General features: G+C 38.6%; 9 protein-coding genes across 15 annotated transcripts in view; 4 read left to right on the forward strand and 5 right to left on the reverse strand.

The window, feature by feature from the left end:
- The window catches only part of LOC127659805 (rho guanine nucleotide exchange factor 37-like), an 18,553-nt gene extending 10,363 nt beyond the window's left edge, over window positions 1-8,190 (reverse strand). Inside the window, exons 1-9 of the mRNA XM_052149756.1 lie at window positions 7,927-8,190; window positions 7,779-7,831; window positions 6,623-6,942; window positions 3,511-3,640; window positions 3,013-3,160; window positions 2,620-2,819; window positions 1,172-1,302; window positions 884-988; window positions 467-580 (exon numbers count right to left, since the gene is read on the reverse strand). Coding sequence (XP_052005716.1) covers window positions 467-580; window positions 884-988; window positions 1,172-1,302; window positions 2,620-2,819; window positions 3,013-3,160; window positions 3,511-3,640; window positions 6,623-6,942; window positions 7,779-7,831; window positions 7,927-7,988 — 1,263 coding nt within the window. The 5' untranslated portion in view covers window positions 7,989-8,190. The remainder of the gene's footprint in view (window positions 1-466; window positions 581-883; window positions 989-1,171; window positions 1,303-2,619; window positions 2,820-3,012; window positions 3,161-3,510; window positions 3,641-6,622; window positions 6,943-7,778; window positions 7,832-7,926) is intronic.
- A 62,867-nt stretch (window positions 8,191-71,057) lies between these two features.
- LOC127660139 (slit homolog 3 protein-like) lies at window positions 71,058-285,462 on the forward strand. The gene is made up of 36 exons (XM_052150230.1): window positions 71,058-71,697; window positions 84,237-84,308; window positions 91,422-91,493; window positions 94,677-94,748; window positions 183,094-183,165; window positions 192,868-192,939; window positions 203,863-203,934; window positions 205,943-206,106; window positions 208,160-208,304; window positions 211,133-211,204; window positions 219,669-219,740; window positions 222,059-222,130; window positions 224,225-224,368; window positions 224,669-224,832; window positions 230,064-230,214; window positions 232,307-232,381; window positions 232,921-233,064; window positions 234,732-234,875; window positions 239,688-239,851; window positions 241,492-241,627; window positions 242,670-242,738; window positions 243,033-243,104; window positions 243,270-243,341; window positions 244,695-244,766; window positions 245,940-246,103; window positions 247,116-247,240; window positions 248,716-248,813; window positions 250,277-250,416; window positions 259,124-259,217; window positions 259,439-259,576; window positions 262,889-263,132; window positions 264,725-264,855; window positions 271,674-271,828; window positions 281,296-281,584; window positions 281,780-281,985; window positions 283,639-285,462. Exons 1-36 carry the CDS (start codon window positions 71,537-71,539, stop codon window positions 283,878-283,880), a joined length of 4,551 nt encoding a protein of 1,516 aa, XP_052006190.1. The 5' UTR covers window positions 71,058-71,536; the 3' UTR covers window positions 283,881-285,462.
- On the reverse strand, window positions 209,294-473,982 carry LOC127660143 (stanniocalcin-2-like). Of its 3 annotated transcripts, XM_052150239.1 has the most exons (4): window positions 467,644-467,919; window positions 459,947-460,089; window positions 458,978-459,189; window positions 455,035-457,201 (listed from the first exon to the last, which is right to left on the reverse strand). In XM_052150239.1, exons 1-4 carry the CDS (start codon window positions 467,831-467,833, stop codon window positions 456,835-456,837), a joined length of 912 nt encoding a protein of 303 aa, XP_052006199.1. In that variant the 5' UTR covers window positions 467,834-467,919; the 3' UTR covers window positions 455,035-456,834. The 3 variants fall into 3 exon arrangements, 1 of the variants encoding a protein (XP_052006199.1); XR_007972610.1 differs by lacking the exons at window positions 455,035-457,201; window positions 458,978-459,189; window positions 459,947-460,089; window positions 467,644-467,919 and adding exons at window positions 209,294-209,386; window positions 469,565-473,982; XR_007972609.1 differs by lacking the exons at window positions 455,035-457,201; window positions 458,978-459,189; window positions 467,644-467,919 and adding an exon at window positions 469,178-473,982 and having other exon boundaries at window positions 459,973-460,089.
- On the forward strand, window positions 324,113-330,704 carry LOC127660147 (C-X-C motif chemokine 14-like). Its single transcript, XM_052150242.1, has 4 exons — window positions 324,113-324,415; window positions 325,797-325,902; window positions 328,691-328,804; window positions 329,653-330,704. The coding sequence occupies exons 1-4, from the start codon at window positions 324,352-324,354 to the stop codon at window positions 329,666-329,668; spliced, it is 300 nt and encodes a 99-aa protein (XP_052006202.1). The 5' UTR covers window positions 324,113-324,351; the 3' UTR covers window positions 329,669-330,704.
- Window positions 335,127-394,034, forward strand: LOC127660140 (protein FAM13B-like). 5 transcript variants are annotated; one of them, XM_052150231.1, is made up of 24 exons: window positions 335,127-335,278; window positions 347,771-347,929; window positions 348,480-348,660; window positions 350,982-351,194; window positions 354,978-355,155; window positions 355,573-355,720; window positions 364,724-364,839; window positions 373,815-373,856; window positions 375,231-375,350; window positions 375,488-375,611; window positions 377,703-377,806; window positions 378,469-378,523; window positions 378,614-378,716; window positions 379,279-379,344; window positions 380,858-381,068; window positions 381,150-381,288; window positions 381,678-381,759; window positions 382,118-382,270; window positions 382,742-382,962; window positions 386,053-386,136; window positions 386,220-386,315; window positions 386,604-386,869; window positions 390,814-390,915; window positions 391,857-394,034. In XM_052150231.1, exons 3-24 carry the CDS (start codon window positions 348,510-348,512, stop codon window positions 391,978-391,980), a joined length of 2,898 nt encoding a protein of 965 aa, XP_052006191.1. In that variant the 5' UTR covers window positions 335,127-335,278; window positions 347,771-347,929; window positions 348,480-348,509; the 3' UTR covers window positions 391,981-394,034. The 5 variants fall into 5 exon arrangements, with proteins under 5 accessions (XP_052006191.1, XP_052006194.1, XP_052006195.1 ...); XM_052150234.1 differs by lacking the exon at window positions 386,053-386,136; XM_052150235.1 differs by lacking the exon at window positions 382,118-382,270.
- LOC127660141 (kelch-like protein 3) lies at window positions 403,275-416,742 on the reverse strand. The gene is made up of 15 exons (XM_052150237.1): window positions 416,314-416,742; window positions 415,673-415,795; window positions 414,832-414,938; window positions 414,447-414,568; window positions 411,972-412,134; window positions 411,720-411,829; window positions 410,960-411,076; window positions 410,680-410,829; window positions 410,481-410,598; window positions 410,201-410,398; window positions 406,852-406,953; window positions 406,413-406,541; window positions 406,113-406,253; window positions 405,477-405,620; window positions 403,275-405,372 (listed from the first exon to the last, which is right to left on the reverse strand). Exons 1-15 carry the CDS (start codon window positions 416,325-416,327, stop codon window positions 405,344-405,346), a joined length of 1,767 nt encoding a protein of 588 aa, XP_052006197.1. The 5' UTR covers window positions 416,328-416,742; the 3' UTR covers window positions 403,275-405,343.
- LOC127660146 (heterogeneous nuclear ribonucleoprotein A0-like) lies at window positions 417,913-421,396 on the reverse strand. Its single transcript, XM_052150241.1, has 3 exons — window positions 420,506-421,396; window positions 418,042-418,151; window positions 417,913-417,950 (listed from the first exon to the last, which is right to left on the reverse strand). Exons 1-2 carry the CDS (start codon window positions 421,314-421,316, stop codon window positions 418,096-418,098), a joined length of 867 nt encoding a protein of 288 aa, XP_052006201.1. The 5' UTR covers window positions 421,317-421,396; the 3' UTR covers window positions 417,913-417,950; window positions 418,042-418,095.
- On the forward strand, window positions 423,421-430,983 carry LOC127660142 (zinc finger protein ubi-d4-like). The gene is made up of 11 exons (XM_052150238.1): window positions 423,421-423,474; window positions 424,054-424,214; window positions 424,297-424,404; window positions 425,099-425,295; window positions 425,417-425,509; window positions 425,663-425,747; window positions 426,769-426,903; window positions 427,255-427,386; window positions 427,477-427,589; window positions 429,557-429,638; window positions 430,096-430,983. The coding sequence occupies exons 1-11, from the start codon at window positions 423,443-423,445 to the stop codon at window positions 430,176-430,178; spliced, it is 1,221 nt and encodes a 406-aa protein (XP_052006198.1). The 5' UTR covers window positions 423,421-423,442; the 3' UTR covers window positions 430,179-430,983.
- LOC127660144 (homeobox protein Nkx-2.5-like) lies at window positions 438,466-441,017 on the reverse strand. The gene is made up of 2 exons (XM_052150240.1): window positions 440,517-441,017; window positions 438,466-439,667 (listed from the first exon to the last, which is right to left on the reverse strand). The coding sequence occupies exons 1-2, from the start codon at window positions 440,860-440,862 to the stop codon at window positions 439,066-439,068; spliced, it is 948 nt and encodes a 315-aa protein (XP_052006200.1). The 5' UTR covers window positions 440,863-441,017; the 3' UTR covers window positions 438,466-439,065.
- Window positions 473,983-537,467: the final 63,485 nt, after the last annotated feature.

Genomic DNA, 537,467 nt, shown 5'->3' on the forward strand with positions numbered 1-537,467 from the left:
ATGACATATTGAATACACTTCTGTCCCTCACAGCCTCATTGATTGGTATCTTAAATATATATTAAATATAACTTCTACTCTGAATAAAGGTGATGTCAACTGCGGGTAACCTTATGGTTAAGGTTAGTTTTAGGGGGAGGTGTATGGTTTCTGTGGGACTCCAAATAAACACTGTGTATTTAGGATGCATGCAACTCTTGTGAGACTTTGTGCAGTAAGTGGGTTACTATTAAGACATGACCATATCATGATACTTAAAGCATCTAAAAGTTCAGGAAATACTACACTTCTTATTATAAATTATATGGTGTTACAACAACTTGTTTGAATGATTTTATGAAATATTTTTTTTGAAAAAGGTGAGCACCATGGAGCTGTTTTTTCACATCACTGTAGGTTTTTCATTTTTCCCAACAATAGTGAATGTCTCTCCAACATGTGAATTGTAATCTACTTGAGGGCTTACATATGTAGGATATATCCACTGTCTGAGTGCCACTGTGATTTCTTTAGAGAACAGAGCAGCTTTCTCGCCTTCCAGATCAAGATCAGCTTCTTCTGGTCTGCAGCTGAGGAATCTCTGCAAACACAAGAGGTTAGATCCTTAAATAAGTCTTTACAAACTCTCCAAAGCACACAGCAATCATCTGTACTTCACAACCTTATGAAACCTCATTCATCTGCCAGGGATCAACCTCCTACTGTTTTCCTTTTATTGACCAGCTGCAATAACAATGGAAGATGTTTAAGTGGTTGATCCCTGGGCATACTGGCTTCACATTGAAGGAACACCAAAACAAATGAGAACATCAGCTCTTTGTAAGCAAGCAACTAAAGTCATTATGATGATGAATAGTAAATCCAGGAGGAAATAAATGCAAACCTGTAAATGGTGGAGATAGGCCTTCATGTTATCATGGAGCTCTGAGATGCCTCTCTCAAGCACAAAGAAGAAGCCGACAAGGGTGTCAAATTCTTCATCCTTCAGCTATGACATGATTGAATTACAAAGCTTAAAAAGCATGTTGATTGTGAACATAATATGCAAAAATTGTACAAACTGTGTCTGAGATGGTACGGAAATCATGCTGTTCTTTTAACATGTCAACCTCTTCCATTGTTTACTCTAAGCATTGTTCTTGGGTGTAGTCATGCTTCATGGCACACTTACCTTTGGTAACATTCCTGTCTCGTGCTTTATGTACTGGCTTAGCCGAGCAGTCTTCTTGGCAATGCTGTGGCCACTCAGACGATTTATCTTGTCCTTGATGGTCAGGTTCTCGGTCTTCTTATACTTGTCAGCTTTGACCATCAAAGAATGAGAATAATAAAGCAAATCAAGACCTAATTCATTTAAGCTCAAGTCAAGTGTTCTTGAATCTATCTGTAACTACAACGCCACATCAAAATAGATTAGATTTTACTCGAGTTGCGAGCTTACAGTCTGACTTGAATGTGGTGAGTTAAGGTTGGATATATGAAAAACAACCCCAATTCCCAAAAAGTTGGGACAGTATGAAAAATGTTAATTAAAAAAAATATTCACCCTTTGCTATATTGAAAGAACTACAACTACACATTATATGATGTTTTACTTTTTTTTTATTATTTCAAAACAGTTGATTGCAATATGCTCCAAAAAAGTACAGGGGCAATTTAAGACTAATAACAATTTGACGATGTGAAACAGGAGATGTTAAACAGGTGAGGCAATTGTGTCATAGTACCGTATCCTGTACAAGGAGCCTCCAAAAGCAGTCCTTAAAGAGCTAGGATTGTTCAAGACTACGCAAAGAGAATCTTCAGCAAATAATCCAGCACTTTGAGAACAATGTATCCCAAAGACAAATTGAAATAATTTTGGGCATGTCACCCTCTACAGTGCACAATATAGTTAAAAGTTTCAAGGAATCTGATCAAATCTGGGTGTGTAAAGGGCAAGACGAAAACCACTTCTGAATGCACGTGATCTCTGATCCCTCAGACGTCACTGTCTTAAAAAAACATTATTCATCTGTAATGGATAACATGAACATGGCCTTGGGATTACTTTAGTAAACCTTTGTTAGTCAACACCACTCGCCGCTGCATCCATAGATGCAAGTTAAGACTTTACTATGCAAAGCAGAAGCTCTACATCAACACTGTCCAGATGTGCTGCCGACTTCTCTGGTCTCGGCCTCATCTTAGAAGGAAAGAAGACCTTTGTTTTTTGGTCAAAGAGTCTAACAAAAAGTTTTTGAAAAACACAGCCATCATCTTATCTGGGACAATAAGAAAAAAGGATCATCCAAGCCGTTTTTAGCGTCAGGTCCAAAAGCCAGAGTCTGTATGGGCCAGGGGTGTGTCAGTGCACATGTCATGGGTAACTCACACATCTTAACATCTGACTCACTTGCTGAACCACAAGTCATCATTACTTTAAACATGTCTGACTCAAAACGAACTGTGATGTTACCATGTTATGTGTACTTAAGGCTTGTGAGACCTACATCATTGTAATTACTAACCGGCTGTTCATATAACTTCTTCTATAACAACACGTACATATTCTCTACAGTTTTTTTTGTATTAGCACAGTTTTGTGCCTAACAAATATACCCAAGACTATGTCCTTACCGACTTCACGGAAGCGTTTGTATTCATTGATCCTACAGTTGATCTGCACCGCAGTGTGCGCGGTGTGCTCCAGTAAGGAGTAGGCAGGGTGCTGTGGGTCTGTATATTTCTGGATCGTCTGGAGCAGAAGGGGGTAACGGGCGATTCTCTGAACCGGCATAACCAGGAAGAAACTCAGAGTGGATGCATTCACATCAGGACTGAAACACAGATGAGATCAGGGGTAAAAAATGAACAGAATGTTTGTTGTTACACTGGTGCCTTTCTTTACAAACTCTCTCACACCAGTATTCGTATCACAGCTGGTCAGACAGGATGTAAGACTTTTATTGTCAGATATTTAAAAATTATTATTCAGGCTGTGAAATATAAAATGTTGATTTAGGAACTTACGCAGATGACTTAATGATTTTAACCATCTCAAGCCAGAGGGTCTCTTTCTGTTTGTAGCTGTTCTCAAGAGCGGTGATGTTATTGTAGTTGGCCAGGTACTCCTTGTAAGCCATCTCTATGTCTTGAGACAGACTCAGGAAAGAGTCACCTGAAAGACAGAATTAGATGATTTAGATGGTATAAATGGTATTTGAAATTACAAAAGCAAAACATGCAGAGTAAAACAGACACTTTCTTTTCGCAACAGATGACAAATACGCAAATACCAAAAATAACTTTCATTTTAACCAGCATGCTCAAGACAATATTCTACCTCTCTACCCTCATTCATCATTACAAGTATCTTGAAGTTCTTGCAATTCAAGTTCAGTGAGATCAAGAGTAAAAATAATTTGATGTCAGACTGATCAGTCAGTATGGTCACATGAACAGCATCTAGACAGATGAGATGAGAAAACAAAGTGAACCAGATATTCCAGTCTGACCAGCCATACTCACAGATAGTTTCTAGGTATTTTGGATTGATGTGTAATATCTGTGACTGGTCAAAAAGGCTCAGCAGTCTGCTGGAAACATCCATGACTTCATCTATGTGCTGGAACATATTGTCCAGGTTTGGGGGAGGCGGCTGAAAGAGAAAACATCCAATATTATATGACATTATTAAAGATACATGTATTGAAGATACTACATTGATTATACTTATCAAATAAGAGGGATGCGGAATAAATTGCTTTGCCTATAGTCTTATTCAGATTTTGCAAACTGTGAAATAAAACATTTTGTCAACTAATAACATATTAACAAGGTCTGCCATTTTAACGGGTTATGTTCCTGTTTAATTATGTGAAAAATAACATGTTAAAAAAACATTAATCATGCCCCCAATCTGTACTTAAATTCCATAATAAGGAATGTTCCTACAATCAGATATGGAAATAAAACAAACAATATTTTTTGCATATCTTTTTGTATTGTCTAAATGTTTACCTGTCTGTTGCCACAATAGGTGTATGATGTGATGTATTTGAATTGTCTGAATTAAAATGTTTATTATAAAATACATTATTATTATATTCTGAATTACCATTATTGGGGGCCTTTTGCAGTAAATATATTAATATGAGATTAATTGCAATTAATTTGATTATTAATTGGCACATCATTTAATAAATTGGATGAAAAATTATAATTGAGTGCCAGCCCTAATATTGACATATACATTTTACTTGATGCATATTGAATTACAAATATTTATATAAATATTTTTTATGAGACTTTGCCATACCATTAACACATACGACATTTAGTGTAAATTTAACAGCATGTTTCCTATCAATAACAACAGTGGCAAATCATTTTGACTTTCAACTAAAAACACAGAGAACATTTTTTTACAATAATGCACGTACTCACTGAGCACGCGATCTTCTGCTGTTGTAGCTCATACACCACAAGGTTCGACATGTTGTGCATTCTGAAATGCTATTCTTCTCACAACAATTGTACAGAGTGGCTATCTGAGTTACCATAACCTTTCTGTCAGCTCGAACCAGTCTGGCCATTCTTCATTGACCTCTTTCATCAATAAAGCATATCTGTCCGCAGAACCGCCACTCACTGGATGTTTTTTTTTGTTTTTGGCACCATTCTGATAAAATTCTAGAGACTGTTGTGTGTGAAAATCCCAGGAGATCAGCAGTTACAGAAATATTCAAACCAGCCCATCTGGGACAACAATCATGTCATGATTAGGGCTGGGTATCGTTCTAATTTTTATTATATTGATACCGTTTCCTAAATGATATTTTTTCTGATACCAATTTTATGAAATCCATTTTTAACAAGATTACAAACATTGTTTTTTTTTTTTTTTCAATGTGTTGACTTTTTTTTACAGATTCAAAGACTCATCTCCTGAGCCTTCTGGTCTCCTCATGCCAGGGTCGGCAGGGGCAGAGGCTATAACATTAATGTGAAGAGGGGAAAAAAAAGCAAAAAAAAGCTAAACTGTTAATTCAGCCAACCCTAACGATAAGTATGGTTTAACAAGATAACTACTTTAATGTGAGTTAAACTTGATCAGTTACTGTCAACCTTCAAGCATTTTTAGCATCGATTTAGCTAGCTATCTATAGACATACATCCAAACAATATCTAACGTTACGTAGGTCCCAGTTTATAGGACTATGTCAACGCGCACAGAAACGTTAATTTAACAAGTTCACAAGCATGTATCACTACAAGTTAGCCGATTTTGTTGGTTTGTTTACTAAATGTTAACCTTACCTGTCGGAGTCATAGCACCGCTGCATTCATCAGTAGTTTTGAAGAAAGCTCTGTGGCAGGAGGTCTCTGAGAGTCTTCTTGCAGTCGAAGACGGAGCAACTTTCTGCCCTTAAGTTTATTTTGTGCACGGTCAAGTGCTTCATCAGATTTGATGTGTTGCCGGTCTTGGCAGCAATTATCTTGTTGCAAATATTGCATCGCGTGCTGTTGACATCGAGCCTGGTGAAATGTAGCCACACTTTAGATTTTTCACCACATCTATGGTGGTTGGGACGCACACACACTACAGCCTCACGTGTGAGACGCGCTGTGTGTAACCGGAATAAACTAGGCACCTTTACATTTGGGTACATCCAGCATGCTACATGCTTATCACTGACGTTGACGAGATTAACCCCTTAGGTATCGAAATTTGGGACTGAACGACAAGATATTTTTTGATACTCGATTGTTTAAGAGGCAATTCGGTCATTGCCTAAAATGTATCGAACTCAATACCTAGCCCTAGCCATGATTGAAATCACTGAGATTAAATTTTTTCTTCATTCTGATTGCTGATATGAACATTAACTGAAGCTCCTGACCCATATCTGCGGGATTTTATGCATTGCACCACTGCCACTCGATTGGCTGATTAGATAATCGCATGAATAAGTAGGTGTACAGGTGTTCCTTAAAAAGTGCTCAGCGAGTGTACAATGGAAGTATATGGGGCAAGAGAACAGAAGGGTTTTAAAGTAGAAACCTACATCTTGTTTTTTTGTTTAAGCATTTACATGAATTCTTCCATAAAAAACATATATATATATATATATATATATTCTCATATAGTATGTACTGTAAAGGTGTTTACATTGTCCATTTGAAGTGGGACTGCTTTTCTGGGTGGATGAACTCATAAGTTACTGATGTCATTCATTCATGTGGGTAGAGTTTGCTACGAGTAAAAATAGTGTAATGTAATGGTATGGCATGTCCCTTTCTGGTGCTCTTGCTGGATCATAAAAGCTACCAGTTTACTTGGTCAGGAAAATTAGTTGAGAGATGGGGTAGTAAATTTGCCAGAAAAGTTCTGTATTGATGTATGTGTGAACAAAATGGTAACATTCACAGTTTAGAACAGGCTAGGATGCTCAGATGTGAGAATGACATCAGAGAGCATTAAAAGTATGTCATTTTAAAGGTGGTGTGAATCGTAGTGATATGTATCACAAATTGAAAGCTGTTTGTTAACTTTAACCAGAAGAGTTAATCTGACAATTTTTGTCAATTTGAGAGGTTTCATGTGTGAAAGTGGAAATTATCTAGAGAACATGAATACCTGTAGTTTCTGCAGGTTGTTGTGGATGGTGACCGTGCAGAGCTGAAGATGTTTAAGGTAGTTTCGTTCTGTTTGCACCATCTCCTCAATGACCATGAACTGCCTCTGAGCTGCCCTGTCTCTGGATGTTGCCTCCTCTGCAGCAGCCCTTGCCTTTCTTTCCTCTTCATGCTCCTCCTCCTCTGTAGGCTCTTCCACAGTGTCATCAATCACTTTACCTCCTGTCTGCTCTCCGATCTCCCCAGCTATCTCCTCCTCAGCTGTCACTCTCACGGTTGGAGGCACATTTGCCTTCAGGGAATTCGCCATTGTGGGGATGTCTAAGATACCAATAGAAGAGCTTAGACCGGAACACCAGCATGACTGAACGCAGACATAAAACTCAGATATAGGACTTGAGGCAGAACCAGGACCCTATTTCAAAAATATCTCAAACTAAAGGGGCATTCACACAGATAGTGATTAAATATTACAGGTCAGTAAGTTGCTGTACTGTTAGTCACAAAGTGTTCGGATCAACTTTGATGCGTCGCCAACAGTGTCTGTTGCTTATATCACCACAAATCATGAATTTTCCTTTAAAATTAAAGATTTCTGTGATATCTGTTAACTTTGTAGCCACAAATCAGTGTGAACCCCCTTTAAGAATGCTGATAATGGATTAGCTCAGTGAATGAACTCGCTGTAACACACATAAACCAGACCCTGCGGTCACACATTATTAGGACCACCCATAAAGGAAGGCTAACTGTCCAAAATGGCTGAGAGCTCTGTTTTGTTGTTTGCTTGGGGGGGTGGGGGGGCACACACACACACACACACACGTGTCTAAACAGGAAGACCCTAACACTTTTCAAAAGATGTTTCCAAAGTCAGTTTTTGATTACAAATTCAGTTCCTTCAAACATAGCCTCATTTACATATAGATTCTCTGAAAAACAAATCAATGCAAAATCTGCACAAACAAACAAATTATGATACTTGTTCAGGCAAACCACATAAAACTGTAAGAAGAACATGTAGACAAACAACTGTAAGCAAAAACACTAACTACATCCACAAACATTAATAAGGCAACAGTGCATTTGTAACAAGTGCTCAAGGCCAGCACACTGAAACAGAAAACCACAAGCTAAGCAAGTAGTGCAGCACTTACGCTTGCTGACTGAGAGCCCTAAAACTGCTGCACTGCAGCAGTACCACAAACCCCTATTTAAGAAAGAAATGAACAGTTTAACAACATGACCAGTCCCAAGACAACAATCAAAGTGCATCATTACCTTTAAAGATTGAGATAGACTAACTCTGGGTCTCCCTTCCTTGTGCTGGAAAAGTGAGGTGTACAGCTGAGGAAAGCCTGGCACATACTCTCAGACTTGTGTGGGTTTGTTCACTGAGTCACACTGCAGGGCCTCATGTGGCATGGGTGGGTGAGTGAGTGAGGGGGGATGGGTGGGTCAGATGAGTGTACTGAGCCAGGGGGGAGGTGGGATTTTAGCAGTGGGGATCCAAATAGGATCACTGAGGATACACTGTCTGTCTGTCTGTCTCTCTCTCTCTCTCTCTCTCTCTCTCTCTCACACACACACACACACACACACACACACACTGATGAATACACAAACTGACTGCACTAGCCACTGGGAAGGAAGTGATGCCTGCTCAGTTTGAAGCTGATTGGCTGGCACCAGATCAAAAGTGAACAGGAGTGCACAACACACATTTACCAACATCCTCAGATGCAACTGCAGTAAACAAAAGCCCCATGTGGCCAGGAAATAATCAACTTTGTAGTCAGAGAGAGTTCCTAAAAGTTTTACAATGGCAAAAGCCATTTTACAGAATCCAGAAATATCCATGATTTAAAGGTGTTGACAAATAACATGAACTTTAGATTTTTTAGTTAAAGGGTTCCCACGTTTTTTTTAACTAATGATATTCCATGACTTCTCCAGTCAGTCGTGATTACTTGAAAGCAATTAAAAAAATTATTTGATAGAGATTGCCCTCAGAAAGAGCAATTTCGGGGCACTATTTTTAAGCTGAACATTAATTTAAAAAGATATGGTCAGTGTATAAATGTCCATTACTTTTTAGGATTTCATTAATTTCCATTCTTTTGTTTTTTCTTTTCTCTGTCTAAAAAACAAAATGTTGAAGTTCTGCATGACATTGGGAACCCTGATAAGGCAAAGTGTATTATTGAGGTACTGTAACTGGACACCACAATTTAACCATTTTGAATCACCTTTTGTCTTTTTTGCAGTTCACTTAAAGGAACATTGCATAATGCTGATTACCACAGAAAAAAGTTCCAGTGAGTGAGGCACTTACAATGGAGGTGAATGGGGCCTGTTTTTGGAGGGTTTAAAAGGCAGAAATGTTAAGCTTATATTTTTATAAAAGCACAAATTAATTCTTGTTAAAACTAATGTTATATATTGAGCATGACATTTGTTTAAATCAATTTTTACAGTTATTTTAGGATTTATGCCTTTTCATGGCAACAAAGTTGTAAAATTGCCAATAACTTAAAGGTTAGTAAGCAATTGTATCACACTAAAATCATGTTCACACATAGTATATATTGTTTATGTCTTAAGGCTATACTTTTGAAACAATCAGCATTATAATGTTTAAGGATTGGCTCCCATATCCTTCCGTAGTAAATGCCTCACTGGAAACTAGATTGAAAAGGAGGGGCATGACGAAGTACATTTTTGTTGTAATAAATATTATGCCACAAATGCTGTCAACTGAGTCTGACGTACTGAACCCGGAATATTCCTTTAAACAGTCCTGCTGTTACAAATTAATTTTCAGAAGCACAGATATTCGAACATGTTTGTTTCATATTCAAAATATTCCTAAACAATTGCATAATAATTATAAAAGAGTAAGGAAACATTTAAAATAGTTTAAGGTGCAATGTAGCATATCACACTGCTTCCAATGCTTGATGTATTTTAATCCTCTCAAACTACTGTCTTCATATGAAATGTAGAAATGTCATAGTATATTTAGTAACGAAACTGAGAAAAGTAAACACTACACACTGTCTGTTTAGTTTCAGTAGACCTTCAGCGATAACACAAAACAAATATAAAAAGATTAAGGCAGTCATAACTACAGTGAGCCCTAATGAAACACCAGCCCAAACATAAAAGTGAACTGCATATAACAAATATAGATAAACACTTCTGCACTCACTCATATAATATAATACAGGCGCTCCATATTGTCACAATTCCAGTAATAACACTTTAACATTCGTGTTTACTTTCTAATTGACAACAAATTAACACAAGTCAACAGGTACAAGAAAACAAAATTCAATAGAAAATAATCAGTGTTGTTAAAGTTCACACTCAGCGTAAAGTCTAATGTACAACTAAATGGGTCAACCATATGTTTGTATCTCACCTGTTCTCTTACCTGTTTGTATCTAAAATGGAGTTTCAGTAGACGGAGAACAACAAAACATCGCAACCATAAGCATCGTTGATGTTGTAAACGGCAAATAAAAAGAATCTCAAGCCATGTCAGCTTTGGAAGCTCCAGTATCACCTGTTCTTGCGGCTCTCGCGCTCAAGAACTGGTTCACGTACAGGCCCAGCATCACGCATTCCGAACATGCCGCGCGAAGTGAACTGCAAAGATATGAAGTATGACATCACTGTTTTTTTTTCCCCCATCCACCTATTAACCCAGATAAATGCCGCATACTGAAATTTGAGAGCCACTGCAACGATATTCAAGACTGATAAACAGCGATATGGATTAACCGTTTGCAGCAGTGCACAACGCGTTGTCACGGTAAAAGCAGCGTTGGCCGCACGAGCTCGAGTGTCTATTAGTTGGTAAACAGAGACATCGTGCGGTAGCCTGGAATAGCGCTCTGTGGTTGTGAAACGTAACTGTTATATAAGAACAAGTAGAAAGGGACACTATTGACAACGCTTACTGAGCTTTTGATATAATTTGAAATTATTCAAATTTTGATTTGGAAATTTGTTTGTAATATTGACATATAGCATAGCATTTAATCTGTTTCATTCAAGTTTAGACATACACAGGACTGATTATGAGGATTTGATCTGAAGGCTTATGCTAAAATGTTTCAAATTTGTTTTGTTTATAAATATAAATTGTGCCTATGTTTGCATTTGTTTACAAAATAAAATGAAAGTTTATTTATTATATTGAACTGGACTGTGAAGAACATTTTGTCAACAAGTGCTCAGCATGCATGGGAATTTCTTCAGTACTGTTCCATTCAATGTGTTTGTTCCTCTACTTAAAGAATACCCAAAAATGAATCTTCTCTCATCATTTACTCACCCTCATGACATCCTAGATGTGTATGACTTACTTTCTTCTACAGAACATATACACATATATACTAAAGAGGATTTTTAGAAGATTATCTCAGCTTGTTTGGTCTTTACAATGCAGGGAATGGGTGCCAACATTTTGTGGCTCCGAAAAAACACATAAAACAGCATAAAAGTAATCCATATGACTCCATTGGTGACATCAATGTTTTTAATAGTGATATGATAGGTGTGGGTGAGAAAAAGACCAATATTTATGTCAATTTATTTTACTGTAAATTCTCCTCCCTGCTCACACAATCTCCATTTTAACTTTTACTTTCATATTATTAAATATCATCACTTCTGAATATATGTATTTAATCACTGGAATCATGTGGATTACTTTTATGCTACCTTTATGTGCTATATGGAGCTTCAAAATAATGGTTATAAACAATTAATTTGCATTGTATGGACCTACAGAGCTGAAATATTCTTCTAAAAATCTATGTTTGTGTGCAGTAAGAAAGTTATGCACATTTGGGATGGCATGAGGGCAAGAATATTATTTTTAAATGAGAATTTCTAAATTGTTGGGTGAACTATCCCTTCAAAGTGATCAGTTAGTCAGGTGTTAACCTTGTTGTGTTTTGTGTACCAAGTGTTGAGGTATTTGTGTGGAGTACATAGGGACTAAGCAGCTTAAGTTCTTTGAATTTTCATGCAATGAGATTTATTTGTAGTTAACCGTATTAAGATAACATACTTTTCAATGCATCTTTAATAGAATACATGAGATGAAGCACATATTATTGAACAATATAACATTAAAGCCATGTAAATAAAATAAACCTTTCCCTATTTTTATATTGAGAAATGTTTTTAGAGTTAATCTAAATAGGTAAAGTTACAATGGCAAATTGATAATTACAAAACAAGATGTTTTTGCAGTTACTTATTTTGAGTGATTCATTTTTAAGGAGCTGACATGATTGATACTCAATTCTTAACATAGTTGCATTTAATTAATAATATTGCTTATTTATTATTTATTATTACACAGATATAATTGTATTGAGTAGATACTGTAACCTTTTTTACAGTACAAATGTTTGGATACACAAATGTAGTTATTTCTGTATTGCATTTTGTCCATCTTTCTTGCTAATTGTTAATAGTAGGCTTATAGATGTACCTTTCTTTTAAATAAAGGCATACAAAGCTGAAGTAGAAATGTATCGTGTAGCCTACGTGCTATGAACATAATTGTTTCAGTGTCACTTTTCTTATAGTGTCACAGATCTTCATAATTTGTTCTTACCCATGACATACCTATAAATTATGTGCAAGCAATTGAGAAACTAAAAAATTTGGTAACATAATTTCTATGCACACATACACAATAAAATAGTTTGACACCTAATGCATTTTATGCATAACTCTTCCATGAATGCATGCTTTACTCCAACTTCAATTTCCCATGCTGTGGTTTCTCAGTTATTGATGTTAGAAAGGTAAATTGTAGCTCTTTGCTAGAAAGAAGAAGAATAAATAAATGAAAACATTCAGTTTGACTCAAGAGAATGGAGGCAGCACACGTGTTGTAATTTTGCTATAAGGTGCTATAGCAATGGATAAGCTCCCAACCCAATAAAACACCTACCGACCGACCGACCGACCGACCGACCGACCGACCGACCGACCGACCGACCGACCGACCGACCGACCGACCGACCGACCGACCGACCGACCGACCGACCGACCGACCGACCTACCTACCTACCTACCTACTACCAGCTATATGTGCTTTAGCCCACTACGTGGTGGCGTAGTGGACTAAAGCACATAGCTGGTAATCAGAAGGTTGCAGGTTCAATCCTCACAGCCACCACCATTGTGTCCTTGAGCAAGGCACTTAACTCCTGGTTGCTCCTATTATTTAGAATATTATATTTAAAATGGGCAAGATGAGACATGAGCAAAGACCATTTAAGTATCCCCTGTCCTCATGCCCATCATTTGTAGTGTGATAGCCGGCAGCATTAGTTACCGTTGTCATTCATGTTAAGTGTTGCCCATTATGTCCTTTAAGGGGTGGTAAATTAGTTTCTCATCAGGGGGTCAATTTGAGTAAGTAGTCTCACTCTGACAGATAATGAATGACAATAAACATTCTTTTTTTCCACTATTCTGGTCCCTGTATTCACCAGGAGGGGGCAGTATGGGCAAGTAAAATAAAGCAATACGTCTTTCTAAACCTCTAAGCAGCTAAACCAAAGAGGCTATAGATGCGTTTCATTTTATCAGTTAGCCTCAGTTTCTGAAAAAGTTTCAGCAATATGGTTCTACATTGCTTTTCTTATGCGCCACTGATTTTCATACTCTGTTACAGCCAATAGACTGGAACGTATTCTTTTTTGAATATCGTGTGAGAGTAAGCCAGGTCCCACGAGTGAAGAAAGACTCTGCTACCTTTGAAGTTGAACCTAAAAAATGGGGCAACCTGGAGTAATGCATTCCAGGGTTGGTTTCAACTCTCCCACATGTTTTTTCCCTGTACTAAACCACACACACACACACACACACACACACACACACACACACACACACACACACACACACACACACACACACACACACACACACACACACACACACACACACACACACACACACACACGTTGGTGCATCTATCATTATGAGACTTTTTATTCTGTACAAACTAGAGATTCTATCCCCTAACCCTACCCCTAAACCTAACCCTCACAAAAAACCTTCTGCATTTTAACATTTTCAATAAAACATAATTTAGTATGTTTTTTTTAGCGATTTGAATTACGGGGACACTTGAAATGTCCTCCTTAACCACATTTATAGCATAATACCCTATAGTTTTAAGATAAACATCATATATAGGTAGGGCTACTAAACATGAAATCTCTTTCTACCAAAGCACTAATTGTAAATTAAATGATTAGAGATCATAGAATCTTTCTCCCATGTTATTGTTATCGTGGTACATGGAAGGATAGTGTCTATAGTTACAGACAGGTACTAAAAGCTGCCAGGTCAGCATATTTTAGCAAACTCATAGAAAATAACCACAGCAATCATAGGTGTTTATTCAGTAATGTGGCTAAATTGGTTAGGAATAAAGCATCGAATGAACCAGATATGCCACAATAGTAATGACTTCATTAATTTCTTTACTGATAAAATTTAAATAATCAGAAATAAAATTGGAATTATGCAATCAACTGTCACAGCACCTCTAAAACAGTGTCTCATAATTTTGCTCACAAACAACGCTGTTATAGGTCATGAAGAGCTAACAAAACTTATAAAAAAAATCACAAGTCACAACATATATGTAAGATCCAATACCAAATAAGCTCTTAAAAGAGGTATTCCCTGTAATCTCAGAACCTCTTCTTAATATTATTAACTTAATATTAAAAACATTATTTACAGACTGATTTCAAATCTACTATCTGTCAAAAATACTTGAAAAGGTAGTGTCCTCCCAACTACAGAGAAATGGAATATATGAATGTGAAGCTTTCCACTAAGGAAGACACGGGAACCAGCGTCGGCTTCAAGGTAAGATTTTTTAATTATACGCTTTCCGTTCGATACACAATCATATAACACACGGTCTTTTCGTTGCGACTCTGGGTGTAGGCACTCTCTCTCTCGAGGCTCTGTGGCTGCTGCTCTTTTATGCCGCTCTCCTCATGCTTACTGCAATTAGACACAGGTGTTAGACATAATTTAGCTCAGGTGTAAGCGCCCTTACCGCTTTTCTCTCCCGGACGGGCGCTTGACCACGCCCCCGCTGCCACAATGAAGAATTTCAGTCAGGATTTAGGCCCCATCACATACAGAGACTGCACTTATCAGAGTTAAAAAATGACTTGCTCTTATCATCTGATCGCGGCTGCATTTCTCTTCTAGTGCTTTAAGATCTTAGTGCTGCCTTCGATACAATAGATCACAACATTATCTTAAATAAGCTGGAGAATTATGTTGGCATTAGTGGACTTGCATTAGCATGGTTTAGGTCCTATGTATCAGACCGCTACACTTTGTATGTGTAAACGAGGAATTGTCAAATCAAACAAAAGTATGGAGTGCCACAGGGATCAGATTTAGGACCTCTGCTTTTCTCCTTATACATGCTTCCCCTGGAAGATATTATCAGGAATCATGGAATAAGTTTCCACTGTTATGCCGATGATACCCAACTTTATATTTCTTCTAAACCCAACGAAAATTCCCAATTCTCCAAATTAGCAGAGTGTATCATTAAAATCAAAGATTGAATGGCCAGAGATTTCCTTCTACTCAATTGACTCTCGATGGATGTACTGATATGTCCTCTTCTACAGCAAAGAATGTCAAATTTCCAGTGTTTGTAGAACAGCATTCTTACACCTGAGAAATATTGCTAAATTACCTGCCCTCCTGCAAGTCCACCAGGCCAAGGCGCTTAAAGAATTGCATGTGGGTAGCCCTGATCCCGACGTGCTGCAGGAACTGCGCTCAGCGAACGACCTCGCCCTTAGAGCCATGAAAGTCACAGCGCAGTCACTCGGGCAGGCGATGGCCACCCTCGTGGTCCAGGAACGACACCTATGGCCGAACCTTGAAGAGATGCGTGAGACCGACAAGGTTTGCTTTCTCGACGCCCCAGTCTCCCAGTTCGGCCTCTTCGGCGACACCGTCGAGGACTTTACCCAGCAGTTCTCCGCGGTGAAGAAACATAGACATAGACTATCATTTAATTGCCACCAAAAGCCTTCATCAGCCAAAAAACAAATGTTGTGTTTCCATGTTTTATGGGGACTTTCCATAGACATAATGGTTTTTATACTGTACAAACTTTATATTCTATCCCCTAAACCTACCCCTACCCCTAAACCTAACCCTCACAGAAAACCTTCTGCATTTTTACATTTTCAAAAAACATAATTTAGTATGATTTATAAGCTGTTTTCCTCATGGGGACCGACAAAATGTCCCCACAAGGTCAAAAATTTTGGGTTTTACTATCCTTATGGGGACATTTGGTCCCCACAAAGTGATAACATACACACACACACACACACACGCACACACACACACACACACAAACACAAACACACACACACACACACACACACACACACACACACACACACACACACACACACACACACACACACACACACACACACACACACACACAAACAAATGTCTGGTAAGGACAGTCCCTTCAAACATCCAACATAAACATTGCAATAATCTCTTATAGGGCGGGTTGTCATTATTAATATTGATATTTCTACTCCATATTTGCTTATGTCAGATTTTGTCATAACATGTGCCCACAGACATAAATACTAGCGCATGAGAACACTAGTGGGGCCTGGCTGACTAGTACTAAGCTGAAAATGCATAGCAAGTGAACAGTGAGCTCATTCCTCCACAGATGTTTGGTACTGCAGAATCAGAACAAACTGTACATCACAACGGCCTTTTATTCCTTATATTCCTGCCAGACAGAAGCATGGCCCAAATCCTCCTGTCTCGAATCCTGTGCTGATGTACTCGAATTGCAAGACACATTGGTAGAATGATTATTCTTGACTCTATAGTTTGTACAGAGAAAAATCTGGGCTGCATCCAAATTCCCATACCATCAGAGTCTGTATCTATGAACAACTTCTCAACCATTGAAGTACGGTCTTTAGGTGTGCAGGTGTGTAATACTGGCAGCGTTGGGCAAGTTACACAAAGGAAGATATAAACTATAAATTACTGATTACTTTTCTAAAAAATGTTGTTAGATCACTTTACTGATTACTTCATCAAAAACATCCTCACATTACTTAATACTTATCACTTATTATATGTTTCTAAGACACTTTTCACATAATTGTTTTCTGCTCAACTAATTCAAAATAATGTAAATATTTCCTCCTTGTTTATTGTTGAACGCAAGTTATACACTTGTTTCTCCCTTACAGTGACTAGTTAGTGGGCGCACACCCTTCAGCTGTCACAGAAACATGAATAAACTTGAATTTTAATATAATTTGTTTTAAATATGTTTTACAATATAAATTATGTTTAACTCAAGTAATGTACTGAAAATTGAATAAAATCAGAAGAATTTACTATATAATGCACTACTTTTTGAAAAACAAAGAAATTGATTTTGTAATCAGATTACACCCAAGACTGATTACTGGATGTACTAAATCTGCCATGTTGGCATTTTCCTTTGACTTATATGTTTTTTGAGATAACATACTAAGAACAATCATGAAATCAATTAAGTTGTTAAACTATAGTACAATTTAAACCTAAGGAACACATTTCTTGCACTTAAGATATATTTATTGAAAACAAGTCTTATTATCTTACATTATTTTGTTTCTCATGTAAATGTATTTTGCTTTTTTTTATATATATACCTTTATTCAAGACAAACATTATTAACGAAAAACTATTTTTTTTTTTGTTTTTTTTGCAGTGTGGTAGAGTATAGCCACCTGCCTCACAGTTCTGCACCATTTCTTTTTCGAAGTTTTTGAATCTAACATAGCCATAGAATGCAAACTTCAAATACACATATTCAGATGTGGTATTGTTCAGAAAAATAGGTCATAACTGAAAGAACTGCAAAAAAAAAAAAAAAAAAGGAAAGGGAAGAGTTAGGGGTTGTTGGGTTTGTGGGTGAGGCGTCATTTCACTTCACCATGAGCAAAAATAATCTCTTGGCTGGCACAAATGCCCAGGGCTTCACCCAGAGCCTTTTAAAATACATGAACTGTGTCATTGATTTTGGATCAGCCCTGCATTGATTGCATTTGCATTGCCGTGTCTCATAAGCTGCTAATTAGTAGTTCACCAACAATCATGGTTGAGTGATGAGAACAGCCACTTTGGGTTGATGAGTTAATTGTGGTTTGTTTGGTGCAAAGGGGTATCCATGTCAAAGAAAATATTGTTGGTAGGTTTCCCATGGTTTTTACTTGTATAAGTCACAAGTTTATGGCTGTGTCTAATTGTATGATCAAGATTTAGTGCAACACACTGTCTCTTTGTCCAAATATAGCTTGAATGGAAACTCAGCCTTGCATATCATGCCGTACCTTGGTTTAGCAGTGTTAACAAACATGTTCCCTCTTATAAAAGCAGAGAAAGCAAGATAAAGGTGTGAAAAGAATGAACAACAGCAACAAAATTAATCTTAAATAAATAATAAAAATCAGAAGCATTGCCCCTACTAAAGGGCAACACTGCATACTTGTTTTCAAATAAAAATATCTCAACATCATCAAAACAAGATTTGTTAGGCTATTAGACAGGGAGGAGAATTTATGGGAAAAACGGACTTAAATATTAACCGGTTTCTCACCCACACTTATCATATAGCTTCTGAAGATATAGATTTAACCACTGGAGTCTTATGAATTAAATTTATGCTGCGTTTATGTGCATTTTGGAGCTTCAAAACTCCTTCACTTGCATTGTATGGACCTACAGAGCTTAAATATTCTTCTAAATAACTTTGCATTTGTTCTGCAGAAGAAAGAAAGTCATACACATCTGAGATGGAATGAGAGTGAGTAAAAGTAAAAATCTTTGGGTGAACTATCCCTTTAATTTATTCGAGAAGCAAAATTGTGTATTATAAAAAGACTTGTTTTCTGAGAAGATATACTAAATTAAGATTATTTTTCGTGTTTTAAGCATAAAACTTACAAGGTTTAGTCTGATTTATTCTTGAAACAAGAAAAATCTTCTTGCCAATATGGTAAGAAAAATATGAATATTAATCATTTTTATGGAAAACAAGACAAAAATACTGATAAATTAAAAGATTTTGATTAATGAGATCTAAATGAGATCTATTCCAATTGTGTTTAAATACAGTTGACAGACAGAGATGATAATGGATAAAGACTCATCGGTCAGCCATAGTGCTCTTCCTCTAGAACATCTGGAACTGAGCAGGCTAAAACCAGGTACCCGAGCCAGCTCTGCCAGACAAGGGGGGCTTGTTAAGGAAAATGGAGAGGTTTACCATGAGCTGGGGAAATAAACCTGTATCAAAATGTAATGAACCAGGTTGTAAAGCATTAAATTGTACTCAACATAGCTGGAGGGTACATTTGCCGACTCAGAAATGAGTAAATGCAGCCACGCGGAGCTTACAAACTCAATGAGAATGAGGAGTCATGCACACCGTAATCACAACCGTGTGGGTTTCTTAGTCACCACTCAAACACAGTGCCTCATTTATCTCTTGCTTTGACTGCATTCAAGTCTTGGTCAGCTGGCATTTCATTCATGTTGAAGACTGCAGGCTTGTAGCACTTGACATGTGGGCTCCATACCTACATGCCACTGTGTTTGTGTGTGTCTATGATTTTAGGTGCGATGCAAGCTACACTGAAGTCTATGCAAAGACTTTCATATTCTGTTCCCCAGCATGGGATGATGGGATGTCCGCCAGGCTTTTTTAAGAAATAGTTGACCCAAAAATTAAAATCCTGTTGCCATATTATACCTCATGTTGTTCCAAACCTGTATTACCTTATTTCTACTGTGACACAAAATTAGATATTAGGAAGAATGCTAGGGATGGACAGCAACAGTTATCATTCATGTTTTTATTATATGGAAAAAACATGCAATTTTTTTTAGGTCGTGCTTTTTTGTTTTTGGTAGAAAACAAAGCCATGGTACTTGTACCACAAATGAACCATAGTATATTTTGGTAGAATTATGATAATATCATTTTATTATCATATAGTAGTTTTGGTTGTAACATTAGTATTGTTTAACTATGAATATCATGGTTAATCCATGGTACATTTTTATAAGCCTATGAAATAAAGCTATTACGATGGAACTCAAAATAATCACAAGGGAATGCAAAACGTTTTGTGAGGGAATGAAACTATTACATGGGAATGCAAAACATTTGTGAGAAAATGCAAACTATATGAGGGAATGCACAAAACTATTGCAAAAGAAAGCAAAACTATTTCAGAAAATAAATTCTCCCCCTGTCCTCTAAGCTCTGTATGATGCAGAGTGGACAAAATAGATAACTAATTATTAAAAATAATAAATGTTTTTATATGATTTTTTTATACATTTTATTTATTGATAGTTGTTTCATTGTAATGGAGATGACAGGTCAATCATTTCTTTATTATAGATAAAAAAGGAACTGTCATAATTTTTTGTAAGTTTTTTAATCACTTTCCATCACAATGTGTATATGCTGATATATACCATAGTAGAAAACAAATTTCAAGAATATCGCAATATACTGTAAATTATTGCTTTTATGGCCCAACCCTACCTTAAACTAGCTTGACTAGAAAGGTCAACCAGCTTTAACAGAAATGCCAGTAATATTTTCTAGTGAACATCTTAGCTATGCTGTTCCTCCAATATAAACCAGCCTGGACCAGCATTGAAATTCAGGGCCTAGAGATTGTTGGTGATGGTTATAAACCTCGTCAAACTTGTATCAAATACTTCAGTATTTGAGTTACTTCACCAGGACCTTTATTTCAAATAGACCTTTTTGCAATTGCCTAACAAAACCATTATACCAGCCTACGCAGAGCGCTGAGTCCACTCAAACTGACCTCTCTGTTTTATGAGTGCTGAAAGGCTTTCTAACATCAAAGTTATGACATCATACTATTCCCTTTTTGTCTTTTCAATGCAGTCTGGCCAGTCCTTCTTCTCAGGGCCTGCCAGAATGTGTCAGAACATTTCTATCACAACACTCATAAAGATTTTGTTTACCGCAACACTCCACACAAGCAAGCACACAGTTCATTATTTATACGAACATATAGGTCTGCCGCTTAAACATTTACATGAGTAAATGAGTAAAAATGGAAAAGACAAAAATAAAATCCCATCTAAATATTTTTGTTATATGTAGCAGGGTCAAACTGCACAGGGTTGGCAGTGTTTTGTGAGCAGCGGTCTAAAAGATCATTGCCGAGAGGTTGGATTGAAGATTTATAGCCGTGCTATAACCCAGACACACCCATCAGGCTGGTAGGATGCATGTTGCTGCATTTATGCGAAAAAACAGAAAGCTAAACACACCCAGTGTTCGTGCTACCAGGTGCCAGCATAATCAGAAGTATAAATATTATTCATAATTTATTTTCTAACATGATGGTTTGCCTCAGAGGAGAGAAATGAAATTTATATCTAAGAAGAAGAAAAATATCTATTTTTTCTAAGCACTTTACTCCATTTGCTTCACACGTCATGCTGGGTTTGCCTACCTGAAATCATCTGGCATGATACATACTTATCAACAGCATGTCCAGCATGAAAATGTATTAGTTGTTGTTTGATGTTGTTGCAGTGAATTATAAAGCAGTACAATGTAAAATTATTTATTTTCCTAAATGCCTAGTTGGCTTATTTAAAGCCCTCTTATTTTAAAGACACTTTTGTGACCCTTTACGTGATATTGCTTTCCTCATTTTAATCTTTTATGGGCTAATTTAAGAAAAGAGCTTTGCCCTGCAGTACATAATATTCATTCTCTTACCTGGAATTACAAACTGTATTAAACCTTTGGCAGCAAAACCCAGGCAGTTATCTCAGCCAGCATGCTTCTCAGCCAGTATTTTTGCATGTAAACTTGCCACCGGCCAGGATGGAGTGTGTGAATGTTTTGTATTTGTTTAACCATATCTTCAACACCCTGGTTTTTCCTGACAACAGAAACAAAAGCGCTTTTTGTGATGAAGCACTAAAGATTCCTTCCACTTTTGAGCATGTATGGCTGTGCCGTCTGCAGCAAATCACGTTTCCTCTATCAAGGAAGATAATCGGGGGAGGGAAGGTGACTATCATTGCCAGTGTTCCAAGATCTTCTCTTCCTTTCCCTTTCAGGATGTCAGGCCAGTTTCCCCTGGCTGACTACACAGGACTCTGCTTGGTGGCCAATCTTGATCCCACCACTGGATAACACACTCTCTTGCGGTCAGATCTCCAAGGCTGACATGAGTCAACTCAGTAAAGGGGCATTTTCTTTGCACAACACCTTCAAAAATTAGAGCTTTTCACAATGGCGATTGTTGCTATAGCACAGGCAGATAAAATACACCCTTTGAAGTGCAATCTACCTGCTGATGGAGGAGATTCACAGAAAATAAGGAAATAAGTTCTGGGAGATCCCCCTCAACCAGCTGATACATCCAACTGGAAATTTGTAGCTGTTGCCATGCATCCCATTTCTGTGATCCGCTTTGGTCTGTCTCTGCACTCCGAACCCATTCATCTATGTTGTCACACAGTCACCGTTGTTTACCCTGTTGCTATTGCTGCCAATGTTGTCATTGTTGCCCTGCATTTTAAGAGCTCTGTAATGAGAAGGGGGAATGCTTCCTGAGATTTTTAAAAGATTACCAGTCCTGGCATGAATCACTGCAGCATTTCAGACTAATTCACAGAACACAGGCCCCATTATGGGAGGTGTAATGTCTTTGTTACTTCAATAATACTAGAAAACATGCAATAGTTCACCAGTTAGTGAAATAGCAGACAGAATATTGTGGGGTGTGTTAGTCTGTGTGTGTTTGTGCGTATTAAGTATTTTTGCTTAATACATTTGAAACTTTTTATAAACACAGTGCAGTGTTCCAAGACTTCCGTCAAGTGCATGTTGGCTCAGAAATCAATTGAAAATAGCACAGACAGACACAAAAATTTCCTCAGTATGAATGAACCCTCAGTCTGTTGGAGCCATTGTAGTTAGCCACACGTCAACAATCATAAAGTCTTAAAAATTGCCTTTTTGTCAGATGGGATACTGAGTATCTTAATGTTCTGCAGATGTACTCTGGAAGCTCATTTCTGCTTCATACTGTCCAGGACCAGCCCTCTGTTTTGTCTGATTTCTTATCGGTCTGAACCACAATCAATCCTCTTAAGAAAAGTACAACTCCTCTTTTTCATTTAGATGTTTTCCAGACAACCTTGTTGTGCTGCTGTACTAAATGCCTACCTCACAGTAGACATCCATTTATTTAGACTGTAGTGGAAAACGGCTTGAACCATTAGACTAGAAAGACCAGTATGTTCAATGAATACCAGAAGTCAAAGATGAGTTTCAATCAGTTCATAGAGTTTAACAAAGTTCTAGTTCAAATTTACAAATGCAGAAGACAGAGAATTAGTTTATAATATAACCTCAAACTAAATTTGACTTCTGAAATAACAGCATTTATAGGCATATTTAATAATGAAAATGAATTGACATCAACTCTTGTTCAGAGTTCTGATAGGTGAACAGTACAGATAATTCTAGAAACGTCCAAACATGGTGTTCTGTTCAACTACGTGAATGCAATCATTCAAAATAAATATTTTAAATACTAAGTCACGTTGGTCAGCCAATAAGGGTGAGTCATAGATCGATAGGGCTCTTCTCCATTTAGGTACCCTTGGAACTCAGCTCCTCTGACTTTGTCACATGACCCTCAAAACTCCAAACAATCCTTGCACCATCATGAAAATACAGGTCTATATTTCCATAGGTCTTATCAAGTCAAGTCATTTTTATTTGTATAGCACTTTTCACAGCACACATCATTTCAAAGCAGCTTTACAGAAAATTATGCTTTAAAATAAAATTAAGCTATTATATCTCTAATGTCTTAGAGTCATCATTGTGTGGTTTGATAAAAACGTGATTGTAAATTTTGCCATAAATAAATAAATAAATAAATACGATTTGTTTTTAGGCCCCCAAGCAAGCAAGCTAAAGGCGAACACAAAATTCCATATGATTAATGGAAAAACATAACCTTGGGGGAAACCAGGCAACCTGTGGAGGCCAGTTCTCCTCTGGCAAACAGCGTGAATAGAATATTAGTTATTTATGTGTAGTACAAGTCATGGTTTGATGTTAGTAAACTAAGTGTTAGGGGGCAAGGTATAAACATAAAGATTTTGTATGAATACAAAAAGATTTTGTATGAACATTATCCAGCTGAAACAAACATGACAATATAAGCATAAAAAAAATATGTTTTTAGTTACGAATGCTAAGAATACATTTGTGTCCGTAAAGGTGGTACATTAGCGACCTCAAAACACACTAAAATGTATGAATGTAACTTTGGTTCTATGACTGATTGGAAAACTGCCAGAGGCAGTACTGGAAGCACTAGTGGAAAGCTCTTGTGCTTGTGTTTTGACCAAGAATCGAATAAGGAATTTGTTATCCCATAAAGCATTACGTGTCTTCAGCTATAAAAAACCCTGAACATGCCAGTTCGATCTCTAGATCATTCTCATGAATTCCAAGTGACCAGAGACTCTGGCGGTCTTCCACTTAGTCATAGAACCACATATACATTTGTAACCAGAGTTCTTTTCCCTTTTGTTTCAGACTGCCAGAGGCAGTACTGAAAGCACTAGTGGAAGATGAATACCTACGCAGTCACAAGGAATCCCCTTGTAAAGCATCAGTGCAGGTATAGAGCACCGCAGCACACACTGCTGGCAGGGGAAACACATTCACTCTGTAGAATCTAGAAAATGCAGACTGAAGCCCATGTTGCTTCTGCACAAATTTCAGAGAGCGATAAACCTCTGAGCGCTGCCCAAGGTGTTGCGAGAGCATGTGTAGAGTGACAGAGAATCGATGAGGGTACAGAATGCCCTGAAGTCTCGTATGCATGAGAAATTACTTGTGTCAACCAGTGTGCTAGTCTCTGCTTGGAGAGCACAGTCCCTTTGCGTGCATCACTAAAACTAGCAATTGGTCAGACTTGTGCCAGGCTGTTGTCCTGTCAATGTAAACCTTCAAAGACCTAACTGGACATAGCTCAATCCGCATGTCAGCCTGATCTGGTGGTACAGCAGCCAACACAATGGGCTGATTCATAAATTGTGGAGACAATGTCTTGGGTAAAAATGCTGGATTGGGCCACAATGAAACATTGTTGAAATCAGGCCCCCAGCGCAAACAGGGAGCGCTCACTGATAATGTGTGGAGCTCACTCACATGCTTCACTGTTGTAATGGCCAAGAGGAATGCAGTCTTCAAAGACAGACATTTAACGTCAGAGTATATTATAGACTCAAATAGTGCTTGACATAAGGAATTGAGCACCACACTCAAGTCCAACATTGGGCTTCGCACACCCCGTGGATAGCACAGACGATTAGCCCCTTTCAAAAAGGCCACAACTAACGCAAGTGAGACACCACACACCTTAGACTGCCAAAGCTGCTATATCCACCTTGAGTGTAGATGCAGAATGCCCAAGCTCCAAAAGATCTTGCAAAAAATCATAGAGTGTAGTGGATCAGTGCCTTGGTCGGTGTAACAGTCACAGAACAACTTCCAATCACAAGCTTGCAATTTTAATGTAGATGCTGCACAAGCATTCAAAACAGTGTCCCTGGCCCCCTGTGAACACTTCAAGAGAGGCCCGTGGACCCAGTGGCCACCCCCACAACTTCACCCGGTCTGGGTGAGGATGCCAAACTCTCCCCTCCAACTTAGTCAGCAGATCTGATCTGCTGGGTAGGAGAAAAGGTGGCCCGGCTAACAATGACAGAAGGGTTTGAAACCATGACCTCAGAGGCCATTGAGGAGCAACTAACAGCAGACGGTGGCCGCATACACGCACATGGCACATGGTTCTCCAAATCAATAAAGGGGGTAAAGCATACAATGTTATAATCGGCCAATCGTGAGCCAATGCATCCAGAACCAGTGATCCTGGCTTGTCCCTCAGAGAGAATCAACAAGGGCAGGGAGTTGTCTAACTGTCTGCGAACACATCGACTGCTGTGGTCCCATTAGTCCGCCACATCATCTGCACCACCTCCGGGTGTAGGCATGTAAACCGCTCAAATGGAAATAAGGTGTGCTTGAGCCTAATTCAGTAGACGGAAGTGCTACTTGAATTGATCTCTTTGACCTTCTGCCCCCCTGATGTTTGATGTAAAAACCATGTTGTCCGTGCGCACCAAAACATGTTTGTTCCTGAGCACCATCTGAAAATGGAGTAGAGTAAGAAACACTGCAGTCAATTCCAGAACATTTATATTTGCTGTGCACAAAGCCCTGCTCATGGTGCCATTCACTCCTCTAAGGTGCCAGACTCCACCACATCTGAGAAGATTGGCATCCATCCTTGTTACTTCCCACCATGCTGGTGGAAGACCCAGTGGAACTCTTTGAAGAGGAACTGCTTTCATGACCATGGGGCTAGGGCCTTAATGCAATGCTGTGTGATTTTGACCCAATGGACATAGCTGCTTCTGAATGTGCCAGCATTTGAATGGCCTCAGCCATTGCAGTCCCAGTGGCACCACTGCTTTTGCCACTGTGAGCTTTCCTAAGAGCCTCATTAATGTAATCTAGCATTAAGTATGGCCCTTCTGCTGTGAGCAACATTCGGAATGGCAGGAACCTTAGAAAATTATTTAAATTCTTTAAATGTAAGATCGTCCTTCTTCTTGACCAAAAAACAAGTGGGGTTAGGGTTACTTTTTGCACCAACATTCTGATAGCAAGCAACAGGGGTCGCTGTATGTGCCCTGGGATCTGAAGCTGTCCCTACATGATGAGAACAAGTCTCTGAGACTGAAACACACCAATACAGAGCTTCCTGTGCTGCCGGTCCGAAGATTCGACCAGGTATTAGCAGAAACCATCTGAAGTTGTTCCAACAGACCTCTGTTAAAGGGGATTGGACCAACCAAACCTGGTGCCGTGCTTGCACTAGAGTGCCCAAAGCTGTGCCATAGTGGTTGGCAATGACACCCATTGCCTGCAATGCAATTTCAGCTAGTTCCATCACTAAAGGGTCAGACAATGTTGCTCTTAGGGAGGAGTGCAATGCAACAAGCATGTGAGCCAAAATAGAAATTAGAATTAGAAACACAAACAAGACTGCTGTTGAGTTGTCTGCCCGTGACAGCAGTTCATCTGTGCATCTGCACTCGACGTTGGGGCAGGGCACATTCTCACAGAGTGCCTCATCAGGAGATACGATGAGTGCCCAGAGAACCCAGAGAACACTGGGTTCTACAGGTGGCATGCTGCCAAGACCCACTGCCTCCGGGTCCTGCATCACAGCCAGTGTGCAGGCCAGTTGATCAGGATGTGAGGCCTTTGATTAACTCTTTAATGCATACACAAATATGGATGTAAAATCACGGCACTGAGGCATCATTAACGAGTCTCTTTGTGCTCGACACAGAAAAACATTCTCAGAGCCTACTGCTAGTTGTAGGGGGTCCAAATTAATACCACTGAAGATGACCCAGTTTTATTACTTTGAGGATTTGTTGTATACAAAAGTAATATACCCAAGGCGACCCCTCAGTACACTAGATCAGAAGGAAAAAAACATTGCCGTTTATCAATCGCTGAAATTACCTTATTACAGAACAATCTGGAATAATTGTAACAGTCCCCTCTTTGCAACCTGAACTGGCTCAGAACGTTAAATCTTTGTGACACCTAAAATAAAAAACTAAAAACAATCTAGACACAGTTACACGTTTCACGACTGATACAGAACGCAGGTGTCTCTGCATGCATGTTTTAAACCTGAAGCCCTTATTAACTTGACACAGTGTCTCAAAATGTGCCAGTCCTCCGTGACACAGTGAAGAAACAACAAGACATGGTACAGCAGGTATGGACATTCAGTGCATGTTTACACAGGAAAACAATGGCAAAACAGAGCAGGCAAAAACACGTTCAGTGAACAGCCCCTAACTCATCTGTTTGCGCATATCTGTGAGCGAGAGCACGTGCGCGAAACAATTTTGAAAGCCCTATATATTTTTTCATAAATTACAAACCTGAACCCTACTTAAAAAAACTCTTAAAAGCTGTCCTGACCCCAGAGGCTTCTAATGTGAACAGCTCCAAGAGTGCTGACAACAGTGTATATAACAGTATAACAGTGTACCCAGATCAACATGTCACCCCTCAAGCCTATTTTGCTGAGCTTTCCTACCAGGGCGGGGGCCCTCCTTACGTCTGGGGCCCCGCGCAATTGCTTGGTTTGCATGGTGGTTAAAACCGCTACTGTCGATTCCGTCAAGCAAGAATGAAGAAGAGATCGAGCTGAAATGTTCAGAGGTTTTTATAGCTGAAGACATGTCATGCATCATGGGGTGACAACATTCTAATTTAATTCTTGGTCAAACCGCAAATAGAAGAGCTTTTCACTAGTGCTTTCAGTACTGCCTCTGTCATACTGGAATGAAAGGAAATAGTACTCTTGCTTCATTTAAACATAATGTAATTGATGAATTAACTACAACTCGCATGAACAGTATATCTGTTCTATGGGAGACAGGCTTATTGATCAAGCACTTTTACTGCATTCCTGAAATGGGTCAGACCCGTCTCCCCTCAGAGACCAAATACACACATTACTCGCAACATTCATGATTATAACATAACCTGAATAAATGCACATGATTAAGAAGACAGTGATCACATTTTGATAATAACAATTGCTAGAGAATCATTTCAACTGAGATCACTACTGAAGAATAAACAATTCTGTATAAATTGTTATTTACCCTAAACCCATCTTTAAAAACAGCAAAAGCAGTTTTGATCTTTAGTCAACACCATGTATTATTATTATTATTATTACTTTTATTCATTACTATGATAAAAAATATTTGCATAGGTTTACTAAATAAAACATGGTAAATAAAACAATATCAGTAGTTAATCATGATACAAACATTGTAATGTTTGTTAAATCTATTATTCATGGAGCAGTGCTCCTAATTCAAATTATGAATCCTAAAACATATGATCTCGGGGTCGTTTTCGTTTTCATTGTTGATGGATTTTTGAGCGGGGGGATGGCCAAATTGGATCATGCAACATTTAAGCCCAGGGTTCCCAACCACCCCCCCAGGCAGTCAAGGGCCCCTGGTAGTCAATGGCCCATGGGCACTGGCCCCATTGGCCCAGTCGGTAATCCATCCCTGTTAATTTAGACTTTACCATATAAATTACATTGTTAGATTGTTTGACAACATAGCGTAATGGGGTATTCATTCAATAATGTGCTCATTAAAAAGACCCTGTACCATAGAAGGTCTGTCTAAAAGTCTTGCCATTTAATTATTAAATTCACCATGCCTGTTTCAGCACATATGAATTATATAAAAAGGATTAAGACTGCATTATGACTGAAAAGGTGATTTTAAATCAATTTTTAGTTTGCCTTGATACACATTGGCACAGTAAATAATCTTGCACTAAGCTGTTACCAGCCTTTGTAATCAATAAGCAACATGATGTGATATTTCCACCAGGTTAAGTAAACTGAAAACGATTTAATGGAGTGATATTTATCACTCAGTTTGCAAATATTATGACAAGCACTTAATTGTTTTCCTTTAATTCCTGAAACATTAAGTAATCTGTATATACAAAGTTAAGCAATTTGATTGAGTTACATATTTTATAGCGTGCCAAATGTATATTTTGTTCTGGCATCCCAAGGAAAAATATGACAATTATTTTTCCTTCACTCAGGAATCTTGGTATTAAGTTATTCCGGCCCTTGTAAAGGAATCTCTGAGAAATGTTGCCACACAGGAGGCAGAAATGTTTCATGTCTGAAAAACTTCAGAAGCATGTTATATTTAACTTGATCAATCTCAGGAAAAAGACTAAATGTTTAAAAGGGCCGCATTCCATAAAGTCCTCTTAAAACCATTTAGAAAGCGATTATAGCCATAACAGCTTTCCGGTTTTTCTTGCTGAGATATGCCTTTGGTAATAAGTGATTCCTTCGTTAAACTTGACTGCATTCTGCAAAGTGAGTTATGCCAATCTATTCCACTTTCAAGTTGTTAATTAAATCCAGTCATCATCCATAATGATATCATAAAATGTAATTCGCTTTGTAGAGATCCAACAAAAATATCGGAGACACACACAAACCATGCTCTTACTGGAATTTCTGACTGTTATTGCTTGATTAATTCTGATTGATTAATATACTAAAAGTGACAAGTAATAATGCATACAGTAATTCAAAACCAGAATTTACACAGGAGTGTTGGAATTACACAAAACCAAAATGCCTTTGTCAAGTTGAGGTCCTTTACAAACCAAGGCTCAATTCCAGAGTGGTTAGAGAGATTGATGGCCAAGCTTTGGATGGGACATGTAGGGTTGAGGGGCTAGAATGCCCAGAATTATTGGACTGCTGGGAAGGTGCTGAGGAAACAGATTGTAGACCAGTGGCAGACCCCATGGCCTATAAAACTGCTGACATACTACTATTTTCCACAGTAAGCTGTGTAAAGAGGAACAGGGGGCTTAGGAGAGGTGACAACCTTGTCCCTGTGCATTCCTCCTACAGTCAGACTGTTTCCACAATTTTTAATCTTCATTTCACTTCTGCCCATTGTTAAGGAATGCACTAACTTAGCTTAGCATCAAGCAGAAATGAGGTGCCTCACCAAAACAACAGTGTGGTAAAAGGCATCTGGGCAAGAAGTGAATGTATTCTGAAGTGTGGTACCCCAGGAGGTTGTAATGGATTTCTGGCCAAATAATGTTAAGGTGCCTCAAAAATTGAACTGCCAAATGTAATGCTTTGATAATTTAAGTTGAAGATCACATATTTTATCCCACAAGGGGGCAGTATGCTCAAAAATAGGCAGTGTTGATGGAAGAGCTGGACAACCTACTATCAAATTTGAATGTTACAAAATGTGCAATAATTGGGATTACAATTATAGCTGCCACAATTAATTAATAAAAAAAAAATTAAAGCAGTCCATTTAGGTCTACTCCTTTTGCTCCAAAGATTTTTTTCTTCAGTGGTTGAACTAATGACAGACTTATCAGTTTTTTGCTTTCTGTACCTAAATTATATATACATAAAAAAGATTAACAGATTGTTATTCATTCTGCTAAAAGTGCAAATATGAAATTGAGTGTTTAGTCTTGATTTACTGATGTAGAAAACAGCAATAAAGCACAAAGGAATACACTATGCTATGTCCCACTTTGACTTGACCTTCAATTTCCAGTGTGAAGAATGGACTGAAAGTAAAACGAGCAGCAATTTTTTTTAAGCACTTTTTTCCCCTCGACTCATTACTTTGTACATATTAATGTTGTCTCAACCAATGGCAAGAGTTTTAAGCAGGACTAAATGTTTGAGCAACCAATGCTAGACAAGGTAAACATTTTTCACCTTTAAATATGCACGTAATTCATGTGATGTAGCCTAGTATGGTTTAAAAGCATTTAGTATTCCATAATGTAAGGTTTCACACATTATGTTTTAAAAAACTCAACAAATTGAAGATATATTCATTGTATACCATGCATAACACAGTACGCTAGCATTCCATTACAAACATCGATTTTTGAACAATTAAGCTCCCCTATTTCTCCTGTTTATCACATAGATCTATCTACATGTTATTTCCATATTATGGAGTAAATAACAAAACAAGGAGTAGTGTGAAGAAAGATTCTGGAATTGCATAGTTCAAGTGGATTTCTACTGAGCTTCTAAGCATTCTTGTATAATTCGAGCAGTGAAACCGGAACGAGGGCAAACAAATCACAGCCAGCGGATCGCACACTAAGACAAATAAACGCTGTTTACAAAATAGCAATTTGATCCAAAGATATTTGGGGGATCCAAAAAGGACAAAATCATGTCAGCTACTCTTTAAATGAATTTATAGCAATGACTTTCATTGCAAGTCATGCTATATCATTATGTGGTTACGGTTGCATTTATGCCTGTAGGCAACTGCGCCAACCCTGTTCTGTTTAAACAAAGGCTACTTTTCTCCAAATCTGTAGCCATAGACTTGCTTCACTAAGATGGTTCACTGGAGATGCCACGGTCCAGGAGAGCAATGATTAAACAATGGAATTGTGTCCTCCCGAGGGCCCTTAACATAAGCTACATATCTTTGTCCATTTATCTCGGCTTCAACCAGTTCAGCACCTCTTGATTTTGGCCAAATGTTTCAGGATGAGGGTCTTGGCACAATTCTATGAAAAGAGCCTTGGGGTAAACCTGAATGACATGTTTGAAATAAACTATTGAAACCTTTTTGTGGTGTTCTCTCTACGCCTATATTTTATTCTCTCTAACGCTAAACTCTCATCCTTGAAGGTCCAGATGTTGCCTTTGGAAGTGCTGGAGCGAGATTCACTTTCTCTCCACCCAATAAAATGTCTGATATCTGTTGACCAGATCAACGTCTCCATTGATCATTTACAACTAAAGGTTTTCTATGGCATGCTGAAATAAAACTATCCATGCGGGAGTGCTGTGTGTTATATATTATAGCATATATATAGGGATATTTATGTAGCCTACATAACTGCACTGATCAGTGCACACTCATACACTGCTGCTTAAGTGAAGGTGTAGCTATAATGACATGCCGGATCTAAATGCACAACTTGCTGAATACAACAGAGAAATCTCTCTGCCTATTTTCTCTGTTGACCTGTCTTCCTCCCTTCACAGTTGAGCGGTTTGTGGCTGTGCCACAAACTCACAATCCATCATTATATAGAGACAAAAGCTGGCTCAATCAATACACTCAATTTTGAATTCTTCTGAAATCTTTCAGCCAATCAGAGGAGAAAACGCGAAACCAAATGCAACCCTTAATCATGCCTACATTCATCTCTCTGAACTTATGTGTCCACTGGTGTGGAAGAAATCTACTCAATACCATACCACCCAAAACACCGGAAATTTGGGGATTCCTATAAAGTGTACAGCAGGAATTGTTGTCTTCATTATTTTCAATATAGTTATTATATGCATGATTACAGTAAGACAATTGCCAACTTTACTCCCAACTATACATACGGCATCAATTCGATACACTTTTGTTAACCCAGCAACAGCCTTGCCTCAATGAAATTATGGAAACTGCATTTGATATCTTATAATATTAATGAAAAGTATGTAATTTTTTGCCCACATTGAAGTTAAATTTACTTAAATTAAAGTAAAGCCTGTAACACATTTGGTCAAGAGATGTGGTAATTTATCAACGTAGCTGCCATATTAGTAAATGGTGAGTAAATAATGTCAAATTTTTTGGATGAACTAGGCTATTCCTTTAAATCTCGTAATATGTTACAGTGTGATTTAAGCACTGAATCCACCTAAAACTTCAGCACTATCAGGCACAGATTTTAAAATGCTTGTGACAGATGTCACAACCTTGGCTTGCATTAACGTCACAGCAATTAGCTGTGGTGCACTGACTTTTGCCTCACATTTTCATAAAGTTCAGAATTTCCAAAGGTTTTAACGCACCAGTAGACAGATGTTTACTGTCATACTCTCTCCCTCCACTAACAAAAAAAGTACTCTAAAGTACCATATTGCCATGTTTTTTGAACGTGGTACCATGGCAATACAATGTTTTTTTTTAAGTCATTATGAGTACCATGTTGATACCGTGGCACATGAATGTGATAATAATTCAGTAATTATTAACATGGTTAATAATGTGTAACATGGTATTACCATCTTATACTATCGCTTTACCATGCTACCGCCACATTACTTTTTTGTAAGGTATGTGTTTCTCTCTCACTCTTTGAGAAAAGTTTTTGAATTATCTTATTTCACCTTTTATTATTTTCAAACCTTGGAGAATAGGTGGAAAAATTTGAAATTTGGCTTTAGGCATACAGCCTTCTGCTGACTAGTTGCCAAAAGAGTTGTTTTGTGGGTTTGGTTTTTGCCCTTTGGTCCCAAAAGCTGATGCTCGTAGATACTTCAGGAAGAGAGTTTTAAAATGATCCTCAGGAGCATCTTAAAAAAAATGTATTGTCATTTTAGACAGTGCGTGTTTTCCACTGCCAAATGTGTTTTTGGCAAACTGTGTTCCTGCGACACCACTTGGCTGTAAGACGTGCAAAATAATAATTTCTGGGTTACTGTCGGCGCAAACAGTGCAAGGCAAGAGTCCCAATATGGACTGCTTGAATGAGTTTCTGAGATGCTGCTTAAAGGAATAGTTCACCCAAAAATGAAAATTCTCTCATTATTTACCTCCCAGATGTGTATGACTCTCTTTCTTCTGTTGAGCACAAACAAAGATTTTAAGAAGAATATTATATTTAAGCTGTGTAGGTCCTTAAAATGCAAGTGAATGGTGATCAGAACTTTCAAGCTCAAAAATCATATAAAAGTAGCATAAAAGTAATCCATATGACTCCAGTGGTTGAATCCATATCTTCAGAAGCTATATGATAAATATTGATCTGTTTCTCACCCACATCTATGGCCCCATTTCCACGTGGTATTAAGATGCGTCTCGGGTAAACCGATCACATGTGGCCAGGTGAGACACATGGTTGTTTACACCTGGTCACTTAAATGTGTCTCCTGTGACCACTTGTGTTTGGATTAGGAGGGGAGGGTCTCTTTTTCATGAAAACATACATCAATCACTATGTCAGTGTGTTACTGCATGATATTAAACAAGTCAGAAAATACAAAGAAAGCATGACAATTTAAAGCTGAATTATCCATTATTTTAGTGGATTACCTGTATTAAAGGAGCTTGGCATTCGTGCTTGTCATCTGTGTTGATATCAGACACACTAATGAAGATCCGTGAAGTTCTCGCGATTGTGTATGTATTTAAAGTCACTCCTAACCAGCAAAGTTTAAACTCAAAGTTTAAACTCTTGTTGATTGACAGAGGGGCGGCAGTTCACTGCTGCCGAGATGCATACAGGACGAATTAGCGTTTACACTTCAAATTTGATGCAGACACATGTGTTTTTTTACCACTTTCGTATGTAGTTTTTGTGATCAGATCTCAAAACGGTTTAGACCCCGTTTAACCATATGGGCTAACAATATGTGATCGGATCACCCGAAACACATCTTAATACCAGGTGGAACAGAGCCTCAGTACTTTTTACTATCAATCTCCAGTTTCACATTCTTCTTCTTGTTTTCTGCAATTCACATTCTTTCTGCATATCACCACCTACTGGGCAGGGAGGCCCATAAATTAGGAAAATATTATGCATTCTTCTCACCCACACCTATCATATTGCTTCTGAAGATATGGATTTAACCACTAGAGTCTTATGGGTAACTTTTATGCTAAGGCTTTTTGGAGCTTCAGAATTCTTAAACCCATTTATTGACAGAGCTAATATATTCTTCTAAAAAGGTCATACACAGCTGGGATGGCGTGTGGGCGAGTAAATGATGAGAGAATTTACATTTTTGGGTGAACTATTCATTTAACAATGGTAAACAACCAAACCAGCAGTAGAGACAGCTTCTATTCCAAGCTCTTTTTAATGTGAACAACTTTAATGACTTCAAAGAGATTTAAAGCCTGTTACAAAATGTATGCTTGTTAAATAACAAGCTTATTTGCCAAAAATGCGTCCAATAGGAATGCCTGGATTTATCAGAGGGCGGACTAGCATCCAGTTTCACTTGGAAACTGACTATTAGATGGATTTAATGTTGGCCCCATGCAGAGGGGCTTCTGGGAAAGCTCAGCTGGTGTGGTGCTGATTATGATCTGACACTCCAGTTTTGGATAACAAGAATTGTACCATACTCTGCTATAGCCATTTCAACTAACACACAGTTAGTGTAAGCTTCCAAAACACACATTAACTTTGTGCAGTTGTACGCCACAGGTGGTGCCGTATGAAGGAATTTAACACGGTTATGTCACAGATGTTTGACTTCTTTTGTTTGTATGATCTGAGAAAAGCAAAGTATTTATCTAATATTTTCTGTTTAGTTATATGCCAGTTAGTAATGTTACTCTGTCTCAAGTGTAACAAGATGTTCATTAAAAAAAGGAAAACGAAATAAAGAAAAAAAAAAATATGATTACAGTCATATTTAACTGTCAAACAGATTAACCTCCCCCATTGCGACAGCTGTTGATATATCCCTGTTGTCAATCTTAGGATAAGGTTATGCAGTAACACCCAATCTATGGGCAGCACAGTGCAGCCTTATCCCACAATTTAGTTTTCTTCTTTGAAATCTGGGAAAAGGGGAAAGCAAGATTAATATCTTATCATGACTCTGTGGGCATGGGGTGAGTTTTCTGGAGTTTGATGTACGGGTATTTCATACTCCCATGTCAGTTGTGTTGCTACTGAAAGCCTGTTTACAAACGGCAACAAACATGATGTTAAGCAGCCTAGCTTTTTAAGAAAAGCTGAAATTACATCTTTACATCTTATCTGCGGTTCACGTTAGCTCTTTGATCAGACCGAAACTGCAGTGGTACATCAAATAAATGCAAAGGTCTGCTCACCAGGTCCATTACATTTGCATTTTTAGGCCCCTGGCATGGCTCTTTAACCCAGATGCCCTGGTCCTAATCCTCACTAGGTGTGCTGGCACCCCCCTCTTCCGAGCCCGATATCCACATCTGAAAGCAATTCCAGGTCTGTGTGTTGGGGGGCAGATTCCGGCAAGATGAGAGAGATGGGGAGGTAAAGCGTGGGGAAAAACAGGGATGGCAATTAAACACTCGCTGGCCTTTTGATAGAATTCCCGATGGAGTTAGTCAAAGCAGGATAAATCACGGGACTGATCCTGGTTATCCTACCACATCTCTCCTCTCTCTCTCTCTCTCTCGCTCTCTCTCTCTTTACAAGCTTGTGCCATTTCCTCATTATTATCATGGGAAAGCAAATCTACAACAGGTCTTGATAACTGAAACATTATAAAGATATAAATGGGATTTTAACATAACCCCATGTGTTTGCACTGTAGGCATTCCACTAAGATTTTAATTCAATAAACTTTACTAAATTGCTGCTTAAACCATTTTAATCAAAATATTTAAACTGAGGTTAAGTACAAAATCTAGTATTAGAAATTACCACTGCTTAACTTCCCCAGTTAAGAGCCCACATCAAGCATTGTATTACAACCAGCAATTTAGTTTATATTATAACCACGCAACTGGAAAATTACATGGATTTATATTCAAAATGACTACTTTCCCCTTTGTAAAACAAGATAGATGCATTTTCTCTGTCTGTGTCACAGTCTTTTTCTAATTGTACATTTGAACATATCATTTTGCCCCAACAATTCACTGCTTAATGTTACTTCAGTGTAATTTGGTCAAAGTTTCCTGGTTTTCAAACACACCATACTTTATCAAGCCTTTAAGACGGCATGTGTGTAATTGCCGGATGTGTTTTCAGTGACACACTCAGACAGACACATATGGCTGTGGTCACACGTATGTGTGTCTCCTCAAGGGTTTAATGCGGCTATGAATCAGACATCAGCATTGATGTTTTATGATACAGATCACCCAGGCTTAGTAGAAGTAGGGACATAGCGATACCCAGCATGAATGTTTTACATCATGTGCTTTACAGCCTCATTTGGAGACAACAGCTTATACCGTGACCTCAAGACAAACACAACTCCAGAGGTTCCCAATCTTTAGACAGAGAATTAAAGGGACCTGAATGGAGATCCTTCAAATGCAGGTCCTGATTTATGGAGCCAGTAGGCCAAGGTGGCAGCGTGACAAATAAACTGCTGAGGAACTGGAACGTCAATTCTCTTCTCCCCGAGTCTGGATGTATTTGAAATAAGACGCAATACTCTCAGAGATGAGGTCTGACAAACAGTTTTGCTTCAAAGTTCACCATTTCTACTCAATATATTCTATGTTCCACCAACAATGAACCAGATAACTGTAGCTCTGTTTCTAAACCATGTGAGCTGCCTGCCTTGGTGCCTACACAGTAGGGGTTGGACCAACTATCACATACAAATAAGTGCGCACAGGAAGAGAGAGTGAAACCACACATATACTATGGTTTAAATTAATTTCTTTCTTGTATTTTATGTCAAAATGATGGTCATCATTTGGTATTATCCATCAATGTTTTTAAAATGTTGAAAATAGCGGAAATGTCATTAAATAATTAATTAATTTCTGGGCGGTTACTCTAGTAAAAAAGAGTAATAGTGAAAGCCCTACTACAAAGTGGGGGTGTGCAGCGAAGCCATCATCTGTATCTGCATCTTGATGCAATGGCAAAATTATCTTTATCTGTATCTGTTTTCAGATATAACCAAATGTTATATCTAATAGGTGGGACTTAAACCGGAAGTATGTCGAAACTAAATGAAAAGCCCATTTTTGAAGGTAACTTTGTTCCATAAAACAATTAGCTGTTTTAAGCTGTACATGATGGTGGCAGCTGGGTGCGGATTTCGGGGGTCGCGGCCGGGGCTCTCTCCTGGCCAAGGAGGCTCCGGATCGCGTGCTGGTCCTCTGCTTGAGCCCGCAGGATTTCGAAGAACTGTCGGTCCTGGTCTTGGCGCAGCTCAGTCAGGGACTGTTGGTGTGTCTGATGCATCCCGGCAAGGGACTGGAGGATCTCTGCCAGCTGGGAGGACTCCATGGAGCATACTTGGAAATCCCTGTTTTTGGCACCAGTGTAACGCGTTCAGGAGTTAAGGAGGACATGAAGGCGAATAGCTCCTCTCAAGGTAAATATTTTTATTGTAGCATAACACAGCTTTAATTTACAACAATCAATTCGGGCCCCAGACTCTCTCCCTCAAGTGTTGGTGGCGTGGGTCTTTTATCCGCTCTCCCCGTGCTCACTGGAATTAGAGACAGGTGTTAGACATAATTTAGCTCAGGTGTAAGTGCCCTTACTGCTTCCCTCTCTCCGGACAGGCACTTGACCACACCCCTGCTGCCACAATGATGTAATATAGTGAAGAGAAAGGTATTTTTCAACAACACCCCAAACCTTAACCTAACCATTAGTAGAGTAAATGTTAGTGTGGAAAATGCAACCTTTGAATCGGGCCCGTCACTGATTATGCGAACATGATTACTTCCAGGTTTCAATGTGGGGTACAAACCCAGGTCTCCCAAGTTACAGATGCAACACGCATTCGTTCGCACCACAAAGTAAGGTAAACACAGTTGAGCTGATGCAAACATGTCTGATGGGATATGGTGATTGTCAGTGAGTCGATGTAATGTCGATCATAGGGTACTACAATTTTCGAAACAACATTCTGACTTAACGTGTGATCATGACACAACAGTCAGTGCATTTTCTTTGCAGGTGAGTACGTTCGCTCTTATTGGTCAGAAACTTTGTCCCACCCTCACCTCACACATTGCGTGCTACATGCCTAAATGGTCATCGTAATTTTGCCAGGTAAGATGGGTTCCTTGATCAACATAAGCAAATATACCACGCACTGATATGTTAATGGTGGTCCAGGATCACCATCATGACACTGATAGTCCAGGACCAATATCCGCAAATCCCCCCGGATTGAGATTTTTATGATGGTTGTGGATCAACATGGTGGCCATGATGGTCCAGGATCAACATCAGGAAATCTACCCAGGATTTACATTTTTATGATGTTTCCAGGATTAACATATTGTAGTGACAATGACTCTGAATCAACAAAGCAATGATGGTCCAGGATAAACATGACATTGATGGACCTTGATCAACAATAGCAAATATATAGCAAATAAATGAAATGATTATTATGCATCAACTTGGTCCAGAACATATCCATTTACGTTACAATTATATTTATGCATTTGGCAGTTGCTTTTATCCAAAGTGAATTACAGTGCACTTATTACAGGGACAATCCCCCCAGAGCAACATGGAGTTAAGTGCCTTGCTCAAGGACACAATGGTGGTGGCTGTGGGGATCGAATCAGCAACCTTCTGATTAACAGTTATGTGCTTTAGCCCACTACACCAACACCACACCACATATCCATAATTAATGTTTTCAAAGACACTGAAGATTATCTTTTACTGAAAAAACTACTCAGAACCATAGGTTAAAACAACATGATTTACTCTAAAAAAAATATATCCAGGTTCATAACACAAAAATCAAGGATGGACATTCTGATTATCTATATTTTAAACATTAAAAGTACATGTTAATAAATACCAAAATATTAGTAAAGGTGCATTTGTGTATAACAGTATGATACTAATAAGACTATAAGGGGTTAGCTAGCCTGTTAGCATAAACCATACCTGTTTAATTGCTACTAGCTAGTTCAGTTATGTATTATAATATGCCATATACAGTAAGAGTTTAATTTTAGAAAAGTTTCATTTTTGTTTGCAAAAAGATATGCAAAGACTGCAGAGCACTAATTACCATGCTTCTAGTCAAAATGAAGGGAATTGGTAAAATGTATTGGGGCAGTGTTGGTCAGCACATGCTGATGAAATAGGAGGGCAGTGATTAGTTGATGGAAATGTTGTTCCAGTAACAACAAATGATGTTGATCAGCAACACATCCTTTTTGGCAAAATCATGGTTACCCTTACCGGTTGATCCTGGACCAGCATTTTCACTTTTGTTGATCCAGGACCAACATTGTCACCATATCACCATCCTCATCATGGTCAATATTTGCTGATGCTGATCCAGGACCATCATTGCTTTGTTGATTCCGAATAATTGTCACCATGTCGATCCTGGACCATCATAAACATTTCAATAATTGTATTTGGAAGAAAACTGTGGTTAGCATGGTAATTTATGAGAATCATGGCAATGATGGTTGTGGGTCAAAACAGCAAATCTACTGAGGATTGAAGTAATTATGATGGAAAAATGGACCATCCAATGTCATTCATTATATAAATAAACATAGATATGTTTATTTAAATATCACTTTATCCTTGTGGTTGTTGTAACAATATTTTTTATATTTGTTAATCAATTTGAGTAATTTTTGGTACATTTCTGAATAAGGTATTTGGCTTGGAGCACATCCCTACTTCATTCACAGCTTAATTCACTAAGGCAGCATCCTAACTATCATGAAAGTGACAGATTTGGCCAACTCAACGTAGGCAGCAAATCTGTGGACTATAAAAATACCTTACTCTACAAATTTCGGTTACAATGAGGTACTTATAATGGAAGTGATTGGAGCCCATCTTTGGAGGATTTAAAGGTAGAAATGTGAAGTTTATAATTTTATAAAATTACTTACATTAAATGTTTTGTTAAAATTCATGTATTATTTGATTTATAGAGATGTTTAAATCATAGATTTTATAGCCGTTTTAGGGTTTTAGGGTTTATGGCATGAAGTCGTCATGGCAACAAAGTTGTAAAATTGGATATAACTTTACACAGAAAAATTTATAAAAATCATGTTAACTTGCATACTGTTTACATCTTGTGGCAATACTTTTGAAACAGTAAGTATTTGAACGTTTGCGGATTGGCCCCATTCACTTCCATTGTAAGTGCCTCACTGTTACCCAGAAATGCTAGCCTCATTCCACGGAGAAAGAAAGCGTTTGCTGTCTTTATGTATGTTTGGATGTGTCAGTGTGGGTGTATAGGGTGTTATAGACATAAGCTTGATCATGATCCAGCAGCTCTTTCCAGATAACCCTGACTCCCAGACTCCTGCAGGTGCACCTTCTCAATCCCACCCAGCACCACATGCTCAATATCAGTCCAGTGTTTGTCTGAAAGACCCTCTTGATATAGTGCATTAGAGTCAGCTGAGCTGTTCACATCCATTTCTCATCATTCCCTTCAGCCCCAGAATCCAGTACAAGCTTCTGTCTGATGGTTTAATTACTCACGGGAGTGTCCGTATCATTGACAGGGTTTGTGTTAGTTCCTGTGCTTGCGAGTAGGCAATCTGACTGTGAGTGTGTGTTTTAGGGGCTCCAGTCGTCTAAAAAAGGAGTGGGCTACAAGAAGGCATCTGGCGAGTTATGCTAGTTACATTCTTTCCAATCTGATACAGGCTCTTATCGGTCTGAGATGGAGGTGCTGAGTAGGAGATGCGTGTTGAGCTTTAGAGTAACATCAACACATTCCTGCACACATTCCTCACGGCCAGTGAAAACACTGCCGGTCTGATAACAGAAAGAACAATCAAAACAGCGATAAATTGCACCGGATATAAAGAGCAGCTAACCAAGATGTGGAGGCTTCAAACAAATACTTTCCCTGGCAGCGCTAAATGCTAGTATTATCCTTGACTGGGGCCATTTCAACTTCACTGACTGTGTTTTCTTAGGTCTTTGTCTCTGTTCCACAGATCACCATGTGCTGTTTCCAAATCCTGGTTGGGTCACTGCAAGGTACTCCCTGGGTCTGTTCATTTTGGCTAAATTCTAAGGTACCATCATATTTATTTGTACCTGTGAAGGCAATCCCAGAATGTACTGATCAATATTGATTATAAATATACTTTTGAGGAATAGTTCACTCAAAAATGAAACTTTCTTTCATCATTTATAATTTTTTCATAAAATATTTTTTTTTATTGTGATTAATGGCATACATTTTTAGTTAATTGCAATAATCACAGATAATAATCACAGATTTTGAAAGTGCTTAAAATGTACACTATAAGCATTTTCTTGTCAAAATGCAATTAATTCCATTTTAGGAAAGAAAACGAAACAATATGTAACAATATAATGCTTTATTATCATTTTCCAAAAAAGCCTTCCTCAGAAAATGCACTAAAATAGCACCAATTTGAGAAACATGAAACGTTTCCCAAAGTATAAGTGGGAGGTAAACTAAATGAAAAAACTATTCTCCACTTAGGTTGCATATTCATTGCAATGGGCATTAAACTTTACATCTTTATTAAACATTAAAAATAAAACTCTCATCATATAAACTTTCATTCTCCACAATAATAATCTGCCGGTAGACTGTGCTTTGTTACAGCAATCGTGAAGTTGCATTCATGATTCACATCAGAATGTCAACGCCAGCGTCAAACAGCGTGAAAATTGATTCCACACAAAAACATTTCATTTTGAGTTTTGTAATAGTTAAGACTTTGTCTTAATTTTTTGCTAATTAAAATGTGCCTTACAAGTCCCATCTGTGCTTGTTTTGTACATGAGACAGCGCTAAGAGCTCCTTTCTACATCATTTTTATCACTGACAGGGAAACACTGTCAGAGTAAATCTTAAATCTTTTTAAACCATTATGTTATTCCTGCAACAACTTAAAGATAATTAGACAGCGATGCATGATGGACTGCAGCAGAACAGCAACAAGGAAATCAATTATTGGGGGTGACGATCTGGCCATATCTGATTATTGGGGTCCCCCTTATAGTAGATTGTGGTTATGGCCCTGCTATTGAAGCATATGCCTACATTGTAAAGACAAATACTTACGTTTAACCATGGGGTAAAATTAGTTTTAGGTTCGATATTCATTGGATATTCACCTAAGGTGTGTGAGGGACCATCTGAAAACTCCACCCACAACTAAAACGTCACTGGTGTCAGAGCAGTCATTTACTTGATGACTGATTTGCATGTTCTATTCTATCTAAAAAAAAAAATTAAAAAATAAAACAAACAAAGTGTTACGTCTGAATAATGAGGCTGACGAAGAGATGCGGATCCAAACGCAGTTTGAGTTTATTTGATAACAAAACACTAAATGAACAAAAGAACAACCCACGATGGGGAAAAGAAACATAAACTAGAAAAGGTAATCACGGTAGAGACAAACAGGGAACAAGGGAGAGACGCAAACATCAAACAACGATCGATAAAGACTTGAACAAAGACACGGGGTATAAATACACAAACATGGGAAAAGGGGCCAATGAAAGAACAGAACTCAAACAAGATGACAAGGTGATTAACAGAAACCAAAGGCAAATTAACAGGGGCAGGTGTAAACAATGAACAGTGAACACGAACGCTAACAAGGACTATGGAGTTACATAAGGGACTAAAGTGAAAACTAAGAAATGCAAAAGTGACAACAAATGGTAAACAAAAGGGCAACAGAGAAACAAGACAGGGTAATCGTTACACAAAGTTTGGAATGTGAGAATAATATTTTCTTTATAATGTTAATTGTAATAATATTTTCTTTATAATGTTTATTGTAAAATAATCTAATACTGTACTCATATTATTGGATTTACTCTAATAATCTCACTTTTCATAAATCAGTCTATCTACTGGGATCTTACACAACATTTGGAATGTGAAATAACATTTTGGTGAATTTTAGTTTTGTTTATTTAAAAAATTATAATAATCTAATACTGTACTCATTATTGGAGTCACTGTAAACATCTCATCTGTAGTATGTCAGTGTAAAACAGTTAAAGGATGGGCAAGGAGGAGGCGAGAACCGGCTTGTCAATATAAACAATAATTGAATGAAAACTCAAAAACAGATAAACAAACACACATGACGGACATGTCCGTAATTCTCTCTCTCTCGAACAATCGTCACCGGCCGCCTTTATCCCTCGCGCGCCTCATCAGGCCGATTGGGGACCGGGCACGCGATATTCCGACCCGGCCCCGCCCCCCTCCGCTCCACAGTCAGTCTATCCACTGGGAACTTACTACAACTTTGGAATGTGAAAATAACATTTTGGTGAATTATTATTTTTGTGGAAAGTTCATCTTCCACATGGTGGTTCCATTGGAGTGGCACTTATTCGCCAGACACTCCTCCATGGTGCTGTATTATCTCTCTCAGCGAGAGTTTACAACTACCGTACAGCACCGGTCACTCCTCCCCCTCCACCTCCTGCGAGAGCACTGCCCCCAGCCCTCTGTCAGATGCATCCGTCTGCAAAATAAAAGGGGAGAGAAATTAGGAGCGTGTAAAAGCGCCACCCCCAAAAAGCAAGGACTGCATTTTTATTGAATCCTGCTGGCACGACTCCGTCAACTGGACCGGATCAGGGGCCCCCTTTCTAGTAAGATCAGTCAGTGGGCTGGTGACGTCAGAGTAACTATGCACAAACCTTTGGTAGTAGCCAGCCAACCCCAGAAATTGTCTTACCTCCTTTTTGGTCTTGGGCGACTCTTCTATTACACTCATATCAAGCATCACCTCTAATTCTTCCTTAACAACCTTTTTTTTGTGTTCAGGAAGGTGATAGTGGATAGAGTCCACAAATTCCAATTGCAACTTGGCCACGTCTGTGAGCTACGACGTGAAAGGTGGTTTCCTCTCCACACGGGACTAGGGTGAACGAATTTGGTTTGAGAGTCACCTCCGGCCTGAGATCCTCCTTCCCTGGGACTACTGTCGCTAAGGCCACAGGGACTGCCTCCCTCCATGATTTTAGGAGGTTGAGATGGTAAACTTGACGTGTTTTGCCCCATCCATTCGCTTAAACGCATAATCCAGATCTCCGACTTGCCATTCAACCTCAAAAGGCTCTTGCCACTTGGCTAGTAATTTAGACCTTGAGGTAGGCAGTAATACAAGCACTTTATCTCCCAGTGTGAATTCCCATAGTAGAGTGCCCCTGGCTTTGACGTTCCTGACCTAGGAGCAAATTCTCCTGTGTTAATCGATACAAAGTGTGGAGGTTTGCTCTAAGATCAAGAGTGTACTGAATTTCATTTTTACTGTTTGAAGGTCCATCCTCCCAAGCTTCCTGCATGATGTCAAGCAAGCTGCACGGCTGATGCCTGTACAGCAGATTGAATGGGGATAACCCTGCAAATAACAGAGATTTGAGACACTTATCCCAATTCCTAGTTTCCTTGTGTACGAATAAGGATATTTTTTAAGATTTTATTAAATTGTTCCACCAATCCATCTGTTTGATTCGATAAATATTGGTGCGAATCAATTTATTTATTTATTTTGAAGAGTGCCTCCGCAACACTACATGCTGAGATGTTGCACAGGGGCACTGCTTCCAGATATTACATTGCATAATCCACCAGAACTAATACAAAATTTCATCTGTGTGAGGTCCGTTCTAATGGCCCAAGGAGGTTCATGCCAATTAATTCGAAGGGGACCTCGATCAGCGGTAGAGGGCGCAATGGTGCTTTTGTGTTGGTTGGTGGATTCATCAACTCATATTTACGGCATGCCGCACACCACAAAAAAATGGGCATTATTCGGTTAAGCGTTTTCTCATTACCTAAATGACCAGTCATTGGAGGCCGCCTGGAAGAGGGTTTCCCGACAGCTCTTCGTTATTATTAACTGGGTTGATTTTCTTTTGTTTGAGTGTCCTGCATCACTCAATATAACTGATCTTTAACAATTGAAAAATATTGGTATGTGAGTGCGATGTCAGGCTGGAGCTGTGGCCATCGATGACTCTCACTTGGTCAAATGCGTGTTTGAGGGACTCATCACTTAAGGGCTCTAGAGGGAAATCCCCCTCAGGGAACCTGCTGAGAATGGGCACTCCCTCTCTTACGTCTCTTGATGCGAAGCAGATGTAAATGGCCCTGGAACCACCTCTCCAGCCATCACATTGCACGTCACACACTGAGACAACATTTTACAGGACCCATCCACACATATTTACCTCAATAAATTCTTAAAATCAGGACAATTTTTTCCCAAAATTAGTGGATGGATGAGGCAGGAATTATCTGTGGCCTCTATGCCTTTCCCCCCTGAATAGTATCTCAGTGGTAACCACTGGATACATGTGAATATCCCCATGCCCGGTCTTGCACCAAGAATTGGCGAATAGAGGTTTTGAACAGCCTGAATCCACCAAAGCTTGGTATGTATCCACTGCCGGGGGGTGGGAGGGATCAGTGATCCAGACACGTGCCCCAACCTCCATCACTACATACCGATCCTGGCTGTGTCTGGCTTCCCCGCAGCCCCAAAAGACTGGCCCAGGCTTCCCTGTCACGCCAGTGGAAGCAGTCTCGTCCAGTTGCCCAGTTGATCATGTGACTCTGAAAAGTCACTTCTGATTGGTGCAGGACACCTTTGGGGATGCGGCCAATTTCAGTTCAAATATTTCCAAACAGGAAGAACACTTCTCTTCATTGTCTCTCTCTTGTCTCTTCATCCCCTCTCTTGTCTTGTCTCTCCTTCTTCGGCTCTCCACTCTTCTGCCTGCACATGCTTCATCTGGTCGCTCTGCTGACTGCCAGGTCCATGCCATGTGAGGTCCAAGGAAGCTCGGGACTTGACGTCCCGAGAAAGCTATTCACTCTCTACGGTTCACACACCCAGGAGAAGGCCTCGCTTCAAAGCCAAAACCATCATTCATACAGACAATAACAATAACATTATATAGTAATTTAGCTGAGCATTACCGTGGATTGCAGACATAAAATTACCATTTGTAAAAATAAATCCATCTACTCACTTGACCACTATTCATGATTGTAAGAACGACAACCAATCTGCATAATTCTTCACAATTGTAGGTAAAAGTGGGCCCGCTGCTGATTAGCAAAATTATTTCAACACAATAACATTAGCTAGCAGGTTAGCAGACGCCTACAGCTGTGCACTGGGTGTACACTGCATTTGAACTCTCGTTAGCAGATAAATCCACAAATAATCAAGCATACTTACAGGTTGTGATCTTGAAGTGCCATATTGTCTCAACAAAGTAGGAACAGCCCCATTGTTCAGGAGTAACATCTTGAAAATCTGGGATTGGTTGTAATTGTACTACTGATACTTCAATTTGTCTGTCCAAACAAAGAGATGTTGATATTGCAGTGAAGAAAACAGCGTCTTCTCGACATGGCGACAACACTCAACTCATCTTGGCCTCCGGTATAACTATGTTTGTTTTAGGGGGCGGTCCAAAGTAGCCCTTAGACAGGCATTATGCAAATGTGTTACATAGTGACGTAGATGCTTTGGTTGGACTACAATCCAGCTGTTTTGTGTAGTTCTTGAGCAGTGTTGTCTGTGTGGACTTTGTGCTTTGTAATTTTGCAGACCTTTTACATGCACATAGAGCTATGTTACACACTAAAGGAAATGTTAAATCTCAAAGAGAATAATAGGGTGAATTTAACAGATGCGTTTTCATTCTGTGCAGACTCTTTTCTTTGATACACTATTCTATCCATCAGCATGGAGAGGTCTCAATGCAAGCAGCAGGCTGGGCTTGTGTTCTCTTCCTTGTACTCCTGGCCACACCAGTAATGGGGATCAGTGGGAATAGGTCTGTGGCAGGAGAAAGAAGGCTTATCATTGATCCACCATTTCCCCTCCTGCGCCACTCCCACTTCAAAGCCACGAAATGAGAAGCACCTGCCCCAGCCAGGCCAGGGAAGTCTTTAGTAAGAAGTGCAGATTGAGATAAAGGACAGGAAATGCAGAGAAGCAGGAGCTTTAAATAAGCTCAACGATGATCAAGAAGCCAGAGAGATGCACAGCGAAAGCAGGAAAGAGGCTCAGTGGAGGTCTGGCAGAGACCTTGCAGAAAGCCTTGCTCACATTAGACTAGCCTGGGTTCATGTGCCTACAGAGCCCCTCTCATCTTTCTTTGCTCAGCCTGTGAGGGGCGCTCGCTATTAGCCACTGATCCATTCACTCTGCCTTTCGATGTGCCACACTAATCAAAAGCAACTCTGCCTGTCAATCCCTGCGTTTTCTTTTCTTCAGACAGGTATTATCAGGTGGACCCTAAATAATGTGTGGATTTCAGCATATTTATTATAATAATATTATAGCACAATAGCTATATATTCAATGGGATAAATGCCAACTACATTCATAACATCAAATTCAAAATGTCAATACACACCTAAGCTGGTGAAAATGAGGATATGTTTGAGGATAAGATTATAGGGAGCTCCAACTGTTATTTGAAATTCTGGAGGGAAATAAAGAGTATATGTGGAAACAAAGTGAGAATGTAATGCAAATGGTAGAGTACAAAATTAGAGGTTGTTTTGCGGTACATGGAAGGATTGTATTTCTAGACAGCCTCAAAAAGTTGCCTGTTCTGCATATTTGAGCAAACTGATAGAAAATAACCACAACAATCCTAGGTATTTATTAAGTAACATGGCTAAATTGACAGGGAATAAAGCTTCAACTGAATCAGATGTTCCCTCACAGCACAGTAGTAGTTCACAACTTTATGAATTTCTTTAATAATAAAATTGAGACCATCAGAAAGAAAATTGGAATTATGCAAAAGTCTGCCACAGCACCTCAGAAGACAATGTCTCATAGTATTCCTTACAAGCAACTTCAGTTAGTTTGAAATTCAGCAGCTAGTTGCTGACTAGAGCCAAGAAATATGATCATGCCAACCCAATTTTCTTGTCACTACATTAGCTACCTGTTAAGTTTTTTTTATCAGTTGTAAAATTCTGCTAATTACTTACAAAGCTTTGAAATGTCTAGCACCTCAGTACTTAAGCAACCTTTTGAGCTATAATCCATCACATTCACTACAATTGTAAAATTCCTATTGATATGAATATTTAAATCCACAAAAGTAGGTAGATCCTTTTCCCATTTGGCTCCTTAACTGTGGAATAGTCTTCCCAGCTTTGTTCAGGACTCAGACACACTCCCTTAGTTTATGTCTAGACTAAAAACTCATCTTTTTGGCTAGGCATACAGCCCAACCCATAGTTGATCATTTATACCTTAAACCATAGCTATGAATTGCATTAGTCAAGTCATCCGGAACAGCAAACACTTCTCATATTCTATAACTCTGCTTTAAAATTTAGTGAATGGCATCTACACTTATATTTTTCTGTTTGTTTTCCTATCTGATCCATTGGGATACAAATACAAAGGTTACCATAGCCTGCCAGATCCAGCTCCAGTCTAGCCTGATGGTATTTTCTCCCAAGGTATTTTTTCTCCATTAATGGAGCAGCCACATTTACCTTTGCCCAGCAAAATTCTGCAGACAAAGAAGGCATGAGAGGATGTTGAGCATGTGTGAATCCAGCAAAAAACAAATTGCCAAGCAGCCAATGCAGCACTTTATACTCTGGGAATTTAGGTTAAAAAGAAACTCACCACTAAAATGATATCCTTTTCTATTGTGAATATTCAGTGTAACTATGTACGATTCAGCATCCACACAGAGGTCACTGTCAAACCAAGCAACTTAATGGTCAATGTGGTGAATTTGCCTGTCAAAGTTCACCAAACTTGGAACTCCATGTGAAATCCATGAGGGGAAATTCTTCGCCACCGAAAGTCTATTGCCTGAAATTAACGATCACACAGATTCCCATTGACATGCCTTTATTTAAATGTGACTGCACCTTAACTAACATCTTATGGAATTTTGGGTTCTTTGCCACAGTTGCATTTGGCTTTTCTGGGGCCTAAAGACATAATAATTTTTAAGGCATGATTTTTTTATCTCGTTTTTCATTTAAACTGCTTAATGAGGACTTTTAATACTAAACAGACCTTACAGCATAATTTTATGTAAAGCTGCTTTGAAATGATGTGTGTTGTGAAAAGCGCTATACAAATAAATATGAGATAGTGAGAAAATGTAGTTGGAAGCATGTGTGTGTTTGGGTAACACATTACTGTGTGCTGAATTATCATATTTATTTTTGGAAGTAAAAAGTAAAGAATAAAATAACTTTTTGAGTTTACAGTATATATATATATATATATATATATATATATATATATATATATATATATATATATATATATATATATATATATATATATATATATAGTCAGGTCCATAAATATTGGGACATCGACACAATTCTAATCTTTTTGGCTCTATACACCACCACATTGGATTTGAAATGAAACGAACAAGATGTGCTTTAACTGCAGACTTTCAGCTTTAATTTGAGGGTATTTACATCCAAATCAGGTGAACGGTGTAGGAATTACAATAGTTTGTATATGTGCGTCCCACTTTTTTTTTAAATGCATTACATTCTTGTGGCAGAAGAGTTAATCATTGGTAAGACAATACAAAAAGCGGCTATAGAATACAATGTATTGTTTACTACCATATTATTGATCATAAGTCAGTCATTGGCACACAGTTCACAGCAATTCATTTCACTAGTGAATTTGTCAATCAGTTGGAGATTTATTATGAGGGCTTGTTTAAGGATCCGTCAATTTACACCTGCGCCAGACATGCTTGTGTAGCTTCTCGGATGCGTTGCGTCATAAACATAAAATGTTTAGGTCACTGTGTCAAGTTAAATATAGTTTAATACTTAGCTTGTTTGCAGTCACGTGATTCTTATGACGCACAAAATTCAGATGGAGGGCAGGAAGTGAAAAGCACAATGGACGAGATGGAGGAAAGTCCATACTTTACTAGTTTAGACGATATTATGAGAGAAAGGAATAAACAGAAAATCACAACATATGTTGGATGTTGGCGATATTTCTGATATAAGCAACTACCTTGTTCTCCAGACATCCTTCTACTCAGAACACAATTGAAAGCATACAAAAGTATGAAGGCATACACCTTTTTTCCTGTGGATTAACCTAGCAACAAACATTAAACACTGCGGCGCCTCTCGATTTTAGTGTTGCGGTTGTTTACGTGATTAGGTTAACCACTCTCAAAGGTCCACTGAAACGCCACTAAAGACATGGATCATCGCGAAACAAGACGGAGAAGTCATTGCAGCTCATTGCAATTGCATGGCAGGGTAAGTTATTTACATTCGCTTTGCTATCGTTATGTGTTTTTGTTTAGTTACAGGGTTACAAACTCACACAAACAAAGAAAAGAAAAAAACTATTTCTTTAACTTTACAAAGTACGGAAACAGCTAACGTTACATAAAAATAGCCACATAAGTTGTATTAACTTACCTTTGACGAAGTGCTCACTGCACACATGAGCATTATCCGACACGGCTCCTCTAAACTGCAGACGCAGGTTGTCCAGTTTTTTTCAGTCAATTTCTTGCATTTTCCCCATTATGAACAACAACATTTGGTACACGATAAAAAGCTCCTTGTGATTTCTCGGATTGGTTGATTTGAGCAACCGTAAACTATGCAAAACATAGGCATTTTGAGCTTGTGATAGTGCTTGTATGCTAATAATCCTGTGTAGAAAATCACTTCCTGCCCTCCATCTGCATTTCGCGCCACAGCAACTCAGTGACGTGATGTCATGTGCAAACAGGCATTGCGATTAATTGCGTAAATTTTTTTAACGCGTTATTTTTTATAAAATTATTAACATGTTATTAACGCGTTAATATACGCAGCCCTCGAAGTGACCTGTGCAAAAAAAAAAAAAAAAAAATCTAAGAGACTTTCACGTGCGCACGCGTTACAGTTTCCGGTGTGTGTGTATATAGCTCTTTTCCGATTGCGTCATTGCCATCATTCATTTACTCAAAGATACTGAGAGCATATTATAGAATTCTTGAAAAGCCCTGATAGCTTCTGGAATGCTTTTCCATCATATTTGTTCAATAGTCTTGGTGGCATACATTTTCTACTGAAATGTAATTTTTCTATTGATAAAATTCCCTTGAAATTAGCTGACTTCCACAAACAAGCCCTTCTATCTTGGATATTGATTTATAAACACAACTTTAGTCCACATAGATACTTAATTTGGAATAACAAAGAAATCCTTTATAAAAGGAAGTCTCTGTTTTGTCGGCCATGGTTTGATAGAGGAATTGTTGGTAGGACAGTTACTGAACAAAGATGGTTTGCTCATGTCATATTCAGAATTTCTTCAAAGTTTTAACTTCCCAGTGACACCAAAAAAATACGCAGTTGTATTTGATGCAATCCCTACAGGTTCACTTCAAATTCTAAAACACATATCATTCACAGATATTAGTGTTGAATTTAATAGAATTTTTATTGGGGATAAAAATGCACCAATAAACATATTAGAAATCAAATTTCGTGCTCGGTTCCACCTGCTGCAAAGTTTTTTTGGTGTTCAACCATGGGTGATTTAAATTGGAAAAAGGCAAATACTACTATTCATAAATACTGTATTAATAATAAAGTAAAAGAAGTTTCATTTAAAATTTTACATCAGATTTATCCTGTTAAAGATACGTTAAGAAGATTTAAAATAAACTTAGAAGAGTCTTGTGTTTTTTGCCAATCTAATAAGGAGACTATTTTTCATTTATTTTATAACTGTATGTACACAAAAAAATTTTGGTCTGATTTGGAAGAATATATAATCACAAAATTGAATGTAAACATCAGAATCAATATTTTTGATGTCATGTTATACTTTGATTTTTGTGGTTTGTCCAAAAAATTTATTTTTGTTATTCAACTGTTTATTATCCTCGGAAAATACCATATTCACAAATGTAAATGGTCTAATTCACAACCTTGTTTTAAGACATTTCATCTGGACTTTAAATCATATTACAAAACAATAGAGAACATGCAAAACATGAAGGCTACAAGAACATTTCATCTCTTGAAGGAACTGCATAATTTTTAATTTTCCCCTTCTATAATTATATTAATTGATTTGTTATTGTCCTCTGGTCTGTACACTGTACATTTAATTTTTGTTGAACAGGTTACAGTATTTGTAATGTTCTCTGTACCTATTGTCCTGTGTATTGTTCCTTAATAAAAAAAATAAAAAATTCTGTTTTGAAAGACAAAAAAAAAAAAAAAATGAATTTATAGAGATATATTTTAAACTTGGCCTTCAATACAAATACATTACTGTCTATGACATTTGTAATAGTGTCATGGCTGATACACGCTTTGATCTTCCAAAGGACACTAATCAACCAATAGACTTGTACTTGCATTTAACACGAGAACTACCGGAAGTCTATAACTACTAGAATGGCCATAGCGGTCATTCTGACCGTTCATACTAGACTCTACCAAATGTCATGTCATATTTACATTCGAAACTTCTATTGAGGTTTTAGAATGAAGCTTCTAATGTCTGTCGTCATATTTTATATCGTCATCACCCCAAAAATGTATTGAATAAAATAGAATAATATGGATCAAATGGACGCCAAGCTGAACGCAGATAGTCCTACATAATACGATCTTTTTTGTAATATATAATAGTGCTAGACTATATAAATACATAGGCCTATATATATTATATATTAGCTGCTAGACTGCCCCGGAAGGTGCGTGCCTCGCTTTGTTTACAGCAAGTTTTTTCCACCACAGTGAAAATGTTTTCGAAAGTCTAAACGCCAACAAACATGGATTGAGGCGGAATATTTCGTTAGATTAAAAACATGTTGTGAATTTTGGAAATTATTACATCTATCCTTTTTCAAAACATGTTGACTTTTGGACTTTACAACGCTCTGGAGTTATTGGAAATTGGAAACAATCCTATGCAGCCACCACTGGAATCAAAATCCATGAATGAATCTTATATTAATAAAATGAATGTGAAAATGTATTAGTTCATCGACAACCACAGAACTTGCTATTGTAGCTAATTACAGATACAAATTTGATTATTTATATTAAATTATTCTCCTAAAAGGGGGCCCCCTTTTTTGTTCAAGTGAGCCCCCTTTAAGGAGAATTCGTTCATAATGATTTTACAGCATACTATTTTCATTATAGTTTTACAGCATGATATTTTTGCTCACAGTAAAACAAATATTGCTTTCTAAATCAGTTTTCCCACAGTTTAGCGAATGTTCATATTCTTTATTAACCGCTTTGGCCATTTTGGGTTAGGCCTATATGTGTTTCATACATGTCTAAGGTTTTTACTATGCATTGAAATACACATTGGTGATGTTTTTATAAGCTATTGTATTGATTTGTTTTTATTTTACAAAGAGAATAATTTAATATAAATAATCAAATTTGTATCTGTAATTAGCTACAATAGCAAGTTCTGTGGTTGTCGATGAACTAATACATTTTCACATTCATTAGAATTAAAATTTCGTGTCCTAGTGTTTATTATTAATATAACAGATTCATTTATTCATGGATTTTGATTCCAGTGAAAAAAACTTGCTGTACACAAAGCGAGGCACGCACCTTCCGGGGCAGTCTAGCAGCTAATATATAATATATATAGGCCTATGTATTTGTATAGTCTAGCACTATTATATATTACAAAAAAGATCGTATTATGTAGGACTATCTGCGTTCAGCTTGGCTCCATTTGATCCATATTATTCTATTTTATTCAATACATTTTTAGGGTGATGACGCCATAAAATATGACGACAGACATTAGAAGCTTCATTCTAAAACCTCAATAGAAGTTTCGAATGTAAATATGACATGACATTTTGGTAGAGTCTAGTATGAACGGTCAGAATGACCGCTATGGCCATTCTAGTAGGCCTAGTTATAGAATTCCGGTAGTTCTAGTGTTAAATGCAAGTACAAGTCTATTGGTTGATTAGTGTCCTTTGGAAGATCAAAGCGTGTATCAGCCATGACACTATTACAAATGGCATAGACAGTAATGTCTTTGTATTGAAGGCCAAGTTTAAAATATATCTCTATAAATACATGCGCATCCATGCTCTCAGTATCTTTGAGTAAATGAATGATGGCAATGACGCAATCGGAAAAGAGCTATACACACACACCTGAAACTGTAACGCGTGCGCACGCGAAAGTATCTTAGATTTTTTTTTTTTTTTTTGCACAGGTCACTTCGGGGGCTCCGTATTAATAACACGTTAAATATATATATAGTTTTTTTTTTTTTCCAAATGTATTTAATTTTTTTACATTTAGAAATACAAGAAAACATCTCCCTTACCATAACATAGTCATGTAGGCCAACATTGCACATATGACATAATGCAACAAAACAATGCTGTAATTATATTGAATGTATTAAGTTAAGCATTAATGTGATGATAATGCAACAATGTAGCATATTTAGTTATTTTTATTAGGGAGTAATACAATAATGTATCACTGGTTCTGAATCTGGTCAAAGTCTTATGAACCCAAATGAATCCAATGAAATACTAACCATACCACTATACATCTCTGTTTACAGCGCCTCACAAAGCTACTGTACATGTATATAACCTTGCTCATAAACACAGGATAACACTTTGAATTGTTGAGAAATGGAATTATTGGTGCACAATTAACCTTTATCCTTTGAAGGTCATTAATCTTTGTAATGTCGCAATACAGCAGGATTTATCGTCATTTTCTTTCGAGATTTGTAAGCACGCTGTCTGGCTGTGCAGCTGTCTCTGGGTTTGTCGCTGATTTATCATTTACATAATTTGGAGAGATGGCGAACCCCAGAAACAGTCGTTACCTCCGACTCTATGACTTTATGGACAGTATCCCATTTACAGACCACACTCGCGTTGATACAGCCAAATGTAATGAACATGACTGTAACCTTGACCAGGCTGCAACTCTAAATCACTGATGTCATTGTGTGGGGATCGAGAATGTTATAGAAGATCTGGGCTGAAGTGGCCAAGAGCGCCTGAACTGTTAAAGGGATCACCAAACCCACTGAGGGGAAATATAATCAGTGGATAACTACCTATATTTTGCTATGTTCTTCACACAAAGCTTTCGTATGGCTTTAGACATGCTTATTAATTATTAATTAAATATTTTTGGAAAAAGCTTGTGCTCTAGCTAATTACTTTTTAAAAAGAGTAGCTTGACTGTAGTTTAACTACTATTTAGCTGGCCTTTAGCTTAGGAAACTGTAATATCTATTATGTCTTAGTCATCATTGTGTAGTTTCATAAAATACGATTGTGAATTGTGTTTAAAAATAAGTAATTAAATAATAATTGTGGCAAAGAACACAACACTCCATAAGATGTTGGTTAATGCAGAACAATAATCTTGGGAGAAACCAGAATCACTGTGGGGGCCAATTCCCCTCTGACTAAACAACATGAATATAATGCCAATATTACTTATGTACAGTGCACGTCATGTTTTGTTTTGTGTTTTTTTTTAACTATGTAAGTGTTAAGGTCCAGTGTTTAAACAAAGATTTTGTATGAACTGTAAAATTAATGACTAATGTCTTTGAAGTTCACAAAAATGCAATTATCCTTATTAGTTGGCTGATGAAGGGTTTTGTTGACAATTAATTGGTAGTCTATGTATTCTATTTCAAGAATGTAGTCCATCATTAGACCGAGGTGATGCAGGCAGAGATTAGTTTAGTTCTATTAGGTGCATCACAGTTCAACCTGGCCTGTAATTTTGGTGAGGTCTATACTAAATCCAAGGTTCAGGCAATGGCATATGAAGTATCCCATGTCTTATAGTTGGAATTGGCATCAGTTGATCCTCTGAATTCCATCGTAGACTGAAGTGATGTTTGGCTGGCACCGGCTGCTATTAGACATCATCACACAGCGACACGTAGCAGTGGAGTCCAACACGAAGCAGGAATGGAGCTGGATCCAGCCAGTAACGGTAACATCAGGATAGGAGTCCTGAGGTTGAGATAGGGACAAATAAAATAATATTAGCATAGATGACATTCAATTTATTGCAGAGTTATAGATCGTGATCATTGTTTCTGGTTCAGGCAGACCTAACTAAACCAGACTAATTGTGATTTGAAAGATAAATTAGGTGTATGCCTGGTTAAATAGATGAGTCTTTAGTCTAGAATTAAACTGAGGGAGTGTGTCTGCATGTGTGTCTGGGGGCCAAATATTAAAAGGATCTACCTACTTTTGTGGATTTTGATATTCTAGGAACTATTAACAAGCCAGAATTTTTCAATCGTAATGAACGTGATGGGATTTAGTGTGGTAGATGTTTACTTAAGCACTGCGGAGCTTGACCATTCAAAGCTTTGTACGTAGTTAACAGAATTGATAAATTTATACAAATTTAACTTGTAGCCATTGCAACGATTATAAAATTGAGCTATTATGATCATATTTCTTGGTTCTCGTCAGCACTCTGGCAGCTGCATTTGAACCAATTGAAGATTATTTAATGATCTTGCTGGACATCCTCCCAATAATGCATTACAATAATCTAGTCTTGAGGTCATGAATGCATGAATTTTTTTTCGGCATTAGCAACAGAGAGCATGTGTCGTAATTTAGCAATTTTTCTTAGGTGGAAGAATGCTGTTCTACAAACATTGTTTGTGTCAAAGGACAGTTTGGTATCAAATAAAACACCTAAGTTCTTCGCTGTTGAAGATGATGTAACAGTACATCCATTTAGAGACAAATTATATTTTAGCAGCTTATTTTTGGAGGTTTTTGGTTCAATAATTAGTATCTTTGTTTTGTCGGAATTGTGTAGAAGGAAATTTCTGGGCATCCAATCTTTTATTTCATTGATACACTCATACACTAATTTGGAGAATTGTGAAATCTCATCAAGTTTTGAGAAATATAAAGTTGTGTATTGTTGGCATAACTGTGGAAACTTATTCCATGATTCCTGATAATATCTCCCAGGGGAAGCATATACAAGGAGAAAAGCAGAGGCCCTACATTTGACAATTCCTCATTTACATAGAAAAAGTGTAGCAGTCTGCGAAATAGGACCTAAACCATGCTAATGCAACTCCACAAATGCCAACATAATTCTCATAGCCAATTCAAGAGAATGTTGTGATCTATCGTTTCGAATGCAGCACTAAGATCTAAAAGCACTAGAAGTGAAATGCAGCTGTGATCAGATGATAAGAGCAAGTCATTTATAACTCTGATAAGTGCAGTCTCTGTACTTTGATGAGGCCGAAATACTGACTGAATTTGCTCTAATATACTATTTCAATGTAGAAATGAACATATATGGGATGATATTACCTTTTCTAGTATTTTCTACATAAACAGGAGATTTGAAATCGGTCTATAATTAGCCAGTTCTCCAGGATCAAGTTGTGGCTTCTTAATAAGATGTTTTGAGATAACAGGAGATACCTCTTTTAAGAGCTTGGTTGGTATTGGATCGAAGAAACATGTTGTGGCTTTTCGAAACATGTTTCGATAAATTTTGTTAGCTCTTCATGAGCTCTGACTATCAAGAGTGCTAGAGATGACTGGAAGCTATTTTTAGTGGTCGAAATAATGTTTCTACCTGAATGATAGTGTGGTGTAGATTGAGTAACATTAGCTGATTGCAGCATACAAGAGACAAGGTAATGATCTGAGAATTTCTACATTATCATCTCTATATGACAGAATTAAATCTAGCATATGATTATGGCGATGAGTTGGTCCTGTTAGATTTTTCTGACTCCAAGAGACTTGAGAATACTGAAAAATGCTAATCCTAAAAGCTAAAATGTGTCATTTTCATAATCTATGTAAAATGTCGAAGTCACCAACAATTAAAGCTATATCTACAGTAACTACAAGAACTGATAAAAAATGTGCAGATTCACCAAGGAAATCAGAATAAGGCCCGGGTGATCTATATACTTTAGCAAGGGTGAAAGACGACATAGTTTTTTATTTATATCTGATGGTGTCATATTAAGCATTATTAGTTCAAAAGACTTACATTTATATCCTGTCCTCTGGGTGACACCAAAAAATTCACAGAAAATTGTAGCAACACCTCCGCCTCGACCCTTCAGACGAGGCTCATGTTAATAACAATAACCTGGGGGAGTAGATTAATTTAAACTAATATATTCATCCGGTTTAAGCCAGGTTTCAGTCAAACAGAGCGTATCCAAACTATGATAAGTAATAATTTAATTTACAATTAGTGCTTTGGTAGAAAGAGATCTAATGATTAATAGCCCTATTTTTATATGATGTTTATCTTTAATTTGTTTATTTTATTCAAGTTTGACCTTAATCACATTTTTTCTAAATTATTTAATTAGAGTGGCATTCCCATCGTTTAACTCTGGTATTTGAAGTAAAACCAAAGTAACCACAAATTGAACCATGGTTACTACAGTTACTACAATAGGACTATAGTACAACCATGGTTCATTTTTGTAAGTGTTAAAGGGTCACAAAATCCACCTAGTTGAGCCCCAATTTTTCACACCTCAGACTAAGAAACGACTCTCCAAATGGGTAAATATGTGGTTGGGAAGAGGGAAAATGGGAGGGGGTCAAGACCTACTTCCAAAAACACACACACAACAGACAGAGATGGCTGAACCTCACATTATGAGTGGAGATGAAAACAAAAGAGTTTGGGGCTGTATATTAATCATGGGACAAAAGTGTGCAGAGTTATGGCAATAGAACAGTTTGCAAATCTGCAAAAAGATTTGGATATTTTGTTCAAACTTTTGAGAAGTGAGAACAGCACTCATAGCAGACATTACCATCAAAACCAGCACTGCTTTAAGTCTTTACAATAATTCATAGATATTTATTCTTATAAGGAATGTTTTGGGTTTAGTTAGACTCTATTGACTGTATTTTGTGGCATAATGTTGACTGCCACATAAAATAATTTAGACGCATCCCTCTTTTTTTTCTAAAAAAACTAACAAATTGCGTGCAGTAAGGTACATAGTCTACAATGAAAGTAAATAGGCCTGATACACAAAACATATATGCACTGTTTTTAAAAGGATAGCCACAATATTTAAGAATAATATGCTTTAACATGACTCTTGTGTGATAAATCGCTTACTAAACTTGTCTGTGTAAAGTTATCCAGTATTTCAGTGTTGGCATAAATACTGTAAACTTGATGTAACGTAGATAAAAAATAGAGTTGACATGACTGAGTTTTTGTTTTTTGAACAAGCCGTTGTGTTATCCTTTTTATGGTCAGAAGCACGTCAAGAAGAAGATTGTCGCCATCTAAACAGAACAGCCTCACCAATTACAACACTGCTGCTTCATGTTTGAAACACGACAGCAGCCGCCCAACAAACTTGCTTGCTTTGGTGCGGTTATGGAATGTGGTCCATTCTGCCATATGATTTCAATCTTTTATCCATTATCCGTCACTTAATACTTAATTAACACTGCTAAAAAGCACCCTAGAAAACACCCTATTTCATATATTTGAATTGGAATATAGTGATAAACCAATTATAAAAATTGCAAAGTCCCTTTGCAGTGTGCCAGATTCTCTACTCATTCTTGGTAGTTAAACACAACATAAGGTGACCAGTTATGCTTGTCTTTTGGGCAGGGTTATCTGAACTGTTACTGATAAACCACCCCAGTTTGGCGCAGTTCAAGAGCCACACTGTCATTCATCACCACATGACCTACATCTACACCTGACCCATTTTTGGTGCCACCATTGTGGCTTGTGTTGCCGTGGCCTCCCTGATAAATGTAGGAGGCTTATTGCTATGGTTTGTCACTCTGCCAGAGTATGAGTAGGTGGGCCAGTTTCACTCCTTGGTATGTGTGCTATATAAATACACATTGCAATAGTCTCACACTTCATCACTGCCCGCTACACGCACACAAACTAGCAGCCTAGCATAACAGGTTTAGGGCCATAAATAAATCTACTCAGTTTACTCACTTAACTTGTATAACACGATTTTCTGTGAAGCTGCTTTGAAATTATGTGTATTGTGAAAAGTTCTATACAAATTAAAATGACTTGACATGAATTTGATACACTGTTCTTCATTTAATCAACACTTTGACCAAAACTATGGACAACATCACCTCAATCTGTCATTGATTTCACTCACTTACTGCTGGAACAGCACTATGAATCTTTTAAATAAGTTCTGAGAAACCTTTGCATGTTATTTTTTATATATATACTGTAGACTAATACTCATACCTCTCTTTGGCGTTTGCACCCTGTGAAAGAGTTTCTTCTTTTGGCAAGTCACATCCATCACTCAAAGCAATGCTTTTTGGGATAGCATACTTATTAGGGCCACTCTGCAGATTACGGCAGACTGTGTTATTTCAGGAAGTAGTGAATGACAGCTGGGCGTTAAACAATGGTCTCCGGAAGCTACATATCCCTCTGCAGTTCTACCATGAGACTGCAGAGGACCTGAGTGGAACTGGCAGTAAAAAACATGGTAAGAGCAATTTTGTGTTGGCCCCTCTTTGAACTTGGACAAAGTGACATGTGGAAATGTGATTGTAGAAACTCAATTACTTACTGTGACTTTTTCCTTCTCTGCATTGAGAAGGGGATCAAATGACAGCTAGCTGTTGGAGCCATGAGTAAGCAGTTAGTGCACATGGTCCGACACATTGAGGTGTGTTGCTCATACCAACGATTTGTTTATATTGCAACTTTTTGTCTGAACCACCAAAAAAATTGCCCTTGGTTCGTATTTTAAATGTTACTCTGATGCCATATTTAAATATTTTCTGTGGATTTCAATATTACACCCAAGGCTACATTTTAAAACAAATCTTCTGAAGCTGTTTGATTGCTTTGTGTGAGGAACTGATCTAAATTCTAGTCTTCACCTTTCCCATCCACCATTTAAACATTACATGTATATAGCACTTTTTTGACACTACACTCAATATACTTTACACAGTGAACATGGGACTCTCCTCAACCACCACCAGTGTGCAGCATACACCTGGATGATGCAATGGCAGCCATAGTGCACTAGTACACTCACCACACACCAGCTATTGGTGGAGAGGAGAGAGTAGAGTGATACAGCCAATTAATGGATTATTAGGAAGCCATGATTGATAAGGGCCAATGGGGGGAATACCAGGTTCAGCCCTGTTTTGCTTCAGTAGGCAACCAGACTTGAGCTACAGGGTGATATGGCTGCATTATGCTAATGTTTGGATATATATTTACTAAGATCTACAGCTATTGAAATCTTCTGTTTCACTATGTTTCTAACATAGAGCCATTGTATGTCTTCAGAACACTTTAAATGAGCTATAGAAACTATCGCCAGATGTATGCTTTTTGTCATTTTTTGGAATGAACTATTGTGACTGTACTTGCACATGCTTGTTACATCTTATATTGTTATGAATTGGTTAGGTTTAGATGCAGGGGTGGGGTTACAGGTTAAAATAATATCTGTATTGTAACTACTTGATTTACCTGCTTGTTCCATGTTTTTGATTGTTAATAAGTGGTAAAGTTTAGGGGTGGGGTTGATTTAGGAGCTCTAAAATATCAATATGATTGGAATATATTTAAAGGAATAATTAAACATATTGTGGTTTGTGGCAGCAGGGGCATGGTCAAGCATCCATCGGGGTAGAGAGAGCAGTAAGGGTGCATACACCTGAGCCAAATTATGACTAACACCTGTCTCTAATTGTAGTGAGATTGAGGAGAGCGGCATAAAAGAACCACGACAGTGCCAGATTGAGAGAGAGAGAGACTGTGTCGAAAGCTTTTCTGCGAAGCTGATGAGTTATTGTGAAGCTGTAAACCAGTGAAGTGGCTAATTAAAAGTTCTCTACTTGTTTTTGAAGAATCCAGCTCCCGGTGTCCTTCTTTGTTACATGGTTAAACACATGATAAAGATGGCTGAGCCTTGGACTGAATCCTCTGAGCTGAGGTGAGAATGGTATGACAAGAATGTTTTCATTATGCAAGCAAAATGTTGCTGTGGTGACGCCTCAAACAGGCGACATTAGTTCAAATCTGGCTTGCAACAATTCCTTATTCCATTTCCCCCCTCTTCTCCCTATAATTTCATGTCCTCTTTCTTATGTGCTGTAAATGCAATTGGCACAAAGGCCAAAAAAGCTATCTAGATAGACAGGCATACAGATGGGAGGGCATGCCCCTACTCATAGTTGTCATGTTGAAAGTTTGGCCCCTTATACCTATTTTTTTTTCCTGAGCATCTCGTCATTCCAAGTTAAACAAAACCAGTCCAAGAATTCTAAGAGGATTGTTTGTTTTCATTATGAATCATCCAAGTTGGTTGAAAGAGATTATTTACACACTCTTTGGATTAGTCAAAGCATGGCCAACCGGGAGGGTGTCCCCACTCAAGAAAGACAAAGACAGGGAGAGACACAGAAAAAAAGAGAAACAAACCCATTACATCTGACCAAAGCAGTAGCAGCACACAGCTTACCAGGTGTACAGTATATTTAGGCAGGTGAAATAAATGAATGAAATCAGCCCTGTAGATCACACCAACAATAATCAAAAGCATATCTAGCCCATTCAGAGCAATGAGGCTTCATTTATGAGCCACACTTGGAGCACCCACAGCGAATTGGCACATTTAACATCCTATGGAATCCAGTCAAATTCCTGTTTCCACATATGCCTCCCAACACTAGTGCCATTGTTAAAGAGCTGTGTTCACTGTAGTTTCCAAAGAAAGTTGCAAAAGCACTATGATCCCCACACAGTGTCCCGAAGTAGGCCAAGCGCTCTGGTTCAATCAGCCTCAAGACTATTGCTTCAGTGGTGCACAATTGCGGTTTTATGGACTGGACTCCTACCCCAGTCATTTTATTCACCACACAGTGTTGCGTTTGCTCAGCTCAGCCTTTTTCACTCGTCTGTTTTCCCCCCCTTTGTAAAGTGGAGCCGCTGTAAACATAATAACAGGCTTGATTTAGCCAGAGCTTCGGTGCCCATGTCAGACTGCGGCCCGCTTGCTTGCTGAGGGATTGAATTCCCACTGCCAGTTCAGAGCTGAACATTGTTTTCTTTGGGCCCCGGCCACTCAAGGCATTTCCAGCCTATTCAAAGTAAACAGCAACACAGCTGCTAAACTCTCCTGTCAATGAAAAAGCGCTTGGCATTCAACCTCCACCTTCCAAGGTTCTCCTCATAATGCGCAGCATTTCTAATTTTCTCATGTTGACAAAAGTCTGAGCGAGAAAAGAGGTCATTGTTCAGCCTTGTTGAGTCTTTGTGTGATTTTACCCTCTCTGAACTGTGAAGCTTTTTTAACCAACCTCTCACTGCTACCAACAGAGACCTCTTAACCCTCTCTCCTGTTGCCATTCTCTCACAGACAAAAATCACTTTTTCAGATCGGGTTAATTAAAATGCCTTGCAGGGGATGTCAAACCTTGCTCTTTCTCAATGATTTGTTCTGCACACCCCTAAAACTGCACATCTAAAGTTCCACTTGTGTTGCAGTTGGCTTCATTTCGGTTCTCTGAAAACAAAAACAAAAAGCCAGTTGGGGAGGAAATGGTGAGGCCAGCCAAAGAAGAAAGTGATAGACTTAGCAAAGATGTGACAATTAATAACAATTTCTGGTCGGACAGAATTTCTAGAGAGAATAAAAAACAGACCATCAGGCAATCACAGTGCTATGAGAGATGGATGCTGGCCAGTGCAAGGTCAGCTCTGTCGACCGCAGTCTCATGAAGACAGAAGGCTGCAGTGTCTACGGGGCTGAATGTATTATCTACAAATTGCTCTCCAATGTACAATCGCTAACGGTTGCTGCTGGCTACATTTTTCCATGCAACAAGTTCGAACCAAATTTTTCTAAATCCTCCCTATTGAAAGTCTAATGAGTGCTAGTAGGACATACATATGTAAACAGCTTCAAGTTATAGTATTGGAGAAGGTGGAGGTCAGTTCATATGGCATATGGCTCGCATGTGCTGGAATCAATCGGAATGGTGATCTCAGAGGTTGGTGTTAATTGCAGATTATTAGTGAACCACAAACACAGCTTGGGCAGTGCAGTTTGTCCAAGGAGTATCGTAATAATGAGTGACAGCTCTACTATGTGTCAGTCTTAGGACTATGAAGTCACAGTTGGAAATGTCCAGACAAAAATTGTATTTGTTTTTTGTGGGGTGTTGTTTTTGCATTTGATCAGATTAATGGACGTGGAGATGAGTGAGAAAATTAGCCTCTTGCTAAAACCTCTATGTAAGTTCACCCTATAATCATCCCATCACAAAAGCCATATTCCCCTAGATGGATATTGGTCTAGCCCTGAGGGAGGCTCTGGGAACAGTCACAGGGAGGGGTGTAAAGTTTATCAACTGCACCATGAGACGTGCGCCTGACCACACCAACATTACCTCTCCATCTCCCTGTATTCAGATGAAATTCCGGCCGAAGGAAAAACTGAAGCAGAAGAGCCAACAGCTGGCCGCTCCACTCTGCTTTTTTGAGTATTTGGGTCCATGATAACTCCCTAGTAAATTGGATCATCAATCTTCCAGTCATATCGAGGAAAAAAGTCTTACATTGTAGCGTCAGGGTTGGCCCCACATATGGAAATGTTTATCGGCTTATCCTGATAGAGGCACGAGGAGCGGAAGGGCACAAGATAGATCCTACCTCCCACCCATCCATTCCTCATTCCATTCACTATATAAGATCAGCCATATTAACCACTTCCACATTATAAAAACCTTTCTGATTGTAGCTCTGAGCCCATCTAATTTATACTTCCTACAACTGGAATGAGGAGGAATTCTGAGCTTGGATGTTATTGTTGGAATTCTTCCATTGATTTTCATTCCCATTGTTTATGTTGAGCAGTATTACGCAGGACACACAGTGTTTTAAACATTCTTTTGACTGCCAGCCATGAGTAATTGAAAAGGAGGGAGTGAGATATTCCATAGGATTGTTTACGACTCAAGTCTTGACATCAAATGTAGCAAATTCTGACATCAGAGCCAGGTCAAAGATCAACTCTTGTTAAAAAAACTGCCTCAGGTTTGGCATAACCAATGATGTCTGCAGGCCTTTAGCAGTTCCCATGGAATGTGGGCTTGTAGAATTACAAACAAATCATTCGACAAGGGCTGTGGCAACATCTGGCGATAGTTTATTCCATGTGTTTGTTTGCTAAATCAGAAAGACAGAAATCAAATGAGCATACACACCGATAAAAATGTTTACTGTTCTTTGGTTTTAATGTACAACCTGAACTGAGCATTTCTTGCTGTCTGAAACTCACAGGGACACAGCGTGTGTCCGGGGGACCCCAGGCTGTTGTTGCTGGCAGGCCCCTGTCACAACTCTCCACCTCTTAAGCTCTCTCCTAATCACCTGGTTTCTACAAGCTAAGACAATATGCATGTAATTAGCAGTTCTATGTGGCAGAAGCAGGACTTTCTGCCTCATGGGCACACACAGAGCCGGCTCTAGAGGCTCACATATAGGAAACATGGGCCTCTGTTTGAATTGGCCACTGTGCAGACAGTAGGATTCTACAGGGGAGGCCCTCATTCCAATTATCACCCAGCACCAGTTCACAGAGGTGCCAGACAACAATGCAAACGTAGACTTAAGCAACTTCCCATTAATTTTACATTTGCCCATCACTTGTGGGAAATAATTAAAATCCATAATGTTTGTTAACAACCATTGGCTTGGCTACAAACAGGACAAAAGTAGGAATCTGTAACCCATAAAGTAAATTTTGCTGTGGAATTAAATGTTTGACTGTTTTTCTCTGTCCTGTCTGTGAGGAAGGGAGGAAATTTCCACCAAAGAAGATGAGAAATCCTTCCCTGCTCTTCTCAGTTACAAAGCCACAGAGTAGGAAGACAATGTTAAATGCATTCAATTTGACAAAAACAAAGGAAATATATATACTGAGGGAAAATCTACATGAGACAGCTCCCCCATCCCCCACGCAGCAAAAGGATAGGTTGGGAGATCTACGTAATTGCTGAAAAGTTTGGATTTCTCTTTATGTTCAAGTGTTCCATTAAAAAGAAGTTTCATGTCTCATGGTATGCTAATGGCTTTTTTTTTTTCCTCAGACAGGTCTTTGGCGAGCCCTTTCCCTTCCCTTCCCTTCCCTTCCCTGCCAGAGGCGCTGGTCTACACCATCCACGCCAAGTTTCTCAGTAATCTGGCCATTTGATTTCCATTGGGTGCAATACATAAAATGGAAAGGTCAGTATAATGTCAACTGACCAGCCTTAACTAAAAAAACTCATAGTTTTACAAATAAGATCCCTTGTTTTGACATTTATAGTGCATATTTCACTACAATTTGTAGTTCAATGAAATTGCAGGTCATGCATTTGAAAAGTAACCTTTTAACTTTTTTCAGTGTTTTTCAGTGCAGCCAAGTGGTGATGAAAGATTGCGGTCACAATCTATTTTACTAACGCATTATGATGTATTTGTAATGTGTTATGGGCAGTTTTTAAACATGTTATGAGTATTTGTTTAAAAACTCTTTGTCTGAAAATGTGATGCATAAGGGCGTATGCTTTTTTCTCAACTCTAAAGGAGTAGTACACCCAAAACGTAATCATCATTTACTCACCCTCATGTTGTTTTAAACTACTTTCTTTCACACATGGAACACAAATAAGATGCTCGGCAGTATGTTAGTCTCAGTCACCATTCACTTTCACTACATTCTTTTTTCCATTCACTTCCTAACATCTTTTGTATTAAGAAACAAATTCATTCAGGGTTGGAACAACTTGAGGGTGAGTAAATTATCACAGAATTAGATTTTTTGTATAAACTATCCCTTATAAAGTCACCCATGCATCCTGTCTACAATCTTGCTCAGAGGCCAGCAGAGAATAAAACAGATAACAACATAATACCCTGCCATAATGAAGACATACATTTGATTGTCTAAAACAGAAATGCTTCTGCTGCCATATTGCCTGATTGTGCTCTAGAGTGCCGTACGGCTGTTTGGGGGTCACTCTGTGGGTAAGAGTTTTTTGATTGAAGGTTTGACCCGAAAAGATCTGATAGACAGCTCAGACACATGTGGAGTAGTGCTCTCCCTAGCACGCTCATTCTCCACAGTCTTCCACAGGTGGAAGCTCTCTTGACATTCCTCACTCCTGACGTGAACAACGAATAGAATAAAGAAGTCTGTAAATCTGGCACATCACCCTTATTGACACAAATCACAGATTTATGGACTAGCGGCCATGTGTGTGTGCATTAAAGGAAGTGTAAAGCATGTGTTTTGCAGCTTAAACTCACGCACATATGTACCTGAAGTCTCCCAGCTGGCGTTAATGCACCTCACTTTGCTTTCAGGAGGAATAATGTAAGTGAATTAACCTGGCAGATGGGAGTTGATTTAATCTACTCAGAGTGTTAAACAAGTATTCTTTCTGTGTGTGCCACAAGGGTCAAGGCACAGCATTAAAAAAAATTATCGAGTAAAATCCTACACTTTCACATCTGTTTTTCTTCTATTGACTGTTTATCAAGCCTGCAGAGCTCCTAAATGTAATTTTCTCATTGCATAATTGAACGCTTCCATTACTTATACTTTAAAGGATCCATCAAATGGGAGTTTTGTGCATGTTAGTCCATGTCTGTTATAGCTTTGAAGCCACACTGTAAAATCAAATTAGTTTCCCTTTTATTTGATTTTTCAAGCAATCGGTTTGCATGCTTTTTCTAAGTAAACATAGTTATTTGGCTCAAGTACACTGAACTTAATTTTTGATGTAATGTTAACTAGTTACAAGTAAGCTTAACTCGTCTATGATTAAAATAGATGTGTTTTTATTTAATTATTTTAATTAGGTTATTACATGTCATAAAGTATAAGGGAAACTATTATTAGATTCTAGATTAGCCATATGGCACAATGGATTCTACTCAGTACAATCTACACTTTTGTAAAGTACAATTGAGGAATGAAGAATGGCTTAAACTTAACAGGCTTAAACTTCACCAGAGGTAACACTGATCACCCTGATGGTGACTTAACAAAAATCTCAATTATCAGCCAGCTACAACAAAACAACAACAATAGTCATTAGAATTACAATGAAATACATAAAAAAAAAACTATTATTTTAACTACATAAGTCCCATTGTTTTGTCCAAACAAACATAATTTATTCAAATGCAAGTGTTTATGGGTATTCCACTCAAGCCGCAATTTTGCACTTGGTAATTTTGAGTTAGTAGTACTCAAAGCAAAAGTTTAAAGAACTTATGTATTTTAGTTATGATTACAAAATGTGACATTTTAAGTCATGTTTAATTAGGACAACTTAAATGTTTTTATTAATGACAACTTTAGGATTTACGAGGAGCAACGGTAACTTAATTAAAACGAGTATGAATAGTAAAAACTTACGACTAATTTGTAAACTTTTTTTTTTTTTTTTTATTTGAGATTACTAGTAGTATTTATATTTATTTGCTAATGTACACTTAAAAGTTGACCAATCTAATCTTTAGCAGATACTGTACATCCATTTAAAATTGTACTGTTTTTTTTTTCTCTTCTTGGAAAAATGACTAAAATGATTGACGGCTCAGTTGCACTTAACTGATTCTTTTGTCCAATCAAATGCTCTCTAGAATGCAAATTTCCCTCCCTTTAATACAATCGAATAGCAAGTAGCATGTGATGCCTCTGAAGTAATATTGGCTAAATAAAAAAAAGAAAAGAAAAGAAAAAAAGGGACAAGTCTTTTGATATGTTAAATAGGAAATGTCCTGTTTCAATAAGAAATATGTCAACACAGAAGTACGTGTCATGCATTTTAATGTCTTTGATGCATTGTTGATAGAAATCCTTATTACATATAAAACATGCAAACATAATATTATACATGCATATGCAAAGAAACCTAGCTGGCATGAAAAAGAAGCCTTAGTTTAGGCAATCATAGTTTAACCTAATTAAACCCTAACCATACTTATCGCCTTAATGTGGTAAAACCATGGTATCTCATCATAGATGAGAGATGTCTTGGAATTAAGATTAAAGTTAGAATAAGTTTCTCACCAGACGGGGGCACTACGACTGCAAAATGAGGATCATAGGGGGGGAAAAAAAGTAATGTCAAAGTATTTCAAGAGCGACAGGACTCAAACGTATCCATTTTGAAATATTTTATTTGAGGGCATTTCTGTAGTTTGTATATTATTGGATGATGTATATCAATATAGTGTCAGTAAATAATAATAAAAAAAATATATAGCCTATATATACTAGCCTACATTGAACGGCTTGTTATTTATTTACTTATTTACATATTTGCTGCTGCCTTCGTTGTATTCATATAACCGTAACCATAAATAGTAACAAACTACAATATAACTATTTATAACTGTATTTAGTTAAATTACTTTTCTCAGTGAAGACGTATTTATTTTTATTTTGCAGCTTTATTTTTATAATAATAATAATAATAATAAAAGGATTTAAGTAGGCATAAGTGCAATGATTGCACTTTAAACTTTCTGAACTGGTACGTGTTAAAAATCATATTTGTCTTATTTTTATGTCTCGTCTTATGAAGCCGTCTGGCTTTCTGTCTTTTAAAGTGCCGATGACAAGCGTGTCTCCTCTTTTAGCACTGCGGTTTCTAATTGATAACTTTGTGTTCATCCCTCAGACTTAACGAGCATTTTGTGTGGGCTGAGCTGAGTTATTTGAAGCAGTCCCAAAAACTTCTCGACTTGAGAACCCAAATATCCCTGAATGACATCACGCGGATGAGCCAGTAGGAGTGCGGAGCGCAGAGTTTGGGGGCTGGAAATCAAGTAGGTACGAGCTCCACTGAAGTTTCTCAATCACTATCAATGAGGATTTGCATGCTGGACCTAAAAAAGCGGAATTTTAGAAAAATGAAAAGGAATCACTTTGGACATTTGAATGCGTTTTGGAGGATTTCCCTGGGACATTAATGTTCGTCAAGTTAGTGGTGTGCGTTCCCAACTTTCATATGTTTCAATGGTGTGGAGACATTTGAATGAGCAACGCTTTGCTCCAATGTATTTTTAGAAGTTTTCAAAGTTGGAACTATATATGTAGTACTTTGACACGCACTGTTTTATTTTTTCCTTGTATTACATGGAGAATCTTGCGCTCGCGACTTGATTGCCTGTGGATAAGACGCGAATTACTTTTGTTTTTGATATAGCCTAAACATTAGTTTGTTATATTATTTGTATATCGATATAAGGCTACTATCAGCATCAGAGGATATATATATATCATGCGGTGGGTGAAGTCTTGGGGAATACTGGCTCTGTTGCTGTGCTGTGTCTCTGTGAATGGATGCCCGCATAAGTGCAGTTGTTCGGGCTCTCATGTGGATTGTCAGGGTCAAGGCTTCAGGACTGTACCCAGGGGAATCCCGAGGAATGCCGAAAGACTGTAAGTACGCCGGTTATTGTGTTATCTTACCACCGACAACATATAAATGACAGCAGCAGCGTTTCAGTTCATGTAGTGACACAACGTCGCGAGAAAATTACGTTTATTCCGGGGTCTATAGACTACTAAACACCTCATTATACATATTAGCCTATATATATTGCATGTTACTAAAATTAATATTGTACTTATAATAACAATGTAGTTACAAGCAATTACAACGTAATTAAACAGTAATTACATGTAGCCTAGTTCTTTAGTATTTTAGGATTGTGTTTTTTATTGTTAATGTGATGGGACAAAAATATAACATTTGTTTATTTCATGCTACCATAGTTCAATTCATGAGGTGGTCAGCATCTTGAATTAACACTGGTGAGATTCAACCATTTAGTTTTTTTTAAAAAGTGTAATTAGTCTTTAGCGTACACAAATGTAGATTAAGCCTGGTGTTCAAAAAGGTCAAAATTCAAATTCAAAACTTTATGGGACAAAGTAGTCAAACCTCAAGGTCATTATTTTATTTATTTATTTGCAAAGGTAGGCTGTAACATTTTAAGTAACATTGCTTTTTTGTTTGAACTTACAATAAATCATATCTCATAAATAGTCTCACACATGAATCATTTTATTATTTCCTAGTTTAGATGCAGGATTTTGTAATCATTTCAATGTTTGAAAGTCAAATAAGCTTGGTTTTTATTCGTTAAAGCTTACCATTCATATCATAAATAGTTTAACGCATAAATAATTTTCTTATTTCCCAGTTTAGATTCAGCATTTTGAATTAATTTGAGAGTTTGAAGAGTTTCAAGTCAAGTAATGTTGTTTTTTTGTTTTAGCATACAATAACATATATCATAAAAAGCCTCCTAGGTGAAGACATTTCTTATTTTTTCCTAGTTGAGAATTTTGACTTTGCAGTGAAAGCTTTTCATATGAAATAACATTCTCTGATTGTTACAAATGACTGTGTTCGGTTGTTAATGCCTCTTGATATTTATGTACACATCTGAATGTTGTGCACTGCATTGCAATACTGATATGACTGATTCCTCCAGTATAATAAGTGTACACAAACATTGAAATGATTAATGGCCATATGATGTGAGTGTGTGTATACCTTGGCTGCATTCGTTGGGGAAGTTGGGGAACCACAAATCCATTGAGGGGCGCACTGCCGCTGAAGACTGACTCTCTTATGTGTATAGATTACGTATACTATTGGTGGATTTCACTGTGAAAATGTTCTTAATTTCCTTGTTTCCACCTGTGGCACTTCTGTCACAATAAGCCATGACATTTCTTGAAATATCACTACCATCTGGCTTAAGAACAAGAAAAGCAAATATAACAATTTCCTTGAACTTGATATGAAAAAGACCCTCTCTGTTTAATGGCCAGAGGTCTGGTTATGCCTTACAACCTTTGAACCCTAGAGGGCTTTTCAGTGGAATTTTTCATGTGGAGAGAAATAATAAATAAGGCTCATGGCCCTCAGTATATTGGATTTGTCTTAAAATATACCATGTAAGTTTTTGTCTTGTTAGCTAGTAAACTAGGGATCTGCAAGTCTTTAAATGTTTCAAGTATTTCATTTAATGGCTTTGCAGAGCTATTGTAATGACAGTTTCTTTCATTAAGAACCAACTGAAGTTCTTTCAGAAGTTGCAGCATTCATTTAATAAGTGCAGTTTTTCACAACTGCTTGAAGTCCAGGTGGAACGATCTCCAAGTCTCCTGGTACAATTAACACACCACCATTATTTCCAGAGCACCCTGGAGTGTTGATATAACTGTAATGACTGCACCTCTGCCCTAAGCAAGGTCCATTTATCCACTATTCCAGAGTCCAGACCCATTTCCCTCTAATAAATGTGCATTTATTTGAAAGGCTTGTCTTTCTTTGACAGCTTATATGATATTTAGCTCCTGTCGCAACTGTAATATACCCTTTCAGTGACTCTCTCTCTTCTCTCTTTTTCACTCTTTCATCTCTCTTACTCTAATTTGCACCAGTTACACACACACACACTGTAGGGTTTAATAGCAAATTTTATCCACAGGCGTCTTCACAGAGTTTAGGCCCTCTTAGAGTTAACACTTCAGGAACAGGCGTAGCTGTTCTGTCCAACGTGATCTCATGAGAATTTGTATGTATTCTTACATAAAGTTTGGTTCAAGCAAACGTACAGTCTCTTACGTTTCTGTAGACACTGAAATATACAATATTGACAGCATTTAAATGTCATCATTTTACATATTAACACCTATAGAAACATACAAATGTTTAAGTGTACTGTTTGAATTGATTAATATTGAATAATTCATAGAATGAATCAGTTAATTACATTTAATTTATAAATAGTGAGATTAGTTAAATGCCATCATATTATTTAATGCAGTTAACATTATAATATGACATTGTGTTTTTGTTTTTGAATCCGCGTCTGAGACCTTCAACCAGCGCATCTTATCACTTGGCTTGTTGAGCGCATTACCGCGGAGACATAGCACACGCATGTGGATATACCAAAAAAAAATTTAAAACATAAAACTATTTTTTTCAGCTAAAATCCAAACCTTCAGACTGCTTTCTGTGAAGAACAGACCCAAATGTTAGCCTTTTATTCAACGATCTCCATCTCCATCTGCCGCTGCACCGTCACGCCCACCGTAACCATCAACCAGTGTTGGCTTCGTTTTCAAAATTTTTAAATTGCTTCCTCAAAAAACATTATGACCAGCGGTTTTATGGCAGTGATGTCGAATGCTCATTGGCTTTCAAGTGTCTCGTGACCATTTGCGAAATGCCGTATTCTACGATATAAATGTTTGAATGAGGTATCACAGTACTGCTGTGTCTTATTTCGAAGGCTGCCCGCTAGGTAGGACGCTTCCTTCGAAGGCTGCAGTAATGTAGTAATGTCCTCCTTTAAAGGTGTTATATGTAAGATTGACAACAAACGTTTGAAATGGGTACTGCAGTCCAAATTCTAATTATTGAGAGTTGTCTGCCCTGCCTTAGACATGAAGCTCATGTGGGTTGCCAGAATTAGCCAACTCAGCATCCGGTTTAAAGGATTTTTGAGCTTTAAGCTGTCTCCAACTTCCAAAGGCCTCTGGTCATGGTGGTATTTAGGCAGATGGCGAGGCTTTTTAGGTCGGGTGGAATCTGTTATCTCTGATCCAGTTCGCTTGCTGGCCTCCATGGCTGCAGCACGCAGTATTGTTTGCATGCAAAGTTGGTAACCCATCCCAGTATCTGGCAACCCATTGGTGTCGAAATACTATTGGGAAATGGGCAGTGGGCGGGATCACACAGGCCAAAACATAAACAGAAATTCTGGCCCGAAATGGAAACTTCAAAGTAGAATATACTGGCTGTAGCATTGTTATCGGTGAAGCCAGTATTTCAACTTATTATGTTTCCTAATTCGCTAATGACATATTTTGGTCATTTTATGATTTAGTACAGTTTAAACAAGACGGCCTTCGTAGGACAAACAGAATAACGGATAACGGATGCTATATTAATGAGATCAGGCTGTTCTGTCCAATGTTTCTCATCAAGAACTGGACAAGGACAGAGAATGACAGCATCTCCTTTGTCTAAGTTTGTCTTAATAATGTATCACAGGAAAACTCTTACAAAATTATTTTTTTACTAATCACCCACAATTCAGTTTTACGAAGCAATATCTGCCATGGTTCAATGCAGTCAAGCCTCCTTTACATGTAAATGGGGCTTATTAGAGGGGCTTATCACTTTATTCATAAAAGTCATCGTAAAATTCTCTGGTGCAATTAATTTAGTGGAAAAACCACCCACGGAAAGCAGGTGGTAAGCTGAATTTTTGTAAAAATAGAATTTTAGGTAATTGTTTTGCAATCATGGCAGCATTAATCAAATCAAATGATTATCAAATAATGGACAAGAATGTTATAATCAGGCATATATCCAGAGTCTACATTTAAAGTGCCAGTTCAGGTGTTTTGATTACAGTGGTGGTACAGTCTCAGTAAAGCATCCAGATTGTGGAAGTCTATTGGGTCCTCCACAACCTAGCATTTAGAACTGGCCTGCAAGATGGGAAACTGCATTGTGCAGATTTACCAGATTTGCATAACTCCTTTAGTGAATCATGTGCTAAAACGATAAACACAGCACGTGCAAACAGCCCTTCTTAATGAATCTCCCCCTCAGATTGGCAGCTCCTTGTACCGCAATAACACAAGAAAGAAATGGATGCTCCACTCATGTTTTAATATTGTTTTATCAGCATCTGCTCTCAGATGTTTATCCCGTTTTTATTATGCATAATGCTCACAGAGACTCAGCAGGACAGTGTGTGTGTTTGTTGTGTTGGTGTTGGAGCAAATAAGGAGGTGGGTTTGTGGTCTCCGGTGCCCTGCTGACCTCGGTGGGCATATGAGGAGCATATGTGAAGCCTCTCACTCAGCGGGCGTTCACACACTGCAGCCTGCCAGACAGCTGTTGGCACTGCTTGTGGGCAAAGACTTCAGGGAAATATCCACCACCCAACCTTTAATTTTTTTTTTTTTTAAATATACGGAAAATATTAGTTTCAACCAAAGTGAAGAGCTGGCAGAGAGGGACATGCACTGTCTTTGAGTCTGGGAGCCAGAAGACCTCTCGTTACAAACGTCTCAAAGAGGTCACTCCAAAGACAGGGACACAGAAGTTTCTTATCTTCCAAGTTTGTGTCATGCTTCAATGGAATACTGGATTTGATAATGTGCATGCCTCAAGAGTCGTTTCAGGTTAACGAGGGCTCTTGTTTTTGGGGCTTTGTCACCAAAGCAACACATCAAGGTTTCTCATCGGCACATCTTTTTAGAAACAGCAGAATGTAGCTGAAAGTGACACATTGTTTATCCTAAGCTAAAAGATATGAATAAAACTGTGCATGGTTTTATGCTTTTGCGACTGTGATGTAAGCCATATCAGGGACCAAACACTGGCTTTCAGTTAGCAACCGATAAACAAAAGAATTGTGCCAGTGTTTATGTATGAGTTGACATCGAGATTTTGCTAGGTCTTCGATTTACACATACAGAAGTAAAGGGGAGTAAAGGAGTCAAATTTCTCTTGGGTGAAAAAACAGTCATGCCAGTGGGAATACGCGCGATCCTCATTTGGAATTGCCTGATTGTCTTCTAGTGGCGAAATACATTTCCCAAAATGAATCTCATATGTGGTTCAAGTTTGGTGACCTTTGACATGCGTATTCGCATTGTTGGCCCTTTGTGCCCTCTCTCATATGAAGCATTGGGAAGTCTGATTCATTTTAGTGAATCGGTTTGTTGGTTGCACTGTAAAAAAGATTTGTGTGAATTTACAGTAAATTCCTGGCTACTATTTGCATGACTTTAACAGTATTTTTACAGTAGTATTTCTACAGTGTATTACAATTAAGGGGGCTTTCACACTTGGTTCGATTGCCTGTTCCGAACCCGAGTTCGATTGCTCCCCCCTCCCCCCTGCCCCCGATGGACTGTGTTCACATTATATATTTGTATCTGAACCGCGGTACGCTTGTGTCATCAAGCTGCAGCTGGTGCGTAATCGTGTTGCTTGATAACCGCGAAATGAAAAGGCGTCAAAATTCAATGAATAGACTTGCTCGGTTCACATTTGTTCTTCTTTTTTTTAACCTTTGGTTTTGTTTTCAACATCAAGATACAGAAACACACTTGCGTCTGTCTGCCGCAAAAATACTGAAATCGTTCAAAAGACAGCGGGCTGTCCGCCGAAGACAATTTTTGCGAAGGCAAGCAGAAATCATCTCTCTGCTTGCAGTGCGTGTGCGTCAATCCCTCTTTTCATCAAGGTATGTGTATACACACACACACACACACACACGCACGCACGCACGCACGCATGAAAGTAAACTCTTTCCGCTCATTTTGAAAGTGACTCGTGTGAGACTGACGACCACATTATACGTCATCAATAGCGGTTCACTTCCGTGGTTTGGTTCGATTGCATTCATATCAGCAGCGAACCGTACTGGAGTTCACATGAACCGTACCCCAGACCACCTTTTTAAGCGGACCCGAGTACGGTTCGCGGGTGCGCACCCGAGTTCGGAAGACAGCATTCACATCATCCAAACGAACCGAACTCTGACGTCATTCGAACCGGGGTGCGCACCAAACGTGCTAGTGTGAAAGCCCCCTAAAAGACAACTATATACTGTGACTACAGTGAACAGGACCAATACATTACTGTAATGTAGCAGCACTGTGTTGTAGAATCACAATTATCATCTGTATTTTATTTATCTTCAGTTTGTTAATTATCACCATTGTTGAGTGTGTATATCTTATGTGCCTGATTGACAACACTTGATAAAAAGTTAGTGAGCATAAAACCAAACATATTATATCCAAGCTTTGCAAAAATCCCTTCCTAATTTTTTTTAATTATACTGTGATGTAGTTTATATATCATTGGCCAACATAAAGTCAACCACTAAACTGCCTATTTTCTCCATACATTATAGTACAATAAATTGTTCTTAAGCACAATTGCACCAACTTTAAGAAATGTAATTAGAAATAAATAAGATAAGGTCCCATCCAATGGGAACACTAAAAACTATAATAGTGACTTCAAACGAAACACCAATTTCCCATAATGCCGTGCTATATTCAAATATACTTTTTCACAGTAATTTGTTGTTTTGTGACAGAAAATGTTCTAGCCTGCATTTAATTTTCAAGAAAATATTGAAAACAGTATTTTATTGTAAGAAATGACTGTTAAGATCCTGGCAATTTTTACAATGTGGTTCATAATTTTAAACATTTTAAAATGTTTCCGGTGAAGCAAAATATTTAGATAAATGGTAGAGTCACTGTTATGTTCTGAGTGTTTTATATAAAGTATATTATTTTATGGTTGTATTTTGTGTAAATGTATCTGTTAAAATGCTGTTTAATGCTGTCAAACATCATCTGATAGTTCAGTATTTTTTAATGGAGTTACTATTCGTACTAGTTGTAAATAGCTCCTGCCGCACAGTACCACTATTTTCACTCCAGTGGTCTGGTGGAAACACGGAAATTAAAGATAATCTTCACCCGCTAGTATCTGCAGTGTTGTGGGGTGTAATGTCAGTGTGGAAGTGCTTTTCATGAGGACAACCTGGGTTCGATTCCACCTTTTGTCACACCTTTTCCCATTCGGCTTCCTGTCTCCATTATTAATATGTAATGTTACTTATAATAATAAATGAATATAAAGATTTATTTGCTAACAGTGATTTGGTCATAATGAAAGTTGGGGAGTTGAGAGAGAGGTTTAATTCGGGAAAAATTAACCATGGTTTTACTATAGGAATGTTGTAGTAAAAATGTTTTTGGCAGAAGCCATAGTTTTAATAAAATGAACCATGTTATTACTACAGTAATATGGTGTTAATGTTGTAACCATGTTTAATTTTGTGGTTGCTATGGTTTTACTACAAAATACAATGGTGATACTATGGTTATTGTAATAAAACCATGATGATATTTTTTGTAAGGTATGTGTAGGGGTAGCGGTTGGTGTAGGGTCTCTGTTGGACTCTAAATAAACACAATAAACACATTACAGTGATGTGTTTTAAAGGGTAGCTTTACAAGTTTAACTACTTTATAATTATGAGTAGCTAGTAGATTAGGAAACTAAAGTTTCAAAGCAGTTTCAAAGCAGTCAACATTCTGGACTAGGCCTGAGCAGATTATCTTTGAATAAAAAAATGGTATAAGCCACACAGTGGATATAGAGCGGCACAGGTTTAGAGTTCTATTGTTAGAAATGGTCAGCATTCAGTTGGGACACTAATATTTGACTGTTGTTCCTGATAGTGACATAAACAGAAAGACGTTTTGGGTGGAGGGTTATCCTTGGTTACCCTGGAGTTCAAGATGAGACGTGTGTTATGGATGAGCCTTTTGTAGCCTGGCTGTCATATTGACTTTCACACTGAAGTGTTTAAGATGCCCTTGTCACCTCTCAGCCAAGCGTTACTTTAATAATTTAAGAAGTAATTTACTGTGCAAGAACCCCAGACTGTCTGTGCTATTAGCTGTCAGACTTTGAAAATAAACAATCAAGGGGGTACACAGTCAGAATTTTTTTTTTTATAATTTATTTTTGTCCAATCTGCTTACTGCGAAGTGAGAGTCCTTCAGCGGGAATGCATCCAGACACGGCTATAATGAAAATATTTACTAAATCAAACTCTCCCTGAGATGGAAACTGCCAACATTGCTCATAAACAATGGAGAGGAACACAAAGTCGTACTGTCTTGATCTTCCCGAAAAGAATCCAGTGATTAATTGGCCTTTATCCCCATGCAAAGCCAATCTAACCCCATACTAACCCCAAAATCCAATCTTTCCCTACAGTCATTTTGAGATTTTTCTGTTTTTTATCACAAATGCCATTTACCAGAGACAATAATCCATCATCATAAGATAAATTCAAGCCATGCCAGGTAATCAAGGATAAGAGATAGATTTTTTGTGGTTTTAGTTACTAACTTTCAGAGTTGTGTAACAAATCCCAAAATATATACAGTATTGCCAGTTGGCAAAAAGAGGCAACGTGAGGTTCTGTATCTTGCTCTTGTGACACTTTCAGTTATGTTGGACATCACAAAACTGGTATAGGGAATTGTAAAGAACTTTTGAGTTGGCAGTTCGGTGTGTCGGGGAGTACACCTCAAAAATTATTGAAAAGGAGTGCATGTATCCAGTGGAGATGTGTGGTAGCCACATGGCTGCTGGCACCATAGCTCATGAGAGATGAAAGACAAGTGAGCGGTAATAAACTCCCCCTGATTTGATCTTGCGCATGTGCAAACTAACAAGCACTCTGACAGAGAACCTCCAGAGAAACTGGGAAAAAGAAGGCCTCTGTTATGGGAGAGTTAAGAGGAGGCAATGGGGCATCATTGCATTTGAAACACACAAAACAACCTGAGAAGACGAATCAGCAGCGTGTTTTATGGTAAATGTTAAATGGTCTGCACTTAAATATCGCATTTTTAACCTTAGCGGTTACCAAAGCACTTTACCCTGTGTCCCATTCACCCATTCACACACACTCACACTCCCACTCATACACCAATGACGGCAGAGTTGTCATGCAAGGCGCTAGCCTGCCATTGGGAGCAACTTGTATGATATTTTTTATGCAAAAAAAGCAGATGCTTTTATCCAAACTGACTTGCAATGTATTTATAAAATATACTTTATCAGTTTATGTGTTCCCTGGCAATTAACCTTATAGCCATGATCTACATGTTGAGCTACGCTCCAATATTTAAAAAGGTGGTTGATCAATATGGGGTTTTCAATGACTGATTCTCAGACGTTTAGATTTGTTCCCCCCAAATCTTTACTCGATTAAAATCTCCCTATTTGAATCTAGGGTTTAACATCTGCCTCATAATATTCAGTGATATTCTGATGCCTTTATGAATTACCTCAGTGATGGAGAAATCATAATTAACACAGTCATTTAATGAAGAGATAATAGGTAGGAGAAATTACAGTGTTCTGCTGCTGACAGTTATGACAGCAAACTTGTTAATTTAAATGCGAGGGACAAGCTTAATTTCATGATGTGCGTTTATATCTGTGAGGCATTTAGCTGTAATTAATCATCAAGATGAGAAACATTTGCTCTTATTTATGTATCCTCTATCTGTTCTGATGAAACTGTGCATCGTATGAGGAGAATATTAATGGGTGGATAGTGCTAAAGTTGTTCAAGTGCTTCAGTAATGGAAAACACCCATGAAAGAACTCCAAACCAGAGTTTCAAGTGGAAGAAACTCATTTAAGATTTCAAACAGCGATGAAAGGCTTTCAAAAGGAAATGGAGCATACCTATCAGCTTTTGTGGACTACACTAGCGTAGCTTTGAGGAAAATAGCAGAAGATTACGACAGGAAATGCATTGTGAAGCAGAGCACCAAATAGGAAAAGAAAAACAACGCTTTAAATTCTCATAAACATTTTTCTCGATCCACTTTGAAGGTTTAGGGCACCGGAGTCACCTGACGTGTCAGAATTGCTCGATTTTGCATCGAGACAAAGTCAAAATATCCTTGAGCCAAAATCACAAAGATTCTTCTCTTTATCTTGTGCTGTTCTGAAGTGCTTCTGTTGGAAGAAAAAGCGCAATTTGACAGAGTGGTCTGCAGGCTTATGACCTGGATGAGTCGGGCTGAGTGTTCTTTCGCCATGTGTGGGTGGGGTGGAACCCTGAGGGGGCACATTGTTAGCGCAGAACACCTGCCGTTTGAATAGCCACCTTATCCCCTATCCCCTCAACAAATTAAAACAAACAATAGCCAGCAGGGGGCTGCCATATCTGTGAACTCCACCTTGTCAGTGTGACTGGAGATTTGATTGAGTTTCTGGAGGAAGTAGGACTTAGTTAGCTCCCTGGGCTGTTAACACATCCTGTAAAAAAAACTGACAGGGTGAAAGATGTGTGGAATGAAGTGCAGGATAGAGAGAAGAGGAAATGTGTTATTAGTGGCATTATGTCGTAAGCAGGTGAGAGGATATGAGATGAGAAAACGAGAGACAGAGATAGAGTGACTTACTTGGAGTTCAGGACAAGCTGCTGGAGAATGAAAAAAAAGAGAGAATTCATGGGAAGGGCATAAAAAGTTGGTGAGAAAGATTCTGTAATGTTTCGTTTGGAGAGCAGTATGTATTTTGCAGCAGTATTTTGGCTGTATCTCAAAACTTAGGCCATGTCCACACTAATACATTTGTTGTTTCCTGTTTTCCTAGCATGTATGTCGACACGTGAGACAAACGTGTTGAAAAAAGAACTACAAAATGACGTGGTTGCTGCAGTAATGGTGTTTTATTTTTGTCACATTTGACTTTTATGACACTATTGGTTATGATAAGGTTTAAGGTTTAAGGAAGGGGAGGTTGGTCTTGTTCATTTAAAACTAGACTAGGACACAATGGTGGTGGCTGTGGGGATCGAACCAGCGACCTTCCGATTACCAGATTACCAGTTATGTGCTTTAGACCACTACACCACCACTCCAGTTATCATGTGTATCTTTAAAAAATGAATAAGCTACCTATTCAGACAGAATTTTTGGCCATTATATTTTTATGGGCTTTTTATGCCTAGCTATCTGGGTAGGCAGTTCAAAAGGTTTTGGAACATTGCTGAAGAGTAGGAGAGGTTAACGTTAGAATCCAGCATCTGTAAATAGCCTGACTTCTGTTCTCTATATGGCTCGTATTAGTCCACTTGATGTACGTTTTGTGGTTCTGGGGAAATCTTTTGAAATCCAATATGCCTTTAAATTAGATTTATAAATGTTTATGTATATTATGAGAAACACAGAAAAACAGTCCGATGTCAGTGCATAAGTGTATGCGTGTGCCATTAAATGTCACAGTATACTGTATTCCTTAGCGTTAATGTTTTTTATTGTGGTGAAGCTCCAGTAAACAGCACCCAACAAGGAAGTCGCTTCATTTCCATAGGCATGTACACTCATTTTTGCAAAATGTTTACATTTTGTACACACGGTTGAAACTGATAAAGTAACAGTCTGGGAAAGGGCAAAACTTGAGTGGAAAAATACTTAGTGGTAATATGTATTCATATGCAAGGAGAGACGTTTCCTAAACAGAAATATTTCCATGCAGTCTGTCTCCCTCAAACAGTTTATTCCCACAGTTTAGTTCGCTTTGCTTATGCACAGAACACAATATCAGGTCTCGGATAAACATGCCACTTTGAAATTTTGTTTTTGTATGGGGACAAAAATGACGCAGATAAATGAATCTAAAGAAAACAGACAGAACGGGCAGGTGTACACCCATATGACCCTGAACTTTGTAGGTGTGTGTGTGTGTATGGGAACGTTTAGAATCAAGGCAGCTCAATAGCAGTCTGCTGAAATAGAGTCGCCTCCAGCACAGAGAATTCAAGGCAGAGGAGGAGAGCTGAATTTGGACCCTCATACGCAGTAATCTGGAGCATGGCACTAATGCTGCCTGGCAGAAGGCAGCTTTGAACAGTTTTGCCCCACGGGCATATGGTGCAGGCACTGAGTCAAAGCCAATGAGGACTGCCAGGGAGTCCCTGTATTTAAACTATGTTTACTGAGGCTAAACTGAGACTTGAAAAATTATTTTTGAAAAATCACCCACAAATGAAAATTATGTCATAATATACTCACCCTCATGTTGTTCTAAATCATTTTGACTATCCTTTTCCCATAAAACTCAAAAGGAGACGTTAGAAAGTATGTTATTCTTAGTCACCATTCAGTCATGTTTGTTCTAAACAATGAAAGTGAATGGTGACTGAGACTATCAGTTCGCCTAACCTCCCCATTTTCTTTTTTTTTACACCTAGTGAGTTAATCATAAGTCATAAGAGTTTGGAATTACTTGAGTGTAAGTTGATGATGATGGAATTTAAAATTTTGGGAGAACTATGCCTTTAACTTCTCTTTCTTCTCCCCAGGGATCTGGACAGGAATAACATCACCCGGATCACCAAGGTGGACTTCTCTGGCCTCAAGAACCTCCGCGTACTGTAAGATGTCATTTCTTATCACTCACACTCACACGGTTAATCCTGCCTTTAACTCCCAAGTGCCCCTCCTCTTCCGTGTTGTCTTTACAGTCAAAGCCATCAAAGCGTTTGGAGCTGAAAGCAGGGAGGATTACAGCACAAGTCATAATAAAACAAACTGATGTTTAAGCTGAGTAAATCCGACACATTTAACTCGACCCCTTTTATTGAACTTTGCATGAAGTCATTGGCCTAGACTCAATCTTTAAACTTGTTCTAATATGTAACTGTATATTCCACACTAGAAATACATTACAGAACACTTAAATAAACAGATGACGGATGACTGCTCTGAGAGGTGCAGAGTGACTGTGATCTGATGTCAAATTTTTAATGGTTTGGCCATGACAGGTAACCTTTCTGAAAATGCCTAAAAACATTTTGTAGAACACAAAAAGAGATGTTAGGTAGAACGACAGTCTCTGTCACCATTCACTTTCATTGTATGGAAAAAAAGATGCAATAGAAGTGAATGGTGGCTGAGACTAACATAGTACTTAAGATATACAGTATTCCTATGAAACATTTGTATATTCCATACCAGAAATGTGTTACCAAATCCTTAAAATAAACCGATGACGGACGACTGCTCTGAGCGGCACAGGGCAGCAGTGATCTTACGATGAGAAAGTGTGCTAGCCACTTAATGACTGTAATCATGAGTTTCTCCGTGCTGTTTTCTTCCTGAATGAGAGCCCGAAAAGAGAGAGGAATGGAGATAAAAATAAACAACTAAAAAAAATAGTCAGTGGCTGGTGGGCAGCACGGAGGCAGTTTAATGCGGTTTGTGATTAACGGCCATGGAATGCACAAAAATCAGACTCTCCCTGTGCCCTTTATCTCTCTGGAAGACGTGCATCATGATCCCCTATGTCTGATAGTGCAGGACAAGCCTCCAATCACACCTCTGGACACTCCCATGGATGGAGGGGGGATTGAGAAATTTCTTTCATGAGTTAATGAATACATTCATTATTTATTAATGATTAAATAAAGTAAATTAATTTAGATTTTTTTTTTTTTTTTTTTTACCAGCGGTGTTCCAATGGTCATAGAAATTTAGAAAACATAGAAACATTTTAAAATAGTTTTTTCCAGGTTTGGAAAATTCAGGAATATTTTAAACATCATTGAAAAGTTATATAGTAAATTATTTATAATTTATATATAAAAATGTATACAGTATATTAAATATAAATGTTTTTATTCTAAAATAATTAATGTGCTAGAAATTGCTTTTTTGTAGAGGAAAACTTTTTTCGCAAGATTTCCGAATTATCAGGGCATCATTCTTTTGAGTTTTTAATTAATTAGTTGAAATGGTTCACAAACTGGTTTAAATGATTCATTAGCAAATAGGTCTGATTAAAATGATGCGTAAAAATCTGTATACAGCAATCACAACTGCCTGAAATGGTTATGGAAATTCATTGATCAAAATGGGTGGGAGTTCTTTAACCAGCATAAATACAGTTTTCTTACAATTTCTGTAATTTTAATCTAACATGATGGATTATTTTAGAGTGACTGCTAAGTTAATAAAAATGTATTGTTTGCTCTATTACTCACACCCTGATATGTTATTATATCAAAACACTTTTTGTTACGAGGCAGACGAGGTGTGAGGATCTAACTGCAGCTTTTAATAAAAACAAAAGATGAATCAGGTAACTCAGAATAAAACAAAAACACAGGGAACTAAGAACAGGGCTTGGAATAAGACATGTATACATTCAACAACTGACAACGAATGATAAAACAATAGGGTTTAACCTCTTCCCAATCCTGTAAAATTAGCCTAAAACGCCTAATCAAGGCATACCCAAAGTAAATTTAAAGCTGTTCTTGAACCGTTTGGAGTACATGCATGGTTTTGGTCACATTTGAAAGGGGACACTCTGAAGTTTTTTCTCCAGCAGTCAGAATTACTGTAAGTGCTACTGATTTTGAGTAATAGAAGTTTGAACACAATGAAATAGAATTTTCTTTTTCCGCCTGAAATTTTTTTTGCATACAGATGCCTGCAGATGACTATAACTTGTAGCTATTAGCTTGAGAACACAATAGGATCACAGCATGAATCCTTACCTAGTCCAGGTTCAAATGTTATAACAATATCATAAAAAAATGAATATTTTACACATGTTTTTCTAAGGGTACACCCAGGTGTTTTATAAAAGTGCCTTTTGGATACTCCAAAAGGTCACTTTGGAAACCTAGGACAAAAAGGCTGCAACTTTTGAACGCTTCAACGTACAGTCATAATTTTGGGCTCTAATGAAAGATGACACTTAGAGCTATCATATTCCATATCCAGATCCACTATTAGTTTTGCTGACACAGAGTAACTGATGCATAAACACATTAGAGTGCCTTTTCCCTTCTTGAAACTAAATGTTGTGCATATAAAAGAGTCAAAACTAGTGCTATGGTGGACAATTTGTTTATATAACAAATACACAACAAACTATTTACATTAATTTTTACATAAAGTATTTACAAACCATTATAAAATTGTACATGTTTCTAGCAACATGCCAGTCATTGTAGCAGTCACATTTGTGTACAAAGCACATAGGCACAACACAGGAGAGTACTTCACTGGTGTCTTTGCATGACACTGCCTGCACTTCAGACGACCAGCTGTGCAAGATTTGGTGATGTGCAACGGCCTGTGATGTGCTCTTCGTGGAGCAGGAGATACGGGTCTGGCTGTGGATTGAGACCCCAACTCTGCCATGCTCCTCAGCAAGTGTCTCTCTGAAAGCCCTCCTCTCTTGATGAGGTGCTGTCCTGCTGCTCCACTTTATGTGGCCGCTTGCTGAGTGGGGGATAATAAATAAATATAATTTACAAAGCTAGACACAACTTTTCCATCTTTTCTGTATTCTATATATATATATATATATATATATATATATATATATATATATATATATATATATATATATATATAGTTTTTCTTTTCGAGTGTGTAAAAATGTATTATTGTATGTATATTTACTGTAAATACTGTATACTTTGCCAATGTACTATGGAACAAAGAGATGGGCCTACACCTCCCCATGAATTCAGCACTGTAACAAATAGATGGCCCTACACCTCCCCCACCTCCCCAGCATTATAACAAATAGACTCTCAAACACAACATATATTCTTATTTTCAACTTATATTTATTGATTTATTTACTATATATATATATATATATATATATATATATATATATATATATATATATATATATATATATATATTACAGTAAATATACAAAACATCTATATAGCATGTCAATAGATCTGAAACAAACAATGAACTAAAAACACGCACAAACGGTTCAAACACTCACTGAGGAAACACAGGACAAAGGGTAATTACAAAATGTGTATTCATTATTCAAACTAAAGCTTATTTATGCGAATATACAGTAATATATGTTATAAACACAAGAAAACACTTACTTGTCCAGAGCCGTGTCTCATCTCTCCATCTGCCTCTGAATCATCTGTATTGTTTTCAGAAATTTCATCTCCAAACTCAGAATTTTGACAATGAATGCCTTCTTATATCACATCCTGGGGTGAAAATCCTGTTTTTCGCGTCCGCTTTCACCATATTTAAATCGCCAAATGTGTAAACAGTTCCAAAGCAGCTCTGCATGCATTTACGCTGGAGGCGTACAGCAGTGGGTAAACTCGAGGAAACTTTATGCGACACACACAACAGAGCCGCCATCTAATCGCTCCACTAAAGCCGCGATATCACTGTTTTCAGAATTTCATTGGCTATACGATGCGCCAGTCATTTCCACTCTTCAATGTAATTGGTTTGATCAGTAAACAAAGGAAAGTGGGTATGCCCTTACACTCGACACAGATGGTGGTTGGGTATTGAAGGCTGTGGACAGGACATGGAAGCTCCTATTGGGTCAAATGAGGTGTCAATCGAATGGTCAGAGTGCGTGCTTCCATTTTGATACCGGATATAGGAAATGTTTACATCTGAACTGAAGTTATTACCGGTAATATGTGAAAGATTAGGCACAGCTGCCAGGTGCTTTGAAATGATGCAACAAGAGTCTGTGGATATTTATTGATGTAATACTGTGATTTGGACTAAACATTTTACTTGATTTGATCATTTGGACATTTGACAATGAAACAACACCGCTTTTGTCGGGAAGTTATGGCTCAGTGTACAACTATGAGGCATCATAGGTGAGTTGCCTAAATTTTGTTATTGGTTGTTTATATGTTGGTGGTCTGACAAAGATATAGATTGTACCTGCTGTTGTGATTGTATCTTAAAATGGTTTATATCAATAGAAAATCAAGAAATGTAGCTTTCCAAAGATATGTGGCATGTGTACCAATGTAACACACAGCTGTTTTGTTTATCGCATACTTTTATTTTGTACATTTAAGGGCCCGTCCGCGGGCCTAAATTTCCATGGTGTTAAATACACAAAGGATAATGATTAAATGACACACAGGTGAGAACAATGAAGTGCTGTTGGCAGTGATGAGGGCAGGGAATTATGGGAAGTGTAGTCAAGGACATATGACAAGGGAGAAACACAGGGCAGACAACAGTGAATAGTGACACTTATACTCTAATGCATCATTTGAAAACAATACATTTTAATGCTTGTTTTACAGACCCAACAACATTTACACATTTATTCTTAAGTGATTAACTTCCATGGTAGTTCACCTGACAAAGTGTTGGACTTTGGACTCAGAGACGGAGGCTCGAACCCAGCTAAGGACGCTTAGAGAGAAACTGAAGCAAATGTGCTGTACTGTAGAAGCGGCATGAAATGACGTGACAGCGTTTCATTTCGAAATTGCTTTTAAATCACTATCGGTTAGATTTAGGTGTTGGCATATGGTGAGAATGTTTGTTTTGTTTATGTCTCATTTGTCTTTTTGAACAATATTGAGTAGGTTTAGGTTAAAGTTTTAGGTTAGGTAAGTATGTTTTTCTCATTAAAACATTCATCTAATATTCTACTTAAAAACTTCATCTGATTACTACATCATTTCACTCGCTTTTGGTGCCCCCCGCTGGACATTTCACTGGTAAACTGCAACCAAACGTGTAATGAAGCACATCATTTTGGTTTGTAAAAATGTTGCCATTTGCATGATAATTTTATCAGATCAGGATGATTATGTCACTCTTCTGGAGGACGATGTCATTAAGGAACCGACTTTTGTTAGTTAAATGGTTATCACTAAAAATAGAACAGGATACAAAGTGATATTGGGGACAAAACTTATAAACTGATTACCAGTTAAAACAATATTCCCTAGACTTTAAAATGTTTTTAGAGTAAGGGGCAAAAATGAATATTAATTTTAATTTAATTGATCAATTGTCACACATTATACATACATTTCTGCATATACATGGTGAAATTATTTCTTTTTCAAATATCCCAGCTAAGCTAAGCTGGGGTCAGAGTGCAGGGTCAGCCATGATATGGCACCCCTGGAGCAGATAGGTTCAAGGGCCTTGCTGAAGGGCCCAACAGTGGTGTCTTGGTGGTGTTGGGGCTTGAACCCCTGACCTTCTGAGCAGTAACCCAGAGCCTTAGCCGCTGAGCATGAAAAAATGGCAACACCCACTCAAACCAAAGTAGTCAAATTATCCCAGTACGTACTTAATTGTGATATTGTGATAAAATTAACTAATATGGTTTTCATCTTTAAAAATTCTGAGTTGAACATTTGATCCAATGTACTGTATTTAGACACACAGTAGGCCTATATGAAAATGTACTGCATAACAGAACTGACCCAAGGACATATTGTATGTCGTACCTACTCCACATAAGTCCATGGGGAACTGACCGGAGCTCTGCCTATAAACCAGCACTTGGATAGTGCTTAAGGCAAGAATAACAAAGACTAGTCCAGCAATTCCATGTGTGTTGCCTTACCCCTTAAATTGCGAGGTCTTCTGCAAAAGTTGTAAGCCCGTGTCAAAGCATAGGTGGTTGCCTGTGTCCCATGTGTTTCTATTGAAAAACTTCAAAACATTTCTATAAAGACAAGAGAGAAAAAGAACAGAGAAGAGGGAGAGATGATGAAAAATGAAGAAAAAGAACTGTTATTATTCCTCAGCACACCAAATCCCATCTGGTTGGGATTGTAGAGGATTACATTTAATGCAGATACATAAACCTCAGTGGGGTTGATCCACCATTTGTACGAATGAGGCAGATAGTTACTCAGGCTTACATTGATTTGAGGCACAGGCTATATGATATGTTTGTTTTTATCGAAGAATGCAATTATTATAAACAAATCAATTTGGACTTGCCTAGTTGCTTGTGTTTTTGGCCTCACCAGGCTGGATCATGCCTCAATGCTGTGGTATTCATAAAACAGACTTTATCCAGTGCCTCACTGAACATGCCAAATGTCTTGTCTCTTCCTGACAAAATAATATGACAAAAACATGGATTAATGACTGTAAAAACAGTTGCATGTCTAAACATTTATTTTAAAAAGATCATTTATAACTCACTTGGGACTGCCAAAGGCAAATTCCACTTTAGAAGCACTGGATGTTTTTTGTATGTGATTGCCTCTTTTTCAGGGTGTTGCTTGTATTAACTGGTGCCGAGCATCAGTTAGTGGCCGACAAGTGTGCATCCTATACATGTCACTGCGTGTTGGCCCTAATTAAAAGAGACAGATCTAAAGAATCTAAACATGAAATAGCTATGGAGGTGTGCTCTCTTTGCAATGCATCTGGAAAATTTTAAGGGCCCCAAAATATGACAAAGACTTCAGAGGAGATTAACTTCATTGTAGGCATGCTGGACACAAATGCAGATCTGCTGAGGCAACCGCACACTTCATAATATCAGAGAGAAATCTGCTCTGATTTATATGAGGAAAGGCTGTTTGCTTATCATTTACTGTTGTGACACAGTGAAGACATGCTAAAGTTATCTGGTTCTCTTTCAACTGTCATTTCAATCAATCAGAGCGGCTAATAAGTGTCAGGTGAAGTTGAATCGAGGGACCTGATTGAATAATAAAGATGTTCTTTTTCCCTCACAGGCATCTGGAGAACAATCAAATCAGTGTGATTGAGAGAGGAGCTTTTCAGGACCTCAAACAGCTGGAGAGAATGTAAGCATCTGTACCATAAAAATAGAAGAAATGATTGTCCAAATAAATCCCTGTTGAAAAGATTCAGCATATGTTGTGTTTTGGATGCTGGGACTGGAATCTTGAAACATTCTTCCTGACAAAAATCTTTTCCTTCCTATTTTCAAGCTTTTTTAACTAAAAACTTTATGGAATTTTGTATTCCAGAGAAGAATGCTTATACTGTAGCTAGATACCCTCTTACAAACTTCTTATACTATAATTGGTCATAAGAACATTCTTACTTTTTAAAGATTTTCTTTTATTCTTCTTAAGAAAAAAAAAGTATTGCCACAAGGAGGGGACCTGGGTAGCTCAGCGAGTATTGACGCTGACTACCACCCCTTGAGTCGTGAGTATGAATAAAGGGTGTGCTGATTGACTCCAGCCAGGTCTCCTAAGCAAACAAATTGGCCCGGTTGCTAGGGAGGGTAGAGTCACATGGGGTAACCTCCTCGTGAGTGAGTCGCGGAGAGTAGCATGAGCCTCCATGTGCTGTGAGTCTCTGCGGTGTCATGCACAACGAGCCACATGATAAGATGCGCAGATTGACGGTCTCAGAAACGGAGGCAACTGAGACTTGTCCTCCTCAACCTAGATTGAGGTGAGTAACCACACCACCACGAAGACCTAGTAAATAGTGGGAATTGAGCATGCCAAATTGGGGAGAAAAGGTGATAAAAAATAAAAGTATTGCCACAAAATGTAAAAAATATGTGTTTTAACATCATTTTAGTTTGATCTATTATATCCAATTTTACAACTTAATTATGACAACATAATGCAGTAAACACTAAAACCCTAAAACAACCACGAAAATTCATTTAAAACTTTATTAGTATTAACAGAAGAAATAATGCAAGTGCTTTTATAAAATGATAAGCTTCACATTTCTATGTTTAAACTCTCCAAAAATCCTCTCCATTCACTGCCTCACTGTAACTTTTTTTTAAAGACAAGGAGAAACGAGTCGAAATACATTTTTGCTCATTTGCTTTCCCTCACAATACAAATCAGTCAAGTTTCTCTGTGTGTGCATATTAGAAAAGAGACTTTGTCACTGTTTATGCGCACCCTATTGACCTTGTCAGTTTCAATCTAAAATGCGAAAGAACTTTGAGAATTTAAAGGTGACCATCATAACTTTTGTAGCAAGTCCAATGGGTTTGCATGCTTGTTTGCCCCCTGACATCTGCTGAGCAGCCATTTGCTCTTTTCTGGTGAGAATCTTCACACTTCCCAGTGAAACTGACCATCGGGTCAGACCAAACACGCACACTATTACTGCAATTGGACAAGGTCAAAGAATGTCTGGACCGTGGTTTGACTATGTTAGCAGCCCTGAGATTGTTTATGTGAGAATGTCTCACAATGTTTAATTCTTTGCAAATGTTTGCGTGGTTCTGTTTAAACAAATCTGTTGGCAGCTCCCGCCACGTGTTGTGATGAACCACATCAGAATTAGATGACATAGACCACTATGGTGTATTAGACCAATGTTTGTCAGTATGCTTACCACGGTTGAAGAGTCTGTCTCCAAAGCGGGTTTGGTTTATCCGTATCATAATATTGACAATCCTCATTGTGTCACTTGAATTAGGAATTTCAGAGTTCACCACAATGACCTACTTTCACCAATGAAATGGCTAGTAAGTCCACTTAAATTCCCTCTGTCCGACACCTCAGTGCAACTTCTTTTGTTGGTGTTTTTGTAAGCCAGCAGACACATAAACATAAGTCCTGTAGCTTGTCTGACCCCACTTTGAGAGCTTTAGAATGAATGATACGGGAACAGAAAGGGCGTGAGGTTTTCATGTTACACGTGACTTTACATGGTACTTAAAAATTCAAGGCCTCTAAGTTTATAAACCACGGTTCAACAAGGGTCGAGTTTTGAGGTAACACCTCCCCTCAGTCTCTCAAACTATAACATCAAAGCATGTTCAGAGATTTGTGGAGTGTCTTTATAAGATTCCATGGCTACAAAGTCATGCAAAATGGATGGCCATGGTGATGTTGTGTCTAGAAGGGACAAGTTTGGAGTTGAGGCCTCAGCTTTAACTGATAATGGCTGAGAAAGGCGATATACTGCAGTGAGAACACTTTCTCTCATATAAAACTTAAAGACTAGAAGAGAAAGGAACTGAACATCATGGGGATGGAGATCTTCAGAAATGATAGCTATGTTCCTCCTCCGCATACCTATGGTTTGCTCCATGACCCTGCATACTATCATTAAAACCCCCTACTCCTGTGATAAGGGTCATCCTACAAAAGCCCACAGTCCGTCTGGCCAGTCTCATGTGAGTGATAGTAGCCAATAAAGGGCTCTGCTAGAGATAACCTAGGCCATCTTCAGAGGAAGTACACTTTTTTCCCCATCAGGCCCAGCACAGCTGCGACCTCTGACCCCAGGATGTACCTATTGGTCAGTCCTGATGCTGCCGATCGTGATAGCAATGCTTACCCACCTTATTGCTCTAATCAGAATGATGGATTGGTATTTTTTTGTGTCGTTTGTGTTTGTCATCTCATTCATCTAGGTTCTCCGCGCCAGTTCAAATGCTTGCGTGTGAGCCATCTGTTGATGTACAAGTCAAACAGCCTTTCCATATTTGTTTCCCTTTGTTGGTTTGCACTCTCTCTTTCTTCTTTGGATATTCCAATCTAACCACCCACATAGAGAAAGCCACAAAGATTTGTGCTGTACTAAAAAGCATTGTTCACCCAAAACGAAAACAAATCTGTCATCATTAACTTACCTTCACATTACAAAGGACAAACAACTTAAAAGTATCCTAAAAGTGGTCCATATAACTTGTTCACTATATTCCAAGTCTTCTGAAGTCATATGGTAGTCAAAAACAGACTAAAGTCATTATTCACTGAAAATCTTGACATCCGCCATTAAAGAATTCATGAAAGCAGTAATGCAGTCCAATTTGTTAACAAATCATTATTTTGAGTTGATCTTTCAATGAATCAACTGATCCAGTTCACAAAACAAATAATGGAATTTTCCTTTTTTGGGTAAACAATTCTTCAGGGTCATTCCCACTGTGCTGCCCTCCACTGTACATGTACATCTTACATTTCAGTTTTCCTTCTGACTGTTGATTTTACCACACTAACTCTTGTCCTTCCTCTGACCTCTCTCCCTTACAGCCGCCTGAACCGGAACCGGCTGCAGGTTCTGCCGGAGCTGCTGTTCCAATCCACACCCAAGCTGGGCCGCCTGTAAGTCACCGCTTCCCTTTGATATCAGTGCCTGGAAAAGCTTGTGGTCAAACTTCCCACTGTTTTAATTTTGATCATTTTGCTGGAAAGGATCTTGCTTAAATATTTGCCTTTCCCAAATACTGTTTAAAGAGGATGCTGTCAGTGTAGTGATATTCTCTATGTTATTCCAGATGTGACTCTTTTAAACGGCCTGGGGGTCTGGGCCGAGCTGAATGTGACACAACCTATCTCTATGCTCTTGAAGGAGAGGGGAAGGTGTACTGGAGGGAATGTTTTGCTTGGACAAACTACATTCTTATTCTTGAATATTTTCCTGCTCTGCTTTGAATCCCAGACCAGGCTACACTACACTCTATGGCCCAGCAGTCAGGGAAGACTTAATTTATGAATTTACAATTGTCAGTGAACTGCCGTGATCAGGTTAGGCCCATGCTGGGCCAGAGGTTAAGCTTTAAAAGTGTTTATTTTGGGGTGCTTTCTAACAGTAAAGCCCATTGTGAAAGGGGAGTTACTTTAATGTGCCATTAAGTTCTGTGAGCAGTTTTGTGTTTCTGAAACGTTACCATGAGGCAGTGGAGATTAGATTGACTAGACCTGATACTGGCATTTGGATCTTTTTGAATGGCTGTTTCCCTGGCGGTATAGAACATTACTCAGACACGAATGTCTTTGGTCTTCATTCACAAACTGCAACAGTCGTTGTGCACTGATAAATGACACATGGCTGATCACAGCAATTGGGACTTTGTTTACAGAATGCGATTCTCGTCACAACTCATCAGAACAGCCGCTTGCTTTTCCAAGCTGGATATTAGAGTCAATCTTGTTCATGCTCCAAAGCTAGCAGTTTTATAAAAACATTTATCTAAACATAAAAATCTATCTTTCTGTCTGTTTATCTTTTTCACCATTTACTAAATGTAAACTAATTAAATGAAGGTTGTCCAGGGCGAGAGTGGTTTATGTCAGGGCTTGTTACCCTGTCTTGTCAGGGTTAGTTACACTGGTTGAAGTTAGTGTGATATGATTGGCCTCACCCATAACCTTCCCTCAATCCTGGCCAGCTGGGGAGAGCAAGCCGACCATGCCACATGCGGGAAGGGTTAGGTGGATCGAGGCTAGGGCCGACCATGGCCAGCAGATTTGGAAACACTGTGAGGGGTCAGGGAAAGGTAAAGAGAACATTTTAATGCTGAGTAAGACATGGAATGAATTGGGAGCAGTGGGCGTTGCGGATGAATAATGGAGTATAGAGTGAGTATGGAAGCTATGCATGGCTAGGTGTTGTGTGATGAAGGCTGGGACAGACAGACAGGTCTCTGGGCCATGAGGTAAAGCCCTTAAAAGCCATGTGCAGAGCTACCATGGTAACAACTGGCCATTTGTGGTCAGCAGCCTGGAAAAACTGTGGTTATAGTTACAGACTTCACTATGTGGGCTCAGAAATGTACCTCACACCAAATCCAAACACGCACAAGCATGCTTACTTCATCTGTGGGGTTGCCCTTTCTTGTCCTGTTCTTAGAAGGATAGATCTTTCTGTCTAGCCATGTAAACCTCCTCGCTGATGGATAACAGAAAGCGAATGAAGAATTATAAGGCATGCCTTCTTCTATTTATTAATGGTGTAGCAAAATGGGCCCCTATATTAACTTCAGTTCCTGTGCAGAGACAGGCCCCAGTGTTAGAAATTCAGGATATTTCGGTCAGTGATACCCATGAGACCCAGACACTCTCTGCCATTACTCCAAGCTCAGGTTGCATGTGATTGGTGCATTAAGAAGAATAGGGAATGCATCATCTTGTCTTGTGTCCCCTTCTCCTCAGCCAACTTTTAAGCTTTCTATCTTTAATCTTCCGGCGCAATTATCCCAGAAGGGGCGAGCAGTTAGTCTGCTTGAAATGACCAATGAATATCAGTGAAGGTCCCTCAGAACTACAAAACATAGATTGATTGGTTCTCGAGTTTGCCTGATGCCTTTTTGATGTGTTAAGTGCTGTAGTGATTTAATTAGAGTGCTGACAGAGTGCTTCACTTTAGCTGTTAGAAAATTTGTACAATAAAACACTTTCGGAAAGGTTGTTTCTAAATTGAATCCACTTTAAAACACTGCTGCTACAGCCATATGCATTCAGACAGACATCTTTGTCAAATGTTGCATCTCACACTGTTTTTTGAGCATCAGGACACAAGCATTGCATTTTAAAGCTAAAGTGTGTCATTTCTGTGCCACTAGCACCAAACATAATGGCAAACATAATCGATGTGCGAGTTTACATGCACAATCTTAAGGTGGAACTTTGTTACTCTACGAATATACGCTACAGGTAAGGGTTTCGCCGTTGTGCACTGCCCCTGTGCTTACATCAGCATCTTCCGTTGAACACTTAATTTCCCCCCTGGGGATTTTGGGGCCACATGCAGCCATAGCCCAAGCCCTGGTCATGATTGATAGCATCACTGTGCAACAGTTTTGACACTTTTCTGGGAAATGCAAATACGAATGGCTTACATATAGTTGTCTCGTATAGAGTATTTTAAAATAAAAAATGGCACATTTCAGTTTTAAGATCAAGTTAAAAACAGTCCAGCTTTTCATAACGCATGTCGAGAGCCCTACATTCTGTTCCGTTGCAGTCTGTTTAAATGTTTTTGAATGCAAGAATGTTGTAATTGATGCAATTGCCCCAAAGAAATATGTCCGATCAGGATCAGATAAATCCAAAACCAGCCTAGTTATACCGGGATAAGACCAATAAGTCAACTAGCCGTTCAGGCAACCCACTGACTTGTCAATTTTGAAAACAAGTAGTTTTGCACATGCATAGCCTTATTCACTTGTGGGTTCTGAAGTTGGGTCCAGAACATCATGTTTTCCTCCCACTGAGAACACAGTTTTGTATCACGAAGGATGTCTTGTTTCATCAATTTTCTTCCTTTTCCCTGACAAGTTTGTTTTCATATTGAGAGATTGTTTTCTTTTATTTATGAAAAACAAATCATTCTCCCACACATCAAGTTCTCTTCCCTCATGCTCTACCCCGCTCCTGTTGGCCCAAAGTGGTGAAGTTTAACACAACAGATGGGCGGAGGGTCTGGCCCTCTCAGCCATGCAAACACAAACCATCCCTCAACTCCAGCTTGGACCCCAAACATGACTCCAGAAGTCTGCAGCCACTCTGAAGCCATTCAGCTCATTGGTTCCCCTAATGAGCTCTCCATAATTCTTTCCAGCATGTTTCAAAACAATTGCTGTTTTTACAGAGTGTACTGCAAGTTTAAAGCCTTGTTATGACTACCTATGTCACAGTTATATGATTGGTTGATGACTTATTTACCCTGATTTTAGATTCACTTAATTTACATATTTAAGGATTTGAGCTCAGAAAAGCAAGTTGCTCTTGTGATGTTGTACAATATAAATAGGGATTTTCAAGTAATAATACTGTTAATCGATGCCATTATATTGCTGTGTAAAGCAATGCATGGATTTTCAACCCACAATAGCTGGCTAATGATTCAACATGCCCAAAGCACATAAACCATAGTATTCTTGCTCAGAGCTTTCAGAAGTGGCCTACTGATTGTTTTCAGAGAAATGAACCCTCACAGAATCCAGCCAAGCGTCTTCCAAAATAGGGCTGTGCTCAGCCGATTTCAAAAAGCTAGACAGCTTTGTGACTTACTCCAAAGACATATTTAGATAAATACAAGCTACAAAGACTTTTGAGTCCTGAAAGAATGCCAACTAAATACAGAAAGCTCAACAAAAAAGCTTAAAATGTTTTCTTGAATGGTGCTGGATTCCTGGGGTTGTTAGCTGATTGATGTAGATCAGGGGAGTTTGAAATTCTCAGTTTAGACTAGGTAGATGTTACAGATGAAGTAACACCAGAGGAAAATGAATCAGGCAGACAAGGTTAATCTGTCCAACTAATTCCAACTAATCAGAAACATGTTAATTACCCAACAAATACCTAAGTGCTGTTCTTAGAAACAGTGGCATTGCCTGTAGCTTCCTTGTCAGATGTGAGGAAACCAAGTTTGTGTAGGTCAGACAAAAACCAAAGCAAACATCTGCCAAAGTCACTGCCCACACAGCACTTTTTGTTTCTGCTGACTGGAGGAATGAATAAATAAACCTGTTTACACGGTTTTGTTGAAGGATTGGAGTTGCCTTGCTTTGTCTTGTGGATATGCTGTATAGAGAATGTCAAGAACAGAAAGTGTAAAATGTACATTCAGCAGTTAATTAAAGATGTTTTTTTTTACATGTTTTTTATATGTAAATGCATGTACACTGGAGTTAGGACCAAGTTGGCTTGAAAAACTACTGTTAGAATTGAAGTAAGGTGATCCAGGCACATCATAAGTGGACGAGATGGTCCATCTATATAAAAATGAATAGGAGAAAATAGTAATGCTCAGTATGAGATTTAGGTCAGAAATGCTGATTATGCTTTTCAAATTTGTAAGCACACACAGCTTCAGGATAAAATATATACATGCCAATAAATTGCTAAAAGTTGTCAAAAAAATTGTCAACATGAGGATCTGTATCCAAATGTGCGGGGTAAGTCAGCAGCCAGAATCTCTCCTCCACCTCAATTTGTAGTTTGCAGCTGAAGGCAAAATCTAAAATGCTGGCTATATATTTTATTGGACAGGAGGTTTATATGTATGTTGTGTGCACTGAAATATCCCATTACATGTGTAAGCAATTAAGCATCCAAATAAAGGAAAAATATGCACGCTAGAGGGAACTTTTAGTTGGTAAATTTGGATACAGTTTACGCCTCCTTTGCACATTGTTGGCAAGAGAATATAAATAAATGTGTTAGCAAATGCATTAAAGCGATTTCTAGAAGATCGTTTAACTTCCTCTGTGGCTTCTGTGAATACCATGCAAAATCTAATGGTAGTATTTTTACCATTGTGAAACTGTGGTAATTTATGGTCAGAAATGTATTGCTGAATATGAGAGGTATAAAAGTCATTGCATTTTCACAGAAGGCTGTTGGCTTTTAGTCTTGTTATATACTGTATATATATTTGTGCCTGAATCAGACACAGGAGACCAGGTGGAGGGGATAGTTTTCAAAAGTCCCGGATGACAACTTGAATAAAGTAAGAGAATTGGTAGCCTGTGGGAATACTGTTTTCTGTATTTATGTGAGATATGAGGTAGATCTGTTGTGTGAATAAATCTCCAGCATGGTGTGGGGCCCACAGAGCCACCCAGTGTTCCAAAAGCTGCACTGCTGTGAGTGCTGCTCTGAAGGGATTTTGCTAATGTCTTATCCTATTGGTGCAGAGCAACCCTGAGTCACTCCAACAAGCCTGTGAGGTCTGCTGTACCTCCGCTGCCCCACCAGAGAGAGAGAGAAAGAATTATGAGTCACTGAGTAATGTAGATTAATGAGTGCTTTATTTTGTTTTAGAAAAGTCTGATTGTTAAAAATTAACCTTACTGTTTTGTAATTGCAATACCAGATGTTTTCAATACTTAGTATGATAAGATAGATCTATACAGTGTCAAAGATCATTGTAGAAAATGGTGTTGTACAGCAGTATTCATGTTTAAAGATTGTCTGACTTCTCTGTTGGGAACTTTATCTTGAAATATGCAGACACATGTTAGAAATGTAGGTCTTTTTTTTTACTCAGACCTAAATGTTAACAAACATATTAATTCTGTGGTCAAAAGCAGTTTCTTTCAGCTCAGGAGTATTGCCAAACTCATGCCTTTATTTCATGCCCACCTTGACTACTGTAATGCACTCTATCTGGAAATGTCTCACTTTTCACTGTCATGCCTTCAGTTAGTTCAGAATGCTGCTGCTAGTCTTTTAACTGGTACTAAAAAGAGGGGTAGTATATCTCCAGTGTTGGCCTCTCTCCACTGGCTTCCTGTCAAATACAGAATCCAATTTAAAATCCTATTGTTTGTCTATAAGGTCTGTATGGTTTGGCTCCTAATTATATTGCAGATCTCCTCTTTCACCATCACACATCTAGACCTCTTCGGTCATCACATACAAGTCTCCAGCTGACTGTTCCCAGGTCACGCCTAAAACTGAAGGGTTACTGTGCCTTCTCGATATCAGCCTCATGACTCTGGAATAATTTACCTCCCTATATAAGTTCTTCCCCAACTTTTGATGGATTTAAATCTCTTTTTAAAACTCTTTTGTTTTCTGTAGCTTATGGAAATATGCCAGTTTAGTGGTACTCTTTTATTGTCATTGTGTCTTTCATGTTTTCCTTGTGTTTCGCTATTAATTTTGTAATTATTGATTTTGTACAGCTCTTTGGCTAACTGTTGTTGTTTCTAAACGTGCTATATACATAAAAGTGACTGACTGACTGACTGTTATTTAACTCTTTCTCATCATAACTATATTAATTAGATTAGAGGCTGGATTATTATTTTGTATTGATTTCTTGTTACCCCTCATAAATTATGTTGATAAAAGGTCTTGTATGGCTGCTGAGGAATGTGAGAGGAACCCAGAAGCGAAATGTGTGTAATTGAGATTTAAAAGCCCAGTAACATCTCAACCACTCAGAGATCCAGAAGTCAACAAAAAAAATCATAATACCCCTTGTCTTATTGTAAACAAATAACCGGTGCCTTGTTTTAAAGACAAAAATGTACAGTATGTCAATGTTCCTAACTGAAAAACAAACAAACAAACAAAAAACAGCTTAAAACAGCCCAAGCTGGTTTGCTCGTCTTTACTGGTCTCCAGACCTGGTCAATCTGCTATAATTGGGACAACCAGCAAAACTAGCTGAACACTAGCTTGTGTTTCACAGTGAAATAGACCTTTCTTCAGCTAAAAATGGTGTGGCCAAAGCGGTAAGTGTTTTTGGGCCTGTGGGCACGTGTAAGCTACATTTTCCAGATGAAATGTCCATGGAAGGAAATTGCTCAAAGTTGTTTTTAGCCGTACATGATGTAATCGTGGTGTGTGGTGGTGGTGTAGTGGTCTAAGCACATAACTGGTAATCTGGTAATCAGAAGGATGCTGGTTCGAGCCCCACAGTCACCACCATTGTGTCCTTGAGCAAGGCACTTAACTCCAGGTTGCTCCGGGGGAATTGTCCCTGTAATAAATGCACTGTAAGTCGCTTTGGATAAAAGCGTCTGCCAAATGCATTAATGTAATGTAAATGTAAAGGTAATCGGTGAAGAGCAATGCATATTTTATAAAATGAATCCCCCAACCCCCAAACCTATGTGACGTCCATATTGTATTCAGCACGGATTACACAAACGCTGTTTCTTCTAGTTTCAAAATTCAAACTTGGGTCTCCCATGCTGCTGATGCAACACACTTCTGGCTGCAACAGAAGGTAAGGTAAATGAGCTTGAGCCGATGCAAAAATGGCTGATGGGAGATTACGCTTGTCAGTGAGTCGGCATAATATGTCAGATCCTAGGGTATTTGTTTTTGTTTTGTTTTGCTTGTTTTTTCTCATTGAATATCCTGTTTCAATACAATAAAATATTCTAAAACAGAAGTAAAATGGTTTGTGAATGCTGTTTCATGTTGGCTTTTGAGAATAGCTGCAGGCCAAAGAAAATTTCGTTCATATGCTGCCTTAAGACTTGCCTTAAGTTGTTTCGAGGGAGAAAATGTGACAGCACTTGCAGAAACAGCAGATGGAGAAATTCTGTTATGCTAAGACCTGTGTTGCAATAATTGCTAACATGCAAAATGTGAGATCTATTCATTGGTACTTCATTCACACAGAGATTTGAAGTCTTTACAGTGATGATCTGTACTCTGGACTCTGCCCAACAGAGATGGGTCTTGGGAGAAAGAGCGCTCGGATTGAGTATCCCGCTCTACAGAAGCACGAGAGAGGGAAAAGTCCTAATTCGCTGCGTTGATTGAGGATGGCTATAATTTGGGAAATAGTTTGGGGCCATTATGTGCTGGGGTGTTTATCACAGGTGGTTCCCATGACAACCAGTTGAGATCGTAATTGGATTTAAATGGGCAGAACTGCTTGCACATGTTCGAATGCACTGCAGTGACCACACACTCGGACTTTCCTTCTTAAGCAGCGCAGCCTTCAAATGAACCTTTAGCCTCTTCCTGCAATTGAAAAATGAAAGAGGCTGCCACTCTATCATCACTAGAGTTCCATTAACATCAACCAGACACAAGTAAAGACACTTTCACTGTGTAGATTTAATCTTTTTGATAGAGATCACTAATATATTCATGACTTACTAAAAGGCCAGGCTTAAAGCTACAATATTCAGGATTTGTTTAGCTATTTTGTAACTATTCATGCTGACATGACACACATGTGCATGTTAGTGAGGTAAATTACTTGTTCTGTCACTACTAGATATCCTGCTAAAAAAATAAAAGCTAAGACCTGCGAACAATATCAGGCTGTTATTTTTTTTCAACAGGGAAGACAGAGTTGAACAGGATGAAAGCAAGCTTCTCATTGCAAGTGTAATATTAAACCATCTAAGCCCTGTGTCAGGCATCCTGGTGCATTTAGAAGCATTAGAGTAATTGTGTGCATTAGACTTCATGGTTTTATTTAGGTTTAAAGTTTCCTCAGGGTTGTTAAACTGTTGAACCCTTCCTGGTATACTAGACAGCAAACTTACTGGAAGAATTATCCGTGCCGCTTGTTTTTGCAAGTGTGAACAAAACACACATTGCGCCCAAGGAATGTTTTTCGTTTGAAAGTGCGCATCTCAGAAAAGCTAGGTTGATAAAGAAAACAAACAAAGCTCTATTACAGCAGCAGTGCTCAAGTTGACTGAATTTATACCGCTGCCAGCAGTACTGTTGCCCTTCATACAAGGCTGGAAAAATAATTCTGACAGGCCAGAACATTTGTGCCATGCTGCTGTTTGCAAGAACATCTAAATCAAAACAACACAACCCTAGCTTCTGTTCTTGGCTCTCCGATAGAAGTACTTGTCTTATAGATGTGTCAAGCACCCAGTGCTCTGGTCAAATGTCAGTTCTCACTTTGACATGCCTGAGCTGGCATAAAGTGGCAGATTCAGCATACCAACCATGCCAGTAGGAAGCTGAGTGGAAGAATGGGTGATTACAGGCAAGTTAGCCACTGATCCGGCCATCCGGAACGGGACATACAGCTTGCCCGCTTTCACACACGCAGTGGCTGGTTTACAGTGAGAGCGGCATGCTGAACAAAGCACTCTGGTCACTTTATGAGCGTGAAAGAAAGCTTACAGTTTGGGTTCACTTACAGGCTGCCCTTCTTTTATTATGGAACCAATTGTCACTTTGCTAATTACAGCTTCTTTTTATGATCTGAGGCCACGCTTGCAGCTAGCCCCTTTCAGGCAACAAAGAGAAGGTCTGTGGCGTGTAGGGGACCTAAGTGAAAACAGACTCCTTGACTTTGTCATTGTTGTTTTTCTCTTTTATCCTCCTGTGCGACTCCAGCAAGCAAGTTCAGATATTCAAATCTCCATTAGTCATTCTGGCCACCACATCGTGGGTTTACTTGGCTGAAATTAAACGCGTGTGGTTGATCATTACGCACCCAAAATGCACCGTTCGGCAGTTCTAGGGCACTAGCTGAATATGCATGCCTCATTACTGTAGATACAACTTATTTGGGGAACTCTGGAACAACATGTCTTTGGACATCAAATCTGGGAAATATGCGCAGATAAATTGTTACATTATGCTGTTTTTTTTCCCTCCCGCTTTGTCTGTGTTGGCTCAGTTTTACTCGGCACGCCAACATAAACTGGGCCCCAGAAGGAGTTCATCTTAGTTTGTCATGTGTGTATATGTTTGTGTGTGGTATGCTTTGTGTTGTTCCTAGCAGGGGTTCGGATGAAGCTTGTTTATAGTTGAATGGGTGCGTATGTGATGAGTTGAAATGTTAATACATGGCTGAATAAGGAATGGTTTAATTGAGAAGGTTTCAAGTCCAGGATTCAACAGGACCGTCTGCATTGAAAAGATAACTACCGCTTATGGAAATCGCAATTATATGGTTACACTTTTTTAAGTGCGATTAAAATGGTCAGTTAATTTAACTGCAAGAATTTAGAATCTATGTTTAAATACTATTAAATGTTTGATTAAAAGTGGAAAAAATATTATATATAATATAATATAGTTTTTTGGTGAGCCTAAATGTGTAAATCTCTTGTGCTTGTACACTGATTAGTGCAGCGGTTTCTATGGTTATGGACAGTGTCCACATGGTGCTTGTCAGGTATCGTGGACTGAATATGAACTTTATGTTCATGTGAAACTGGCGCTACACACAAACTAAAAAATATAACAGGAATTACATCTACCAGACTCATATCACCAATAAAGCTACTTAAATTGGCTGTTGTGGCGCAAAGTGCAATTTTCTGTTTTCCTAAGAATTTGGTCTAAGACTAAGACGTTTCAATACCACCAATTGCTGTTGAAGCCATTTGATGAAATGAAAAATTATAACATTTGTTAAACTATCTAAAGGTTATGGTTTATTATTATTATTTGTATCATGTTTATATGTATTATTATTCTTGTATATTTACAATTGTATTCATGATTTAATTTTGACTAGTTATTTTCCACCAGTTGTTATAGAGTGATTTTTAAGACACTGCAAAAGGGGCCGGTGGAACAAGTTGGAGTAAATATTACACAATTTTAAATATGTTTTATCATATAAAATATTTGGATTGAAATATATTTTTTTATATCTTTATTATTTTTATTATATTTTTGTTTAGAAATATTTTTGGTTTATACTTTTTCGTGAATCAAAATAAAAAAAATCGAAGCCGATAAAATCACTATTTATACTAGCCATGATTTGTGTGTCAGTAATTGAACATGATTGATAATAATTACTTAATTTAATGCCGCATACATCCAAATTCTGATGAGAATCACATTTTCCATGCGTATAAAATATGTATGTCACCTTCATAGAAATATGCCTGACATTCATCAAGGACGCAGTTATTCCACAGAAGAATGTAATTCTTCTCATTTAATGCATACAGTCCATTTACACTACCAACTTCTTATTAATGTGTCTTTAAATCGTTGGTGCTTGAGGGAATAGACTATATAATAGGACACAGATGTTGAATAACCAGAGAAGGACCTTGGAATTAAATGGCACTTGGTCACGCCTTTCGCGCGTTGCATGGGTGATATCGCCAAACCTACTTGTGCCTAGACTTAGCGAAAATACCAAAACTGTATGGCCATGCCCATTGACTTTGTGCTTGTGATTTAAGGCATTGAGATGCGCATTATGCTTGTATTCTTATAATAGCGCCCTCAATATTTATATAAGTAAATTGCAGCCTTTTGCGGTTTAATTAGCACATTAAACCATATAGCGAACTGCTTATCCAGAAGTGGGAAGCTACCATCAAACAGAAACTGAAATGGTTTCATTCCAAAATAAAGGTGTAGAAGTTCCAATAAAAGGAAGGAAGCGGGAAGTGGGGTGGCAGTCCAGGTAAGATAACTTTTAATGGTCTTTAGCTTGACAGCAGAACATGCACTTTTAGCTTCACAGCACAATACACTTCAGCTCCACAACTAAATACATTTCAGCTTCACTACTAAATGCACTTCAGCGGGTTTCTTGATTCCCATCTCTTTCTCCCTCACTGGTGTTCTCGGCATCCTTTTCAGCCCTTCTCCATTGTCACTGTAAGGAGACACAGGTGTTACGTATCATTTATCACCAGGTGATGGCCCTTACCGCTTCCTGTCTCCCCAGTGACAGACACATGACCATGTCCCATTCCACAAAACCCACTGCCCGACTCAGGCCCGGGCTACGACTAATTTACAGCACTGGGTGCTCCACCCCCTCCACCTCCTGCGAGAGCATGGCCCCCAACCCGCTCTTTGATGCATCTGTCTGTAAAATGAAGGGGAGAGAGAAGTTAGGAGCATGTAGGAGCGGCCTGCCACAGAGTGCAGATTTCACTCTTCTGTAAGCCTGTTGGAACGCCACCATCCACTGGACCGGATATTGCGCCCCTTTTTAGTGAGATTAGTCTCAAGGGGCTGGTGACATCACAAAAATTAGTAATAGCCAGCCAACCCCAAAAACTGTCTCGCCTCCATTTTTGGACTTGGGACGTGGGCAGGATGCTATCGCTGCAGTTATATCAATTTGGGGCAGTGGGGATTTCTTTAAGACTGCAAGGGAAGCTCAGCTTCCCCTATAATGTCAAAAAAATAATGGTCAAATATGTACTATTGTGTAAACAATTTATTGACTAAAAATGCTTTAGAACACGTTCATCTCGAAGACGAGTTCATTCAGAATCAGCTACATTACATATAGCAGGTCGGCTGACTCGATTTACTTCTCATACATTTCCCTGTTGAAGCCGAGCGTCCATTGACTTCAATGAGGCTGCTCTGAACAGTTTTTTTCAGTGCTCCGAAAATAGACAGTCATTGGATAAATGCTGCGATTATGTCCCGCCCACGGACGCTCAGCGTCTCTGGGGGTGAATGAGGAGTGGGCTGGCCCGGACTCCGGGCTTCCGCGTGATGATTGGAGGATCTGTCGAAAGACTGCATCTCCTTTTGATTGACAGCGAATCTGTACTATAAGAAGTCACTGAAGCTCAGTCCCATCGCGGATTTCTCAAGTGTAGTCGAAAGACAAACTGCTGCAACCTATTTCTTTATATTTGTTTGGCGAAATTGCTAGTCAATTTGCATAATACATTTCACACAATTATACACCACATTCCTTGTTTCAGTTTTACCAAGTTTAATATATTTTGTTTTAGAGCGTTCGTTCGTTCGTTCGTTCGTTCGTTTGTTCGTTCATTCATTCATACAGTAGGCTAGGCTAGCGTCGTACGGGTGAAACCGCGCACGATGGCAGACGGTGCTAATATTGTCGACCTGATTTTGGCGAAGCCATTTGAAAGTCTTCCTTACGAGGAAAAAATTAGAATTAAACAGCAGGGCAGATCAACACCTAAGATTGATTTAGTGCAAAAAATAGGGTAAATAAGTTTATAATGTAGGCCAAAAATGAGCTTCCCCTCTTTGAAAGACCAGCAGCCGGCACTGATTTGGGGTCATACCTGCCCAGGACCCAAGTGAAAGCCCAGATACCATACTTCCACCTGCCCAATTGCACACTTTTCTGTGTTTGCCGTGAGTCCCGCCCTCCTCAGCGACCTCAGCACGGCTCTTAGATGCTGTATATTCCTCTGCCAATCATTACTTTGTATGATAATGTCATCCAGACAGTGGCATATGCAGTGTGTGGCCTGAGGATCTTATCCATTAGGTGCTGAAACGTGGCAGGAGCCCGAACAAACCGAACGGAAGAGTGACAAATTGGTGTAATCCAAACAGTGTGGAGAAGGCCGTTTTTTCTTGGGATAATGCCTTAGTTAAATCTAGTGTTGAATAAAATTGAGCCGCACCCAACCGATCGAGCAGTTTGTCAATTCGGGGCATTGAGTTTGCATCAAATTTAGACACTGCATTGACGTTTCGATAATCAACACAGAATCGGACTAACCCTTCACTCTTAGGTACAAAAATAACTGGGCTCGCCAAATCGCTGTGTGATTCTTCTATTAACCCCATTTCGAGCATTGCCTCTAATTCGCCCCGAATCACATTTTTGTTGTGCTTGGGTACACGGTATGACCAACTGGTTAGTCTGACCGGGAAGAGGAGAGAACACATCAGCAAACATGTCCGCAAACTCTTTTTGCAACCTCATCACCTCCCAGAGCTGGGACAAGGATCCCAAAAGGGATCGGGGTGAATGGATCGATTTTGAAATTCACCTCTGACCCGAGCTCCGCCCTCTCTGGAACTACCATCGCCATGGACACGGGGACCGCTTCTCTCCATAATGTAAGGAGGTTGAGGTGGTACATTTGACATGCCCTGCCTCTATCCATTCATTTAACTTCAAAATCGAGGTCCCTGACTTGCCGTGTAACCTCAAAGGGTCCGTAATTTGGAGCTCGATGTGAGGAGTAATACAAGTACTTGTCTTCCGGTGAACATTTCCATAGCTGGGCACCCCATTATAGAGCTGGCTTTGTGTCTCTTGAGCTTGGAGCAAATTCTATTGTGACAACTGACCTAGTTGGTGTAGCTTTGCTTGAATATCAAGGACGTACTGAATAAAATTTTTGCTCTGGGAAGGACCTTCCTCCCATGCCTCCCGTATGACGTCAATCACCCCATGGGGCTGGCATCCTTACAGGAACTCGAAGGGGGAAAACCCCTTTGAGGCTTGCAGGACCTCCCTGACTGCAAAATAATAGGGGGTCCTGCCATTTGTCCCAATTTCTAGCGTCCTCGTGTATGAACTTACAAATCATGTTTTTCAGGGTGCAATTAAACCTTTCCACCAGCCTGTCGGTTTTTATGGAGTCTGTTGTTGATTCCTAATGGTGGGGTTTCTGACAGACAATGTATTGTTTTAATAAACTGTTGCAGAAGAAAAAAACTGTTGGATGCCATGAACTACATGTTGTGCACCCACAATAATCCTACAGTTATGCACTTTTAAAGGTAATCCAAACATTTTGCTCATGGTATACAGATAGCGGTGTTGTGCCCTATATTGGAGCATCTCTTATTATCCATCCATCTTCTAAAGCAGCTTGTCCTATATAGGGTCGCGGAAAGTGCTAGGGTCTCGGGCTAAAGGCAGGGAAACAATCACTTATTATATACAGTACCTCCTATTTATTTGTTGTGTATTTATCAGTTTTATATTGTAGGGCTGTGTTTAGCATACATATTTCCCTAAGAAATGCGTACACTAACATGTTCAATTGTGATATATAATTTTTTTTGCCTCAGTGCTGTTGCATAATTAGAATTTAAAACTGGTTAACCGTGATTTTGTTCTCAGATGGCAATCTAACCGTCAAAAACTCACACAGTGGCATTTCAACTGCCACCATCATCTCACCTTACTGTGCCAGGGCGTCAAATGATTTGAAAAGTGAATGGTAACACATTTAGGAAAAGTAGTTTATCTCCCAAAAAGTGGGGGATTGATGTGAAATTTCTAGAACTGAGGGGATAAATCTGCCTGAAAAATGCAGTAATAAAGTCACACCTTAAAACTGAGATATATGTCTACAATATTCTTTAGTGTGGATTTTGTAGTTATTGCAATTTACAGTTTTCTCTGAATAAAACAAATAATGATGTTAATGATGATAGAATTAAATATTTTGGGTGAACTTTCCCTTTAATCAAATCATTTTTGTACAATAACACCAAAGGCGTGTGAAAGAATCAGTGGTCCACCCAGTCTTTCTCTGTGACCTTCAACACAATACAGATCTGTGCCTAGGAAAACAAAAAAGAGCCTACTTTCCTCCTATGGTCAGAAACACTTAAGGGGTGTACTGTATATGATTCACTATCTTCCTACATGCTTGCAAGTAAACAATATGACAAACACTATGGGGTGACAGCCATGTGCCCCAAGAGGGCCTGCAATCATAAGTAAATCATTATGCCATGTGTTGTGGAGACGGCAAACTTCACATCGCATTCGAAGATGAAAATAACAGAGACAGAAAGTATGTGCCCCTATTAGCCTTGGGAATTTTTATCAACAGTGGCTAAGAGCAATATACAAACAACCTGAACAAGAAACACACAAACAAAATGAAAATAAACAGAGGCCTCACTGAAGTGGCCTGTTCCCACTGCACAAGTAACATGATCTTGAAAGGAAAAAAGGATGAAGATTTCTTACAATGATGCTTGTTTAATGGACAGTTTAATTTACGCACCCTCGTGTGGAAAGCAGTGGGAATAAAGAAACAGAAAAATGTGATTACTACCAGCAGCCAGTCTAATAACGTAGACATCTTATTTACAAAGGGCAAAAAAAGTCTGATGGGAAAAACATGCAAACACAAATTTAAAAAGAGGTTCATCTGTTTCCTTTGCCACCAAAGGGTGGGCTAGGGCGAGGGGATGTTGGGGTAACTAGAGAGAGATGATTCCAGAACAACTTGTTTTTTGTTTGTCTTGGGCATAAACCACCACATTACTTTCCCTCATTCTCTGTTTTCTCAATTTCAGAAAAATATATTTACTTGCACCTATTAATCATGGAGAAAGAAGAGTAATGCAAAGTGAAAACTGAGATGCCTAATTCCCAGGGTCTTGATGACAGTGTGGCAACCTTGCAAACCAAAGAAAATAAAGGTTTAAGCCTCTTGGTTTTTTTTCATTCTGCTGTAAGCCGCAGAAAAGTATCTGGCTGTGAACTTGCTGCCACTTTTTTAGGACTCTATGTAATTGGAAGAGCAGGCAGTCTATGACATTACACTGAAAGTGAATTGGGCTCAGCCGCGTCACTCTTATCTCCTTAAGACTCTCCCAGCCCTAAGGAATACATTTGTCAGCTTTTTATTAGGTGTGCTCCAACGTTGATTAGCTGTTGGCTGAGGAAATGTTGGGGAGGTTTAGCTGAGCCGCTCTGTTTGAAAGGGTGTCCTTTGACTTTACATCATGTGTGCACTAGACAGATTGGCCTACATATTTACAAGGTGAGGCAAATAGGGAGGAAAATCTCTATTTCTGTTTACTTTTGTCTCTGATTCCAGGACAGTTATCCAGAGCTGGAAATGACGTGAATGTTTTACAGTGATCTAGTGAGTATGTTGTGACCTCAGAGAGGGGACCTCAATGAACAAAGGCATAGTTTGCATTGATCCCATTTTGTCCAGTAATACATAAACTCTGCCTCATATTTGAGTGCATGTGAGGTTTATTAAGCTCCTTTTGTAGCCGTTTCACACAAGGTGCTGCAATGTCTCCAGGCGATGCACCCTCATATGGTCATACTGTATTATGAAAGGTGTCTGGGCACTGTCATTTTGGTGGATGTTATTTTTTATGTGTATATGTGTGTGACAGTGTGAAGGCCTCTTTGAAAAATAAGGAGCCTTGAGAGCAAAGTCCATGTGACTTGAATGGTCTATGGAGTGGGGGAGTGGGGGGGGCATGTCTGGGCCTCCGACTCTGTAATCACCGACCCTGACTGGTAAAGCATTTTTTCTTTGTACAGTTCAGCTGACCTCGTCTATCTGTATAGAAACAAATCTTAACATCTCATTAGGCTTCATGCATTTGTTTCTCTAAGTCTTAATAATTGATTAGCACAAGCTGTAAGTAATTTTGGATGTACTGTGCTCTGAGACCAGGTCCTGGCCTTATCTCAGTGCATGGCTGCATAGTAACACTAATGTCTTCACCATTTTCATGTGGCCCAGACAATTAACCACCAAGATTCAACACGCTAATTGAGTCCATGCTCCACCTATAGCACTCTTTTACAAACCCTAATCAAGGCACCGGAGAGCCCAGAAATCCACGTCCATCTGATTCATTTTCAGGGCTCAAAGTGGCTGACCACTTTTTCGTGTGACCGGAGAGAGTTATGAGCTCCAAAAGGAGGCCCATGCAAAGTGGCAGATGCTGTTTTTTTATGACGTGTCAACGGAGCAGTTGACAGGCTTGTGGTTTGGGGCCTCCATTCTCTTCCTTGAAAGTCAAATGCACATTCTAATCCCCGATTATTTAATCCTACTTGTTTTTTGTCTGGATTCCCAAGGGATGAGAGCAGTTTGCCCAAGCCACACTTGGAGATCCCATCTTCTGCCGGTGTCAACCACCTCCCAGGGGAGCTTTTCCTGTGAGAACAGAGGCAGAAATGAGTTTGGGGGGAATGGAATGCGCCATTGTGATGTCACAGGAGTGACCGTCACAAAGGCAGGAGGCATCCTTTTCTGTTGACTAACTGCAGTGGAACTCTCTCTAGGCAGCTGCCAGGCCACCTTGGGATAAACAAGTCAAATTACATGGTGTAATGCCTGGGACTGTGAACCTCACTCGGCAAAGGCCTCTCTGATTCTAATTGACATTCGTTTATGCCAAGATTCCTGGGACAGGGACTTTAATCCTAACATGGACCCCTAAGCAGCTTTAATTCTGTGGCCTTTTCTGGAATGGGAAGCCCTTTTTTAGTAGACTAGTGTGGTTCCTGTTTCCAAATCATTACCCCGTCAGTGTCTTCAGTAATTAAATAAACATTCAGAGACCATCCCTAGTCATAATACATGGACTTAGCATTTGTATAATTTGAAAGAGATATTAGGAGGAAGTAGTAACAATTTTTTCTGTGATTTGATATTTTTAATTAAAAGTAAATACAGTAATTTACACATGTTTAGTAGTTTAATTTATCCAAGAAAAATAAAGGACAGATCTTTGGCTCCCATACATTCCAAAAATGATTTTAAAATATATGTATTTTTAATGATGTTTAGATAGGGAAAATTGTGGTCTCCTTCCTACATTTTCACAGAAAATTGTGTATGCCAAAAACCCTTAAGTAAACGGTTACCCCCACTCTACTGTGTCAAAACCATTGTCTAGAACTAGGATTATTATTATCGCAAAAAAATGCCATACCATTGAGCTAGCATTTCTGCAAACTCAATTTCTTGAAGATCATCCATTACCCCTAGGATACACAAACATGGTTGCTAAGGAAACCCTACAGAATGCTTAACATTGGCTCGGGTGGCAAAACTGACGCCTCGTTTTACAGTATGATGACTCACATGTTTGATGATTTGCTGAAACATTCCATTGGCACACAGACGGCTCCAAAAAGGACACTCCAATCTGGAGCATTCTTTAAAGGAAAATACTGGGTCCAATACAAGTTAAGCTCAATCGATTACATTTGTGGCATGTTGATTACCACAAAAAAATATTTTTTTTATTTGTATTTTATTTATTTAACTTTTAACTTTTTTTACTTTTATATATATATATATATATATATATATATATATATATATATATATATATATATATATAAAAGGACAAATCTGGGAAACAGTGAGGCACTTACGATGGAAGTGAATGGGACCAATCCACAAACTTTAAAATACGCTCTGTTTGAAAAGAATACAATATGTGTGTAGTGTGATTAAATTGCTTGCTAACCTTTTCTGTGTAAAGTTATATCTAATTTTACAACTTGGTTGCCATGATGTAACGTGTAAACCCTATAATCCCGCAAAAATAATTATTTAATCAACTTTACCGCTCAGATAATATTAAACTTTTAACTGAATAATTAATGTAAGTATAATTAATGTAAACTTCACATTTTTACCTTTAAACCCTCCAAACATATTCCCCATTTAATTCCATTGTAAGTGTCTCACTCTAACCTTGAGGGAGCAGTCGAAATACATTTTTGTGGTAATCAACATTATGCTATAATTGCTATCGCTTGAGCTTAAATTGTATTGAACCAAAAATATTCCTTTAAAGTCTGCCGCCAACCTTCTTTGAGGGAACATTAATAAAATGACTTTAAGACAACATGAGTAACTGACAGTGTGAGCCGATATTTGTTTATCTTATCTAATCTTAAGTATTTTCTCATTTGTTTTAATTATTTGATACTCAGGCTTTGCAAGTTCTAGGGGCCATGTGCTATGTTTTGATGCTTTTAAATGTTTTCATGGCTTTAAAGGAGTACTTTACATATTTGTCCCAGGGAGTTTCCTAATAATAAAATAAAGTGCAGCGCTTAGTCGCTTGATTGGCATCTGTGCTTTCTATATGTAAAAATGGCTGGCTCTAACGTAGCAGTGTTTGTTTTTAGAGTGGCAGCTCTTCCCTTACAAAAATTTAGAGTTCATGGCAAATTTGCTGCAAATTCACAACTGATCATTTTCACATGCATATTAGCTTTACGGTAAACTTGCGGCAAATTGTCTATTATTGCCAAACGTTTGCCAGATGTTCACCACTAGTGGTGAAGAGTTGCAAACTTCTGGCAAACATTCATGGCGAATCACAAGCTCATTTGCATGTGAAAATAATGAGTGGCAAACTTGTGGCAAATATGCGGCAAGTCTGCGGCAAGTTTAGTTTTTTTGTAAGGGTTGTTACAGGCCACAAGGCCTTATTGCCTTCAATTAGCCTTGAGAGTGTCCAGACCTACAGTCGCACCTCACAAAAGACATGTCTCACATCGTAGTACTTAAATGTACTTGTATCAGGGCAGGAACATGTTCTCACTTTCAGAACCCATTAGGTAACACAGACCAATTACAGATATAAGTACTTATTTACAAGAATTAAACACTCTGATGCAGTCAATCCCACAGTCACACACACACACACACACACACACACACACACACACACACACACACACACACACACACACACACACACACACACACACACTAATCACCTGAAAAATACCTTAGGTTCCAGTAATAACGAAACACTATTCTTAAGAAGTATAGACCCGCTTTTCAATAAATGAGCCCACACAGTCCGGAAGAGCTTTTCACTGTGGGGATGAAAGGCTCTTTGGGGAGCCTGTATTAATGAAATTTGCTGAGTGAAAACTGAGCCGCCAGGCCCTCACCTGGTTACACTCGCTCCTGGCCCAAGGTCACAGAACTGGAGACCTGACAACACTTCCTCCCATCCTCAGAGGCACAACACACACACACACACACACACACACACACACACACACACACACACACAGACAGACAGACACACACACTTATCAAATGGTAATCTAATTCCAGTCTTCCAAGCAGACTGGAAAAAGGAGATCCGCTTGTATTGTTATATTGAAAATATGATTTGCGCTGAAATTTAATCTAATATTCATGATTTTTAACCCTATATCACTGGGGATTGTAGTTAATTATACATACTTCCATTGCGATATAGCCTCTTAAAGTGAGGTCACATTAGACATCACGTTCCATTCACTACCATTCATACAGATATGCATGCAGGAAAATGGAAAAGCATGCATATTGTATGCAAGGACATTTTCCACTATATATACCAAAGTTTGGTGGTCTTAGATTAAGAAGATATTCACATAACAAAATATATATTCACGTAACAAAAATACGTTTGACCAATGTATTGTCTACATGTAAAAGATTGACCTCTTGGCTCAATACAAACAATGGAACTTTTAAAGTTGAATGGTTTGGAGTGTTTGTTCTCTAAGACGGGGGTCCCAGCCTGACCAAGCTGGTTTAGCTGATCAGCCTGCTGGTCTCTCAGCTGGTTTCCTAGCCTAAAACCATCCAACAGAATACCTTGAATAGACTGCAAGAATAGCCAATACCAGCAAACCAGCTTAGGCTGGTTTAAGCAGTTTTCTTTTCAGTAGGGTTATCATTTGTTATTTGTAATAAGATACTATTTATTAAAAACAGGAGCCCTAGAGCGTGAGATCATCCTTTTGCTGATATTTGTTGCAGAGTAATTTCAAAGTAAGCGGGAATTTTGCACGCATAAGTCTAGTGTTACCACACCTTAACTTCTCATTCTCTCTTTTTTTTTGCTGATACTGTATATAGTACATACACTCTCACAGTCTCTGTGGATACTTCAAGCTTTCAAGAGCAAAACTAAATTGTGGTTGCACCCCGCTCTATCGTGTGAAGTTGTAAAATGCAGTCATTGCATTTGGTTATAAATAAATCATATAATCAGAAAGGGCCAATTACCCTGGAAACCTAATTATCCAAATCACAACTTGCAGTTTGTTGTTATGACAGTTGCTATAGTCATTATGCGACGCATGGTCCCAAATGCTGCAATGCTAATTTTGTTTTGTTATTATTTATTCATTTCTTGAGAGACCCTGAACTGTTTTGAAACTCCCTGGCAGCTCCCTCTTCGTGCCATGCACAATTCATGAACATTTTTTTACACCGAAACTCTCTAATGTGAATATTTTCCAGAAAGGTCAACATATGCTTAGCGTGTCCTCACACTGTTTGTCATGTCCTGGGGTTTATTCTCAACAGACCAGAAGTGCCTAATATCGAACAAATGTGTGAATAATAATATGCACTCCAACGAGACTACTAGGAAGGAAACTTGCACCTGACTTGAACAGTATAAGGCTCTTATGCTTTAGTTGATCTAAAGAGCTACGGAATAAGGATTAGCTATGATGATAACATTAACTGTGACTTGTACCTTGAACCTTTAAAACTTGATTACATCACAACAACGTAGGGTACATACTTTGCACTGATTTCATTATGGCAAATCAATCAGTATATTTACATTCATTTTAAAAGTTTGATATTATTCATTGATTTCAGTTTTTAAAAATCTGATTAACAGACCTAGAAAATATGATTGTAGTGCGGCATTGTCCAGCATGTGTACATGTTAATCAGACCATATTTGCCCTCGAGTGAATTTAACCTGGCATATTTGACATCCTAAGAGGGGTCTCAGAGAAGGAGATACTGAGCCCTGTTCTGGGTGTTACTTAAGTGAGAAATGACAAAACATCTTTTCCTCCCTCTTTGGAAGTGTGACCGTTACGGCAAACTGGCTGACAAGCTGGCAGTGTTGAAAGCTGAGGGAGGCCCTGGAAATGAAGAGCTAGTTGACAAACTTTGAGTCTCTTTTACTTCTCCTCAAAAGTAGCAGTGAGGGCGACAGCGTTGCCGAAACGGTCTGGGAGATGGATTTTCGGGAGGGCCAGGGCTCGGAGGGTCAACCATGCGGAAAGGCTTGAGTGCTGTTTTAGGAGCGAGGTCAAGCTGGGGTGATGGGGGATTTGACAGGATGTAAAATAGGAGGCCCATCGAGCTCTCTGCCTGATGTGACCTGTGAAGACATTTGTCTGTGAGCGTTAAGTAGTGAAACCTGTGGTTTTGTCTACCTTTTTAATGTTTGGGTTAGACAAGCTCTTCATTGCTTTATTGTAGGACCATTCAGTGTATTTTAGCAGGTGAGTGCTAGTATTGTGTTCTCTCTTAATTACAGTCCCTCAGTTGAGACCATTTCTTAATAAACGCCTAATTCCACAGAGAATTGAGCCTCACACAAAGGCCTAGCACAAAAGTCTGTCACCTCACACATACACACTTATTTCAGACACTGTGTCTGGTTGCTAGAGAACCCAACCTTTTCCTAGCTAAGCCCTTCTCCCCTGACATTTGTTTCCAATCAAAACTCCAATTCCCCTTTTTTTCCAGTTCAGAAATCTGCAATAATAGAGTTAACCTTTGAGCCGTTCTCACCTCACTCTGAGGCACTGGCTAAATGCTGAACCAAACATAACACCAGCCTCTGGTAACCAATTTACTCAGCTCGGAGCTTGTGTTATTACCGTTGAAGGGCATTCCTCCGGTGCTCTCCATTGCTTTGTGCCTGACCTGGACCCTCTCTTTAACAAGTGACATTATTGTCCTCCAATTACACCTTTCAAACTGTAATCCCAGAAGAGGCATGAAGATGGACATGCTTTGTTAAATCTTAGGAGTAATTTCCGATTGAAACTCTGTTTTTCATTTAAACAAATTAAAGGAATTTTCCAGGTTCAGTAGACGGTAAGGTCACTTGACACCATCAAAAATCCTTTTGACCAGTCCCTGGTTAATAAAGAGAAAATAATAAAAACTGGTACAATAAGGCACTTATAATGGAAGTGAATTGGGCCAGTCCATAATCGTTCAAATAAACCCTGGCTACGTTTACATGTACAAAAATAATCTGATTATTGCAATAATCAGAGTATAAGGATTAATTAGATTAAGATGTTCACATGATTTGGTCAAACCTCTTCAAACCAGTTTATATGATACTTGCCAATACTCTGAATATTCGCTGAGAAATGTGAGGGTTAAAGGCTTTTTTATAAAATATAAAAATGCTGCAAATGGACATTTACAACTTGGGGAAATATGTTTACTTTTGCCATGGGGCTGTTGATTCTGCAGTTGGGGAGCACCACTGCTGGAAAACAGTGCAAAGAACTGTCATTTCACAAGAAGCCGAGAAGTAAGTGCATCTTTAGTTTCGTGATGTTTTGTAACCTGTTCTTGAGCATAACATCATCTGTCTGCAGCACTGGCACAGGCCCACTTTGGTCAGACTGGAAGAAATGCGATTAAAGCATTTACATGCCTGTATGAAGCGATTAAAATAGGATTACTCCACATATCTTACTGCGATTATCATTTACTCTGATTATTAGCATAATTGCAACACCACAATCGCAATATTCTGTTTACATGAGCAATAGTTTAAAGCAATACTGCGATTAATCGCAATGTAATTGTATTATGAGGGTGCAGGTAAACGAAGCCACTGTTCAAAAAGTATAGCCACAAGATGTAAACATTATACATGTTAGCATGGATTATGTGTGACAATTCAAGTCAGATGTAGGATATTCCTACTTGACATCTCCGATCTCTGACCATAAAGGAATTTCATTGCCAGATGCTCGTAAGATGACGTGTTGGGAAACAAAACTGCATTGCTCCCATTAGCTTAGCAGGGGTTTGACCATCACCAGAGACGTCTCCTAGCAACCCAACTGATAAACATTGTTGCATTGCTAACATTTGTGTTACAAGTGTACGATTATCAAAAGCGAGCATAATATACCATATGCACCCATTTCTGCGGGTATTTGTTTTACAAGCTTTAATGTAATGTTGTAACTTAGACACATATATCGATATCATTTAATAAAAGTGAATGTTCATCACTTACTTTGCATATCTGTCTGGGTGCCAACATGTTTGTGTGATTCACAAATAGTTGAAAAGTCCTTATAATTTGTCTAATACCTAACAATAATAAACTACATCAAGGGGTAGGAGAAAAGAGTACCTGTGGGGAGACAAGTTCTCTGAAACCCTCTTTTGCTCTCCCTTCATCTTTGTACTGGCTCTTCCCTTAAAGGAAAAAATTTAAATTTGCTGATAATTTTCTCATTCTCAGGCCATCCAAGATGTATGTGACCTTCTTTCTTCATCAGATCAGGATTTAAGATTTTTAGGACAGTGATGTAAATAATAACAATGAAAGAGATGAATGCATGTTGTAGGAGAGACAGAACTTTTTTCCTCATTTAATTGATGCAGATCGCTGATGAAACTGAAACTAAACACTAACATGAGCGAAGCTGATGTGCATGATGCATCTTACCTACTGAATGCCCCTATGGGAAAAACAGACAGCGTGCCCATTTGCTGGGCAAATTCACTTGGAATCAAATAAAAAGCAGATCTTTTCTATTCATTGCCCTGAATTAGCATAATCACGGAAGTGAACGCTGTTTTATTTGCATATAGCATGGGAATTGAAGATCGGATTTATATCTGTTTGGCAGAGTAAATGGAATGAGCTTATTCAATCGGATTGCAATCTGATCAGTAAAAACGCATGAAGTGGCCAAGTGTAAATAGGCCCTATAACTGCCAAGGACAATTAATGTGACACTCCATGGAGTTGTTGTTAGCTGAAAATGTTATATTTTCATTGTTGCCAACTGGTAAATAATAGGACTTCATTGCTCATTTTAAACACCACGGCTTGTTTTTACAAATGTGTGCCCTCTTGAAAGGCCAGCTTGTTTGACTGCCTTTAAAGAGCTGAATCCTGTGTCAAGTGTGTCCTTGTTTTGTTATTGAACCTGAAGAACAGGGTCTTTTTTGTTTTTTGGGCTCTGAGGGCATGAGGGTGGCAGTGGTCCAGAGGAGGACAAAGACCTTCGGCTCTAAACAAGGCTTGGTAGGAGGCCTGCCTCTCTCCTCCCCATTTCACAATCAGCTTGTGGGCTTCAGGGTGGCTGACAGCCCAGCAAGCTGCATCTGCTGAAATATAGAGCCTTGTGGCTTTGAAGAGAGACAAAGTCCTCAGTCTGGATGCTCCAGACGAAAAAGCTGTGTGTTTACCACGAAGACACCACCGTCTGTCCTTGTTTGGCTCTGTGCATGTGAACTTTATTTCTTAACTGCTTGCATACATGTGTGTTAGATGAAAATAAAACTGTAGAGTTATTATTATTTTGATTTTATAAATGTAATTTATTTAAATAATTTCAATATATCCTTTGATTTTAGTTTAATTTTGGTTGGTTTTATGCAACTTAGTCTCATAGAACATGTTTGTATACCTAGATTTTTGCAGAATTGCAGCTTTGTTGTAGGTATAGCAGCATTCCTGGTGAAATGAACACTAGAGGCACTAAAACAACAATTACTTTTATTCATTTTCACAGAAGTCTAGTGTAAAATGATAGATTATCAGTTATCATAAGCACTTTTTGCCCTGTTCCATTGCTATCTTATGACTTCAAAATGCTTTGATTACAGTGCATGACATGTATGACGATTTATTTTAACATTTGCATTTGAAGCTTGTTCGAGTGCAAATAAATTGTACTGATAGAGTGTTGCACTTGTGATGTCCTGATGAGCACGCAAGTGGACATGTGAGCCCAAAGTGTCATAGAAGCACCTGAAAAGGACACTATTGGTTAGGTTTTAGGTTTAGAGTGGGGAGGTACTGTAGGTTTTGTTGATTGAAAACTCAACAGAGCAAAATAAAAATCTTTTGGGGAGAAAATGTAACTCCCTTTTTTTAGTTTTATTTTTTCATATTCTATGAACTAATACTATGAATCCAATACTCATTTAATAATTAAAAAAATAATAATAAAAAAAGCACATTTATTTACATCCAAATGTGTGTTTGAGAGTATGTGTAGGTGTGCTGGCTGCTCCACTGGCCCACATGGAGAGAGATAGTTAACCCACTGCAGTCTGGGCTCTCCTTTCAGGCTTTAAACAGTTATCTGTGTTTGCCAGCACATCCTCCCTGGCTCATTGCTGCTCTCTCTCTTTCTGCAATAATCACAGCTCTGCACAGGGGCTAAATGGAGGGGTTGTGAGAGAGCACGCAAGCCTGTGGTCCCTCGCTGGACTCCTCAGCCGGCCTCGTAATGCTCACTTAGTACTGCAAGCTCCATATACATCTAAACACAAACAAAAGTCTTTGCAAAGACACAGTGTCAGCCAACACACACACAGAGGGTTCACAAACACCCACAGCTTATGCAGATTGCAGCTAACTGTATGTGGAACACAAAAAGGAGATTTTATGCTGAATGTTAGGGAATAACAACCTCCATCACCATTCACTTTCATTGTTTGGCAGAAAGATGCAATGATGCATGGTGACTGTGGCTGTTAGCCCCTATAGTTCTACCTAAAATGGGGGGGGGGGGGTATCCCTTTAAGGCAAGTTAGTTCAAGCTAGACTGACATCTCCAAAACTGTTTGTCAAGATTAAATGTCATATTTCAATATAATTTTTCAAATCACCAATACAATCAGACAACTGTGGTATCACAGATTTAGCTTCTTTAGCTTCTTTAACAGGCTAAAAAGCTGTATTTTTCTATTCAGTCCAGCTAATATGCATACACTTTCGAGAGTTAAAAGATTTATGGTGCCTTTTCCAGTACCGTGATTGGCTTTTGGAACTGAAGGCAGGACTTCCACTGCCATATTGAGTGTTGCCATTTCTCCAATTCACTTATTTACGAGTGATCAGTCTCCTCTGTACACTGTCTCCATGTCTCTTAGACATAAACAGACAACAACCAAACTAGGGGAAAAGTACTCCCGAAGAGTGATCGTGGATAGAGTTAAACTTAAAATCAATCCTTCAAGAAATTAATGATTTCCTGAATGCATTGCTGAGTCTCAAAGAGAAGTTTTTGTCCAAGCACTCTGACAGGTTGAAAGGCAGTAATTGGTATAAATGAATACATTACAGTTCATTAATGTAAAATCACAGCTAATGGACATTAACTTAAAATTGCTCTAAGCACATCAATCTAATAATGTTACTTTCTCCTGGTGTATTTGCAAGAGGGAAAGTGCTACTGGAATGTCACTCTCCTTTGTGCCGCATCTCACATATGCGTTGTGAGCTGCCATAGTTACTTGGACAGGTTTGTAAGCATTTGTCTGTGATTCTCCCAGCTGGATTTTAAATTTGTCAGCATGACTTCTCCACCTGGAGATTCTGGCCATCCAATGTGATTTGGATTTTAATGTTGTATCTTCTATCTTCAAGTTTACCTCAATCAACAGCATTTGCTGCATATGTTGATTAACCCCAAAAAATAAGGCACAGCGGTTGCAGTAAGGCACCTACAATGGAAGTGAATGGGGCCGTTCAATGAATGTTAAAATACACACTTTAAAAATTATAGCCACAAAATGTAAACATTTTACAGGTTACCATGATTTGAGTGTGATACATACAAGGTTTACAGGGCTTACCTGTGTTATGTTGTCATGACAACAAAGTTGTAATGTAGGCTATATCTTAACACCGCTAAGGTAAGTAGATGATTTTATCACACTAAAATCATGGTATCACATATAATGTTTATATCTTATGGTTATATTTTTGAAACGGTGTGTATTTGAATTTTATGGACTGGCCACATTCACTTCCATTGTAAGTGTTTATTCCAACTACGATTTTTGCTTTTATAAAAAAAAACAACAACAACAACAACAAAAAACAAGGTACGCTATCAATAATATTTGTTGTAATTGACATTATACCACAAATGCTGTCGATTGAGCTTTATCTGTACAGAATCTGGAACATTCCTTCAAACCTAATGGATGAATTCTGTTTCCTACTTTTTATTATATGAAAAGTCTGCTCAGTCTGTTCCCCAAAAGGACAGAATTTGAGACAGTGTTGTCTTCGAAATGAGGGGTGATGAAGGTTACACAAACCAGCAGTTCTGATTTTCAAAACCACGGCAGGAATGTTAAAACGTTTCGGGTTTAACCTGCATTCTGAATATTGTGTTTTCCTACAATGCTAAAGAGCAAACTATGGGATTAGCATGCAAAAAGCCAATAACACCAAGGGCAAAACCTTTCATGCTGTGAAGGAGAGTTATTGGGTTCTTACAAAGGCGTTCCATTTTACTTTAACCTTAAAACCCTTTTGTTTGAGAACCTCCCGTGACAGTAGGGTGCTAGTTACACAGCTAGAGAACAGATCCATACAAGAGGATGGACTTCTTTGCGTAGAGCCCATCTTTGCAGCTGTGTCCGCACTGAGACCTGATTGTGACCTTTCAGTCTATTTTAAAGAGTAAAACAAACTGCTTGTCAAAGGACTGAGTAGCTTTTTTAACACCACTTGTTTGTTTTTGGGCTCTGGGGCTATAAAGGCCCTGGCAGGGCTGTTTGAGTTTTCTCAACTCCAGTGAGCAGGAAAGGAGGTTGTTGCTGTGTAATAGAGAATAGAGAGAGATTTGTTCACCTTGCTACTCAACCCCTGCAAAAATATCCATTGTTCCTCTTTGCTCTGAAAGCATTCAGCTCTCAATGGCTTGAGGTTTTAAATGTGGGAGAAAATTTCCTCCTCCAAATGATTTTCTAGAGGCGGAAAAGAGAAAAAAGACACACCCTTGTTTGCAGGTCCACCAAAATGTCAAGCCTCATTTAGGTGGGCATGTCTCAACATTGATTGTCCGGGCCTCATAAATACTGAAGCAGGACAGTCCAGGTGTGTTCATTGTGCCCATAAGCCTGTGTGGTGAGATACAGTTGTTCTGTGCTAGTATCGATTTGTCTCACACAAAAGCATGCTTTCCTACTAGTGCGGTTAGGCCAAAAAAAAATTAAAAATGGAGCAGCTTTGTGTGAGAGATGATGGCACAAAATGCTTGTATGACACATGATCTGTTCCGCATTACTGTTCACTACACACCCTCATTTTTATAAGCCTTAATGTGGGAGTAAAAATAGGGGCAGCCATCTTTGTGTTTCATTAGTTATGTACTTTCACTCAAGCTGAAAAGGTTATATCTAAAGGATCTTGTCAGATACTGTTTATTGAGATTGAGGTGTGTATGTGTGTGTGTGTGTGTGTGTGTGTGCATTGTATATTTGTGCTAGCTATCAGTCTGTGGAAAGATGTAGTTATATTAGGTCAGTGTATAGCATCATTAAGCAATCAAAACCTCAGGCTGAGACGAGAATGTGATGAGAAAACCTTTTCTTTAGCATGTTAGAAAACATCTTGAGCAGATGCACAGCTGTGGCACTCTGAAAAAGGAGTTTTGAGAGGTCATGACCACAAGCCAGCTGGCTGGTGCTCCCTGCAACCCTAACAAAGGGAAGTTAAAGTCTCAAAGAATTTAGAATAAAATTGAAATGTAATTAGAGTATTTTTAGCTTGACACACAGTTGACAGGAGTTGAATCTAAAATGCATGTCATGGAATTCAGACTAAAACATCTGTAAAGGATACATAAGACATTCATAAAGCATTTAAACTGCATAATGCAGCCTGATCTCATGAAATTTACCTGACCATGGCAACATTTTTGCAAACCGAAATGATGTGCTTCATTACACGTTTGGCTGCAGTTTCCAAGGAAAATGTCCAGTGGGGGGCACCACAATGAAGTGAATTCATGTTATAATCAGACAAGGTTTTTAAAGGGATAGATCACTCAAAAATAAAAATTATCTAATCATTTACTCACTCTCATGCCATCCCAGATGTATATGACTTTCTTTGTTCTGCAGAACACAAAGATTTTAAGAAAAACATCTTGGCTTTGTAGGTCCATTCAATGCAAGTGTATGGTGACCAGAACCTTGAAGGTCAAAAAGCAAATAAAGGCAGCATAAAAGTAATCAATTTGACTCCAGTGGTTATATCCATGTCTCTAAAAGTGATATGATAGATGTAAGTGAGTAACAGATCAATATTTAAGTCCTTTTTTATTCCTCCCTTCTAAATGGCATGAGGGAGAGTAAATCATGAGGAGAGTTTTAATATTTGGGTGAACTATCCATTTAAGGTGAATATTAGATGGATGTTTTAATTACTAAAACATACATCCCAACCTAAACCTAGCCAAAAAATAGGAAATAGAAAAACAGGAAAAAATAAATGAGAGGTAAACAAAACAGACACCCTTACCCTAAATCAACAGCTAAACCTAACCAATAGGGTTTTATAGTAAATTCGACATGAAAAGCACATTAACTAAGCAGCCACATAATTTTGTGCCACTTCTACGGCACTTTTGCTTTAATACGGCATGTCGTTCGGACTCGGTGGGGCCTAGATGGTAACACGCACAACAAGCCATGTGATAAGATGCGTAGGTTGATGGTCTCAGATGCAGAGGCAGCTGAGATTCGTCCTAATCCACCCGGATTGAGGTGAGTCATTACACCACCACAAGAACACGAGGACAAAAATTGGGAATTGGATATTCCAAATTGGGAGAAAAAAGTGGTGAAAATCACCCCCCAAAAAGAAAGAAAGTAAATAGAAGTCAATGAGCCCGTTTACTTACAAATTAATATGCTGATTACTCCCAAAAATTTGTGTATTTAAAAAATCTGACAAAGCAAGAAATCGGCATTTAAATGACATTTGAAACAATTACGTTATTTTCAGCTTTGTATGTCAAACCGTAAAGAGGCAGGCACACAACAAGTGCACACATTGGATTAGCTGGTAAGAACACCGGTTAAAGTGTTTGCATGCAAATCGCCATAATGGGCAAAAATCTACCCATGTCTATCGGTTTATTCTTACGCCGTTAATGATCTTACACTGATAAAGGAAAGCAGTTTAATGCGTTTAATTAAGTATAATCGGTGTAAGAACGTGCATGTGAATGGACTCAATTTTTTTTTTTTGTTGTCTTTAAGAATTGATATTATTATGTAATGAAAAGTGATTGTTTCTGTCTAATTCCAGACACCATGAACCTAAAATCAGTCTGAAAGGCTTTCACGGTGCTGTTTCAAGTTTTGATAGGCTTGGATATATCTGGAGTTGGAACATTTTGGGATAGAGTTTTTGTTGAAACCAGTTCCTGTGCCCAGTGATGCACGGTGAAGGCAGCTGACCCCAGGTGCCCTGCAGGTGTGCCGGGAACGAGTTGAGTGGAATGTGGCCTCACACTGAGAGATTCCCATCAACCCGGCATTCCTGAGATGGGGAGGGGACAAAGGGGCTCTTCTGTGATGGTGCACCTCGCTGAAGCCCCCAACCCATCTTGACTGACTGTAGATTATTGGTCTGTATTGGGTAAGATGGGAGGTGCATTTCAAAGCACTGTTTCCAAAACATATCAAGGGGAAACAGGTGTCTTCTTTCAAGTTTAAATATGTGCAGTGTGGTGTCTGTAAAACTTGTGGTTTTCTGTGACCTCTTTCGGTGTACTCTCATCAGCACAGCCATGAAAGAAAGTTATCATACAATACAAAGTTATGAAATCTTATTAAAGGGATAATTCACCCAACTATGAAAATGATGTCATAATTTACTCACCCTCATGTTATTCCAAGCACATATGACTTTCTTTCTTCCTTGAAATGCAAAAGTAGATGTTAGGCAAAATGACCGCCTCAGTCACCATTTACTTTTAATTTATGGGGGGAAAAAATGCGAATTGTGACTGAGATTATCATTCTGCCTGACATCTTTTGTGTTCCACAGAAGAAAGAAAGTCATATGTGTTTGGAACAACATGAGGGTGAGTAAATGATGACCACATTTTTATTTATTTTTATATAACTATCCTTTTAAGTGGAGAAAGTACCTCAGAATTTGCAAATGGTCTCATAATAAGGTCACTAGGTCATGAAGGAAACTACACCTGATTTATTTTTTGGTCTGCCTAAATGTCCTCTTGTTAGAATTATGGGCTGCAATGTTTCGCAAAAGAACATAGTTGCCCTCAAAACATTCATTTTTCTCTTAAATGATGATGATGAGGGATTTTAGGTTAACTCTCTGGCGTTTCTTAAGCCATTTTTCACTTCCACTGAACAAGACCTAAGAGTTCTCTTAGAGGGCAGAAGTTTTTGGCTCTGGGTTTTGCTGATAACATCGGGTGTAAATCTGCATCATAAAAACTGTCTTCAACACAATATTTTAGCCTGATAATGGTTTGATTTTATTCAAGCGATCCAAATGAGTTCATAAAAGAACAGAAATAATGCATCTGCGCTTTCAAAATGCGGTAATGACGGCACAGTCTACGTTTGACTGTTTCAATTTGAATGAATTTACTTTAAAGATGAACCGCCGCTGTTCCAGATCTCTTTGTCTGGTATTTAAGCGCTGAGGTATTGACAGAAGGCTTGTTAAAATTAGCTTTGAGCATTTAGATTACCTGCTGTGACACCAAAACACCTCACCTCAAACAATAAAAGAGTTCAAAGGAATGCGAGCAATGTGGGTTATGCAGCGGTTTACAGCCCGTTCTCCCTCAATTCCCCATTGTTGTGGAAAAAGCAGTGATGTAGTTGAAAGGAATGAAAACAGCCACACAGTCATTAAGTTAATGAATAAACCATCACATATTTGTGAAACACACTCACGATCGTGAATACAACCATAAATAATGAATAGACCTCGTTCAGTCTCTCAAAGCACATGTGCCGTTTCATAAAACTGCCAGTTGGACTAGGAAACCGTTTAAAAAAATGTATTTTCTCTCGCCAGAAAGACTGACAGATCATTCTCAAGAAACCACAGCATCATATCAATTCTCTTATTTTGGTGAAAATGTAAACATTTACAGTAAGAATGGGTTTGTGTGTTGCATGTAAGAGATATAACCGCATGATGTATACCCTTCCTTATTTCTCAGATGAATTCATTTAAATATTAGCTTTGGGCAAAAACAAACAGGATCGGGGCAAGATAGGCCCCCTGTTGACAGCAGAGATGGGCGGCTCTGCAAAGACACAAATATTTTCGAAGACAGTTTATTTTCCTGTGAGAAAACAAACACTGTGTGCTGTTGCTACGGTGAATGGTCCTGAGTAAAGAGGGTTGGCAATCAACGGAATTGGAACAAAAACACTACAAGGGTTTTTCATTACTTCAGGGGCGGGAGAAGAGCATGAGACTCTGGCTTGACCTGGAGGATTGTACTGAATCACATCACCACTTTAGCCTTTCTATTGAATGCTAATAGGCAACAGGAACCCATAAAAGTGTTACATTTGCTGGTATATAGAATGCATTTGTGCATATAGAGATGTGATAATTATTGAAATGAAAATGTACTTTTATTTACTTTCTTAAAGGGATATTTTTCCTGAAAATTAAACTTCTGTCATTATTTACTCACCTTCATGACATTCATAATCCATTTGACAGTTTTATTCTATACTAAAAGTCAGGTATACAGGATAAATTTAAGCAGATACGCTGGATATTTTAGCTGATAAGTAGTTTTAATTTAGTCTCAAAGTTTGTAGTAAAACAATTTTAATTATGCTACCTTATATGTCAGCATGATGATGGTGGATCACATTCAATCTCTTTGTACGTTACGTCATTGTTTTGGCCAATGCTCGCTTGCTCACATCCCTATGTAGTGTGTGCATGAGCAACCGGTAGCTGGCTGCAGTTCACTTAATGGCCACAGGTGTCATTAATAACAAGATTTTCTGAATCTTACGTACTGCACCTTTAAAGGTACACTCGGTACGTTTTTTGTTCATGTTGACTTAAACTGTAGACTTAAACTGGCACCTAGTGGCGTGAATGCAGCATCATTCAAACGCAATAGTTTTCGGTTACAGATGCCAATGTAAAATTTCACAATTCACAGTCAGCCATGATTCGTTTAATCCATGAGTGAAAGTGTTCAATAATAAGGTAGCTACTGAGATTAAGTGAGCTGTATTCAGCTAGTCATGTGATTCTAACCTGGCAGCCCCCATGAAGGGACCCTCTCAATGTAGAATTCTTTATTCGGTTACTGATGTGCCTGGGGTCTTCATCTCTTGTGTGTGGTCATGATTTTACACATATGTTTCAAAATTGCAATTCATTTCTTAAGGAGTACAGCTTGAATGAATGAGGTAAAAATTACTAAGTGCACCTTTAAGATGTGATTTCTGTTCCACCTAGAAATATGTCATATTACTGAAGTTCTGTTTCATGTTGACTTAAGTACCTTTTTGTTCATGGGCAAAATTTGTATTATTCTTGGATCAACCCATCTTGGGTTTGAACCAACAACCTTCTGATCAACCAGGCTACACCACATAAGATTGATTTATAATAAGTTCCCATTTTTGTTACATAAAGACTGTTTTCTTGAAATCACAGTTTTTGCAAGCCGCACAGCTGTCAATGCATGCATGCCAGAGTAATTGTCATTAGGATGTTTTTGTCGGCTAGTGTTGACTATTACAATCTTGTAAATTTGTTTTCAACTGCAGTGAGAAATAACAGAGTAGTGTGTCTGTGGTGAAATGTTTTTCTGTCCTTTTGGTGAGAATAGATACACTGATGTCATTTTTCACAGAAATATGCTGCACCATGGTCAAATAGTCATATATATATATATGGAAAGAGCCAGAGTGAGTCACATTAAAACCCTGGGATAAACATCTATTACAAATGTGCTTCCCTATTTCAAGACACTAAACAGAGTTTAGGGTTTTACGGTCTCTTTCACAGACACAAGTGTGTATTCATATTGTCTTTGTGAGCAGAATGTCCTTTTCACTGGATTGGCCTGTTTCCATAGCACCTGGAGTTGGAAGGCCACACTGCAAATACATCATTTAATTATATCAGTGCTCTAAATCAGAGTGATAATATCTCCATCTGGAATAAATAAATTTGAATTTGATAAATGTTTAATTTGTGCAGTATAACCTTTATTGGGAGCCAACAAAATGAAGAAATCAGTGAAAAACTTCCAATTCCTTTTCTTCTGGAGGTTCGTTTTGGATGGGAGCTTAATTTCAAATGAGATGTTGCATTCCTGCTGTTAACAAAAGTTACCAGTTAAGTATTAGCTATCTTCATGCTTCATACATATATCAGGTTTTTATGTCTGATTGTATTGCACACACAGCTTTCCTACAGAGCAAGCAGAAACAATCAAATCTGCTCACCTAAAATGTCCCCCCTCTATCTCATATGTATTGTTGGAAAGTCTTCTTCATTTTAGTCAGTCAGTTCATTCGGATGGTTCACCTAAATTAATCGGTTCAAAAAGCAAATGATTCACTGAATCACAGATTCATTTGTGTGCTGCATTTTATATAGCAAAATATTTAAATGCTGCTGTTAATCAGTTTTTAAATTTTGTATTCAGTTTTTTTTTGTTGGACTCTTTTTAGATTAGTTATTTTAAAACCCTACAGTTAATTTTAGCCAGATTCAAGGCATCAATATGAATATCATAGTTTATCAACCTTTTTGAACTTCAAAATAGAGAGAAGCTGTTCCTCGGATCTCAGAAATACAGCAATCTGAATTTACTGCAGTTTGTTGAGATGAGATCTACAGTCGTCAAAGGTATGCTGTGGAAAAACTTGGCAGTTGAGAAGAACTTTCTCGTATCCAGAATGCTTTATTACCTGTAAAAGTTGATTCTAGTTTGAATTATTCTGATTCACTCGAAATAGAATGCAAGAGGTTGCGTAGTTTGACAGCAGGCAGTATTTTCCAGACAATACGTGTCTTTAAGCATTTATTATAACGTTTTGATAGAATAATGTCTCCTTGGCTCATGCTGTGCGGTGTTGGAATCCCGGGATTTGACTTTGATGTCGTGGGAATTTGTGTGCACGAATGCTTCCGGTGTGTGCGTGTATGTGAAAGATTGTTTGGATTGTTCTTTGCTTTGGTGTCGGCATGTATATACTAAATCCTCTCCCATTAACACCTATCTGTTAACTTCTCTACCACACTAATAACATTTCCAGATTGGTTGTGTTGGCCTTGCTTAGTATCAGCAAAGATATGGCCACTTTTGAGACATTAATTACCTCTGTGGGCAAAGGAAATGCTTAATATATTTATTACACAGGCTTATATTCCTATAGGTTGAATATCACAGAATTAGAGAAAGTTTGAGGATCTTCAACAGAAATTACCTTTGTGTCATTGCGTTATCTTGTAACTGTAATCTATAAGTGGTCTAATGTGAAGACACCTGTGAAAAGTATGTCCAGTATTACTTGTATTTCAGTAAAATTTGTATTTGTCTTATGATAATGTGACAGTCTTGTTCTACCCGCTCCGTACAGGACTCGAACCTAGGTCTCCGGCATGGGAGGCGGGTGCTCTAACAAGGAGGCTAAAGGCTACAGCCTCTAGTGTCTATCGCTAGTGCACCTCTTGAGGTCAGGAGAGTGAGGTTTACACACTGCACAGCTATCTACCAGCTGCCTCCCGTTACAATAATCATATGAGAATCACCAATGAAAATTATGAAAATTACAAAATAGTTCAAATGTCACCCGGACACATGGCAGTAAGGAGAATTTGGGAAGAATTGAGCTTAATTGCCATGAATGTAATGTTACAATGTAAAAGCTTACAAAATCAAAAGAAAAATCTTGCACAATACCATAGCTTGCAAATATGATAAAGGCTTTTAAAACCAAATCTCAATTGCCTCCACGTCTGAGACAGTCAATCCACACATCTTATCACGTGGCTTGTTGAGCACGTTACTGCAGAGACCTAGTGCATGTGGAGGCTTCACGCTATTCTCTGTGGCATCCACGCACCACTCACCACCGAGAGCAAGAACCACATTATAGTGACCACGAGAAGGTTAACCCAATGTGGCTTTACACAGCATAGCAACCTGGCCTACTGGTTGCTTAGGAAGCCTGACTGGAGTCACTCAGCATGCCCTGGATTCGAACTTGTGACTCCAGGTGTGGTAGTCAGCGTCTTTATTTGCTGAGTTATCCTTTTATTTATTTTTATCTGTGTTAGAGCACCCAGCATGATTTCAGGCTATAAAAAGTGATAATTTAGCTCTTATGTTTTTATACTGTGAGTAAATCAGCCTCTCGCCTTAATGAGAACTGCTGAAACTGACACTTGACTGACACAGGGAGATAATGGGGCAGGAGGAGCTTTGAAGCTCCGCTGACAGCTGCATGATGAGCGCCTGTGCACAATGTGAGTGAGCTGTGTGACCTTTGACCTCTCAACACTAATGCAGGCATAGTTGAGCGTCACTGGGCGACCTGTCACTAGCGACCCCCTATGATATTTGCACCCATGAGAACAAACAGTTCTAGTTGAGTAGTACTAATGCAAACTCTAAATGTAAAGGTTTTCTTCAAATATTTAAATATTTTCATATAGTCACTGTTAAACTATTTAATTTGTAAACATTTTTATACATCTATCTGTGCTAGTTTCATGGCTCTTATATTACTCTTAACAGTCTCTTTCTTCTCTCATAATTAAATAATTTCAGCTCAAGTTAATATAAAATATATTATCGATTTACTTATTAAAAAGTCTTCTAATAAGCTGGATAATGTACAGTCATTAATCACAAGATTAAACCCCTCAAGGGTGATACAAAATCACCTGAGCCCCTGATCCCCTGATTATCTGACTGTACATTATCCCTTACTTAGACCAAACTACTAGGCCTACTAATAATATAATAATATAATAATAATAATAATATATATATATATAAACTCTCTCTCTCTCACACACACACATACACACTGTTGTATACTTTTAGAATACATAAAAAAAAATTAAGCAATAAATATTTTATATCAAATATATGTGATCAAATGTAACTGTTAGCTGGGGTTCTGTAATGAACCGCTTTTGTGTGTGTCTGTTAAACATTCGTTTTACAGCCTGAAAAATTTTACATGCTCTGTCATCCGCCTTCTCTGACACTCCGTTATGTGGAGAGATTATAAGACGTGATGAAAGTGTTTGACATTGTGGTAACACACACATCCTAGATAGTTTGGGGATTCCGCAACATACCAGCTGCCGAATAACTGACAGCTAACAGCCACATCCGATCAGCAACTCTGGCGACCTCGCTTACATCCAATTCCCACTGTTTGGCCTCTGGAATAACAATTTACTTCCCTTCTCCCCTGTTCTTGCTGCTTACTTCTCCAGGTTACCACCTCTAGGATGTTTTTGAACTTACATCCAACTCAATTACAGCAGCAGAGATGCTGTCGGTTTCTGTGCATCACAGTCCCTTAGGGGCTTGTTCGCCCGTCTTTGAGAAGCAGACATGATTTTAATGACAGGTAGTTTTAAATAATTAGCTTTCCAGATCCAGGGAAATGGGAAGTGCTCTCTTAAATATATAGTTCACATAAAAATGAAAATTCTGTCATCATTCACGTTGTTCCAGACCTGTATAACTTTCTTTTTTCCTTGGAGCACAAAAGAAGGTCATACAGGTTTGGAACAATATGAGGGTAAATAGTGACTAGATTTTCATTTTTTTGTGAACTATCCTTTTAAAATGTATCAGAATATGGAAGTATAATGTATAATTTCATGCTGACTCTAAGCTCCTCTTTCCCATATCACCCAATACATGGCCTTTTGTACAGGTCTACCTACTACCATCTCGTGCTCATCAAAACATGGTCTAGGGAGAATCAACTGGAAGCTTACTGTGTGGCTATATCCTCATCTTAATTAGAATTTTAATGACCTTAATCAGTTGTTCTTGAAATTGCATGGCTCCCCTAACTCTTCCTAGCTCCCATTAAATTCATCCTAATCATTTTGACCCAGCCTCTACACGGATAATTCTTTCTGAATCTTTTATCTTCTTAATAAGGAAATAAGACATGGAAATTGATTCATCTCCTTTCACCGCATGGAGTATTAAGCAGATTATTATTGTTGTGATAATTACTTGGCTGTGCCACTTGCCACTTTTATTCTGCATGGTGAGAGGGTTTTTAATAGATCAGAAGCCGCTTTTGGCCCCCAACAGGATTTAATGAGACTGAGATAAATCCCAAGGGTAATTTAATAAAAGATACTAGCCAATTTAATTGCCAGTTGTTTGCACTAGAAAAAAAGCCAAACAACTCTTTCTCTGTGTTTTATCTTTAATTAAACGTATTGATCGTTCAAGAGGTCATTCAACAGAACAAGGAGAAAAGAATGTAAGCGATGGCTAAATTCCTTATCTACAGTTCATACTCCATTCTGCATACCATGGAAATGAGACAGTAAAATCAACAAATTCTGTGACCTATTTTGACACACAAACTATACTATCAATTATGTGGTGTTAATTTTCTTTTTTGTAAACATGCCAACGATTTTTGTTTGTTTGTTAGTTGTTTTCTTTTGGTTTTTTTACCATTTGGGGATCATTTGTGGTAGTCTTTCCCACAGACCATAGGGAACATATTTTCTGTCAGTCTCTGTAGTTCATTTTGGTTGAATGTACTTTATTAAATGGAGAGAGTGTCTACCTCACTCAAAGTCCTGAAATCACCTTTAAGCAAAGGTACGGTAGCGCATGGCTTAGTGTTTCATTCAGAGGTGTTCTGAACGCGAGCAGGCGACGCAGAGTCCTAAACACCTTGTCAAGACGCTCCCGGCATCACTCACGTCGCACTATCTGCCGCTTGTTCGCACCACGCTGTGGTTGAGTGTCTGACCCCCCTAAATCCCGTCCGCCACGCCACATCTAAAAAGCAGTCAGAACAGAAGAGGATAACCCACAGAGGGCAATTGATTTGTTAGGTGTGAGAGCAAAGCTAGAGACAGCCCATTTCCTTGAGAAATACAGAGAGCCATTCTCAGCTTTCGCATTCTAAAATCTGTCGAGAAAATGTCCTGGCCCATTTTTATTGCAAAATCAAAAGAAATGAAGAAAAAGTAAAAGAAAACAAACAACGAAAAAATGTGAAGCCTATTTTTAGGGCCATTAAGATTTTTTATGTTGTAACATTATTTTCATGATGGCTACCAAGGCTGGATGGGTAATCTGGTATACCGGGCATTTTCCCGGTGGGCTGACGCACTTTGGGTCTGATCAAGGGCTGATTGGCCATCTGGAGAACCGAGTAGGCCGGTGGATCGGCAGTGAAATGTTCCAAATGGGATAAGCTAAAATGAGCAGCCTCGTCATGCAGAACTGACCACAAAACAGCGCCATATATTATACATGTATAATTTTATTAATAATTAAGTTGGGATCATTCTCATGTATTTAAGTCATTCAGTTAAAGTTTTTTGGTAGAAAAAGCTACTAATGCTTTTCAAAATTTTGAAATGAAAATGTACACAAAATTGTATTTCTATGACCAATGTTTTAACTAGAAAAAAAATCTCATTTTTATTATCTTAGAAATTTTTTTTATTTTTATTTTAATAAAGTAAAAATATTACTGTGTTACGGTCAGGGCTGTGAGGGTTACTTATAAAATGTATTCCACTTCAGATTACAGAATACATGTTTTAAAATATAATTTGTAAAGTATTCCATTAGATTACTCAAGGTCAGTAACGTATTCTAAATACTTTGGATTACTTCTTCAGCACTGGTAGATTTTTTTACTTGTTTTGACACGTTAAAAATGCATTCTCTGAAATAAAAGCTAAATATCTTATGCAGTGTTGCTTCTTAAACAAGGTAAAGCAAGTCGATCTTGTTTTAAGGAGTTTTATGTTTTTTTTGTTTTTTACAGAAAAGCAATAAAATAAATTCTGCCCTAATATCAAAGTCTTACTAGAGAAATAAATTAAGATCTAACATGGATTTTCTTGATAAAAAAATATGATTGTGCCTAGTAACAGGTGCATGAAAAATGGTTAGAAATAGCATTTTATCTTAGCATAGAACTAAATGTTGATATTACAATTTACACAAGGTTTATTTCTGTATCTGCTGCTCCAAACTTACGTCAAATTTACTTCTCTGTCTGCTCATATAAATGTAACACATCTTAAGAAAGTGTTTCACCGCTGTTCAAATGCTATTTGAATCACATAATTTATATTTTAATACAGTTACTAATATTTTGTATTATAAATATGTAATCCTATTACATGTATTGCATTACTCCCCAACCCTGGTTACGGAAATGGGAATCATCATTGAAACCAATGGGTGAAAATCCCAGTAACTGAGCAGATTGTGGAATACTCAGACCGGCCCGTCTGGCACCAACAACCATGCCACGCTCAATATTGCTTAAATCACCTTTCTTTCCCATTCTGACATTCAGTTTGGAGTTCAGGAGATTGTCTTGACCAGGATCACACCCCTAAATGCATTGAAGCAACTGCCATGTGATTGGTTGATTAGATAATTGCAATAATGAGAAATTGAACAGGTGTTCCTAATAATCCTTTAGGTGAGTGTATTAGGGCTGTTGATTTAACACGTTAATTCAGTGCAATTGAATGTATTAAAAATAACGCGTAAAAAGATTTTTACGCAATTAATCGCAATTCCCCCGGATTGTAATAAGGAAGATTCCTGATAAATGCAAGCTTGTATTACCACCTGTTTACTCCAGAGGGCAGTAATTGAAATTTCAGCTGTGTGGCAATGCACAGTTTAGACAGTGAACAAAACAACATCCAGCAGACAGAAGAACACAAACATGTGTCGCGTTCTTGCGATCAAACACTTGATGGAGTGCAAATTCAACTAAGGGATCTCAAGATGTGTTCTAAGTATTAAACTATATTTAACTTGAAACAGTGACCTATGTTTGAAGTATGTTTATGACACAACGCACCCGAGACGCTACACAAGCATGTCTGATGCTTGTTGAAATTGATTGACAAATTCACTTGTGAAATGGATTGCTGTGAACTGTATGCCAATGATTGGCTTATGTTAAATAATATGGTAGTCAACAATACATTGTATTCTAAAGCCGTTTTTTGTATTGTCTTATCAATGATTAACTCTTCTGCAACAAGAATGTAATGCATTTTAATTATCTGAAAATATTCAATATATTCAATATATAATGATGAAATTATACAGTTATCTTTAAATATATATATAACATGAGATATATATATATATATATATATATATATATATATATATATATATATATATATATATTTAAAGATAACTGTATAATTTCATCATTATATATTGAATTATTGTTATATGAGGGGCTTTCTCAGCAAATATTTGTATATGCTGATAAATGCAATTCATCCCGATTAATTAATCTGGACATCATGTAATTAATTAATTGACAGCCCTATATATATATATATATATATATATATATATATATATATATATATATATTGTATTGGTTTGGGGTTAAATTTGACCAGGACAGGTTCTTGACAGGTTCCTTATTAGCCAGAATGCGTGTTGCCCTGAATGCCCCTCTAGTAAGCCTCTTTGTATAATGGATATGTAATTCAAAATATGACATAAATGATTCAATTTTTCTTTTCTATTTTTCTCGCACTCCTTTGGGCTCCGTATGTTTTGTGAGGTTTTCTCTGGTATTAGTCACTGTTCTAGGCCTGTTGAAAAACATGCCAGGCCCATGATGAAATATTTGTGTTGGGACTTTTTTTAATGTCTAAATGCTCTTGAGTGTGTATCAACGAATGAGAAACATATGGCCCCTAAAACATGGTCGAAAACAAATGTTCGCTTTCAGCTGTCACTGGGTACCTGTTTTTATAGGGTAATAATTTACAAAATAATGGGAGCTGGGTGCTAATATCTGGCATTTCTTACTAAAATAACTCACGATAGCACCTGAGGCAACAGGGATGGAATTTACAAAGGTGAAGTAGAGGACCACCCAGAGGCAGAGCCCCACCTGTATAAAGGTACTCGCACTGGTCAGACCATAGAGTACCTGGAGATGCCACTTTGTCTAGTCAAACACCTCCACTCTCAGCCCTCCTATGACCCTTTTTAATTGATCCGGACACATGTTCCTTCAATCACCTTTGAACATGAGATGTTTCCTGCAATCCCATGCCACCTAAATCCATCCAGACAGAGAATCTGTTTGAACATACCAAAGCAAGACTCCTGCAAACGGAGATTGCCGTTGACTGCTTCTAACTCTGTGTCGTTGACCTTTGACCTCAAGGGTAAAGATTGTAGATGGTCTACCAGGAGGCATCTCATTCCCAGAGAATGGTTGGACAGAGTAACTGGTTGGGTCAGGCCTGAGCGTGCAGGGTTAAGGAAACTCACAGCTGCTCTATTTTGGCCTTTGATCTGAATGTGTTATGTTGTGTTGTGTTAAAAGTTGGACCTCATCAAAGCTCCTTGCATATTCTAGAAGTATCACACAACAGTAGGAGGCTGAGCGATGCAGGATAGTTTCAGTCTCTTTGAATTTTAGGAGTGCCTATTTAGAAAACCCTATTATGCTTTTTCAGATGTTAACTTTCATTTAGTGTGTAATATAGCTGTTTGTGAAAATAAAAAGTCTGCAAAGTTTTAAATATCATAGTGCACGACAAATGGAGTTACTGTCTCCTAAAATTAAGAATCGATTCTGAAGAGCCTGAAACGAGTCGTCAGTAATTTCAGCCTTAATTCCTGGACAAACCTATGTAGGTTTGCCCAAAATCCCACCTCTGGTCTTCACTGGCTGCTCGCAAACAATGTGTACTTTGACTAATGACATTATTACTGAGCTGAAATTCAGATATGGTAATGAGCGTTTCATTTCCGACACGAGCTGTAAGTGGTAGACCAATCAGAACATTGTGATTTTGGAATTATGATAAAAGAGCTATTGATTAAAGGCTATTGATTAAAGGGGCACTAAGGAAGTTCTTGTTCATGTTGTTAGACTTAAACTGACACCTAGTGGCCTGTAAGCCACATCATTCAAACGCAATAGTTTTCAGTTACTAATGACAATTAGTGATGGGCATTATGTCTCTTTTCAGTAAGCCAGCTCGTTCGGCTCAGCTCACCAAAAAAAGCAGACTCTTTTGACTCCCAAATGGCTCTTTAAAAAAAGATATGTTTTGTATTTTTCAAGTCAAACAGTTTACGATAGTTTGACTATAATTGGTGTTAAACAATTCTAATTAAATTATTAAATGAAAACATGCTCTACCTTAACCACATTGTATTTCAAAATGAATTGGTTTGTTATGAAAAAGAATGCTATTAAACATTTGCATTTAAAGAATAACTTTCTATTGTATATATACAAAGTGAATATAAATCTAGCCAATCAAAATGAATAGAGTCTGAACAGCGTAATATAGTATTGCACCATATCAAAGAAAATAAATAACATTTTGCAAAACTGCAGCATCCCACAAATTGAAATAAATGTAGAAAAGGATGCCATTACACATATGCATTTAAATTACAACTTTTTTTAGTGTATTTAAACAAAGTGCATATAAATGTAACAATTCAAAACGAATACAATCTGAACAACATAATGAGTTGGCTCCACCTATTTGTTAACACTGCGTGTCTGATTGACAGGAACAACAGGTGAGGCAGTTAGTCTGAGCACGAATGTGTGTGCACTTGAACATTTAGGCCAATATTATTATTTTATTTTTTTCGTTATTTAAATTAGTTAATTCTATTCATTTAAATATTTTGATTGTTCACATCTTAATTTTGCATATATTCTTATAAATAGATTTGGCTCTTCTGATATGCGAGCTGGCTCCCAACATTCACCTACAAGCGCCGGCTCTTAGAGCCGACTCGTTTGCAAACGACCCATCACTAATGCCAATGTAAAAATTCACAATTCACTGTTCTCATTCATTCATTCTATCTAATTTATGTCAATTTTTCAGCCAGTGGAATACCTGAATCCCATCACTGAGAGGGCTAATCCAAGTGAAAGTCTTTTGTGAATAGAAAGCTTACAGCATCATTTGTAAAGGTGTTGACTTTATTGGAAACTGTTGCAGTATAAGTGTTGAAAGAAAACCTATATATAATTTCTCTGGTGGTTTCAGAAAAATCAGGAAATTCTTCTGGAAGTAGTGTATATTTGAAATGAATTGCAGCTGAAATAATAGTCCTGCTGGAAGATCTTCTCTCCCTTGAGCACCGTACTTGCACATTCATCATGTTTAATGTGTCAATTGTCTTTGTCTTGCCTAGAGCTCTCAACATTTGTATTCCGTATGAGCCCATGGATTATCTTGTTGAGTGCAGAAGGCCTTAGTGCAAGAGCAGAGTTCTGTTGCCCCTAAAAGAAAGCCTTGGGACACCTCACCCACACAGTGAGTAACATGTGTTTGGGAGCTCTGCCAAAAACAACACGTTCCCAAACTACGTGGAGGCCCAAGGGTCGTGTTAAAGGGACAAGGATGAAGGGTGTAAACTAACGCCTCTGTTCACGGCTTTGTTACCTTTGAGTTTTCTGTGTTTCCCTTATACCCTGTAATAGTCTTAGCCATACTGAAAAGATAGCATAAAAAAGAAAAGCATAGGCCAGAATACATTTTCATGCTAGTTCAGACTAGTTTATGCAAATTAGTGCTAGTTTAATGCTGGTCGACAAGCTAAGCCATGCATTAATACAGCTAAATGTATCTGGTGAAGTTGGTCCATTAGCATGATTTTTTTTTCTGGTGAAGCTGGTTAACCAAGGAAACCTGTTAAGAAAATGTCCTAGTCCTATTTTATTTCAAAATCAAAAGAAACAAATAAATATATTTTGCACATTATACCCATCCCTTCCCCAATTCTCTTTAGTGTAAATTGCAAAAGATGGTCATTATGATAATGTCATTACCACAATGTGAAAAAATATATGTACTTATGAAGTATACGTATTTATACATCATGATAGTACTCCCTTAGTACATTCTTTAATTTGCACTGATTTTATTTGGAAAAACATCATTGCACAACAGCATCTACTATAACAACATGACCTATGGTAATAAGAATAATAATTTAAAGATGAAGTATGTAGCTTTTTTGATGTCAAAATATATTCTACTATCCCAGTTTATTGTTCATTGATAACTATAAGTAGGCCATTCTTGGGTTTACCTCCCCCAAATGTATAAACACTGAGCCTCCCAGGCACTATCAAAACATTGAAGTTTATATTTTGAGCATCCCGCTCAGCCTTACCAATCTCTTTCTAGCTCAGCCTTTAGCATAAGTTTGGGGCGTGGCTACTTATAATATGAACATCCATGGAATTTGTGTACAGAGGAAAATAAATTTAGCTTTTCAAAAATTCAAAGACTTACTAAAAGACACAGAGACAGAGAATGGAGTAAAACCATAGTGAGGTGTCACATTTACAAGGTGGAGGACTTTTAGGGAATTTTTGGGGTTCTATGGAGATGCCACACTTGCCGAGTTGCTTCCCAACAGGTAAGCTACACTCAAGGTATTGCCATATATATATATATATATATATATATATATATATATATATATATATATAGCTCATTACTATTGAGCAGATTAATTTGTAAGATACTCTGAATATGTATCATTATGCTCACTGGTTACCAGAAGAAACTTCCTACCTTTTGTGCTGGAACCCCCACACACCCAGCTGCAGTTCAGTCCTGCGATGTCATCGGATGACCCGATTCCTCTACCATGCGAAAGAATAACTGCAAATAACTGCTTATAACTGCAAAAAATCTTTAAACACAAGAAAGGCGTGTTTACAAGACATTTTAAATAATCAGGTTGCTGTCTTTTTTTACATCAAATCATAAAAAGTCATACACCCAACACTTGAGCACAGTTAACGTGAAATCGGGTAATGGGCAAAAACCTATGCGTGCCGATCAGTTTATTCATAAACCAATATTTATGACCTTATCCGAAAAAGGAAAACTGTCATGTACATGACCTTACGTGTTGTCGGCTTAAGCAAAACCGTATAAGATTGTGCATGTTTATGTGCTCATTGTCTTGATAGGTTTAGTCCTGAAGGTCTAAGAGTGTTTTCAGTCCCTTGCCTTCTACTACATTTAATCAAGGTAAAGGGGGCTTTTCATTCTTTGGGTTAACTAACTCTTCTAAAACTATTTTCTCCCAAGTTTCCTGGATGTTGTAGCTTGGTCTTTGCCATAGCCAGCAACATTGGCTACTGTATTGATGTGTCTTCCTGCTCCATTGCCCAGAGTGAGAAACTGAGAATTCTGATTCCTGCCTCTTGCTTAATTGAGAGAGCTTGGAGGTTCACTGGCCATGTCAATTCTGATAACTCAAGCTGGGCAATCCCAGACTCTACCACTCTTCCCATCTCAGTCTCTCTCTCCACCTCAGGGGGTGTTCTTTGGTGTAGGCACTCCGAATGGGACCAATACATGTTTGTCGGCAGCTGGGGCCCAGATGTTCCTTAGCTAAAGGAACATGTGTATGACAGGTTCTATCAGTCATTGTTTGATAGAGGGTACTATTCTTGTCCAGCAAAAAAGCAGAGGCATCTCTCCTTAGGGGCTGTTCACACCGAATACGTTTTTATGTCCATCTGCATTGTTTTTCAATATTAACATGCAGTAGATGGACATCTTTGACTTTTCCGCTGTATCTCGCTGTTTTTTAGCCTCTCGTGCTGGAGCTTTTGTATTGAGACATCTGCTTTGTGTTATATTAGTTACACTGTGTCTAGTGTGTGTTTGGTCTGAATGGCCTCTTAACCCGCCATCTCTTTGACCTCCTTGCCGATACCCTAATTCAAGGCAAATTAATTCCCTTTTCTTTTAAAAAGCAAACAAGACCCAAATTAGTTCACCTTCATTCTGAATTGGGCCAAATTAGTTTGTCAGTAAACAAGATCTCTTGGGCTGGACAAGGTAGACATGTTGACTGTCACTTCCTGCTCAAATCCCCCCTCTCTGATTCGGCAATGCTCATCAGAGATAGACTGGTGTAGATAATGCACTCTGCTCGTTTCAAAATGACTGGAACTAATGCAGAACAGGTCGATCAGTGATCCATTCCTTGACAAAAAGAGACGTACTTTAATCGCCATTAGAAAATGGTGTTTTCCTTGATGCTTTATTTCAGACATAAAATTAATTATTAAAAAATTTCAAGGGTTGGGAGGTATTGAAAAGCAGAGCATTCATGCATTTTGATTGAGCAGGTGGTTCTCATTTCAAGTACAATACAGAACATCTGTAGCTAGGTTGAAACACATTCAAACACCCCCCACCCACCTAATCCTCCACCATCACTCCATCCCTCCCACCATGATCACCACCATTTTTGTTTAATCTCTGTTTTCCCCTCTGAACATCATTTTGCTTAAACAATGGGATGTGACACGAAAAATAAAAAAAGATAACAGATTTCAGCCACATCGTGGTCTTGTGGAAACATTTAGCAGTTCAGAAACAGTGACGCCACTCATTATGTACCCCTCAATGGAAAATACATTTGATACACAGACTTCGATATGATGGGAGGAGGCCTAGATCTGTTTCCCTGGGAGCGGTTGCGACTTTGCAATTCCCTCTTACTCTTTAATTAAGTTTTTCAATGTGTTGCATTACGAAGACGTAAAACCTTTTTTGGCAGTCTGTTCAGACCAACAGGGATTAGAAATACAGTGTATCACAAGCTATCTGAGAAACTCTTATTGCACTTTCTAAACACCCATCGAGTTTAGTGTAGCAATAGTTCAAAGGCCTGCTCTGAGTGGTGGCTTTATAGATTTGCATATTTCTCCAAACGCTTAATTTATTCCTTCTTGAAATCCTTTTGATGCAGATGTCGCCATTCACTCCATCTCAGTTTCTTCAGTGGTGTAGTTCGATTTGAATCATGCCAGCCCTCTTATTCACAGTCTTCCTGATTGGTCTGTCCATTTCACTGTTAGCTGGATCTAAAGATGAAGGTTTGAGGGTGGCCTACAATAAGACCGGTTCTCTGCTTTCATGGGAGAACTGAGTAGATTCTAAATGATGAATCCATTAACATCCATCACAAATTTCCCAACCCTGGATTAGTAATTCTTGTGAGACTGAGGCCAGCAGGAGGGAGTGCTGTATTACTAAAATATTAACACATCACCACGTCTTAAGTTATTCTTTTGATGGTGATTAGGAACAGGTTTTGGGGAGCAACTTGTGAAAAAGGAGAGCCCGCCACTGCCAAGCTTAAGCACTGCCTACATGATGGAGGCCTGTTTGTGTGATTTATGGACTGGAGACCCCTATGTTTGCACATTATATACTCTCTTTCCATATCAAAGCAGTGTCTATGTGGGACTTACAAGGTGTACTGAATGGAACCACAAAATATGATTACTGGCCGTATATATACAGTATTTACGATGAACAGTTTTTCATTGGACAGTTGGGTCATGCTCCACTGCTGGCACGGTGGGTCAGTGGTTTGCACTGTTGGCTTACAGCAAGAAGGTCCAGGGTTCAAGTCCCAACTCAACTGGGCTTTTCTGTGTGGAGTTTACATGTTCTCCCCATGCTTGTGTGGGTTTCCTCTGGTGCTCTGGTTTTCCAAGTCCAAAAACGGATATATCTGAAATTATTATGTATTTGTTGTCTTGTGACACAGTCATAAGATCTATCCAACCAAAACAATCAAGATGGCGGCCCGTGTTATTACGGCGCTGTTGTACTTGATACTCACTTTGATAGCGTTGTTAAAAAAAAATATATATATACTTTGTACAACCATCACATTGTGTTCCTTCAAAGGCGAAAGGAAGTTTAATCTGAATTGGTGTCCGGCGATGGAACACGAGGACAATTTTGTTTCAGACCGTACATCCAACGGTGATTTTCCGCATCCGCAGTAACATTATTTTTGCGTTTTCATATGTTTCAGTGTGGACAAGCAACTTTTGAAAAAAACGCTTGAAAGAGCTAGTGTGGACGGAAAGCGTTTTTAAATTAAAACACAGTTTTCAAATGTATCCGGATTAATGTAGATGTAGCCGATGTGAATTGGAGAGTCTAAATTGTCCTGTAGGTATGAGTGAAAGTCCCCCAGCCACTGGGGGGAAGGGCACATACATTTTCGACCACTTTCAACGAATCTGAATCTGGACAAATCTGAAAATGTTTTGGACCCAGTTTACATCCTGTCTTTAGTGTGGGAGTTATTTGAATATTTCAGAACTGTTCAGCACTTGATATGATATCTACATTCCAATACTGACAGAATGCACAGGCAAGACATTGAAAAGCATCAAGCCTGCTATAAAAAAAAAAAACAGGCTTGTTATTTTGGAGGTTTTTCTGAGAGGTAATTACCAGTGGACTTTAAATACTGAAGCTTATTACATTTCATCAGTGAACATACAACTCCCTGCCAACCTCTCAACTGCCCACCCCCTCCATTCAGAAACCCCTGATTCAGATTTATTAATTGCTAGATAGGCCTTGTGCAAACATCGAGCGGCTCTGTGTAAACAGCTTTAAATTAATAACGGACTACGTTCTTTCAAACCCTGCTATTACAAGCCCCTCACCTCTCATTGCTTTTCAGCTTCCTCTTGACTGAAACACTAGATTGCTACAGCGATAATCTATCAGGACTGATTTACTGTCCTGGTGAAATTGCCCATATCCTACTGTTTTCAGCAGCCCTTGTGTGGTACATTGGCATTGTAGGTGAGCAGTTTTATTCTGTGCTTTTTGTGAAACAAGCAGTAATATTTGTGTCACACAATATCAACGTGGCTTTTTCATTGATTCTGTTGCACACACTCATCATTCAAATACCGCCCTGTCATTTCTTTAAAGGAAGTCAGCTTAAGTCGATCATTAAATTGCAAGATCTTGTCATTCTCTTGCTGATCTCTCAAATTTGCCTTTCACTTCCTGTTTTCCCAATGCCTAGCTGTGGTCTTAATGTTCAGAGGGCCACTCATCAAAACCAGTCTCTGGTGGGCTCCATCCGCTGGCAATATTGCCACCATATCATTAGCTGTCATTGGCCGTTTCCTGATTCTCTGTCATTTCCAGCCTCATGGATACCTATAGTTCTGGCCTGAAAGATAATTAGGCAGCCGATCAGTGATTTGTTACTTCTGAGGATTTCCCTAGTGGTAGTATACTCTTATATGAAAGTTTTTATAAATGAGTCAGGCGCTAAACCCTAATAACTAATGTGATCACTTCAATCGTGGTGCTCTAAGATACAAACAAACAAATCTATATAGAAGAAATGTTTTAAGACGATATATAATGAAAAAACGTTGTTTTATTATTATCATTTGTTATCATTGAGCGCATTTACCTGAACCATCTCACACTAATTATGCTTAGTAAGCTGACTAAGTACAGTATGCAGTCATGTAAATGCCTTAAACTATTTTCCTTTATCTGATCAAGGTCATAAATGTTTTAAGCAAAAATTGACAAACACAGGTAGTTTTTTAACCCATTTACCCAATTTCGCTTTGCATATAAACACCTTTACTGGCATCCTTAACGGCTTATCCAGTGTCTGCAAGTGCATGCCTCTTTACATTTCACATGGAATCAGAGAATTACCCAATGATTTCAAGTCTCGTGTAAACTAGCTTTTCTAGTGTTGTCGGATTTTTTAAATTAGCTGATTTGTTGTAGTTATGATGCAACATACATTGGGATTCTATTCTGTTATTTATACTATATACATATACATGTGTGGATGTTGTATTTTAGCTTTGCTATTCACAATGCATGAATTAACATGATTTAAACCGGATTATCTTCGTGGACTCATGCATTTGAACTCACAGAATAGCTCTCCTGCTCTGAGTAATCATTCAATAATTTTGTTTGATTGGGTTGCAGAAATTGTGTTGCTGGCTATAAATACCTGTACAGTAGGGTGTATTTAGACCTTGGCTGATGAACTGAAGGCACCTTCCCCTTATAAATGGATGTATTTACCTTTACAGCTGGCCTAATGAGCAGGAGGAGAGCCCAGAGATGTGCTGACGTCAGCACTAATTCAAACAGCATGGAAGGAAGGGAAAGCAGCCACATGCAGTACTCCTGAAGGGAGTTCAGTTCAAGTCTTTGTCTCAACAGGGCAGTTCAGCATAAGGAACAGTAAACCTAGGCAAACTTTGAAGTTCAGTACTGAAGAGACTAATTTGCACTTCACTCCGATTTAACTAGAACTTTTATTTCAATTGTACATCTCAGTAAAATCCCATGAATCAAAGGAATGATTTTGACAGAAGAAAATAGTCTATTTGGTGCTCCACTTTCCTTTTACCCCTCACTCAAAGACAAATAAAGCTTCTATGAAGGAAAGGCATGGAAATGTCAATTTGGGACAATTAGCTGTGCTAGTGAGGCTCTCATTTGTTTGCCACTATTTTTGCATAATTTACAGGTCATTAAAACTGCACTATGTGCATCAGATTGTGCAGCAATTCTGGGCCCTTTGATGTCAGTATCTTGACAAAGCCACTTGGCTCGTTTGGAATGGAAATTTCAAATGATCTTTTGACACGTTTCACACACTTGTTTTTGCTGCAGTTGCGTGCAGTCTCCATATTGGTTTACAGTTGCAAACTACTCGATCCATATCAAGCAAGCTGAATGCAAACTTAAAGGGATAGTTCTCTCAAAATGAAAATGCTGTCATAATTTATTTGCTCTCCTTCATGTCATTCTAAAGCCGTAAGTTTTTCTATGTTCTGCAGAACACAAAAGGAGGAATTTTAATAGATGTCCCGTTTGCCAGTTTCAATACATTTGCCGTTGATAGTGACTCTTTTTAAAGCGTAAAAAGGACTCAGAAGTGTCATTAAAGTAGTCTATGCCACTCATGCATCATATTCCAAGTCTTCTGCAGGCATACGGTAGTTATTTGTGTGAAACTGAATTTTAAGATATTTTACTTTCCTTTAGCATTTCACCCATGGTTGTGCAAAGAAGGGCTGTGGCGGAAGTTAAGATTTTCACAGTAAAAGAGTTAAATTAGGGTTGTTTCACACTGAAACCTATTATATGCCTTCAGAAGACTTGGAATATAACTAATGAGTTGCATAGTCTATTTAATGATGCATCTTGGTCCTTTATTAAGCCTAAATTGAGAATGAACTGCTATTGTATTGAAAAAAGCAAACAGAACTCCTTCCTTCTTAGTTCTGTAGAAGAAATGTATACTTGTGTAGAACAACACAAGGGTGAGTAAATTAATTTATTTTTGTGTGAACTAATTCTTTAATGAATGTGTAAATGTCAAATCCTCAGTGTGGCTACTGAATATACGTAATAATCTTGTTTGCAGTGTTTATGGTCTCAGTGTGCAATCTTAATTGCTAGGCCACTCACTAGGTGCTGTATGCCAAAGAAACAGGCCTTTCCTGCCAGCTCATCACATCCTTCCAGCATTAAAAAAGCATGGCATCGGAGGATACACTCAACTTATGTGCATAGGAAAATATCCAGGAAGGAGAAGTCAGCTGCGATTCATGTGATTCATGAGTTAGACCGCCGTGTCTGCCTGCCTCTCCAAGCTCCAATCTGCTAAGGAAGGGAGAACTTCCGCTAGTTCCTCACCTCAGAATCAGACCAATCAAAGCTTGTTTTATCAGCTCTCTCTCTCGCTCTCTCTTCTCTCTCTCTCTCTCTCTCTCTCTCTCTCTCAGATTGACAGGTTTTGCCTCTCTGCTTGTTTTACAAACTTGTGTTCTAAAAAGACTTGTGTATTTCTGTAATGAGCCTTGACTAGTATGCTCCCTTACTCCCAGTTGCTTATAGAGCACTTCTCTAGGATTGGGTGGCTTATTTTTCTTCTCAGTTTCTGCTCCCTGGGGTGACTGCCACGAGCCAAGGAACGGTGCCAGACCTCCGGCAGGTAGTCCTTAGAGAGAGTAGATTGCGACTTGGCGTCTGAGACTTTCTGATAAACAAGAGTTGGGGGGTTGGTGTAATCTCTACTCTTCTGTCAAATGTATAAAGATTACTTGAGTAAATCTAATCCAGGACCCCTGTGCAGTTTGTGTAGACCAAGGCATGGTGCCAATGTACATACTACACAACAGGCTTGTTGCCCTGTTGGCCACCCACTATCATGTCAGGGGCTTGAGGAGATAGCTCGAGGTAATCCAGTGCTCAAAAGACTACATAAATCCCTCCATCCTCATCTAATTCTTTTGGAGCAAACCGCTTAGGGACTAACAATCCACCATTAATCAATGTTTGGACATATTTCTTTTGTCCCCCTCTGCTTTTGTTGAATCCAAGATTTTTTTTAAATAAAACATTTAAACTGCGTCTTGGCAGTTAGTGTATGTGCTCTAACATTTTGAGCCATGGTGCTTATGTGGAAAGTGCGAGTTCAAATCCGGCTCTTGTAATTTGCAGATTCTTCCCGCGTCTCTTCGTAATATTCTACCTTCTCTCTACTGTATCTGTGAATAAAAGGTAAAAAAGCCAAACAAAGATTTCTTTTGTTAGTTAACTTTTGTTAGTTTCAGTCATCTTTCACTTTTGGAATAGGAAAAAATATTAAATGAAAGTGAATGGTGATGGTGATGGAGGCTAACATTCTGCCTAACGTCTCCTTTTGTGTGCCATTAGAGAAAGATTGTCATGTTTGGAACCACGTGAGGCTGAGGAAATGATCATTACATTTAAATTGTACATGAAATTTCAATGTTTTAGTTTACATACATACATACATATATATCTATATATAGTTGAAGTTGGAAGTTTACATACACTTAATTGACTCCAATTAGCAAATTAGCATATGAGAAGCTAATTGGGTAATTGCCTAAAGGCTTGACATCATTTAAGTTTTTTCACCTGGAGTATAGTAGGGCTGAAACAAAATTGTCAACAAAAATATTCATTGTTGAATAGTCGTTTGATGTCATTTAACGTAACGTGAGATCACATTAAACTGGAATGATAATGCGCAAGAGCAGCACTGCAGTTCGTTCCTGATTGAGGAGAGGAAGAATTACACAGCTCACAGTCCAGATGCACACTAAACTTTCCAAACAGCTTCAGGTGGTGTAGAGGGAATTATACAAAAATACCAAAAAAGTACATTCAGAAGCATTCTCGTTGTAGAATAAGTGGAGCCGGAGCTGCCTCTCCACTGAAGCAAAACTTGCGTGTCGAGCGTCTTTAAAGGAAAAACCCCCGGCATTACATTACAATTCAGTTATATTTAAAGTTCAAATAATAAGGAAGCAGGTCATGTAAAAACTACAAACTCCGAAACTGGCATTTGTCTGTGCGGTCAGCGCCACTTCTATGAGTTGCGCGAAGTGTCCCGATCTAAGGGGGAGAGATTGATGACTTATTGAATCATAATATATATATGTCACTGTGCATTTCTTATCTTGAAGAAAATAGCCAAACACAGCTTTATTAATATGAGAGAGTTTGTTTTTTGTGAGGTAAAGATGGACTGAAGTGAACAGAAAGGTGAGAGAGGGAAGTCTTCGCACCATGATACACTTATTTGATACAAATAAGTTTTTGTTTTACTTGTTTTCCAAAATAAATACCTAAAAATCCTTTTAAAACAACGTACATTTACTTTAGCAGCTATACTACAGAAGAAAAAATTGTTATCTGAGAATGTTATTAAAAATAAAAATATTTGAAAATATCTAAATATCCTTTAAAGAAAGTTATAAGATATTTAGACTTGCTTTTAAAGAATAGATCTTGAATATAAGTATATTTTCTGCACTCGAATATAACCAAGTGAAAAAATACACGTATTTTTGTCTCTTTAAGCAAGTCTAAATATCTTATACGTTTCTTCTCAAGTAGGCTAAATGTATTTTTAGACCATTTTAAATGGAAAACGAGACAAAAACACTTGATAACAATAGGATTTTTTTGCAGTGAATATTTTAATGACTTAAATGAACTTAAAAATAATGTTGTTTTTTTTTTTCATTTAATTCAGTGAATGTAATTTAAAGGTATTTTAAAAAGATGATTTTGTCTGCTTTATTGTTAGCCAGCACGTTTAATACAACTTTTTAAGTCGGGCACAAGCTGAATAGTCGGTTAAGAGCTAATGATTAGTCTTTGCAATAATCGCCTGAATGGTCGAATAATCATTCTAATAATCGTTATATTAGACGATTATCAAAATTATCATTAGTTGCAGCCCTGGAGCATAGTAATATATATATATTAAAATATAGTGCTGCTATTTCTGAATATTTATATATATATATATATATATATATATATATATATATATATATATATATATATATATATATATATAAATATTCAGAAATAGCAGCACCTATGATTTTAATGTTGAACATTTTGTTTAGTGTGTTTTGAATGTCATTAAGAATTCCTGCATTTGACACAAACATCACATCCCAACCTCTAAAGCCATACACACAGACCCTCTCCCCCTCCATGCACCCCTCTCCTCACCTGCTAATCTGACCCTTTGAATCATATGCACGCCTCTGAGCCACCACATATTCAAATGTGCTGTCAGCATAAATCTTTCGGGAGCATGGGCACAGATGCCATTGAATTTTTTTCCAGTCTTTCAATTGTAAGCGAGCCAAGTGGCCACGGGGGATGACTCGCAGATGTGCATGTAACTTTCTTCTTGCCACTGTTCTGTAATCTTCTCATCTACAGTTCAACATTTCATCCCATAATATTACCCTGTACACTTGCTGTGAAGCCAATCGGTAATGGTGATGACGTATACATTGTATGACCTCTTTGAAATCTTTGAAATGGCCCACATTTGAAGATGGAGGCCTGGCGGGTTGAGCATAGACAGCGTCCCAGCTCAGGCAGCTTTAATTGGCTTCCGGCAGCTTGATTACCTGTTATATCTTAATTAACCTGCCTGCTACATTGGGCAGATGTAATCGCTCACAGATGTTGCAAGGGCCCCTGTTGACACCAAAGACTGTCCCTTTCTTCAATTGAGAACAAACATATGGTGAGGAGCTTCAATTATATTAAGATATACATTGTCAGTACAAGCCCACTACTGATGTTCTGCAGTCTCCCAAAAGGGGTGGAAGGACCCAATTCAAGGTTATAAAAAGATGTAATTATTCAGGCATGATCGTGATGCTTTTGATGTGCATGCAAGTGGAAACGATATTGGAGAACCTGACCCTGGGATACGAGAAGGTGTTGTCACAGCCACAAGGCAGCCATGTTGTTGATGTTTTTGAAAGCAAACTTGACTGAAACATGGCTTCTTGTCTGGGCCTGAGGAAAAGCAGAGATGCTTTCCTGTGTTTCTTGGTGTTTGGGAACAATAATTCACACAGGACATTTTGATGAGCTGAGCTAAAAGCCGAATCCAGTGTTCTGGGCAAGCTCGGCGTGGGACTCTTTTTAATATGCTATGGTGCCAAATTACAAAGGATGATCCACAGTTTGATGATTTATTTCACCTTGTGTCCTGTCCAGTTCAAAGCTACCATGTCCAAAAGAAAAGGAGACGGTTATAAAACACATTTTACTATTGGGCATGGCTTTCCCATCATCCACCAGGTTTTCCAATAATCTTACGGCCAGGTGATTTGTTCCTATAAGAAGGCTGAAGCTTCACTTGTCTCAGCCAATTTGTTAAAATCATACAAGAATGAAAAGGAGTAGGAGCTCCTTAGAGAGCCTGTTAACAAAGACCACTGGTCATGGTCCAAAGCTTTAGAAAACTTCAGTGAAAGTCCTTATGCTAAACCTTGATCCAGTATCTCTCAAGAAACTGGCCAATTGGTCATATCCAGACATTAGGGAGTTGTACCTGCAGAATGTTAAAGTGTATCACCAAATGTAGACATCTGAATTTCTTCACCAATTTTAGGACTCATTAGTCGCTCTAACTAAAAGAAGCCAAGCTAACTTTAGTACTGCTTTTCTCATATGAAGTTCTTCCAATTTTTCTGATCATTCTACCCAAATCGGTCTTTTGTTCAGATTTTGCCCCAGCAGTCTTTAATGATTGTCTTCCTGGCAGAACTATATACGATGGGATTTCCATAAACACTAGGGAGCAATTTGATCTGGAATATAGGCTAACTATATTTTCACATTTTGTTAGTTTATCAGTGTGGAATTACTTGTGAGTTTTGTAGCCCGGGGGTAGAGAAGAGTCCATGGTTGTGGCCATCAAAATTTAGATGATTGGCACATTTCTGATACAGTGTGGCTAAGCTTGTTTCCTCTCATACAGAGCTGTACTGAAAGTCCCTACCCCAAGTGTCTAATTGGCAGATCATGAATCATCCTGTTACACAGGCCCAACATGGTGTACACGTAGCAGGCACAATTGCAAATCCTCTTTTGTCTTATTGTAATCACTAATATTTCATTCTAATTTGGCAGCTGCTGCTTAGTGAGGATGATTGTTTATTAAATGTTATTTGGAACAGAATGCTGCACTTATCCTCCGGCTGCTTAGTTGAGTTAAAGGGGGATTTTGAAAACAAAATCTAAACAAAGGAACACAATTTTTTAGAACTGAAAAATGTTTGCTACACTTCTCACCATAAAACATATCTCATGTTCTACACCATTGGTTGACTTGAAGCCTTAGCATCTATGTGAGTATTTGTTAGCGGTGCTTCCTAAGGGTTGTTTTAAACAGCAATCAGAGAACCAAAAAATATATGCAATGCATATAGGCATCATTTAAAGGGAGGCATTGGTGGCTCACTAATGGGGGTGCAACAGTTGTGGCTAACCCCTATCATCATATCGGCTAGTTTTGCAAAGGAAAACACCATTCACATTTTCTTTAGAAAATGCAAAAAGATAACATTTTCCATGTAATGACTTTTGATTAAAAAGAAGAAAGAATTATGTTGGACAAATGGGGTGTTAAAGACTGATGAATGAAGTACTGCTATAAAAGCTTTTTGTCAGTTCCGCTTTAGGTTGCCAACTTTTCCCAATGTTAATATGAGACCCTTAAGCATTTTGAGTATTTCAATACAGGGTGGGACTCCCCCTCAAACATTTTGTCATCTGACCAGGGGTGGGGTCCTGCTCGGGTGATAATAGGCATCCAGTAGTCATTTTGGCCAAAACATGGGACAGTTGTCAACTCTGTCTAATGATGACATGTCATGCTGTAAAAATACATTTCTTTATCAGTGTTTTATATATATATATATATATATATATATATATATATATATATATATATATATATATATTTTTTTTTATTTATTTATTTTTTTAAGATACCCGAGAAGCAAAGATTATTGTAAATTACGTTTTTCATACCCCATGTGAAAGTGTATTTTTCCTTATTTTAAATTTAATTTCATTTTTTTTTTAATAATGCTTTAAACAATAAAATTGTATTTGATAGTAGGGTAAGAAAAAATAACTAAATTCTAAATATCTCTAAGTTAAATATCTTCTATATTAATATCTCAATATAAATTTTGCATCTCAAGTAGGCTAAATGTGTCTTGATTTAAGCTTTCGTAGTAATGCTTGGATAATTTGTATATAAAACGAGACCAAAATACTGATCAAGAAAAATATTTTTTTGCCATGCACTGCTTCTCACTCTTTTTCTATGCGTGTGGGACGAGGTCCTGAGGGAAGGTGTTGGACAGATCAAGATGAGAGGCTCCGCTGGGACAACAGTGCTGATGAGAACCAGGTGGCTTTAGACAACATTTTCATCCCGCATGTCAAGGCTACCAGGACACTTAGACACAGGGCACAGGGTGCACATCTGGGAAATAGACTAGAGCAAGACGGGACATTTTAAGTGTTAAAGTCTCACTCTGAGACACTGACAGACAAGGGATGTCCTGTGAAAGATCCAAAGTGATTGAAGTGGAGGGGAATGTGTTTTTTCAGGAAACTTTTTCACCATGAAGTTTTTAAAGCTGTGTGAAGGTTTAATGTCTGCTTAATGTCTAATTCTGGGTTAACCATATAGGGGGCAGGAAATCTAACCACATTAAATTGTTGCAGATCTGTTGGCTCAAGACAATGCTTAAATCACTACATGGAAGCTTGCATTGTTTTGATCTCTTTCCCTGGAGCTAAAAAAATAATAATAATGTGCCTCCTAAATCTGGGTAATATGGATCCCCTAGAGCAGCAGTAAAGATGGAAAATAATGCTGTAGACTAATACCGCAGCAGTTAATTAAGCAAATGTGCTTTTGCTCTGCAGCCAAAGGCCTGCTGTAGCAACATGTTTAATGTTATACAGACCCAGCGTCACACTTCCATGCCTCACAAAGTACGTATGTTCTGAAAAACAGGGGCTTATTTGGTTTGGTAATTGTTGAATACATCTTTGCAACATATTTGTGGCTCTAAAGCTGTCTTCTTTCTTCTTTGTATTCCATCTTTTTTCCCTTAGTGTCTGTTTTTAACCATGTACCTTCAAAATGCATGGCAGATTACGTCCTGAATGACATTGAAAACTGTCTTTCATGAATTTTTATATTTTGTTGCAGGCTCCTTTGCAAGCCCAATGATATATATTTTTCATCTCTTTTGGTTATAAGGCTTCAATCATTCCTATCTTAGGACCTCTGAGAAATGTATATCCTCAGAACCTGGGGTCCAGGGATACTCCAGCTTTCCGTCATGCCCTTAGAAGCACACCACAGTTTCCTTTTTATATTAAAGGTTTTCAAGTAAGGCATGCAGATTGAATCAATATGAAATTGACCAGTGACAGATGGTGAGCTGAGATTAAACTGGGCAGAACCTCTCCTAATCCAGTATGCATGTCCCTTTCTTTTCCCTTGTGAGTATATAAAACCATCTCGGCAGTAGATAAATCAGTCGGCCAAGGCTGGCCACATTCTTCCAGTTCCTCATCACTGAAATATTGTTTGGCAATGAAAAGCTACTCCAGCAATTGGTCAGCATCAAAGGTGAGACAAGCCAAGAGTCTTAATTGCTGCAGGTGCATGTCAACTCAAATTAGCATGCCAGCATCTTAAAGAGAGGTACTATGATTAAATTGCTCCAAGATACTATGAGGTTCTACAGAAAAATTACAGTTTAGCACTAAAGAGCCAGTGTAATTCCTCAAATGAAAGTCAAACACTTTTTATTTTCCATTTGTGAGAGAAACCACAGTAGGGTACTAAAAGTACCACCCCACCCAGCCCCAAATCAGCCTTGTTTTTATACATACATTATTTATTAATATTATTGGTAACACTTTACAATAAAGTTATATTTGATACAACAATATTCAGTATAATGATGAACATTTAGCATTTATTCATCTTTGTTAATGTTAATATATGAAAATAAATGTTTTTATTGTTAGTTCATAATGTATTTATTAATATGAACTTGTACAACATGTAATTTTTAAATTTAAATAAACATTAACCAAGATACATTTTGTAAATTGTGGAAAAGTATTGTCCATTGTTAGATGGCGTTAACTAATGCAGTTAACTAATGGTAATGAATATAACCTTATTGTAAAGTGTTACCAATTTATTTTAGTTCATTATAATTATTTCTTATTAAAACAACTATTAATTATGACCACCCCATATCCACTATATAGTGCAGTAGTTCATGTGTCCACCATTTTGTAGGAGTGTCTGAATTCTGAGTGAGCCACTCCTTCCCTACTTTTGTTCACTCATTCTTACCCACTATGCACTCTAATATTTAGTGTATATTCAATGTACACTCGCCAATGGTTAATTGCCCATAGTCCACACGGGGAAGACGTACAAGCTGGGAGCATGTGCAGGAGAGAGAGATATGTCTGAGATTTACTGCTTCCTTCACCTTTGCAATGTTTTATTTCATGCTGAATTTATTCAATGACTTTTTTGACCAATCATTACTTGATTAAAATAACATAATAATTTATAGTGAGCCAAAACATACAGATACATTTTAAAATGTACTCTGAATTTATATTTTATACAGAATTTTACCATTAAGCTGAAGAATTATTTATTTTCTAAAAAATTCACTGAGGTGATATTATTTTAACTCAGGAGGACATTATAATTCTGTGGATGATTTAAATAATAATTTAAAACATGTAGGTTATGATAACTTTGGTGCTATTTGTGGTCGGATGAGAAACACTACCCAGCTTGTATTGGAGTTTAAAGATACTAAAGTATAAGAAATAAATACAATAATGTACATTTGATCAAATGTGTTCATTCGTTATATACACAAACTGGCAGCCAAAAGTTTGGAGTAATGTACAGATTTTGCTGTTTCGGAAGGAAATTGGTACTTTAGTTCACCAAAGTGCCATTCAACTGATCACAAGGTATAGTCAAGACATTTCTGATGTAAAAAAAAAAATCACCATTTAAAAAAATAATTTTTTATCAAATCTAGACAGGCCCCATTTCCAGCAGCCATCACTCCAACACCTCAAGTAATCATGCTAAATTGCTAATGTGGTACTAGAAAATAACTTGTCATTATATCAAACACTGTTGAAAGCTATTTGTTTAGTTAAATGAAGCTTAACATTGTCTTTATGTTTTGAGTTGCCACAGTATGCAATAGACTGGCATATCATAAGGTCAATATTAGGTCAAAAATGGCAAAAAAGAAACAGCTTTCTCTAGAAACTCATCAGTCAATCATTGTTCTGAGGAATGAAGGTTATACAATGCTTGAACTTGCGGGCATTTTCATAGACTTAGAGTTCTTCGGAACACATCACAGAAGGATTTCAAAATCGCACATAATAAAGATGCAGCGAGGGGAGATGTTGCACTGCCAAAAGTGTTCGAAATAGCTCTTTTCAGCCGGCCGGTTCCAAACACAAAGCTTCAAGTGACGTCTGACAAGAGCAATGCTATTTTTAAGCATCTGAGACTTTTCTGGCCTTTGGAGCCCCGCTGAGATCAGACTATGTCATCCTGTCAAACTTTAGAATTGTCATGTACTCTAAGCCACAATCAGCTGCAATAGTTTTCACATCGAGACTGATCCCATCGCACATGGAGTCATCTAGAAACTTAGATGCTTAGAACCTGAATCTGGAAGACAACTGTATTTTATCAGGTGTTAAGTTACAATGAGAAGTAAACTTCAGTAGCACAAGTTAATTTACAGATATTAGACTTAAGAAATTAAGACTCATTAGCACTGAAGTTTACTGGCAGCCACTGTATAATGTGTAATTGGAGAAAGTCGAACAGAGTCAGATGATTGTGTAAAGTGTTAATTCTAGAGATGTTAGGCAGAATTTTAGCTTTAGTCACTGTAATTGTGTGGAATTTAACTGCAAACCTCAAACAGAAACGTTGTAAAATAGTTACAGGATGTGTTTGAGTGTTATGCACTGAGCAACTTGCTATACACATGTTACCTATGGAAATAATGGAGGGACAATGGGTATTAGAAAATTCGCTATTTAGGCTGAAACGGGCAAACTGGTCCATGAGAATCAGATGATTTATGATTGGATTTAATTAGAGTGCCATGGTATCCTTACCTGCGGGGTCTGAGCAATGGAGAAGCTGGCCCCCCTGCCCAGATCTGACTCCATGCGTAACCTTGGCTTCAGAGCTCTCGTATGTTTCTTTGTGGGTGTCACTGCCTGAGGGAAGCTTGTTGCTCATTGTAAGCTTCTTTTGTTTAGTGAATCGTGAGGAATTACCCAGAGTGCTCTGTCTTTTTGACATTGTCCTAGGAGATACTCAAATCCCTGGATGTGCTAAGCGTCATGCCACACTAACTCCATTTCTCAATGCTGCTAAACTGAACTAGCTTTAACTGTCCATTAAGAGAGATATAAGTAGTTAGGATAAGATGGGTAAGTATTGAAAGACTATGTGACCATATGCAGGAGGCCAGGCCACCACCATCTCCACCAGATGCAAACACAGAACAACCTTCCAGCAGTCTAGACTGGTTTTTGCTGGCAGAAATGGGCTAAAATTGAAAACTGAAGCATCCCATTGTTTTCTAAATGCAGCTACTGATTTGATTGTGTTAGGTGTTTTTTTTCAGTCACCAGCACTGATAGCATCATCTGGAGCCACTCCAGCACAAATGCCTCCTTCCTCCTGCCTCAACTCCCTCTCTACAAACCCATATTCTGAATATGTTGTGGGTACACCCTCTCATTCTGCCACTGATCTTTCCTCAGTCCTTTAATGTACCCAGAGAAAGACTAATGACCAGGCCTTTATGTACAATCACCATCATTTACCAAAGTCATATCCACTGGGGATGCTGCCTAGTGGAATGCTGTGCTATTCTTACTTGTGTCATCCATCAAACGGTTTGGCAGCTTTTGGCTTATTGCTCTCCACATTACTCTGGGACTGCACGGTCCCTGGGAAAGGCTAAATGACGGGAGCAGAAGCTCTGTTATTTGGGCTCCAGATCTCTGGGCTCATGGGGCAGCCCTTAGACAGATGGAATGTGGGGCTTTAATGGTTTAAGAGGCACTTTGCAGAGGTCCGACCAACTTATGTTGAACAGGTTAAGTGGTGATGTCGCCACAGACTAATACTAGAGCGAGGGCACCATTTAACACATACACTTCAGGTCTCTGTTCGACTCAAACACACAAACATACTGCCTTGAGCTCATTAAAGTGTTTGTCCTGAGCTCCTAGCAGGGGGTGCCTTCCTCCAGCCAGTGGGCCTGGCGCCATGGCCTCAAAAACCTGCTTTTACGTTCAAGCAGTGCAAGCGCCACAGTGTTGACCTCAGGCCGAGGTCACTGGTACATAGAGACATCAGACTCCATTATGGTCCATGGCAGAGTCTTAAATGTAGAGGAAGAGGTAGTATAAATCCTTCAACTATCCCAATGATGGGAAACCCCCACCCGCATTGAGTCCACAGCACCTGAAAATTACACTAAGCTTCACCACCCACAACGTGGGAACATAGCAACATGTTGCTACCGAATGTTCAGATACCCTGACATCAACCCCATTCTTCTAAGTAACTGACATATTTGTATTATCCTGTGGCACTGCTGATAGCACGTTGCATAAGCAATCTCAGAGACATGGGTTCTGATCCCATGAAAACCAGGTAGTAAATGCGTTCACATAATTAATAAAGAGTGCAATTTGAAGCTTGCATTTTCCCTCCATGATTAGATTTTTACTCCACATTTAAGTTTATTGTGGGGGTTTGGGTTTAGGTTATGGTATATGGTTAATAAAATATGAATTCCTGTTGACTGTGTTACATAATTTACAACTTGCTTTTAGTGCCCCTCTGTGGACATTTCACCCAGAAACTGGAGCATGGCCAGCTTCGTCCACTGTCGACCTATTGTTGCCGAATTCATAGTGAGATCAGTTTGCCACCCAAATCTGGAAAACTCTTGTCCTGTGCCGTGGCGTAGACAGCATGCATACAGAACCTATTGGATGCACAGCTGGAGACGTGGAGTTCAACCACCAGGCCATAGATTTATTTATTACGATTTCCAGTAAAAGCCTTTTGTGATGTTTTGATTGGCACCTCCAGCTCTCAGGTCTGTGTCCAGGGCTGATTACTCATCTTTTGGAGACGGAACGACCTGTGGCTGTCTATTCCTGGAGGAGTGCGTGGACAGACTGACAGGATGTGTGATTGATGGGGTGGAGAGAACTGGACAATAGAGGTTGCAGCAAGGCTTGTGGTTTCAACTGTGGCTGGGAGGTGTTGAGAGACTCAACACCCCCCCCCACACACACACACACACACACACACACACACACACCCAACCAACACCCAACACATATTTTTCTTAGCTTGTTCTGCTCCATAAAATAATCAGCCCAATGTCAGGGGCTGTAATTTGACTAATGTGTAGCTCAAGGGCAGAGGTGACCACGGAACCAGCCATTGAGGCTGGATTTGGCCCTGGGTTAAATCAGTTTGGTCATGAAAGCGTGTCTTTATTGTTATTGGTGGTGAAATCATTTTATAAATATACAAGAAACATACGGTACGTTAACTAGTTTTCCACAAGTATGCAAACATGCATATAGTATACCACAAGTGTCAGGTGTTACGCATAATTTTTAACACACACTCACATACACTAACAAATGTGTCAAACAGAAGACACTTTACAGCACAAATCATCCTAATCATTGACTCTAATCTCACTCCTAATGAGACAGGGCAGAATGGCTCAATTTTCCAATGGCCTGGAAAGCCTCAGAAAATAAGCAGTGTTTCCTTGGCACAGACTCTCATTATGTCTGCTCAGGAGGAGAAGAGAGAGAGAAAATGCGAGAAAGAGAGAGAGGACAGTGAAAGAGCTGCACAGCCTTTCAGGGACAGCCCAACAGTGAGCCTGTTAGCATGCTGGTATTTTAATCACATCCTGTAATGCTTCATTTCACCATGAATATAATGTCCCCAACAAAAAAACAGACACACTTGTATAATTTATACAGCCATGAGCATAAGGCAGCTATAATCAGCACATTGTCCACTTCAGCCATGGCCTTTTAAGTGAAATCTGTGTCTATGGTGAAACACAAGGGCCCGGAGTGTCTTTTCATTAAAACAGTTAAATTACTGACACTATGTCTGAAGGAGCCATCAAATATCAGTTCATTTTTGCTTTTTATTGCTTCAATCTACTCTAATTTTGGAAGCAATGTCTAATCAGGTTTGTATATTTTGGATTTGCACACTAGGCCGAGTGAACTGGTGACTTCTAAACATTTGAAAACACATCATCGTGTGTTTGGCAACACAAAGAAACAAGTTGATTTTATGGTCTGGAGTTGTTTAATAAAGCTCACAACCTCATTCCACAGGATGCATCTATGTGTGCAGGACTGTTGCACATTAGGCATGATAAAGCTTAACTTTATACCACCACATGCTACAGTTCAGGCCTATTCAACTGGTGGCCCCCGGGACAAATCTGGCCTGTTTGAAATGTTCAGTGGTCCGTGTGAGGTTGTCAGTTGTCTAGGGGGCTGTTATACATCGAACACATTTTGTGTCTGTTCACGCTGTTTTTAAGTCGTGTTCCTATGCAAACTTGCGCTAAACAGACGTCACGTCGTTTCTTCATATTTTTACAGTGTCTCATGCATGTGTGCCGCATTTGTAGATGCTTTTAGAGTTTACGCTACAAATAATAATTATTTATCATTTTAATTGAAGGGGAAGATTAAAGATTTAAAATCATGGAAGTCAGTCTCAAGTTACCTGTATTTTTCCCCCAGAATTTTCTGCTAGGTGGAAATATTTCTAATGATAAAAATTTGTATGAATTAAAGCTACAAAACAAAGATGTTTTATTTATATAGTAAACAAATAGTATAGGCCTGCTATAACACAATATCTGTAGATAGAAGATTTTCAATAACAAAATATCCTGGCTTGGCCTGCGTGCCCCGAAGATTTTTTCCATATGGCTCATTTGTCGATGAAGTTGAATTGCCCTGCTACAGTTCATATTACACAAAGCACATAAAAACTCCTGAGACAGTGACATTGTCCAGAAATACAGTGTGCACATACTGACTTTCTACTAATTCTGATGTACAGTGACCCCCAAAAGTATAACGACATTTAAGCCACACTTAAAATGCATAATTTAATTTATTTATTATAATTGTTTTGCATTGCATAAAAAATATCAAACTAAGTCTCAATGCGGATATAAACACGGAGATAGTGTGCAACAGCGAAAGCCTTCGTGGTTAGCGCATGCTGAAGACTGGAATAACTGTCCGCACAATAACCTTTGGTATGATATTATCTAACAAAATGACAATATATTTGTTTATGTGACTTATAAATAAATGTGATCTCCTAATAAATAAATATAACTTACCGGTATTCTCTAAACCAATTCATTGTGTGATTATAGGCAAATATTATTTAGCTCTGAGCAGATTCAGATACAAAACAGTCCTGTAGTGGCGACTGAGGTGCTGCGTTAATGAAAATGGATGATGGCTCCAGTCGCATCCACCCAAGAAGAAAGGTTCTTTAGAGGAGATTTACTCTTGTGAGGAATTAACAACGGCTTAATGAGCAGTCTATGTGGCACAGCTAGGAGTCATTACATATCATCTCCTCCTTGTAGACAGAGCTCTATGGTCTACATGTGTTGAATATGGTTCATGTGTTCCCTCATCAGACCAGGTCAAGATTCAATATTCAACTCTAGTAAGATAATTTTTTGCCTATATCAGGGGTATCAAAACTTTTTCTTTTGTGGACAGAATGCAGAAAAAAATAAGGTATCACTGTAATCATTTAAAATAAAAGTGCTTGATGCTACCAGATTTCCACTATTGAATCATCATATTGTACACTTAATTTTATGTGAATTTAAATCATACTTTGTGTTCTATGGTACTGTATGCTTGAGTACACCATTATTCTTTTTGCATGGTGCTTTATCCGTGGAAATCTGGAGTTTTTCAAACTCCTGTTGAACTCTTCCAATGTATGAAGCTGGTGGCGACTGGGAAGAGAACGCGTGTGTGGACATGATGCGCTGCGATGTGTTCAGAATATGAATTTAATATAATCTGTCAATAGCGGGCCAAATTGTGTTCTATTTTTATTTTTTTTATTCGGTCCACATCAGAAAAATTGTGGGTTGCAGATGGCCTGCAGGCCATAGTTTGGACACCCCTGGCTTATATAAAAAGAAAAATGTCAGTAACATTTACTTGTATTGCTAATATGCTTATACCTAGGCCAAAATACTGTGCTACACTAACAAAAAGTACCATGGTATTGCCATGTTGTTTATCATGGTACCATGGTAATACAATTTTTTAGGATATTGGCATTACATTTGCTTTTATTTGGACCATTCTATCATGAGTTCTATGGTTCTGTTTGGTTCTTGGCTGGTTCTTGAATTTCAACGCAAGCTAAGCTTTGGACTGTTGTGCACTTTCTCAGGTTTTTGAGTAATAAATCATATTCCAAGATTCAAGAACCTAAATATCAGAACCTAAATTGTCATTTTTGTGTAACTTCACGATCACTGTATGACAGTGATGATTGCTGAACAGTACTGAGTATAATGAGCTATGATAGTGGAGAAAACTGTGAGAAGCTGTTTTGTGGTACATCTGTCTATCAGATGGCCGTAAGCTGTAAGAGGGTCTCCTCCATCCAGTTTCATCACATTTTGATTTAAGGGTTTGCCAGTTTTGTCAAACACACTTAAGTCTTGTGAGAACGTGTAGGATTTGTGTTTATCCTTAGAGCACTAAAAAAAATGCCACATTTTAGCCTTTCAGAAATCCAGGATACACTTGAAAATTTATTGAAAATAAATTTGTAAGGCTGTTTTTTGGATATGGAGCTCATCGTAAAGCCAGAAAAGTTGCACCCTGCTGGGTTTGCATAAGGGAAGGACTCTTTTAATTTCAAGCAGATGCCAAAAATCCATATCTTGGAAAAGTGCAACTATGTGATGAGGATGAGGAGAAGAATTAGGGGTAGAAGGAAAGGGTCAGCATAAAGTAGCAGTTCTCTGTGGTGTTGTGGGCGAACCCAGATGGACTGGCATATTGAGCACCTCAGGAAAGGAGCCAAAGTGAAAAAGAACAGGGTGATCAGGACTTCAGCTGGAAAGCAAGGTGGTGGAAACTATTAAAATGCTCTCAAAGCTTCTCCAAATTCTGTTGGCGAACATGGCAGGATTAAAGAAACCTATTGTGACAGGTTCTTAGCTCTCTTGTAAAGGAGGAAGTGGGAGCAAGAGAAACAATGCACGTGACTCTTTATTTCTACACACTTTTCAGTATTTTCATCACTGTTTGCTTTTAAGCACAACATGCACACACACATACAGCTTCATGTGTCTCTCTCTCTCCTCTGGCGGACTAGACTGCACTTTTATATCCTTCTCACAAACAGCTGTAAGAGATAATTTCCCACAGGTGTCAATCTTTACCGTTCTACTTTTGCAGCCTCGCTTTCCACAGACATCGCTTGGCCACTCCCCCAAGACCACATACCCCTACCAGGGTGCCATCCGGCCTGTGACTTACCCCCCACACAAACACACATTTCTAGAGAGGAAATCCACCACAGCCATCTGCACTCCTGGCCTGTGGACCACCTCGAACTTAAAAGGTTAGAGAGCTACAGTAGACACAAACAGGTGATCAGCGCGTTGGCATCCTTCATGTGATGGAGCCACTGGAGCGGGGCGTGGTCCGAACAGAGGGTGAAAGCATGCCCCAACAGATAGAACCAGAGAGTGAGGATTACCCACTTGATGGCCAAACACTCCTCTATTGTGCTGTACTTAGTCTCCCTCAGTGTGTGTTTGTGACTAATGTACAGCACGGAGTGCTCCTCCCCCTTCAACATCTGGGACAGTATCGCTCCCAACCCCCTGTCCGATGCTTCGTCTGCAAGATAAAAGGGAGAGAGTGTCAGGGGAGGGTAATAACGGCCAGCTGCAAAGTGCAGCTTTCACCTGCGTGAATGCCTAGAAAGATCAGTCAGCGGGCTGGTGACATTCAAATAGTTAGCACAAACCTATGCTGGCTAGCCCTCCTTTTCTCACCTCCTTTTTGGTCTTAGGTCTCAAACAGGCTGAAATCGCTGCTGTCTTATCAATTCGGGGCCGCTCTTGTCAATGACCAAAGTAAAAGCCCAGATACCGTGCTTCCACCCATCCAATTGCACACTTTTTAGAGTTTGCCGTGAATCATTACCCATCTCAACGTCTTCAGGATAGCCCTCAGATGCTGCAGGTGCTGCTGCCAGACTTTACTGTAAATAATGATATTTTCCAGGTAGGTGGCAGCGTGCGGTCTGAGGATTCTGTACATCCCGAACAAACAGAAAGGAAGGGTGACAAATTGGTGTAAGCCAAATGTGGAAAATGCAGTTTTTTCATAGGACATGGGAGTTAAGGGATCTGCCAATATCCCTTTTTCAAATCCAGTGTTGAATAAAAGCGACCAACAATATGATTGCTGTTTGGACTGTTATGATTCTTGTATCTCCTAATGGTTTGCATTGATGTTTGGTCAGGCTTGCACATTTATTGTTGTCTCCAGTTAAAAGAAAACAATCTCTCTCATTGACCACATCAATAAGGCACTGAAGTGCATAATCCCTCCATACATCTTGTGTGTTTCATTATCATTTCAAAGGTGTTTAAAAAATGATTCCTCTGGTCCAATCCTGCCGCCAAGTGGGAGTGGAGTTAAACGATCCGACGACCTCAATTACCGTAGAGTTAAGCAGCTGATATTGTAATTATTGGCTGCCAAACAAAATCCCACATGCACTCATGCACAGGTCAGTTTGGCAGAAACCAGGAGGGCAGAGAGCAAACCTGAAGAGTTTATTTATATCATCATTCCAATTACCAATGGTGCACTGGAGCCTACGGCACTGAAGGGAACGGTTACTGCAGTCATAAACAAATGTATTTATGCTTATGTATTAAAAATGAGAGCAGAAAAAGGCTCAAAGGGGAATTGGATGCTCTATGAAAATTATATCAAAACTCAAACCATCAGCTGCTTCACATTTCCTAAATTGAATGGCTAAACACACAAGGATCTGAAATTCAAAACAGACTCCGATATACGGGGTGGAGCTTTCAGAAGACATTCGAAAAGAGGGGGATCTCAAAGTTTCTGTGTCTGTTTCAATTCTGCCACAGATAACATGCTGGAAAGTGTTATTAAAAAATGTTTTTGGTGTGAGAAAACTACAAAGGAAGGACCAACCAGGCAGCCATTGCTTGACTAAAACAAACATCCTTATTTTGTGTCAGATCTTTTGAGCGGTGGAACCAAATTTAATGACCCTCGCCATTTTGTGTTCATAGCAGTTTGCTTTTCTTTTTTTTTATTACACAACATAATATGGATGTTTATAGACCATTCTAAGATACTTTAACACAAAATCATACATTTTTAAAGGGATAGTTCACCCAAAAATTTTAATTATGTTATAATTTACTCACATTATACATAACACAAAAGGATATGTTAGGCTGAATGACAGCCTCACTCACTGTTCACTGTCACTGTATGAAAATGAATGGTGACTGAGGTGTAAGTGAATGAATGATGACAGAATGAAAATGTTTTGGGTGAACTGTCCCTTTAATTTTACATTTATATAAACAAACACTAGTGCTGAGTAAGTGCAAACCAGACAATGGGGTTTTATGTTTACACTTGTTTTTATTTGCACAATTTCATTGATGTGGCAATATAATTAAAAATATTTACACAATGTTGACACATTGACTTGCTTTTTGTGTTGGTGGTCTTGATGAGAAGTTTTGAACATGGTGTTGTTTCTGAGAATTGCAAAATCATGTAATTTAAAGTGGATTTGTTTAATTACATTCATCAGTCATTCTGATCTAGGGAATCCATAAGTGAATGTGAGTGGAGGCCCATTTCATAACAGAGCTCATGTTTTGTCATGTGAGAGATTGGCTTTTTTCGTCTTTTGCAAAACTACAGTAGCTGTTGAAGGGGGTAGTTGGGGGGTTTGGGGGAGTTGGTCAGGCATTGCAAATACTGTGGCGAAATCCTCTTGGCTGAAATTGACATTAGCTTGCAGTGCTGTGGTTAAGGGACCAGAAGGGGAAATGGAGAGAAAGCCCCTCTCTTTTTCACTTTAGTCAGAAGACATGGGTACACTCTGGTTTCGAGCTGTCTGTCATCTCTATAAGTACAAACAGACCCCCGTTTTGCCTCCAAAAAAAGGACCAAGACAGCAATATTGATTCCAAGGTTTTTGAAAGGGCCCACTCTTCAATGGTTAGTAAGTGGACCCTTTAAGATCGTATGTGTGGGTGTGAGTCAATGGGCATGTGTGGGTAGTTGTATGTGTGTGAGGTTTGGACTGGCAGGAGATTTGTCTTGGATGAAATTTAAATTAAATGAGGCGATTTAATGACTTTGTTAGCAAAACTCTGCATAGCCGTTTGGCAAAGGGCACCAGGCCCTGGAGGCAGTACTGAGGAGGTTTGTCCCGGTGCCTGTATGTGCGTCTAGACACACTAAAACCTCTATACTTTCAAACTAAAGCAAACTTCTAAAGGCTCAAGAACTAAGCTCTTGTAAGTTGTGTGACTTATGATCATACTGAAAGGCAAAATGCGTAACTTCTGCACCACTAGCAGCATTAAACAGAATCGTAAAAATAATGATCTCCAACTAGGCCTCCCAAACAATACCCCCCAACATCAATTGTTTTGCCAAGCAGGTAGTTACATCACAAACTCAGCATTGCACCAATTTACAAATTTTTACATTTAAAGTAGCAAATATATAAAAGGGATGGTTCACCCAAAAAAAATCAAATTCTGTCATAATTTACTAACTTTCTCAGGTTGTTTCTTCTGTGGAACAATAAAGGACATGCTAGGCAAAATGTAAGCCTCGGTCACCATTTACTTTTATTGTATGAAAAAAAAGATGCAATACAAGTAAATGGTGTCTGAGGCTGTCATTCTGCCTAACATCTCCTTTATTGTTCCACAGATGAAAGTAAGTCATACGGGTTTGAAACAACATGAGAAAATAATAATTAAATTATGACACAATTGTCATTTTTTTTGTAAACCGTCCCTGTAAGTTGTATGTAAAATGTCTCTATCATTGAATGGCAAACAGAGTTGTGATTTGGGGTTGAGTTCTCCTGCTGGAAAATAAAGGCTGTTTAACACAAAAGAAGTTGTTAGGCAGAATATTGGCCTCAGTTACCATTCACTTTCATTGTATGGAAAAAAAGATATAGTTAAATTAAGTGGCAACTGAGGCTGTAATTCTGTCTAACATCTCTTATTGTGTTCCACAAAAGAAAGTCATAATGGTGTGTTAATGATGACATGATTTTCATTTGGAGTTTACCTCTACTCCATCAGCTAAATGTAACTATTTTTGGGCAAACACTTCCAAAAACAGTGTCTTTTGATCATATTGCATAAAAACACAAGCACATGCAACTCGTTGCAATGCACCACACACACACACACACACACGCTACAATATTCCTTCTACCCTTTCATTATGCACACATACAGACACTCCTCCCACTTCTGTCATTATTTGTAATTCCAAACCCAACATATTGCCCTTAGGTTCATTATTAAAATACACTAGCAGCCATCTGCATCTAGATTGAGGGTGAGCATGCCCCCTTCCCTCAGCACTCATAGCTCAGAGCTCAATTCCCCGAGTGGTGTAATCACTGGCCCTTGCTCCCTCCTCTGTAAATGGCTTGCCCTGAAGCTATGATTAACTTAATTCCCATATTCGCTCATCGTGAGAACGCTTATATAAAAAGCTCACACTTAAAGTGGTCAAAGCATGGCAACCCCCACCAGCGAGATGTACCCACAGCATGAACAGATGTCCTTCAGAAAAGTGGAAGTGCAATAAAATATAGTCTCTATTCTGAGATGGGGCAATAGGGACACTTGTTGCTGTATACCGATGGTAGGTCACCATTGCTCAGTTCCCTGCCCCCGGAAAGGCATAATGTGTAGGAGCTAATGGGGTCTAAGGAAGGTGGAAATGTGGCCTGGGGGGCTGCAGCCGGTGTGAGGGGGCCCTGATTTATGATCCAGCACATAAAATGCTCTGTAATGCCACGCCACAGCTGAACTCAATTTCAGCCTGGGCCTGGGTGTTAACAAAGGTAGACAAGCTATTTAGCAGAGGTTTAACACCACCACGGGCTGTTGTTCTTTCAGTAATCTGCATAGGTGATTTGAGTTTCCCCCCGCGCCTCCACCGACACCTGGTCGAGATCGTCATGGGGCAGATAAGTTCGAACAGGGGCAAAGTGTTAAAGTCATTGACTCCTTCCTCACTAAAATGAATCGACTTGACTTCCTCCTTAACCCCAATCCCCCCCAGCCAGCTCATGTGTATGCGCCCAGGGGAACCATATCTTTAACTGGGGAAAGGATGCTGATGTTTATTTAAATACGGCCTCATCAGTGGACCTTAATAAATCAACCTGCCTTCATGATGTCATAATCAGTGAGATCATCCAGTGTAAAATTTGCCATCTATGGAACATTCCATTTAGGCTCAAACACAGGGTTGGGGGGTTTACTTACAGCCCTGGGGATCATCCACAGTGCCACACACACAGATCAAACCAGAGTATAGTGAAATCAAACCATTAAAAATGAATACCACCACAGTCAAATATCATATTAACTATCCATGCCCTTGCAGATTGAAGGCACCAAGCTCTTTTTTGGATGCACATTACCTCATTGTACCAGAATACTCCTGTTAGGCTCAACAAAGAATTTGTAACTTTGTGATTAGTTTATATACTAACAATTTCCGCTTTCCAAGTTATGAAAGAAAAGGTTTTCATCAGTTGCTTTTAAACTCCAAATTACCATTTATTTTTCTCAGAGTACTTGGTCTAATTTCTTGGTCATCAGAGCCGTAATGGAAGGTTTCCTTTAGCTTTGCAGGGAGGACGAAATGAGCTGGGCCTCACCATCTGAGGTGCTGGCAGAAGCTCAGGGTTTACAAGGCAAATAATCCTCACACAGCCTTATATTTTATCAATGCTAAAGGTCCAAGGTTCCATGCGTAATTTCATATTGTTAATACATTTAGCAGCTGGAGGGTTTGAGTGTAGGATCTAACCATTCTTTAGGCTTTACATTCTTGGCTCTTAGAGAGAGACAAACCAAAGCAGACCAGTTATAGTTGCAATGTGTTGCAGTGAAAAGCGATAGCGTTGGCCAATGAGTGATGCTTAGAAAACAAACAATAACCAAGAATGGACAGATGAAATCGTATCACCTAAATTGGATAGACAGGAACTAAGGGCAAGTGAAAGAGGAAGCCAAGATGGCAGCACATGAAATGTTGTGTTTATCTAGAAGGTGTTTTAGCTAAATAAGTGGGTAGTAAATGCAGAGCTCTTTAGGATAGTGGTTAAAGTACAGTAAATATGGCCAGTGTGGGTGAAATGGACCGCACTGGATGGCTCTACAGCCTCTGTACCTTCTATTGGACAGCAGCAAGTCATATAGACAAAAATAAATTCCAAATAGAAATCGGCATGGAACAAATGGACAGATAATATCCCATGACTAGGTGAATTGCCATTTGATTTCCTTGCATGTTGCAAGGTTTTGTTGGGAACATGAGCGTTGGTATGGGAGATGGCATTGGGATTTTTGTTTTGTTTGGTGTCATATAGAGCACCCAGCTAGGAGAGTGTTGTTCGGCCAGCATGTGGCAGCGTGGCTGATTTGATTAGTAAGTCAGATAAACTGAGTTTCAACACTAATCTCTCCATAATGGAAGAACTATTGACAATGGACATTTATGTCGCCCATTCCCACAATGTGCATTTGTCCTGCTGTGAATAAAATGAAAGCTCTGCAAATAGTGCACACCCAGTTCCTCATAAAATGGAAATTTTGGTTTGCTCTGTTAGGAAATGCCTATTCCTTATGATGGAATAGTGTCTCACATGGGTAGTGGTAGCTAAAGAGCCCTCTGCGTAGGTGGGCAGCAATCTGCTCTACCCCGCTGATTTCTTGTTTTCAGTACCCAGATAGTGAACAGAACGTTGGATCTTTGTTTATCATCAAATAGGAGGGAAAATGAGAGGGAATGCTTTGCGCTCATCCTCCACAGTTGAGCTATAAAATGTAAATACTAGCTACAATATATAATACTGGAAGGAGACACATTTAAACTTCAGTGCCTGCATATACTAGCCTGAAAGTTAGTGTGGCACAAAGTAATTTCCCATCTGGAAATTTCCATCAGCAAAGGTGTTTTCAGAAATTCTTTTGTCTTTAAGCCCGTTTGTCCCACATTCACTATTGTTGATACTACTAGGTACTTGCCTCTCTGACACAGCTAGCTCTGCCTATCCTGGTTTATCCCGACTACTGTGGTTAGGAAAGTGGTCCAGGACTACTTTCAGTACTTTCAAGAATTCAGTGTACTAATGTGTTTACATCAAAACATGTGGGGAAAGGTGATGGGCACCAGGCCTATACGCTCTCCTACACCTCTTTGTCAGAGATTAATTTATTGATTGGTTGGGGAAAGGGTGCAGAGAAGCCTAGGGGCTCCATCTTGTGGTGGATAAGGCATCTGCATCTTTGGCATCTCACCCCACCCCCCTCTTATTGTTCTCTCTCTTACACACACATTATCATGTTACTTTAAATTAGCTTTGCGGAGAGAGTTATAATTGAGAGACAGATTCAAAGATAGTGAGAGATCAAGATAAATGGAACAACTCTGACCTGCTCCATGTGTGACATTAAACCTTCAAAGACAAAAAAATGAACTGGAAATACATTTCTTGTCCGATTTTTAACATTAAACATGTTAACTAAAAGCTTAAGTAATGATCTGGCTCTTTTCGCTCACTTTGGATACCTGAGAAATAATTTATAAATTTAAACCTTTGTTTATGATTTTCTGCTGGGTGGCCATTTTTTGGAAAGCAGAATGCATTTTTTTAACATGTTAAAAGAAACGTATACTGATTGGGGCCCCACAGGGACCTGGCTCATGTACTCTCTCCGTGTTGTTCTCTCCGGCTATTTTCGTCTCTATGGACACAATTAAATTTTTCTCAGGTTAGGTTACATGTTAATTACCAAACTGTGTTGACCTTCTAAGACTCATATGTTGAGGAATTACAGAGCATGGAAACCAATTTTGACAATAGAGCTCTGGTTTTTTGCTATTCAGATCTGTGTTCATTTGAAACAAGGAGGTTTATGCATGGAATCCATGGTCTCCTACTTGCCCCGTAACCCCTCAAAATATTCCAGCCTCTCCATTTCCACGTTTCCCATTATTAGATTTAGGAGGAAACCTCCTGAGCCCAATAGACTTAACAACCCCCCATTTATACCACATAATCATTCATTCCACCCTGCAGCTGCAATTGCCTGGGCACATGATTTGTGATGTTGTGTTATTGCATATGAGAATTCTGTTCATTTCTTTAATGGAATATCATACCCTATGTCATCCCTCTGTTTATATTGACTCAGCCCTCACTTTGTCACAGGTGTGCGGTCACATGATTGAGAACTCCAAAGCTACCAATAGATATAGTAATTGAACGACATGGAGGTCTTGCATTTATTATCAGTCATCGCAGACTGTGAGGAGGATGGCAGTTTGAGGTAGGCCAGAGTTTGCCAACTAAACACGTTTTGCAGCGTATTCAATCAGCTAGACATTAGCTATTTACGGACCCTAACTGGATTACTCTCATTTTAAAGAGCTTAGGCCTATTAGCCAAAAGCAAGCAAGATTCTCTGGATTGCTTGTATTAAACTTCAAAGCTTTTGTCCTTTCCTAAGCTCCTTTACCCAGAAACAGAAACAAGGATGAATGGATGGCTGGATGGATGATGAATGGATTATTTTATTTTATTATTTCTTAAGATTTTTTATGTTATCCATCAGATATTTTAGCTGTGTTTGTGATTTAAAATAATTATAGAAAAGGTATTTTTTTGCATGAGATATAAGTAAATGCCTTTCATATGTGAAGATAGATAGATAGACAGACAGACAGACAGACAGACAGAGACAAGAAGAATAACAGGCAGAAAGAACAATAGACAGATGGACGGATGGACGGCCACACCCGCCCCCAGCCAATCACCTAATCTCCTAGTTTTATTTATAGATAGAGATGGAAGAGACGAGTCAGCTGTTACCTCCAACCCACTCACTTTAAAAGCTCTTAAATCCTTTTGTCTGATTAGCAGTTTCATCCTTTCTTCAACACTTCATCCTCATTTTTGCACAACCTTTGCTTTCAAGCCTTTTGTTAGGACTTGGTAAAGGACGTTAGAGAATCTCTAAAGATGCCACATCTCAAAATCAGAGAGACTGACCGATCTGCCATCTGCACACGCTCTCCTCATCTCTTATAACTGACATTTTATTGTGACTATAAATGATTCTAAAAGCTTTCCGTACATCTTGGGTCCAGTCCAGGGCGAATTAAACCAAATGGCACACAAGGAATAAAAGTGAATTAGCCAATAACAAATCACCCTCTGTGCCCAGCCTCTCCCCTTTTCCTCTTTTTTTTTTCTCACTAACTCATCTAAATTTGTTCGACAGTTTTTGGGCCGCAAGCCAAAAAGGCCTTTAGAGCCATAAAGTGTATGGATCAGGATAAATCAAATTAAGCGATCCAATTTAATTAAAGCATTGACAAAACATAATAGATACTAACGCAGCTGGGGGAAAACGTTTTTTTATTTATAATATCCATACAGTAACTTTTTCTCTGAGGCAGCGGAGGAATGTAAAAGCTTTAGACACCCAAGGGAGCATTTGAGCTCATTTACTTTGATTTAGAAGCTCCCTTCTAAACCCCCCAGCCCCACCCCAATAGAGACTCTGACCTCACCTCCTCTCTAGCCATCTGAAAAACAAAAAAGTGCAGGATGGCGTAATGAAGCGGGCGATGTCCCGATTTAGCCTGCGTCAGCAATAGGGATGATCAATAGTAAAATATTTGTATTCATAAAGCACTGAGTAAATTAAATCAAGGACTCTTTTGGCCACATGTAAGACACTAAGCAAGGGCAGTTAAACGATTGGAGAGGAATACAAAGCTGACGCTGCCAGACATTGATCAGCACACAAGGGCTCCATGTTCATGTCCTTCTGCTTCTCTATTTCATTTTCTCTTATTCGTGCCCCCTTTCTTCCTGCGAAGTCGGATATTAGTGGTGTCCTGATGTTCACTAGCTTCACTGCGGTCATATAACTTAAAACAATGTCTTACAATGGTACTAGTGTTGGGGAGTAATTAACAAAACAATTTGATTTTAGTATGACATTGTACTTTTTTCAGTGAGTAGATACTCACATAGATACTTCTTGATACAAAACAACATTGCTGTGTTTTATTTATTTATTTATTTTTACAGGTATGCTACCTGCACCTTTACAAATACATTTTAGTAAACAGATTTTTTCACATGGTTCCTGTAAATTCAGCTTTACTTATTTTTACAAATGCAATCTCCTAAAATGCCCACATTTGTCAGTCGCATTTGTAACATTAGGAAGTCCAAAAAAAGTTTTACACTAATTGAGATCTTCATAGTTTTTGTGCCAGATAAATAATTATTTGATTGCATTAATAAATTGCAATATTAACTGTTTTTTAGCTACCTTACATTATGAGTAGTTCATAGCTTGGGAATCTACAGTTTCCCCAACACTGATGTGTGCCTCCGTCCTCTGTTGGTACACTTCAGAACATGATGCATGATTTGAATTAACTAGCAGTCAAGTATTAACCTTCACAAATGTTTGCCCACCCCCATTCCTCACCCAGCAGGTGGAACCTCCATCTAAAGAGTGGTAATGTGATGATGGAAAGATATGCCATGCTTTCAGTGAAGAGCAGAGTTTCACAGTTATAGCCAGCATGGGATTCAGTGCTGGTTCTATGCCACCTGCCAGAACACAAAATTTACCTCCACACTTCTCTGTTTCACAGATATATTTCAGCGGAGAAACTGCAATCTTAACTTCAGTTTTTGGAAAGGAAGGAGAGGGTATACTAGCTGGTGATTCACACAGAATGAGATGGAGTTAAAGAAAGGCAGAGGGTGAAAGAGAAAGAGAGATTGTGTCCTTCCTACCCCCTGCACAACCTATCCAATGAAAAAGCTTATATACTCACTGTAATTAAGAGCTACTGTCATCCTTGAGGTCAATTACACTATACTGTCTTTCAGGGCTAGAAATCCATAGTGTTTGAATTTGCCTTAATTTTTTAAAGTGGCCATAAAGCAGCTTGGAGACTCCAGCCAGCAGTAAGAGATGGCTGCCCGTCGGCCATAACTGTGGCTGTAAAAGAGTAAAATACGAGTCTTCAATGGAGTCAGTATTTATTATGCGCATTTCTATAAATATCTTTATCGAATAAGTGTTACATGAATTGCTGGTCCTCTGAGAGAAGGCTCTACCAATACCTTTAGTCTTTACACACAAAACAAAACGAATAAGGAAGGCAAAGTAAAAGAGTACATGCGAAGTGGCATACTGCAAATATTTAGGGGGCCCCTGTAAACCATACCAGGTCACACCCACAAGCATTTGTATCGCAGTTAAATATGTAGAAGATTATTTTACTTTTCTTTTTATTTACCTTTTCTGTGCTTAAATGTCTTCAGTTCATCTTTCTAGATTTCTGTTATTTAGAAAGTCTGCAGCACTGATGATTTAAGTTCCAAGTTCAATACAAGTTAAGCTCATTGAACAGGAAATATTTAAGACTTAAAAAGGGCAAACATTTAGGGTACAGTTAGGCACTTACTAATGAGTAAATGGGGCCAGTCTATAATCATTCATTTACATTTTCATTTACATGCATTTGGCAGATGCTTTTATCCAAAGCGACTTACAATGCACTTATTACAGGGACAATCCCCCCGGAGCAACCTGGAGTTAAGTGCCTTGCTCAAGGACACAATGGTGGTGGCTGTGGGGATCAAACCAACGACCTTCTGATTACCAGTTTACCAGTTATGTGCATTAGACCACTACACCACCACCACTACCGACCATCATTCAAATACACACTGTTTCAAAAGTATAGCCACAAGACGTAAACATTCTTCACGTTAACATGATTTCTGTGTGATAAACATTTGCTTAATCTTATCCTTATAAAGTTAAATCCAATATTATCTCCATTGTCATCATGAGGAAGTAACGTGAGGGAACACTGTGACACCAGTGTTAGCGCATATAATTTAATTATTGTGGCTATTCTTTTGAAATCGTGTATATTTTAACATTTATAGACTGGCCCCATTCACTTTCTTTGTAAGTACCTTTCTGTAACTATTACTTATTTTGGACCCACTTTATATTTGGTGTCTTTAACTACTATATGTTTAAGCATTTGATACAATGTACTTATTATGTACATACATGATGTTGCATTGTACTTACATTTAAAGTACCTTCATTTAATTACATCTGTAGTTACACTGTTAACCATATCCCTAAACTTAAACCAACCCTTACCCTACCACTAAACCAACCCATAACTCAACCTCAGTAGCAGCAAATGTGAATCTTGTCAGAATTTTGCAGAACAATATGTAGTTACACAATAAACATATATTGTATATATTTTAATGTTAGTACATAGTAGTTAAAGACACCTAATATAAAGCGGGACCCTTAAGGCCCAAATATACTTCCGGAGAAGTTCTTCTTTGTTCAGGGGTAAAAAGAAGTTCTAAACAGCCGATCAACAGTATACTTCACACTGCTGTTGGAGGCATTTAGATGAGCATTTAAATATGAGGATGCTACATGTAAACCTTAACTAATGTGACATTAAAATGTGTTATTAATGACGTTATGCCTCAGAGTAGAATACACATAAGGTCAGTAAAAGAAGTTGTTTTAACCACTCGATGATTTAAACTAATATATGCACTGACATGCTGTACACTGCCATAATATGTGTCGGTTACACTCTGTTATTGTAATTTATGATGACACTGATTGTATTGCAAAGATGACTGTATAAAAGTTTTTTAACATTTTTACAGTTTTACATTTTTTGCCATAATCAACATTGTGCCACAAATGCTGTCAAATGAGCTTAACTTGTGATGAATTCAGAAAATTATTTTAAATAAGAAGGAAGTGATTTAGCATCACAATTTCTACAATTGAGCTCAGTTTAATTGCAGCTTCTACGCAGTGTAAAAACAGCTCTAGATTGTCAAATATAACCATAGTATAATTGGCTCATAATGCTTTTAGGGGGCCCACATTTGCTGTAAAAAGTGGTTATGTGTAATTGTGAGCTATTTTTACCTAACCTTACCTATAAAAAAAAAATGTTGTTGGTGCAACCTAATGTAATCATGTTGATTCAGTTATATTTAATATTATTTTTATTTCAATCAAACCAATTAATTTCGCCTATGTGACATTTTAAGGTTATTTGACATGGTTCTTTACAGTGTAGAGTACCAGTTTGCTTACTGTAGATGCAGCTCATCATGTGAGAGCAGTGCTTGAAAGGATATGGACTGAGAGTGTAGTGTTATAGGCAGTCCATTGAGAGCATCTCAGGTTTTATAAAACAAAATGCTTATGGAGACCCCAAGGGGGACCTCTTTCTCACCATGTCTGGCTGTGTCTTTAATGAAAGAAATCAGAAATTAGCATCTCATAACCCGAGCAAATGGCATCCAACCCAGCCAGGTTGCTGTCTTAACCCTGTGAGCTTACGAAGTCACAGTTAGGACCTGATTCCCCATGACAAATGAAAATCAAACATGCCTTCAGACTCTGAAACCTAACGCCATGTGCATATTGTAATTATCTCCCCTTAACTGTAGACTCAGATTTGGTTTTACCTCAAAACAGTCACCCGCAATGCTTAACAGAGCTCTGGGTGTAGTCCCTCACACACATCTACACAAACCTTTTGTAACTGGTCATCCCTGAAGCAGCCTGGTCAGATGTAATATGAAAGCGATGTGATTGGCCCCAGTTATGAGTGCATGCTTTAAATGAATAATGTAATGTAATATATTTGGTGAGAAAAGCCTGAGGGTTTTAATAGCCTTTCACCTGACATTTTGTGATCAGGTGTGTATGAGCTAATGTATTCGGCCTATGTGTGTGTGTGTGTGTGATCGTGCAGATTTGTCGGTACTGGCGGGGCTTAACAGAAGCAAGAAGGAACCCACTGGCAGGCATCAATGCCTTTGCAAGGATCATACACTCCAGATTCAATTTGGCATGCAGATAACGGAGCAAGAGTGAAAGCAAGACAGTGGTTGATAGATAGTGAGAGAGGCATGGGCATAATAGTAGGCAAATCAGTGGTCCAGTCATCCAGCTGGGCTGCAGTTTGTTCTTTATAAGGTAAATGGAAGGAGACAGATGTCTGTTTTGACTTTATAGAATTTATGCTTGAAGACAAGAAAGAAAGAAAGAAAGAAAGAAAGAAAGAAAGAAAGAAAGAAAGAAAGAAAGAAAGAAAGAAAGAAAGAAAGAAATGGGATGAAATGGAGAACAAATGTGCTTAAAGGGATTGTTCACCCAAAAATGAAAATGATGTCATCATTTACCCTTATGTTGTTCAAAACCCTTATGACTTGTTTTCTTCTTCTGTGGAACACAAAGGGAGATGTTAGGCAGCATATCCTAGTCACCATTCACTTTTATACTATCTCTTTTGTTTCTCAATACAATGAAAGTGAATGGTGACTGAGTGAATTGTCATTCTGTCAAACTCCTGTTTATGTCTTTTAAGATTAAGATTCCACCTGTTGGATGTCTGTTGGAAGGTAAAAAAAAAGTAAAAAGCTTGTAGATTTGAATTTGAGAACTTGTACAATAAATATTTGTACAAGCAATTAATACTTATTATGCAAGTATAAGTTTCCTTTTGGCTCACTCTGTGTATTTTGTGTCCAAAAGACACGATCCAAACACCCCATTTTCATTTCATGTCTCTTATAAAATCTATTCTGTTATTTACAGTCAGTTGGTGATCAAAAAGACAAAAAGAAACATTATTTCCAACAACACATTGCGCAGATGAGGTAACATGAACTGCAAGTTCTCGCTCGTAATAATGTGCGACGCTCTCATTCAACCGTAAACATTTGCTCGCGTAGCTGCCGTATGAAGCATTTACCCATGTTTCCATTGATCATGATATTCAAAATTGTACTCGCTTATTTTTATTCTGCCCCTGTAATTATTAAATAATTGTTATATATGAAATTCTATGTTCATTATTATGTTCCAAAATTGTAAACCTTTTGTTAAAAAATGTCTTTGAAATTTCAAAAATGACAACCGCTAAAAATGCAATTTCATGACATCGTATGAATAGATAGAATGTGAAATTTTTTTATATGTTTTAAAGTCTAAATGTGAATAAAATTATGAAATGTAAAATATATAATAAAATGTAAACTCCATCATAATATTGTGTGAAGTTATATATATGAATAATATAGATACAGTATGTGAAGATGCCCCCTTTTCAATTTGCTTAATATCTTTTTACATAAAGTCTGGCAAGTAAAAACAAAAATGTACTAGCCTGTTGCAATTCTTCCTCCAATATGTCCGGAGAAGATTGGTCTATTTTTAATAGGAATGGTAGGAGAAACATCAGAGATAAAGTTGGTAATGGAGAACTTGTCTCTTAAGCTATGAAGGAACAATTTCTAAGCAATAACATTTTCCTGTGATTCCTGTAAAGTGATGTTTACTTTCCTTGACTTTCCTTGGCAATCACACTTTTTCTTTGTGCTTTAGACAGAAATTGAAAACAACAAAAACTGAGGAAACAAACTAACCCTCTTGTAAAACTGCACCATTCCATTTTCAGTGCAAAGATAAGAGTGACATTCGTAAAGCGTGAGAAGAAATTGAATTGACCAGCACACCCTGAACGCTTCTCTAACATTTATGTGTGAGCATGAGAGTCTGTGCGATTGTGCAATCTTATGTGAGTCTAAATTTGTGTGTGTTTGAGGATAGGTCCTCCTTACTGGTCTGCTCTCATGTCCTTGCGTGTTGCTGAGCGTTTATCTGTAATATGTTTTGGCGTTGCCAGGTTGTCTGGACATGGGAGTCGTAATGGAATCAAAGGGAGATTTATGGCAGTCATCCTGATAGTCAGAAAGAGCAGGGCCAGAGCCAAATGAAATTAATGAAATTTGCAAGCAGATTGCGAGAGGAGGGGAACTAGTGCAGCTCTTTCCTTTAACAAACACTATTTTGTGCCTGCCTGTTTTGAATCTGTATCTTTAACTAAACGTGCTCGTTCCAGTGTCTGTTAAGATGGTCAATTTGACTCTAATGGTAGCAGTGTATACCAGAAACGCGTTCAATTCAATTTAGCTGTAAAAGTCAATATACTCCTCCTAGTGTCTTTGAAAAGGATGAATTTATACAGTGAATTGAATAGCACTGCATCCCTGCAATTATCTAAATTGAACAATGGATCTTTATTTTGTAGATTCTTAGCGGAGTTATTTATACATAACTGAAATGGTGCCAGTACAGATTGAATATTTACATCGCAACTTTTCCTGGCAATATGATTCCCATATCTCATAAACCTCTTTATAGTTTTGAGTCTTCATCTTCATTAGAAATCATCTAATAATTCGAGACAATACCCATGGGGTCGTGATTTTTTCAGGCATGGAGTTTTTCTCAGTCACGTCTCCATAAGAGCACCTCTGAGACTTATTGTGTTTCATAAGTACCATTATTTGGCTGGGACAATTTGCCTTTTTGTAGAAATAATGAAAAAGGTTCCACTGAGTAAACAAAGCAATAAAACATTTATTAGCAGTGAAAGTGCTGCAAAGCACTCCGCTGCACTCCGCGAATGCCGAGGATGTACAAGGACTTTGCTATGCCATTCATAGAGAATTAAAACGCAAAGCCTACATGAACTTTCCTAACCCTCTCTGCATTTGATCTGTTTCACATTTAGATCATCAAAAGTGACCAGTTAGTGATGAGGAGGTAGGGCTGAGATACATACGCTTTTGCCCAGCATGATGCTAGTATAAACAGCGGCCCTATTTTCCCACTCTGTGGCATATGATCATGGTATGTTATGAGTTTTGTGCTGCATAGCATCATGTGCTGCATAGTTTGACTTGAAGGATACACGAAGGAACATCATGTTCATATCAAGCTAGCCAAGCACCCAGAGTGCTATAAAGAAAGAATCAAAAACGCAAGATTGCGGAACATGTCTAAAACCATCAAGAGCAGTTAGATGAAATAATATATCCCGTTATTACAATGCAATGCAACATAGTTATTACGATTTTTTTTTTTTGTTTTTTTTTTGCCATAATAAAACTTGATTGGTTTAAGAAAAAAGGACAAGAAAACACACATATCCAGTTCTGGAAGAGGGGCTAACCAAGGGGAGAGCCCAATAACAGCAGTTTTTTTAATGCCCCTTAAGAGGAAATTGCTGGCAATACTGCAGCTGAAACATCATTACGTCCCACGCATGAGCTCTGGCAGAATTCTTCGCTGTTTGGATCCATGCCTGATTGTTTATCAGTGAAATTTGTTGTAGCAAGGTCAGGGAGGTTAACCCACGTGGTGGTCTCTTCATGTTATGTGAAGCAGGCATGACTCTGAAGCAGACACTCTGATTAGCTGGGCAGATATTCCATATCTCATTTGTTTCCTTCTCAGCCGGTAATTGCATTCTGGTTTTCAAATTATGCTTGCCAGCGTGAGTCTACAAACAACAAGCTTAATAAAGTTAAGCAAAACCATTGACATGTCAAAAATCATTTGGCTCATAAGTGAGCATTAAAGAAGCCAGGCATTAATTCCAAGCTTTTGTGTGTAAGGGTTCGCTTTGCTTTCTCAGCTTACTCAAAATGCATATAATTGCTTTGTTTTCTACAGGAATAAAGCAAGGCTTGTGGGGTATACAGTACATCTATGAAACCAACATACTGATAAAGAAATGTTTTTCATTAGAGACACACAGCACACACACACAGAGAGTGATAAAAGGCCTGACGAATAAAGAAGGATGTGACATTTATGGTCAGTAGAACAATTTGGTCTTAGACTTCAAAGCTGAGGTGCATCATTCCAGAGAGGCGGCAGCGAACTGTCCATCTTCTCCAAAACGCATTTTTCATCTTAAATGAGAAGTGGCTTCAAACAAAATCCTAATATATCTCTCTTTCTCTTTTTATATCCAGGGACCTGAGCGAAAATCAGATTCAGGCTATTCCTCGTAAGGCTTTCCGAGGGATCACCGCCGTCAAGAACCTGTAAGTGTTCCTCCCTCATCTCCCCTGGCAACCATTATGTTAATAGCCAGTATGTCATTGGTTTGCATGATTTTATGTACGTTAGTCCAAAGGCAAAAGGCTTCAGTAAACTCTCCTTTTCCCTGAACTACTGAGATAAGGTGTTATACTCCCACATCAATACATCAAACCACAAACGAGAAAGTGGTCCTCTGCATTTAATGAGTCTTGTGTTTTATTTGAAAGACAGATAACTGAAATTAAAGATAATAATCTCTCTCAGTGAAAGGGGTAAATGTTTTAAATAAATCTGTTAGGTGTCCTACATCTATGTCCCTGGAATCATTTGTCATAACAGTTAATAAGCTTAGCACTGATGAAAATTAAATTAATCAGTGTGGTTCAATAAGATGAATATCTTCAGGATATTGCTAGTGAGTAATGTCCCACAGCCATTTGCAATTACAGTAATGGGTTCTGATAAATCTATGTAACAGATTCAGGGGCCGATCTCACAACTGTGGTCTACGATTTAGAGGCTAATTCCTCACCAAAAAAATAAATTTTTACAAGAAAATTGATCAATAAATCATCGTCCTACTAATTTGAAACATCACCCAATTTTCATGATTTCACTGGGTCAAAGCTTAAAAGAATAGTTCACCCAAAAATTATAATTATGTCATAATTTATTCACCCTCATGTTGTTCCAAACCTGCAAGGCTTTCTTAGTTATGCTGAAAACAAAAAGATAATTTTTAAAAGAATGTACCAGACCGGTCATTTGTTTTCATGCAAGTATTTGCGTTGTTTAGTGCTAAAAACAGGGTAACACTTTATAATAACAGTACATGAATAATCATGAATTAATGCCTGAATTAATAGTTACTTCTGCATACATTAATGATGAGTTAAGGAATGGACTAATCAGTAACTAATGAGGAGCTAACATTAACTACACTATGTAACTAACGAGTCATATGAATTCATTAATTAATAACAGTCACCTTAATAACATGTCAGTACATGTTTGATAGTTAATGCATTAATTAACATTAGAGAATCAACTAAATCAAACAGGCTTTATAAGAAAGAATGTGAAGTACTTCAACCTTGAATTAAATATGCATAATTTAATATGGCCATAATTAAAAGTTTTGTGTAACTTTGATGTCTTCAGTTTCGCCACAAACATCAATGGACGATGCAGTAAATCCTGCATAATTTAGCTGGATTATACTTATTAAATGTTGAACATACTGTATTAAAGGAATAGTTCTCCCATCATTTACTCACCCTAATGCCATTCCAGATGTGTTTCACATTGTTTCATCTGCAGTACACAAATTAAGATTTTTAGAAGAATATCTCAGCTCTGTAGGCCCATAAAATGCATGACGCAAGTGAATGGGGACCACATTTTTAAAATTCCAAAAAGCACATACTGTAAGAAAGCAAGTAATCTGTATGGCTCTTTTGGTTTAATCCTCATCTTCTAAAGTGATATAGCCGGTTTTGGATGTGAAACCAAAATAAAATAATTTGTCACTGTACATCTTGCTATTGCAACCTCTAGGCACAATCATGATTTCAAGCACGATTACACTTTCTAGTGCATCAAGCATGTGCAGTGTGCTAGATTATGTAATCGAGTTTGAAATCATGATGGCCAAGGAAATGTATTGTGGAAAAGAAGATATATTTTGGTCTGATATCACAGAAAAGTGGTTGGACAACTTCAGAAGACATGGATTAAACCACTGGAGTCATATGGATTACTTTTCTGTTGCACTTATAGACTTTTTGCCGCTTCAAATTTTTGGTCACCGTTCACCATTTTATGGACCTGAATTCTTCTAGAAATCTTAGTTTGTGCTCTGCAGAAGAGAGTCATACACATCTGAAATGGCATGAGGGTAAGTAAATGATAAGATAATTTGACGTTTTGGATGATCTTTTCCTTTAAAGGTGCAGTATGTAACAATTTTCATGTAATATTCGCCCTTTTTGCCAATGTGTGAACTGTTTGTAACGCAACTTAAAAAATGTGTCCGGACTTCCTAGGTTGCCTATTAAAGCCTATAAACTGATTTTCATGCGAAGGGTGCGGGTCGGTTTTGTCAGGAAAATCCAAAGAATGTGACGTTTATACACGCTCCCAAGAGTCCTCGGTGCTTCTCCTCCACTATTCAACAACGACAACAATTGAAACACTAGGTAATGTTATCTTAGAGATGGAATCCAGAATACGTCCGGCTCCCAGCACAACACCAACTTCTAAGTAAGCCAAAAAAAAAAAAGAACAAAAAAAATCGGGAACATGATTGTTGTCAAGCGAAAACTAGAGTGAACATTGGCAGGGCATTTGATTTCTGGAGGGAGCTTTGTTTGGTTTTGGGGATTAAAACCAACCCTGAATTGGTGTTCTTCTTATTGGACAGGTAAGCTTACATAACTGCAAAGCATGTGAAATATGGATTAAGGATTGATCTGTGTAATTTTAGCTAACTTGATCTTGCCTGCTAACGCTGATGAATTGCAAGCTACATTGCTTTGTAACTTTCAAATAATTTCAACAATCTTCTCTTTATATTAAAGTCAGGTATACAGGATAAATTTGAGCAGATACGCTGGTTTCTTGATCGTAGTACAACATATGACATACAAAACATACAATAGTGCAACATAACTGTGCAGTGCAACAGTAAACTGTCTGGTATAGTTCGGTAGTGTGTAACTGTATGTGTGTATCAGTATGCTATGTTAGCTGATAAGTAGTTTTAGTTTAGTCTCAAAGTTTGTAGTAAAACAATCATAACTGTGTAATTTTAATTATGCTACCTTATCTGTCAGCATGATGCCAGTGAATCAAGTTCAGTCTCTTTGTATGTTACTTCATTGTTTTGGCCACTGCTCGCTTGCTCGATCACGTCCCTATGGAGTGTGGGCACAAGCACGAGCAACAGGAAGCTAGCTGGCTGCAGTTCACTTAATGGACACAGGTGTCATTAATAACAAGGTTTTCTGTATATTACATACTACACCTTTAATGATTTAATACTTATTCTTAATAATAATACTTGATCTCAACCCATTTTGTGTGATTCTCCATTCCTTTCCCTTCATACTCACCCTACCACTTTGGGTCCTACCACTCAGTACACTAGTCATCCAAATGCAGGCCATGTATGCATCTCAGCTTTTAAATAATGACAAACAAACCAAATTATGCTAAACGATATGTGATTTAACTAGAATGAATACTTGTGTAGTACATGTGTAGTTGATAGTAAGTTTATAATGATGTGCCGCACCAAGTCATGAGTCACGACATGATACTGCATTAACAAGTCATCTTTTGATTATAGTTCATGAGTAGTTAACAATGAGTTAATAATGATATACCCACCGAGTAAAGTCATGACATTATGCCGCATTAACAAATAATTTAATACACATGCACCAGTGAAATAAGACCAAGATTTTTTTAAGATCTGCTTATTTGAAAATACAAATCCACCAGCATAAATTAAAAACACAAATTTTAAGAGAAAACCACCTTTAATGTGAAAAAAAAAAACCAATATTGAAATACAAGTGTCAATCTTCCACCATGATAATTTAAATGAATTAAATATATTTTAAAACATATACAGACTTAAAATAAAAACCAACCATACCTGTTAAGACATACAAGACACTTTTAAATGGTTTATAAGCAGTGTTGGGTAAGTTACTCTAAAAAGGAATTAATTACTAACTACTAATTACATCTTCTACAGTGTAATTAGATTACTGCACTAATTAGTCTGTCTGAAAATGTATTGCATTACTTATTACTAATTACTTTCTAAACCCCTTACTAACCTCGACCAGATGAAAAATACAAGGATAAACATAAAACTGTTCTTTTAATTCTTTCAAATAAATCATATAAAATCCAATAAATTATTCATGAACTGGCTAAAGAATTTAAGGGGGCAGCATTAAATTAGAAAACATATTTGTTAACATTAGATGTTAGATTTCGTTTGATATTCACTAATGTTTTATATAGAATTGTTCTATAGTCTATACAGTATTTAACGCAATAACATCAGAAGTAACTGTAATTAAATTACTTAAAATTAAGAGTAATCCCTTACTTTTTCAATCAAAAAGTTATTTAATTACAGTAATTGATTACTTAGTAATGCATTACACCCAAATCGGAAATTCTAAAAATGCTAATGTTAGCACTTAATACGTTCAAATAACAAAATTAGTTAAAATACTCCAAATAACATCATCAAAATATATATTATGAACACTGACCTAATTCAGTCCAACAAAACAACCAATAAATTTAGAAAAAAAATGTCAGCATTACCATAGGAAATAGTGTCAAGCACCCAGCCCAGAGCACTTTCTTATAAAGCCTGTTTGATTAAGTTTATTCCCTACTGTTAATTAATGCATTAACTATCAAACATTTACTAACATGGAATTAACACTGTTATTAATGCATGAATTCATATGACTCATGTTGTTGTTAATATTAGCTATTCATTAGTTCCTGAGTAGTACATTCCTTAACTCATCATTAAGTCATGCGGATGTAGCTATTAGTTCAGGTATTAATTTATGAACATTCATGTACTGTTCTTATAAAGTGTTACCAAAAACAGCACAAATTATAATTCTCAAATTAATAAGCATATAACTCTATACGAACTTCTCTCATGCCTTCTCAACGGACGTCACGATTTCAGTTTTCAGATTCTTCCACACAAAAACCTTCTTATGGCTTCAGAAAACTTGGAATATGATGCATGAGCCACATGAACTACATATATAATTCTTTTTGAGTCACTTTCATCTGCCATTGTACTGAAAAGACAGATTGCAGTATTCATTAAAGCATCTTCTTTGTCTTACGTATAAAAAAAGAAAGTCATATGGGTTTGGAACGACATCAGAGTGAGTAAATTATTATATAATTTTATTTTTGGGTGAACTATTCCCTTAATAAAAGAGGAAGTTTAGGGAGCTGGCAGTCTCCAACGCAAGCCTACAACAATATACTGTGCCTTCCTGAGCTATTCTCTACTCCACACGTCCGTTCAACGTAAATCCCAGGAGCAGCTTTCTGATAATTTCCTTTCATGAATTAGGGATACAAAGTTAAGGTCATTTTTAATGGAGCACTTACTCTGTTTGTAGTCAGAGATCAATTGTGGTATGTGGCCATAGCGTGTGTGTGCATTCCCAGGTTCGAATGCTCAGTGATGTTCTGGCCGGTTTCCTCACAGTATCTGATATCGACTCTGTTGCAAATACCGTTTTCAGTCTTTCCCACCATGGGCTGAGAACTTTGGTTCATATCATCCAAATATCTCTTAGTTATCTCTGAGTTGTGGGAATTTAGTTGGCTTTTGTTTGAAGACAGAATCATCTTTTTCACTCAGAGATAAAAAGAAAAACTTGTAGACAGAAGTGAAGTGCAGCGAGGTGAGAGATTTTGAGAGGCCCAAATATTAAGCAGTAGTTTTTCTGATATCATAGTTCTGTATGAAGATAGCAAACACTTTTCCCCAAAGCAAGATACATTATCTTTACAATATAGCCAGATACCAGTACAATGATGATTGCTCATAATTCCCCATTGTGGGATTAGAGTCCTTAACCTTTCAGTTACAAACCCAGATCTGGACCCATTGCAACATACCTCAGTAGTTGTTTAAAGATCATATATAGATTTTTAATTGTTTTTTAATGCACTAGATAGATGGATGGATTGAGGGATGGAGGGACGGATGGGCGGAGATAGATAAATAGATAGACAGATAGACAGACAGACATGGACAGACTGGGATTCTAGTCCTTAACCTTTAAGTTACAAACCCAGATCTGTAACCACTGCAACACACCTCAGTAGTTGTTTATAGATCCTAGAGAGATGTTTAATTGTTTTTTAATGTTTGTTACATGCTTAACTAATATATGCTTTCCCGAACTTCACACACAAAAACGTCTTTTTGTGAAGCAAATTTTCCCCTGACATTCTTGCAACGAGTTTTATGATGTTATACAGTGTTTAAGCACCTATCACATCACTGTCATGTGTACCGTCACACTCCAGTGGATGAATGATGGGTACAGGAAGGCAAGACTCATTTCTCCAGCCAGAGGTTTTTGGAGAAAAGCACTAACAAGGATTGAGAGAGAATGAAATGAGCGCTGAGACTCAGTGGTTGCACTGCCTCCCCATTTCTCAGCAACGCATGGCAAGGTGACTCTTGATTTAATTGCTGAAATAGTCCAGCCCCTGGTTTTTAAACTGCACTTTTCCAGGAATACATTTTCTCATATGCTTTTTCTACCTTAATGTACTTTGAAAATAGCTATGCACGATTTGAGGGCAAGTTGCCTCTCTCTCTCTCTCTCTCTCTCTTTCTCTTTTTTTAATTTTTTTATATTGTCCTTACATCTCAACAGTTTTACTGGCTACAGCATGCTGAAGTCAGCATCCCCCTTCAGCAACCAGCCTCAGCCTTTAACACAGGGACGGTCTGGTTAATATGGTCAAGATGGGTCCTCCAGCTAACAAGGGTCTATGTTGCACCTTATTAAATGAGACACAATATCTCTGTCTGCATTTATGGCCTTAGCATTTCCCTCCTACTGTTTGCCAGGCATGCTATGCTGTCGTATAACTATCAATTGCAGAAGATTTTGTAGATTTGCTCATCATATACACCAAGTCCTTTGGTGAAAACACACAGAATCTCACCTGATGATATCTATGCAAGCGGGGTATGGATCCCGTTATATTATGTTCTGTATGAGCAGCAAATTCATGGGAAAATGAGGCTCTCACATATTCATTCCATTGAGATTCTTATAGCGGATGAAGAGGCCAGACCACTCTACTTGGTGTCGGCACATGTAGGGTACACAATATTGTTGCCAAAAGGATACAAGAACATAACTCTGGCTGCAATGCATATTATTCTGTACATGCACAGTTTCATTTTAGTCTCCTTGTGGGAGACGATTATCTTGGTGATATTAAAAAACCTGTCCTGCAGAATATCACACTGACTGTTCTTAGGTTTAAATTATGAGGCAAGGGCAAGGTGCATTCACTGGCTGCTTTACAAGTTCCTGCACCTAGCAGATGGGGCTCTCTATACAGGAGTTCTCAGCTTTAGATGTACGTGCCTGTTGCTAAAACCCAGTTCATCTCACGCACAGAGAAGGAGGGGGGTTGCCAATCAAGTGTCTGACAGATCTGAACAACACTTCCTCTCTGGGACATCTGTCTAAGATGAGGTTGTCTTTCTGCTCTGGAGAAGAGAAGAGAAAGAGAACAGAACAGAAGAGAAGAGAAAGAGAAGAGAAGAGCAGGAAATTGTCATCAGCCTTAATCTCTTTGTTTTGAGCTCTGATCATGCATCATCTTGGCTGTACTGATGCTCCTAGTCATTTGTTGAGTTAGCTGTAGAGTGTGAATGACATACAGCCCTGTGGCTGCTGGTTAGCAGACTGATGCTGACAGTTTAATAGTCTGGTAAAGGGAAGGAAGACATACTGTATCTCTCTCTGGTCGCACTGCTTTTTCTTTCTCTCGTTCACTCCAGATGGGACACTGGTTGGGTGGGAGCTCTAATGTGTCAATATGGCTCATGACTGAGATGATTAAAGGCCAATGCAATTAGTGCAGGGAAATTAAAACTGGGACTTCCATTACCCACTATTGCCATGTCCCAGCTCACAAAACATTCACCAAACACACATATATTGACACACACTGTACACTCATTCTCTTATATAAATTCAAGGCAGCTATTTAACCTTGCCTATGATTATTCTCTATGTTAAGAGTCTCTTGCATAAGATCAAACTGATTTCCCCTAGAGATCAACTCCACACTTCGACATAATGCTAAGAACTGCATATATCTTAAAACAAATAGTTTAGCTCTAAAATCTGATTGGATGAGCCACATTAATTAAAAGCCATTGTAAAATATCCCATACACACACACGCACACACACACACACACACAACATATCGAGTTTTATATGAATGTAGCAAGTGTACATACCTCAAGAATGTAACCAAATGTTCAGGATTGGGGGAGCCAAATAGAAATGCAGACAAATTAAAATAAATACAATTTTAAGAATCTGCCATTGAAAACACTTTTATTGTTTATAAGCAATATAAGCAAGTCAAGCTACTGTATATGATGAATGACACCAATGTAAATTTTTATTATTTTTAGATGATAATAATGATCACATTATTATTTCAAAAAATATTTGGTAACACTTTATAATAAGGTTTCATTTGTTAACATTAGTTAACAGCATTAGTTAACATGAATTAACAATTAACAACAGTTGTACCGCATTTATTTATCTTGGTTAATGATCATTTCAACATAAAGTAATACATTTAATGGATATAAATTTTTTTTATATGTTAACATTAGTTAATGCAATATGAACAAACATGAACTAACAGTGAACAATTGTTTATTATTAACAAACATTAACAAAGATTAATAAATGCTTATTGTAAAGTGTTACTAATTATTTAAAAAATTTGAAAAGATGACATTGGCTGTGTTTATCATTTTGCTTGTTGTTAGGTACCATAACACAAACTCAGTCATGGCTTATTGCCTTAATATTCATTTAATCTATTTACTGTTTTATTCTCAAGAGGAGTGGTTTCTTAAAAGTCTCTGTATATCTTATAAGAAAAAAAACGCAAACATCATAAAAGACCAGCGATTAAGTTACACAGTGATTGATATTGCATCTGCAATGGGTGGCTCCCATTTAGCCTCTTATGAAGACAGATGCATGACTTTTAAAAAGAAGGAATGGAGAGATATAAGAAAGGGACAGCAGTGATGCTCAGTTCTTCTTTATTACCTGTCTCTGAAGATGAGAAGGCACCATGTCTGTCGCGGGTCAGATGTCACCGGAGCCCTGTGTGCTTAATAAATGACTTAAGAAAAGCATTCAGATTCCTTGTTCTATATTCAAGCCTCTTTCAAATCTAAAGAACACAGAGAATGGGAGGGGTAACTAGATAAAAGAAGGGGTGGATACCAAAGTATGCAAATCAGAGTACAAAAGATGGAAAAAGGAAGAAGTGCCCCTCACGTCTGCTCGCCCAGTTCTGTGACCCGGCTGATTTACGGACCCCCTTCCTTTAATGAAATTGTTTCTATGACAGAGCTGGTAAAAGGTTGTAATGGATTGGGTGCTCTAATGTAATGAAATTACTCCCTTTCTGAGTTAAAAAAAAAAATGGAGAGGGGGGGTGTACTGGGGGGGGGGGGTTAGAAAATGCAATTAATATTTAGAGAGAACTGTCAGACAGGGTGGGCTGTGCACTATAGCCAGCCTCCTTCTGTCTCTCTCTCTCTCTCTCTTACCTCTCTTTGCCCCCACATTAACAGTGTGGAGAGAGAGAGAGAGAGAGAGAGAGAGAGAGAGAGAGCTTGTGAAAAGGAGGAAAGATAGAAGGAGAGAGAGGGGTTATAGCCACACAGGCCACTTTTAGCCAGCTGGTCCTTTATACTGACTGCGGAGAGGAGAGTAGATATGAGATATCTACCTCCCCTCCGCAGCCCCCACCGCTCCCCCAACCCATCCACCCCTCCTCTCAGCCCCCACCCATTCGTCTGCAGACCTGCTGCTTACTCCTGTCTCTCATCTGCAGGCAACTGGACAGCAACCACATCAGCTGCATCGAAGATGGAGCCTTCCGAGCCCTGCGCGATCTGGAGATACTGTGAGTCCCCCTCCCGTCTCCTCTGCGGGGTCCTCTCCTCACCTCTCTGTCTCTCTTCACTCCAATGCTGTCTCTTTCTCTAACTCTGTCACTGTGTGTGTGTTTCTTGATTTTTTGTGAAGGACAAACTGGACCTGTGGCGCATAGCCTGTCCGGTCACCACTGTGTGTGTGTGTGTGTGTGTGTGTATGTGTGTGCGAGCATGCAGTATTTGTGCGACAGTGAAACTTGCTCATCTGTCATTCTGTGCTGTATTGTTGCCGCTACAAAAACTGTCTTGACATTTCCACCTTTAGTGCTCCTCACTGTTAAAAGTATCTGTCTTAAATGACTTAAACCTATCTAGGATGTGTGTAGATTCATGTTTCCTACTGATGTTAGAGCCACTTTGGCACACAGATATCTCCTCTATCACCTGCTGTTAGGTCTTTGGCTCTGCGCTCTCTTTTAACGTTAACATCTTTAAGCTTACCAGTAGCTTCTGTCTGAGCTCAGAGTGTATAGAGATTCAACAACAGGTTTAGATAAAGTTCAAAGCAAATGCTTTGATAGCATAGGAGAGATTTAATGTGTTTGTGAGTGGTTTTTTGTTTTTTTCTCATTGGGTGTCCCATGGATTATCCCAGTTTAAAGCTTTAAGGGTGTGAAACTAGAAGTACAAGGTGCAGGGGGGGGGGGGGGGTATGGGGTTTAAGCGCCGCATTTCCATCAAACCAATTGGCAGAGCGCTAAGTGCCAAACTCATCCTCCAAATGAGCACTGCTCACTGGGGACTCAGAGCCAAGCAACCCCCTCCATTAATTCCTGGCTCTGGAGGACACGGGAAGACAGCGTTACATCATCGTTAGGCAGAAGAAGTTTCCGACAGTGTTAGCAGGGTATGTGAGAGGTGAATGGACAGATTGAAGAACTACAGATTGGATTAGTGTAAAAAAAAAAAAGAGAGAGAGAAGAGAAGGAAAGATACACCTTTTCATTTGTGTCCTGTGTCCTCTCCTACACTGTCTCATGGCCAGAGCATAAGATGACGTTATAAATCTGAATCCCGGACACTGAAAAATGTAAGTCGAGTAAATCGGGAATCAATTCTCATTAATAGTACGAACCATCTCCAGATTCCAGGAGAGCCAAGGAGAGCAGTAGAACATGAATACTCATCACTTTCCTGCTGATTGAGCCTTCTCTCCACCATACTGGAGAGGCTACGACACACAGGTCTGCAAAAGAGAATGTATCATTGCCAAATAACCCACTGCACAGTAATCAAGCTCAACCGTATGGCTCACATACAGCGTGAAAGGGGTTATCAGATTTAACATATAGCTAAATGAATGTCACAGGCAGCTATGCTATAGTTCTCCAAGCCAGTTTGTAAGAATATTACATGCCTTGGTATCTGATGGTGAAATTAAGGTATGGATTGTTCTTTAGGTCCAGCCTGTTTGCGATTTCACCAGTATTAATGCTTTGGAGAATCTCAATGTGCATGTAATGATTTCCACATCTGTCTTACAGCATGAGGGATATTGCAGCCAGGGTTAACCTTTATCTTACGACTGATTTATCAGCCCAACCTCGATCTGAATGGCAGCACAGCGTATGGAGGTCCATCTCATGTACTGCCAAAAAATACAATTACAGTCAATTATGTCATAATGGTAAAAGGGATGTTATAATTTGTGCGTTTATTTATGCACTCAAGAATTTTTGGTGCATCATTTACACATTGAAACACATGACATGTTCCTCAATTATAAAAAATAAAATTAATAAAAGCAAAAATCTTTACAATGTAAGCGAATGGGGTCAGTCTGTAAACATTAAAATACACACTGTTTCCAAGGTATAGCCACAAGACGTAAACATTATCCATCCTGACAAGATTTTATGATCCACATCTAGAGTCGCAAGTTCGAATCCAGGGCGTGCTGAGTGACTCCAGTTAGGCTTCCTAAGCAACCAATTGGCCCTTTTGCTAGGGTGGGTAGAGTCACGCTGGGTTATCATCGTGGTCACTATAATTTGGTTCTCACTCTCGTTGGGGCACGTGGTGAGTTTTGCATGGATGCCACGGAGAATAGCGTGAAGCCTCCACACGCACTAGGTCTCCATGGTAATGTGCTCAACAAGCCACATGATAAGATGCGCGGCTTGACGGTCTCAGATGCGGAGGTAACTGAGATTCGTCCTCTGAAACCCAGATTGAGGCAAGTTACTGCGCCACCACGTGGAACTAGAGCGCATTGGGAATTGGGCATGCCAAATTGGGGAGAAAAGGGGAGAGAAGAAAAAAAGAGTTATAAAATTGCCTACTAAACTCATTGGTGTAAAGTTACAGCCAATTTTACAAATTTGTTGTCATGATGCCAAAACACGATAAACCCTGTAATCTGTTAAATGCCTTATCGCTGGTAAATATCAGATTTTATAACACTAAAATCATGTTAGCATGTATAATGTTTATGTATTGCAGCTGTACTTTTGAAACAAAGTGAAGTGCGTATTTTATCACTTTCGGACTGGCCCCATTTACTTCCATTGTAAGCGCATTAATATAACCGCAAGTTTTGCTTTTTTTTTATAAAAGAGTTGTGAGTCAAATGTATTTTTCGTGGCAATCATTATTATGCCACAAATGCTGTCAGAGTTTAACATATTGAACCTGTTACATTCTTCTGAAAACAGTGTTTGATGGTAGAAAACTGAACAAATGTAAAATGTTGATTACTATAATGTATCACATTATAGCAATCAACATTTTACATTTGCTCAGTTTTCTACCATCAAGTCATAACTGGAGATGAATGAGAAACAAAATTTGATGTTAATATGTGTTTGTTTTAAAAGCATTCCAAAACACAGATGAGTTGTAATTAAAGGGTCATATTTAATGCATTGGAGAGTGTGGTTTGGTAAGCATAACTCCAAAGGCCAACTGATTCCTTTAATCACAATGATCGTTAAAGGCAAATTAAAATAGATTGTGCACTGCGGCATTATTGAGAGATTTGAGTATCCTTTCCCATTATGCGGGTATATTTCAGTGATCCCTGTAAACAAGCACTATCAAAATACCAAAGCAGAGACCTTTTTAAACAATTCCATCAGTTTTGGAAATTGTGATCAGAATGAAGACCAGACTGAGCGATTCGTTGCTAACTCTCCTCCACTACTTAATACTGCCAGTGATTTAACGCCTGCCAAACTACACAGAATTAATGATCACCCCTTTCTGCTGATGAATTGTAATTTATATTTAACATAACTGCACTAATGACTGAAATAATGACTTCAAAGCTATCTCGGACATTTTCTCACATAGGACGTGACTTGCATCCCAATGAGCTGAAGGAAGTGCGGTAGGCAGCACACTGATGAGCTCTCCATCTGCAGAGCACTTAAATCTACCTAATAGGGAACACCCTCTTTGATTATTTGCCATTTTCCATTTAGTACTTGGGACAAGAAGGTACCACTGAGTGTTTGCTCTCATTTCTTTATTCTGATCGCTTTATAAAAGATACACATAATCAGGCCTTTTGGACAGTGCACACTTTTCAGAACAGTGTATTATTGTATGTTGTCCGCCTAACCGAGAACCATTGGTAGTGCATACTTATTATATATACCTATAATCAAATTCCAAATATAACATATAAATGAGACTTAATGTATTTTAAGAATAACTGAATATTTTTAAGATAAATATCTCAAAGTCCATTTTAATGCACACACCACCATTAAATATACAGAATATTTTATATGGTTAAGTGAGATTCTTTGTTTGTGTGTAACAGAAGAGGAACTTCTCACTTTGAAACTGTTTATGAAAAAAGGAGAGCAAAAAGCTTACTGTATATGCTCACATTACAGTCTGATGGCCAAATATTGTATACATAAATACTCCTATGGCCAAAGAGAGCATAAAGATTGTCCAACTGGTCATGTATTTGAGCAGACATATTTTTCAGCAGTAGAGTGAGCACAATCTCATCTGCTATATTTTGTTACATGTTAAAAATCTTTATTAAACACACAATGAGAGTGCAAGAGTCTTTTGCAAATTTCCAAAATATATATGTATTAAAATGATCCTTCTGAGTTATATTCCAAAATGTGATGCAAATGTTTTAAGGGAATTTTTAGTATTGTGAGAAACAGCATTTTGGAAACTCCCCATACCCTGCTCAGCCCTGTCTGTACACACACTTAAACACACACACACACAGAACTCTCTCAAGCTTTTGAGCCTCTGCATATTTTATAACCACTTTTGTACAGAAAATTCTGGCTCTGAATCAAATGTCAAATCATGTGAATATTTTTGCCCCGATGTCACATTTTTTATGAGCAGGAAAGTGCAGAGACATTGCTGTGCCATCTCCTGAAGGTGACTTTCCTCCCCACCATGTCTTGATAAGAAGGCCTACATTTTCACATTACCTCCATTCTCCCTTCCTGCCAAACACTGCCATTTGTCAGGCAAGTTTTTCTTGACAGCTTGGCGCAGGCAGCTCCGATCGAACTAAAGCAAGTTTACCATTATATCACAGGCTTGCGCCTCAAAGGGTACGACTTTGTGGTTCACCAGGCCTTGTCGATATGCAGAACTCCATACTTGAGTCTTACCAAAGGCATTCTTCTTCTTTTGATTTCCCCAGATGTACTCCTAACCATGAGTGCCGTTTAATGAGGTTTTCACACATTTATTTAGACTCTTTTGTATGTAGCTCTGAGGCGTACCATGAAATACCAACTAGAGGGCCTTAATGGCAAACCTTCTCAATGTTTGCAATGTGTTGCAAGACTCAATGTTGATTGTGTAAAAAAGCATGAAGAGGCAGGAGTATTAATCCTAGTTTGAAAATGCCAGACTGTCAGAATCAAGAACTTGGAAACATGCTGATTGGGAAAGGACATCCCATTTCTGTGGTTTCATTCATGTTGAAGTGGGTGTTTACCTAAAAGTATTACAAATGAAATATTATGCATTTCAAATGGAAGGTCAAAAAATATAGTTTCTGCTTCTCTAGGCTTTTGGTTTGGCTGTTTTCTACCTTCAGAATGTCGTTTTCTCTGAGCAAAGCCTTTTGAATGTTCCTCTTGGCAATGATAAAACTGAGCTTTGCTCTTTTTTGGCCCCTGCCACCCCTTATCCTAATCATTTCTAACCCCTGTGCTCCCGTAAAAAACATGAGCTCTTTTCAGGTTTAACAAATGTCCTCTAGAATGATAGCTATGCGTCGGCAGTCCTTCTGTGGGAACCAGGGAGAACACATTCCCTTGAATCAGATATTCCATGCATCTTTAATTTCTAACACGGCTTGGCCTCCCTCTGGACAAATCAGTCTTACTGCTGCAAGGCCTGATTGAAAGGTTGTCTTTAGTAAATAGACGGGTCTTTATGTGACAGACAACAGGCAGGCGGAGGGAGAAAGGGCAAGCTGATGGCTAAATGAGGGGATGGATTAGGGGAGTGGATGGGGAGAGAGCTGTCATTAGCTCGCAAACAGCACTTTCAAGCACAGGAAATTGCCTTGCCACCAGACATGGCCCCATTGCGTTATCTTCGTGTGGTCTACGCCAAAGCTCGGGAAGGAGGTGGGGGGGTGGGTGGGCTGGCGGATTGGAAATCGTCTGTTTCTGCAGTCGGGAGTCCTGCGCACAATTAATCATTTGCTTCTCAATGGCCAGAGAGAGGAGGTAGGGTGACAAAAAAGCTTAGATTCAATCTGTCCTCATTTGCGCCATAATGGCCTCATCAATGGCAAGGGAAGCGTGTCTGTATTTGGTGTAGTACCTGTTTAGTTTGCCTCTCCTTTCCTCCCATCCTCACTCTGCATCCTCCTGGTGCTCTCGGCGGAGGTTTATACAGCATTAAGCTTCTCTCCACTGGGTGAAAACCTATTTTTTTCTCTCTTAAATGCCAAGCGCTAGTGTTGTTCTTTTTTTTCTTTCTTTCTAATAAGCCTACACTTTGACGCAAACCACATGGACGGATTATGTGTGGCAGATCATGTTATTTCTCTGTTTATCCTCACTGGGTTTATTTGAATTAGCGGAATAGCATCTGATTGCGGCTTTGCGCTGTAGCTGAACTCTTCTCGCTAAGCAAAACAAAGGCAAATATTTCCATCCCGCTTGCCTGAATTCCATCACACTGCAACAAGTGGAGGAGTCTGAGCATTCATAATTAAATCAAGCCCCATCTGGAGGCACTTTGCTAATTTATTTTGACTCAAGGGCTTGACGCAGGGCTGCCCTGTAAACTTATGGTTGCTCAGTCGGGCGCTTGCATCGCAAACTCATCACTGTGCTTCAAGAGTTTAAATACTTTCCCATAGAACCATGGCAACATCTACAATTGTCCTCACATCAGAAAGACAGCAAGGAAACAGTGGTAGAACACATCAGTGTTGGGGAGTAACTAACTAAAAGTAGCAATGCTACTGATGCTAACTATATTTTTTCAGTTAAATGACAGTAATTCGGCTATTTTCACATCACTATAGCATTTCCAGTAACAAGCTACTTTTTCCCAACGAGAAACACTGCAGCATCACAAAACTCGACATTTTTGTCACGTTGTTTTGCTCATACAGCGATACAGCTGAGCGAGGCAATAATCAAATGTGTTCACCTAAAATGCCCTCTCTTATAGTGGTAGATTTCAGAAGTCTCGGAGAGTTCCAAGTGAACGATAAACGATTCACATTTTCATATTTATGTAGAATTGGAAATAGGAATGCCAGCTGTAATGTATATGCCTATTGTTTTGTATGCTGAATGGATGCACACATGGGACTAGGGATGTGCACGGTTACTGTTTTTAGCATTCGGTTAACCGCAAGGTTTCATTAACGGTTTATAATTTTTTCGTCAGGAGTTAGGACGTGGTAATAAAGAAAATAAAATGCACAGTGAGATATGAGCCTGGATAACACAATACATATGATAAAATCTCACATTAAAGTCAAACAAAAACAATCAAACTGTCTGTAATTTTTTTTTTTTTAAATGGCATTGAACTTGTCTTACTATTGTACGTAAAAATGCACACTAAAGCAAAAGGGGGAAAAAACTGTCTTGGTGAAAAACATAGTACCATAGTAATAGTCCTCTATGCAACCTGAACTTCTTCAGAATGCAGCACAAAGAATGAAACACAAGATGCTTTCGAGATGCTTTGATAAAAACAAAAGTTATTTTTAATTTTACTTTGTGTCAGGGGTGTATTTTGCTGAGTAATATTCAAAACCATCAATTACAACCCCCTATTATATAAACCATGATCAATGGAAATGCGGCTAAATGCTTCAACCTGCAACTATCCCAATGTTCAAGGCAAATCAACACCCTTGCTTGCTGAGTAAAAATTCAGCGATCCTGTACGATCGCTGAAAGAAAAAACTGTTTGGTTCAACGCAACAGTTAAAGATGTACATCCAGCGCGTGTTGACCGTATATAGAAAAACAACACAGACGCACACTAATGCGTGATTGAACAGCCCCTTACTCGACCTATTTACCTTGGGTAAAAACTGACCCAAAACTAGCCAGAAAACCAGGCGGTTAGTCGGAACTTGTCAAGTTCGAGTTGGGTTAAAGATGTCTATTACATGTGTAAAATAACTGAATAGTGATTTTGGTATTCGAATAGGGCCGCGTCGAAAGGTCAACTGAATGGAAACTATCTGTGCGCATTCCTACATGGGACGCCCCTGCACATCCATGTACGCAATTACATGAATGTTATTAGCATTATTAGTATTTTCTTCCAAAGTGATTTAGTATAAAGTTCAGACCTCAAAAGCACTGCTCTTCCTTGACCTGTCATCTCAAATAACAGTGTCTGTGCCCCCCAAATTCTCACTTGTGTTAGTGTATGACACTTAACCATTTCTCTCCTCCCCCCTGCATCCACCAAAACATCTTATTTCAAAATGCCCTGGCTCTAAAAACGCAGCCATCTTTTTAGAGTGAAGAATCCAGACCCTATCCAAGTTCCCCTAATGAGGGCATTACGAAAGCCCAAGAGCACTCAAGACCCCACTTTCGAGATTTTTGTGACTGTGGGAAAGCTTTCTTGACATGGTCTGGAAAAGAAAAAGGAACTGAAAGAAAACGTGTCCCTTTGCGATCTGAAGGCTAAGCATTATAAGCAATTAAGATCTGTGCAATTCTATTGACTCCTGCATCAATAAAGCTTTAAATAAAATCATAAAGTTACACAGTCAAGCTTTACAGCATTGGAGTTGTCAGGATCCAGCAATTCAGTTTTAGCCTGGATGCTCTTTTCTCAGGAGATGCCATGGTTGCGGTCCTCCCCCTGCACTGGTTGAATTACATATTATTGCCTGCAATGAAGACAAAAGAATTAAAATGACACAAGGTGATCTTCAGTTATCAAATGGCTTTAACCAGGGCTGGTCATGCTGTGCTGTTATTTATTGAGATCCAATGTCGCAGCAGTGGGCGGCCCTCTGCAGTGTAGGGGCCTGGATAAATGGGAAAATTTTCAGTCTTGGGCTAACGTTACGTGAGATGGTATCTCTCTGGTGGGCTCATGTTAAAGACCCTTGGTCCAATGTTTTACTTTCCCTCCAATAGCAAGGCATAAAGGGATAGTTCACCCAAAAATGAAAGGTCTGTCATCAATTTCTCCCCCTTATGTTATTCTAAACCTGTATGATTTGTTTTTTCCCCATGGAACAAAAAAGGAGATCTATTCTGTTTTCCCATACATTGAAAGTGAATTGTGACTACACTGTTCCACTAAAGAAAAAAAGTCAAGTTTGAAACAATATTAGAGTGAGTAAATGATGACAGACATTTAATTTGTGGGTGAACTACCTCTACCATAGAACAGCCCGTATTAACAGGTGTGGTCTGTCCACCTGACACTGAAGGTCATCGCTCTCAGCAGGGAACACGTCAGTTTAAAGCCGACTTAACATGACTGCAGCGTGCAAGCCAGTTCCAGCTTGTTCAAATTACGATTGCATGAATGAATCTATATGAGTTATTTTTACTCAGGGCTTCTAATCCTGGAAACCGGATGTCTAAAATATGAATGAGCAGCAGCACACTACCATGGCAAACACAAGCTGTTCAGTGCATTGTGTGCATCCATCCTCTTTCCTTTTAACAAAATATTTCACCCCAAAATGGATGATCATGTTGTTTGAACACATGTGAATTGTTTTTTTTTCTTCCATAGAACACAAACAGAGATTTTCAGCTGAATGTTTCTGTTATGTTCCAAGGAAGAAACATAACAAAATGTCACGTAGGTTTGGAATAAGAATTTGCATGTTTGGGTGAACTATCGCTTTAACTGTCAGGCTGTACACATGTCTTCCTTACTTCTTTTCCTGTTTCTCAGTCTGGTGATCATTTTCGTTCTGTTCTTTGACTACATCATCACAAATCTTAACTTTGGAGGATGCTCCCACAGGAGAGCATGGGATTACAGATAGGAATGAGTCCTTCCTGGCCAGATTACATTTCACAATGGTGATGGTTTGGTATTACAGACTTTTACAAGGGCGTTCCTCGCTTTAGGCTTGCCTAGAGCTTCATCTAGCCTATTTGCATCTCCATAGTGCATAGAACAGCAAGGAAACCTCTGGGCCACAGTGGCCTTGACAAGAGGATCACTTTCTAGTGCGGATTTGGTCAACGGCTCACAAGGATGATTCCTTCACCCTGTGTGTAATTTTCTGTGTGTGTAGAATAACAATAATTTTCCATTCCATTTAGTGCGTTTTCTTCTTTCCCGCACTCATAATAAAGTGTTCCACCAGAGATATATGCCAAAATCAATATTCAGATATTATTAAAGTTCCACAAGAATGTTATATTTTAGAGGGATTAGTTTTTCACTGATTTGTGCAATTTTATTGCACCCTTCAAGAAATGGACTTTGGCTGGGGAAGTTTCCATTGTTGGAATTATGAATTTGATCACACACATGGTCAACTGTGTGGTCATAACTGTTTTCCTCGTTTGTTTTCCTGAATGTTTAGATTTAATTAGTTGGCTATAATTGATAAGAGACCCATATTTGGCAGAATAGCATGTCAGCAAGGACTGCGATCAGCACAAATGTTTCCACAATTTTTGGTTAAACGTGGATGCACTGTAAAACTGAAAGAGCCTTTAGGAGGAATTATTCCAAAACAGTCATTAAAACTTTCATTAGGAGGAACACCCCGAACCTAAGCTGTAAGCTGAGCTGGCATAGTCTGCAAGCTGAGCTGGCATAGTCTGCAAGATTCAGCAGTTTCTCCTCACCAGGCAGGAACCATCAAAGTCCTAAATAGAGAAATTCCAGAACCGCTTTATTTTTCCAGGAGGTGGAGATGTGTACATGTGTGATACAGGGTGGGATGGATTGATTGCAAGATTAGGCCAGCTAAGTGGCGCTAATCAGAAGCAGTGGCCAGTTTGACAGGAAACAGAGAGGTTTGCTGTCCATAATTGCAAATGTGCACATCATTGATGATATCATATTTTAAAACCTATTACACACTTCTTTAACACAAACCACTCATTTCTTCTGGGGTTATTCGAAAATAAATGTATTTTAAAGTGATAGTTCACCCATAAATGAAATTTTTGTCATAATTTATTCACTGTCATGTTGTTCCAAACATTCCATCCAACTTTATGCCTTCCATAGAACAAAATTATATTATTATATTGTAAATTATGTTATATATTATATTATAAAATTGTGTGTTAGTCTCAGTGACCGTTCACTTTAATTGCATCTTTTTTTCATACATTGAACGTGAACGGCTAACATTCTGCCTTTGGAGAACAGAATTTTTATTTTGGGGTGAACTATCCCTTTATCAAGGTAAATTATGTTTTTAATATATATATATATTTATTTATATTTATCTCTTTTTTCCCTAGCACTCTCAACAACAACAACATCACCCTTATCCCTCTGTCAAGCTTCAACCACATGCCCAAGCTGCGGACACTGTGAGTACTAAGAACCTTCTTGTCCACTGCATAATATTACAGTACTACATCATACTGGATAAGGGGACCGTCATAAGAGGTTTGCCAACTAGTTTTTCCAGAGAGGTTAGACATTTACACATCCATATTCAGTGACATTAACACTAAACCTTATGTCTTATTGTGGGGATTTCGTGCTTTATGGTAGCCCCTTTCCAGGCTCCATGTTGACGGCATGTCAGTTTTCAAAGTGGTGGTCTGTTTGCGAAGCATACATTGTCTTGACTGAAGCCAGTGAGATGGCTCTATTACTGCGCTCCTTTTGCAATGTCGGACCAAAACCACAATTGATACAAATAATTGCACAGCCCCCAAACTTTGCCTGAATCTCTCCAATCTGTGGCTGACCTATGGTATTAACACAAACTAAGAGATGCTTTTGTTATTATTTGAGTGTGGTCATTCTTCTCAGAACTTTTGGTCTAGCAGAGGCATAAATAAAGAAATATGTCAGCAGTAAAGACTAGGTATGCTTGATTTTATGGTCTGAATTGTGAAAGGCCAAAAACAGCTTAAATCTTTGTCTGAAACACAAGGGTTTGGGGTTATTGTGACCCTGGTGCAGATGTTTGAAGCTTCCTCCTCCAATCGGTCAGCTATCTTTCCATCTATTGCTCCTTTTTATTGTCATGGCTGCCGAGCGTTCTCCCTGGAGTCATCTGTAGCACAAGCTCCACAGCAAAGCAGTTTGGCCTCCCTCCCATCAGTCAGCCCATCAGACAGTCCAGCCCCCTCATGCAGGATTGAATTTGCTGATGCGCGGATGGGGGGGCGCGTTGCTCCCTGGGCAGTATTGAATTATCCACAGTGAGGGTCTCGTTGCTACCCACTTCCTTTGGATTGAATTTTCTGTCTGTAATATCTTTGATATATCTGTATTGAATTTGTTGCAACTTATTAAATCAAATGTTTAGAGATGTCGGTAATCCATTTAGTGTAGGAGGATGGTGGTTGGCTCCGGGTTTCTGATGAAATTGTCCATTTTAACTCACCTTTCCTATCCCCTCCCCCCTTTATCCTGGCTTGCTATCTTTGTGCATTCAATTAGATCAAATGATATCACCCCATGGTGCTTGCTATTCAATAACTCAGATAAATGAAAAGCACAAGAGGACTCCCACAGCTAGACAAGTAGTCATTTTCTGTGCATCGTGGTCAATAGGTAGTATATGCGGAGCTGCCCCATTGTGCCCATCCACACCTGAGACAGCCGAGACTCTTTTCCGCATGTCATCCATCTATGTAATCCCACTCAGCTGTAATTAATCCGCAAAGACAGGGGGCCAGATACTGGATCTGTAATGGGAAAAGCTCAATTAAGACTGCCACCCCATGCTGCAGTTGTCAATGTGTGTTTTTTATCGCCCTAACAAGATTTGGACTGTCATTTCATTTATAGACCTCAGTGACTGCGTAGCTGTGCCTTTTGATTTGCTTACACCACTCTTTCTTTGAGCGGTGTCTCTTCTACCCTTCATGTAATGACCCTTGAGAGATTTATATTATGATGTGAAAGGTGTTATTGAGAATTGTGCCATATTACTGAAGACCTTGATGAAATGAGGCTTTAATCTTGGGGTAATTGTGAGTGGTTTACGGTGGTCTCGGAGGTGGCGATACTACAGTTATCTGTACAATAGAGTGACCCTGTCACACACATATTGTCAATTTGATTCAGATGTGTTGTTCACAGTCTACTAAAGCTTTATAGAGATTCTCCGTATGAATATTAGCATGATCTCAGCAGCTATTTTCTTCACCCTTTGCATTTAAATGGTACATCACAGATGGAATATGGCATCAGTGAAATATTTGTATTGTGTTTTTTTCTACAGAAAGTTCTATTTACATTTCTCAGCAATCACCCACTCCAACATGACCAGTACATATACAAACCGCCTCTGACCTTTATCAGAGACCATCTCACTATCTGTCCCTGCTTATTCTCTCTCTCCTCTCTCTCCTCCAGTCGTCTGCACTCCAACAACCTGCACTGCGACTGCCACCTGTCCTGGCTCTCTGATTGGCTGCGGCAGAGGAGGGGGCTGGCGCCTTTCACACAGTGCATGGCCCCCGCCCATATGAGAGGGCTCAATGTCCCTGATGTTCAGAAGAGAGATTTTGTCTGCACAGGTATGGAACAGAATTGCCATTCTATGCCATTCTGTTTCACTGTATTGCTATCTCATTTTCTCCAATGCTCTTTCTTCTCCTTTTTCTTGATTGCTGCTTCTATAGCACTTTTGTTTCTGTGTCTGTTTCTATGAATGAAAAAAAATGGGAGAATGAGAAGTAGAATGAGGCCTGTTTTAGTACTATTGGAATGTTTTGGCATCGTGACATTATTTTCATGACAATAAAGCATATTTTCCCCAAATTATTACTTGAATGGGAGAATATCAGATTTTCATTACTGCAATACAGTAATGAAAATCCACCTGTCTGGATGCAATTTGCCTCATTCATAAAACACAAGCAAAACGAGTTTGTGTAAATTGTTCATGAAGCCAATCTTACTTAAAAAGATATATAAAAAATAGCAATTAATCATGCCCCTGGACCGTGATAAGGGATAAGGGAGCTCACTGGACCACCTTAATGTTTTTACGATTCTCAGTCAGCATGGGGCAGTAAGCGCAACTTCAGCTGTACAGGTAACAAACCACAATATCTCGTGAGAGCCACATGTGACATTCACAGTGTTTAGTGTGTTTATTTGGAGTCGACCAGAAATCATACATCTTCCCCTAAACGTACCTCTAACCTTAACACTACCACTAAATCTAACTCTAAACCTAACCTTTGTTACAGCGAATTAGACTCTCACAAGACACAGTCTTCAAAGATAATTGCATGCATTTATTGTGGCAATAATGTGGCTGGGTAAGTATAATAATAAATCAACACTGTTTATATACTTTTGCCATTCGTAAATGAAGCTGGCATCTTTCAACTGTAATTGCGATATTATTGCTTGTGAACTGAAATCAATAGTAGACAATACACACTCACTTTACATATAACAAACACACCCCCAAAGCGACAGCTCTCGAGTATTGTGAATGCCATTGAGTCGATTTGTTCCGAACCAGTGGGCATGTACTGTTAGCATCAGCAGACAGCGATCTTGCATTCATACACAGCTGGACAGAGCTCAACTATGAATGTAGGGGTATAGACAGTTTAATGATTTTGATTTTATTGGGATTAATTCAATTAATTTGTTAGCATATCATGTAATTAATTCGATAAACATTTTAATCGATTGACAATTGATTAATATATTATATTGTATATATTAAAATATGAATAATATAAAGTTAACTATGAAGTACATATAAATGTGCATAATTGTCATGACAATAATGTTACATTGCAACAAATATTAATAGTCTTTTAAAAAGGTTTTATTTTCATTATGCAAAACGTAATTTAGTCTTTTGATTTTGGCGTGAAATATAACCTGTACTTTTCTTAACAGTTTTTGTGAGACTTATCCATCTACCGTTCTTCTATATTCTCAGATGTACTAATAATTAATGTGCCAATATTGGCTGTTTAATACAAGTAAACACTGAGGCATTTTCCCTGTATTGTTTTATAAACACATTGCAACCTGTTTCTTAATGGACCTTTAAGTTTCATTGGTGAAAATGTCACATTCAGCTCTTGTTAATTAAGGCCCCTCTGCCTCCCCCTCTGATTAATCAACTGATGAATATACTGCAACACAAATACTAAACATGTTGCAACAGAAAGCATTTCTTAATTAAGCTCCAAAGGAAGACAATAAAACAACAAGAAGTCTGTTCTTGCTGATTAAGTACTTATTAAAATCTATTTTCACCAGTCAAGCTGTTATTAGGACTTGAGTTTATTTTCATAGTCCTGATTTAATACAATATTTATATATATATATTCAGTTCTGAATTGACTAAAAAATTATGTCAAATCGATTTTAATGTTATCCACATTCTTTATTGGTTTTCTTCCCTGCAAAAAAAACTGGTTTGCTGGTTTTAGCTGTTTTAAGCTGACTACCTGTCCCATCCTGGCCAAGCTGACAATTCCCCAAACCACTGTAAAACCAAGTAATAACAGCAACTACAGGGGGACCAGCTAACACCAGCAAACCAGCTTAAGCTATTTTATCCAGCAAGGTTGTCAATGTACCTCCTTTTTTAAGGTCCTGCTCAGACGGAGCCCAGGTCATGCGCCCCTCAGGCATCCATCTGTCCCGCCGCTTGCACCTGCAACAACAACATTGTAGACTGCAGAAGAAAAGGCCTGACTGAGATTCCTGCCAATCTGCCTGAAGGAATTGTGGAAATGTATGGATTTCACTCCTCAAAATCACTACCTCAACCCCCCCTCTCTCTTCTGCTCTTTATTTGTGTAAAATCTGCTTATCTGATAGGTACATACTGCTGGTTTCCTTTGTGCAGTGATCTGCCTTTTTCTCCTGTCATGTAACAAAGGCCATTAGCTGTGCAGTGAAGCAGCCTCATTAGCGACCGCGTTAGCGCTGTGCCGGTGTTACAGATAGATCTAACTTAGTGCCGCTAGTCTACTCATCTGTCTGCAGGGTTTAGGCAATTAGACAGCAAGTCAAAGGATGAGAATGAGTCAGATCTAAAAATCCAGGACAGCAATGTGTCCTAAGATCAGTCAGATACAGATTCAAGCTTGCTCAACTTATATCTTCTATGATTTGATATGAAATGCGTATACTGACAATGCTACATAGCCTCATAGGAATTCATCACTCTAGCGAAATGAGCATTTTAACCACATTTAAAAGGATTCCATAAGGCCTTGGTTAACTGGCTTTTTATTTGGTTTAATTATTTTAAGTTAAAGTCTCAGCTTGCGCTACGGAACATCTTTTCCCAGATAACCGAAAAATGCTTCATGTGATAAAATCGAAATGATCAAAAATATTATTTAATATGTCTAAATCAACCTGACTAAATAGGTTACACAAACAAAAGTTTTTTTTAAGGGTCCGTTCAGGCAGAAAATGCTCCTTGATGTAACAATTGCAGAGTTGAACTTTTTATAGTGTGTAACCTTTTATTTACTTGTGGAGTACATTTTTACATTATATAAACATGTTAAATTTGAGTATTGAGAGTAAAAATAAAACATAATAATATAATTCATACTGTAGGCATTTAAAGGGTAACTAAACACCTGCTCAGAGTCTGACTCCACCCACTAGAAATATTTGAAAATGCTGGAAAAGTGGGCAGACCCCGGCGGGGATAGAGGGAACGAACCGAGTGAGCGGGGGGGGCACCTGAGACTTGTAGTGACGGATTAATTGACAGCTGCTGTCAGACTCTATGTTATTATTATTCCTCACACGGTCGCAAGACGACATGTACATGAATCTGGCGTGGTGAGCTGGAACCTGCTTACGTCAGCTGTCACCGCTACGTCACGAGTACCGCAACAGCCAATAGGAAAATTCAACTGCAGTAGCCACCGTTCAACCTGAAGAGGGCAGCACTCAGACGTTTTTACACCATATATTGTAGAATTAAAACACTTTATACACAAATGTCAAAAAAATTACTTGAATCAATGACCAGTACTAATAAAGCCCCATGCTTACAGATCATTAACTAAAAAAAGTTGGTTTAGGGTTTAGTTACCCTTTAAACATTTTGACCATATAGTTGTTCAAGCTAGTTCCGTATTCTGGGTCCTTAGGAAACATTATATACAATACTTTACAGTATCCTCTGAAACTAGGTTTAAAACATCCACTGAGACAGGTTTAAGTGGTGCATGGAAAAATAGAGCTAGAATGACATTTCATTGTGAGATTGGGCAGAGACATTGTGTTTAATGATCATATAGCAGAGAAAAAAACTCCCTTGCATACTGTTACAAAGAAAACTCTTGAGTTTGTGTATGTTCTTTGTATGAATTGACTGATTCAAAGTTCTCTTGGTTTGGAGAGCGTCCATATCGTCTTGGCAAGGGTATTTGGTATCCAGAGTGATTCCAAGATCCTTGTTTGCGCTAAAGGACAGGTAGTAATTGCCCTGATATGTGCTGTTCCTCGCCATTGTTGTTTTTTCAATAGTGTATGACCTTTGCATAATAAATGGATATGCAGGCTAGGACACATTAGCCCTACCGAGTACATGGCCAAAAACAAATTGGGCTAATGAAATGATGTATAGCCTGGAGCATGCTGTAGGATTGTGCTTATTTCTTAGGCAAAGTGCGGTCTGATCCCAGACCCAAAACACAAATTGAACACTCATTGTATAGACAAGTCATAAACTATTGGACTGTCAGAGTATGCACACAGCCTGGCCGTATCTCAGACAGGAACATTCACTTTATGGGTGCAGGTCTACTCTTAGCACAAAGATGAGTATTTTTGGATGTTAGAATGGATATACACATAAACAGACATCTAAATGTCAGCAGCCATATCACCCTGCAGCTCTTGCCAGGGTTGAGCCTGGCCTGTACATGGATGGGAGACCTCCTGGGGAAAACTAAGGTTGCTGCTGGAAGAGGTGTTAGGGAAGCCAGCAGTATAATGATAGCGACACAATACTGTAAAAAGGCACCGTCCTTTGGGTGAGACGTTAAACCGAGGTCCTGACCCTCTGTGGTGATTAAAAGTCCCAGGGCAGTTCTTGTAAAGAGTTCAGGTGTACCCCCGTGTCCTGGCCATATTACCCCCATTGGCCCTTATCAATCATGGCCTCCTTATAATCCCCATCCCTGAATTGGCTACATCACTGTACTCTCCTCTCCATCAATAGCTGGTTTGTGGTGAGCTTACTGGTGCACTATGGCTGCCGTCGCATCATCCAGGTGATGATTGAGGATTGACTCCCCCTATACTATGTAAAGAGCATTGAGTGCCTAGAAAAGCACTACAAAAATATAAGGCTTTATTATTCAAATGTTTTTCTAATCTAAGATATGAATTTGCAAGCTGACCTGTGTTGTGAATGGTATAAATCTCAAATGCTCCATGAGCATTTGCAAAACACCTAGAGTAAAATGAATTCTGCACTCTGCTATATTTGTTTTGAAATGCTATGTACATGAAAATGTAATGTACAATTACTAGTGTAATGGAAAAGTCAGCATTGTGTAACAAACATATCCGTCTATTCCTCTGCAGTCGTTTGGAGCAGAACATGATCAAGAGTATACCAGCAGGAGCATTCTCCACCTACAAGAAACTGAAAAGAATGTAAGCATGAATTTCTGTACACAACAACACAAGCTGATGCTTTTACCATTTTAGATTTTAAAAGACGCATTTTTAACAGCTAAGGTCTTTTTTGACAGATATACAAACATACTTTCCCACCGCAGTCTATAATACCAGATGTCTTTTGTACTTTTTCACTTTTCACCTTGTTTGTAAACTCTAAACTAGCTGCAACTGGTGTCCTGTCAAATAAGTTGCAGAAAATCACTGTTTTTTAGGTATGAATTCAGACTTTATTAAGAACTTCTCAGCTTTTTTGGTGGCACCTCTGCCTTAACATGAGTAGCACAGGATTTTGAGTCATATAAAAAGGCATTTATGTACCTTAAAGGCAAAACCAAAAACGTGAAATAAAGTAAAAGTTCACCCGAAAATGAAAATTCATTCATTATTTACTCTATTTACTTGTTCTAAACCAATGTTACTTACTTTTTCGGTACACAAATGGAGAAATTTTGAAAAAAGTTTCTACTCAGTGATGTCATATAATGACGGTGGATGGTGACCACCACTTCAAGCTTTAAAAGGATGCAAAAGTATAATTCAGAAGTCTAATGAATTATACAATGTGACTCATGCCTTGTTCTGAAGACATACGAAAAGGTTTGGTGAAAAAACAAGCCAAAATCGAATTGATTATTTAGTGAGTTAATCTTGACCGACTGTTGCTCTCGTTGCACGTTCATGAGAGTGCACGAGAGCAGCAGTAATGCTGCCTTCGCTTGCGAGATGGGCCGTTCAAGTGAGACTCACTTGTTTAGTACAATCAGACCACCACAGAGATATTTACTCCATAAAAACATCACAGCTGCACACAAACCAGAGAACTGAACTTACAAAACACATCTGAAGTGTTTGAAGGAGATGCATTTCTGTGACCAGCCTTATTTGTATGATCAGGATTACTCAAAGAAATCAAACTGAGAGAGATGGAGGAGGCTGATGTAGCCACACTCACATCGTGTCTCACACCGAGACTTATGTTTTTTATGTTTATGTAGAGTTCCCTTTACAAAAGACTTCACTTTGATGTTGCGCTGTGTGGAGCGGAGGGGGGGCGCGGCCGATCAGAATATCGCGCGCCCGGTCCCCAATCGGCCTGATGAGGCGCACGAGGGATAAAGGCGGCCGGTGACGATGGTTCGAGAGAGAGAGAATTATGGGCATGTCCGTCGTGTGTGTTTGTTTATGTGTTTTGGTTTAAGTTTTCATTAAATTATCATTTATATTGACAAGCCGGTTCTCGCCTCCTCCTTGCCCATCCTTGAGCTATTTTACACGCTGCTAAGCGCTACGGGGGAACAGCTTTCGCTGTGAGCAGAGCTGAAATAATGTGTGGAACACGTCAATGAACATTGACCAGAATTTATAGCCTCGGTTGATGTAATCATTAGATGCACCTGAGGCCAGGCTATAAATGGATACGTCACCAGGTGTCGTCAGTAACTCTTTTTTCAGAGCGATTCTGTTTCTGTGTGTTTCACACACCCTGTCAAAACTTTCTTTCCTCTGTTAGGAGATAGAATCAGTTAGGCAGTGTGCAGTGAATGTTGTTCTATTTTTCTCTTCTGTTTAGAAAATATTATATATATATTTAAAAAAAAGAGAGAATGACTGAAAGCAAACGGTGCGTGTTCCTCTCTTCTCGGTCTATAGCTGAAGACGGCATACATCAGTTTTTGCTGTTTGTTTGGGGGTAAGAGCACGCTGCTCTCGCGTTACAGCAGGGCGGGTGCGAGCACTGCGATTTGCTTTAACAGGCAGAGTGCGTCGTGCTCGCCTCGCTTGCTTCCGGAGTCAGCACTCACGTAAAAGATCGTTCGTGGGGCTGCGTGCATGGATTTGGCTGAGGAGCAAGAGATGGGTTGATCCCTTCTCTCACTCTCTCCCCAAACCCAGCTGGTCCTTCACATGATCTCGAGCCGCTCCGAAGCTTCTTCGGATCATGAGGTGGATCGCAATTCTCTTCCGCCTCCGAAGCTTCCGTCCGCGATAAAAAAATATACGGAGGAATTGCTCGATGTTGTTACTCGTGCGGTTGCCAGATTGGACTGGCCACGTAAAAAGAGACCCCAAACGCTCCAAATTAGGGGATAGATTTTATCTTCCAGTCTAAGAAAGGGAACGCCTCATGGGTCCCTTCCTTTCTTTGATAACCTCCATGAAGAGCTTTTCTCTCATGGAGAACCCCTAAAAAAAAATAAAAAAATATATATATATATATATATATTTTCTTCCCGTGTTCACATACCCTCGACGCCATTATATTCGACTATCGTGGGTGCTGAGGCACGGGGTATTCAGTGATGCCGCCGGTCGAAGAGACGCTTGAGGGCTATCTCGCCGGGCTCGGCATCGCCACTTAAGAAGCCCTCTCTCCCTCAAAGCCTTGTAAGACAACCTCCACTTTAGTGGGAAGGGCTTATCAAGCAGCAGGTCAGGCTGGTGCTGCTCTGCACACTATGCTGTTTTTCAGGCGTACCAGGCTGACCTCCTGGACAACCTGAGTGTGGGTTCTGCGCTTGACAAGCAAGCCTCAGACCCACCTCGGTCCTGACTGAAGGGAGGCTCAAAAGCAAAGCGTGGCTAGTCGTGCTCCTCCTCCCAGGGATTGGGGACAGTCTCGCGCCTCGCCAGCCCCCGAAGCAAGACCTCAGGACTATAAATTCTAGTAAGAGAAAACCCTGACGGTCTTGCGCCTAGATTAGGGGTAGCTCCCTCGGACGGGCGCGTGCTTCACTTCACCCCTCCCGGTACCCCCTCGAAGCCCCTCCATTCCCGCCACCTCTTGGTGTTTCGGGTTGCAGAGGCTTCGTCAAAATCGGGTGTTTTCGCTGTTCCTGCATTTTATTCAGGACGCTAAACACCCGACAACCCTCAACAGGAAGTGTTAAAATATAATACCCATCTCAGAGATCCTGGCAGCGTGGAAACTTCTGCCGGATATATTCTTTTCTGTGGGTCTTATAAGGGCGTCAGGATTTAATTCTCTCACGCTTTCCGTGTTTCAACGGCGTGTTCTCACTACCAGAACCGGATTTCTTTTTGTAAAAACAAAAAAAACTCAATCTCCTGGTTAAAGGGGCCATGGTATGTGTTCCCCTTCCAGAGAGAGAGTTAGGTTATTACACTAAATACTTCCCGCTTCCCATGGAGGGTGAGGGGTGGCGCCTGGCTTAGATCTTAAAGCTTGAACTACCCGTGGGTGTTCAAGTCCAAGATGATGCCTGTCAAGACGGTCGTGTCTCAAGCCCTACAACTCGCTTTGGCTGGTCACCATCGATCTTATGACGCACTTCTATACTTCATTTAGAAGTTCTGCCACAACATGGAAAGTTCCTGAGGTTCACTTCGGGGCTAAGTCTTCCAGGGTCAGGTTCTTTCACTCAGCCTAGCCCTTTTACCCGCGACATTCACAATGCATGATGTAGCTGGCTCCTTGCGACTCCGGGCATCTGCATTCTGAATTACGTAGACGACTGGCTGATCCTAGCGCAGTTCCAGGAACTGGCAGTTCAGCACAGGGACATCGCCTTAGCTCATCTGTTTCTCTGGGGTTGAGGCTCAACGCCAAGAAAAGCGTCCTCTCTCCCACTCAGAACACTGTCTATCGGGCATCATATGGAGTTCAATCTCAATGCGGGCACAACTGTCTCCCGCTAGGATTGAGTCCATTCAGATCACCCTGAGCAAAGTCAGGCTAGGTCAAGGTTGCACTGTTATCAGTACCAACGATTTCCAGGTCTCAGGGCTTAACGCGCCCACGGTGATCCCTCTGGACCTTCTGCTCATGAGACCGCTTTTGTTGTGGCCAAAAGCCAGGGATTTCTTCCAAGGGCCAAAACCCCTGGGCTAAATAGGGTTACGCTACTCAGGCTTCGCTCCCTTCCTATGTGGTTCAGACCTCGGTTTTCTGCCTTGGGTCCCACTCTAGGTGCGCCTTGTTGTCGCAGACTGCTAATGACAGACGCCTCCCTGATGAGCGGGTAGCGGCCTTAAGTGGTCGCCCAGCTTAAGGGGATAGGAGGGTCATCAGCCTCGGTTGTCACAGTCTCTGTCTCGGGTTGATGGCTGTATTTCTGGCCCTGAAATACCTCCTCCTGAGGCTGCCATGTCTTGGTGCGGGTGGACAATACAGCTGTAGCCTCTTACATAAATCTTCAAGGAGACCCACGCTCTTGTCAGCTGTATTTCTGACACGTCGGATTCTCCTTAGGGCCCAGGGTAAGCTCCTGTCACTCAGGTCAGTTATATCCCTGGATGCCTGTATACGGGAGCAGATTTACGGTCCAGACAGGAAATACCAACAGGGGAGTTAAGAACTCCACCCTAAGGTAGTAGTTGCCCAGAGTTCGCCAGCAAGGGTTTTTGCCTCTTACTGATAGCACCGCGCTGGCCAAACAGGGCTTGGTTCTCGGAGCTAATCTCTTCCCTCGACGGCTCACCTTGGGCGATTCCGAACAGGAAGGATCTTCTATCTCAGGCACAGGGCAATATTTCATCCCTGCCCCAAATTGTGGAATCTCATGTTTGGCCCCTAAGGGTACCAACTGAGGGACACAGGGCTCTCTCCTGAGGTTATCGAGACCTTTTTAAATGCCGGGCTTTTTCCACTTGGAACAAGTTTGGGTGAGATCTTAGGGCAGAAGAGGACCTCTTCGCTTCTATGAATAGCTCAATGTCTCCTCTACTTCTCCCTGAAATCACCCAGCCCCCTTGGGTCTGGACGTTAAGACACATACATGACCCAGAATGCGTCTGTATGTGTTTCTCTCCCAGTTTCTCTGCTCCCGGAGTCTTGGCAATGTTCACCAGCAAGGGTCTTGCCTCCTAATAATGAGCTAGCGCTGGCCGAACAGGATATGTTTCTCGGAGTTAATTCCTCTCCTCGACGGCTCGCCTTGGGCTGATTCGAACAGGGAGGACCTTCTCATCCTTGAGGTCATCGAGAGCATTTCAAGTGCTAGGGCTCCTCCACTTGGAACTGATCTGGGTAGATTTTACAGGGCAGAAGAGGACCTCTTCGCCTCTGTTGATAGCTAATGTCTCCTCTACTTCTCCCCGAGTCGCCTAGTCTCCCTCCCCTCGGGAGGGGCTGAACGTAGAAACGCAAATGCGCCTGCATGCGTTTCCTTCTGCTAAAGTTCTTATTACAGAACCAGCTAACTGCCAGTTTGCTTCAGTTCTGGATTTTCTGTAGAAAGAACTGTCAGCTGGCACTTGCCTCGCCACTGCCAGGCTGTATTTGGCCACTGCGGTTTGCCACGGCTTGGTGGGCGGGGTGCCCTCAAAGAGGCATCCTCATTATTGCCCGGGCCTACGAGGCGCCGGGTCAAGCTTCGCCAGTAGGTTTCAGGGCGCACTCTACCAGAGGGCACTCCTCCTCTAAAACCTTGGCTAGAGGTCTCCCTCTGCAGCAAGTTTGTGATGCGCAGGTTGTCCTCTCCGCACACATTCATTAGATTTTTATAGTTTGGATGTTTTGCCACTCCGGGCTCTTATGCCCTTGAGTCGACATCTCAAGCTCATGTCTGGACAAGTTTGTGATGCGGCAGGCTGGTCCTCTCCGCTCACATTCATCAGTCTTTATGACAAGTTTGTGTTGCGATAGGGTTCTCTTCACACACATTCATCGAACTTTGTGGGCTAGATGCTTTGCTACTCCGGGCTCTTATGCCCTTGAGTCGACATCTCAGCCCATGCCTAAACAAGTTTATGATGCAGCAGGTTGTCCCGTCCGCACACATTCGTTGGACTTTTTTAGTTTGGATGCTTTGCCACTCCGGGCTCTTATGCCCTTGAGTCGACATCTCAGCTCATACCTGAACAAGATTGTGATGCGGCACGCTGATCCTCTCCGCTCACATTCATCAGTTTTCATGACAAGTTTGTGTTGCGATAGGGTTCTCTTCGCACACATTCATCGAACTTTATGGGTTAGATGCTTTGCTACTCCGGGCTCTTATGCCCTTGAGTTGACATCTCAGCTCATACCTGAACAAGATTGTGATGCGGCAGGCTGATCCTCTCCGCTCACATTCATCAGTTTTCATGACAAGTTTGTGTTGCGATAGGGTTCTCTTCGCAAACATTCATCGAACTTTATGGGTTAGATGCTTTGCTACTCCGGGCTCTTATGCCCTTGAGTCGACATCTCAGCTCATGCCTGAGCAAGTTTGTGATGCGGCAGGCTGGTCCTCTCCGCTCACATTCATCAGTTTTATGACAAGTTTGTGTTGCGATAGGGTTCTCTTCGCACACATTCATCGAACTTTATGGGTTAGATGCTTTGCTACTCCAGGCTCTTATGCCCTTGAGTCGACATCTCAGCTCATGCCTGAGAAAGTTTGTGATGCGGCAGGCTGGTCCTCTCCGCTCACATTCATCAGTTTTATGGCAAGTTTGTGTTGCGATAGGGTTCTCTTCGCACACATTCATCGAACTTTATGGGCTAGATGCTTTGCTACTCCGACTCTTATGTCCTTGAGTCGACATCTCAGCCCATGCCTAAACAAGTTTGTGATGCGGCAGGTTGTCCTCGCCAGCACACATTCATTGGACTTTTTAGTTTGGATGTTCTGCACTCCGGGCTCTCATGCCCTTGAGTCGACATCTCAGCTCATGCCTGAACAAGTTTGTGATGCGGCAGGCTGGTCCTCTCCACACACATTCATAAAAATGTAATGGTTTAGATGTTTATGCTACTCCGGGCTCTTATGCCCTTGAGTCGACATCTCAAGCTCATGTCTGAGACCTCTCGCATTTTTGTGAGTACACTGCACAACCGTAGGGGTCCGGACAGCCCCAAGTGCGGCAGCGTGGGTATTGCGTTCCCCGTAGCGCTTAGCAGCACAACATCAAAGTGAAGCCTTTAGTAAAGGGAACGTCTCGGGTTACATGTGTAACCCTTGTTCCCTGAAAAAGGCGGAACGAGATGTTGCGCTGCTTTGCCGCACTGGGACGTCCCAGGACTGCTCTTCAAAAAGAAGTATCTGACGACACCTGGTGACGTATCCATTTATAGCCTGGCCTCAGGTGCATCTAATGATTACATCAACCGAGGCTATAAATTCCGGTCAATGTTCATTGACGTGTTCCACACATTATTTCAGCTCAGCTCACAGCGAAAGCTGTTCCCCCGTAGTGCTTAGCAGCGCAACATCTCGTTCCGCCTTTTTCAGGGAACAAGAGTTACACATGTAACCCGAGACGTTTTCGTCTTAACCATCCCCGACGAGCGATTGGACATTCCGTTGATCACTTTGTTTCTATTTGCGGTGTCAATCTGTGCTGTCCCGTCCGCTGTTAACTGGCACTGGTTCAAAATCTTTGTCATAACAGTAAATTGAAGCCAGCATCTCAATATCCGTCTAAAAACAACTTGATTTTGGCAGAGAATGTTACATTTGCTGAGATCTTGCTCTTTTCAGAGTTACACATACACCAGTTCGGAAGAAGACGTGATAGACATTTCCACTCCCTCCGGTTTCTCTCAGATTCTTCCATTTCACTTTTGGTAAGACTCTCTATCTGACTGTGGCTCCTTAATGTGTACGTGCGGCTCTTTAACCTATCTCAGTTTGATTTCTGAGTACTACAGTTCATACAAATAATGCTAGTCATAGAAATGCATACAGTATATTCTTTGACTTCAAACACTTCAGACATGTTGTGTAAGTTCAGTTCTCTGGTTTGTGTGCAGCTATATTGTGTTTTTTGTTGTTAATATCTCTGTGGTGGTCTGATTGTACCAAGAAGTGAGTTTTCGCTGGAACGCTCCATCTCTGAAGCAAGGCCACGTAGCTGGAGTTTTGTACACTGGAGAGCAATGGTCGGTCAAGATTTTCACTAAATAATCAATTCGATTTTGGTTTGTTTCTCACCAAAACGTATAATTTGCCTTCAGAACAAGGCGTGAGTCACATTGAAAAATCTATTAGATGTCTGAATTATAACACTGCATTCTTTTAAAGCTTCAGGAGGTGCCATTGTATGACATCAATGAGCAGTTTTTTGTCTTTCCAACTTTCTCCATTTGTGTACCGAAAAAGAAAGTAATATTGGTTTAGAACAACATGGTGAGCAAACAATAAATTAAATAATGTTTTGGTATCTCTTTAAGGTAAATGTACCTTGTTTTTAAGGATGTTTGGATATTTTTTGCCATAATTATTTGCTGTGCACCCTTTAGGAAATCATTTCAAAAGTAACCCACAAAACTCCACTCCATTTAAGCCAAAACTGGCAAACACGTAAATATAGCTTCCATTCTATGACAGAGGACCTTAAAGGTTAGATGCTAATGGTTGCCATCTCAGTATTGTGTTTTTTTAGGTATTTATGGGGTATTGACCTACTGTCAGACAAATATACAAACTATCTCTTTGTTGGTCTAACAGTCTGCTGTAATATCTCTTTTTGTATGTGTTTAATGTTATTGCAGAGACCTGAGCAAGAATCAGATTTCCGAAATTGCAGAAGATGCATTTAGTGGCCTACGCTCCCTCACTTCGCTGTAAGTGTTCAATCTGTTACACATGCACACAAACACAACCCTGCTGAAAAGACCTGTTTAGACCAGCATGAATTTCCATCCTGATCAAGGTTGGTTTATGCTGGTTTGGTGCTGGTCTAGATGGTGGACCACCATAGCCATTCTGTTAACCAGTAAAATGCAAATCTTACCTGCTGAGGATGGTCAACCAGCCTAATTTGTCTTGTTAGTTAAGCTAGTTTTGGAAGCACAGCATACACTTACATTAGTTTTTTCTCTATCAGTATCTTTGTCTTGTTTTCCAGTACAAATTAGTACACATCGTTTAAACAAGATACATTTGCTTAAGGTTACTTAGGGTAACTTAATCAAAATTAATCTTTTCGAGTATATGTATCTTGTATAAAATATGGTAAGATATTTTTATTGGAAAACAAGTATTTTCTTACTGATTGAGAAAATTGTGTTGCAGGTGACGAGTTATGCTGGTTGTTTTAGCATGGAAGCATTTCACAAATTATACAGAGATATATAAATTTATACACCTGAGATACTAATACATTTATCATTTTTATTCGATGCCAACGATAATGGACGTGCGTTAATGTAGACAGTCAGGTGACCAGACAGGTGTCAAATAAATCAGCTGACAGGAGGCTGACAGAATGGAGACGAGACGCCCACTGTCTGCCTACGTGTGTGTCCCTTTGAGTGTGAACACAAGGGAGGACTTTCATTTAAAACACCACAACAAGTCAGAAAGAGACAGAAGACTCAGCGTACGAATATTAATTTGGTCAGATCTATCTAGCTGCGGCCGGCCCACACAGCTGTACATGAGACAGAGCTCACCCCACTGCCATCTTATTTGCACACACTGCGTGATGGAAGACACACTGAGGAGAGAAAGGTGCGCTGCTGTCTTGCAGGGAGTAGGAATAAAGCTAAAAATATGCACAAGAAGACACACAATTACAAATACACACATTTTATCAGAAAATAATTGAGTTTTAAAGGGACAGTTCACCCAAAAATGAAAATTCTCTCATCATTTACTCACCCTCAAGCCATCCAAGATGTGTATGACTTTCTTTCTTCTGAACACAAATTATCTTTAGAAGAATATTTCAGCTCTGTTGGTCCTTTCAATGCAAGTGAATTGTGGCCGAAATGTAAAGGTAAAACAAAACGGATAAAAGCAGCATAAAAGTAATCCACATGACTCCAGTACTTAAATCCATATCTTCAAAAGCATTATGATAGATGTTTGTGACAAACAGATCAATATGTAAGTCATTTTTACTATGAATATCCACTTTCGCTTTGAGATATGAAAGTGAAACAAAACAAGCATCACATGTGACGTTCAGATGTGAGAGTGAAAAACGACAGTGGAGATTTATAGTAAAAAATTACTTAAATATTGATCTGTTTCTCACCCACACCTATCATATTGCTTTTGAAGATATGTATTTAACACCTAGAAGTCCAATGGATTACATTTATGCTGCTTTAATCTGCTTTTTGGACCTTCAGATTTTTGGCCACCATTAACTTGCCTTGAAAGGACCAACAAAGCTGAGATATTTTTCTTAAAATCATAGTATAGGTTCTGCTGAAGAAAGAACGTCATACACATCTGAGATGGCATGGGAGTGAAGAAATGATGAGAATTTTCATTTTTGGATGGACTATCCCTTTAAGATGCTTAATGAGTTCTAACATATTGAGACATCATGGTTTCATTTACTGTACTCTATTAAAAGTACTCACTCTTGTTCCATACCCAAATGTTGTTATTTTTCCATGGAGCACAAAAATTAGACATTTTTGAAAGATATTTGAGTATACAACAATAGTTCTGATTGTCAAGCTCCAAATTAAGAATAATAAAAATATCATAATAGTAGTCCACATGATTCATGTGCATCCCAAAGCTTGTTTCTAGTCCACATTCACATCCACAATTCAAAATTCCTGTTAAATATTGTCCGGGTATTACATATGCAAGAACCAATGCCGTTTTGAATCTAGACGTTAATGCAGGCTTGGTGTAAGCTTTGGCGGAGGGGAAGATTTTTAATGAATAACAACTTCATTTTTCCATCTGTTCTTCACAAAATCCATCGTATGACTTCAGAAGACCTGAAATATAGCATATGAGTCATTTTTACAACATTTATGGGGCTTTATTTTTCTTTTTGCCGCTTGACAGACATGGTCTCTATTTACTCTGGCCGTATGGAATGAGCTGCATTAATAAATAGTACATATTAATAGAAACTTAGAATAATTTTTGTATGAATTAATCCTTTAACATTGTATCTTTGTTTTTGCAGGGTCCTGTATGGAAACAAGATTGCTGAGATCCCAAAAGGACTGTTTGATGGCCTGGTCTCTCTGCAGCTGCTGTGAGTACCACATGTGTGACACAACCTGCTAAGATAAAACCCTCTGTGTGTGAATATATGTGTGGATGCGGGGTGTGTGCCCCCCACAATGAGAATACGTTTGTGCGGTACAGTTGGGCACGTTGGGCTGTGGGAGGTAGAACAATTCCTTCTTTTCTTGTAAAAGGAAATCAAGCTCAAAGAGAAGCACGAAGAGTGTGCTCTGTTTTAGGACAAAGTGGTACCAAGTTTTATTCTGGGTTTCTCTGGAGAGCACTCTCAAGATCATTAGCATGCAAATTGGACCTGCTTGCTAAACATATCCCTCTCTCCTACTTATGTTTGTGTAGACATGAAAACATTGCTCAAACATAATTTCTGTATTTAACGTGCTAAATTGAGGTAAGTCTGTCAGCTCTAATGGGCCTGTTTGGGCTTACTCTAATGATTTTGAGAAATTCTGATGGCTGGCTTCTTCACATACGGATTGTGGAAGCACATAAATAAGCTAACATTGGCGGTTATTATGGTTTTTAAATGCCATAGATTTACCGGAGCGACCCGGCCCATGTTTTTGCTGTTAACTACCATAATGACACAAATTATCTATGTTTTCGGCAATTAGAGTTCTTCATCCCTAATGGATTTTCTTAATAAAGCCTCTTCAAAGGAACACCTCAGGGCATTCCAGCTATTCTGCAAAGCTATTTTGAGGTTTCTGCAATCTTTTAGTTGTGTATAGATTTTATTCACTCCTTTTTCTTCTTTTTTATATTTTTCTCTCTTGTTTTGGAGATTCTCAAACCTAATTAGTTCACCCTGTGAGTAGACTAACGATGCATGCATTTGCTCCAGACAAAACCTCATTACAGTGGCTTTCAGTAATTAAGCACATGACTGCATTAGTCAATATTCAGGCAGGCTGAACGGGAGAGACGCAGAGGTGGCAGGAAGTCAGGGAGGAACTCATGACATGACACATTGATGGATCCAACTCAGCAGCATCGACAGGAATCACATTCAATGCAGTTTTGTGAGCTGTGAACTAAATTACATTATTTTTATTTGAATGTTTGTGACAGTTTAGTGTTTACATCATTGACTTCTGAACACTTTAAACTCATGTGAATTCCATACTGTGAGTTGCAGTGGCCCCAAAAAGTATTTGGACACTTTTGGACATGCAAATCACTATTCAACTATTGCCTATTGTGGCGTTGGGAAATCTATGCACTTCACTGATTCTGAATTTATTGCAACCGCCATGATGTCCGCTTGAGGCTCTAAACCAAAACATAAAAGTATTCAAACAGAGCAGCTTTTTGCTCAGTCAGGCACAGTGAAAATAAAAAAGGCTTTATTGTCTCTTAAGCCATTAGTGAAATGCTCATAGGAAACGGGCCCTTGAACCTGTTGACTGAATTATAGAACAAAGATTTTACAGGGTGGAGAAAAATGGCCAATCTCTGTATAACAGCCACACACACTCAACTGCCCCCATTAAACATTTCATCATTACATCAAAGCCAGTAAATGTAATAAATCATTTGTACACACACACAGGCTGTCAAAGCATTTACTAGAATACCATACATAACACAATGTGAAATTGACAGTAATTACAGTATGTTCCTTTTTTATTTTATTTCACTTTACTTTTGTTTTGTGTGTTGTTTTGGGTTTTTTGTTTTATTTTTGTTGTGGGGGGGGGCATAATTTTGGAAGTAGCAGCATCAGTTTTCTTTTGGTTCTTGAGGTGTAACCTTGACCTTTTTTTTTAGCTTTCCCCCTCCTGATAATTGTTACTAAAACCATGTCCACAATGATATGTTTTCGATTGATAACACATTGCATTTGCTATGTTTATGCCTCTCATCCACACTGGACCGGCATTTTCCGGCATTGAGACTTTAGAACTAGGACTCTGGCACTATTATACTTTGGAAATACTTTGGAAACGATAATGTTTTCAAAAGAAAACATGTTAATGTGGACGTGTCCTTAGACGGTATGTGATATGATGGTATGTGATAATTCCCTGTATCAGAATTTTTGTGTGCTAATGCTCATAAGTGGGCTGTGTGATTGGAATGAAACGTCTGTTTGATCTTCCAGACTGCTCAATGCCAACAAGATCAACTGTCTGCGAGTGAACACCTTCAAAGACCTGCAGAACCTCAACCTGCTGTCCCTTTACGACAACAAGCTCCAGACCATCAGTAAAAGCTTGTTCACTCCTCTGCGTTCCATCAAAACACTGTGAGTTGCACACACACATGCAAACAACACATCCTTCACATCTACACTCAGTCCAGACTGCAGTCTCTAAGCAACTGTTGAGCAGAGCTGCCTTCACCTCGTAATTAATTGGCTGCAAGTAGAAAGCAAAACAACAACACTGTTAATAGCAGTGAGATAATATTTTGCACTGAAAATAAAAGATTCACCCACTTTTATTAATGTTTGGCAATAATATTGTTATCACTGAAAATGTCTCCTTAATTATGTTGCCTCTCTTAACTTTAATTTAAGGTTTTGATTTGTTTTTGCCCTCCACAGGCATCTCGCTCAGAATCCCTTCATGTGTGACTGTCATCTCAAGTGGCTGGCTGACTACCTGTTTGACAACCCGATTGAGACCAGCGGAGCTCGGTGCAGCCACCCGCGGCGCCTCGCCAACAAGCGCATCAGTCAGGTCAAGGGCAAGAAATTCCGCTGCACAGGTAGAGTTTAACACACACACACATGTAACATACAAACTGTTTAAAAGACACATCATGAAATAAATGAGTTTGATAAACAATATAATTTTCACAATGCAAAACTCCCTCCCAGTCCACCCAAACCATTTATGGAAACTAAGCTGCTGAAGTTTACATATCAACACCTTCAGTATTTAGCAACTTGGCAGGTGTGTTAGACATTACATACATTTATTACAAGAAATAATTCTCAAAGGTACCCTTCTCCAAAAATAGAGGATCTTAGGCCAGTTTTTGTTGGTTAGACACTGTTCAACAATAATGGTCATTTGGGGACACTTGCACTCCAGCATCTAAAACACAAAGTTTGTCATCAGCTGTGCTGGTCTTTTCAGCAGGGACCGCCTCAAAAACAGCCTTTTTTAGTTAACCTGTTGATACGCAATTTCACCGCATTCGGGAGTGACGTCACTCTGCTTACATTTACAATATAATTTACTGTCTATAAATGTAATTAATGTTAACAAATGATACATCTTTTCAAAGGTCTAAGGGTTCAACATTGATATCCGATCTCTGTTTCATGATAGCAATGCTCCATAAACAGCAATTTAGTTGTTTGTGCCAGGAGTACAAATGAAATGCATATCAAAACGGGACTTCATACCTTTGTTATGAAACCGTGATCGCCAGATGAATCCAGTTCAACACACTTGGGTCAATTGTCCATGTCAAGCGTTCATTGTAAAACATCCAGTAGCACTTTTTGTCCATAAAAGTGATGCATCTGAGAAATAATGATATATTCTCCATTGTTTACATGATATCTCGCCTGATAGAATTACCCTTCGTCATCGTTCTTCAACAAACTATGCAATCTGAGCAGCATTCATGTTGTAAAACTGTATATGATTTTATAAATTAGAGACCTGTAAACAAAATGAGCATGTCTCCAAAGTCTATTTTTTAAAATGTGGCTTAGTTTTATTCATAAAAGCTGAGCAGTGTAGTTACATTTTGTGTCGTCTTGAAAGGCGGAGCCTCAATTTTACTCTGTATAATGGCAGCGATTTTCAGAGAAAAAAGCTTGCAGGAACCAAATATTTTGTTAGATCATCTTCAAATTTGAAACGTAACTTCTTTAGACTTGTGGCTTTGAGAACATTGCATTTCTGGGTTGTCTTGGCACTTTTATTATTGTTTTTTTTAGATTATAAATACATGTTCAGCACAAAATATTTCCAATGCTATAAACTTCAGCTTCTCTAACTGTAAATAATAACAACATATATTAATTCTGAAACTTGGGAAATAAAGCCCAAAGTGTCTTCTTTCAAAAGATACTACAACTGTGTCCAAACAACCATTTAAGATCAGGTATGTCATTTTCATGGTTTGTGCTCAAAAAGGATGTGCAAAAACAGGTTAAATGCATCAGAGTGAGTGTGAAAATGGTCATGAACAATTAAATTATGGCTGTTTTTGGTGTGCGAGGAACCTTGTCTGACATTATAAGTGGAATTCAAGTGAGGAAAAAATGCTAGAACAATTTAGAATATGGCCCCTTTAAGACACTCAGTCAGATCAGGCACCTGTAGGATGCACAAACTCATTACACAGTGAGAAAGAATGTTAATCAAGTGAATGAATCAGAGCTCAGCCACTGCCGCCCACCAGTCTCACCCACAGTTAGTCTGATCTAATAAACTATGACTTCGATGTCTTTGAGTTCCGGCCCACCAAAAGTTGCTCTCCACAGCATACGCTGCTTCACACTCATTGGCATTCCTCTCCACTTCTGTGTGTGTGTGTGTGTGTGTGTGTGGCACAGTCTGGCCTGGAGCAGTTCTTCTCACACACTGCCAGGTTTCAGAGTGCTAATAGGACAATGTTGACTGTTGTGGACCAGATTGAAGATGCTTTGTAGAGGAAGCTTTACGAGTGTGAACCGGGGCCCCACACGCAGCCAAAACCGGGGCCCTGGAAGGAAATTATTTGATGGGAGGAGTGCAGGTCATTCTACTCTGTGAAGTCTGCAGTTGCTGTTTGCTTTGATATTAAGCCACAGGTTTTTCTCATTAAAGTTCAGTCAGTATAGCAGAACAATAACAAGTGCACAACAACAGCACACAGACACGCTACTGTGCTCTAGTGTGTGGTTACACTAGCAAAATAAGTGTTTCACTCAAAAATATCTGTTTTATATGTGTATGTATAGTAGCAGAGGGCTTTGCTCCACTCCTTTTCTCCTCTGCAGTGTATTGTCTCTATGTCTGTCTGTCTGTTTGTCTGTCTGTCTGTCTGTCTGTCTGTCTTTCTTTTCTGGCCCTGTGTTCCCAGTTGGCTACTGTCTCAATGACCATGCTGGAACGAGAGAAAGGGGCAGGCCCGCCCATGTGCATGGTGGCCCAGTGTTCTGGGCAGCTTCCTAGCTGTTGTGTCCCCGCTGCTCCCTCCTCCTCCTCCCTGCCTCTCCGTCCCGCTCCGCTCCTCCACTCTGGCCTTTGGTGCAGCTGTCTCTTGTGCTTGATCTAACCATGTGCCGCCGCCTACACAAGCCTCACATGGTTCCGTCAAGCACCATGGACCGCTGGACACATTCGCACACAGCATGGCACTCTCTTTGCCACCATGAGGAGAGAAGGTGGCATTCTTTTACCCAGGAACAACGGAACGTTTGTGAAGAGCTCTAGCTATGTTCCAAGTCTGCGTCTGCATGTTTAAAAGGGCTAAAGTTGAATCTGTGGTGCTCCTGTTGGCTGTGGGTCTTTTACTGGAGGCATCAGGGTGGTCAGACGAAGATGTTGGCAATAAGATAAACAGTGTAATGCAAGTGATGGCTGATGGGAAGCAGACTTATCACAGGAATCCAGAACTCTTGTGTTATGCAGAAACTGCCTGTGTTTCCCTGTCAAAACACATCTTAGCGCCAGACCTCCAATACCTGACCTCTCACTCAATGGTGCCGTATTCTTCAAAGAAATTTGAGTATGTGCACAAGTAGACATCAGTGCCTGTATTTGTGTTTGTGTATGGTTTAAAGCACAATGATGTAGAGTTCATTATTTAAAAATATGTTGCTTTGATAATCTGTTTCCTTTTTGTCTTAGAGAGTATCTCAAAAAGAACATGTCAGGGTTATTTTTTTACCACAGAATAAACAGAAAACATGAGAATTTATATTTTATATGAAGTGATTTAAGTCTGTTTTTAGGATCATTTTAGATTTGCATTGTGGCATTATTTTAAACTTTACAATTTAAATGATATTTTAAAATGTTCCTAATTGTTAAGGAAGTAATGTCTCAATGCAGCAAATCTTATTAGTCCTAAATGGGCTTCATTTTCTTAATGCAAATATAATTTTCTATGTCAATGTAATGACTGTTTATTTTATGCCTATGAGACTGTGTGGTTGAATCTTACAAAGAGTATGTCAGGGTCATATTTGACCACAAAATGAAGACAAAAATAAGAAATTATATTTTACATGAGGAATATTAGTTCTAGTTTTAGGACCATTTCAGATTTTTGCATTGTGACAGTGTTTTAATGACAGTTATGCAACCTTAAATTCTTATTATCATAACGCTTCTGAATGTTTTAATTTTGAGTTTTTGTAATTGCAAAAAAGAATGACTGTATTACAATTATTATAATTTTTTTAATTAAATGAGAATACATTTATGAGCATAAATAACTTTACAATTAAGTAAAACGTTAAAAAACATTAATCACATTAGTGTAATGAGAATTATTTTTTATTAATTTTGTTTGCATTACAATAATAAGAATTGGGGGGAAGTGTGATTAATTGTGTTTAAAATAAAGTCTCAATGTCTCAGTGACTCCAGCCAGGACTCCTAAGCAACCAAATTGGCCCGGTTGCTAGGGAGGGTAGAGTTACATGGTGTAAACAACTCGTGGTCGCTATAATCTGGTTCTCGCTCTCAAAGGGGTGCGTATCGAGTTGTGCGTGGATTCCGCTGAGAATAGTGTGAAACCTCCACAAGCGCGTGGAGTTTCCGTGGTAACGTGATAAGATGCGCGGATTGATGGTCTCAGACACAGAGGCAACGGAGATTCGTCCTTCGCCACCCGGATTGAGGCGAGTCACTACGCCACCACGAGGACTTAGAGCACATTGGGAATTGGGCATGCTAAATTGGGTAAAAAATTTGAGAGAATTTTTTTTCTTAATGTAACAAATCTTAATGGTCCTAAAAATTGGCACCATTTTTTTATTAAAAAAATGTTTATGCCAATATAAATGTGATTATTAGAGCTGTAAAAATTAACACATTGATGCCAGTGATTAATTAAAAAAGTTTAACACGTTTGTTTTTCTGAATCGTGATTAACGCATTTACCCTTAAACACTGGTTGGAAGGGAAGAACCTTTGTGATGTGTCTGCCCAGAGTCAAATACAATGATGCACAAACCACAAAATCACACAGCATTTATTCAGTGTCAGTGTTAAAGTGATGGGGAAAGGAGCTCTTAACGCTAGTTGTTGTACAAAACAAGCCTAGATGGAACTTGTGACATAAATATATATTTTTTTAAGTAAGGTGCATTTTTAATTACCAAAGAAGCACTATCACCAAAACGCAGAATGAAAAGTTTTTGTCTGCAAGCGCTTATCCTGTGAAGTTCAACGCGATGCTTGATGCTTGACGCCCTGACTTGAATCATGAACACGGCTTCACAGTTGGTTTAACAAAGCAGATAGCCATATTCTGCCTGCTGATTAACATTGTGGAGGATGAGAGTTAAAGAGATTTAAATCCCATTGCAATGTACTGTATATGAAACATATGTCTCAACCTATCAGTCAAACTCCCACATAGGCTTTGGGATACGTTTAGTGTTACTTGAATTGGTGCTATTTTAGTACATTTCTATCTTTATACTGTGGAAGGCTTTGTTTGGAAAATGTTAATAAAGCAATATATTGTTACACATTGTCTTGTTTTCTTTCTTCAGAAGAAAATAAATGCATTTTGACAGGAAAAGAAATATATTTAGACTCAAAATTCAACACTTTCAAAAAAAAAAATTAAGCAAATGCGATTAATTTTTTTTTATTGAATAACAGCACTAATATTTATTCAAATATAATTTGTCTTTTGGGGGAGGGGGGCTAGACATGTCTTTGACAATTTTCTTGTGATTTACAAATGTTTATGATGCCTAAATAAGCTGTTTGATTGTCTGTCTTTATCTTGTTGTTGTCTCTTGTGTTTGTTAGGTTCGGAGGACTACCGTACCCGTCTTAGCAGTGAGTGTTTCCAGGATCTGGTTTGCCCTGAGCGCTGCCGGTGTGAAGGAACGGTGGTGGACTGCTCAAACCTCAAACTGACCAAAATCCCCCCTCACCTACCTGAACACACCACTGACCTGTAAGAAAACACAAACTTCAATCATTCCTGGGCACATTCTTTGTTACAATCTCACCTCACTTCTTTCTTTGTCCCTCTATCTTCGAGGCCTCATCCCTCTCTTTCCATTTCTCTGATTAGTGAGGTCCCATTCCCGGCTGAGCTATGGTGAACGAATATCAGGGTCCTCTCCAAGACCATTAGCCACTCAGCCACTGTGCTCCCTGGGCAGTGCTAGTCAGAGTGACAATGCATTTGCCCTTGTGTTCATATGTAAAGGACACATCAGGGTGTTCTCTCTGCAGTCCCATCAACTCAAGTCATCTGTCACATTCCGACTCTGTCTCTCTCTCTCTTTCTTTGGCTCAGTGACTACAGCTTGCACCCACTAGCACAGCTGCTTATTTATAGAGCTCTTGCGGGAAGGCTAGCAACCAGGAACCAGCACTTTATGTCTGATGTGCTTTCCCATGGCAGGCTCCGCTGGGGTAACCAGCACTGTGGGGAGGCAAAATGACAGCCATGGTGCATTTACTGCACTCTCTTCTCCCTAATGATTGAAGAGTCTCTCTCAACCTTGTCTAGACCTTATCTGCACCAGCCTGTGTCACTCTGGCTGTGTTTACAATGGAATGCTAGCATACTTCTAACTGCTCAGTATATAATGTGTATTCCCTACTATTTTTCATTAAAAAAAATGAATAAATATTGAAACATGGATGTGCAGCCAATGCACATGCTCCAATGCATTCTGCAGTGATGCTTATATGCGGGCAATCCAAGTTTGAATACAATTTTCCCAATCCCTCCCCCATCGTTTCATGTCAATTCTCTACTTCTATCTCTCCCAATAAATGCAAAAAAAGCTATAAAATTAATAAACTAAAACTGTATGTAAAACAGTACAGATATAATGAAAAATATTTAAATTGTAGTATGCTACTACTACTGTTGTCACATGACCTCACCTCACTAATTTGCATGTAAAATTCTGCAACTTGGTGAAATATGTCCAAGTTGCAGATTTTTAACTTTTAGAAGGATAAGAGTATTGTTGGGTGAACAATTATTACAAATTAATTAGTTACAGAAATATTATTACTTTTTATTCCAAAAATGTGTGTAACATATTCAAATGTAATTTTGTGCATTCAGATTACAATTACTGACTTTCAATTATCTCAACTAAGCTTAAGTACATTACTTGGGATATACATTTCTAAAATTATTGTATTTATGTAAAACACATTTAAAACATGACAGCTGAAGGGTGTTTGCCCCCTAGCTAGTCATTGTAAGGTAGAAACAAGTGTACATAGTGTACAAAACGCAAAGGCTTACTTCTAAAATGTAATGTGTTACCGATTAAAAATTACCCAACTAAAATTGTAATCAGTAAAAATCTTTTGGATTGCATTTACAGTACTTACTGTACCTTTGATTTTATAGTGTAATCTAATCACAAGTGTTTGATTTTTGTACTTGAATTACATAATCCAGATTACATGTAATCCATTTACCCAGCACTGGTTGTGGGATATAGTATGCACACTGCATGTGCTCTGATTATATACTGCACATTTTGGCAAATGCAGTACATCATTCTGGCATTCCATGCAATTTGCAAACCATGCATAGTACACACACCATATAGTATAAGTAGCATAGTAGTATGGCATTCCTAAACTATACAATCTTTTCTCTTCCGCTGTCATGTTTCCTTTCCTTTTTTAGGCCTCACTGTCTATATCAAATAATCTTCATTGCTCATTATCCCCTCTTCCACATTAAGTGTTATTGTTTGCATGTCGATATGACTGGTTATGAGGTCCAGAGATGAATGTGTATTAGAGTCACATATCAATGGCTCACACTGAGAGACTGATACTGATTTGTCATAATGACATCACAGTCTTGATCATACACCACCCTTTCATAAAAGCTTTCAGTCGGGAATGAAACACTAATCATTTATCATCATTCTCAGTCTCGTCTTGTCTTCATCTCACTCTTACGTGCTCCTGTGAGATTTACTTGTCTTTATTATGCCTTGTGAGTACTCTTCATACTGTTAAATTATTAACCTTTCTCTGTCTCTCTCTTTCTACACCAGGCGGCTGAACGACAATGAAATCTCCATCCTGGAGGCTACAGGGGCCTTTAAGAAGCTCCCAAACCTGCGCAAGATGTACAAATTTGTTCATTTGCTTCTAAAAAATATTTGACTGCTAAAAACATTTCTATATTTGTGATATTCAGGTCAACAGTTTTATATGCAATGGACAGCAAGGACAGAACAGCCTCTGGAAAATTCCATTCTAATGCAAAAACATGCAGTAATTTACTGTCAGACAATATTTGCAGCCCACTCCAAAAATGGAAAAAGCCATGTTCGCTCAGGAAGAGAGCAAATGATTTATCATGCATGAAATTGCTTATTATCTAGCACAGTTATAAATTGGGCAGATCTAAAAGAGTGACCTTACATTTTACTGAACCACGGTTTAAAATTAAGCAGTGAATCATCATAAATGTGTGTTTAGGATGCAATGAAAACATATTCATTTGTGATGATGAAAAAAAAATGTCACTCTGTAGCAATGCACTGCAGCTTTCTGTCATTTGTCAAAGTAATAAATAGTATGTGTGTCTTAGATACTTTAGAAGAAGTGTATGTGTATATGAGCTCAAGGGGAGTTGACGTCTCCTTCAATTCCATCTTTGCAGAAACCTGAGTAACAATAAACTGCGGGACATCCGTGAGGGGGCATTTGATGGGACCGGAGGGGTTTTGGAACTGCTGTTGACTGGAAACAAATTGCAGTCAGTCAACGGACGCATGTTCAAGGGTTTGGGCGGCCTCAAAACACTGTGAGTATCACCACCATTGCACCTTCGAGCTCATTTTTTAAAAGAGAAAAGCCTTGTACTGTTATAATCTGAATATAAATGCACAAACACCGAGGTTATAGGGATAGTTCAACCAAAAATGAAGGTTCTGTCTTCAATTACTCATTCATGAAACACAAAAGGAGATGTAAGGCAAAATGTTAGCCTCAGTCACCATTCTCATTCATAATTTTTCCATACAATGAAAGTGAATGGTGACTGAGGATACAATTCTGTCTAACATATCAATTTGTGTTCAACAGAATAAAGAAAGTCTATGGGTTTTGAATGACATGCGGGTGGGTAAATAATGTCAGAATTTTTATTATTGGGGAAACTATTCCTTTAAGGCACTGGAAATGTTCTCCAAACAAAATTCCTCACTATCAGCAAAATCCAAACTAAGATAGTTACATCTAATAAAGATGTTGAATTAAGCTATTCTAAGAAACTTATGGGAATGTCCTCTATGCTGGAGTGCTATCAGGCCAAGAGATGCTAATAAAATGCATATTCCAAAATATGGAAGTGACTCGATAGAGCTTTTCTTAGGTCTGTTCTCTCTAATTAGCCTAATTGGAGAGAGAGGAGTGCATAGGAGGAAATAAATGGAATCATGGTCCTGCAATATTGAATTTAGTGGCTTTCAAATCCCTGGAGTATGTGTCTAAATTGAGTTTGCTCGTCTCAGAACCCTGTTTGTCAGAGTTTAATGCCGAATTTGCTGCTTTCAGGTTTTCACCAGCAGGCTCTGGTTTGCATTTAGCTTGTTTGTGCTGCTGAGGGCCTTTAGGAGGCCTTGAGTTTTTTTGGGCACCTCACCTCACCTCTCCTTAACAAGACAAACACAAAAGCTATTCTAACCTTATCTCATGTCAAGCAGCGAGCTGCCTCAGCGACCCATGTCTGCTTCATAGACAAGATCTCATAGAGCAGTTGTACATGATTACTGCAAAGGCCACTCTCCAAAGTCATCATAGACAAAACAAACACATTTACCTAGCTGTCTAAATGACTAGAAAACCATAGACTAAACAATAAACTTCTATTTTAAGTAAATTAAGCTGATTATAATTATCACATACTAATACTAACCAAACCCTAATGCTAAAATGAAAATGTTTGCATTTTTAGTGGGAAAAAATTACGTCCCTTAAAGGATGGTTTGCCAGATTTTAAATTCTTAGCAAATTTATTTTCCAAAGATTGTTAGATTAGAAATGCTCAAACAGATGTATTTATATCATGTTGATGACTTTACATTGATTTGTATTGTTTTTATAGAGAGCTAATTAAATTTTTTATACCCAAACCCTGCCCTCTATCTATCCCTTACAGAAACCTTTTTGATTTTTTTTAGACATACAGTACTTAATTATACTCATTCAAGACCCCTGTCTCTGTATGTATCCATATGTTACAACAGTATGTGTGTATGGGTGTCTGTGTACACATGTGCACAAGCACTGCATGCATACCACATTCTCTCAAATTGACATGTTAGCAATCATACCTTAAAACTGCCATTCACTGAATGCATTACAGCAGACATAGAACCTAATACACCCTCCTTTCCCCCCTCCCTACAAGCTCAGTGTAGCTGTCTGTCAAAGTGAATGTGTTCTGACCTGCCACTGTGTTCCCGTCAGGATGCTGAGGAATAATCAGATCAGCTGTGTGGATAATGCCACCTTTACCGGCCTGAGCTCTGTGCGCCTGCTTTCCCTCTACGATAACCGGATCTCCACTATCGCCCCTGGAGCTTTCAACACCCTGCACTCCCTCTCTACCATGTGAGTCCTACAAGCACACACACACACATATGCACTTAGACATTGGGTCAGTTCATGCACCTCGGAATAATGGGTTCAGTTCGTCAGTTATGCACTCATTACCAACTGAAATTCTTTAGTGTTAAACAAATGGAAATAATAGTACCTAATTATGAAGAATTTAAAACTAAACAATCTTTTCGCTGCCTAATAAAACTATTCATCAAAGTTTCATTGTCCAAACCCACAAGCTTATGTTAAAATTTTAATTCCGTTGTGCTCAAACACGCAGGATGTCAAACACATCTTATCGGGTCATGCTCCACCACCAATCAGTATTATTTCTCCATATGCAATGCGGATGAGGATGTGGTTCAAGCAAAAGAACTCACATATTTTCTAGTGCGTTATTGTTTGCAGATGTTTTTTTTTTTTTTTTTAATTATGAGGTTATGTTTTCTTGTCTTGGTTGAAAACTGTTGTTCTTGAACTTCAGATGAGAGAATTTTGGCTTCCCCCTGAGTGCAGGGGGAATTATTTAAAAATGGCAAAAAAAAAGGAAAATTGCTCAGTTGATTTAAATACACTAGAAATTTTGAGCAATGATCATGTCCATAAAAAGGCAAATGTACTGAATGCACTCTACTGCCATTTCACTTTTGTTTTTGATTATATGCTGTAAAAAAAATTGGGAACAGCTTGACAGAATTATGTGCAATCCATTTTTAATACAGATTAATACCGGCATAGCATTTCTCAGTGAAAGTAAACAAAGAACTGCTAAACAAAAATGAACCCAAATCATAAAAGTGTATCACAACCTTGAGCGAATAACAAGAAAGAGAAAGATCAACAGGGAAACTTGAAAGAGATCTCACAGATGTTCACAGAGAAACAGATACTGTTAAGCATTCAAAACAGCCTAGTGGAATCATAATTAAAATGATGGAAATGAAGATTGCCAACAGAGTGAGCATCTGTAACCAGTTGAATTGTCACATCAGGCTGCATTCCTGTCACACGTCAAAACGTGCAACAATAGACATGGTTTGTTCACTTTTTCATTCACTGAACCTCCCTACTAACCGAAGAATGTGAGCAGATTCTGAGAAGATAGGCTCATTCTTATTTGCATCCTTTTCGTTCGGCCCACCTAATCAGGTTTAGCATGCATAAACAACAGGGAGAATTTTCAGAATGAAGCCATTCAACCAGCATAAAATACATCTTTCATTTTATTAAGGCTTAAACAACTTCAAATCCTCTCAACTGTGCTTTTTGTAGCTTACGGCTATGATATATATTCCATTATAATTCACCAAAGTAGTACACGGGAGACGTGAGTGTAATCAACCAGCCATGTGCTCTGCTGTTTTTTACTTTTAGAGTAGAGAAGAATAGTCTACCCACAGGGTTTCCTATATGTATGACGTACACTAGGAAGGGCATAGAGGAACACAAAAAGCTACATTCTCATTTCGTAAATACACAACAGTCTATAGAATTGCTTAATTGTTAGTAGAGTTTTTTTTTTTTTTATTGTTGTTGTTGTTTTTTATTTTTTTTTTGTTTTTTTTGAACTGTCACAAGCCAAAATCCGAGGTTTTTTGCCCTGATGTGCGCTATGACTCAATGTGTCAGAACATGTGCATTAACCATGAGACCACAGCTCCGACAAAGTTGCGTTTTACATAGTCGGGTCATTTTTATCTATAGCGCTTTTCACAATACAACGTTTCAAAGCAGCTTTACAGAAAACATGCTGTAATGTCTTAAAGGCCCCACTGAACACATAACATCACCACGCACTGTACAAAATTTATTTGCGTAATTGTACAACATGCTCTAACGTCTCTCACTTCTTTTGCCAAAAGGCTACTTTTGTAATCAATCTGTTGTGATTTCTCTTCCAGACTTATTCTCCCTTTCTTTTTCATTTTCCCGTCACTTTGCCAACTCTCTAATCTAGCGGCTGACAGAGCCATGTTCACCTTAGCACAGGGCAGCTAACAATATTCAGAGGTTGAGAGAGAGAGAGAGAGAGAGACTTCCCGACTGTTCTCTTCCCACAGTAGTGCAACAGGAACACTGGGCACAAATTTCCTTTTCTGTGTCTCACTCCATCATTCATCCCTCCACCTCTGACGAAATTAGAGTAGAGTGGATAAGTGTTTCTGGGACGTGGAGAGTTTGTATGGCTGGAGAGAGCAGTCGGGACAGCAGGGGCGGATTTAGCACTAGGCAAAGCTAGGCAACCACCTTGGGGTCCCAGAAGCCAAGGGTCCCTAAAATTTGTATTATCATTAATGCTAAATTGTGTGTGCTGAAATTTTAAATATCACTGTTGCAACACCGATGTGATTGATATTGCCTTCATATTCAGCACCATCAATGCAAGCAGGCCCTTTCCCCCTCAGATCAGGCTGTAATGGAATATTCCAAGGTTTTATGCATCCACACAAGTTCATAAACAGGTGAAAGTGAGCCAAACTGTTCGGAAAGTTTAATGTGATTTCACAATATACTCTGTTGCAAGTTACAAGCTAAGCTGCATTGTTGCTAGTTTAGATTGGTTTGAATATGTGGAGAGGAAAAAAAAATCTGTCTTTCCAAATGGATCTGATTGCTGCACAGCCTGCACTGCCACTCACCGCTGCTTGCATGAGCCCAGCATTCACTATAGTCAACAATACAAAGTGTTGATGATGATTATGAACTAGGCGTTGACACTCGTAATAAAAAACCTTTTTTTCTCAGACTGTTTTCATGTTATTTAGCAGCATAAATCTAGAAAACTTTTTGTTTTCACATTTAAAATTTTGATCAAAGCCTTCTGGAAGCATGCAAAGTCAACTTTTTGTGTATTCATTTGGATATAGTTAATTCAAAATTAATTTGATGGAGGAAAAGTGCATTAAGTAGGAGGGCGAGGGAGAGAAAAAAGGTATTGTAGTGTTATTTATTCAAGTTCATAGTAGCCATATTGTGATTTTTGTATAATGTGTTGTCAGACGTTATTATTCACTCCTTATTAGAAATTTGGCACAACCTGAGAGAATGACACAACCACGGACACATTTTTGTTTGCTGTTTGAACAGTCTAGTGCTGTCAAAAAGACAGATGAAGTATCTCAGGACACTTTCAGTTGTATTTCAGTGATATCTTTCAGGATGTAATATTTTCTCCATTCCATTCCATATAATAATAATAAATTATAATAAATAATAATAATAAAAGCTTACAATACTGTGGCAGGGTGGAGGGCGGGGCCGGGTCGTGATCCTACACACCCGGTCCCGTATTAGGCTAATTAAGGGACTGGGTGTGTAGGATCACGACCCGGCCCTGCCCTCCACCCTGCCACAAATACCTTTAAGAGAAAATGTATGTAAATGTGTGTCATTGAAGAGGGCCCCATTCCTGTATTATGCCTAGGGCCCCCAAATCTCTAAATCCGACCCTGCAGGACAGAGGTTACTTTTGTGGCTGTGGTTATCAACGTAAAAATAGCTGTTTATTTTTTCAGCTGTGTTTATTAAATTTAGCCTCATGAATCTACTCGTCTACAATTTGTTCATTTAGAAAACTGTCAGTTGAGCAAAATTCGAACTTGTGACCTCTTGACATTAAAGGAATAGTTCACCCACTACTATTGTTGTTCTGCCATCATTTACTCACCCTCATGTTATTTTAAACCTGTATGACTTTATTTCTTCACTGGAACACAAAGGCAGATGTTGGGCAGAATGGAGAGCCTTTGTCACCATTTTCATTGCATGGAAAAATATGCAATCGAAGTGAATGGTGACTGACACTAACATGATGCCTAACATCTTCTTTTGTTATCCATGGAAGAAAGTAAGTCATATTGTATGGATTTGGAACAACAAGAGAGTGAGTAAATGTAGACAGAATATTAGTTTTTTTGGGTGAACCCCATTTAGGGTGAAAAAATAAAAGACCCTAAAATGGGCCTACGTTTGGCAGTAGTACGGAATGCCACAGACACTCTTTCTCTCAGTCTTGCTTTTTTGCTGTTTTAATGCAGTCATGTGTAGAGAAGGTAGTGTAGTAATAATTAAAGTCAAACACATTGCTGGAGTTAGATAGAAGGTGGTGTTAACATGTGCCCATGCCCTTAAGCTGCAAAGCGTATTGGCAAAACAGTGGAAGGTCAGCACACTTCATTAATTTATCCCACAGGCTATAGTGTAGCAGACACTCTCCGCCACTCTATTTGCCATACTATATTAAAGATCTCCTATGTGGCTTTACTAGCCGGTGGATTTCAGCCATGTATCAGTCAGACGGGCAACTGAGTGGGCTGTCAGCTATTTCCCTGGTGGGCCTTCTAGATTCATTTCTGGTGGTGGCTACTTCTCAAGGCTAAACTTTTACGATTAAGGTCTTTGCTCCAATGCCTGAACATTCAGAGCTCAGAGAGGATGCTTGAATATTTGGTCAATAAGTTGGTTTCGAAGCCTCTACTCCAGCGGTCCCTATAGTCCTTGGTTAATGGATCACTCTGTACACAATCTTGATGAAAATGTGTCTTTTACTTATTCTTCAGCCCTCAACTTATTTTCATAAGTTATAACCACTTTATAACTATTTAATAACATGCTTACTACAAAAAAAGTTGCACAGACTTCGACAAATATTGTCTACAGTTTGTATCGCAGGTGTAATATGTAATTGTATTGCAATTTGAACTATGCTGTTCTCCTGCTGTGATAAATTGACAGAGGCGTAATTGTTTATGTGGTAATTTTACCCTGCTGATTGCTTTCCATTGTAAATCAGGTTTGTGTTTTCTCTCTGTTTGTGTACAGTAACCTACTATCTAATCCCTACGTGTGTGACTGTCACTTAGCCTGGCTGGGACTCTGGCTTAAGAAGACCAGGGTGGTTAGTGGTAACCCACGCTGTCAGAAACCTGCCTTCCTTAAGGAGATCCCCATACAGGATGTGGCCATGCCTGATTTCACCTGTGATGGTATAACTTTTTTTTATGCCAATTCCTCTTGCGCAATATCTTATGCATGAGTTTGCTCTTTTGATGACTCAATAACTCTGTAAGTGTCTACATCATAGAATGTATATTAAAGCAGTAAGCCATGACAGGTGCATTGAACACTGTAAAAAGTTTGCAGTTCTTATCTTCAAGGATAGTTAACCCAAAAATAAAAATTATGTAATCATTTACTGACCCTCATGTCATTCCAAACCTGTATGACTTACTTGTTAGCCTCAGTTGTATTTCTTTAATTTTTTATTATTTTTTTTGTTCCCATGAAACCTCACTGCTTAGTTTAGGCCACAAATTCCAGATTGAGGCTCGCTCTGCGCTCCATCTCTTCAGATTTCCCACACCTTAATCCCACTCTCCCTGTTTCCAAGCGACACGATAAATCACACCCAGCCAACTTCTCACAATGTCGCAATGAGAGGGCACCATGAGGACAAAATTAAGTGTCCCCTCAGTGTCCCCTCACTTTGGTTTTCAGGGAAGAACTTGTGTCCATGAAGACAGGGGAAAACAGAACCCCTTGAGAATTACATAAAGTTTTATTGAGAAACAGAAATTACGGTTTGGCTTCTGTCTGGCCGGTAGAAGTCCTCCCTGTCAAATCTATGGTGTTCTGGGTATAAACAGCTCTTCTGCTCCTTCAAGACTTCAGGGAATATCTTGTAAAGAGTGAGTCTGTTCAACTGTAGACAGCAAAGCACTTTGAAATGCAGAGGTTCAAAATGAAATAAATCACCCTGGCTTGAGGTCCATTAGTTAAAAGACCCTGTCAATCAGGACTCATGCACTGTTATTCCGTTGAGCAAGACAAAGCTTAGTTTGCTTTCTACTTTCTTGAATGGGGTTGAGGGCACCATCACATCAGTTTCAAAAATCTTACCACCACAACATCCAGCTATTTTCAGCACTCTGCTATTACAGACTAACAAAGTAAAGCTGAATTGATTTACGGGAAGATATTTTTAGTAGTTTGAAGAAGTCCAATCATTGTAAAACAAGCCTACAGCCCCCCTGGCTATTCTGTGTTTGCAGTTTCAGGTCCAGTTTTCTCCCCGACAGACTTGGTCTGCGTGTTATTGTTGGAGCATATCTCAGTCTCCATTACCTCCCATTAATGGCTTAATTCGCTTTTTCTTTTTAATCTACAGAGTAATTCAGCCACTTACAGATAGCATCTTACAGAGCTGGGATGAAAGCAGCTCGGTAGGAAGGCTGCAAGTATTTCTTGCAGGAAATGCGGTCCAAGCCAAAAGCAATATTTTGCTGCTGATTTTAAACTCCTGTGCAATGTATCACTTACTATGAGCATGTGTGTGCTGCAATAATGAGACCTGGCTTGCTCCTGCAGCTTAGAGAATGTGCTATTTTAAGAAAGGGTGCAATGTAATAGTGAAATTTGGTTCATTTTTGCAGGGTACACATAGCACCTGTGCTTTTTCATCCATTCTGGCTCTTTTAGTCTGTCCTATTACTTCCTTTTGAAGAATTGATGAGTTTCCATATTGAAGCTGTTAGCAACAAATTACATACTCTTGCATGATGTAAAGTAGCATAAAATATTAAAATCTCTCTCTCTCTCTCTCTCTCTCTCTCTCTCTCTCTCTCAGGTATCGAAGAGAATGTCTGTCTACCTTCAGCGCCTCGCTGTCCGGATTCCTGCACATGCTCAGATACAGTGGTGCGCTGTAGTAACCGGGGGCTGCATTCACTGCCCAAGGGTATCCCGAAAGACACTACTGAATTGTGAGTTTTTCCCTTCTAAATGCTTTTTTAAGGCTCTCTTCTTGTCTTTCATTGTGACCCAGTTGTGGATAACTCTTATTTTTTGTATCAGCATTAGTCATTAGTCAAAAGCATTTGAATCAGCATAAACCAGCAAAAACACAGGTGGTACTAGGGGAGAACCTTTGTTATTTGTCCTCCTGGAGTCATTACACTGAATGGACACACCACAACACACACAACAGCGACAGGAAAGGAGCTCTTAACTCTATTTGTTGTACAAAACAAGCCCAGATGGGATTGTGACAGTAAGTAAATACTTTGCAGCTTCTGTAAGGCACAATTTAATTACCACAGAAGCAGGTCAAGTCTTAACCAACACAAAAATTAAGAATGAGAGCTTGTTTGTGGTGCTTTTCTTGTGTAGATCAAAGCGACGCTTGATGCTGGCAATGATGCCCTCAAGTGAATCATGAACAGCTTCACGATTCCCAATTTGGAATGCCCAATTCCCATTACTTAGTAGGTCTTCGTGGTGGCGCCATTACTCACCTCAATCCGGGTGGTGGAGGACAAGTCTCAGTTGCCTCCGCTTCTGAGACCATCAATCCGCGCATCTTATCATGTGGCTCGCTGTGCATGACACTGCGGAGACTCACAGCATGTGGAGGTTCATGCTACTCTCCGCAATCCACACGCCCCATTGAGAGCGAGAACCCCTAATCACAACCACAAGCAGGTGGTGATTAAGCACGTGACTCCAGGGGTGGTAGTCAGCATCAATATTCGCTGAGCTACCCACGCCTCCAGCAACATGCTGATGTTAAACTCTATTGAACTAATTGTGAGTTGAGTCTCCATTACACTTCACGAGAAGAGTGTGTTCTTTGTGTGGCAGCTTAATAGGTTTTTGCCACTTGGTATTAAGTCTTTTTTGGCTAGTTTAGACTCCAAATTGTGGTTTAAGCATGAAATAAAATTTGAAATGTGCTCTGTTTTTACAGTTTGAGGACTGTAAACATCACTACTTTTCCATAAACTGATTTATTTCTTTTTTTAACAGATATTTGGAAGGAAACCTCCTCACATCCGTGTCTAAAGAGCTGGCTAATCTGAAACAGCTATCACTGCTGTATGTATTTTTCCTTTTTGCATTTATATTTATTCATGTGGCAGATGCTTTTGCCCAAAGCAACTTTCATTGCTTTAAAGAATACAGTTGAATGTTTGATACCTGGCAATCGAACCTATGACTTTGGTGTTTTAACACCTTGGTCTATCAGTTGAGCTACAGAAGCATATCTCCCGCCTGACAAAAACAGTTAAGACTAGCTTTAGCTAGTCTTTTTTAAAAATTCAGTTATTGCTGAATGTCCAGTATTAAATCAAATGCAATGTGTTTATGTGTGTTTCCTCTCTTCTGCAGAGATCTCAGTAACAACAGCATCAACGTTCTTGCTCCTCTAACCTTCAGCAACATGACACAGCTTGCCACTCTGTAAGTTAACATGACAACCCAACAATCTAACCCTGGCACAAGTTTGTATGCAGATGTATGTTTGTCAGTGTTGTCATGTGAACGTGACAAAAATAAAATCAATTTTTTTAATATATTTAAAAATTACTGTTTGTTCTCTCTGTATCTTTCTCTCTTTTTTTGCAGTATCCTGAGTTATAATCAAATCCGCTGTGTCCCGGTTCATGCATTTGATGGCTTGCGTTCTCTCCGCCTGCTGTAAGACTACCTTTTGTTTTTAACCTAATGGAGAAATTAACTGATGCATAGCCACATAAATCACACACACACACACACACATCGAAAATCCTAATGCACTCAATACATTTGTGAGATGGGTCATGATAGTCAGATAATTGATTTTTCTTTTTTTTTTTTCTTTTTATCTTTTACAATTTTCAATATTTGTTTTGGTGACGGTACTTTAATTATTGTGGTAACAGTGGGAGGTGCCATTCAGACCGAACATGTTTTTGCACTGAAAAAAAGCTAGATGTAGAGCAATGAATAGAACAGAACGCAGATGTTTCGAGACACGTTTTTAAAAGGAAGGTGACACGGTGTCTAACAAATGCGGAGCTCATGTGCAAGACTCTGAAAAATACATCAAGACGTGGCACAATGGTCAAAGATGTCCATTTTGTACTCTTACTTAGGAAAAAAACAGCGCACTATGTGTTCAATGTGAATAGCCCCTATGGCAGTTTGTCTTGCAATGTGAAAGTTCGTATCAAGGTAAAAACTTTTCTGATAGGGTTAGGTGAACCAGTCTAATTATTACATGCTTCCTTAAGACGATTACTCAACTAGTCGTTAAGGCAACCCACTGACAGCTTGATTTTGTAAATGTGTAGTCTTGCACTACTAATAGAGCAAGCCAATCACCTTTAACCTTTTTAACTTCACAAGATTACTGCTGGAACAGAGCAATTTAAGGTAAAAAGAACACCACGTTCATGGCGTCATCCAGTTCTGAAGGAAGAAACAATAGATTTCAAGTTCCTTTGTACAAAGCTGGACCATGTATTCTTTGGCTCCAGACAGGGTAGGTTATCAACACCATGCGTGCACAGATATGTTAAATAGATGAAAAATGCCCACCTTATTCCGGACCCTATTAAGCCAGGTCTGCCTGGCAGTCATCATTGTCGCTTTTTAATTTCCAAGAATGGAAGCTGCTATTGCCTCAAGGGACCGTAGCTGTCCGATCATGGGCTCAGATTGCTTTGTGAGTGTATATGTGTGGGTTGAGCCTCTTGTAATTTAACAGAAAAAAATTATTCAACAGAAATGACACATAATACAATAAACTCTTAATGCTAGTCTAACATCCCTATTGGTGTTTCACAAAACGGCATCACTTTTCTGTAATCCATGCTAAATGCCTTGAATGACTGGCACTTTCTCTCTCTCTCTCTCTCTCTCTCTCTCTCCTCTCTCTCTCTCTCTCTCTCTCTCTCTCTCTCTGTCTGTCTGTCTGTCTTTCTTTCACTATTTGTAGTATGGAAAACAATGAAGCCAACTCCCATTGTTTCATGCTTTTTTCAATATCTTTTCTTTCTTTTCTTTCAGAACCCTCCACGGAAATGACCTTTCAACTATTCCGGAGGGAGCCTTCAGCCACTTGACATCTCTGTCTCATCTGTAAGTGTATGTGTGTGTGTGTGCCTGTGTATGAGTGTGTGCCTGTGTATGAGTGTGTGCCTGTGTGTGCCTGTGTGTGCATGCGTGTGTGTGTGCATGCGTGTGTGCGTGTGTGTGTGTGTGTGTGTGTGTGTGTGTGTGTGTGTGTCAGTGTAAGAGTGTGGTCTCTTTGCCTCTATTAATGATCGGCTCCCAGCCTCAGCCTAAGAGACCAGCTCAAGTCTTTAGACTCAATATAAGTTTTACCTCATTACCGGGTGTAACCTGGAGAGAATTCAGCTTTGCTATAGAGTATTCTTGTGCTCTGTGCTCTGAGATGGTGACCCACAGAAAATCTTTGTAAATTTTATTACAACTAAAAGGCATCTATTATGGAGGCTTATGGCTGTGTTGTTTTTTTCCCTCTGGCTGTAGTTCCTGCTACTGGTTTGGAGAGGAGCTTATGTAGTTTCTTGTTTCATTGTTGAAAAGAACTGTCAAAAATAAAATCCCCACTGAGATATAAGGGCTCTGTGTTTCAATAGAGATATAAATGAATGAAAATGTAATTGGACATCTGTAATAGTGATTAATCAGCTGATATTTGGTCATTTGAGATTATTATCTTGTGTCAGTTCCACAATCTACCATCAACCTTGTCAGTGGATAGTTTACATTTTCTGTTTTCAGATATTATTTAGTGAAATTTGAGTAAACAAAATTATGATTTAAAGTGTAGTTCATCCAAAAAATGTATACAATTCTTTCATCATTTACTCACCTTCATGTTGTTCCAAACCTATATGACTTTCATCCGTGGAACACAGAAGCAGATGTAAGGCAAAATGACAGCCTCAGTCACCATTCACTTTCTTTGTATGAAAATAAATGTGCAATGAAAGTGAATGGTGGCTTAGACTAACTACTGTCTGTTGTATCCTTTTGCATTTCATAGAAAAAGTAATATGGTTTGGAACAACATGAGGGTGAGTAAATGATGACAGAATTTTAATTTTTAGGTAAATTATCCCTTTAACTTCAGCAGGTATGTGTATATCATATTTGCCAGTCAGGCCAAATAAAATGGGTAGCCTATATTCAGTCTGTAGAAACTGAAGAAGTTGGCTTTGTATCCTGACTGATATGCATAAGGATGTGTGTGTTTTTGTGTGACACTCATGCTTTGCTATGCAGGGCTCTGGGTGCTAACCCCCTTTACTGTGATTGTGAGCTGCGCTGGTTGTCTCAGTGGGTGAAGGCTGGGTTTAAAGAGCCTGGAATCGCCCGCTGCACTGGACCACCTGATATGGCGGACCGACTGCTGCTCACCACCCCCCTCAACCACTTCCAGTGCAAGGGTGAGTCTGTCCATCTTCTCTTCTGTGGACTGGAGTAGTTAGATATTTGGCACCTCTGTCTCTTCAGTAGCCAGTCAGCAGAGATTGATTAAAGATCAAGTCATGTTAAGGAAAACCCAGACCTTAAAATAGATTCAGTTTAAGAAGAGTGTGAGGGTGAACATGGCTTCTTGCTACTATCAGGAGTACTTCTTTAAAAGAAAATCATGAAATCAAAATAGACCCCATTTACTTCCTTATATATATATATATATATATATATATATATATATATATATATATATATATATATATAGGATAATACACTTTTACCACTTCTTTTTCTCCATAGATTAATTGATATTAATATTTAGCACTTAACTTATTAATAAATGTATTGTTGCTGTACTTCATCAACAACTTTAAATCAATTGTTTTATATTATTCCATTGATTTTAATTTGATCATTTCATTTGCAATGCTTCATGGGATTGTAGTTCATGCCCACATTTGTACATTTGTCTTTTTGTTCAATTTTCAGATTCTTTGTTAATGGCTTAGAACTCTTCTATTAAGGATTTTATGAAATCCCTATGAAAACAATTATGGGAAAAATACATTTATTGATTTTTTTAAAGATGGCTGAAAAAGTGGGCGGGCACTTGTTGCACTCTACTGTGCATGACTCAATCCAGGTTGTTTTAAAGAAAAACAATTCATAGTATTATATCATAATGTAATAACTTGCTCCACCTCTGAAACTATTTGTCTTTTCTTATGATGTAACCAAGGCCGTGTGGATGGAGAATAAATATGGGATTACATCAAGTCCCACCCTATGCTATTTCCAACAAAATATTCTGTTTCATTCAGAAACATGTTTCAATATAGAAGTTGTGTGATGAAATAAAGAAATGTTTTGCAAATGTCATTTCATCTTGTCTGTAGGTCACCCATTACCTTTGGCCCTCTTTTCTCTCTTACTCTCTCTTACACTCCTTTACATTTCACATCTGTGTTGCATGTCTTTCAGGTCCTGCAGATTTGAATCTGATGTCAAAGTGCGCCCCCTGTCTGGCAGCTCCCTGTCAGAACAACGGCACATGTGTTAGTGACGTCACCGGCTCTTACCGCTGCACTTGCCCGTTTGGCTACAAGGTGAATGAATGTTCCCTTCCCGAGAAGCATCCTGGGAAAGCAGCTGTTTAGAGGCCCGGCTGTCCTACTGCACACAAATACATAATGTTCCTCTGAGTTATTCACATCATTACATGCAAGACAGCCCCCATCATCCATCTTCCTGAGCTAACTCTGAGTACAACACAGCTTTCATGATTAGTTCCCTGTCCTTATTGTGTGTGTGTGTGTGTGTGTGTGTGTGTGTGTGTGTGTGTGTGTGTGTGTGTGTGTGCTGGCTGCAGCATGCAATCATTAGCCTTTTGTTTGGTTATGGGATTCCTGTCAGAGTTGTTCTGTTGAAGAACAGATAAGAGCTTAACCCTTTGCCCTCTACAAGTCAAAACCAACGGTCTGTCTTTTAATTAAATTCTCTTCTCCCAAGGTCAGTGCAGGTGTGTGTTTGTGTGCCTGTCTGTCCAGCAAGTAGGTGAAGATTAATTAGAATGTTCAGGAGTACTGAATTAAATCAAACATTGGGAGGAGAAAGAAAGAGAGAGGGAAAACACAGTGACAGAGACAAAGAGAAAGTAGAGGCATATGGTTGATTTGGGAAGAGCACAGGAAACAGGCAGTGCAAAAGTCTTTGCTTGAAATTGAAATGGAGCATGTTAGTCATGGTGGTATAGCCCCTAATTGTAAAAAGAATTGGGATACTTCATACATCTCCTTGGAACCAAGATATTATGATAAAGTCTTCTCTTGGCTGCGATAAAGCAACGGAAAGTAAATCACGAGCATTAATAGCCAATATTTAACCTTGTTTGAAGGGTAAATTGAAATTAACATTTGAGTTAGCATTTTGTTCACAATTCATCATGTTTTATTGCAAAGGATGGGTGTTTTATTTATTTAAACACTCCAACAACTGCCATATTTGGTAATTGTTGTAATTGTATCCTTTGACCCAAGATGTAAAGGTCCGATAGGAGCAGTCTGTGGAAATGTTTGGAATAGCATACTATCTTAGTAATCTTACTATTGCTGCAATATATAGTATAGATACTGTCTGCAGTTTTGCATTTTCTACATTTGCCAAAACAAACAGAACAAAATTGCTTATTACATGATAAACTGTATTTCACAATGAATGCGCTTGACTGGACCTTCCATTAACAATGTGATGGATAAACTAAAAGTAAGATCAGCTTTGGTTTATCTCTTTTGTGACTAATGTTTTGATCAGACTGCCAAATATTATAAAAAATTGGATTAAAAATCTCACTGAATTAAGCATGTAATGCAATGAGTTCATGATGTAGCAAACATAGTTTGAAAGGTTTATCGGGGAGTTCAACCTACTGTTATCATTTGTTTTTTTAAATGGTAAGTAGTATACAGTGTTTATTAGCATAGTAGTAAGCTACTATACTTCATTCCGAACATAGCCTGTGTTAAAACTTGACCTCTTTTTTCTCAATTCCTGCTCATTGTCCCTAATTTTTTCTTTTCCTCAGGGCCGTAACTGTGAGATCCCCATTAACGCGTGTATCAGTTTGCCCTGTAGTAACGGAGGAACATGCCACCTCTCACCTGCACAGGAGGGGCAGTACAGGTACAGTACCTGTTATATTCTGTCAGCCATCAAAAAGACATTCATTTGTTAAAATCGTGGGAAAGCTGCTAGCGCACATGCCTAAAAATATTGAAAACGTGTCTAAAAGACCTTGGTGCTCATGCCAGTGATGCGGGTTCAAGTCCAGCTCGCATCAGTTCCCATTTTCCACTCTTCTCCCCCATCCTTTCCTGTCCTGTCTCTGCTATATCTTTATCTATGAAAGTAGCTAAAATGGCCAAAATAAGATTTAAAAAGCCTTTTAATTTGATTTGAAAGTTCATTTTTAAAGTGCACATCTGGAGAATATCTGTAAATTAAAATGTCAATGCTTGTATTACCCTGGGACATTTGGAAGTAAACATCCCCCATGTCTTATAAATCACCTGGCAACTTTAGGAATGTCACTTTAAGCCTCTATTGTAATTGAAGGCAGCCACTTTACATACTTCACAGCGGGAATGGCTCCCAGTTACATTTAAAAAACAACCAGAAAATCCAGAGATTTATAATGGTTTCCAGAGTCCAGAGATTTGGCTGGGCTGGGCTGGAGAAGTGATATTGTGTGCATGTTAGTGGCAAGGTTTTGTGTTTTTATGTATGCGGGGGTGATACTGATTGGTTCCGGCGCAGCCCCTGATAAATGGCAGGCAGTGGGCAGGAGCAGGGTGGACAGGTCAAGCCGGGTGCGGGTCCTTATACAGGGTGAGATAAGTGTACTGCCTTTTCTCAATCATGGAGTCACGATGGAGATGGAGGTTTATCAAACACGGAACTTTCACTGATCTATGAGACTATAAAAAATCTAGAGGGCAAGAGAAAAACAGAGGGTGGAAATAAAAATAGAGAACATGAATATCAGGGGCTGTTTGGGATTTCAGGATAGCATCACAAGATCACCTCTGCCCCACTTCTGCCTCCAGTTTATAGGGATATTTCACCCAAAATGTTTAATTCTTAAGTACAAAAGAACAAATAAAAGCTCCAAAAGTACCATAAAGTCCATATAACTTGTGTGGGCTATATTTCCATTCTTCTAAAACCATACAGTAGCTTTGTATGAGACCAAACAGACCAAAATTGATGTTACTAATAACAGAAAATGTTGTCTTTCGCCAAAGTTAACCCTTGTGCGTTCACCATGCATTCACAAGACTAAATACAGGGCCATAGAGAAACAACTTGTGTTTGAGAAGATAATGACTGATGTTTAATTTTGGGGAAAACAATGCTTCTACCTGAAGTGTCCAGATGGCTGTTGGTTTGGAGATTTAAAAACCAAGCAAACAAACAAACAAAAATTACATCATTTTGGATGTTGGCCTGATGAATATCAATCTCACTGTATCAGGGTGTCAACCAGCAGAGCTACTTTAAATAACTGAAAACAGTGTGCAATGTGTTTTCTTTTGTTCTAACATTTGAAGTATTGATCATTGCCTTCCTCCTGTCCATTCCTCTAGCTGTGTGTGTCCGCCTGGATTTGAGGGCCAGCAGTGTGAAGTGAATCCTGATGACTGTGAAGACAACGACTGTGAGAATAACTCTACCTGTGTGGATGGCATCAACAACTACACCTGCGTCTGCCCGCCTAACTACAAAGGTACTGCTCCAACTTCAAAACAACTCATATAACCAGCAGTAGAAAAGTCTCTAAATGCTTTGATAGAATTTCCTTAGTCAAATTGACCTCTTTGTCTTTCTCAGTTGTACCACAATGAGGTTGTTACACTTGCCAGCTTGTGCCAATTGCATTTATATCCACAAGCCACAACTGAGGTGGCTAAGAAAACATTAGGAAACCCAAATAATATATGTCTTAAGGCTGGTAGTGGGCAGTTTTACTAAATAAACCAGCTTTTGACATAATTCCTGACACAGCGAATTTAGAGCTCAGCTGTTGTGAAAACCGCCAGTTCCTTTCCACTTTGGCTCAGCCAAGTGCGGCCCGGTGGCACCACTGTTCTTGTCCTCTCTACATTTCTTCTTCTTCCTAGAAAGACAGGAAGTGAAACTACTCCTAGCAGGCCCTCTCATTATAACTGCATTCTTCCTTGCCACCTCCCTTGGTGCTGGTACAGTTGGTGTAGGTTGTGTTGGGGTTTGGGTGGTTTATAAGAAAACATTTTTAGGTTACAAACTGGTAATTACAAGGGTAGTATGCTATAACTGTAGTTTATGAAGATATTTCTAGTGTCTCCATAATTCTAATCGCTATTTCTAATGTGTGCGTGCGTGCATGCGTGTGTGTGTGTTTTGTGATCACTTTTAAAACTCTCTAGAGACATGTGTGAGATCTCTAGGGTCTCAGCAAATTTAACAGAAATCTCCATTTGCTCTTTAATTTTATTTCTAATTAGGAGAAACAATTACGATATTAAAGAGATCTTATTTGTGATTTCTCTTTCCTATGGGAAGCTGTCAGTTCTCTTACGAGAGGTTCTCTCGTATTGCGTAAGCTAGCTTACGCTACGGGAAAGATTCATCTTTTCTGAGATATTATCCTTAATTTTGTATCCATTGTCAACGCAGTGCAGCAGCTGCATACCTTGAGCGGGCTAGCTAGCGAGCTCATTGGTTGCTCTGCGGCAACTGCTGCAGCCTATAGACGAACTTGAGTGAACTTCGCGTCCAATGACGAAGCCCGCGCGTCACTGTATCAAAGCCCGCCAGAATGGGCGTGGCTAGAGTGCATATAAGCGTAAGTTCGTAGGCTGGAACCCTGATTTTCATCTATTCAGCGAAGCTCTTCGCATCTCTGAACTGCAGAAGCCGCGTCGCCGTTTGAGGGGCATCTAGCAAGCTTGGACAGCGCTCGAAGAAGCCGGCCGTCTTCGCCACCTTCAGCCATCCTGCGAGCTACGCCATCCGGCGACGTATCCTTTTTAGAGCAAGCTAGTTCCTCAGCGAACTTCACAAAAAGAGCAACAAGCGTCTTTTTAAAGATGCCTCGCACCACCTGCGCCTCATGCCGCACCCCTCTCAGCGCCGGAGACCGCCACCTCATCTGCGCTCTCTGCCTGGGACTGGAACATGCAGAGCTCGCCCTCGCTGACTCGAAGCACTCAAAACCGAAGCCGCCGCGCCGCCTTTCGTTCCGCCACGCAGAAAGAAGCGCCGCTCCCAAAGGCTGCCGGAACCGGTGTTAGAAGCGACTACCTCGCCGGAGCCTCTCCCTCGAGCCTCGCTTTCAGAGGCGGAGGATAAGGGCTGCTGTTCCATCATGGCTTCGGACAGCGAGGAGTGGTCAGGCTCCCAAGCCTCCTCCTCGGCCCAGGAATCCAGCAGGACCCGCGCCGGAGTCGAGGAAGAACTAACGCGCCTCCTCACACAGGCCGTCGACCGCCTCGGGCTCAGTGGTCACCGCCCTCTGAGCAGGCTCCCAACAGACTCGGCGGCTGCTTTCTTCAGAGCTGTCGCCGCATTGCGCCAGCGCCGGGCCACTCCCTTCCTGCGGAACTCCACGCCGAGCTCTCTAAATCGTGGAGCAGCGCCTCTCGGCCAGGAACCGATCCCATGTCTCCACCTCTCTGCCCGGTGGGCGGCGCCACCGAGAGGGGCTACTCTTCCATTCCCCGGTCGAGGATTTGGTAGCAGCACACCTTTGCCCGCCCTCCGCGAGATGGCGGTCTAAGCCAGTGCTCCCGTCTAAGGCCTGCAGAACTACTTCCGCCTGTGTTGGCAGCGCCTATGCGCCGCCCGCTAAGCCGCATCTGCTCTGCATTCCATGGCTGTTTTACAGATCCTCCAAGCGGACCTTCTTCGAGAGTGGGATGAGAAAGGCAGGCACCCAGAGGCTGTTTCAGATCTAAGGAGCGTGACGGATCTCGCCCTTCAGCCACCAAAGCTGCAGCTCAAGCCCTAGGGAAGTGCATGGCTGCGCTGACTGTGACCGAGAGACACCTATGGCTAACGCTAGCCGACATGGGAGAAGCTGAGCGGCTCCACGTTCCTCAGCGCGCCGCGCTCTCCGTCCGGTCTCTTCGGTTCCGCGGTGAGTGGCATTGTTGACCGTTCTCGGAAGTCCAGAAAGCCACCCAAGCCATGAATCTCTTCCTGCCTCGTCGCGCTAGCTCCTCTGCAGGCGCCCACGTGACCAGCCTCCTGCACAAGCCTCTTCACAGCGCCCAGCTCAGCAAAGCCAGACTTCTCAGTGTCGACAGGGCGGCCGCCCTAAACGCAGCTCAGACAGCCGCCGCAGACCGCCGCCCCCGCGGGCCTCGGCCTAAGATTGCGCTGAAACCTGAGCAACCGAAGTCCTCCTAGCTTTGTTGAGGAAGCGGCGGCTCAGTCCGCCGCGGCGGACCACTGTCAAAGCTTCAGCCCCTGTCAGTCCCCTTCTCTCAGGCTACTTCAGTGGTGGATTCAGCAGCCAACAAGCGGTGATACTGCCCGCTTGCCTGCACTCAAATGCCGTTTTCACGGCGACCCAAAGAAATCTTGTAAAAAGCAAACATGCCTTATGTGTAGAAAATGTGCCCACAATCCAGTGTTCACCCCTACACACAAGCATTACACTTCCCGTGTCCCTATCAGAGCCCACTCACATAAAGCGGGCACAGCCAGCTCGAGTGTTAGAGTCAATAAGCGCGCCCACGAATCCGTCGCGCGCCCTTCTCTGCCAGCTCTGTCACACGGCCAGCAAACACCTCTCTGTATGTAAGTCCCATGCCCGTGACTATGCTCGCGCATCACTTCACAGATGTGACTCTTTCCCCATTCACCTCAATCGGAAGTCACTCACAGAACAGCCTGTCCCTGCTGTCTGCGAGCAGTCATGCATAAGCACAGTAAGCGGCTCACACATTCTGTTCAGCTCGCTGTGTGCGGCAATCAGGGCGACTTGGCCATTCACCCTCTAGCGTTACGCTTCAAAGCGTGGAAAGCTATCCCAGGGATATCCAAATGGGTGTTAAGCACAATAAAACAGGGTTATTTGCTGCAGTTCGATCGCCGCCCTCCCGCTTCAGAGCGGCTCGAAACTACTGTGAACACGGAAGCAGCCTGCATGCTTCGTTCAGAAATAACAAACCTTCTGTGCAAAAGGGCCATAGAGAGTGCCACCTTCTCTGAGCGAGTCGGGGTTTTACAGCCGTTATTTTCTTGTCCCCAAGAAAGACGGCGGCCTCAGACCAATATTAGATCTCAGGGTTTTGAACAAGGTGCTCGCAAAAGACCGTTCAAAATGCTTACAATCAGGAAACTCCTCGCGCATGTGCGCCAGGGGACTGGTTTATTTCTCTCGATCTGAAAGATGCCTACTTTCAGATTCAGATAAATCCCGTCACAGGCCATTCTTGAGATTCAGCCGACGGCCAGGTTTATCAATACACCGTCCTTCCGTTCGGCCTGTCTTTAGCACCCGTACTTTCACAAAGTGCATGGATGCGGCGCTCGCACCCCTGCTGAGTCAGGGCTTGCGAATTCTGAACTATTTGGACGATTGGCTGATTTTGGCACAGTCACATACGGAGCTTCTGTCTCACAGGACAGTTCTCCTCAGTCATCTGAACAGTTTGGGTCTTGCAGTCAATTGGACCAAGAGCTCACTACAGCCCAGTCAGGCAATAACCTTCCTTGGAATAGAACTAGACTCCATGGCGATGACGGCTCGCTTATCTACACAGCGCGCGCGCCGTGTTCAGCGACTAGCCGCGTCCTTTCAGATGAACAGCCTCATGCCTCTGAAAAAATTTCAGAAAATGTTAGGTTACATGGCCTCAGCCGCAGCAGTACTTCAGCTGGGTTTACTGTGCATGCGCCCGCTTCAGCATTGGCTAAACACCCGCGCGTCTCGCCGGGCTTGGGCCACGGGCCGCCAGCCGATCAGATTGACTCAGACCTGTATCTCAGCTCTGCAGCCCTGGGCAGTGGCCGAACTGGGCAGAGGGCTATCAGCGGGGAGTGACAATGGGAGCTGTATCTCGCCGAAAAGTCATCTCGACAGACGCGTCCAACACGGGTTGGGGCGCGGTCTGCGAGGGCTCTCCGGTTTTTGGCCTATGGTCAGTTCAGGAAAAGCTCCTTCACATAAATTGTCTGGAAATGATAGCGGTCGATGCACGCTGCGTGCGCTTCCTCCCGGTCATTCAGGGTCACCACGTCCTGGTCCGTTCGGACAACAGATCTGTGGTATCCTATCTAAACCGTCAGGGCGGTGTCAGATCCAGGAACCTCTTCCATCTGACAAAACGCATACTGAGTTGGTCCCAGTGCCACCTGCGCTCGCTGAGGGCGACGCGCGTGCCAGGCCACCTGAACGACGGCCCAGACAGACTGTCCAGAGACAATATTTCCCCAGGGGAATGGTCCCTGCACGCTCAAACAGTCCAGAAGTTATGGAGCATATATTCGGCAGAGCAGAGATAGACCTCTTTGCGTCAGAAGAGAACTCTCACTGCCCAGTATTTTTCTCAGCGAGGACGCGCTGGCCCAGGACTGGCCCAACCGCCCGCTTTATGCATTCCATCCCGTCTCGCTATTGCCACAGGTAATGCAGAGGATCAGGAAGCAGCGTCACTCGGTGCTCCTCATAGCCCGGCTGGGAGAATCAGACATGGTTCCGGAGCTTACGCAGCTGTCACTGACAGCCCGTGGCCCATTCCAGTGAGAGCAGATCTCCTCTCTCAAGCTCGCGGCACGATCTGGCATCCCCACCCAGAGCTGGGCTGCATGCGTGGGTGATCAGCGACTACCCGTCGCTTTGCCAGAAGGAGTAATAAACACTATCATAAGCGCTAGAGCCCCTTCCACGAGAAGACTCTATGCGTCCAAATGGTCTGTGTTTTCAAAATGGTGCACCGACAGAGACCTGGACTCACGGACATGTGGGGTGTCGTCGCTGCTCGTGTTTTTACAAGAGCTGCTGGATAAGGGCAGATCTCCATCCACGCTCAAAGTGATGCGTGGCGGCCGTCGCGGCGTTCAGCTGAACCCTGCACGGCCAGTCACTGGGAAAAACGAGCTGGTCATCCGGCTTCCTCAGGGAGCTAGAAGGATGAACCCCGCGCCCCCATCGGTTCCTATCTGGGATCTTTCCGTAGTTCTCGAAGCTATGAAAGCCCCCCCTTTCGAACTGCTTCAATCCGTGGATTTGAAATACCTTTCACTCAAAACCGTTTTTCTAACTGCCCTGTCATCAGTTAAACGTGTGGGAGACCTTCACGCGCTGTCTGTCAGTGCTGCATGTCTTGAGTTTGGACCAAGTGACTCCAAGGTCATTTTAAAGCCTAGACATGGCTATGTCCCCAAGGTGATCGGTACTCCTTTCAGAGCACAAATCATTTCCCTATCGGCGCTGCCAGCATCCGATAGCTTGAGCGGCGCCAATCTCCTTTGCCCAGTCAGAGCACTGAGATTGTATACTGCGTGCTCCGCCTCTTTCAGGCGCTCTGAGCAGCTTTTCGTTTCGATTCGGGGCGCACCAAAGGTTCCGCCGCCTCGAAACAGACACTGTCTAGATGGATAGTGGACGCTATTGCTGCCGCGTACGCGTCAAAAGACCTACCATGCCCGTTAGGCATTAGGGCTCACTCCACTAGAGGCATGGCCTCCTCGTTGGCATGGTCCAGCGGGATTTCCATTCACGACATATGTGTGGCAGCGGGCTGGGCTTCCCCCTCCACCTTTGCCAGATTTTACAATCTGGAAGTGCCCGCTCTGCAGGCAAAACTACTAGCGGTTTAATACGCTACAGCTCCCCTGGTGAGCTGCACTGACGGGACACATTCCACACAGACCGGCACCGCCGCTCTGTCTTTCCCTTCCCACTATGTGCTTATGTATTACACACACACTGGCCCACACTCTTGCCGGCCAAATATTATTCCCCCACTCACAAGGGCTCCCCCGGGTCCCCCTACCCCCGGGGCTCATGCAGTGGATGCTTGGCGTGCACGGCGTTGACAATGGGTTCCCGTAGCGTAAGCTAGCTTACACAATACGAGAGAACCTCTCGTAAGAGAACTAATCGGTTACCTAACGTAACCTCGGTTCTCTCTAGATGAGGGAACGAGTATTGCGTAGCCGGCGTGCTTCAGCGCCACGGCGATTTTCGCTTCATTCAATGAAAACCAGGGTTCCAGCCTACGAACTTACGCTTATATGCACTCTAGCCACGCCCATTCTGGCGGGCTTTGATACAGTGACGGCGCTGGCTTGTCATTGGACGCGAGTTCACTCAAGTTCGTCTATAGGCTGCAGCAGTTGCCGCAGAGCAACCAATGAGCTCGCTAGCTAGCCCGCTCAAGGTATGCAGCTGCTGCACTGCGTTGACAATGGATACAAAATTAAGGATAATTTTTTGGCTTCAATATCTCAGAAAAGATGAATCTTTCTGTAGCGTAAGCTAGCTTACGCAATACTCGTTCCCTCATCTAGAGAGAACCGAGGTTACGTTAGGTAACCGATTCGTTATAGCTGGTTCTCCTTTTCATTTTATCTGTCTCTATCTGCCACTGTAAATAAATGGCCAGAGCTCATCAAATACTTAACAGAGAATATATATTTCATTAGTTTCATATCAAATGTGTATAATTATAGGATGTGGTGTGATTAAATAAAGAAAAGGAGATTAATAAAGATTCTCTCCTGTTTTAACATAGTGCCCCTGGGCACACTAGGACTTGTATTTTTAGGGTGGCTGTAGCTACCTACTATTTCTGAGTTACAATGGGACTCATGTTACTAGGCCGCAGAGGTCCAGTCTTTGTTCTCCAGCAATGTGAAGACAAGGTGGCTGAGATTCATCCTTGTTTATAGTCATCAGTCATGTTTCCATCCAAGAAACTAATAAAATGTATGCGCAAAATCGGAGTATAGCAAAACAATTTGCGATAAAGCAGCATTTTTCATCCCATGTTTTGAGAGAATAAATTCATCACCTCTGGGAAAATTGGAGCAAAATGGAAGTTGAAGCCACTGTTGCTCTTTCATTAAATGTAATTAATTATTTGGGATTTAAATCATGCAAACAAAACTTCATGTTTGCTGGTGTTCAGAAGCAGATGCCTTATGCCAGAGAGCAAATAATGGAATCGGGACATGACCCGAACCAGATTCGAACTCTGGTCATCTGCACATAAATGGTTAATCTAGCTCAACTGGTAGAGCATTGCGCTAACAACACAAATGTAATGGTTTTGATTCCTAGAGAGTGCAAATACTAAGAAAATAGCTTGAATGCATGTTCCGTTGGATAAAAGCGTCTGCCATTTGAATAGCTACTGTGCACTAGCTGAAAGACCACATGTCAGGCGGATTTAACTTTTAACCCTCCTTTAGTGTCAACGCTTCACAAATAACAAAGTGACAAACGTCAAACTCTCATAAACTTTACTTTATGTACTTTAAAACTTCTGTTTCTGTTGAATATTCTACTGAGGATTGTTCTGTATTAAGTTTGGTTAGTAGTCTTACCACCAGCATCCAGATTTGATTTAAAAGCCCACAGCCTGAGCTCTTTATCAGACTCCAGACAAATCTTGTGAGGTGCAGCAGTCCTGAATGAGCTGTAAACACCAGACTGCACTGATTCCCCTAGGATACACAAACAAACACAGTTGCTCCAAGAGGGGTCCGGAGGAAATCGGCCTGGCAGAAGAGCGCTTAAACCAGTCTCAAGGGCCAGAGCATGGAGATGATACATCTGTTTTTGAGCTGCTGTTGTGCCATAAAGCAAACTAGACCAAACAGGAATCCTCAACTGGTTCCTGTAGCTCAGCTGGTAGGCTATAATTCTAGCAACCTCAAGATCAGGGGTTTCATTCCAAGGGAACAAACAATGTTTACCATGAATGCACTGTAAGTCGCTTCGAATAAAAGCTTTTGCCAAATGTATTAATGTACGTCCAAAAATGTCCTCGGATAGGAAGTGATAAAAAATGGGTGAATGGGCTTTTGCAGAGCTGTATGTCCTACAGCAGGTGGACAGGAACAGGGAACTTATTGGTTCTGGCTGGCAGTGATTTAGTGCATTCGAATTTACCCCGCTGAGCTGTGAGTTCTACAAGGGCTTTGCCATCACACAAAGATGTGTTTTCAGTAAAAGTGCAATACAGTATAAACACTGGCAGATGGGGAGAGCGGAGAAAACACCCGTGGATCGCAAGGGGGTGTCATGATACACATCCTGTATGTATGTATGTATGGTCTATCAAAGACTTTCCTTTAGCCACGCAACTGTTAGCTTCACCCTCGGACAGTTATGGGTTTGAGTATTTCAGCATGGAATCAGCCTCCTACAGCTGCGAGAGGGCAACTGTTGGAAACTATTTGACGGTGTGTGTTCCTTGTCTTTGTGTTTGTTTTAGGTGATCTGTGTGAAGAGGTGGTTGACCCCTGCCTGCCTGGGTTTGACCTTTGCCAACACGACTCCAAGTGTGTTCCCCTCATTAAGGGCTACAGGTGAGTGTGCGAGCTCCATTGAGAAATGGGAAATGGGAGATCCCAGTATTTAGGTCAGAATATTAGTGAACTTCACAGGAAAAACAAGCATGACCTCCTTGACACCATAGCATGGTCATGTTACATACAATAGAAGTTGTTGTTCTGCCAGATGTAGCAATTGTAGAAGTTACCTTTTGGCCTTTTTTAATGTCTAAACTGTGTTTTTCTTGTGGTGTTAGGTGTGAGTGTTTGCCTGGTTATGTTGGCCAGCACTGTGAGCAGGATTACAACGACTGTCTGGAGAACAAATGCCAGCATGGGGCAGAGTGTGTTGATGCCATCAATGGTTACACATGTGTTTGCAAGGAAGGATTTAGGTAAGACTCACACATTGGGGATTCCAGTTGTATTCTGTTGTTCAGTTAAGTTTATGATTTATTTGATATAGGATATATAATTTTATAATTAAATAAACTAACCCTAACCCCATTGTTTGGCATTTTTAGAAGTGATAAAGACTTAAGCTGTGTCCCAAACGACACACTATACACTATGCACTTACAAAATATACTATGCACTCAGCCATGCAGTGTATTATCGTCCCAAATGGAACACTTAATGGATGTTACTGCTTCAATACATTCTGCATTTAACTGACGAAAGTGATGTTTCAAGCGCACGTGATGTGTTGCCACATGCTTTAGCATGTTAGCCAACCTCAGTTCAACATTTCTATATTAAACAACATATGCATTTACATAGCTTGGGGTGATGGTAAAGTAGAGTTCATCTCACATTTGTAAGTTGCTGTATCCACTGAAGTTTAACTAGCTGCTACATTCTTAATTATATACAACAGTTTTATCAGACCAGCATTTCTTATTTAATCGTGAACAACTAAATTAAATTAACTAGAAAGGTTTAATACTCCAGCTTTGATATTTAGCCACTGTTTCACAATAGAAATGTTACCATGAGAGTTATTACTTTATTTATGGCAACATATCAAAACATCAAAGCAAGATTTATAAAAATAAAACCATTATAAAGCTAAATATTCCTATTCAGTGATGTAAACTCCCATTGATTTGTCCCAAGCAGGCTTCAGTGAACAACATACAATAGAGCATACAGTCCAAACGTGTGCACATTTAGAGAAATATTGATGGTTTCACATATGTTTACTTCATAATTATTATTCATGTCCATTTTTTGACAACAATTTGTGATATGAAGTGCTGACAGGCTCTAATACTCTCATAAGGTGAGCTCTATTTCCCCAAGATAGAAGGCGCACAAGTTTAGTTCTCATTGTAAATTTGGTGTTATAGAAGAAGAAAGTTATGACATCATGCCTACCTCAGTGCCCACATGACGGGGTCTTCTGCATACCATACCTTATTAGGATATTAGATAGTTCTGTGCACATGAGTCTGCTCTCTGTCTCATTACATGAATGGAATCCACATGAGATCAGTAAAAGAGACTGTTATTACAACTCGATTATGGTTGGGAGTAAGATTTATGCATTAGATAATGGGTAATTTGTCATGTTTACACTTAGTATTCATGGCACTAATGCTAAAACTAATGCTATACTTGGCCATAGTCACATGAAATGGTCTTGGAAAATGTTTCGATATAGAGCATTATCAGACTTGTGGCTTTAGCTCCATTGTGTTTATATGGATCTATCAGGTCAGTGTTATATATATATATATATATATATATATATATATATATATATATATATATATATATATTTTACAATGAATTTGAGCTTTTCTTACTATTTGTCTTCATGACATTAATTATGACTTTTGAACAATAACCTTAAAGTGTGAACTTTCAAAAGATACCACAATTATGCTTGTAATACAATAGAGTGATTAACTACAACCATTGAATTATTAGTATTTCCTTTTTAGCCTTGTGCTCAAAATAAGGGGGTGTAAGGCAACAGGTATGTCATGTTTATGATAAGATTAAATGCAAGTATAACTGACAGTAACACAATGACGTAATGATTGTTTGCAGTCATGAAATCAGAGTTACTCCCCTCAAAATCCAAATAGAAGTGGTCAAAATAGGCGATCAGGTCTAAATGGTGTTTTTTCACGATTGCACCTGTCCACTTAGAGAGAGAGTGAAGTCAAAACTGATGCACTAGGTTTACGGTAAACAGTTTATCTGTCAAAATAGCTGAAAGCATTTGGAATTATCCGTCATGTTTGTTTCAAAAAATCAGTAAATGATGGAGAATTTTCAGTGAACACAATGCCTAAACTAAGTCACAAATACAGATACAAATACACATACACTCACAAATTTGTACACACATTTAAGACCCCATGAAGTGCTTTGGTGAATGCAGTTTCCTTTCCTGTACATAGTTCCTATTGAAACTGGAAGTTGTGTTTGGACTTATTTAATGGCTTGTCTTTGTTTTTAAATAGCCATTATCATTCTGCTTTGCAGAAAGTCGTAAGACTGAAAATGTTAAAAATATATATCTGATTGAAGTTTCTTTTTCAATCTTTTTTTGTAGAAAACTAGCATAGAGATGCACAAAAATCCACAAAATGCTTATTTTAAACACTATTCTCTATTTCTCCTTCTCCCTTTATTTTGTGTGGGAGAATTGACCTACAAAAACAAACAAACTAGTTTATGCACACACCTGTTTTCATTGTGATTATGAAGCGATTGATCAATTAAAACAACACACATAGAAATACACACAGTACATACCAAGTTTCAAAGCCACTGTTGGCATGCTTAATTCTGTGTCAGTTTACCATTATTTCTGAGATACACAGGAGATTAATCTCCATATGCTAACTATAGCGTGTGTGTGTGTGTGTGTGTGTGTGTGTGTGTGTGTGTGTGTGTGTGTGTGTGTGTGTATGTGAGCGTGTATTTATCATTTTGTGGGGACCAAATGTCCCCATAAGGATAGTAAAACCTGAAATTTTTGACCTTGTGGGGACATTTTGTCGGTCCCCATGAGGAAAACAGCTTATAAATCATACTAAATTATGTTTTTTGAAAATGTAAAAATGCAGAACGTTTTCTGTGAGGGTTAGGTTTAGGGGTAGGGTTAGGTTTAGGGGATATAATATAAAGTTTGTTCAGTATAAAAACCATTATGTCTATGGAAAGTCCCCATAAAACATGGAAACACTACGTGTGTGTGTGTGTGTGTGTGTGTGTGTGTGTGTGTGTGTGTGGCATTGCACAGAACAATAGCTCTCTTCTCAGCACTCTACTCACTCCACCACAGGTACTAAATAGAGACCTGATGTTGTCTTGAGCACGGCATTAATCTGGCTTACTATCTAACCTTGGACACTCTATCAATGTTGTAACACCATCTCCACCTTTTTTGTGACGTACATTTATTAATAATAGCAAGAAAGAAAGAGAAAGAATGAATGAAAAGCACAAATCTAATACAATTTTGTGAGGTTTATGCTTAAAATGAAAAGAATTAAACAATGGTCAATGGGAGATATATTTCCGGATATATCTAACACAATTTATTTTAAGGACGTGTAGATATTTTTACTGAAAAACAAGACAAAAATACTAATTAAGAATGTATTTATTTTTTCCCCAGTGAAAGTTACCTATCTTTGGAAAGTGACCTCTCGATCTCTCTATCTTTTTCTCTTCCGGTTCTTCCTTAGTGGGCTGTTCTGTGAGCACCCTCCACCAATGATATTGCTCCAGAAGACAAGTCCATGTGACCAGTCTGACTGCCAGAATGGAGCCCAGTGTCTGGTCATTGAGGGAGAGCCTGTGTGTCGTTGTCTGCCTGGCTTCTTTGGCAACAAGTGCCATAAAATGGTCACAGTACACTTCCGTGGCAAAGATACCTATGTGGAACTCTCCGGCGCCAAAATCCGACCACCAGTGCACATATCCCTCCAGGTATGCCTGTAACCACTTCCTGTAATGCTTAACAATGAAACATAGACCTTATATTTCACTAGCCTCAGGTCAGCATATCATCCAAACTAGCATTCACAATAACCCTCTAACAAAATGTGTGTATATTTAAGCCATGATAAGCTATCTACCTATCTTTTTTCATCTGTGGTGCACAGACGGAGCCAGCTCTGGCCTCACTGACATTATGAGAATGTCACCTCTTGTCCAGCAGTATGAATAATGCCTCACCTGAGGACATATATTATGGTAATAGAGGTTGAGCTGGGCTGTTACCATTGCAATCAAGGCCCTGCGTCACTGGTAGATCTGCCATAAATGAGCCCATTGGCTCGCTGTCGGGAGGGCACACTAATGTTAATTAAAGTAGGAAAAATGTAAAAGAGCTCAGTATATTTTTATCTCCCTGTGGAGGTATCAAGGAGCAAATGTATTTCTGCATCTCATGCCGGTCCAGCACACTGTAGATTGAGAGGCCTTTCAAAATTAAATGACGGTAGTAATAATTCTGCATACTCATGGAATGGTATTTTTTCGTTTTGCTTTCTAAATGCCTGTTTAGGCTTATTCTACATTTTCGGCATGATAAGCATTAAATTAAATAAATAAATAATGTCTATAAACACCTTCACACCAAGTTCAAAATTAACCGTAATGGATGTCATTTCACATCTGACTTAGTTTAAACAGGCCTTTAAAGGCATAAGACAAGAACAAGCACCAGATAATGGGAAATATAGTATAAATAAAGCAATCAAATTAGTACTTTTTTTTTCTTTTCTAAATATTTTTGTAATTAAAATGACCCAAAAATAGGCAACAAAAAATGTAGTCTTCTGAAGCCATATAGTTTTGTGTGTTATTCAGTTAAAATCTTGTTCAAATCTTACAAACCTTGCAAATTTCTGCATATTCAAACTAAGCAGGTTTTGTTACAAAACATGCAAGAACCAATGACATTGTTATCAATAGTTTGATAGTATGACAAATGTATACATATTTTATGTTTTTATATCGTTTAGCACACATCTGACTTGGTATCAACAGGTCTTAATGGGCAAGACACGTTCAACTGGCACCAAGGAAATGGCAAATATAGTAAAGCAATTAAATTGGGTTTATTTCCAGCGTTCTAAGTAAAACTGTGCTAAATAGCACTAATGATTTTGCCCACCTGTGAAATACCCACTGACAGAAAAAGGGACTTGTGTATGTGCTGAATGCTCATATGCCTCCAGGCTAAAACGAGAAAGTAGTCCACTCCGTCTAGTCCTCCAATCCCAGTGCTTTTCTGTAAACGTGACCTGTTTACTCTCACAGTTGCTCGAAGACATTCTGTTTGATATCCTTGACTTAACAAAGAGCTAAATGCCAGGCCTAAATAGGAAAGGTACAGAGTGCTATCATGTAGGCCTACTCTCGTTTGTTTGGACATATCTCTTCACTGCTCTGCCTGCTTCTTCAAAACTCCTTTTGCAGTTTTCCTAGACTGATATTTATCTACTTATCTCTCTCTCTCTCTCTCTCTCTCTCTCTCTCTCTCTCTCTCTCTCTCTCTCTCTCTTTCTCTGCAGGTTGCCACAGATAAAGACAATGGCATTCTGTTGTATAAAGAGGACCATGACCCACTTGCCCTGGAGCTGTACCAGGGACACATCCGTCTGATCTATGACATTGCCAAGTACCCTCCTACTACTGTGTACAGGTGAGGATACAGAACATGCACATTTGCTTCATTCAAAAACTTGAAAAAGCTGCCTCAGAAGGCATCATAAGCGCACCCTCAACATGAAGGCTGTTCCAAAAAGTAAACAGAATAATTATGATGAATTCTAAAATACCTGGCCAAATTTTATGTTTTATGTGATGTCCTGGTGATTTTATTGTGTATGGTGAAGCCAAATACACATTTCTACATTGTGGATAATAAAGTAACTGGACTGAACTGAACAAATTCTGAGGCAACATGGCATATATCCTTCATCCTGCACTGAGCTCAGTGAAATAATACATGCAAGATTGTGGATTAGTAAACCCTGCTTCAATGACCAGCATGCAAGTTGCATGCTGTTCTTGGCTGGATCATGCTGGTTAGTGCTGGTTTGGTGCTGATCTGGCTTATGAAGCTGGTTAAACTTGTTTAAAAGCCTGGTAGGGTAAAGAGCACACCAGCATTATTTGCTGGGGGACCAGCACCCAAAACACAACATAAGCTAGTAAAAAGCAATGCGGAATTTTCTGCAGGGAAGCAAAAGGTTGATTTTAAATTAACCTTATTCAATACTGATAAGTATTGAAAACAATCTTGAATACAGTTAAACATGGACTATTTTACCAAATATTTGTGTGCTAGGCTTATTAGTGCTTATTAGAGTAGGATATCATGTCATTGACGTAGCTACATGCTAACTGTCTTGAAATCAATTGTAAAATGAATCTCCTTTTAAAATTTGTTTTAATTTAAAAAAATTCAATTCAGTTAAACGCATTTATTTTGCTATGTTTATTTTCCTCAACCAGAAACACAGACTTTTGGAAACACTCTCCATAGTCAAATACTTAAGAGGTGAAGTTGGAAAACTGAAATCAAGGTTTCAAACTTGGATGAGTTAGGATGCTGCCTTAGACGGCAGTCGGCAATTCAGCTCACTAGGTTTTGGAACAGAGCCACAAACATAATCACACCTGTTTTTCACGGTAAACATGTACATAAAGTGTGCAGTTTTAGCTGCTCAAGTCTGCCTCAGGCGAGAGTTTGTGTCTCACGCCCAGTTCCCATGTAAACATTTCTGATCTGCAGCCGCCGTGATTTCAGTGCTCATTGGAGCCCCTATAAACAGAGAGCTCTTAGAGCTCTTAGCCCTCACCTCCTGCCCTTTCAGCAGACAACAGGCTTGTTGAGTCTGGAGCAGATGGTGCCTGACTCCGGCCTGGTGGGTCACTGCGGATGTCATTAAGCTAGCACAGGCTTCTCTGTAATGGTTTCAAGAGCCCAGATTCATACTTCTAGAGCCAGTCTACAAACATACCTAATGATAACTTTGTTTCAAAGGATTTTAGATAGAGATCTGTGTCCATCCACATGTTTGGTAGGAAAGGGAATATGGTCTAAAGCAGGGTTCCCATTCAGCCGCTGATTAATCTGGGTCTGCAGAATTCGAGCGTGAACATTTCTGATTGGCAGCTGTTTTAGCAAGCAGCAGAGGTGAACAGTGGTGAGCTGGGTGCTCGGGCCCTGCCTGCCTACCTGCTTGATGACTTTGTATTGATTTAGTTCATCTCCTTCCTGCTTCAGAGCACCCCTATTCCCTTCTGTCTGCAGCAAGGCCCCAATCGATTTCTTTGTGACGGGTCTCAGAATGGAAAAACAACATTTCAAACAGGTTCCTTGTCTTGGTGGACTGGGGATGCATGCAGTTAAAAGCTCATAGAATAAAGTCTATGCACCCATTCAGAGTACTTGCACTTGATATATGGACTTTTGACACTTTGATTAGTAGAGGGGGAACAGGATCAGCACATGATGTAGGCTGGATTCTTACCTGCATTTCCCATGTAAACACCTTAACGCAACATGCCTGGAGCATGTATGATTACCACTTAACCATGACTCTGATAACCTGGCTCTGTTTTAACAACTGTGTATTCCCTAGACCATCTGTAATGTGATGCTTCAACAACCAATCTTGCGCTACTTGATAGGCCATGGCTCCTATGTGTACTTGCAAACTCCTATGTGTACTGCATATGTGGCATAATGTTCTCAAATGGTTGGTCAAGATTATGAACAAATAACATATTTCAAATTAGTTATAAAATCCAACAATGGAATCATAAATTGTGCTGCTTTAGCTCAGAAACTGAAAATTAATTACTGTGGATGTGGCATGATACTCACCCTCTCATTAGCTTTTTTCTCATCTTGTGACATTGTGCTCTGTGGCTTTGACATGTCTGCATCTCATTGTTTTTGGGCAAGGAATTTTTGGACATTGCCAGAACAAGTGTGAAGGAACAAGGAAGGAAGATTTTGTCCCTAGGCACTGCACAGCACACTCCAGTCTGGCGAATATGCTCCTGAGGTCTCTATGTCATTGTTAGTGCTAACTTTGTGGAACCAGAGCACACTGGTGCTCAATTTGTAATCTATCCCTAGACGCAATGCTTGGACGTGGGTGCACCGTCTGGGCAGCTCTCTTTCTTGGGTTTTCCCACCATGGAAGCTGGAGTTTTTAGGCTGTGGTTGGAGCATTCTTGAGCTTATTCTGGTTCAGTGGTTCTCTGCGGGTGCTTGACTTCAAATGTGGAACTGGGTCATAAAGACTCTGTGGGGCGATGATCACAGGGGAAAGCTTGCAAGATTCCCACACCATCTACAAGTCCCTCTCGGCTCCTCTTACACCTTGTCCCTGCTGAACTTTAGTGAGAAATGAGAACCTTACCAGGGAAAACAAGGAATGATGATGTGGTCATGTGGTAGTGGTGATGAAGGATAGAGTGATAAGAGTGCAGAAGCACTTGAGAGAAAAGCAGGGAGGACCTTGGGGAGGAGAAGAATTGGATATAAGACAGAACAGACCCCAGAGAGACAGAGATGCGATGAAGAGTGAAGGACACTTATCTCTGCAATGTGATCCTGTCTCGACGGAAGGTGTGGGTGAGGGGAGGGATGGAGAGAGTAAAATATGCACTGGGGAGGCTCTTAACTAGCAGTAATGCCTCATTACCATGAGATGAATGCTTGGACACATGCAGCGTGTTAATGTGCTGCCCTTTACTAAATGTCATGCTAATCTGAGTATTAGTTTAAGCAGCCATTTTGCAGTTCCTCAGCAGAAACGGTGGTTTGTGGAAACATCACAGGAAATTGAATGAGAATGTTCGAATTGCCATTTTCCCCATCCACCCCTCCTCCTCCTTCCTGCTCAGCGTGGGTTAGCCATTCTGCACCACGCCAAACCACAGCCTACCAAAAGCAGCTAATGTTTGCCATGTCAACTGGGTTTAACACTGAGCAGCACTAGGGTGAATAAGGAGGGTCTGGGTATGTTTTTATGGCCTGTTCCCAGAGTGAGTAGAGCATTTAAATGGAGAATAAAGGAGGTGATGCTATAGGGCTAGAGCTTAAAGGGACAATTCACACAAAACAAAAATTCTGTTATCATCTGTTAACACAGACTGATCTCACTGTGAATTCAGTGACACAAGGTTGAATGTTTATTCAGATAAAATCAGTCTGATCTTATTGAAATTAAAACCACTGTCCCCACTGACCGAAGCATTGTTGAATGCATATGCAAGTGTGAGCTCCACTTTCTGGGTGAAATGTCCACAGAGTGGCGCCAAAAGCGAGTTGTAAAGTAAGTTGTTGTAAATTATGTAATGAAGTTAACTAATATGCATATTTTACTAACCATATGCCCTAACCCAAACCCCAACCCTAAACCTAACCATCAGTGGAGTAAAAATTTAATCTTCTAATCAACCTCAGAATTGTTCAAATCTTTGATTATGTTAATGTGGGAACAGAACCTGCGAGTCTGCTCACACATTGCGCAATCAGGAAAAGGTAAACACATTTTAATTGATGCAAAGGTATCTGATGTGAGATGGTGCTTGTCAATAACTTGTCAGTTAACAGGGACATTTAGTAGCAACCAAATGTCGACATCCCATGTGATCACATTGTGCTACAGTGACACAAATCTATAGCATTAGCATACTTAATTATTTTCATCCAATGGATAGGAATCTTGCTTTTTGCCACCTATAAGTGTTTTGATGTTGCCTGTTAGCTTAAGTTCCTTGCTGCTTGGCCACACTCCATGACATTTTAGATGCTAAACAATCTTGTTTAGTAAGAGGCAGAATTTGCGTACAGGAGCAGTTTGTAACTGCGTCAGGCTGTCTGTGCAATGTCACTCTTAGCCAGTGTAAGCACATGATTGTGCTGCATAATTAAATCTGTAAAACATAAATATGTCTACAGGTTTGCTGATCTAGATAACTCTCCAAGATGAAAGAACTGGTAATAATCCCTAACTTTGTGTATGTGTCATTTATAATGTGGTTTCTCGCAAGGAAAAACAGAGTATTTTGTTTTCAGCTGACAGGAAATTGACTTCCCCTCATGCAAGAGGGGTGGCATGAGTTTGCTGAAATCTTCCACAGGTTTCGGTTTGTTTTTATTGAGTTCCATAATGGGCCGCTTGAAGCTAATATGTAGGCTAGGCACACATCAAAGACACTCCACCTTCTTGCCGCCATTTAAAAAATATTATGGCCTCAGGACATTTTCTGACTGTCAAAATATGGACAAAAGCCCAATCGTTGCAAATGCTTTCTTCATCTAGAGGAGTTTATCTATTGTGCCCCTTAGTGATCCTAGCCCTACATTCGAGAACATTTTGTCAATTCCAATGATTTCCGCTCCCCCCGTGGTAAGATTTATCTTCTGATTAAGTCTGTTTTCATTCTTATAAAACAGCCTTCCTTTTTGTTCCATTACATTCCCACCCTAGCCACCTTCTCCGCAAAATACTCTTCCCATTTCCTTCCTAGCCAGCATGTAGGCCCTCAGACCGAGTTAATGAAAGACGGCTGTCAAAACCAGAGACAGTGGATGAAAATGTCATTATATTATAATAAAGCCTGTCGTCCATGGTGGTACTGATTTATCAAATGAACGGTTGGGAGATGTTTGGGGGGTCTAGCCAACAGACTGTAGTGTTTGTTGCAAAAGCCTGTTTTTAAACAAAATTGAATTATGGGCCTGTAATGCAAACCACACGTGTGCCTGTGTTGGTGCTTTGTTCAGCCAAGACCTCAATGAACCCTACCCCCTATATCTGGGGACACTGATCTCTATCCGCACCTATGGCCTCAGCATTTTTGCAATGGAAAATACAGTTGTAAGCACAAATATTAACTCCCTGCCCACAAAGAAAATTTCAATGTTAGCCTGTTTGTTTGCTTTATGTAAAGCTATGTTCGTCTGTTGGAAGTTTGTGCGATTTACGAAAGGGTATTTTACTGTTTACCTGATGTGACCTGTAGTGTGTTTTACCTAGATGCCTTTTACTTATAGTATACTTTAGTATTTTGAGTATTTAATTCAAATGGATAGTTCACCAAAAAGTGACAAATTCTGTCAACATTTATGCACTCTCGTGTAGTTCCAAACCCACATGACTTTCTTTCTTTCTTGGAACACGAAAGGAATTACTTGATCTGTTTTTCGGATGTGCATTTTATTCTACTTTACCAAAAACAGAAAAAGTGGAAAACTTTGTTTAAGGCTGAGGTGAAGATTAAGATACACTCTGCCCACCACAATATAATTTCTCTCACCCTCTTCCCCCCTTCTCTCTATGTCTTTATTTGACTCTGCCCTTCTTTGCCAAACCACTGTCTCTTGCTGTCTGTAACTGCTTATGTTCCATCCAGCAATAACTACTACAATACAGCCTGACTGGACTGCTTTCTCATGATCTGGAGATAGTTCAGAGGATACTGATAAGTACATAACCTTAAAGACAACAATCTCACCATTAAACAGCACACAATTCTAGAAGTCAGCAGAGTTGCAGCCAATCAAAATGCTGCATGCAGTGCAATGCAAGAAACTAAGGAGGAAATGGACAAAATCATCTGGCTGTGCTGTCATAGTCTACTAGATGTTTCATGGAGGTTTTGGGTAGCCGGTGAACAAACAGCGCTCTTCAATGGTTTAAAAATGAGCGTGTGAAACAGAATCGCTCTCGGGAGTTCGCGCAGTCACCGTGCCAAACTCAGCAGGATGTGATTTCAGCGTGCTAACTCAAAGAAAGGGAGAACTCATAGCCAACACAAGCACTCTCTTTTCCCACAACATCAGCTCTCCCCACATAAGTGCCAGTTGACAGCTCACTGAAAATACACCTGACAGAGGCTAATGTGGAAACCATGTCATTTTTAGACAGTGTGGAGATTTTATACGCCATATTAAGGCTTTTTGTTTACATTTAAAAAGTTACATTAAGGTACTTAAAAAGTCCATTTACCTTAGCGGTGGCATGTTGCAATCAGTTATATCAGTCATTAACCAACCAACCTGCACTATACTGTATTTACCCAGAATGGGTGATTGAACACACCAGAATTAAGATCATGTTACCTTCTCAAAAGAAGTAACATTAGTCTCCAAATATGAATTTGGACCCTTAATTTTTTAAAAAGCTTTTTTAAAAAAAGCAAATATATAAGAAACATGCGAGGGCTTAAAATAAGATAAGTACAAAGCACTTTCAAATCCAAGGTTTTTACAAGACTTAGATGTGAACTAAAAGTTTTAGTAAATCCAAAAAAAATTATTAATTTGTTCATGTTGTTCTAAACCTTGATGACTTTCAGTCACTATTCACTCTCATTGTATGAAGAGAAAAAAAGATGCATTAAAAGTGAATGTGACTGAGGCTTAAATTCTGCATATTATGTTGTTCAAGTGAGTGGTAACCCTGTACTGTCTCTTTTGCTTTCTCTCAGTGTGGAGTCAGTGAATGATGGACTTTTCCACATAGTAGAGGTGCTGATCCAGAATCTGACCCTGAGCTTGGTGGTGGATAAAGGGGCACCTAAAAGTCTGGGAAAACTCCCCCGCCCTCCTTCAGTGGACCTCAATACACAACTTTATATTGGTGGTAAGAATCAAAGAACCTCTTAATGTTTATCTAAACTAAACTGTTCGTATTTCAGTGGTTTTTAAAGCTTTTCAAAGCAATTCCTGTATCTTAAAGATGCACTCAGTACTTTTTTCCTCATTAAAAAGTTTTACTTCTAAAGAAATTAACAGCAATTTTGAAGCATTTGGATAAAATCATGAGCTTTGATTTGAGATGAAGGACTACAGTCATATCATTAACCTTATAAAAGCTGTTTTATTTTGCACAGAGTAGGTCCCCTCATGGGGGTTTCCATGTTGGATGGTTCACATGAGCAATACTACTACATGAGCCGAAAACGACTTGCTTAATCTCAGTGTCCACCCTGTTATTGGAAACTTTCAATTATGGATTAAATTAATCATGGCTGACTGTAAATAGTGATTTTCTATAATGGCATCACTAATTCTAATGTAAGTCAAAGACAGGGTTGGGGAGTAATGCGATACATGTAATGTATGGAAAACATTTATACATATAAATGATGCAATCCAAAGTCCATTTGAACAGCAGTGAAACACTTTCTTATGATGTGTTACATTTATACGAGCAGATAGATAAGTACGTTTGAAGTAAGTTTGGAGACTTGTGTAAATTGTCAGCTTTACGCTAAGCTAAAATTCTATTTCTAGCCATTTTACATGCACGTTACCGGGGACAATAATATTTTTTTATCAAGAAAATTCACTTAAGATCATACTTTTTTTTTTTCTAGTAAGACCTTTGATATTAGGGAAACAAATCTTATTCTTGATAATAATTTTTGTATTGTTTTCCTGTATAAATATCTAAAAAATCCTTATAACAAGATCAATTTGATTTATCTTGTTTTAGAAACAACACTACATAAGATATTTAGGTTTTTTCAGAGAATGTATTTTTAACATGTGTATACTGTCTTCCTGTAATGGCAAGTCAAAACAAGCTGAAGAAGTAATCCAAAGTATTTAGAATACACATTACATTACTGACCTTGAGTAATCTAACAGAATACTTTACAAATTACATTTTACAGCTGTAATCTGTAGTGGAATACATTTCAAAAGTAACCCTCCAAAACCTGGTCAAAGATGGCATAAACAATATGTTACTGAGTGCACCTATAAAGGAATATTCTGGGTTCAATACAAGTTAAGCTCAATCGACTGCATTTGCGGCATAATATTTATTGCCACATAACTTAAAATTGACTCGCCCCTCCATTTCTTTAAAAAAAGGAAAAATCAGGGTTATAGAGAGGCACTTGCATTAGAAGTGAATGAGGTCAGTCATTAAATGTTCAAATACACACTGTTTCAAATATATAGCCAAAAGACATTAACAATATGTATGTTAACATGATTTTAGTGTGATAAAATCACTTACTAACCTTTTCTATGTAAAGACAATTTTACAACTTTGTTGCCATGGCTATGTCAACAAAACCTAAAAGGCTGTAATAATAATTTTAACAGAAGAATTCATGTAAGTGCTTTTATAAAATTATAAGCTTCACATTTCGTTCCTGTTGTTAACGGCACACTGCACGAGTGTTTGTATCTCAAACATCTGCTGATTAGGAACCACATCGATCTCAAACCCTCCCTGCATAAGAACAACAAAAACAAACAATTGCGGTAAGTCATGGTATCTGCTCATGTTATTGCTTCCTGTATTACATGCCATGTTTACTATAGCTTCTTCCATCAGCAGTGAGGGGTTTACATGTGATAAATTTAAGGAATTAGTCAAGCTGACAGAAAAGATTAATGGGTTAGAGACACGCATCCGAACGCTAGTAGAGGTCAGTGAGAAAGAGAAGCCGGTAGATACTGTTTCGGATGCTGGTTGTACAGCGAGAAACACACACACTTTGGTTCCGGCTGAAGAGCCCCCCCGCAGCAGGGGATTTGGGTGACGTCTCGGCAGCATACTCGCTCAGTAAAGCGGCACCACTCTCCAGTTCCTGTTAGCGTTTCCAATCGATTCTCCCCACTCAGTGATCAAATTTACAAGTGCTGGCTAATGCTAAACTTAGGTTCTCTAAAATTGTTATTCATGTCGGCACCAATGATGTCCGGCTTCACCAGTCGTAGATTACTAGAGATAATGTTAAAGAGGTGTGTGAACTTGCAAATATTATGTCAGACACTGTCATATGCTCTTGCCCCCAACTCATGGTGACGAGGTTTATAGTAGATTAGTGTCACTGAATGGCTGGATGTCTGAGTGGTGTCTGGAGAATAGCATAGGATTTATAGACAATTGGAAGCTTTTTTGGAGTAGGCCTGTCCTGCTTAAGAGAGACGGACTCCACACCTCCAGGGAAGGTGCTGCTCTCCTCTCTAGTAATTTGACTCATAGTCTTATCAATGATAGTATTTGACTAACTGGGGCCCAGGTCAGGAAGCAGACAAACTGGTTAATCCGAATGTCTGCTAGCTGCCTTGAGACGTCACACAGGTCACATAAACTACAACACATAGAGATTGTATCCCCTAGATATCACATAGAAACTGTGTCTGTTTCCCGAACTACCAAACACAAAACTCTAACTAAATAATTTTTAAAAAATTTGATTAAAGTCAACCTTGAAAAAGCAAAATAATTTAAGATAAACATCATATAAAAGTGGGCTACTAAACATTAGATCTCTTTCTACCAAAGCACTAATTATAAAGGAAATGATTACAGATCATTGTTTGGATGCACTCTGTTTGATTGAAATCTGGCTTAAACCAGATGAATATATTAGTTTAAATTAATCTGCTCACCCTGGTTATTGATATAAACATAAGCCTTGTCTGAAGGGTTGAGAAGGATGTGTTGCTACAATTTACAGTGAAGTTTTTTGTGTTACTTTGAAGACAGGATATAAGTTTAAGTCTTTTGAACTAATAATGCTTCATATGACACTGTGAGATATAGATAAATAATATGTCATCTTTTGCCCTTGCTACAGTAAATAGATCACATTGGCCATCTGGTTTCCTTGGTGAATTAACACATTTTCTATCAGATCTATTAGTTAATGTAGATATCATTGCTGATGACTTCAACATAGATAATGAAAATGACACATTGTGATTAGCATTTATTGATATTCTCAACTCTCTTGGAGTCAGACAAAATGTAACAGGACCAACTCATTGTCATAATCATATGCTAAATTTAATTCTGTCAGATGGAGTTGATGTTGATACTATAGAAATTCTACCGCAGAGCGATGAAATCTCAGATCATTACCTAGTCTCTTGTTTTTTGTGATCAGCTAATGTCACTCAATGTACACCATGCTATCGTTCAGGTAGAAGTATTATTTCGACCACTAAAGATAGCTTCACTAATAATCTTCCAGAATTGTCTCACATAATCAGTAAGTCAAAAAGTCTAGAAGAACTTTATTTAATAACAGAAAGTATAAATACAGTGTTTTCTAGCAGTCTTGATATTGTCACCACCCTTCGATTAAAGAAATTTAAAGAAAAAAGCCTTGCACCATGGTACAATGATCACACTCATGCTCTCAAGAGAACAGCTTGGAAAATGAAGCGCAAGTTTAAAAATACAAAATTAGAGGTATTTTGCAGTACATGGAAGGATAGTGTCTGTAGCTAAATCTGCCAGGTCAGCATATTTGAGTAAACTCATAGAAAATAACCACAACAATCCTAGGTGTTTATTCAGTAATTTGTCTAAATTGTTTAGGAATAAAGCATCGACTGAACAAGATATTCCATCTCAGCGCAATAGTAATGAATTTCTTTACTGATAAAATCGAAATAATCAGAAATAAAAATGGAACTATGCAATCATCTGTCATAGCACCTCAGAAAACAGTGTCTCATAATTGTTCTCACAAGCAACTTAAATCCTTCACTGTCACAGGTCGTGAAGAGGTAACAAATCTTATCAAAAAATAAAAAGCCACAACATGTAAGTTAGATCCAATAGCAACTAAGCCAATACATCCAAAAGAGGTATTCCCAGTAATATCAGAACCTCTTCTTAATATTATTAACTCATTGCTTTCCTTAGGACATGTCCCAAGAAACTTTAAAATGGCAGTTATCAAACCGCTTATTAAGAAGCCACAGTTTGATCCTAGAGAATTGGCTACTTACAGACCGATTTCAAATCTACCATTTTTGTCTAAAATACTAGAAAAGATAGTGTCCTCCCATCTATGTTCATTTCAACAGAGAAATAGAATATATGAAGAATTTCAGTCATGATTTAGGCCCCAGCACAGTACAAAGTCTACACTTATCAGAGTTACAAATGACTTGCTATTTTCATCTGATTGTGGCTGCATTTCTCTTCTAGTGCTTTTAGATCTTTGTGCTGCCTTCGACACTATAGATCACAACATTATCTTAAATAAGCTGGAGAATTATGTTGACATTAGTGGACTTGCATTAGCATGGTTTAGGTCCTATTTATCAGGCCTGAGTTTCCCGAAACCTTCTTAACGCTACGTCGTTCTTAAGTTACACCTTAAGCTGTACCTTATCGTTAATACGTGTTTCCCGAAACGTTCTTAGTTAAGTATACCTTCTGTAAGTCATACGTTCGGAAGGTTGGTCTGGAGCACTCTTAGCTATAACTTATCACTGTTGGCAGTTCACTCCGCTAGTGGGCACCACTGCAAAAAGCTTCTTTACATCTTAGTCTATACGAATATTATTTTAAATTGAATAGAGTGTTCAATTAGGCTAATTCAAGTGTTTTCATGCAAATAATAAAATTGTCATCACACTGATTGTTGTTAGCTTTTTAATTATATTATCCAAAGGTAGCCTACATCAGCTGGCAAACCATTCGAAAGTAAAGGCTTATTCGTCTATTTAAAGAGAATGACTGTGGTGGGGAATTTGGTCAAACTATGGCAGCGATACAGCGAATAGTTGTGCTAAATCAAAGACGGCGCCATCCACGAAGCCATTTGCACTATTATATTCGCGAAAACTTTAGTCCCCTGGCTACCATGTCAGAAGATACAATTCAAAAGAAATTTCGCCTGCCACGACAGCAAATTCAGCAGCTTTTAGATCTTATTAGTCCGGATGTGTCAAGACAAACTCGACGGAACCACCCCCTCAGCCCCGAAATTCAGCTGCTTGCGGCTCTCCGTTTTTATGCAGTGGGGAGTTTTCTGGAGGTGGTTGGGGATGGATATGGACTGAGTAAGACCTCGGTGTGGCGGTGCGTTCGTTCAGTCACAAACATCCTGCTCCGTCATGCCACAGATTATATCCGCATGCCTTCCGCCAGGCACGAAGTGATGGAGGCGCATCAAAGCTTCCATGCCATTGCCAGTATACCACAAATAGTCCTAATAGGGCTTGTCGACGGGACACTTATCCCCATAGCCAACCCATCAGCTCAACCAGGCCTTCATCTGTCGTAAGGGCTTCGCGGCCATCAATGTCCAGGTGGTGGTGGACCACAGGGGGATGTTTGCAGACGTGGTGGCAAAGTGGCCTGGTAGCGCACAAGACAGCTTTGTATGGGCCAATTCAGTAGTGGGTTAGACGCATGACACGTTTGAGCACGAGGTTGTGCGTTCGCGCACTCTTTCGAAATTATATAAAATATCCAGGGTTTAATTTAGTTTGCAATTTGTAATTTTTATTTTTTATAATATCCCATGAGTCCAAATAAATGCAATTTCCACGATTTCTGAAGTGCTTCTTTTAAAAAGAACACCGCTTTCTCACATAACGCAGTGAAGCAGCCCCTGCACGAGAGAATAATTGATTCTCGAGCCATCGATATCAACAAATTCAGCACCATCGCCACGGACAGCACCGGGTAACGTCGCACGTAAGAAGGTACATCTTAAGCGGCTTCCTAAGGCATGGTTCGAGGAACACACCTAGAAATGGTATACCTTCAGTTAAGTTATACCTTAAGAGTCTTCGTAGCGCGCTAAGAGACAACGTTATCGGGAAACTCAGCCCAGACTGTTACCTCTTTGTATGTGTAAACGAGGAATTGTCAAATCAAACAAAAGTATGGAGTGCCACAGGGATCAGTTTTAGGACCTCTGCTTTTCTCCTTATACATGCTTCCCCTCAGGAATCATGGAATAGGTTTCCACTGTTATGCCGATGATACCCAACTTTATATTTCTTCTAAATCCAATGAAAACTCACAATTCTCCAAATTAACAGTGTATCTATGAAATCAAAGATTGGATGGCCAGAAATGTTCTTCTACTCTATTCCAACAAAACAGAGGTACTAATGATTGGACCAAAAACCAATAAAAATAAGCAGATAAAATATAATTTGACTCTGGATGTACTGTTATGTTGTCTTCTACAATAAAGAACTTAGGTATTATTGTAAAACAGTTAAAGGATGGGCAAGGAGGAGGCGAGAACCGGCTTGTCAACATAAATTATATTTTAATGAGAAACTTAAACTCAAAAACACATAAACAAACACACATGACGGACATGCCCGTAATTCTCTCTCTCTCGAACAATCGTTACCGGCCGCCTTTATCCCTCGCGCGCCTCATCAGGCCGATTGGGGACGCGATATTCCGACCCGGCCCCGCCCCCCTCCGCTCCACAATTATATTTGTTACCAATCTGTCCTTTGAAAATCTAATTTCCAATATTTGTAGAACAGCATTTTTCCACCTGATAAATGTTGCTACATTATGACACATGCGCTAATGTATTACTGGGAGGATGTCCAGCAAGTTCAATAAATAAACTTCAATTGGTTCAAAATGCAGCTGCCTGTGTGCTGACTAGAACCAAGAAATATGATCATTGTTACGTATACCTTGTCTTGTCTCACTGTTGCCCTTTGTTTGTCATTTTTGTCACTTTTGTTATTCCTTAGTTTTCACTTTTGTCACCCTTGTACCTCCATAGTCTTCCTGTCAGCCCCCGTGTTCACTGTTCATTGTTTTCACCTGCCCTCGTTTAGTTTCCCTTTGGTTTCTGTTTATCACCTTATCATCTTGTTTGAGTTCTGTTTGTTCATTGGTCCCTTTTTCCTATGTTCATGTATTTTAACCCTGGTTTTTGGTTCAGTCCTTGTCTATCGTTGAATGTTGTTGTTAGCCTGGTATGTGTTCCCTGCCCGAGTTTTCAGTGTTGTTTCATCATGTTCTCAGTTTTATGTTTATTTCCCCATTGAGGGTTTTCCTTTGTGTTTATTGGTTTGACTGTTTAAATAAAGTGAGTCTGCATTTAGATCCGCTCTCCTCGTCTGCTTCGCTGCCTCATTCGTAACAATCATATTAGCCCCATTCTAACGTCGTTACATTGGCTACATGTTAAATTTCATATTCATTTTAAAATTCTGTTAACTACATACAAAGCTTTGAATGGTCTAGCCCCACAGTACTTAAGTGACCTTCTGACATGCTATATTCCTTCAAGTTCATTATGATCACAAAATTCTGGCTTGTTAATAATTCCAAGAATATCAAAATCCACAAAAGGAGGTAGATCCCTTTTAATATATGGCTCCTAAACTATGGAATAGTCTCCCTAACACTGTTCGAGATGCAGACACACTCACTCAGTTTAAGTCTAGACTAAAGACTCATCTATTTAGCCAGGCATACACCTAATTTATCCATCAACTCACAATTAGGCTGCTTTAGTTAGGTCTGCCGGAACCAGAAACATCCATCATGATCTATAACGCTATAATAAAATTGTATGGCATCTATGCTAATATAAATGTTTTTGTTTCCATGTCTCAACCTTGGGACTCATATCCTGAGGTTACCAGAGCCAGACAGATCCAGCTCCGTTCCTGCTTAGTGTCGGACTCCACTGCTCTGTGTTGCTGAAAGATGACGACAAACTACAGCCAGTGCCAGACAGACATCACTTCAGTCTTTTGACTCAGAGGATGAACTCATGCCAACTCCAACTCTAAGACATGGGATACATCATATGCCACTGCCTGAACCGTGGACTTAGGATGGACCCGAGCAAACCCCACCAAAATGACCTGCAGTTTGAACTACGATGCACCATATTAATCTCTGTCTGCATCACTTTTGTCCATTGATGGGCTACATTCTTGAAATGGAATACATAGATCATTTAATTGCCAACAAAATCCTTCATCAGCCAACTAACAAAGAATGGTGCATCAATGTGTAATTTTGCAGTTAATCCAGGATGGACTTCAAAGACATTAGTCATTATTCTTACCATTAAAAAAAATTGACTTTAACGCTTACTTAATTTATAAAAATTTAAACCATGACTTGCACTGCACATAAATAACTAATATTGGCATTATATTCATGTTTAGTCACAGGGGAACTGGCCCCTACAGTGAGTCTGGTTTCTCCCAAGGTTATTTTTCTCCATTAAACAACATCTTGGAGTTTTGTGTTCCTTGCCACAGTCGCCTTCAGCTTGCTCACAGGGATTCTAAATACAATTATTATTTAATTATTTAATATCTATACACAATTTACAATCATACAATCATATATCAAACTACTCAATGATTACTCTAAGACTTTATAGTCTTCTTTATAGTTAGAATATTACAGTTAAAGTTTTTTTTTTTAATGCATGATTTCCTGTAAAGCTGCTTTGAAACTATGTGTGTTGTGAAAAACGCTATAAAAATAAAGATGACTTGACATTTCTGCCTTTAAACCCTCAAAAAAAAATTGGCCCATTCACTTCCATTGTAAGGGCCTTACTGTAACCTCAATTTTTGTTTTTGTTTTTTCTTTTATAGAAAAAGAGGGATGAGTCGAAATACATTTTTGTGGTTATTACCAACATTATGACACAAATGCTGTCAGTTGAGCTTAACTTACATTGAACCAGGAATATTCCTTAAACTTGTACAGCATGGTGCTAGCAGCACAACAGTTAGATTCCCAGGGAACAAACATACTGATAAAATGTAAACCTTAAATGCACTGTATGTGTCTTTAAATTAAAGCATCTAACAAACAAATAAACATATAAAATGTGAGAAAGCTTTTAATAAAATACATTTAGGTAACACTTTACAATGAAGTTCTATTAATTACTATTTGTTACTGTATTGGGTATCATGAACAAACAACAATATATTTTTTTATCATTTATTAATCTTAGATAATGATTGTTAATAAAAATACTATATGTTGAAACTATCATTAAACAAGATTAGTAAATGCTGTGAAAGTATTGTGCTTTGTTAGTTCATGTTAACTAATGTTAATAAATGGAACCTTATTGTAAAGTGCTACCAAAATGTCACTAATAGTATTGGGTTTAAATTTCTTTATGAAGAAGCTAAAATCCTTATCTGATTGTGTCAACTTTATAAAAGTATATTTTATGACATGTACATAGACTAGGTGTCTTAATCAAATGTGTTTAAATTAATGATGATTGCAAAGTAAAGACTGCATAATGATCATTATTCTTTCTCTACACTTTAATAAAATGCATTTGTATTTGTTAATTGTTTTAGGTGTGCCCTCTATAATTGGCACAGCAGGTCTGCGATCTGGTCCAGATCGTCCATTCCAGTCCTTTAATGGCTGCATCAATAACGTACGGCTTAACGGGGAACTGCAGGACCTGGGCAGTGGACTAGCAGGGGTAGAAGGCATCCTCCCGGGCTGTCACTCTTGTAATGTTTGTGCTCAGGGGACCTGCAGACAGAGAGGAGAAGCAGGCGTGACTTGTGAGTGTCCCACAGGCCACAGCGGCCCACTGTGTGAACAGATGAATTCTCTGAATCCCTGCCAGAGCAACAGGTACACACACACACACACACACACAAACAGTTCTGCTGACACAAAAATATATAATACTATATATTCCATTAATTATATCACGCATATATAACACTCAATTGCTTTAAATTGAACTGAAACACAGCAGAACTCTGTGTTTGAACTGTTATACCTGTACATTTAAACACAAAGTAATAGTCTCTTTCTCCTTTGCAGGTGTTTGCATGGTGTGTGTGTACCAAAGGGCTCCTCGTACAGTTGTTCATGTGCCGTAGGATACTCAGGTCAATACTGTGACAGGCGGGAAGAGCCAGCAGCCTGCAGAGGGCAGCACTGTGTAAATGGAGAGTGCAGAGTGACAGAAAGTGGAGAACCGATGTGCCACTGCCAGCCTGGATACTCCGGGCTGTCCTGTGAATCAGGTGAGACACAGCATAAAAATATCATTTTAATTATATGTCAAGGCAGCCCTTAGTTATAGAGCACATTTAAGATAACAGAAGTTGACCTAAAGTGCTTTACAGATTAAATAAATAATGTGATACAAAAACAGATTGATTTAAAGTTAAATATAAAACATAATAAAATAAATAAAACCATTTAGATACAGCATCATGTATTTATCGATTTCAAACTATTCAATGATCTATTCAAAAGCAACAAAATACAAATGCTGACCTCACATGGAAAGGGAACTATTCTGTAGATTAGGACCTATCACAGAAAAGGCACAATCACCCTTTTATAATGATAATTATATAATCTATTTTGATCTATCTCTTACTTTTGAAGCCCACATTAGAGCCATCACTAAAACTGCTTACTTCCATCTACGTCACATTGCACGACTTCACCCCATTCTCAGTTTGAAGGATGCAGAATCACTAGTCATGCTTTCATATCATCACGTCTCGACTACAGTAACTGCCTCTTTACTGGCCTACCAGCTAAGACTATTGTTTGATGACAATACATCCAAAACTCAGCAGCTAGATTTCTCATTAACACCAAGCGTTCTGCACACATTACTCCCATCTTGTTAGTCTTCACTGGCTGCATGTCTCATGCCGTATTAATCCTGAAACACAAAGCTCTCAATGATATGGCACCTCATTATGTATGTGATCTGTTGCATCCATACACACCAGCACAAACTCTTTGTTCTTCTGATTCCAAATTGTTGTCCGTCCCTAGATTTCGTTTATCCACTTTTAATTTTGGTGGGAGATCCTTCAGTGTAGTTGCACATAAACTGTGGAACTCTCTACCTCAGAGCCTCCATGACATCTCCTCTATTTCTATCTTTAAATCACATCTTAAAACACGTCTTTTCTCAGCGCATTATCTGTCCATTACTGATTGATGTTTTATTTCCTCCTTTGTAATTGAGATTGTAACATCTGTTGAAATGTATGTTAATGTACTTTGTCCTGGTAAATGTATATGGAGTGTAAAGTGTCCTTGAGCTTTTGGAAATAATATAAATAAAACATTTTATTATTATAATGATTATTACTGCATATAACGATTACATACTCTATAATCAATATTATTCATGATAATAACAGGTTTAATTAATTACAATAATACGTAGAAAGAGAACAGCACTGACCTAGATTTAACACCACATACAACTTAAAGACAACATGAATCAAAATTTAACCTTTTTATATATAAATGTCCATGGTCTTATTTATACATAATTTATCAATGTATGTTATTCTAAAGAAAGTCTGTTTTCATAGTCTTTTATCAGTGTAACAACGTTTTCTACCTCTAAAATGACTTTTTTTTAATTTGCTTAACTTACCAAGGCCATTGGGGTGATTAAAATTAATATTGACCACTAATATAGCATTTCGGTTTTATGATCCAATCAAATCCTGTTGAATTCTGTTTTCACTGCAATGCGTTGCATTACGGAAGTTCAATATGTTATGAATGCCATTTCATGTTATCTGTTGCTTGACCTCCATTCCAGAAGAGTAAATCAATAAGTCAACATCTGACCTGTGGGTTCTTACATTATATTTTATTGATCCTTTATCTGATGCCCTGTCCTTTGTTCCTCACAGAGCTGACGTGCCAAGGGGAGATGGTTCGAGAGCTACTCAAGCGTCATATGAGTCATAAAAGCTGCACCTCCACCAGTAAAATCCCACGGGTGGAGTGTCCTCATGCCTGCCACTCGGGCCTCTGCTGCGCCCCCACGAAGAGCCGGAGACGGAAGGTCAGTTTCAAGTGCTCTGATGGATCTTCCTTTTCCGAAGAGATGGAGACCACCTTGGAATGCGGCTGCACAAAGTGCCCGTTGTAATAATACCTCCAATCCCAAACCACGAGAAGATGGAGCGGAAAAGAAAATATATTGTAAAATAAACAAAACACAAATAGAACTTATTTTTATTAAGGGATGTTTTTTTAAAGAAGAGACTGTTTTTATGATGTTGCCCGTACTGTATGTGTCATGAAAAGTAATTTTGTATTGTCGAACAAAAACCACACAGATTAACATTCCTGAAAATATATTAATTATATAAATATGTATAAATCTATATAAATGTACAACTTAACCTTAAGAATTAATTCGGTCTGTGTATTGCATGTCTATTGTGAAGTGCGAGAGCGGAGAGACACTTTGATGGAGGAGCGGGTGGGCGCAAGACTTAAATGTGCCCATGTAGCTAATCAGGGGAGGAGAAACCTAAGACTCTCTAACACAGGAAGTGGTGAGCCTGCTTTCTGTGCTCTGGTGGCAACAAAGGAACAGCTTCCTAACCCACCTGCCTTGTAATGGACCTCAGAGAGCTCACCTGCAGAATCCAAGGATGTGACCGTAATCCACAAAGCTTCCAACGGGATGCCATTTTACATTTGTGCTCTATGGATCACTTTGGGGGTTTTATTTGTGGTTGTTATTTGCTTTTGCCCTTCACAAAGAGAAGCTGCTACTGGTTTAAAGGCTGCAACTCCGAGTTAGATTTATTTTGCATGACTGCATGGAAAAGTGAAATGTGAACTTTAAACATGCTGTGGTCAGGTAGTAAAGCTATTGTAGGAACTATGATAGTTCATCTGCTGTCTACCTGTTTTACCTTGTACAGTTGCAAGATCCAAATGCATTTCCCTTTGTTTCAGTGTCGGCAGGTTATACAGGTGACCGCATCTCTAGTGCAAAGCACTTCATATTGACGTAGTATTCCGTCATAACCGTCCTTAACTAAAATATTAAATGCAAATATATTACACCTATTACTACTGTATTGTTTCATATATATACCCTTTGTTTTGTTTATTGGTTTTGTTGTTGTTAATTTTTTTTTAAAGATAACACTTTACAAATATCTGAAAAAGAGAGAGGTCTATAGATTTTCCAAAGGAAAATTAAGCAGTGTTAATGAATATTCAGGCTTATTCTGTCTCACCTCATTTGCCGCATACTGTTAAATAAGGTACAAGCATGAGTAGGAATCCCCAGTGCAAGATGTTATGTAAGCACCTCTTATCAGAAGATTGGTGGTTGTGAGTGGCATTTTCTATTAATGTTTTGTTAAATATGAATTAGAGAGTGATGATTAACTTACAGTGAATGTTGAATTAAACTTGTAATGAAATACAGGATTGGATTTGTGTGTGTGTGTGTGTAAATTTATGCTACATTGTGGGGACTAAATGACTGTGGGGACCAAATGTCCCCACAAGGATAGTAAAACATGACATCACCTACACTGTGGGGCCCAGCCTGGTGTCCTCACGAGGGTAATGGCTTAGCAAACATACTAAATTATTATTATTTGTTTTGATTTATTTTTTTATGTAAATATGCAAATTCAGTTTCTCTGGATTTACTGTTTATAGGTATGTGTTTGATTAAAATGAACATTTCTCCAAAATTCCAAATAAATATATTGTCACTTAGAGCATTTATTTGCAGAAAATTACAACTGGTCAAAAAACAAAAACAAAAAAAGATGCAGTGTTTTCAGACCTCGAATGATGTAAAGAAAACAAGTTCATATTCATTTTTAAACAACACAATACTAATGTTTTAGCATAGGAAGTGCTCAGAAATGTATATTTGGTTGAATAACCCTGATTTTCAATCCCAGCTTTCATGTGTCTTTGCAAGCTTTCCACCAGTCTTTCACATTGCTGTTGGGTGACGTTATGCCACTCTTGGTGCAAAGATTCAAGCAGGAATTCAACAGACACTCTCAGAATTCAACACCCTCTTCAGCCTGTCATGACCCATTCAGCTTATAGCGATAGATATACTGATTTAAGGAACATTTGAAGCTGTATATAAATGTGCATGAATTCGATTTTCCAAAGTTTGAGTCCACTTGTGAAAATGTTTCTAGTTTGCATTTTTCTAATTTAATCGTTTTTTTATTATTATTATCCATCCATCCATCCATCCATCCATGGATGGATGGATATTATTATTACAAATTATATTATCAGCATAACAGTTTGAGTGAAACCCCGATGATTATGATATAATCATGATCCTGCATATTAATTTACACTGGGCATCTTAAATGCTTTAATGAAAGAAAACCTGTCCTTTTGTACTAAATGAGTTACAGTTAGTAAAAAAAAAAAAAAATGCTTATTTGATTACTGATCACGACATTTTGTGCAATCTTAAATATTTCTTATATTATGTCATATTACATTTTCAAAATCACACAGAAGCAAGCTATTTTACTTGTATGATGTTTTTCACACCTGCAGTCTACATCTTGATGCAATCCTTCCTCATGATCACGCAGCTTGTTTTCATCAGCTGAATTGGAGACTAAAAACTATTAAAGTGTCTGGAATACATTTTCCCCGGAAAGAAATCTCAGGGTGAAAGAAAAAAGGGGTGACATGATGTTCTGGGTACATGTGCGAATACGCTATTGTCATCGCGCTTAGAGCGGTTCACGTTAGAAGCCACCGGGTCGGACAGGTGAGTTTTTTATGTAGGTTCGGGTTTGTAATTTATTAAAAAAAAAATATGTATATATATATATATAGAATTCAAATTATTCAAAAGTGTTTAGGCGAACCAATCCAGAAGCTCGGTTGCATTGGTGGCAGCGGTTTTATTTTGGATAAGTTGAATTAGTGTTTTAGAGTGTTCCAGTGGGTGTTAAACTAGTTAGCATAACTTTGAAAGTTTAGGTAGCACACGCGGTCAACAGATTGTCATTATGTGGTGCAAGGACGAGGATAGTTTTAGTATGTCACGGGACCGTGACAAGAGGCCATAGGAGTGTGCGAACTGAATTGCCGCCACCATTCTACGAGGAGGAGAGGCAAAGCTTCATATGCTGGACAAGAAAGTTTGAAGTAATAGTCAAAGCGCTCACAAAAGGGAGTGGAGCCGCTTAATACAACTATGAACTGACAAGGATTTTACATACACGTTTAAGCAACGGCACTTTTTCTCTATGGGACAGTCTCTCTGATGCTGTTAATCAGATTATGACACTGTGAAGGAGAAGCTAAAAGAGGCTTTTGAAGGAGACAGTTCATGGAGAGATTCAGAGCCAGATTGTCCGCCCCCGTGCAGTGCTGCAGAGTTTGGAAGTGTATGCAGCAGAAATAAGCAGGCTAGTGGATGAGGCTTTTCCCGACGAAGGCGACAGGGCCCACAGGGAAGAGAAGTTTCACCATTTCGTGGCGGGTCTGGACCCAGTGCTAAGGACGGAATGTTATGAGCAGGGAGCAACGGACATGGAAGAGGCTTTAATTATTGCAGGTTGGCTCGAGAAAGCAAGGAATGCGATTGATATGGGATATGTGACTGCTAAAATCAGACATAATTTGACTGCCGACAGGGCTGTTGCTAATGTGAACTCTGTGTTGGACATTAGTGGACTGTATAGAGCGATTGATAGATTAACTGCCGAGGTGAGGGGCATGAAAGTAGCTCTTAACCGTTTGGAGGACGAGAATCACAGACTGAAAGAGAGAGTGAGCCGCAGTGGCATAGATGAGTGGAGTAGAACATGCTCCGTCACGTGAGTCAGGTCAGTGCTGCTGTCGGGGGCGTGCCTGCCATATGCAGACTTATGAGACGCAGAGAGGCCACTCATCTGAAAGAAAACCATTTATGGAGTTTAATGGTCGTAAGGAACTCAATTCGACTCGTAGCCCTATGAGACGCACTGCCAGCCCCTCCACCAGCCCTAGCATGCGTAGACGAGGCAGTTATAAGGAGGAAACGAGGAAGCAGGGAGTGCGCTTCATGAACCTAAGCGGTGAGGAGAGAGGAACTACGAGCCGGGAAACGGTCTTTAGCTGATGTTGCGGCCCAAACACCAGCTGTACTACCCAGGGGCCTAAAACCTGATGACAGCTCATCTATATTGTTGGATGCAGAAGTGTACATAAACACTGACCAGGGGTCACTGGTGTCATATGTGAAAGGAACAATTGAGGGTATTGAACTTCCTATTTTGATAGTCTCTGGTTCTAGTCTATCGCTAACGAGCTCTGATTTTCGAATGTCAATCCCAGCCCTTTGTGGTCGACCTCTAAAGCAAGACTATATTGTGGCCCATGCTGTAAACGGACAGATGTTGGACATGCTGGGCACACTTACTGTGACACTACAGCTGAGTACTGAAACATGGCAACACGTTTTTCATGTGGTGAGAGAAGCGACGCAGACCGTATTGTTGGGATGGGATTTTTTGGTGAAAAATCATGCCCTGCTGGACATTAGTCATGCTAAGCTGCAGTTATGGGACGTTTCCATTCTACTTCTTGCCAGCAAAGACTTTGTCCCGTCATGCTGCAATGTGTCTCTGGCCGTCTCTGGCCGCAAATATGAAATTTCTGCCCCTCAGCGAGTCGATTGTGCCAGTTAAGACTGGTTTTCCTAGCGCAGTCCAGGTGTCTAGGGACTTTATGGGGTATTTGGACCTAATGTGTCTGATTCGGCTGGCCTGGTTGTGGCGCACACACTCACTAACGTGCACAATTGACTAACTAAGGCTCGAATATTGAATCCTATTGGACAGGACATTTCTATAAAACAGGATGCACCTGGGCGAGTTTTATTCTGTAGCTGATTCCAATGTTCAGCCTAATAAGCAGGACCCAGGTTAAAGGACTGTTCCTAGCCCCTGTGATGCAGCTCTTCACAAATCTTCAAGTGAGTTGCTTAAGTGTGCTTGTGCAGGAAAATGGTGGATTTGAGTATGTAGTGGCCTATGCCAGCTGTGCGTTGAATGCCACAGAGAGTCATTGGCCCACTTTTGACCGGGAGTTATGGGCTATCATGTGGGCAGTGAAGGAATTTAGACACTAACTTGTACTCTCCTCATTCACCATAATTACGGATCATCGCCCACTATTAGCGCTACGGCATATGTCCATTGAGGATGACCCAATGGGCAGAAGGGCTAGATGGCTCTTGGAATTGGACCAGCTGAATTGGGTCATTTTGCACAATAAGGGCTATCAGCACAAAAACGCGAGCAGTGCATGGCGTGCCAAACACGTTGTAAGCCTGTCCCTATTCATCAAGCACCAATGGGTGTGTCCCTGGCAATGCGACCTTTTGAGAGAGTTGCAATGGACATTTTAGAACTGCCAATGACAACCAAAGAAAATCGGAATGTACTGGTAGTTGAGGATTATTTCACAAAGTTTGTTCATCTGTATGCTTTGTCTAATCAATCTGCACAGACTGTCACACATTGCCTGTTTGAGGAATACATTTTAATACATGGCATTCCCAAAACTTTGCATTCAGATCAGGGTCGCCAGTTTGACTCTGAAGAGGTCCTGACCCATTGTCGATTGCTAAATATAAAGAAAACGTGCACTACAGCCTTGTACAGTCGGTGCCACGGTGTGGCTCCATAACTCTGTGGAGAGCCGCACCCAACTGGAAGGGACCAAAATGTTTCTGGGTGAAGTAGTAGGTTTTGCACACAAAGAAAAAGAAAATGTTTTGTAAAAATATATGTAGGTAAATATAGTTTTTTATTATTATTACTGTATTGTGGAAAAACTGGAATGGTCTGCACTTATATAGTGCTTTTTTTTTTAACCTTAGCGGTTTTCAAAACACTTTACACTGTGACTCATTCACCCATTCACACACACACTCACACACCAATGACGGCAGAGCTGCCATGCAAGGCGATAGCCTGCCATTGGGAGCAACTTGGGGTTCAGTGTCTTGCCCAAGGACACTTCAGCATGTGGAGTCATGTGGGCCAGGAATCAATCCACCAACTCTGCGATTAGTGGCCAACCCGCTCCACCACCTGAGCCACAGCCGCCCCATTTTTTTTTAGAGAAGAGCATTAAATATATTTAACTAGATTTTTATTTTATTAAACATTTTGAATGTACTTGGCTACAATGTTTGATAGGATGAATTTAAAATAATGATTTAAAATACATTTAATGTAATTTTTTAAGCAAAAATTTTCGAAATGGGGCCCCGGCTTGGTTGGTTGCTTTAGGCCTCAGAAATCATAAACCCGTCCCTGGGTGTAACTTTTTGTTTAGTCTCCCATTCAACTCTTGACAACGTGCTGTGTGATCATGAGGAAGGATTACATCAAGATTGGAATGCAGGTGCGGAATTTAATCTAAATAAAATAGTCTACTCCTCTCTCGCTGTTGCTGGCATGCCAGTGATTACCCCTCTGCACGCTAATGCTGGCATGCATGCCATGGGTTGCCGATCCCTGTTACTAAACAATTTTTTTGAAGGTTTAGGTTTAGGGGATAAAATCTATAGTTTGTACCTTAAAAAATTATTATGTCTGTGGTGAGTCCTCATAAGGATAGACGCGTGTGTGTTTCTTTTTTTTATGCCCAGTATGAAATGTGAAATTTGACAGCCTCAATCACCGTTTAATTGCATGTGTTTTGTTTGTTTGTTTTTTATGTAAAGAAAGTGAATGGTGTCTGAGGCTGTCAGACATTATGAGGGTTAGTAAATCATGACAGAATTTGTTTTTTGGGTGAACTATTCCTTTAAGGCTCAATCACATTTACCTTTGCACAGTGAAATTCCACGAGCAAAGGTGTGGGTGAGTGAAACCCACAAAAACCACTTGCCAAACAAATAAAATTGTAATACTGCATTTTATTACTTCTAGAAACTCACCGCTAAAATAATTTTGTGGTCCATTGTAAATATTTAGTGTAGTTATGTATGAATAACTGCCCACATAGTCGTCAGTTGCCTAACCAAGTAACTTCCAAATATGCAAGTCTGAGTAAATTCTTCACCACCAGAACTCCATCAGGTGAAGTTCCTGATCACGTGGACTGCATTTCACCCCCAATATCCATGCAAAGGTAAATGTGTCCGAGGCCGAGCCTTGAAGGTGCACTCAGTATTTTTTTTTTCTACTCCTAATGAAATTAATTCTAACTAATTTTGAAACATATATATAATATCATGAGCTGAAGACTGCAGTCATATCAGTAACCTTATTAATGCTGTTTAATTCTACATGGAGAGTGTCTCCTCGTGGGGGTTGACATGTTTGAATCACATGACCATCCGAATACTTAAAGATCATGTAAGCAATTTTTTATGGAAAGGTATGCAAAAAAATTGTCCTACTCCCTGAAAGAAATTCATTAATATTGTGAGATATCTCACCAGTCTCTGTGACAGCACAAGACTCTATAAACAGCAAACAAATATGTGTCCACAGGCCACGGTGATGCTTTTTGCCTGTCCTATTGCAGTTTAATTTTATTATTGAGGCTTAATGTCATGTTGCTCATAATAGTTGTCAGTTGAGGGCGCTATTTTGCTGCTGTTGTTTTTGACAACCATTTTTGCTCGATGTCGGTGTCAACAAAGCTCAAGGTATCTTTGGGGGGAGAGTTTTGGAAGGAGGGGGCGTGGCTAATCCAACGGCTCAATTGGTGGAAATTCCAGAGCGTCTAAAATCGGTTACAAAACCTTTAATCTCAGTTACAGGCCTATTTTTGAACTCTGTCACTCATGGATTAAAATTAATAATGACTGACTGTGAATAGTGAATTTCTACAATGGCATTGGTAACTGAAAACTATTGTGTTTGAATGATGCTGCTCCCACGCCACTAGGTGTCAGTGTAAATCCAAGATTACAAATTGAAAAAATTGCATCTTTAAGTATATCATGAAAGAAGTGACTCGTTTGCTTGTCCTGAACTAGCCCTTTAAATCAACCGTGGGAAGGGAACACACATTTAGTAGTTTTGTCCACTAGATGGAGGTATACACTACTTTATTTTTAGTGTCAACGTGTCTTGCAGAAATTGAGGGACCAGTGCTGGATTTCCTACGGAATTTTGGTTAAGGCTAGAGTTTAGCCCTGGCTGATGAGGATACAAAGGAAGGCTTCTATTACAGCCATGCTTTTAGGCCACAACAGCTGATTAGTTCCATACTTATGTTTTTTTATTTCCATTTCTATGCATTCAGTGAACTGATTTGTTTTTATCGTAACACGTGAACCACAAAACCCGTGTGACCTGTTGTCTTTGAATAACTTGATCCACATCTTTTCTCTCAATGCTAATGAAAACATGTAAACTGCTTTTTAAAAAGTCACTATGTGTAGAGCTCCATGAAATCAGTTTACGTGAAGGTCAGGATGACCTAGAAGTTCAATTATCTCTCTTAGTTAATCCACAGGAAAAGAGAGATTTTAATAGCATTCAGATTAAATGGCAAGCATCCCAGATTACCCGGAACAATTTGGCAGTAATACACAGCTGCACTGAGGGCTTGCTGCATGATACGTTCACTTGTTTATTGTAGGGGCTAATCTTTCCATAAGTCTAGTCCCTGTGAGAATCTGTGTTTACAAAAGGACAGATCTGTACCTCTTTCATGTCATTCAAATCCTTTCAAGTGCACAGTCATTATGTTCAATAGCTTGCCTGTTAACCCCGGTTCCCTCAAATGCTGCTTTTCCTCCTGTGATTGAAGATGGAGAGGTAAAACTGCCAGGGCATGACACATTATTGAGGCAGTATAATACTCACAATTCCTGTACATTAGCCACACATGGCTGATATGTGAGGAAGGGCTTCTTAGGCAGAAGAAGGGAGGAAATTGTCTCAGAGTTCAAATACAGATCTAGGAAATTAATGGAAATACTTTAAAGATGTGTCAAGAAATAAAATCCAGGCTGCTTTACGTACATCCTGAAATTCTTAGCCATTTGTTTTTTACGAATATTTACTTGACATTGTTTAAATATCAAATCACTGCCATACTTTTTACTTTTCCGAGGTGATATTTGTCATTGTTTCATTAGATGAGGCTATCTTGACAATATTGGATGTGATAGTGAAATATGGCATTGGCAGAGAGCATGACATGTGAAAGTAAGTTCCCACCACACAGCTAGTTATAATCAGACTGAGATAGCAGACAGATGGTGCCCAGCTGGCAGGGCAGCTACCCACCAGAATGTTTTGCAATATGTCAAATAGAACATATCCGAGACTATTTCGTTTTGCACCAATTTCTTACTTTGATTGGGACTTGGTTTCTTGCAGACAAGACATAGTGCTAGTCAGTTGTAATATTTTTTAAATAATTTCTTAACTTTTTAGAATTATGTTTTTTGGTATGTGTTAAATAAGGCTTTTTCAAATTCCATTTACTCAATAAATTAATAAATGTTGCTTTTATTAGTGTCTATTTCTAAGAAGAATTTTGTTTTGATAGAAATTTCCAAACTTCCAAGTTTTGCAAATGTGACTTGCATGTTTTTAAGTTGTTTGTTTCTAAAAACTAAGCAACAAAGATGCTCTATTTTCCTATATTTGTCCACTCTGGGTCTGGTTGACTTTTTTTGGCTTTGTGCAACATGGAGAATTTAGTCATGGATTATAAAAACATGTTTAGAGGATGTTGAATCAAGTCGAACTGAATAATGTCCTAATGTCCAGGACATAATGTCCAGGACAGAACGTTTGTGGATCAAGCAGCATGTGCAAAGCCACTGGAGACGTTTAGTATTTGAATTTTAATTTTTTTGGAGGACTGTGACACTAGAGATGGCAGAGTCTTTCCTGGCATGAGGGCTGGACTGACTGCTGCTCTTCTCTCAGATCACTGACAGCTGTACGCTTTCCAGTCCGATAATTCCCTGAAGCGTTGGACTGCAAACCAAATAAGCTTGCATAGTTACTGTAAGTTCACGGTTTTCAAGGTAGGGGGATGTCATGCAGTCTTTCCATGTTTGTATCAGTGTAATTTGGCTAGTTTTACCAAGTGATAGATGAAATTGCAGCAACAATTTTTACCATAGAATTTGATAGGACGTACAGCCTTTCAGGTTAACAACAAAAGCTATGATAAGTGTTTTAATTTGATTTATTTTGCTATCCTAAGCAGAATTATTTGGTTAATTGCATTTTATTATTTGGATTTAGCATTATTTTTCCTACTGTCTGTAAGCTTATTAGGACAGACCTGTCTTGCATTTTTGGGTCATGACCTATCAGTTAAGAACCATGATTCAGACGGTTTGGAAATAGTTTAGACTGATAAAAAAAAAAAAAAAATGAAAATGGTAGTTATTTAGTTTTATTTTGTCATGTTGCGCAGCTAACTTGCAGTGTAAACGGAGTTACTTGTTAAAAAACAGCAACCGTATTGCCCTGAACATGGAAAGTGGGCCTCAAACTTTTCAAACTGAAACACTCAAGTGAGACGAAGCTGTCCCAGCAGGGTTAAGCTCACCTGCCTGCAGACAGTTTGCAGTGAAGACCTCTAATCATGTACCCACAGACAACCATCAGCCCGTTTCTGCTCTTCAGTCACCAACCCACCCGCTGTCCGTCAATCTCACAGTCCAGCACACAACGTCTAAGCATCTCTGTGCAACACAAGCTTAATTTTCCTTGAGATTTGGGTCTGGGAAGAGGCAACATCCTTGACTGTAAAGTGAAAATGTCGGCAGAGAGTACTTTTCAACCATCTGATTGTGCTGAACGACAGCCCTTTGTTCTTGGGCAATTCATCATTCATTCACAGCTCCCTGTGAAAGACACTTGAGTTGGTGTTCAAAGGCAGTGAGAGGTCATGGGGAGAACACTTTGTTTAAGGAGGAAATCCCATTGGGATATAATAGACTATTTAAGCATGTGGTCTATGGGGTCTTTTGATGCCATTGTAAATAACCAGTCCTTCTCACAACCTGTTATGAACTATGGAAAAATCACCAGCATGTTTAAGCAATTTCTGTCTAAAGTCCTTTTTTGGGGCAGATGAGTGATTTTAGCTCTTTTGATACAAACAGGATGGGTTGTTTAAACACAAACCTGCTGTTTCAATGCATGCCGGTCACAAAATTATTGTAGCTACACATTCTTTTAAACCCATTCACAGTAGTAAACAGAGGGAGATTGACTGCCCTCATTATGTACTACTGATATTATACTGAAATAATTTATATACACTCACTGAGCACTCCATAGGAACATAAAGGTCCTAATAAAGTGCCCAACTTCTGCTGCTGTAGCCCATCCACCTCAAGGTTCGACGTGTTGTGCATTCTGCATTCTGAGTGATTATTTGAGTTACCGTAGCCTTTGTGTCAGCTGGAACTAATCTGACCAATCTCTGTTGATTTCTCTCATCAACAAGGCTTTTCCAACTTGGAAATCAGGAAAATCCCAGGGAATCAGCAGTTACAGAAATACTCAAACCAGCCCATCTGGCTCCAACAATCATGCCATGGTTGAAATCACTGAGATCACATTTTTGTCCCACAATGGATGATGTGAACATTAACTGAAGCTCCTGGCCCGTATCTGATTTTTCATTGCACTGCTGTCACACGATTGGCTGATTAGATAATCGAATGAATAAGTAGGTGTACAGGTGTTCCTAATAATGTGCTCAGTGAGTGTATATTAATTAAATGTCCAATACAAGTTAAGCTCAATCAGCAGAATGTGTGGCATAATTTTGACTACCAAAAAAAGAATTAGACTCATCCCTTCTTTTCTTAAAAAATACATAAAAATGAGGTTACAGGGAGTTACTTACTACGAAAGTGAATGGGGCCAATTTTTTAAGGGTTTAAAAGGCAAAAATGTTGGTTGTCACAAAGCATGTTTTAAAAGAGAAATGTCATGAGTTATTATTATATATTTAAAAAAAAACTGTTTGTGTGATCTATTATAAGGCACACCAAAATTACTTCTAGAATGTAGTCAGTTTTTTACTCAAATTATACATTATTACCTTCCAAACTTATTGTGACAGGTTTTAAATAATGTAACACTTTATGGTTAGGCTAAGGGTTAATACTGATAAATAACTACTAACTGTAAAAGAGAGAAAGACATCTTCTAATCCACAACAAGCTCATCCTCTCTTTTGAAACCCTTTGCACATATTTATTGCTTGACCTACATATTTTGGCATAGAAAACTATGGTTATGTATAGCACAAATCAGATGAGCCTTTAACATCTTTGAGAAAATATAGTAGCTCATTCATTCAACACCAAGCAGATCTATCCATCAACAGATTCAGTGCTCATACATCATCACAACACCTGTATAAGCCCGTGTGGAGTATGTGTCCACCCTGTATTGTACACATACAGTATTCCAAACAGGCTGATGATATTAACAGTCCTAATACCAGGTAAATATTTGCTGAAAGAAATATAACTTCCTCATCTTTCACTACATCTCTTAATTATATAATTGTTGTTGAAAGATGTGCAGAAAACATCGGCTTCATGAAAAATATTCTACTTCTTTTGAAGGTCACTCACACACGCATAAAAACGTTAACACCGTAATGTGCTTCATTCCATGTCACATGACTCAGGAGTTTAGGTCTTGATTATATATCTTAATGACAACTGCAGGGTGAAGATCTAGGTCATTCACATCAATATTTCCACAGTTCACCGCTCATGGGCGTCAGCAGGGTTTTATGACTTTTAATCATAATTGAAGATGTAATATTGCTCCCAAGATCCTTCCCCATCATACATCCCCATTTCCTCTTTCTCTTTATATATAAACTTCCTTTTCTGTGTTTCCATTCATCACCCTTTAGTTGTGTAGTCAAAAAAACAATCTTTAAGGAATGTGATCAGGATCATAATTTGGAACCAATCCTAAGGGATCCTAAGAGAATCAGATAAGATACTATTTCATAAACAAGTTTTTACAGATTGTTTAATTTTTAGTGCCTTGTTGGCGTGTTGTAATCCTTATCACAACTCTATTTGTAATGTATTGGAAATATGTTCTGAACGAGTTTCTTACAAATGTTATGACTTTCTACATGACCACTTTTTGACATTGGTAACCGAATAATACTTTTAAGAGCTACTGTGTTTGTAATGCTAGTTGTTGTTTTGTGTTCAGTTGGAATCCTGAAAAATTCCATCAGGATCCTTAGGGATTCTTTCGAATTAGGATAGAATAAAAAATTTGATTTTTAAAAAGGGTTTTTCCACTGATGAATGGCTCCTAGTGCCTTATCGAAAGGATTTTGACTTGGTTTTTAGTCTTGGGCATGTTTTACAGATCAATCTGAGAACATATTTATTCGGCTTAAAATTATTCTATTTCACATTGCATTTGTGTTGAAAATTACAGTGTCTCTCATTTCCTCTAATGCATAAAAGGCAATCCTTTCTTCAACCCTTCCTGACCTTTTGCTGACATTTTCATCTATACTGAGCCATGGGGTGCTGGCTGTCAGTAGTAAGATGAAATCTGGTGCAGTGTGTAAGTATGGCAACAGGTATGACCCTTCCTCATGGACACAATGCCCTCTCTTTGTGTGTGACCTCTAGGCTCATGCCCCCTTCGCTGATTATCTATTACCCTTCATACCCTTTCTGATTGATTCCCTAATCCTTTCAGCTGGCTATCAGCCCTCCATCCAGCTGCTCTCACAGACCAAAGCAAGAGGTTGTCAAGGCTTATTTTAGATGAAATAAAGGAATTTTTTCTCAGTGAATAGAAGAATTGCTCACTCACTTCCTTGATTATCACTTTTTACTTGCAGCAAACCTTTTTAGCCTCAGATTTCTTTCTACAAACCACATCAAGTCCAACTGTACATGTTAGTACACATGTTTTGTTTATTGTCATTATTGGCATGCTAGTAATGAATGAAGGTATTTCCAGGTTTTAACGATGTGCTCCAGAGTGTTGTACAGTAATGTTTTTAGTGTTGCAATTCATCATAGTTTCTGTGATTGACTTTACTATGTCAAAAGTGATCTGATATAACCGCAAAACAACTTGGCCATTTGAAAACATGAGACACAGTTTGGGTTCTTAGGTCCAGTCAGGACACCACCGCAGGGATGCTCAGTTTGTTGGCCTGCTCTCAATTTTTAACTCAGATAGAGGAGACCCATTTTATCAGCTCTCAAACTAATTTACTGTATGACAGCTCATCAAGTGCACTTAAGAAAAAGCATGAATTATGATTAATAAACAACATATTGAGTGCAGTAGGGTAATTTGTTCTCTGTGCTTGTTGAGTGTACATTCATTCCTTATTTGTGCAGTTGAAAATCTTGTTTTTACATGAATCTACTAAATTATCATGACTTAAAATGTTCATGAGCCACAGGGCTTACAGATTAGAGAAAAAGTCATACTGGATCTCCAAATGACAAGTAACAATGTGATCTGTGTGAGTTGAGTAAGTTCCTAGCTAAAATGCATAACTTTCATCCCAAACCGCACACTTCTGCACTATTCTACCTCATTTTAAAAAATAAGAAGTGTGAGTAGTATGTTTACACTGAAAATGCAATAAAAAGAAGTGTTCTACAAGTAACCGGACGATGCACTTCAACCATCAAAACAGACACACTTCAAGATGTTGGACACTTCACGTACTTAGCACTCGCTGCTTTCTGTAGGCTACATAGTGAAAGGGGCAGATCTACCTGGAGAATGGAGCGACTAGTGAAATTTCAGTGAAGACAACAGCTTACAATTGTAAGTTGAATGATTTACCATCACCCAACGCTGTGTGAATGTACATTGCTTGAGATACAAGCATTGAACTTAAGTCATCATTGGCTAATGCGCTAAAGCTAGCGGCAACACATCGCATGCGTTTGAAACATCACTTCCATCAGTGGTTAAACAACGAATGCTTCCATTTGGGATGATGCTACACTTTTCATTCACAAAATTCATTCACTACATGGCTTAGTGTATAGTATACCATTAGGTAGCTTACACAGCTATAGATATTTGCCAATTATTTGTTTGGGAAAATTCGATTTTTAACTAAGTACTTTGATAAATGCCTTTGATCAACCTTGCACTAAGCCACTATGCCCTTTTAAACCTCTGAAAGAAATCCATGTCAGCATGTTGACAAGCATACACAACTTTGACAAAACAAGACTTGTCATGCTACCCGCAGGATAACCAGCTTTCCTAGATCATTTTTGTGGAAGAGGTGGCACTGGAAAATTCCATCATGTCCCTTTCCTAATAGATTTGCTTCAGAGCTCGAGTTGAAGCTGCTTACTCAAGTCCCTCCACTGTGGACAGCAAGCCAAATAAGTTTAACCTTAATAGCTTAAAGATTATATGGGCAAACAAACTCATGAATTACTTTTTGGTAGCACTTTATAATAAGGTTAAATTCATAAACATTGGTTAATGTATTTGGTGTAATGACCTAACAATGAATTATTTTTTACAGCATTAATCTAGATTAATGTTTCATTTAAATATACTATCGTTCATTGTTCACAGCAAAAATGAAGCCACACTCACACTGTAATCTCACCGTGTGAAGGCACTCAGTTTCAGTGAGCACTCTTACAACTGGAAGCTTGCTCACACTCGTATCACGAAGGCTCACATGTGCCATCTTGTGCAAATAGAAAGACTGTCACGGGGGTAGTTAAATGTTCATAGATAAAGGCAATAGTGAAAGTGTTGTTGTGACAGACTCCCAATTCATTTAGCATTTTCTGTTTGCTGAACCATCACTTAATCTGCTGGTCTATAAGGATCTCTCAGCATCAAGGCTCAGAACCTCTCATCATTGTTAATCTTCTTTGATATGAAACATTTCCAGACATGCTCATCTATTGATGCACTCAAGCATTTCACGTGCCAATAAATCTTCGGTAATGTTCCAAGCATTCATTAAACTACTCAATGATAAGCTTGAAAGAAAGCAAGCCCCGCTTTCACCACAGGTGCTGAAAAGAACGCATTTACGTGCATGCTTGCATACGTGTGTATCTTTGTGTGCACATGAATGTGTGTGAGAGAGTGTGAATGTGTTTTTGATATTGCTCTGAGCCATAGATGAGATTGGAGAGAAAGGGGCACAGTGATCCCACATTGCATTCCAAGCATAGCCATCTGGCCCTACCACTGAAGCCCACTCCAGTGCATTTATCAGGGAGGCACAAAGCACCGAATAAACTCCATAATATGGGATAATTAGCCAGGCGAGAGCTCTAAACGAGTGCAGATTTATGTTAAAGAAGTTCCATTAGTTCTGCGGACACAACGGGTGCTGGCTGGTTGTTAGGACATTGGCCAAAGCAGCAGCAGGAATGCTGGTAGAATGGTATGAGAAAGAGTGTGCCGGGGACGCACAGCATGGTGCATCTGTTTCTTCATTTTGATTTATACGTTTAGCCCACAATTTTTTCAAATATTTATATTGGCATACAGGTGCCGTTGTGTTCTGAGGTTTTCTGTGATAGTTGCAATTTGTCTTGCACATGTATGATGTAAGCTTTTCGTCAAAAATGTATGCCCAGAGAACAAACCAATCTTTACCCCTCTCCCTCTTTTCATCACCCTGACCTATTTCTCTCCCACCAGATGGCATTTATTTAGGCGGTATTTATCAGGGTGTAAATGTTATAATGAGTTTTCTATGTCCTCTCCTTCCAGACTTTGAGGAGATGGTCTACATACCAAAGACCATCACCAAATTTTGCGACACATCCTTTATCCTTTATCATTGTTGGCACTCCATTTAAAAGGTACTTTCTTTCTCTTTCCATCCCTTAGGGGGTTAGACTGTGTTGGGTATATGTGAGTCTGTAGTGATGCAGATTGCGAGGAATCGCTGATAAAAGCAAGCATTTCTGACCATCAGCCATCTGTCATACCATGGTCAACTCAAGATATTCTGAATCATGAAAACCAAAACAACCAGTTTTTTCTGCTAAATGCAAAAACCAGTGACCTTCCTTAAAAAATAAGCAACATCATACAGTATGGTTGACAACATTTTGGCTTTGGTACAATACCAGCTATAGTACCTTGGTATTAATGGGAAAGTTCACCCAAAAATTATTTTATTTACCATAATGCCATCCCAGATGTGTATGACGTTCTTCTACTGAATACGAACACAGATTTTTAGAAAAATATTTCAGCTCTGTAGGTCTAAACAATCCAAGTGAATGGTGATCTAAAAAGCACATTAAGGCAGCATAAAATAAATCCATACAGCTCCAGTGGTTAAATCCATATCTTCAGAAGCAATATGATAGGTGTGGGTGAGAAACAAGTTCAATAAGTCCTATGTGGCGATATGTACAAAGAATGTGAATCGCCAAAAACAAAAGAAGAAGAATGTAAAAGTGAAAGTGAATGTGGAAATTTGTAGTAAAACCGGACTTAAATATTGGTCTGTTTCTCACCAACACCTATCCTAACACTTCTGAAGATATTAATTTAACCACTTTTTTGCTGCCTTTATAAGCTTTTTGGATCTTCAAAGTTCTGGCCACACATTCACTTGCATTGTTCAGACCTACAGAGCTGAAATATTTTTCATTGGCTCCTAAACTGAAACATTACAGAGCCAAATGGCTGTTTTTATTAGCCAAATCACAGATTTTCTTGATTTCGATTACTGTTCAGAAACAAGATAGAATAAAGCCAAAGAAAAGTCAGCTGATAACCCATTCATCAAAGGTTAATAAACAGTATATATAGTTGAGAATATACATTTGCGTTCCCTTTTGTCACATACATTTTCTCACCCCTTTCATAATTTATACAAATATAAGGGATGACATTTTTTATTTTTATTTAGTACTGCTCTTCAGAATCTACATTACACATATTTACATAAAGTAGGCCATAGTATGCATATAGTGGTGTGTTGTCTTCTTGAGCATCAATTAATGTTTGCACTTGTGTAATAGTTGTGTACAAGTCCCTCAATTGTCCTAAATGTCAAAAGCTTGATTATAATTATAATTGTAATTGTTTTAAAATATTGCCTTAGTCTTTCTTTACTGTTAACCCAGACACAGAGACTACAAGAGTGCAAATTGAATGAAATCCCAGATGCAGTTTATTGCGCTACTCAAATCCCAATAAATAATTACAAGAGGAGAAAAATGGGTACACAATATGGGACTTTTAATTATAAAGAAGCCCGAAATACACATGGGGCTCTTATTTTGAAATGTCTGCGCTCCCAGTTGTAAGCACGCTGACGGCTGATTTGCTGAGAAAGTGAAACTGATTCAAACTACCAACCTGAGCTCCTGAGTTCAAACCCTCAGTTCTTTTCGGCTGATTCATGAAAAAGAATTAGATCCAGTTCAAAAGAGAAATTTGTTCACGAATCACTCGTGCTGTGTGCGGTGCAGAGCTCATCAGAAACAAAATGGGTGAAAAGAGGTGCGAGACACACTGGTTGTGTGCATTCTAAATATATATACAATAACTCACAAGATGATCTCTAACGAAAACGCATATGAACGCACACAACCCGACTGTTGCCAGTGGTGACTATATTTTAAAATATATTATTATTTTTATGCCGTTTTAGTCGCAGTCTGGAGCCCTGATAGATATGGGCAAATGCTGAATTCACGCCATGTCATAATTACCGTAATAATGAGATCCTGATTTGTTATACAACTTGTAAACTTGTGAATATTTGGAGAGCTCCGACTTGTACCACCTGACCGCTGCAATGTCTTGTGGAAACACTCAAAATGGCGGCGGCTTCAGCAGTAGTTAAGTAGTTATCACAAAATATTTCTGTGTAATAATTCATATAATTGACTATTATTAATGTTAACATAATATTGCAAGATTAATCTGAATATAAACAAAAGGACATACAATACAGTTTAATGTACCTAGCACAGAGTTGGATAACCATCTAATGTCTAATGTCCTGCTAAATAAACTATAAATTTATTAATAAGACATTTGCATAATGACTGTTACTTGTTGTATTGCCATTGAAACGTATAATTCCAAGTTCCCAGGGCTTAAACAGCTCTGAATAGAATTTCCGTGTTGCCAGCTTGTAATTACGACATGGCGTGAATGCAGCTTAAAAGTTTCAAAACTTCAAAATCACAATTTATGTTCAACATGCAAATAATTGCCAAAAAATTACTCTACAATACATATACAATGTATATACAATACATATATATGTATTGTATTATATACAATATACTTCCTCTTTTTTCATCAGCTCCATCTTGTATGTTCATTGTACATGTATGGAAATTGTGGCCTTGGGAGTAGGTCAAATACAAGTGCTAAGTGCTAAAATTCTTGGCCAAGGAAATTGTTGGTCAATTGTTTGGTCATTTTTAACACTATGAGGCCTTTTGTCAGTTATATTTGTAGTGCTGAGCTTGTGAGGACACAGTGGCTGATGATCACTTTAGGAGAGTACAACAGCTGGTTTGGGTCTTTTCCATGGTTTTATCATCATAGAGTCAGATTGCATAACTCTCTGATCTCTTCCTGCGGCTTCTCGTTTGCCCTACATTCCTCTGGAGATTTAAGGCCTTACACGTATTTTTTATTATTATTTAAAACACTACAAATCATGTTATTTTTTGCATAATCCTTGTCCAACAAGCCTGCCAGACATTTGATGGTGAAGCACTGAAAATAATCATTGGTGTGACAGACATAAGGCTAATTTCATGAAAATATGTTGAGCATACAGCACAGAAGAATTTCTCTTCAACAGCCTGGGGCATAATCGGACGTGTATCATAGTCATGGCTGAATGTTTACATTTAGATTTAGTCATTTAGCAGACGCTTTTATCCAAAGCGACTTACAAATGTTCAGTGACAGCCGTGTTGTCCGAAGAGAACACTAACAAAAAGGAGAGGAGATGTGAAAGAAAGAGAACATTGGGAATGTAGAAAACATTGCTCTGTGCTTGCATTTGGGTGGTCTTTGATACAGGATATTCCAGATGAAATGAAAATGCTCAAAGGTTGACAGGATTGTCTTGGACTGCGTCTGTTGATATTGGATGACGTTGAACATGTTACTGCATATAAACTGTCCTTTTAAATGCATCACTCTACATGCACCACTTTTTTACAGCGTTGAAACAGGCATTGTATTCTTGGTTGCACTTTATTTTACAGTACTTGTACTTTCAGTATACTTGCAGTGTACTTACCCCAGAAAATATTTACTAATATAAGGTTACTACATGTAGTTAATATGGGTTAAGTTTAGGGTTAGGTATAGGGTTCGGGTTAGTACCTAGTAATTACTATAGTTTTTTATAATTATATAGTACATAAATGTGAAACAGTACTGTAAAATAAAGTGCTACCATATTCTTTCATGCAAGTTTAGATTAGGATTGGAAAGATGGGCAATACCTTGCCCTTGATCATTTTAAATAGACAGCTCCTAACCAGCATGTATGTAGAAGCTAAGAAGAAATGTCCCAGTCATGATAAGGTACTGCAGTAAATGTCAGTCTTTCAAGCGAGAGACTGGCCTCTGCTTCTAATGATGTGGAACAAATCTCAGTTCATGGGTAGGGCAAACAAAACCATTCTTATCATTAAACCCACTTATAGGGATGCCACGTTGTTAGTTTTTATGGTTAGATTACAGTCTGAAAATCGTGGTTAACCAGTTTTACAATTATTTGCAAATTTTTGTATTATGCGTAGAGGCAAAACAGTCATATCATATTACAATTGAACATGTTAGTGGGCGTGTTTCTTAGTGCAGCCCTACAAAAGGAAAACTGAAAAATGCACAACAAATAAATAGGAGGTATATAATAAGAGACGCTACAACATTGGGCACAAACACAATGCAAGTAAACAGGTGCCATCAGGCTGCTGGCTGTTTGATGGTCCAAAAGGCATATTTAGGTAGCATAAAAGTAATCCACACTACTCCACTCAATCAATATATGTCTTCTGAAGCAAACCAATATGTTGGTTTAAGAAACTAATTGATTATTAAAACTTTTTAACTTTAAATTGTTGCTTCCGGCCATCACAGTGCTGCTGTTTGAAATAACCTAACTCTCACGTGACGTTCGTTCCTCTGTTGTATACAAAGCATGCACTTCTGTCTTCTCATGTTGTTACGGTTCGCATCTTGTGTTTTCCTCTACTTGTGATGACGTCATGACTCTGTGTTTCTTTTTGTGTGTCTGAGTTTACTGATGGGTCTGCACCTGTGTATCATTATACACCTGCGCCTCGTTGGAGTCGTTTCTGATCCACTATAATAAGGACGCTGAAGCGGAGTATGGGAGAGGAGAGAGAACCAGCAAACAAGCCTTTTTTTGTTTTTTCGTTTCTTTTATTTAAATTACTTTTTGGTCGTCATGTTAATATTTGTTACCGTCATCTTATTTGAAGTTCGTTATTTCTCTTTATTTGTGATACGTGTTTTTTGAGTTCTTGGATGTTTGTGAGTAATAAATGTTATCGCAGCGTACTCGAGTCTCACGTGTCCTTCTTTATGTTGTGAAACCCTTACGTAGCCACTTTTAACAAAAGGGTTCGTAACACATGTGAACGTGCTGGATCTTGTTTACACAAACATCCCTGGCATGTACCATGGACCACATCTGTGTTATGCTAATCCCAGCATATAGACCACTTGTTAGACCCTCCAAACCGGTTCTGAAACAGGTGAAAACCTGGCCAGCAGGAGCCATCTCTGCTCTTCAGGACAGTTTTGAGCACACTGACTGGCACATGTTCAGAGAGGGTGCCACCGATGGCGATTCCACCAACTTGGAGGAATACACGGCATCAGTGACCAGCAACATCAGCAAGTGCAGCGATGACGTCACTCTCTCCAAGACCGTCACCTCATGCTCTAACTGAAGCTTCGGATGACTGTGGAGGTGTTTGCACTGCTGAGGACCCGAGACTCCGCCTTCAGAGTAGGCTACAAAGCGGCCCTAAGAACTGCGATGGCCAGACTGTCCCGGGCCATCAGAGAGGCAAAGCGCGCACACGCCCAGAGAATACACAGCCACATCTAGGACAGAGGCAACACGTGGAGCATGTGGCAGGGCATCCAGGCCATCCCTAATTACAGGACAACATCACCTGCCTGTGACTGATGTCTCCCTTACAGATACGACTGCTACGCTTGGTTTGAAGCACAGAATGACGTGACAGCGAGGAAGACCACCCCTCCTCCCAACAACCAGGTTCTATGTCTTACCACGGCTGATGTGAGAAAACTCTTTGCAGAGGCAACCCACGGAACGCTGCTGGACCAGACAACATAACTGGCAGAGTGCTCAAAGGATGTACAGACCAGCTGTCATCTTCAACATCTCCCTGAGCAGCGGCGTCGTTCCAACGTGCTTCAAGGCCACCACCATCGTCCCCATGCCGAAGAAGCCTCATGTAGTTCTGTGTTTGTATTTTTTTGTTTCATGTTGTTTTTATGTATTACCATGGTACTGGAGGAACGTTGTTTCATTTCATTATGTACTGTCCTAGATGTATATGGTTGAACTGACAATAAAAGCCACTTGACTTGACTCATAAACAATTTCCTCTGTTCCTCACACAATGCTATCTTATAAGCACTTTTACTATTCTGCATGACTCATTTTAATGTTTGCATTACATAACCAAATACATTTACAAGCTTGTTTAAGTGTGATCAGATTGTGCGATAGCTCTAACGATAGAGTGTTTCACTTGTGATTAATATGACCGCGGTACGAGTCCTGAAGTTGACAAGTGAGCCAAAAGTGTCATAAAAGCAATTTTGTTTTTCATCTTCCGTTTGCTTTTTCTGACACTATCAGTTAGTTTTAAGGTTTAAGGTAGGGAAGTAGGAAACAAATAAATCTGGATAGAACATTAACATTAAAAATGTCTTCGGGATAACTTTCCACTCCCTTTTAACGCAACTGGTGGACTATTTCACTTCAGAACTGCCCTGAGATGTGTAATGAACCACATAACTTTATTTTGTTAAAACTTTACCAAGGTCATGCAATGTTTGTTGCATGGGAAAAGGCATTCATGAATTGCAATGTCAGAGCACCCAGCTCTTGAGACATAAAGATTAAAAAAAAAAATCTAAATAAGCTTTGAAGAAAGTTATGTTGTTGGTTTTGTGAATTGTATTTTGAGGTTTGCTGTTAAACCTTGTTGTTGAGCAGATGGATGAATTCAATAAAATGTAAAATTACCTAACTAACCCTAACCCTAAATACTCATATTCCATTGTTTTTATTATCATTATTATCATTATCATTTCTGGTTTTATTGTTATTATTATAATTAATAGTGGCCCAACAATAGTTGCCCAATAATTCAGCAAATAGGGAGTAGAAATACATTGATATGATTTAAATATGAAGGTAAATGTAGAAATAAATGACACATACACATTTTATTACAAAATAGTTTTTTTTACATATATACTGTATTTGCAACGTGAATGATAATTTTTTACTTCATAACTGTCCAATCTGTAGAAGTAGCAGTCATTTAGAATAAAGTTTCGGACGAAAACCATTAGTCTTTCTCACTTTGTGCTCATAGATTTGAATTAATACATCACATTCAGTCAGGCGGTCACATATAGTCTGGTAGCACAAATATTTAAACGTATCCGAAGCTCAAATCAGTTTCGAAATTCCGCCTCAGCAGATGCTCGGAACTCCACACAAATGATCTGCAAAAACGTAGTGAGTAATTTTCAAGTGTAAATAAGATTTTAAGGAGTAAAAAGTAATATTTCTTTCTTTGGAAATGTAGATAAGTAAATGTACAAGAATTCTGTTTAAATTGCACCTGAGTGAAGTAGAAATCCCCCCAAAATAATACTTAAGTATAATACTTAAGTATTTTTACTCAATTACTTAACACCCCTGCTTTTATGCTGTCTAAATATGCCTTTTGGACTGTCAAATAGCAAGCAGTCTAATGGCACCTGTATACAATTTATGGTCAAAAAGTAATGTGCTTATAAACTTAAATGTGCTTATAAAAATCTTTGGTTCTGCTGAAGAAGGAAAGTCATACACATCTGGGATGGCTTAAAGGTAAGTAAATCATGAGAGGAATTTCATTTTTGGGTGAACTAACCCTTAGTCATGACTCAAATTGAAATGTATTGTTGAATGTGGTCAATTTGTACTCAAGCAATGCTTTAAATAATGAAGATGATTAAAGACGCAACTTCTCAAAGTTTACCATTCTAAATTAACCATGACATGTTTCATAGAAACATTTTCAATCGCAACAGCCGTAAACACAGAGAGGTTTTTGAATCATAGAGCCTTGCAGAGATTTTCAGAGTAAAGCTTAAATCTATTTACCCTCCAGCTATTTCACAATACTGAGATATCATCTTAACCTACATGATTACATTTGTTCAATTTATGATTTGCTCTTCAAATTTAGGCTTTCCAATCTTCTACAGAAAACCATAACATCCTCAGGGTTCAATCAAGATACAGGTAAGTTTAATTATAGATGAGCATGAAATTTTACCTGTAACACTCGTGGTTGCACATGCTGTTTAAATAAAAAGAATATTAGCACATGATGGTTATCATATCTGAAGGGTAGCCTGGCAGGTGTGCAAGATATCCTACATGCTGCACAGTTGCACTCATGCACGCTCCACAATACGAGTCAAGCTCATGTAATTTCTCGTTCATTTCCCCTCTAGTCCTTTTCATTTCCTATCTCCTCTCACATATATGCCTATCATTAAAATGGCAAAAATGCCAAAAACAATGAAAAAATGTTCTGAAGAAATGTGAGTGATGCTTGACCATGCAAAAGTTGGCGCCACTAGGTTTTTTTGGGTGTTGTGGGTGGTGGCCTGGGTATGCCCACCACCCACACAGTGAATGGTGGCCATATATGGTTGCTAGACTTTCTGGGTTATTGCTTACTGGCCTAAGTTAAAAGAGCCCACCCCCAGTCTCTGTAATATTTCGATATGTCACATCAGTTCAGATCTATGGGATTATTTGCCCATTTATCATCTGCCAGAGAAAGTGTCTGTGTAAGTGTGATTGGTTAGTAAAGTCATAGCACACATCTCCTTAAGGCTCATGTCCATACTACATACAGTGTGTCAAGTTACATTCGTAACAAATGTAATACTGAGGTCTAGAGGTTGATTTAAATCATTACACCTTAGCATGAGCTGTAGAAATAGTGATGCTTGTTTTAGGAAGCAACACTGAAAAATGGTCACCTGTTATCAAATGCCTACGTCTGTAGTCCCTAAAAGCAAAGAGAGAAAATATAGCCTATTGTCGATACTGCTGAGCTTCAGTTGGTGGGGGCGTTGTCTCAGGGTACATAACAGCCCTACCCACTGTTTTTCATACAATCTTTAGCACACCATTCACAGATAAATTTACATTTCAACCCCTCATTCACCGCTGACACAAACACTTTCTAAAATATCTTGCTCAGTGTCTTTTGCACGACATGTTGTGCAACTTCAGTTTAACTGCATAACACAAACTTCCAGTCACATGGCAACAGCAATGGCACCCACTGACTTTCAAAAATACCATTGAATAACTTGATTTTTGTTGATTTTGGTTAGGCAAACCTCATACATAATTTTACTGTTTGCTCATACGATTGTGAAGAGAAACTGGACTATTTATCCTCAGGAGTTTAGACACAAAGATGTCTTTATGTTTTTGTACTCTAGTTATACAAATGCAGGTATCTCCTCACAGATGCAATCTTGACGTGCACTTACATTGTTGTTTTTTCTACATTTGTCTCCCAGGTACTGGCGATAACAATATTTTTACACGCGGTTAGAAAAATCGGGCTGTGCGCATTGAGTGCTCAAGTCTGCTGATGACGAAATTTGCGTCCTGTACGTGAACGTTGAGCATTTGCTTCTGACTGAAGTGTACTTTAGGCTTTAGAGGTGAGGGGTTAGTACAAGTCCCAAAGCCTAAAGTATGCTTCAGTCAGACGTGGACACTTAATAGTCCGGTCTCCCATACCAGTCAAATCACACATGCGCTAAGTGCTTTTGAATGTGCGAGCAGTCATATGGAGTATTCTTTGAAAGGCTGGCATTCAACAGTACCCAGACCCTGTGTACCCAGAAAGTACACTTTGGGCTTAATTAAACTTAAGCTTGAAAAATTTATTAAAATTAATTTGATCTTGTACTTCCTTTTTCATTTATATGTAAAGCACTTTGAATTGCCATTGTGTATGAAATGTGCTGTATAAATAAACTTGCTTTGCCTTGCCTGGTTACTCTTCTGTAGCATTCATGTCTAATAATAATACCTCAGATTTTGTGGTTTGTTGAGGAGAGCTATGCTTTACCTCTTCTAATTAATCAGACTAAGATTATTCACCTGATAGATGATAAAATGGGCAAAACAATACCATATACTTACACTGAAGGAGGTCCCATATCTAGGGACCAGAATATTATAGAGACATGGGGAGCAAACACCAACTTGTACGTTTGTACCACTTTTAGGAGGTGAAAGCGGTGATGGTATATATTTGCTCACCTTTCATTCACATTTACCTTAGGCAAACAAAAATTACACCAGAGGCACAATTTGACTTCTTTAGAAGTATTCCAACTTAGGTCAGAAGACCCAGATGTTATCAACTGACAAAATGTGTCATTACAATGTTTGCTTTGAAATTTCAGCGTAACGGATTGCATCCATAAATCTGCGGGAAACCTGATTTACCTGAAATTTCCACAGTAGAATGATTGCACAAGGGTGCAATCACAAGATATTGAAAGAGAATGATGTGAAGACCTGTGGGAGGATGTGTTTGCACTGCAAAAAAATCATTTTCTTAATTAGTATTTCTCTTGTTTTCTGTCTAAATATTCTTAACAAAAAAAAAGATATATTTACTTGACAAGCAAAATGGCATAAGAATATCCTTTTTTTCAGAGAAATCTTGTTTTAAGAATGTTTAGATATTTTTACTAGAAAACAAGACAAAAATACTAATTAAGAAAAGGATTTTTTGCAATGTAAATGACATGGGCCTCTAGGGCACCTTCAAATTGGAGAGGCACCCATGCATGTGCATGTAAATCAGGTTCCCATGCTTGAGAGGGTAGGCATTCCATCTTCACTGCTCTAATTTCTGCAGTGCCTCTGGAGTCGTGCACAGCTCTTTCACACCCCCTGCCATGTCGGGCGAGGAGACAGTAATTAGCGTCCTGCTGAGGCTTGCAGCTTTGAATGAGCCTCCCCTGCTGTGTGCAAGAGGTTATGGACACCCTGCCACCAGCCTCACCCTAGCACACATGGTCAGATGGACGAAACTTTGCTCTACCATGGGACGTCATTACTCTATCTTTACTCTCAGAATTGTATCCAACAGTAAACAAAACATCCTGTTTATGTAGAAAAATTTAATTTGAGGCAATTTTGAAGCAGATTGTTCCTGTTTGCTAATCCAATGTGCTTGGTTACATAACATTCCAGAGGATTCCTGACAACGTTTATTGTCCTAGGACTCTCTTTTGAGGATTTCAAGATAATTATCATGTATGAATCATCGCAGAAAAAAGGACATCAATACAAAAGTCCCTCTCGCAGATGGATGGTGAATTTTCTGTGTCAAACCTGCCTTGTCATTTGTGACTTTTCCACCTGTTCCTTTCAAAATTGCCGATGGACGTTTTGGAGTTATTTGCCAAAGAATCAGGGAACAGTGCCCTTCCCCGCTACTGTAATATAATCTCCACAAGAGAGAAATTTAGTCTGCTCTGTTTGTGTTGTGATGATGCACGGAAACGTGGGTTGTCCTTGAATGAAAGCATGGTTTGTGTGTGAGGCACTGAATGAAAGGATGAAACCCTTTCTGTATATTACAGGTGTGGCAAGACCTATTTTTGCCTTCTGATTGATTTACCGCACATGGTATTTATGGTGTTTACAGAGACCTAGTTTATCCCTTTTCATTGGAAAATTTCTGAACTGGTGTTTATAAGAATTGCTTCTTTTACTGAACCATAATATAAAAAACTCACTCTATTTGATGCTCTTAAAGAAATGGTTCATTCAAAAATATCAATTCTGTTTTAAAACCCCATTAAATTTAATTTACCTTCATTTGTACAAAACAAAAACAAATAACAAAAACAAAAGAACAAAACGATTTCAAGAAATATGATCAAATGAGATGTATGGAGGATGAAACCTGAAAAAATTATAAATAAATACATATATAAACAAATAAATAAACCCATATATTTGTGCAGGAATGAATATATAAATAATTGAATGTGTGAGGAGATATACAAATAATTAAATAAATAAATGCACCCATTAATGCAAAATAATACAATACAAAACGGTTGGGCCATTGATCAAATGTTAAAGGAAATGTCAAATTGAAAGTTGATTTTTAAGTTATTTCTGTATGTAGTTCCGTATATATTTGTCCTTCGTGCAACATGCTAATGAGAGGATGTCAATCAAACATCAGTAGGTGGAATTGATGACATCATTCTATAAGTGCTTCGGTTGACTATGACATTAAGGACAATACCGAATTTTCACAACTAATCAATAAATAAAAGTTTAGCAAAGGATCTCGCTTTTATGATTCTCCAAACTATTCGCTGCCTCGCAGAGCAACTCTGCTGTCAACCTTATCTTCATTATAGTGAAACTGCAAACTTCTGCCAAAAACCATTTGCACTTGGTATCGATTGTATTATTTGTGTATTCATTGCGGCATTTATTTATTTGTATATCTCCTCGCACATTTAATTAGTTATATATTTTACTTATGCATGAATATGTGGATTTATTTATCTATTTATGTATTTATTTTCATACTTATTTATTTATTATTTTTGCAGGTTTCGTCCTCCATAGTGATGGACCACGCAGGGACTTCTGGGAACACCCAATTATTGTTTTTCAACTCTAACCAGAAATTACCGGCCAGGGTGAACTGTGATGCACCTAAATGATCTCTGTCTGCATCACTTTTGAAATGGAACACATCGACTATCATTTAATTACCAATAAAAGCTTTCATCAGCCAATTAACAAGAACAATTGCTCTATGTGAATTTATGCAGATAATCCAGGATGGACTTCAAAGAAATTAGTAATTAATCTTAAAGTTGGCCCCCACAGTGATCCTGGTTACTCCCAACTTTAGTTTTCCCTATTAACCAATATCTTAAGGAGTTTTGTGTTCTTTGCCACACTCGCCTTCAGTTTGCTCACAGGGGTTCTAAATACAATTGTGAAAGGCGCTATACAAATAAAAATGACTTGACAATATTTATAACATAAAAAATTTAAGCATAGTATAATTTTTCACTTTTAAAGATAAGTTGAATCAAACTTTTTGCTTTACAATATTGTACTGTTAAATTACATGTATTGTCTTAAATAAATTAATCTTTCACCATATGTGCTAACAGTTAACCAATTAAAAGTTTTTACTATAGCGTTTTTACATTCTTTCCCAATAAAATTACAAAACAATATTACAGTGTGGAACACAAAAGGAGATGTTAGGCAAAAATACAAACTCAGTCACCATATACTTTCATTGTATGGAAAAAAAGATGAAATGAAAGTGAATAGTGACTGAAGCGAACGTTCTCCCAAACATCTCCTTTTTGTTCCATAGAAAAAAGTCACACTGGTTTGAAACAACATGAGGATGAGTAAATGACAACAGAACGTCATTTTGGATGAACAATCCCTTTTATGCATGCATAAAAAATGCATGGTCACAAAATAGAAGATATTGTTTGCATTGAAATTGCAAATATGTTATGCTACTATAACAATATGTGGGTTGATTAGGTTAAGGCAAGCTGTGACGCACTGTCTCTTTAGAACAATGATGCTTGAAGTGATTCATGAAATGTCTCTGTTTCGCATTATTCTCCCAAGAGACATACTGATTTAGGACAGATCTTCAAAACCAGAAATCTCTACATTCTATCAATTGTGTTGCTTCGCTGTGATCTCTCCTCCTCACAGCATTATGTTTCAGTGAGGCTACCCAGCTGTGGTGAAGCTGTTTCATTTGCTTATTTGTTTTTCTTGATTCAGAACACAAGACCTCTGCGCATTTCTCATAACCGCAGGCAAATGAATCCTGATGTCCTCACTAAGAGGATTTAATTAAGTTATCTATAAGCTACTAAAGCTTCAGTGAATATCTCACATTCTATTTGATGATTTAGGCAAGAACATATTGACCAGAATACAAAATGCTACCACTTTCCATAGTTGTCTTGTGGGAAGCCACAGTAATTTCATTCAGAAGTTTGTTCTAGAATAGTTTCCAACGTCACTATTCAAATTTTCCATTTATTATTCATATTTTAACCACGTCATGCGCCTCCGTACACAATAACAGGGATGATTTGTGACTCAGAATATGCCACCACCATCTTTTCCATCAGCACAAAAGGACTATTGTCTTTCATTTATCTAAATTTTCTCTCCTAACCCGACAAGGATTACACAGAGGAGGGGGCTGATTTGTCCATCGGATGTTGAACGGTGTCTTTTGATGTTTTAACAGATGCCTCAGAAGGTAAAGAGGGATATCTTTTGAAGGGTTAGCTCACCCAAAATTCTGTCATCATTTCCCCTCATGTCATTCCAGTATGACACAACAGGATCTGTTAGACAACGCTATAGTCTCATTATTTTCAAGAGGTCAGGATAAAGATGCAATAAAAGTAAATGGTGACTGAGGCTAATATTCTATTATAAATGTCCTATCCCTTTAAACAGGCCCAAGTGTTTTGTTATGCAGGGGAATATCACTTTCCAAGGGGGAAAAAATATCCTGGCCATTTCTTCTGTTACACAACAGCTCTGGTGGATTATGGTATACGGCTGTTGATGCAATTACACCAGCAGGCATCTGCTTTGTCTGCCGTGCTTCTCATTCCAAGTAGGGTGCTCCAGGCCTGCAGATAATGTGCGCACAAAGCCACTATTATGGCCCATGACAAAAATGGCCCTATACCCTGGGTGCAAACTTGTCTCAGGACTTGTGCCTCATTCACACATAGTTTCCGCAGCAGGTCAATGGCAGTTGCTAAGATTCTGGGTTGTCTGCCCATTACCAGTTCAACTTCCCAGCCAAGGTTGAGCCCTTAGCTTAAAGGAAGGTGCCTACTTCTTCTACCCGAGCAAAAATCCACTCCTCTGGGACTTACACAGTTTTACCTGCTGCAGCATTTCTATCATTAAGGTAACAATAGAGTTGAAACATGTCAACAAAATTTGGGTATTTCATAATATGATGTATTTATCTTCCATATGGACAGTTCTGCTCAGATATGTCACGGCAAATTAAATGCAGAGAGAGTTTGTGACATATTGGGAAGCCAATAAAGATGTTGTATTTCTGATTACTGTGGTGACAGAACCATTTCATGTGAGGATGGAGAAGATGGGAAGATTTTAAATATTCACCATACACATGAATACCCTGTATCTATGAATTGGCGCACAGACAAAAGCAATTTATTTAGATGGCAGCACATTTTGTTTGGGTTGTATACCTTACATAGGCATCTTCAAGCTGTTGAAGGTTTACGAGGTCTTTTTTTTAGGTTACATACTGGTAATTACAAGGTTAATATGCTATAAATGTGGTTTATGAGGACATTTATAGTGTCCCCATTAATTAAATAGCTTAAAAAACATACAAAACAATGTTTTAATGAAAATGTAAAATTGCAGAACATTTTTTGTGGGGGTTAGGTTTAGAGGTATGGTTAGGGGACAGAATTTACAGTATAAAAATCATTGTCTATGGAGAGTCCTCATAACGATAGCTGCACCATAGCTGTGTGTGTGTATGTGTGTGTGTGTGTGTGTGTGTGTGTGTGTGTGTGTGTGTGTGTGTGTGTGTGTGTGTGTGTGTGTGTGTGTGTGTGTGTGTGTGTGTGTGTGTGTGTGTGTGTGTGTGTGTGTGTGTGAGTGATAGAGAGTGAGGAAGAGAGAAAGAAAGTACTAGGCCTGGTGGGATTAATCAGCTATTTAACTGCTGTTTATTTACACTGTAGTGAGATGATGATGATCTGGGCCGCATTCTCTGACAGCTAAAATCTGCCAGGCTTTTATTTTCCCTCAAACCGAACTAAACTCATGACACATGCAGTCTGAATTATTGTGGGCCTCTCTCAAGCAAACATCAGCATTGTACTGGTACTTTGCTTCACATGCCTCTGGCCAAGACCCTCAAATTTGTTCCTAGATTGGCAGGTTGAACAAGTACAGCATGTGATGTTTGGACAGAAGGTTTTTAATGGACATGAGTTTATTACAGGTGAATTACATCACTCTCACCCAGTTCAAATTAACCTGCTGACTCCGAAACAGCAATCATCCTTGGAAAAACAGAACAGTCTCAGTATGGAGAAGACTGACTTTTTGGCCAAGTATGTTCAAAACACATATTTCTCCCCATATTTCACTTTTCTCCACTTATGCACACTCTATAAAGGTGTATGGTGCTGCAAAGATCTATAATGAGAATGAAAACAATATTTTATGAAAATGTCGACAGTAAGCTCAGTGACTGAGTAAATCAACTGTCCAATGATTTACTGTTGGCTCCAGACTCTGTACCATTTAAAAATGTAAATCTTGCTTCTCTTCAGGATCTTCTCAAGCAACCTGTGAACTGAAGTGGTTTGCTGTTTGATACATTTGCATCTGTCACCTACGGGGTTCCCCAACATTCTGCTTTTGGTCTTTACATACGCATTGGGACTTCATTTGTAAAACACTTTTCTTGGTACTATAATGCATAAGTATCTTTCACTGAAACCTTGAACAAGTATCCCTTATACAATAAGTCCCTTTTTGCCTGAAGCATAATATTGTGGATCATGGCTAAAAAACTTTCTAGAACTAAATGAGATTCTAGATCAATAGGGTGACTATTACAAAACTTGTCAAGAAAATGTCCTGGTCATATTCGACACCAAATCAATACAAAAATGTATATTCTGCATTTTTGCAATACATTATTCTCAGGACACTGAACCCCTGTGCACTGTTCGTTTATGATTCACACTTTTTGCTTTTTATTTTTTTATTTCACTCAAGTAAATACAATGAAGTTGTGCATTTATGGAGAGGATTTATGTTATTTAGACCTTATTTACCTCTAAACTACTCAATTACACCATTTTCATATGAAATGAGCACATTTTATATAATCTCCAATTCAATAAAAGCTTAATTTCAGTTAATTGAAAAAAAACGTCAAAACATAAAAATATGTGATGCATTGGGGGACTCTGTTGACATCTGCTGGATTAAAAATAACAGTTACATGAAATTACAACTATAGCCAGTAGATGGCTTCAGTGATGCATGCCTTGGCTGATCTCTATAAGCCAATATTCTAACTATCTTAAATTCTAGATATTATCATAAATTATGTATTGTATATATATTTAGACATTATAAAAAACAATTATTTTTCAAATTATGGCATTTCTTTAAACCACTTGAGATAAAGTGTCAGATTTTTCAATGATGCTCCAATATGCTGTCAAACCTCATCATGCTGTCAGTCAAATCTGATTGTGCTACAAAGAAAAGACAGAGTAATTATTTTGTTACCTGTCATTTATTTCAAACATCAAAATTGTAGCATAAACCTTGTCACACAGGGGTCAAACTTAGACCTGTTTGGTATGTGTGAACAGGTTTGTGTACATTTGTGAGTGTCAAATGTCCTCGTTAGTAAAAAAAAAAAAGAAAAAGGCTCCTAAATGGATCAGATTATGTTGGTCTTCGAATCTAGTGATATGCACAGATTATGTTTGTGTGATGTTAGGCTTAGGTTTGGAAGTATAGTTGGGAAATTGCTAATGTCATTACCTAATTAATGGAATTCTAATGGAAGTCCTCACTAAAATAGTCAAACAAACCTGTGTGTGTGTGTGTGTGTGTGTGTGTGTGTGTGTGTGTGTGTGTGTGTGTGTGTGTGTGTGTGTGTGTGTGTGTGTGTGTGTGTGTGTGTGTGTGTGTGTGTGTGTGTGTGTGTTGTAGTCTCTCCCATCCATTTCCTGTGGAAATTTTGACCCAAACAATGCAGGTGTCACTTTTTTACAATCATTTAGACTTTTTGAATCAAGTCCAGATTTTTTTTTTATTATTATTTATTTATTATAATTTGTGTGTGTGTGTTCAGATAACAAGTGGAGGAAAATTAACCAAGTCTACCACTCAGATAAAGGATACCATTTTCATTAAAGAAACAAAATTGAAATGGGTCAAAAAGCACATTTTATTCCGAATTACCGTAATGCATCCAGCCATTTGACTTTCATTATTCAATTTTGTTTTCAATAAATATTCTCATTACTGCAAGTCTTTTTTTTTTTATGTATTACAGTAAAAAAGATGCTGTTGTACAATTAATTTTGAAATCAGCTTTATTAAAAGGGAGTACCAAGGGAGTACTACTATGATGTATAAATATTTTACCATTTAAAATATATATGCAGTTATGACAATATAATTACATATTTTTTCACATTGCGGTAATGAGGGGACTGGAGGATGTGTATTTGATATTTTGCTATTATATATTCAAAACCTGTCTTAAGACTGTCTCTTTAGCCTATCTAAATTGTTGTGTTGTTGTGTTGAATCGTTTATTTGTGGTGAAGTACATCGTGTTTTATCTTATTTTAGTATCATGATTTTGACTTATACCACTGTGCAGCATAGAGGGTATTTCTTGTATTCAAATGTGCTGTATAAATAAATATCATTGACCTGTATGCAATATCAAGAAATCTCACACTCCAGATAAGGTTCTGGATCCCCAGATACATGGTTTTCAATGTGACTAATGACAGTATGATACTGTAGGACTATGACGTCCCAGAAGGCTAATTCAAATGATTATTGTTGTCCCCTTTTGTTGCCTCTTCTCCTTCATTACAAGATTAATGGAACCAGATTGGTGCTTTAATGATGGCTATATTGTCCAAGGATTTCCTTTTGTACTATGCATTTTGAAAAGGCAGGCTTTATGAACAAAATCTGATACTAAAAGGACCACAAACCCTATTATCCATACTTCGTTTTCTATTTAATACTTTTCATTATTGTTCTGTTTACTCTCGTAGTTATATGTGAACGTTTATTTACTTACAATGGACCCATAAAATAATTGGGCATTTTAGCCACACAGAAATATTATATCACATAATGTGGCATTGATTAAAAAACAAAACAAAAAAACAGGATAAACACACTCTTCAAGCAAATCATTTCACATTAAAAGGTTTGTTATATTTTGAATAATAAAGAAATAGATATAGCGTACTGTTCAAAATAAAGACAAAACTAATTTAAACACTTTTTGGTTGTCAAACTTTGTGGAACATGTCCACAATACTTGACACGGTCCTGAGTCAATTTCAGGGGAACTGACTTCATACATCCACTTAAAATTACCTTGGTACCAGTTGGATATAAGTATTGCAGAAATGGCTCCGAAAATAAAAGTTAATTCCAAGAGAAGGTCTATCAACTTTTGTTTGCAGATCCCACTTAGTGGGTATGGGGTTGTGGTCATGTGTCTGTCTACGGGAGAGGGAGAGCGGTAAGGCTCATCACCTCATCTCTTGTTATAGTGATGACAGAGGGAACCTGAAAAGGACGACGGACACATCAGTAAGAGGAGTGAGACAGCAGAGAGAGTAATCTGCGTGTGTCCGCAACTTTCAACGTGTACTCTCATCAACATTGTTTGTGTATATATTTGGCCACTAAGAGCCCTTTTGTTTATGTTTTTATTTGACACTGAAGAAGCCTCCTGACTCCTCCATTTGCTCCAAAGATACGAACATTGTTAAACACTTGTTTTGTCTGTATGTCTTCTTTAAAGCACTTTGTAAATGCTGATTTAAATGGTGCTATATCTTTACTTGCTATATATGCCGGTCCATTTTTAGATTTCTTTTGTGGAGAAGAAACTTACATAAGCACAACAACAAACCTGCCATGAATAATATGCAAATGTCCCAGAAGATATCAAATCCACCACAGATAGGTGATGAATAGATCCGAAGTAGCACCGGTGTTATGTAACATTATTAGCGATTAGTGTTCTCATCACATATTTATCTACTTACGGAAACCCAGCCAGAACAAGGCTCTTGGAGAGAAATATATGGACGGAAGTATACACTAACTTGGCTGGAGTCATCTGGCCTCTCTCTGCTTGTACAATGCAGAACAGATCAATCTGCATGATTCTGGCACAGTACTGTATGTGCTAATGCTCGTTCTGTATATTTTAAATGTGGAGACACTATTCTGTATCCAAACTTAAACTGTGCACTCTAAAATAAACTGTTATTAAGCTAAATTACTTTTGGCATTGCAAATCATAATATAGGCGTTTGAAGAGAAGTTTAAGGATATTCTGTGACATATTTTCTGTCTTATGAAGTGTATGAAGCTAACAAGGCCTCTCTTTGCATGTTGTTAAAGGAATAGTTTAATTAAAATGTAAATTCTCTCATCATTTACTCAACCTTATGCCATCTCGAATGTGAATTACTTTGTTTCTTCAGCAGACCATAAATTAAGATTTTAAGAAGAATTTCTCAGCTCTTTTGGTCCATACAATGCAAGCGAATGGGTGCCAAAATTTTGAAGCTCCAAAAATCACATAGAACAGCATAAAGGTAATCCATATGACTCCAGTGGTTAAATCAATGTCTTCAGAAGTGATTTGATAGGTGTGGGTTAGAAACAGTTAAATATGTTTGTCAATTTTTACTATAAATTCATCTCCCTGCTCAATCTCCACTTTAACTTTCACATTCTTCTTCTTGAGTTATTGGTGATTCACATTCTTCATGCATATGCCCACTACTGAAAATTGATGTTTCTCACCCACACCTATAATATCACTTCTTAAGATATGTATTTAACCACTGGAGTCTTATGGATTACTTTAATGCTACCTTTACATTCTTTATGAAGCATCAAAATGTTGGCACCCATTCACTTGCATTGTATGAACCTAATGAGCTGAAATATTCTTCTAAATATCTTAATTTGTGTCCTGCAGAAGGAAGAAAGCCATACACATCTGGGATGGCATGAGGATTAGTAAATGATGAGAGAATTTCATTTTGGCTAAACTAGACCTTTAAAGGCTGGCATTCATTTGATTCTTCTAGCACTTTCAAACTGTAATATTTATGCTGGAATGCTACGCAGTTATTATTCAGCATGTTCTCTCACAGAGCAGTTCAGAGGCCAAGTAAACTTGAAGAATCCGAGAGCCTACAGGCCATTAGCTAACCTGACTTACTGTAAAATCATTACATCCAATTACAAACACCACCCTTCTGCGGCAGCAATTTGCACAGACATGTCCGATCAGGAAAGAGGGAGCTGCTTTGATGCTCGTTGACTTGCAGATTTATGCTTTGTTGTGTTATGGTGCATCCCATTAAATACCAGAGATTAGTGCTGATAATAACCAGTGCATTGAATATAATGACAAAGTATGACACAGTAAATATTGCACATCATGATAGACTGATAACCTACGTCACTGTGCAATGTAGACATAAAGGTTTGGGATGAATGCATTAGATAATGCAACAACAACAACATTAATGTAAAACAAGCCTGATTGGGTGGGAAAATAGCTTGTTCCGAAACAGAAATATAATACTTGCATGTATAGTCACGCTATCGCATAAAGTCAAATAATTGTAACACAATATTATCTCTGGCTCTCCCTTTTTCCAGACATTTGTAAGATGGCAGAGATAGGCCTACTGTTCCATCCATGTCAATCTCAGCTGTGGTCATTTTTGCAGCAGATTTCAATGAAAGGATATTCTCTCACCTGTTCGTTGTAGAAACCAAACATATTTTTCAAAAAGATGGAAGTAGGGGCGTATGCCAAAAATGGCCTTTAGTCTAAAAGGTCTATATACATACCAAGAGTAATTGCTCCAATATGCTTGTCTGGAATGAGCTGCATATATTGTGAAGGGTCAGATGGGTGCATTCAGACAGAGGCAGGGGGTAGGGCTGAAGGATGGTGAGGCAGTGATTGATGAAGAATGCTTTGCACTGTTGTCAGCAGGTGGCTGGGACAGAGAAGAAATAGCAGATTTGATTCATTTAAAGCTGTCTCTAGAACTGGGAATGTTTATTTTAAACCAAGGCCTTCTATGTGCAAGATGGCTCCTTATTTAGGCAACCTGTTTGTTTTAGTATGCTGTATATGTATATGTATATGACAAGGTAAACTGTTTAATTGGTGGGGACACCTAAGCCATGCTTAAATATGTATGAATGCCAGTGCATTAGATGTCAAAGAATCAATCGTGGCATTTATTTGAAGAAAGATCCTTAAATGCTTGTCTATCTCATTCTTAGCTTATTTCCATACTTCTCCAGCCACTTTGAGAACTTGGCAGTGCGATACTGCAAATATTGTTGACTTTTGAATGACAAAGTGCATGCTATGTTCTTATTTGTAAGTCACTTTGGATAAAAGTGTCTGCTAAATGACTAATTGTAAATGTACATGTAAATATAAATAAATTTCTAAGGTTTTACAAATATACCTATTTACTGTTCAAAATGAAGACAAAAGTATTTAGACACTTTTTGGTTGTCTAACTTAGTGGGACATTTGGTTACACATTTTTGCAAAACATTAGATTTTTTTACTTATCCAATGCAAATTCAAACCAACAAAACTTTTCAGTAAATTTGTATTGAAAACATAGTGCACTTGTTTGTTTGATCAAAACAATTCCATACCACTTCTGCAATGCTTATTCCTTTAATATTTTGTGCAGTTGTTAGTGGACAGTCTCAGCTTAAATAATAAAGAGCTAAAGATCACTGCCTGTGTTTTTGGTATGACTAATAACATAAATTTCAACTGACGATTTTTGTTGATTTGGGTTAAATAGGGGCATTGGTATAGTTCTTACTAGTTACTAACTAGTTAGTTAGTCTCCTACATCCAGGATAGAATGGAGGGCAGGTTGACATACTATTTGTATACTTTTCATTTCTCTTAGACCTCTGGATTGGCCACAAAAAGACATGAAATGGCCTGAGGCATGGCTGATGACAGCTGGATGAGGGTCTTGTCAGCAGATGCAGCTACTCAGATGGTTCACTTCATGCCCTCCAATCATCCAGGCATGAGAATGAAACTAAAAAGTCTTCTCAGGAGTATCATTTGCAGACACAAAGACTGTACGGTGCAGGGGAATGAAAACAATAGGATATTTAAAGTTTTCTGACAAACATGGGAAGTCTGGTGGCTAACTCTTTTACTGTGACTCTGCAAGATGCAATATGCAAATGTGTTAAATAAATAGCTGACTATGCCTTCTTTCAAATTAAGTCATATGCCTTTTTATGGATGATTCCTGGCTGTCCAACATTAGGTTTTATAGGCATGCCTTAGCAACTGTTGTTTTGTAACTATTATGGTCATTAACATTATTTTGATAAAATGCCAGTGATGACATAATATAAGGGTGGATATTAGTGTAAAGTCCAAGCAATTTTAACCATTGTAAAATTGTGTGTAGGTTAAGTGCTTTACATGAGCACCAGAAGCCCAGAATAACACTCACCTGACTGAAACCTTTTTCTCCAGGTGCAGCTTATCACGAAACAGAAGCATTACACATTTTTTGTGTTACATAAAGGATAATCCAAAGTAAATAATGCAATGCATTACACCATTATAACCAATTTGATGAAAGTAATATTAAAATAGCCTAGGTTATAGATTTAGCCTAGTTTAAAAGTTTCACAAATAAATAGCCATGTTTGTAGATGTATTTACTTTATTGTATCCGAGAAAGAAAGAACAGGGTTCAAATGCTGTCGAATGAGCTTAACTTGTACTGAACCCGGAATATTCCTTTAAACTGAGTCTTTATTAATGTAAACAAATTAGGAGAGTTTTACAAAATGTTCTGAAAGCCTATGTAATTATCTCCCTTGACAACGTACAAACGCCTTAATAAACTTTTTAACTCAAACTGTCCTTAACCTGGACCTTTCTTTGGAGATAGACTACAGACTGTCTAAAAACCTAGTGAGCTATCTGTCTACCTAGACACAATGCCAGTGCCTCGACAACGTCTATGTGGTCCAAAAATGCTGTCTACGTAGGCAACTCACTAGTTTTTGAGACGCAGCCACAGTTAATTCGTCAGCGGGTTCTGTATATCAATGAGGCGCAACTGAGCTTATGTTTACAGAAACTCACAGCAGCGCTCGAGAGCGTCTCATCAGCTCGAGAACAGCGCGCGCAAGCTTATTCAACCTGCCGATGTTTTTAACTACTGACATCATTGAGACCTAAAGAAAACGAAGAGACACTGTTTACCAGATTTCATCACACGAAACGGCTACTGTTTGAAGACTATTGGATTTGAGGATTGCAAACAGACCTGACGCTGCTTGAGGTTCTGATCAAACTATTTGGGATGAGTCGCTGTACAGCCGCTTTACTTTTGCTGGTCATCGCCGTTTATTCACTGAACACAGAAGGTACGTTTATTGTGTTTTATATATATATATATATATATATATATATATATATATATATATATATATATATATATATAGGCCCTATTGGCTATTAAATGTATTATTTCCTAGTGTATTGAGGTTTATTATTTTGAACTATTTTACTATTGATATAAATCAGTCTCATTCAAAGGAGGCAAGAATGCAGACTTATTTCTTTTCTCGTTTCTGACAAACATTTAAACCATCTGCTTTATCAAATGTTTACCCATTTCCAGCAGAATAACAGCGTCTTATGCTGGTCCAACTTTCAAACATATCTATATCTCCTTCCCAGACAATCTAGTTTATTCTGCAAAACTTGGCCAGTGGTAGTAAAAAGTGCCTCTTTGTCTTGCTGGATGAGTTCTTGTTGGCTTCTGTCCTAAATGGCTGTTTAGAGATGATCCTGAATGGAGCATGGCAAGATTGATGAAGGATTAGATGTAGGTCAAATGTCTTTTTAGCAGCTCACCTGCCACATAGCCAGCATGCTGGAAGAGAGTAAAAAACAGTAAAAGCCAATTTCATGAATCACCATGTCAATACCTGATGTGGTTTGTTTTGAGATTATTTGCTCTCATGTACAATAGGCAGGGTGGGGAGGGTTACTTTTGAAATGTATTCCACTACAGAATACATGCTGTAAAATGTAATTTGTAGTGTATTCCGTTAGATTACACAAGGTCAGTAACGTATTCTAAATACTTTGGATTACTTTTTCAGCCCTGGTAGATTTTTTTCACTTGTTTTGACTATAAAAACTCTTACTAGAAAAAAAATAATTATGATCCAACGTGAATTTTCTTGATAAAAAAACATGATCGTGTCTGGTAACATGTGCATGTAAAATGGCTTGTATTTAATGTATTTTAAATACATAATCCCGTTACATGTATTTCATTTCTCCCCAATCCTGACAACAGGATGGTGGTGTTTAAAAGTTAGAAAGGTGAAACATCTTAGTGAATGTCATTAGGAAATTCCTAATTCACCTGATTCATGTTTTGCCGAATGAATATGTTTTTCTCCTATTTTAGTGCAGTTAAGATAACAGATTGTCTTTTATGTCTTATAATATGACAAATATACATTTATCATATGTCTTTTTTGTTGGTTTTGCATTGAAATACTAATAATTACATTTTAGGACAGCAGGCTATTGGTAGTTTTGGGGGATAATACATGTATATGCTTAATTGTCATGAATTTGGCATAAAAATAAGCTGAATTCATCTGAGTTTGTGATTTCTTTTTGAATTTGTAGTGAGAAACGTGACATTTCTTGACAGGTCTCTTGAGATTTATGCATCTACTGTGTGATTTATTTTCAGTCTAAACCATGCTTTTTATTTTATTGCAGCCTATAAGTGCAGGTGCACGAGAAAAGGCCCAAAAATCCGATATAAAGATGTGCAGAAGCTGGAGATCAAGCCTAAACATCCATACTGCCAAGAAAAAATGATATTGTGAGTTTAAATTAAATATATATTTTTTTTAATCTTGCTTCCTCATACCAAATAACATATACAGCTGTAAATTGTGTTTAGTGTACCTGTGTATTACAGTATACGACAGCACAGGGTTCTTATACTGGAAAATTATTGATTCTGTACATACAGAAATATTTCCAAAAGTGCTTTAAACAAATGTTCTGTCTTCAATAAAAGTTCAGATTTATTGACAGTATATGTGGCATTCTCTTGAATACCACAGAAAATGATTTCAACTCATCCCGGAATTCACAAAAAAACTAACGTAAATTATGTTTTCAGTAATGCATTTACAATGGAAATCTATTGGACAAGGTATTTTGGAAGGTTCAAAAGCAAAATGTAAAACTTGTATTGAAAAACTTACAAAGAAGTCAATAAAATAAACAATTTTAAATGAGTATATATTTTAGAAATGATACGTTTGTAAATTGTATGCTTTCTTCATTGTGTAAATATCAATGCAGTCCATTAAAATGTGGGTACCAGCTGGATAAAACAAGTCATACTAGCCTAAGGTCGAGTCCCCACCAGTTTAGCCAAGGTAGTCCCACTGGATTTTAGTCCAGCTGAACAACTACCTTAACCAGCTTGGAACAGCTAACGATCATAAAGGATCAGCTCTGAGCAGCTGGAAATCATGTTTGGATTTTCCAGCAGGATTCTGATGAGAATTTAGTGGCACACCTGAAGTGTTAAATATAGTGAAATCTAGATGGATGCCTCAGCATGGTTATGTTACAACACTGTATTCTGTTTATGAAGCTCATATAATATCCACAAAAAATTCCACTTTGATATTAAACATAACTATATCATACTATTCCATCTGCTGGTCATTGTAGAAATTGCAGCTTAATTTATGCGCTCATACACAGATTTTTTGATTCAGTCTCTATTGGTGAGAATATTCTGAAAAATAAGATATCGATTTCCAAAATACATTATTTTCAATTAAAGTTGTATTTTATAAAGCCATGTAATATATGTAAAATAATTGCATTACACATTTAGAATAAATAGTTCTGCCCATGTGTTTCTCTGAAATTTGTAAAAATCTTGTACAAATGTGAAACGTATGCCTTATTAAAATGGTTGGTCAGTTCTTCATTTATCTCCTTGATTCAGGTGATAAATGTGTGATCATTTGAAGATAATATAATTGCCATTGTATTAAAGTTGGTTATATTGTAATGATGGATATCACACAAAGGACTGAAATGCATTATAGTATTTCACTAACTATAATAGTAAACATATAGAACCACAAAATTGTTCTCTATTTATTAGACTGTGGCTCAATCAAAAGTATTTAACCTCAATGTCTTGGTTAATTAATCCTTCAGCATCTATTTAGCTTATTTGTCTAACATTTGTGAGCTCTGGCCTCTGAGAAAAACAAACACAAAATGTTCCTTCTCTCCAGTACACAGCACTGGATTCTGTCTGTGTCTGTGAGTTTAAGATTCTAGAAGCTTCTCCAGTCCCACATCAGCTCCTGCTCTATTTTATGAGTCCAGCAAAGAGTTTGGTCAACAAAAATGTTCTTTTGGCTGCACAGGTGATTAATAAAATGGCAGTCATGATAAAAGAACAAGACCCTTTGAGAAAACACTCTGTCAGTCTGCTTCTTTGACTCCACATTTCCAGCAATTTCATCTGGAAAATACAGAGGTCTTTAAAGGACGGGGCAGGAATTTGCATGCCCTCGCAATAACTTTTGCATTCCCTTGCAATAGTTTGCAATCACTCGCAATAGTTTTGTGTTCCCTCGCAATAAATTTACCATTGTTTTACTATAGAAACCATACATTAATCTTGATATTCATAGTAAAACCACAGTAAAATACAGGACATTTTTAATCTGGTAATATCATAATTTTGTTGTTATTATAGTATTATTACATAGTAACTACAAGAATTGCCATTGTTAATCTCTAGTAAAACCATGGTTACTATATGAATACAGAATACTTGTATTTTATAGTTACTTAGTTAATATTACTATAGTTAAACCATTTTTGCCATAAAAAATAAAAACAAAACATGATTTGCCTACACGATTCATGGTTACTACAGTATTACTATTGAAAAATGATTTCCGCCAAAAACTACAGTCTACAATATTACTATAGTAAAGATATAGTTAAACTATGGTATTTGTATAGTAAAACCATAATAACCACAACATTATGATTTGTATTACCATAGTTTTCGTTTTCCTGTATTATCACTATGGTTTAACTTTGAATATCTTGGATAAAATATGGTTACTGTAGTAAAACCATGGTCAATTTATTGTGAGGAAACACAAACTATTTCAGAAATAAAGTTCCTGTCCTGTCCTCTAAGGGGCTCCATAGGAAAACAACTTCTGAATAGTATCATCTTCTACTTTGGATTTCTATTTGTTGACCAGTCAAGTATTTACTATGCTGAGTCCCCTCATAATCACTCGGTCCTGCCACACTTTGTCAGGATGTCCTTTTCTCAAAGCAGATTTCATTTTCGTCCCACTGCACACACCTATTTGAGTAATGCTTTTATTTAAAACCCGAATTAGTAAACATAGGTATATCTGGTAACAAATGGTAAGAGCATTTTTATAAGAGTGATATAATAAGCATTTGTTTATGAAAATCAGAATGTATTGTTGCCTAATGTCCAGTATTGTTTGAATAACATTCTCCACTTCTCACTTCCTGTGTAAACATCTACCCTTTTCCCATCCACTCATCTGTGATTTTTCTTCATGTATTTATAGTGTCACAATGGAGAATGTGTCCCGTTTCAAAGGTCAGGAGTATTGCCTGCATCCCAGACTCCAGAGCACTAAGAACCTTGTCAAGTGGTTCAAAATCTGGAAGGACAAGCACAGGTAGGCTTCCTTTATGTTCATTGCTTGCGTACATGACTGCTTACAAATATGTTAAAGATGAAGTGTGTATTTCTTTCTATGTTCAATTAGTTCTTCCTATTCTTGCATAATAAAGTATATAGAGACTTTAAATTAGCTGTTCATTGGTAGATCTCCCCAGAATGTGTAAACACTGTGGCTCTGTGGTGTTATTATTTTTGCAAATCATTTTGGTGCCACTAAAGGCACAGATATTACACAATTCACCTTGTATGTCAACTGGAAACATTGTTTGCCACCCATTATACTTCTGTAATAGGACGTAATGTATTTACAAGTGCAACAGGATATTCAATGAGGAAAAAATGTAGGGCGGCACTTGATTTTATTAATCAGGAATTGATTGGATTGTAAAAAGTTCCAGGGGGTTGGAGGGGAGGGGTTGAAAAAGTATGTGGGATGCGTGATGTCAGCTGAAATGAGAAGTCAGATCAAGTCAGAGCAAGTTACATTTTGATAAAATCATGTACTGCCCATTTTGGGTACATTTTGAGTTCATGCTGACTTTAATAAAGGCCAATATAGCAAATTGTCTACAAAACAATTTGTCTATGCTTGTGAATACTTCTATACTGCTATATGACTATACAGTACTATACGTATGTTTCATATTTTATCAAACAACACAACGATGACTTATATACATTACAGTTTATCTTCTGTTAATGCATGATCTTCTCTAAAGCTGCTTTGAAACGATGTGTGTTGTGAAAGGCGCTATACAAATAAAAATGACTTGACATGACTATACTACTATATGGAGTGCTTTACCTCTCAAATCTATTTGCTTGTCTCTTTTCCCCTTTTAGGGTGTACGAGGCCTAAAACGTTCTACATTATGCACAAGGCTGAAAACATTGTGGGATGCACAATACTACCAGTAAACCGTGGACGACTAGAGGACCAATATTTTTAGAGCATGACAAGACATATACCAGAAAAGCTTATAATAAAGCACTCCATTTTTTTATTTATATAAATGTGAAATAATTTATAGTCATACAAATGTTTTATTATACAGTGCAATTAGAAGTCATGTGTGCCAGTTATGGCAGAGAAAAGTCCCTTTGGATCAGCGCCATCTGTAAGACGTGATCATTCATTACATTTTTGTGTAATGTTTTCTGAAGCATCAGTTTTTGGTCTGATTCATTGTGTTGTATCATTTAAAAGGGTTTTAAGAGGGTTATCACTGCATAAAATAACAGAAAGGTAAATGATGTATACATATTATTTTCGGAGAAATATGTGATAGCATGCCATCATTCAACTGGTAAAAGGAGGCATCATGTTCTTCTTCACAATAATTTTTGTTTTCAAACATGTTCTTTTTTTCATAGGCTTTTTTTTTTACTTATTCGGTTATTCTCTTAATACAATATGGGAAGTGAAAGAGATGCAGTACAAAATAAAATAAACCATTTAAATCATACCATACCTTTACTTTATATTTACACATATACTTTGCTCCTCTATGGAAATGTACTGCCACACTACAAACTCATGAACTTTGGGGCCTGCAGTGGATCATGTATTTAACATGAGGTTTTGTATTTAATATGGCCTTCTATCACTACATGTGAACTACATGTGCCTCCTCTATGAGGTGTGCAGTTTTTGTAATCTGTTGGTTTAATTTGTTCGGTATGACTATGTTTTTGTTTGTTTGTTTGTTTGTTTGGTAAATGGAATGTTTCTAATTTCTTCTTGTACATCAAATTGTATGTATAAGCACAGAAAAAAATTTTTGTGTAAAGACCAACTTGCCTAGTCCAGCTTGTTCAGAATCTCTTAGTAGAGCCTATGTATTGTATCACAGGATTGTTGTTTTACTATTTAAATAATAAATAATAGAAACGTTTGTGTCTCTGCATTTGAAATGGCCCACCAAACACAAAAATCCAAGGAGTGTAATCTTAAAGCACAGCAATAAACATATACTGTATATAAATGAGAGGATGTCTCATGTTATCACTGAATTACTTTAATTGCTTAAAAATGTTGTGCTATCATTGTTTTGGTTAAAAATATAGACTTAAGTGACAATCACTGAAATCCAAGTATACCAAAAATAATGGTGAATATACCGTTTTTGGCCGAATGTAAAAAAGTTTCTTGAAAGATGCTTATATTTGAAGCATGTTATAGTTATATTGATTATATAGTGTAGTCTTGTTTTGAATTAATTTCAGGTGTATGTGTGTATCAATTTTTACAAAACATATTATTCTAAAGAAGTTTTTGTGCTCACCCTGCAGTTTGTGTTTGTCCTAACACCCGATGTATAATGCCCCAGAAGGGAACATTATAAATAAGATACAGTATATGCAGTGGCATGCAGTTGGTCTATTTAAAGCTTTCAGATAGGGCTGACATAAATGTAGATGGAACATTAAATTATGAAACATTCTTTCCCCTGTTTATTACAAAATATATTTGCATTTAAGAAATAAATGCATTAAATGTAAAGAACTGTTATTATTAACAATGTCGGGTTATGGTAAAGCAGCAGTTAAGATAGGAGTTTTTTATGTGGACCTCCTCTGCATTGAAAACCAACTGCACGCTGTAGAAGTTAAAATAGGGAAGTGTGGAATAAACTTTCTGACTATATGCATTTAGATTTTCCTTTTGATTAAAGGTTACTAGCTACATTTCATTCAACAGTCTCTATAGTGGGCCTCTAGAGCTTTCCAGAGCCTTTGGGATTCCCTTTCCCTGTAGTGGCAGTGCAGTGATCTCTAAAGCACTTAAATGTTATAATGCATCTATCAGACCCTTGAGGCTTTACCATCATCTGTCAAACATTATAAGTTCACAGCTGAATGTTCCATGTATTTTTGGTATGTTTACACACAGCATATAGCTTTTATCCTGACTGACACAACCTTCAATTTAACCCTTAAATGTCTTTAGTGACCTGGGACCTCATTTCACCCTTGTACCTCATTTATATTTTGGAGTTGTGCCCACACTTCTTTAATATTCATCAATCTAGCTATTATAAATAGTATTTAAAAAATATTAAATTGCCTAAATTGCTTCACATTTTTAAATTTATATTGGCTTCAGTACCAAAAGTGTATGTATGTTGTAAAAAGGCCACCCTTCAGAAATGGACTCTTCCAAACTTCCCCGCCTCGGTTCATGATTTGGACTGTTCCAAAACTTTCCAGGGAGTCGGAAACAAGATATTATGGAGAAAGGATGTGTAGATGTGTTTGTTGATAGTTAATAATAGTTAAATTAGTCAGAAGTGTTGCCAGCTAAGGAATTTGTGGATTATATGTGTGCTTGCAACTAATTAACCAATAAATCATCTACAAGTACACCCTGGTGTGAGACTTAATGTTCTAACCGCACATCCTGTAACCGTTCAATTACTCCGAACCAGAGTTAGAATCAAAAGTGAACAGCAGTTTTTACATATGTAAAAGTGTCTGTTTTTGTTTGTTTTTTTGTTTTGCACGTCCATAAATTATATTTGTATGATTATTTTATGTTTATATCCATTTACTATCAACAGATATCTATTTCTTAGTTTATTACAAGAGAAATTAGTACTATATTTATACAAATAATTTATCTTTAAATTTATATTAAATTATCAGCATCCCATATGCATGTACACTTACATATTATGCATGCTATTTCTTACACAAGGTGGCACTGTTGTTTCAGTGGTTGACTTGATTTATATTTGACATTGACATATGAAGAAGAAACCAAATGGAAGTAAACTATAGCAAGTATAATACATGAACAGTGTGATATGACTATTGTCATTTGTGTGCACTACTGAAATTATGTAAATGCATCTGCATCAATTTAGACTCAATAAGTGCCTGAGAATATACTTATGTGTAGCTCAATATGTGTTTGACAGCCAGTTGTCTCATGAAATTTTAGTGGTAAAAATAATGAATCCTGTTCTAGATTTGTCCTGATTTGTTGCATTATATGTTTGATTTATGAAAAATAAAACATCAAAATAGATAAATCTATTTTATTCTATTTATTTCTAATTGTCTTGAAAATATTTAGAAAATTGTACACTATCTGGGCATTTTGTAGATCCATTTGTGATGGATCCATGACATGGCGGGTCTCTAAAAAACTAATATGTGAATGTTTGGTGAAATTCCCATGTGTTTGAGAGTTAATTGAGGCTCACTTCAAGTTGTAATGATGGATGTCAGTGCTGGGAGGACAGGGTGAGTATTCAATTCCTAACCTTGTTCCAGTCACATGAGAAGGCAACATGCTCTGAAGACCTATTATTACTTGGCACACCGAATATATACTAACATAATACTCAACCAGACTTCTAAAAAAAACATGCAGTTTGCAGTCAAGAATGGGATTAATCTGAAACTTTGTCATTTAAATAACTAAACTGACCAAAACGACACAATAATAACCTAAATACGGGCTAGCCGTAGGCCTAGCGGTGAACAACAGGGTCCGTACAGATGAGAAAAGCGAAGACATGGTCACTGAAGAAGAAGAAAAGGGGAAAAATAGTTTCAGTTGAGTTGCAAGTATAATAGCAAACACTGGGTGGCGCTCTAGTTTAACATAAATTAGTAGCCTCCATTGTTATGTGGCTGTTTTGATTCAAGTTACAACACTGAGAATTGTGTTATTTAAATTGTGCATCATTTGTATTTATACCATCTATTCAAATATAAGCATGACACTTAATAAACACAACTGTGCTTCATTACGTCAGGATAAAAAGGGAAACCGATAATGTTAACGTACATTGCTTGTACTTGACCTCCTTTTATTAAACTGAAAAAGGGTTCCCACCACTGATCTATATATATATATATATATATAGATCAGTGGTTCCCACTCTTTTCAAGGCACAATTCTCCTGATCATTTCCAGGACAATTTATGTACCAACGGGTGTAGTATTAAAGCAAAAAAACACTGATGGTTATTTTTTCTTATTTCTATATTAGACAGTTTAATTAAATGTTACCATCAAAATGGTGTCTAATAAAATGAATGAATTGAAACGTTAATGGAATGAAAATACAATTTAACATAACATTACATTATTTTTATCAAATGCAGAGCTTTTATAAAAATAAAATCCTCATAGTACAAACCAAAACAACACTGGAGATATTTTTGCCAAATGAATTGCTACACAACAGAACATCACAGATGTGGGATTTTGCTTTACTACATTATTATAATAATTATTATTGTTATTTAATTACAGTAAACATTACATTACTATACAGTAGTAGGCTACTATCAAAATCAAATCAAATCCCTTTATTGTCACTCAACCATATACTGTATACAGGTGCAACAGTGGGTGAAAGTCTTGGGTGCAGTTCCAAGCAACATATAGCAGTATGACAATTACAATAAACATCTGATTTACACATAACACAGATTACACATCTTGTTACACAACACAATATACAATATACACCTAATAATATACAGTATTCACAAAACAAGAAGACTGTATACAAATTAAATACAGTAGGCCTATATGTTGTGTTAACATTCAGCTGTCAGTTGAAAGTCATTTGCCAGTGTGTTATTAATTGAATATAAAATGTGAGTCCAGTCTGAGGCTAATAAAGTGCAGTGCCGATATATGTATTGTGAGCGAGATCAAGTGTGATCGTAGATATATACATATATAGATATGTATATATGTATATGTATATATATATATATATATATATATATATATATATATATATACATATATATATATATATATATATATATATATATATATATATATATATATATATATATATATATATATATATATATATATACTGTTTCGGAAGGAAATTGGTACTTTAATTGATACATTTTGCACTAAAACTATTGCCCCTATATTTACACAATATCACCATAACCCCCGTAAGGGCTTCTTACCCCAAGTGTGTAGGCCTTGTATCAGGGTAAAAAGCCCCATAACCACCTATAAGTAAATTTTATCAAAACAGCCTCTCGTTATTATTTATTTTCACACAAATGATGTTGCTCCATCAACATTCAATAAAAAAAATAAAATAAAAAAAAGATCTCAGGTAAAATAATGGTAATATGTACAAAATCATAAGAGGAATATTCTGGAAACAACTCAGAATAGTGGAGATGCCGACTGCGAGTGTGGGTTTGGCGCGCGCGAGAGAGAGAGAGAGAGAGAGAGAGAGAGAGAGAGAGAGAGAGAGAGAGAGAGAGAGAGCGGGGTCAGTGTTTTTTTTTTTTTTTTATTGCATCGCTGTGGGTGTGTAACTATCACTCTGTTTCCATTCCGCTAAACCCACAGCCAGTTCAACACTGTGCTGTAGTCTGTCTCCGTTGCTATCATCATTAATATCGCCGCGCTTTGGACCAAGGACTAGTGAAATTAATCGGCTTGGTCTTGTTTATCGGCTGATTTGACCTGGTAAGTGCTGGTGGTTTCGATGGAGTGACTTTAGCGGATGCTAGCTGTCGGATGAGCCAGCTGAGGGATCACCTCAGTGCGACTCAACCTATATTTATAACAATATTTATTAATTGTATTGCTTTTGACGGCGCATTCATTACACATTTAATTCCCCTCTGCCTGTACTTAATGAGTATAAAAAAAAAATGTATCGTGGATTTTGAGCTGTTTTGTGCGTCGACTGATATGTGTGAGCGGCAGCAGGAATAGATGCTGACAGCGCTAAGCTATCGAGCTAACACGAAAGCGTAGAAATACATTTTTCGTATTAATGAGGTTGGTTAATATAAAGGACAAGGTGTTACGTATTTAGTTTTGTGTGTGTGTGTATGTTTACTCGGGTCGGGTATTAAGCACAAAAACAGCTGCACCATCTTTTAATAGCCTTGGTTTACTTAATTTGCGATGGGATTTTTGTATTTTTGCTTTAAGATGCTGCTAAATTGGGTGGAACCCTTAACAGCTGAAGGTTCAAAATGTAACAGTCTGTCAGTATTAACTGTAGAGAACAATAAGAAGAAGCTGTTTTAAGGGTGTTCGAGAGCCCAACATTTTTTTTAAATAAAGGTGTGTCCTGTCCTCTTGGTGTAGGTTTTCTAAAATAGCTTCAGTTTCGTTTAATTAGGATGTGAAACTTGATTCTGTATAGAGCTGTTTCTGGAGCAACTTCTGAGGGGGAATTGTGCGCGTTTAATAGTTTAATCATTTTAAATAAGTTGTTTAGCTTGTTTTTATTTGAATTGTTTAAACATACTTGAAGCAATTGTGTTTCACTTCCTGCTTAGAATGGATAAAACTTTCAAACTAGTACTTGTGTATACGTTTGTGTTTAGGTTGTGGCAAATATTCATTAATTCAATAATAGACTATAAAGGCTGTCCTTTATGTAAGCACCTGCTATGTCCTGTGTCTACCCTTAAACATACAAGACCTTTCAATTATGGTGCGTTTTGTTCTTACAAGATTAGTGTACTACCTGTCCTAACTTGAAAACTTCCTATTGTGGTTTTGCCAAAATGACTGTAGACATGTTTATGGTGTTATGGCAGTGTATTGTTATACCACACACTAAAATAAATAGAAGAACTAACCCTAGTGTCCTGATTTCTAAAAGACATAATAAAATGTTTATAATGTTTCTTTGAGATAACATAAAATGTTCACGTTGTAAATATTCTATGCTGATGTGAGTGATACCGATTTATAAATTCATTGACTCATTTCCCTCCTGTTGCTGTAGATTGTGATAGATACTTTATTTGTAGTCCATCAAGGTCAAGCAAAACCAAACTAATCAGATCTCCCAATGAGCAATGGACAGGATATCTAAAAGACAAGGCAACCCCTTGCGTTCACATCAGAGTGACACCAGGCTACTCGCAACGTCCCAAAGCAGAAAGTGGGCACTAGAATAGCCCTCTGTAACCATGAGGTTGTTACCCCCTATACCCACGGTGGACACAGTGATAAGATGACCTGTCATTTAAAGTATGCTCAATGTGTCTTGTTTAGATTACAGCTAAACCCAGCTGTCCTTGATTTCACTGCTGCTGTAATGCTGGCCTCCTCTGTAAGTGACAGACTTTTCTCAGATTTATCCAACAGCCTGTCATGAAAACAGTTGGAGCGCCATATGGGTTGTATGAGCTAGATTGCACTTAACTGCTTTCATTTGTAACACTGTGCATCATTATTATAATATGTACTGCAATATATGTCAGTTTACTCCACTGTCTTGAATATTGAACTGAATGATTATTGCTATGGTGACGACAGTAATGTGACAAACTGGTTTGATTTATTTTCTTCAGATAGTGAATGTTTGTGTTAGCTTCTTGTTGCAATTGTTAAGAATATGGGTTCTTATTTCAAGATGGGTGTGAATTGTAGCCGAAGAGCTATGAGATTAGATCTAAGCAGAAAACAGCTCTGTTTCATTCTGTGGCAATGTTGTGAGTAGTAAACCATAATAACCAAACAAATTCACCAACTGTGTGTCATTCTAAAGAAGTACAGTGCTGTGAAAAAGTTTTTCTATTTTTGTGTATATTATTTTCGATCTTCAAATGAGATAAAACAAAGGCAACCTGAGTAAACACAAAATACAGTTTTCAAATTTATATATTTTTTTATTGAAACAAAAAAAGTTATCCAAAACCAATATCACCCATGTGAAAAAAATATTGCCCCTTAAACTTAATAGCTGGTTGTGCCACCTTTAGCAGCAACAACTGCAAGCAAATGCGTCCGATAACTGGAGATCAGTCTTGCACAATTCTTTGGTGGAGTTTTGGCCCACTCTTCTTTGCAGAACTGCTTTAGTTCAGCCACATTGGAGGGTTTTCGAGCATGAACTGCCTGTTTAAGATCCTTCCACAACATCTCAATTGGGTTCAAGTCAGGACGTTGACTATGCCACTCCAAAACTGCTTTGGATAATTGTCTCGCTGCATAATCCAGTAGCGCTTGAGCTTCAACTCACGGACTGATGACCGGATGTTCTCCTTCAGAATTTTCTGGTTGCGAGCAGAATTCATGTTTCCCTCAATTATTAGAAGTCGCCCTGGCCCTGAAGCAGTATAGCATCATCACACTGTACCACCACAATGCTTGACCGTAGGTATGATGATGTTGTTTTTGGAATTCTGTGTTTAATTTACGCTAGATTTAATTCCATGGATTCCATATTTGGCCTGTGTCTTTCTGATAGTGGAATCATGAAAAGTGACATTTATTGATTCGAGAGAGGCCTGCTGTTCCTTGGATGTTGTCCTTGGCTTTTTTGACTTCCTGGATGAGTTGTCGCTGTGCTCTTTGTGGAATCTTGGAAGGTCGGCCACTTCTGGGAAGGTTCACTACTGTGCCACGTAATCTCCATTTGAAGATAATGGCTCTCACTGAGGTTCTTTTGACTCCCAGAGCCTTTGAAATAGCTTTGTAACTCTTCTCAGACTGATTTCAATCACCTTTTTCCTCATCATTTCTGTCATTTCTTTCGACCTTAGCATAGTGTGCTACTGGTTAAATCTTTTAGCCAACGTCATGCTGCTGAAAAAGTTCTATTTAGGTGTTGATTTGATTAAGCAGGGCAAGCAGTAATCAGGCCTGCGTGTGTCTAATCCAGCTGAACTTTATTATGAATGCAGTTAGATTTGCGCATTTAGTAACTAAGGGGGCAGATACTTTTTCACACAGTATTCTATTGGTATTCACACAGTATTCTATACAGTTGGTATTCTATAACTTTTTTGCTTAAATAAAATTAAAATATAAAAAACTGTATTTTGTGTTTAGTCCTGCCTTTGGTTTATATTAGATCTAGTTCTAATTTTTTAAACAATTTAGTGTGAAATATACACAAAAACAGAAGAAATCAAGATGGGGCAAATACTTTTTCACAACACTGATGCACAGGACCCATTTCTGTCAGATAGCCCACAACTTTAGAGCTCCTTTACATGTTGCATAATAATCACCTGGTTGTCCTGACTGATACATTATTATGCAGTGGCATGCCAACCTCATTTGGTTTTTGGTCAGTATTATTCCATTTTTGCAAATTTTGGCCTTTTTAAATGGGAATCCCTGAGACAGGCGTTGTTGGGAAGGTTAAACAAATCATTTTGTTTGGTCTATTTGTCAGCACATTTATAGCCTAGCTGGAATGGGAAGGTATCTATAAACAAGTTCATCTTGTTTTTCTCTTGAACTCGTCTTATCAAGCCACGTCAAAACAGTGTGATTGCATGTTAGTTGAAAAAGAATAAATCTAACCTAAGTACTAAACATTGATGCATAACTTGTTCCATACTGATTGCAACAGACATAAGTGATATCTCAAATAATGTGGCTTGCTTTGGAGAGATAAAATGGACATCTCGTGGGGTGGGCTATTTTGACTTGGGCCAGTAAGCAGCCACCCGAAAACCCTAGCAATGCCCAAGCAAACCGCAACATAATAGCACCGTGGCGGTTAGTTTTGCATGGGCTATCACCACTCAAATTTTCTTCAAACAATGTAAAAAAAAAATAAAATAGTTTTGACATTTGACAACTTGGTTGATTCTCACTAAAGCTGTCAAGAAAATGCCATGGTCTTATTTTACTCAGTTAAAAAAGAAACAATTAATAAATTATATTTTGCATGTATGAAATGAAGAATTTTTACATTGATTAGAGTTCCAATCGCAACTGATCCCTATGCCCTACTCACTCTGAAGGACTATGCTCTTGATGTGGGCACTTCAATGGGAGCATGGAATTACTGTAGTAATGTACTATTAGTTAACAGTCTTGTGGGAGGGCACTAGAGCTGGGATGACGTCGACGCAAAAAATACGTATATGCGCGTCGATTCGTCGGACCAAAACAAAGATGGCGGCGCCGGCGAATAGTAGCAACACGAGTGGCTCCTCAGACTATCAGAAGTGCAAGGCGGCATGCACTCGTTCCTCTAAAGTATGGGAATTCTTTAATTTAAAAGGAAACAATTCCGTGATATGTCGTCTTTGCAAAATGGAGATGGGCTTCCATTCTAGCACCACGGCAATGCACCAGCATCTGAAGAGGCGCCACCCGGTTGCAGCTGCAGATGACAGAGCACCGTAAGTTTTTTTCAACTCCCCACTTTGCACTCGATGTTGGAGTAGGCTATAATACGTTGATCGACACCTAAAGTTTTCAAACTATAGCTATTTATAATGTGCTTATAGCTATGAATGTCGTGAAAAATACATAGAGGACACTGACAACGCGCTGACAGACAGGACCAAGCAGGTAACATTTAATAAAGTCTCAACTTTCAAATTTGGTCATTCAAAGAAAATTAAACCATAAATAGGCATACTATTTTGTGGCTCTTTAATGTGTCGTGACAGATTGCTCGTGAACCGATCATCTTTTCCTTGGTTAATTTATAGCATCAAATAGGCTAAACATGAATGTAGCCTACATCAGAAGGACTGTTGTTTTAACCACGGAAAGATGTCAGTACAGTAGCCTACAATCCATTATTAAAATTCAAATCCACCGACGTTAATCTTCTCTCTCCTGACTACTTTGTCGGACAAAAATGGCGTATTATGATTGATTGATCAGATCGCCAGTCAATCAAACTCCCGGCAAAATGTTTTTTTTTTTACATTTTATACACCCCCACCCCCGATGAAACCGGTATTACCGGTGTTGTCACAAGTCGATTAATGGAATCGAAATTGAATCGGATTAAAAAAATGAATCGTTAGATTAATCGATGCATCGGAAAAATAAATCGCTAGATTAATCGTTTAAAAAATAATCGTTTATCCCAGCCCTAGAGGGCACTTCAGGAAAAAAAATATTTTCTTACTTTCGTTTGGAGCAACCCTTTGAGTGGCTTCCCTTCCCCACAGTGGCCTTTGCACGAAAATGCAGTTTGGAAAATGCCATTACACTCATTGGGTACTTAATTAGGAGCACCTGTACACCTACTCAATCATGTGATTATCTTTTCAGGCAATCGTGTGACAGAAGTGCAATGCATAAAACCAGGCAGATACATGTCAGGTGCTTCAGTTAATGTTCACATCAACAATCAGAATGGGGAAAATGTGATCTCCGTGATTTCGACGTGGCATGCTTGTTGGTGCCAGGCTTTCACGCACAACAATCTCTAGTGTTTACTCTGAATGGTGCCAAAAACAAAAAACATCCAGTGAGCAGCAGTCCTGCGGTCTGAAACACCTTGTTAATAAGAGAGGTCAACAGAGAAAGACAAAACTGTTTTTTGTAGTGAGCAGAATGGCATCTCAGAAAAGACAACACGTTGAACCTTGAGACAGATGGGCTACAACAGCACGAGACCACATCGGGCACTTTACTATGAACATAGTGTTCCTAATAAAGTGCTCAGTGAGTGCAATTTCATGACAATTAAGCACATTTTTAAACCCCATGTCTCATTACCGCAATGTGAAAAAAAGATGTTCATCATGATGATATTATTACCGTAACATTTAAAAAAAAAAAAAAAAAAAAATTATATTATTTTAATTATATTATATATACCTGTATTTACGTATCATAGTAGTCCTCTTTTGGTACAAACCTTTTATTTTCACAAATTTCGCTAAAAAAAATTATTTGGTGTTACAGGAATGAGAATTCTTGTTGGAAACGAACAGTTAAAGTAGAACGTCCATGATACATTGCAATAATGAGAATGTGAAGTGTTCTGACAATAATGTCAGAATGCCAAAAAATTTATATATCTTGATGGTCCTTAAGTAGGCTTAATTTGTTTTATGCAGTATATAATTAAATATGACCAGGGCATCTTCCTGACAGGTTTTGTAAGAATCACCCAGTTAATCAACAAAGACTGGCATTAAAAATGCGTTATACACACACTGACAGGGCTCCAGACTAAAAAATTACTTGGGAGTCATTGGCTCCTAAACTGAAACATTAAGGAGCCAAATGGCTGTTTTTGTCGCCAAATCACAGAATTGCTCGATTTAGATAGGAAGACAGCTGATAACCGGAGGTTTAATAAACAGTGTACATAATTTAAAAAAATATTTTTTATTTAATACTGCTCTTCAAAATCTACATTACAGATTATAGTATGCATATAGTAGTTTGTTGTCTTCTTGAGCATCAATGAATGTTTGCACCTTGTGTAATAGTTCTGTATGAGTCCCTCAATTTTCCTTAATGTCAAAAGATTGATCTCATATATATATATATATATATATATATATTATATTATATTACACAGTACTGTGCAAAAGTCTTAAGCACATAAGATGTTTCACAAAAGCATTTATCTTAAGATGGTTATTTATATTTTCAGCTTTAGTGTGTCAATAGGAAATATAAATATTAGACTCCAAACATTGCTTTTGCAAATAGAAAAGATTAGACAAGGAGACCTGCAACAGATGTCATGGCCCCCACAAAGCCCCCACTGAACATTGTGGCAGTCTGAGGGGGCTTTCACACTAGCACTTTTGGTGCGCACCCCGGTTCGAATGACGTCAGAGTTCGGTTCGTTTGGATGATGTGAATGCTGTCTTCCGAACTCGGGTGCGCACCCGCGAACCATACTCGGGTCCGCTTAAAAAGGTGGTCTGGAGTGCGGTTCATGTGAACTCCAGTACGGTTCGCTGCTGATATGAACGCAATCGAACCAAACCGCGGAAGTGAACCACTATTGATGATGTATAATGTGGTCGTCAGTCTCACACGCGTCACTTTCAAAATGAGCGGAAAGAGTTTACTTTTGTGCGTGTGTGTGTGTATACACTTACCTTGACGAAAAGCGGGATTGACGCACACGCACTGCAAGCAGAGAGATGATTTCTGCTTGCCTTCACAAAAATTGTCTTCGGCGGACAGCCCGCTGTCTTTTGAACGATTTCAGTATTTTTGCAGCAGACAGACGCAAGTGTGTTTCTGTATATTAATGTTGAAAACAAAACCAAAGGTTAAAAAAAAGAAGAACAAATGTGAACCGAGCAAGTCTATTCATTGAATTTTGACGCCTTTTCATTTCGCTGTTATCAAGCAACACGATTACGCGCCAGCTGCAGCTTGATGACGCAAGCGTACCGCGGTTCGGATACAAATATATAATGTGAACACAGTCCATCGGGGGCAGGGGGGAGCAATCGAACTCGGGTTCGGAACAGGCAATCGAACCAAGTGTGAAAGCCCCCTGAGATTACATAAAGAGACAGTTGAGACAGCCTAAATAGATAGAAGAACTGTGGTGAATTCCAAGAAGCTTGGAACATCCTATCTGCCAACAACCAAGATAAACTGTGTCCAGGTGTACCCAAAGGTGGTCACACTGAATATTGATTTGAGCTTTTTTTATGTTTACTGGACTTTGTATGACATTAAGTGATAAATTAAAACTATTTATTTCATTATTTTTGAAGACATCCTCTCTATGCAACGTGTGTGTGTGTGTGTGTGTGTGTGTGTGTGTGTGTGTATGTGTATATATAGTATATATATATATATATATATATATATATATATATTAGTTTTACAACAAGATCAAGACCTTATTCACTCTAGCACCATCTGCCATCTTTGATTTTTAATGGGAATGACAATAAGGCTGCGAGGGATAGACTTACCATCTCTTCAATGGGATGTGCTGCAGTTTAAAGTGTCTTTGGATCATTCCGCAGACAAAACATTGATACAGTATCTGTCTTAAGAACATTCTGTATACAAAGAACTTTGTTGTTGTGGAAAATCAGATGTGATCTAGGAGCTTTATTGAGCTTTACATCATTCGTACCATTGAAGAGACTGTAAGTCTATCACTGAATCTGATTCAAATTGTTAACCTGAGCTCCTGAGTTCAAACCCTCAGTTCTTTTTAGGTGATTCAAGAAAAAGATCTGGTTCAAATAAATTATTTGTTCACGACTCTCTTGCGCTAGGTTTGTTTTGTGCGCTGCACTGAGCTCGTCAGAAACAGAACGGCGAAAAGCGCTGTGAGACACACTGGTGCTCTAAAGATGTATTCGATAACTCACAAGATATCTGATGAACCCATATATGAACGCACACGACCCGACTGTTGCCAATGGCGACTAGATTTTAAATTATAGTCGCAAATAATTTTGGTCACATTTGCGACTGTTTTAGTCAGTCTGGAGCCCTGCACTGTAGCATATATTATTGATTATCTCCATGTCATTATATACACTAGTCTTTTAGGTCACACACAAAGATAGATGTAGGCTTTATGAACTTGTTTTCTTAAGCAGTTAATCTGGGCTCTTGCTCTTTCTCGAGGTCCCTTCAGTTCATTCTCAACAGCTGATTAGCTAAATTTGCAGGTTCTCTTGTTTTCATCCTAATAATAAGAGCTGCTTTCTGTGTTGCTAAGGACTGCCACACTGCTAGACTGGCATTTTGCTTCATGCCTTGAACATTAAGTGGTTTAGTGTAACCATTTGGAAATTTCCATCTGCCACAGAGCTGAGTAGGAGACTCCTAATCAATAATGTGAATGTCAAAGACAAGCTCAAGTTGTTCTTTTAAGTGTTGAGATTCATCAGTTTTGTGGCCAGCTGGTTGTTTATGAATAATTTAGGCCTGTCCTTTTGCTTTATTTATTCACTTTTGAATCAGAGATCTTTGATCAGGCTTCTTTGAAGTCACATGTCCCCTCTCAACCCATTTCTACACAACTTGGGAAAATCTCCTAGTATATCCTAGTATGTTATGTCCTGTGATGTGCCTCATGCACTTTCTTGCATAAAAAGTGCCTTGGGGGTTTTGTTTTGTTTGTTTTGTCCTGTTCTTGTTTCAGTTTCCATGATTTCTGTTCTTGCATTCAATCTAGGGATGGACCAATCCGATACCTGGATTGGTATCGGCTCCGATACTAAAGCTTTTCGACGGATCGGGTATCGGTCCGAGGAGTCCAATCCAAATCCTATACTGTGTGTTAGTCATGTTCATTACTGTCAAGCTCCAAAAATTACATAAAAGAACCATAAAAACACCATTTAAAGCAGTTTGTATGACTCGTGCGTTTTATTCAAAGCCACTTGATGACGTGCTCTGTGAATCACAAAAGGCTGTGTTTAATAAGGAAAATATATAGAATGCGCAGTGCCAGCGCATTAGTGAATGGTGCTGCTCTGTTGACATAAACTCACGCACGGGGTGGTGATGCTCTCGCAGCTATTTTAGCCTTCACAGCGGTGCGCAATATTTGAGCGCTACTCAAGAACAGCATCTCCGATGTAGATGCTCAATAGTTCGGTTCACTTATAATATGCATTTAGAATGGCACCAGAGGTGCATTTTACCAGAAAGAAGTGAATTAAACTACCGTGAACTTACCTACAAACAGACACATACAGGACTTCCTGGAGAGTTTAGAATGTCAAAATAAAAGTGTGAGGGTTTAAAAAGTGCATGATTTAAATATATTACTGTTGTATTTAAAACTAAAATTAAAAGTAAATAATTATATTAATAACAATTTATTATTATTAATGTCAACATTAATACTTGTTTACAATTTATAACAATATTTAAGTTGAATGGGTTCCAAAAAATAACCGTGTGAATGAAAATTGGACTGATGTCTTAAATTGAACAAAAAAGAGATCCTTTCCTTTAAAGTCCAGATACAAGTTGAAACATAAAAAGGAAATCGGAAGAGGAAAAAGTGGTATCCGTGCATCCCTAATTCAATCTATTGTATATCAGAGGTTTCAAAACTGTTACTAATCTGGCTCATCCATTCTTTTGAGACCTGTCCAACACCTTTTTTGCTTTGTGTGCCCTATAACAAACACAACGCAACACCGTATTTGTGTATACAGATATTGATGTAGTAAATGCAAGGAAGATCACAATTGTGCAAATAATTGAAAGAAAGAGGACAAGTTGCAACTGGGTATGCACTTATTGCAATGACATCACTGCTAGTCATATTTTGAATGGCAGAGCCTACATTCATTTTAAGTCACAGGGAGCTTTTCAAACTTGATTCTTAAATTTTTAAAAGTATTAAGTTTTAAAAAAAAAATAACTAAAAATAAAACACACTTAGAACTGCTGCCTTGCAAGCACTGCTTAAATAAGAATCAAAGGGGTTATACTAATTCCATAGTGAAATATCAGATTTTGGATTATTGCTGTCAACACAAACCCCTAATGGCCTATTATCAGATACAACTTACAATAATTAGTCACATACTTTGCCTCAATTACAGATATTTGTCTGACCTTGACTTCCTCCTGATTGTGTATCTTTTTAAAGGGCTTTTTAAACACCTCCCTATAGTTATTAGCTAATTAATCATTTACATTTGAAATTTGGCCTGCATTATTTTTCTGGGCTGATAAGCTCCTTTTTAGGACTACAGAACACTCTTGTCCCCTGGAATGTTCTGGAATATTTGAAGCAGCTCTTTGTGTATCTAGGCATACCATTCTCTCTGACTTAGCTTGTTGACTGCATCTATAAATTCACCATTTGACACCAAGTGCATTGTAACCAGAGTGAAACAACTAAGCTTTTCAAACAGGATGTCACCAAGGTGATGCTGAGATATTTAACTGCAGAACATTCCAGCATACAGCCTACCCTTTATTCTCTAGAGCATACTGTGCTCTTTGCTAACAGTGGAAGCAGTTATGAAATTGTCATGGTGCTCTTTTGTAATCTGTAAATAAAAAAAAATAAAATGAAAAAAGACATCTCAGTCAGGGCTTGGCATACATCGAATACCCACAATATAATCGTTATGATTTTGCTGACGATGTAAAATTTCAACAGTATTGTGAATATCATGATTATTTGAATGAGCCTTTTATTTGGCCATTAAGTGTCATAGAGTGCATCAGTAGGCTAATTTCACAATCACTCAGGGCTGTATAAGTAATCAAAATAACATAAAAATGGAGATATGATCATATGTGATGATTCAACTGCCAAAGGCTGCGATTTAAAGACTGATAAACATGGTCCGTGTGTGCTTACAAATGAACTGCGATGCACTGATCTGTGTTCACGAGCGGGGGTGGCAGGGATAATGGGTTTGTGTTTTTAGCGCAGTTCCCCTGCATTGTGAAGGTTCAAGCATTTGCACATTTCAAGTCAAGTCATTTTTAATTGTATAGCGCCTGTATTGCTTGTTTCAAAGCAGCTTTAAAGAAGATCAGGTATTAACAGAAGATAAAACGGTAATGTCTATGAGTCCTCATTGTGTGAATTGTGCTAACCTGAGCTACTGAGTTCAAATGAGCTCTTTTAGGGTGATTCATTCTAAAGACCCATTTAAAAAGAGTCATTTGTTCACAAATCAGACATCATGGCTAGCACACTGCTGTGTTTTGCAGTGTTTTTTGCTTTATATATGACAATGGCAATGAAAAGCATTGCGAGACACACTGGCGCTCTAAAGATGTATTCAGTAACTCACAAGATGATATCTGACAAACCCGCATATGAAGGCACATATCCCGACTGTCACCAATGGTGACTAGATTTTAAATGATGTTGCAATCATTTGTTTTTGGTCTCATTTGCAACCATTGGGGGTGGCAATGGTCGCAGTCTGGAGCCCTGTTTTTTTTTTTTCATTCTTGAAACACTTTTATTAACATTCCTTAGTGTCACGCCTTTCTGTAACATAATTGGGAACCTTATATGGATTCAAATTCTATTTAATATGAAATGCTTTGCGTGTGATGCCATATGCTGCACACTGAGCAGATTGGTATGTTTATGTTCCAAGTCAACAGATTGAAATGTTGAGATTGAAACGTCATCATATATGTTATTCTGTCCGCAGATGTCCAGTTACTGGATAAGTGGTTTGTAAATTTGCCCCTACTAATTATAGTTAAGAGTTGTTGTTATTATTGTCGCTTTGAATGCATTGCATTTGCTGAGGCTGCTGTTTTTTGTGTGTTTTCCTGCAGCTTAACCACTACTGTCCTGAATAGGATTTGCGGTCTGTCAATGAGGAACTACAGGCTCATCTTCTGCCATAACCTGAAGCAGCCATAGATGACCATTTCGTTTACTACTAGTGAGTGTAGCAGGAAATAAAGTTAACTTCTTGGTGTTTGAAGTACAAGGTGAGTCCTGCAGTGACAACCCAAAACATCACACAAAATGTCTTACTACTTTATGCTGTATGAAATGAAATTCAAATAAGATTTGTGAGACCAGATGGAAGTTGTCATCAAAGCATCAGCTATCTTTACAGTTCAATTGATGATCATGTGGATTTTTAAGCATGCTGCGCACTAATCAGATCAAGTCGCCGATTTTTCCTTTACAACATTAACAGCTTGTGCACTGCAGCTGATGACTATAACAGTATTGTTGTTGTTTGTGACGGGGAGTTTGTTTTTATTGGAATTTACATGTTGAATGGCTGATGGCTGTCCTGGTCTTTTTAACATGACAATCGCTTCACTTATGTAAGCTCTGTACCCGTGCATGGTAAGAACCCCCACAGCTTCCAAGATGGAAGAGGTCCCGTTCCAATTTTTGGCTTGTTTTGGGTGTTTTTTCCAGAGTTTGTCGTTTGAGCTCCTGTCCCACCCATGAGAGCGTGTTTCTGTAGGGAGGTGTCGAGTCGGTCAGCTGACGTGAACTTGTTTTTGCTGTCTCTTTGTGCAGACGGACTGAAGCAGCCAGGCTGTGGAGGCGATGAGGAAGAGCCTCTCTATTTCCCTCAACGACTCCCTCAGCACGGCCAGAGTGTTCGGGATCCCCCTGGAGGAGGTGCAGCACAGCGGGCAGCCAGGACATGAGGTCCCCTTGCTGGTCAGGAGCATTGTGGAGTACATTGAAGAGCACGGTGAGTGACTTCTGCTGGAGAAATTGATTCCCTGATGATATGATTCATTCTTTTAAGTTTTAGGGGCCAAGCACTGAAGGTGTGTAGCCCCTATTGTATCCGTTAATATTACTATTATTACTCTGCTTCTTCTTCCTCCCAATGGGAGTCTATGGTAGCCCATAGAACCGTTCTTAGGAAAATTATGAAATTTGGCACACTGATAGAGGTGGTCATGAATAGTCCCCATTGCAAATTTGGGATCTCTAGGACAAACTCCATAGCGCCACCACCAGTCCAAAAATTTAATTTTGGACTGTTTGACCTAGAAATAATATAAATTTTTGTCTGATTACTCTCATCTTGATAATTAAAATGAACCCCCATACATTATAATTCCACCTATTACAGTAGATGCCATCTTGGATAATGATGTTTACGGTTTAAAAGATTAATTTCCTTCCAACTTTGTCTGATTTGTCCAAACAATAGCTCAAAATTATCTCCAGACCGAGCTGCACAAAAATTTAAACATTTTTATTTTTTTAAGAATTTTGAGTAAAGAATTTTGATTTTCTCCTTTGTTTAAAAGTTACGGCAGTGCAAAGTTAACCAAGTCGATGTAATTCTGAATGTGAGGCTGTATTTCGGAAACAGTTTGGCCTATCAAAACAAAACTTAGTATGTTTAATCAGGACCACGATCTGAGGGTACATGCAAAGTTAGGAGACAGCGCCACCTATGGTTCAAAAGATGTAAAGAAGTGCTATTTTTGCCCGTAACTTATGAACCGTATGTCCTAATCATGGGGTTGGTGTCTGGATTCCTTAGGTTGTGGGGATTTCAACGATACCAATTTTTCTCAAGTCAGCCATAATATCCCTCAGACACATTTAATTTTATTAAAAAGTTATAAATCTTTTAAAAGCATGGTCAGATTTAAAAGACATTTTTTTATGCATCATAAACATCATGTCCTGAGGATACCGGAGGAAATGTTACATTTTAATGACCTCAAAACCCAATAAAAGTAAAAATATTTAAGCTTGTGACAAGGTTGTGCAATTATGCTTGATCAAAAAATAACATTTTAATAAAGATTGGGTGGGAAATTAGTAAACTTATCTTTACAACTGTCATTTAATTTGTTTACCATCTATTTTACCTTTCTCAGTGTAAACTCGTGGCAAGGTTGTGCAATTGTAGATGATAAAAATAGCATTTTATCAAGGAATGGGTTGGGAAAAGTAAACTTATCTTTACAGCTATTACAAAAGCGTTTATATTCTTTATTTTATATTTCTCAACCAACTAGAGATTGCAGATTAAAGCCTTTTCATCTGATAATGCTATCTTACTGTACGGGCGAGACCTCCCATAACTTTACAAAAGTATGTGAATTAAAAGCTGAAAAGCGGAACATTTATCATTCTGAGGCTTTTGTAATGACAATGTATTATTATAGTGAGTCGCTCACCTAATAATTAACTGCCACATATAGATTCATAAATGCTAAGCACTTGATTATTTATTCTTTTAATTCTTTTCAGTTAGTGGTATTGGCAATTGCTGAACTTCTTACTAGCACACCAAGCAGCCAGTTACAATATTTGTATTCCCCTGCCTACCCTTTAAAAAGATGCCATGACTGCAGCCCAATGTCTAAACTCCAGCAAGAGCAGGATGTTGAAAACAGCTCTGCCAAAAAATTAAGTCCTTGAAAGGGGTTTAGCTGCCATTGACATCTCCAAACACCAGCTCTTCCTCTGTGAGTTCTGCTCACTGGCACGTCTCCTTTGCTGTTTAATATGGAAAGATGTTTTTGTACTGAGGCTAATTTAGACATAACAGTGAGCGATATGGCGGCTTCCCCTCCTGCATTGGAGAGGTCTTATGCAAAACACACTGAACACCAGGGACGGGAACTGAGACAGACCAACTAGTGCTGATTTGCCAACATTTGCTGATCTGCTCATGCAAAAATATGCAGTTCATACCATCAGTAGGAAGCGTGTTTGTTTTTCAAGTATTTTAATCAAGATTTTTAATGGGAAGTCAGCTGTGAATTATTATTATTATTATTATTATTATTATTATTATTATTATTATTATAAAAAAAAAATTCAAAATGTTGTTTTCAATAGTTCAAAGACAGTAGACTGAGTGAGTGTAGCCGATGTTATCATACTAACAGATCTGACTAAAGAGATTAAGAGTTTAGCTTGCAACTCCTCTGCTTAGTCAGCTGCTCTGCACCATCATTGGGTACTAGATTCGATTCTGTTCTCTGAAATGTTTCTAGGCCACACATTGTTAGTGAGGTTTGTTTATGTGTTCTGTAGGAGGGCTGAACCTGGAGGGTCTGTTTTTTGTGAACGGCAACGCAGAACGCGTGGAATGGCTCAGGCAGCGCTACGACAGTGGTGTGGAAGTGGATCTGGAGAAGGAGGCCGACCTGGCCTCTGCCGTCAGCCTGCTACGCCTCTTCCTGCAGGAGCTCCCAGAGCCAATCATCCCTGCAGGCTTACAGGCACAAATACTGCAGCTCTATCAGGGTGATTTAAGTTTTCACGCAGCTCTTATCTGGCAGTCAATTATCCTAGCAGTTCACCTCATCTCATATAGCCTAAAACCTAGTACACTACATGACTCAAGCTCGTGTCCTTTGATATTTTGAATTGGTGATGAGAAGTCTCAGATTTATTTTTTTTTCCCTTTCCAAATAAGTGCAAATACAGGCATGAGCAATTCATTCATGTTTGTTGACATTATGGCAAATAAACTGTGGGAGAGTTTGTGAATGAATTTCATTATTGTAATTTTAAGATGCGTTATGGGCAATCTGTTTGAAATGGGAGGATGCTAAAGACAGCTGAAACGGTGTCCAAATTGTTTTGAGATTTGTTCACTTCAATCACATTCAGACATTGGGCTCATAGTGCTACAGTAGTGGATCACCCCTAAAAAAATAGTTTAAACTTTGCCGGTTACATACAGATTTTATGGGAAATACCCATATGAGCAGAACATTTTCAAAAGCAAATGCATGAACATGCACAACAACTTCATGAAATTCTTCATCAACATACAGTGACATACAGTTGAAGTCAGAAGTTTTTTTTTTTTTAACCACTCCACAGATTTAATATTAGCAAATGATAGTTTTGGCAAGTCGTTTAGGACATCTACTTAGTGCATGACACAAGTAATATTTCCAACAATTGTTTACAGACTGATTGTTTCACTTTTAATTGACTATATCACCATTCCAGTGGGTCAGAAGTTTACATACACTAAGTTAACTGTGCCTTTAAGCATCCTGGAAAATTCCAGAAAATTATGTCAACCCTTTAGACAATTAGACAATCAGATTCTGATCAGAGGTGTACTGAATTGGAGGTATACCTGTGGATGTATTTTAAGGCCTAACTTCAAACATTGTTTGGTGTGAAAAGTGCAAATCAATCCCAGAACAACAGCAAAGGACATTGTGAAGAGGAAACCGGTAGACAAAGTATCTATATCTACAGTGAAACTTGTACTATAGTGACATAACGTGAAGGCTGCTCAGCAAGGAAGAAGCCACTGCTCCAAAATCGCCATAAAAAAGCCAGACTACAGCAAGTGCACATGAGGACAAAGAACTTACCGTAATTTCCGGACTATAAGCCGCAACTTTTTTCCCACGCTTTGAACGTCGCGGCTTAAACAACGATGTGGCTAATATATGGATTTTTCCCGCTTTCAAATTTTATAAAAAAAAAAAAAAAACATTCTGTGACATGCTCAGTTTTTTGTCGGCATGAAGCTTTCATTAGACCAATGAAATTGCCGAACGGGTTAAGGTCAAACAACTTTTTTGTTTACTGTCTAGATTAAATCGAGCGCGCTCAAACTTCCCATCATTCTGATTACGGTAGTCATTTTGTCACCCACAAGACACGGAGAAATGCATATGATGCAGCTTTCAAGTTGAAAGCGATTGATTTGGCTGTTGGAAAAGGAAATAGAGCAGCTGCGGAGACGTGGAACAGCGGAGGAATTGACTCAGTGCAAAGACAACAAGGTGAGCTATTCAACCTGACACGAGGAGATGACTTAGTGGTTTCATGTGCACAAGGGAGGAAGTAGTGACCATGACTTTCTTGCTAGGCTACTGTTTACTGCTAATTTTTATTTTTTTACAAGCCATGCGGGCGTGGTCAGCCGTCGGAGAAAGCGTAAGGCTTTACACCTGGCTAATGTCAGTGTGGGAGAGCGGCATAAAAAGGCAGCAGAGAGAGTGTGAGTGAGTGAGAGAGAGAGTGAGTGACAGACAGACACACGTCAGTCTAGTGTTGGCGCATAGAAGACCAAGAATTGAGAAACTTTATAAAATTGATTGTAAACATTGCTGTGGCCATTAAAAGCCTTACCTGGAACGTCAATTGCCCTGCTTCACGTGTCCTTCTTGGGAAAGTGTGACAGTTTTCAGCACTTGATGTAAGCGCCCTTACTGCTTTTCTCTCCCGGACGGGCACTTAACCACGCCCCCGCTGCCACACCGTGTTTCGTTAAATCTTATTTATGTTTGTTACAAGCCGTGTTTAGTTAAAGCCTGTGTAAAGTTCATTTGTTTCAATGTACCGGTTGGCACCTGCGGCTTATAGAAAGGTGCGGCTTATTTATGTTCAAAATAATATTTTTTTTAAAATTCAGTGGGTGCGGCTTATATTCAGGTGCGCTCAATAGTCCGGAAATTATGGTACTTTTTGGAGAAATGTCCTCTGGTCTGATGAAACAAAAATCGAACTGTTTGGCCATAATTACATCATTATTTTAGAGGGAAATTATTTTTAAATATTTTGCAAGCCAAAGAACACCATCCCAACTGTGTAGTATGGGGTGGCAGCATTATGTTGTGGGGGTGCTTTGCTGCTGGAGGGATTGGTGCACTTCACAAAATGGATGGAATCATGAGGAAGGAAAATGATGTTGATATATTGAAGCAACATCTCAAGATATCAGCCAGAAAGTTAAAGCTTGGTTGCAAATGGGTCTTCCAAATGGACAATGACCCCAAGCATAAATCCAAAGTTGTGGCAAAATGGCTTAAGGACTACTAAGTCAAGTTATCGGAGTGGCCATCTCAAAGCCCTGACCTCAATCTGATATCAACCTGAAGACCCATTTGCGACGAGCTTTAACTTTCTGGCTGATGTCTTGAGATGTTGCTTCAATATATCCACATAATTTTCTTATATTTATAATAATAAATCATTTTAGACCAGTTCTGTCAGGAGGAATGGACACAAATTCCAGCAGCTTATTGTGAGAACCTTGTAAAAGGCTACCCAAAACATTTTGACTCAAGTACAAACAATTTAAAGGCAAAGCTAACAAATACTAACAAAGTGTATGTAAACTGCTGACCCACTGTGAATGTGATGATAGAAATAAAAGCTGAAATAAATAATTCTCTCTACTATTATACTGACATTTCACATTCTTAAAATAAAGTAGTGATCCTAACTGACCTAAGACCCAATATTTTCTACGATTAAATGTGAGGAATTGTGAAAAACTGAGTTTAAATGTATTTGGCTAAGGTGTATGTAAAGTTCTAACTTAAACTGTAGAAATTAGAACTCCACTAAATTACCTCTAAACATCATGTTTGCATGTCAGTGGTTAAGTGTGCACCGCAGAACTGCAGAAAACGAAAAACTGTTTGTAACAGAGTACCCGATTGTAAGCCATGTAATGTGTGCTTGGCTGAATGTGCAGTGTCCAAAATGAATACTTTGCCACACCTGCTAATGGCGGGTAAATTGAAAAAATATATACTAGCTATTCATTTTTTCTTCTTTCTTTTTACCTTTATTAAACCTGGCGAGTTACTTAAGAAAAAAATTCTCATTTACAATTTCTTGCCAGCTTTTAACAAAATGTATAAAATATGACAAATATTGCACAAAAATAAATTTGCATTTTTTTTTTTTTTTTTCTGTAACATATTTGCATCAAACAGCGGATAGTTAGACAGACCAGTATTATTTTGCAACAGCCACCTGGCGAGTATCTCTTATTTACTCACCAAAGTCAACTCGCTTGCTGAGTGTTAATTTTGGACTCATTTTTTTGTTCATAAACGTGTCAGTTTTTTGGAAAGTTCTTGCAACTTTTTATGGATCTTTTGCTTGCAGTACTAAAATTGTGTCATCTTTAGGCATGCCCATTCTTTAATGACTTTGTATCATTCAGTTCGCTGCCTTCCCACCTCTGCATCGCAGTTATAACTGTGCGTCCCACTGAACTTTCTCCTCATTCTGACCACTGAATTGTTTGCTCTCCTTTAGACTACAGCAGTGAGGATGAGCTGGGAAGAAACATGAAGTACTTCCTTCAGCAGCTGCCACAGGTCAACTACAGCTTGCTCCATTACCTGTGTCGATTTCTGTCCGGTGTTGCTTCTCTGCAGGAGGAGAGCTGGAGCATAGGAGCTCTCGCCGCAATCTTTGGGCCAGACATTTTTCAGTAAGACACTTAAGTCCTACCAATTTATATTATCTGTCTTGCTTAAAATGTGTCATTTTATCCCAATAAAATACTGTAAAATCTGCACACAAAAAAAAAATAAAAAATCACATTTTCTGCATTGATCATTGAGGAAAATCTGTGGAAAGTCTTTAAATTGATAACTAAGGTGATGGTAAATGTGTTAAATGAAGTTGAGAGTACTTCAATTTTGATGCCTGAAAGCATAATTCAATTACTTAAAATATTAAATAAACACACAAGGGGTGGTAGAAATGTTTGAATGGCAGGTGTTCCAGTTCTTTGGAAATCTGCAGAGTTTATGGAATTCCTTTGGCGCATATTCCATGCAGGTTTAGTCGTGACATGGTACTTGGTACAGTTTATTAACCCATTCCTCTTCTCTGCTTACTGCAGTTTAGACACTGATGTAGAAGATCTGAAAGAGCAGGAGTCCATCAGCCGTGTCCTTGCAGAACTGCTGGAGAACCAGGAGGAGTTCTTTGACTCCGAAGAGGAGGAGGACATCTCCAACACAAACGACTACAGCTCCATTAATGACCAGGTGAACAGTACACTTTCTGTCCTCTGATTTTATGATGCTGTCATCAGAATAGTGCTGCGTATTCTTATTCTCACAGGATTTTGAGAGAATCTGATACATTCTTTCAAAAGTTTTAGATATTTAGTTTGCCTGTAACCTGTGAATATAGATGGACCATCATGCTTCAATTCAAGGCAGATATTTAAAATAGCTGCATGCAAGAATTTACACATGCAGAGCACTTGTTATGAATGACACCAACAGTGACAACAGATCTGTTGTTCTTAATGTTGCCATTTCAAAAATGTTAATTGTTTTCTGTAATTTTACAGTGTGGTGAATTTTTAATTACAAAAAGGAGATAAATATTGGTATTGTCCTCAATTTTCCTTATTGGTGTACCCTTTTGTTTGGGCTACATTTAAGGGTGCTGCTTTGGAGGCATTTGTATGTTTATGTAATAGATGACTGGGATTAGTGTAGGAAGCTATTCGCTTTGTGGGCCTTGTGCAATTCTTGCCCAAACCAAATGGAGATATTATGATTTGAGTTTTGTAAAGCGATTATATGCTTATGCTTTGATGTTTGTTTAAAGCATTTAAAATGTGAAACGCCCGTCCCAGTTCTAGTCAGAGGCAGTGCTTTTCACAAGCAGATGTTAAACACAGAGAAAAGAAAAGCAGCGTTAGAAGGTTATGTCTGCAGTGTTATGTAATGCACTGAAATCCATCCAAAGGTTTTTGAGAGTGTTCGCAGACTGCAGATTCTCTCACACCATAGGACTGATAGTGAATATTTTCAATGAAAGCAAAGATTGTTTATATTTATGACACTCTGCATCCTTTTAAGGACCTCACAATTTTTGCTCCTTCACAGTTCCAGCACATAAAAACAATTTTGTGGAAGAATTTGGGCCACAATCCTGGTTTTAGACTTAACATATCTGCTTCTCTCACATGCACAGGAAATAGCCAATAATAAGCAATACATTCTTTCCATGTGACTTCTCCTGCAGCCCCTTGTGTCACAATGGCAAAAAAGAGGAAACTGACCTTTTGTAATAATTATTACAAAAACAAAAATACTAACCCGAGTTACAAAACCAAATGATACAAGTTTAGTACTGGCACATGTGCTTCTCTCCAGGGATTTGTTATTTTCATAATGGACAACAATCAGAATTATACAGACATCCCAAACTAACTAAAAGACATGAGCTCTGTTCCATAACCTATTGAGCTGCCTTGCTGTGTGTTGCCTTATGTGTGTCATGTAACCTCATAAGTGACTTATTTGGGGCGCTGTACATTAGCCACTCTTTGTGGCATGCATGCCGTATAAAATAGTGCTACATGTGTGAAGCTCACAAGAGATGTGACTCCAACCTGATTCTAATGGAGTCTGATGCTAGCATGTTACTATGCTACTGATTTGATACTCTGTGCATAAAAAAAAAACAAAGCACACTCAAATATTGCGTAGAGTAGTACATTTTTAATTAGACTGAACAATTGAGTACAGTTCAGTATTGAATTTTTTTTTTTTACATATATTTATTATCTAAACTCTGTTCATCATCTTGGATGGATGCGATGTAAAGGCATGTGATATTGCCTTTTGAATTTGGCCCAAATAATATATCTTACCTTTTGGAACAGCCTTCACATCAGGAGGAAGCCCATGGTGCCTCAAAAAGCTCTATAGGTAGGCAGTTCACTAGGTTTTGGAACAGACTAATCTTCGAGATTCTTGAAGTTTTGGAGTCCCCCTACTCAAAAGGTCTTGCATTATACTGGAAAGAGACAGCTTGGGTAGTGCACAAAGCCACGGATTGAAACTATACAAATTCCCGCAGTGGGCGGTAAGTCCTTCTGGGTGACCCATCTGGATGTAGGCCAGTGAATAAGTAGCTTGCGTATGCTGAAATTAATATGGGCATAAATCACACACAGAATACTTTCTCAGCGTGTCCAGCTCATGGAGACTCTCCCACACTTCAATGATATGTCTCACTCAAGGCTCGTTTGAGATGAAGAGACAAGAGTTGATGGTTTGATGTGAAGAATGGCTCACTTTACACCTGAATGAAGTAAGTTGAGCTTTGTAGGTTTTGTTGCAAACATAATGGTGATATTATAATGTCTTTAAAACTCCTTGAGAGTGGGCCCTTTTTTTACTTCGACCACTAAGCAACCACCCAGAAACACCTAGCAGCTGCATAGCAACATGCTAAAAACGCCTTAGCCATAGCAATGCCCAGATATGCCGTATTTAGCATGGGCAAGCACCACTCATATTAATTTCAGAAAATGTAAAACTCTTGTTTTAAGCTTAAACTGCAGAACAACATCTCTAAATATCAAATTGACTGTCCAGTTGTATTGTTTTTCTTAGAAAGGAATTCTGAAAGCTATGTTGGTGTAATACCTGTCTGTCATTCCTGCCCTCACTTTAAGGCACTGATTAGTTAACCATGACATAGTCTTCTGTTCAGAAACCTGCTGGCCGTGTCCTGCCCATCTAAGGAGAACAACTAATTATGACAAACTATGAATAGCAACTTCCTATGCCTTAATCTCCCTAGTATCACGGAGTCATGTGTTCTCATCCAAACTAAAGCAAATGTAAAAAGGTTGTGCCCTTTTCTTCTTTAAATTCCTGTTTCCACCCAAAAAAAAAAAAATAGGTCACACTGCAAAGGCTGCAGATTTTTCCAAAGTTGCGGAGTCTACTTTTCTTGTGCTCCAAGTGTGTGAGATGTGTTCTCGGTTTATGTATGTGCACGGTTGACTGCATTTTTAACTAATTAATGAAGAGCGCCTCTAATTAGAGTCTCAGTCTGCTCCCTGCTGTTGGTATTTGTATGCAGATGTTGTTGGAAAAATAGGAGACCAAACATTATCAAAACCTTTGAGGTCAAACAAGAGTTGATTTTCTGCGTGCATCAGCTTTTTGGATGAATTAAAACATCACTGAGGAACCCATGAGGTTGTGTTCACCACCCTGGCTGCAGTTTCTGTACTGTACTGATGTTTTGAAACCAGAATTCCCCCATGAAGAGGCAAGGACGTTTGGGTCAGTCATTGACTTTAGAACCATCTTCAACTTTTTTCTACTGGACTGATAGAAACCGCAGCTGCTAGATTTTGTTGTGCTGATCATATTATGATTCTTCCTCCTGGAAAGTTCCTTCTCAAGATTTCAGAAATTGTAATTATTGCATGATGTCCATTTCAAGTCATTTTGGTCAGAATAAAATGATCTTGTGCCTACTAAGACAGGGAGCTTTTTTAGAGCTGGTGCCACATAATAAAGAAGAAATTATGCTCATAAAAAATGTATATGATGCATTATATATAAACATTATCATTCTTGTGCTGCCTTAGAGAGTGATTGGAAATGCTGGTGGAAGCCTACTTTCTAGAATGCTCTACTGACCTGTTTCATGTGACGTCACTGCATGAACGCCATGTTTGCAACCAAAACTCCAGGACCTTCAGTGTGCTTTGCTGTGTGATGCTGCCAGATTCAGAAAAACATTTGTTTCTATTTAAAAGGTTGATAAGGGGATTCTGCTGTTTACTTACCAGAGACAAAATGTTTTGTTTCTTTCAGTAAAGTTATATCTTAAGTGACATGGCTTTGTTTCACCCAAGTCAAGTAGCGATGAAAAACCTGTTGGTTTTTGCTAATTTCTTCAAACACGTATTGTCATTTCATGTCAATTAAATTTATAACATAATCGAGTCATATAAATTAAATTAGAAATGCACATAGGATGATGTTGAATTCATAAAACACTGACTAAAGTTATTGTAATAAATAAAAAAGCACTATTATATCAATATACAGTATATATTCAATGTGTATACTCTAATGTTAGTCCATAAACAACACATCATAAGAATAGAAAGCACAGACTTTATTCAGTCACGCTTCCAGACTGTAATGTAAACATATTAGCCATATTTACACAACGGGTTGAAATGTTAAATACTAGGCTACATATTTGTGAATGAACATATAACCAGAGACTATTTAGCATAGACAGGCCACTTTTATTTAAATGAATGGGAGAAATTGTAACGGTCAACTGATGTAGAATGTAAGTTCCGCATGACAGGTAAAAGAGCCAGTCACCTTTTAGATACAGACATCACCTGTCAATCAACTCAAGAATGCATATGCTCATTAGCTATACAAGACCGGAAAATATTTTACTGTTGATTTCAAATATGTTCTTTGATCGTAATCTTGACCAACCATTTTTTTAGATTTCAGCATTCCAAAGATGGCTGCCAGTGGACTGACTTGCTAGAAGACTTAATAACTAATTAACTTTTAAATTAGCTATGCTTCAAATTAGAGTTTTTAATGAACAACAACATAATTAAAACACAAAAATAGTTCAACTTCAGGTGTACTTGCATAGGTGTGTTCACCACAGTTGCTTTCTGTGTGTTCTTCATTAGCTGACCGTCATTTCGGCTGCTCTAAAACAAACCCTTAAATACATACAGACTGGATCATCAAAGATGTTTTGTAATATTGTTACCAAATAAGACCAGAAAAGATTTGTAACTTCTGAATGAGAGATGTTTACGTGATGTACAATTATGCGTGTGTACTCTCCGGTCACACACCAAACTCGCCGGGTTACAGAGATGATTTGCAGATAAAATATATTTAAATAAAAGAAATAAATATTTCTGCTGACTTCATACCTGTATACACATTCTGAGACTTGGTATGGATCAAAAGCAATGTTTGGAGTTTCTTTTTGATATCGATTCATGGGTGTTATTCTTTTCACTGCCATTGCTTTCTCTCACTAATGTTCACAAATGTCACCGCTGTGAGGAAAAAGTGATGTCACTGAAACAAGTCAATAGCAGGTCTTAATCAACAGTACACACAATATGAACAAATTGAACTGTATGTTTACACTATTATGTGACCAGTACCAATTTGCTTCCGGCTTGATTTTTATAGTGGTCATGCCCCATATTCTGTAAGCAATATGAAAGGAGACAAATTTTGATATTTTTTGCAGACCTTCCTGTGTATAAATGATCCAGAAATAAGATGTTTTAAAAGTCTGGGACTCCTGTGTCTTCAAGATAAATGACTGTAAGCTTATAGAGATGTGTGAAAATACAGTCATCCTCCAAACCCTCAGCAGCCATTTTGCACACTACACATTACTCCTATCAGCATTCACAAGGAACAGCAGCCACACTTGGCCAATCAGACACTGAAAGAAGTGGTTGCCATGGCAACATGGCATCGCTACTGCAGCAGATGCATTTGGAGTAGTGTTGGTGCCAAAGTTTGTCTGAAATGAAATACTGTAAGATGGATTTACACATGGCTGTGTAGCCCAGAGTAGCATGTCCGATTGAATGAATTCCACTGGTGGGATGACTGTTTGCACATTTTTAACAAAACAGGGGCCTAATTTGCATATGCTCTGTAGATGCTTGTGTTATGTAACGCAGGCCCGCTTGACAGTGTTTTTAGAAAAACCACAGTTTGAAATATAAAAATGCACCCATGAAACATAACAAAAGATATGTGAAAAGTCATGTGACTTAAATAGATGTAATGTCAGATGCAGCAGTTATACTACCTCATATTATGTAATATATAATCTATATTATTTTACTTATATTACTTTTCCTGTTACACTATTTTGCCATGTATTAATTATTGTAAAAATATGGTACAAATTGCTAAAAAAAAATAAATAAATTTGTATCTGCTTAATAGCATGTTACATCAAGATCAATGCAGCATAAAGCAGAATTACATAACTTCCCGTAGTTATCACCAATATATGTGTGATGTCATGAGTCACTAGTTGCACCTAGTTTTTGTGTGTGTGATCTCATATGCAGGCGTGTTAAGTTGGCAAAATTCAGGCTTACTGTGGACAAGCTATATACAGTGGGTACAGAAAATATTCAGACCCCCTTACATTTTTCACTCTTTGTTATATTGCAGCCATTTGCTAAAATCATTTAAGTTCATTTTTTTCCTCATTATTGTACACTCAGCACCCCATATTGACAGAAAAACACAGAATTGTTGACATTTTTGCACATTTATTAAAAAAGAAAAACTGAAATATCACATGGTCCTAAGTAGGGATGCACCGAAATGAAAATTCTGGGCCGAAACCGAAACCGAAAATCCAGGATGCACTTGGCAGAAAACCGAAACCGAAATTTTTACCTATTTAAAAAAAAAAAAAAAAAAAAATTTTGTGTGTAATTGTACTAATTTTATACTTTTTCATTAATTTCATGAATTTAATTAATCTGAATTGAAAAACTACAAACCAATAAAATAAATCACACTTTTATTGAAAGTAGCACACCAAAATTGGACAAAAAATATATTAAAACTATATTAAATATTATTCTTCTTTCAGTTCTGTAAAAATCTAATTTTACAGATTTTATTAACAATTATCCAAATAATGTAAAGTTTTAGAAAACTATTATATGCAAAACAACAGTCAAGTAATGAACTTAGCTAACATCTTTCAAAAAGTTTAAATATGCAACAGTAATTTTAATTAAAACAACAGGCAGAACACAGAATGGCAGAGGGCCTCTATTCCACTGATCTATATATATATATATATATATATATATATATATATATATATATCAGTGCTCTATTCTGTTTATGTAAACGCATACACTTTAAGTGAAAATGATTGTGCAAAACAACAGTGCAAAACAGCAGTAATTGAACTAAATCCAACCTCAACTGTAAACGACAGATGTATCCTCAAGTGAAGAACAAGTGTAATGTAATTGCTATTCACATCATATTGGACCGCTTTCTATTTAAGTACAAGTGACAGGTTTCTCTTCAAGAACAAAAGTTGCTAAACGTTCTGACAGTCTCTCCTGTCAGAAAGCTCATCAAGAACATGAGATGCTGCACTGAACAGTCTCTCACTCTCTGTGCTGGTGCTTGGGCAGATAAATACCTGTGCGCAATCCGCGCAAGCAAAGGAAAGCGGTCTTTGTTTATGCGACCGTAGTCAAGGGGATTGTCGCTTCTGGTGTAGTTCCGCTAGATACGTCTCAAGTTGTGTTGTAGCAGCGCTAGTTGTGACACTTTCCCGTAGAATCTCTTGCTGTACTCTGTATATATATATCTTGAAAGTTCTGCTGAATAAACACTGCAGATCGCAAATTTTATGTCCTTATCAGAAACTTTGAAGAATTTCCACACCGCTGACATGATCGGCCTTTGTTTGGTAGCGCTGTGATAAGGGCTATATCGATCCAGATTGAAATCTGAGCACTGAGGGGCGGGGCGAGGAGGTATATATTTTCGGCTCATATTTTCGGCATTTTTTCTCTTTCGGCCGAAAACCGAAAGTGCCGAAAGTGCCATTTTCGGCGGCCGAAATTTCGGTGCATCCCTAGTCCTAAGTATTCAGACCCTTTGTTCAGTATTTAGTAGAAGCACCCTTTTGATCTAATACAGCCATGAGTCTTTTTGGGAAAGATGCAACAAGTTTTTCACATCTGGATTTGGGTATCCTCTGCCATTCCTCCTTGCAGATCCTCTCCAGTTCTGTCAGGTTGGATGGTAAACGTTGGTGGACAGCCATTTTCAGGTCTCTCCAGAGATGCTCAATTGGGTTTAAGTCAGGGCTCTGGCTGGGCCATTCAAGAACAGTCACGGAGTTGTTGTGAAGCCACTCCTTCGTTATTTTAGCGGTGTGCTTAGGGTCATTGTCTTGTTGGAAGGTGAACCTTCGGCCCAGTCTGAGGTCCAGAGCACTCTGGAGAAGGTTTTCGTCCAGGATATCCCTGTACTTGGCCGCATTCATCTTTCCCTTGATTGCAACCAGTCGTCCTGTCCCTACAGCTGAAAAACACCCCCACCGCCATGCTTCACTGTTGAGACGGTATTGGACAGGTGATGAGCAGTGCCTGGTTTTCTCCACACAAACCGCTTAGAATTAAGCCCAAAAAGTTCTATCTTGTTCTCATCAGACCAGAGAATCTTATTTATCACCATCTTGGAGTCCTTCAGGTGTTTTTTAGCAAATTCCATGCGGCCTTTCATGTGTCTTGCACTGAGGAGAGGCTTCCGTCGGGCCATAAAGCCCCGACTGGTGGATGGCTGCAGTGATGGTTGACTTACTACAACTTTCTCCCATCTCCCGACTGCATCTCTGGAGCTCAGCCACAGTGATCTCTGGGTTCTTCTTTACCTCTCTCACCAAGGCTCTTCTCCCCCGATAGCTCAGTTTGGCAGACGGCCAGCTCTAGGAAGGGTTCTGGTCGTCCCAAACGTCTTCCATTTAAGGATTATGGAGGCCACTGTGCTCTTATGAACCTTAAGGTCAGCAGAATTTGTATCCTTGGCCAGATCTGTGCCTTGCCACAATTCTGTCTCTGAGCTCTTCAGGCAGTTCCTTTTGACCTCATGATTCTCATTTGCTCTGACATGCACTGTGAGCTGTAAGGTCTTATATAGACAGGTGTGTGGCTTTCCTAATCAAGTCCAATCAGTATAATCAAACACAGCTGGACTCAATTGAAGGTGTAGAACCATCTCAAGGATGATCAGAAGAAATGGACAGCACCTGAGTTAAATATATGAGTGTCACAGCAAAGGGTCTGAATACTTAGGACCATGTGATATTTCAGTTTTTCTTTTTTAATAAATGTGCAAAAATGTCAACAATTTTGTGTTTTTCTATCAATATGGGGTGCTGAGTGTACAATAATGAGGGAAAAAAATGAACTTAAATGATTTTAGCAAATGGCTGCAATATAACAAAGAGCGAAAAATTTAAGGGGGTCTAAATACTTTCCGTACCCACTGTAGGTGTAGAGCATTGCATAATGTGTGCATCTCACTGGTTCGTACAATGTTTATGTGTAATAATGCATTACTGATGATGAATTACACAGAGTGGAATTAAATGCTGCCAAGGTAATGGCAACTTGCCATCAGTTTTTAAATCTCTCCCCATGTCTCCTTCAGATCACAGAGCTCTTGGAGGAAGAAAAGTTGGAGGCTTGCGAGGAGCTCCCGCGAGATGACGAGGATGGTCCTTCCTCACTGTCGCACAAACATGCCCATGTCGCCCCGTCCTCCAGGTAAAAGCAGCCCCAGTTTTAGAACATAGCCTTAATCTGCCCTCACCCAGACTGTGGTCAATCTCAGGCATCGCCATATACAATGGCCACATCAAGTATTTGGACACTGAAGCCACATTTTAATATTTATGAATGTATTTAAAATAGATAACAATCATATAAAATCAAGCAGCATTTATTTTATAGCAATATAGTACAAGCATACTTAAAAAAAAAAAAAAAAAAAAGAAAGGTTTGTTACATTATGCAATGAAATTCATACTATTCAAATACTTATTGGGGCCGTGTGTGTGTTTGTGTTTCTCCAATTGTTTCACTGACTCTTGATCTGATTTATTTGATTCTGTTAACATACAACCAGCAAGTCAGAGTTCATGGTATGGCTGGTTTGGTTTTCGCTATCAAAAAAACCCTCTCTGATTCCAAGCATTCCAGCTGAGCTAAAAGGACGATATCCTGTTTGAATAGGAATTGGGTTGAGCTTTTGAGGTCTAGACCATAACCGACCTATTAGCTATCTGAGCCATGATCTGTCTTGGCTTTTGTTCCTCTGCACCTGCTCTCTGAAGTTAATCGGTACACACGTTCAGAGGGCAGCTTCAAATTCCAGTGTCCTAAATGTCACACCTTTTGGCCTTGATGCCACATTAAAGCTGGTTCTTCAGAACCATATAAAGACAATCCCTCTCATTTTTATGTGTGGCTGTTTTGTAGACATGCTTCACATTTTAAACATGTCAAGTTATGGTGTGGCGAGTATGATTAATAGGGGTGGGTAAATTATTGATTCTGTTACAAATCGCAATTCTTGAGACAATCTTTTTTTAAATCGTCTACCTGATGAAAAAAAAAAATGTTTAGCCTTAATTCTAATACAATAATTTATAGATAAATATAATAGGATATATTTGTACAGATTTCAACAGAAGAAGTTTCTTCTCTTTAATTCTTTACTTTCAGTCATTTAATACACCGCTGTGGCCACTTGTTAACTGTTGGACGTAAAATCCTCTGCTTTGGGTAATGTTCCTGTTACTATGCATAATCCACAGATTTATTTGTACGGTGCTGTAGAGAGGTATTTTCAGGAATCATTCTTCAGATTCTGACACTGCTTTAATAAATGGTTTAGCTGGGGCCTAGGTAGCTCAGCGTGTATTGAGCATGACTACCACCCCTGGAGTCATGTGTTCAAATCCAGTGGCGTGCTGAGTGACTTCAGCCAGGTCTCCTAAACAACCAAATTGACCCAATTCCTAGAGAGGGTAGAGTCACATGGAGTAACCTCCTCATGATCGCTATAATGTTTGGTTCTCAATCTCGGTGGGGCACATGGTGAGATGTGCATGAATGCTGTGCCAAAGGACTGCTATAGCTGATTGCTAATGCTATGCTATTACCAACTTTGTTGTTGTTTTGTTTTTTCCACTGTGCTTGTCACAATGCATATTAAGATTGCCTTCTCTGTCATGGATGCTTGAAATGCTGTCTTAGAATTTGGCAGAGGTATCTGCCATATCCTCATTAATCCATTTTCATTTGAAAACTCTGATTTCATAGTTTCCTAACGTCATAAGTATGTGGTAATGGAGAGCCTTTTCTAAACTCTCCATTTTTGGTGGAGGCAACTCTGTTCCATTTTGGATGAGAGACATAAATTTAGCAAAATCAATCCATTTACAAACAAAATTATGTTTAGTGTGGACATGGCCTTAGATGTCCGCATAATGTTACTGCCTACTTTTCTGGAAAAGCCTTTCCTGCAGGAGTACACCTATGATGCTGTCTAGGTCAGCCCTATTTAAAGTTAAATGTGCACCTATTTTGTTAATAGACTTAAGGCCAAAATAGCGTTTAAATGTAAACCAAACTTGACATAGGCTGTGTCACGACAGAGGTATGCAGGAGCACTGTTATTTTTTTGATGCTGTGTGACAACCTCTAATGTCCTGCCATTCACAGCAGTTACAGATGGCATTTTATGGCTTGTGTATGTTATGTTACAAGAAAATCTAGTTGCATTCTAGCTCTGTCAGGATAGCAGGCGGGCAATTATTAACTTTAATGCAATTTACCCAGAACAATATGCTATAAATACCTCACTATTGTTTAGGCAGTGTTTTAAGTTTAAGTCTAGTTATATACCGTTATTATGTTTTGTTTCTGCATTTATATTAAATCCTCAGTGGATTTATGGCCCCATATTCTTGGAATTAAAATGAGTTAAAATGAAAGCATGGGAGTTTATAAAGAATAATATGCAGTTTTTAATGTTGTATTGAGAATGAACAGCAGGACTTGTTTACGCTGGATTCTTGGAGCAGTTATTTTACTTGCCTCCACTGTGGAAACTTAAATGGTGTTGCACATATAGCAAAATATAAGCCCTGAAACATATCCTTCACCAGCTATGGAAAATACTTATCGTGCAGCCCTAAAATAAACGGCAGTTCTTGAGACATGTTGTGCGAGCGTTGGAATTTGTGAACAGTTTTTTATGCTGTGTCGGTCTGCTGTGGGTTAATGACTGCTTTCCGCTTTCGGTATAACATCTCCTAATTAGCACACTGCCTGATGAGTGCAATGCAGCTTCTCATTATTGCTAGAGAGGATCTGCCATTATAGATAGTTCCATAACACTTACATCCCTGCTGAAAGTTCCTTACAGCCTTAGTTTAGTCTTTCATTTCAGTTAAGGGTGTTCACACTAGCAGCGATATGCAATGTCAAAACGACTGGAAGTTATGAGAGTTTCAATGAGAGTTGTCTGTTTGAGGTTGCAGGCGCAAAAGTTGGCAATTAAACAAAGTAATGTAAATGCGCAGTGACAAGATAAAACAACAACCTTTGGGAGTGTGGACCGTGATCTGCCACCTTGCAAACTGTTCAGCGACATTTCCTGATCTCATTCCTCCATCTTCTCCCCTTCATTGCCTGTGATGTCTGTTCTGTCCCTATAAATAAAGGATGCATCTGCATATGCATCGTTCGCTACAATAAAGTATGCCAAAAGCAGAATGTCAGTGGAGTAAGGGCTCAAATTCCTCAGTATTCGTAAAACGGCAGACGAGAAATACCTGGATGATCTGCTGCATCCGGCGAGATTCTAGTGCGCATCCGCTGTACACTTTACTCTCCCATAATACCACAGGAGCTGCGGAGACACTACATTCAAAGTGCTGAATTAAAAACAAAAAACATCTGAGAACTGCGAGTTGAGCAACCTTTTTCAACTGTAAGTGCTATATATACAAAGAAACGTATTATTGTTTTATTAAACAAGTACAGTTTAACAACGAGTAGATTTTTTCGCAGTTGTTGGTACTACATCAGATATTAAGGTCACGGGACAGTGCACACTTTCCTGGATGACGTGTGTCTAGGTATTGCTTAATGGCACAGTTGCAGTAGCTCTGCAGTAGGTTTGAACCCTTTTTGGGGTTCAAACCAACAAGCTTTTTGGTGCAGCTCAAAATTTTTAACACTACAGCACACCTCAGTTTGAGGACTGAGTAATACAGGTGCTTTGGGAAATGCTGGGTCAAGTGCAAAGACACACAAACCCCCAACACTAATTTGTGTCAACACATTTGTGAGTCTCCCATCACTGCAAACAGAACTTCAGGATCAAGTTTCCCCATTTTCCCACATGCTCTTAGTGCACCTACTGAGCCATCAAAACAAGTGCTCTGTTGACTCAACATGAACTCTTGGACTGTATGGTAAGCCATACATGGAAAGAGCCATAACTCATTTCCACTCCTCTTTTTATTCGTTAGTTCAGGCATCCAGCTAAGTTTCTTGGGTTTTATTCTCTCCACCCTCCCCAACCCTTCTTTCATCAGCCTACCACCTGATTGTTAAATAGCATGCATAACATGCTGTGGAATTTGATTTTGCTTGTGACTTTGCTATCCAGGCATTTACCATGAGCACAATGCCTGTATCATTCTACCACTCTCTTTACCTCCCATGATCAGTCGGTTTCTTCATTCAACTGTATTCATATTATCTCATCAAAGTTACATTGGTGTTGACAACTGGTTCCTGGAGTGGTTTCTTACTTTGTTTCATGATAATTGATACACTTGCACATTTTAAGAACATCAGGAAGAGAAGTATCTACCCTAGCCGAATTAAACCAGCCTGTGACCGGTCTGGGAGTGTTAGTTTACAGCATATAACACTTGAGATGGTATTCTGTATTCATGTGTCTATGTATAATTTTGTGATGCTTAATAATGGAGTTGCCGAACTGTAAATAACAAGTCCAGTAAGGGGTAAAAACTTTATGATGTGTGGATACTGACAAGGTTATATCAAAGTCTAACAGGTGTTTGGCTGTGCAGGCTTGACATTAAGTTGAGGGAGGGAGGGAGGGAAGGAAGGAGGGAGGGGGTTGTGCGTATGTATGGAGAGGCAATTGACCCAGAACTCTAGCAATGAGACTGCGTCAGACAGCCGTGTATTTAAGCACTGGTCCAGTGCATCCTCTACAGCACTTTTTTAGCAGAGTGCCAAGTCCCACACGCAGGTAGACAGCACATACAGGACTCCGCAGAATGAGCGCTGGCAGCCTGTGTTTGCTTTTTGACCTGCTCGTACAGACTTTAGCACTACAAAGTGCCCAGTTAGGATAACCACACGCCCAAGTACTTAAAGGAAGCCAAGCAGCTCATCGACGTGAACCAAAGTGAAGAAAATGGCTTGTCAAGTCCTTCTCCATAGGTAATGTACCAGAGAAGAAAATTGCTAGATATTGGGTTTTTATGAATGTAAGATGGTGAAAAAGTGCAGTTGATTTGTGGCTGTTTATGTGTTCAGGGTCTCAAGGGTTTCATTTGTCTTGCCACTGCTGCGTGTGACATTCAAATGAGGCTGTGTGATAACTTATTACCTGTCAGATCTTTGTAAACATAGAATTTGGAAAGCTCTAATAACTACGTAACAGCTGACGAGCTGAAAAGGTATGCTTTTGTAAATTAGAGCTGGAGACTGCTGAATCACAGCATGATGCTGCATTTAATTTACACATGATTACATTAAATTGTGCGTGGGGGAGAAACAGAGTGCTGTTGTTTTTTTCTCCACAGTGTTTTGCTGATAAGATAAAGTGCCGAGTCAGAGGAAGCTGTTTGTCACTAATCCTCTCAAAGCCTTTGCTGATCTCATAGTGAAATAGCATATTTTTTTATCAAAAGAGAGAACTTTGATAGTTACTCTTTATGTTTGTATCCCTTGTTATTCACATTTCAGTCCTGTACTAATTATTTTTCTTTAAAGACAACATGAAAGAAGTTTGGCAGCAAAGTAATTGGTTAATATTATTTCAAAGGCTTATTTGGATGAAAGATTATGAAAATGCTTTTTTTTTTAATGATATGCACTGATGAGTGGTGCACAATAAGACAGGAAACATTAAAAATTATACTCATATTGTCTTTAAAAAGAGCTTATCCTCGGGATAAACATAAATGCCATTAACATTGTCTAATCTGTTAGTTTTGATTAAATGCACAGATAAATTATTGCATCAGCCTGAAAAGCTGATATTGGAAGTAAATAATATGGAAAGGCCTACCTTCTCTGATTCAGTGCCAGGCTTCAAAAATACTAAACTATTATCCATCTATTCTACTGTAAATTATTATGTTTTGATGACAAATGTATTTTGAAGCATGTGATTTCACTTAGTGAATTTTGTATTTTTATAATATTGGTTTAATATTATAAACTATTATTATTTCATAATTAATTATAAACAAGTAATTATATATTCTTTATAAACAATTTTAATAGTTATTATATAATATAATTTTATAAAAATTATTATTAAATGATTAATGTACTTTTGATAATATATATTTATAATATTGGCCATAACAAATAATGATATGCATCCCTTGTTTTGATTGAATTTTTGAACTCTGCAGTGTTTCAGAATCAATGTCATAAGAGTTGGGTGAGGTTGGTTTGGAAAAAAAATGGCCTGCAGAGGAATGAGTGGAAAAAAGTTGGTACAGTAGGTTCTTTATTAGAGAGTTGTTCTTGCTGAGTAATGCATGGTCAAAGTAGATGCATTACAGTAACTGATCTGTCCTTATTGCCTCAGTCCCTGTGTGGGCAGATTGAATATGTCTTAAAACAGGGCTCATTTTGTTCTTGCTTGTAATATAGAATGAAGCACTTCTTAGTGCTAATAAATTTTTTATTTTTTTTTAAATCCCACACACAATAGGGACATTTTTCATAAGAGTACTTCTCTAGTCTTTTTGCCCGTGCAACAGTTCTCTTCATCCACGGCACTTCCTCATTTAATGGCTATTCTACTTATAAACATGTAACATCATTTTCATGTGCCCTGGCTCTATATTAATATATCTGTGACAGATAGTTAATTCTTCGAGATTTATTTTTTGTTGCAATATAACACAATTCTCAGGATATTTATGGCCTCATGCAATTGATTACAGAATCATAACAGGTTAAAGGATCACTAAGGACATTTTTTGTTTGTTTCACTGGCTACTACAACAGTTTTCTTTAAATTTATACCAACAACTATTGGTGTGAATTCAACATCTTGTAACAACAGCAGTTTTTTCTTACTGATGCCATTGTAAAAAATACCGTATTCAGCGGTGTCACCCATAATTTGTATTCGCAAACAAAAATGTCAGATAATAGGGGAGCTACCAAAATAAAGTGAGTCGTATTTGCTGGCCATGAGATCTTAACATGGCTCAACACTATATTAGGCCACTGACATGACTGACGTCTTAGGTGGTTTTATACTGGACACGTTTGCTGCAGTCCGAATCAGAATACGGTTGTTCGCGGTCTGGTATACGGCTGATGTTTTGACATCTTCCAGCTTTGAAGGACCACGTTCTGCCCTCTTAGTGCTGCCTTTAAATATCCTCTTAGGCTTTTGTGGGTGACTTTGTTTCTAGACTGTGTCAAGTGTAGAATTTTTTTATTTTTCAAGGAATGGATGATTGGACGCAAGCTTTCTTAGTGACCCAGAGGTCAGGACATTGCACCATAGACCCAGTGTTTCCCACAGAGACTTTGGTGGGTGGACCTTGGACCCTCTAGGGGTGTGCGCCCCTGGAAGAAAATGTTGTACATTTTAAAGTTAAATGCATCAATCTGGTGCACTTTGAGAGCGAATTTAAGAGGTTAAAAATATGAAGAACTTTGTGCTCTTGTAAACTATTTTGTGTTCCTAGCAGTAATTGAATCAAAAACACATTGGTTGTGTATATATATGAATGGTGATGACGTGGCAAAAATGTCACAAAGCATAAACGAGTTTAACGCAGTTAAAAAATTGTCAAAACACAAAATCGACTAGAGCATACATTTGAGCAAGGGCTCGACATTAAGCAATATCATATGCTTGTTCTCCGGGCATCTAAATTGTTCATTCACTTGTCCGAGGAAAAAAGTTACTTGTCTGAAGAGAAAAAAAGGACATAAAAATGTATGTTGTATATTTTTCTAAGATTATGACCGATGCCCAAGCTAATAGTGTACCTATGCAATCAACTCCGTTCTCTGCGACAGAAATGTAAACTGGGTAGGGGAGGAGGCTATTGTCATATGGTAATTATTTAATATTACCTATGGTAGTCAAATAAAGAAAAGCCTCCATTGCCATCATTAACAGCAGGGATGCTCATAGTTCTATGTAATGTGATCAACTTTTTTATCATGTTATTGCAGCAAGATCTACCATGTATAATAAAAGCTATACATTATCACAATACCAAAATTTGTGGTCTGTCATGAAATTGTATGATTTTCAATACTAGCTTTAATACCATAACAAATAATAACACTAACTAATTTGTTAATTATGGAAGAATGGTTTCAAGTTCTTTAGTTATTATTCAAGACTAGTTAACAGTCTGTAATAAAATAACAATAAAAAACAGTAATTAATAAAAATAGATAAAAAAAAATAATAGAACAAATTAAGAAAATCCGGTGCGTTAAAGTTTTTAACAGCAGTAGGCTATAAAGTATTCAAGTAAACACTCAGAATTAAATGCAGTGTAAAACTACTACTGGTCTTCACTATGATTATAATACATTCATATTTTTTAAAGCTACTAAAGTAATTCAGTCAAGAGTAGCGAGTGTTCTTGTTATGGTTGTTGGGTTATTATAATGACACACTAGACAGCAGCAGGACTATTAGCTTACATTTATACTTACAAGTCTGACATTTGAATACTAATCCACTTTTTACAAACCCATTTACAATCACTTTATACATCACATTTTTAAATGTATTTGACCAATCAAACGGCTGTTATTAGATCACTTGCAAATTATAAAATGATGTGCTCTTGATTACTTTCAACAGCAGAATAAGAATATGAACTAAGCTATCACAAATATAGCTGGTCATTATTTATTTATTGATTTATTTATTTATCTATTTTTTTTGTTATTGACATTTTTAATCATTCTGGGTTTCCGGTCGGGCAAGTAAAATTATTTTTCACTTGCCCCTTAAAAAATCTCATTGTCGGGCCGCAACAGTCTTGGTAATTAATGGGAAACACTGATAGACCACACAGCTACAGCCAAATGACACGGAGAACTTTCATAGCTGATGTAGAACTCACATCTGTCCCGTTCCTGTATTTGTTTATTTGCATGGCTGTTTGCGTGCTGAGGTGGCCTGCCCTGTGAGAAAATATAGCAAAGCACCTGTTGTGTCCATCAGGCCCTTTTTTGTTCCTAACCCAGAATCTGACACGGGTGCTAACAACATTGATAGGCACCGAGCAGCAAGTGTTATGTAAGAAAGTGTTTTTAACATGCCTGAATTTGTTTATGGGACTGCTAAATCACCCTGCCCCTAATTCCTCTCTATTGCTAGATACGGTCAAATATCTTGTGCAGTGCTTGTCTGATTTCACATTGGCCTAATGTTGCCTTCCTTTCTCTTTCCTTCCCAGTGCGCACATTTCTTCCATCAGCATTGTTCCAGGATCTGCCAAGTAAGTGTCTACTTTTCCTTTTTTTTAACAGTTACCATGGCAACCATGTATATGTGATCCTTATAAGCCATTAATACAGTTTATTCTTAGAAGTCTCATATGTTTAGAGTCTTCTAAAATCGTCATATATTTGTTTGCTCTTCTACAACCTTTTGCGATTAACAGCAAACAAGGCTTTTGACCAATAAGTCAATTTTAAGTCTATTTGAAGTTAATTTAGCTGACATTAATTTGGACCGTATTAAATGATAGGGAAGTTTGGGGCCCCCTGCTGGAGCTGCTGCCCCCGCATCCCGACTTCGGATAAGTGGTTGAAGATGGATGGATGGATAAATGATCCTTTGGTCTGAAACAGATTTGTAGCCTTAAAGTGCCACCGTGTGCAACTTTGTTTAGGTGAACAGAAGGCAAAATAAGGTTGCACAAATGTGATTATGGTCTTAAAATCAGATAAATAGGTGACCTTGTCTTGCCAACAGAGAGACAGTCTTGGGAACAGTGGCTTTCAAAAAGAGAGAAGTGAAAGTTGAATGCCACCAAACTATTATCTTTAGCTGGCATTTCGGTAATTTGTTCATAATAAAAATATTCAGTGACAACCAAATTCACCATATGTTGTGGTGATGAAAAGAACAGAAAAGTACATAAGTGTAACAAAGAAGAAATATGTAACTAATGTTTCAATTGAGGTTTTAGTATTTACGTAGCTTTTGGTTTCATATGGGTGAATAGCTGTTCAACTGAAATCTTAACTATTAACTGTGTATTATCACAACAGGAAGAATATAATCCCATTTATAAATGGCTCCGAGCAGACAATGCATTAATGTATCTGCAGCTGTAGAGCTTCAGGCAAAGCTAGTGCATCTGGCCCTGAAATGCTGCATAAGATAGGTGCAGAGCACAAACAAAGCTGTCCTTTAATGATTTGTTGTCGGAATTGTGGCGCACGCATTGGTGACGTGACAAACACTCTTTTGGCCCAGATGGCCACGTGGGGGTTAATTCGGAAAGCATGCTGGGGCTCCATTGTTCCACAGAAACTAGTGACTTCGCCGGAGCCAGAGCCTCAGCTGTGCAGGTCATTGCCTTTCATGGGCCGTGTCGACATCAGAGGCTTTGCTATTGTCATAGTGAATGTCTAGTTCACGTCTATTTTCAGACATGAGAATTTGTGGTGCACAGTATTGAGAATTATTTGTTAGAACTTTGAACTTGCTGTAAAGGCTGACCTTGTTAAGTTGCATTGTCGGGTTGCAAATAGGTCAGACAATGATAAATATAGGTATTGTTTGTTCTAGCCTCAATTGGAAGCTGTTTTTTTTTTTTTATACTTATGTTAAATGCCTTGAACTCTGGGATGTTTCTTTGCAGTTTAATTCAGAGAACCATCTGTGCTGCAGTGGAACAGCATTTTCTGGACCTTCAGACTTCAATTGACAAGGAGCTCAGCAGCTATGAGAGTCAGGTTTTGGACTCCCAACCCATCCAGGGGTGCGTTTGACAATATACGCCATGGATACATAAAGACAGACACTAAACCTAACATTTATTAGGTTTTAATATGTATATTTGGCTTGGGAGTTCTTTTAATTCTGTTGATACAATTCCATGCCTGTTTGTGTCCACAGAAACCGCCCAACTCAGACACCAGGGCCTGAGGACAATGAAGATGTGCTGTCTGAATCAGAAACGGAGGCTGAGACTGTTCCAGAGAAAGATACCAACGAAGGCCAATCCTCAGAGTATAGCGAGGCAAGTTGTTATGGGGTCAACCTTGTCTGGATCTACGCAACAAAACCAAGCCAGCCAGAAGAACACGTTGTGTCAAGGAACTTAAAGGGCCATTATTCCAGCGACTTCAATAAAACAAACAATTTGTCGTTGAGGGGCTAAACAAGGAGTTAACATCTGTGACTCATCAACAAGATAATCCAAAATGCTTGCATCTTCACTTTTTATTTAATGATCATCCAACATGGAAAGATCATTGCATTTAAAAACAGAAGTTCAGATGATTGGTGTTAAAAGACATTTTTGATACCTTGGACCATTTGTACAGTCAACAAAAAAAATACGTGCTCCCAGCTCACCCCCTTAAGTTTTAAACCTGGCTAATCAATGATACACACATTGTTTCCATTGTCACATGACATTTAGAATTTAAATGGACATCTCACAAATTACATGGCTCCTACAGCCATAAATATGTTTGCTCTCTGCTATCAGCAAGGTCTGTTATTTCATATACAGCAGAGCTGCTTCTCCTTGGAAGAGTGAGAAACAAGGGCCTTCCTGTCAGATAAAAACAGACTATCCTCTGTTCTCAGCATGCACAAGCAATCTTGCTCCCATTTAACACTGTGCCTCAGTGAGAAGACATTGCAGATAAAGCACTTTCCTCAAGTAGCTAATTATATAACAAGATGAGGCTATTTCAGTGGGGGAGTTCAAAAGAACCATTGCCAGGGTTAAAGATAAAGGTGCCACTTTAACCACTGCACTCTGGGATGTAGTAAAATTATTTGTGGTGTTTTGGGTAGGGATGCCGCAGTGTGAGTTTTTGACAAGTTAGATTACCGTCTAAGAAAAAAATGGCGGTTAACCGGTTTTATGATTATTTACAAATGTTTTATTATGCAACAGCACTGAATGCAAAAAATGCATATATAACAATTGGACGTATTTCTGGGGGATAAGTGGATGCTAAGGGAAAACCTATAATGATAAAGCAGATAAATACACACATAATTAAAAAAAAGTAGGAGGTAATAAGAGTCCTTCCAATCTAAGGCACAATAACACTTATGCACATCCAGTGATGTGCTAATGTAACCAGAGTGCTTCAAAAGTCTACATGTAAAATTATTGTGGGTGCACAACATGTAGTTCACGGCATTTAATAGTTTTTTCTTCTGCATCAATTTACCCCATACCCCAACATAAAGAATCGGCTACAGACTCTATAAAAATACTGTCCACAACACTATACATAATAAGGGTATCAATGTGATGAATTTTTACAGAAGTAATGCTTTAAATAATGAGGATTACTTAAGACACAACTTTTCAAGTTTACTCACTGATAGTAACTACATGCAATCAGCACGCTTCAACGTTACAAAAAGTGGCATCTTTAATTCATCACTTTAAAATCACCACAGCTAAAAATATTGAACGAACTTGTTTGTTGTTGGACGATTAGTGGAGAAACCTGTCCAATTTGTAGGATGTGTATCTTTCTACAGTATGACTTCTGTCTGCTTCTTTTACAGCTGTTGTCTTCAGTCAGTCATTTAAATGCTCCCAAACAGCCGATTTTGTCACTTTTTGATAGATATGAGTCTGGTAGATCTAATTCCTCTGTTATATTTTGGAATTTGTGTATTTAAGCTTCAGTTTCACGTGAATTGAAAGTTTATGTTGAGTCCAAGATACCTGGTCATAAAGCACCATGCAGCCACCATCTGTAACTATAGCAGAAGTTCCAGTACCCACACAGACACAATCATTTTTTCTTGTGCCTTAAAGTTTTTGTGGCCAGGCTGCAAGTTATGGACATATGAATTGGGTCACCTTCTTTTAATAGCCCACCTAGCACCTGGTCAATGCATAAACACCATCCCTTAGACAGCCATCCCAGTACTCGATCTTATCTGCTGCCAACCTTGAGACACAATCATGAGTAAACGCACAAGGCTGTCGCCTTGAAACATTTGAGTATTGTGGATTTAAACGGCTTCAAGAACATTTTGCATTGTGCGGTATCGCATGTAATGTCATAACATATTGGTTCTTTTTCTCTTCTTAAATCCAGTTAGGGTAATGACCTTCTTTTGCCCGCAGGAATCTAACGTTTTTCAACTCAGCAGCCCAGTAATGGAGGAAAGTTTCAGAATGGACCTTGACATGGAGGCTCTCGTAAATGCAGAGAATCTCAACACAGAAAGGTTCGCTTTGAAGTGTTAGGCCTAAAACATACTGTAACTTGGAATGCAAACAGCTTGTAGCTATGAAAGCTGGATTTCATACTTCATTGCATTCAAAAATATGTCAGAACACAATTCCAAGTACACATTGCATTCTCAGTGTTGATATAAAATTAAATTTTCTACTGTAATTTTACTCTTTCAGGACAACAGTTTAGTAGATGCAATAGAACATTATTCTTAATTATCAACATGTTTATACATATCTCTCTACTGGAATAATGGCAAATCTGGTGTAATGGCACATTTTGATGGGTACTCCATTGGTCCCTTGAGGACTGATATTTGTTGAGATTTAGTATATGGAGTTATATATATTTCTAGACTTTGCTAATGAAAAGAACACTCCGGATATCATAGCTTCTAAAATTAACTTTTAAAAGGAAATGTACAGAACTGCTTTGTTGGAATAAAGTGTAATTCATACACTTTAAACTTGCCACAGTTTGTCATGCAGCACAGAAATATTTTAGAACCACATTCACATGACCAAATATGACTAGTATATTTTCCGAGCCAGGCATTTAAAGAACTTACATGGAATAGTTTATTAACTGAATGCTGGAACTAGGTCACACAATTGTTATTGTGGTTGAACTTGTAGTCTTTTTTTCTTCATGCAGACTGGAGAACTACCCAGACTATGAGCAGATGAGGCAGGCTGATTTTATCACCTGTGTGAGTATATTTAATTAATACCAACAGTCTGTCAATTTTTTAATTCTGCAAAACAGAAGTTTTTAACCAAACCTCACTAATGGCCTACAGGAGTCCAGCGAGTGTGACCTGAATGCTAATACTGAGCTCACCGTGCCAGCTAGCAGCCCTCAGTCTTCGTCCAGAAGCATATTCACGAACTGTGAGCAAGAAGGTAAATCTCTCTGTTGTCTTTATTTAGGGTCAAGCCTCATTGTATTTTAGATGCTAATGTTTCCTGTGGAAAAACACATGTGAAGAAGACAGAATACTGCAAGATGTTCCTATGCAAAAACTGTCCCTATGCAAAGCACTATGAAAATAAACAGGATACATCCTGAAAGAGCACATCAGTTTACCATTTAAGTTCATTTAAGACTGATTGGATTTGTCTGGATGCGTAAACAGTGGCTAAATTACTGTGTCCTTGACACCGAAACTCAGTAAAACAGGTTAAGGAATTTAATAGATCAACTATTGCACAGTTAAATAGGGTGAATAGAGCTGGAATGGATGATTTATAAACCACCAACATACACTTTTGTTTCCTTGTTTTTGTTGCACCTTGAATTCCATGCATGAATGGTTTATTTCAGTTTTCATGTGATTGGAGTAATGGTTTTCTAGCCATGACTTTTATTTCAGCCATAGATCCATAGGCTGAGTGCGTTTGTGGCTCACAATTCTCTCTTCTTTGCTATCTTTCTCTCTGTATCTCTCTGTCCTTGTCTGGTCAGCATCATGCCCCATCACTTTACCACTCATTGACTTCACATGTATGCACCTGCAGAGGGAAGGTAGTGGTAAGTGGCATCTCTACAGCCCCCCGGTCCTCCATCCCCCGCTGCCCCTCTGTGGCTGTTTTCACACTTGGCTCAATTGTTTGGTTTGAACCCAAGTTTGATTCTTTTCTTCTTGTATTATTTGACTCAGAATAAGAGTACTAGCTGCAGCTAGGTAATGAGGACAAAGCTCCAAAAAAGGAAATAATATTTATGGTGTTTATTAATATTTATTGTATTATTATACAAAAGTAGTTTATGCCCTAAAATTAGGTTTGAGTGCTTTTATACATGAAGCTAACTGTGCAATGCGCCCAAGATCCCCATTTTCCAGTGGACGCCGGTGCACACCTCAGTTCAGAAAACATCTTTCACATCAACCAAACAAACCAAACGCTGACTCTGTTCTGCTCCAAAATCTCAAGTGTTTTTTGTTAGAAAAGTGTGATGGCTTAAGTCACTGGTATCCAAACCCCTCTCTTAAACTGACTAACTCTCACAGGCACCCAGTTGCTGACTCCCACTCTTTTCCATCTGCCATTTAAGGAATGCATCAGCTTTCTCCTAATCAACCGTTATATCAGACACCTAAGCAGTGCAAATTGGATCAGCTAAGTTTCCATAGCTGGCCCCGGCCCAGTACATTCTCTTCCCATCTCTTCTATGCAGACCATGAATGCCTCGTGCTCGCAAAGTGACTTCCACTCTGAGCATGTTTCCCTACATCAGGCTCAATAAACAGCAGCTGTTGTCATTATTTGTTTAGCAGCAATGATGCTTCCTAAAAATGTTGTCTCCAAAATGTGTGTGGCGTATGTGTGTGAATGTTTGCCTGAATGAATTACACTGTGCTCTGTTACTATCATCCAGTATAGTCAACCCCAGTAACACAGCTAGTGATGAGAAACTAAATTTGAATTTTCACTAAAATATTACCAAAATGATATTGGTTATAATTTAATATATCAGAGTTATATTCAAATTTTAAAGACATCATTTCAAGTTGGGGGGGGAAAAGTCTACAAGACATCTGATTTTTAAATCAATGTTGTCTCCTACGTCCACAAAAGGGCGCAACGAATAAAAATAAACCAATCAGCACCCGTGTTTTTCAGCACACAGAGCAATTTGTTTATTGGAAAGAACGTATCTGGCTGTTGTATGTGCGATAATGATAAAGTCAAAAGATTTAGCCAGTTTGTTTTTTCAAATCTTAAGTAAAAAAAAAAAAAAAATTTAAAACTAGAGTCCCTGTCCACCAATTAAGTAGGTCTTGGGTTTCTTGTTTTGTCCAGCTCACTCACTCAGTTCAGTTGATCAAGCCTCTGTGTGCTCCTGGCCCATTAGAACCTAATTTACCTCTTTCATAGTCTAGAGGCTTATATCCTGTTGTTCCATCCAAGTAACCAAGAGCTGTTTTGAACCCATAACTCAATGTTTAATGTCTCTGTGATTAAGTTTGTGTAATGGCTGAGTTGTTGTGATGGTATTGGTTTTATGAAGGCATGTGCTTGTATATTTGTACCTTTTTCAGACCCTGTGCCAGTGTTCATGTCATGGCAAGAGGAGACTGAGTCAGGAGAAGCCCAGCTGTCCCCGCTGGCAGGCCGTGTTGTGCCTCTGCCTCTAGAGGAGGATGCTCAACCCTTACTGGCCCGACGTTTCCTGGACTTTAGCCACAGTCAAAGGTTTCTACAGCAGGACCACGATGCCACATCCTCCACCAAAACTCTGTCCTGTGGGAGGTGAGCTGAGAATCAAAGACGCTTTCCAATACTCACCAACACTTCAACCCTAATTAACACTCTTGTTGTGTTTTCTCTCAGGCCTCGCCGTTCCACCCTGTCTTCAAAAGACAGTCTGAAGGGAGACACTATTTCCCAACAACTCACCAAAAAACTCCAGAACCTCAAAAAGAAAATCAAACAGTTTGAGGAACAGTTTGAGAAAGAGAGAAACTTCAAGGTTAGAAGGTCTTAATCAGTCTCTTCAAAACATGATCTACAAACACATAATTGCATAATAATATGCATTAAGGGGCGTTCAGACAGATGGCAAGAAGCAGTTTAAAGAAACTGGAATTCATTCCTTTTCAGTAAGAATTGATGATTAAAGTGATGGAGACCAGTGATGCAGCAAATTTTAGAAGAGTTCAACTTTTTGCAAATGCACAGCATCACAATGTGGTGACTACCAATAGGAGTGCAGACAGTGGAGCTCTCTGTGTCATGATTCAAGCAAACAACTGCACAGCAGCTTTTAGTGTGAACGCCCCTTTATGTATTTAGGAATTGGCATGCAAAAGTACACTAAAAGGCAGAACACTAAATTACATAAGTGTTCGTCAATTGCAGCCTTCTCACGCTGATAAGGCAGCTGATCCAAAAGTGCTGAAGTGGATGACTGACCTCACCAAAATTCGCAAACAGCTCAAAGGTAAGAGGCAGTGTTTCAAGGCACTGAGTGGTCTTGTGTGCAGTTCTCAGGTTTGTAATGGTCAGTGTCTTGCCATTATTGGGCATCCTGGTCCTGGCCACCTCCCCCTGTCCCCTATAGGACAAAGGGGAGAAGTTCACCCTATATTGCATGTCTGTAGAGTCTCTGAGGCTATCTCATAGGACCACCCTCATACTCTACTGCAGCCCCCCTCCACTCACTGTGTCGGCCCATGCGATTGGCCCCCCACAACCTCCCCCATCATCCATTTCCATTTAATGCCCCCCATCAGAGGTGCACTGTCGTAAAAAAGTCTCTCTCTCTCTTTAATTAAATCCACTCGGACGGCCTACATCAGCAGGACGACATCACCTCTTACTCAAAGGTTCCCTGAGGCACCAGGCTGTGCTTCAGTCACACAGACGCAACTCATCCGCTTCCTCCGTCCCGAACACACCCCATTTTACAATGTCACGCCCCCTCAATGCCTCTAGACAGGCACCCCACTTCTGTAAGTACGCATAAGCAGCAGTAAGTAGCCTTCAACAGTTTGACCCTCTCTTCTGTTTCTTTTTACTGTCTCTCTCTGACCGCGGTCTCGCAGACGCACTCCCTATACGGGACGCTCTCAGCCACGTTCTCAGCTTCTTTTGTCATCTAAAATGTTTTTGGTTTTTTTTTGATGAAGAATGTAATTTTTTAAAGATGCTGGGATTCAAGGGTTCAGAGCCTTCAGGCAAAATGCAATTTCCAGTCACCATGCTCACTCTCTTCTGCAGTGTATGGATGGGTCACATCTTCATTGGCCCTCTTATAATGTACTTTTTTAGATTGTGAGTGCACTACTTATGGACTGTTTTACAGATTTTGGCGATACCGAGTGAGTTCAATCACTTTTTTTTGGTTTGGTGTGGCCGACTCCACAAATCTTAAATATTCACCAGTGATACTGAATCTCTGTCTCTTTCTCTCTTACACCCAGATGTCAAACACAAGGCTGAGAGTGAGCTGACTCCACAAACGCGTCCACGCAGTAACACTCTGCCCAAGAGCTTTGGCTCCACACTGGAGCAGTCAGCTCATGAGGGCCCTGTGGAGAGTGAGTCACAGAGTCACCGGCCCACTCGAGAGGAGACACTGGAGCTTGTTCAGCACCGCATAAAAGCTAAGAGAGAAGAGGACAGCTGGCCCGAGGATGTTCGAGTAAGTTCCAGTTTATCATTTCATCACTACAGCCATTTTACAAAAGGAGCCAAGCGTCAAGCTTTAGCACTATCCCTGGGGTCACATTGCATGTAGGTCGAGCTTTGTAAGTTCAAATATAATTTGACAAACACGCAAAAACTATGTAAACTTTGACCCGGCTTGCAGCAGACCTCATCAAAGTCAAGCAGCACATGGCACTTGCATTGAAAGATGCATTAAAGCCCTGACACACCATGATTAAAGGGCGTTAAGGTTCATACAAAGTCTGGTTCGACTAAACAAAATGCAAGTATTCGTAAACAAGATCTCGCACCCAAACTAATATGATGCCAATTTTTGGTCCTTCTCATTGCATACCATTTAAATGGTAGTTGAGCTTGGCATCTGAACTACAACAAAAATCTATCTGAATATAATTTTGTTGTAGTACAATATTTCAGATTTGAACCAAAGGGGTTCATAAAGATCCATTGTTACCAATTAAAATATTTAGACTTCATTGTTTTCCCTTGGACTTTTTTCAGCAGCAGTGCTGTTGTGTGCCCAAGAGCCTGCAATGCTGGACACATATTTAAACGTGTTGGTGGAGGAATGGCTTGGAATGAAATTAGAATCATTATAGATGAGTTATTCATGTTCGCCTTGTTTATTTACTGAGAGCTTTTGACACTTGAAGGGCTCTGGAAGCTCAGATAACTGCAGTAATAACTGTCAAATAATGAAATGGCTCAATGCAGAAAATTACTTGCACTATTTTTCTAAAAAGTACAACAAATAGATAAAATAAACTGCAGGCGATTGTAGGATTTTAATCTTGGGGGGGGGCTCAGCCCCCAATGAAACTAAGATGTGCACATTTTATGTATTCCACTCTGCATAGATGTTCTTTTGTTTTTTTTAAACTGTGTTTTTTTTTTTTTTTTTTTTTTTACATCATATAAGCTAGCTAGCTACTTTTCGTTCACAACATTGTCATTTTCTATAATAAACATTCATAAAGTAATCAAATGAACTGAAATCACTTGAAGAATACAGACAAATCATATTTTATTGTAACTGTCTTTTTATTTGGAGGTACGTTTCATCTGTCTTAATCATTCCTTTTTGTTGTCGATTTATTAACAAGAATTATAGAAAATGAATCAATCAGTTCACAACTTCAATAGTTTGAAGTTATATAAACTCCATAAAAACCTATACTACCATAAATGTCACATAGTGGAGTGAATTAACTCTAGATGATTCAGACTTGCCAACCTGTACGCATTTTGTCATCAATGTATGCTGGTACGATTTGTCACTGTAGACTACGTAAGAAGCTGGTGATGCCTTTGTGTTCAATTGTGTATGTGCAGTACTCATGTCTTACAGCAAGAGGCAGCTGCGTCTAGTCTGCCGAAAAGCTAAAGAAGAAGAGTTCGACTGATCATAGTGCTGGGTTCATTTCCCAAAATATGAAGCGGGATGATTGACAAATGCGTAATGTCAATCATTTCAAATTGACAGCAACACGAAATAGGGTTTGTCCCTCTCGTTCCCCCTCCTCTCTCAGTCTGACTGGTTCCCCAAGTGAGGAAGGTGCTTTTAACTCCTTTGCAAAGGTAAACGGGCTGGGGTGGATGTGGAAAGTTGAAATTGTGAACCGAGTTAAAGCATTCCTGCCAACCTTAGGAAAATACTTTACGTTAGCCTAACATTCTGTAATTTGCAAGCTAGCTTGCTTGTTCAAGTTGGTAAAGTAACGTTAAGTTATATGGTCAGTGTGTTGCAGATTGTTAAATGTGACTTTTCATAGTACCGTATTCATAATTATTATTGCAGACGAACCCATCACTGTAATGAGAGGAGCAGATCATGGCAGGATGAAAAAAAATCAAGTTGGGAGCCATCGTAAATAATGTTACCTAGAAATTTACCGGGAGGTGTGTGTCTGTGCCTTGCAGTTAAGATAAACATGACATCAGATTAGGAGGAACTTGCAGGGAGAGAGAGAGAGAAGCAGACCTAAAAAGAAGTGAGTCTATTCCCCCCAGAATTTCCTCAGGAACAATGGCTGTGTCTCCGCCCCTCAAAACTGCCAAATCATGCATTTTGCACATTGTGCAATTAGGATTTTTACATTAGCCACCAAGGAGCTTCCGGTAATAATGTAGGTAAACCTCTAGTTTCAAAGGCCTACGTTCCTTGCCATTTTTTTAATTGAATAGTCTAAATTATATTTAATTAGGCCTATATGATGTGTGCCTGTTTAAGCGGATTCAATTATTTAATTATATAAATCCTGAACAGAATTTTTTTTTTATTCATAATTGACATTGTTTTACATCACAACATAAGTTGCAAACATATACAAATATACAAAATAAATGATTTCCATTTTTATTAAATATCTGAATGCAATTCACTTATGGTTATCAGTTTGTATAAGCACACAATTAAATATTAATCATGACAAAAAATGGTTTTGAGCAGGTGCTCTGAAACTTTTGACTTTCACTGTATATTATAATATAGTCCAGTGTAGTGCAAGTGAGTAAAATATTAGCTATTTCTAATTCATCTAGCCACTTTCTCTCCTTGTTTAACTAGATTACCAAAGTAAACCAACGACATACCTCTCCTTTAGTCGGTCAACAGATCCTGATACATACTCGTTCAGTGAAGGGGCGTTATTCGTTTAGTGGGTCAAACCTATGAAATGCTCCTTCACATCCCGCACTTATATTCTATTGGTATGTGCTATAGTCAGTCTTTACAGGCATGAAAAGCCACTAAACAGTCACTTCAAAGTAGAGCTTATTGGCTTTGAAAGGGAGAGATGTCAGTAAATGAGAAATATGAGTCCATGTATGGAAGTGAACAAGAACAATTCCTTCACTTAAAACATTCGTTCACTAACTTAAAATCACTACTGCACCCAGTGTAGAAAGCAGCTCATAATTTATGTGCGCCGCTGCTAAATGCATATCGGGGAAACAATGGACTTGTGTACAGTCCTTTGAACCAGGAGCTTCAAACCTATAGAATTTCAAAAAAATCTCTAGAGGTTAGAATCATGTGTGCAAGTTAATTTGTCCCTCTGTACAGAAAATGACCAAGGAGCAGCTTTCCTGTGAGAAAATAGTGCTACAGAAGAACCTTCTGTATTATGAGGGACTCCATGGGCGCCCTGTACGTGTCTCACACTCAGAGAAACACACAAAAACTCTACTCAATGCTCTGTTCAGTGCTCTGACAAAAGTGCTTTCCTGCAGGTTACCCGAGAGGAACGCTTGATTGTGAAGCCTTTGTATGACAGATATCGGCTAGTCAAACAGATGCTCACCCGCATCAGCATCACCCCCATAATAGTAAGTTCATGTTTTTTACATAAATAATGACTAATTAGTGTGTGCGTAATCTGACGCCATATCTCAAGTTCGTAATAAGTGTTTATTTTAAGAGTGACAGAGTTGATTGTCACTTATTAAAGTGGCTGAAATCTGAGTTGATAACGATAATGAAAGCTGGGACTGTTTATCTAGCAGAAATAGGAGCTTGTGGCGTTTTAGGATTGTATGGTATGTTGGTGAGGCATTTGTGCATGTTTGACACAGGGCCAGAGAAAGCAGACTAACCAGGTGCAAATCTTTTCACAGGCCTCTCCCTCCAGCAAACGTCGCAATCAGATGTTACAGCCAATCATTGAGGGTGAGACTGCCCACTTCTGTGGTGAGATTGAAGAAGAGGAGGAGGAGGAGAGCAGGGGACAGCAGGAAAATGTAGAGATGCAAAGTGAGGGGTCAGAAATCATCATTGACCCAGTGGCCCAGCCCAGCTCTCAGCAGCCTTCCCAGGAAAACATCCTGAGCTCTGGAAAGCTCAATCTCGATCTGCGTCTATCCAGTTCAAATGCCGCCTCCATGTGAGTCTACACCAGCCTGCACAACATGAAGTTGTTTTTTTACTTTCTTTATGTGTACTTTCTAAATACACATTACGGGTCTTATTGTGCATGATAAATCAGTGTATGTTGTTCCAAAGAAAGAAATGTTTGTCTTCTGAAACAACCTTCCCTTTTTTTCTTTTTTTTTTATATACACACGTTGTTGCAGCTCATTTCACTCATTCAAACAAACCCGTTGACAAGATATGCGGTGTCCTTGGATTAATCCACCACAAGGCGGCACTCTTAAAACATAATGTTGATTCTAATATTCTGAATAAGAGAGCTTTAGCTTAAAGGGCCGCCGCCTGTTTCAGCAAAGTTGAGCTCTCACCACATTTCTAAAAGATGCACTCAAAGTGGCAGCGGAGTGAGGGGAGAGGAAGGAGTGAACCTAATTATGCAGTAAACAGCATCAAAGATTCTCACAATTGCTCGGAACAGAATCCACAAATAAATTATACACTGTTTTGTAAACTCGCAATACATTACTCACACAGTTAATTTATATCTGTAATTTAATATGCAAATAAATGTCAAGTCATGCACTCTGTATCGAAAATATGTTAATGTTTTTTACACTTTAATAGCTTTTGAGACTTATTCCAAGACAATGATTTACAAATATATGTGCTTAGATTGGCTAACAAACTTGCATTAGGGATGAATGTATCATGGATGGATGGATGGATGGCGTTTGTGTCTGGGACAATCAATGTAAACCGCATCTCTAACGAGTCACAGTCAGAGACACCGCACATCACCACATATCTCAAAACAATCATGTTAATAAATGCGTGCTGCACAAACATTAAAAGCCTGTCCTGTCCCTCTATCAGCAGCGCAGGGGGGACTTGCGTCACAGTACTATCAACCTGGCCACGTGCATGGCAACGACTCGCTTGTCAAAAGGTGAAGGCCACGCCTTCTCATGAAAACTATCGAGAACACCCGTGACAAAGATGCGCTGAAATTCAATGGAAAGCTAAACCCGGAACGTGACAACCTGTGACATTGACTCGATGTTCATTTCAACCCCGGAAGATGAAAATAGCCTGCAAAATCCCTAAATTAACCTTTTGGAATTAAAAGTAATGAATGTTTACATTCTCTTCCCTTGTTTGCAAGACATACAACCGGTTAACATCTCAAAAAATGTGTTGTATTGTTTCATGGCCCTTTTTTTTTTATTTTATTATAATATTATTATCTTCCTTGAGGTCCACTTATAATGTTAGTATAGTTTCTTTGCACAAAAACAGTCATAATTGAGTCATATATAATAAGAGTCATACATAATTGAGTCATATATAATAAGAGTCATACATAATTGAGTCATATATTTCCACCCTGCCTCTGGCCCTCTGTCTGAAATGCTCTGTTTTAAGCTGTCTGATCCTTTAATACTTCAATGTAAATGCCCACTATTGTGATTAGCTAACAACAAACTACACAAGACCACAACATTTATTCAACTAAATTTCAGGATTAACATATAAACCCCAATGCCCAATTCCCAATGCGCTCTTAAGTCCTCATGGTGGTGTAGTGACTTGCCTCAATCCGGATGGCGGAGGACGAATCTCAGTTGTCTTCGCGTCTAAGACCGTCAATCCACACATCTGATCACGTGGCTTGTTGAGCGCGTTACCGCGTAGACATAGTGCATGTGGAGGCTTCACGCTATTCTCCGCGACATCCACGCACAACTCACCACGCGCCCCACTGAGAGCAAACCACATTATAGCGACCACGACAAGGTTACCCCATGTGACTCTACCCTCCCTGGAATCCTGGCAAATTGGTTGCTTAGGAGTCACGAGTTTGAACTCAGCATGCCCTGAATTCAAACTCGTGACTCCAGGGGTGGTAGACAGCATCTTAAATCGCTGAGCTACCCAGACCCCCATTTCATCTCAATATATATATATAAATTGTTCAACCAAGCAGCACCATAAACTATCAAACATTCATGACATATATTCATGAATGAAATTGTTTACTTACGGTTTTGCATTTAAATATGTTTTAACTCCACCATCCTTCAATAACAGTTCCTGTGACTAGTTCACAAGCAGTCCGTCTTTTAAAAGTGCCATGAGTTGTATGATAATGTTCAAAGCCGTTCGTCTAGTGCACGTTTAAGTAGAAAACATTAAAATCCACGAAGGTGTCCTGTGTAAGTCCACTTTGGATGAATCACCATGACAGGGCCATCTCTCTCCTCTTCACCTGTCTGACTGACTGAGCACCAGTGGGTGGGGCCAAGGGTGCAATGATGAAAAATAGGTGTTGATGTATTGCTGAAGAGAAATATGCAGATGTCCTTGTGAAGTCATAAGTTCCACTGTAAAACAGTTAAAGGGTGGGCAAGGAGGAGGCAAGAACCGGCTTGTCAATATAAATAATAATTTAATGAAAACTCAAAAACACATAAACAAACACACATGACGGACATGCCCGTAATTCTCTCTCTCTCGAACAATCGTCACCGGCCGCCTTTATCCCTCGTGCGCCTCATCAGGCCGATTGGGGACCAGGCGCGCGATATTCCGACCCGGCCCCGCCCCCGCCCCCCTCCGCTCCACATCCACAAATTCCAAACAAGCCATTTTTGCAGCTTGGTTTAAATAAATGCTCTTTTTTTTATTATTATTATTGAGGAATTTTTCAGTTCTGAAACTTACAGTATGTTTTTATAGTACAGTGACCTCTTATGTCAAAAGATCAAGGAACATTTTATTTCTCATGACCCCTTTAAAATTTTGATTTGTTTTAGATCAAAATCTAAATATGTTATTTTATAATGTTAAGTTTTGTTAAACAAACCCAGGGAGGAGAGGGAGAGAAGTAGAACTATCTACTTGCCATTTACACATTTTCACAATACCAAAAAGCAAAATGCTTTATAATGATAATAATGTAAATTAACACGGACTCATAATGTAATAATAATTTCATAGTAAATTTAAAACAATGTTTTAAGAGCCAATGCTTTTTGACATACAATTTGTCATCATACAAAACATAGTGTCTTATCATCTACCCTTATCTTTTGATTGCCAAACTATTTTTTTTATGTCTGGCTTGTCAGAACAAAGTTGTCTGGCCAATTTGTCTTGAATTTGCAATAGAAAGACAGACTGTTACACACGTTTATCGATAGTGGTAGCCATGTTTGCAATCTGTCACTGTTGGTGCACACTAATACTTAAGTTACCTTTTGGTTTGGCACTACATTTATGATTATGATCTCTGCCCCGATGGGTCAAATGAGGGCTCCAATACCATATAAACTGAGGGATACTGTGTAGTTTGGGAGGGCAGAAGACTCTCTGCTCCAAAAGCTTGTATATCTGGATCAAACACTGTGTAACACAGCTTTCAGCTACTTCATAACTTTAAAATAGGATTAAAATTGTACTAGGCCTGGTGTTAATTAAATATGTCAGTATTTGGAACACATTTATGGGCAAACTAATGACATTATTGTCAGTTAATAGTATAAGTGTACACAACTATTATATAGTATATCTGTTCATTATTCCAAACTTTGTCTGCCAGTATAAGGTCTATTTATAGAGCTTGACCGAGGCCTAGAAATCTACAAGAGTCAGTAACTTCAAAGCCTTAAGCTGGATCAAACCTTAATTCTTTACGCAGGAAAGCTACTGCCTAGGCACCCAGGTCTAAGTCGAGTTTACTGTATTGGTTGCTACAGACATCCATGTCACCATCAACTTTATTGACTCAAGTTTACCACTGTGCTCTTGTGTGTCACACTCTATACAAAGGTGGTTTCCTACTAAGAGCAGGGCAGTTTCCTGAGTACACATTTTTCCGTTGCTATAGTATTAGGTGTCTATAGAGTTATAGCTCCATTTATATAGATCCATCAGCTTAATGCCACCTGTATCCCACAGGCCTGAGCTCATGGAACAGCTATGGAAGGCCAGAGCAGAGAAGAAGAAACTGAGGAGGACCATCCGAGAGTTTGAAGATGGGTTCTACCAGCAGAATGGCAGGTAAGTCTTCACAAGTCTGTTTAATGTGAACTCACTAACTTAAGGCTGACATATACGTAGGAGATCACAGCTACTACGTGTGTCAGAAGTGTGTTAGGGGGAGTACATACAGGAAACTCTTGCATTCCAACTGCACTATTTTTTTATTCTTGGTCTATGTACGCACATCAGACAAACTTCTTTCAACACTGCGTCGCATCTTATGCCATGTGCGTTGCGTTTTTTAAGATGCCATGTCTAGTCAAGTTAATAGTTGGGCTGTTGATTTAACACATTCATTCAGTGCAAATTAATTACACAAAAAATAGTGCATTACAAAAATGTATGCAATTAATCATGACCCCAGATCGAAATGAGGAATATTCCTGTGGTCTGAGCAACTCAAGCTTGAAGCACCACCTGTTTTCAGCAGGGGGCAGTAAGTAAAACTTCAGCTGTGTAGACGACACAAAGCTGTACAGACAACAAACAACACCCAGGCTTACTTAACACTTGCAACAGCACAAGATGAGGTGCAAAATGGTCTTGCGTTCCAACACAGCTGGACGAAGCGCAATTGCAAAATGGTTGTGCTGTGGACTGTAGGCTATGGACATACATATAGCCCCTATAGCGGCTGCTCACACAAAAAATGTATTTGCATCAGTCTACACTGTTTCTTTTTTCTGTGTAAACATGCTCTAAATCTTTAACTGTACCATCACATCTCCCGCATATTTAGGATGTCATGACGATTGAACCTTTCCGTAGTCTTGTGGGTCATTTGGACCGAAAGTTGATAAAAAATCTTGAGATGCCTGCATTCTATTCCTTTCATTGCATTATAATTAGAACGCATTCAGTCTGAATAGCCCCTTAGTATGCAGAATTAAAATGTACATTTTATGATAGACAACAGCATCATTTCAACTTCTTGATCATATTGATGTTTTCCCCAACAGGAATGTTCAGAAGGAAGACCGCACGGCCATGATGGATGAATACAAGGAGTACAAGCGCATTAAAGCCAAACTGAGGCTTCTGGAGGTCCTCATCAGCAAGCAGGATTCATCAAAGTCCATATAGAGCTCCCAGGTCCGGAAGATAATCCGATCTGACAGGGCCTGTAGCATCTCAAAGGCCCGACCAATCCAATTTCAACTTTCATCAACTCCTGCACTGCTGTATCTCTCTTTAAGTGGAAAAACTTTTTTGTCCCCTTCTCTGAGTTTGATATTCAGACTTTCGTTTCTTTATCCTCATTTTATTTTTATTAAATTTTTTTACATTGACCTAGCTTTCTCATACTGAGAAATCCGCAAAGGGTACGTGCCGAGTTGAGTAATCATAACACTTATACATGTTTATGGACATTTTGCAATGAAATCTTCCTCAGACCACAGAGGTGGTCATCATATTTTTTAGCACCCATGTCATACTCCTCTTCCCGAATTCACAGGGTTCTTTACGCTATTTGAGGGTGTGATTTGGGTCAGAGTTTCTGTGTATACTTGGATAGATCTATACATATGTAGGCATAAATGTTTGTTTTTTTTCTTGATGGAGATTTGTCGGCACAGTGAATTTAATCATGTTTTTTCGCCGCTCCGTTTTTCTGTTAGAAATCAGAGGACTCTTGTATCAAGGTGGTGCTCTTTTTTTTTTTTTTTTGTAAAGACATGGATCACCTAAAGCTAATCAGACTGACAAAAACAACTCCAGTGAACCAGTCTGTCACAAACTTTTCCGTAAACCTTATCGTCTGGCCACATTACTGATTCATATGTAAAAGATATATAACTGTATGTGTACTCTATATGTAACATTACAGTGTTCATGGCTCACATCTGTAATATGCATTTAATTAATGGATGATGTAATGAAAGTGACTATATATGCCAAACTGAGATGTAGTTGGTTTGTCAATGTTGGGTAACAGGTATAATGCAATGTCAGATATAAGTGATGATTTAGACAGGAAAGTCACTCATTTCTGACGCTGTAGCTAGTATAGATAGACCCACTGTTGTTGGAGTTTTTTGTTGGGTGATTGTGTCCATATCAGTTCTTGACACCTCAAGACTCGTTTTCCAGTGTATCCACATTCAGGAAGCAACGTTATTTTCTGAAAGCATCCAGTCATGACTAAAATTCTGCAATTTAGAAGACACTCCTCAAAAGAGATCATCATGGTTAAAGGGCATTAAATGACTCTTATGATAATGATTGCTTGACTTCAGACATCTTCTGTTAAGTTTACTTGACCTTAAGAAAATGCATTGTCACTGTGACCACTGACTGTGTCCTATATCACAAGTCATGTGTCTTTAGGGCATAGGATTGGTTGAGGCTTCTTCCTCACATGTGGCATCCAGTTAGGAGTCATGCTTCATGTGTCACTCTTCAACATATCACCTGATTTGTCACATTCACTTTTCAGCTGCCAACATGCAGAATACAGTATCAGTTTTTACGATCCAGTAATGAGGAGCATAATTGCTTTATCCAGTTTGGTTCTGCAATACACAATCAAAGTCTAATCAAGAGATAAGAGATATACGGTGGTTGACATGAGGAAGAAGGATGCACCCTTGTACACTTGGATTGCTTGAAATGTAATGGACGGAAAGGTTGCAGGAGGGCTGTAAATTTCTGAACGTCAGCATGCACATGGAGTTCTTAACACCTGAAGGAGGCGATAGAGATTATTTGCACAGCATTCTGAGAATGCAGTCTGTTTCATTTGTTTGAATTGTTTCCTGTTTATTCAAGCACTGCTTGTGCCTGAAGGATATGAGTGCAGGTTAAGTTATTTTACATGTTTATTTCCATCTATCACTGTGGTGTCAGTGTGGCAGTGATGTCCTTTTTTATGACCATCATTTTCTACTCTGATTTTATATATATCGTCTCACTTTCTGCAGTACATATTTACAGTGTTGTTCCTCTGTATCAGTGAAGCACCTGCTTTGTCCTGTTTTGTATAAGCTTGTCAGTAGTAGGTTTGCATGGCAGAAATTTGTATCTTTATTTTTGTGCCATGAAAATTAAGCAATAAATTAGCACCCAAGGCCTGTATCATTGGAATGAGAGGCCTCCTGTATCCAATATGTGCATTTTCAATAAACGGATTGTGAGTATTCCTCCTTTGCCTTTTTTTGTTCCCAAGTGTTAAAGGTGCTTTAACCCCCTGGGACCCAAGCATTACTGCTGTGTGCATTTTCAATTTCCCTTTTTGATTTGTAACTAGTAGCTCCTAATAAACATGCAAAAAAAAAAAAAATCGTTTTCCTAAAAATTGATGGCAACATGTGGTCAGCAGGACTAATTGGTGAGATTTTAAATAATACCAAGCTTTAGAAAGTAATATTTTTTTCATCAAATTATTTATGTTTCCAGGAATGTTTGTTATTCACGTAAAAGTTATAAAAATTTCCAAACATTATCCGCATCCTAAGACTGAACTTTTCATTGGAAGCTTTGATTGAATCCATCTCACTTCCTCCCTATTTAGTGAATGACAACCACCAGTGTGCTGTCTGTCTGCACTGGTCTCCGAAAAGTTACAAATTCACATTATTTTCATCCTAACTCCAGATAAACCTCTGGAAGCAAAATGTTCAGCTTTTGGATAAACCCATTGATTCTCAATGTGATAATGCACAGTAAATATAGGATTTTAAGGAAAAAATGCACTAAAGTACACATGAGAATACATTGTTTTTAGTAGCGTGGTGTTTCGCAATAAATCGCTCCAATTTTAAAATGGCATATCAGATGAAACAATAGACTCTAATCCTTCGATTCAAAAAGGTTTCAATGTAAAAAATTAATTTGGTTTCTTACCACATTTACATTTATGCATTTGGCAGACGCTTTTTATCCAAAGCGACTTACAGTGCACTTATTACAGGGACAATCCCCCTGGAGCAACCTGGAGTTAAGGGTCTTGCTCAAGGACACAATGGTGGTGACTGTGGGGATTGCACCGGCAACCTTCTGATTACCAGTTATGTGCTTTAGCCCACTACACCACCACCACTCCGGATGCAGTTTTGTTGGCATTTCTTCCAAACACAAACTTCGATGTGATCGGTGCCATGTTGTTTGTCACATGACTCCGTATGTCAAATGTTTACCGTTTAATGACAGCCCAGAGTCTCCTGAACTGAGATCAGCCGAATTAAATGAATTAAAATTATGCATAGCGTATAATGAAGCCAAAATGCAACGTCCACGCATGTGTATGACGGGGTCGCACAAGGTTAAGCGATACATTAAAATTAGTATCACATTTATTGTATTGGAAAGTTCCGCATTAAACATTCTCCTTATTGTCTTCTGTGTTTACAACTTTAAATTAACCATTTAAACTTCAATATGTAACTCGTCCCTCACAATTTGTGATATGGACACTTCAAATACATGTTGAGGTGGGCTATTTTCTATGCGCTCTGACTCTGGTGAATGATGGTAAAATATGTGAAATAAAATCCCATAGATCGACCTTATCCAGAAAGACGGCATATTTAAAGGTGCTGTAAGCAATTTTCTTCCAGCAGACTAGCCGTTGATTAGACACTCCCCCTTTTTTCAAAACATGCACACAGACACTTGGAGACCATTCTATTAGAGCAGATGGGGGAGGGGGTGATTTGGCATCGGACCCAAGCGTTTCACGGGAGCAGGACACCGCACTGTCTGCCCTTGAAACACGTACAATGATTGATAGACAGAAAGTCTTCTAAATGGCTAAACAATGATCTGACTGCGGCCTACAAATGTGCCAAAATGACTCATTCTCTATTTCCACCACATTGTGATGTCACACTTTGGTCGCCTCCACAACAACACATCAATGCCTACTTCACCTTTAATCACTTCTGTCCCCCACCCAGTAGCAGTAAGCAGTGATCCAATCATAAAAGTGTCCATTTACTGTCAAGTCATAAAGGAGAAGCAGCACCAAAGCGAGTGTTTCTGACACAGGGTCAGAATGAGGGTGGAACATTGTTTTACAAATATACTACTGTTTTTTGTACAAAAAAACCATACTAATGTAAGTGAACCTCAATGTACACATTATATAATAAAAAGGCATGTCATGATGCCTTAATTAATTACAAAAGCATTATGCTTCCGTCTAGTCTGTGTCGAACCTCGTCTGTGGTCTGCTTTATTCCCCTAGGATTTAGAGCATTGGTTAGATGGTTCCTGCACCTCACAAATCCCAATGGGTGTGATATTTCAAGACATCTACTTAAATTATATCTGACAGGTAATAAGAATGTTTTCTGCATGCCATTTATTTTAAACAACATGCAGCACATTTAGTTGACCCTTCGCTAAGGTTAATGAAAAGTTATTAGCTTTAATTTACCTTGAAACAAATAGATGTCTTTCCAGATGTTATACATGTTCATTTGGGAATGACTGATACAGTTTAATCCATAGCATGCTCTTCCTGAGATTTTTTATTATCACCCCTTTCTCCCCAATTTGGAATGCCTAATTCTCACTACTTAGTAGGTCCTCGTGTTGGCGCGGTTACCTCAATCCAGGTGGCGGAGGACAAGTCTCAGTTGCCAAGTATCATGTGGACAAGTATCACGTGGCTCATTGTGCATGGCACTGTGGAGACACCCAGCATGTGGAGACTCATTCTACTCTCCGCGATCCTTTCACAACTTACCATGTGCCCCATTGAGAGCAAGAACCACTAATTGCGACCACAAGGAGGTTTCCCCATGTGACTCTACCCTCCCTAGCAACTGGGCCAATTTGGTTGCTTAGGAGACCTAGCTGGAGTCACTCAGCACACCCTGGATTCAAACTTGTGACTCCAGGGGTGTAGTCAGTGTCAACACTCCCTGAGCTACCCAGGATACCATGTAATGATTTTTTTATTTTTTTATAATTTCTATAAAATTCTGCTAAAAACTGCTCAAACACACATTATATACTACCATAGACAGCTGCTAAGATAGGATTGGTCAGAAACCCTTTTATGGGCAGGGCTAAGGGGAAGAAAATGGAAACAATTGTCTTTTATCCACTGGCTGCAGCTTCCTTCTTGACCAAAATGTAGTGTTTATTAAAGGTAAAGATTGATACAAAAAAAAAAGGTTATTCCTGGTCTTTGTATTAAATACAAGTCTCACCAGAGCCTCAATCGCTGTAACTAAAGTTAGATTTAGAGTTAGATTAAGTGTTGTGGTTAGGGTTGGGTTTAAAGGTGGGGGTGGGGGGACGTCATATGTGGTTCTCGCGAGACTTTAGGTAACCGGTGATTACCTTCTAGACACACGACTGCCAGTCCACGCTCCTTTTCAATTGATATCCTAGGTAAACAAGCTCTAGGTCATCGTTGCACAGCGCTGGAGCTCCACATAAGAAAAAAAAAATCTACCGTATTCTGGTTTTCCAAAAAGGGGACACCTTTTTTTTTCGCCTGGGGTGGGGTAACAAAACAGTGTTACTGTGAATGCAAACTTTAGTACAGTAAAAAAGGCACTATTAGCATATCATAAATATAAATAAATAAATCCATCTATACTAATATAAAATATTTGATGCCATGAGTGTATCTTCGTTTACTATTACTATTATTTGGAATGGCCATTGAAAGTGAAGCAATGTGATGACAATTTTACCTGGTTACAAAAAGTAGTCCGAATTTACCTGATGAACATTCACCTTTTGTTGACACTTTAAGCTTCGCAGAGCTCATGTGTGCTTCAAAATCACTTGCACCTTTATTAGCAACTGACACATAAGTGCCAGCTTTATAAATTCTGCTTCCCACGGATCTCGACCTGGTGGAAACCATGGGGATTATTTGTGCAAATCTTCTGTAAATTTTCGCTTTCGTTTGGGCATTGTTTCCACTCAGTCATTTGCTGCTACTGTCAAGCAACTGTTTGATGACAGACAGGAATTTGGCCAATAGTTGCTGCTCTTATAATCGACCAATTAGGCAGGTGCACATCATAATGCAACTAAAGCCGAATCCCAGACATTGTTGCAAATTTAGAAATCCCGGCCGGACGCTTTTTTAAGGTCTGAAAAAGAGGACGTATGGTCATCTTAATTTAAAGGTGGAATTCCCCGTATTTGGCAGGTTGGCAACCATAGAGCTGTTCAGACGTGGCGTCAAATTCTAGGCTATCCTGGAAGTCTATTTCGCCATGGTTTACAAATTGATTTTTCTATGGTTTTTTTTTAACTTATGTGTAAAATAAAGTCAGTGGTAAACATTATTTGACGATAAGTGGACGTTTCGTTCTACAACATAACTTACACACTTTCAGACCTCAAACGTGAATTTTGAAGCCCCCATTCGTTTTGATTTTAAGTAGGCTATGTAATTAAATACGACTTGAAAATTCACGTTTGATGAATGAAAGTGTGTATATGTTGTAGAACAAAACGTCCACGTATCATCAAGCAATGTTTACCACCATGTTATGTTATGAAAACCCATAGGAAAATCCCGAATTCTCTTCCGGGTTTCTGAACAACAAGCTGAACAGCTCTATTGAATTAAATTAAAGGAGGGTCCTGGAGAAGCATTGTAAAGTTTTATCACATTTCTTCAGAATTCATATGAAAATCTAGTTACTTAATGCTCTTCTGTTCCTGAAGCATAGCGCGCTTGTTATAGATTATCCTCATATACATGCTTTGGCAAAAAAAAAAAAAAAAAAAAGCTGCTTTGTCAGATGCGCAGTTCTCTAAACTAACCTATCCCTAATTGTTTTAACTTTCATCTTCCCACATCTTTATAATGGCTGACTGCTGCCCTCCAATGGTAGTTCCTGGACTAGCACAGAAAGAGCTCTGTCATTGCGCACTACTGAACAGTGGCGTCGTTAGGCCTGGGCTTCCGGGGCTTAAGCCCCGGGTCTTTTGATCCAATTCCAATAATATATTTGTACTCCGATTATTTACCATAATGGCATGTCTACTTGCGTGTCTTGCAATCATACGAATGCACCGCTTACTTCGCACGACTGCTCACACACACACAGACCCACGCGCTCACAGAGAGAGAGAGAGCACCTGCCTGTCCTGCCAGTCCAGATAGTGTTGTGAAATTAAATTAAATTGAAAGTACTTTATTTGCATTATTTTGTTTACATACAATATTGCCAAAGCATTAATACACAAAACAGATAATAACAATAAAAATAGAATTAAAATAAGGTACCAGATAATTAATAAAATAAAAATTATAATAACAGTATACACTATACAATATCAAATAAAAATAAGCCTTTAACACGACATTATGAACATGAGAAAATAAAAGTACTGTGACTTAAGTACTTTAAGCCAGTGATTGGTTTCTGAGGGTGTGCATCTCAAAAATGAAAAATTCAGCTGAACTGGAAACTCCTTCTTTGTAAGTCCTGTTTGTCTGTGTTTGCCTTTTTCTTTAGTCAGACTGTGATCACTGAGCATCGGCGGAAATCGCGGGGGGGGGGGTCAGGACAACACCCCCAACATCTGAGGGTTATCCCCCCCTAAAATATCATAACAATATGTGTATAAATAATATAATGATATATTCTAAAAATAATTGTTTAAGAAATAAAATTTTACAAATGCAAATGGGGCAACAACAAAAAAAACGTTGGTGGTCCGATAACATTCTAATTTGCTTTGGTTTTTACTTTCATTTGGTCCAAATATTAAGTTTTGCTTTCTTTTATTATTTGGTTTATCGCTCAGATAAACAGCAGCATAAAACGAAGCGGGGAAAAATGGACATTCGTAACTTTAGAAATAAACAAGGAAAATACAAGCATTTAGAACAGGAATCGGTAGCAGTGGATGAGTTTGAGAGACAGAGATAGCGGCTACTGGTTTGTTCAGGGTTTGCGTTTGCTAGCTAGCTAACTTTAGGGCTCAGTTTAACAACGGTTTAGCATTTCTTTGGGAGAACACAAAACAACTCAATTTACCTACTAACATTATATAAACCACCTGGTTTAATTGCTGGTTAGTGTATGTACACACACAACAAGAAAGTTTTGTTTAAATCTAAAACAGTTTCCTTTAAGTGACAAAATGTGTTTATATAAACATATGTATATTATATGTAATCTGTGTATTCTTTTTTTTTTTTTTTTTTTTTAATCATTAACACTAGAACTACCGGAATTCTGTATATACTAGAACGCCCATATCAGTCATTTTGACAACTACATTTCAAACTCTATAATCTCAGTCTCAATTGAAAATTTACCCTATTGAGAGATTTAATTAAGTTCCGACACTTCTATTCAACCATTGTACTGATCAGCCAATTTAATCTAGCATATTAGCATAGTATTTGTGAGCAAATTAGCGATAGCACTGGAGACATCTAGCAACGTTTCTTTGACAGGGACAATGACAGTTGCTAAGCAACCATCAACCGCGGGAAAGATTAACACTTGAAGTCCCATGCGGTCAATCAGACAGTCCCTGGTAGTTATAGGTATAATTGATCATTATTTTCTTTGTATTTAGTGTAATTTATTTTAAAAAAAATATTCTAAATGAAAATACAGACACTTTTAGGAAAAGTCAGGTACCAGCAGGGTTGTATTTTTTTATTATTATTATTATTTGACAAAGTTATTTCTAAAGTAATATTTTCATAATATGCAAAAGCATAAACATTTTACTTTGTTCCCTAGGCTGTGCATTTAACATTTATTTAAAGAAGCAGCAGAATAAATTATTCTGTCAGCATACAGTCTAGTACCTATTGACATGTTGCATCTTTTCTTTGCTACTTTGCAGATGAGAACAGCAGGCCAATTAAAGACCTAGAGCAGCAGCAGGCAGGGGCAACTGGTCGGACCTTTACTGATTTAGGAGACCTGGACACAGGCCCTAAATAAGTAAAGCTACCGCAATATCCCCTAGAACATTTTGGATTGCAAAAAAGGGCCTTTCAACGCAAGTGGTTTTAAATCTTTGATTGGCTTGAATACTCGGTTGAGAGAAATGCAGTATTTTGTTTTTCCTGAAGAATCTATGGAAGACAACACAGCAGAAACAACCAGGATGCATTAATTAGCTTAGGGTAAACAAATTGGAAGAGAGCTCTGGAATCATTCTGTGAACATGAGAAAACTGCAGTCCACAAAGCCACAATGATGTCTTGGAAGTATTATTAGACTAGTCTAGAGCATGGAGATTTGTAGAGCTGCAAATATGAGTGAGATTCAGGAGAGGCGAGAGCACCTCCATCGCATAGTGGCTGCACTTTTAGGGAAACAGGGTGTACCCTTTCGTGGCCATGAAGAGACAGAGTCAAGTAACAACCAGAGTAACTTTCAAGAGATCATGAACCTCCTTGCAAAAATTTGATCCATTCATCCAAAATTACAAGGCTCCTTCTAACAGCACCTACTTGTCCCCAGTCTCTCAAAATGAGATGATCCAAAGCTGCTACCAAGAGGTCACAGCAACAATTGTTAAAGAACTTAGAGCAGCTCAAATGTTTTCTGTAATTGCCGATGTGGCCAGAGATGAACAGCTTGCAGTGTGTGTGCGGTATGTTACACCTGATGGCACATTAAAGGAATGTTTCCTAGGACTCAACAAGATGAGAGGGTTTGATGAAGAGTCCATCACTCAAGCAATAGAGCAAATGCTGGTGTCAAATGGCCTTGAGGACCTGCAATGTGTGGCTCAAGCTTATGATGGCGCGTCAGTTATGAGCGGTGTAGTTGGTAGCGAACATGCTTGCTTCTGTGCCAAGCACCCAGAAGCAATATATGTCCATGTAATGCGCATTAACTTAACCTGATTTTATGTTACACCTGCAAAGCAGTCACAGAAGCCAGTAACTTCTTTGACACAGTGTGTGTACACTTTTTTTTTTTTTTTTCAGCGTGTCTCTTGTGAACCATGATAAGTTCATTCATGAACAGAAACAACTTGGTTTGCAGAAAAGTGAGCTTGTTCAGTTTTCTATGACCCGATGGTCATGTCAGCTGCGTTCTGTTGATGCCATGCTGAATAATTTCTCAGCTGTCAAAGAGTGCCTCGAATATTTCAACTCCAATGGCAATAGGACTCAGGGCAAAGCTGTGCAGGTTTCCTGTAGTCTATATGTTGCTAATGCTCTAGAGCATGCTTTCCACCACATCTGGATTGCACAAATATCTTCAAGGTGAGTCTGTGGACTTGGCACAAGCAGTTGAGTTCAAAGAAGCCGTCTATGATACACTTGCAGCAAAGCGCACTGACAATATGGCTGGAAACCTGTACAACAAAGCAAAAACCATATGTAAGGCCAATCACATCCAGGAGCCATCTGATGGTCCAAGACACAGAGGAAGATGGATGACTATGTGTTCGAATCCTCTTGCGGGCAAAGCACTGAGCTCAGTAGTGCAGAAAATCTGAATAGGAAATTGTTTTTTCCTTCCGTTGATAGAATGCTTAAAGAGCTTGACCAGCGGTTCTCTGGTGTGGGAGCTAACCTCATGAAAGGTATCCAGGCCTGCAACCCAGGCTCAGCCACATTCCTCTCCGAAGAATTTATAGCAAATGTAGCCACACACTACAAATTACAGCTAAGATCAGAGAAAATACTTGTAGCCAAACAGTGCTTAGCTAAGGAAAAAGTAGGCAGGTGAGACACTTGACATGCTCAGTGTATACAGGCTGCTCGACTCTGACATGATCCCCACCTTAAAACCTGTTTTTTAGGTGGCACTAAGCATTCCTGTGAGCAGTTGCAGCTGTAAGCGATCATTCAGTGCCATTAGACATCTACATACATTGCTAAGGAGCACTATGGACCAGGATAGACTTAATCACCTGGCAGTTCTGTCCATTGAATAAGATGCTGTAGCTGACTTAGAGTATGGTGTGGTTATTGACAGATTCGCCAAACTCAAATCTAGGAGATACAGTCTCCAAAAGAGGCAACCCAGACACAAGACAGAGACAAACAGCAATAGTGAAATATAATGAAGACACCAGGAAAGAGTAAAATATGATGGAGACACAAGGAAAGAGAGACACAGACAACAAATAGATGGAGACACCAGGAAAGACACATAGACAGACAACAATTAGCCAAATATGATGTAGACACCATGAAAGACAAAAAGTATGGTGTGCATTAACAGAAAAGGGTAGATGCAGGAGTTGTTACTCAAACTGAATAGAGTGTTCTTCCAAAACAAGCAATTTGTCAGTAATACATTTAGCTGTATTTTGCGCTTGGGGTGCAGTGGGTCTGTGTCTGGGCTAAGGCCCTAGTCTCTTCAAACTCTAAAACGCCTCTGCTACTGAAAACAAAACTATAACAAATCCTCTTAAATAAAGCTTAATTTATTAATATATTTGTTTAGAAATACAGTAATACTTTATTTTCACAAACCACGTATGCGCATAATCCATAGATGACGCACCACATTGGAATGTCACAACAGTTTTAGAATTGTTGATAATTATTTATAAACACATTAACGATAATGGCAGCGGTTATACCAGCCATAGCACAAAATAAGCTCTAAGCCGCTGGGGACATTCTTCCCAGGTCGAATCAAAACCTTATGAAGCAAGGTTTCCTGCATAGTATGACTTATATCAACAAATAAAAGGAGGCAGCAGTTTAGGTTTAATAGTTAATGTCAAAATTTGTGATATGTGAGTTTGGAATGTAAACAGACTGCTTGTTTTATCAATGATACATTCGTACTAATTACTGACAACACAATTCATTTTTTTCATTTCACAATTATCTGTTTTGTAAACAGGATGTTCAACAGGCAGGAGGAAAAAAGGCCATGGACATGTTTAGGACTTGCTTATTGTTATTTAAAGGAATATTCAGGATTCAATACAAGTTCAATTGACTGTGTTTGTGGCATAACACTGATTACCACAAAAAGTATTTCAACCTGTCCCTCCCTTTCTAAAAAATAAAAAAAATAAAAAAAAATCAAGATTACAGTGAGGCACTTACAATGGAAGTCAATGGAGCCAAACTGTAAATGTTAAAATACTCAGTTACAAAATTAAACATTATGTAAACATTATGTGTGTTAGCATGATTTTAGTGAGATTTAGTAAGACTTTCTGCGTGAAGTTAAATCTAATTTTACATCTTTGTTGCCATGATGCAACACCTTAAACATCCTTAAAAGACTATACAAATTAAGATTTAAGCAACTTTACAGCTTATTAATACACAAGTTTTGACAGAAGAATTCATGTAACTGCTTTTATAAAAATATAAGCTTAACATTTCTGTGAAGCTCACATTAAACCCTCCAAAAATTGGCCCAATTCACATCCATTGTAAGTGCCTCGCTGTGTTGTACTGTAATGTAGGTGCATTCACCAGCTCTGCTGAATAAGATGTACAATGAAATTTGACCAAAGATTCTGTTATGTTTGGCTGAGAGATATGCAATCCAGTACTATTTCAGTGAAAATGTATAAATTATTTGTTTTGAAATGTTAAAAGACATATTTTATCATGTTTAGGCTCTGTATGTCCAACATGGACGATTGCACAACAAAACTGCATCATGAAAAGTGCTTATATAAGAGAACATTATCCATATGATTAAGTGTTACATTTGGCACATTACCCTGTGATGGTTTATATGGTGTTTCTGTTTACCAGTTGAAACATAATTTTACATTGACACAAAAGGAGCTGGTTAAAACAACTTTCAAACTACTGATCATTTCTTTACAGTCTTGTTTCCATAATATTTTTAATACAAATTAAAAACAAGCAAGTAACCCTGTCACCAAAAAATGGAAGTCAGTGATATGCAGTCAGAGCAATATCCCTTTGTAAGAGTAGAGAGCATGTCCAGATCCGATTAAAGGGACGTGCATTAGTGTCAAACTAAAGCCAGAATAACCAAATACTGGCACTGCATTACATGTTCATGTTGAACCGGTGAATGAAATGGTCAAATCAAATAAATCAGTGCTTTGTTCGGAGTCAGTAGTAAAGCCGGCAGGGAGGCCCTCTGTTGGCACAATCTTCACCTGCAAAAAGACTGCCACTCAATTTATTTCCACGCCAGTCAGCAGAGGGAATGGTTAATTTAGTATGTACTTTTACGCTCTGTCCAGCCATATTTAGTCCAACTTAGTCACTTTATATGAGGGCTCATTTAACACTCATTGTATTTGAGAACAATGTGGCCTGTTCTGTTAAAAGTCAAATGGCACTTTCTGGAGACTGGGAGAGGTCCAAGCTCAGTGTGTGTGTGTGAGTGAAGCAGTCAGGCTTTAAGATGGGCTTCAAGATGGGCTTCAAGCAACTTCACTAGGATCCAGAGGGTAGTAAGCAGGGTAGAAAGTTCATACAGAGCTCCACCAGCATCTGGATTCGGATTTAAATCTCTGTCTGTCTTTCACAGCTGATCCTTTGCCAGGCGTGGAGAGACCTGCTGCCCAGGACCTTTAGTCATAATGTTTTATCAATGACCGACACCCCTGAAATAAACAGGTACCTATTTAGTTAAAGTGGTTACAGTTGATTTCAATGACATTTGTGACTATAACTGGAATGAATAATCATGTAATCATGTGAAACATACCTGCGTAGCTGCGGCCATTGCCCATGTTGGTTGGTATGAGACTCCATTTATCAATTGCAGGGTCATAGTACTCTACAGAGGACAGGTTGCACGACCCATCATCTCCTCCGATGACATACAGTAACCCGTTTATGGCACACACTCCTGGAGACAAGCACAATTCTGTTATCTGCAAATCAGTCATTGAATAAATGCTTAACAGGCTTTTCCTGCTCTAACGTAAATAAAAGGTCTTGAAACATGTCCAATTGTCATTTTTGGCAGCCGGGAACCCCTGGGAAGGAGATATACTTTACACTTTTGCATTTTGTTTTTCCTTGTAGTTTACTTGTAATGTTAGTCAAGGTTTCTTGCACCAAAAACAGGCATTATTTAGTTTTACATGACCATTTTCCACCCTCTCTTTGACCGTTACAATTTAACAAGCTGTTTTTGCTTTTGTAGTATTTAGGACATCTGCATGTCAATGACCTGTAGTGATTGGCTAACCTTTTTGCATATGACACCCCCACCAACTGAATAATGTATTAATATGTTAATGTGGGTAGCCATTTGCAGCTCATTTTCTAGAGATGGTCTTATATAAACTGTTGAATAAATTGTTCCTATAAACTGTCTTCAAGTGAGAAAACTCACCTGCGTTCCTACGACACATGTTCATGTCACACACCGGTCTCCAGGTGTTAGTGGCGGCATCATAGACCTCCACACTCTTCCTCACTAGAGGACCATCATGCCCACCTGCAGCATAGAGCTGTCCATTGAGCACTCCAACACCTGTATAGTGTATACACACACAAGCAATCATGACAATATAAAATCATAACCAGTGAATAGATGGAGCTATAAACTGTACACTACAATAGAATAAGCAAGCTGGTGTGTCAAAATGCATTTTTAAAACCATACTGAAGGAGATTTAACATGGGATCAAACCTGCTCCACTGCGTCTGGTGCTCATGTCCACCACATAGCACCATTTATTACTGGCTGGGTTATACTCTTCTACAGTACTCAAACACTGGCGAGATGCACCATCATATCCTCCAACAGCATAGAGCTTCCCTGCACAGCACAGAACAAGAACACACACACACAAAAAAAAAAAAAAAAAAAAAACACACAAACAAGGTGCAAAACAATTACAGAAACTTTTTTTTATGAATCTAAATTACACACAAAGTCAAAAAACAAACAAGAGCAGCAGAGGTAAAACATAAATTGTCATAATAAATGACCAGCTTTATCCAAAAACACTATTGAAAAATCATTCCAATTAAAACTATATTAAGCCACACATTTTGTATTAACATGTTTGAACTGGTATCTTAATAAGGTGAGAACATTGCACAACACATGAAATCAAAATGCTTACCATCAACAACGCCCACCCCAACACTGCTGCGCCTGGTGTTCATGGGAGCCACAAACATCCACTCATTAGTCTTGGGGTTATACACCTCCACTGACGACAAGCCTACAGAGTTTAGCATACACGTTTATCTACTTATATTTGTGCTAAAAACCAGGCAGAGTGATCATTAAAGACAGCATGAAATCAAAATGTAACCAATTTATTTTCTTAAGAAATGTCTCTTGCCTTATTTATTATGACTGATCAGTGAATGTTACTATAAAGAAAAAAGAATATTTCAATAAATCAAAAACGTTCTGCTTTTTTTAACTTATCATTACCTATTCGAATCCTGATAGATAAAATCAAGTTCAACTCAGCATTATTTCAAAATTAATATTCGGTTTCACTCAAACATAAGTGGCATTATGGAAGTTAAATGCATTCCGAATTAGGGCTGGGTAAAAATATAGATTTTCCGATTAAGTAAATAATTTGCATATACAAAAAATATTGCACTACGTGACTTAAATGTCTGTAATTATCCACTGGCTTTCATTTCAGACTCCAATTATTGAATAGAATAGTGGTGAAGATCCTGAGTGGTGTAGTGGTCTAAGCACATAACTGGTAATCTGGTAATCAGAAGGATGCTGGTTCAAGCCCCACAGCCACCACCATTGTGTCCTTGAGCAAGACACTTAACTCCAGGGGGATTGTCCCTGTAATAAGTGCTCTGTAAGTCACTTTGGATAAAAGCATCTGCCAAATGCATAAATGTAAAGGTAAATGTAGATCCTTTCACTGCGTGTTGAGAGTAAAAGTTTGGTATGACTCGTTTAGAGATGCACTGATATATCGACTGCCTATATTTATCCTCAAATTAAAACCATCTACATATCGGTTATTAGCATGAAAACACTGTAAAACAAATAAGTAGAAAGGTTCGCACTCCTAAGAACATGAAATATGTATTTTTTTCTTGTTCACACGTTAAAGCCGAAAAAAACACCATAAACAGACGAGACAGTTGTGAAAACGGCACTTACCTATAGGCTACATGATGCAGAAAACCATCCGAAACACTTTGAAACCATCAGACTTTGACTTCATGAAAGTTAGGCCTGTCAAGTGTTCAACAGATCCAATCCATGTTCAATGGTAAATGTATTATTGTTAGAACAGTTAAAAAGATGCACATTTGAAAAGCATAATCCCAAAGTAAAACGGGGATCTGATCAGGGTGCTTGAAGGTGCTAAGGATCCTCAAAAAACCTTAGAGCACTCTCAACTGCAGGCCAGGGCAAATTTATCATGAATGTTTTTTATTAGATCTTTCATTTATCTGGCTTTGGGACCCATCGCGCATCCACAAGCATTTTAATATCCTTAGGGTTGCCAGATAATAGATGCAACTCCCCAATAAGAAATGTATACTTGCACAAATTGGAAATATTTCACCTTATGTCATAATTTATGCAATTTGGAAACCTTGCATGCAAATGTACGCACTTTCTCCTCTTAAAAAACAACAACGTTGCATTCAATAGTGCAATATTATGTTCAAAGAAAAGTGTGATGTCAGCAACTCCGTGAGGCTGCGTGTGCTAGTCAGTGCCAAGACTGAAAGCAAACCTTTTCAGTGATGAACTTTAGTAAAATCCCAATACATATTTGCACATGGAGGGGACACGCACGCAAAACCAAGCGAGAGAGGAAAATATTTGTACTTTGTGAAATGCTGAAGTCCCTGACACCTGTATGTGAATGTTACTCAGGCAGTAATAATTTATCAGTGTCATGCAGCCGGTTTTATTCAGTTGTTTGCTGAATGGGATGCCAAACAAACCATTGAGGGGACACACATCATGACCCATGTGCGTGTCAACAGGTTGTCAGAATAAAATAACTTTATCCACTTTGCAGCCAACATTAAAATAGACTTTTAGAATCTATAATTTCCTAATTATTTTATTTAACTATTAAACCAGACCCCTGATGTAGAGTGTTAAATTGAATACTAAATTACCACTGCATTGATGTTTGATAAAACAAACAATTCATAATTTTAAGTTTTACTAACACATGATAGAAACGTAGCAGCAAATCTTCAAGCAATCACAGAATGGTCCCATGAGTCTGTATACACTTCAGAATATTGTGCATCATTCATTGAGTGCATGAGTGCACTTCTACTTCAGGGCTTAAAAGATACAATTATGCAGAACTTTTTATCTTCTCTCTTCCATGTTCTACTTAACGGCTGATTTAGCCCATGTACCAAAGTAACAAAGTAAAATAAAAAAAATTATCTTAATGTTATTTTAGTAGCATTTAAACATGATTTAATCTATAAAAAAATTGTAATTACGATACATCTCCACTTTATACAGAGCACCCCCACTATTTTCAGAAGCACCCTTAGTGATTTTGATTTAGAACCGGGCCTGAATCTGATGACAAAATATATAATTTTTGGTTAAAATCAGTTTCGGACAAAAATTTTCATACCTACTCGTTCCATGTAATATCTAAAGATGAGATCCATGCAATCCATTTGTCATTGAATAATGTCTCTTTTAATACCCTTTCTGTTTTTTTATGTAACAGTGTTACATTTACAGTCAGTTGTTGTTCAAAAACAACAAAAATACAAACATTTAATTCTAATCACACAGCACTGATACTACTCCATCGTTAATATTATCGATAATATTCGCACAACCATAACACTTCTGATAGATACTTGCTGAACTGCTGCTATTCTTTAAGACAGAACCGATTTAGCACACATTCTAAATATTTATGTAAATACTTGTAAATAGTACTAATTATGCATTTAAAAAAATATATAAAATATATAAATAATAATAATAATATTTATGACCCCCCCACTACCATCATCACCTGCAGGATATATATATATATATATGCAATATAGTTTTTGCAATTTCAAGACATCATATTTATTGATGGAATTCATGGATTTGAATGTGAAAATTTGACCAAAATTATGAAAAACGAATAATTAAATAAAATTAGATAAGAACAGCATTAGCTGAGAGAGAATTTATTTCATTTGTAAGCAAAAAGGACATTATAATGGATATATACTGAAATTAATTGAAATCAAATCAAAATGAAATCAGAATTGAAATCAGAATTGAAATAGTCGAGGGTTTGTGAAACTGAATAAAATTGGTAAATCTGTTTCAATACCCAGCCCTATTGCAAATGCCATTTTAACAGCTTGTCTTCTGTCCAGTACTATTGGGAACAACTGGATATATGAAGTCATGATGAAATTCAGAGTGAATTTTGCTAAATTTTTGCATGGAGATGAGGATCTAAAAAGAGAGTAAATGTATACCTGTACTTCCGTCAAATCCCCCGACAGCATACAGCAGGTTCTCCAGTACGGCTGCACCCAAAGTGCTGCGACGCTCTTGCATGCTGGGGACAGAGCTCCACTGATCCTTCAGCCCGTCATACACATCTACTGTCCGCACACGCAGAGAGCCGTTAAACCCCCCCACTGCATACACCTTGCCGGCCATATACACCACACCTAAATCACATACACAGAGGGTAAGACCAAAACAACTGAACAGAAGGCAGTGCAAAACATGAGGAAAGCAATAGAGGACAACCTGCTCGACAGCGTCTGGAGGGTAAGTCGGCCACCTGGTACCAGCGGTCCTCCTGGAAGTCATAACACTCCACACTGCGGATGGCTTTAGGAGCCTGACCCCCCACTACCATCATCACCTGAAGGATTGAGAACAAATATTAATCCATTCATTGTACTAACATTAGAAGAAAGTCAATAAAGAAACAGTGTGTTAATACCTTCGGCAGACTGACTGGTGTGCGTGGTCGGGTTCTGTCTGTCTTTATAAGATGCCGCTGGTCTGCAGGTAAAAGGTGGTACTTCATCGCCTCAATTAGAAAGTCTTTACAAGTGTTGTTGTTTTTTATTAAGGGTTCCTCCTCTACGATCTGTCCAAATACACATTTAAATACTAAAAACACAGCTCAAATCAACAACACAAATCCACTCTTCTAATTTTGCTGCAGTAACAAATAAAGAACCTGCTAATATAAATAAAAGAACAACGAGCAGTCATACCTGAACAAGGTAATCTCTGGATAGTAGAGGCAGTCGAACATGTTCCATTAGCTTAGGCATGTGCTCCAAACGGGCCTCTTTATCGTGCTTTATCCATGCAATCATAGCCTCAAAAACCTGTGGGTGTAATAGAAAAAAACCAAAATATACTAGTTTCCCTCTGTACTATGTACAGCGAACAGCCACAGCAGGCCAGGCCGCCCCATCTTCCTGTGGCATCACTGCTCAGATTACACAGAGCCATTTTACAGATGACAGCTGCCATCAAGAGTTGGTGTGAGCATAGACCTGAGACACAAGTTACTGCTAAGCAGAGAGCAGCTAATGGAGTGTGACTGACAGATGGCTTGTTTCCTTCAGCGACACGCCAACACATAGATGTAAAAACTAGCCATCAGTCTGCTGTCTACAAATCATGCAAGGCTGAGCAAAGCACAGGCTCTCAGTGGTGTGATGGATAGGGAAGAAACTGAGAAGCACAAAATATGCAGATTGTTTAAGTTAGAGACAAAAACAAATGGGTGAACATCAGGAGTGCCAAAAAGGACTGTGTGAGGGGGTGTTCAAAAAGGACGCATTCTTGAACTTAAGACAAGTTTTTAAAAGTTGAACTGTTTTTAACCAAACATTTTAAAAAATCTGCGTTCATGGTGCAAGATCCAAGAAAAAAAGTGACATATTTACATTGACAAACATTTAAAAAATAGCACAGAATAATGCAAGAACGCATCCAGTTTGAGCGGCTGGTGTAATGTGTTACCTTCTCTTCAGTGGACACAGTCAGTTTGTCACTGGAGATCAGACTGCACACCTGCTGCAGGGAAAGGGCCATGAACTCCTCACCCAGCATGACATCTGTGAAGTGCTGCTCTGCTCAAATTATACATAGACAGAGAAGCTCTCAACTTATATTTGGATTTCACATTATATTGTTACCCCAGCACAATTTCAGTGTAGTTTAAACTGAGTTTAACATCAACCAAAGAAAAAAAAAAAAAAAGAGAATAGGCACCTGCATAGGCATGGGCTTGGCTGAGCAGTCCTGTGCAGGCGTGAAGGTCAGCAAATGCTCGGATGCCCAGGCAGTTGGTGGAATGGAGTTGGGCCTGCAAGAAGTCACAGCAAACCTGCCGAACATCCATCAACTGCAGCAGGCTGGCAGCTGGAAGCAGCACCTGGACACAGCAAGAATTCCACAAAGAGATGGAAGACACATTGCACACATTACATAATGGTAAGACAGCCAATGGAATGGATTTATGATGACAAACACAGTATTCACCTTATGTGCCAGAGAAACTAGCGCGCAACCATCTTCAAAATGTTGTCTCAGAACTGCCGTTCTACCAGTCGATAAATAGATATCTATGGTGTTGATGTCAAAGTGTAATGAGCTAGCAAAGTGGATTTACAGGTAATAGAGTTGTGAAAAGCTATCATGGGTATTTTAAAGTGTTCAGGTCATAACAACTGGAAGCAGAGAGGGGCGATTTTAAAACAAAAGTTCTTCATTCATAAATACCAGTGTTGAGTGTTAAACCAAGACCGTGGAAGGGTGCAACTATATTTATACACACACACACACACACAACACACACACACACACACACACACACACACACACTGTATGCATGTGAAAATGTATGTTTTATTTTATATTCCCTTCACAACAGTTGTGAAAGGAATCACATTTAAGCCTCTATAAATGTAGGGTGACAAATTAATTTTAAAAAGTACAATTTTATTTTTCTTTAATGTTATGAACTTGCATGTGAAATAATATGAGCTGTCACTGTTGCAAATTTCACATCAACTATAAATAACACAAATATTAACAAGCTGAAACATAAAAATTAAGCAGAATCACATGTATAACAATTCAACTCTTGTATCATGAAAAAGTGCAGTGTCATAGCTTTCTGAATGTGATCTGCCAGGTTCAATTTACATCCGTGGGTGTGGGAAAACGCTTACATTTAGAGTGACAGAAAAAATGCCTCAGGATTTTCACGTAGACTTGCTGTAGACTCGCACCATCAACTCTTGGGGAAAAATACTTTCTGTGCTCCCAAACGTAATCCATTTTGATTGAGTCTTCTCAGTACACTTCAATACAAACAGAAGTGAAATGACAAAATTCGGAAGAGAGGAGCGCGGAAAAGGGGTGGGGTGAATGAGGTGAATAGATTATATAATGACTAGTCATCATTATAAATAATGCAGCTAAAGTGTTGTTTTTGCAGTTCAAACAATAGAACTCATGTTTTACATGCATGTACATTATATGATAGAACTTTTCAAATTCATCCCATGAATATGTTGGCAATTCCACGGAAACATCAACCACATCATAGACATTTTTGTTTTAAATAACCAAAGGAACAAACCCTCTTTTAAATTCTATATTGCACTCACTGAACACTTTATTAGGAACACTATGGTCCTAGTAAAGAGTCCGACATGGTCTTCTACTGTTGTAGTGCATTCTGAGATGCTATTCTTCTCACTACAATTGTACAGAGGGGTTATCTGTGTTACCGTAGCCTTTCTGTCAGCTCGAACCAGTCTGACAATTTTCCATTGACTTCTTTCATCAACGAGACATTTCTGTCTGCAGTACTTCCACTCATAATGGTGCCAAAATCAAAAAAACATCCTTTGAGTAAACTATAGAGATTGTTGTGTGGGAAAATCACAGAAGATCAGAAGTTACAGAAATACTCAAACCAGCCCATCTGCCATGAACCGTCATGCCACATTCGAAATCACTGAGATCACATTTTTTCCCTATTCTGATGGTTGATGTGAACTGAAGCTCCTGACCTGAATCTGTGTGATTTTATGCATTGCACTGCTGCCACAAAATTGGCAGATTAGAAAATTGCATGAATAAGTAGGTGTACAGGTATTCTTAATAAATTGCTCAGTGAGAGTATAGTAGTGTAATGGATTATGCAGTCCAAACTGCTAGAGGGTGACAATTGCTCACACAGTGCTGACTGGTGTGCTGAATATAGACTATATTTTTAAACGCAGCATTTTAAGTAATCACAAAGATGTAGGGTGAATCATTGTGCAGCTTGACATTCTTGAAAGCCCCAAGGACCAACTAAGCCACAAACAGTCACAGCCCCCACTGGAGCATCTGTCCATCCTGCCCAGATAAAAACTAGGCCATAGCTTGCCTTCACTTCAAGGTCTTCTACCAACCTCATGCTGCATCCAGCTCTCTGCAGCAAATGGCATGAAGCCTCTCAGATTATCTGCTCTCTTTGCATCTAAACAAAAGCACCTACACAAGCACTAGGACACTAGAGCTGCAACATAAAGGGCAAAGTGCATCGATCCTGCACATCAAGGAAGACTTCCTCTCCCTCTCTGCTCATTTCCTCCACTAATAATGAGAGGAAATACTCTGCCTCTCAATTTTCAAAACAGAGCTGAACTCCAGAGGAAACAGGCAGTACAGATATGTGCCTCGACTTACCTGAACATTTTCCTCAGACACTTCAATCTCTGCGGTGTAAATATAATCCACCAGCTTCATGAGCATCTGTCCATCAACATCCCTGATCTCGATGTGGTGAGCTTTGCTTTCACTCATGTCACCTAAACAAGCAAAAACGAATTAAAAGACTCTTATGAGAGATCCTAAGCATTACACAAACAGATAAATCATAGGGGCCTAAAATAAGCCAGAACGAACTACCATCTCCATAAACACTTTATTTAACTCAACAATACTACTAATGCTCTAACACAATGCAAGCAATTGGATGCGATTCTTTTCAATGCATTTAAAAACAGTAGAGTGTAGTGTGGGACATGCAGCTTCCTTCAATATAGGAAAAGCATCATATAAAAAGGGGTACCTGTGAACATTGCGCAGAAGTACGGACTGCAGGAGGCAAGAACTACTCTGTGTGCTGGTACCTCCACTTCTCCTGCCACCAGCAGAACATCACAAAGCATCCTTCGGCTTTTGTTACAAAGAATATGAGAAACACTGAATATCTAGACAAGAAATATCCTGCGGACATCTCTATCTATTGAGAATACAGCATACATTAAAGGTGCACTAATTCATTAATTCTTTATGCATGTCGTCTTGGACTTACACTGACACCTAGCGGTGTGGATGCAGAATCGTTCAAAGCGCAACAGTTTTCGGTTTACTGGTGCCTTTTTAGAAATGTAATGTTCACAGTCAGCCTTGATTAGTTTAATCCATAAATGAACGTGTCAAGTAACGGGGCGTTTACTAAGATTAAGCAAGTTGTATTCAGCTAGTCCTGTGATTCTAACATGGCAGCCCCTGTGAGGGGACCCTCTCCATGTAGAATAAAACAGCTTTTAAAAGGTTACTGATATGACTGGAGTCTTCATCTCATATGAGTGGACATGATTTTATATATGTTTCAACATTACAATTAATTTCTTAAGGAGTACAACTTTTTTTAATGAGGAAAAATTTACTGAGTGCACCTTTAACGTCATGACTGTAACTACATATTCAACATTGGGAGGTGCCTAGTTAAATAATTAAATATTTAACAATAATAATGTAACTGTCCTTTGAAAATCTAACATTGGTTGAGGTCTAATCTAAATATTACGGGAAACGTGTCCCTCCCCTTCTATGTCTATGGGGGTTATGATGACCCTGGCGAACATAAATACAAGGTGTTGGATCATTTTTATCAGTTTACTCACCTTCTCAAGTCATTCATAAGCCGAAATGCTTTCCTCATATGTGTGTGACTTAAGGTGTGCAAGTCTGTATCTATGGCATCGTCCTGCGAATCCAAACTAGGCAGAGGACAAGGGACTCGACACCTGGTGAAAGAATCAAAATAGACTCAACGAATCTTTGCAAGCAACGTGTTGAATCATTAGACTACAACGAATCCCTCAATATTAAAACAAATAACTTTTATAGTTGTGCATAATTGTGATTATACTGTCTGATATAACCCAGCGCTAAGCATCTGCACAAGATGCTTAGCGCGAGATTGTTTTGAATATATCGTGGGAGCTTTCGGCCTGCTAGTCCGGCGATATTTTTTTACTCGATAAGTTATTTACTCAAACTGTTTGAATTTACACTTAACATGAAGTGCGACACAAAAACATATACTTGAGCTGAACATATACTGAACTGAAATGAGCTGAACATATACAAGAGACAGCTTAGCAATGTAGCGGCTACAAATACATTAGCACGCGCTCACCGGTACAATTTACGACTCAAAAATCAGCTTTAATGACTTCTGGTCAAGTCGTCCCTTTTCTCTGTACCTAAATAATTTGTAGCAAGTTAAATGTATCTCTCTTTTTCGTCATAACACACTTACCCGTCACAGTCCATGGCGTGAGAAGTCTCGCGCTAAGCACTTCGCTAAAGTTAGCTTGCTACATCGCTTTTCGTGCAGTTTTTGTGTGCCTCGTTCCGTTTATGGGTCATTAAAAGCTTCGAGTCAATTTCTGAATGTTTACATCAGTCTATTTCGTATTCAGAGCTGTCTTTCAGGAGGAGGGGGTGTCTGTCGTTGTTTATCTAGCTGGTTAGCAGCTCCTCTACCGCTGTGTTCGCTTGACTTTCCACCTGAGAACGTCGTAACGGTCCTCCATCATCAGAGCGTTGCCTAGCAACAGCGATACATCTCTCTAGAATCACCAAGGTCATTCTGCATGGCAGAACCACACAATTGCACTAACAGATGCTGCTGTGGCCCTTATCAGCTATACTAAAGGTTAATCATTCATATCGCTATGCTTTTAATTTCAGGGATGCATGTAAAACTAAGTATTTATGAAAAAAAAATAAAAAATATGTGTGTGTGTGTATATATATAAAAATCAACCTGTAGGACACCAGTTATTGATAAAGAAATATATATATATATACATTGATAAGACACATCTTTTGAGTAATGTTTTTAATGGGACTCATAACAAGACTTGAAAACTCAAAAACAGATTTATTCTTGTGCACTTGTGAAATGAATCACTTTGCGACATTCAACACTCCTTTCAACTCCAGTCCGCGGATCCATATCCAGGCATCCTATTTTGGCGATAACTCTGTAAAATAGGAGACCAAACTCTGCTCAGTTCTGAAATCAAGTCAGATTTAAAGATGCCAAAAAAATATATGAAATAAAAATAAAAACTCTTTTGTGCCATACATAAAAGCAGAATTAATGTATTTTGTCATCTGCTACCCCCTCAAACCAAGACCTACAAATAATGATATTCAGACAAAATCATACACGCTACACTAATTTTATTCTTAGGAATAAACACTTTTTTTGATGACAAATTTTGCATTAGTAAAAATCAAACCACAAACAAAGGTGTTTAGAAGAATATCTCAGCTCTGTAGGTCCATACAATTAAAGTGAATGGTGATTAGGCCTTTGAAGCTCCATCAAGCAGATAAAGTCAACATTAAAATAATCCTTACGTGGATGTGTTTTAATCTGTCTTCTGAAGCGATCCAATGGTTTCTGGGTTGAGAACAAGCCAAAATGTAACTCCTTTTTTTACTGTACATCTTAACGTCAGTCTCCTTGGTGATCAAGATTTCAAGCTCGATTACACTTCATAAAGCGCCATCTAGCACTCTGCGTGTAATTGAGCTTGAAATCATGATAGTGCCTAGAGACTGCAATGCAAGATGTATAGTGAAAACCACTGGAGTTGTATGGGATATTTTTATGCTGACTTTATCTCCTTTTTGGAGCTTCAAAAGGACTGCCAACCATTCACTTGCATTGTACTGACCTACAGAGCAGAGATATTCTTCAAAAATATCTTTGAGTTCAGCAGAAGACAGAAAGTCATACATATCTGGGATGGCATGAGAGCAAGTAAATGATGAGAATTTTTGGGTGAACTATCCTTTTAAAATAACAAAAGCTTACCAAAGTTATCTTGCCTCTTGGAGGTCCCCAGGAAGCTAGCATATGCGTTCCATATGCAAACTTGACTAGATTCCAAAAAGAAGAGGAAACCAAAAATTATGCAAACATTTGGTGGGGCCATTTGTAAAATAACTACGCTATTAATAATCGGTTTACCAGAATCACTGATAAGAGTTCTCTCTTCAGTTGTCAGAGCAACAGTTTGGATTGTCAGCTACAGCAGAGGCTCATCAAGCAAACACCCCAAGAAGTGAGATGCGTCTGCTCTGTGGAAAAGGAAGACAAATGGAGATGTGTTTAGTGTCAACAAGTCAACAAAAGATGGTTTCTTAAAACATGTCTATCTACAGCCAGTCTATGGCACAGCTCCATTAGAGTTACACATCTGTGACTGACGGTTTATGTAGATGTGTCCTTTAACACGTTACAACAGATTTACACACCAAGAAATAGGTTTACGGTTGAATCTTCACTAGTCTCAGTGAATTATCAACAAAATAACCACTGTCCTCTTAGCGTGTCAGAAATGTAATAGGACAAACACGAGCAAAACACCGAGATGAGGAGGGGAGGGGGATTGATAAGATGTAAAGTAAATAACTGAAAGCACAAACCTTGCTTAATAAATGCTGATCTCCTTTGCATTTGATGTCATTAATATCTGGAACTAATGCATCAAGTATACAGGAACTATAAGCGCCATTCTCCGGTTTGACCTTAAAACTGAAAATTGTCTAAAATATTGGATTAAGACATAGCTACATAGACCACAATCACCACAGGTTCACACACATTGGACTACAGAGCATGTTCTAATTTCCACTTTTCCTCTATTTTACATGATAACCGCCAAGTTAACGCTAATAAGATGTTATTTAGGAAATGCTCAAATAAGGTTGCATGCACGCTTTACACTATTGACTCACAAATACCTGATTTAGGCGTTTGTTCCAGGTGGATCCAAAGCATGTTTAAGACACACCCGATGTAATATCTTGTATATAAAGTATTTCTACAAACCTGGTGCGATTATCCTATGGATTTTCAGCTGGGTTTCTACATCTCTGGAGTACCCCTGGAGAATCCAATGACGTAGTAGTGGACACAGCTAAGGTATAGATCCATCTTATTTGATCACTAAAAGTATTGGAACAAAGCTCTAAACATATTTTAAGAATAAAGACAACATATCTTGAATGGTTGGGAAAATATTTACATCCCCACACGACTGAAGCAAATAAATATTGTTAAAATGTTTCACTAGAGTCGTGCTTGTTGTGACTCCAATTTTAGTCTTACCTAGATGACCAAACAAGATCACTAAACGGGCCTCAACCCAATAAAGCGCAGCTGGTCATAAACCATAATGGCTACGGAGTAATAACTTTTATTAATAGAAATACATACAGTTCAGTTGTATTTGAAAAACAATATTCAATAGGTTATTCCGTTGGAGCAGTAATACAATGAGACAAATGCATTTAAGTCCTTTACTAAATGATTAAACTGTAGAAAATCAACTCAAGCCTGCCTTAAGTGCTCCGACTAAAAATTGAACTGTAACAGCAATGACAATATTTTCATACTGAAGTCTGAACTACCCAACAAATAACACTAATTGAGACACGTTAGTCACTGTAACGGATATTAAGTTTTTTTTTGTTTTGTTTTTTAAGTGAGCCTGAATACTGGAACTAGTCCTTTTAATCAACCTTCGTTTTCACGGAGACGTAACAGGATTTTTTTTTTTTTTATCCCATCCAACACGTTTCTTATGTTAAGACGAACATAAAACTGGTCGCTTTTTGTTGCCAAGCGAGCCTAAATAAACACAAGCTCCATATTTCCCTGGCTGACTGCAGACTTTACAAGGTCTTCCGTTGAGGGCACTGATCTCATATATATATATATATATAGATCAGTGGTTGAGGGTCTTTTAATAGGTCATGTGACCTGCAAGAGCCTGCCGCCAACCAATGAAAGACTGGATCTCTACAGGGGATCACTGTGATTGGCTCTAATCAAAAACAGATTTAAATACGTATTTAAACAAGGAAATAAAAAACAATAAAAAGATACAATACATATGCTAAAAGGAGAAAAACACATGCCTACACTAACAAGCAAAAATACTAATCTTAACTTAATTCCAATGCACAAAAACGTGGGAGAAACAGTTTTGCAAACAGGCAGCCACCGCTGGCCAGTCTGATAATAAGTAGTGATCCAGAGCAGTAGTCCTATGTCTTGAGAAAAATCTCCCTATTACTTTAGGGAAAAGACGAGCGATTTAGAGCAAAAGGATGTGTAGTAGTAGTAGTAGAGAAACGTTGGATAGGTAACCCCCTACCTATGATCTGCTAGGCTGGATTAGTTATGAACTCCTGCATGAATTGAAGCTTCAGTGTTTCAGTCAATGCCAAGCCACCTTAAGGTGGCTCAATCTGGCTACTTGGCTGAGGATAATGTGTGGTCAAAATTGTGATGTGGGCTGGGGATGGAGCTGCTCTTAATATCAGACCTAATTAACGCTCTTAATATGAGCCTCCGTAACCCCCTCTGCCGTACCCACCACCACCACCTCGGGAGTAAGGAGCGTTGCTTCTGCCCGAGTAATTACCTTTCATTGGGCCATAGCCAGAGGACTGCTGGCCATAGCCGCTGCCAAAGTCATTGTAGCCGTTACCACCACCGTAGCCCTCCATTTGGTCCCCGTAGCCTCCCCCATACCCGCCACCGTATCCGCCTCCATAGCCTCCGCTGTAGCCGTCATTCCCCCCGTAGCCGCCTCCGTAGTTGCCGTATCCGCCGCCTCGCCCGCCGTAGCCGTTCTGTGGCCTCCCCATCCCCCGCCCACCACCGCGGCCCCCACGGCCGCCACGACTACCGGCGGCCTGCATCTCCTGCTTGGTCAAGGCCTTCTTCACCTCCACTTTATGTCCATTAATCACGTGATACTTCAGGACCACGGCTTTGTCGGCCGAATCGTTATCCTCGAAATACACGAAGCCGAAGCCCCTCTTTTTGCCGGTCTCTTTGTCTGTGATGACCTCAGCTTTCTCCACCGCACCGAACTGGCAGAAGCAGTCGCGGAGGTGATCTTCCTCGATGTCGTCTTTCAGACCGCCGATAAATATCTTCTTCACCTTAGCTAGGGCTTCGGGCTTGCCTGCATCTTCCCGTGCCACGGCTCTCTTCAGCTCGACGTTGTTCCCATCCAAAACGTGAGGACGGGCCGACATGGCCGCGTCCGCCTCCTCAGGAATCGAGTAGGTCACGAAACCGAAACAACGCGAGCGCTTCAGCTGCTGGTTCTGCACCACCACGCAATCCGTGAGCTTCCCGTACTGCTCGAAATGTTGGCGTAGCCCATCGTCGGTCGTCTGGACGTTAAGTCCGCCGACAAAGAGCTTGCACAGTTGATTTTCCATTTCGGCCTTGATCTTTGTAATCTAACCTGTATATTGGGTTGATGCAAAATGGCGGTGGTGTATAAATGGCGGCGGCTCTGCATTTGTGAAACGGAGGACGGGCAAGGGAAGACTTATTCATATTTATGAGGAAAGCTTTCAGGAAACTTGATTGGTTAACATTTGGTTTAGGGGTAGGGTTATAAGTTTCTCCAACCAATCAGGTAGCGAATTCCTGATAAATATTACTGTTTGCCGAGTCGCATGCGCCGTTCACACTGTGTTCATTGTGTTTATTTGGAGTCCCACAGAAACCCTATACTCAGGTCTAGAGTTGAGGGGGTTGTGAGGAGATGTAATCACCCGTGTTGTAAAAAGCATCCCCATTGTAAAACCATCATCTCCCACACCATCCCCTTTAGATCCATTGTGTCATGTATTACTTAAAACTAACCATGCAAGTGAAATATTTACGTTTGATAATAACAGACTTTAAATAGGGATGATTAGCCGGTCAGAATTAGATTTCGACATGGGTGAGATTGCCAGATTTCTACAGGTGAAATCCCCCAATCTAGACACTTGAACAGTTTGGATCCTGCCAGGTTGACAATCTGGCAACCTTGAGCAAGACGCCGGTTTTCTGAAAACACTGGCAGGTATGTCGGAGTTTGCGATGGGTTGACTTGTCCGTCCTAGTGTTCTCATAAAATTACGCCACAAGATTTCAAATGTTGCACTTTCAAACATGTTCAAGTAGTAGATTGGAGTAGAAAAATGCGTGTCTGCAGTGGGAGAGCGATCTAGAAAAAAACGTTTTCATGATCATAATGTTGATTCTTTTTACAAGATTAATCATAAAATACAATAACAAGGTGCATATTATGACCATATATCCTAAGAGTCAATGAAGTGACGCTCATTTTTGTCCAGCTCTATTAAATTAAAATATATTTTAAAAAAATGCAATTCACACAAAGCATTTACTTGAATGCCTCTTCTATGACATTTTTCAAATGCTGAGTTTAAAGTCATATATATATATATTTTGGGGGCTTAAAGTAAAAAAATGTCATGTGGTGTCCAGAGACAGTAAATATATATATTTTTTAAACTCATTAAATATATATTGCAGTCTCATTAAAAGCCGGAATTCCTGAAAAAAGAAATGTTGGCATGACTATTGCAGAATAATCTTCTTATTGTTATTTCTTTAAAAAAAAATAAGCAGTGAAACAACCGTGTTTTAAAATATGATTAATAATGCTTTTGCCCACCAAATCATAGTCATTGGGTGTAACCAACATGTAGGCAGTTATTTTGTTGTTCATGTTGACCATAAAAACCATAAAACAGAGCGGACACCTTTAGACCCTCAAGACTGAGCCTGAAGTTTTAAAAAACATCTGACATTTTTATGAAAGGCACATTTTGTTTTTGTGGCGTAACCCTGAGAAAACTTCTTTATATTTTTGACTCAAAAATTCATACTATATATATCTTGGAAAATGTGTTTGAAAACTTTTTGGAAATTAATGATTAAGTTAATTATACTCTCATGTATTCAAGGTGCAAAGAAAGTATTATAATACTTTTTACTTAATGGTTACACCACATGACAATTTTAGATTTAAATATATATATATATATATATATATATATATATATATATATATATATATATATATATATATATATATTTTATTTATTTATTTATTTTTTAAAATGCTATGAAGTTTAAAAAAAATGTATGATACCAATGTATGAAATATATGAAACCATTGGACACAAATTACATTTCTGAGAACATGACACGAATGTTTTAAACTAGATTTTAAATGAATTCTTATTATAACACCTTGTATAACCTTATTTGTCAATGACCCATAAGTAGCAGTTTGTTGAACAATAGTCACACTTCGTTGAGAATAAAGAGCGGTAACAGATTTTGATAACCTCTAATGTACTGTCAGATTTGGTGAACCTGCTGTATCTCTATATCTACTTCATCATATAACATAAGAATATATATTTTAGAGGATAACACAGAAGAAATCATGTTTAAAGAGACTGATGGTAACGCTGGTTTCACGTATAACCAATGCGCATGCGCAGTAAAGGAAAAACCAGCTCGCCACAGAAAAACAATGGCGACTGCCGTGGAGAACATCGTTAAAGTGTGAGTACATGTAGTTTTTTAACCCTTTGAATAAATGTCCCTTGGTGCTTTCAAATGATCACTGACTTGGGATGATTTTGTTATCGATAGTCGGACCTAAGTACAATGATTGTATTTGGTTAGCTGATAACGAAAATTGTGCTAATCATCTGCTCCCCGTTCATTCATTGTTTTCCATGAGATCAAAGCGCACTACAATGTGACTTCTTTTAAAATCACTAGCTAGTTTGCTTGCTTTCTTCTCTATTTCCGTTTCCTTGCCCTGTTATCAAGGCAGACGTATTTTTAATCTATACTTGTGTTTTGACCAACAACTAACAAATGTTAGTGCAACTCATAATAGTACATTGATATCCATTGTTTGCATATCAGCATGTTGTGGCTCACCAACTTTAACTTAAAAAGCTTACCAGTCATGTTCCTAAGATCCTATGACAATGATTTAGCAACTAATTTGTGGATAATTGAACTAAGTTATGCATTTAGTTGTCTGTCTGTAATCAATATTACATGTCCATGTTAGAACTTTACATTAAATGTGATTCTCTCTTGCTGTTTGGTTGTGTTTCCGGACAACAGTCTTGGAGAGCAGTACTATAAAGATGCTTTGGAACAGTGTCACAGTTATAATGCCCGGCTGTGCGCAGAGAGAAGTATCCTCATGCCCTTCCTGGACTCCCAGACTGGAGTGGCTCAAAGCAACTGCTACATCTGGATGGAGAAGAGACACAGGAGTGCAGGTTCAGTATTGACACAATATACATACACCAGTCTTTATGTGTAATTCTTTAAATAACATACCTAATTTATGATTGCCTCTAGGTACTGCACCAGGACAACTGTACACATATCCAGCCCGCCGTTGGAGGAAGAAAAGAAGAGCTCATCCACCAGAGGATCCTGCTTTGGTTTTTTCTCCACTCAAAGCTGGTATTTTATTATAGAACTTTTATATTACATTGGGAGCCGACATTATGATTGAATGATTATCTTTTGTTGTGTTACCTTATTCACCAATACATTTAGAAGTTTTACATTGAGGGAGGCCTGGGAAGCTCAGCAGGTAAAGACGCTGACTACCACCCCTGGAGTCGCAAGTTCGAATCCAGAGCATGCTGAGTTACTCCAGCCAGGTCTTCTAAGCAACCAAATTGGCCCAGTTGCTAGGGATGGTAGAGTCACATGGGGTAATCTCCTCATGGTCACTATAACGTGGTTCGCTCTCAGTGGGGCACATGGTAAGTTGTGCATGGATGCCGTGGAGAATAGCATGAAGCCTCCACGCGCTATGTCTCCGCAGTAACATGCTCAACAAACCACGTAATAAGATGTGTGTATTGATGGTCTCAGACGCGGAAGCAATGGAGATTTATCCTCTGCCACCCGGATTGAGGCAAGTCACTACGCCACCACGAGGATTTAGAGCGTGTTGAGAATTGGGCATTCCAAATTGGGGAGTATTACATTGAGATATTTCAATCAGAGAACAAATTTTACATCAGGTTGAAAATAAACAAATCAAGAGTTGGGTTGGACTTTAGACATTAGACTTGATCTGAACTAATCAATCAAATTCTAAAATTTATAACCAAATGAGTTAAAGAAAAGTATTTTTTTCCCTAAGCTGAGCTCGATTTGGGAGTGAAGAAAGATGTCTTGGGCCCATTAGATGGTAGTAGTCTGGAAGCCTTACTGAAAGGAGAGACCCTGGATAAAAGGGCGCCTACAGAGCTCAGGCCACCAGAGGAAGAAACCAGTCTGGGTGAGATCACGGGAACCAGTGCGGCCAGCAGCCACAGTGGCTCCACACGTGTCAGAAAGGTATATGCCAGTGGAGTTGTTCAATATCGCATCTGCTTTGTTCAGTGTACTTTGGACTCTGCTCATAATAGATGGGTGTTCCTATATGAACGCATAGGCTGACAGTTTTTGTCATTCTCAGAGAATCCTTGAGCCAGAAGACTACTTGGATGATCTGGATGATGAAGATTTTGAGGAAGAGACTCCAAAAAGACGAGGAAAAGGAAAGTCGAAGGTAACATGTGAACGTATGCTGTTACCAACATTATATATAGCACATCATTAAACCATATATAATTTTTTTATATTTACATTGATGCGATTATCCTTTTACTGGTAATTCTTGGTCAAGAGGGACAGTGATGTGAAAGATGCTGTTTTATGTCAGAGTCGAGGAGTTGGAAATGGAAAGAAGAAATTGGAAGCCGCTGCAGCTGCCCAAGAAGATCGGGACAAACCATATTCTTGTGACAGTAAGTTTGGGCCTTGTTCTGCACCTTTGTGGCAATAAAATTTTTTTTTTCGTAAAGTCCACTTCTGTAAAATTCCGTCTTAATTTAGTTCTACGTTACTTTTTTTCCCCCAACCTCTTTCTTACCCTTATGATAAATGAGGCTGTTTTTACCACTATGCCTAGGGATGGGGAATCTTAAGGAAATTTATGATTCTGTTGATTTAACAGATCCAGTAATGATTCTTTTTGTACTTTCGAGGAATAATTATTTGGAAAGAATTCTTATTGCATTTACTGCCCTCAGCAGCAGGACTGGACGATATAGAGATAGTTCCACAATATTTTTATTAAAAAAAAACTAAAAAATATCATTTATGATATCTGACTCGCATGACACCGAATGAGCCAAAGCAAACTGTACTCACATAATTTGCAAAGACTTCTGTAAATGTTTATTGTACAAGTTCTCAAATTCAAATCTACAAAGCCTCGAATTTTGCAACACTTTTTTACCTTCCAATGCATGGTCTGTAGCCATGCTGTAAAACAGAGAATGTTGTGAAAACAGTCTGTTGAAAAATGTATCCAAAACCACAGTTGACATCGTTAAATGCAATGTAATTTTAACTATGGCATATCACAGCTCAACTAAAGGGATGGTCACACCTTAACGACGACACTTGAGGGACCACTGCAGCCAAATAGGGTGTGCATTTATGAGACGGGAAATCTGAACATTTACTAGCCAATGGCTAGTAGTAATTTTTTACTACTCATAGTGCACCCTGTCGTTCATCAGGGTGTGGCAAGTTGTTTCGTTCCAAATAGGCATTGATATGTAAACATGGGCAGTTATGTTAATGAGCTTACGGTTCTGACATCAATTCAATTAAATTGTCTGAATGGCCCATTTTTGCAGCTTAGTTTGATTAAAAGGTTTTTAGTTAAAATGCATCTGAACAGTACATCAAACTCATGTTTTCCATGATATATTCTCTTTAACAACACCATTTTATTGAAATAATTGTCTTGTTTATTAGTCTGTGGAAAACGCTATAAGAACAGACCAGGGTTGAGTTACCACTACACTCACTCTCACCTGGCTGATGAGGAAGGAGAGGACAGTAAAGAAGAACCTGAGATTCATACACCTGCACCACGAGAAGAAACCAAGAGTGAGTTTCTGTATTATTTATTCATTCATAAGGGAAGGTCTCCATACTGTACAGTTAACTAAAACTGTAAATAGAAAGACTGAAGAAGTACAAAACTAATGCACAGTCCTGACACACTAGTGGCACTGTTGTGCATTGTTATTCAGTTTAATAACCACACCATATATTTATGTTAACATATCCTTATGACATAAATATATTGCAGATGACATTGCAATCAGACAAATATTGGACACTTTCTCTCACAGCTAGTCATATAGATCACAGCTTTCGTTTTGGATTGTAAAATTGCTACATTTAAGAAAGCAGGATGACAGTTTATAACGTATTTGTTATTCTGTCATTGTGCAGCCCCTAAGAAAGGACCAAATGGCCTGGCATTGCCCAATGACTATTGTGACTTCTGCCTGGGTGACTCTAACATGAATCAGAAAACAGGCCAGTCTGAGGAGCTAGTGTCCTGCTCTGATTGTGGACGTTCAGGTATGTGACAGAAATTTCAGTTGCACTCAAAATCTCTACAATTAAATGCAGACTACTCAAACATGCCCTTTTTCTTGCATTGCTCCTCAGGACATCCATCATGCCTGCAGTTCACTGCCGTGATGATGGCAGCTGTGAAAACTTACCGCTGGCAGTGCATTGAGTGCAAATGCTGCAATGTTTGTGGCACATCTGAGAATGATGTGAGTTATGAATCACGCATATCATATCCTCCCACTGTGGCCCTATTTATGGCCCTGGTATTAACATTTCATCCTAAAAGTGTGCATATGCACGCAAGTACTCCAGAACCAAAATTCCCTTTACAAACCCCAGTTAGTGGAAGATTGTCCCACACCCTCTCCTCACCAAAATAAACATATATGGTGCGTACAATGCGCGTTTCACTATGCAAAACCAGGGGTTGCATTAACCCGAAAATTATCCTTCATTTACCTCTTTTTAAAAAAAATAAAAAAAACACTTACAGATCATTTTAAACCGCTACAGTGCATCAAGAAATTATTCACAGCGCTTCACTTTTTCCACATTTTGTTATGTTACAGCCTTATTCCTTAATGGATTATATTCATTATTTTCCTCAAAATTCTACAAACAATACCCCATAATGACAACTTGAAAGAAGTTTGTTTGAAATCTGTAAATGTATTAAAAATTAAAACAATCACATGTACATAAGTATTCACAGCCTTTGCCATGACACTCAAAATTGAGCTCAGGAGCATCCTGTTTCCACTGATCATCCTTGAGATGTTTCTACAACTTGATTGGAGTCCACCTGTGGTAAATTCAGTTAATTGGACATGATTTGGAAAGGCACACACCTGTCTATATAAGGTCCCACAGTTAACAGTGCATGTCAGAGCACAAACCGAGCCATGAAGTCCAAGGAATTGTCTGTAGACCTCCGAGACAGGATTGTATCGAGGCACAGATCTGGGGAAGGAGCATTGAAGGTCCCAATGAGCACAGTGACCTCCATCCGTAAATGGAAGACATTTGGAACCACCGGGACTCTTCCTAGAGCTGGCCAAACTGAGCGAACGGAGAAGGGCCTTAATCAGGGAGGTGACCAAGAACATGATGGACACTCTGAAAGAGCTCCAGCGTTTCTCTGTGGAGAGGAGAAACTTCCAGAAGAACAACCATCTCTGCAGCACTCCACCAATCAGACCTGTATGGTAGAGTGGCCAGACGGAAGCCACTCCTCAGTAAAAGGCACATGACAGCCCATCTGGAGTTTGCCAAAAGGCACCTGAAGGACTCTCGGACCATGAGAAACAAAATTCTCTGGTCTGATGAAACCAAGATTGAGCTCTTTGGCCTGAATGGCAAGCATCATGTCTGGAGGAAACCTCATCAACTGGCCAATACCATCTCTACAGTGAAGTATGGCGGTGGCAGCATCATGCTGTGGGGATGTTTTTCAGTGGCAGGAACTGGGAGACTTGTCAGGATCGAGGGAAAGATGAATGCAGCAATGTACAGAAAACCTGCTCCAGAGTGCATCCTTGATGAAAACCTGCTCCAGAGTGCTCTGGACCTCAGACTGGGGTGAAGGTTCAGCTTCCAACAGAACAACGACCCTAAAAACACAGCCAAGATAACAAAGGGTGGCTACGGGACAACTCTATGAATGTCCTTGAGTGGCCCAGCCAGTGCTCAGACTTGAACCTGATTGAACATCTCTGGAGAGATCTTAAAATGGCTGTACACCAACTTTCCCCATCCAACCTGATGGAGCTTGAGAGGTCCTGCAAAGAAGAATGGGAGAAACTGCCCAAAAATAGGTGTGCCAAGCTTGTAGCATCATACACAAAAAGACTTGAGGCTGTAATTGGTGCCAAAGGTGCTTCAACATATTATTGAGCAAAGGCTGTGAATACTTATGTACATGTGATTTTGTTTCATTTTTTATTTTTAATACATTTCAAACAAACTTCTTTCACGTTGTCATTATGGTTATAATTTGAATGCGCATGATGTGCAATATTGCACTTGTATGTGTCTATACAGTACTGTGTTATGATGAGACCTACAGAAACGGCTAACCACCAGTCCAATGGTCCGAATGAAAAAAAACTCTCTATGTGCAATATACTGTATTATTGTAGCTGACTTGTTAATGTATTTATATCTTCTACGCCAGGACCAGCTTCTGTTCTGTGATGACTGTGACAGAGGATACCACATGTACTGCCTCAGCCCTCCCATGTCTGACCCTCCAGAAGGTACAAACATACAGTTGTGATGATGTAATCTCTGTGACCGTAAATAATGAATTCTTAAATGATGCACATCCTGTATCAAAAAATCTAATCTACAGTACAGATTGCGTTTAATATCTTTCATGTTTTGCAGTCATCTGAAGCATTGTAACACGACCAGGTGGTATGAATTTATTACTGCCCCAAGAATTGTTTTAAAATCCTGATCATCATTAGACAATTCTCTGCATATTTTTGCAAATGAGTAAAGGAGGATAAGGATAGAATCAGAATATTCTGTTTAGCACTTCCAAAAATGCAATGGTCCTTAAACGTGGAGCGATTAGTTTCGGATAAACAAATATTTTTCATAAAATCTGCCATGACCAAAAACATAAGAGACATCATATACTTTGTAAGTAGTAGCTGAAGTTATGTGGTTACCACTGGTGATTCATAAATGGTTTTATCATGTCTATAGGAAGCTGGAGTTGTCACCTGTGTCTGGATCTTCTGAAGGACAAGGCCTCCATTTATCAGAGCCAGAACAGTTCAATGGAGTGACTGAGTTACTATGAAGAGTGCAGCTTGAAGAGAACACACCAAAACACTTTTAGACTGTCGTGAGATTTACAGCATGGTTGATTTGATTGTTGGAGGTGGAGAGACAAATAAATCTTTTGCCCTAACATAGCCACTGTTTTGGGTTTATTATGTCATTGTGACTTTGCATATCTACACATTACAAGTAGGGTCTTGAATGAACGGAGCACACAGAGGTGAAAGTATGAAATTCAAAACACTTCATGTATTATTTGCAGCATTACCATATTCCTTAATGATGACTATATATATATATATATATATATATATATATATATATATATATATATATGCTCACTCAAGACACATTTGTTTACAAATGGCTTAATCCAAGGATGTTATTGATTTAAATATTAATTTGTATAAGGTGTGCATTTCTGTTTATCTTTTGTCGTATATAATTATTTCTTGTAAGTTGTGCTTTCAGGAAGTAATTGTGCCAAGGTCCAGATTCAAAAACCAGAAGATGGTGCTGTTATTCTTATTGTTATTCTGTTTTTGCTGCATTTTCTGGATTTACTCGTTTATTTGTTTTACTCCCTCAAAAAACACTCTCACAAGGCGGGTTATCTTTTGTAGTAGAATTTTGTATATGAGATAATCAGTATCTATTATTGTTGACTAACCACATTGAATTATTGTGAGTACTGTATTGTTTTTGGTATTTCATATCGGTTTGTATTTTGTATTGAATGTAAATGCTGTATTTTGCTGTATTTTTTATTTACATTTTTCATATTGGCCTTTCCATAATAAACATACATGTAACCGATTAAATATTAATTTTCTATCTTTTTTTTACTTTTTTGTTACAGCTGCCAAGCCGCTAAATAAAATATAGATTTCTTAGTGTATATACTCTATATCTATATCATGATAATTGGTAGTTGACAAATAACATCGACATTGATTTTTTTGTTTGTTTGTTTGTTTTTTACATCACTACTCAGGTTAAAATGAATATTTTAGGTGTTGTGAACATTTCACCATTATTAATATGCTTTAAAAAAAATTCCAGTCCACTTAAATTAGTTCTAGTTCTGAGGTGTGACAGATTTATATGTAAACATACAATTATTCCATGTAGTCTCTTACTTAGATCATTATGCATGCAATTTTATGAACTTGTACTAAGTGTTAATCATTTTTTTAAGCAAGCCACACTTTTACAATTTGAAATTGCATGTCAACTACACAAATACAAAGATCATCTGTTAAACAGTTTATTCTAAATAGCGTAATACAGTCAAGTAATTTCTAAACATTTGTAATGTTTGATGTGCAGAGCAAGGATATGCTTGGCAATTAAAACTTGAAAACTGCTACCTGTCCTGCCAGTACTCTCATTTCACAAAGTTTAGACAACTTAAAAAGGAGCTACAATTGATGCATGACTCAAGGATCTCGAAGACCCCACACACTCTCTGGCATCATTAAAAATCTGAGTTAATTGCCCTGAACTAATGATTGGTCAGCCAGTGTTGATTACTCCAATTCATGAGAAGAGAATCCAACTTTTTTTAAACATTCCCTCCATCCACTTACTGTACAAAGCCACTTCCTGCTGGTGTCCATCTGATCCCCTTCTTTTAATCTTTCCATCTATAGAGCAGCAGTACCATGAATGTAACCCGGAAGTGCTTGTTGCAAAGAGCATAGCGGACAGGGTTGACTGTGCAGTTCACATAAAAGAGCAGTATCCCAGCTGCCACAACCCCTCAGGAACACAGTGCTCAAAGAAAGTAGACACCAGGACCATGATGTTGTAGGGTGTCCATGTTACAATGAAAGCCAGATGAATTGCAAAGAGGGTCTGGGCCGCTTTCTTCTGAGTCCATTTGTGGAGGGCTGTACGTAGTGAGTTGGGTATCTGGTCCCTCTCCCTTTGTTTATTCTACCACGCCGCTGTTTGGTGGGTGATGGCGGGACAGATTGTCCTCAGTCTCTTCTGCCTCTGTGGGCTCTGCTCTGTCTATGGTCTGACTTCTTGAACACTGCTGGAATTGCTATGACAAGAACTCTGAGAGACAGGAATCATATTATAAACCAAAATATTGCTTATTTGATTAAAAAAAAATATATTTGTGTTTTTGTTTTATTACTATTAGCAGTTCACTTCATTTTAAATGATTTAGGGTCATTCTCACAGAACAATGCTATGTGTGTGCGATGTGTGTCCCTATGACTAACTGATATAATTCAAAGGATAGTTCACCCAAAACTATAAATTCAATCATCATTTACTTACTCTCACACCATCCCAGATGTTTGACTTTCTTTTTTCGCTAAAAAAAATAGAAAAATATCTCAGCTCTATAGGTCCATAAAATGCATCTGAATGGAGGCCAGAACTTTAAAGGTCCAAAAAGCACACAAAGGCAGCATAAAAGTAATCTATATGACTCAAGTGGTTAAATCCATATCCATATTTTTTGCGCATACTGCCAAATACTGGACGGGGAGGAAAATTTATAGCATTAAATTACTTGAATATTGAACTGTTTCTCACCCACACCTATCATATCACTTCTGACTATATGGATTTAACCACTGGAGTTGTGTAGATTACTTTTATGCTGCCTTTATATGCTTTTTGGACCTTCAAAGTTCTGGCCTCCATTCACTTGCATTGTATGGACCTACAGAGCTGAAATATTTTTCTAAAAATCTTAATTTGTGTTCTGCAGATGAAAGTCTGGGATGGCATAAAGGTTAGTAAATGATGAGAGAATTTTCTTTTTTGGGTGAACTATCCCTTAAATAGGATACTAAACTTGGACACCTTATTTGTTAGACTTAATGCAAAACAAAACATGAATTTGTTTTTCATCAGATTATCAGTAATGTGGTTGTCCCTTTTTATCACCATTACATTTTAATGGGTTTTATAGAATACATAAATTTAAATGGTTTATTGAATTTAAAATGTCCATACTTTCTCTCTTTTTTTTTTATTTTTTTTTTTATAGAGCATTGTCTGAGAAAATGCAGAATTTGTCTTTGTTCTTGCACATTCTGCTCAACCTTGTTGTGCTGTGATGTATCTCCCCTCAATAATATTGGTTTTATCTTTCTGACATTGGCTGTTCTAAATGTGATCATAGGCTCAGATAGGAACTGTACTGAGCACTGACCTTCTGGAACAGTTCTATCACCCACTATACTGCCAGTACAAAATAGCCTGTGTCCTGAAAATATATGCTACACATCAAGATGTGCTACCGATTCTATATTTGTATAGTTTTTGGGGTTTGTGTTTGGGGTAGGGTTAGGGCTTAGTACAGCCTCACACCTATATCACACTATCTCATAGTTATGCTGGTAGCACATCATGACAGGTATTATCTGCATGACAATATGTGCTACCTAGTTTATTTTTTTACACATTTCATACACAATCAGCAATGCTGCCCTTCTGTAGGTTCTAGTGGCCAGATAGGTCAGAGGTGACGGTCACATGACAGAGAGGTAGCAGTCAACGCTGATGGCCAGAATGTTCATAACAGAAGTATTGCTGGCCACATATATAGTCCACAGCCAACCAGATGTCACAGGCTAGGTTACCTAAAGTCCATCGGCCAATCAGGGTGTAGGTAATGTAGACGTTCATTGAGATGGCGTCCAAAAAGATGATGACCAAGATGTTGCTTATAATGGTGATGATGAGGGAGATGGGACAGTTGCAAGGGTGATCATGGCTAAGTTTCCAAGTGATAGGACCAGAGACAAGTGCATCTGTCCCGTTTGTTGAGCTGGAGAGGTTCAGAGTGAGAGTGATGTTCATCATAAACTGAAGACTGCGGAAAAAGTGAGATTATCTTTGTTCTTTTAGAGCCGGACATAGGATTTGCATTGGCAATTTTATTTATTTTTAAATGAATAATTTGTTTACTTCATCTCTGTAGACAAATAAGACATTTACGTGCCTTTGATTCATATTTTGTATAGCCTATTTATAACCAGTTGTGTAGTCTAAGGCATTCGCAGACATATGCCGTATGCCCATCTGTCTTTCTTAGGGTTTTGCGTATGCCCACCTGAAATGTGGTGGGATGATATATGATGATTTATGGCCAGAACAACGAGTTTTGACCCGGAACTTTTCAGTCTACTAACGCGATGCCAGCCAACTCTTATCATGTGCCTTTTAATTGGCTGACAAATTAGAAGTGTTCCATTTCCATAACTTGTGAAATATGATTATTTACTGTTCACAATATCAAACAGTCAAATAATTGTGCTGATCGGAGAGCTCGCGAGTAGAATTCAACACATAATGTTTCACTCACATATCAAAATAACATCAAGTAAAAATCATCAGAAATAGCTTTAGAGTTTATACACGTTTTCCTTGTAACTTCATGAAACACAAACAGAACTTAAAAACAACAGTTGCTCCCAATTGAGACAATTGCTTGAATGGTCTCGAGTCCAAATACAATGTGACAGAACGCATAGATATTAAAATAATCTAGTAAAACACGACGCTACCTCAGATTTCGTTGTTATTACACTTAAGAGAGAAGCAATACACATAAAAACAAACAAATGTTTATTTAATACCAGGACAACAGAACATCACATGTTTGTCTTCTGTTATTAATATGAGTAATGATTATGTAATTAATTAGATTTATGAATATGATTTGGATTTATTTACAAATTTACAGTTTGGAATAAATATGAAAAACAGTACTTATATAAACTTGTATTAATATATACATCTTTATTTAACCTTTGTATGGTATTGGGGTCAAAAATGACCCCCTTTGATCGGTGGCATGAGATTTCGGGACTTTGCTGACATTACCGATCTACGCACACAAAAACTGCTGGATTCTGTTGGTGTGGTTGTGTGAAAAAGTACCTTTCATGGTGTTTTACACAACATTGGAAATGAATGGGAAAGACTAGGCCTACATGTTTTTTTTTGTGTGTGTGTGTGTGTGTGTGTGTGTGTGTGTGTGTGTGTGTGTGTGTGTGTGTGTGTTTTTTTTTTTTTTTTTTTTTGGTTTGTTGTATTTTTTGGTCAAATAAAATCAATAAATCCGCCACAATTCAGAACAATTAATTTATGTTAATGTCTGTTTATTGCTGTTGGATTTCTTGGCATGTTTTATTTCTTCTTATTATTTTAACGAATTGTTCAATTGGGATTTTTGAAACAAATAACACGTGGCTAAAATCTTACTCTAATCTTGTCTTTGTAGTACCATGGTATGTAATAATTTATGGAACATCATTGCAAAAACAGACACTTCAAAACACCTAAAACAAACAAAAAGCTAAACTGTGACAGAAATACTATCGTGAATGTTTTTTATGGTATGGAATGTACTTTATTGTCCCTGTTATGGGAAACTTGTGGTGAACTCAATAAGTAACATTTTTCCATTTCATAACATCACCCGAAAAAGATAATAAAATAACAAAACAAAGGGTACATCAAATACACAACAATTCAGCATACATTTCCATCAATCATAAAAAGTATATCTTTCAGTAAACGCATCTAATAACATAAAAATTCAAAACACGATAGAAGCATAGCCTACAATCTGCATCATTTGGCATAATTTAGCAATTAGCAATAATGTCTAAATATATATCTAAATGGTTAACATGTTTAAGAACTAAAAACAAATCAGTTTGCCACAACAAGACATATGACTGGACCTCTGCAGCCACCTGCTGGTTATATATGGTTATTTAACTTAATTTTACTTAAAAAAGTAAATGGCTTATGGAGATGGCATAAATCTGCCCCTAATGCATGGCATAGTCTCCAAAAATATAATTGAAGACTATAGATCTTCACTGAAGTGAATTTAACATAAAAATACGTTATTTTATATGCAAAGTTTTGTTGTTCAAATTAATTTTGAGGTAAATAAATACCACAACAACAAATTTCATCTGACAGTAATGACAAATAAATTACTACATTGTTAAACATAGAAGAGAACTGCACCTTTAAAACATATTTTTGTGAGACTGTTGATTCTTCTACAATTAATAGAAAAGAATGACGAAAGTCAGCATGCATTTCTGAGTGGTATTTCTGTTCAGAAGTTTCTGTTTTGAGATACTTCTGCAGAAGTTTGTTATTATTCTGACATTACTTTAATTACTTTTAATCTTTTTTCAGTTCAATTACATATCAGATATTTATAATAACATTACTGCATAAGTACAATGTATTAAATTAGCCTATAAAGAATCAAAACACAAGTCTATTTTATTCCAGCAGACATATTAAAAAAACTGTAGAAGTAACCTTAACTATCAATAAATTATCTAAATATTTCTAAGTGTAAACAGGTGTTTATTTCTCCTAAAAAGCCTGAAAAGGCCTGTTTGACTAACATTGTAACTTAAGTTGTATACTTTTAATTAAAGATAAAGGCAGTATCCAATTATAAAACATGGTTCTTCTGCATCAAAATGCCGTTGTTTGTAGATTTGGTTTTGTTAAATGTTAAGTAAAGTAAATGACATCAAAAAAGCCTTTACATTTAAATTAAGATTTAAAGGTTTAATTCAAGTCTGAGTATATAACCCTTGCTGTTGCTGCTAAAGTAGTACGCTAGTTTACCATTTGCCTCTAGCTGAACCCAGGCTAGACACTGGATGCTGTCACATGGACACCTACTGTATGACAGGCAATTTAGGTGAGTTAAACTCACATCCTGGGGAGCAATGAACCAGCAGCTGTTTAGCTGGGCAGGAGAGAACTGGAGTATCACATAGAGAAAAGCTCAGAAAAGCTATGGCCATAATCAGAGCACTACTGATAAAGAGGCATGCAACCCTGTCTTTCCTCAGATAAGACCCGGAAAAGCTGATTATTCCATCCCTGGTCTCCTTCTCTCCCTCTCTCCCTCTCTCTGTTATTCGCCTTCCATTGTGGCTGGAGGACAAGGTCTGTTATTTTTAGAGATGTGCATCCATGTTATCTGACTTGTTCTTTTCAACGCCTCTGAAGAGTGGACCACTATTGTAACTGTGTGACCTTTCTCCCTCTCAGGGTCCCGTGAAATTATATTCATTTCCACAGTAACTAATCACTCTTTTGTGTTAATGCAATGCATATATTTTATCTGTAAGCAGATGCTAGCTCAGTGGTACATGTTTACTGATTTGTGTGGAGAGGCCAGAAAGATGCCCAAGGACAAACTATTACTCATTTTAAGTAAGCAAATCTAGATCTCCTTTCCTCTTCCATACAAGTCTGTCTCTATGTCAAGCAAATTGTGTGATTCAACACACTTAGCACAGCCCTTTTGTGTTGTCAATCAAGGGTGACAAACTCTTGTGGGTACAAAAGTAATTTTATATATATAAAATGGTATTGTGAGGATGTATGGCTATATAAGTTCCTGAATAGTGGATGTGAAATTACATTTTAATGTAGGCCTATATCTTAAAAACTGCACGTAATTGGATAATCAGTCATCACAATGACAAAAGTCCCACTGAAGCATGCTAATTTATTGATCAACTCTGAAAAACTATTTTCATAATACCAGTCAGTTAGTTCAACTGATATATTTTTTACAACCTCAAATGGTTATTAAATAAATTATTTAATTATTGACCATTGCAGTGCAAATAATTACCTGTCCAAGTAAAAAAATATAGATTTATTTAAAAAAAAACAGGGGGCTATTAAACATTGTTATTTCAGAACTATTCTATTTAATTGTTTTATGCTGAATAATTACATATTTATTTATTTTTAATAAATGTGTGGAAATAAATCTTAGAAAAGTGTAACACATAAACCCAAAATCACCTTTGGTTAAGCATATAGGCTATAAGTATTTTTGTTGTTGTTGTCTTCGTTTTCGTTTAAAATCCTATAATTAAAACGTTTTTTGTTTTCTCTAAAAAAAATGAAATTATTATATAAAAAAACATGTATAGTGATAATCATAATTTATACAAAAAAAATTATAATTATTATATATATATTTTTGTCTATAATTTTGAGATATTTAAAGCCTTGGATTTATTTGGCTAGTGAATAATATTAATAATAATAATAATAATAATAATAATAATAATAATAATAATAGGGCCTAAATATAATAATGTAGTTTTTCAAATGTCTTTTTAAAATAATATTAATAAAATAATAATAATACTTATTATTATTATTATTACTGTTGTTATTATAGGCCTACTTTATTAATTATTATTTAACCGCTATTGTGTTATACCAAACAAACGATGATTGGTTGATACAGTTCTGCAAATCCTTTATTTTTCGAAAAGTTCACATATCAAACCTAGACAAACAACTGAATACCAAAACCTTTTGAAGTATAATTTTTGCGATATCTACATGCTTTATGGTTATTTACACAAAGAACATAATTGCGTTAATGTAAATTAACGTTGTAACACATTTCCCGTTCTTATAGTTTCAGTCTATAGCCCTACCAAAGTCAAATGGGACACAAAAAAATAGACTGATCTGAAAGAAAGAAAGAAAAAAGAAAGTTAGAATGATAGAATGATTGATACAGAATTGTTAGAAAGAAAGAAAGGCAGGCTAGAGTCAGAGGCCTCATAACACATCAAGTGAAAAATCATAAATAAGATACAAGTTGTATATTTCACGTGCTGTTAATCTCTCATAATTCAACTCAAGTGCAAGAAAATTATTCATACAAAATGCAAGTTACTAAAGCGTGAAAAATGAACGAATTTGCTTCTGATCTACAATTTCACGAGCAGATCTAAACCATCCCAGATTCTGTGATCTTCAGCGAGTTACAGTCACCAATTGCGAAAATGTCAACTGAAGTCATTCAGGCAGTAATGTTCGTCTTTTAGAGACTTTTCACCAAGCTCGGATGCCATGTAGTGAGGATACCCCGCTGCTGGACTGAAATGATGCCTGGACATTATTTAGATCCCCAACTCCAAAGTTCATGTAATTATTGTTTGACTGTGAGGATTGGATGGCAGACATGCTCGATGGGTAGTTGCAGGAGTAGTTCGTGTTGCCCGGACTCGGGAAATTACTAAAGGCAGGGTAAGTGTTATAAGTGAAATGATTGAGCCCTACATTGTAAGAAGTGTTATAAGTCGACGTGTCTACCAGGCAGGGTTTCCCATCGCGAACCAAAACCGGCACCGAGATGCGTCTCGGAGGCGCGATGCCCACCATCTCCAAGGTCTGGTCCTGACGCTGCCTCTTGCACTTATAGCGTCTGTTCTGGAACCAGATTTTCACCTGTGTGGGTGTGAGTTTAAGAACGCTGGCTAGATGATCTCTCTCTGGTGCAGAAAGGTATTTCTGCTGCTTGAAGCGTCGCTCCAGCTCGTACACCTGTGCTTGAGAGAAAAGTACGCGAGGCTTCCTCCTTCTCCTCTGTTTGGGGCGATCAGGATCATCCAGCTTTAGATCTTCACTTGGCTCTTCTTGACAACAGCTAATGTCTAAAAAAAACAAAAACAGGTTAGATTGTTAAAATTCATTGGGACTAATAGGAAATAGCTGTAAAAGTGGTATTCTGCACATTTTACCTTAAAGATTGCTATCTGATTTAGCCCTTAAAATGAAAGTTTTGCTGTTATAATCTAATGTATGTGGTGTTGTTAAATAACATTCTTGACTTGAATAAAACCAGTTAAATTTAGATGTTACCACACGAAGAACATTAGGTTCGTTTTTTTAGTGTACCTATGGCATAGGCTACTTTGTGGTAATATAAAAATACTTTGTATGTCTAAAACAATATAGGCTAGGCTACTTGTTTAATCACAACCAACTGAAAACTCATAAACATACATATATATATATATATATATATATATATTATTTTTTTAATATTTTTGTATATTTATATATATATATATATATATATATTTATCATATATTAGATTATATTATATATATATATATATATATATATATATATATATATATATATATATATATATATATAATCTAATTAAAATGACAAAAATGAAATGACGCATGTACAATTGGCATAATAATTCATAATAAATAAGAAGACCTATATGCAAATTGTATTGACGTTTAGTTTTCAACATTTCCAACTACACCGAAAAATTGTTGCCTTGTAGTTGTACCTTAAGGGTATATTTCTACTTGTTCTTACCATTACATTACTATTGTTGAGGTCACCTTATATGTCAAATTGATTCAGTGAGATTAAATAAAAGTTTTGACTTGAACAAAGCTAATTAAAATATTACCACTTAAAGCACATTTTTATGTTGCCTGAAAAAAAGTCTAGCTATTGCATAGGCTCGATTTATCACCTTTTTTCTCCTTTTCCTCAAATGTGTCATCCGTCTTTGCGTCTTTAACATAGTCCATTTCTAAGAAATTCTTCCCATAAAAGGCAGCAGACCCGAAGTTCAGTGGGCTGTTTTTGTTGGCTTTGTCCTCCTGAAGGTCTTCGCCGAAAAGAGTGGCTGTGGATGGCATGTCCATGAACTGCTCTTGTTTGAAAGTGGACATCATGCAGGATGAGGTCGGATTAAGGGCACTGTCCAGCCGCTGAGATATGTCCAGAGAGACCATGTCCTCTTGATTCTGCTCCAGGTTCAATATGTCCCGCACTGAGAAAGGAGTGGAAGTCATCTGACTGTAAAACATTGCCATGGACTATGAGAATCCTCTTTAGCTTCTCACTTTCGTGCAATCCAGTTGGCATTTATCAGGGTGTCTTGTCGTTTAATGAATGGGGATCATCTGTTGTGTTTGGAGGCATATAACCACTTTCATCTTTCTAATAACACCTCAATACACACCTTCGGGGTCTATGGTAGGTCGAAGTAAAGACGTTGGGAGGCAGAAAGGCGGGGTTAGCTCCGCTTAAAACATTTTAGAGCTTCCCATTGGCCAGACAAGTTCCAACGACACACAGCCTAATATTAAAATTACTCGTAAGACCTCCATACAAGTCGATGCATAAAAACATCTACCAATTAAAGCAACTTTACGAACACATGCAAATGACTTTGTTGTTTACTAAAACGCGTCAAGTTATTTTTTAAAATGTTACATGTCGAAATAATCATCCATACAAAAGGATATTTCTAGTTTCTAGTTTCTAGTAGGCCTATTTATTAGCCTATTATTATTATTATTTTGTGTGTGTGTTTGCAAAGTGTTAGTGCTTGCATTAGTGATCCAGATAAAAGCTTCTTCTGTCTGTCAGCTCTGAAATTTGATTTGAATCACCACTCTTCATTATAAGAGGCTGTAAATGGCCCTTTTGGACATAACGGAGCGCAAATTTGTGCACTCAGTTTGTTTGCTTTCCTCTTAATTGCTTAATCCAAAGGGAAGCTACAGGCCAAAGAAGAGTTTTCTCTAAGGGATTAGACAGTGCCACTGCTGCAACCTGAAACCTGCAACGACAAACCCAACTGTCTACCACTGAAAGATTCTGGTGCCACTGGGTTTGTTATCAAGACGTGATAACAGATGACAACAAACCAGAAACCCACCCACGCCGAACAGCCGCACCAGAAGAGGAACAAATGGAAATTCTTCTAAAATATAGACATTCAAAAAAGAAAATAGCCTCTGCAATCAGCAGGCCAAGCCTAAGCACTTTATCACACTGTAAAATGTGGGAGCATCTTTGACCTTAATACAAATTCAACTCAATTGACAGCATTTGTACCATACAAATAATATCCTCTCCTCATCAATTTATTAAATAAAAGCAGAAATAGCGGCTATAGTCTACTGTAGGCCTATATAATTTTTAAAGGAATGTTCCGGGTTCAATACAAGTTAAGCTAAATCAACAGCATTTGTGGCATTATGATTACCACACACATTAATTTCGACTTGTCCCTCCTTTTCTTAAAAATAAATAAAATAAGCAAAAATCTGGGTTAGCGTGAGGCAATGGAAGTGAATGGGGCTAATCAGCAAACGTTAAATACACGGCATAGGCTAGGCCTACTGTTTAAAAGGTAGCCTATAGCAATAAGACATAAACGATATCTATGTTAACGTGACTTTAGTGTGATAAAATCGCTTACTAATCTTTTCTGTGTAAAGTTATTGCCAATTTTACAACTTCGTTGCCATGATGACGTAACGCCGGTAAATCACTGATTGATCACACTATCATGTTAACACGCAATGTTTACGTATTGTAGGACTATACTTTAGAAACACTGTGCATTTTAATGTTTGTACTGTCCCTATTCACTACCATTGTACTGGCTGTAGCCACCATTTTATATAGCATATATATATATATATATATATATATATATACACTGTAGCCTACTGTGTAAAAATCTTAAGTACATAAGATGTTCCACAAAAGCATTTATTTTAAGATAATTATTTATATCTTCATCTTTAGTGTGTCAATAGGACATATAAATATTAGACTCCAAACATTACTTTTGCAAATAGAAAAGATTAGAATAGAAGAACAGGAAGCCCAGCAACAGATGTCATGGCCCCCACAGAGCCCCCCACTGAACATTGTGTCAGTCTGAGATTACATAAAGAGACAGTTGAGAGACTAATTAACCTAAATAGCAAGAAGAACTGTGGCGAAATCTCCAAAAAGCTTGGAATATCCGATCTGCCAACAACCAAGAAAAACTGTGTCCAGGTGTACCCTGTAAAAAAATCCTGTTGTTTTTACAAAAGAAAAAAAAAAAACTGGCAACTCTGGTTGCCAGAATAATTATTTAAAAAATACAGTAAAAATGTAAACAACTTTACAGAACAACCTGTACATTTTACAGTTTAAAACTGTTGTAATTTACATGACCACGATGGCATATATAAAAAATTATAAAAACAAATTCTGTTAAATTTACAGTAAAAAAAAATCATAAACTTGATATTAGCCTTTTGAATCTGTAAACAATATCTGCTTTTTACTTTATAAGGTATCGTTAAATCACTGTAAAAATGACAGAAGAGCGCATGATGACAGTTCATCAGTAGTGGCTCTTTCTGGAGCAATGACCAAACATTGCTCAGTATCACTCACACAAACACTAAACACCATCATGGTAACACATGTAAATAATGCAGTAAACATTAACTAAATTACATCAAATATAACACAGAACACCCCAATACACGTAACTGATATTAAAAATAAGAAGAAACATAACTATTCCCATAGAATATAATTAAATGTAAATGATCACGCAGGGAATTCTGTGAATGCCCGATTGCAGGTTTTTTATACTGTAATTTTAACAATCATTTACTGTAAAAAGTACATGTATTCTGTAGTTGAACAATGTAAAATTTTACCATTAATTATACAGGAAAATCATACGTTTTACATCTAAAAATATTTTTTTTACAGCACTTTATTGTAAAAACTACTGTATTTTTCTTTGTATTTTCTTATATAAAACATTTTGACTGTATATTTTACAGTTAATACTTGTTAATCAATGAACATTTACAGTCTTCTACTTTTAAAATTACAGATGGTTTTTACAGTGTACCTAGGAGGATTGGTGCTGTTTTAAAAGCAAAGGTGGTCACACTGAATATTGATTTTAGCTTTTTTATGTTTACTGGACTTTGTATGACAATAAGTGATAAATGTTGTACTGGCTTGTTTTGATTATATATGTGTACATATATATATATATATATATATATATATATATATATATATATATATATATATATATATATACACACACACACACACACACACACACACACACACACACATATAAACGGGATTAGTCTAAAGTATTTTTTGTGGTATAGGCCCTAATCAACATATGCCACTTGTATTGGACCTGGAGCATGTTTTGTAACCTAATGTGTAGGGTTGATTAAGACCCTACACATTAGGTTTACTTGAATGACTTGAATTTGACTTTTTATTAGGATATAAGAAACACATTACAGAATCAATTTACAGTGTTCGCTCTATCTGAACAAAACGGGGTAAAGAAGGAAATGACTGGTACCCTTCATCTGAATAGAAAAGAGAGCTGGTATTAGTCATCACTTTTGCAGAGGAGACAGACATTATCGTTTGTTTTATCTCAAACGTTCAATTCTGCAGAGTAAATGGTGCCCGTGTCTGCTTTAGAGCTTCATGTTTATATATTTGGAGAAAATCTGGATGCCTGCGTCTCAAGATAGGCTTTTCTGATAAATGGACGCAAGCACTTTTCTCTATGATCGAATCAACACTCCCTTGTCCATCGTTGCAATAATTGGTGAAATAAAGTAAACTGGCTGCACAGTTTATGGAAACTGCTTTTTATCAAGATGATTTATTAACCATCTCTTTCTCTCAGCCCCGCTGCGGTTAGTGACAATCCTCGAGCTGAAAACGTTTAAATGTTTCAGAGAGTTTACTACATACACATGCACGTTTTCTGTTGCTTGAACCCGTTTAGAATAATTCATCTTGTTTGATGCATTTCTGAAATAAATATTATGACAGGCTACAAGGTCTAGAGAAGAAGATGTCACAAAACTATCCCAACTGCATCTGAAGTTTTGTCTTTCAACAGTGCATTTGGAGCAGATAAAGAGTCGGATAAGCGTTTTTGAAAACTTCCTGTAGGCTGACCTGTTAAGGAAATGGTGGGGCAGAGGGGTGAGATGTGTGTTATCTAAATGAGTCTGCCTTCGTTCCTGCTCCAGTGATGAGAGCACACCAGCACACATACTGAAAACAGGACGGGTCTTTCCGCCACTCGTCATCCATGTCAATCACTTCCAAGTTTAACACCTCCCTGATGGAATCTCATGCCAGGAGATCTAGGAATTTGTAATAGTCACTATTTAGCACGTTTTGAACACAGAGGCAGTTGTGATTTATTTGGTTCACTCTATTTGAGACATGGCTACATTTTCATTTTTCAATTGACCCTTCAACAATGCCATATCCTTCTCTTTCAGTTTTTTCTTCTTCTTCATCAAAGTCATCTAATATCAAGATAATTAAGTTCTTGTTCATTTTTAAACGTTCATGGATGTTTAAGTTTCAAATGTGGGGTAGAACAGGGCTAAAGGCAATAGCAACAAAAACTACCACACTTTTTTCCTTTACTCCTGTTTGTTAAAATACCCCAAAATATTCCAGATCCATGAGATCATTGCAATGTCCGAAGTTTGAGGCAATTTGACCGAATAGTTAATCATTTTGAAAATTTATTTAGCTAATGAAAATCACTGAAATTATCACATTTATTTTTAGCTTATTACTTGTTATTTTCAGTTTTGTTCAAGGTGATTTCATCAAAAGTTATTTTTAATAACTGTCCAATAGGGAAAGGATTTTATTTGAGGTATAGCCTAAACCCCCCCATTGCAGATTTAAAGGCCTATATAAAACACAATGTTTTTTTAAGTGGGGCGAATAGATTTGTTACCAAATAACTTCAAATTAGGCTCAACTTGACTGATCAAATCACAGTGGAGATTCATTTCTATACAGAATAATGGAGATGTTAAGAAATGCCAAATGTGCCAAAAGGGAATGTTTAACCAATTTCCGAAGTCGATATTCTTATTAAGTATTATCTTAATTTGTTACTCAAAATAGCATGTTGCTGTCTAAAAAGTATGACCAATTTTGTACTATAATTTTTGTCTTTATATCTACGAATATAAATCCCATGGGGGCCTCTTACCCCAAGAGTTGGGGCCTTTTACCCCAAGGTGTGGGGTAAATTATATTAAATAAAATAAATGTATTTTTTCCATTCTTGACACATTTTTGACCAGAAAAGGAAATTGTCCTTATGCCTTTAGCCCCGTTGTACCCTACCTACTAAAAATGTGTTTTCTAATTATTTAGCATAATGATAATTCTTTGACTTTACCATCAGAAAATCTGAAATATGCACAGTAGCCTTTATTGCCAAGCAAAACAATAAAAAAATAAATACAACTAAAAATAAGTATTATTTAACATGCCCGAATCAACTTGCCTCTATTCAGTTACACCAACAAAACAGATTTTAAGTGTTAGGTCAGGTAGAAATACCTCCTTAAAGGAATATACATCAATCAACAGCAAAGGAATGATGTTAATTACCACCAATAAATAAATAAATAAATAAATAAATAAATCCAAACCCTTCTAGGCAAATTTAAAAAAAGAAAGAAAAAAAGAAAAAAAAGGGCAGATTTGATAAATCTTCATTTTTTTATTCAAAATATTGCTTTTATCTTCAATATTACAGTTTGTATTGGCTACTAATTAAAATAACATTGAAAGTTATTGTGTCAGCACCTTTCTTAAAAATGCTCCATGTTTCTTTTAGATAAAGACTGTGAGTTGTAAGTCCAGAGTTTTTATACAACGTCACGTGACTTCACTTCAGCAGGTACCCCTTTTTCAATAATTTTCCCAGAAAATTCACTCATTATTCCTCTCATCAGCCCCTCAAATGTCAAATGACAACTTTTTTAGGGTTAAAAACTGATGTTTATACATAGACATTGTACTTACAGTTAGTTTACAACAGGGCAAAAGGCTCAGCGGGGTAAAAGGCTCCTTTGATTTTATTTTCTCCAAACTACCTCAGTACTTTCCTAAACACCTGTTTGTCACTATGAACTGCACATTTTTCCTCTTCCATGAGATCAATGCGTGCAATGTCTAAAGGTTGATTTTGAGGCAGTTTGATCTAACATTTAATATATTTTTAAATGTTTTAAATTTGTATGAATATACTGAAAATTATCACATTTATTTTGAGACAAAATACTTTTACCCTAAGTGAGGGAGGCTTTTTCCCCAGATGTGGCTCTTCTGAGCATTATCAATAACATAATTTTAAAATTATTTTTTCATAATTTTCATAAGCCTATATAGCCTACAAGTGGAGTGAATCAGATAATCTGTAAAACATTGCACGAGGGAGAAGGGGAAAAATAATTAGGGAGATTTTAAACCAGTGCCCTTTGTCATCACATAATTTGGTATCTATTTCTAAGGGAATAAAAATGTTCTTTGTCAACTCATGTTCAGAGATTTGGCAGTGGATTAGTCGGGGGCAAAGAGTAACATGATTGCTCCCTGTGGGAGACAGATGACCTGTTCTCTTGTGGATGCCTCAGAATAGTTTTGACTACTTGCTCACACTGAAACGATGTTCATATGCTCACATTTCAAAAAGGGTTTGTCACCATATATATTAATCATAATTAAAGAGGGCCATCCTGCAGTTGTGCTCACGAAATTCCGCTTGCTGTGGAGGAAGTCTCTTGACCAAGTGACTGTCAGTTTTTCAAGGACCATCCCTAGTCGGGAAATGGAGACCACATATATTTTTTTCATAAAGTAACCTTGAGAGCTGGAATGTTTTCATGGTAAATCAAGTGGATCAAACAATTCCTGCATGATATAAAGAAAACAAAATTACTAGGCCTATTATACAGACTTAAAGGGAAAGTTCACCCAAAAATTGTAATTCTCTCATCATTTACTTACCCTCATAGGAATGGAGAAACAAATCAATATTTAAGACTTTTTTTTAAATAAATTCGATTTATTCAAATTAAATTATCCTCCTTGCCCAGTAAGTGGCAATATGCACAATTGGCAAAAACAAAATAAGAAGAATGTGAAAGTGAAAGTGGATATTGACAGTTAAAAAGGATTTAAAGGTGCACTCAGTGATTCCTGAGAAACACTGTTGATATTCCAACTCAACTGCCAAAACAAACACAACCCTCCCTTCAGTGCTCCTTTGGAAGCTCCACCCCCAAATTCATGCATGCTGAAAAGCCTCTCCGATGTAGCCCTCGACTTATCATAATCCTTCTTTTTTAGTTTATATTTGTCTGATCTTTTTCTCAGCCATTTGTCCTACTTGGAGTTTAGAAAGTTTGCATCAGCCAGATTTGCCGTCGATCTTCTAATCAATTTCCCTCTTGCTCTGCCCCCACCCCCATCCTGTGCACGCGCAAGAACCACCCCCATTGCTGATTGACTGAAGTAGTGTTGTGTTCCAATTTGTTTTTGTACCATTTACAGAGCAAGGGATTTGTACAAATACTAGATTGTTTTTCAGCCCACCCACAGAATGGACAGCTAGCAGACTGTGAGGAGATATTTGCAGAATTTTATAAAAACAAAGTGTATTGGATTAGAATTACTGAGTGCACCTTTAAATATTGATCTGTTTCACACACACACTTAACATCTCCCCTCTGAATATATGGATTTAACCACTAGAGTCTTATGGATTACTTTAATGCTGCCTTTATGTGCTTTTTGGGCCTTAAAAATGCTGGTGCATTGTGAGGACCTACAAAGCTAAAATATTATTTTTTTTAATCTTCATTTGTGTTCAGCAGAAGAAAGAAAGTCATACACATCTGGAATGGCAGGAGGGTGAGTAAATGATGAGATAATTTAAATTTTTGAGTGAACTATCCCTTTAAGTTAAGGATCATCTGTATGCTGCTTTACTTATACATTTAGATAACTTCTAGAATTTTCCCTGGGAAAACCAATAAGTTGATTTCACCAGAATGAGTGAAATGAAACTTGGCCTACATTAGGACATACTTATTAGTCGTTTTTCTATTTTGTATTTTTTCTGAATTTGAAGGCGCCCCCTGGTGGCTGATTGGACGCTACTGCTGGCACTGTGTCGTTGTATTATAACAGAGTAGACATGATATGAAAGTTTCTCTGCCTTTAATAAACGAAATTCCAAAATGTATCATTATTCTTTAAGATTTTATAGCAGATATAGTTTATATATTACGAACTGTTCTTATAAACACGCACAGGAGAACATATATGCGCGATTAGCATACTCTTTTGAAGAGTAAATATCAAAGTGCAGAAAATATTATTTCCATAAATCTATTGTCGTTTAGTGTTTGCTCCTAATTTTTTTTTTTTTTTTTTTAGTACCTTTTTTATTTTTCATTTGTTTTCACCAAACGTCAGAATGATCCTCGAGGAATTGTCAAACTAACATGTCAGCTGAAATAATCGAAGAATCTACACAACTAATAGGCTATACCAAATATGCGACATGAGATGTAGGTATAGTCACAAACTATTTATTTGGTATATTTAGTAGGCCTACGTTTGCGTCAGAGCCATATATAGAGAGAGTTGCGACAACTCCATTGACTCCAATGGAACGTTTTTTTTACAGCAATGGCGGCTCGTGGAGCCTCTCAATAGTTCCCGGAAGTAGCAGCAAACACCGTAGAGATGCATCAGAACAAACCGTTTGCGACGCACTTTTAAAAGGTGAGACGTTTAAAGAATAATATTATCTTATTCTGTATATTATCAGTACATCTAAATAAAAATAACTTGTAAATTAAAACCTTATAGTTGAGTATTACTCGTTAAATTAGGAGATAAGGGATGTTATCGGATAACTAACAGATTAGGCAAGGATTGGAGCTGGATAAAGTTAGTAACGAACACCCTATTAATTGTAAAATCTTTGCAAATACCTCACACATTTTTTTGTTGTTGTAATTTTTATTTATATTTAGATTGCTCCTGCTGACTTGAGCCAATAATTTTTTTCTCCTCTCCATGTCAGTGGGGAAGCCATACATTCGCACACCTTTCTCTGAGCGATTGGAGCATCCCCTTGCAGCACAGCAAACCATGGTGAAGACTATGCAACGACAACATGAAAGAAAGGACACATACAAAATGCTTGGCATGCTATTTAATTTATTAGAAATGTATTCATGAATTGCTGTAAATAGTTATTGCATTTATTTGAATAAAAATACAAAAAAGTAATATCAGTAATATATTATTACAATTTAAAATAACTGTTTTCTATTTTAATGTATTTTAAAATGTAATTTACTCCTGTGATGCCAAGCTGAATTTTCAGCCTCATTACTTTTGAACGGCAGTTTATATACGAGTATGCTTAAGTTGTTTTAAAGCTGAATATATTGTGTATATGAATAAGTATTGTAAGAATTATACATTAGATATATAATATTTATAATACATAAATAATTATATTACTATATATAGAATTGTAAGAATTGTAAACAATAAGCTTCATTTCACTAAATTTTACATCTGCTAATAGCTAATAGTTCATTGACCCATTGTGCGGTGCAAGATGGAAATCACCTGTCACCAGCCTGTCTCTGTACTATCTGAAAAGTCATAAATATGACATTAGTTACCATGAGATTAGTGAAAACAATGAACATGAGGTAACATAAAAAGGCAACAGAAACCCTAGCCTGAAATAGGTCCTAAGTTGAGGCAAATAACGGTAAGCGAACACTAATCCTCAAATATTAGCTGATTTGATCTTTAAAAAACAACATCGCTGTAACAACATACTCATGCTACATACATATGTCGGTGTGTTACATAAATATATAAAATAAATGCATTTATTGATTACTTATTACCAGAAATCGCAGTTCTGTCACTCTACTCTAACAGTTTGGAATGACCGCAAAAGCACTTCCTGGAACTATCTGAAGTCTACGTGAATCACGTGACGATCAAGCATTTAGAACTTCCGTTGTCGCAACTCTCTCTATATATGGCTCTGGTTTGCGTTCACTATGAAGCAGATACACTGAAGCAGATACACTGAAACATATTAATCACTGCAACAATGATCCAATCATAGTATATTAAGTATCTACTTATTTAAATCCAAACTGCGACTTTTTATGTATTCATTTATTTTTGGCCAGGCAGTGTAACAAAACTATTAGGCAAATATTTTTCATAGCCATATAATAAATGTCCGCTAGAGGGCTGTAATGCATTGCTTTACTTTAAGGTTAATGGCAGAGCGAACACAACATGACAGTGATTTTTGCATTGATCCAAGCGCATTAAAACAAAACGTAGAATTTAGTAATACTGACTGTTTCTGGATTTTAATTCCCATACAGTTGTTGTTATGAATGAGTATTGCTTTATTTATTTATTTTGTTATGATGAGGCATTTTATGCATTAAAAATGAGCCAAAGACTTTCAGGGGAGGAGATAAAACTGTTAAAGGAGCTCAATCAATTAATATATGTATATACAGGGTTGGGGAGTAACGAAATACATGTAACGGGATTACGTATTTAAAATACAAAATATAAGTAACTGTATCCCACTAGAGTTACAATTTAAATCCTTGGTATTTAGAATACAGTTACATTCAAAAAGTATTTTGATTTCTGAAGAGATTACTTTGCATTTTATTGTAATTTGTTTAATTTCATATTTAGTCCTTTTAGATGGAAAACATTTATACATATAAATGATGCGATCCAAAGTGCATTTGAACAGCGGTGAAAAACTTTCTTATGAGGTGTTACATTCACACAAGCAGACAGAGAATTAAGTTTGGAGCAGAAGATATTGTAATTGTCAGCTTTATGCTAAGTAAAAATGCTATTTCTAGCATTTTACATGCACATGTTACCAGGCACGATCATATTTCACGTTAGATCATTATTTCTTTTTTTCTAGTAAGACCTTTGATACTAGGGCAAAAAATCTTCTTGATAATAATTTTTGTGTTTTCCTGTAAAAATATCAAAAAATCCTTAAAGCAAGATCTATTTGATTTATTTTGTTTTAGAAACAACACTACATAAGATATTTAGGTTTTTCAGAGAACGTATCTTTAAAGTGTGTATTTTGTCTTTATAGTCAAATATATAGTCAGTGCTGAAGAATTGAAAGTATTTAGAATACGTTACTGACTTTGAGTAATCTAACGAATTACGTTACAAATGACATTTTGCAGCATGTATTCTGTAATCTTTTTCAAAAGTAACTGTCCCAACCCTGGTTATGTATTATATAGTATATATAGCATAATGTTGAATTCCACCAAAAATTATTTTGACATCTGTCCTTTTGATAAAAAAAATAAATAAAAATAGCACAAATCAAAGTTACACGAGGCACTTATAATGGAAGTGAATGGGGTCTATTTTTGGAGGGTTTCAAGGCAGAAAGGTGAAGCTTGTAAATGTAATTTTATAAAAGCTCTTACATTAATTCTTCTTTTAAAACTCACATGTTATTTGAGCAGTAAAGTTGTTGAAATCATTGTTTTAGGGGCATTTTAGGGTTTGTTGACATTGTCATGGCAATGAGGTTGTAAAATTGGCTATAACTTTAAAAAAAAAAAGATTGATAAGTGATTTATCATGTAAACATGCATATTATTTATGTCTTGTGGCAATATATTTTAAACAGTGAATATTTTAAAGTTTAAGAATTGGCCCCTTTCACTTCCACTGTAAGTGCTTCACTGGAACCCAGATTTTTGCTTTTTATTTTTTTAAAGAAAAGGAAGGAGTCGTCAAATGATCTTTTGTGAACCAGGAATTTTCCTTTATATGCAAACACTTCTATCCAGAGCAAGGTAGCATTTCTCTTTCTTTCTGAAAGTAGTGTTGGTAGTAGCTTAATTTGTGAAACAGCACAGAGCCTTTATAATGTCTTGGTCACAATAAACCCGTATGGCAGTAATATGATGTATCAGATTTACACAGCACTGTTCCAGCCATCTCTGAAATTGGACTCCAGGGATCTTTGAAAGCCTGACAACTGCTTGACCAGATCATCCACACCTTCAGCTCAGTAAATGCATCAGCATTCAGAATGGTCTATTTGTTGTGGTGTTGGGCGGTCATATATTAGGTGTAGTGCCCCAGCCTGAGAATCAGTTTGCCTGCTGCTTGCCCACTGCCACCAGGGCCTCATAAAGCTTGTTTATAGATCTTCAGCCCTATGACAGGAGAGCCCAAGCCAGAGTGTAGGGGAGCTTGTTTATGGTGCGGTGGTCTCATTCAGCTTTGGCGAGAGTGAGAGAGTGTTTTTCCCACTGCTGTGATGAGTGCTTCTGCAGGAGGCTGGTGGAGGTGCCCGCTGCAGCTGCAGCTCAGCCTGCATGGCGCCAGCCCCATGACACAGACCCTGACAGCTTTATGTGCCCGTCAAGTGGAACACTCTTCATCTCATCAGAGCTGGCTCTAGACAATGTGGACCTAACCAACAATTTATTTTAGAGAAATCAGATTCTTAGAAATTCAGGGCTATTTGGATTGAGTTTTAATGTCTGTGTAGCATTATGGAAAATCATCACCTTCACTGTGTAAATCAAGAAGCAAAAGTTCTTATTTGCAATGATAGTGTCTAGACTATTTCTTGATTGTTAATTACAGCTCAGTATAAATAAAGCCAAATGTGTATAAATCAACTCACGCAACTTAATAAATAATAATACTTCATTTTAAATATATGCATACTTCCCTACAATATAGTATCAAAAAGCAGTTTTGCTTTATTATAATATATACTATATTTATTGTATTATATACTTCCCTATTATATACAGTATGCCAAAGGAGTAGGATGCCAGAATTCTTAGTATTCATAAAACAGTAAGAGAGAAATACCCAGATCTACTACATCCAGCAAGTTTTTGTGAAGTGTGCATCCACTGGACACTATGCTATCCCATAATCCCACAGAGCTGAGAACATGTCACATTTAAAATGTTGCAAAAAAAAAAAAAAAAAAAGGCACATATACCAAAAAAGTTGTACTTTGCGATTAAACTGAACTCTAAATGAGAGTAAATATTTTTCACAGTTGTTACCAGTTCACATATTTGGGTTGTGGGACAAGTCACGTTCCCGTATGACATACAAATGTCTGGGAATGGATTCATACTACTCTCCTACATAACTAAATAACATGCGCTGCGCCTGAATATCCATACTTCGTTATATTTAGTATGCCAAAACAGTATGTTAATGGAGTATATGTCCGAATCCTCAGTATTCATAAAACAGTAAGCGAGAAATATCTGAATGACCTATTATTTCCCACAAGATTCATATGTGTGGATCGACTGGACTCTTTACAATCCCATAATTCCTAGGGAGCTGAGAAGACGTCACGTTGAAGTGCTGGATTTAAACAAACGGCAGTGAACATCGAGTTGGACGCCAACTGGAAGTGCTATGTATATATACCATGAATGTTGTTCCTTGTGCTTAAATTGTGCTTGTTTGACAAAACCAGAGTAGATTATTTCCATGGCTGTTGTGATTTCAAGTCACAGGTCAATGTCCACATTCTCAAAGTATGTCTGGAATCTATTTATGCTATTCGCATGCTGCCTACTCATCAAAAACATAAAAACTACCCATATACTTAATTTAAAAACAGTACATACTCTACATCAATTCAAATTGAGCTTTAGAAAGTAATTTGCTATGTAGGCAATATAACCCATTCATAATACAGAAATTAGGAGTATAGATATAGTATTATTTAGTAATGGGATTTAATAACCAAAACCACTGCAGTAGTGAAGATATACATTATTGCCTTACCAAACTAAATTGGTTTATATAAGGAATATTTTTATTGAAAATACAAACTAAGTTATGGGGCAGTGGTGGCTCAGTGGTTGAGGCTCAGGGTTACTGACCAGAAGGTCGGGGGTTCAAGCCCCAGCACCACCAAGATGCCACTGCAGGGCCCTTCAGCAAGGCACTTAACTCCAGGTTGCTCTGGGGGGATTGTCCCTGTAATAAGTGCACTGTAAGTTGCTTTGGATAAAAGCGTATGCTAAATGTATATTTAAAAATTTCTCATTAATGGCATGTCTTAATGAAGTTAAATTTTATGTGAAAAACAATCCAAAATGACACATCCGAGTAAGAAATGAACTTTAGTATTTATTTTTCTAAAACAATTGGAACACATGCTATCTGTATGGAGATGTAATCATCACTCATTTAAAATAATTTTACACACATTTCCTTCCATTCTTGAGACAATGCCCCCCAAAAAAAAAAAAAAAATATATATATATATATATATAATTTTTTTTCAGGGTTGAACACAAAGCTGATCACGTTTTGCCCACATGTTTACTGTAATACCTGAGTGACTTAAAATAATATGATTGGTCAAAGAAACTACTGTGATCTTTAGGCTAATGAATAGCAGATCTATACCAGTCATTGCTTATTCTCAAACTGACAATCAGATCCAACTACTGCATTAACCAATCATGTGGCAAGGACCCCCCAAAAAAATAATTATTATTGTCAGTAATACCCTAAGCTTCTTCTGTAGACTTAACCACTGTTCCTGGTTCTAAGGCCATTGGACCATGGCTCCAACTTCTGGCTCTTCTAAGTGGCTCTTCTATTTTTTACTTGGAAACTCCAGTGGCTGTCTGTGGACTTGGCCATTACACAGGCAGGCCTGCTTTCCATGAGACATTGTGAGCTAAAATTGTTCCTGTGTTGAAAAAATCTGTTTGGGCGAAGCCCAGAAATGTGCAGCATACGCATTAAACTCAAGAGATATTATCAGGGCACTTTATCATACAGGGACATATGACATCTTGTGTTTATATTTCAACCTATTTCTAAGCAAAGACCTGAATATAATGCCTAATGTAACTATATATAGTTCCCTGGGGTCAGCAGGTATGTTTAAGCATCTTTAGTATAGGGGGCCTTGGTAGCTTGGTAGTAAAGACGCTGACTACCACACCTGGAATCACACTTTAGAATCCAGGGCATGCTGAGTGACTCCAGTCAGGCTTCCTATGCAACCAATTGCCCGGTTGCTAGGATGGGTAGAGTCACATTGGGTTAACCTCCTTGTGGTCGCCATAATGTGGTTCTCGCTCTCGGTGGGGCGCTGCGGGGAATAGCGTGAGAATAGAACACGCTAGCTCTCCGCGGTAACGTGCTCAACAAGCCACATGAGGCAACTGAGATCCGTCCTCCACCACCTGGATTGAGGCGAATCACTATGCCACCACAAGGACTTAGAGCACATTGGGAATTCCAAATTGGGGAGAAAAGAGGAGAAAATAATAAAAAAACATCTTTAGTATAATAGATCTGCCCAGGTTCATTAGTTCGTTATTGTGAAGAAAAACCTCTGTGTTACATTCTCAAGGCACAATACGCTTGTTACTGGACATTCCTTAGTTAAATGACTTCTTTGCCCTTCCAACAAGCACAAACCATCATATGTGCTAGACCTAGACTTCAATCCTGTACAGCTTGTATGTAATCAAGTATTTCAAATAAAATGTACACACAAGTTTCCAACGTTGAAACAAACGAGTAAACAAACATATCTTACATATCTACAGTCAGATGCATAATTGGTGCAATAATGTGACTAATACAACAGCAAGCATTCTTGGAACTATATTACATATAGTATATCAGTACTGAATATGGAGGCTATATTTAGACATGTTTATATAAATATACATAGATTTATATGTACATGTTTTATATTCAAATATTGCATAAGGAATAAAATAAATAATAGAAGTGATTGATCTAGGAGGATATGATTTGAGAAATAGAGATGCTGTATTAGAACTAAAAACAAGCACTGGTGTTCTCGTAATCCTACAAATTAACAATCTGAAGTAGCAATAAAGCTACACCACATACACCCTGCATACAGTTTGGGAGTGCTGGAATGACTGTTAAAGTTGTGTAAATAAGTAGGGGGTGGATTGGTTGAACTAGTAGGTCTGCAATCATCTTGCTCAGTCTGTTAATTTGGGGATATGAGTAATGGTGTCATAGTCAAGATAGATGTTCCTGTTATTTCACCTCCGAATGTCAGTGATCTTAGAGTCTTCCTGCTCAGCAACAGTGGAATCTAAACTGGCACGACGAGAGCCTTGGCTCCGACTTCTCGTGTGGGAACTGAACCCACCCTTACCAGGTTTGTCCTTGTCTCCTTGTCGAGCACCTTTGTGGTGGTCTCCTTCTGAATGAGAGGAAGCCGCTGGACGTCGCTCAAGGCCACCTGAGGACCCTGATGCTGGAGCGGTGGTCATCGAAGAACAAAAACTGAGACTGTCACACAGAGCGCCCCAGTTCTGCTCACACTGTAAACGTACGCTTCGAGTAATGGCTTCCTTCACCTCTTCTCCACAGCTCAGCAAGATGTTCACCAGCTCTACGTATGGCCTAAGAAAATGGGATGAAAGCAGTCAGTCATGGTTAGGTTGGGAACAGGTTCTTTTTCAGAACCAGAGGTTCATGGTAGCTATTTGGCTACATTCTCAGCACTAAATCAGAGCAGAAGGATTTCTATGAATCAGGACATCAACTATATTTCCATTTAATTGTTATTAAACTGTTCACTTTTATCAATTTATTAGATTAGACAATTGGATTCATCCATTAAAAAACAGAATGCAGAAAAATGTAACAGGAAACATGGAATTTGGAATGCCAATTTTGGAACGAATTTCATATGGCACTAGGTATGTGGTGTTCAAAAGCAGGGACCTCTAATGCTCTACTTAAAAACGCTGACTGTTTACAGTCTCAAATTCCGTTCCCTGTTGTCCTGTTTCACTGGCCAAAAAGCACTTATTGCTGACATGTGCTGCATCATAGGGCAGTGCTGTGCCAAATGAAAAGTGAGGTGTAAGCAACTGCAATGAAAGGTTATGACACACATGGTTCCCATGTGTCCTGGAACACCTACAATCTTGCAATGCAGTATTCCAGTCATAGAAAATAAAATAAAAAATACTTCAATGTCCTGGAAAACTGGTTTCACTGTGTTGCTTCCACATGTACAAAAGCACAGTAACCACTGGTACTAGGGATAGGTGTCAAATATACAAATTCGTAAGGCTTTGTCACTGCTCCGCAAAGCAGAGTTTAAGTACTGATAGTCCAAAATGTATATATATATATATATATATATATATATATATATATTTTCATTCCAACATTGCTGTAGTGTAAACTACAAAAACAACTGAGTTATAAACTTTATACAATGAGGACAGTCAGAACACTGATTTTTTTTTAAATGAATTCACACCCCGGGATGGTAGCATGGTGATGTGGCCTTTACACATGTGAGTTCATTTTCAATAATTCAATGATCGGATCAGAGTCTGCGTATACTATGGTTAAGTAGGGCCCTTTGATTTCAGCGATGTGGAAAACGTGAATGGAATCACTTAATCAAGACATAAAAATTGTATTTTACATAATTGGTATGAAAACAAATGTTTGAATGCACAATTAATCAAATTAAAATTGTGATATGTATTATTGTGATTATTAAATATAGATTTTATATACATTTCATAAAAATAATTTGGTGTGTTGGAGTTTTAGAAATAGCAGTCACTTATCTTCACATGAATATTTGTATCACAGATGTTTTGGGTTTAATAATCATACTGGACCACTTCAAGAGTTCACATGTTCATGTAACCTTAAAAAATGAAGAGAAGGTATACATATGTGGCTCGCTGTCCATAATGGAGAGCTCGAGACTCAAACCAGAGCACGAGGTACACCCAAAGGTCATAAAATATCCTGGATAATTGTCTCTTGAAAAGAGTGGGAACCCTGTTACCTTTTATGAGACTGTACAAAGACATGTTTACAGCTGCTCCTAACAGCCCTCAGAAAACTGATGAACATTGCTTAATCCTTATGGCTGGATAAATAATTGCCACCAAACAATAACATTGTGCATTTCGAGAACTTCACTTAAGAATGGAAAAACTGCTCAGAAAACATGCAGCTATCCGAAAAACAAGACAATGGCTTCACTTGAAAGTATTTAAAAAGCTACTCAAACTCTGTTTATTCAATCACCTGACTTGCAAAACTTCCAACAATGGTGAAGTACACAAGATGGAAACAGTATAGCATCTGAAGTGGTATGTGCAAACAAGAGTGGGAGGATGGATACGGAAAGCTTGTACCTACCCTTTAGGAAATAAGTCTTGGAAGTGTATCATCTCCACCATGACATTGACGTTGTCTTTAGCAGCTGAGCAGAGGTTGTGTTTCATGTAGCATTCCCGTTGAAGATGGAAGACCATCTCCTTTATGGCCAGGCATTTTCGACTGATGCAGCTGAACTTGTGCCTTAAACCATGTGCCATGCACTTGAAAGCATCCTTGATGAAGGACTTGCCCTGTAAGCATTTAAGATGGTCTTTTTAGATCTGCAGCCATAAACCTTTGCAATCACTTTTTTTGCTCTGTTGGGATAACATGAACCAGCATGGTCTGCTCAACATACTACGAGTCATTATATACATTTTTGTCAGTGCCCAAATCAAAGCAGTTTAGACGTCGATGACATCAAACGTTATTGGTTCTCCAATGTCTTGTGACCAAACATCATGATGTCACACCTGCATATGCGCTGCTGTTGGGAGTTGATCAATGATATGATTTGAGATTGAATAACAAATTGCAGTCTGTCCATCACACAAGTGATTGTATGGCTTCAGAAGACTATCAATAATTCTTTTGTGGTTTAATGGTGTTTTTTTTTTAATCCTTTTTGGAGCTTGACAACCCAGAGCCACTATTCATTTTAATTATTTGAAGAAAATGAAAAAGATCTTTTATTTTTGTCTTTCTGTGTTCCATATAAGAAAAAAGTCATATGAGTTAGGAGTGATATAAGGGTGAGTAAATAATAATAGATTTGTCATTTTTGGCTGAACAAACCCCTTAAGACTGACTCTGTAGACATCCACATCTTGAGACTGCGTTACAAGCTTAAAACTCTCTTCTCCAAATCCACATGCACCTCGTGAAACAGTAGCTGCATTGGAGGCAGTGCCAGCTGGCTTAGCAGCCTGCAGGGTCATCCTCAGGCTGCATCAAAGGGACATGAACGCCGTGGGAGACTGGGGCAGCCATGTGTGGTGCAGTGCTTACCTGCGAGTCGAACTTGCCAGCATTGTGCAGGAAGGTCATGCAAATCTCCTGCAAGCCCCGGATTTCACAAGAGTTGTTCTCGAAACACTCGAACACACCACAGCCCACATCTCCCGCACTCAAAAGACAGTGCTGGATCTCAGCTGTCGCCACAGATAGAGAAAGAGAATGCACATAATTAGGGAATGCAATGCTTCTTGAAATACAGACCCTGATTAGAACTTGATTTTTTTTATCCTTTCCTAATCAGAATAGGCCTATTCTTACATATAATTACCATTGTCAAAGCTTGAAGTGTGGTTTAGAAATATACTGAGGGCACAGCCTTTTACATCATGCACACACGAACACAGAGACATATTTTTCAGCTTTCTTTCTCCCAAAGAACTGTATTTAGGGGACCAATTTAGCAGAGAGAGCACTGTGGTAATAAAGGTATGCTATTAAAGTCCATAAAACTGGGAGGCATCTTGAAGTCAACTCATGTTTATTTGTATAGCGCTTTTCACAACACACATTGTTTCAAAGCAGCTTCACAGGAAATCATGCATTAACAAAAACATTAAACTGTAATATCTATAAGTATTACAGTGATCATTGAGTAGTTTGATTAAATATGATTGTAAAATGTGTTTAGAAATTAAATAATAATTGTATTTAGAACCCCTGTGAGCAAGCTGAAGGTGTCTGTAGGCAAGGAACATTAAATGTGTTAAGCGTTAAGGTCCAGTGTTTTAAAAATAAAAATACAATATTTTTTATGAAATTTAAGATTAGTGACTAATGTCTTTGAAGTCCATCCTGGATTAACTGCAGTTCACATAGATGAAATTGTCCTTTGTTAGTTGGCTGAAGAAGGTTTTGTTGACAAATAAACGATAGTCTATGTATTCCATTTCAAGATAGTCCATCAATAGACAAAGTTGATGCAGGTAGAGAATAATGAGTTACATTGCAGTTCAACCTGCAGGTTATTTCGGTGGGGGTCCATCCTAAATCCATGGTTCAGGCAGTGGCATATGAATCAGTGGCATATCCCATGTCTTACAGTTGTAGTTGGCATCAGTTCATCCTCTGAAATCAAAAGACTAAAGTGATGTCTGGCTAGCACCGGCTGTAGTTTGTCATCATCTTTTAGTGACACGTAGCAGTGGAGTCTGACACAAAGCAGGAACAGAGCTGGATCTGGCCGGCTCTGGTAACCTCGGGATATGAATCCCAAGGTTGAGAAATGGAAACAAATAGAATAATATTAGCGTAGATGCCATTGAATTTTATGCAGATTTATTGATCATGATGAATGTTTCTGGTTACGGCAGACCTAACTAAAACAGCCTAATTTGAGACGAAGGATAAATTAGGTGTATGCCTGGCTAAATAGATGCGTCTTTATTCTAGACTTTAACTGAGTGAGTGTGTCTGCATCCCGAACAGTGTTAGGGAGACTATTCCATAGTTTAGTAGCCATGTATGAAAAGGATCTACTGCCTTTTGTGGATTTTGATATTCCTGGAATTATTAACAAGCCATAATTTAGTGATATTAATGAACATGACAGAATATGTCAGAAGGTCACTTAAGTACTGTGGAGCTAGACTATTCAAAGCATGTAGTTAAAATTAATATGAAATTGAACATGTAGCAAATGTAACGATGATAAATTTGGGTTGATAGGATAATTTTTTCTTGTTCTAGTCAACACTTATTGAACTTGTTGGACATCCTCCCAGTAATGCATTACAATAATCTAGTCTTGAGGTCTTGAACACATTAATTAATTTTTCGGCAACAGCAACAGAGAGCATGTGTCGTAATTTAGCAATATTTCTCAGGTGGAAGAATGTTGTTCTAAAAACATTGGAAATTTGATTTTCAAAGGACAGATTGGTATCAAATATAACACCTAAGTCCTTTGCAGAAGAAGATGACATAAGTTTATCCATCGAGAGACAAATGATATATTAGTGGCTTATTTTTTATAGGTTTTTGGTCCAAAAATTAGTACCTCTGTTTTGTCGGAATTGAGTAGAAGCCATCCAATCTTTGATTTCATTGATACACTCTGCTTATTTGGAGAATTGTGAATTTTCATTGGATTTAGACGAAATATAAAAGTTGGGTATCATCGTCATAACAGTGGGAACTTATTCCATGATTCCTGATAATATCTCACAGGGGAAACATATATAAGGAGAAAAGAGGTCCTAAAACTGATCTCTGTGGCACTCCATACTTAACTTTTGTTTGATTTGACAATTCCTCATTTACACAGGATAAAAAGGACCTAAACCATACTACTGTAAGTCCAATAATGTCAACATAATTCTCCAGCCTATTCAAGAGAATGTCATGATCTATAGTGTCGAAGGCAGCACTAAAATCTAAAAGCACTAGATGCGAAATGCAGCCATGATCAGATAATAAGAGCAAGCCATTTGTATCTGATAAGTGCAGTTTACTGTGAGTTTACTAAAATATGCTGACCTGGCAGCTTTTAGTACCTTCAATGCACCACGAAATGTCTAATTTTGTATTCTTCGCTCTATTTTCCAAGCTGCTCTCTTGAGAGCATGAGTGTGATCATTGTACCACGGCACAAGACTTTTTGCTTTAATTTAAGGGGTGACAATATCAAGAGTGCTAGAGAAGACTGTACTTATATTTTCTGTTATTTTATCAAGGGCGAAAGACAACAGAGCTTTTTTTATTTTTTTTTTACAGTGTCATATTAACATTATTAGTTCAAAAGTCTAATTTATATCATGTCCTCTAAGTAACAACAAAAACTTCACTGTAAATTGTAGCAACACCTCCTCCTCGACCCTTCAGATGAGGCTCATGTTTAGAACAATAACCTGGGGGAGTAGACTCATTTAAACTAATATATTCACCTAGTTTAAGCCATGTTTCAATCAAACAGAGTGCATCCAAACAATGATCTGTAATAATTTAATTTACAATTAGTGCTTTGGCAGAAAGAGATTTTATGTTTAGTAGACCTACCTTTATATGATATTTATCTTCAATTTCTTTTTTCAAGTTTAACCTTAATAAAAAAAAAAAAATAAAAAAAAATCACAATTATTTAGTGAGTTTTGTGTTCGGTACTACGGGGAACAGACACAGTCTCTATGTGATATCTAGGTGATACAGTCTATGTGTTGTAGTTTATATGACCTATGTGACATCTCAATGTAGCTAGCAGACGTTCGGATTAACCAGTTTCTCTTTATTATTATAAAAACAATTTGTATCCCCTTTTCTCCTAATTTGGAATGTCCAATTGACACAACTTAGCAGGGCCTCGTGGTGGCACGGTTACTCACCTCAATCCAGGTGGTAGAGGAAAAGTCTCAGTTGCCTCCGCTTCTGAGACAGTCAATCCGTGCATCTTATTATGTGGCTCGTTGTGCATGACACCGCAGAGACTTTGCATGTGGAGGCTCATGCTACTCTTCGCAATCCACGCACAATTTACCACGTGCCCTATTGAGAGCGAGAACCACTAATCGCGACCACGAGGAGGTTACCCCGTGTGACTCTACCCTCCCTAGCAACCGGCCAATTTGGTTGCATAGGAGACCTGGCTGGAGTCACAAATACTATCATAAGTCTATGAGCCAAACTGCTAGAGAGGAGAGCGACACCTTCCCTGGAGGAACGGAGTCCGTCTCTCTTTATCAGGTCAGGTCTACCCCAAAAACTCTTCCAATAGTCTATAAATCCTATGCTATTCTCCATACACCACTCAGACATCCAGCCGTTCAAGTGACACTAATCTACTATAAACCTTGTCACAGAGATGAGCAGGGAAGGGGCCAGAGCATATTACAGTGTCTGACATCATTTTTGCAAGTTCACACACCACTTTAACATTATCTTTAGTGATCTCCGCCTGGCGAAGCCAGACATCATAAACATGAATACAATTTTTAGAAAATCTACATTTAGCATTAGCCAGCACTTGTAAATTTGAGCTGATGTCAGATGCCGGAACCCCCAAAATGCATTTAACAATGTTGGCTGGAGTCTCTATTTCCACATTCCTTACAATAGAATCACCAATTATTTGGGCTCTTTCGACATGATTCTCAGTGGGTGCACACCTGAGTGGGGAGAATCTATAGGAAACCCTAACAGGAACAGGAGAGTGATGTCACATTGCTGAGAGAGTATGTCGCAGAGATGACACCCACTCGCCCTACTGCCGGGGCTCTTCATCCGGAACCAAAGTGTGTGAGTTGGTTGCTGTACTACGTACAACCAAAACAGTATCTACCGGCTTCTCTTTCTCACTAACCTCCACTAGCGTTCGGATGAGTGTCTCTAACTCATTAAGTCAGCCTGACTAATTCCTTACATTTATCACATGTACATCCCTCACTGCTGAAAGAAGAAGCTATAGTAAACATGTAGCATGTAATGCAGGAAGCAATAGCATGAGCGGATGCCATGACTTACCACTATTGTTTGTTGTTGTTATGGTTGATCTTGAGCAGCAAGGGTTTGAGATCGATGTGGTTGCTAATCAGCAGATGTTTGAGTTTGATGCAATAATCCGTAAAACACAGTAGAGAAAATCGAATGCACACAGTCGAGACACGAGATAAAGACAAGTAGAAAAAAGCAAGAAAAAACAATGAGAAACGGGTGCGTGAGTTATAATACATACAGATGAAACAGTAGAAATGCGGAAAAACCTGAATATAGTATAAGAATAAGCAATGCTAAGCAGGCTAGCAAGCTACAAATACTAATGCAGCATACTGTCAGCAACAGGAACAAGATTGCAGTGACTGCCTTAGATGTGGAAAAAAAAGGTTAACACTATATATGCCAGGGTAAGATTGCTTTAACCTTGCTGAATAGATTAGAAATGAGTTTCTGAGCATATCAAGCACCATAGAGCTTAAAAATATGAATAAGAGATGAAAACATGAGTGTAAGTGTCATCCTCCCACAGTATAGTGTGTTGCATTGTAGGTATTTTTTCACTTGTAACGAAGAGATATGTAAATGCAATATTCAAGCGTATCCTCTTTTAAACGCATTCCTTATTTATCAGTTCAAGGATTAATGATAACTAATTTGCTAAACTGCAGATGAGCACTTTTCTATATATTTTCACTAATTAAGAGAGTGCTCTGAAGACTTGAGACTTTTAGATGATTACATAAATTAATAAGGACACCTGCATTCAGGACTGGATCAAACATTATGGAATTCGCAGGACAAATGCTTGGATGACACCTAGATGTATTTTTCAAGAAAATTATGACCACTTCAGGAGACATCACAAAATAGCTTGACATGTGTCTTTTATCCATGTCCTGTGTCAGGACAAAAGTGAGATAAAGGTTACCTGCTTGTCCAAGGTGAATGTTTATTTGAACTGCATTAATAAAACCTTTTAGTGTCAACCTAACTGTAATCAGAGGGTAAATAAAAACATTTTGCATAAGGATGTTTATTTTAGAAGGAACAAAGCATCTCAAAATGAGCTGGAAAAAGTAAAATAGTCAACATTTCTTATCACATTTATTATAACGCATGGCAAATGGTTAATAAAATGCACTGTGAAATTTAAACCCATCAATTACAGTATCACTAAATGGCTTGTAAAAATCTAAAACACTCTCGGAGCTATTGCATTACAAATTACACAGTTTTAAAATATATCTTATTTCTAAGGTCTTGCAATGACAATTGTTTTACTTCAGTCAGTATGCTCTTTTCTTATCGTGGTAATATTATGAAGGGCTTTGCTGATAAAAATGAAATGCAGCCTAATTGTGGTCCTTCTCAAACATGATATTCTGTGTCAATCTTACTGTGAAAAACATGAATAAAACAGTGTTTGTGTCAAATAGGACAAATGTGAAGGTAAACCATGATAAAGTGATGAGTTCACAATCATTTCAGAGAAAGATTCAGTTCATAGAGTGTTCCTTAGTATTCTAACTCTAATAGCATTCCTATAGATTCTTAATTTATATCATATTAAAATATATAAAAATTCAGAGTATTCCCAAAGATTCTAATAAAGTAAATCAGCGGAGGCACGCAGGTAAAGTGAGCTGCTGCCTGCAGTGCTTGTGTTGGCATTTGTGCGGGAATGGACTTGGATCGTGCATGGAGTTACACTGTTGTGTGACCCACTGAGCCATGCTACTATGCAAACCCACTCTGGGTCAGTCGCTGCCTTAAAGAAGTTGTCAGTTATGAAGGGTAACATAACACCAGCCTAAATCCAAATTATATGGATAATCTGCCTTCTAAACATTTAGATATTTTATACATCAGAAATGCCATTGAATAACCTTGATGATAAAGGTTACAGGAATATTCCGGGTTCAATACAAGTTAAGCTCAATAGACAGCATTTGTGACATAATATTGATTACCACTAATTAATTTTGACTTGTTCCTCCTTTAAAAAAAGCTTAAATCTGGGTTCCAGTGAGGCACTTACAATGGAAGTGAATGGGGGCCAATCCGTAAACTTTAAAATACTCAAGGTTTCAAAAGTATAGCCACAAAACATAATGTTAACATAATTTTAGTGTGATAAAATCACTTACTAACCTTTTTTCTGTTTAAAGTTATAGCCAATTTTACAACGGTGTTGCCATTACGATATAATAAAAACAAACCCCAAAACCGTTCAACTACTGTAAAAATTACGATTTAAACAATTTACAGCTCAAATAATACACGAGTTTAAAAAGAGAAATTCATGTTAGTGCTTTTAGAAAATAATTAGCTTCACATTTGTGCCTTTAAAGTTTAAACCTTCCGAACAATTGACACCTTATTAACTTCCATTGTAAGGGTCTTATTTTTCCTTTCAAATTGAGCTACCTTGTCCTGAATCCGGAATATTCCTTTAAGTATGAGCCAGATCTAGTGCAACATGTAGAACCATTGCATCACTCAAAAAAACATCCACATTACAGGTTTAACTTGCTGGTCAAAATGCTTCCGCTCAAAAGTTGCATATGGATGCTCTGTATATCGTGCAACCACGTTGCTGGGCAGTTATCTCCACTTATTATTAGAATACTCGCTGAGGATGTCGTACATAAAACACAAATCCACTCTGTGGTCGCAAATAAGATATACGCACGTACGCGCACATGAACCTGAAATGTCACCGTATACATTACCTATCTTTACCTACCTTATGCCACGCTATTAATAGTTTACGAAGGTATTGGATTTCTCTGCTTGTGTTTCGTATTTACTAGATATCGCCTTCCTTCATAATAGAAAACCGTAGCGCAGCGCATAATAAGATGTGAATTGGCCGGTTTTGCGCGCGATCAGGTCTGATACTGCGCACGTGCCCACACACACATACACGCACAGCACTCAGTGCGGGCTTCTCAATGCGTCTTAGGGGCCGTTCACACAGAACACGTTTTTGCGTCCATATCCGCCGTTTTTAAATTGTTTCCCTGGGGTACATACGCGCTAGACGGACGTCTTGCGCAGCGTTTCGCTATTTTTTTTAAGCATCGCGTGCAAGCGCGCCTCGATTTTTAAACGCAGTTGAAAAGAACTTCAACTTTTTAAAATGCGTTTTAAGACACCTGCGTTCTGTTTTATTCATCATAGCTTATTTAAGCCCAAAACCGCGTTGAGTCTGAACGACCCCTTAAGTGTGATAACCGCGCTCTGCATGCCAATTCTCTTACCTGTATTCTGCAAGGAAAGACGTCCTTTTTGATTCGCCGGTTTCTCAGGGTGACTCTCGTGCACATCAACATTATCCGTTCCTACCACTAACCCCAAAACCGAGACAAGCAGCAAGGCTACTACAATTTTGATCAACATTATTAGACTTGATGTAACAGTCAGTTGTCTCGATAAACTATCAGTAGTCATCTGCCAGCCCGGGATCTGATGTGGACACTGATCGAGGTGAAAGAGTGAGAACGGCAACGGGATGGATGCTGGATATATTTCCCAGAGTCCGGGTGTCAGTTTGAATGAAGGAGTTAAGCAGGTGTTGTCAGTCGTGCTTCCCGACCAATCAGAGACGCAGACAACCACGTCCAAGTTTTAGGGGTGTGTCTGGCGAAAGTTGTCTCTACTTGCCATAAACTAAGCTTGAAAAATGTGTAAGGGTGGGTAGGTATTTACTCTACAAGTGCTTAGTATGAGGCATCAGACTGTCTCTGATCTAAAATCAACAGCATGTGAGTGAAGATAAGAGTCTTTAACATGTCATTATACCTTTATATTAACACTGAATTGAGTAAAGAAATGGTAGATTTTTCGTCACTGTATAATTGTTGTTCTAATAAAAAGAAATGCTTTTGAGCATTTACAATAGATGCATTTCTGGAAATCGAGTCAGATAGAGGACTCACGTGTCACATAATAATATTCATAAATAATAAATATAACTTATGTTTTGCTTTTGGTTTGGCTATACAGCAGACTGAAATTTTCCTATGTAATATTGAACCCTAAGAATAATGCATTACTGTGCTGCATAAAAGTATGAGCATTAAATAGATTGCAAGATCTACTTATTGTTTATTAATTGTTTTTATAACAGTTAATAACAACGTCAACATATTTTTTAGGGATGCACCAATATGAAAATGTTTGGCCGATACCGATTTTAACAAAAAACTAAATACAGATACTTTGCAACTTACCTTATTTTATCATCAGATGCCTGTTTTACTTAAGAATGCTTAAAAATTTACAAAGAGGTACAAAAGCTTTTTCACCATCCTAACAAAAAATAATTTTCATTGAACATTGGATCTGTCGAACACATGACATGCCAAAATGTTATAGAAATGTAGCGGACTTCGTCTCACACCACAAAGGAATCACTGACACCACTGTCTTTGGTGGACCACGTCTGCAGTTTATTTAACAGAAGACAGGAATTACACACACACACACACACACACACACACACACACACACACACCCTCAGTTCTGCAATCTCTCTGCCTCACTGAAGTCCAAAGCTGTTCTGAACTTACATCAAATTAATTCTTTAAACATGACTCCTCTCAATAATTTTCACAACATGTCAAACACAAATGCATACATTCCAGAAAGACAATATTCAATAAAACAATCTCAATATAATGAAATGTTTCATATAAATAAAATGTAATTTGCTGAAAATAAAATTACATTCAGATTCTTCATATATCATGTGATCGTATAGTGGTAACATCTTAGTTGCTGTATATTACATACCTGCAGTTTATTTAACAGAGGACAGGAATTACACACACACACCCTCAGTTCTGCAATCTCTCTGTGAGGAGTGTGAGAAGAGAAAAATTAACTCCTGCCTACATTAAAGGGTAACTAAACACCTGCTCAGAGTCTGACTCCACCCACTAGAAATATTTGAAAATGTTGGAAAAGTGGGCAGACCCCGGCGGGGATAGAGGGAACGAACCGAGTGCGGGGCTGAACGGGGGTGGGTGGGGGGGGGGGAGGGCACCTGAGACTCGTAGTGACGGATTAATTGACAGCTGCTGTCACACTCTATGTTATTATTATTCCTCACACGGTCGCAAGACGACATGTACATGAATCTGGCGTGGTGAGCTGGAACCTGCTTACGTCAGCTGTCACCGCTTACGTCACGAAGTACCGCAACAGCCAATAGGAAAATTCAACTGCAGTAGCCACCGTTCAACCTGAAGAGGGCAGCACTCAGACGTTTTTACACCATATATTGTAGAATTAAAACACTTTATACACAAATGTCAAAAAAAATTACTTGAATCAATGACCAGTACTAATAAAGCCCCATGCTTAAGGTGCGTACACACTGCCAGCGACTTTGTCGCTGCAAGTCGCCAGTGGCTGGCGGTGAAGTAGCTAGTGGGTGTTCCCACTACTGGTTGCCTAGTAACGTTTATAAATGACATTCACGGATGCCATTCCATTGCTGTTGACAGCGAATCTCTTTTCTTGCCACTAAAAACAAAGATTTTGGAGGGAAAAGACTAAATATAAATGGAATCAGTACATAAAATGTTTATATCAAAGATGAATAAGAAACCAGGCGTGCTGTTTGCCATAGCGGCTGTTTATCTGCGGCGAAAATGCAAATGCCGGTCCATAAAATGCCCGCTATCTCAGATACACCTTTCCACGCAGTATTTTTCTTAAAAATGTCCTTGTACGTGGGAAGAGACATATCATAGAGCACTGGAAAATTTCTAACAACAAGAATTAGCCTTTCATCCATCTTTCCGTTACTGCAGGAACTGAGAGAGAGACAGAAGGATCACGTGAGCTCTCCTGTCGTCTCTCCTATTGGCTGTCGCTTCCGTTAGTCGCTCCAAAGTTGAACTTTTCTCAACTTTGTCGCGTCACTGGACACGCCCAAATCTAGCGCCAACGGTCGCGACAGCTCGTGTCGCCGGAAGTCGCTGTGCTCGCATTGAAAATGAATGGTATTGAGTCGCTGTCGCGCGCGATGTCGCTGGCAGTGTGTACGCACCTTTACAGATCATTAACTAAAAAAAGTTGGTTTAGGGTTTAGTTACCCTTTAACACTTTTAACTGCATTAACTTGACATCTCAAATATACATACGGTTACAAATACATGCATTTGGCACAAAACAACAAATACCCATACAAAATTCAACTGCATGATATTTTATGAACGTTATCCACAATTTTATGTTATCTTTTGAAACCCATTAACAAAGAAACCCGCATATAAAATGGCGCGCGGGCGGGAATATAACCATCTCATTAAGAGCTCATTAACGCAAAATTCGAATATATCTAACGCTAATGACAATAAAATACTTTCAGTGTCTTAATCCACTCTTACAACACTTCATGTACAAGTATTAACAAGAAAACTAACCCAATCTCTTATATTTGAATATTTAATCACAGAGCTCAGTTACAACTTACCTGCCTCACTCAAGTCCAAAGCTGTTCTGAACTTGAGTGAGATCCGATTGGTGAACCAACACGTAAGTGGAATGACGTCACTTTTCTTTTAAATACAAAAATATTATTTTTAAACAACTGCATATGCATGTTCTTCCCAATCTCTTTTAAAGATAATTTAAACAGATCAACAGAAATACCCCAAAAAAAACATTTTCACTTAAATCAACAAAGTTTGTAGTCACAAAACTCAGTACACTACACTCTCCCCTCCTAAATTTCATCAAACTTTAAGGCCTTAGGTGAGTTATTTTCCTTTATAAGGGAACCTGACTCCAGTCATTCAAATGAATAGCAAGTATAATTTGCTTGGTAGAAATATGCCCTTATACATATAAGCATACACCCCCAAATAAAGTACTTCTCAAATCCTATTAAAGGCCTCTAATTTCTTAATTCTGATTAACACTGAATATTAGCTTGAAATTATACTTCAAAAGATCTTTTTAACTTCCTATGAAATTCTACAGAATTCTGAGTAATTCAAACAGAGGATCTTTTTGCCCTCGTTCAATCATTACCATGCTCATACACTCAAGCAGTCTCCTTACTGGTTTCACTAGCCTTCCTGCCCTGGTTCTCACAGTCCCTTCGTTTGGTTTTAAGGCAGTGTCTGCTATAGTTGTCTTTCTATGTGACTTTTTGTATCTACATCTACCACTACTTGAGGCTTGATGCCTTGAGTCTCTAATTGAGCTGCTCACTTGACCAGCATCACTTGACAAGGTGACTGATTCTGCTTGAACACTCTGGCTGTTCACAGACTCTTGGATCATTTCCTCATTTCTGTTGCTTGCTCGATCTTGCTCTAACTCAGATGTACTGTTCTCACCATCAATGGAATGCTCAGTGTAAGAGTTCATATCATCTGAATCATGTATGTCACCAGAACTTCCGATGTGTTCAATTATATGTCTGGTAGAGAGAACCATTTCTTTTGTTTTACTTGCAGAGACTGAATTCTTAGACTCTGTGACATTTTCTTTGCCCTTTTCCTCCACAGTAATCCCTCCAGCACAATGAACTGCTTCCGGGTTGACACCTTGTAAGATCCAAGCAGCAATTCTACTATTCTGTGTTTCACTTTCTGTATTGAACAGAGATCTCCTACTTTGGTCCTCTGTCTGACATCATTCCTCTTCCGAGACTACAGATAATTCTGTAGATTAAATTTCTGGTTCTTCCAAAGGAAGAAAATTGACTGGAAGGAGGAAGTTGCGATGGACAACCTTACTGTTCTTTGTGGTTGGGTTCTCAACCCGGTAGATGGGCAATGATGGATCTTTCCAGATCACTAAATGAACTTCTGAGCTCCACACATCAGATAATTTCCCTTTTCCTCTTTCCTTTTTGTTTACCAGGAGTACACGGTCTCCGACCTCCAGTGGGGCACCCTTGGATCTTTTGTTGTACTCCTGCGTCTGCTTTCTCTGTTGAATTTAGCAATATGCACAGCTTCTCTGAGATCTTTCTGCATACATTTGACATACTCATAAGTCTGAACATCATCGTTTCTGAGGGCACCTCCAAACATGACATCTATAGGTAATCTGGGAATTCTTCCAAACATCAGGTAGAATGGTGCAAACCCTGTTGTTTCATGAGTAGTACAATTATAGGAGAATGTGAGTGTCTGAATGTTCTGCGGCCATCTCTCCTTCGCTCGAGGCGGCAAAGAACGGATCATATTGCCAAGTGTGCGATTAAATCTTTCAGTCTGCCCATTACCCATAGGATGGTATGGCGTGGTATGGGACTTTCGTACACCAGACACCTACAATTACGCCGCAATCAATTTGCTCTCGAAGTTGGCACCTTTGTCCGAATGTATTCTCTGTGGAAAGCCATACACACAGAAAACATTGTTCCATAGTTTTTGCGCCACTACCTTGGCCGTCTGGTTAGGACAGGGGAATGCATGGGCTAGTTTGGTGAAATGGTCGGTTATAACAAGCACATCAACACTCTCCTCCCCATGAGTTCCTTCTGCTGACCAGAAATCTATGCATACAAGCTCGAGGGGTGCACTTGTTCTGATGGACTCAAGTGGGGCTCTGGCCTCAGGTTCCTGTGTCTTCCCAACCACACATCGTTTGCAGTGCGAGACATACTTTTTGACATCTGTATCCATACCAGACCAGAAAAACCTCTGATGTACAAGATGAAGGGTTCTGCTCAGTCCCTGATGACCTGTGTCATCATGGGTTCCTCTTAGAGCAGCAGTTCTCAATGAGTGTGGAAGTACAAGCTGATACCTGATTTTACCGACCCGGTCCTTGGACCTACAGTACAGAATTCCATCCTTTACTTCAAGTTTTTCCCAGTGTTTCAACAGTTGCATTACTGATGTAGTCTCGTTATCTCTCTCCCTGCGTGATGGTCTCCTTTTTCTGTCAACGAAGAACACAGCTCGGGACACAATGGGATCTCCTTTTTGTTTCATTCTTATCTCTTCCATAGAGAAAACTGGAAGAGCGCTAGCACCTCCACAGATCAAATTTTGGCTCTGAATTAAATTAATATTACAGATTGGACGGCTGGTCTCCCAATCTACACAGGACTCAAAAACAGCTTTCGCTCCTTCATTGCTAACCAGACTCAACTTTTCAGCTTCAGAACCTTTCACACTGTTCATACCGATTCGATGCTGTACATTCACTGACAAACGGAAAGTTTCCTGGACAGACTCAGAGGTCAAGTGATTAGCGTTGGCCTCAAGGGCTTCACAGAACTCCAATGCTCTGGCAAAAGGTTGTCGGCTCAAAAGATCTGCAGGGACATTCTGGGTACCAGGTATGTATCTCAAGTCAAAATCAAAAGGGGCGAGTTTAGATACCCATCTTTGCTCGCAGGCATCTAATTTTGGCTTTGACATTATATATGTTAGGGGATTGTTATCAGTTAGCACTGTGAATTTTGTCCCCTTCAGCCAATGGGAAAATTTATCACAAACTGCCCACTTCAGTGCAAAGAACTCTAACCTATGAGCAGGGTAATTGGACTGGGCACTTGAAAGGGCCTTACTTGCGAAAGCTACTGGTCTAGGCTTCTTCTCACCTTCTGGAATCTGACTCAGGACTGCACCTAAACCATCCATGGATGCATCGGTAGACAAAAGGAAAGGCCTTTTGAAATCTGGGTGAGCAAGCACAACAGTGTGAGCAAGTGCATGTTTTATCTTCTCCACTGCCATGTCACATTCCACAGTCCAATCCTCTAGATTTAAACGCCTAGTTTTTGAAATTAATAGAGCACCTGGTCCACATTTCCTCCTGACTTTCTGTCCAGCAGTCAATTTAAACAGCGGTTTCGCTAGAGCCGAGAGTCCCTCCATGAAATGGGAATAATAATTTGCCATCCCCAGGAAAGATTTAATTTTTGTTGGAGATGGAGTCTTTCCATCTGCTTCCATTAGATCTGTGGACATGATCTCACTGATTGCAGACACTTTTGTTGGATCAGTCGCTATCCCACTCTCAGTTACATTATGTCCTAAAAACTTGAGTTTTTCTCAAGAAGTAACACTTTTTTTGTGCCAGTTTCAGGTTATGCTCTTTAAGCCTGGAAAACACCATCTCAATGCGGTCTAGTGCTTCCCTTTCAGTCTTGCCGAACACAAGCAAGTCATCCAAATAGCAAAGGAGTGAAAGGTAGTTTTTGTCTCCAAAGATGGAGGTCATCATCCGTGAGAATGTTGCCGGGCTGTTGCATAACCCGAGCCATACGGTTGTATTCATATAGCCCAACTGGTGTTGTACATGCAGTATATTTGCGATCTTCTTCATGGATTGGAATATTATAGAAACCAGATGTTAAATCCACAGTGCTAAAATAACAGTTTCCTCCTAATGCCGCAAGTGAATCCGCTTGATGAGGTAATGGGTATGCATCTTTCTCCGTTCTTTTGTTGAGCCACCTAAAGTCTGTGCATATCCTTAACTCTCCAGAAGGTTTCTATACTAAGACTAAGGGTGAGGCCCATTCACTGTTGGATTTTCGGATGATACCACGCTCCTCCATCTCGTTCAATGTCTGCCTTAATTTCTGGTAGTGGGCTGGTGGGACCCTTCTGTAAGGTAAACGGAAAGGCTTCTCATCCTGGAGTCGGATCCGATGAACAGTGTTCTTTACTTCTCCACAATCTAACTTGTCACGAGAGAAAGCACCTTCATGTCTCACTACAAGGTCAGCCAGCTGTCTCTTCCAGTAATCACTAACTTCACAAGAATCAATATCAATTTCAGTCAGTCCTAATTCTCGCAGCCTGACTATGTAATCCATCTGCTTATCGCTACCACTTTTAAGCTCATTAATCTGGACAGCCGGATACTCTCTGCTTATTTCTGTGAGGTCTACTACTTCTAGTGCCAAGCATGGAAGCACTTGAGCTATTTTCATGTTACGCCGTAACACAACAAGTCGATCGAGCATATTGATCACATTCATAGGAATCCATTTGTCGCCCCACAGTGGGCAAACACTGCGAGCTACCATGATATTTCTCGGTGCCGAGCGGGAAGTTGACAAAGGCACTTCCTCTTTTAACCTTCCCCAGACCAAATGCTCATGTAATGGCTCCAGCGTCACACATTGTCTCAGAACAACCGTGCCAACTCTCTGTGGTATCTTGTCTCCATGCCAACGGTCAACATTAGAGAGTACACTCAGGAGGGGTTCAAGACTATTCTCTTGAACCGGCTGAGATACACTTTTCCAATACCACTCGGTTTTCTTCACCTGCTGAGTTACATGTCTAATGACATTTGATCCAACTATCATGTCGTCTTTTTGGCCTGGAACTACTAGAAAGTTGATTGTCATTTTGCATTCGAACATATCCACATTCAACTTGTATGTGCACTTCGGCTTTGTTTCGTTCCCTCCACACCCAGTAAGTACCTTTTGTGTGGGTTTGCTAGAGTCTGCGCAGATCAAATTACAGTCTTTAAGTCTGCCTTCAGCTGATTCACTTCATGTGCAGGTTACAGATCCGCTATCCACGAGGGCTAATAATTCTACCTTTCCTTCGACCAAAGGTGGAGAATAGAACAGGTCATCTTCATCATTAATTCTCTGGTAAGTAGATTTTGAAGTCACATGTGGGTTCTTTTGCTGAATCATACTTATCTCACTTGCACTGTCTGACTTTCGACTCAGATGGTCACTAGCTGTTGAATAAACGTACAATGGGTTTTCAGGGGTCTTTAATTGTTGGGTGCCTGCGCTGTTCCCCATGCAGTGCAGGCCTTCTAGTTGTGGCGATCAGACTCAGTGGCTTCCCTGGCTGTTACTTGTTTCACTTGTTTTCCTTCAGGGCATTCAAAACCTCGGTGTCCTGTCTGGTAACACCTAAAACACAGCCCCTCCTTAAAGCAGTGAGTTTTTGTTGAATGATCACAAGTATTGCATATTTTACAGGGGCCCGAAAAGTCCCCAGGCAAGACTTTAACCTGTTCCTTCTGCTCCTTTCCCTTTTGTGAGATAAGGAACTGTTCCAGCAGAGGCACTGCTCTATTGAGGAGGGCTGAATCCAAAACACTTGGCTGATTACTGGCAGTGAGCGGCTGTTGTGTCATGCACCAGGCACTAGAGGGGTTTTCATCACCCTTTTTTACTCCATCTACTCTTACAGACTGCTTGTCTCTGTGGTGACTGTCAATTAGTGGTTGAACTTCACGTGCATTCCAACTCTCTAATGGTTTGCTTCGAAGGGCTGTGTACAAACTAGGTTCTGGGCAATGCCTTACAAACATCATTGTCACTTCGTTATCAGGGTCTTCAACTCTCTTTCCTTGTCTTTTTAGGCACTCATCAGCTAAGTCAACAGCTTTGTTAAGTCTGATCCAGTAGTCTAAGCCACTCTCTGTCTGCTTGGGTAAGGTCTCATAAAAGTCTCTCAAAAGGTGTTGTGGAGGAAATTGCATCTCTGAAATGTTGTCTCAGAATCGAGATGACGATATGTGGGTCTCTAGTCACATTAATCAAGGGACTATTGCGAATACATGACCCATTAGCTTATCAATAATTTCTTGGCCCTGCTCTGATGCAGTGAAGCCCTTTTTGTTTAAGTAAGCTTCCATCAATTCTTGCCATTCACCAATGGTACATCGATCTGTTTTGTCACCTCTAAAGGTTGGTGGTTCTTTAATGTCTTGATGCCTTACAATTAAGTTCAAATTTGACAAATCAGGCATCTGCAAGGTTTCTCTGATTATTTTGCCCTGCAGAGGCCAGGCTTGCAGCAATCTGATTCCCTATTTCACTACCCAGCTGCTTCATAAGATCTGCCATTGTTTGCATCTGATTCACCTGTTCACTCTCTTGGGAGTTGCATACTCGTTCACTATGGGGCATCAGCATGTCACTATTTATGCCTTGTTTATTTCTGCTGCTAGTCGAAGAATGTACAGGGGTATCTGCCGCACTATGCTCTAGCATACTATACAACTGAGCCCTTCTCCCCATTCCAGTAGAATACCTAGGTGAACTAGAAATGCCCCCCACTACTCAAACAGGTGTTACATTTGCAGTATTAACATTTGCATCTGACATTTGTTCTTGTGTTTTGTTGTGTGTAAACCTGTAACTTTCCATATTTAAGCCACACTGCTTATCTACCCCCAAAGTTCTATTACTGGTGATGTCAATGAAGATAGAATGTTCTCTCCCGACAATCTGCTATGGCTGATCTCCTTGATCCGGGTCACGGCACCAATTTTGTAGCGGACTTCGTCTCACAAAGGAATCACCGACACCACTGTCTTTGGCGGACAACGTCTGCAGTTTATTTAACAGAAGACAGGAATTACACACACCCTCAGTTCTGCAATCTCTCTGCCTCACTCAAGTCCAAAGCTGTTCTGAACTTACATCAAATTAATTCTTTAAACATGACTCTTCTCAATAATTTTCACAACATGTCAAACACAAATGCATACATTCCAGAAAGACAATATTCAATAAAACAATCTCAATATAATGAAATGTTTCATATAAATAAAATGTAATTTGCTGAAAATAAAATTACATTCAGATTCTTCTTATATCATGTGATCGTATAGTGGTAACATCTTAGTTGCTGTATATTACATACCTGCAGTTTATTTAACAGAGGACAGGAATTACACACACACACCCTCAGTTCCGCAATCTCTCTGTGAGGAGTGTGAGAAGAGAAAAATTAACTCCTGCCTACAACACTTTTAACTGCAATAACTCGACATCTCAAATATACATACGGTTACAAATACATGCATTTGGCACAAAACAACAAATACCCATACAAAATTCAACTGCATGATATTTTATGAACGTTATCCACAATTTTATGTTATCTTTTGAAACCCATTAACAAAGAAACCCGCATATAAAATGGCGCGCGGGCGGGAATATAACCATCTCATTAAGAGCTCATTAACGCAAAATTCGAATATATCTAAAGCTAATGACAATAAAATACTTTCAGTGACTTAATCCACTCTTACAACACTTCATGTACAAGTATTAACAAGAAAACTAACCCAATCTCTTATATTTCAATATTTAATCACAGAGCTCAGTTACAACATACCTGCCTCACTCAAGTCCAAAGCTGTTCTGAACTTGAGTGAGATCCGATTGGTGAACGAATGACGTCACTTCTCTTTTCTTTTAAATACAAAAATATTATTTTTAAACAACTGCATATGCATGTTCTTCCCATTCTCTTATAAAGATAATTTAAACAGATCAACAGAAATACCCCAAAAAAACATTTTCACTTAAATCAACATAAAGTTTGTTGGAATAGTCACAAAACTCAGTACACTACAGAAAGCTACATGTTAAAGATTAAAAAAAAAATACTAAATATGTAAAAATGTTATTTTGTACTTCTAAAACCTTTTTGCACTTCTATTTTTGCTGTTTCAAAAGCAACCATTTAATGTATAGTAATCGCACACAGCCATATTGCAATCTTAATTCAGTCAATCAGTATTTATGGATCATAGCAATATCTCAGGAGTCAAAGTCTACTGGTTTCAAAGTGTTTTGGATGGTTTCCCTCATCATGTAGCCTATTGGTGCCACTTTCACAACTGTTTTATATCGTTGTTTCCGCATTATCATGAAAACGAGACAAAATAAATAAATATTACATTTTCTTTAGAGTGCCGACCCTTCTACATAGTGTGGCTAATATTATTTCTGGATTGTGCATTTGAATTCACATAGTTTTTACAAAGTTTCACACTAATAAATTATAAATAAACCATCAGTTTTTCATAACAGCGTTTTAATGCTTATTACAAATATGCAGATGGTTTTAATTTAGTCAATAATTGGCCGACAAATATCAGCAGCCAATACATCGGCGCATCCCTAATATTTATGATTACATATTATATATATCTTGCATCAAGGTTCACAATTCTAAAAAATAAATTTGCCATGGACGATGTTCTGCTTGTTGCCTGAATATTGGTGACTGCAGCAGATGAATATGAAAACCTATTTATTTTAAAATTTTTAATTTTTGAAAATTAAACAATCTACAGAGCTGTATAGTGCAACATCATACATGTATAAAACAGGAAAAATGTGCTAATGGATGGCAGGGATTGCATCATTCAAACCACTCCCTCTAGGCAGCTGCCATACTCTGACAAAGCAGCACAAAAGGTTTGGACACATAGACAAGAAGTGTGCACATCTGACTCTTAAATATACAGACCCAGTGGCTAGAATGTGGGGTCCTTTAAAAAAAAGTTTACATATGGTTTCAGGAGAGGTTCACTTTTATAGTGTGTTGAGAGGGTTGATATTTAAACATGGCATCCATGTGAAACTGTTTTGATGTGTCAGCTGTCTCTCCGGTTTCTTTGCAACCTGTTTCAGACTTTCGGTAAAGTCTTGTTTCATATTGTTTCCAATGACTTCTCCAATTAAATCCATGTAGCAAATTTGTCCCATAACTGTGGTCAGATTTCACTAAATACCCATTCTAATTATGAAATTTTAAGAGAATTACACAGAACATATCTGGCTTGATTTACTACTAAGTCGTGCAGATCCATTGCATGTGAGAAATATATGGCTGAAATGAGATGCAGATCATCCATCAAGGATCTGAGACTACTGAGAATTGAAATTGTTTCTTGCGCAGCCACCCATAGGCAAAAGAAAAATAGATAAACAATGTTGAAGCTGGAGACAAACATTTGGTCAACATGCTCTCGTGATGAAGGGAACATAAAACTGTTGAAAGCTTATGGCTTTAAGCACTTCAAATGCAATTGGTGTAATTATGCACAACAGAAAGCCTATAAATAACACAATCTGGTAATTTAGCTCACTAAGCCTTGCTTTTCAGGAAATGTCACTACTAAGAAATTATTTCATGGCTTCAACAGCCACTCAATCGACCAGTAGACCTTATTTAGAGTAGCGCCATATTGTTTTTTGACGGGAATAAAAATGAGGCTGTGGAGGAGACAGATTTGCATTCTTTTCAATGGGTTGTATTGTTATTTAAATTAGGTGCTGATCGTTTAGCTGATGAAACATTGAAAACGCAATTTCTGTAAACAAAAAAACTGCAGAAAACATTTAAGATGTTAAACTAGTGATCTATGAGCTTTATATGAGCTTTCTATGTGCATGCCATTAAAGAGACTGTAAGCCCTCACAGCCTCGTTCCTGCCAACAAACTAAAGGCGCTAGTCATAATAAGGTCTATCCGCTCTATTGAGAATCTACGGCATTTTAGGAGATCAAGTTCTCGGTTGAAGCCGTGAGCAAAGTTTACGCGGCAAAGTTGTGCCTACCTCGCTGCGTGGACTACTACTCTACAACTGAATCTGGGTCTGTAGAAAAGCCAGCCCGTGATGCGCTCACACCCTCATTCTCCACCAATCAGCGCGCGTTCACAGACCGCAACCCCTTAATGCCGCGTCACTACACACAGACGACTGGAGCGCGCCAAAAAGAGTGCTGGTGAGGATTTACCTGTATGTTTTATAATTTTGAGACGCGTAAAAGCTTGTCTCGGCCGCCCAAAATGTACTAATATTGTAGAAAATTAATTATTTATTTCCATGCTGTTACTTCGTGACGTCTACATCATAATGTAAAAGAAAAGAGTCATCTCGCAACTTGCTTATTAAAGGCAATCATATAAACATATACGGGGATTTTAACCATGCATACATTTTAACATTGGTTAACGCATTAGTTTATTTTACAGCTTTTATTAATATTGGTTAATGTTAATTTATGAAAATACAATTGTTAATTGATTGTTACTATATAATGCATTAACCAATGTTAATGTGATGTAACTTTGATTTTAAAAATGAATGTGTAGATGTTGACATTAATATTAATCCAGATAAATAAAAGCTGTAACAGTATGGTTCATTGTTAGGTCTTGTTAAATAATGTAGTTAAATGTTAACGGATACAACCTTATTGTAAAGTGTTACCAATGTCTTAATCATACAAGAATGTGCAATGTATGTCTTGCTTTCATGGTGTGTTTGAAAATGCCAGCCTTGCTCACAGATTGCACAAGAGTTGACACCAAGAGTGCTTATTAATTCCTTCTTGGCACAGTGATGTACCTGTAAAAATGTGACGCATCATACTGAACTGCATATATTTCTGTTTTGCTTGCATTGCTAATTCTATTGGGATGTGCCAGGATCCCCCACTGATATCTCTAGTCCCTCTACAAAATGAGTTTGTATACAGTGATTTCTATCATCTTAATTCCTTATGTGCCACTAACACCATGCTGATTTGGTGTTATTGATAAAGGAACATGTGCTGTGCGAAGCTGGGGAGTACGAGTCATCTTGCATAACCCAAACTGCCTGCACTTTGTGCAGGGCCATTAATCCCACATTCCAGGGGGCTCAGAGTGATCCCGAGTGAAATGGAGACGGTATGGGAAGCTCAGTGAGATGGATTGAGAGAGAAGCATAAGTGCTCGAAGCAAAGGACACCTGGAACCTCAGGGGTTCTTCCAGGAACAGTGAGAAAAAAACGTGCGCGCATATGTTCACAACGTATCAGCAAGTGTACATGAAACATGAAAGCTCTGGTGTGTAACTCACCTGAATCATGAAAAGAGCATTTTTACAGGCTGAGCAAAATGCGCCAAAAATGTACTTTCATTCCAAATGTGTGAAAAAAGTGCCTTGGACCCAAGCTTTCACTGGCCTTGAACAATGTGCTATTATAGAGTGTTTTTTATGCTGTGATTAATATCGCAGCAGTGTTGGCATATTACAGCCAACCCTTCAGCTCATTACAGTCCGTGTGGCTTTCCTACTGCAGCACAATAGACTCAGTGAGAAGTAAATGAGGTCCACTGATGCTGCCATGTGACCCTTTACCTTGGTTGCTCTATCAATCAGGAGAGGGGGTGATGTCATTCGGTTCTGGAATGCTTTGGGATCGACACACTCTCGATGTGGGAGGCGGGACAATGATGTGACTCAGTGGGTGCCCATAATGAGCATAGAACCTGCAGAACTGGAGGGAAAACAAGAGGGAGTGATTCGGATCAGTGTTATGAATTAGGGGAAAGCTTTTGTTATGTAAGGAAAGATTTGCATTTCAGAGAGGCAATTGATGCCTCTACTGGATTATACTAATTTCCATTTAATCCCATAACAGTGCACCCAAAGGATGCTAAATGTATCACTGTGGAGGATGAAAGACAACAAGCCAATGGACTGTGACACACTTGTAGTACTTCTCATTAGAGATGAATAGCATATTGTGGTGGGTCTGAGATCACAGAGGATCATTAAAACCTTTTCCCTGAAGGCTGTATTTACTCTTTGTCAATCAAGAGACGATTGTGTGGCTCGTGACCCACATTCGATGATGTGTAGCCTCCAAATGGTGTAGTAATTGACAAAACTCAGAAAAGAGCATTTTGAGTAAGATTGAAGAGTCTCTGTCTGTTTTGAGAACAGACAGAACTTCTTTTTTCATATACCCTGCTGACAGAATTATATAAATCCAAATAGGAATGAACACAACTGTCAAGTAACACTGTAATTTTCCACTCATTTTGCAAAAATCCAGTGCATGCAAAGGTGAACAAATGCTGCATTGTTGGTCACTGTGATTTTTTTTCTCACCAAACTTGTTCAAACAGGATTTACAATGTTCATGACAGTTACAGTACATTGGTAACATGAACAACTTTTAGGGATTGCTCGAAGAAATTATTACACCCTATCCTTTACTTTTGTGTCGAGAATGTGGTTCAAGCATTTGATGATGTTCATTTATGTCTGTGTGTGTGTTTTATGGCTATAAATTAAGTTGACATGTGCAAGCTGGCAATGCAACATGGATGCCTCCTCAACTGCCTCAATTGCCTTTGTGACTGGGCGGGGGGTTACTCTGATCCTGGAAGGGAGGGAAATAGCAGACTCTCACTTTACTCTGCTGCCCGCCTGGAGGAGGGGAGGCTTAACAGGGGGCTGAATCAATTTACAGGCCTTTTGTGAGGCAGCAGTATGGTTGATCCTTTCTCCTGCACCTTCCCCTGCTCACAACTCTTTTCTAAACACCAATGAATGATATGCAAGCTCTGAATGGAGGGTTTAAGTTAAAGTCAATCAACCGTGTCATGATTGTTTAATCTAAGGCTACATACACATTAATCTGATACATTTGCAGTTTTCAAGCATTTTCCAAAAGTTGCTTGTCCACACTGGAACATATGAAAAATCTTAAATCCCCTTACTGCACATGCAAAAAAGCAGCATACAATGTGTGGTCTGAAACACAACTGTCCTCGTGTTCCATCACCTTACAGCAATTCTGCAGATTACTTTGAAGGAATGCAATGTGAAGGTTGTACAAAGTAACACTTATCTTTAACAATGCTATCAAAGTGAATTGCAGGCACAACAAAGCCACTACAACATAGTACGCCATCTTGATTGTTTTGGGTTGAATGGATCTCATGACTGTGTCACATGACAACAAATACTTCATAGCTTTCAGATATTTCAGTTTTCCCTGTCCACACTGCAATGCGAAGATGCCTGTTTTAAATATATGCACTTTTGCTGTCAAAAATGCTGTCTCAGTGTGGGCAGAAAGCCAAAACATAGAGAAGAATATGCGTTTTCAAACAAAAACTTATTAATGTGGATGTGGCCTAATATAGTGTACCTTGAGTAAACATGGCTCGGTTGTACGTCACCACCAGGTAAATTACTGTTAAACTCAGCAAAATTGTTACAAAATATGTAGTCCTCTATTTTATTGAACTTTTTTTGATCAATTAATGACTGAAAATGACTAGCAACTGTATGTGAAACTAAATTGTTAAAGAGATAGTTCACCAAAAAATGAAAAGTATGTCATATTTCACTTTCCCTCATGTTGTATCAAATCCATATGACCGTAAGGCAGAATGTTAATGAAAATGAAATGTGGGTTTTTGGATGAAATATACCTTTAATTGTTTACATTGACATTATAGTCAGGTCATATATATAATATTGTGTGCTGTTATTGGTATTTAATAATAGCTTCTATAATTTTAACATTTAATTCTAATCTAGGTGGGTGTAGACTGTTCAGTTCTATTTTTGTCCCTCTGAAACAGCATTCTATAATTTGCTCTTGAGCCCAGAAATTCCAAACCTGACTTCATGATTTTTTTTCTTCGCTTTAAGAACAACCATACTCTTGTTTGCCTCCTTTAAAAAAAAAAAAAAGTTAAAAAAAAATTCTTGCTAACGTCTTTATGAATTTTTAATCCAATTTTAAACCAATCCCATCTTGTCCTCAAAAATTTTAAATGAAGATTTATCACACAGGTTTAATAAAGTCTTTCATATACAAAAACTTATAGCTAAAGTGTCAGACTGATCCCACTGTGAATTCGGCGACAGTAGTTTGAAAATATTTCAGCTAAACCACCCAGCCGAAGCGGAAAGTGTTTTTGAACGTTTGGGCATTAAAAACGAGTTATAAAGTGTTTAGTTTTTAGTCGTAAGGGATGTAATAATGGGAAAAAATGCATATCTTATTAACCGTCCACCCAAAATCCAACCCTAAACTAACTGTCAGTGGAGTAAAAATGCAAATTGAGAGTGAAAATGCGCTTGCCTCAATCATGCTTGTCATTGATTATTTGGATGCAATTTCTTCTTGGTTCAATGTTGGGTCTGTGCATTTGAGGCTGCTTATGCAAAATGCTTTCAGTTGCACCACAGAAAAAAGGTAAACACACTTGAACTGATTTAAAAATCGACGCTTGACAGCTGTTGTCGGAGTACCGGAACATTTGGATAAAACATGTTGACTTCCGATGTGATCATGTTGGAAGTGTGTAATTACTGTGCAGGGCTAAGATTGCACAAACCAAAAAAAGCTATATTTTTAATAGCGCCACAGGAACAACGTTTACAGTTTTCGAGAAATATGAACCTGCTAATTTCTTAGTAGGTTAAAAAATAAGGCTTACTTGTAGTTGTCCCTACATATTTAGGAGCAAGAAAGTATTTTAACATTGAAAGTTACATACTTCAGCTTTAAAATAAGAGAGAAATGTTCTGCAGCTGGCACAATTAAACATGGGCTTTTACATCAATTTTACATCAGCTCAGAGCAGAAGGTTTTCAAGAATGTTTTCAATGTAGAGTTATAATTTCATAATGGTCATGATGGACAAAAAAATCCTGATTAGAGACCAGGCAGGCTCTGTATAATGATAGGTCAGTCATATCAACCTAATTCCAAAATGCATTTTAAGACACCCTAATGATATAAAAGCTCAATAAAAAGTTTATCATCCTTGCAATAATGATGGTAATGTTGTTAACAGAGTGTTCTACCAAGGCTCAAGGAAATTGACTGTAATCTTGATCTCCCAGACCTTTGTTTATCTATTTTTCCCCTTTGCCTGTTGGCAAATCTCGAGTTTTTCCAAAGGCAGCAATTTTGGACATCGAGATAGATAAAAAGATCCCAGAGAGGCAAACCTCCATAGGAATTCTGGGAATGCTACCTCATAATTATGGCATCTGAGGTGCTCTTGACACTGTCTCCTCAAGCTACCACATTGTACCACCATGTCCATTAGGGTCCAACAGATGCCAGCAATACAAAGTGCAAAAGTAATTTTCTAATTTGTTGTGTCAGCATATAAAGGGGCAACCTTCCTATGTGTGGAATCTTAAGTGCGGTTTATACATGGTAGTTATAAACAGATCAAGATTGACACTATTTTGCAATGGGGGTTATTAGTCAGGCAGTATGCAGTGTTTCCTAGCATTTTTTCCCCACTAATAAGTGCATGACACAGCTTTGAAAGAGAAGTCTTGATAAAGGAGAACTCTGATATCAGATGCCACAAGAATCAAGCAGAGCAAGTACTGACATGTCAGAGTCACTTGGCTTCCTGACCTAGGGGTGAAAGTTCATCATCTATCATTGCTTCCAGTGGAAAGCTTACAATGAAGGTTGTTTCCTGGTAGGAGTTGACCAACAGACTTCCCATAGCTCACTATGATGTAGTCGAGTGAATCTATACAGACGTATGGGGCTTATCAAGCTCAGGCTTCCATTCTGTTAGAGATCAGTGATAACTTTTGAAACTTGATTTGAAACCACAAATCTTAGAACCTTCAACAGTAATTGTTTTTATTTTTTAAAGGTTTTGATAGGTCAAATCAAGTTCTTTATTGACAGAGTTACACTAGGCAATGAATTTCTAGGCAAAAGTTACATTAAGAACAGGATTACATTTAAAAAAGAGAAATAAATAGCAAATAGAAATTTATTTAGATAATTTTTAAATTTGCATCTGAGTTGGAAGAAAAGGCGATCTAAATGTATGTATATCTTAATATTTTTATATACAGGTAGTGAAGTAGCATGGTAGTCTGTGATTGTGGAAGTTTTTTTAATGTGCAAATATTTACAGCATATGCCATACATGCTCAGCCCTTCAGCACTCTAAAAAGTGGTTTTCTGTCACCTTAAGCAAGTATTTTGACCAGATCTAATCCTTATAATAAGCTTTGTTGATGTAACCTAATGTACTCCGGTTGATTCAGTGATAAATAATATTTTTTTGTCTTGAATGAAACCTGTAAATAAGATGTTACGTAGCACATTTTCAGACTGATCTAACAGTAAATATGGTGAAACCAAGTCAAAAATTCTTCAGCTGAAATCGGTCTGTGCTTACAGAAATTTGAACCACAGGTTTTTTTACTCTTCCTGTTTCCATCAATCTATCTGTCCCTCTCTATCTCTTTATTTATTCCTGTCTTCTCTCTTTCTCTGTGGGAGTCCTGGTGCTGTGGAGACATGCATAGCAGTGAGAATTATGCGGTAATTATTATCTTAAGAATGGCCATCTGTCATCTCTTCCTCTCCAGCTATTTGCTGCTCTCACATTCTTAGTGCTGTGAATCTGGGAAAGACAGAGCAGTTGTTGAGGTTCAAGGCTGTTGCTTTTTGGTTCCTGGAGGATGGTGGTGTGGCCAACAGCATCTCTACCCTGGCCGATGGTGGTGGTGTGTAGGCCTGTGGGGGTGTTGAGTGTGATGGTGAACAGCCTAACCTCAGTTGACTGTGACTGTGAATGATTGTCAACCTCTCTCTGTATTTTTGCTTTGAAGCGTGCATGTTTTTCCTGTTGTTTGATTCATTTACAAGAGCTGCAACAAATTATCTTCTCTCCATAAGAAGCACAGTTTACGTTAAACACCTTTACAATCAGCACACGATCCTCAGGTGAGTCTTAGTGGCATTTAATCCAAACATTGTGGCATAGCTATCAAAAGAAAGATATTTATTTATTTCCCCAAAGTTTCTTAATACTTATTAGGCATGATTCATCATGGCATGTAATTTTGAAGAACATAATGTTTGTCTTTGTAATCTTTCATCAAAATGGAATAATTTGCTCTGCTTCTGAAATGACTTACCTTTTAAAATTGCAGCCTATAACCCATTGAGTTAATAAGAACAATCATACATAGACAGAAACACCAGGAGCCTCTCAATACATGTTGTGGTGGCGTAGCGGGCTAAATCACATAACTGGTAATCAGAAGGTTGTTGGTTCAATCCCCACAGCCACCACCATTGTGTCCTTGAGAAAGGCACTTAACTCCAGTTTGCTCCAAGGGGACTGTCTCTGTAATAAGTGACTGCCAAATGCATAAATGTAAATGTAAATGAAAGGTGACCCTAACATTTAGCCCCCAAACATCTGTAGACCTAGCCAATCTAGCATTGATCATATACAGCTTTTAATGTGAAACATTTCTTAGAAGGCTATATGAATGGATGTTCACAAATATTCAAGATTGAGGGAAGTTGTAAACATTTAAAGGTTCACTCAGTAATGTTTGGAATTTGTCATCTTGGACTTACACAGATGCCTAGGGACGCAGCATCATTCAAACACATTCGTTTTCAGAGACCAGTGTTATTGTAAAAATTCATTATTCACAGGTTACCATGATAAATTTAATCATTTAATAAAAAAAGTGTCCAATAACAGTGTGGTTACAGAGATTAAAGGTGCTGTAAGCAATTTTTTTCATGCAAAGGTACACAAATAAATGTCCTATTCCCTGAGAGATATTACTGAAATAAATGTTGTAAGATTTGTGACAGCTCTAGACTCAGCAAACAAAAATGTTTTGACCTGTCAATGATTTTGTGCATTCTCATAGTGTTGTAGTTGCAGCAAATTATTGAGACTTTCTGCCATTTGTAAGACATTTTGTTCATAACAGTTGTCAATTGAGGGCGCTATTTTGCTGCTGTTGGTTTTAACAATCGTTTCTGCATGATGTCGATCTTAATAAGGCTAATTTTGTATCTTTGGAGTGTAGGGTTTTGGAAAGAGTGGGCATGGCTAATCCAATGCCTTAGTCTCATGGAATTAGAACAGCTAAAATTGCTACAGCACCTTTAGGTGAGGAGTATTTTGCTGGTCATGTGATCCCAACATGGCTGCCCCATAAGGGGACACTCTCCATGTGGAATAAAACAGCTTTTACAGTTACTGATATCACTGGAGTCTTCTAATATTTATTTGTTTGGGAGTAAAACTTTTTTAATGAGGACAAATTGACGAGTGCACCTTTAAGAATCTGTCATTACAAACCAATATCTATCAATCACTTATCTGTACATACGGGGGGATATATCCCCCTCAGTGTCTATGGTGGTTATGACTCAGATCAATGCAACTGAATATGATCAATTTTAGAAGTTATTTACAAAAGTACTGAAAAAACATACAGAGTAGTGAATGTATTATTTTTATTTGCAGGTCACTAAACAGAACCTAAATCTGCAAGTTTTGCAGTGCTTTATCAAACCATGACTGTGATATTCATGTTATGGGGTTTTGCAGCATGTATTTGAACCTATTCCCCACGGCCTCATGTGAGAGATCAATGGTCAACAGATGTGTCTTTTCAAGTTATACAAGAGTCCAGAGATTCTGAATGATATTTTATTGAATTATATAAAATAGTAGTGTCAACAGAGTCCTCTCTGAGTTATACAGGATGCAGAGCACTCTAGACCCATAAACCAAAAACACATATGCGCTACAATGTTTTTGAATGTGTGTGTGTCCGTGTGTGTGTGTGAGAACGAGAGTGATTGTTATTTTTATTATAATTTTTTTCAGGGAAAAAGTGTTGAGATAATGTCACCTTCCACTGTTCCACTGTAAATACCAAATAGAGACGTGTGACACATTCTTCTTTGGAATCAGGCCTGCGTTTTCCAGGAATGTTTGTGAGTAAGTCATAGATATGATGATATTCTGCCAGATTCTCATTCTTACTGATGCCTCTCATTGAGGCATCAGTAAGCCAAACGTAACTACTTACCTCTGACCCAATTAGATTTACACAGAATTATTCAGAATATACTGTGTAATTGTGTATGTAGCCTTTCTATACTTTGTCATGCCATGAAAGTGAGTAAAATATTATGATATGAAAAGTATGCCAAGCTAGTGGCTTGAAATGAAAGGCTTTGGTCAACTCTAGATATAACACAGCAGTAAAGCCCTTTTATATGGTTTCTGAGTCATTCGTTGAACCTGACTCTTATGACAGGAATCCACTGAGTCACAGAGCCTTGATATAGTTCAGATTAGTATTGTACTAAGGCACACTTGTAACTCTTTAAAACACATAAAATGGATCTACTAGCATTTTTCGGTAGCGTGACAGCAGTTGTTATTTTCACAATAGTGTAGTATTTCTTTTTATGATTTAATGAATAACACAAAACATTTGAAGAACTAATAACAAAAAACAACAACAAAAAACATTACGAAAGTGTTACAACAAAACCCTTATACCCTTACTATCTTATTAACAGTACACCAGAAGAGTATTACTTGCTATCAGATTATTATTTATATATTTTTAAAGAATTTAAGGATAATTCTTGAACATCTTTCTGAAAGAAAGCTTGATTTTTCTCTCAGAATTTACAATTGTGAATGTAAAATTGGCAATATTTTCATACAATTAGCAGTGTAGCGTCACATTATGTTGCATATGTAGCCGAGGGAGAAATCAATCATACTTACCTAAACCCCTCTACCTGTCTCTCTTTCTCTTATATGTATTTTGGTGTTTCAGCAAGTCAGTTATTTTGGTTCACATAAATGATTCACTGATCCCCTAGAGCCCAGTGCAGCCCTAAAGGGACTTTGCCTTCTTTTTAAGAGAAATATTTTGTGAATTGCTGCTGTTTACCACTATATTTCGATTCAGTTATATAAAATAGGGTGTTTTTTAGTTTAGTAGTTTATAGTCAGTATAAAAATTCAATTTAATGTTGTCAGCCTACTATTATACTAGTATAGTTTACTGTAGTATGACCATAGTAATTAACCATGGGTTTTTGGCTAATGCAATGGTTTTGATCAAATTAACCATTGTTTTACTAGCATCCATATAGTAACTATGGTTTTAGTAATATTATAAAGTAATAGTAATATTGTAGTAACCATGACTGTATTAACCATGGTTCATTTTTTGATTATGGTTTTACTACAATTACCATGGTTAAATTATGGTTACTGTAGTAAAACAAATTTTCACCCTAATTTTATTGAATTCTACAATTGAATTGAATTAAATAATATTATCTGATTGTTATATATCTAAAAATATTTCCTTCTTTAAATAGCTTCAATGTAGTTTGCTATTTTTTGTTAGTATTTTGTAGTGTAGCTAACTTTTGTTAAAGATTAGCTTGACTGTAGTTTAATTCATTTAAAAGTAGCTTCCTTAACACTGGGTAGCATCTCACTTTGGCTGAAACTATGGTTACCATGGTAAATATTTGTAAGGAAATCAAAAAATTGTTTATTTACATATGGTGTCTCCATTTCAATATTACTCAGAACTCTGTTACACTAAAACATTTTAACCTGAAATTGTTACTGTAAGAACTATTTTTACCTGACCTTTAAAATTAAATAAAATAGTTTTATTGGTATAACCTAATGCATTCATGTTGATTCAGAGATGTTCATTAATATTTTTTTTTTTTACCATTTGAAGCAAATTTTTAGGTTAACATTTGTTTCAGTGTAAAGAATTTTACCCAGTGAACTCTGAAAGATATCTTCCTTCAGCGGCAGATATGGGTTTAAACTGTGTTAAGCTGCCCGTGTCACTTGCTGTTAAACCACCTGGAATGTAGATGGTATGGATCTCACATCTCCACCTCAGCTCAGCATTCCCATTCAGAACTGGACTCCAAGGGAAGAGCCAGAATCACCACACTTAAATGGAAGCAAATACATAGAGAGCCTGAGGTTACTTAAGTGGCCAGATTTTATGAGTAAATGATTAATTCCTCACATTTGGAAATTTTTGCCTTTCCGCAGCAACATATTTTCTGGCTGGACAGCTGGTACCAATTTTGTACCCCAGTCACTTCAAGGTCCAAGTGTGCATGTGTGTGATTCATTGTTGCAGTAATCCACTCCTTCCTCTCATGGCTAAGTTATTTATAGTTCCTTTTTTCCTTGCAGTATTTTTAGTCACGCTTACATCTTAGGGTCATTGAAGTGTTGTGTGTGTCATAGCTGCTGATTATTGGTTGCCAGTCTCTCGTGCCAGGATGTGACACCCTGCATCACCTTCCCGTTGCAATGGCCTCCTCCATCTGTTGAGTTTTTAAATATCTTCTGCTCTTCTAAGTCAGAGTGCCTTCACCACAAAGCCATAATCAAATTAAAGGAAGAATTCCTGTTTTTTTTAGCAACTGGCTCTTGGGTATGTGTTGAGTCAGGATTAAGCTAAATTTTGAGATATTATTGGAAGGAAAATCTGTGTTCTCTTACAAGAGGTTCTCTCGTATTGCGTAAGCTAGCTTACGCTACGGGAAAGATTCATCTTTTCTGAGATATTGAAGCCAAAAAATGATCCTTAATTTTGTATCATTTGTCAACGCAGTGCAGCAACTGCAGACCTTGAGCGGGCTAGCTAGCGAGCTCATTGGTTGCTCTGCGGCAACTGCTGCAGCCTATAGACGAACTTGCGTGAACTCGCTCCAATGAGAGCGCCCGCACGCTCACTGTCCCAAAGCCCGCCAGAATGGGCGTGGCTAGGGTGCATATAAGCGCAGTTCGTAGGCTGGAACCCTGATTTTCATCTCTTCAGCGAAGCTCTTCGCATCCCTGAAACTGCAAGAAGCCGCGTCGCCGTTCGAGGGGCATCAAGCAAGCTTGGACAGCGCTCGAAGAAGCCGGCCGCCGCCACCTTCAGCCATCCTGCGAGCTACGCCATCCGGCGACGTATCCTTTTAAAGCAAACTAGTTCCTCAGTGAACTTCACAAAAGAGCACGAGCGTCTTTTTAAATATGCCTCGCACCTGCGGTTCATGCCGCACCCCTCTCAGTGGCCGCACTGCTGCCACCTCGGAGAGCGAGGCGGAGGACAAGGGCTGCTGTTCCATCATGGCTTCGGACAGCGAGGAGTGGTCACAAGCCTCCTCATCGGCCCAGGAATCCAGCAGGACCCGCGCCAGAGTCGAAGGGGAACTGATACGCCTCCTCACACAGGCCGTCGACCGCCTCGGGCTCGAGTGGTCACCGCCCCCTGAGCAGGCTCCCAACAGACTCGACGGCTGCTTTCTTCAAAGCCGTCACTGCGCTGGCGCCAGCGTCCGGCCGCTCCCTTCCTGCCGAACTCCACACCGAGCTCTCTAAATCGTGGAACACGCCTCTCTCGGCCAGGATTCGATCCCACGTCTCCACCTCTCTCGCTTCAGTGGACGGCGCCGCCGAAGGGCTACTCTTCCATCCCCGGTCGAGGATTCGGTAGCAGCACACCTTTGCCCGCCCTCCGCGAGATGGCAGTCTAAGCCAGTGCTCCCGTCTAAGGCCTGCAGAACTACTTCCGCCTGTGTTGGCCGCGCCTATTCCGCCGCCGGCCAAGCCACATCTGCTCTGCATTCCATGGCCGTCTTGCAGATCCTCCAAGCGGACCTTCTTCGGGAATGGGATGAGAAAGGCAGGCACCCAGAGGCTGTTACAGATCTAAGGAGCGCAACGGACCTCGCCCTTCGCGCCACCAAAGCTGCAGCTCAAGCCCTAGGGAAGTGCATGGCCTCGCTGACTGTAACCGAGAGACACCTGTGGCTAACGCTAGTGACATGGGAGAAGCTGAGCTCCACGTTCCTCAACGCCGCTCTCTCCGTCCGGTCTCTTCGGTTCCGCGGTAAGTGGCATTGTTGACCGTTTTGAAGTCCAGAAAGCCACCCAAGCCATGAATCTCTTCCTGCCTCGCCGCGCTAGCTCCTCTGCAGGCCGCCCACGTAACCAGCCTCCTGCACGAGCATCTTCACAGCGCCCAGCTCAACAAAGCCAGACTTCCCAGCGTCGACAGGGCGGCCGCCCCAGATCGCGCTCAGACAGCCGCCGCAGACCGCCGCCCCCCCGCGGGCCTCGGCCTAAGATTGCGCTGAAACCTGAACAACCGAAGTCCTCCTAGCTTTGTTGAAAAAAAACGACGGCTCAGTCCCGCTGCGGCCGGACCACCGTCAAAGCTTCGCCCCCTGTCAGTCCCCTTCTCTCAGGTTACTACAGTGGTGAATTCAGCAGCCAACAAGCCGGTGTTACTACCCGCTTGCCTGCACTCAAACGCCATTTTCACGGTGACACAAAAAGATCTTGTAAAGAGCAAACATGTCTTATGTGTAGAAAATGTGCCCACAATCCAGTGTTCACCCCTACACACAAGCATTACGCTTCCCGTGTCCCTATCAGAGAGCAAATATGTCTTATGTGTAGAAAATGTGCCCACAATCCAGTGTTCACCCCTACACACAAGCATTACACTTCCCGTGTTCCTATCAGAGCACACTCACATAAAGCGGGCACAGCCCGCTCGAGTGTTAGAGTCAATAAGCAGCCCACAAGCCCGTCGTGCGTCCCCTCTCAGCCCGCTCTGTTACACGGCCAGCAAACACCTCTCTATGTGTAAGTCCCGTGCCCATGACTATGCTCTCAAGCATCACTTAACAGATGTGACTCTTTCCCCATTCATCTCAATCGGAAGTCACTCACAGAATAGCATGTCCCTGCTGTCTGCGAGCAGTCATGCATAAGCACAATAAGCGGCTCACACATTCTGTTCAGCCCGCTGTGTACGGCAATCAGGGCGACTCGGCCATTCACCCTCTAGCGTTACGCTTCAAAGCGTGGGAAGCTATCCCAGGGATATGCAAATGGGTGTTAAGCACAATAAAACAGGGCTATTTGCTACAGTTCGATCGCCGCCCTCCCGCTTCAGGGCGTGCTCGAAACTACTGTGAACACGGAAGCAGCCTGCATTCTTCGTTCAGAAATAGCAAACCTTCTGTGCAAAAGGGCCATAGAGAGAGTGCCGCCTTCATTGAGCTGAGTCGGGGTTTTACAGCCGTTATTTTCTTGTCCCCAAGAAAGACGGTGGCCTCAGACCAATATTAGATCTCAGGGTTTTGAACAAGGTGCTTGCAAAAGACCGTTCAAAATGCTTACAATCAGAAAACTCCTCGCGCGTAATGCGCCAGGGGACTGGTTTATTTCTTTCGATCTGAAAGATGCCTATTTTCAGATTCAGATAAATCCCGTCACAGGCCATTCTTGAGATTCAGCCTTGAAGGTCAGGTTTATCAATACACCGTCCTTCCGTTCGGCCTGTCCTTAGCACCCCGTACTTTCACGAAGTGCATGGATGCGGCGCTCGTACCCCTGCGGAGTCAGGGCTTGCGAATTCTGAACTATTTGGACGATTGGCTGATTTTGGCACAGTCACATACGGAGCTTCTGTCTCACAGAACAGTTCTCCTCAGTCATCTGAACAGTCTGGGTCTTGCAGTCAATTGGACCAAGAGCTCACTACAGCCCAGTCAGGCAATTTCCTTCCTTGGAATAGAACTAGACTCTGTGGCAATGACGGCTCGCTTATCTACACGGCGCGCGCCGTGAGAGTGTTAGAGAGTGTTAGGTTACATGGCCTCAGCCGCAGCAGTACTTCAGCTGGGTTTACTGTGCATGCGCCCGCTTCAGCATTGGCTAAACACCCGCACGTCTCGCCGGGCGTGGGCCACAGGCCGCCAGCCGATCAGAGTGACTCAGACCTGTATATCAGCTCTGCAGCCTTGGACAGTGGCCGAATGGTATCAGCGGGGAGTGACGATGGGAGCTGTATCTCGCCGAAAAGTCATCTCGACAGACGCGTCCAACACGGGTTGGGGCGCGGTCTGCGAGGGCTCGCCGGTTTTCGGCCTATGGTCAGTTCAGGAAAAGCTCCTTCACATAAATTGTATGGAAATGATAGCGGACGAGTACGCCCTCGTGCACTTCCTCCCGGTCATTCAGGGTCACCACGTCCTGGTCCGTTCGGACAACAGATCTGTGGTATCCTATCTAAACTGTCAGGGCGGTGTCAGATCCAGGAACCTCTTCCATCTGACAAAACGCATACTGAGTTGGTCCCAGTGCCACCTGCGCCGCTGAGGGCGACGCGACGTGCCAGGCCACCTGAACGACGGCCCAGACAGACTGTCCAGAGACAATGTTCCCCCAGGGGAATGGTCCCTGCACGCTCAAACAGTCCAGAAATTATGGCAAATATTCGGCAGAGCAGAGATAGACCTCTTCGCGTCAGAAGAGAACTCTCACTGCCCAGTATTTTTCTCGAAAAGCGAGAAACTGGCCCAGGACTGGCCCAACCGCCCGCTTTACGCCTTCCCTCCCATCTCGCTATTGCCACAGGTAATGCAGAGGATCAGGGAAACGCGTCACTCGGTGCTCCTCATAGCCCCGCGCTGGGAGAATCAGACATGGTTCCCGGAGCTTACGCAGCTGTCACTGACAGCCCCGTGGCCCATCCCAGTGAGAGCAGATCTCCTCTCTCAAGCTCGCGGCACGATCTGGCATCCCCACCCAGAGCGCTGGGCGCTGCACGCGTGGGTGATCAACAACTACCCGTCGCTTTGCCAGAAGGAGTAATGAACACTATCATACATGCTAGAGCCCCTTCCACGAGAAGACTCTATGCGTCCAAATGGTCGGTGTTTTCAAAATGGTGCACAGACAGAGACCTGGACCCACGGACATGTGGGGTGTCGTCACTGCTCGTGTTTTTACAAGAGCTGTTGGATAAGGGCAGATCCCCATCCACGCTCAAAGTGTATGTGGCGGCCGTCGCGGCGTTCGCCGAACCCCTGCACGGCCAGTCACGGGGAAAAAACGAGCTGGTCATCCGCTTCCTCAGGGGAGCTAGAAGGATGAACCCCCCGCCCCCATCGGTTCCTATCTGGGATCTTTCTGTAGTTCTCGAAGCTATGAAAGCCCCCTTTCGAACCGCTTGAATCCGTGGATTTGAAATACCTTTCACTCAAAACCGTTTTTCTGACTGCCCTGTCATCAGTTAAACGTGTGGGAGACCTTCACGCGCTGTCTGTCAGCGCTGCGTGTATGGAGTTTGGACCAAGTGACTCCAAGGTCATTTTAAAGCCTAGACACGGCTATGTCCCCAAGGTGATCGGTACTCCTTTCAGAGCACAGATTATTTCCCTATCGGCTCTGCCAGCATCCGATAGCTGAACGCGACACAAATCTCCTTTGCCCAGTCAGAGCACTGAGATTGTATACTGCGCGCTCCGCCTCTTTCAGGCAGCTTAGCAGCTTTTCGTTTCTTCGAGGGCGCACCAAGGGTCTCGCCACCTCGAAACAGACACTGTCTAGATGGATAGTGGACGCTATTGCTGCCGCGTACGGCGTCGAAAGACCTGCCAAGCCCGTTAGGCATTAGGGCTCACTCCACCAGAGGCATGGCCTCCTCGTGGGCATGGTCCAGCGGGATTTCCATTCAGGACATATGTGTGGCAGCGGGCTGGGCTTCCCCCTCCACCTTTGTTAGATTTTACAATCTGGAAGTGCCCGCTCTGCAGGCAAAACTACTAGCGGTTTAATACGCTACAGCTCCCCTGGTGAGCTGCACTAATGGGACACATTCCACACAGACCGGCACCGCCGCTCTGTTTTTCCCTTCCCACTATGTGCTTATGTATCACACACACACTGACCCGCACTCTTGCCGGCCAAATATTATTTCCCCACTCACAAGGGCTCCCCGGGTCCCCCACCCCCTGGGGCTCATGCAGTGGATGCTTGGCGCGACGGCGTTGACAACGGGTTCTCGTGGCGTAAGCTAGCTTACGTATCACGAAGAACCTCTCGTGAAGAGAACGTCTCGGTTACCTCACGTAACCTCGGTTCTCTCTAGATGAGGGAGCAGTATTGCGTAGCTGGCCGATGCTTTCAGCGCCCACGGCGATTTTCGCTTCATTCAATGAAAATCAGGGTCCAGCCTACGAACTGCGCTTATATGCACCCTAGCCACGCCCATTCTGGCGGGCTTTGGGACAGTGAGCATGCGGGCGCCTCTCATTGGGCGCGAGTTCACGCAAGTTCGTTTATAGGCTGCAGCAGTTGCCGCAGAGCAACCAATGAGCTCGCTAGCTAGCCCGCTCAAGGTCTGCAGTTGCTGCACTGCGTTGACAAATGATACAAAATTAAGGATAATTTCTTGGCTTCAATATCTCAGAAAAGATGAATCTTTCCCGTAGCGTAAGCTAGTTTACGCAATACTCGTTCCCTCATCTAGAGAGAACCGAGGTTACGTAGGTAACCGAGACGTTTTATTAAAATTGGCAAAATGAAAACACAAATAAAAAAATTCTCAACAAACTCAACTGAGTGGTCAATAAATCCTGATTTAACAGTCTCATCCATCTGTCTCCTCACCAAAGGAGTGTATTTTTTTACAACCTGGAGAAGGTTTTTGTGGCTCTCTTATGCTGTGCTTCCAGCTGATTGATGACACTTGTAAATTCTGGGTGTTGTGCTGCCATCACCTGTCAAATCTGTGAGAATTCCAATTCATATTCATAATACAGTAACTTATAATGGGAAGTAATTTGGAATTTAGAACTCTCTATTGATGAAAGGGTTTCGTTTTGAAAACAAAAAGGACAAAATAGTAGAAAATCCCTAGTATTACATACAGTGGCCCCAAAAAATATTTGGACATTAAAGCCACACTTAAACATGTATGAATATCATGGCATTAGATAATAATATTTCAAAGCAACTGCCATTTATTTTAAGAAAAGTTAGCACAAGCATAATTTTCAGATTGTTAACACAAAAAGTATGAAAGTACCAACAGTATTTAGACACTTTTGGTCATCAAACTGATTGAAACATAGATAGAAACCATAGGTAATGTGATGAATTATACCTGGTTACTCTGCCATGACACCTGTGTGATCTTAACTAACAGTACTCATTAAATCACATTATTAAATCACCAGTAAAATATCCTATTATGAGGTCATAAACACGTACTTTTCAATAAGGTAGCTCAACTAATAGAGCGTAACATTTGGGATGCAAAGGACAGGGGAGAGAAACAGATAATTATTTAAGTTTTTTTTTTTTACTTTGAATTCTCCTTCCTGCCCAGTAGAAAGCGAAGAGCACAAAGAATTCAGTTCACCAAAAAATAAGAAAAATGTGAAAGTGGAGGTTGATAGTAAAAAATTATGTTTCTCACCCACACTTATCACATTGCTTATGAAGATATGGATTTAACCACTGGAGTCGTATGGATTATTTTTGTGCTGCCTTTTTGTGCTTTTTGGACCCTCAAAGTTTTGGTACCCATTCATTGTGAGGACTAACAGAGCTGAGATTCTTCTTAAAATCTTAATTTGTTTTCAGCAGAAGAAAGAAAGTCATATACATCTAAGATAGTATGAGGGTGAGTAAATGATGAGAGAATTTTAATTTTTGGGTGAACAGTCCCTTAAAGTGTCCAAATAGCTTTTGGGGCCACTGTAAAGTAGCTGTACATATTGCTATATATCAGGTTTGGATCAAGTAAATATTTTTAAACACTTTTTTTTTGCCCTCTTTCAGTTGCCTCTTCTGCAGTTCTACCGAGGCTGGACTACGGAGTAATGAAAGAGTGTTTAAAAACAGGAGAGTGACATTGGAGAGGAGTAGAAACCAAATCTTTGTGGAATTTGGTTTTTGCTGTCAAAATGTTTTTGCATGAATGACATTTAAGGATGTTAGGCCAAGTGTAATCCTTTCGTGGTCAGTCTTTTCAATCCATCTGGGTTTTGCATACATAGACAGACTACATTTTTCACTTTGAGACCAAAGTTGATATTAATGGCTTTCTTTTGCCAACCACAGGATTGGCCCAAGGCTCCAGAAATCAGCTTGTGTGAAGCAAAGTAGAGGCTTCAATGGCTCCCATTCAGTCATGGTGGAGTTAGAAGCCAGGAGATAGTGGCAAAGAGGAACCCAAATCTGCACACTATCTGCAAATGCTGGCCAAGATGTAAGCATTTGACAGAGTGGATTATTGAGTGGAGATTTTCTGGGTAGTATTCAGTATACAAACAAACCCGTATTGAAGGTTCAGAGATAAGGATAGCATGAAACTGAATTAAGGAATTACTGAGATTATGTAGAATTTGTAGGGAAAATAAAGACATTTGTAAAAATGAACATCCTTTTCCACTGACTTGGTTTTATGTGATCTAACTTAGAGCTCTTGAGTTGTTGCACCACTCTTCAGTTGATGTCTGGTAAACTTGGTTTTTATGGAAAAAAAATATTAATTCAATGGTGGCCATAAAGGTGCTTGTCGTTGCTGTTGCCAAGAACAGTTTCAAAATACTTGGGTATTTTTAGTGTCACGCCCATTTGAGCCTGTGTTTCAGCTCAACACACTGTTCTGGGACCATTGGCCTTAGCCTATGACCACTATGACCATAACTGTGACAACCACTGCTGCTATTTATACTGCTACATCTACTGCTTTTTATACTACTCCTTCTAATTTTACTACCATTACTAATACTACTATTATAACCACCAATATATTTATTTTCATTACTGCTAGTTTTATCCATTCCTGTGCTATAGTGCTATAACAACCTACTCTAACCTTGCTACCTTTAATAAAATAAATGCCATAAAACTATACATATATCCACATAGCACAATTGTAAAAGATGTGCAATGCAGTTAGAATGATATCACAACTTCTGATGTTACTTTTTTCATTATAACACTTAGCTATTATCAAAGATATGTTGTAACTATTCAATGCCAAGTATTATATGCATAGAGTTTAATAGCTTTCTCATTTTTTCATGCTCATTTCACAACCATCTCCTTATCTCATATTGCACAACCAACACAGCAAGTGCTCTGTGCCTACAAAGTTTCATTTTCATTAGAATTTTAAAAGAGCTGAGAGTACTGAGGATTCGATTAATATCTAATGATTTGCCTCAAGTGGAGTTTGAGAAACGTTTGTTGGAACTCGGGAACCCTGCGGAGAGCCGATCCCTCAGGCTTATGTAGATGAGTTCGAACTCATTAAAATATCTTCCCTAAAATGAACTTTGTCCAGCGCTGAGGAGGAAATGTGAGGATGACTCAGGCTTTTATGACAGTTTTCAGTTTAACATTCGAATGGGAGAGAGAGAGAGAGATGAGAGGGGTTACCTGAGGTAACGCTGGCTGCGGTGGATCAGCTCAAGAAACATATCCCTCACTTTGACTTTTGGTGAGAATTTTACAGGAGGCCTGGTAGCTTCTGGAGTAAAGTAGTTGTTGTAAAGTACAGAATGTACTATTACAGAACATTAATCCCAAATCTAAATGTTAAAGACAAGGATTAGATTAGTTAGGAAAGACTGAGTATGTTTCGCTCTGTGAATTTAATGCAATGCGACTCATATTTTTATATTTTGTACAGTTTTAATGCATCTTTTCAGTTAATTAAGAAATATCACATGAGCACAGGTTTTAACATGTAACAAGAAAGAAGTTAAGACTCAAGTTACATTTACCTTTGCACAGCAAAATTACACAGGTGAAGAATGCATAGGCAGATGTTAAGCGAGTGTGTACAATCACTGTCAAACAAAGCAACATCCTTTTGGTCAAGCCTGCAAATTTGCATGTCAGAGTTCACCAAACTTTGACCCCACACATAATTTTCAAAGGGACATTTATTTGCCACCAGAACTACCATCTGACTGAGCCTTTAAATATGGATCACTTACAAGTTATTTTGTCTATTTTTGCTCTATTTTTTGCTTTGTCTATTTTAACCTTTATTTAGGTATTCATTATTGTGTATTCTAATATTTAGTTTTAATGCATCTTATAAGTTAAGAATAATTAATATTACTCTTGATGTAGTTAATATACTCTTGATGTATCTTGATGACTCTTGATTCATGTTTTTTTTACCAATCTATCAGTTGGCCAGTAGTTCAGGTAGAGTTTTTCTTTGATCCAGAACTGACATTAAGTGTTAGTCAAATACAATAGAAGTAAGCCATCTTTGAGGATCATTAAACACAGATATATACTAGACTCAGCCTTTAGGTACAAGACCCTCAGCACAGTTTATTTTCTAATGTACCTCCCACGGATTCCTTGGGTAAGGTAATCAACAGCACTTCTCTGTTTTTTCACTGGGCTGGAGTGAACGTGATGGCTGGACTAGGAAGGTTGTTGGTCAGTTATGGAGGTGTGGAGACCCTGCAGAAGTGGGAATGGTGTTTGCAAATGATCTATAAACACTGAGGAACAAATGAAGCACAGTGTAAAGCCTAATTTGTGCCCCTAAATCATTACCCCTCAATATGACAACCCTGCCAGATGCTTGCCAGCACAGGGTGTTCTGCTAACCCAAGAGCATTCGATGCATCTGGCCAAACACAACACTGGCACCATGCCTGCCCCGTTTGCTGTTCTGGCACAAGCCCACATTAAGAGCAGCCTTGGCGATCGTCAAGGAACCTGGCCTTGCAGGCACATTGGGAAAGATTGGAGGTACTTCAAACCCATGGGCACTATAAACCAATCACACAGACAGGTACTTTAAACCCATGGGCACTATAAACCAATCACACAAACAATATTATATGCTGAAACTCATGCAGGAGTCTATAGAATAAGACATCTCATAATGCAGAATTATTATGTCAAAGATAAATACAATTTGGCAAAATTGAACTGAGGACAGAAATAGCGATAATGCTCACCCATCAAGGGTTATTTAAGCAATAATAGTTGCATAAACAAGAAGCTTTCCGCTTGTCAAATTAGATCTGTGGAGCAGAACTAACTTTTATAGAGCGCAATAGTCGGGCTCCGGAAGTAAAAATCCCATAATTTTTCCAAAGGCTAATACATTTTTAAAGATAACTAATAAACATGTAAAGGAAGACCTACCAAAAGCTCTGAGGATGTTAATCAATGCTGCTGTTGAAGCCATCAGTTTGCTTTATTTCAACTTGATTTTTTAGAAGTCATCTTTAATAGTGGAATTTATGGTGAAGAACTACACTACCCATGATCTTAATGAGAAAAACGCAACCAAGCTGAGAATTGAGGCAAACAAAGTGTGTCAAACAAGCTCTGTAGCAATCGCCCACTGGCATGACGCACTGTAAATGATGCAATTGAGTCCGTCTTCCTACTCTCTCAAACTACTCATATGTTTGGAAATATTTTTCAATACAATTTCAGTATTATCTATATACTTATATTCAACAACTTTAAAATCAATATTTTTATGTTTTTCCATAGTTTGTAATGAATTACATAATCCGCAATGCTTAATGAGATTGTAGCTCATCCCCTCATTAAAGACCATTTCAAATCAAAGTGTGTAATGGTGTGATTCACCTCGGTGCTGATTGGTTTGGTTCATGGCTTAGAATTATTTTATGATGAATTTTATTAAATAAATATGAAAAAATATATATGTCCAGAACAAAAATGGGAAAGGGAGAGAAAAGATGGGTGGGCACTGTTGCACACAATTACTTAATCAGCTACAAGTTTACCTTTTGACATTGTTGTATCATATTACTGTAGTTACTTATATAGGCATAACCTAATTAGTAGCATAAGCAACATGAATCTGACGAGTGTGCTTTATAGATATACTGTCTGTATATTTCTGTGTGGTATAAGTCTTGACCAGCAAATATCAGAATCAACACTAAGTGAAGTAGCTACAAACATGCCACTGAACACACACCAATGTCATGATGAATATTGGCCATGAAAAGTCTTGTTTTTCTTCAAAATTCTGACCTTTGAGGAAAATGGCCTGTCTAATTTCACATTTATTTTTGATGCAATTAGGTTTTGGCCTGTATTTGCTTAATATCACAGCAGACTTAAGTCTCTTGTTCATGGTATTTTTTAGCAACAAGCTAATATTATGTTGTGTAACTCATTTTCCTTTGCTGTATGTATTTGTATTTGCATTCATATGCATAATATAGCACACCTTTCTCCCAATGCCCTTTACCACACTTGGACAGAGAACACCTTCTTGAAAATAGTTACTACTGGTCCCAATACTAACCGCATCCGTAGACCAGCAGCTCTGCCAGGTTGACTGAGATCAGTGTTGTGTGTCAGCAAATCATTGAAGGGTACACTTGAGGTTTCGGCGTACTTTTCTATCAGTGAGCTCTGTGCTTTTTGGCAAATTTCAGGGAAATGTATAGAGGGCATTTTAGTACGTGACCTGAGATAACTTCAAAATGAAAGCACTTGCCCAGTAATGCTAGGAAGGGAATGAATGCTGATAGCAAAGACCAGTTCTTTTTAGGGATAATTCAACGGTGGTTGATTTATTAAGGACAGCATCATTATATTTGGAACATTCCATTGAGGATGGGATGAATTGTGGAGGCCAAATTCAATGCATATATCTCTGAACACAACTCACTAAGCATTTTAGAATCATTTTCATTAAGGGCTGTGTGTTGATGAATAAATTAGCAAGGCTATGTTGGCAGTAATTTGAGACTAACATGATACCATATCAGGACTTTGAAAACCATAATTGTGGGTTACATTTTTCAGCATCTGGGGTTACAATAAGGGAATTTGCCTTGCAATTAGTATGTTAAAAATAATAAACAGGTTACCTAAAATACCTACATTTTGTGTAATGATTAGGACCAGCAAATTGAAATGACAATGTTTCCACATTGCTTAGTTCTGTTTAGATGTTTAAGTGAGTGATGTTAAATTATCACCATTAAACCATAAAGGCTTTTTACACTCCAGCTTAGTTTTACCATTAAACAGTTATGAATGAAAGGTTATGATGCTGTGTTAGTCTGTGCAAGTCACATCTTAGTATCCAAATTCTAATATTTCTTAAAGTTTTTCTACTGTGAAAAAAGATTACTTTTGAAAATGAGTATGTACACTCACATGAGATGAAGACTCAAATTATATTAGTGATCTAGCAAAAGCTATTTTAAACATTTCTTGTTGTGGATTACAAAAACACAAATAAGGTACTTCTACAATGGCATTGGTAACTATCTCCACACAGATAGGGGGCAGTATAATCCATTGTAAGACCACTGGCTCTGCCAGCCAAACAAACAAAATATTAGCCTACCAGAGATTCTATTAATTACCGAGATAACATCACTGGTGCTTTTACAACAATAGAGAGGTTAAAGGTCAACTAGTCTGTTAAGACAGTAAGTCACCTTTTACGGGAGAGCCGTAAACTTACATCTACCTGCCACAAAGTTGTAAGTTACGTCTCTTATAAAAAAGCTATTTTATTGTAGTAAACATTAAGCGATGAGCTGTTTCCTCATCAGTTTAATCAGCAAACTGAAGCATCTTATCCATAGACATACGTAAAAAAAAAAAAAAACATAATCTTGCCTCTTCGCCAGTGTTCCGCACATAGAATATCTATGGGTCCGCCACGATATGCTATTTTATGCTAAGCTTGTAGGCTCCAGTCTGTATGGTTTTTGATATTACTAATTGCACTTTTAAGTCCTTTTGACTGATATGCTTACGTTAAAAGTTTTTTTTTTAATAGAATTATATCTACATTTGTGATCATATAAGGACTTGAAGGTGAGGCTCACTGGGTAAATAGACAAATGGTTTTCAACCTGTTTTATATGTTGTGACATTGAGCGGTTTAACATGCACATTCTAACACTGATTATGCTTAATAAGCCAACAAAGTGTGTGGTCATGTAATCACATTAAAAGGCTTTATTTTATTGGTGTAAGGTCCCAAACCGCTAAAGAATAAACCAATCGACAAGGGATGATAGCATGTAAACAACATTACCAGCGTTCTTCCAGCTTATCCAATAAACGTAAAGTTCTACGCATGCCTCTTTAAAGATTGACGGATTGTTTTCTTGCTTTGTATGTTTTTTTTTAATAAGCTGAATAAGCTAAAATTAACATTTTATTTGACTTGTGTGCTTACATGCACACCAATATGCTGATAACTTAAAATCTGTTTATCCAATACATCTGACAACACAAGAAAACAGCACACATTGGATCAACCGCTAAGAACACATGAAACCAAATATTTCTAGCAAGTCACTACACTGGCAGCCATCTTTGGAACGCTCACAGGCAGCTATTTTTCTATGTAAACAAGCGACAAACAAGAGTAGCTCCTACCTACTTGAATGGGGAAAGACCGAAATCTACAAAATGGATAGGTCAAGATTATGACACATTTCAAATCAGCAGTAAAATCTGTGAACACTGGAATAATAAATTGTGCTTCTTTACCTCCGATTTAAATAAAAAACGAAATTTCCCTGGCTTGTAGTGGATTTCTCAAGAGGATTGACAGTAAATGTCTGAATCAAAAAGGTGATTAGCTCTTTTACCTGTAAGGCGGGACTTCCTCACTACATCCGTTGACTGTTAGGCGTTCCAGTTCCCCCCTATAATTTTAATAGACGTGGCCCGTCTCTACTAAATACTCTGCATGAAATCAGGGTAATGGGCGAAGATCTATTTGTGCCAATCAGTTTTTGCTTAAACAGAAAGTCGTTTAAGGCATTTACATGACATTACACATTCTCGTAATACAAGCATAATCAGCATAAGATCATGTATGTAAAGGGGCCAAACATCCTTGTATTAGAATTTCCATAAGCATTTATGTTTGAGCCTTAGATTGTTTTCTGACAGATTTTTATGCCACTTTCATTGTGCGGAAAAGAGCAAGTATGCTGTAACTCATGTTGTGTCCCACAGTCATACAGGTTTGAAGCTGCTCAAGGTAGAATAAATGATGGCAGAATTTTCATTTTAATATGAACTAACTTTTTAACATAGTTGTAAATGGAGGCGGCAATTAGTAACACAAAAATAAACCAATAAACACTCTTCTATAAAGTACATGCCTTTGCTTTCTGGGGTCCCTGATATAGCTATATTTGGTCAAAACCAGTCATCTGTTTGTGTCTAAACAATCTGCTGTTTTCTATGGAGCGTGACACATGTGTTTTGAGGAGAGCAGAGATAACCATAAACAACTGCTTCTAGTCCCACGCAACCCACTCGTGCTGGAGGGGCGGAGGACTGAGGTCTGGACCTGTCGTGCAGGACTGCAGCTCTCGTATCACGAAAAGCTCTGTCTCTCATCGGGGCTTCTTATGCTTAAGACTCGTCGGCCGTAATTAGATGTGATTTATCGAGTCCAAACGACGTAATTAGATGCAGGCTGAACGCAGAGGCAACACAGAGGCAGATGTGCACAGGCGATGGTTTTGGCTCGCGCGGTAAGAGAAGCGAACCGGGAAGTTAACCACATTGACAGAACACCGGTACCACAATCACCCGTGCATAAACACCCGCCGAGAGCTTTAGAAATGACTGGCATTCAACAGGCAGCGTGTGCCAACGATGCCAGGCGCTTCTAACCTCCAGAATGACAGCTCAAGTGTTCTCCCCCCCCATACATTCGTTTGGCTCTCCATTGCGAAGGCGAATTGCAGTATATTTTTAACCGGTGCCCTAAAAATAGCCGTGGAGAATTAAGATGACCTCGGAAATGAAATCACTTGTCACATTTTGCATGGGCTATTTAACACGTTTCAGGATGGTATAACGTTACTTGTCAGATGCCATACATTATGGTCATAATGTAAATACCTAGAAATAGATATGGACATAAGATATACCTATATATATATATATATATATATATATATATATATATATATATATACACACACACACACATTTGAAGTCAGAAGTTCAGTTGAAGTCAGAAGAAACAAGTTTTTCACAATTCCTCACATTTAATCGTAGAAAATATTCCCTGTCTTAGGTCAGTTAGGATCAGTAGTGATTTAGTTATTTTAAGAATGTGAAATGTCAGAATAATAGTAGAGAAAATTACTTATTTCAGGGTTTATTTCTTTCATCACATTCCAAGTGGGTCGGCAGTTTACATACACTTTGTTAGTATTTGTTAGCATTGCCTTTAAATTGTTTATAGGTCAAATATTTTGGGTAGCCTTCCACAAGCTTCTCACAATAAGTTGCTGAAATTATGGTCCATTTCTCCAAACAGAACTGGTGTAACTGAGTCAGGTTTGTAGGCCTTTGTAGGCATCGGATTGAGGTCAGGGCTTTGTGATAGCCACGCCAATACCTTGACTTTGTTGTCCTTAAGCCATTTTGCCACAAGATTGTAGGTATGCTTGGGGTCATTGTCCATTTGGAAGACCCATTTCCATATACTTTAAGTTGTAACTCATGTTGTGTCCCACAGTCATACAGGTTTGAAGCTGCTCAAGGTAGAATAAATGGCAGAATTTTCATTTTAATATTTAATATTTTAACATAGTTGTAAATGGAGGCGGCAATTAGTAACAAAAAAATAAACCAATAAACACTCTTCTATAAAGTACATGCCTTTGCTATAAATATAATAGTGATGTTTTTATGGTAAAATACTCAGTATTTTGATGGTCATAATGTAAATATCTAGAAATAGATATGGATATAAGTGTCATGAATATTAATGTATGTGCTATTATATATAGGCTAATACACACATACTTCCATGTGAAATGAAAATACAATGTCAAAAATATCTAAGTAAAAAATATCTTGCACCGAGGTATAGGCATGAAAGATGAATAAAGGTTCATCCATCCATCCATCCATCGTCAACCGCTTATCCTGTGTACAGGGTCGCGGGGGGCTGGAGCCTATCCCAGCTAACATTGGGCGAAAGGCGGGGGACACCCTGGACAGGTCGCCAGTCCATCGCAGGGCCACACATAGACAGACATACACTCACACTCACCTCCACATCCACATCCACATCCACACCTAGGGCAATTTTTTTTTTTGGAGACACCAATTAACCTAACCTGCATGTCTTTTGGAGGGTGGGAGGAAGCCGGAGTACCCGGAGAGAACCCACGCAGACACGGGGAGAACATGCAAACTCCACACAGAAAGGCCGGGGCAACCATGAATAAAGGTTAATTATCCAAAATCATACAATGTCCACTCAAGCTGCATTAAATCATCACTTGAGCTGCACCAATAAGAATAAACTGCAACACTTTGTAAATCAAGGTTACAAAGAGAACAAAATGGCAATTTAATGACATTTCCATATGGACATTTATACTTATTGAACCCTTTGATGCTTACAATTGGTTTATTATTAAACATTTGCCGTTGTTCACTCATTCCACATAAAATAAATGTTTTTATGCAATAATTTCTTTTTTTCTTTATTTAGTTTTAATAGATAGATAGATAGGAAAGTAAATATATTTGAAGCTTATTCACAGTGAAAATATAAGGATCATGTAGTTAATCTGCATCAACTGAGTTAATGAGTTCACATGCGATGTAATGATAGTAGATATTAGAGAATTCTTTACACGTGTGAGATAATGAGGACATAAAATCTCAGCTTTAATATATGTCAATACCATGCACAAAAACACTCACTCCATTTGAAGTCCGGGCACTTCAGTGCTAGCACTGGGATCAAAGCATTATTTAAAGCTTAATCAGAGGGTCTGTTTTTTGCTACGGTTGTCAGATGTGCCGATGTGCCTGCAGCTAGTGTTGACGACCACATCTGTATATTAATTCTTGGTGGTATGCAACACATTCTGTCTTTGTTACAAGAGTTGCCCAAGCCCTTATACGCTTAATAGATTTAAATGCCTTTTTTTCTCAAGCAAATCCATATAATACAGCTGAAAAGAATCAAACCCAAAATGTGTTATAATGGCTAAAGAATGGAATGGAGCTGATGTTGAATTTAAGGCCTTTTAAATCCATGTCCACTTGACGCTGCATCCTACAAAACCCAGACAATATGTGATATACAGATCACTCTGTATTGGCATATATACAGTCACAGTTTATGTGTGCAAATATACACATGTGTACAGCCACATGCACTTTAAAAAGTGCACCAATTTCTGCCACAAAACATGCACATACTGTAAGCCTGAAACACAGTAGCAGGCTTTGTGAAATCGGTCTCTCTTCTACATAGACAGAGGCACTTTGCCGAAAAAGAGACAGAATTTCTGACCAAAAGGAAAATGGGAGAGCAAATAACAGCTTTGAGAATGTTTGGATTTTAAAACCAGAACATTAGTACAAACCATAATAGCTGGCTCGGAGAGCGTCGGGTAACTCCAGAGTCTCTTACACACAGGCAGTGATGTAATGCCAAACATTTCTGATGAAGCATTTGCTTGTTGTGCTCTGAGAGAGATCTATTTATATTTTGTTCATCTCCTCCAAAAAGCATTCTGTGTTTTATTAATTACTTGCCATAACTCATTGGTACTAGCTTTTCAGCTTGTTTGATTTAATGGTTTGGCTTCTCTGTCAGTTATTTTCAGTGTCGTTATCACATGTGATAACAAAATACTTTAGCGGTGAGAAGACACAGAACAATTGAAACAAAAATATAAGCCTATTACTGAATTGAATGAATGAAAAAAAAAAATCTAATAAATTATTGAATAAGTAGTCAGATAATGTCTGTACTTGTTCAAGACAACGACTAGCCAACTATTTGAGTTTTGAGGCCTGGCTAACTGCAATTAAACTGGTGTTTTGTGGTATTTAAAGGGGTAGTTCACAAAAACAAATGTTATTTAGGTCATCGTTTACTCATCAAAACTATATGACTTTCTTTCTTCCATAAAACACAAAAGAAGATGCCAGGCAGAATTACAGCCTCAGTCACCATTCCCTTTAAATGCATCGTTTCCCCCATACAATTAAAGTGAATGGTGACAGATTCTGTCAAACATTTCCTTTTGTCTTCTACTAAAGAAAATAAGTATTTTTATTATGGGTTTGGAACATGAAGGTGAGTATGCTAAATAATTACATACGCTTTATTTTTGGGATGAATTATTCCTTTAAGGAGGGACAAAAATTAGTAGTGGAGAGTATCTGAAATAAAAAATGTCCCCCTGGTGGCAACCTTTAAATTATTTCCCCCATCCAAACACACTTCCTTTAAAGCCATCTGTCTGTCTTATTCTCAGGCATGCATTCTCTCAAGAACAATTACAGTTATGAGAGATATTTAATCAAAAATTATGTTATGATGATACATAATCAAACTAATACAGCTTGTTTCAAATTCAAGATGATACACTTGGTCAATGTTTCATCTAAAGATTCACCACTTCAAAATAAAAGTGATTAGTTTGTAGTAGACCTTTAGTAATGAAGTTTTCCAGGTGTGTCTCAGTGCCAGTCTTGCTCATTTTTGAGGGAAAGGGTTAATCGCTCTTGACATTTTATGTAGGAAATACCTATGTAGTTTACTTTGAACATCAAATGGCAAATATAGAAGAATATCTAAAAGATAACCTTTGTCAAGTCTTCCTCAGTTGAGCTGTAGGTTAGAGTGGCAGGCGATCATTATGGCATGAGTGCTTCCTCAGCCTAAGGGAAGACTTTTTATTGTCTACAGTGATGGGTGGTTTTAGTCTGATGGTGTACAGGAAGCCAAGCGGCAGTTCTGTCATTTTTGGAAATATTAATGCCTATGAATTATGGGACGATTTTTTGAGAAGCCATAAAAGTCAAGGACTTGGGATAATCAGGTGTTCCTTGCTTTGGGCAAGTTGAAAAGAAAAGTGGCTGTATAGGCCAATTGGAGAGAAATGTGCTGTACCTTAGTTCCCATTCTGTGTCAGTCACACAGGCAGATTTGGACGAGCCCCAAAGTGACAGGCCAGAACCACTTACAGTGACCGTGTTTGGTCCCACGCATTTCCCATGCTCTCTCACACCAAACAGTGAGGTTGACCACAACTCACGCTTTCTCCTTTCCAAACTTCCTCCATCGGTCCATGTGCTTTTTTGTGCCATTGCACAACAACCCATTCTCAAGCCCAAGGTTTTTAAACATGGGAAATCATTATCAAATGAGGACACAGTGTCTTAGGCTCATTTTTGCCAGTCCGTTTGTCTATTGTCATCTTTTTGCTTGCTTTCTTTTTTCTAGACTCTTCCGTACAATGATTTTTTTCTAGACCCAAGGTGGACAGTATGTGCGTATACTGCTCTCTGTCTCATTGTCCCGTAATTATATCTATCTATTGTGCGTGAACTATGTTTTCACATAAAAAGGCATGATCTCACACACAGCAACTAATTAGCGCCAGCTCCTCACACACAAGGACCTCTCTGTCAGTGCGGTCACAACCTCTGACCTTCTTAATTGCAGCATCATAGAATCGTGGATGAGTACTCAATCAGCCAGAAAACCACACACTGCAGAGACCACCCAAGAGCATTGGAAAGACTGCATGTGCCTGCCAATCTAAAGAATCCAAAGAAAACGTATTTTGTATTCTCATGCTGAAATGAAGGTTTTATGCTGCAAAAAGGGCGAAAATAATTCTGATATAAAACTAGATTTTTACATTTCCTGAAGAAAATTTCCACTTTCACACATGAAACCATTGAAATTGCAGTAAAATTGCAAGACTGCCTTTTCTGATGCAGTGGCTTTCTGTCTTTTATCCGTTTTGCTACCATTCACACATCAGCACCATCATTCCGAAAAACTCTGTGATGTGATTTGCCGAAAGTCATTTGTTCATGTGTACCTCATTTTTGAACAAGTCCATTTTTTGAGTCCGGAGTCACAGAGGTTAAAAGAATATTCTGGGATCAATACAAATTAAGCTATATCTTCAGAATTTGTGACATATACCTGTAGTTGATTACCACAAAAAGTTATTTTCTTTAGTCGAGGTTACAGTAAGGCACTTACAATGAAAGTGAATAGGGAGAATTTTTGGAGGGTTTAAAGGCAAAAATGTGAAGCTAATTATTTTATAAAAGCACTTATATGAAGTCTTCTGTTAGAACTTGTGTATTATTTGGAGTGGTGGTGGTGCAGTGGTCTAAGCACATAACTGGTAATCTGGTAATCAGAAGGATGCTGGTACGAGCCCCACAGCCACCATTGTGTCCTTGAGCAAGGCACTTAACTCCAGGTTGCTCCAGGGGGATTGTCCCTGTAATAAGGGCTCTGTAAGTCACTTTGGATAAAAGCGGCTGCCAAATGCATAAATGTAAATGTAAAGTTGATTAAATCATTGTTTTATGGTCATTTTAGGGTTTACAGCATTAAGTTGTAAAATTGGCTATAACTTTACACAGAAAAGATTAGTATGCGATTTTATCACACTCAAATTATTTGAACACCTATAATGTTTACATCTTGTGAGTATTTTAATGTTTATAGATTAGCCCCATTCACTTCTATTTTAAGTATCTCACTGTAAATCAGATTTTAGCTTTTTTTGGGGTGGGGTCTCCCCATTTGGCATGCCCAATTCCTAATGCGCACTAGGTCTTCGTGGTGGCGTAGTGACTCGCCTCCATCCGGGTGGTGGAGGACGAATCTCTGTTGCCTCCTCGTCTGAGACCGTCAATCCACTCATCTTATCACGTGGTTTGTTGAGCATGTTACCGCAGAGACCTAGCACATGTGGAGGCTTCATGCTATCCAGCTATGTGGCATCCACGCACAACTCACCAAGCGCTCCACTGAGAGCGAGAACCACATTATAGCGACCATGAGGAGGTTAGCCCAACATGACTCTACCCAGTGCGGGCCGTGCATTTAAAGTCTAGGCCTTCAGTGTGATTCATGTCATTAAAAAAACACAGTTTCACAATGAATAAGACACCCTATGCCTTTGGGCATCATACATTATTTCACAACTAACTAGTAATACATATTGACATTTTAAAACACGTCCATGCACGAAAGCCAGAACTTGAAATGTCACTTAATGCTCAAACAAGCCTATTTTTAACTGTAGCATGACTGTTTTGTGTAACTAACATCACCCTAAGAGACATTCAAAAATCATAATTTTTCATATGAATCTACCAAGGAGGTCTATAATAAAATCTATCTAATATTATGTACGATTTAAATGTTGCTTGCAATAAATTTCATTTCGTCAGGGTACACAGTTATGCTGCGTTCCATTCAAGTTGAATGTGGGATATTCCTACTTGATATCTCTGACAGTGGCGGATTTAGCAAATTGAGGGCCCAAGGCGAAGGTATGTATGGGCCCCCCCGCCGCCAAAAAAATGTACAGACTGAATGGTGGATAGGCAGGTAAAGCTAATCTACGGCCCGTAGCAAGCCTACAGTGCTTTGGTCAGTGGCAGCAGGATTAGCACAGCTAGGGCTTGGGCTATTACTACACTGTAAAAAAAAAAAAAAGTAAAAAATAACAGTGAGATTTACAAAAACATTTTCTCTGGCTGATTATAAAACACATTCGTTATGGCATGAAAATCCGAGAGAAAATGTGATCAGGTGTTGTTGGCTATTTATTGATGATGACATAATCATTATGTAGTGGCCTGATTCACTGATCTACAGAGAGGAATGCTTAATACGAAATAACATTTCACGTTTTTGAGTATTAAAGCTCTGTGAACCTACCGCATGCGAGCTAGCAGTGACAAACAGGTAATCTGAAGAACTTTAAAAACACATGGTGTACTGTAACGGTTTTGAACTACAGTATGATGTAGACCAACACAGACATCAAGAATCAGCATATGAATCTCAACAACGGTGACAATCAACAAAATAATCAGATAAAACTCTGAACATCACAAAACAAGCTACTAAAAAGTTGCAACAATAACAACAGCAAAAATAAAAGCAGATAATAATAATAAAAGAAAATACTAAAGGTGATGATACACAGGGTAACTTTTTGAGCAATGTTGCTGGGCAATGTTGCCGTCAACAGGCAACCAGATGAGACACAGGGCCTCCGACCAATCTAAAATATCCAGATAGAAATGTATTGCCCATTTTCAATGGGAAAGTGCCCAAGCAACATTGCTCAAAAAGTTGCCCTGTGTATCATCACCTTTAGGCAATTCAGCATAATTTATTCATGCTGCAATGTATGCTGGGAGATATTGATGAGTTTTGATTGATAGCTCCCATCATGCACTGCACTTATATCATCACAGTTGTTGATAATGATTCATTATGCTGAATCTTGATGTCTGTGTGTGTGTCTGAAAATTCAAACCTTCATTGTGCACAATGTTTTACAAATTCTTCAGGATAACGTTATCACAACATATGATGGATCACATGCTGTAGAATCATAGGGCTACTACAATTACGTTAGTAAAAAAAAAATGTTTTACCGTAAATTTCACAGGTTGACTCACCAAAGCCTCCTCATCGCTGTCAAAATGGCCATCACTGGACAACTCTTCCTCAGTGTCAACCTTGATAACACTGGATCGGTGACAGCGGGCGGCAACAACGCGATGTCCTCTTCAATTTCTTGGTTGACGTTATCCTCACCTAGCACCACTTCACAGCTGCTGCTGTAGCGGCATGTTCAACTCGTTGGACGTTTTTATTCCTGTCTGTATCAGTAACGTTAGCCGTAAAAAAGTGTGTCATCTTTGGCAGCGTTGCCAAATACTTATCAGCGTCTTTTCACTTTTTTCTTTTAACTGAGCCGCTTGGGTAACTTCTTTTCATTTTCGCGTTTAGACTCGTCTCTGTTTGTGTACATCCCTGTCCTCCTGTCACTGTGTGTTTATCTTTCGCGGCACGCACCGTTACGGACTAGTCCATTTCATTGTGAAAATAGGGGGTGTATGTGTAGGGACAGATAACATGAATTGGACATTTTAACCAGTACTTCAACGTTTCAACGTATTTCTTAAGAATGTTAATAAAATGTACTATGCTTTTGAAGCGTTCATGATGATAAGGGGCCTTTTATTTGATTATTTCTTATTATTTGTTTTAGGTTGGTTGGGGGCCCCCCTACTTCGACCGCTGGTAGGGGGCCCCAAGCAGCCGCCTACCTATGCCTCTATGTTAAGACCGCCACTGATCTCTGATTATAAATGCATTCCATTCCCCGTTATTCGGAACTGCAATGCTCCCGTTAGCTTAGCAGGAGCTTGACTCTCATTAGCAGACATGGGCAGTATTTCAATTAAATGTATTTTAAATACGAATTTAATTACTTTAGTGTATTTTGTAATTTGTATTTTGCAGGTGTGGAAAAAAATAAAATGTAGTTTGTAACAAAATATTTTGAGGGAGTGTATTTAGAGTATTTCAAATACTTAAATACTTAAGAAAAATCACCATAGTAAAAGATTTTGCCACATTTTCGGTCTGATGTTGTTGGCAAAGGCAATGTCCAGGTTAGATGCACGAAAATCACGTGACACCCTGTAGCCCGGGCTCCCTCCAAGAAGTGAATGAGTTTTGAACACTGGAGAAGACGTGGCGCTGCTCGTCTTAAAAGCGGCATTAAGGTAAAGTGTTTTGTGAAAAATATACAGTCTACACACACACACACACACATATTGCACACTGAACGGCATTATAGAGAAAATAATTGTGCCTTATGAGATCAATGCACTGTTGTCATTCATAAAAGGACATCATAGGCCCTACCTATATGAAACAGCGCGTCTGTCGTAACTCCACTGAAATCTCCATGCTAAGCAAGCGTTCACAATATAACATCCATCTGCAGTTTTTACACGTTTTTAAACTTATTACATATGAGAAATATTGTATAAATATTAAATATAAATATAAAATAATCATCAATCTTATTGTTTTTCAGTAATTGCGCACGCAGCGCGATTCTACTATGGAAAAGGCATACGCGGTCAGGGCAGTTAGAGTCTCGTGTGTAAAACAAACCCACACATATTATGATTAATCTGATTAATCATATATATTATGATTAAAATTTTATTTTTATTTTGTTACGAAAATTCTCGGTCTGTTATTTTTTTCCCCTGGGGTACTAGCCTATCCCCAACATTTTCTGCAGTAACGTTAGTTCTCCACTGATCTGAGCTAATGAGCTGAATACCTAGTGAGGTAGGGGTCTCGGGAGAATAATATATATACCACTCTCAAAATCTATTTTAAAGGTCAGGCTATAGGCCTACTGTAGTAGGCATAAAGGCATTAATTTAATGTACATTCAGTAAAGCAATATGGTGTGCATTTTCCTGTATTAATTATGAAGAAGTAATTGATTTAAAGTGAATAGATTTCATTCTGGCTAAATGTTTTATTAATAGAGCTTATTCTTTGGTGTGTAGTAATTTGAGTTATGGCTGTAAATTGCAACTGATAATCTAACAATAATATTTTTTACCATTTAGTTTGAAATGCAAGACATCCGAGATGAGTGAAGATCACAACCCATCAGAACTGTGCCAGGATGATACAGCAACAGATGAAGGTACCACAGGGATAAAGTGTGCCATATTGGATGGGACATTCTTCAAAATAGTATCTCAAATTCCAAGTGGAAAGATAGAAGCTGAGTGTCAGCTGTGCACAACCAAAAAGCAATCATATGTGGCTCGCATCAAGCAACATCAAACTTTAAGACACATTTGAGACGAAAGCATCCTGAGAAATTAAGGGAATTTGACGATTACAAAAAGGAATGTACCAGTGGACAACAAAAGAGAGCCAAAACATCGTTGACACAGACTACTCTGTTTGGTCACGTTGGCCTATCAGTACCACAAAGTAAAATTGACTCCCTTGTGACATCCTTTATTGTCAAAGGAATGTACCCATTAGCCACAGTTGAACAGAAAGAATTTACAGACTTAGTGCAGGGACTTTGCCCAGGTGCTGGTGTCATGTCCAGAAGAACTCTCCGAAGATGAATTGATGATGAATTTACTGCAAAGACAACAAACCTGAAGGAGACACTTAAAAACTTAAAGCATGTTTGTACAACTGCTGATATCTGGTCAACAAAAAAGACCAGTTATATGGGTGTAACTGTACACTGGATACATAGAGATACACTTAAAAGAGAATCAGCTGCTCTTGCGTGCAGACGCTTTCCCAGCCCTCATACATACAGCCGTATAGCAGAGCTTTTGGAGGAAATTCACACAGAGTATGGACTGACTACAGAAATGATTGTGGCTACAGTTACTGATAATGCCTCCAACTTCGTAAAGGCGTTTGAAGAGTTCAATATCTGTGTAGTATCGGATGGACAAGATGAAATTGAAGAGCAGGAACGTGATCTGTCCTACGTCATCATAGATCCCGAAGAAGAAGAAACGTCAGGGTGTTCTATCATTTTACCACCTCACATCAGGTGTGCCACACACACACTGAGTTTGGTCTCAACAACTGATGCTAAGCAATCAATCAAAGAGAATCCAACTCTCTCTAGACTTAATCACTCAACCATGGCAAAGTGCTCAGCCCTATGGACTGCATCTGGCAGACCAAAGAGTGCTGAGATGCTAAGCCAACTGATTGACCAGCAACTCAAGACACCCTGCATTTGCAGGTGGAATTCTCTGTATGACTGCTTGAGTCAGTTGGCATGTCTTCGTGAGAAGCTTCCTGAGATCATGACTGCCTTGCAACTTCCATTATTCAGAGAAGAGGAACTTGACTTCATTGAGGAATATTGCAGAGTGTTGAAGCCTATTGCCATTTCGATAGATCTTTTACCGACTCTCTTTGCTGTCCAAGCTAAATTGCAAGACCTGCAAGCTTCAAACCTGTGGTACTGCTCACACATTTTGCAAGCTACCTTAGCTGGCTTTGAGAGGAGGTTCAGCAACTTCCTGCAGCTGAAGACGGATGTAAACGAAGCCATCCTTGCTACAGTAACACATCCATTTTTCAAGATGAGGTGGTTGCCTTTGAGACTAACATGTGAGAAGAAGAGGATACATCAACTCATTCTGCACGCAGCTGAAGAGCTTGGTCTTCTGTCAGAGTGTGATGCTGCAGCAACAAGCTCAAGCACCACTGAGGAGAATGAAGATGAATTCTTTGTCTTTTCTGATCAAGGTAAGGAGAAAATGTATCCACTTCAGAAGGCTTGTAGCAAACAGCAATTTCAGGTGTTAATCATTAAATGAGAAGTTATTCATATGTCATATTGTTACCTTGTGTATGAAAGTATATGAATAACAATGTTTGTTTTTTCTGATTCTATTGTCTTCACTCTCAACAGGAATCGACAACCAGATGGACAGAGAGGTCTTACCAAGCCACAGCAAAGCAGAGTTAGAGACCCTTCACTTCCTGGAGGACCCCAGAAAGGACCTGGCTTCACTGGACTCAGTATCCACTAATCAAGCTGCTCTTCGTGAGATTCAACACCACTCTGCCATCATCAGCCCCAGTTGAGCGTCTCTTTTCTTTTGCAGGCATGGTCTACCGCCCTCATAGAAGGGGATTAACTCCTGAATTATTGGAGAAGTTGGTTGTACTTAAAAACAACTAGCCTAAATGACAATGGTTTAGTTTTCTCTTTTGTAGCATAGTTGTGTTATTGCTACTATTTCTGTTATTGACCTTTCAGGCCCTGTAGAGATTTAGTGAAATGCCCATACTTTTTTATTTTGCTACTTCGCCATTTTGAATTTACACATTTCTCATATTTGTGTTATTGATCTTTCAGTAAAAAAAAAAGACTTAAGATTATTGTGGGAGTATTTTGGTATTTTCAAAATACTAATTACTTGTATTTTATTTAAATACATTTTTCACATCAATATTTTGTATTTTATTTTGTTACATTTCATGAGCCAGTATTTGTATTTTGTAACAAAATAGTTTTTGATGTATTTGTGCCCACCTCTGCTCATTAGAAATGTCTCCTAGCAACCCAACTGATAAACAATGCTGCAGCGCTAGCAGTTATGCTTCAGGTGTACTATTATCAAAAGAGATTATAAAGTTTTATACACCTGTTTCTGCAGACATTTGTTAAACAAGCTTTAATATTATGTAATGTGGAAACAAACTCATTTATTGATATTTCTTAATTGTGACGAAGGCAGGCAGAGAATATGGATCTAAACGCAGCTTTTATTAATAAAACCAGGGAAAACTCAGGACACCGGAAACCTAGCACAGGGCATGGTAACACATGCAAGAACTAACACTGGAGACAGGGAAACCAAGGACTTAAATACATAAAGGAACAAACAAGGGAATAAGGAACACCTGGGGAAACAATCAGGGAATGAGAACTAATCAGGGGAAAACCTATCATAAAATGAAACTACAAAAGGACTACAAAAACCAAACAGGACACAGGAACTAAACTAAACTTCAACATAAAAGCACAAAAACAAAAGACAACAGTGAACATGACATTAATAAAGTGAATGTTTATCACTTACTTTGTATATCTCCCTGAGTGTCAAAATGCTTGTGTGACAGCTCAAACTCACGTGCTGCTTCAGGCATACAATTTGTGAAACAGTTGTCACACTTTGCTTGTAAGCATGAAGGATTAAATTCTGACTGGATAAATTGTTTGTTTTTCTCTATTTGTTTGTAGATTAATTAAGAGTGGAAAGCAATTAAAAATACATAAGGCAAAAAGGTGCTTGAGAATTAATGAATGAAAAATATTAATTTATTTGTCATCTGGAAGACTCTACCCACCCTGGCAACTCCAGGTGTGGTAGAGATATTTGCTTTTTTAAAGAAAAGGATGGACAAGTCAAATAATTTTTTTTAAGGTAATCAGCATGCCACAGATGCTGATGATTGAGCTTAACCTTGAATTTAATCTGGAATATTCTTTTAAATGTTGCGGAGTCCATCATCTATGTCAGAACTTTTTGATTGGCCCAAAGCAGGCTTCTTACATCAGCATGTTCTGACCTTGTGCGTGCTCAAACCTAAAAACTTATGGCTTTGTTCACACATAGCATCAAAACGTAACTTTTCCAGTAAAGTTAGAATTTCTCATTCTGGGAAACTGGAAAAATGGCATCAATAAGGCTGTATGTGTGAAAGCGCCTAATGTGAGTGGTGCTTGTGAGTGGATGTTAGTGGTTGCTTTGGTGTTGCAAAAGTATTCTGAATGGTTGCTAAATTGTTAGCAAGTTCTTTTAATATTTATAGGTATAAGTAGATGGAATCTTTTTTTTAACCTGTTTTATGGACCGCTATGTTAAAAATGCTGATTGCTTGATTGCTTAGAAAAGTAATCGCCTACCTCTTTTCAAAAATCTAACAATTTGAGGAATGGCTTTAGTATAAACAGCATGGGAAAAATTACATGTAGTATTTAGGTTCATAGTTATGTAGGAGCAATAAATAATAATACTATTAATATTAGTAGTGATGCTTGATTAAGCAAGTACCACTAACTAAGGTTAGGTGACTTTCATAAGAGACAGATGTACATGTAAACATCTTCATGCAACTCTGTATACATTTTAACGTTCTAAGACTGTTTCTTCCATGCTTGGAGGGACAGTTTCCCCAAAGCTCTCTAATGATTGCCCTTTCTACTGAACATTTCCCCAGTGCACACTGTGCCATAAATCAGAGCTCCGCCAATGCAATTTACACTATGTGTGTGTGTTTGTGTATTTGACCTAGTTAGCGTATGAACAACTGGTCACCCTGGGGCAAGCACAGGATCAGCTCTGTCAAGCACAGTCCTGGTATTTCACTCGCCTGGCTGTAGAGAATTTTGTGTATGGCAGTAAGGTGAGGATCCAACACCCTTCAACCTGGAGCAATCAATCCTTGGCCCTCCTGGGCATATTTCACATAGCTGAGCCCAATTTTTTGCTCATTGCAGAAAAGCCTACACTGCCTTTGGTAGCAAAAAAAAATAAATTCTCTTAAGTAGGTGTACGTGTTCAGTGGCCACTCGCAGAAATGAGGCATATATGTGCAAAAACGCAAGCCTCTCCTCCAAACACTGGGGTGGTGCACAGCTCAAGCCAGAGGAATGCATTATCCATCTGTCAACAAGAGAGTTTTTACACCTTGGCAGTAGCTGACGATGTCATAACCTGGAGACTTTGTTTATTTTATAATGCACAGCTTTTGCCATGGGCCCAGCGTTCTGTTCCATTCTGCACTGGAACATAAGGATCTTTATGCAAAAAAAAAAAAAAAACACAAAGCCACGCTCTGCACATACTAGAACACCACTCTCACAACCTAAACAGCGAAGAAGGTGTCACATACACAAATGCAGTGGCATCAGTCACCAAGACCAGCAGCAGCATTATCTGGGAGACCAAGAGGTTAGGGCAGGGGTCGGTGTGCCATTTTTATTTTCCTGGTCAATGGCTGTGCCAATGCCCCCACCCAAGACCGATTTTTTTTTAACACACGATGTGGGTTTATGTTTTCTCATTTATCATTTAATGAAATTCTGAGTGTGACCATGGTTTATGGAGGGTGTGTACCTGTATGCTGGTTTGGAAATCTCAAAGGTTAATAGTGGCGTTTTCCTTATTACACCAGGTTTTTTCTGAAAGCTAAAAGAAACAAAAGTACAGACAGTTACACGTATTTTCGATCTAAATGCATCAATAATGCTGCCGTTTGGGACGTGAAGGACAAGAAATTAATTATTGTTTGAGCAAAGGTGAGTGAAAATTAGCTAATGTTTGTGATATCATTCCTCCAGATGGGTAAAACCCTCTCTCCCTTCCAAGAACTGCTGTTAACTCTTCAGACTGAAAATTAACCATGCCTTTAACTAGATACCTTATTATTTAGCTAGAGTAACTCGTCAAGGCCACTGAAGTTGGTTTCGTCGCTCCACAAAAATAACCATGTCTGAAAGTTTAAAAAACAACAATTAAAATAATTTAAAGTGTTTACTCAAGCTTACCTTTGATTAAATGTTCACTGCAAAGATGTGTGTACTTTGATGGTTGCCATTCTTTGCCCTCCCCAATGATGGAGGCACATCTGATAGCACAAATCCACAATCTCCTCTCTGGAATTTTCTTTCTTGGACAGGATTCTGTTGAAGCACAACCCATGCTTATCTCCTTGTCGGTTAGTACATCCGATTGAACAACAACTATCTGGCATTTTGGCTAAACAAACCTGGTAAAAATATATGGCAGGCAGCAGAAGAAAGCCTTGTTTTTCCCTCCAGGTGGGCGTGCGTGCCTATAAGGATGTGGTGTCACGTGAAAACTATGTATAGGATGCTCCCTTGCTCCCTATTTAGTGAATTACTTAATTTCCATTGGGCTATCTGTCTGCACTGGTCTCAGAACAGTTAGACATGCATCTATTTGCATCCAAACTCAATATAAAGCTTCTGAATGCAAGCCTTTTCAGCTTTTGGATGAACTCATAATTTCTCAATGTGATGGCACATTAAATAAAATAATTTTAAGGAAATATGTGCTTAAGTACACATTAGTGTACATTTTGTTCAGCAGTGTGGCATTTCATGATAAATTGGCAAAATTTAAAAAATGGCATATCGGATGAAACTAGAGACTAATCTTTTGACTCATACTTGTTTGAATGTAAAAACCTAATTAGGTTTCTTACCAGATGTAATTTTGTTTGCATTTCTCCCAAAGACAAACTCTGCTGTGTTCTGCACCATGTTGTTTTATCTCAGGACTCAGTGTTGTTTTGTCACAGGACTTTACTGATAGCACAGCATCACCTGAATAGAGATCTGTTGGTTTAAATACATTTTAATTATGTGTTGAATATAGCGAAGCCAAACTACAACTTCCACACATGTGTACGAGGTGTCATATGAGGATATACACTGGCGGCCAAACGTTTGGAATAATGTAAAGATTTTGCTGATTCAGAAAGAAATTGGTAATTTAATTTTCTCACCAATTTGGAATGCCCAATTCCCAATGCACTCTGGCATAGTAAATTGGAAATGGTTTGCACTTATATAGTGCTTTTTTAACATTAGCAGTTTTCAAAGCGCTTTACACTGCGTCTCATTCACCTATTCACACACACACTCACACACCAATAACGGCAGAGCTACCATGCAAGGCACTAGCCTGCCATTGGGAGCAACTTGGCTTTCATTGACTTGCCCAAGGACACTTCGGTATGTGGAGTCATGTGGGCCAGGAATCGAACTGCCAACCCTGCAATTAGTGGCCAACCCACTCTACCACCTGAGCCACAGCCGCCCCACAGTCGGGTAGTGACTCGCCTCAATCCGGGAGGCGGAGGACGAATCTCAGTTGCAGTTGGCTCCAGTCAATACACACAAGTTATCACGTGGCTTGTTGAGCACGTTACCTTTTAGATGTAGCATGTGTGGAGGCTTCGCGCTATTCTCTGCGGCATCCACACACAACCTTCCTTTTCTTTTTCCTTTCCTTTCATTCCATGTGGAGAGAGACAATCCACTCATATTAACATTTGACATTTTGACATATAAGAAAAAATTTATTGTGTGTCAAAAACAAGATTATAAAGACCACATTCCAACATTAGTGTAACAATCAAAACCCCAACTTCCCCAGAACAAAACAAACCGAAAAATAAAAATGTGTCCATCACTCCAAACTCAAACAGTCCATGTACGCTTACTAGAGCCGGTTGAAGTCCGATGTTTCAATAAAAATTTTGTGAGACAGATTTAAACAGCAAAAGATAATCTATAAAAAAACTCCAGCCAATAGGCAGAATAAACAAAGAGCATGCAGCTTCATCCATATTACCATCCTAAAGGTGTGACACTCTACAAAATAAACTCCAGCTGCTAGGCGGAACAGCACAAAAAGAATGTGCAGATTCTTCAAACAGTCAAGTGAATGTTCAGTGAGCCAGTTCACATGGCTGTAACTTGAGTACAAGATGAACCAATCACTCCATTGACTTTGCAAAAAATACTCCAAAAAACAAACCCCAGACAATAAGAGGAACAAGCAAAAAGAGCACGTAGGTTCATCCATAAAACTGTCTTGAAGGTGTGCCACTATACAAAATAAACTCCAGTCGATAGGCAGAACCAGCACAAAAAGAACACGCAGATTCTTCAAACAGTCAAACGAATGTTCAGTGAGCTGGTCGACTTGGCTGCAATGTGAGTAAAACAAGATGACTTGCTCACTCCAATGACTTTATGAAGGACATTGCTTGCTGTGGCATGTGAATGTTTTACGGCCATTCTTAGCATCTATTCTCAATTTGGCCAGGAATATCAGTGCAAAAGCGACCTTTCATTGGTGTAAATGTTTCTTGCATTCCTTTAATCAATCATGCTTCTCTCTTGTCGAATTCGCAAAGTCTGGGAACAAGAAAATGCAGAGGTTCTTCAAAGAAAGCCTTCCTTTACTAACACGAGATCGTTATCGGATGGTCTCAGAAATTTGGCCAGAAATGGTCTCCTTCTGCGAATCGATGAGCAGGAACCCTGTGAGCTCACTCAATTTCCAACTTATGGCCTTCTATGTTGAGCAGATTTGGAAAGAGCCCAAATCCAGGAATTTCACCATATCCTGTCCCTCTGTTACCACAGGGATTCCATTGATACGGACGTTATTCCTCCGGCTACGGTTCACCATGTCCTCCAACTTCTCTCAGACATGTCCTCCAACTTCTCCAAATCCACCTTGGTCGCTAGCGGATTATCAGATAATTCCCTCTCCGATGACTCCAGATAATCCGTTTCTCCACATCCCACCTCCATGGCAGTGATCGATCAACGTATCACAGCAAGATCCTCCAAGTCAGCAACGACCGTTGTCAGCATTGCTGACATGTTTAGCATCTCTCTCCCCATCTCGCACACTTCTCCGACAAAATACACTCCCAGGCACGTGGCCTGCTCAGGGGTGTCAGCTTGAGCACGTTAGTGTATTCTAATGTCTCCAGAGCCCGAGGATTTAGAATTCTTTGACATATTGTCCTCCTAGAACAGTTATGGAACAGAGTGTATCGAATCTCACCGGTTTATATCATTAAAAGTGTTAAAACTAGCAAAGTGTGCAGAGCTCGCCGTTCACACGTCTGAACCTCACATGGCGTCACGAGACCAAGAATTCTTTATTTTCTAAATAATTCACTGAGGTGATATTATTTGAACTCAGGAGACTGCATACAGTGGAAATTATAATTCTGTGGATGATTTCAATAATCAGTTAAAACATGTATGTTATGATAACTTTAGTGCTGTTTATGGTCGGATGAGAAACACTACCCAGCTTGTATTGGAGTTTAAATATACTAAAGTATAAGAAATAAATGCTGCTTTGACACGCAGTGTATACGTCAGCCTCCTAATTCACTCACTCATTTCGTTCACTCACTGCTGAGAAATAGTGCACTCACTGCCATTCACTATATAAGAAATAGTGAATGGGTGAATGATTTCAGACATAGCGATAGAAACCTTTTAAAAAGTAGAAAGCCCTGTAGCTCGTAGTGTGTTGCAGCTGGTTTGGACAAAAACTCTGATTAACATGCGCAAGGGTGGTTGCAGCATGAAGCATTTACAGGTTTCCATTGATCATGGTATAAATATCATTATTATAATATAAAATATGGTATAAATAATTGTCTGTCCCCCCCATGCGATACCTTTTATCTAGTGTGGCGGCGTCGCATTGCATCTGGTAAGGACGTGCGGTAGGACTTTCCTCCATGAATGGGACAAGATGCAATGAAAGTAAATAGTGATTGAGTTGAATCTACCAAAGAGATCATTTTATTATACATTTTGTAATCCATGGAATTATTTACTGTAAAAGTTGTAGTGAAAGGTTTCTAAACATGTTTAGGGACTTATTTATTCATAACAGTTACTATTGTTTATTTTTTTTAGGAAAACTATCTGTATTCACCTAACCACAGTACTGTGGAACCAACCATAGTCTTACCTGTGGCAATGGATTTATCATTACATATATCACTGTTAAAGAAAACGGAAGAACAATGCTAAGGCAAGCACATTTTAGAATGGTTAAAAGGGGTTAAAATCTGGACATCCACAGACCAATGGACATATTGAAAAAGTTTTCATCCAGTTTATCTGTCATGTTTGCCTTTAGATATTCTAAGAGATGACTTAAATCATTAGGCTTGTGTCCTGATTAACTCATATCATTCTTGTTCTTATAAAATGTCCAAAACAAATGTATGCAGTTACAGTCTCCAGCTAGTTTCATAACTTGATGGGGGATTTTTGTAAGAGAAAATACTGAGTGGATAGTGACTTTAAAGTACCACTACCACAGTGGTCGGTTAACCAAAAACGTAATGTTAAGCCCTGCCCATTACTGACAATCACACTTTTTTACAATGAGCTGTGTGATATCACTAATAAAGTTTTAATTTTGACTTAATTTGATTGTAATGTTATATCTTCAAATCTTCCTTTTCAGTTAATCATGTATTCATATATTTTATATTATTTTATTTATAGCAAACATCTGTTTCAGACAGGCATGCTCTTGGGCAACCTCAGGACATTCAAAAGTCTGTTTGGTTTTTTCTGGCGTGTCCTCTTTCTGCATCGTATTTGGTCTCCTCCTCTTTCTCCTCCTCCTCAGAATCCAAAAGCTGATGAATGCTGTGCTCTATGTGGGGCCGTTGAATGAGGCCTAGGCCCGGCCTGTATCACCTGAGTGATGAATCTGTCTTCAACAGAGTGTCTCCAGCATGCCTGACCTGCTGGGAACACAGACACACTCTGTGCTGCTCCTTCTGTCACAGTGGCAATTAGAAAGTTGGGCACAGGGAGCACAAGCCCTGCTCTCATGCTGTCAGGCTGCATTAGGGAGAAGTGCTGGGTTCAGGGACACTAGCTCCCCTGTGGATCCGTGCGAGTGCAACACTTTACTGTACAGGACGTGCTATCCCAAAACCCCCTGGTGACTCCACAGCACTCTCCGAACACAATGGCTACTCTTAGCCTCAGTGTTTATTATTAGCCAAATTAATTTTTCCTGCTTCAGCTTGGCTAATTGTTTTTGGCACATTCAGTCACCACGTTCTTACATTCTGTCCTCTTAGCTTTAAAAATAATTGTATGTCTGTCTGTCTAATTTCTCACAGAATCGAACAATGTCCCATGATAATCACAGTGTCCTCCAAAACACAAGACTTACTTCAGTTGTTGTTTCACCTGTGAAACCATGATAAATTAACATGGAATCTCCTCCAAAAAATGTAAGAAGCGTTCAGAAAATTTTATTTAGCTTTAGTATATATGATAGTGATGGCTAATATTGTGCACACTTTTATTGTACACTGTAAAAATAATCTTTATAACATCTATCTTTTCATACATTTCACTTGTCACTTTTCATTTCAACTTAATTTGCTTCATCGTTAAATAAATCAAAGTGGTCAGACGTTAACAGCAGTCACCATTCACTTTAATTGCATAATTTTTTTCTATAGAATGAAAGTGAATGTGACAGACTAACACGCTGCCTAATATTTTATTATTATTATTATTATTATTGCATGGAAGAAAGAAATTCATAAGGGTTTGGCACAAAATAAAGGTGATTAAATTATGACATAATTTTCATTCTTGAGTGAACTATTCCTTTACAACTCGTGGGCAGCTATTTACACTTGCGTTTTCAGTTTTAGTGGTTTGATTTTTGTGTAGTAAAAATAACTGTATTATTTTGATGTTTTGGATGTTGTTTTTGTTCTTATTTTCAGCAAAGACGACAGTCTGTTGTTCTATACACAAATTTAGAATTTGATAAGTATTTTCTTCAATATGGAAGAAAATTACTTTAACAGGCAGCATAGCCTTGCCTTGATATTGTTCACAAGGCAGGGTATTAAAAATCCCGTACAATTTTTCACAGAGAAGGTAAATGAGCAACTCTGAACACCCGTGTGACAAGGCTGGCATCACACACAGCGCTAGAACTTTGGACAGGAACTCAAATAAAAGTGCCAAGGACTTAACGTTTACACAAACAGAGAGGGTTGTGGTTAACAATGCCCTGTGTGGCACTGCCGGGCAGTTAGGGACCCAAAACAGAGACGTGCTCAAAGTCCAGTGCTCTCTCCAAGCCTTCTTTTGTCTACTCATGAATAATCTAGTCAAATGTGGTAATCAGACCTTCTAGACAAGCCTAGTTACAATGCTCATCATTTGCCCCCATTAGCAATGACGTTACCTCATTTCTTGGTTAACTTAAATTGCATGGAAACAAGTCAGCATAGTAAATGGCCTGCCAGCAGTCTGGACTAGATCTACAGCAGTCCATTATGACGGGGGCAATTACTGTTGGATAGGTGGACTTTGCCATTGTATGCCTCCTGCGTGGCATTGAGAAGCATAAACAGAAGATGATGAGGTCATTATTATGCAAACCCACATTTATTGGATATGACATAAACAGCAACACAATCCTCTACATTCACACACAATTACTACAGCTTACACAGACATCACAAAAAACTGCACACACACACACACACACACACACACACACAAAAGACAGAAACACACTCATACAATCAATCAATCTGCATTTAGAGTGGTTTACTGCCTACTGTATTTGAAAGGCCATAAAAACTTGTGATGTGCCAGAATGTTTTTCCAGGTGCCTTCTTGTTGGTTCATATACTAAACCCACAAATAAACCATTTAGTTTAAATGTCACTACAGATATTTTTATTATTTTCTTGTTGTTGTATTGTTTGTGCACTGGAAGCTTCTGTCACCTCATTCTGATTCTGAGCTAAAGTAAGTCTGTCTGTCTGTCTGTCTGTCTGTCTGTCTGTCTGTCTGTCTATCTATCGCCTTATTATTCATCTTTGAAAATATTCCTTGCATTCATGGAATGTTTTATTTTAAATAATAGGCTATCAAAAATGCTACATTGACCAGCACAAAAAACATGATTGAATACTCTACAAGTGTAGTAATGTAATTTACCACTAGAGAGCACTATCGGCTCTCTATCAGCACCGTCGCTCCCTATACGCATATTACGCACCATCTTACCCTAGGGGGGCTCCAGAAACTCCACCGGCTGCTCTTACATTCTAAGTTTTTCAAGGACCCGGTTGCAGACGCGGAACACAGACTCGGCCCGCACCTCACAAATTGATGCCCTACTCAGCCGGTGGACTTTCTGGTGCCCTCCTGGGGTCAAATGGTGCTCCCCTAGGGAGTTGGTGCCCTACGCAGACTGCGTAGTATGCTTATTGGTAGCGGCGGTACTGCTCACAATCCACAAATAGTGGTTGTTATAAACTAATATATATATGTATATGCCATTTTAATCTCACAATATATACAATAATCTCTGTCAAGGAAGCAAAGACTCAAAAAAAAAAAAAAAAAAAAATAAAAATCATCAGTGTGTTTTAAGTAGCCGAATAATTCAAAAACAAGTGGAGTTTTAATGTAAGCCCGGTAGCCCGCATGACTCTGTATGACTGTCTATTGATTATGTGCTTTCCCGCTGATATTCTGGACAGAAAATGGCTAACTGGCGCAATTTATCCACAACACAAATTGTTTTCGCCACTACTCAAGTCCCGTGAAGGCATCACCCCAGATATAGAGCTTAAAAGAATAGTTTAGCAAAATGTTAAATTCTGTCATTACTTAGGCATACTCATGCAGTTGAAACTTGAGGTTGAATAAATAATGACAACATTATCATTTTTGGGTAAACTATCCCTTTAACATGGCTGATGTCTCTAATTATAACAGAAAGACAATCAAAAGCAGTCACATATTAGAAATGTAATATTGAGCATTTACTCATTTAAAGAACAATGCATAATGAAGCAGCCTCTTTGTGTTGCATTTTCAACAGAGTGATTCAGTGATTCACACAGTATGCATAATTTTGGTTAACAGACAAAGAAACATGACAAAGAACATTTTTATTTAATCCATGAGCACACATACACACCACATTTTATGTTAAATTTAATAATATTAATTAAAGCTGATGTGTGTAATTTTTTTTAATGTTAAAATACTTTCAACTTCCAAGCTTGATATGCAGAAACAATTTCAAGTAAGCCAGGAGGATTTCCCCAAAAAGTGTTTCCATATAAAAGTTGTGCATTAACAGATACTTGGTCTAATGTCTTTTTAGTATTCTTGTGTTGTAACATTGCTGTGTCGGCCTCCGTGGGGTGGACAGGGCTGATCCTGTGTGCCTCTAACAGCAGAAAGTGACAGCAGCTGCATGCCAACGGTTAAGCTGCAGTGAAGGGTTGCGTGGTGCATGTGCTGGCAGCTGCCTGGCTGCTTATCAGCTTTGGTCTCCAGTTGCCATTTGGATAAGATGGGATACTGTTGCTATGGCAGCTATGGTCCCATCAGGCATGAGAGTTTCACAGTTCTAATACAGGTTATACAAATATGTGAGTTAGTTGAAAATTCTGAAATGAAATGTGGTTGTGATTAATTAATGATGGAGTGAATGTCTGAGGCTAATATATTACAGTTGCAAAAAAAGTATGTGAACTCTTGAATTTGGCCATAATTTTGGTTTGTTCACTAAAGACAGGAAAATGTATCATTGCTTGTGTGTTATTTGTTAAAGCAGAATGTGGTTTTTTTTGTGACGTAGTTGAAAATCATATCAAGTTTTATGACTAAAATAGTCTAAATCCAAGGGTTCACATACATATTCCTGCAAATATATTCCCAAATAACTGAAGTAAAAGGGGTCAATCTCATCTGTTACAGCTCAGTCAATCCAATGTCTTCACAGCAACTGTGCTTTCAGCAGTTGTGAATTTAAACACGCTTTCAAGCACCCCTGATTTCCCCCCTCACTTGTGTAAGTCTGTAAAAAGCAGTACACAGGGGAATCTATTTTAGAGTACAGAGGCCTGTTCCATGAATGCCGCTGAACGAACTCAGGGTTTCATGACTGGTTTCAGGTTGACAAATTCAGACCAATCCAGTCAGGCTTAATTGGTACCATGATGCAGCTCATCAACTTTCTTTGTCTGCAGGGTTCAATTCTGACTTTAAGATTAGATTACGCGCTCATGTACCTGAATGAGTGACGTTTGCAGCACATAACCAATCGTGTGAGAGAATGCAATTCACTTCACGCTAGACACTGCTTACTTTTCAAGCTGATGATTATGAAAAGTAAGAATTTAAATTAATCTGTGCACAAGACATTAAAAATATAAAACAATTAAAATGCATTTACACTGCTCAAGAGTTCAGCATGAAAACATGAAGACTTAAAACACCTGATTTACACAGTGCAACGGATAACTGTAAAGTTATGAAGCAATTAAAGACATTTACACAAGAAGAAACAATGACTGCGGCGAGAGCTCAAGAGGACTGCTGCAAACTAATTCTAAAACATTGTTTAACATTCTAAAACAAACTAAAACATAAAACAGGTATATGCATAAGTGAATTCATATAGGCTCACAACAAGAAGACAGGCTTATTCATTTTAAAATCTTAAAGGTGCAATATGTAACACCAATGTGTGAATGGCTTGTAATGCAACTTAAAAAATTAGCCCTTCCCGGACTTCCTAGGTTGCCTATTAAAGCCTGTAGACTGATTTTCATGTGAAGGGAGTGGGTCGGTTTTGCCGGGAAAATCAAAAGGATGTGACATTTATGTGCGCTCCAGAGAGCCTTTCCTCAGTGCTTCTCTTCCGCTATTCAACAGCGACAACAAACTGCAACACTAGGTAATGTTATCTTAGAGATGGAATCAAAGCATGTGAAATATAGTGCCATATGTATTGATCTGTGTAATTTTAGCAAACTTGATCTTGCCTGCTAACGCTGACGAATTGCAAGCTACCTTGTTTCGTAACTTTCAAATGATGTCAACGATCTTCTCTTTATACTAAAAGTCAGTTATACAGGATAAATTTAAGCAGATACGCTGGTTTCTTGATCGTGGTACAACATATGACATAAAGAACATACAATAGTGCAACATAACTGTGCAGTGCAACAGTAAACTGTCTGGTATAGTTCGGTAGTATGTTGCTGTATGTGTGTATCAGTATGCTATGTTAGCTGATTAGTAGTTTTAGTTTAGTCTCAAAGTTTGTAAAATGACAATGTTACCTCGTCTGTCAGCATGATGACTCACATTCAGTCTCTTTGTACGTTACGTCATTTTTGTATGCTCGCTTGCTTGTGTCCCTACAGAATGTGTGCGTGAGCACGAGCAACAAATATATTTTAAATATATTTAAAATATAAAGCTTGTATATTTATTTGAATTGAAAACTTTATATTCATATAAATATAACTACTATTGATTACAAAACGAATAGAGACTATGTCCTGATGTTCAATAAAAAAAAAAAAATTATAAATCAAATTGACACCTTCACATTCCTGCACTGCATTATATCTGTACGCTGTACATAGGCTATCTTTGTACTCTTAATCTTTTAACACATCTGTCTAGCTATAGAAAAGTGAAGGAGATTACATGTGTTACGCATTTGTCTCATTTAGTGGAGACAATTGAATCTATTATGATTTTATTTATTTTAATTTGACTCTTCGCATCCGAAGTAGACAGTTTCGTTGATCATAATGTATTTGGCTATTGACGCGACGCTCGCACGGGGTGTATACAGGTTAGATCTACGAGTTTATCATATTCATAAGTTAGTGATAATAAACAAGTATTTAGTAAATACTGTTGTAGTAAAAGCACTGTGACATCAATATTGTGGCAGGGCGGAGGGCGGGGCTGGGTCGTGATTCTACACACCCGGTCCCTTATCAGGCTAATCAAGCCTCCGAGAGGGATAAAGGCTGACTGCGGAGGATGGTGCGAGAGAGAGATCGTTTATGTGTGTGTGTGTGTGTGTGTGTGTGTTAAGTTAGTCATTAAAATATTATTTATTGTCAAGCCAGTTCTCGCCTCCTCCTTTCCATTGAACTGCGTTACAAATATTTATCATGGTTTTACCACAGTAATCTTAGTTTGAATGTGATATTTGAAGTAAAAGCACGGTATCCAAAATATTTACAATGGTTTTGTTGGTGATGTCTCAAAGACATCACCGACCCCCTCCTGGACCCCCTGCAGTTCTGTAGACGATGCAGTCAACTTGGCCCTCCACTACATCCTCCAGCACCTGGACTCCACAGGAACCTATGCCAGGATCCTGTTTGTGGATTTCAGCTCTGCCTTTAACACCATCATCCCGGCTCTGCTCCAGGAGAAGCTCTCCCTGCTAAGTGTGCCTGACTCCACCTGCAGGTGGATCACTGACTTCCTGTCTGACAGGAAGCAGCATGTGAGGCTGGGGAAACACATCTCCGACTCACAGACCATTAGCACTGGATCCCCCCAGGGCTGCGTTCTTTCTCATCTGCTCTATCCCTGTACACTAACAGTTGCACCTCCAGTCACCAGTCCATCAAGCTTCTGAAGTTTGCGGACGACACCTCCCTCATCGGACTCATCTCTGATGGTGATGGACATTGACCACCTGGTGACCTGGTGCAACCAAAACAACCTTGAGCTCAACGCTCTAAAGACAGTGGAGATGGTTGTGGACTTCAGGAAGAACTCAGCCTCACCTGCACCTGCCCCCATCACCCTCTGCGACTCCATAATTGAAACTGTGGATTCTTTCCGCTTCCTGGGAACTATCATCTCCCAGGACCTCAAGTGAGAGCTGAACATCAGTGCTCTCATCAAGAAAGCACAACAGAGGATGTATTTCCTGCAGCAGCTGAAGAAATTCAACCTGCCAAAGTCAGTGATGGTGCACATCTACACAGCCATTCCTCCATCACTATCTGGTACGCTGCTACTACTGCCAAGGACAAGGACAAGGGCAGATTGCAGCATGTCATCCGGTTTGCAGAGAAGGTGATTGGCTGCAATCTGCCGCCGCTCCAGGACCTGTAAGACTCCAGGACCCTGAAGCATGCTGGAAAGATTGTGACTGATCTCTCCCACCCTGGCCACAATCTCTTTGAATCACTCCCCTCTGGCAGAAGGCTGAGGTCCATCAGTACAAAAACCTCACGCCACAAGAACAGTTTCTTCCCATCCGCCACTTGCCTTATCAACAATGCCCGGTACCCACCCTGACACTCTCCACACTCCACCTCTGGCTCTACATTCCACTGCACTGCACTACTCTGCTCTCTGACACTCTCCACACTCCACCTCTGGCTCTACATTCCACTGCACTGCACTACTCTGCTCTCTGACACTCTCCACACTCCACTTCTGGCTCTACATTCCACTGCACTGCACTACTCTGCTCTCTGACACTCTCCACACTCCACCTCTGGCTCTACATTCCACTGCACTGCACTACTCTGCTCTCTGACACTCTCCACACTCCACCTCTGGCTCTACATTCCACTGCACTGCACTACTCTGCTCTCTGACACTCTCCACACTCCACCTCTGGCTCTACATTCCACTGCACTGCACTACTCTGCTCTCTGACACTCTCCACACTCCACCTCTGGCTCTACATTCCACTGCACTGCACTACTCTGCTCTCTGACACTCTCCACACCACTTCTGGCTCTACATTCCACTGCACTGCACTACTCTGCTCTCTGACACTCTCCACACTCCACCTCTGGCTCTACATTCCACTGCACTGCACTACTCTGCTCTCTGACACTCTCCACACTCCACTTCTGGCTCTACATTCCTCTGCACTGCACTACTCTGCTCTCTGACACTCTCCACACTCCACCTCTGGCTCTACATTCCACTGCACTACCTGCTCTCTGACACTCTCCACACTCCACCTCTGGCTCTACATTCCACTGCACTGCACTACTCTGCTCTCTGACACTCTCCACACCACTTCTGGCTCTACATTCCACTGCACTGCACTACTCTGCTCTCTGACACTCTCCACACTCCACTTCTGGCTCTACATTCCACTGCACTGCACTACTCTGCTCTCTGACACTCTCCACACTCCACCTCTGGCTCTACATTCCACTGCACTGCACTACTCTGCTCTCTGACACTCTCCACACTCCACCTCTGGCTCTACATTCCACTGCACTACTCTGCTCTCTGACACTCTCCACACTCCACCTCTGGCTCTACATTCCTCTGCACTGCACTACTCTGCTCTCTGACACTCTCCACACTCCACCTCTGGCTCTACATTCCACTGCACTGCACTACTCTGCTCTCTGACACTCTCCACACTCCACCTCTGGCTCTACATTCCACTGCACTGCACTACTCTGCTCTCTGACACTCTCCACACTCCACCTCTGGCTCTACATTCCACTGCACTGCACTACTCTGCTCTCTGACACTCTCCACACTCCACCTCTGGCTCTACATTCCACTGCACTGCACTACTCTGCTCTCTGACACTCTCCACACTCCACCTCTGGCTCTACATTCCACTGCACTACTCTGCTCTCTTTTATTTTATACTTACTTTTAATTGATACTGCGTGGACATATTTATATTTATATTGCTTATATTTTAATTATTGTTTCATATATTTAGAGATTGTGTGAACGCACCTACAACACCAAAACAAATTCCTTGTACGCTTAAAAAACTTACTTAGCAATAAAGATTTTTCTGATTCTGATTCTGAATTTACCACACTAATCTCATTTTGAATGTGATATTTGAAGTAAAAGCACGGTATCCTCAACATTTACCATAGTTTTACCACAGTAATTTTAGTTTGAATGTGGTATTTGAAGTAAAAGCACTGTATCCTCAATATTTACCATAGTTTTACCACACTAATCTTTGATTGAATGTGGTATTTGAAGTAAAAGCACTGTATCCTCAACATTTACCATAGTTTTACCACAGTAATTTTAGTTTGAATGTGGTATTTGAAGTAAAAGCACTGTATCCTCAATATTTACCATAGTTTTACCACACTAATCTTTGATTGAATGTGGTATTTGAAGTAAAAGCACTGTATCCTCAACATTTACCATAGTTTTACCACAGTAATTTTAGTTTGAATGTGGTATTTGAAGTAAAAGCACGGTATCCTCAACATTTACCATGGTTTTAACACAGTAATTTTAGTTTGAATGTGATATTTGAAGTAAAAGCACTGTATCCTCAACATTTACCATGGTTTTACCACACTAATCTTTGATTGAATGTGGTATTTGAAGTAAAAGCACTGTATCCTCAACATTTACCATAGTTTTAGCACAGTAATCTTTGATTGAATGTGGTATTTGAAGTAAAAGCACTGTATCCTCAACATTTACCATAGTTTTACCACACTAATCTTTGATTGAATGTGGTATTTGAAGTAAAAGCACTGTATCCTCAACATTTACCATGGTTTTACCACAGTGATTTTAGTTTGAATGTGGTATTTGCAGTAAAAGAACAGTATCCTCAACATTTACCATGGTTTTACCACAGTGATTTTAGTTTGAATGTGGTATTTGAAGTAAAAGCACAGTATCCTCAACATTTACCATGGTTTTACCACAGTGATTTTAGTTTGATTGTGGTATTTGAAGTAAAAGCACAGTATCCTCAACATTTACCATGGTTTTACCACACTCATTTTTGATTGATTGTGGTATTTGCAGTAAAAGCACAGTATCCTCAACATTTACCATGGTTTTACCACAGTGATTTTAGTTTGAATGTGGTATTTGAAGTAAAAGCACAGTATCCTCAACATTTACCATGGTTTTACCACACTCATTTTTGATTGATTGTGGTATTTGCAGTAAAAGCACTGTATCCTCAACATTTACCATGGTTTTACCACAGTGATTTTAGTTTGAATGTGGTATTTGAAGTAAAAGCACAGTGTCCTCAACATTTAC

The sequence above is a fragment of the Xyrauchen texanus genome, chromosome 19, assembly GCF_025860055.1.
Source record: "Xyrauchen texanus isolate HMW12.3.18 chromosome 19, RBS_HiC_50CHRs, whole genome shotgun sequence".
Classification (NCBI taxonomy): Eukaryota; Metazoa; Chordata; class Actinopteri; order Cypriniformes; family Catostomidae; genus Xyrauchen; species Xyrauchen texanus.

What these genes read in the sequence shown, in the direction of transcription:
- LOC127660147 (XM_052150242.1), top strand. Translation starts at nt 324,352, where the DNA reads ATGAGTCGCTGTACAGCCGCTTTACTTTTGCTGGTCATCGCCGTTTAT. An exon ending in TTATTCACTGAACACAGAAG is followed by an intron (nt 324,416 to 325,796) that starts GTACGTTTATTG and finishes ATTTTATTGCAG; the next exon opens with CCTATAAGTGCAGGTGCACG. An exon ending in TGCCAAGAAAAAATGATATT is followed by an intron (nt 325,903 to 328,690) that starts GTGAGTTTAAAT and finishes ATGTATTTATAG; the next exon opens with TGTCACAATGGAGAATGTGT.
- LOC127660144 (XM_052150240.1), bottom strand. Translation starts at nt 440,862, where the DNA reads ATGGCAATGTTTTACAGTCAGATGACTTCCACTCCTTTCTCAGTGCGG. An exon ending in TGAGGAAAAGGAGAAAAAAG is followed by an intron (nt 439,668 to 440,516) that starts GTGATAAATCGA and finishes TGTTTTTTTTAG; the next exon opens with ACATTAGCTGTTGTCAAGAA.
- LOC127660143 (XM_052150239.1), bottom strand. Translation starts at nt 467,833, where the DNA reads ATGACTACTGATAGTTTATCGAGACAACTGACTGTTACATCAAGTCTA. An exon ending in CTGGCAAGTTCGACTCGCAG is followed by an intron (nt 459,190 to 459,946) that starts GTAAGCACTGCA and finishes AAATGCTTACAG; the next exon opens with GGCAAGTCCTTCATCAAGGA. An exon ending in CAAGACTTATTTCCTAAAGG is followed by an intron (nt 457,202 to 458,977) that starts GTAGGTACAAGC and finishes CCATTTTCTTAG; the next exon opens with GCCATACGTAGAGCTGGTGA.
- LOC127660142 (XM_052150238.1), top strand. Translation starts at nt 423,443, where the DNA reads ATGGCGACTGCCGTGGAGAACATCGTTAAAGT. An exon ending in ACCACGAGAAGAAACCAAGA is followed by an intron (nt 426,904 to 427,254) that starts GTGAGTTTCTGT and finishes GTCATTGTGCAG; the next exon opens with CCCCTAAGAAAGGACCAAAT. An exon ending in CTCTGATTGTGGACGTTCAG is followed by an intron (nt 427,387 to 427,476) that starts GTATGTGACAGA and finishes ATTGCTCCTCAG; the next exon opens with GACATCCATCATGCCTGCAG.
- LOC127660139 (XM_052150230.1), top strand. Translation starts at nt 71,537, where the DNA reads ATGCGGTGGGTGAAGTCTTGGGGAATACTGGCTCTGTTGCTGTGCTGT. An exon ending in TACAAGAAACTGAAAAGAAT is followed by an intron (nt 211,205 to 219,668) that starts GTAAGCATGAAT and finishes ATGTTATTGCAG; the next exon opens with AGACCTGAGCAAGAATCAGA. An exon ending in CTTGCCCGTTTGGCTACAAG is followed by an intron (nt 247,241 to 248,715) that starts GTGAATGAATGT and finishes TCTTTTCCTCAG; the next exon opens with GGCCGTAACTGTGAGATCCC.
- LOC127660140 (XM_052150231.1), top strand. Translation starts at nt 348,510, where the DNA reads ATGAGGAAGAGCCTCTCTATTTCCCTCAACGACTCCCTCAGCACGGCC. An exon ending in TAGACAGGCACCCCACTTCT is followed by an intron (nt 382,271 to 382,741) that starts GTAAGTACGCAT and finishes TCTTACACCCAG; the next exon opens with ATGTCAAACACAAGGCTGAG. An exon ending in AGGGACTCCATGGGCGCCCT is followed by an intron (nt 386,137 to 386,219) that starts GTACGTGTCTCA and finishes GCTTTCCTGCAG; the next exon opens with GTTACCCGAGAGGAACGCTT.
- LOC127660146 (XM_052150241.1), bottom strand. Translation starts at nt 421,316, where the DNA reads ATGGAAAATCAACTGTGCAAGCTCTTTGTCGGCGGACTTAACGTCCAG. An exon ending in TGGCTATGGCCCAATGAAAG is followed by an intron (nt 418,152 to 420,505) that starts GTAATTACTCGG and finishes CCTTTTCCACAG; the next exon opens with AGCAGACGCATCTCACTTCT.
- LOC127660141 (XM_052150237.1), bottom strand. An exon ending in TGGGGTGGGCGTTGTTGATG is followed by an intron (nt 406,542 to 406,851) that starts GTAAGCATTTTG and finishes TGTGCTGTGCAG; the next exon opens with GGAAGCTCTATGCTGTTGGA. An exon ending in CACCAGACGCAGTGGAGCAG is followed by an intron (nt 406,254 to 406,412) that starts GTTTGATCCCAT and finishes TACACTATACAG; the next exon opens with GTGTTGGAGTGCTCAATGGA.